The sequence below is a fragment of the Carcharhinus amblyrhynchos genome, chromosome 20 (genome assembly GCF_965287045.1).
Source record: "Carcharhinus amblyrhynchos chromosome 20, sCarAmb.v2.hapA, whole genome shotgun sequence".
NCBI lineage: Eukaryota > Metazoa > Chordata > Chondrichthyes > Carcharhiniformes > Carcharhinidae > Carcharhinus > Carcharhinus amblyrhynchos.
The window spans coordinates 14,349,280-14,925,995 of NC_137343.1; the positions used below are offsets into that span (position 1 = coordinate 14,349,280).

A 576,716-nucleotide genomic window follows, 5' to 3' on the forward strand; every position below is an offset into this window, starting at 1 on the left:
CTCAGGAGACCACCAAGGAGATTATTGGTGTTAGAATGTAACCAGTGATAACACTGAATCTGTTGTTGTGCGACCAATGGTAATGTTGTAAGGGCCAGCTGACCCAATAAGCTATGTAACCAATGACAAAATGATGTGGTGATCAGCTGACCAGCTTACTCAGTATAAATAAAAACCTGTTGTGCATTGTTAATTTGTTTGGAATGGCCCAAGGTGAGGCTTCAGGTGTTGGAGTAAGTTTTGTTATATTTTATTATCTACACCTGAAGAGTAGCTAAAGTGTGACCAAGAGTTTCAGGTATGTCAATCAAACATTATTCATAAGAAACAAGCAGGAGTGGACCATAAAGCCCATCGGGCCAACTCTGTCTGTCAATACAATCATGGCAGATCTTCTGTTTCAACTGCACTTTCCTGCCCATTCCCCATCTCCCTTAATTCCTTGGGACACCAAAACTCTGCCTTTTCCTGCCTCAATTAGTATTTTCTATTGTGGGCATCACTGGCAAGATCAGCATTAATTGGTCCATCCCTAATTGCCCTTGAACTGAGTAGTGTTTTAGGCCACTTTAGAGGGCTATTAAGAGTTAACTACATTGCTGTAGGCCAGACGAGGTAAGGATAGCAGATTTCCATCTGTAAAGGACATAGGTGAAGTGGATGGATTTTTGCGACGATCAATGATAGATTTATAGTCGGAATTACTGACACTAGCTTTATATTCCAGATTTATTATTCAAATTACATTCCACCGCTGCCCATGTGCAGTAACCTAGGTTGCTGAGTGGCCTTCAGAGGGCTGCAAGATTGAAATCAGGCTTGTTCACTAACTATGTCCCCATGAATAAGGTTAAATACATTTAATACACACCAAATATTTCAGAATGAGTTATAGAAAATGTTTATTTATTCACACATTATCAAATGCTAAAAACAAAAGAAATATTTACACTTTGGAATGCAGAGGAAGCACACGGCTCTCACAGTCAACGTTGTGAGCAATTGGCATGCACCACACTTCACTTGGCCTTGCTATACGTGTTTATCACCTCAGTTATACCAGTGGGAAAAACCTTGCGCATGGGCAGCAATCAACAAAATGCCTCATGGGCTGGAATAAGAACCCAGATGTATAATGAGGCTTCTCGTTTCAAGCAAGAACCTTGGCCGCCTATCTGAAGGATCTAATTAAAATGGCGGAAGATAGATTGACAATGGAGACAGAGCAGTTCTCAACTTTGGGTTTGCAATTTCCCTCCATTGCCTCACCCCTCCCTAGCTCTGTAATCCCCTCCAAGAATCCTATGGGGTCTCTACACTCCTCTAATTCTGATCTCTTGCAAAATCCTTGTTTTAGTTTCTCCTCTGTGGGTGGCCATGCCTTCAAACTGCCTGGGTGCCAACACCCTTTCTGCACTTGCCACCTCTCTCACTTTCCTCTTTTAAGATGCTCCTTAAAACCAACCACTCTGGCCAAGCTTTTGGTCATCTGAACTAATTCTCATCAGTGTCAAACTTTGTTTCATAATGTTTCTCTGAAGCACTTTGGGACACTCCAAAGCCCAATTAAAAGCCTGATGTAAATATAGATTGTTGCTGTTTTGAAAATGGACTTGACCATTAACCTCCTCCAATAAGGGAGAGAATCCACTCTGAATTAATTATTCAATGATTCCAGCCATCAATATGCAGAGTATTGCATATAATTTATGGAAGAGAATCAGGCCATTCGGCCCAACAGTATTTATGTTCCACATAAGCCTCTCTCACCTTACTTCAGTTCATTCCATCACCATATCCTACTATTTCTTTCTCCGTCATGTAATTATCTAACTTCCCTTAAAATGCTACTTTGATATTTGACCACTTAATTTAACAGCCATTTCCACATTCTCATCACTCTCTGAGAGGTCCAGTAAGAAGTTTCACAATATCAGGTTAAAGTCCAACAGGTTTGTTTGGAATCACCAGCTTTCAAAGCACTGCTCCTTCATGAGACACTCGCCCGATGAAGGGGCAACGCTCCGAAAGCTTGTGATTCCAAATAAACCTGTTGAACTTTAACCTTGTGTTGTGAGACTTCTTACAGTACCCACCCCAGTCCAATGCTGGCTTTTGCATATCATCTCTGAAAGGTATACTTGTTAGCTGAGGCTGAATTTGGACTGAACTATGTTTGGAGATCAATGAAGAAGCAGGGGTAAGATTTACCTTATTGTGGGAGGCTTTTCACTTCCAAGAATTAATAGAATTGATACAGAAAGTGCTGGAAAAGTTCAGCACATCTGGCAGCAACTGTGGAGAGAGAAGCAGAGTTTACATTTTGTGTTTCCTCTTCTGTTCCAAGGAAGAATTATACTGGACACCTTAGGCCCTATTTTACCATTTCCATTATAAGCGCAGGGCAGACTTGAACTTGAGAGTGTTTCAGATCCGACTTTTAGACCTGTTCTCAGCCCCCCGCCACCCCACATGCACTCTGCTCTGCAAAAGTCTCAGTGATTCCAAATTGCGCTGCAGAAGCTTGTGGAGGGGTGGGGGGGGGGCGGGGTGCTTAATGTACCCGAAACCCTGCAGTTTTGATTGCGTCTTCAACTTCCAACTAATAGAATGCTACTCTCCTGCCACATAGCTCCCCGGATGGTTAATGCCTCCCCCTGGCCCCCACAGACTTTGCCCCACCCCCACAACATTACTCACCCCCTTATTCCCCTATTGATCACAGGCAGAGTGGCAGTGGACCCCCCTCCATTGATCTCAAGCAGAGAGCCATCAGATGCTGGGCACTTTCCTCATCACTAACCCTCATTGATGGATGCCCAAATTGGACTTACATGCAGCATGTCTGTTTTGCGCTGATTCCAGATGGTTAAACGTGGTGGTAAAGGGGGAAGTGCTGGTAAAGTTGGGCATGCAGCCCATGAAGTCGATTTAAATGCATGCCTCATGCCCAACTTTACCAAGTTTTCATGCCCAAAAATGGGTGCAGCACAAAGGTAAAATCAGGCAGTTTAACTTGATTTCACTTTTCAAAGGTTCTGTCAGGCCTGCTGAGGTTATCCACAACTTTCTGCCTTTATTTCAAGATCTCCAGCATCTATAGGATGTTGCTTTTCTCATAGAATTGAATAGACGTAGAAATGGTTGAAAGCTTCAAGTCTTTAGGTGTTCAGATCACCAACAACCTGTCCTGGTCTCCCCACGCCAACACTATAGTTAAGAAAGCCCACAAACACCTTTTCTCTCTCAGAAGACTAAGGAAATTTGGCATGTCAGCTATGACTCTCACCAACCTTTACAGATGCACCATAGAAAACATCATTTCTGATTGTATCACAGCTTGGTACGGCACCTGATCAGAAGAAATTATAAAAGGTCATGAATGTAGCCCAATCCATCACACAAACCAGCCTGTCATCCATTGACTCTGTCTACACTTCCCGTTGCCTCAGCAAAGCAGCCAGCATAATTAAGGAACCCATGCACCCCGGATGTTCTCTCTTTCACCTTCTTCTGTTGGGAAAAAGATAGAAAAGTCTGAGGTCACGTACCAACCGACACAAGAACAGCTTCTTCCCTGCTGCCATCAGACTGCTGAATGGACCTACCTTGCATGAAGTTGATCTTTCTCTACACCCTAGCTATGACTGTAACACTACATTCTGCACTCTCTCGTTTCCTTCTCTATGAATGGTATGCTTTGTCTGAGTAGCGCACAAGAAACAATGCTTTTTACTGTATACTAATACATGTGGCAATAATAAATCAAATCAAAAATCAAATCAAAGAATTGAATATAATCAGGAGACTCAAGAGAGAGTACAGCAGATAACATTTCAACAGATTAACGTAAGTGATTAAAACAGGAGAAAAATAGACGTGTTCAAGACATTGTTTTTTTGTAACCTTGTCCTTTGAATGATTCTTGTTCCAAAGTATTCTCAGCATCTCAGGATCAAGTTACAATTGGAATTTCATTAATGTTTATCTCTGTCTACTTGCTGTGAACCAAATGGACTGAGGTTTGTTGCTGTGCAGAATAATGTCGCCATCTATTAAAGCTGTGGAGAAACTACAGGTTCATCTATGCCAGTTGAAAATAGTCGATTAATTTCCATCACTCCTCATTTTTTTCTCTTTTATTTCTTGCCTCTTCAGCATCAATCCCAGAGTTTGCACTGCAGATGTCTGGGTGGTTAAGTCTCTTTGACTTCCACAGAGAAGTGAATTGAAACCCTGCAGAGAATAGCACTTAGTCTTGATCGCTCAACAATTTTTAAAGTAACTGGGTAATGTTCCCAGTCAACAGGACAAAGTGATTATATTGGAGTGAATGTATTTCTGAAGACATTTTCAAATGGATGTAGGAGAGGTTGATAAGTGGGCCAATATAGTATTAGCATATGGATTTACACCACTGTTCACCTGCTTACCCCAACCTCACCAGGGCTGTGAAGGCACCTAAAGCTGAGACTGCATCAGATCATAATCACAGAAAACACTTTCTTCTTGAAAATCCATTTCAAACAAATGCTAAAAAAATGAACATTGTACAACTGATGGATTCAGAATTACGCTGCATCCAACTGCACTAGCCTCAAACCACCGGGAATAGAGCCTGACACTGTGATATCTATCTATCTTTTTGTACGGTTATCGCTACGGTTTTGTGTGTCTATGTGTGTTTGTCCATGTGTGCATGTTTGTTTATGTGTGGGCATTTGAGTGTGTGTTTGTGTGTATATCTGTGTATGTGTTTCTGTGTGTGTGCGTCTGTGTGTATATATGTTTCTCTGTGTGTCTCTATGTGTGTCTGTGTGTGTATTTGTTTCTGTGTATATGAACATAAGAACATAAAAACATAAGAAATAGGAGTAGGGCATCTAGTTTCTCTGTGTGTGGCTTTGTGCGTGTGTGTATTTGTGTGTGTGCTTGTGCATGTGTGTGTTTGTGTCAGTGTTTGTCTGTGTGTGCTTTTTGTGCATGTTTGTGTGCGTCTGTGTGTGCTTGTTTATGCATATGTGTGTGTTTTTTCTGTGTGTAGTTATTTGTATGTTCATCTGTATGTGTGTGCGTGTGTGTTTGTGTGTGCTTGTGTCTTTGTGTGTTTGTTTTTGTGTGTGTGTGTTTGTGTCTGTGACTGTTTGCATGTGTTGTGTGTGTGTGTGGGTGTGTGTGCACATGTGTCTGTATTTCTGTATGTATGTGTTTGTGTGTCTGTTTGTGCCTGTCTGTGTGTGCACGTGTGTCCGTGTTCGTGCGTGTGCATCTTTGTGTGCGTGTGCATCTTTGTGTGCGTGTGCATCTTTGTGTGCGTGTGCTTCTTTGTTTGTGTGTGTGTGCGTGTGTGTTTGTTCATGTGTGTGTCTTTGTTTGCATGTGTGTGTGTACGTGTGTGTGTGCATGTGTGTCTGCGTTCGTCTGTTTGTTTTTGTGTGTGTGTTTATTTGCATATGTTTGTCTGTGTGTGTGCGCGCGCGTGTGTGTGATGAAATGTAACAGACCTGAACTTTCAGGATGGCAAGTGCTTGGCATCCACATCCCACTGATTCTGACAGGCCTGCTCTATTTTAAACTCAATTGAGCATTGATTGGCAAAACTTCCATCCATCCATGGAGAGCTGGCAGCCGATCAGATTGGCTGATATCTCTCTAACTTCTCCAGACACAGCACTCAGATTAATCCATCCCTCCTTCACGCCTGAGATCAAGATGATTAACTTCTTCTATTTGGCACACTAATCCAACTGATACCCTCCAGACTAGGAACTGAGGCTGGGTGGGAAAAGGCCTTTAAACGGCCACATAAAGACCTTAATCGGGGCATGGACAGACTTCTCGTCTGAGGCCCTGCTCACCCCACCATAAAATTATGTCGAGGTCAGGGTGGGCAAGATCCCAGAGGGAGTCCTGTTAAAGCAATTGTACTCTCTCCCACCACCTCCGAACCTGCCTGCGGCCGTGTGGGATGGGAGGGGGGGCTTGTAATTCTGGCCATTGACTCTCTTTCTCTCACCACAAATGCTACCATTTGTGTTTCTGCAGCATTTAATTTTAATTTCAGAATTGCAGCATGTGGTATTTCATCATTGCACAAATATAAATTGTTAAAATCCATTCACGATTACTATGCAAGAATGAAGCACAGTGTGTGCAGCAGGGGTTTATATGAAGGGTGTGATGCTCCCTTCACCAGGAAACAATCGCTTCTATAAGATCCTGATTAAATGTGAATATGTTCAACTCATGGGCTGAATTTTCCGATCCTGCCAATAGCATACCCCTCCCCTCCCATTGCAGGTTTCCTGGGGGCGGGAGGGGTGCACTCAACAGGAAACCCTGGTAACGACCCGAAAATTCTACTGCTGGCCAATGATGGACCACCTCCCACCACCACGAAATGCAAGGTGGGTTGCGTGGCAAATTGTTTTTTGTTTTATGGCCATGCTACTGGTTTCTTCTTCTTTACAAAACATCTTTGTGTTCGCATGACTACCTCCCCTTTTCAACACTTGGACAGTGCCCTTCTTTCATCACTATTGCAGTGAGGATACATTTAAAATGTGGATGCACTGGATTTAGATTTCCAGAAGGCATTTGACAAGTTGCCACATCAAAGGTTATTCCACAAATTAAGAGCTCACAGTGTTGGTTGGAACATATTGGCATGGTTAGAAGATTGTCCAACTATCAGGAAACAGAGTTTGGATAAATGGGTCATTTCTGGGTTGGAAAAGATGTGACAAGCAGAATGCAGGTACAGAGAGATCTGAGTGTCCCAGTAAATGAATCACAAGAAGTTAGCCTCAGGTATAACAAATGATTAGCAAAGCAAATGGAATGTTAGTGGTTATTGCAAGGTGAATGGAATATACAAGTAGGGATCTTTTACTACAGTTGCACAAGGTGTTGGTGAGTCCACATCTAGAGAAATGACAGTTTTTGCCTCCTTATTTGAAAAAGGATGTAAATATGTCAGAAACAGTTCAGAGATGATTCACTCGCCTGATACCTGGGATTGGGGTTTATCCTCTGGGGAAAGGTTGGGCATGCCTAACTTCTATTCATTGGAGTTTAGAAGAAAGCAATGTGACCTCATTGAAATGTTTAAGGTTCTGAGGGGAGCTGACAGAGTGGATGTTTAGAAGCTGTTTCTCCTTGTGGGAGAGACTAGAATGAAGGGATACAGTTTAATAATGAGCTACCATTTTAGATGGAGATGATTCTTTTTTCTCTCAGCAAGTCATGAATCTTTGGAACCCTTCCCTGGGGAATGATGGAGGCAGGGTCAATTACTATTTATATGGTGAGGTAGATAGATTCAACTGAGATTTATTCTCAACCTAAGACCGCGCCTGAAGTGTGGTGATTGTCAGGTTAAATTACCACCAGTCGGCTCTCCCCATCAAAGGAGATAGCAGCCTACGGTCATCTGGGATTAATGCAACTTTAATGCACCTATTGCCACTTTAACTAAGATCAATTCACCCAACACAGACAAGAAAGTCAAAGGTTATTGATGTAGGCAGAATATGGAATTGAGGGGTAGACAGGAAGGTAGAGGCCACAATCAAATTAGCCATGAAGTTATTGAATGGCAGAGCAGGCTGGAGAGGCTGAATGGCCTACTGACTCCTGCACCTCATTCATATGTTCATATGTTAGTTTCCCCAGAAGTACCTCACCCAAGTGAGAATTAATCACATATACATTGAAACAGTGAGTTCCTTAAGCTATTTACTAAAGGAAGCATCACTGCTAACACCAACACACACACATGCACAGACAGACACACAAGCACACACACACTCTTACAGCAATGTTCCCAATTCATGGGCATTGAAGCCAACAGGAATATACCTGTTGGGGGTTGATTTAGTTCAGTTGGTTGGACAGCTGGTTAGTGATGCAGAATGATGCTAACAGCGTGGGTTCAATTCCCATACCAGCTGAGATTATTCATTCTCAACTTTACACCTCAGCTGAGGTGTGGTGGTTGTCAGGTTAAATTACTACCAGTCAGCTCTCTCCATCAAAGGGGAAAGTAGCCTATGGTCATCTGGGATTATGGCAACTTTAATACACCTATTGCCACTTTAACTAAGATCAGTTCACCCAACACAGACAGGAGATCGATCCTGCAACCTGTCCAGTCTGTATAATTACAGGAACTATTAATGCCAACTATTACACTTAGACCATTTGTTTGACTGATTCAGCTTTCCCCAAGGGAAGCTACTCCAGTATAACAATGGCCATCACCAACAAGGGTGAGTCTTCTTTGACATTCATCCATTCATTGACATACCCCAGAGAAATCTTTGGAGGAGAACCCTTTTGTAATACAGCTCAAACAAAGCTCTACCTTAGCTCTCTAACGCAGCAATAACAGGGATACCATTTAAATACAGCTCTCCACTCTAAATCACAGATACAGACTGCTTACAGTTATTCAATATACAGAACATTGTTTTAAAATTCCAATCTTGCCTATGGTGGTTTATTATTAAATTTTCACACAAAAGCTTGTCTGTGATCTAGCTGGAAAACTGTCTGTTCTTCTAACAGGTAAATAACCTTGCTGTTGTTCTGTTGCTGTCCAGACCTTGAGGGACTAGCAGGTGATTTTACTATAATGCAGGAAGGTAAATCTATCCCCTTTTCACCAAATCCCATTAATTCATTCTTACATTCTGCCTTTTGGTCCTTGGCCTAGTTCAAGGTAGCCAACTTTTTCCCGTTACACTACTCTTTTCATAACTACTTTTTAAAACAGAAATCAAATATTTGATTCTCAGCATTAACAAATGTTATTTGTTTGTTCTTTCCCATAAGCATCAGGTAAATTCCATTTTAAATGCTCAAAGTAGCAACTCATGCCCAGATATTTATCAATTCCAATTCTAAAAGCGGGCCTGGTGGTTTCCTGAAATATAAAGGGCAGGATTTTCCTACTATGCTTGCCCTGAAACTGGAAAATCCCTCCCAAATTCAATGGGTCTTTGCATAGTCTGCCCCCTCCAACCCCTTCCTCCACCCACCCTTTCCCACTATGATTCCCATGGCAGGTAGGATGGAAAAATTCCAGTTGAAATCTTTTATTCTCAAAGCTGCTGGCTTAATTTCTATGCAGCTCTGCCTTCTCAATTTAACATGGTAATGGTCTGGCCTACCTGCACTGCAGCACTAACTTTCCAGCACGCCTCTGCCTCCTACATTTGTTCTCCCTGTCCTGAGTTCTTCTGTCAGATTCTTTTATTAATCGACCATGCCATCCTTGTTGCACTAACAGGGTGGTAAATGAAATGGTGGTAAATGCAGAGCCTTTCTGACCCTAAAAAAAATCCTGCTCGCTACACCAAATTGCTGTGGTGGGCTTGTCTTAACTAACCACAGAAGATCCAAGGGTAGCTTACAATAGTTTATTCATGATTCAGGCATGGAGGGAATTACCCCGAAGAAACCAATGGAGGAGAACCCTTCTGTGGCACAGCTCAAACAAAGCTCTAGTACACCTCTGCAAACAGCAATTACAGACACAGCATTCAGATACAGCTCTCAGCTCAAAGTCACTGAAACATATTGTTTACACAGTTATTCAATAGACAGAATGTGGTTTTCAAATTCCAATCATGCCTACATGGATTTATAATTAAACCTTCATCCAAAAGCTTGTCTGTGATATAGCTGGGAAACTGTGTGTTCTTCTAAAAGGTAAACAGCCTTCCTGGCAAGTTCTGTTGACATCAGAACATTGAGTTACGAGCAGATGATTTTACTCAATGTAGAGATATTAAATCCATCCTTCTTTCAGCAAATCCATTAATTCACTCTTACATTCCTCCCTTTTGGCCCTTGGCCTAGCTCAAGGTAGCAACTTCCTTCCCCTTTATACTACTCTTCCACAACATATTTTTAAAACAGAAAACAAAATCATTGATTCATTTTTGCAAGTGGTAAGGGGTGACACTAACGCAATTTTCTCCTCCTTGATACGGAGACTACTTATTTCATAGAAACTTATAAAATTCTAACATGGTTAGACAGGATTGATTCAGAAAGAATGTTCCCAATAGTGGGGGAGTCCAGAACTAGGGATCATAGTTTGAGAATTTTCTTCACCCAGAGGGTGGTGAATGTGTGGAATTCACTACCACAGAAAGTAATTGAGGCCAAAACGTTGCCTGATTTCAAGAAGAAATTATATATAGCTCTTGGGGCTAAAAGGATCAAGATATATGGGAGGAAGGGGGAATTCAAGATATTGAATTTGATGATTAGCCATGATCAAGATGAATGACAACAAAGGCTCAGAGGGCCAAATGGCCTACTCCTGCTTCTAGTTTCTATGTTACTTCAGTTAACCTGAAAATTGATCCAGTTATTGTTGCCAAAAACGAATTTCATTCTAAACTCTATCCGATGCGTTGGGCATTGCACAGAACAAGGATTAACCAACTGGTGCGCAACTGAGTCACAGGCTAAAGAAGCTAGTTTTAGAAATGGTCCCATTGTAAATATGGATTTGGTCCCAACAATCACCCATGATTGAATGGCAGAGCAGACTCGATGGGCCGAGTAGTCAAAGTCTGCTCCTATGCCTTATGGTCTCAATACTGGTTTTGCACAATCTTGCTAATTAGTTCTACATGTCGTGTTGGATTCCAACCCTGTCCGTGTATTGGTTTTGAACCCTGAGTCATATTGTTGTAAATTACCCACTACCTGCATCTCACTACTGCCTCCTTCGGCGCAATTTAGAGATGGGCAATGCCGAGCCAGCGATACAGACGAATAAAACAGAATTGAGGAGCCCTGCTGAGGAGTCTCAGTGAACAACTCTGGCGCTGTCCACAGCCCTAGTGCTGAACGCAGTGCTCATTGTAACGCTCTGCCGCTCATCCCTGTCGCTGTCCAGCGCTGCGGTGCTGAATCTCAGTGCTGAGAATTGGCGCTGTGCTATTGCACACAGCCGCTACCCGGCGCTGTGGAGTGTATGTTGGAGCTGGAGCCGTCTCGGTTTTGCTTCTTTGACAATCTCCCGCTCTCAGTGAGAATGTGAACGGCGATTCCCTTCCCTGCCACTCACTGAGCGATGAGACCGGGACATCTGGCATTTGCACCGTACCACCATGGACGAAGACCTCTTCCAGCTTCGGCACCTACCGTAAGTCGAAGTCCCTCAAACCATGTACATAGACAAACAAGAATAAGTCTGTGTTTGGCGACATGGGTTCTAGGCCTGTGCATCCCCCAGCCAGCCTGAAATATCAAACCCTCATTCAGATTCTAGTCACCGGCCGCGATTGTGTAAAGAGAAGCACCGAGACCAATTAAGTACCATTGACTTTTAAATTAAACAGATGGCTAGGGTGCACGCTAAATTTAATGTTTAATGGTATTTAAAAGTCTGCAATGTTATTGAGTGGGAGAGTGTTGTCAGTGAATTGATTCAAAAGAAAGACAAAACATTAAAGTCTGAATGGTATAAAAATCAGGAAATTAAAAATATACCTGATAATATGGTTTTGATGATGGTCAGTGTGAAAAATTATCTGTTATTGTTAAACTCAGGGAATGCGACATGTCGATTGCGCCTATTCAAAAATGCATTGTTCAAAATTAGTTTTGTCAAACCAGCTATTATTTAACCTTATTTCCCACTTTGCATAAAAATTTTACTTGATCCATATGTACTGACTGAGTGAATCCATTCGGTAGTTTAAATATCTTCACAGGGGCAATCTAATCACAAATCTCCAACGGGATTAATTCCGATATTTATATTGTGATAAAGACTCAAAGCTTGTGGCTAGTTCTTGGATTAGTAATAGTTGCTATGGTTCAACTCTCAGGAAGTGCAGACATATACAGCCCTTATCTCCTTAAAGGTGTTATTGCTTTGAAAAAGTGGGTTATTTAAATATTGATACAAGGTGTATATTTTACTAACGGGCTTTCGTAAATTGACTGTCTTTAAAAGATTTAGCGCGTGATTCAAACTATTTTTTTAAATTCAAATTATATGTGAATCCTGCTGCAACAATTTCAAAATCAATGTCAGGGACACTTTTCTGTGTGTTTTTTTTCCCTCTGAGAAGAGATGTTAAAAACTGCGATTGTGTGAATTATCATTTTATGTATATAAGCCAGTGCGCACCATGGATGAGATATTAACTTGCTTTGTATTCATTGTCTTGACAGCAGGATATGACATTAGGATTTAGTCCTTGGCTCGATGTCAAGACATTTTAGTTAGCTTTAAAGCTTAGCATTGTTTTTAATAATTTGTAACGTATTTGAAAAATTTTTGAATTCCAAAGAAGTCACATTGGACTCAAGATATCAACTCTGTTTCTCTCTCCCCAGATGGCACCAGACCTGCTAAGCTTTTCCAGTACTTTATTTCGGATCTCCTGCATCTGCAGTCTTTTGCCTTTATTGCTAAAAATGATAATGTTATTTGAAGGGAGGGTATGATAAAAAAAACACTTCAGTCCTCGAATGATTAATACAGACTGTTCTTAAACATCACAAATAATAATGTAAATATAATTACAGAAGAATGTAACTATGACCAAATGGTCCTTGACATTATCCTTTGTCTCAGGGAATGAAAAATATATGAATCCAGCCCAATTTATTTGTATGCCAGTCCAATGCACTGACACTGTATAAGCAAAGCTTCAACAAAATCCCAAAACTTTTCATTTCTTCCTTCAGAGTTGTGCAATTAAATTAGTATATAAATAAAATATCATAGATGCTGGAAATCTAAAAAATACAGAGCTCATCCAGCATTTTCATCCCTGTTGTGTGCCTATCAAATCATTAGTGTGGCAGGGTGACACAGTGGGACTAGGGTGGTGCAGTGGCACAGTGATTAGCACTGCTGACTCTCAGTGTCAGGGATCAGGGTTCAATTCTGGCCTTTGGTCACTATCTGTGTGGAGTTTGCATGTTCTCCCTTTGACTGCATGGGCTCCCTCCAGGTGCTCTGATTTCTTTCCACAGATGTGGAGATGCCAGCTTTGGACTGGGGTACGTCCAAAAGTCCAAGTTCCTCCCACAGTCCAAAGATCATAGAAATCATAGAATCCCTACAGTGCCATTTGGCCCATCGAGTCTGCACCGACCACAATCCCACCCAGGTCCTACCCCCATATCCTATATATTTAGGCACTAAACCCTTTAATCTAAACATCTCAGGACACTAAGGGGCAATTTTAGCAAAGCCAATCAACCTAACCCACACATCTTCGGACTGTGGGAGGAAACCGGAGCACCCGGAGGAAACCCACACAGACACGAGGAGAATGTGCAAACTCCACACAGACAGCGACCCAAGCTGGGAATCGAACCCAGATTCCTAGAGCTGTGAAGCAGCAGTGCTAAACACTGTGCTACTGTGCCGCCCATGGGTGTGGGCAGGTTAGGTTGATTGGCTGTGCTAAATTGCCCCTTAGTGTCAGGGGGATTAGCAGGGTGAGGTTACAGGGATAGGGTCTGGGTGGGATTGTTGTCATGCAGGCTCAATAGGCTGAATTACCTCCTTCTGCCCTGTAGGGATTCTATAATCTCTGTATTTTCTATTTATACATGATGTATAGACTGCATCCAGGATAAGAAGACCATCCGACTGCTCTCTGTTTATTTCTGCCTTCTTTGATTGGATCTCTGCACAACACACCATCACCTCCTGAGTCAGAAAACTCCAGCCATTTTGGGAGCCCCCTCACATATAAAACTAACAGTCAACACCGCCCCCCCCCCCCCCCCCCCCCAAACCCCCTTAGGCTCCATGATCAACAATTATTATCCAATAATCATTTACACTTACTTTTTCTCTGCTATGATCACTTAATTTCACAGAAATCAATCCAACACTGGCTGACAGGGCTAGAAGGAATGACTTTGCAGTAGTTGTTTTGGGACTCTGTTCCATTGACCTGGGAAAAGAAAAAGAAATGTATATTCAATCTCAGATTCTGTTTTATTTAATGTACTCCAGTTTCACCTAAATCTATCACTCCAAATATCACCTTTAATGGTGTTTATGGCTTAAATAACATTAACTACCTGAATCAGATCATCTGTTAGTTAACGTTCATTCGTTGGATTCAGAAGCAAGGCCTAGTCTATTATTCTTCTGCAATGAAGATCATTTTTGTTGATTTTTTTCTGTATCTTCTCCGCAGTCATTGTGACCCTCTCAATGCCAGAGCCTGACACAGTGCTCCAAATTTCGGCACAAAATGTGCTCTACATTTTTGGCACTATCTGTGTGTAATTAATATATCCCCAGTATTAGGTGTTAGTTTTATAATGATTAGTCTGGACAATATACTAAAGAATGTGGTTTCTTTACTTTTGTTCACAATAACCTTGGGTCTAAATCTTGAACAAATGTTCAATGCAAGATTCCAAATGTTGCTCACCCATTAACCTTTAACCTACATTCACACATCTTATATTCTATGATCTTATACGAACCTGCATAAGTAACAGTACGCTTGCCTATTCTAAAATGCACTTGCCAGTCTTGGTGCAATCTATCCTAATCCAAATTGCAAACTCCCTCCTCTTGTGTTGCTGTCTCTTTCACGCTTTTTGATCACATCAGCAAACAGAATTATTGTGCAATGCAAAGGGACTTCATTTAAAACCACCCTTTGTTTGTTGTTTAATCTATTTATATCTACTTCCCCATTTTATAAATGTGAACGTTATCAAAAGCCTTTTATAAATCCAATTTAATAACATTTACTCGGTCTCCTTGTTGCACTGTTCTTGTCACCTCTTTGTAAATTGAATTGGAACCTCTCCTTTCTGAAGCTGTATCTATTGTAATCTTTACATATTCCTATTCAGACACTTTCTACTAATGTCCCCTGTGCAGAGATGGTTTATAGTTCCCAGGTTTGACTTTACTCCTCCTCTGAATGAAGAGATTACATGCGTTTCTATTCATATATCTGAATACAACAATCCCTATTTTAAGTGAGGTATTTTGCTAGGGTATCACATCACCCCCGTCCTGTTTTTGAATATCTTGAGATAAACCAGTTCTGGCCTTGCTGCGTTTTTACTTCCAGCCCTTTGAGTCATTTGAAAGAATACATTATAATAGGAAACTTAATTGTAATACAAAGAAAAGGCAGACAGGGTGAGGGCCAAAAAAAGACAATTATCACTTATCAAGTGGTGCATTTTCCTTGTGTGCTATCCAGGTGTTTGGAATAGACATAAAAAGAGTCCTCTCAGAAATGGAACTGATACTCAGATGTTCAATAAATTTGAGGTTTATTGAGTGGGGAGTTGTAATTTATGTGATCACACTAAAAGGCATGACTTAGTCCTGATGTCCCCAAACTGGGTTCTGCAGAACTCTGGAATTCCATGGGAGGCTTCCAAGGAAGCTCCATGGGAACAACTTCACAGTTTTGAGAAAAGCTATCCTTCCCGCTTGTTCCAATTGGAGGCAGTTATAATCCTGCATTGATGACTGATGGGCACATTAGTCAGCCTATCAGCAGCCAATACACTACATAGATGGCCTCTGAATGAGCTGGAAAAAGTGTCAATGAGCATTAAAAGCCTGAGATAGAGGTCAGCGCGGCTAAGAGTAAAGGTGAGTGAAGGCAGAGATGGAGTAAAGGCAGTGGCAGGGCAGAGGCCCAGTTGTGGAGTGAAAGAAGTAGCGGAGTGAAGACCCAGAGGCTAGCAATAGTGTAACAAAGGCAGAGCAAAGGCAGCGGTAGATTGAAGGCCCAGTAGGTGGCAGAGTAGACAGTGGGCAGCTGATGGCGAGTAAAGGACAGTGGCTGGCAGAGAGGGGGAATTAGTCACGGGGAGAGGGGTCACGGATGGAGAGGACCATGGGGAGAGAGGGGAAAGTGGGGTCAGATTTAAATTCTTTGTTGAAGCTAATAATGTTTTAATGATGATAAAAACATGTATATAGATATACGAGAAAATACTATCTATTCTGTGCATTTGTTTTCTGTGTTCATACGTATTTCTCAAAAAGTACTTATCTTAAACTTAAAAAGAATCTTTGGGGTTCCTGCAATGCTCTTGGGAGCTAAGGAGAGTTCCATACCCAGAAACGTTTGGGAACTCTGACTTGCTCTATTCAAAATACCTTGTAGTTTATTTGCAAATGAAGGAAATATAATCCTTTGTGACATAGCTTTATTACATAATCACAAGTGGAATTATTTGATCGCACAATGAGAAAAGTGGGATATATAAAGCTCAATACATGTGTAAGACATTGAGATCCATCAGTCATTTGCAGGTTGTGTGGTTTTTAAGTTGTGGAACTGAAAAAAAGATGAGTTGATCTGCCATTGTATTGCACTTGAACAGTAAAGACAAAGTATAGTTTTCAGGTGAGAGGGAAGAATAATGACACAAGGAGAGCAAATATCAATCCTCCTTTTACGCTCATCCATCAAACATTCCTGATAAATTGTACTTCAATTTTGCATTTTTATTTATAGTTAAGTAGCAAAACTTACAGCAGTTGGGATCAGGTGCGAATTTTTTAATGAATTATAGATGATGCAGCAATGCAACATCACTATGAAAAATAACATAAAGCAATTTCACCTGATTTCCTTTGGCTGTAAAACTATGAACATATTTCTTAGTTTGAAGGCCTTCCTTGACTGTTTTATGGAGTAGAATAAATGGATGCATTTCAGCTGGGGATGTAATGTAATAAAAAATCTTCTTTCATAAGGTAACCATCAGTAAGCCATGAATCAGCCTCCTTCCAATGGAGATATTTGTTGTATCAAATTGATTCGGTTGTGAACACTGTCATCACTGGGTCAGGCTTTTGTGAATTTGAACTGCATACAGAGTTTCACTTAATTTGAAAGGCACTGAAGGGATGGCAGAAGAGGGAGGACCAGCAATTGAAAGATATAATTCTTTGGAAGTGGAATGGTAAGCAAATAGATCAAAGCATTATAAAAAAGGAACAGCATCTGGGTTCTATAAATAAAGACACATAGTAAAGTGGTAAACATTAATTAGTACGAATCAATGGTTAGATCTACAGCTTCTGTGTAGTTTTGATGGTCTATTATAGGAAGGGCTTTAATATCACAGAATATATTTGCTAGGATGAAGGTAGGATGATGAGAAATTATGTTGCCAGCAGCCCACGCCTCTTTATTTTTGAAAAACATTCTCCAACCTGGCCTGCAGCTGGGATTCTCCAGCCCTGCTGCAATGAATGGAAATTTGGCTAAGTGCCAAATTGTCTGTTCACACTGGAGTGGTAGCAGGGCATGTGAGACTGGAAAATTCCAGCCATGGCATTTAAACTTTCAATTGATTGAAAGTTTTACAATTTGAACTGCAAAGGGCAGATGGCTGCATTTAAAAGTGAAGGTGAGAAACAAACAAATCATGCTCCGGGGAGTTTGAAGAGAGACATTTCCTATAATCCAGGCACGCATTATAACTTGTAAGGAAGAGACATTAAAATGCAATACACTGAATATCGAAACAACGGCTGCCATGGATAGACACACACCCAAAACATCTTAGAGAAACATAGTGGGTGAAATATTTCAAGGCAAGGCTATCCAGCCACTTGAGAAAAATTACTAGTGACACAGGCAGTATCAAGAAGGGCTTCAGCAGAGGAAACAAGCTGAAGGCTGTGCTCCCTCCCTCTCTCTCTTTTTGGAATAAGAATGTTGTCCGGTTGAAGAAGCCAATACTACCAAAACTTACTAGCGAATCAAGATCTCGTAACAATTGCAATATCTTCTCTGCCTGACCGCATTCAAGAAACCCAAATCAGCCACAGCATTTAAAATCTATGCCTCCAGGACACTCAAAGACACTTACCCTTATGTTCTTTGGTGTGTGTGTCTGCATGTATGCTGAGTGTTTGACTTTATATTATTATCATCTTAATAAATTTGCTCTTTCTTTGACTCAGGAAAACCTTGTTTGATTGGCTCCTTCTTGGTTAAGTGGTTTTAAATACATTTGATTTGGAGCAGGCATAGCCTTGTCAAGATAAGCTTAAGCCTTTATCATGACCATCTGAGAAGGTTGGAGAGAGGGAAGCCAGTTCGCCCCTTCTCACCTGGTTGCAACAATAGTTATGCTATTTAAATGATTGATACTGTTTCTAATGAAGTGTGTAGGATCAGCACGGTAATGTCTGAATGTGCAAAATATGCAATCCACAGTATTTCTCATACTTTGTGTTTTACCAACACTGGATATGGAAGGTAACTCTTCATCCTTGCCTTCAGCATTGCTACAAGCAGTGCACTTGACAAACCATTCAAAACATTACTAACATCCGTGAAGTTCAAGTGACAGAAAAAGACAACAAAAGTAAAACATTTTTATATAATTTGAGCCATTAAATAAGAGCTCTGAGCTGATATTCTTGTGTGAGCTGAGACTTGTACCAGGGCCAGGGGATGATGTTGATGTGATGTGTTGGTGCTGACATGTTTGAGGGGAGTCAGTCCAGGACTGGATGCTGATGAATGACCATCTGTACAGATGCTGGTCACTGGAGATGTTATACAAGAAAACATCTGCCTGGTGCTCTGAAGTATTTACAACGGCTTTGGCTAGAAGGGGGGTGGGGTCAAGGGGTTTGTGGGAATGGGGGGGGACAGCGGAAGAAAAATAATTGGTGTGATGTTTTAGGATCAAAAAGAGATGAAAAAGTATATTAAACAATTGTATCTTAAGCGAGGAAGTCCAACAGAAAACATCATATTAAAGGCAATGGAGAATGAAATGCTTCAGGGAATAAGGAAGGAAGTTGTTTCTGAAGCAGATTTAGTAGCAGTTGGATAAATGACACATGGCAAATATCCGTGAAGTCCTGAGAGGAGACTGGTAAACTAAATCAATTTTGTCTTGTTACTCTGTGATGCATTGAGGTACTGCAGCCAGATGCAAACCTCTGTCATGGTTAGTCTGCAATGGAACTGTGGTAATCACCAAAAAAACACATTCCAGCTCCCCAGCCACCTAATTCTAGCACATTATGATCTCTGTTGCTTAAAGGCGCTTTTACTATGGTGTTATTGATTCGGTCACCATCACCTTCTCAATGGGAATTATGGATGAGCAACAAATGAGGGCCTTATCAGTGACTTCCACATTACACTAAAAAATATTCTTAAATTAGCCAATGAGATTGGACACCAGAAATTGTCCTCTCCCCAGACTCCTTGTTAACAGGTGCTCTTTCAGGAAAACATAACTTAGATCAAAAACCCCACAAGGTGAAGGAAATGTCACCCTTTGTTGCCATATATCAGTAGTCCAAAACGCTGTCTTTTAAAAAGCCTATATTCTGTCATAAACCCCTAAACAACATTAGCTAGGCATGTGATAAAAGCCAAATTCTGTTACATCATTCCATTCATCTTTCTATTCCTTGCGCACACATTGCCATGTGGAAGCATTCACATCATCTCATGAGAAGACAGAAACACTCAGAAACAGTTCATTTTGAATACTTTAAGGCAATTATATTTGATGAACTAATTACCAGTAAAGGTAATTAGTGGGTTATGGAAAGTGTTTTTTTTAAGCTTGAGGTTTAGGATTGCTTGGTGTCAGAGTCACGGTCCCCAGTAGTACTAAGCCATACAGTTCAGAAAGAGCAGTGTTCAGTTTCTACTTGTGTTGAGTTAGCTGATTCCACTCTGAAGAGCAGTAGGAGTTCACTTCATGTGATTCATTCAATTAAAAGCAAAAGTGAGCATATAATATATTTCAATTCTGGAACAGAACATCTTAACAGATTTCCCCTGTTGAGTTCATTAAAATAATTATGTCTAATTTTAATATTATTTTAGAAACATAGAAACCAGAAGCAGGAATAGGCCATTTGACACTTCGAGCCTGCTCCACCATTCATTTTAATCATGGCTGATCGTTGAATTCAATATGCTGATCCCCACTTCCCCCCATATTACTTGATCCCTTTATCGCCAAGAGTTATATCTAATTTCTTCTTGAAATCAGACAACATTTTGGCCTCAACTACTTTCTATGGTAGTGAATTCCACACATTCACCACCCTCTCGGTGAAGAAATCTTATCTTTTATCTGTCCATTTTTTCCATCATACCTTTATGATGTAATTGTTGATGATATGAACTGGCTTATCACTCTAGAAATTGGATCAGGTTGGCCTGTTCAATACGCATCAATGGTTTAATATGGTGGATGGTCTGCACATGCTCAGTTTGAACTTTGTGTGCAGTTCCCATATTGGTAAAGGTCTCTCCATGAGTGTCTAGGGCAAATGCCTGAAACATCTGTTAAGCACTCTGCATGTGCAAATTATGGGCATAAAGCATGTTGAGACCCCTTTGCAAGATTTGATACCTTGACCAGAGCATGCAGCATGCACAATGTGGACAGTTTTGGTTATAAAAGAGTATAAAAGGTCTTTTATAATTTGCTTTATTGAAATGCTCCTGCTCTTTCTAGCTCCACATTAAATCTGTGGGTCACTGCAAGCCTTCTCTCATGATGGCCTTTCCCTGTTCCTGGATTCTCTGCACAACCTGGGCCCACCGATCTTTCAGGAATCTGTGACTGTTGACCTGCCTTTGAGGCTGAAACTGGCTGGAGGAGGCTGCGGTTAATAAGCCATTGAGACCAGCAGGCCATGTATCCGTGGTCCAAGATTGTGCCAAATTGGGTTATGGTCCAGTTTCAATTTGACTGCCTCAGAGGGATGAATTTTCACCAGATAAGTTACTTATTCAGACGGCTGCAACGATATATGTTAAATGAACTCCCCGATACATCGTGGTGAATTAATTGTCCCAGTCTATTCCCTGATCAACAGACATCATTTAAGCAAAAGTATTTAAACAAAAGTAATTGATTTTTTACTGACATTAGAGATGGCCAAACCCCTTGTTAATAGTATAAAAGCAAAATACTGCGGATGCTGGAATCTGAAACGTAAACAGAAAATGCTGGAAAATCTCAGCAGGTCTGACAGCGTCTGTGGAAAGAGAATAGAGCCAATGGATCCCTTCAGAGTCATCTAGACTTGAAATGTTGGTCCTATTCTCTCTCCACAGATGCTGTCAGTCCTGATGAGATTGTCCAGCATTTTCTTTTTACTCTTTGTTAATAGTAGTTCTGGTGACAAGATTCTATCTTTCCAAAGGGCCCTATGTTCATGGTTGTAAAGCATACTTTAATAGAATTCTCAAAACATTGTGCCGATGAATATTCCCTCTTTAGGACACAAACCAATTTTTAAGGCAGTGATGTGTTGATTCTTTCGTTTCTTGCTTCTTTTCAGTGTAGTGAAGTTCCGTCGCACTGGTGAAAGTACAAGGTCAGAAGATGATACGTGTTCTGGAGAACATGAGATTGAGATAGAAGGAGTGCAGTCTGAACTCGAGCCAGTTGAGCTGGATGATGGAGGCACTGTGCCCAAAGACTTTGCAAATCCTACAGATGGTAAAGTATATATTGTTATTAGAAAGAGGCTTGTATCATCATAAAAATATGTGTCATAAACAGAATGGAAACATGTACAAGATCATTTATTTGCCAGGAATAAATACCAACTTTTCACCTTATGCTGCTTGTACGTTATGTTGAAATTAGATGCTAATGATGGTGAAATTGTCTGGAACAAACAATATTGACAAACAAATACCTGCTTCAATTTCTAACCTGAAATAATTTCACTGATGTCAGTCTACATGTTTATCTCAGACACAAATTGCTTCCATTCTCTGACAAGGATGATTCAAGTCAACCAGAGTACTCACTCATAATCACCCTGTGGAAAATATCTAGGTGCTGTTCAAGACCAGTTTGGGTTCAGCTGTGATGCATTATTTGATAGAAAAGCTTCCTGACATTTAGGCTCAAACATGAAGGGTGGGATTTTCTAGCCGCGTTCGCCCAAAGACTGGAGAATCCCGCCCGAGATCAAAGGCCCTTTGCGTGGTCCATCCCCCCCACTTCCCGCTATGATTTCTGTGGCAGGCGGACGGGAGAATTCCCTCTGAAGAATGGAAGTTTGGATGAGACACATTAAGAAAAAAAAGCAAGGTACTTATATAGTGACTTCCATCTCATCTCAAAACACTTTGCAGTCACTGATTCACTTTTGAAATATAGGGACCGTTGTAATTGCCCAGAAACTTTTCCCTTTTTCCTGAGTTCTCTGCCCTAAGGCAGTTGGAAACCACAGAACTATGAGCTCTACCATGGGTAGAGGTAGAAGTAGATCCCAACTTCACCCCAGAAAGAATGGGGGTCAGACCCCATGTTGTTGGCATAAGTCTGATCCCCACTGGCCATTCAGCCAACTGAGCCAACCAGCTCCCCAAGGATTCTGAATTGCTATGGCACCTTTACACGCATGTTTCTATGGATAGTGATGATAGGGATTCCAATTTCTTTCCATCTTCCCAGAGCCAGCAATGTGATTAGATTTATTTTGTGATGTTAATTGAGGAGTAAATATTCATCAGGATCCTAGGGAGATCTTCTTTCCTGTTCTTTAAAATAGCACCATGGGATCTTTTACAAGCATCTCAACCAACAGGAAGCATCGCCAACAGTGCAGCATTTTACTGGTGAGTCAGCCTGGATTTTTGTGCGCAGGCCTCTGGGGATGGGTCTTGAGATCTCAACCTGCTGACTGTAGAGAAGGGGTGGTTCCCGTGGCTGATACTTTTGGAGCAGAGAAGGGAACTGTCCCTCAATACAGGCAGCACTTCAGGAGGACAGGAGACTGGAAAGGATAAAATTAACTGTCCCATGGAAGGAGAGATAAAGTGAGAATAAAAAGATGGGAAACAGGAGTCAAGAGATTTGAAAAAGGATTATGCAGTTGTCACCATTCCCTGTGTTTTCCAGATGTTTTCATGGTGGAGGATGCTGTGGAGGCCATTGGATTTGGGAAGTTTCAATGGAAACTCTCAGTCCTTACTGGACTGGCATGGGTAAGTAACATCCGCTCACCATTCCTTTCCCCAGAGCCTCCGTTATTTAGCCCATTAAGTTAGAGAATGTCTGCAGTTATAAAATGATGACAAAAATGTAGGAAAGAAAACTAAGAAGGATTGTGAAGGATGTACAAAATTAAGTCTTAAAATTAGAATCAGTTCCTTCATAGCAAATAAACTCTCAGTTGAACTAATTGATGGTGTATCAATTAGCACCTTTCTAAACAATGAATACCTGGTTAAGAATGGGATTGTACATTCGGACAGAGAGGTGAAGAAATTGTTCTGCAGCAGCTGGGAGTGAGAACAAGGATCAAGGAGGGCAACTAGTCAAGACGATACTATATAGGGATGGCATGGTGGCACAGTGGTTAGCACTGCGACCCTCAGAGTGTGAAGGATCTGGGTTCAATTCCAGCCTTGGGCCACTGTGTGGAGTTTGCACGTTCTCCCCATGTCTGCATGGGTTTCCTCCGGGTGCTTCGGTTTCCTCCTACAGTCCAAAGGTGTGCAGATTAGATTGATTGGCCATGCTAAATTGACTCTTAGTGTCAGGAGAATTAATAGGGTAAATATGTGGGGTGGCGGGAATAGGGCCTGGGTCGGATTGTTGTTGGTGCAGTCTCAATGGGCCGAACAGCCTCCTGCACTGTAGGGATTCTATGATACAATGTAAGATAAAAAGTTTCACTTGATTTTTCCTCAGGGATAATAGAAACTATAGCATGGCCTTTCGTCAGATGATTGTGGGTCAGACAGGCCATTCTAGAGCAGATCGTGTATAGATCATAGGCAGAATAGACCTTTCTCATTCCAAGCTTTCTTACTTCCTTTTCGTGTTGACTGCAGTTGCTAGTTCTATGTTACATGTCCCAAATGTGCTTTTTTTTTAAAGATGGCTGATGCCATGGAGATGATGATCCTCAGCATTCTTGCACCTCAGTTACACTGTGAATGGAGATTGCAGAGCTGGCAGGTTGCCCTCCTAACCTCGGTATGATAACATTACTGGATTTTAATGAATAGCATCACTCACTATTCACTGACCGCATAGCAATAAACTCTTTGGTCCCACTTTAATCCTAGTTATCTCACCCCTGTTCTTCTGCCTTTTCCTCTTCCACTTTAGGTAGTGTTTATTGGAATGATGTCCAGCTCATCGCTATGGGGCAATATTTCTGATCAGTACGGCAGAAAGACAGTGAGTAGCAGTCAGACTTCTTGTTTTCTGTTTCAGTTCTTCTGTGCTCTGAAATTTTGGGCTGGGTTTTATAGCCTTGTTCGTCCTGAAACTGTAAAATCCCACCCAAAGTCACCAGACCTTCCCATTTTCCACCCTGTGCCTGCTCCGCTTCCCAAGGCAGACACCCTTTGCCTCTCACTTGGGTACAGTTTATGCCCATTGGCATCACTCTGAAACCTCACGCAAATGGCTATTCCTTGCTCACATGCCCACACAGTGAGGGGGCGATTCTCCCAAAACAGCTGAATTGGCAGCAAAACTGTTCTAGATCGTGACAGTTCTGACAGTTCAGCTTCTCAACTGAATCTCCGCACGCTGTGCACTGCAGAGGTCCCAGTCGTGAATCTCATTAAAAACCCAGGGGTGGGCGGGGCCTATTCATGCCAGAGTTTGACAGTTCTGGAACTCTGCACATGCGCCGACCACTGGCCAGCCTGGGACTCCCGCATTGCTGCCTCTCCAGTCCCCCCCACCTCACCTCCACAGCCCGGTGCGGCCCTCACAATGGTTCCCAGGCCAGCACTGATGCCCCCGACCCCAATGTCCACACCCCACCCCCAGCAGTGGCGATCCCCTCACCCTGGCAGATCCTCTCCCTTCCTGAACCCCCCCCCAGGTCAGAACCCCCCCACTGGCAGACCAAGTACCCCCCACCACCCCCCCCCCCCCCCCAGCCCACCCTGATTGCTGCCCTCCCTACTTCCCAGACCGACCTCAATGCAGAGTGGCAGTGGGATCTTCCCACCTGCACCAAATATCCCAGGGTCCCCCCCACAATAGCCCCACCCCTTAGCACTGGTGGGCAGTGCCAAGGTGCCCCAGGTATGAGCACTTTGCCCCTTGAGCACTGCCAGGGTGCCCATGCTCAGGGAGCACCACCTCCTGCCGCCGCCTGACCCCATGGAGGTCCGATTGCTTCCCCCCCCAGCTTCCAGCGGGGTCTCCACTCATTCCCCAAACGTGAAAGAAGTACTCCTACCGAGGTCGGAGATTCGATCAGGACCGGAAAGGTCCTGATAATCAACTAATCTACGTATTTGAAATAGATTAAAAAAAGATTTAATTACTTCCCTGCCTTCCTACCGGTTTGCAGCTTGGTCTGGCGGGTGACTGCTTGCTGGCTCTGGGAGATGCGTGTGTGTTCCCCACACATGTACAAATCCCCATTCAAGACCACAGACTCGTGTCTCCCGGACAGACCTGCCAGAAAAGTGGCGAGGATGCGAGAATCGCGGCCTGAGCGTCTAGGGCTATTTGCCTATGAAGAATGCAAGATCCAAGCCCAAACCTGCCCTTACTGGGCGCAAGCTGGAGAAGCAGCATCTCACCTTCTGGCTGGGCACGTTACAGCTCTCGGGACTCAACGTTGAGTTCGGCAACTTTAGATTTTGAACTTTGCCCTCCACCTTAAACCCTCCCCCACTTTTCTTTGGTTTTAAATATTCCATACATGTACCCAATGTCACACCAGGCCATCTTCCTTTTGTTCTTAAAGTAGTTACATTTTGTTGCTGTTTCTACATTCTCTCTCCTTTCAGTTCTGACAAAGAGTCAATGGACTCAAAATGTTAACTCTGTTTCTCTCCTGATTGATGCTGGGTTGCTGAGTTTTTCCAGCATCCTCTGTTTTGGTTTCAGATTCAAGCATCCACAGTGTTTTGCTGGCAACAATGTTCCAAGTTGTCCTTGTAGTTCAGAAGGGTCTGTGTCACAGCCGCTGCTACAGCTGGTGACTGAATGCCACCAACTAAATTAAGTTTAAAATGAAGTACGTCCTTTGGCCAATTTGACCTTATCTTCCCAGAATATCATTCTTGAACTTCCATCAGTCCTACCTCATTACTGCACAGCGGTGTTAGCCTGGTTTATGTAGTCAATTTCTGATTTGGGGTTAGAACTCTTAAACTTTTATTCCCTGTAAAGTCCCAACTATGTTAGTTGTTTTAAACAAGAAGAAAAGAATGTGGTTTGCACACACGGGTTCAAATTCACAACAGATTCATTCTAGGGCCATTTGCCTGTACAGAGTACTAACTGAAAGTAAAACAGCCTGTGCAACACCCTAATGACATCACCATCAAATCATGTGATCAGTTCTTAAAGCAACCTGCAACCAATTAAATATATAATAATCCCATGTGAGCTGATGTTAAAGAAATTAATATTCTGCTCTGGTAATGGCACGAAACAGGCAAGATCAGTTTGGCCACCCATTCTATGCAGCAGCAAGTATTTAATTCTATGGACTGCAATGGAACTGAATACCAGGCATTGACTATAATGGGTGGCTGATCCGGTACTGCCTATTCTGCCTCCGCGTCAAATTCCTGTCTAAATCTCTGGCCACTGCTTTTGTCTAGTCATAACCATCGTTGTTCTTATGTGTTAACCCCAGGGTCTGAAAGTTAGTGTACTCTGGACATTGTACTATGGAATACTGAGTGCCTTTTCACCAATCTACAGCTGGATCCTTGTGCTCAGAGGCTTGGTGGGTTTTGGGATTGGAGGTGTTCCACAATCGTGAGTGCATCACATTATAGTTTATGATTGTTTAAAATTTCTTCATTCTAAATGAATGAATAAATAATAATTTCTAGACTGGGTTGCTGCACACAGGGTAACACTATACGCAGAATTTCTTCCAATGAAATCAAGAGCAAAGTGCATCTTACTAATAGAGGTGAGTGAGACAAATCATTCCCTTGCAACTTGTACTATCTTTTATTATTTGTGGGGGGGTGGGGGGGGAAGTAGGGGTAGGGTGAGGATGGAGGGGGGATGTTGAGTTTTTTTTGCTGTTAACTAAATTGATTTCACTGCTGGGAAAATCAAATTTTCAATCTTAATAATAAATGTTCCAAGGTCAGGTGTAGTAAAATGTTAGATGAAGGATTATGTTCTATTTACCACATTCCATCAATCTCTCCCAAGTCAAATAATACATTGGTTAGGAGCAGAGCACAGCCTATTTATACTGCTCTTTCAAGTTGTCCAAAGCTCTGCCTGTATTAGAAAGAAAGCAAAGATTCCTTTATTTTAGCCCCCCCCCCCGGGTTAATGACCAAAAGACGTGTTGGTTAAATGTATTGGCCATGCTAAATTTTCCGTCAGTGTACCAGACAGGTGCTGGAGTGTGGCGACTAGGGGGATTTTCACAGTAACTTCATTGCAGTTAATTTAAGCCTACTTGTGACACTAATAAATAAACTTTAAACATAGGTAAGATGCAAAATGACAAACCACCACCCCCCACACACTCTCACCCCCTTCCCCCTCCACTGAGCTGAAGCTAAACAATTATCCCATGAGGTCCATGGAGCAAGTGTGAATTTTGTATAATTTCCCAGATCATTCCAGTGTACCTCCTGAAGCCCAGTTACTGACTAAGATCAAGTGCATGACAGGGAGAGATATGTAAGGGCAGAAAAGGAACAAAGCAATCCAGTCTATCAATAATTAATATTGAGCTTTCGGTTTTTCTCAGTATCTGTGGATTGTGCTTTATTGGAACTCTCTTTGTTTCCAGGTGTTCTGGGCCTTTGGAACGGTATTTGAGGTCCTGCTGGCAGTGGTAGTGATGCCCACACTCGGCTGGCGCTGGTTGCTCATCCTTTCTGCAGTGCCTCTTATGATTTTCGCTGTCTTGTGTTTTGTAGGTATTTCCACCGGAAGTAAAAAAGCTTGAATAACAAATGATGGATTCATATGAATTTGAGGGAATAGGGGACAAACTTAAAAGTTTATTCTGTGCACACAATGGCAGATCCAGCATGTTACATACCCTCACGAAGTGAGGCTGGATTTTGAACTGTCAGGGGGATGGTTGAGAAGAGGCTAGATTCAGTGGTAAGAAGGCAAATGGTATGTTGGCTTTCGTAGTGAGAGAATTTGAGTATAGAAATAGGGATATTTTGCTGCAATTGTACAGGGTGTTGGTGAGGTCACACCTGGAGTATTGTGTGTAGTTTTGGTGTCCTTATCTGAGGAAGGATGTCCTTGCTATAGAAGGAGAACAGCGAAGGTTTACCAGCTGTTTCCTGAGATGGCAGATCTGTAATATGAGGAGAAACTAAGTCGGTTAGGATTAAGAACATAAGAAATAGGAGCAGGAGTAGGCCATCTAGCCCTTCGAGCCTGCCCCGCCATTCAATAAGTGGCTGATCTGAAGTGGATCAGTTCCACTTTCCCGTCTGCTCCCCATGACCCTTTATTCCCTTGTCTATCAGAAATCTATCTACCCGTGACATTATATTCACTGGAATTTAGAAGTGAGAGGGGATCGCAAAGAAACTTATAAAATTCTATTGGGGTTAGACAGGGTAGATTCAGAAAGAATTTCCCAATGATGGGGAGTCCAGAACTAGGGGTCATAGTTTAAGGATAAGGGATAAACCTTTTAAAACTGTGGTGAGGAGAAATTTCTTTACCCAGAGAGTGGTGAATGTGTGGTATTCACTATCACAGAGTGTAGCTGAGGCCAAAACATTGTCTGATTTCAAGAAGAAATTAGATATGGCTCTTGGGGCTAAAAGGATCAAGGGATATGGGGGAAGAGGGGAATCAGGATATTGAATTTGATGATCAGCCATGATCAAGATGAATGACAGAGCAGGCTCAAAGGGCCAAATGGCCTACTGCTGCTCCTAGTTTCTATGTTTCTGTGATACTTTCCCATGATAAAGAAGAGGGAATCTAAAGGCGTTGATCTGAGGTATACCTAACACACCTTGTAGTAGTTGCTTACAAGAGCATTTGTCGAGGTCCAGTGACAAGTCTGCTGCCCATACATTGGGTAAGTGACGCTAGGTCCTGAGGATGGAGAACGAGGGTCTTAGAGGAAAGAGAAAAAGCTAATGCAATAATGTGAGAGGGGGAGAATAAATGGCTTAATCGCCAGAATTTTACCATTCTGTCCACTACAGGAATCGGAGTGGGCGGAAGGTGGACAATGGAAAAGTACATTGACCTCGGGTGGGACTTTACAGCTCCAGGATGAGTGATATTGTAAAATCCCGCCCAATGATGGTAACAGCACAGACTAACTAAAGGAGACCCAAATTTACATCCTCCTGTCAGCCCTCAGTTACCTCTCTGAACAATTGTCACCAATTTTCAACCTGGTAGCCTGATATGAATTATTGATAAAGGAAATGCTCACATTGTAGGGCTCAAACTACCAGACACTATAGAATACCATTCTTTACTAAACCTATAGTTTTCTAATGAAACCAAATAGAAATTGATTTGATCTGTTGGAATCTGTTGTCAAAAGATATGCAGGTTAAGTGGATTGGTCATGCTATATTGCCCCATAGTGTCCTATGATAGGTTGATTGGATTAATTATGGGAAATATGTGATGTTACAGCAATAGGACGGGACAAAGGGCCTGGGTAAGATACTCTGTAGGAGAGTTGGGGCAGACCCGATGGGCCAAATGGTCTCGGCTGCACTGTAGGCATTCAATGATTCAATGAATTCTGGATAGTGAAGTGATCAGGAAAGAATGAACTAGATTTCTGTGCCCTGGGGAGTCGGATCACCAAGATTATGGTTTCATAATAGACTAAGTTAAGCCACCTGAATGTAGTACAGGGAAGGCTTGTCCAACCCTTACTGCAGCTTCAGTATTTGTCAAACGTAACTTTATCAGATGGTTTTATTTCTATTTTACAGTGGCTTCCAGAAAGTGCACGTTACGATGTATTGTCTGGGAACCAAGAAAAAGCCATCGCCACGTTAAAGCGCATTGCCACAGAAAATGGAGCACCGATGCCACTTGGAAAATTGATAGTTGCCAGACAGGTAAGGGATAACAGTTAATTTTGATTAAAATTTTACTTCTGTTTAGTTTAGAACAATAATTTCTAAAAACAGGAAAAAGATATTAGTTTCAACAAAACATCCTTTTTATAAATCTCAGTCCTGTCTATCCTTTCATTATTTTCTTTGATCCATTCTTTTTTTCAGATATGCATCTGGATGCCTCAAACATATTCATGCTGTTTATTTAGAGTCATAGAGGTTTACAGCATGGAAACAGGCTGTTTGGCCCAACTTGTCCATGCTGCCCAGTTTTTGCCACTAAGCTAGTCCCAATTGCCTGCATTTGGCTCAAATCCCTCTATACCCATCTTATTAATGTGACATCACGTTGGCAACATATGAATTCAGTGAAAATTAAAAGCCTGATTATAACCAGGAAACCATTGACAGTTGGAAAAACCCTCTGGTTCACTAATGTCCTTCGGAAAAGGGAATCTGCCATCCTTATATGGGCCTCTCCAGACCTACAGCAATGTAGTTGACTCTAAAATGACCCAGCAAGTCCAAGGGCAATTAGGGATTGGCAGTAAATGCTGGGCCATTTCTCCTTTCAAGTGAGGTTACCACAGGCCATGGAGTACAACTCGAACACTTTCATTTGCAATAACTAAAATGAAAATAAATAGCAACTAAAATCTTCTCAAGCCAACAGCAGCATGGGCCATGCCTGTTGCCTGTCCTTAAAACGGACAAGTCAATCTGTCCTTGTGGAGAGTATAAACTAACTGTCAATCTCATTTGATAGATATTCCAGGCTCCAAATCGAAGATTTGTACCCCAAGTTAGCAGCTGGCCAGATGTTCTCCAAGTTGGATATAAGTTGCACCTATCTCCAACTTGAATTAGACAAGCCTTCCTGAAAGTTTGTTACAATCAACACGCAAAAGAACCTATATGAATATACTTGTGTGCCCTTCGGGGTCTCGTGAGCATGGCAGTGTGACAGACATGGGATTCCAAAACTTTTGTTTATATTTTCTTCCATCTTAGTTAAGAAAGAAAATGATACACACTGCTTCCATTAATGTTACACCCCTGTGCTACGTTCATGCCCTGTTAAATGTTATAGTTTCTTGCCAAGTGTGTTTCACAGTTTGGCCATTGTAGGGTAATGGCTCCATTGGGGGTCAAGGTGAATAGAAAGAAAAATCTAAGAGATACATAGAAACATAGAAACTAAAAGCAGGAGTAGGCCATTCAGCCCTTCGAGCCTGCTCTGCCATTCAGCCAGTTTGGAATTGGAAAATACTATCAATTTATGAATATTTTGCCAATTTTGCCATCTCAGCCAGGAAATGTACTTTGATTTGTGGGGATGAATAAGGAAAAAGAGCTAACAAATAGAAAAAAAAAGGAAAATAGTGAAGATGACTTCAGGACATAATGGGTAAAACTGAGCCAGCATGATGCCAACCATTCCAAATCAGGGAGATCCTGAATTGAATCCTGGAGGATTTGTTGAACCTCTGTGGGGTAATATGTTTGACCTTCTTGTCTGTAGACAAAAACAAGGTGATGTCAATCATAATGTTCCCCTTCCTGATCAATAATCCAAAGACTTCTATTGAAAAATGTGCACCCATGGATGACAGGAAGGGTCAAAATTGGACTGTGCTATGATGTTCTTTGTCAAAACTCACTATCAAAATCACAAATGAAGAAAAGCAATTTGATTAAGAATCCCATTTGGTCGTCTGTGCTTGTCGCATTGCTGGGAAATGAGTGTTCTATAATTCTGTCCTGTAAGTTATGACAAAAGGGATTCAATATGTACGTCGTTAAAAATATGCAGTCTCATTATCAATCCCATGATCATCAACCTGAAACATTGGTCAAGACTTGCTGGCTCTTCCTGCCAATGGGATCTTCCAGTGCCACTGGGTGAGAGTCCCAGTGGTGGATTTCCTGGCAACATAAGAACATAAGAAATAGGAGCAGGAGTAGGCCATCTAGCCCTTCGAGCCTGCCCCGCCATTCAATAAGATCATGGCTGATCTGTCGCTGCTCAGTTCCACTTTCCCGCTTTCTCCCCATAACCCTTAATCCCCTCTCTTATCAAAAACCCATCAACCCGCGTCTTAAAAATATTTAGTGAGGCAGCCTCCACCACTTCAACGGGCAGAGAATTCCAGAGATTCACCACCCTTTGAGTGAAGAAGTTCCTCCTCAACTCCATTCTAAACCACCCCCCTTTTATCTTGAGGCTGTGCCCCCTAGTCCTACTGTCTTTTTTGAGCGGGAAGAGTCTCTCCACCTCTATCCTATCCATCCCATTCATCATCTTATACGTCTCAATGAGATCTCCCCTCATTCTTCTAAACTCTAACGAGTACAAGCCCAGTTTATTCAGCCTCTCCTCATAGCTCAACCCCCTCAACTCCGGTATCAGCCTAGTAAACCTCCTCTGCACTCCCTCCAAGGCCAAAATATCTTTGCGCAGGTGCGGCGCCCAAAACTGCACACAGTACTCCAGCTGCGGCCTCACCAATGCCCTATACAGCTGCAGCAAGACCTCCCTACTTTTATATTCAATCCCCTTCGCTATGAAGGCCAGCATCCCATTCGCCTTCCTGACCACCTGCTGCACCTGCAGGCTGGGTTTTTGCGACTCATGCACAAGGACCCCGAGGTCCCTCTGCACTGTCGCCTGCTGCAGTTTTTTGCCCCGTAAGTAATAGTCCTTCCTACCATTATTCCTACCAAAGTGGACCACCTCACACTTGCCAACATTAAATTCCATTTGCCATTTCCTGGCCCATTCGCCCAGCCTATCTAGATCCTTCTGCAGACTCTCCACACCCTCCGCACAATTTGCCGTTCCCCCAATCTTGGTGTCATCAGCAAATTTCGACACCCTACACTCGGTTCCCTCCTCCAGATCATCTATATAAATGGTAAAAAGCTGAGGCCCCAGCACTGACCCCTGGGGCACTCCACAACGGGACAGGTGAACCATGCAAAATGCAATAGACATCAGCAGGACTGGAAGATCTTGCTGGCGGCCAATGTGGAACTATCTCGGCCCCCCTCAGATAAACAGATTTATATATACATTTTTTTAAGGAATTTAAGGTCCAAAGATGTGCAGGTTAGGTTGATTGGCTATTCTAAATTGACCTTAGTGTCAGGGGATTAGCAGGGTAAATATGTGAGGTTATGGGAATAGGGCCTGGGTGGGATTGTGATCGTTGCAGACTCGATGAGCCAGACGGTCTGCTGCAATGTAGGGATTCTGTGATTCAATGAGTTAACAGATTCCATTGCGCCCAAATATTGGTGGTAGTTGTTGGTTGATTATGAAATAAATTCAACTTTTTCCTTAACCTGCACTGAACTAAACTTGACAAATGTTTGTTTGAGACAGGAGGACCGTGGTCATATTGGGGACCTCTTCACGCCACAATTTCGAATGACCACCATCCTTCTATGGTTCATTTGGTAAGCCTGTTTTTAACATCAAATGAATGCAATTCAGCGCTTTTTCTTAAATAAGTCGAATGGTCCTCATTTATTCTACTCTGCTGCTAATTCTAATCAGAATTGTACCCATTTAATTTGGTTACACGTAATCAGAAGAGATCAGTTCAGTCTAGTCGCATGTGCCAAACCTTGGTCCTTTGGAAACCTCAGCCTAATTAAGAAACAATAGAGTTTCACCATATAGATCATCCACTCATTAAACTAAGAGCTTTCTGAACGTCCAATCCTCCAAGGAAAACTAAACTTTCTTGATATTGTCGTTCTAACACCAACTCCTCTAACTACATTTATCATCTCTTTGCACTAATGAAGACAAAGCATGAATAATAAACCAAGGTGCTAAGGTGAAGCAAGCTTAGTACCATTTAGAAGGTGGGAGGATAGGACATACCATGACTAATCATTCCCTAACAGCTACTAACTCAGTTCCCTCTGCCCTGGAGTAAATACATCACTTTTCCACCCGTTGTTTTTCTATCCACAGTAATTTGTTCGTTGCGAGTTATTTAAATCGTGAATCAACTAACCTGTAAACTGCACTGCTATTGGAGGAAAGCATTCACTCCCTTATTCTGTTCTGCTGCTAAATCTAATCAGAACTGTGCCCGTTTAAATTGGTTACACATAACCAGAAGAGATCACTCCAGTCTAGTTGCGTGTGCCAAACCTTGGGATATGACATGCAGTATATTGGCTGGAATTTTACCTCCCCGCCCGCTATGGAATCGGAATGGGCGAGGGACAGACAATGAAAATGTCCTCGGGCCGGATTTGATGGTTTCGGGATGAGCAAAGCTGTAACATCCTGTCCAAAGATTATCTCTCATAATTTGTAATCTTGAGTAGAATTTCTCATGTTGCTGCTTTCTGCTGTGCTCGTGATTTATTGTGTGCTCATTGTGACATTTCTTGGCTTTTCATATCAATTGGCAATTTGAATGTGAAAATATTTTTCTTCCCTTATTGTAATCACTGTTGTTGTTCTTTAGCTAAAGAAAGAACTTGTTGAGTTTTCAAGAGATGATGGAGCATTCCACAACTTGATTAAAAATGCACAAATTTGGGAACATTTTCCTTGCATGACAAGTTCAAAGTCCAAAAGAATATATCAGTTTGACAAATATAATTCAATCCTGTTTCTTGGATAATCTTGGCTAATGTTAAATAAGGCAACATCTCTGGAGAGGGTTGATAATGTGGAGAAGGGAAAGTTACACCACTAAGTATTTGGCCTCTGCTTCTGTTTTGCAGGTTTTCCAATGCTTTCTCCTATTATGGACTGGTTCTATTAACCACTGAGCTTTTCCAGGCAGGTGACGTGTGTCGCAGTAAGTACATCTCCCTATTTTAACCAGTAGAGTGATGGAGCAGGAGAGGGCAAATCCACATTGATTATACTTCTGAGAGCTGTTCTAATGGACCAAAGTCAATATTAAGGAAACAACTCTGACTAAATAACAAATAGGTCTTAAGCTTAACTCCAATAACATGCAAAAAAGTATCCATTCTCCCAAACAGAATACTTTTAGGAGTGAATTGTCATCTGTTGCTCACTCATTCTCAATGGGCTGTTCCATTGATATTTTATGTGGGAATCTAAGTCAAGGTACAAAAATTGGCCAAAATTCTCCAGTCTTGCTCATCTAGCCACCGCTGCCAGTGAGAATGGAGAATTTGGCGCCTCAGGAGAGGTCAGAGAATTCCAGCCATTACCTATTAAAATCATGACTCCACGTAGTATAACAAACCGTGTGAATAGGCAATGTGTCAGACTTGTGACAAATTTTAAAGGGGGCTGTTACCAGGTACAGACTGAAATGTACTCTTAAATGTGACTGCATTTCACTTTACATGTTGGCTTTTTATAAGTTTTATATAAACAAATTGTAGCTTGTAATCTGATAGAGAATTAGCTCCAAATTTTTTCTCTGTTCCAATTTTTTGCCTTTTTTAAAAAATTGCCATCATTCCTTTGAAATTTCCACCCATTTCTTAATGAAGCATTACATATATCCTTCCTTCCCTCTGCATCACTTTGGTGTTGATTATAGAATTCTTAGAGTGCAGAAGAGGGCCATTTGGCCCATTGAATCTGGACCAACTCTCTGACAGATTATCTTACCCATGTCCTCTCTTCTGCCTTATCCCCATACACTCCTGGAACACTAAAGGGCAACTTAGCATGGCCAATCCACCTAACCTGCACACCTTTGAATTGTGGGAGGAAACCCATGTAGTCACGGGGAAAATATGAAAACTCCACAGACAGTCACCCAAGGCTGGAATTGAACCCAGGTCCCTGGAGCTGTGAAGCAGCAAAAACTCATTGCCCTATTTCCTATTCATGTTGGTCTTCTCAGGACCTCAGATGTGTGGGAATCCTTACCTCCCTCGGTCTCAATTTCCTCCATTGACAAATTTCTGAAGCCTGATCATGGTATTAGCTATCCATTGACTGAACATTTCCTGCAGTTTGGGCCTGAACAGCACATTTGATTTCATATTAAGATAAAACCAAGTCGTCAGTCATACAATTACACGTTTCTCCTTTCTTCAATTACATATCTTGGAGGAAGAAGTCATGACCATGATAAAGTCATCAACACATTCCTTTTTAATATAGCATGTCAGTCTTTTCAGGAGAAAAACTGCCAAAGAATATACATTACTGCGTGAATAATATTCAATTGGCATATATGTATCTAGACTGAAGATAATTTTACTTATCTTTTTAGTGTCAACAGGTGGTAAGAAACCTGAGGGAAGGTGTACACTGGAATGTAAATACCTGAATGTTACAGATTACACAGATCTTCTCTGGACCACTTTGTCAGAGTTTCCAGGTAAGAACTTGGGACATGCTACAGGCTGTGCTACATTTGTGCTATGAGGCTCTTAAAGGGTTAATTATTGGATGGCAGGAGGAGGTAGAAAATTGAGTGAGAACTCCAGCTTATTAGTTTAATAATTGATATGTTCAAACTAAACAATTGCAGATATTGGCCATTCTCATAGCACATAGGTATTATTTTGTTTCCACGGAATATTTATCCGTTAAGTCTTTTCCAAATTCCTTTCAACTTGCATCCAACAAGCGTTCTAATACTAGGGATATTCAAAGAAATGAAGAAAACAGCTCTTGATGATCTAGTGAGTAAAGGTACTTGCTTTTGAAGTGTAGTCACTGTTTTACAAGCAAATGCAGCAACCAATTTGCAAACTGTAATCGTCTCACAAAACAGCAATTAGAAGAACAGTAAAATTAGTAAATTTGTTGGTTTTCTGATTGTTGTTTGTTCCCCCAAGCACCCATCGCTACAAAAGCACATTAACAGACCATCCATCACAATGTTGTTTGTGGACCTTGTGTACAGATTGGTTGCCATATTCCTCATAACGAGTGCCCTTCAATTCATTGGTTGCAAACATAGAAGCTAGAAGCAGGAGTAGGCCATTTGGCCCTTTGAGCCTTCTCCATCATTCATTATGATCATGGCTGATCACCGAATTCAATATCCTGATCCCCCAACCCTCCCTCCCTCCCCCCCACCCCTTTACCCCCATATTCCTTGATCCATTTAGCCCCAAGAGTTATATATAATTTCTTCTTGAAATCGGGTAATGTTTTGGCCTTGACTACTTTCTGTGGTAATGAAATCCACACATTCACCACCCTCTGGGTGATGAAATTTCTCCTCATCTCAGTTTTAAAGGTTTACCACTTATCCTCAAACTATAACTCCTAGTTCTGGACTCCCCCACCAATGGGAGCATTCTTTCTGTATCTGTCTAACCCTGTCAAAATTTTCTAAGTTTCTATGAGATTCCCTCTCGCTCTTCAAAACTCCAGCGAAGCTAATCCTAATCGACTTAGTGTGTCCTTATATGACAGACCTGCCCTTCCAGGAATCAGACTGGTAAAACTTTGCTGTACTCCCTCTATAGCAAGGACATCCTTCCTCAGATAAGGACACCAAAACTGCACACTATACTCCAGGTGTGGCCTCACCAAAATCCTACACAATCACTGCAAAACATCCCTATCCTATAAAGCACTTCGCCATGCCTTCAGGTCATGAAAAGCACTACATAAATGCAAGATCTTTCTTCCTTTTGGGGGTGGTTGAAGAACGAGTATTGGTTTGAATATCAGCTCTCCTTTGAAAACGTATTTTGAAAAACAATCCTGCACTTCCCCAATACTGCTCTGAAATTTTGACCAAAATTTATGTACTCACATAGTAGGATTGAAATTTCAAGAGAGAAATTACTAGCATTTTAAACTTAAATAAGGGCACTTATGAGGCCATGAAAGCAGAGCAAGTGAAAGTGAACTGGCAATTTAGGTTAAGGGATATGTGAATAGAAATCCAGTGGTAGACATTGAAGGGGATATTTTAGAATAGATACTTTCCAGTGAGAATGAGAAAGAAAAAGTCAAAGGGGAGAATCCACTATCTGAGGTTAATTACAAAAATTAAAGATAGTTTCAAACTTAAAGAAAAAAACGTATGAATGTGCAAAGATGGGTGTTAGGTTAGAAGATTGGGCAGAATATAAAATATAGCAAAGAAAGATCAAAAGATTAAAAAGGAGGGAAAATTAGAACGAGAGAAAGATGGCAAGAGATAAGAAGACAGCCTTTGCTGGAATGCCCCACGATTGTACCGCTGGCTGAAATCAGTCACAAGTTAAACTAAAGAAAGAGCAATTTCTTTTACAAAATCATGCAGAGAGGCTCATGCTACCTGGGCTACAACATCTGGATTCATCATTCACGCGGGCATGTTGATTTTTCTGCAGGTGTTTTAGTGACATTGTGGATTATTGATCGGATTGGGCGTAAGAAGACGATGGCCGTGTCTTTCCTTATCTTTTCATTTTTCGCTCTGCTGTTATTCATATGTGTTGGGAGGTATGATTCTATCTCTTTCTCCGTCCTTGGTTTGTTTTATCAACACGAGCAGATTTCCCACATTATTGCTAAAATAAACCTTATGATACGTGGTTTTACCAAGGTAGAGCTTTTACCCACATAACTCGCAATGTGTTATTCAAACCACAAGGGCTGCTCTGAGAACACCCATCCTCAGGTCAGTTAGAGGCTAATCTGAGTCCACTGTAAGGTCAGAAAAATGATTGGCCCTTGAAGAGTAGCAAACAGTTGCCGCGGTACCTGGCGTTCAGTCTTTGAGATTTACCTGAGTCACACCTATTCACTCACTGCTGAAAAGCATGCATAATTGGCAAAAAAAGTGAAATATTTCTTTTTCCCCATTAAGTAAAGAATCAGAGTGTTGTTTTGAATGACATTTTGTGTGTTGCTGAGAGGGTTTAATGTTGGAATCAGAATCATGGCCAATTTCAGATTGTGGCAAGTGGCCTCAGGTTGAGGGATTGGTCACTGGTGACTTGATAATGGGGAAACCAACTGAATAGTTAGATATGTGTTCAAAAAAACACTGAAATGTACCTGAGGGGGAAATCACATAAATATCTGAGGAAAGGAAGGATATTTATATTATGAATAGTAGGGAATAAAAGGTTTTGAAAAGGGAGCAAGTTACTTAAATAAGTAAGGAGGGGGATAAATAGAATTACAAATATTATAGCTTTTGATATCAGCAAAGGGTATAATATTTTTACCATGTGACACTTATGTTAGTAGATTTCTTCTTTTACACTGACTGGCAACTTACTGTTCTGTTTACACTACAAGGTAAACTTCACAAATTGCACTCAAAGGGCAGAATTTACTGTGCAACTTGCTACATGTTTTGCGCTGTTGGGAAGCAGCCCGCCATTGGTCAGTGATGCAATCTTCTGGTCCTGCTGTTATCAACGGTGAATGCACCCCTCACCCCCCCCACTGTGACCAGGATGATCTCACTGGCGTGAACAGCCGGAAAGCTCCGGCCCAAATGTTAGCCTACAATCTTGAGCAACACCCTGAAAGGTCCACAAGTGCGCTTTAATGTGCAAAATTATTGCCTCAAATGTCTCCAGCCATCTTTGACAGAGCTCAGTGCTGTTACCTAACTCTAAATATCCTTGGCAGACACAAGCTGAGTTTGAAGGGAAGCATTAGTGTACAGCTTTTTCAGTTGTTGCTAAGTCTAAAGAACAAAGAGAAGTACAGCAGAGGAACAGGCCCTTCAGCCCTCCAAGCCCGTGCCAATCATGATGCCCTAACTGAACTAAAAAAAAACCTTCTGCCCTTACTCAGCCCGTTTCTCTCTTTTTCCTCCCTATTCATGTATCCATCCAGATACCTCTCAAATCTTGCAAATGTGCCTACTTTCACCACTTCCTCTGACAGCGCCTTCGAGGCACCCACTACTCTCTGCATGAAAAACTTCCACCACAAATCTCCCTTAAACTTTCCCCCTTTCATCTTGAACTTTGCCCCCTTGTAATTGACACTTCCACCCTTACGAAAAGCCTCTGAACGTCCATTCTGTCTATGCCTCTCATAATTTTGTAGACCTCTATCAGGTCCATTTTTCCAGTGAAAACAATCCTAGTTTATTCAACCTCTCCTCATAGGCAACACCCTTGAGACCAGGCAACAACCTGGTGAAGCTTTGCTGCACTCTCTTCAAAACATCCAAGTCCTTCTGATATTGTGGTGACCAGAACTGCATGCGATACTCCAAATATGGCCTAACCAAGATTTTATATAGCTGCAACGTGATTTCCCAACTCTTGTACTCATTGCCCCAGCTGATGAAGGCAAGCATGCCATATACTTTCTTAGTCATCTTGGCTGCCTGTGTTGCCACTTTTAGGGAACTATGGATCTGCATGCCCAGATCCCTCTGTATGTTACTTTGACAGTATAATTCACACCTAAATTTGATCCTCCAAAATGCATCACCTCACGTTTATCCAGATTAAACTCCATCTGTCATTTCTCCAATGTCTCCAATCTATCTATATCCTGTTGTATCCTCTGACAATCTCTGGCACGATCAGCAACTCCACCAATCTTTGTGCCTTCCACAAACTTACTAATCAAACCTCTCTCACTTTCCTCCAGAGAGTAAACATTTCTTACAAAGATCATTACACTTTACTTTTGTAACAAAAGGTATGTTTACATAAAATTTCACTGACCAGAAATTCACTGTACAGAGCTAGTCCTTGTGACAATATTGAATTCAATGCACTCTAGGCTACCCAACATTTGGAGTTCTAATATTCCTAACACTAGTGTCCACCCCTCCTCTGAATTGTTACGAGGTTCCAGTGATGCTTTTAGGTATCACGCTGGCTGCAGGGCTACATGTGGAAGAAATATTTTAGTCAGAATGAATAGAAGGATAATTGTATGTTGTTTGTAATTTATATCAGTTATCTCTTAATCTGGTGGGGATGACTTTTTACTTGGTGCTTTTCTACAGGTTGGCCCTCACAGCATTCCTCTTTATTGCCAGAGCTTTCATATCCGGTGGTTTTCAGGCCGCGTATGTTTATACTCCTGAGGTAAGATCAATGTATTGTTACAAGAGTTCTAGAGTCAAGCTATCCATTTCCTGTGTGTGCAATAGCGAGATGGTTATGTTACTTGGTTGGTAACCCTGGCAATGACAATGGCAGCTCCCAGCATTTGAATTCAGTTTTTAAAATGTTCAGTAAAAGCGTTGGGTTGTTATAGAAAAGTAACTGTCTAACTGGTGTCATTTTGTAGAAGCAAATCTCTCAGGACTATGTTAAACTTTAGTTCCGCACAAACTTGATTGGTGTGGCGGCATGGTAGCACAGTGGTTAGCACTGCTGCCTCGCGGCCCCAGGGACCCGGGTTCAATTCCTGGATTGGGTGACTGTCAGTGTGGAGTCTGCACATTCTCCCTGTCTCTGTGTGGGTTTCTTCTGGGTGTCCTGGCTTCCTCCCACACTCCAAAGATGTGCGGGTTAGGTGAATTGTCCATGCTAAATTGCCCATTAGTGTCAGGGGGACTAGCTAGGGTAAATGTATGGGGTTATGGGGATTGGGCCTGGATGGGATTGTGGTCAGTGCTGACTCGATGGGCCAAATGGCCTCCTTCTGCACTGTAGCATTCTATGAGTCTACAATGTGATAGTCTATAGTTTGATGTGGACTAGCAAGCTGCACAGTTATCTGAAACCACAATGCCACCCCCTCAGGGCAACTAGGGATAGACATCCTGAGGATGCATAGACATGGTACATGATATAAATATAGAAGCAGGGAGAGCTGGGCACAGTGCACTAATCGGAATTTTAGATTGATGGGTTTTTGAAAACCCATTTTCTGCTGAGAGAATTCCAAAGCTTGAATTAAGATTCTGAAACCAAGAGTTTAATTCAGATTCCCTAAAACAAGTTGCATTGTCAAGAGGGAGGGATAAGATGGAAGAGAGTAGGGCTGAGCCACAAGATAATAAGAATGTTAGGTGATCTGACAGGGCTGAGTTTTGACACACTGCGGCCTTAAGCTATGTCAAGCTTAAGAGACTCCATAGCAAAAACCAAAAATAGGGGGCGGAATGTTTCTGTCCCGCTCGCCACGGGAATTGTAGCAGGCAGGGGGTGGACCATACAATTGTTCATTGACGTCAGGCAGGATTTTCCGGCCTTGGGACAAGCGCAGCTGGAAACTCCCTCCCAGTGTCCTAGTCTAACAGGACAATGAAAGCAAAAATATTAAAGTTTTATATTTACATGTATACATAGATGAGGTGCAATGAGCCTATACATATATGTAAGTATAAAGCTTTAAGCCTATTTAAGAGCATAAGAAGTAGGAGCAGGAGTAGGCCATCTAGCCCCTCGAGCCTGCCCCGCCATTCAATAAGATCATGGCTGATCTGTCGTGGCTCAGTTCCAAATTCCCGCCCTCTCCCCATAACCCTTAATCCCCTTGCCTATCAAAAACCCATCAACCCGCGTCTTAAAAATATTTAGCGAGGCAGCCTCCACCACTTCAATGGGCAGAGAATTCCAGAGATTCACCACCCTTTGAGTGAAGAAGTTCCTCCTCAACTCCGTTCTAAACCACTCCCCCTTTATCTTGAGGCTGTGCCCTCTAGACCTACTGTCCTTTCTGAGCGGGAAGAGCCTCTCCACCTCTATCCTATCCATCCCATTCATCATCATATATGTCTCAATGAGATATCCCCTCATTCTTCTAAACTCTAACAAGTACAAGCCTAGTTTATTCAGTCTCTCCTCATAGTTCAACCCCCTCAACTCCGGTATCAGCCTAGTAAACCTCCTCTGCACTCCCTCCAAGGCCAAAATATCCTTGTGTAAGTGCGGCGACCAAAACTGCACACAGTACTCCAGCTGCGGCCTCACCAATGCCCTATACAGCTGAAGCAAGACCTCCCTACTTTTATATTCAATCCCCCTTGCTATGAAGGCCAGCATCCCATTAGCCTTCCTGACCACCTGCTGCACCTGCAAGCTGGGTTTTTGCGACTCATGCACAAGGACCCCGAGGTCCCTCTGCACCGTTGCATGCTGCAATTTTTCGCCATGTAAGTAAATAGTCCTTCCTACCATTATTCCTACCAAAGTGGACCACCTCGCATTTGCCAACATTAAATTCCATTTGCCAGTTCCTGGCCCATTTGCCCAGCCTATCTAGATCCTTCTGCAGACTCTCCACACCCTCTGCACAATTTGCTGTTCTACCAATCTTGGTGTCATCAGCAAATTTCGACACCATACACTCGGTTCCCTCCTCCAGATCATCTATATAAATGGTAAATAGCTGAGGCCCCAGCACCGACCCCTGGGGCATTCCACTAGTCACCAACCGCCAATCTGAATAGCACCCATGGACCCCCACTCTCTGCCTCCTATTTGACAGCCAATCCTCTATCCACGCTAACACCCTACCCCCAACTCCATGCCCCCTGACCTTCTGTAATAATCTCTTGTGAGGCACCTTGTCAAACGCCTTCTGAAAATCAAGAAACACCACATTCACCGGCTCTCCTCTATCCACCGCCCTAGACACATTCTCATAGAACTCCAATAAATTCGTCAGACATGACTTCCCCTTAACGAAACCGTGCTGCGTCTGCTCTATCAAACAATTCTCCTCAAGATGCCTCGCTATTTACTCCTTGATCACGGATTCTAACATTTTACCTACAACAGACGTTAAACTAACTGGCCTATAATTCCCTGCCTTTTGCCTGCCACCCTTCTTAAACAACGGCGTAACATTAGCCGTTTTCCAATCTTCCGGCACTTCCCCGGAATCCAGCAACGTTTGGAAAATAATCACCAAGGCATCCACTATCACCTCCGCCATTTCTTTCAGAACCCTTGGATGCATTCCATCCGGTCCTGGGGACTTGTCCACAATCAGTCCCTCCAGTCTGTCGAGCACTACCTCTCTAGTAACAATAATGTCATTCAGGCCCTCCACTCCTACCATCTTTCCATCGCTAACACTCGGCAAATTATTCACGTCCTCCTCCGTGAAGACCGAAACAAAAAAGTTATTCTATAAAGTTATTTGTGTTATGAAATACTTAGCGATTTCTTAAATTGCTCGTGTTACTGTAAACTAAAAGTATTCATACAATAAATGGAAGCAGAAGTACAACCTGTACAAAATTTAAAACATTTCTTCCCTAAATTTTTGGGCAGCAAAGTCATCGATGATATCCTGAAATAATAAACTATGAAGTTTGTTATTTTCTAGCGCAAGATGCTCAGGGCAGACAGCTTTTCTTGCAACATTGCGATATCTGCAGTTCATTCTTGATGTTTTTTAACTGCAAAAATGACTTTTCTTCAGAGCAGTTTTTTACCATTTGACTCAACTGCAATGTTGCTTCTCCATGGGGGAAAGCCAGTTGATTTTCCTTTGGTTGATGTTATAGTTCAGGTCAGAATCTCCAAAGTGTTTTATGAAGCTCGCCTGGATCATAAGTTTTCCACTTTGAATTTGGCTAGGGTAAGCATGATAGATTTCACCTCAGGAAAGATTCAAATGACCCACTAGGGAGCTTTTCTCAAATAAAGTTGATTTAAGAATATAGTTAACATGTATGGAAAGAAAATTAGCAATAAATTTTATCAATTACAAACAAAAGCAAAACAACCACAATAATGTATAACCCTTAACAAACATCTCTAAGATGTTCCAATCAACCCAAAACTTTCCATAGATGAAAGCCTTCCACAGGTTTAACACAGCAAAGACTAATGCTCACGTGATACTGGAATTGAGTCCTTTGGTTGAATGCTGCAGTCCCCTTGAAATATTCAGAAAAGTTTGAAGTCAGAACAGCTTCCTAGAACAGCAGAGAGAGACTCTACTCCAGCCACCAACAGCAGATTTTCTACTCGAAGAAGGCATTCAGCAAACCAGCAGATTTTCCCAAAACCAGAGAGAGAGAGAGAGACATTGCTTTTAGCCTGATGTCCACTCCCTTCTAAACTAAAACCTGCAGCTCAGAATTGAAAATGAATGACTTCCTGTCATCTGACCTGTGAACGTTCTTTCTCCTGACAATGCAGAGTCATAAAACTAATTCCCAAAATAAAATTAAACAACCCCATTTAAGGAGAAATAAAAGGGTTCCTAGTAGACAACTGGTGCCACAATGAGAGGTACAGAAAACATGATTTAAAAGAAAGCTCTTAAAGGTGCATTAAATTCTCACAGGTCCTGGTGGCATTAAGTTCCTTTGCCTGAATAGTTTTCCTTGATATAAGCTTGGAAGTACTTTATTCCTCCAACGAGATTAACACCAACATTTTCAGGATAACTTTGCATCAGAAACTTTGCTCCTTCACACAGCTGCTCTTCCAAGGAATCGATGTAAACCAAAAATGAGAAATTGTTTGCGATTTTGTTTTCAATGATTGTTCTTTTATTCCAAGTTGGTTTCAAGCGCGTCCATCACAGGAATAAAGATTTCATCGAAACTTGGAGAAAGCGTTTCATCAGCATTTGGTGCATCACCATCAGGAACTTTTTTTTTCTCATTCTTTACCTTTTAGTCACACACTTATGGTCTACACCAAGCATGCTTTGTTTAGTTTTGAATTCAATTTCATTAAAACTTTCTTTCCAGAAATGATAGAATCATAGAAACCCTACAGTGCAGAAAGAGGCCATTGGGCCCAAAGAGTCTGCACCAACCACAATCCCACCCAGGCCCTACCTCCATATTCCTGCATATTTATCTGCTAATCTCTCTAACCTATGCATCTCAGGACACTAAGGGGCAATTTTAGCATAGCCAATCGACCTAACCTGCACATCCTTGGACTGTGGGAGAAAACCCATGCAGACATGAGGAGAATGTGCAAATTCCACGCAGGTACTGACCCAAGTTGGGAATCGAACCCAGATCCCTGGAGCTGTGAAGCAGCAGTGCTAACCACCGTGCTACCGTGCCACCCAAACAGATTATTTGGCATTTCTAAGGTTGTGGTTTCTGGGACACTGTCATGTGCAAATGGGTTACTGAGCATTCTTATTCTTAAAATTTATTTATTTATTATTCACACATAGTCTTGCATTCATACTGAAATGAAGTTATTGTGAAAATCCCCTAGCTGACACACTCCAGCTGGTGCCTGTTTGGGCGCATTGAGGAAGAATTTAGCGCAGCCAATGCACCTAACCAGCACATCTTTGGACTGTGGGAGGAAACCAGAGCATCCGGAGGAAACCCAGGCAGACGTGGGGGAATGTGCAAACTCCACACAGACAATGACCCAAGCTGGAATCGAACCCAGGTCCCTGGTGCTGTGAAGCAGCAGTGCTAACCATTGTCCCACAGTGCCGCCCTTCTTTGACAGTGTGATAGAGTGACATGTAAAGCTTTGCATATGTAGTAAGGGCTTTCTCTGGATCGTGTAGGGTCTGGCTGGATTTGTGGAACTGATCTCTCAAGAGATTCCAAAGTCCTAATGTGAACACAGATCCCTCCATTGTCTGCTGCAGAATGCCAGCTTCTGTCCTTGTATCACCTTTTTCATTGTCATCAGAATGAAGATGAGTCAGAACATTAATAATTGAACCATCACTCTCAGCTTAAGTAGCTTTGCATTTGCTTCCCACTCAGTGTCAGAGAGATGTGTTGGTCTGATACAATCAGGACCCATAAGTGCTTTGAGTGCTGTCCAGCATTTAGTCCAGGATGAGAAGGGTGTGCATATTTGTTGCATAACGGTAAAAATACGACTGCATTTAGGCAGCAATCAACTGCAGCACACCCAACAAGTTTCAGTGAATGTCCAGCACACGGAATATATATAGAATACTTATTTTTCTCCAGAAAATTTTGATGCATGCCAATATATCTTCCTGCTATGTTAGCTACATGGTCACATGACTGTCCTCTGCACTTACTGAGGTGAACTTTGCAGACATCAAAGTCTAAGTAATCCAGCTCCACATAGCCTATGTTTTCACCTCTATAGTTTTTTAATGCAGGGAAAGTTAGAACGTGTTCAATGAGAAAGCCATCATCGAGTGACACGTATTTTACAATAACAGTTAGTTTATCAACATGTGAAAGAGCTGGGGGGATGGGTTGGGTGGGGGTGGGGGTGTGGGGGGTGTGGGGGGAGGGGGATGTGGGGGGGGAGGGGGATGTGGGGGGGGGAGGGGGATGTGGGGGGGGGAGGGGGATGTGGGGGGGGGAGGGGGGTGTGGGGGGGGGAGGGGGGTGTGGGGGGGGGAGGGGGGTGTGGGGGGGGGAGGGGGGTGTGGGGGGGGGAGGGGGGTGTGGGGGGGGGAGGGGGGTGTGGGGGGTGAGGGGGGGGGTGTGGGGGGGAGGGGGGTGTGGGGGGGGAGGGGGGGGGTGTGGGGGGGAGGGGGGTGTGGGGGGGGAGGGGGGGGGTGTGGGGGGGAGGGGGGAGGGGGGGGGTGTGGGGGGGAGGGGGGTGTGGGGGGGGTGGGGGGGAGGGGGGTGTGGGGGGGGTGGGGGGGAGGGGGGTGGGGGGGGTGGGGGGGAGGGGGGTGTGGGGGAGAGGGGGGTGTGGGGGGGGAGGGGGGTGTGGGGGGGGAGGGGGGTGTGGGGGGGTGTGGGGGGGGAGGGGGGTGTGGGGTGTGGGGGGGGAGGGGGGTGTGGGGGGGTGTGGGGGGGGTGTGGGGGGGGAGGGGGGTGTGGGTGGGGGGGGTGTGGGGGGGGAGGGGGGTGTGGGGGGGTGTGGGGGGGGAGGGGGGTGTGGGGGGGTGTGGGGGGGAGGGGGGTGGGGGATTCTCCCAGCCTCCTGCAGCCAGCTGGGAGAAATAAGCTGAGGCTTTTCTCCGGTTTCCTCCCACACCCCAAAGATGTGCTATTAGGCTGATTGGAAGTAATAAATTGTCCCTAAATTAGTTTCCCTCAATGTGGAATGCCATAAAACAATAGATAAGGGTCATGGGTGGAGGGGGGGACTGGTAATGTTAAAATGGCGGCGCGGACTTGTTGGGCCGAAGGGCCTGTTTCCCGGGCTGGTTTTGTTCTTTGTTCAGTGGGCTGTCCGCTGGGTGCTATGGCCTCTCTGCATCTCCAGCTGCCGGATTTCTGGCATTGTCAGCCATATTGGAAATTAGCACAGAGCTGATTTGGTTTTGAAATTGCTATTTTAATATTATTAGCAGGATTGGGACTGAGGTCTCTGGGCCCGCTGGCCTCTCCCCACCCGCTCTGCCAGGAGTGGTTCACTCCAGCATGGTTTATAACAGCTCCCCATTGACGGGGAGCTGGCGGCCCGATCCCAATGGAGTGAACAGAGTCCATAGAGTCCCACCAGGTTGGGGGTGAGGGGGGATTAGGAGATCATGACTGCCAGTGGGGGTAATCGAGGCGGGCTGGGGAGGAGTGTCAAGGCTGGCCCGGGGACGTCCAGAAGGCCAGCGATTTGGCGGGGGGTAAGGGGGTTGGTAAGGTCAGCAATGAGCGTGGTTGTGGGGCTGGCCAGCGATCAGGAGGCCGACAGTGCAGGACTACTACACGTGCCGATCACAGTGCTGATAGTGGCCCACTCAGCACTATGCTGTTGGCCTCTCCAGCAGGACTGGGCCCCATGAATCGCAAATCCCATTCGGGCACTCTGTGATGCACATTGTGGGTGATTCATTTTGAAATACCCGCTAAAAGTTCCAGCAGGATTTACTCCAGTTTTTAGACAAATTCAGCACATAGAATTTTTTTGGGAGAATTCTGGTGCAGGTGTTGAGTCAACAGATGAACTGAAGTATCCCAATTTGTCCAAAACAATCCACTTCCTATATAAGCTGAGTGAGTTCATATATATTCTTTCAGCAAGTATGAAAACTTCCCAGATCCAGTGCGTCCATAATGTTTTGTATGGAAAGAAATGGATCAAACTTAGCAGTGAGTTCTATCAAACTAGGCAAGTTGTCCTTGTTTGGCAAGCTAAATCTTTCATTGCCTGCCCTAAAATCTAGTCCACATTCTGCTAATGTGTACACAGTTGCACTCACACTTTCAAGTACATGCCCCAGCCTCCTGCTCCTTTATTTAGCTGCTCCTTCAGATTAAATCTAAGATTAACCTACACTGTCTCATCAGATATGTAAGGAAAACTTATCTATGATCCTAAGAGTTCTCATGAATTTGGATTCCAACATGGTTTTTCCAATCATTGAACCAATCACTAGCCAGTGCTGGCAATGATGTTGAAAAGAATCTGAATACAGAACAATGAATACAACCGGCTGTTGCAGAGTATACCACACACTGTTGTATTTTTCACTATTTGCTTTTGTTGACCATAAGAAGCCCTTTGGACAATATCTAATTTGTTTTTTGAATGACCTCTTCGATTTCTTAAATGGACCGTTCCAATGTTGACACTTTGAGAGAACTTTCCGTGCCCAGAATGAAATATCATCCTCAGTCAAAATGCCCCAGAGACGAAAATCAATGGACTATGTGTATCTGTTTCCTTCAACTGAGATATCAGGCTCTGTAATTTTCTCAGAAGTAGTGGTCACATTCACACCTGTACCATTTATCTTAGTAGGAGAGGAGGTGCTTGTGGTTGCAGTGAGCCTGGCTAACTCTTGACTATAAGGTCCCACCTGTTTAGAAACTTAGAATCCCTACAGTGCACAAGGAGGCCATTCAACCCATCGAGTCTGCACCGGCCACAATTCCACCCAGGCCCTAGCCCCGTAACCCCATATATTTATCCTGCTAATCCCTCTAACCTACGCATTCCGGGACACTAAGGGGTGATGTGGCATGGCCAATCCATCTATCCCCCATACTCCTTTAGACCGTGGGAGGAAACCGAAGCATCTGGAGGAAACCCACACAGACACAAGGAGAATGTGCAAAATCCAGACAGACAGTGACCCAAGCTGGGAGTTGTTATTTTAAAGTGAAATATCTGCCATCCTGTGGTAATCGTTTTACCCGCCCTTCGAGCTGCTGCTTCCTTTTCCTTTTTTGATATCCAATTTCAAAAGTTCTTTTATAGAATCCCTATAGTGTAGAAGGAGGCCATTTGGCCCTCCGAGTGTGCACCAACCACAATCCCATCCAGGTCCTGTTCCTGTAACCCCACATATTTACCCTGCCAGTCCCTCTGACACAAGGGTCAATTTAGAATGGCCAACCAAACTAACATGCTCATCTTTGGAATGTGGGAGGAAGCCAGCGTACCCAGGGGAATCCCACGCAGACACGGGGAGCATGTGCAAACTCCACACAGATAGTGACACAAAGCTGGAATTGAACCTGGGTGCCTGGCACTGTGAGAGTGCAACACTAACCACTGTGCCACCGTGCCCCAACAGACTTTTCATCAGACTTCACTATAATATGAGACAATTAAACATTGTAAAAATTCTTTCAGCTCAATCCTTTATGTTTACAAGTAGAATGAAAAAAAGATACCTATATTTCACTTGGTGTCAAGGAGAGAAGGGAGATTCTTGAGTAACTTGGACCACTGAGGTCACTGCGCTAAGTTTTCTGAAGAATCATGGATTATGACTGCAGCATGTGTGGTTTTCACACTTCATTAGTTTTTAGAATCATTTTAAAGGAAGACATTTTAGAAGGAAATACACTTTTGTATTTATTATTATCTTGAAAAAAGCCATATAAGTTACTGCCATTTAGCGACTGAAGGACCTAAATGGATCATGTGACTGTCAGGAGAAAGGATGACATTGTGGCCAGATTTATAAACTCCACTTGACAAATAATTGTGTTGCTATAAAAGTATATTTTTGTCATGAAAAGTGTCTGTTTTAGAGAGTCTTTTTCCCTGTCTCCTTTGTTTTTCAATCAATTATGCCTAAAATTTCAGGCATGATCTTATTGGCTTGCCTCACCGGCTGATCGGTATGGTGAGACATTAAGATTGAATAATGGGCTAAAAGTCCAGTCCATGGCTGCAATTTCACCTCACCTTGTTGTGTGGGTGGGGGGGAGGTGGTTGGCCGGAGATCCTCCAGCGCACTGCAGCCGATTTCACTGGCTAACTTAGGCTACACCTACCCCCTACTGGCGGGAATCATATCTGGGCTCTTTGTTTGCACCGAGTGCCATAAGATTGTGACTCACAATTCACCGAAAAAAACAGCGCCATTCTCTTCTGTTTTCTTGTTTGCTCAGCACCGAATTTGTTTCATGAGATTGCGCCCTTAGTCTTTTTTTCATATTTAGAGGCTTACATAATGTGAGGCCTGACACTGTAGCTTACTTGGTTTATCTGTAAATTCAGCACTGCTATGTGCACATCACAATTGTAGTATCAGTGTTAAATGACTTCATAGCCACTAAGTTTAGTTTTCTCCTCCAAACTCACTCTATTACGACTGCTCTGTTTTACTTCTGCATCATTCACTACCTCCACGTCAAGTCTCTCACTCTTGGCCATAGCATTAGCACTTTGGGGTTCTACTTGTTCATTGATCTCTTAAATGCCCCCAGCCAAGACCAACCCATCCAACCCTTCAACTCATCCAGGACACTATAACTTGCATCCATACCTGCATTGAGTCCTGCATTCCCACCACCCATCTTCATTATGCAGCACTGGTTCCCTATTCCACCTTGAGTTGATGACGAAATTCCTGTTCTGACTTTCAATCCCTCTGTTGCCTTACTCTACTGTCCCTTAAACATCGCCTCTTGGCCTAAATCCGCACATGCAAAGTCTGCTTCTCTGACATTGAGCTCCTCTTTGTACTTTGGAACTTGCACTCCAGCACCTACTCCCCCTTTCTGGAGCTCTGATTCAGTTCTCTTCACCTTGCCATTTCTTTTTCCTTAAAAAAATTTCTCAAAATCCTTCTCTTCAACTATGTTTTTGGCTTCACATTCTAATCCTCTTCCTTTCCTGTCTTGGTTATGATCCACTTGTAGAATTATAGAAGCCCTACGATGCACAAGGAGGTGATTTGGCCCATCAAGTCTGCACCGACAATAATCCCACCCAGGTCTTCTCCCCGTAATGCCTACCCATGTATTTACCCCACCAATCCCTCTGACATTAAGGGGAAATTTAGCATTCACCAATACACCTAACCAACACATCTTTCGGACTGTGGGAGAAAACCGGAGCTCCAGGAGGAACCCCACTCAAACATGGGGAGAACGTGCAAACTCCACACAGACTGTCACCCAAAGCCAGAATTAAACCTGTGTACCTGCACTGTGAGTCAGCAGTGCTAATCACTGGGCCATCGTGCCACTGTTTTGTTTCTCTTTTGTAGAGGCTTTAGCAGCAAAGCAGCAATACAAAATTGTTTTAGAACAACACCCAGGGCGGGATTTTATGATCCCGCTCCACCCGAGACCGGAAAATCCCGCCTGAAATCAGTGGACATTTCCATTGTCTGCCTCTTGCCTGCTCCGATTCTGTGGCAGGCAGAGCGGTAGAATTCTGGTGCAAGTATCATCCTTCACTTTATTTCTCTCTGGCTTTATTTCTTCCAGGTTTACCCAACTGCCACCCGGGCATTGGGATTAGGGACGTGCAGTGGGATGGCCCGAGTGGGAGCTCTCATCACTCCTTTCATTGCACAGGTAGGATGAAAACAAGCCCTACCTTTCTCAATAGTTCATAATTCAATCTATCCACCGAGCACTCAGTGGGCTGGGTTTTACTTGTCCTTTCAGAACGAACTGGGAGGTGGTGAGATCCATAAAATGGAATGGGAAGGCAGGGTTAGTTGCCCATTGCGTTCCCTCCATGAAATTACAAATTAGGAGTAAGAGTAGGCCAATCGGCCCTTCAAGCCTGCTCCGCCCTTCAATAAGATCATGGCTGATCTGATTATAATCTCATCTCCACATGAATTTGCTCCTATAGCCTTCCACCCCTCTTGTTTATCAAGAATCTTTCACTACATGTGGATACTGCCAAGGCTTGTGGTTGTTGCAAGTCAATCATCTCAGTCGTAGGGCATCACTACAAGAGTTCCTCAGAGTCATGCCCATGGATCAACTATCTTCAGCTGTTTCATCAATGTCTTCCCTTCCACTGTGAGATCAGAAGTGAGGATGTTTGCTGAAGCTTGCACGATATTCAGCACCATTCCTGACTCCTCAGATACTGAAACAATCCATGATCATGTGCAACAAGACCTGGGCAACATTCAGGCTTGGCTGATAGGATTTTTATGTCCAGAAGTCTCTACAAAGGTGAACGTGGAGAGGATGTTTCCTCTTGTGGGAGAATCTAGAAGAAAGGGTCGCTGATTCAAAGTTAGGGGTTGTCCATTTAAAATGGAGATAAGGCAAACTATCTCTCTCTCATATGGCAGGGACTCTTTGGAACTGTCTTCCTGAGAATGTAGTGGAAGCAGAATTTTTGAATACTTTTAAAGCACATGTGGATAGATTCATGATAAGCCAGGGATAATAGGTTATCTGCAATGGATGGGATACAGATTTGCCATAACTATTAGCCATGATCTTATTAAATGGCAGAGCAGGCTCCAGAGGCTGAATGGCCTATTCCTGCTCCTTGCTCGTATCTCATATATATGTATATGTTACATTTGTACCACACAAGTGCCAAGCAATCACCACCCCCAACAAGAGAGGATCTAACCATCTCCCCAGCACATTCACTGGCATTACCATCACTGATTCCCCCACTGTCAACTTCCTGGGAGTTACTATTGATCAGAAACTGGCCATGCTAAATTCTCCCTCACTGTACACAAACAGGCACTTGAGTGTGGCAACTAGGGGATTTTCACAGTAACTTCATTGCAGTGTTAATGTAAACCTACTTATGACATTAATAAATAAATAGAAAAATCAGCTTAATATGCGATAGGACCATTCAAGGGTCTGATGGCAACAGGGAAGAAGCTATTCTTGAGTTGGTTGGTACATGTTTTCAGGGTTTTTTCCAGGGTTTTTGTTTACATCTACAACATAAGGATTGCAGTCATTCAGGAAGGCAGCTCACTGCCACCTTCTGAAGGGCAGTTAGGGATGGGTAATAAATGCTGGTCTGGCCAGCAATGCCCACATCCCATGAAAGAATGAAAAAAGAGAGATTGAAGGAAATATGGTAATACACCTGTGACTGCACATGTACACAACCTGGAGCCTGACTTCACAGTGAGTTGGCAGAGGCTGCAAGCAGTTTGTGCTTTCGGCTGCAGGTGCTGTGTGCACAAGGAAATAAGGACCAAGGATAAATTATTAAAGCACCTTTCAGAACATTTTGTAAAATTGTAGTAACCTTGTTTAAAGGGCAGTGAAGAAATTATTTTACAGAATCTGTTTTGCCCAATCAGGTTATGCTGGAATCCTCAATCTACTTGACGCTTTCAGTGTACAGTGGATGCTGCTTATTGGCAGCCCTTGCTTCCTGCTTCTTACCGATTGAGACGATGGGACGAGGGCTACAAGAGTCCAGCCAGCAAGAGTGGGGTCAAGAAATGGTGGGGAGGACGCATTGCTCAAGCAGCTCAACCAGGAGCACCTAGAGTGAATTTGTTGGAAGAGCAACCAGACCAAAAATGGCCTCGCAGAAAGCAGACAGCATTGTGATCATTACTAATATACACTCATTCTGCTGGCTAAAAACGGCGTGAGTATAAGGTGGAAAACAAATGTAGTGTGCTGCTCATACATATATATATATATATAAATATAAATATAATATAATATATATAAAAGGGAAACAACCCCTGCCTCACCCCAGCAGACTTGTGATCTTGTGATTCCAAACCAAAAGGTGCCCATAAAGGAATGGAAACTAGAAATAGAATCTAATGTAGAATGTATGGGGAGGGCCTACCTTTCATACCTTGCCATTCACCCAGCCATCACACAGACAAGCTTTATTAATGCAAACTGCTCCTGTACATTCCGTCCCCCGTGAATTAACCCCCATTCACTGATAATGGAAATATTTTCAACAGGCGATACATTTGTTAACAAATGAATTGAAAACTATCATGCATACCCCCTTAAACTTCAATGAGCTAGTCTAAACAATCTTTTCCAGTTGCCACACAGTTTCATTTTCAATTAATCAAAATTCTTGCATAGATGATAGAAAATTTATCATCTGTTGCTGTGATGCCAAGTGTGGACAAGCTAGTGCACAAGGACTTGATTTTCTCATTGCACGGAAAATCAAACTAAACAAGAAATAATCTCAACGTGACTATGAAGCAGGAAGTCCTTGTCATCCTCACAAAAAAAACTCATTAGAAAGACCAGTTTGCATTAGCAAGGTTTGTTTGTAGCACCGTACCACGCAATGGGACCGCTTAATATACCTGTAACTTTCAAACAATAAAAAAAGTTTCAGGCTGCACCGCTTTATAGAAAACTCAGTTATATACTGAGAAAGTCACAAAAAATTTATGTATGTTAACGTGTATGAATGCAATACCATGGTTATCCACTAAACTTCAAAGAGCCAGTCTTGTATCAGGTTTACTGCTAAGGAGGTGATGTCATAATATGAAACTCTAATTGGTATACCAATGATTTTCTAAAGTGCCATTTCCTGGTGTGTATGACATCAATATCACAATGGGCAACATCCTGACACTTAGTTGTCATAGTGGGTCACTCCTTGTTGTTAATATTATGACTTGGTTATTCCTGGTTGGTGAGTCAGTAAATGTATAAGACATTTGTTGTTGTGAAACCAATATTGAGATTGGGTCTGAAAACCAATTCCTGATGCTAAGGTGATGGTTTCGTAAGGGTGTTCTTGATTTAAACTTACTGAGGGCCATACTTCAAGAAAATTCCAACAAATTTTCCAGAAGTTAGAAACGTTTGAATTTTTAAACTTCCAATATTTCTGGTAGCAAGTTTCACAAGTATGCTACAAGTACAGCCATCCTCTGTTTTTATATATATACAATTGTACAAATTAAATGTGATGTATACTTGCCCAATAAGGTTGCCTAACCATCTCCACCCTGATCCACAAATTCTTTGAATTCACTCATCAGTTGCCACCTTCATTCACTCTCTTGCCAGAATTCGACCACCCACCCACCACGGGAATCGAAGCGGGCAAGACAGGATTTTTTGGTCTTGGTTCAAACAAGGCTGTAAAATCCAACCCTCTATCTCTGCTTGAACCAATAACGCTTTCAGTCTCTCACTAAGGATCATAAAACTCTAACTAATCCTACTGCATGAGTGAAAGCAATATATAACCAATGATAATCGTCAAGATATTTACTCTAAGAAATGAGGTTAGGGTAGACCCTTTTAAGGACATAATCTAACTCTTCCAGAGTTAGCTTATGTCTGTAAAAGGGGTCACAGTCTAAGAATAAGAGGTAAACCATTCAGGACTGAGATGAGGAAGAACTTCTTCATTCAGAGAGTTGTGAACCTGTGGAATTCTCTACCGCAGAAAGCTGTTGGGGCCAGTTTGTTAGATATGTTCAAGAAGGAGCTGGACATGGCCCTTGCACCTAAAGGGATCAAAGGGTATGGAGAGAAAGGTGGAGTGCGATACAGAGAGTGCGTGATTAGCCATGAACTGAAAGGATGTAAATAAGGTTGAAAGAGTGCAGAGAAGGTTCACAAGGATGTTGCCAGGACTTGAGAAGCTGAGTTACAGAGAGAGATTGAATAGGTTAGGACTTTATTCCCTGGAGCATAGAAGAATGAGGGGAGATTGGATAGAGGTGTGTAAGATTTTGATGGGTATAGATAGTGAATACAAGCAGGCTTTTTCCACTGAAGCTAGGGGAGAAAAAAAACCAGAGGGCATGGGTTAAGGGTGAAAGGAGAAAAGTTTAAAGGGACTATTAAGGGGGGCTTCTTCACGCAGAAAGTGGTGGCAGTGTGAAATGAGCTGCCGGATAAAGTGGTAAATGCGAGGTCACTTTTAACATTTAAGAAAAACTTGGACGGGTTCATGGATGAGAGGGGTGTGGAGGGATATGGTTCAAGTGCAGGTCAGTGGGACTAGGCAAAAAAATGGTTCGGCACAGACAAGAAGGGCCAAAAGGCTGTTTCTGAGCTGTAATTTTTTCTATGGTTCTACGATCATATTGAATGGTGGTGCAGGCTCGATAGGCCGAATGGCCTATTCCTGTACCTATTTTCTATGTTTCTTCCACTGGGACGATGAGAAGTAAGAACAGTGAAACTGATTCAGGACTGAGAAATGGGCAGTTTCAAGAACATTGGGAACTTTATAAAATAATAAAGGCTCAATGACAGCAGAAGCTGATTAGATTTCAGCATTGAGCTTTGAACATGTCCTGCATGTACACCTTAATATATGTACTTCGAATGGTATTATGGTAGCTGCATTAAAATAACATTTAATTAATTTGGAAATATTGCGAACAATAGTTCGTGGTTAATTTGGGCTGGTAAAGGCAGGCTTTTGCACGAGAAGTTGCCTGTATGAGTAGAAATCAAGAGATGCCTTAGAAATATCTTAAAGCACTTGAACAACAATCAAAGTGTAATTATTGTTGTAATATATACAGTAAGATAAGCAATGAATGGTAGAGGTTGAAATGATGGCCAGAATACCAGAAGAATTTCCTGCCCTTGCTCAAAATAAAATGGAGGCCCTGAATTTCCACTGTCTTCCTAATCTGCTGTTGTAACTTCAGTGAGCAAGCACAACTGGCAATTTTAGCTGTTTCTCTAGACGTTCTGGAGATATCTACCTGGAAGACCTTAGGGAAAATTCTCATGGGGGATGTTTAACAGATGGATTAAAACTTGGAGTTTAATGTTTCATTTGAAAGTTGGCAATAGCCTTGATGTGACACTCACTCCACTGCATGGCACATGGTAGACTGGTCAGAAAAGTGAGATCCCATAGGATACAGGGAAAGGTGGCAGGCTGGATGCAAAATTGGCTCAGAGACAGGAATCAAAGGGGAATTGTTGATGGATAGTTTGTGAACAGTTTCCAGTGGTATTCCAGAGGGCTCAGTGTTGGCGCCCTTGTTGTTTGTTGTATATATTAATGGTATAGATTTAAGTATGGGAGGCATGATTGGGGAGTTTGCAGTGTACTTGATAGTGAAGAGGATAGCTGTCCTCTCTAGAATGACATCAATGATCTGGTTGAGTAGACAGGGAAGTGACAAATGAAATTCAGTTTGGAAAAGTGTGTGGTAATGCATTTGGGAAGGGCAAACCAATCAACTGAATACTCAATAAACGGGAAGGAGTTGAGGAAGTGGGAGGCCTTGGAGTGCATGTTCACAGGTCCTTGAAAGTGACAGGACAGGTGGATAAGCTGGTCAGGAAAGCATATGGAATACTTTATTGGGTGAGGTATTGAATACAAAAGCAGGAATTTAATATTATAAATGCATAAATCGTTAGTTAGGCCACAGCTGGAATTTTGTGTGCAGTTCTGGTTGTCAGATTACAGGAAGGGCATAATTGTTCTGGAGGATATTGATAAGAATGTTGTCACGGTTTGAAAATTGCAGCTCTGAAGAGAGATTGGATAGACTTTGTTTTCCTTAAAACAAAGGAGGCTAAGAGGTGACCTAATTGAGGTGTACTAAATTCTGAGGGGCTTAGATAGAGTAGACAGGAAAGACTTGTTTCTCCTAGCTGAGGTGGAAATTACCAGGGGGCATAGATTTAAGGTGACTGGTAGAAGGATTAGAGAGGACATGAGGAAAAACATTTTCATCTAGGAGGTGGTGGGATCTGCTTAAGTTGAAACACTCGACCCATTTGAGGTATCTGGACCTACATGAGTGCTGCAACCTAAAAGGCTACAGACCAGCGGAAAGTGGGATAAAAATGAGAGGCTAGTTTTTTTTTCATCTGGCATGGATACAATGGGCTGAATGGCCTTTTCCTACACCATAAATTTTCTATAGTTCTACAGTTCAGTGCAGTAATGATTCAGCATAGGTTGGGCGCTCAAGTCCTGGAGCAGGGCTTGAGCCCACAATCTTCTTATTTAGAGGGAGAATCGCTACCAATTCAGCCAGACTGTCACTTAACTACAGGTAGATGGAGCCATTTTAGTAGCAATGAGTCCTCACTCAGAAATAGGCTATTTTCTGACAAACAAACACAACATCTGAATGTTGAAATGTGTGCAGCTTTAGATCAGTCAAAGGTCATACACAGTACTACACCTCTCCCCAAAAATTAATCATCTCCATTCCCAGCCCAGAAAATGACACGGTAGTTGCTCTAAGACTGCTACTGATGCATGCTCATGTCATACTGTTCTCCTCATGGGGAAATACCATGTCTGATTGAATGTTTAGGAATTTGCTGTGTGCAACAGGGCTCATCAAAACATGGATAACCTTTATCTTGTGGGTCATATCCCCTGCTACTAATTTCCACAAACTTTGTGTTTCTTTTTAACATGATTGAAAAACAAAAGAAGCAAATATGCTGCTCTCGGGAGTGCAGATTTACTTGAACAATTTTGGTTATTTATCATTTATACTGTGCTGTGCCTGAAAACCTGACCTCAGAAAATTCACCTGTCATAAATGTCATTCCTCAGATATGAGCATCACAAATTTACATGGTAAAAGAAAACTGAGTCAAATAACTAGATTAAGCAAAAATTAATAAAGTGACCATAGTCCCAGATGACCATAGACTGGGTCATCTGACTAGTGGTGATTTAACCTAAGGATCACCACACCTCTGGCGAGGGTAAGGTTGAGAAGGTGATCCTTCATGAATAACCTCAGCCAATAAGGGAATAAGTACTTAACCTGTTAAACCACTAAATATCATATTTATTATACATGAATTTATTGAATATAGTAAGTAGTATCAAGGAAAAACGAGCAACAAATTAAAAATCAAATCCTCAAATATTTGTAAAGCTTGCATTTATGAATCGGGTTATCAAACATATTTGTAATTTTTCACTTTTTGGTTGCTATTTTCTTTTGTAACTCAGGTGGATGCATACATTGAGAAATAACAAACTCACTAAAAAATTACATCGATTTTATGGGAACTCAACAGCCTCACCCATAAAATGAATTATTTAATGGTAAGCCTCTAAGAAGGTTCTACCATAAAAGCCTGCCCTTCTGTCTGCCATTTTGAGCTGTAAATTTCACCTGGGGCTTGGGAGCTAGAATGCTAGTTCTCAGAATATGTAACAGTGAGAGATGGCAGTCAGGGATTCACATTGGATATTATAGTTCCACAGAAACAGAGTGCTCCATAACAATTTCCATTTCTGTGGCATCTTTAACATAGAAAAAAAAGACCCAAGGCAATTCTGAGGTGTAATGAGACACAAAATCAATGCTGAAACAAGGAAGAAGCAATTTAAAGGGAGGACTGAAAGCTTGGTTAAAAACACAGGATTTAACAAGGATCTTGAATGTGGAGAGGCAGAGGATTGTAAAATTCCAGTGTGGAATCTAGAGGCTTGAAGGCACAGCAACTACAGTGTAGTGAACAGAAGTGTGCATGTGCAGGAGGCCAGAGCCAGAGGAATGGAGAGAGCTGATGAGGTTGAAGGGCTAGAGGAAGTTAAAAGTTATGGAGGTTTGGGAGGGGACGGGTTGTAAAAGGACTTAATCACAAGGTAGGGAAGCTTAAATTGGAGATGTTGCGGGACTGACCCAACACGAATCCACAAGGACAGGAGTGATGGGCGAGTAAGACTTGCTACGAGGTAGAATATGGGCATCGGAATTTTGGATGAGCTGAAATTGACAGAAGAGGAGTTCAGAAACCATTAAGGAGAGAATTCACATCGTCAGTTTCAGAGGTGACAAGGGCTTGAATATGAATTTCAGCAGCAAATGATGAGGCACAGGTAGAGACAGGCACAGAGGTGGAAATAGTCTTTGTGATGGAAAGGATATGCACAGCTTGGGACTAAATAAGATGTAAAGGTGTAAACAATGGTTCAAACAGAAGTAGTGTTGACAGAGGGGACAGAATTGGTGGCAAGGGTACAGAATTTGAGCTGTATTTGGTAGCTTCTGACTGTTTCAATGAACTGTTTGAACAGGGCAATAGAGTTTGAACCTAGAGTCAAATTTTATTTGAGACAGGACAGCATCACAGTTTTCATTCTATCCCAGTGGCACTAAAGTACCTGGAATGTGCCATGAGGAACCAGGCAGAAAATATTCAAACAACTGAAACATACTGGTGGTAAGAACTGTCAAAAATAAAATTTACTGGTATAATGTGGTTGAAACCACTAAATAAAAATGCTGGCAAAACCATTATTTTAGTTACCCCACAGGTTGAGGTGGATATTTGGTGATTACTCTGATGCCAACTTCAGATGTTGGCTGGCTAGAGATCGACAGCTATCTGGGCCTGATAGGCAATGATTATCTTTATATTTGTTCAGGCACAACTCACTGGAGATCTCACCAAATTTTAAAAACCTTCCTAATTCAGTATCTTGCCAATAATAGTTTTAGCAAGAATTAGAAATTCAACAAAGAAGCAAAGATTAAGTCTCTGCTAATCATATAAAAAAAACCCAAGAGAAAAGATTTTAGTGAAGAAGGGGGATATAAACAAATCTATAAGATTGTAAGAAAAAATGGCAAGAATGATGGTGGAAGATAGGGATAAAACAATCAGATTAAACAAATTCTGTTAATTATACTACATAGTTGTGAAGCCTGTATCATTCATTGTCAGTAAGGTGTGTCTTACTTTGAGTTGGTGATGTGATATATTGCGGCAGCAAATTGACTGTATTATGGTATAGGTGAATGTTGATTCCCGAAGCAGGACTGTGGTAAATATTTAGGTCATGGATCACTTATGAGCAACACTACAAACAATCTATTAATTTAAAATTTGTAACTAAGGGTTTCGATGGCAGTTCTAAACTGCTCAATATCGTGTGGGTCAGATCATTACTCAAACTCCAAATAGATGCCGGTCTATAACTCACTCTCTGTTATCTGTTATATTGTAAACCACCCCAAATCCTTGGTTGTTCTCCAGCCTTTAGTTCCCTTTTTGCTATATATTAACCTTCCAAATGCCTCAATTGGATGACACCTGTAACTTACTTCCAGATATCTATTATATATAAACAATTGGAACATAATCCTTGATTAGACTTCAGCATGCTATTCAATCCAAGGAATTACTTTTTCAATTTATTTTGTCACTTCAGGAAGTTCACTGAAACTAATATTAGTAGAAATAGATTGAAACTAATATTAGTAGAAATTGACAGAGTCAACACACAAATGTGTTAATTGTTACTAATATCATACACAATTATGACCCAGATGTTTATACAAATCTACAATGACAAAGTGCAAATAAGCACACTTGTCACTATTATCTGGGCAATTTTGATTGATTGCAAATGTAATTCTGTTCCATTGATACAACCTTTGTCAACCATAACCTGGGAAAGTAGGGGAGCTTTGAGGCTCAGTCAAATTCATGGCTACATCCTTGGTGATTTTTTTTGTGTTTGATTATGAGCAGGACACGGCTGAATTGATCTCCAAATCCCAAGGAGATGCCATGGAATGGTCAGGGAGGTTTGAGTCTCTCTGTTGTTCTGTCTGGCTGTGGTGCAGTTGGCTTGTTTCAAATTGTGTTTGTGAATATCATTCTCTGGGTTTCCTGTGAGCTCTTTTTATTCCGAACTGTAAGAATGTGTTCAACGTGAGTTCAAATGTGGACCTGCACAGCGTATTAATAAATTAATACTGTGCTTTGATATTCAACGTGCACCTACAGATTGCTTGTGTATATCAGGTGACTACTGTCTTGTGTTCGAATGTACTTTACTTGTTCTCCAAGCAGTGAACTGGAGCAATTTACTGTTTACAAAATATATGCAGTGCTTGCATGACAGCCTGTCACTGGTAAACTTTTTCCTGATTGATGTAAATAAGCTACTTCATAGTAATGGGACAAAAATGTACTTAATGATATTAATGTTTGCATTAAAATATAAAGATAATTTTATTAAATAAAGATTCTTTTGTAATTCATTTTATGTTTTATTGAACTTATTTATAGTGAATTTACAAATTCGATAGGCAATTTTGTCGAATTGTTAAATTATTTACGTCAATAAGCCAACCATGTTAAAACACAACATTCTTTGTTGCTAATACACCATTATTCACCACTCTAAGGCTGAATCAGTTATGTTGTAACAGATTAATTAGTATTACCAAATAATTGTTGTGTAAACTCACTCCTTGTTAATATGATGATACAAGTTAACGGCTTCAATGGGCCACTTATTCTTCATTCTTTTACATTCTAATATCATGAAGGTGGTCCACTCTTTAAATTTAATACAACAATTACAATTATGATAAGTCAAAGAACGGTATGAATGTTATTTTTGAGTAGTCTTTACATTAATAGAGTTTTTGATGTCAGTAATTTATAAGCTTGAACTTGGCTTGTTATTTGTACTTAGTTCACAAAGTCATCCAAGGTAGTTTCAATATTAAAGTGGATGACTTTGGATGGATTATTTGAAGCCATTACAAATCTCACTATAAACAGTGTTTAATGCTACCTCATTATATCCCCAGTCATTTAATTGGATATTATGAATACCACTCAATCACCAAAATTAAAATCCACAATAGTTTAAGTTTAATGCAAAAGTTCCATAGCTGGTGATAAAATTCAGGTCCTGATTAATGCTTCCATGCGCAAATTGCAGAATCTTTAAAATAAATTGATTAACATGATTTAAAAATTAGGACAGTAATCTTTTCCGACACCATCTGTCAGGACAATTTAACAGGACAGGCAAGGACAAATTAGGATACCCAGGCAGCTTAGGCTAGATAGAAGGAACAGTCTTGCCCATCCATTTCCTGTTGTATTTTAAAAGACATGAACTGATTTCTGAAATGCAGTCTATAAAGCAACAAAAACCACACAAGTATAAATTTGTACCATTGTACTATGCCACAGCGTGAATGACACACTAATTCCCCAATTACAAATTTCCAGAGTTAGAAAGGGATTATCCGGAGATGTATAGGACAAAATGCACAAAATTAAGAGTTATGAAGTGTTTGAAGTTTCTGCTATTGATACTGTTAATGATCTGTCTGATTGACATTTTATAAGGTTGTAGAAACACATTGGAGGCATTTCTCTCATGCTGCTGGGATGCTCGAGCCAGGAGACTCAAGTGGAGGCCACATATGGGGCTTCCCGCTGGGTGCCACAGCCTCTGCACATCCTTGACTGCCAGATCTCACCAGAAATCAGCATGGAACTGAATAAATTATTCAAATATTCATTACCATTTCATTAGTGGACCCAGGACTGAAGTCTCCAAGCCCACTAGCATTTCCACCCCACCTCCCCACTCCCGGCAGTAATGTTTCACTCCAGCAGCGTATACAATAGTTCCCTCTAGCGGGGGAGCTGGCAGCAGGAAGGCCCTCTAGGAGATCAGGGGTAAGGGAGGTGCCCCCTGAGCATTGCTAGCTTGGCAGTGCCAGCCTAGCCCTCTGGCACTGCTCAAGGGGCAAAGTGGCAATGCCCGGGGGACCTTGGCACGGCCCACCAGGCACTGGACAATGCCAAGGGGGTGGGGCCAGAAGGGGAAGCCTATAAGGGAGAGGGCCTCTGGGAATGATCAGTGGTGGTGAGAGGTCCTGCTACCACTCTGCACTGGGATCAGTGACAGCAGGAGGGAGGCCAGCAACTGGGGGCAATCGGGCTGCTGAGGGGGTTGGTGGAGGGGGGTGGGGGGGGGGGGTGGACCAGGACTGCTGGGGGGAGGTGATGGGGGGTGGTGGGGGTTGGGGCTGGCCCGGGAAGTCAGCGATCAAATGATCGGATTTGTGGGAGGAGGGGTGTCACACAGCCAGTATTATGGAATCATGAGGCTGGCCTGCAATCAGGCTCACCAACAATAGGGAGACCAGCAGTGCTGGGCTACTGTGCATGTGCCAATGTCCGCAATGACAGATTGGCGTATGTGCAGTGGCCCGCTCAGCACTATGCTGCCGGCCTCACCAACGGGAATAGCACCCATTGATTTGGTTCATGGCCCCTTCTCTGAGGGGTCACGAACCAATAGTCATCTGGAAGTTGGGCAGACTCCATGAAAATTGCAGGAGTCTAGGTGATGCAAATCACTGCATTGGAGCCAACCAGGTCAGGGTGTAGGGTATGGGCCAACTGCTCACGCTAGTGGAAATCGGGGTGCTGAGAGTAGAGGCAGGAATCCTAGAATCTTGTTGCACCTGCTATTTGTAAATGGCTGCCAAGTCATTCCAACTCTGCAAAAATTTAGGTCAATGGGCACAAGGTTTTTACCTGTTTATAAGCCATTTATCATCATTTATTTGAAGAAGCAGAAGTGACAGTAAGGCAGCAAGGCAAGTGTGACTGAATAATTACAACTGGGATTTCCAGCTGGGTTTCTTCTCTTGAAGGATCCTGCCAAAGATGTTTGCGACTTCCATGGCACAGCCCCAGTGAATAGTTAGACCATAACCCCCATGACCGTAGTTGTGAATCACCTACAATATAAAAAGATAAATAGCAACATGACAAGGTTTATGGCCCTTCTTTACATCAAATCATAACATGACACAGCAGAACATCATGAAATTGGATACCAAAAGAGAAATAAACTGCATCCTGAAAAATTGAAATCAAAGCAAAAGATGTATAGCATCTCTATCAACATATGTTACAAGGATTAATATTCTGACAAAGGGTTTCCTTTTTCATACTGAAGATTAATTTGTGTTTCCTCTTTTTCAGATGGTGATGGCCCCATTTCATTTTTCCACTACCTTCTATTTTCATGAAGTCCATACTGCTAATTTCCCAAAGTTTCTCTGTTGGGCAAAACCTGGTCACCAACGGTATTAGTCACAGGCCAGTTCTGGGCTCTATTTCAGCAACGTGCCACCAAAGTGCATTTGTTTTCAGGCAAAATCAAAATAACTCAAGGGAGCTGCAGGCAACATTGCTACAGTTTGTTAATCTGTGCCTTAAGAATTCTGGGCTACACCAGTAGTCAGTAGTAGGAAGGCAGGTATGTAATTAGAAAGGGTTTAAGGCTGAGGGACTGCAGTTATTTTCTGGAGCCAGGAGGTGCACCACTGTATAAAAAACATTTTGGACCATTTACACATTGAAAGCTCTGATTAAGACAAACAGATTTAGGAGAACATATCGAAATGAGTGCAGGGATCTTCATTTCGATATCAAAGCAAGACCTGCATTGATAAAGGTCCTGATCTATTTGGTTTTGGCCCAAGCAAATCAGGCATGCGTTTCTGCTTTGCTGAATTATTTGCAATGCCTGTTTTAGGCCCATTATACAGGAGCACAATTGGAAACTTTAAATCCCATTTTGTGAAAATTCTAGAAGGGATTTGTTCTTGCAGTATTATAGTTCACCAGCAGATGGTGACTTTGTACTTTATACAGTGGCCACTGCTGAAATGGTTTGTCATGTGATTTCAGCCTTTCAGAAATGTGACATTAAAGGCAGCTTTTTGAACAATAGCACTTAGGGTGACCAACTCTTATGAAAATAAATAACTCTTTGACTGGGGAGGTGCTGGACACCATAACTCTCAGATAACCTCAGTGTGCATGCTTACAGAAAATAGGAGACAAAAGGTAAGAGGGGCGGGGGGGGGGGGGGTGGTGGAGGTGGAGAGGAGTCTTCTGTGGGTGAGGGGGAATCCCATGGTTGGGAGGGTGGGATCTGGGGTGAGAAACGCTATGTGGGGTGGGGTGTGTCCCCTGGAGGGTTGGTCTGGATCTTCATAATTGTTACCTAGCTTTCTCTGAGTAACTAATGGTGTAACCCTGTTAGAAGCTTGTGATTTAAATCACTTATATGGATGGTTCACAGCACAGTGCAATTACCTTGGGGAAGTTTGAACTTCTGGGCAATAACCAAGAAGGGTTCCCCAGTGCATCTTTAGGGCATGCCCCAATCCAATGCTGGGGAACCCAATCTTATCAAATGGTAGAATAGGTTTGATGGACCCAATGGCCTACTCTTGCACTTATTTTTTATGATTGCCCTGTTATAATGTGATGGAAATATTTGCTGGAATTCTACCACCCTGCCCGCCACACGAATCGGACCGGGCGAGGGGCAGACAATGGGAGGATCTGTTGACCTCAGGGGCAGATCTTCCAGTCTAAAATCCTAGCCTAAATTTCAGTGTAACATGACCCTATAGCTTGTTCATAAAATATTATTTATCTTTCTTTATCTTACTTGTTTGCACATTATCCGCCTTTTACTGGGGAGAAGGTACCGTGGTGGTAATATCACTGGACTAGCTGTAGAAGCCCAGGCTAATGTTCTGGGAACATGGGTCCAAAAGCCTTCATAGCTACTGGTGGAATTTTAATTCAATTAATTCATCTGGAATATGAAGCTCGTCTCAGTAATGGTGATCATGAAACTATCATTGATGTAAAAACCCATCTGGTTTACTAATGAAGGAAATCTGCCATTCCCACTGGTCATGTAATTCCATACCCACAGTAATGTGACTGAATCTTAACTGCCCTCTAGCAAACTGGACAATTAGAGGTGGGCAACAAACACTGGCCTAGCCAGTGATACCCACATCCTGTGAAAGAATAAGTCAAAAATAACACTTGTTCAAACAAAATTACAAATGTTCTTTTTTGTCAGACAAAAGCTAACAGCCCAACTGATATATGCATCAAGTCTGTAAGCATGCATCTTTCATCGTCGGAAAACTGATTGATGTCCTTTATTCCAATCAAAAGAATTGCCAAATGATTTTCAAATTCTGAATATACTGGAACTTTCAAAAGCAAATTCACTGGAATCTATGCAGGCCCCAGGATGCTGTGACTCTGGCCTTCCCTCTATGAGCTGTAAACAGGGTTTGGGATGATTTCTGGGTCTTGAAGTTGCCCCTAAGGTGGCTGATTAATGACCAAATGTCAGACTCACTGACTAATGAAGGACAGCGGACAGACTCTCAAAGTTGGAGGACAAATCAGAGGCCTTCCAGCTTGAAGGAAGCAGCAGGCTGTAATGATAGCTGAGTAAGAGAGAGGGTACTTCACCTGTCTCCAACTTTTTTATATCTGTTTTTAGCTCCCACCTACTTTCTAATTGGACCTCAGCAGGATCGAAAATCCAGCCCTCTTAAAACCTCTTACTCAAAGTTTAATCTTTGAGATATTGATCAGGATCAATTTACAGTGGCAGGACCTGCAGCAGCATTACTAAATTCCATCTGCCATCAGAATTAAAGAAGTATTGCACCTAACCTGCAATTATTAGGTAAAGTTCGAAGTTAATTTGATGGATTGATGCTGCATTACATATCTCATTATAACGGTCAGCTTGTTTCTGTTGCACTGCTGTTGCCTCTGAGACACTTGCAACTCATGCTCCACTGTGAGATTTCAGCTAACACTTCAGTGCAGTACTAAAGCAGTGCTACCTTTTTAGAGAAACTGTCTCGTAGATAGAAATTCCTCTTGTTGGTGGGGCAAATTGGAAGGTGTTAGATCTAGCACCTGATATTCTGTTCACTGGAATGGATCAGTCAGGTGGGCAATGGAAAAAATGTATTTGACCTCATCCGTACCAATCTGCTGGCTACAGATACATCTGTCCATGACAATATCAGTAAGAATGATACCATACAGTTCTTGTGGAGACGAAGTCGCGCTTTACATTGAGAATAACCTCCATTGTGTTGTGTGGCACTATCACTGAGCTGAATGGGACAGACTTCAAATTGATCTAGTTGGAAGATCTCAAGACTGGGCATCCATGAGGTGCTGTGGAATCAACAGCACAATCTGCAACCTCACGGCCCGGCATGTGCCTCACTCAACCATCAAGCCAAGGGATCAATCTGGTTCAATGGAGAATGCAGGAGAGCATGCCAGGAACAGCACCAGGCATACCTAAAAATGAGGTGTCAAACTGAAGCTACCAAACAGGACTACTTGCATGCCAAATGGCAAAAACAGCAAGTGATAGAGCTAAGTGATGCCACCATCAATGGATCAGATCTAAGCTCTGCACATCCTGCCACATCCAATCATGAACGGTAGTGGCCAATTAAACAACTAACTGGAGGAGAAGGTTCCAAAAATATCCCCATCCTCAATAATGGAGGAGCCAAGCACGTCAGTGCAAAAGGTTGAAGCATTCGCAACAATCTTCAGCCAGAAGTGCCAAGTGGATGATCCATCTTGGTCTCCTTCAGTGGTCTCCAGCATCTCAGATGCCAGTCTCCAGCCAATTCAATTCACTTCACATGATATCAACAAAAGGTCGGAGGCACTGCATACTGCGAAGATAATGGGTCCTAATAACATTCTGGCAATAGTACTGAAGACTTGTGTCCAGAACTTGCCATTCCCCTAGTCAATCTCTTTCAGTACAGTTACAATACTAACCAATAATGTGGAAAATTGTCCAGGTATGTCCTGTGCACAAGAAGCAGGGCAAATCCAACCCAGCCAATTACTGCCCAATTAGTCCACTCTCGATCATCGGTAAAAGTGATGGAAGGAGTCATCAACAGTGCTATCAAGCAGCATCTGCTCAGCAATAACCTGCTCAGTGACGTCCAGTTTGGGTTTCGCCGTGGTCACTCATTGCAACCTTGGTTCAAACATGGACGAAAGAGCTGAATTTCAGAGGTGAGGAGAGAGTAACAGAACTTGACATCAAGGCCGCATTCGACCGAGTATGGCAGCAAAGAGCCTTAGCAAAACTAGATTCAATGAGAATCGGGGGCAAACAGTCCGCTGGTTGGAGTCATGCCTGGTACATAAAAAGATAGTTATGGAGGGTCAGTCATCTCAGGTCCAGGACATCTCTGCAGGAGTCCCTCAGGGTAGTGTCCTAGCTCCAACAATCTTTGGCTGCTTCATCAATGACCTTCCCTCTGTCATAAGGTCAGAAGTGGGGATGTTCGCTGATGATTGCACAATGTTCAGCACCATATGTGATTCCTCAGATACTGAAGCAGTCCATGCTCAAATGCAACAAGATTTGGACAGTATCCAGGCTTGGACTGACAAGCGACAAGTAACATTTGCAACACACAAATGCCAGACAATGGCACCACCAATAAGAGGCAACCTAACCACCACCCCTTGACACTCAATGGTGTTACCATCACTGAATCCCCCACTGTCAACATCCTTGGGGTTACCACTGACCATAAGATCAACTGGACTCACCACATAAACACAGTGGCTACAAAAGAAGATCAGAGGCTAGGAATATTGCGGTGAGTAACTCACCTCCTGACTCCCCAAATCCTATCCACCATCTACAAGGCACAAGTCGGGAGTGTGATGGAATAGTCCTCACTTGCCTGGATGGGTGCAGCTCCAACAACACTCAAGAAGCTTGACATCATCCAGGACAGAGCAGCTTGTTTGACTTCCACCACACCTACAAACATCCACTCCCTCCATCACTCAGTAGCAGCAGTGTGTACTATCTACAAGATGCACTGTAGCAATTCACCAAAGATCCTTAGACAGCACCTTCCAATCCCACTTCCAGTTAGAAGGACAAGGGCAGCAGGTATATGGGAACACCACCACCTGCAAGTCCCCCTCCAAGCCACTCACAATCCTGACCTGTAAATATATCGCCATTCCTTCACAGTTGCTGGGTCAAAATCCTGGAATTCCCTGCCTATTGGCATTGTGGGCTAACCCACAGTACATAGACTGCAACGATTCAGGACGGCAGCTCACCATCACCTTCTCAAGGGCAACTAGGGAGGGACAATAAATGCTGGCCAGCCAGTGACACCCAGGTCCCAGGAATGAATTTAAAAAAGCAGCATAAGCTGTAAGTTAGCAAATTAAATAAAAATATTCTTCAATGATTGTAGCAGAGTGAAACTTCATGTTCGATGCTTTATTTTAAGTTTACCTCATGCTTCTTCATCTTTTTTCTTTTGTTCACCATTTTAAAATTTTTATTATTTCTGCTTTGGTGTCATACCTCTAATTTCCCTGGCCCTACATTAAAGGTCTGTCGTTCTATACGGATCCTGTTACGGACAGGTCGAAGTCCAGTCCAGTCTTCAACTATCCTGGCATTCTGCAAGAAGTTAATTTGTTAAGAAATTAACAAAAACTAATCATTCAAATATTTTTCCATGTGATTTTTTTTTTCCTCCACAGCAATTCTGATTTACAATATATTAGAATAAAGCTCTTAGTACCAACCTTCAGACTAGGTACAAGTTTGCAGGCACCTTCCCACACTATATTGTGGTCTTTGGGATCATTCTCTTCATTCCAATTCCCAAGCTGAAAGATTCCTCCCACAGTTACTAATTTGCTCCTGAAATAAGAAAACAATAAAACTAACTGCAATGCAGTTTTTAAATTGAAGGTGACACACAACCTTTGTCTCAGTACAAAGCTTACTTCTCAGCAAGTAACAGTGCTATAATATGTATAGCTGAAAGATCTGCATATGTTGGCAACCTGTGTTCTTTATTTTCAGGCTGGGAACATTTTTAGTTGTCAAGCAACAAGTGGTGCACTTTTCCATATGCATGGTCTTCTTGGGAAAGTGGGATTATGTTAGTTCTGATTGGCAACCCTACTCTAACCCCTGTCACCAAAGTTTAGCCAATAGAAAGCTCATTATGTGAGGAACCACAAAAGCAATCTTGAGTCTTGGTGCATTGAATACCTCAGTCATTCTGCATGGGAAGGTACAATTCAGAGGACTGACACTTCCTCACAGGGAGGGAAAGAAAGATAGAGGGACATTAATCTATGCTGCTTTTTCACAGCTCCTAGATACCAGCCACATATTGCACACCCACCAACATCAGTGCAGGGGCGGATAGATCAAAAGAAGGAAGGACTCTCATCCTCGTGAAAGGCAGAAAAGGAAGATTAATTTGTTATGCAGTATCTTGTGAAAATATTGTTCCTGGATTAGCATATTTATAAACAGAAGAATAACGGGTAAAATTCTCCCAAAAAATTCGAAGTGCCAGATTTGCATAAAAACTGGGGTAAATCCCGCTGTTTTTTTCAATGGGACTTTCAAAATGAATCTCTCACATTCTGTGCATCACAGAATGCAGTAGCATGAATCACAATGTAAAGCTTTGGGTGGGGCCCATTCCTACTGGAGAGACAGTCAACATAGCGCTGAGCAGGCCACTATGAATGCGCTGATCTATCAGTGCCGAAATCAACACATGCACAGTAGCCCTGCACTATCGGCTTCCTGATCACTGGCCAGCCCAATTGCTGGCCAGCACCCCTCCCCCCACCTCCCCCAACCCCACTGATCGCTGGTCTCCAGCCCTGGCACTGACACATCCCCCCCAGCAGTCCTGATCACTCTGAATGCCACCCCACTGCAGGCCATCCCCTATCCTAACGGCTAGCCCCAATCACTGTCCACGCTCCCTTTGTCACTGATCCCAAGTGAACAGTGGCAGTGGGAGCCCCCAGCCCACCAATCACTCCCAGAGATCCTGCCTCCCAAAAGGCCCCATCCCCTGACCTCACTCCTTGGCACTGCCCAATGTCTGGTAAGCACTGCCAAGGTACCCCTGGCATTGCCACCTTGTCCCTTGGGCAATGGCAGACTTCAGTCCAGGGCCCACTAATAAAACGTAAATGTCGATTAAAATAATTTATTCAGTTTTGCGCCGATTATTGGCACAGAGCTGACGACACTGGAATTTCGGCAGCTGAAGACATGTGGAGGCCATGGCGCCCAGTGGGAAGCCCGCTACACAGCCTCCACTTACGTCTCCCAGCCCACTGCTCTGCTGTAAGGTGCGCTGGTTGAATTGCCCCCAACAAGTTTATAAAGCTTACTGTCGCAGCCCATTTTTATCTATTTATTCAACTGAACCATGGAAGAATAGAAAATAAACAGCACAAAAAAACAATAAAGCTGAGAGGAAAAGGAGAGAGACAATCAAAATCAAAGATAATGAGGGCTGACTGAAAAGGGAATAAACAAAATTCCAGAGAACTTGACAGACACTAGGATAATTGCAGCTTTATTTATTTTCTGCATTCAGACAAGCTGTTCTCCTATCAATCTTTCCTATTGTAGCTTTCAGTCCTTTGATTATACCTACCCTGGTATAATATATGGCTTAGAATAAATCCCAGCCTTCTGATCGTGTGACAGAATGAAGTGCTTTATCCATGGCGCATGAACCTGAAAATCATTTTAAATAGATGAGAGATTGAATAACTGCAATATTGGGTAGATTGAAACAATATTCACAATTTGAAAATTATTATATGTGTGAGAATTTCAGGTTCATTGGGAGGGAGCAAAAATTAGGACTGGTAAATTATTTGCCACCTGGTTATGGTAAATTATTTGCTAAATTACTACTATATGAAAATAGCAATCCAATAATGAGACATTTTCAGCATTGTTAATGCTGGGTTCATAATTTCCTAAGTTTAAAGTGGGGGTGGGTTTACCAAATTCAACCTGCATAGAAGCAGCAGTCCAGCCCAACTCCAGGGGGGAGTGGCAGGGTCACCCTCTTGCCACCAGCCTGAGCCTGCCAAAACCTCAGGACCCCTGGGGACTCTTCATCTACAGTCTGGTAATGACAGAAGGCATATGGGCACTGGAACTACCTGTCTGACACCCCTCAGGGCCCAAGGCACCAGGCCAGGGTATCACTGCCGGGATGTCAGGATGCAGTGAACTGTTGGCACTGCTGAGGCACATGGTCTGAGGTGGGCATGAGTGAGGCTCTGACAGAGCCTAGGGGGCTGTGAATGTAGTGAGGAGTTGTCACCCATGATTTGAGTGGTGGGGGGAGGAGGATACCCCTCTTTGCTGAGGGGTTGGTGGCACTCCCTTAGACAATGACAGGGGTGGGGGGTGTGGGGTCACCATTTCAGTTTTTTGGGAGGGTGAGCCTGTTTCTGACCTCGGAGATTGGGGTGCCCTTTAAAAAGGGGCCCCTGTCTCTGAACAGCTGGTTTGGCTGGCAGATTTCTTGGAATGCATCAATTTGCATCTATCAGGTGGGTGAATTCCACCTGACAGATGCTGTCAGTGCCATGGGGAAACACTCTGGTCTTCGGGAGAATGACGCCCATGGTATTTAAGTGGGCAAATTCCAATTAACTCAACTGTAGTGGGTGGATTCAAATAACTTAAGATAATGAAGTGAATATTGAGTTAATTTGGTAGCATGGTTTCCCATGCACTATGTGACTTCAGGTTGGCATTCACACCAGTCCAAATATGACACTTCCACTGCTTTCAGTAGCGGAACTCTGAGTTATGTTCTGCTCCTGTTATTACGAATACTATTACAACAAACTCATATACTTTATGATATGGGAGAGGGATAGACACATCAGTGCAGTTCATTGGAACTTCAGTATTGCACTTAGAGTCATATCAAGAGACGCCTGAGTTAAGGTTCTTGCCGCCCTCTTGCTACTTGCTGTGAAGGATCCATGAAATTGGGAGAAAATAATAATTTTCCTGATCCTTGTGGTGATTATTAGTTATAAAGTAAACTCATTTACCTTTATGATCTGCCCTCTAGCAGGTTTCAGTTCTGGGTCTGGCTGCAGCTCTTGGGCTCGGATGCCTGTACAATTCACTACCACATCAAAGTCTGGAGATAACTAACATAGATACAGGCATAAAACAAACGCATGTATAAAAACATACTGATGCACAAAAACACAGGCACACTAATAATGTTACATAGGAACAATACATCAGGGATTATATGCCATAATATTGATTGAGAATACCTCTTGGAAGGAAGTGATTTTCTTCTGAACAAACTGGACTCCATGTTCTTTTAACCTTAAATATGATGAAAGATGTCTAAAGTTCTAAAGAATGCATAGTATTATTTAAAATTATATTTCTATTGTGTCTTGCTAATACTTAGCACATGAATAAACTTCAGGCTCTCCCTACTAAATGTAACCATCTCACCTTTTCTTCACCATTCAACGCTTCCAAGCTATGATAGGATTTAAACAGGAATTCACTGCGGAGGTACGACAGTCACCGGTAGCAAATCTTGGGCCTACATAGTGCTATTTCCCGATTTGGGAATATGCCCAGTAGAATTCTAATCTCCCTAAAACCTACATTTTATTTTAATGCGTGCATTGTAGCCCTTATAAGAATTGAGATCCTCAGCCACCAAAGGCCAATTCTGAGCAGAAATGAACTGGATAAAAGTTATTGTTTCTTACCTCTCCATCAACCACGGTAAATAACTCTTTCCCTCCAACATTACTGCAGTGTTAAACCAACCATAGCTGCAAAACAGAGAACATCCATAATTGAGCAGCTGATCTGTTTGTTATTGGGTCACACCAAAAACCAGTGGTAGGGAAGATTTATTCTAAATGTGAAGTCCAACAAAATTATAAACCTCAACAGCATTGCAATTTCCTTTTACACAGTGTACAAAGGAAGTCTTTCCCCGTAACTGTTATTAACTTTTCATTCATATGTTTGGACTAAGACATTAAACTTGCACATTTTAAAGGTGACATGCAAGTCTAGAAAGAATGATTTGTTTTTGAATGCTTCCATGACTTCAGCCCGCTTTATCGCTGTAAGCTCTTCCTGCCCTAAAACCCTTGGAGTTTTCTCTTATGGATACTGTTTCGTGCAACACCAGTTTTCATCACCCCCGATGCCAGCCATGCCTTCCACTGCTCAAGCCCTTACCTCAGAAATCACATTCCTAAAACTTCTGCATAGTCACTATCTTCTCTTCAAGATTTTGCTCGAAACATAGCTATTCGACCAAATCTTGGCGACCTGTTCTAACCTCTATAGAATCATACAGTGCGAAGGAGGTCATTTGGCTCATCGAGTCTGCACCAACCACAAACCCCACCCAGGCTCTATCCCCCTAACCCCATGTGTTTACCTTAGCTATTCTACCTGACACTAAGGGGCAATTCAGCACTGCCAATCCACCTAACCTGCACATCCGTGGTCTGAGGGAGGAAACTGGAGCAACTGGAGGAAAAACACCCAGGCACAGGGAAAAGGCGCAAACTCCATACAGGCGGTGACCCAAGCCGGGATTCAAACCCAGGTCCTCGACGTTGTGAGGCAGCAATGCTAACGACTCTATCACATGCTGCCTGACTGTGCCACCATGCCGCCCTGCATAACTCAGTGTCAGATTTTCTCTGATAGTATTCCTGTGAAGCTCCTTGGAACAATTTACTACCTTAAAGAGGCTTATAATTTTAAACTGTTGTGACAACTGGGTGACCCTAAAACAAATTCCATTTTTAACACTTCTTCACTTAGTACTTATCAGGACTTAGTGTGAGGAGAATTAGGCAAGAAATTCTGTATTTTGTCTTATAATACAGAAAAATACCCTGACCCTGGAACTCCTAGGTATGAAGAGGGCAGGAGGTTTGATTTGCACTCAGAGGGAGCCCAAGTTTGCAAAGAACTGATTACTCCGCTCTTTTAGACATGTGAGGACCTGAAATGCAGGTTCATTTTAATTTTGGAGTGGATGCCTTAAAAAATATACCTTTTGTCTCCAACCTGATTGAATTTAATAGGATGAGATTTAGTGTTATCAGCATAGTCAGTTGATAAGTATTCTGACACAGGGTCATTGATTATCCTAGCCATTGAAAAATCGACCAGGAGCATTTTTGTAAATTCAGAATAACAGTTTGAACTTTCCTTGATGAATAGTTGTACTCAGAAAGATTGTTCATTAACATAAACACCAATAACTGTTGTTTAATATGTGACGCTTTCACTCTGTCAATTTCAGCATTCCAGTTTTCAGTGATATCATTGTGAAGGTATTTTGGGATTGCTCAGAACTTTTTGGGAAAATAATGACCTAAATCCAGGAAACAGCTTGAGTTCTTCTTCTGTCAAATGTCTAAATCCCAAAACAGCATTTTTCCAGGATGGGTCCTGTGAGGAAGAATAAGCAAAGAATCAAGTTGGATGCATTTTCCTTAGGTCCTGATAGGTCAGAACATTATAATATGTTTCCTTGCTATAATCTCAATTTCACATTAACAAATAGTAAATGAGCCACTTCCTCCTGTAGTGTAGTGGTTGTCACGTTTGCCTCACAAGCAAAAAGTGCCCACACAATAGAATATGAGTGTTGATCAACAAAACAATATCCTATTTGTCTATCCTTCTGTTTACCTAGCTCTCTGTGATTAGTGTTGCACTGTTTGTTGTTGGAACAAGTCCATTGGCATTGGGTTATTTGACAATGGCGTGATACTAAGAGGAAACCAACCGGTTTCCTGTATGAACTCAGACAGATGCTCATAGTCAGAAAAGATCAGTTTGCTGTGGAATGTAGTAATTAAGTGTCATGTCTATCAGAAAGAATCCATTTACAGGAAAATAAAATGATATTTTTAGAAGTTAGTATCACAACTGAAAGTTGTCACCAGCTTCTGAAGAATTTTTAATGTGATGTGAGAATATATAGATTGAATCCTTTACAGTGTGCAATATTAGGGTTGTAATGATATTGTGCTATTTTGATATATTTTCTGTAAGGTGGGGTTGCTTTAAGAGGCAGTGTTGTGTTTCAGGGGTCAGTTTTTCTGGTAAACATGCAGCAGATGCTCAGAATGCAAGCTAATAATTGATTTTAGCTGGGAATGTGTTACTTCATAGAGTTAATTGAGCTTTTATTAATGTAGATTTCTTCTAGGATTTTACACTAGATGTGTAGAGTCATGTGAATGCTTGATAACGTTGATTGACAGAGATTAGTCATGTGATTAATGGGAGGAGCTAAGCTTCCAAGAAAAAAGGGTTTCAGTTTCATTTTAAAATACAAGCAGTTGCCACCTGGGCTGCTAACAGAAACCAGGTATCTCTCTGTCTCTCTCCAGAGAGGTTCTGTCAGTTCCATGACTGTTAAGCTAATTCACAAGCAAGTATACTTATGTTTTGCTAGCTAATTGTGAAGTGGGTTTAAGTCTATACGAGGAATATTGCTTAAATTGGAACTCATTGTGAATGGTTAGCAGTTAAGACTTGCACCTGATCATGTTTAAGTATTAGTCAATTGTTAAAGGTTAAGCTAATTCATTTGTTATAGTTAAACTTTGTTGTTAAATTAAATATGTTTTGATAAAAGCTTCCTACTTTGTCAGTAGAATCGTACTGGAATGAAACATCTTATTCTCACACTAATGGCAAAATAGAAATTTTTAGGGTCTAGAATGGCTTCATAATATACCTCAGTGCTTCTGATTCTCGTATCCATCATGATATAGCTTAGACAGAAAGGCCAGTGATATCAACTTATAGACATGAAAGCCTAGAAATGACTGCTGGTAATATTAATGCATGTTTAATATGTATATATTAAATTCTTTTGTTTGATTCTCTGGCAAGTTATTATTGAACAAAGCTGCTTATGCCAGAATTAACTGACAGGAAGAATGTCATAAATTCATGAAGTGCTAATTCACTAATTATACCAAATGTAAATTCTAAGCATGTATCCTTGACAGATTTTCTTTAGTTTCCCCTTTTGCAATAATTGCAGTCAGTTACAATGGCCAAAACTTCACGTTGTGCTGGTAAATGTATGTTATTTTGTATTTAAACACAAAAATGTCAACAGAAAATGAGCAGAGTTCTTGCAAAATTCTTCCCTTCCTCAAATCAGAGAATACTAACTATGGATCAATGAGGCTATAAAAGAAAAGATGAAAAAGGTAATTATAATAAAATGTTTCTATTGCACTCACTGCATAAATTACATGCTTTAACCATCATAACAATATTGATGTTCACATTGATAATACAAACACAGTGATCAATATTGACTCATCTAGAAACTGTCAAAAGTAAGACTTTTCATCTGTAGCTTATTAGGATTGAAGAGTAATTGGTATTTGGCTTGTGCCCACTTTTGCTTTTATGAATTGAGACACTTTGGATATACAGAGCCATTGTAATACGCAAATATCTACTTCAACTCTTTGTTTAACAATGTATTAAGTCACATAATAACCCATCACTGTTTCCTGTTTGACACTTGATTAGTTTCCTCTCAGTGGAATCTTTAGTGTTCTCAGGGACGTGCAATGGGACCTTCGGTGTCTTAGCATATATAAAGCTTATAAGGAAATAGACAGTTGCCCTTTAAAGTTTGCAGATCATACTAAGTGAAAAGGTACAGGTAATTTGTTAGATACCAGAGCAGAAACACCAAAGTGTATTAAGAAGTCTAACAAGATCCCAACAGTTTTTCTATTTTGGCATTAGTGTAAGGATAAGGTGTTTCACTCAGGTGTGATTCTATTGACACACTAGGAAGTTTTTATCAAAACAAACTTTATTTAACAATACAGTTTAACACTAACGAATGAATTAGCTTAATGTTTACCAATTGAAATGTTGAAACATGACAAGATGCAGTTCTTAACTGTGAACCTATCTCTATTAGTTCCAATTAAAGTAATATAAGAACATAAGAACATAAGAAATAGGAGCAGGAGTAGGCCATCCAGCCCTTCGAGCCTGCCCCGCCATTCAATAAGATCATGGCTGATCTGTTGTAGCTCAGTTCCACTTTCCCGCCCTCTCCCCATAACCCTTAATCCCCTCTCTTATCAAGAACCCATCAACCCGCTTCTTAAAAATATTTAGCGAGGCAGCCTCCACCACTTCAACGGGCAGAGAATTCCAGAGATTCACCACCCTTTGAGTGAAGAAGTTCCTCCTCAACTCCGTTCTAAACCGCCTCCCCTTTATCTTGAGGCTGTGCCCCCTAGTCCTACTGTCTTTTTTGAGCGGGAAGAGTCTCTCCACCTCTATCCTATCCATCCCATTCATCATCTTATACGTCTCAATGAGATCTCCCCTCATTCTTCTAAACTCTAACGAGTACAAGCCTAGTTTATTCAGCCTCTCCTCATAGCTCAATCCCCTCAACTCCGGCATCAGCCTAGTAAACCTCCTCTGCACTCCCTCCAGTGCCAAAATATCCTTGCGCAGGTGCGGCGCCCAAAACTGCACACAGTACTCCAGCTGCGGCCTCACCAATGCCCTATACAGCTGCAGCAAGACCTCCCTACTTTTATATTCAATCCCCCTCGCTATGAAGGCCAGCATCCCATTTGCCTTCCTGACCACCTGCTGCACCTGCAAGCTGGGTTTTTGCGACTCATGCACAAGGACCCCGAGGTCCCTCTGCACCGTCGCCTGCTGCAGTTTTTCGCCACGTAAGTAATAGTCCTTCCTACCATTCTTCCTACCAAAGTGGACCACCTCGCACTTGCCAACATTAAATTCCATTTGCCATTTCCTGGCCCATTCGCCCAGCCTATCTAGATCCTTCTGCAGACTCTCCACACCCTCCGCACAATTTGCCTTTCCCCCAATCTTGGTGTCATCAGCAAATTTCGACACCCTGCACTCGGTTCCCTCCTCCAGATCATCTATATAAATGGTAAATAGCTGAGGCCCCAGCACCGACCCCTGGGGCACCCCACTAGTCACCAACCGCCAATCCGAATAGCACCCATTGACCCCCACTCTCTGCCTCCTATTTGACAACCAATCCTCTATCCACGCTAACACCCTACCCCCAACTCCATGTCCCCTGACCTTCTGCAATAACCTCTTGTGAGGTACCTTGTCAAACGCCTTCTGAAAATCCAGAAAGACCACATCCACCGGCTCTCCTCTATCCACTGCCCTAGACACATCCTCATAGAACTCCAGTAAATTTGTCAGACACGACTTCCCTTTAATGAAACCGTGTTGCGTCCGCCCTATCAAGCAATTCCCTTCAAGATGCCTCGCAATTTCCTCCTTAATGACGGATTCTAACATTTTACCTACCACAGACGTTAAACTAACCGGCCTATAATTCCCCGCCTTTTGCCTGGCACCCTTCTTAAACAACGGCGTAACATTAGCCGTTTTCCAATCTTCCGGCACTTCCCCGGAATCCAGCGACGTCTGGAAAATAACCACCAAGGCATCCACTATCACCTCCGCCATTTCTTTCAGAACCCTCGGATGCATTCCATCCGGTCCTGGGGACTTGTCCACAATCAGCCCCTCCAGTCTGTCGAGCACCACCTCTCTAGTAACAGTAATGTCATTAAGACCCTCCATTCCTACCACCTTTCCATCGCTAACACCCGGCAAATTATTCACGTCCTCCTCCGTGAAGACAGAAACAAAAAAGTTATTCAAGACCTTAGCCATATCCCCATCCCCTACCACTAGCTCCCCTTTCTCATCCTCTAAAGGACCAACGTTCACCCTAGCCAGCCTCTTCCTTTTTATATATTTATAAAAACTCTTGCTATCCTTTTTTATATTAAGTGCTAGCCCAGCCTCATAGCTTCTCCTACCCTCCTTTATCAACTTCTTTGTCAATCTTTGTTGACATTTAAACCTTTCCCAATCCTCTTCTCGCCCACTACTCTTAGCTACTCTAAATTCCTCCGCTTTTAATTTAACACTTTCCTTCACCTCCTTCGTTATCCACGGCTTATTACCTCCCTTCCTACTGTCCTTTTTAACCATCGGAATAAATTTCTGCTGAGCACCAAGAAAGATCTCCTTAAAGATCCTCCACTGCTCCTCAGCAGACCTACCTTCCAACGCACTCCCCCAGTCCACATTCGCCAATTCTTCTCTCATCCTACCATACTCCCCTCTATTCAAACAAAGGACGCGTGTCCGGGAACCCACTTTCTCCTCCTCCATCTGCACCAGAAACTCCACCATACAATGATCACTCTTATCAACTAAAACCCCTCTTCAAAATCAGTCAGCAAATGCCCGAGCTTACATGTTTGTACTTGTGAACAGTTCTAGAGCCTTTGAACATCTCTAGAAAGAGGCAGAGAGAGAGAGAGAGAGAGAGACAGAAAAGATACCTGCCACTGACAACTCCAAGCAGCAGCCTTCAGAGAGAAAGAGACAGAAAGACACCTCTTTCTCCTTTTAGGAGCAGGTAGAAACTAAATAAAACAGAAGAGTGTTTTCCCTGCAAGATTAGCTCTGTCCATTCATGTGACTCTGCTTCTGTCAATCAACCTGATCAAGTCCCTACTCTGTAACCTCAGGGGAAAAACCAAAAAAAAAAGTAAAATGCATTAACTCAGATCAAAACAAATCATCTCTAGCTAAAATCAATCATTAGACTGCATTCTCAGCATGTGAGTTGCCTAGTGCAGGCAATTCAGCATCATGTAAGGCACAGCATCATGTAATGCACAGCTGAATTTTAAACATACTGCTTCCAAGAAACGTGATAAAAAAATTTCATAATGGCACAGTATCATCACACACTTGAATAGCTAGAAACAGGAAGCTACAAAGAGACATAAATATAATCAGTGGACAGGCAAAAAAAAGGAAGTAAGGCTTGAGTTGTACATAGTCCTGGTCGACCTTATCTGCGGTACAGCATTCAGTTTTGGGATTGCATTCAGTTTTGGGAAAGATATATTGAAGTAAGGTACTACCCATCAGAATAATATCATGACCTAATGGGTTAAATAATAAGGACAAACTGCACTAACTTGGCTTGTATTTGCTGGAATCTAGATTGTTAAGGGACAATCTAAATTGAATATTTAAAATGATGATATTTGAGAAGATTGTTTTGAAACCATGCTTTATGAATAAATTACTTAATGAATCTACTGTCTGAAACCACTAATTGAATTTTTAGAATGATTAAAGCCACATTAAAATAACTTGAAATCATAAAGATGGCTGTACGAATGTATCACTTTACCTTTGACATTCTAATACCGTTAAGTGGAGCCTAACTGATTGCAAAAGTCCATCAAAGACTCCAAGGGAATGTGAATGAACCACATCCCTTGCTCCATTTGCAGAACATCCAGACTCAACTGGGTGGGGAACCAGCATTAGACATAATAGGTGGGATCTTGAGCCTGCATTCACCATTCGCGATAATGCAAGATGTGGTGAAACCCAGCTGTTCTCCCTGGAAAGACAGAGGATGAGGGGTGACCTAATAGAGGTGTATAAAATTGTGAAGGGCATAGTTAGGGTGAACAATGGGAAGCTTTTTCCCAGGTCGGAGGTGACAAACACAAGTGGTCACAAGTTCAAGGTTAAGGGGGCAAGGTTCAACACAGATGTCAGGGGGATGTATTTTACAGAGGGTGGTGGGGGCCTGGAATGCGCTGCCAAGCAAGGTGGTTGAGGCGGACACGCTGGGATCGTTTAAGATTTATCTAGATACCCACATGAACAGACTGGGAATAGAGGGATACAAATGAATGGTTTAGTTGGGCGCATGAGCGGCGCAGGCTTGGAGGGCCGAAGGGCCTGTTCCTGTGCCATACTGTTCTTTGTTCTACAAACAGCTTCTGTTAATGTTGATCCAATGGAGGCGTCTCAGTCCACAGAATTACACCTCTCTACAAGAGACAGAAAAAACCCACAAAGACTTGAATTGTCCAACTTGTGTATAATGTTTAGTTAGAATTTGGTCTTGAGTAACTTAGTTTTGAAGATTGTAAAAAAGAATTAAAGAGGGAGACATATGGTGATTGTCCCTTTGAGGGCAACTTCGCAGAAGATGGTCATCTGGCTTGAGGGACAAATAAGGATTGAAAGTGGGTAATTACCCCAGGAAGTGGAGTTTTATCTTAGGCAGAAGACATCTAAAAACTATAACTACTGTTCACTAGGCCTTAGCCATACATGAGGAAAATACAATGACAGAGCTGTTAAGGTGCAAGGTGGGAAGGCTATTATTTTAACCAAATATCTTCATATTATTGGGACATTGAGACAGTTTAAAGAATTGATAATTGTATTTGTGGGCATTAGGAAAAAGGTACAAGTTTAAGCTTAATTTGTGTTTCTGTTTCGTGTGACAAGAAAAGATAGCTATGTTTTCAGTTAGCTATGTGCTAAACAAAGGTGCCTGCATGTCTACAGTTTCGCTTCATTTTAAACTTTGCCTGCATTGTAAATAAGGTTTACGATGTAGAAGCAATTACAAGTTCTTAAAAAAAACTAAGTTGTTCCTTAGCAACCAGAGGCCCACACTGAAAACTAGAAGCATTTGAGTTCAACTGGAACCAAGTAACTGAGAAAAAAGCAGCTCTCACAGAAACTGCCAATACAGACAGCATAATAAAGAAGGGCTGAAAGATACTCCCAAAAGCTAATGAACAGACAGCTTCAAAAAGTGGGGAATGAAAAGAGGAGTCCCAGCAAGAGTGAAGTCAGGGGGACAAAGAACCATAATTTGAACAAGGTGCTGTTCACTGAAGTTAAAGAAAAGGACAGAGAGATTACAGATAGAGCTGATAGGTGCAGATCTGGAAATAGCTAGCAGCGAGAAGCTAGACGTCAAAGTAATCCTCATGTTGGTGACACCTTAATACAGTTTGTGAAGCTGTTATGTTCTGTTGGCATGGCTGAGGTACTTGACGCATTGTGTAGAAATGTGCACGCATGTGGTGATTCAGAGTAAAGGAATACCGGGAGGAGAAATCAAAACACTAGATGTATATGCTTTGTGAAGGTATCTAAGCAAAAGGGAGAAGATTCCAAAATGTGTCCTTTGAGACTGGTGATTGGTTTAGAAGTGAGACCAGTTGGTTTACTGTGTGACAAGAATTTGGGGGATTTGATAAGAAATCCACAGAAGTTGTTTTGGGTGGAATCTATCACTTAGTTTCAGAGGGTGGCATGTCTGATGTGGTGATAGTGTGCTATTGATATACTTTATGTTTAAGGGGAATGTTTTAAAATTCAGCTTTTTTCTATAGGCAGTTCTCCAGAGCAGTGTATCTGGTGGCTTTGGTGAGTATTGAATTTACTTGGAATCACTTTCTGACTGCACTTCCAGTTCGCGGGGTTTGTGTGTGTGTATTTTACTTCCGTACCGGAAGTTAGGCGAGGGGATTGTCGGGAAGGGGGAGTGGGGGGTATAAAAAGAAGGCAGTGATAGACAGCTGGCAGCGGAGTGAGTGGGGAGCTGAGTGAGAGTTATAAGGGCTTTGGCTCGCTGGGCTTAGGCGAGAGCAGGCTTAGAGAAGGTGAGTTGCAGTTTCTATCTTTCCCGGGTTGCATTTCGACACATACAAACCCAAGGGAGGTTGGGACATGGCAGGGGCTATGGAGAGGAACATAAGCTGTGTTAGGTGCCACATGTGGGAGTTCTTGGAGGCATCACGTCTCCTGAGGGTCCACATCTGTGTTAAGTGTTTAGAGTTGCAGCGGTTAAGGGCCCGGGTCAGGCAACTAGAGGGGCGTTTAGAGGATGCGTTTTTGGTCAGGGAAAATGAAGAGTTAATGGCTAGGAACCATGAGCAAGAGAAGGTCCCAGGGGCTGAGGAGCAGGATGGGTGGACAACTGTCAAGAGGAAGAAGAGGAAGAAGAAGAATAGTCCTGGTCCTCAGATCTCCCCAGTGGCTCCCCAAGGTTCATCGACAGGGGCACAAAAGGATAGTCAGGTGGGCCGGAATGACTCAGAGGGACAGAAGGGGGCTGCCAATGTGATAGTGGTAGGGGATGGGAAGGTCAAAGAAATCGACAGGAGGTTCTGTGGGCAGAGGCGTGACTCCAGGATGGTGGTCTGCCTCCCTGGAGCAGGGGTACAGGACATAACGGAAAGGATAGAGGGAATTTTGAAAGGGGAGGGGACCCAGGCAGAGGTAATAATACACGCAGGGGAGAGGGACATAGGAAGGTGGAATAGGGCAGATGTACGTAGGCAATTTAGGGAGTTGGGGTCCAAACTGAAGAGCAGAACCTCCATGGTGGCATTCTCTGGGCTGCTGCCTAGTACCGGTAGGGCTAGGAATAACGAGATCATGCAGCTGAATGCATGGCTGAGGGATTGGTGCAAGGTAGAGGGCTTCACTTTTGTACTTCACTGGGAGGTATTTGCGAGAGAAGGGCAACTGTATAGGAGGGATGGGGAAAATTTGAATGGGAGAGGGACAAATGTCTTAGCAGGGAGGTTAGCTGGAGTGTTTAGCCAGGGTTTAAACTAATAGGGAGGGGGGGGGGGGATGTGACTGATAGCTCAGTAGACACTGGGGTCGGGAGGGAGTTGGGTGATAGGGTAGGTTTGGGTGAAAGGAAAATTAGCAGGGAGAAGGAGGTTCTGAGAGGCACTGGTGGGTTGGACTGCGTCTGTTTCAATGCGAGGAGTGTGACAGGTAAGACGAATGAGCTTAGGGTCTTGATGTTTGTAAGGAAGTTAGATGTGGTGACAGTAACGCAGACGTGGTTACGTGAAGGGTAGGATTGGCAGCTGAATGTTCCTGGGTATAAGTGTTTTAGGTGTGACAGAGGAGGGTTGAAGAGAGGTGGTGGGGTGGTGTTGTTAGTAAAGGAGCACATCACAGTAGTGCAGAGGGAGGACAATATGGAGGATTGAGTCTCTGTGGGTGGAGTTGAGGAATAAAAAGGGAGAGATTACGATGCTAGGGGTATACTATAGGCCACCCAACAGCCCGAGGTCAGTGGAGGAAGGTATTTGCAGGGACATTTTAGATAGGTGCAGAAAGAATAAGGTGGTTGTAGTGGGTGACTTTAACCTTCCTGGAGCAGATTGGAAGGTGCCTAGAGCTGGGGGTACGGAGGGAGAGGAGTTTGTAAAGTGTGTGTTGGAAGGGTCCCTAGAGCAGTACGTAACTAGCCCGACTAGGGAAGGGGCTATACTGGATTTAGTGCTGGGAAATGAGCCGGGGCAGGTGGTTGAGGTTGAGGTAGGCGAACATGTGGCAAACAGTGTCCACAAGTCCGTCTACTTTAGGATAAAAATGGAAAGGGATGAGTGCTGGCCGAAGGGGAGGGTTCTGAACTGGGGGAAGGCGAGCTATAGTCGGATTAGGAGGGAGCTGAAGGACACTGATTGGGAGAGGTTGTTAGCTGGTAAGTCCACGGTAGGTAAGTGGGAGGTTTTTAAGGGCAAACTGAAAATGTTGCAGGAAAGGCACGTGCCGGTAAAGAGGAAGGATGGGAAAGGCAGGATTAGGGAGCCGTGGCTTACAGGGGGTATAGAAGACTTGGTCAGGAAGAAGAGGGAGGCATATGTTAGGCTGAAACAACTGGGAACGGAGAGTGCGCTGGAGGAATATAGAGAGAGTAGGAGGGAGCTAAAACGGGGAGTTAGAAGGGCGAAAAGGGGGCATGAAATGGCCTTTGCCAATAGGATTAAGGAAAATCCAAAAGCATTTTACTCTTATATTAGGAGCAAGAGAATGGTTAGAGGGAAAATTGGTCCTCTTAGGGACAAGGGAGGGGAGCTATGTATCGAGACTGAGGGAATGGGGGAGATCCTGAATGAATACTCTGCGTTGGTATTCACGAAGGAGAGGGGATCAGTGTCGTGTAGTGTATTGGAGGGAGCTGTAGATCAGTGGAAGGAAATATCCATTATGAGTGAGGAAGTGCTAAGGTTTTTAGGTAGCATAAAAACAGATAAAGCTCCGGGGCCTGATGGTATTTATCCCAGGCTGCTTAGGGAGGTGAAAGATGAAATTGCTGGGCCTCTGACGCAAATCTTTGTCTCTTCTTTGGACACAAGTGAGGTCCCAGAAGACTGGAGGGTAGCTAATGTGGTACCGCTGTTTAAAAAGGGTAGTAGGGATAACCCTGGTAATTATAGACCAGTGAGTTTGACATCGGTGGTAGGAAAATTATTGGAAAAAATTCTTAGGGATAGGATGTATGAGCATTTGGAGCGTTGTGATCTGATTAGGGATACTCAACATGGCTTTGTTTGGGGGAGATCTTGCCTTACGAATCTGGTGGAATTCTTCGAGGAGGTGACAAAAACGGTTGACGATGGGCGAGCCATTGATGTCATCTATATGGATTTCAGTAAGGCGTTTGACAAAGTCCCTCATGGTAGGCTGGTAGAAAAGGTTAAGGCACATGGGATACAAGGACAGGTAGCTAGGTGGGTCGAAAACTGGCTGGGAAATAGGAGACAGAGAGTAGTTGTCAAGGGGACCTTTTCTGGCTGGAGGCCAGTCACCAGTGGTGTGCCACAGGGCTCAGTACTGGGACCTCTCCTCTTTGAATTATATATAAACGACTTGGAAGAGGGTGTACGTGGTGTGATCAGCAAATTTGCGGATGACACCAAGATGGTAGGATTGGCAGATACTGAGGAGGACTGTCAGGTGACACAGCAGGATATAGATAGGTTGGTATATTGGGCAGATAGATGTTAATCCTGACAAATGCGAGGTGATGCATTTTGGAAGGAATAATGCAGGGAGGAGTTATGTGATAAAACGTAGACCGATTAAGAGTATACAGATACAGAGGGACCTGGGAGTGCAGGTGCACAACTCTCTGAAGGTGTCGACACAGGTAGAGAAAGTTGTGAAGAAAGCTTATGGAATGCTAGCCTTTATAGGAAGGGGTATACAGTATAAGAGCTGCCGTCTAATGCTTCAGTTGTACAGAACGTTGGTTAGACCGCATTTGGAGTACTGCGTCCAGTTCTGGTCACCTTACTACCGGAAGGATGTGGAGACCCTGGAGAGGGTGCAGAGGAGGTTTACCAGGATGTTGCCTGGCATGGAAGGACTGAGTTACGAGGAAAGGTTGGAGAATCTGGGGCTCTTCTTAGAAAGATGGAGATTAAGGGGTGATATGATAGAAGTATATAAAATACTGAAGGGAATAGATAGTGTAAACAGTGGTAGGCTTTTCTCTAGATTGGGGACAATTACGAGAGGTCACGATCTAAGGGTGAGGGGGGAGAAGTATAATTTGGATATGAGACGAAGGTTTTTCACGCAGCGGGTCGTGGGGGTATGGAATGCACTACCGAGTAGGGTGGTGGAGGCAGGCACGTTGGACTTGTTTAAGGTTTACTTAGACAGACACATGAGCAAAGCAAGGATGGAGGGTTATAGTAGAGGGTATTAAATAGGGTCAGAGCCCCGGGACGACACCGGAAATGTAGTTTTATATGTTAACGTATTGTCTTTTTATTCCACAGGGTCGGTCCACCTTGTTGTCAAACGAGGGGCATGCACACAGTGGGTCATGCGTGGGCTGCTCTTGGAGGTTCTGGGAGTGGCCTAGTACTTCGTGTCGTTTTGTGTGCTTAATCCTGGACCAGCAGATGGGCACCGCAACAGCTCAGTGACTATCACTGCTAGCTGTGCAGATACATGGATTTGGGCCTGTGTCTGTGGGAGTTTGCGCATTCTCCCTGTGGTTGCGTGGGTTTCCTCCGGGCGCTCCGGTTTCCTCCCACACCCCAAAGATGCGCTCTTAGGTTGATTGGTGTACCAAATTGACACTATTCTCCCCTGAATCTGGCTACATTAGGGGTTCCACTCACATACACACAGGGCGGGGTAGGTATGGGAAGATGCGGCGGCGCGGGCTGGTTGTTTCCCGTGCTGGGATGTTCTTTGCTTTGTTTGGTATATCTGGGGAGAATGCAGCTCTGATGTTGAGAGAGCAGTGTAATTACTCATTTTAGCCATATCATGCTTACTTAGGAGACAGCTAATGAATTTTATTTATAAATAAAGATTAGGTTGATTGACAGGGTCATGTGATAATGTGGTTAATGGAAAGAATTAGTTATGTGAGAGAGAAATACAGCTTTTAGTTCTGGCTTTTTTTTTTAAAGACAGAGATCTGCAAGCTGCTTTGAACTCAAAATTTCTCTAACAACTTCAAGATTGTCCACACTATTTATAGCAAGTGTATTTACATTTGCTAATTGTATTTAAAGTTGAATTTTAAGTCTGTAAGAAAATGTTGTTCATTTCGAACTGAATCAGTGATAAGTTAGAAAAAAGTTGTGTCTTTTCATTTTTTAACTACTGTTCAATGGTGATAGTTAAGTGTCTTCATTTTCTTACAGTTATACTTAAACTGTGTTATTAAATATAGTTTATTTTACGATAAAAGATCCCTACTTTGTCAGCGGAATTACTTCTGGGAGTAAAGCATCCTATGCTCACAAAATGCCAAATATGAAAAACAGAAAAAATTGTTGGGGTCTAGGTTGGCTTCCTAATGTAGTTTAGATTCTGCTCCAGGACTCTAACATTGACATTTCACCTATTGGTTTACATGGAATGTGTGCTTACTGAGAAGATTACAGTATAAAGTAAATGTTGTAAAAGTCTTGTGTTATCATTGCAAATCTTGTATACCTATAAAGATATAACTGGGATGAAGAGGTAGTATATTGTAGTTAATCTTTTCTTGTTTAATAAAATTTTATTATTTTGTTAAAAGTTAATTGGCAGTCCTGTGACTGTTTATCTACATCTAAAGTTAAGATCTGTCAAGCTGGGTTCCACTCTGAACCTGACTCTTCAGCAATAACATGAGCTTGGATTGTAACAATATTTGGGACAAAAACTTACTGGCACACACTCCTTGAAGATGTTGTACCCAGACTGCAAAAACAAACCCATTTCATCGGCATCAGGTGAATTCACATAACTCAGAAGGTAATCAAATGTTTCCTTGTTCCATTTGCTGCAGTTAAAACAGAGGGAAATATGACACAATCCATGGCTGCACTCAAGGAATGTCACAGGTATTTGTTTACCATCCACAGAAATCCATTAACATAAAAGTAAATATTAAACTATTATTGCACGTATTGTTATTGAAGTTACCATGAATCAAATCAAACTTTATCACACAGGTACAAAGACCAGATGGTGAATTTTACAGAGGGCTGGATTACCTGCAGCGAGGGGGATGGGAGTGGGTTGCTCTGGCAGCACTGGCAGTGGGGTGAAGGGGTGGGTAGACAGTGATAGTGATTGTGGGGAAGTGGGGGGGGGGGGCTTGTGGTTGTTCTACCAAGACCATGGGAGCTGTGAGTGTGGAGGGCAGCACCTACAGGACACTCCCGATCTGCAAACACATGGGCTGAATACATAGAAATAAAATCTGCAAGGATGGCAAAAATGGAGGACAAAACATGTCCAGGGAAGCCTGAAAAGACGTAGGACAAAAAATTGAAATACAGGACAGTCCAAGAAAATCTTGGTAGTTGCTCACCCTTACATCACTGACTAGAAATCTCGCTGCTGCACAGTGACAATTAGCCTTAATCAGGCGAGTTAGGGATTTCTGCTCCTCTGGAACAGAATAACTTGCCCTAGCAAGCAAGGAGGCAATGTGGCAGCTCTGTTATCCCAGCAGCACCAGGTGTAGCTACTGCTAGGTCTACAGGCAGTCCCCAATGAGAAGATGGATACCAGATTTAAATAAGACCAGAGATTTGGGCCAGCGCTGTTCGGAGCTCCAGTTAGAGCAGTGTGGTTAGAGACAACAGATGGAAGGGACAAAGGGAGGGTACCATCTTAGAGGGGTATCCTCCAATGGACATGAGGGCACCCAAAGGTGGTGAAATGAGGCCCTTAGGTGGCTGTTAATTGTCCACAAATGGGGTTCAATGGCCTAAAGAAGATCAGGCTGTCTGAAGCTAATCCCACCCTCATAATATGGCAAACAGGTCAAGGGTGAGTGGGAAGGCAGCAAGTTGGTTACCCAATTTATTTTATGTGCCCCACACCTTTAAAAACACCAATGGGACTGTTGTAAAATTCCTGTTCTATCCTGCCACACTTGTTAATGTATAGTGTTAAGCCATTATTGAATTTATTATAAGGCTTCAGACCTCAGACTGCTCTAGTGTCCCAGCACATTAATGCAGCAATTGACAACTACAGCATGTAGTGAAAGGACATGAATTTACACTTTTGATTTTCCTTATTTAAATTTGGCTATGCACATATAGGAAAGACCACAGAGGGGGAATTGTAAGCAGAATAACGTAATAAAAGATCATATATACCATGATTTACCCATTTACCTCTCTTGTGGCATTGTTAGGGTCAATCTAGATTTCTCTGGGAACAGATTACTTGCTGATTCTCTCAAAAATAAAATAGTGACACCCAGCACAAAATAATAGGACTTCCCTCCTGGATGACTGATGTGGTACTGAACAATAAACTCAAACAAACCCATAGGCTTTGTGTTCTAGATCTGTGCTTAATTAGTCAGTCTGAATCAGGGAGGTACTTAGAGACTCCACAGTTGAGCTCAGTGAACTTGAGCTAGTAGCAAAAATCGCTGGGATTCCTACTAATATCAAAAATTGCTAGGAATCCAGAAATGTCTGTTAGAGTGTAGAGTTAAACCTGGTTGTAATATCAAACGTTCTCAAATAATCAGCTACTGATTATATTTACTTATCACAGTAGTTAGCATTGCTGCCTCACAGCGCTAGGGACCCGGGTTCAATTCCCGGATTGGATCACTGTCTGTACGGAGTCTGCACGTTCTCCCTGAGACTGCGTGGGTTTCCCCCGGATGCTCCAGTTTCCTTCCACAGTCGAAAGACATGCTGGTTAGGTGTATTAGCTATGCTAACTTCTCCCTCAGTGTATCTGAACAGGCACCTGAGTGTGGCGACTACGGGATTTTCACAGTAACTTAATTGCAATCTTAATGTAAGTCTACTTGTGACTAATAAGTAAATTTTTATGTCCAGCCAGAGGGTTTCTGGCATGAAACTAAATCCTAGCAGCAGCCAACACTACCAGAAAGAGAAATAAAGGAATGGAAAATTACTTCTAAAAATAAGATGAAATTGCTGCATGAGCCCACCACTTCTTATGCAATGTGACACATTTCTATTTTTCGTTTTAAAAAAAAAGGTTTTCTTCTTACACTTCCCTCAAGTCCTCTCGCTCACGTACATAGGGTTGCCACAATCCAGCAGCTCCATCACTTGTAGTGAGTGGTGTAAACTTCTCTGCATAAACCACAATAGTCAATGGTTTGACCACGGAGTGAAAATGATTAATGATGCATTGAGCTGTAGACAAACCAATCACGCCAGCCCCAATCACTGCAACATGCATTTTTATTTGAGTGTTGGTCGTCTAATAACTGAAACAAATGAATATGATTAATTTACTTCATAGAAAATGTTACAGCTAAGCTCTGATTTCAACTTCCTGTGATCAGAACATAGTCTTTGACCTTTCCTCCTGCAATACACTAAAAGTTGTATGAATTATTAACTAAACTGTTTGCAATATTTAGAGCATGGCAGTTCCTGGCCAGTGTTAGTCATGGTTCAGTTGATAGTACACTTGTGTCTAAGATTGTGGGTTCAAATTCAATTCCAAATCCTTGAACTTTCAATCTATACTGACACTTCAATGCAGTACTGAGGAACTGGTATATTATCAGAATATATATTATCTTTCAAATGAGGCAATAAACGTAGGTGTCAATCACCCTCTCAGGTGAATGTTAAATTGTCCCCTGGCATTTCGAAGGACAGCAGGAAATGGTCAGTATTTATCTATCAATATTATAAACACATTGCCATTTGTGGAATCTTTGTGTGTGCAAATTAACTACTGTAGTTTTTACATTATAATATGATTACAATAATACTTAATTGGCTGTAAAGTATTTTAGGGCATTCTTGAAGTCATGAAAGATGCCACACAAATACACATTCCTTTTTCATTGTTTTTGTTTCAGTTAGATGTTGAAAGCGATTATTCTAGATTTCTCTTAGTTTGGACAGAATACAGACACTGACAAAGTTAACAGGTAAAGAAATGATGACTTATCCACATACAAGCGCAGTAAAATAATTAAAGCAAGCAACTATGATTTTAACACATATATAAGTTGATATCTTAAACGCATTTCAAAGTATTTTACTGTGATTGAACATTTCAGTCAATGGAAGGTACCGAAAAGCACAATGGGAAAGTCGAACAGTTGAAGACCATAGACCTGGGAACCTTAGCTAGTATAGCAATATCTGAGGGATCATCAGAAGGATACACACTTTGTAACTTTTATGAATAGTTGGTTCACAGTCCAGACACAGATTAGGCATAACCTCAGACGTGAGTACAGATGTATAATCAAAACTTGGTAGTGAGCCCTCAGAATGTTCATGTTGGCCATTACAAAAATGGCTGCCCTATCCAGGCAACAGGCAAGTTGTCTGAGTTAAAGTAGGAATAGTGTCCAGTTAGTAACAGACAAATAAGAAACCATTATGCTGGGAAGTATTAAGCAACTGGCTGAATTGTTTGACGAAGATTTGTATTGATATATTACTTAATGTATTAAATGAAATTACTTTTATACTAATTTAAGGTGGAGAATTAGATTAAGAAAATATATAACTGTTTGATTTTTACAGATAACTTCAGAACTTATCCTATGAGTCCGGGTATTCTGTATCTCAAGCCATTGTTAATAATTTTCCCACTGATCACTAGCTTTTAATAAAGTTTTACCTTTATACCGTGACATTGGTTTCCTGAGTATATCTGCCACCTCATTGGAAGACCACTCTAACAGATGTCAATTTTACATTAAAATCAGATTTATAAGGATAATACAAGTTACAAAATCTATTTTAGACTCTAATGTTCTCAGTGATACAGTCAATTGAACTGTGGTCAGACACCACACATTCTAAAACCAAATGGCAGATACCAGCCAAAACAACTTCTACAGAGTTCTCAACAATTCCCACTGGACATTGTCACACTGTGAATCAACTGGTCTTACTGGAACTCTGCCTTTCACACATGGGTTTCCAATCTCTGCTCTTGAAAAACATGCCTTGAATTCCTTTTCCAAATGATGCTTTCTCTTAGATGTTTTCACCAAGGATCCACCTCTAGGGTTTCAACCTCTCTTCCAATGTTCCACTGTCCTAAAGGACCACATGCATTCAAGCTTCGCCTTCCAAGCACTCTCTCATATACCCAGCCATGTCAACAGAACAACACTGCTTCACATGCCCATAGTAAGGAGTCACCTTGGATCTTTAGCTTCTCTCAAGCAGACTTTGATTTCTGCAGCTTTGACTTTCCAGATTCTCTGTCTCTGCTCCTCATACTTAACTTCACTGAACACAACCTTTCCCCCAAGATTCCTATTCTTTAACTAGAAGCTCTTCTTGGAACTTGCTTCCGTTCCTCTTCCTGGTTTCTGAACCTCTCTGTTCTTTACTTGGAACTTGTTTTCTGTCTCCTTGCATTGTCCTGTTGTTCTGACAGTTTCTATAAAATCCCTCTTTCAACTGAACTAAGTGTTTTTGCTGGCTCTGTGGGCCCCTTGCAACAATCCAGTTTTTGTTTTGTACTGTTTTAATGCTGTAAAATGCAGATACCATCAAAGTGAAATTAAAACTGAAGTTCTTAACAAGCAATTACAGAAATATAAACTTAAAACATAAAGCCAAAATAAAAGCAAAAACTCAGAGCTCTGATGAAGAGTCAAACAGACTTGAAACGCTAAGTCAATTTCTCCCTCCACAGATGATGCAGACCTAAGTTTGTCCAACATTTTCTATTTGTACTTTAAACATAAAGCTACAGGCTATGTCCAACACGCTTAACAGATGACTTAAAACTATCTTTATTTGCTAACCACAGTGCAAATGCACGAGAACCAAAGCAAAGCTAAAAGGCTGCTGTCTCTCTAGATGTTGTGTATGCCTCAAAATAGGTAGGACAGAATTTGGCAAAGTATCAGTTCTGGTGAGAAAACAAGTACGAATCACACTGGTGCTACTGGTGGGAAATCTCATGGAATATTGAGCCTCAATAACAATTTTTTCCCCAATGTATTACGTCAAGCTTGTGGTGACCTCCTGCTGATTTGCTCGCCCCAGGACAACTTAATCTGTGCAATCAGTGGGGTGCTCCATATAAACACCTCCTCAGTACTTGTTCTTGATCGTCTCTTGGGGATGGCTATCAGGAAGCCAGTACCAGGATTCTATGGAAGCACTGGCCAAACTCCTAAATGACGTGCAGCAGAGGCAGGATGTCCTCTAGCTCCAGTCATGCGGACAGGACATCCTTCCAGCAAGTTGACCACTCCCAACTTGAAGGCACTGGCAGTTTTAGACAGTGCCAGCTTGCTACAGAAGAGGACAAGACAGCAGAGCCACAAGAAGATTACCTTCTTTGTTTGGCCAGTGTAAGTCTGTGTTACCCAGTCTTCCATTGCACTCCCTGACAAACCCTCACCTTCACCAAGATGATCACTCAGCAGCCACCTCACTCGTTGCCAAAACTTATCATGCGGCTGTCTTCCTACACACCCCTTCCCCCCCCCCCACCCCATCCTTATCATCCACCCCAACAGCTACTCTGCTCTTCAGATTCCCATTCCAACTCAAGTTCCAAGCATGGCACACCTCATCACCATCTGAACTTGCATGACTCCAGCCTATACTTTCTCCATCTATCTCATTGTAGGATAAACTTGAGCATAACAGACATCAGTGGGCACAGCCAGCTGGAATCTTGCCCAAGCTCAGATGCCTCATGCCTTTTGAGGAAGGAGCCCTTGAGTTGATTGGTGAGGAGCAACATTGTGTCTGCATAGAGGGTAAAGTGGGGACAGCAACGTGAGAACTCTTAAAACAGGCAGTCATTCTTTAAGCCTCACATGAGTAAACTTTGATCTATTATTTATCTCCTGTGATGGACTAATACCATCTCCCTTCCCTTCCAGAACAATCAGTTGACCAGTCAGAAACTTCCTTGCATCCTTTGAAGACCACATATACGAGCAGCTCCAAGATTTCTCGGACACCATCATACAAGAGGTGTCACATCTGTCACCTGCACTCTCCACCAGCGCAGATATTCACCCTTTGGCGGGATTAACTATTAGGCATCTGGGTCACTCACTGGTGAGCACATTATGACATTTGTGTACCTTTAAGAAATTTTTTAAAATCGTTTTCTCTACAGTTGTAAGCAGATTTTTTCAGTTTCTTTTCATTGTTCGGAATGCTAAAAGTCCTTTTATTGCTACTTGAATGGCTTAAATGGGGATTTGTTTATTTTCACTCTGGGATCTTTTATGACCTTGCATTGTGTCAAGTTAGGTAGTTCCTCCCCAGGGGAAAAAAAACTAAGGATTCATTTTTAGTTTTAGCTTAGAAGATGGACATCAGATCGAAAGCAGTGTTTCTCTCTCCCTGGCATTATAGATCTGCTGTTAGCTAGAAAGTTCCTAGCCTTCCTGCAGTACAAAATCTGCAGTTGGTGGTTGGCTTGCCTACCTCTCTCACTGATGTTTTGGGAAGCTGTTCTGACTTCAAGCTGTTCTGGATGTATATCCAGAAGACGACTAGAAGTTACAAGGTTGAGAAGTTAGGGTTTCAATTCTTCAACCAAAGGACTCAGTTCCAGTATTACATGAACATTAGTCTTTACTGTGTTAAATCTGTATCAAAGGTTTTCATTTATGGGATTTGTTTCATTGGAACGGTGTTTAGCTGTTGAGGTTTATGCAATATCATGATTTTTTTTTCCTCTTGTTTGTAATTGGTAAAAGTTAATGCTAATTTTCTTTCTATATATGTTAACTGTATTTTTAAATATATTTTGTTTGATAAAAGCTCCCTAGTGGGTCATTTGAATCATACCTGAAGGGAAACATACCTTGGGGTCCTTGTGCATGAGTCGCAAAAACCCAGCTTGCAGGTGCAGCAGGTGGTCAGGAAGGCAAATGGGATGCTGGCCTTCATCGCGAGGGGGATTGAATATAAAAGTAGGGAGGTCTTGCTGCGGCTGTATAGGGCATTGGTGAGGCCGCAGCTGGAGTACTGTGTGCAGTTTTGGGCGCCGTACTTACGCAAGGATATTTTGGCCTTGGAGGGAGTGCAGAGGAGGTTTACTAGGCTGATGCCAGAGTTGAGGGGGTTGAGCTATGAGGAGAGGCTGAATAAACTAGGCTTGTACTCGTTAGAGTTTAGAAGAATGAGGGGAGATCTCATTGAGACGTACAAGATGATGAATGGGATGGATAGGATAGAGGTGGAGAGACTCTTCCCGCTCAGAAAGGATAATAGGACTAGGGGGCACAGCCTCAAGATAAAGGGGGGGGTGCGGTTTAGAACGGAGTTGAGGAGGAACTTCTTCACTCAAAGGGTGGTGAATCTCTGGAATTCTCTGCCCGTTGAAGTGGTGGAGGCTGCCTCGCTAAATATTTTTAAGACGCGGGTTGATGGGTTTTTGATAAGAGAGGGGATTAAGGGTTATGGGGAGAGGGCGGGAATGTGGAACTGAGCCACGACAGATCAGCCATGATCTTATTGAATGGCGGGGCAGGCTCGAAGGGCTAGATGGCCTACTCCTGCTCCTATTTCTTATGTTTCTTATGCTTACCCTGATATACCCCAATTTACCATACCAGATTTAATATGGAAACCGTATGATCCAGACAGATTTCCTAAAACACTTTGGAGTTTCTGACCTGAATTATAACTACCTCACAATCAAAGATCCACCGTAGGTGGAGGCTGGCACATCCAGGGGAACAGGCATTCGGAGGGCTGCCAATGACCAGGGTTCTGTGGAGCCCCTGGCCGATGACATGCCTGTGGGTCTGGTCATCCCAGAGCTGATAATTCTGCAAAGGCAGATTCATGAGCATCATAAAAAAGATGACAGCATCCCTCCTTGGAGTGCAAGGCTAACTGGAGGAGTCCCATTTCCTTCTATCCGATGAGGTGCCCTCACTCCAACGCAGCAAGGCCAACACTGTGGGGATGGCATCCACAATGGAAACCTCAGTGCAAGTGATGTACTCCATGTCAGGGATAACTGCTCCATGACTCAGCTCATGACGTCAATTGCTGAGGCCATGAACTCCATAGTACTGGGCTTCAACTGCATGGTGCAGGGACCGGTGGGAATCAACAAGTGTCAGCACTAGAGAGCATCAGGGCTTCTGGATCTCACTCCAGCTGCCCCTCTATCCCATAAAGGAGCACAAGAGCCTGTGGACACCCAATAGGAAGAGGATCAGCAAGAGCACAGCTCGAAGTCCTCCACCCAGGGGAGCCTGGTGGCGTGCAATCCATCTGACACCTCGCTCCTTGTGAGTGACATACTTCCAGTCGAGCACTCTGAAGAGGGTATCACTGTAACAGCCTTGCTGTCCAAAGGAACACAAGAACTAGGAGCAGGAGTAGGCCATCTGGCCCCTCGAGCCTGCTCCATCATTCAATAAGATCATGGCTGATTTTTTTGTGGACACAGCTCCACTTACCTGCCTGCTCATCGTAATTCCTTTACAGTTCAAAAATTTATCTATTCTTGCCTTCAAAACATTCAATGAGGTAGCCTCAACTGCTTCACTGGGCAGAGAATTCCACAGATTCATAAGAACATAAGAAATAGGAGCAGGAGTAAGCCATCTAGCCCGTCGAGCCTGCCCCACCATTCAATAGTGGATCAGTTCCACTTTCCCGCTTTCTCCCCATAACCCTTAATTCCCTTGTCTATCAAAAACCTATCTACCCGTGACTTAAATATATTTAGCGAGGTAGCCTCCACCATTTCAACGGGCAAAGAATTCCAGAGATTCACCACCCTTTGAGTGAAGAAGTTCCTCCTCAACTCTGATCTAAACTGCACCCCCCTTATCTTGAGGCTGTGCCCTCTAGTCCTGCTTTCCTTTCTAAGCAGGAAGAATCTCTCTACCTCTACCCTATCCATCCCCTTCATTATCTTATACATCTCTATAAGATCCCCCCTCATCCTTCTAAACTCCAATGAGTACAGACCCAGTCTATTTAGTCTCTCTTTATAGTCCAACCCCCTCATCTCCAGTATCAGCCTAGTGAACCTCCTCTGCACTCCCTCCAAGGCCAATATATCCCTCCACAAGTGCGGTGACCAAAACTGCACACAGTACTCCAGCTGCGGCCTCACCAGTACCATGTACAGTTGCAGCAAGACCTCCCTACTTTTATATTCTATCCCCCTCACTATAAAGGCCAACATTCCATTTGCCTTCTTGATCACCTGCTGCAGCTGCAGACTGGGTTTTTGCAACTTGTGCACAAGGACCCCCAGGTCCCTCTACACCGTAGCATGCTGCAGCTTTTCGCCTTTTAAATAATAATCTCTCCTATTATTATTTCTGCCAAAGTGGATAACCTCACAGTTGCTAACATTATACTCCAGCCACACAACCCTTTGCGTGAAGAAGTTCCTCCTCAACTCAGTCCTAAATCTGCTTCCCCTTATTTTGAGGCTATGCCCCTAGTTCTAGTTTCAGCCGCCAGTGGAAACAACCTCCCTGCTTCTATCTTATCTACTCCCTTCATAATATTATATGTTTCTATAAGATCTCCCCTCATTCTTCTGAATTCCAATGAGTACAGCCCCAATCTACTCAGTCTCTCCTCATAAGCCAACGCTCTCAACTCCGGAATCAATCTGCTCCGCACCTCCTCCACTGCCTGTATATCCTTTCTCAAGTAAGGAGACCAAAGGAGGCTTTTTACCTGGGCTGAAATGGTGCCACAAGAGAACACAGGTTTAGGGTGCTGGCAAGTAGGTACAGAGGTGATGTCAGGGGTAAGTTTTTCACTCAGAGGGTGGTGGGTGCGTGGAATTGGCTGCTGGCGGTGGTAATGGAGGCAAATTCGATAGGGTGTTTTAACAGACTTCTGGATGAGTACATTGGACTTAGTAAGATTGAGGGTTATAGGTAAGCCTAGTAGGTAGAGATATGTTCGGCACAACTTGTGGGCCGAAGGGCCTGTTTGTGCTGTAGTTTTTCTATGTTCTAAAACTGTACACAGACTCCACGTGTGGCCTCACCAGCACCTTATACAATGGCAACATAACCTCACTGTTTTTAAACTCCACCCCTGCAGCAATGGACAAAATTCCAATCTGTGCAGTGCTCAATGGGCACAGAGATCCTCAAGGGTGGCAATGGATACGGAATGCTCCCTCTTCAGGGACACCCAGCCGCTGATGAACCATGGTAGAGGGTCAGATCGGACAACCCTCTTGATCACTTACTACATGGAGTTGTTTAATGCAAATATGGCCAAGCCCAGGAGCAGGTTCATGAGGAGATCCTCCTCCCTCTTTACCCCTCTCTACACCAGGTGTCCATTGATTAAGAGCATAGGAATGAAGTGCAGACAAAACTGTAACAAGGCCAACATTTCCAAGTGGTAATAACTTGCCTCCAATCAGTGGAACTCATCTCCAGCTCTACTGATTTAATTGGCACACTTGACTAGTTAGGTAAATGAGAGTGAGCTGATCAGGCAACTGGCTACCTCTTGTGGCAGACAAATCACATCTGAATCATGTGAAGATTGTGTAATAAGTCTTTGGAGACAGAATTCCCTTCACCAAAATCCCTTTATTTACAATTCCAACAGCGTACAGAGTGCTATCAGTCACCTGTCCACTTCAAGAGTGCCAGAGGAACTGACACTTGCAGTTAATACAGGAAAATGACTCCCTGTTTGGCCCATCAATCCTTAATCAGGGAGTTCATATTCCAAAAGGCTGCTCTCAATGGCCTGATTGAAGTCATTACAGATTGCAATATCCCTGTCAAGCTCATCCCTAGAGGGATTCTCCCAGAACATAAGGGCAGCAGAGTTCAGTAGCCATCCACCATCACACTTACTCCTGACACTCAAATCTCACTGACGAGGGATTCAAACTTCCAGGCAGTTTTTCCCCTTTGTCCTCACATTACTGTCCGAGTGTGGGGTCCTCCTCCCAGCCCCCCACCCTCCCTGTGAGAGGCTGTTCAGCCTCGTGAGTTAGAGAAGCCAGTGGGCCAATGAATGGCTGAGGGAGTATCATGTAGATAAATGTGAGGTGGTGCATTTTGATAGATTGAATTGGAGCAGAACTTACTCAGTTAATAGGGCATTGGGGAAAATTATAGAATAAAGAGATCTAGAGTACAGGTTCATAGCTCCTTGAAAGTGGAGTCACAGGTGGACAGGGTGGTGAAGAAGGCATTTGGCATGCTTGGTTTCATTGGTCAGAACATTGAATACAGGAGTTGGGACGCCTTGTTGAAGTTGTACAAGACTATAGTCTTGTACAACTTCAACAAGGCCACACTTGGAATACTGTGTACAGTTCTGGTCACCCTAATATAGAAAGAATATTATTAAACTAGAAAGAGGACAGAAAAGATTTACTAGGCTGCTACTGGGACTTGATGGTTTGAGTTATAAGGAGAGGGTGCTTAGCCTGGGACTTTTCCCTGGAGTATAGGAGGCTGAGGAGTGATCTTATAGAGGTCTATAAAATAATGAGGGCCATTGATCAGCTAGATAGCCAATATCTTTTCCCAAAGGTAGGGGAGTCTAAAATTAGAAGGCATAGGTTTAAGGTGAGAGATACAAAAGGATCCAGAGGGGGATTTCTTTCACTCAGAGGGTGGCGAATGTCTGGAATAAGGTGCCAGAGTTAGTAGTAGAAGTGGGTACAATTTTGTCTTTTAAAAAGCATTTAGACAGTTACATGGGTAAGATGAATATAGAGGGATATGGACGAAACTCATGCAATTGGGACCAGCTTAGTAGTAAAAACTGGGCGGCATAGAAAAGTTGGGCTGAAGGGCCTGTTCCTATGCTGTAAACACTATGACTCTATTAGCACTCCAGTCCTGAGTACCCCCTCCCCCCAGCTCTGCCCTTACAATCTGGCCTTTTATGGAACTTCACCCACATACGTTATAGTCACCACCAGTCCTGAGCCTGTTTTCACCTCCTCCCAGCCACTTTCCAGTTCCCACAGTGGAAGAGCACACCCTCAGCAGTGATTTGGAAACAAACCCAGCAAGGAAGACATGGGAAGTGCTGCTTGTATGCCAATATCCAGATCCCCTTAAAGCAAGGGTGCCCAGCATGGTGGGAAGGTAAGACCTGTGAGTGATCCCACCCTGCTCCAAGATTGCAAGACTGAACCCCACACCCAGCCTGAGTTGAATCTGGGTGCTCCATATCCTCTTCGCTGCCTCTGAGCAGTTAACACCATAGTAAGTAATGGCTGCCTGTGCATTCATTTCCAACAACCACTTTGGGGATCAGCCCAGTTTCATGATTATATAAACCTGTTATAAATGGTGTGATGCTACTGTCTACTGAATATTCAGTGAAGGGGAGGGAGAGGGGAGGGGAGGGAGGGGAGGAGGGGAGGAGAGGGGAGGGGAGGGAGGGGAGGAGGGGAGGGAGGGGGGGAGGGAGCCGGGGAGCCCCAGAGTCAGCGGTCTCTAATGACATGTAAATAAAAATAAGGTACCTGGTCTCCCATAGCGTGTTTTGCATTACACTGCCAGCGAGGGAAATTAGAAATTAGAAATCACAATTTCGCCACCCAGATTTGCATTTCCCAATTCTCTCTGGATTTTGAGCTTGTGTCACCAATCCCAAATATATTTAATGAGGGCTTAAAATTGTCCTTCCCATCTCACTAGATTATTAAATACCCATCATCTTACCTGATGTTGAAAGAAATAATGACATAAAGAATGCAGAGTAGAAAACAAGAGGGCACTGGTGACCATACTGTTCCCCCTCATCATTATTACAGTTTTGCTACTCTTCCTGTCATTTTTCCCAGCCCTGACTTATGCTGTGTAACTACAAAGCTGGAAAAAAAAAATTTCATTCAGAACTTCCATCTCACCAAAGAGACATTAAGCCAATTTACATCCAACTGCTCTAAAAACTCTGCTCACATTTTGACAGCGGTGACAAATTTCACCGCAGCATCCTGAATAAAGCAACCCATCACATAAATAAAATCAATTTACCCAGCCCAGTTTTATGCTCTGTAACTACAAAGCTGGAAAGAAACAGAAAATTTCATTCAGAACTCCCATCTCAATATCCAACAGCCTGCGCTGAACACTCTGCTCATATTTTGACAGCTGTGACAAATTCCACCACCACTGAGCAGGGGCCTGGGGAATAATCCACACAATTATGAATAAAGCAACCCACAACAATCGAAGAAAAATCGATTTTCCCAATCTCCCAAAGTTGACAGACCCTCTTAAAAGAATCTAACTCTTCGGCTAAACAAAACTAAATCTGCTCTTCTTTAGGCCATACCCTAAAGTGGATGGAGTTTGGTTAAAACTTAGGCCATACCGGTCCTTTAGTTTCTGAGATATATTGTTCAAAGGAACAAGCACGGTAACAGAAGTGAAAATATAACCTCCGCCGTAATGAATACGTCCCCCATTCCCGCTACCCCTCCGGTACCAAAAGAACCCACTCGCTGGCTCCTCTCCCTCCTCCTCCTTCTCGCCCCAGTCACTCTCGCGCGCTCCTCCTCGCCGCAGTCACGCTGGCGCGCGCGCGCGCCCGCCCCACGCTCGCGCGTTCCCTCCCTCCCTCGCGAGCCCAACGTTTCTAACGGTCTCCAGAATCCGGGCATTTGCCAGTCCCGCCTCCGGCCTTGGCGTATCGGGCATTCACCTGTCCCAGTACTACCTAAACTTGTTTTGGTTTGCTCCCTTCTCTCTCTCTCTCTCCCCTCCTTCCTCATGGCCCTGGTCACCGTGCAGCGTTCTCCGACCCCCAGCGCCTCTTCCAGCCCCAGTGTCTCGGTGAGTCTGCTCCGGGTGAGTCAGCAGCCCCGGCTGACAAGCCTCCCGAGGTCGGCGGGGCGACCGGCTGGGAATGTTCCAGGCCTCACACGGGGTTTGATTATGATACCTGGAAGCAGGAGTATCTGCAACCCCAGTGTTATGTTGGGCTAGATATAGAGCTGTTAAATTAGCTTCAGCTCATTTGTTCTTAGCGTTGATCACATTTCACCACATCATTTATATGTTTGTCAAAATAAGTGCTCAGGTCATTCCATTTTTATTTGCAATGGTGCCAGTAACATTAGTACTGAGAGGTGGCACAGGGATTTGATTTATTATTGTCACATATTTACAAAAGTATTGTTTCTTGCGTACTATGCAGACAAAGCATACTGTAGAGAAGGAAACAAGGGAGTGCAGAATGTAGTGTTACAGTCATACAGTTGTTAGCACTGCTGCCTCACAGTGCTATTCAATTGCTGGGTTATTGTTTCATTGGTTTCCTCCAGGTGCTCCGGTTTCCTTCCAGTCTGAAAGACGTGCTGGTTAGGTGCATTGACCCAAACAAGTGCTAGAATGTGACATCTATAGGATTTTCACAGTAACTTCATTGCAGTGATAATGTAAGCTTACTTGTCACCTTAATAATTAAACTTTGAAAGGAAAACATGAGTAAGATTGACTGGAATGTTGAGAAATTTATCTTAGAATATTTATTCTCCTATAGACCACTGTTGCATGTGATTGCTATGTTTTGCTTTGAACTACTTTGTTTTTAGTTTTCAAATGTTTGATTATTGTCAGAATTTTTAAGGTTTTTGGTGAGCTTTTATAGCACTACTGAGAATTGGGGGGGGTGCCACAGTGGTTAGCACTGTTGCCTCATAGTGCCAGGGACCCGGGTTCAATTCCAGAATCAGGTCATTGCCTGTGTGGAGTTTGCATATTCTCTCTATGTCTGTGTGGGTTTCTTCCGGGTGTTCCAGTTTCCTCCCACAGTCCAAAGATGTGCGGATTAGCGGATGGGCCATGCTAAATTGACCCTAGTGTCAGGGGGATGAACAAGGTAAATAGGTGGGGTTATGGGAATATAGCCTGGGTAGGATTGAGGTCAGTGCAGACTCTGTTGTTCTCTGTTCTTCTTTGAATGGCCCCCTGCACTGTGGGGATTCTACAAATTAAAAAGTTTAAGGAGCAGCCTGACAAAATTGGAAGACGGTATTTTCACTGATCATCTACTATTTACTTTTTACTGCAGTTTAAAGACACAGAAAAGGAGACTTTCTTTATCCCAAGGGTTATTAGAGTGGAGGCAGAGCCTTTTTTATTTTTTTAAGAGTGGAGGCGGAGTCTTCTTACAAATTGTTGATAGATAAAGATCTCCAGAGTTCTGAAGGTCACGCATGAAACTGGAGCTCAGACCACAACCAGATCAACCATAATATTATAGAGTGGTGCAGCAGGTTCAAGGTTGGGTCGACTGGCCTGCTCCTGCTCTTAACTCCGATGCTCCTCTGTTGCTTCACAAACTTTCTCTTTTCTAGAGACATGTTCCCCAGGCTGTTCAGTCTTTCCTGAGGTTTAAATGCTCTCAGCTGTAGTGAATTACTGTGCCTTCTCCAGGATGGTTAGTACTGCTGCCTTACAGTGCCAGGGACCCAGGTTTGATTCCCTACTTGGGTCACTGTCTGTGTAAATTCTGCATGTTCTCCCTGTATCTCCATGGGTTTCCTCCAGGTTCTCCGGTTTCCTCCCTCAGTCCAAAAGACATGCTGGTTAGGTGTATTGGCCGTGCTAAAATTCTCCCTCAGTGTACCCAAACAGGCGCCGGAATGTGTCGACTAGGGGATTTTCACAGTAACTTCATTGCAGTGTTAATGTAAGCCTACTTGTGACACTAATAAATAAACTTTTAAAAATAGGGAATCTTCATTTATAATGACCTGCAAGCCACTGTAGTTATGTAATAGACAGGCATTTCTTCCAATGTTTTCTTTGGAATTAACGTTTTCATTGCCAAATTTAAACCATAGAATCTGTGCAATGCAGATGGAGGCCATTCAGCCCATCGACTCTGCACCAACTCTCCGACAGAGTATCTCACCTGGGCCCTACCCCTGTAATCCCACATATTTATCCTGCAAAGTCCCTTGATCTCTTGGGACACTAAGGGGCAATTTAGCATGGCAATCCACTTAACCTGCATATCTCTGGACTGTGGGAGGAAACCAGAGCATGTAGAGGAAACCCACACAAATGAGAATACGTAAACTGCGCACAGTCACCCAAGGCCAGAATTGATCCCTGGTGCTGTGAGGCAGCAGTACTAACCACTCTGCCAATGTACTGCTCACTGCGGTTGTAGCGGAATTGGTGTAAATTGATCTTATGTCCTGTCAAACAAATTTCCTGTCCGTTAGTTCTCAGGTTTGGAATGATTGCAGCACAACTGTTCTCCTTTGGTATTGTCAATAAAAGAGTGCACTGATTTTTGGTATACATCTTGGACACAACAATGTTGGTTTTAATTGCTTGCCTGACATAAATGCCCCAAAAAATTCACTGACTATTCATTCCCTTTACACCAATGCTCCAGTTACTACCATCTTGGTTAGGGCATGTGAAGGGTGACCTGAATGCCCACCTGTTTCAAGGGAGAAGCCATGTACAATGTTCACATATAACAGTTTCTATTTCCACAATGTCCTGGAGAAAAACATAAGTTTTTATCATAAAATGAATGCTAAGTAAATCTCAAACTTGTGCATAAATAATTACCCATCCTCCCTTTCCACAAAAAAGTTTGTCTTTGAAATCTCTTTTTTTAAAAAAAGTTTGTAACTGGCTGATATACTTTTTAACAACCCAACTTTTCTGACACTACATTTGTTTTGAAACATGGCCTCACATGGGTTTCCATACAGAACTTCAAAAAGTCCTAAGTTTCAAAAAAAAAGTCTCCAGTGTAACATTGTACAGTTGGTAAGCTACTGTAAGGGTAAAAATAAGTGCAGGAATTTATAGCAAAGATTATCTTATGGTCTTCTGATTAATAGCTGTCAATTTATTTTGTGAACCCTCTCAATCAAATGGAAGTGAAATATTATCTGAAGGGGTTTTTTTCAATCCAGTTAAGAAAATTGCATATATAAACCACTTCAAAGCCTTCCACTTTAGTTAAAAGATATGAATTGGGCATCAGACTAGTTAAAATAATTGTTAAAGTATTAGTGTACCTATTTAAATTTATTTTTTATTAAGAAAATTAAATTTGTTCTTTGTAATTGTGTTTATGATGCCTGTGGAGCATTTGAGGCCCCACTTGCATTTTAATAACATGAATCAGAAATAGTGACGTCCCTTTAATACATACAGTACTATTTTAGCAATTACTGTAAACAAATCTTATTGACTCACACTTTGTAACATAGTGGAAAGCCGGAGAAGAGGTTTAGATATGAACTGTCTTTTATCAGGCGGGAAGAGATTCTTTTATACAATTCCTGACCTCGATGTGATTGTGTTTGGGTTCTTACTGTTTTTTTTAAGGGAAGTAAAGAAGATAATTTTGATGCAAAAGTGTTTGCTAGATATTTGAAACTTTAAAAATGCAAAATGCTGAAAATACTTGGGTCAAGTAGCATTGGCCTGAAACATTCTGTTTCTCTTTCCATCGATAATTTTCAATCTCTGGTAATTATTTTTATGGCCAACAAGAAAATGGCTGGTAAGGTTTTGTCAGACAGTGCAATATCATAAAAAATGTTTGTAAGTTATATCTCTCTTCAGTAGAGGAATCCTTTATGTTCATATGATTCTCACTCCACCCTTTCTGTTTGAGACGTGGGCTGGAATTTTCTTGCTGTTCTCACTGATGTGATCTTCCAGTCCTGCCAACAGCGAACCCCCACTGTGGGATTCCAGATAGCAGGGGTTGCATTGAACAGGAAATCCCATTGACAGTGTCAGGATCGTAAGATTCTGTTGCTGGCCAAAGGCAAGCTATTTGCACCATGGTGAAGTACCTCCCCTGGGATTTGCAGGTGCTGATGCTGCCTAGGTTGAAGTGCTTGCCTGAATTCAGAATTTTGTGCCTAGATCCAATTCTGACTGAGAATGAGCAACTGACTGCATCTCAAGAGTTCAGTGTGAGAGATCAATAGTTGCACACAAGCTAACCCGTTGTCATTTGTTCTTCAGTGGAGTGTTTTAATATTAGTACAATACTCCTTTAATGTTCTGTCTTTAAATTTCCCCTTAATTTCTTATTAATAAATGAAGATGGGGGGAATCGCTGGGCCAGCTAGACCTGATTGCGATGATGAAGGCCCAGAGTATCGGGAGTTGCTGGAAAGGTAAGTTTTGCATTGGTCGCCAAAGCTGCTAAGACCCTCCCAGACCACAGTGTAGGTGCCAATTAGGTTCCTGGCCTATTAATATTCAAATACAACAATTTACATGTAATTAGTGGGCTTGCAGCCAAGTAAAATCCCCCCCCCCCCCCCCGTTCCACTGACATAATTAACATCTTTCTGTCAGAGGATATAGTGGTATGATCTCACCTGCAGCTTCTGAAAGGGAAGGACTAATGTCATTTAGGGAAGGAAATCTGCCATTCTTACCTGGTGTGGCCTACATGTGACTCCGGAGCCCCAGCAATGTGGTTGACTCTCAACTGCCCTCTGAAATGGCCTTGTAAGCCACTCATTTGTAGCAATCATTACAAGGTCTCAACAAAGAAATGAAACCAAATTGACCACGTGGCATCGATCTAGGCACTGGAACAAAACAAACAGCCCTGTCTCTGCAAAGTTCTCCTTACTAACATCTGGGGGCTAGTGCCAAAATTGGGAGAGCTGTCTCACAGACTAGTCAAGCAACAGCCTGACATATTAATTGTCACGAAATCATACCTTACAGATAACGTCCCAGCTACCAACATTACCATCCCTAGATATGTCCTGTCTGACCAGAAGGGCAGACCATGCAGAGGTGGCAGCGCAGTGGTATACAGTCAGGAAGAAGTTGCCTTGGAGTCTTTGTTATTGACTCTGGACCCCATGAAGTTTCAAGGCTTCAGGTTAAATGCGGGCAAGAAAACCTCTTACTGGTTACCACAAACCATGCTCCTTCGGATGATGAATCAATACTCCTCCATGTTGAACAATACTTGGAGGAAGCATCAAGGGTAGCAAGAGTGCAAAATGTACTCTGGGTGGGGGATTTCACTGTCCACCACCAAGAGAGGCTTGGCAGCTGCACTACTGGTCAAGTCCTAAAGGATATAACTGTGAGGCGGAATCTGCAGTGGATGGTGAGGGAACCAGTGGGAGGATAAATATACTTGACTCATCCTTATCAACCTGCTGGCTGCAAATGCAAATGTCCATGACGGTATTGTTGAGAGCGACCACCACAGAGTCCTTGTGGAGATGAAGTCCTGCCATCACGTTGAGAATAATCTGTATCGTGTGGCACTGTAAGGGGAATTTTCTCAGGGCGTCCCACTGGGGAGTCTTATATTCAGCCCAACCCAGCTAACACAAAGGCTTTGTGAAAGACAGTATGCAATTAAGGACATTCTTTATTTGACTACCGCAGATTGGGAGAGAAATGGTCAGAGGATTCTAACCTCTCTCTGATGTTACATCACATGGGCACAACAGATATATATTTCTGAAGATTTGATCTTCCTGCCTCACCTGTCACCCAAGCTGGACGGTCCAATACATTAATGCACTTTATTTACTTCAGCCAATGGCATTCTACCTTCTAGCAGAAATAGGAATTCATTGGCCAACTAAACCCATGGATTCTTCACCGCCCCCATTGTCTAGTAACTTACCTACGCAAATCTGGTAGATTCTAGGGTTGCTCTTAATACTTGAAGTCCTGGGAACAATAAAAGAGTCATCTTCCTTATCTGTTTTCTGTCCCTTATGTCAGTAGGGACTGGATACATCTGTTCATTGCAGTTAGAAGCTGAATCTTTCTATTCATAAGAACATAATATAAGAACATAAGAAATAGGAGCAGGAGTAGGCCATTCAGCCCTTCGAGCCTGCCCCGCCATTCAATAAGATCATGGCTGATCTGTCGTGTCTCAGTTCCACATTCCCGCCCTCTCCCCATAACCCTTAATCCCCTCGCTTATCAAAAACCCATCAACCCGCGTCTTAAAAATATTTAGCGAGGCAGCCTCCACCACCTCAATGGGCAGAGAATTCCAGAGATTCACCACCCTTTGAGTGAAGAAGTTCTTCCTCAAGTCCGTTCTAAACCGCCCCCCCTTTATCTTGAGGCTGTGCCCCCTAGTCCTACTGTCCTTTCTGAGTGGGAAGAGCCTCTCCACCTCTGTCCTATCCATCCCTTTCATCATCTTATATGTCTCAATGAGATCACCCCTCATTCTTCTAAACTCTAACGAGTACAAGCCTAGTTTATTCAGCCTCTCCTCATAGCTCAACCCCCTCAACTCCGGTGTCAGCCTAGTAAACCTCCTCTGCACTCCCTCCAAGGCCAAAATATCCTTGCGTAAGTACGGCGACCAAAACTGCACACAGTACTCCAGCTGCGGCCTCACCAATGCCCTATACAGCTGCAGCAAGACCTCCCTACTTTTATATTCGATCCCCTTCGCCTTCCTGACCACCTGCTGCACCTGCAGGCTGGGTTTTTGTGACTCATGCACAAGGACCCCGAGGTCCCTCTGCACCATCGCCTGCTGCAGTTTTTCGCCCCGTAAGTAATAGTTCTTCCTACCATTATTCCTGCCAAAGTGGACCACCTCGCACTTGCCAACATTGAATTCCATTTGCCATTTCCTATTCATTTCAAAAACCTTGGTAGCTTGTAGCTGCCTGACCTGCCTCTCATAACAGGGTATGTGCTGTATACTTGTTTCAAAAGAATACAGTCACATTAACCTATTTTCCATTATGCCAAGGGGTAAACTGCTTTTTGGCCAAAGCTCACAAGAAAATACAGTTTAAATCTATAATTCTTGTTCAAAAATGACTATATATATGCTTATACAGACAATACCTTCATATGGCTAATAAGTGAAGCATATTGTGATACCTTTGATATATATATAAGGCACACTGTGGTCCCTATTTTAAATTGGCCTTTGTTTTAATAATCTCAGAAAGCAGGGGTTTCTGTATCCCCTGCTACAGGCACTATCACTGTTAAATGACACAGACTTAAAACAGATGTAGCAACTCAAGACTAAGCATCCATAAAGCACTGTGGGTCATCAACAGCAGCAGAACTGTACTCCAGCACAATCTTCAACCTCGTGGCCTGGCATATCCGTCACTCAACCATTATCATCAAGCCAGGGGATCAGCCCTGGTTCAGTGCAGAGTATAGGAGGACGTGCCAGGAGCAGCAGTCGACATGTCTAAAATGAGGTGTCAACATATTCCCTTCCAATTCAATTTTCAGGTTTGCTGATGACACCGCCTTAGTAGTGTAGATCTGAAGCAATGATGAAACACCGTACAGGAATGAGATAGAGAATGTGATGAACTGGTGTGGCAACAATAATCTCTCCCTCAGTGTCAACAAAACAAAGGAGATAGTCATCGACTTCAGGAAGCGAAGTGGAGAACATGCCCTGTCTTTGTGAATGGGAACAAAGTAGAAAGGGTCGAGAGCTTCAGGTTTTTAGGTGTCCATATCACCAACAACCTGTCGTGCCCCCACCCCCCATGCCTCTACATTCTCAGAAGACGAAGGAAATTTGGTATATCAGCTACGCTCAGCAACTTTTACAGATGCACCATAGAAAGCATTCTTTCTGGTTGTATCACAGCTTGTTGTAGTTCATGGTCTACCCAAAATAGCAAGAAACTACAAAGAGTCGTGAATGAAGCCCAGTCCATCACGCAAACCAGCCCCCCATCCATTGACTCTGTCCACACTTCCCGCTGCCTTGGAAAAGCAGCCAGCATAATTAAGGACACCACGCGCCCCGGACATATTCTCTTCCACCTACTTCCATTGGAGAAAAGTTAAGAAGTCTGAGGTCACGTACCAACCGACTCAAGAACAGCTTCTTCCCTGCTGCCATCTGACTTTTGAATAGGCCAACCTCGCACTAAGTTGATCTTTTGGGCGGCATGGTAGCACAGTGGTTAGCACTGCTGCTTCACAGCTCCAGGGACCTGGGTTCAGTTCCTGGCTTGGGTCACTGTCTGTGTGGAGTTTGCACGTTGTCCCCATGTCTGCGTAGGTTTCATCCGGGTGCTTTGGTTTCCTCCCATAATCCAAAAGATGTGCGAGTTAGGTTGATTGGCCATGCTAAAAATTGCCCCTTAGAGTCATTAGGTGCGTAGGTTAGAGGGATTAGCGGGTAAGTATGAAGGGATATGGGGGTAGGGCCTGGGTGGGTTTATGGTCAGTGCAGACTCGATGGGCTGAATGGCCTTCTTCTGCACAGTATGGCTTCTATGATTCTCTACACCCAAGCTATGATTGTAACTCTGCATTCTGCACTCTCTACTTTCGTTCTGTATGAACGGTATGCTTTGTCTGTATAGCATGCAAGAAATAATACTTTTCACTGTTTATCAATACATGTGACAATAATAAATCAAAAATCAAACAGGATTAGTTGCATGCCAAACAGCATAAACAGCAAGTGATAGACAAAATTAGCAATTCCACAACTAACAGATCCAATCCAAGCTCTGCAATCCTGCCACACCCAATCATGAATGGTGAACAGTTGAACAACTGACTGGAGGAGGAAGCTCCATAAACATTCCCATCCTCTGATGATGGAGCTTAGCACATCAGTGCAAAATATGAGGCTGAAACATTTGCAGCAAGCTAAAAGTACCACGTGGATGATCCATCTCTGCCTCTTCCAGTGGCCCCTAGCACCACAGATGTACTCCATATGATGTCAAGAAATGGTTGGAGGCACTGGATACTGCAAAGGCAGTGGACCCTGATAACATTCCAGCAGTACTGAAGACTTGTGCTCCAGAACTTGCTGCTCCCCTAGCCAAGTTCTTCCAGTATAATTACAACACTGTAAACTACCCAGCAATGTAGAAAATTGCCCAGGTGTGTTTTGTACACAAAAAGCAGGACAAATCCAACCTGGCCAATTACCGCCCCATAAGTCTATTCTTGGTCATTGGTAAAGTAATGTAAGGGGTCATCAACAGTGACATTTAGTTTGGGTTTTGCTAGGGTCACTCCACTCCTGACCTCAGCACAGTCTTGGTTCAAACACGGACAAAAGAACTGAATTCCAGTGAGGTGAGGTGAGAGTTGCTGCCCTTGACATCAAGGCCACATTTGACCAAGTGTGTCGTCAAGAAGCCCAAGCAAAACTGGAATCAATGGGTGTTGGAGCAAGCTCTGCACTGGTTGGAGTCACGTCTTGCACATAGATGATTATGGGGGGTAGTCAGTTATCTTGGTTCCAGGACATCTCTGCAGGAGTCCCTGAGGGCAGTGTTCTAGGCCCAACCACGTTCTGTTGCTTCATCAATGACCTTCCCTCCATCATGACGTCTGAAGTAGGGATGGTCGCTGATGACAATGTTCACTATTTGAGACACCTCAGCTACTGAAGCAATCCAAGTTCAAATGCAACAAGACCTAGCCAATAGCCAGGTTTGAGCTGACAAGTAGCAAGGAAAATTTGCGACACATACATGCCAGACAATGACCATCGCCAATAAGAGACAACCGAATCACTACCCCATAACATTCAATAGTGTTACCATCACTGAATTCCCCCCACTGTCAACATCCTTGGGGTTACCATTGACCTGAAACTCAACTGGACTCACCACATAAACACAGTGGCTATAAAAGCAGGTCAGAGGATAGGAGTACTGCAGTGAGTAACTCCCTTCCTGACTCCCCAAAGCCTGTCCACCATCTAGCAGGCACAAGTTAGGAGTGTGATGGAATACAACCTACTTGCCTTGATGGATGCAGCTTCAATAACACTCAGAAATTCACTGAAGATCCTTAGCACTTACCATGACAACTTTCATCTGAAAGGACAAGGGCAGCATATATGGGAATACCACCACCTGCAAGTTCTCCTCCAAGCCACTCATCATACTAACTATGAAATATATCACCATTTCTTTGCAGTCGCTGAGTCAAAATTCTGAAATTCCCTCCCTAACAGTATTGTGGATCATCCCCCAGCAGCATTTTAAGAAGGGATCTGACCACCACCTTTTCAAGGGCAACTAGGGATGGGCAATAAATGCTGACCAGCCAGCGCCAGCCATGTCCCACGAGTGATTTTTTTAATAAAGAAACAAAAATTTCTGCTGTAGAATAGAGTGCTGCAATGATCTAAACTCTTGCCGGGTGACTGGGGGCACGGAGGTTAAACTGACCTGGCCAATTCAGAATTTGCACAGGTAACAGGCAGGAATGCAGAAATTGATCTCACACAGCTGCCTGAAATCATCATGCCAGGGGTAGAACGTGTAGTCATGAAAACCTGGTGTTGTCAGACTTTTTACTGTTAGAACGTGTAGCCCAGCTAAGGCACCCCCATCCTGGTAGAGAGTGGCGAGATCAACCCCATGCCCTACTCTCCCCACCCCAACCCCCAGTATCCTTTAGGGATTCTTCCTCTGCAGCCTGATAGCAGCAGTTTAATAATATCCTTTCTATAATAGGGTGACCCGAACTATACACAGTATTCCAAATGTAGCCTGTACAACTTCAATAAGACATCCCAACTCCTGTATTCAGTGTTCTGACCAAGCATGCTGAATGCCTTCTTCATCACTCTGTCCACCTGTGACTCCACTTTCAAGGAGCTATGAACCTGTACTCCTAGATCTCTTTGTTCTCTCCCCAACGCCCTGCCATTAACTGAATGAGTCCTGTCCTGGTTCGACCTAACGAAATGCATCACCTTGCATTTATCTAAATTAAACTCCGTCTGTCATTCATCTGCCTACTGGCCCAATTGATCAAGTTCCCGTTGCAATCCTAAATAACCTTCTTCATTGTTCACTGCCACCAATCTTGGTGTCATCTGCAACCATGCCTACTAAATTCTCATCCAAATCATTAATATAAATGACAAATAACAGTGGGTCCATCACCAATCCTGAGGCACACCACTGGTCAGAGGCCTCCAGTTTAAAAGGCAACCCTCTACAACCACCATCTGTTTTCTGTCATCAAGCCAATTTTGTATCCACTTGGCTACTTCACCCTGGATCCCATTTAACCTTTTCAACAACCTACCATGTGGTAATTTGTCAAAGGCCTTGCTAAAGTCCATGCAGACAACATCAACTGCACTGCCCTCATCTACCTTTTTGGTTACCTCTTCAAAAATTCGTTCAAGTTTCTGAGACATGATTTTCCATTCACATAGCCATGCTGACTGTCCTTAATCAGTTCTTGCACCTCTAAATGCCTGTAGATCCTGTCTCTTAAAATACCTTTTAACAACTTGCCTACAACAGATGTGAGGCTCACCAGCCTGTAGTTCCCAGGCTTTTCCCTGCAGCTCTTCTTAAACAAAGGCATAACCTTTGTCATTTTCCAATCTTCAGGCACCTCACCTGTGACTATCAACGATTCAGATATCTCTGCTAGGAGACCTGCAATTTCCTCCCTAGCCTCCCACAGTGTCCTCGGATACACTTCTTCAGGTCCCAGGGATTTATCTACCTTGATACGCTTTAAGACTTCCAGCACCACCACCTCTGTTATATACACTTTTCAATGCATCGCTATTTATTTCCCCAAGTTCCCTAATATCCATGTTTTTCTCAACCGTGACTACTGATGAGAAATATTCATTTAGGATCTCGCCTACCCCTTGTGGATCCACGCATAGACGACCTTGTTGATCCTTAAGAGATCCTACTCTCTCCCTAGTTACTCTTTTGCCCTTTATGTATTTGTAGAAGCTCTTTGGATTCTCTTTTGCCTTACCTGCTAAAACAATCTCGTGTCTCCTTTTTGCCCTCCTGATTTCTCTCTTAACTCTTCTCCTTCATCCTCTATACTCTTTGAGGGATCCACTTGATCCCAGATGCCTATGCATGTCATGTGCCTCCTCCTTCTTGACCTGAGCCTCAATATCACGAGTGTCCAGGGTTCCCTACTTCAACGGCCTTGTCCTTCACTCTAAGAGGAATGTGCTTACCCTGGTTAACATTTGAAAGCCTCCCACATGCCAGACATCCCTTTGCCTTCCCACAGACTCCACCATTTAACTGTTCAAAGTTCCTGCCTGATACCATCAAAATTGGCCTTGCCCCAATTTAGAATTTTAACTTTTGGGCCAGACCTATCATTCTCCATAGCTATTTTAAAACTAATGAAATAATGGTCACTGATTCCAAGGTGATCCCTCACTGACCCTTCTGTCACCTGCCCTTCCTTATTTCCCAAGAGGAGGTCAAGTTTTACCCTCCCTCTAGTCAGGCCATCTACATACTGTATGAAAAATTCCTCCTGAATATACTCAACAAACTTCTCACCATCCAAGCCTCTAATACTATGCTGTCCTAGTCAATGTTGGGAAAGTTAAAATCCCCTACGATTACCACCCTATTTTTCTTGGAGCTACCTGTAATCTCCTTATGTATTTGCTCCTCAATTTCCCTATTTGGGAGCCTATAGTACAACCCTATCAAAATAGTGGGCGAATCCTCGGATATATTCCCTTTCAATACTGCCATGATGTTTTCCTTAATCAAGAGTGCAACCCCCCCTCCTCTCTCACCTCCTGTTCTATCTTTCATATAGCATTTGTACCCTGGAACATTGAGCTGCCAGTCCTGTCCTTCCCTTAGCCATGTTTCAGTAATTGCTATAATATCCCAGTCCCCTGGACCCATCCATGTCCTGAGTTCATCTACCTTGCCTGTCAGGTCTCTTGCATTGAAATAAATGTGGTTCTGGGAATTTTGTTGTTGAGAAGGCAAGTAACTAAAATGTTGGGCTTTAGAGATTTACAGAATACCCAAAAGAAAGTAGCAGTTCTGAAAGTTAACAGAAGCACCAGTTCTGGCAGATTGGTCTGATATAGAGTCTCGAGCTTTTCCACAAAGGCAGCTGGGGGGGCTTATAGATCTGTAAATCCACAGGAAAGCTGGAGAATAGAAAAATGCCTATCGGGGGGAAAGGCAAATGTTGCTTCAGTCAATAAGAATGATAGTAATGTTTAAAAAAAAGTGTGTTTTATATTGCTATAAGACAGGACATATAAAAGCAAATTCCTATAAGTGGAATGGTAAATAATAAAGATGCTCAGGTTATCTTCAGAAAATGTTGTATTAGTAAAGCAAATGAATATTATTCAGTGAAACATGTTCAAGTGACAGGAATTTCCACAGAGAAAGCTGCACCTGAGATTGGATGCAAAGGATTATATGGGGCTTATATTTAAATAGCAAATCACTATTTTTGTCGAAGAAAGAGTCTAGAATGATTGTTATCCTGAGAGAAATACTGGTCCAGCTCAAAGCTTATTATTAGCAATGGATTTAGACCTTTCTTCAGAAGGTTTGCTGAATCAGAATATATTAATACAGGATATTGACAGGACTTATGTGCCTTTTCTCATTACATAAGATAAATTTAAATTGTGTTCAAGTTAAAGGGATTTTGTGTGGTGAATTATTCCTAAATTACCTTTTAAAATATAGATTTTATACTGGATGCTGGTATAATGGGCAATGTTATTTTTCCATAACCTGGGACAATGTGCCACAGTTCAGAAATTAATTCTGAGTAAAAACTCCTCACTTATCTAATCCAGTTAAGAAACAAACTAATGCAAGAAAAGATAATGATGTAATAATTCTAATAATGGATGGCACAGAAACAGTAACAGTATCTGCAGACTTTCAAATCAAATTTTGTCACAGAAAGGACAAAGATACTAAGATGACCGTAAGGGGTTAATGACAGCACTGGACAAAATGGGCCAGCCAGTGCTGAGAGAACATAAAGATTGACCAGGCCTGCCAGTATTGAGATATAGGATACAGCTGAAAAAAATCCAGGCAATTGGACTGAGTTCACAAGACATTTACAATTCCAAAATGATTTGGAATGAAGTAATTTCTGAATTGTTTGGAAGACTCTGTCTAGAAAATTCAAGATCCGAAATGGGGAGACTGTCAAAGACTTAAATAAAACTATATCTGAATATGATCAGGAGAAACTGAAGGATTACAAATCGTTTAAGCATCAGATCAAACAAGAATATCAAACTTTTCTGCTTGAGTATAAAGTGCATTTGAACAATATTCTTAAAGTGGTTTGGGAAGATTTTGATCAGGAACGAATGAGTTGTTTGCACAAAAAGAAGCCATTTTGAACTTAAAGAGAATTTAAAATATTTGATTCTGGAAAATAAACATAAAACTAAAAATATGAAAACATCTAATGAAGAGGATGATAATTTAAGAATGGACTTAACTGACATTATTTATGGAGTTTAAAGATGCGATAACTGCAGCCATGGAACACGATAAAGTTGAAATCAGCACAGATTGTTTTAAAGACTGAACTTGAAAATTCACCCCTGCATAATGAGAAGGATTCTTCCATTTGCAGATGAACCTTTGGAATGTAACTATCATAAAGCTTTCAGAAAACATGGTAAACTGGACATAGAATTCAGCCAAGTGCTACTGAACTTGTGAAGTTCTTGGACAATGAGAGATGATTATTATGTGTATTGCATGCTTAGGATAGTTTTAGGATGTGCAGCATGTAACAAGTTGTAATATATTCTAAATAAATGAAAATGCATCACATTCAAGGCACTTTTTTGACAGGAAATTGTGACTAATATCTAGTTTGTGGTTCATATTGATACCATTTAGATCTGGGAAGCTTGTTATCATGAAGGTAAGGTAACTAAAATGAAGGACTTTAGAGATTGCCAGGTTACCTAAAAGTAGCAGTTGAGAAAGTTTACCCATATCTGCTTAATAAAGTCAGAACAGAAAAAAATTGAGCCATGAAACAACAAGTGGGCTTACATAGCTGGGAAAATGGTCAAGGAAGGACAATTGGCTTGCATGCTAGTTTGAGAATAGGCCAAAATAATTAAGTCATCATAGGAATGGGTGGAGCTTAGGTTCTCTGGTTTCAATTTAATTGTGTGTTTGCTAGGAGAGTATGTGTTCTGTAGGAAGAGAAACTGGATAGCAAAATGGTGCATGTTAGCTGGTTCCAAGCAGTTGAAACAAACAAAGAACAACACAGCACGGGAAACAGGCCCTTCGGCCCAACGAGCCCGCGCCGCCGTCCAACTGTCTCAGTGACCTATTCATGATTTTAGTCTACGCCTGATCAGGGAGGGACAATTTAGTACCCAATCAATCAGCCTAAAAGCACATCTTTGGGATGTGGGAGGAAACCGGAGCACCCGGAGGAAACCCACGCAACCACGGGGAGAACATGCAAACTCCCACAGACACAGGCCCAAATCCATGTGTCCGCACAGTAACAGAGATAGTCTCTGAGCTGTCATGTTGCCCTTGAGATGGTCCAGTTTAAGCACACTAACGACATGAAGCAATAGGCAACTCCCGAAGCAACGTCCAAGAGCAGCCCACTACAACCTGCCGCATGCATGCCCCTTGCTCAGCTCAGTTGGGGGCTCAGCAAAGTCTTGGGGACCTGAGAAGTGGGTGGGAGATCACTTGTTCCATGCTGGAAAGGCTGGGGCTCAGAAGAAGCCCTGTGAATCATTTACAGCTCAGTGTAGCTGGGAGACTGGAGTTCAGAGAGACTTGGGGGCAGTGCCAGCTTGGTCAAGCTGTCAGTTTGCAAAAGGGTTGGAATTGTGCCAGTAATTAAAAGTAAGAGTACAGCTTTGTGAATCCTTTGGAATACAATCTCGGGAGACAAGATTAAACCATTGGAAGGTGAGCAGTCATTGAGACAGAGCAGCTTCCAAAGGAATTCTGAAGCTAGAACTTGGAAACTGAAATTGAAATTACTCGTAAGAGAGAGAGTTAATGAAATTTTGTAACTCTCGGTGGTCACTGATGTGTGGGTGGGTTTCTGAGAAATGTGTGGGATCTGTCTTGGTTGTACCTGTTATTTAATATGCAGTGTGGTGTATTTGACCAGTTTGCCTGCTAATTCATATTTACCTCATTAATTCTGAATGTTAAAGTAATAGATTTTGTAGGTTATTATACTTTGCTGACTTCATGTAGGAAAGTTTATTATTTTTGTTCTAAATGTATGGAATCTTGTGGTTTTGTTCTCTTAGTGGGTAAATGGGATTTTAAACTTTGTTTGCTGAAAATAAAAAGTTAGTGGTCCCTAAGCAGATCATAACAGTCTGTGCTAGGTTAATTAACCTGGATTATAGATGGGAAGTAACAATCAACCTCATCATTGTTCTAGGAGGAAATTAAAGTCAGCTTGTGTTCTTGATCTTGATTACTGTTTAACAGAAAGTTGATGTCAAGTAATGACATTGCTTTGACACCATCCTCCTCCAATACTTCACTCAGTGGAATTATACTGTCTTGGTTATCATAGCCATAGCAACTCTTGTAATGACCTCTTCCAGTTCCCATACTGTAACTGCTAGTGTCCCCAAGAATCTGTCTTAATCTCCCTCTTTTCCTCATCCTCGAACCAGCATTCTATTTGACCCCGAGCTGAGATTTCGACCAAGTACCTCGCTATCGCAAGGATTATGTATCTACAGTAATTCAGTAACATTGTCCACACCAACTGATATTTCACTTTGTCAGTTGCAGTCTTGACTATTCCGATACTTACTTGCCCAGCTCCAGTTTTCCATTTCTGTGAACCTCAGTTAGTCAAAAACCTTTTGCCCGTATCCTCTTCTGCAGCATGTTATGCTTAACAATCACCCCTGGCAATACTGACCTATAATGGCTCCTCTTTCTCCAATTTCTCAAATGTAGAATATTCGTACATATTTTAGGCCTTGCCCTTCCCTATGCAGTCCCCTTGCAAACCCTTCCTGCACCCCTCTTCCCTTTGATCCACGATGGTGTGTTGTTTAGGGTCCGTACTCTTGACTTCTCCATTAATCCATTCACCTTTTAAAAATGCTGCTTAAATCACATTGCTTAGTAAACTTTAGGGCACTGCTGCTAACATCTCCCATCTTCACCCTAATTTCAATTTGTGAAGCCCACCTTGAAATGCTTTCTAATTAACTGGTGCTATATAAATGCAGGTTTTGTTGCAGTGATCTAGATTTTGATCTAATATTGCATGAATCACATTATCACTGAAAAAATAGGATCCAGATGGGCAAAAATAGATGTATTAAGGGAAAATGTAGTGAGTTTTGAATGGTGTTCAGTCTATCAGGAAATTATATGTTCACAAAAAATATTTTCAGTAAATAAATGATCATGAATTCACTATATATAAGTTAGAAGAACCTCTTGATAGTTTTATTGCTCTGTGCTTCCAAGCTATTCTTAGCAGAGAGATTAAACTTATTTGAAAGATCTCCACTGAGCCTTTTAGTCAGTGGCAGTCACAGAGGCCCATTTTAATTACCAGAGGCAGCAGCTTTTTTCTTCCCATTGGTAATAATTGGGCAGAGAGTACGGAAAATGGTGCCTTAGGGGAGGTTCAAAATTGAATGTCTTTTAATTAATCTGTCTAATGCTCCTTTTTTACAGTAGGTAACAAGTTGCTGTCTTTTCTGTATAGATTGTGACAAATGACTTGGAGATTTATAAAAATCAAATGACAGATCCATACCTGTACAGGATAGCAGGGGAGGTATCTTTATCACAACATTTTATATTTGCATAGCGCAGCAACTGTACAGAGTTATGTCTCAGAACCCTTATAGGGCCTGTAAGAAAACAACACCACACAGGAGGAAGAGGAGCAAAAGAGCGTTCAAAGAGGGCAGAATATGTTATGGGGAGAAGCCCTTGAGACTTTGAAGTAGGGAGAAAGGCAGATAAATTGAGTGAGAGTGTTCCAAGAGGATGGGAATTAATAGAACAGATTGGTACAGCACAGAAGGGGCCTACTTAGAGCATTGAGTCTGCATTAGTCATTTTGAATACCAGTTCAATTATTCCAACTAACCTGTCCTTTCTCTATACCTCTGCCAGACCTGAAATAGTGGTCGGCAATGTTTGAATGCAGCCAATGAGAAATAAGGTGGCATTAGAGAGTTTTTATGAAAGGATGTATGTTTAAAGGATAATGGCAAAATACTATTGCTGGAATATGAAACAAAAATGGAAGATGCTGGAAAAACACAGCAGGTCAGATAGCATCTGTGATGAGAATACAGCCAACATTTCAAATCTAGATGACCCTTTGTTAGAGCCACGAAGTGTCATCCAGAATTGGCTCTATTCTCTCTCCACAGATGCTATCTGATCTGCTGAGATTTTCAAGCATTTTCTGTTTACGTTTAAGGTAAATTTCCAAGATAGTGAGGAGCAAGGCCATGGAAGGTTTTGAAAGTGAGCCTCACAAACCTCAGGTTCCCCTTGAACTAGAGGACCCTATCGAAGACTCAGCTGATTGGTTATAGACTTAGCATAATTAAACATTTTTGTTTTGTAATCAACGCAGTTATTCAGTTTGATTCTATTGTATTTGTTGTTTTGACATATGGGAAAATTGCATCTTCTGTTTCATTATTCGACCGGCAGGTTTTCTGGGTTAGGGGATCAACGTGGGATTTCGTAAATGTATTTTGTACCCACAAACCTTGCATCACACCTGCCCCATCAGTTGCAGACATCAAATCACTATCCCTTTTTTTTAAGCCTCTTCATAATTTTAAAATAACCTACTGATTTGATTTTAACGTTTAATTTTTCCTGACTCCACTTGATGTGTTTTTTCTTCATTGTTTAGCAGCTGACAATTATTCCCAGCTGTGATGTAACACAAATACAAATTGTAGATTAAATTTTACTAAGATATTGTAAATATATTCTATATTCCTAAATGCCTTCACCTCAATGTCCCAGTTTCATGTTTAGAGATATTCAAGCAAACATACCAAAGCTCTAAAACATTTGCACTTTTTCCTACCAACCACATATCAAATAAGTCATTGCTGTGAAGTTCTTAACTCCTACTTGAAGTGCCTTTATCAACTCTGTCCCAACCTCAGTGATAATTTGTTCATCAGTTCTACATCAGCCTTAGCTTTAGATTTTAATTTATCTTTCTATCCATTCCACTTTCTCCAACAAGTCTTGTATCTCAAGCTATTTTTGCAAATTTATGCAGCTCTCCAGTTGGTTTTGTCGTTTTTTTTGCCACAACCTGAACTATTGAACTGTGCTGTTTATGATTTCCTGAAACCATTGCTGCTAGACATGCAAAGTTTGCATTTATTTTCAGTGACTCCAAACTTTCTACTGATCTCATTCACGCATAGTTGTTTGCTGACAATCTTTACATTGTCATAAGAACATAAGAAATAGGAGCAGGAGTAGGCCATCTAGCCCTTTGAGCCTGCCCCGCCATTCAATAAGATCATGGCTGATCTGTCGTGGCTCAGTTCCACATTCCCGCCCTCTCCCCATAACCCTTAATCCCCTCGCTTATCAAAAACCCATCAACACGCGTCTTAAAAATATTTAGCGAGGTAGCCTCCACCACTTCAACGGGCAGAGAATTCCAGAGATTCACCACCCTTTGAGTGAAGAAGTTCTTCCTCAACTCCGTTCTAAACCGCACCCCCTTTTACCTTGAGGCTGTGCCCCCTAGTCCTACTGTCCCTTCTGAGCGGGAAGAATCTCTCCACCTCTATCCTATCCATCCCATTCATCATCTTATATGTCTCAATGAGATCTCCCCTCATTTCTTCTAAACTCTAACGAGTACAAGCCTAGTTTATTCAGCCTCTCCTCATAGCTCAACCCCCTCAACTCCGGCATCAGCCTAGTAAACCTCCTCTGCACTCCCTCCAAGGCCAAAATATCCTTGCGTAAGTACGGCACCCAAAACTGCACACAGTACTCCAGCTGCGGCCTCACCAATGCCCTATATAGCCGCAGCAAGACCTCCCTACTTTTATATTCAATCCCCTCGCTATGAAGGCCAGCATCCCATTTGCCTTCCTGACCACCTGCTGCACCTGCAAGCTGGGTTTTTGCGACTCATGCACAAGGACCCCGAGGTCCCTCTGCACCGTCGCCTGCTGCAGTTTTTCGCCAAGTAAGTAATAATCCTTCCTACCATTATTCCTACCAAAGTGGACCACCTCGCACTTGCCAACATTAAATTCCATTTGCCTGTTCCTGGCCCATTCGCCCAGCCTATCTAGATCCTTCTGCAGACTCTCCACACCCTCCGCGCAATTTGCCGTTCCACCAATCTTGGTGTCACTTTGCAAGATGACTTGCAAGCTGTGCCCAGCATATTCTATCTTTTATTCTTGTTCTATGCTTCTAAAACTTTATTCCTACTCTCTTAAACTCTCGAACAGTGCACTACATTCTGCACTCTCTTCTCCCATTCTCTATGTATGGTATGCTTTGTCCATAACCAATCAGCCGAGTCTTCGATAGGATCCTCTAGTTCAAGGGGAATCTGAGGTTTGTAAGGCTCACTTTCAAAACCTTCCACGGCCTTGCTGCTCACTATCTTGGAAATTTACCTTAAACGTAAACAGAAAATGCTTGAAAATCTCAGCAGATCAGATAGCGTCTGTGGAGAGAGAATAGAGCCAATTCTGGATGACACTTTGTGGCTCTAACGAAGGGACATCTAGATTTGAAATGTTGGCTGTATTCTCATCACAGATGCTATCTGACCTGCTGTGTTTTTCCAGCATCTTCCATTTTTGTTTCATATTCCAGCAATAGTATTTTGCCATTATCCTTTAAACATATATCCTTTCATAAAAACTCTCTAATGCCACCTTATTTCTCATTGGCTGCATTCAAACATTGCCGACCACTATTTCAGGTCTGGCAGAAGGATAGAGAAAGGACTGGTTAGTTGGAATAATTGAACTGGTATTCAAAATGACTAATGCAGACTCAATGCGCGCAAAAAACAATACTTTTCACTGTACCATAATACGTTGACAATAAATCAAATCAAGATCTAAAACTACCTGTTACATTTCATTTTACCTTTGTCTTGGTGCATACCTTTAGGAAAATAATCAGTTTTTTGTTTCAGTTTCCCATACTTCCAATTATCTGCATTTTTGTTTCCTGCACACACTATTAACACAAGGGTTAAGGATTCAGCCATGTTTGATTTTCTTTTAAACCAAGCATCATCCTTGCTATTGTGTCCTTCTTTCTCTCACACTGTCAGATCCTTACAAAGCAAGTGGAAAAAAATTACTTGTGTATTATCGCCCTGAACCCTTCAGTATGTTAACAATTAGAGATGCTAATGCTGCTTGGCAGTACTGCAGCAATGCAGAGTTAGCCTTTGCTCTTTGTTAGTGTACATACTGCATTTCATTTTTAATGTTACATAAGGGAATGTTTTACTGTGTTCCAATCTATCACAAATACCAGCCCTTTGCCATGAACTTTATTGTCTGCTTCCTGTTTTGAAGTGACAGATTACTGTTATCCTTAAAGCCTTATAGTTCATGGTCTTTAATGCTAACAGAAACTCATATTTGAAATAGTTATGCATACTTCCACATAATAGAATATAACAGATGTGGGGTGACATGGTGGCACAATGGTTAGCATGCTGCATCTCAACACCAAGGATCCGGGTTCAATTTCGGCTTCGGGTCACTGTGTGTGTGGAGTTTGCACATTCTCCCAGTGTCTGCATGGGTTTTCTCTGGGTGCTCCGGTTTCCCCTCATAGTTCAAAGACGTGTAGATCAGGTTGATTGGTCATACCAAATTTACCTTTGGTAAAAAAGTGAGGTTATGGGGATAGGGCCTGGTGGGATTGTGGTCAGTGCAGACTTGATGGTCCTAGCAAATGCTTAGCACAGCTTCCAGTCCAGACAGTTTTATATCCATTTTGTGATCAGGGCTGAATAGCCTTCATCTGCACTGTAGGGATTCTATGATATGAACCCTTTGTGAGTACTGATAACTGTCTCGTTGAAACTTGATTTTTGTACCTCATGGCAGTATTCAAATTATGTTGCTGCTTTAATTGTATAAATTTATGCATTCAAGATATGAGAGAATTATCACTGAAATTTTGATCTGCATAAATAGTTCTAGTTGAGTAACTAAAATGGTGAATACAAATTGCCAAAGATTTAACGTTTCTTAATGAATATTTTGTTATGACATCAAATTATCCATAGGCTGACAAAATGGATTGAATGTGTTCTAGTCCTAGAAATACTCACCATTCTTGCCAGTCAGTAGCACCGAAAATCTGCTACATAAATACTTAATCAATAGATTTTTTTGTTCAAGACAAGTTCTCATTCCTGTAGTATGAGCAAAATGGAAGTGCTTTTTATCCGAGATGCTGGTTGGATCATCTACCCAAAGGAGCTTTGGGAAAGTGATTGTAGTGACAGGAATTTTGAAACTTGTGTCTCACCCACTAAGAAATTTACAACAATCCTGGTTCCTCTTAGAGTTAAGAGTTGGTCTATCTTAAAATTTTAGCTCTTGATGCTCATGATTATTGGTTAAAATGATGGCCAACTGGAATAGGCTAATTTTCTTTGATTAAATAGACAAACATCTTTGTGATTGCCATCTTCTTGCAATATTTTTCTGTCTCTTGCCTGTTGAATGTGGAGCGTGTTATGCATTGGTGTTCTGTATTTGATTTGATTTATTATTGTCACATGTATCAAAATATAGTGAAAAGTATTGTTTCTTGCATGCCGTTACAGACCAAAAATACCATTCATAGACTACATAAGGGAGAAAGAAAGGAGAGGCTGCAGAATATTGTGCTGCATTCACAGAAGGTGTAGAGAAAGATCAGCTTAAAATATGATAGACCCGTCCAAAAATCTGATGGCAGCAGGCAGCATTGGCCATTAGGTCCCTCCTACAAAACACATTGGTTCTGCTTTGTTTAGTAATGTACTAAAATATATTCATGTATGCTGCTGGAATTTTTTAATATATCTTTTAGGTCATTGTAGTAATAATCTGAATACATGAGCAAAGATACAATTTAATACATACCTACACATATCAGAGGCTGATATGCATTCCAAACTCCCAACTACACAGACAAGTTGCATGAAAGTTTTGACAGTTGCAGTCTGATTTAAAACCCTTTCTTAGTTGCATTGCCAAGGTAAAAATTGATCTCAAATCCCATTCTTAGTTAGTGTCCATTTACACCTACTTCCACCATTTTCAGCATTGTTCATCCCCTTAAATTCAGTTGTGCCTCTTGGTCATCACTGCTTCCAATGGCTTATCTTTAGACTTATAACTGACTGATGCCATATTTAAATTGGATTTTCTGTGAAATCACATTTACACCACAAGAAATCCATACTAGTCCTAGCAAGTGCTTAGCACAGCTTCCAGTCCTGGCAGTTTTATATCCATTGTGTGATCAGTAATATGAAAAAACTTCAGATACTTAATTGGCTGAAGACATTTTATATTTGATTTTTGCTATCCATGTGAAGCTAGTCTATGCTAGCAGTGCAAACAGACGCATCGTAAATCAGCAACCAATTTTTTCTTCACCAGACCAGTTGGAAAATCATAGAGTCATAGAATAGAATCATGGAATCCCAGCAGTGCAGATGATGATGATTCGGCTCATGGAGTCTGCACCAACAATACTCCCACCCAGCCCCTGTCCCCATAACCCCACATACTTACCCTGCTAATCTCTCTAACACTAAAGGGCAATTGAGCGTGGCCAGTCAACCTAACCTGCGTATCTTTGGACTGAGAAGAAAGTGGAATACTCGGAGGAAACCCATGCAGACACAGGGAGAAATTGCAAATTCCAGACAGACCAAGGCCGGATTTGAACCCAGGTGCCTGGTGCTATGAGACTGCCACCATGCCGCCCATTTGTTGCCATGATTGGATGCGTGGGTTTCCTCTGGGTGCTCCGGATTCCTCCCATAGATCAAAGATATGCGGGTTATGTTGATCGGCTATGCTAAATTGCCCCTTAGTGTCCCGGGATATGTAGGTTATAGGGATTAGTGGGGTAAATATGTGGGGTAAGCCAAAGGTGGGATTGTTGTCGGTGCAGACTTGATGGGCTGAATGGCCGCCTCCTGCACTGTAGGGTTTCTCTGATTCTATGATTTTTAATTTCAAACCAAAAATAAGCCACAGTGGGATGAACAAAGGAATGTCTAAAAGAAATTTGAGTTATCATTCTAAAAACATAAGTAGCCATAGTGTAAAATCAGTTTCCATTTCATCTCGTATCTAATTTGCACTGCTGGCATAAACCACTTTCACCCCAAATATAGAATTTTTCCTACTTTGTCTGGTAGTAAACCTTAATGTTGAGCTCTGAACAATATTTCCTCTGGCATCATTGATTAATGACTATTTAAAAGCTGGGCTTTTGTAAGCTTTAATCAAAGAACATCCATCAAATTTATATAATTCATATGAGATAATGTAAAATACTAGGTTTAGAACAGCATGAGGCAAAGAATTATGTCTTTATCTTATATTCTAAACTCTTGCATTTGTGGCGATTTTAATTTTGATGGTTTTAAAAATGTAATGAAATCAATATTGATTTGACAAAAACATTTGAGATGAAATTCCTGTGTATGATACACAGGTGTTTCGCCTCTGGAACATGCAGTAAAAATCCAGATTGATGAATTGGAAGTTGTCTGCAAACGACTAATGTATAATGGTTCTGTGCTATTTCAGACCAAGTTTCCAGTTTAAAGCACAAAACCATCCATAATGTCATGGTGTTTTTACCTTATGCAGAGACAAGAGGAAATAGAAAAAATATGTTGTAGAGTGCAGATTTTTCATGGCAGGGTTCTGTGCATTTGGAAAACATGAAGTTTTTTGATACACTTGAATTCTGTGATGTGTTTATTGAAGGGACAAGAGCTTACCACTGAGTAGGGACAGCAGAAGATTTTTTTTAAAAACAGATTCTTGTTTTGATCTTTCCAAGCAACCATGAACTTGAATAAGCTCCAAGTGATAACCATTTCGCTGTATCAAGGAATTTAAAGCAAACTTAGTACTCATGAATTAATGAGGTTTTCTTGTTCTTTTTCTCTTCCAGGAAGTTGGAAGTGATGATGATCGTAGATTACAGCAACAAAGGTTAGTATGCACAATTTTAGAAATATATTGCATATTTTGAGTAGTATTTCAAATGTTGATAATTGTGACTATTAATTTTCACTAAATCACTGAAAAGATAATATCTCAGGTTTTTCATGAAATTTTATTTCAAGTCACATATCTACTTCATTCTATCGTCTCATCAAATGAATTGTTTTCATACCTCTCATATAACTGACAACTAACAATTGTAAAAGTCTCAACCTCCAATTTTCCTTCCCTTTTGAGATGAGAAAAGATCGGCCTTCTCCTGATCAATTAAATTCATAAACCTGTCATGGCAAATTGTAAATTTAAATCCAGAAGTTATAATTAAAACTATTGTTTTTTGTTATTCCTAGAGACAAATTGTTGTGAAGTGAAATCGCCAAAAACTGCATGATTTAACTAATAAGGGGATTCTCCAGGCCCACTATCTCCCAGCAAGAATCGCGAAGGCCCGGAGATTTGGGTGTTGGCTGAAAACTGAGTTTTGTGCTGGTCACCTACAAAAGTAGGTGGGAAGACAAGTGATGAGGATGACACAAAGGGTTTACAAAAAGATATAGATAGGTTAAGTGAGTGGGCAAAAACTTGGCAGACAAAATAAAATGTAGGCAAATGTAAAGTAAAGGAGCTGAAAATTTAGAACATAGGAACATAAGAAATAGGAGCAGGAGTAGGCCATCTAGCCCTTCAAGCCTGCCCCGCCATTCAATAAGATCATGGCTGATCTGTCGTGGCTCAGTTCCACATTCCCGCCCTCTCCCCATAACCCTTAATTCCCTTGCTTATCAAAAACCCATCAACCCGCGTCTTAAAAATATTTAGTGAGGCAGCCTCCACCACTTCAACGGGCAGAGAATTCCAGAGATTCACCACCCTTTGAGTGAAGAAGTTCCTCCTCAACTCTGTTCTAAACCGCACCCCCTTTATCTTGAGGCTGTGCCCCCTAGTCCTACTGTCATTTCTGAGCGGGAAGAGTCTCTCCACGTCTATCCTATCCATCCCATTCATCATCTTATACGTCTCAATGAGATCTCCCCTCATTCTTCTAAACTCTAACGAGTTCAAACCTAGTTTATTCAGCCTCTCCTCATAGTTCAACCCCCTCAACTCCGGTATCAGCCTAGTAAACCTCCTCTGCACTCCCTCCAAGGCCAAAATATCCTTGCGTAAGTGCGGTGATCAAAACTGCACACAGTACTCCAGCTGCGGCCTCACCAATGCCCTATACAGCTGCAGCAAGACCTCCCTACTTTTATATTAAATCCCCCTCGCTATGAAGGCCAGCATCCCATTAGCCTTCCTGACCACCTGCTGCACCTGCAGGGTGGGTTTTTGCGACTCATGCACAAGGACCCCAAGGTCCCTCTGCACTGTCGCCTGCTGCAGTTTTTCGCCACGTAAGTAATAGTCCTTCCTACCATTATTCCTACCAAAGTGGACCACCTCGCACTTGCCAACATTAATTTCCGTTTGCCAGTTCCTGGCCCATTTGCCCAGCCTATCTAGATCTATCTAAATGGAGGGAGACTGCTTAAAACTGTAGCACAGAGGAATTTGGGAGTTCTTGTGCATAAATCACAAAAGGCTAGCATGTAAGTTCATGAGGTAATTGGCAAGGCAAATGGAATGTTGGCTTTTATTTCAAAGGGAATAGAGTATAAAAATAGGGAAGTCATGCTAAAACTAAACAAGGAAATAGTTAAACCACTCCTGGAATACTGTGAACAGTTTTGGTCCTATTTAAAGAATGATATACTGGCATCATGAGAGTAGGTTGGGTCTGTACTCTTTGGAATTTAGAAGAATGAGAGGTGAACTTACTGAGACACATAGGATTCTCGGGGGGCTTGACAAGGCACATGCGAAAAGGTGGTTTTCCCCTTGTGGGAGGAACTATGACCAGAGGGTGTAATCTCAGAGCAAGGGGTTGTTCATTTAAGACAGAGATTAGGAGGAATTTATTTTCTGAGGGTAGTGAATCTGTGGAATTCTTTACCACAGAGAGCTGTAGAGGTTTGGTTATTAAGTATGTTCAAGGCTGAGATCAATAGATTTTTAATCAGTAAGGAAATCATGGGTTATGGGTATAAGGCAGGAAAATGGAGTTGGATGGCATGGTGCCTCACAGCGCCAGGGACCCAGGTTGGATTCCAACCTTGAGTGATTGTGTGGAGTTTGCATGTTCTCCCTGTGTCTTTGTGAGTTTCTTCCCGGACTCCAAAATATGTGCAGGTTGGGTGGATTGGCCATTATAAATTGCCCCTTAGTGCGTTCAAAAGATGTACAAGTTAGTTGGATTAGTCATGGTGATTGCACAGGGTTGCAACTTTATTGGTCTGTACTCAATTGCAGTAATCTGGGAATGGAGTGGAAGAGCAGTTTCATTAGTCCTGCAGGCTGGTATAAAGTAGTTAAGTGGTCATACATAGTATAAATGCTGCAGTACAATGCCATTACAATTACATTTCTTAATGTTCTGCCATTTGTTTCTGTAATTTCTCAATAATTTATACTTGGGTATTCTGTTTGCAGAAATGCAATATTCCACCTGCATGCAGCTTTACCTGTTCACCTGGAAGAAAATCTGAATAACTGATATTCATTTGTCCTAACAAACTATAGTATTATTCCCGTCATGGGTACACTTTCTTTTAGTTGATTCTTCTTGATTGTAATCGAGTGCTATGCAAAAAGTGAATATTTACTAGTCAAAGACTCGAATCCTCTCATCCAACACGTGATGTCGAACACATGTTTCACCATTTTTAGGTCCTTTGGTATCCTTCACAATTTCTTGGGTTAGCTGGGGAAAGCTGATCCGTTTCGATTCCATAAATCGCATTTGCATACGGTGTTAAAAGAAAGTTCAATATCTTATCTTCATTTCTGACACACTTTCCCAATATTGCATGGAATCCTTTATGTACTTCTTCTACTGGTCACTTGGTGGGGATAGATGCACTGCAAATTGATAGCCTAATAGAAACAGCTCGCAGTTTTTAGGCATTTTAGTCATCTGCATTAATTTTGATAGTAAATGCTATGTGTGCATGCACAGAATTTACTATTTATGTATGTTTACTTAAAAATAACTTCTGGTAACTCAATAATCAAAAACAAAAACATTTACATATCCTGCTTTTGTGATATTTTGCCAACAAATACATTATGCCGTGTGAATGAATTTTGAGATCACGTGGCCAATGATAGTGTTTTATTTTGTTTACCAATTAGAAATATAGTTTATTAGATTTGGATTGCTCGACAGCCTATAAAGCATTGTTATTGGCTTCATTGGAAAGGTCGAGGTGTTCCTGAAATAACCAAGCAGAGATTGAACCACTGGGTTCATTATTGCAGTTGCATTGTGCTGCAGGAGACCTATTGTATTGCAAACGTTTTTTCAATGCAGAAATCATTAATAGTAGTAGCAGAGCAAATAAGAATACAGTGAAGTATCTGATCATATATTGTGCATAAAGACAAGTTAACGTATCTTGCAAGATTTTCTTGATGTTTTAACACTCTTGTAATAAAATTATACTTGCTTTGTAATAAAATTATGCTTGTGTAGGGTTTTATCACAAAATATCTCAAAAGTAGTTTGTACTTTGGAAAGGTGTTAAGAAACAATATACTAAACTGGGATGACTTTTAATACATCTGCTAGATATGAACATGAAAACCATAAGGTTTAAAATTATTTTTAGACACCATTCTAGACCCTGAAAACATCGATCAATATGATTGTATATGTATTCTCTTGGCTGGCAACCCCAAAAGTGAAGTTCACAGAGCAGCTATGCATATATAAAAACTTATGGGGCAAGATCTTTCTCTCCCTCCATGGTGTGTTTCACAGTGGCTGGAAGTAGTGCACCACTTCCTGGCAATGGGATCTTATGATTCTGCCGTTGTCAACTGAGTTTCCCATTGAACACACCCTTCACCTTTGGGGAAACCCGTGGTGGGGGTATTGGCAGGAGTGTAAGATCTTACTGGTGTAAATACCAACAAGATTTTATCAATGGAAAGGGGAACTACTTCTAGACTGGCTTTTTCCAGTAAAATATATTGCAAGAGAGCTGTAGTATACTGAATTAAGTAAACAACATATCTGGAGTTCCAATGGACGTTTCTTCCCATACATGACTTCTGTCTAGCAGAATTGTTCGTAAGAAGCAAGAAATAACCTCATTCTAGTTATAGCATTTAAGATGTAAACTGAGGATTAAAAAACAAACTTTAGAGACAGCATCAATAGGAAACCCATCTGATTCTATTTTGGAAAATATATATGTTGATGGGACAGAATTCTAACTAACAAATACATGATAGCTAAGTTAAACCAGGTTGTTGATGACTGTATTTACTGGCTGTTGTTCTTGCAGGAAACAGGCTGCGGAGTCACATCCTTCCAAGGCCTCCCTATCCTGACTTAGCTTTCTGTCTAATGTAGGGATGCTTGAAGGTTGCTACTCTGTTTAACAGGTTGAATACTGGAAATGTTATCCCTCTGGAATTAAAGAGGAAATATTTTTCATACAGTTGTTTTCTAAAAATATTATTCTGTAAAAACAAGCTATGTTTTAAGGAAACAGTTCTGAACAAATTGTAGACAAATGAAATCTATCTCCATTTACAATACATATATTAAATATATGTATTGGAGAAAATGAACAATATTTTGTACTTTTATTAATATGAAAGCAATTTTATTGTACTAAATTTTGTTGTGCTGTTTCTTTTTAAAGCTTATCTACATCATGTTGATGTGTTCCAGATACCTGACGTCTGTTGGTGTTATCTCTGCATTACCTGTGGGTCAAACTGCTAAATAAGATATTAGAAAGAGACAGAATGATAGTAGCCTTTAGAAAAGTGAAAAGAAAGTTTTCATAGGTGCAGTTTCTGTTCTTACAAGCAAAGGATTGAAGTTGTGAAATTCCTAATAGTTTACCAAGTTCACAATGGGATTGGTTAGGGATCAAAGGGTAAAATTAGTCTTGTGTTTTCAACATACCTTATATGAAATTGATCTTTCTCTATACCTTAGCTATGACTGTAATATTCTGCAGCCTTTCCTTCTCTGTGGTATGCTTTGTTTATATAGCACAGAAGAAACAATACTTTTCACTGTATACTAATACATGTGACAATAAATCAAATCAAAGGTATACTACGGGGAAGATTCTGCTGACCTAATTTTTAACTCCCAGTTTAAATTTGCATTTTGGGCTAACTGGGAAGGCAAAAAGAGGCATTGCACTGATGTCTCAGATAGCTCTGCCCTAGCTTCAATTCTTTCAACTTTACGTAAGAACATAAGAAATAGGAGCAGGAGTAGGCCATCTAGCCCCTCGAGCCCACCCCGCCACTCAATAAGATCATGGCTGATCTGTCATGGCTCAGTTCCACATTCCCGCCCTCTCCACATAACCCCCAATCCCCTCTCTTATCAAAAACCCATCAACCCGCGTCTTAAAAATATTTAGCGAGGTAGCCTCCACCACTTCAACGGGCAGAGAATTCCAGAGATTCACCACCCTTTGAGTGAAGAAGTTCCTCCTCAACTCTGTTCTAAACCGCCCCCCCTTTATCTTGAGGCTGTGCCCCCTAGTCCTACTGTCCTTTGAGCGGGAAGAGTCTCTCCACCTCTATCCTATCCATCCCATTCATCATCTTATATGTCTCAATGAGATCTCCCCTCATTCTTCTAAACTCTAACGAGTACAAGCCTAGTTTATTCAGCCTCTCCTCATAGCTCAACCCCCTCAACTCCGGCATCAGCCTAGTAAACCTCCTCTGCACTCCCTCCATTTCCCTTTCCCTTCTAGCATCTGCTGTTGTCAGTTCTCAGTGAGAAATAAAAATTCTACACAAAGGGTGAATCATCCATGGCTTACTAAGGAAGTTAAGGATGATATCACATTAAGAGAAAAGCCATACAATCTTGTGAAGACTAGTGGTAGGTCAGAAGACTGGAAAATCTTAGAAACCGACAAATGATGATTTTTTTTTAAAAAGTGAGAAAATAGATTGAGACTAAACTAGCGAGAACTATAAAAACAGACTTTTAAAACTTCTAAGAGTACAAAAAAGGAACAGAGTAACCAAAGTAAATGTTGGTCCCTTAGACGGTGAGGCTGAATTAGTGGAAAAAAAACAAAAATATTTTGTACCCAAAAAAAATGCTCAAATCTCATCAGATCTGGCAGCATCAGTAAGGAGACAAAAGAGCTGACGTTTCAAGTCCAGATAACTCTTTGTCGATATTTTGTATTTGTCTTCATGATAGAAGACACTTAAAGCATCCCAAGAGTAGTAGAAAATCAAGAGGAAAAAGATGGGAAGAAAATTAAAATAATCACCATCATTAGAGAAAAAATATTCAGCCAATGGACCTTAAAGTTGATGAGTCACAAGAACACAAAAAAGAAAGTAGACCTATTTCAGAGGGCACCTTTGCCTTCAAAGGGGTATCATGGATATCCAAATGATTCCACAAAATTCAGACATGTTCTTACCTAGTCCAATCTGCAAATTCCAGGTTCTGTACACCTGGCTTACAAAATCCCACTTCCAGTGGAGACAGCTGATGATTTAAATGGCCAGCTGTCTCTTTAAAATGTGCATGTGTGAAATGCGACCCTTCCATATTCATTCCGACCTCCTGCAAAAATGGGAAATATTGTATTCGGAGGTGAGACATTTTTGACTACTTCTGTGTAAATCAGGGGTTTTGTGTCTTCCTCACAACTTGTGTTCCTAACTATCTTTATATTACCAGCAACTTTGACTGCAGTGTACTTGGTTGCATCATCCAATTCACTGGTATAGATTGTAAGTAATTAATGTCTTAGCACTGATCCCTGTGGCATCCTACAAATTACCAACCTGAAAATGAACCATTTTTTCTGACTCTATTTCTTTTAGTTAGCCAAATCTCTATCTACGCTAATATATTACTGCCGACGCAAGCTCTTACCTTGTGTAGTAATATTTTATATGGCAGCTTATACAATGCCTTTTGGAAATCCAAATGCAGTATTTCTATTGGTTATCCTTCAACCCACCCTCAACCCTACTTCCACTAAACTACCCACCACCCAACTTTCCTTCTCAACCATTCAGAGGTGATATTGGAAGCAGTTGCTTCTCTTTAGGTGTATCCTACTCTTCATCCAATCTGCTGCCATGCTAAAAACAAAACAGTCTTGATCCTCTTTCCATGCAAACAACCATCTTTTCCTTGAAAGTGCTCCTATCTCCAAAATACATGCACCTTTTACTTGGCTGTTCTTTGACTCTCCCTGATTGAGTTTCTGTCCCTGCCACAACACTGAATACTGAGATTCCAACCCACAGCATGGAAATGGCTCTAAACATAGTCAAATTTAACAGGCTTATGTCTGTGTCCATGATGCATTACCTTTCCTTAAATAGGCTTCAGCTTTTGATTTGGTTGACAACATTCTCCTCTAATTTCCTGCGTCCATTATTCAATGGAACTGCTCTTATTTCCAGGCTTACTTATTCAATCATAAGCAAAGCATCTCCAGCAATGGCATTTTAATTGACCGTCAGGAAAGTGATACATAATACTTAAGTGTACTGTGTTTTATGACAAGACATTTGGATAATGTATTTGTATGTCGAGGATAAACAGTTTTCACAGTTTTCAAAGAATGAATAACACCACATCAATGGTAAGTGATGTAACCGTTTTTTTAGATACGTAAATTATTGGATTTTGCAGTTTGTGGTTAAGAGTTGGTGTTATGACTGACTTAAAAAGCTACCCATAAAGAAAGAGTGGATCCTGGAGCATAAATTTCTTCTATTCTGACATGACTTAGAATTTGGCATCACCACCCAGCAGCATTGCAGATAGCATGAATGCTAATCAACCAGATTGAAGAATTCTCAATCACAAAAACGGGGTTTATAATACACATTTTAATCATTGAAAGTAAAATAAATTAAAATTAATATTTAGCATTTAAAAAAACATGCAATGTTTAATTAGTTTGAAAGAAATGAACTTCAAACTTGTAAAATTAGTTGCCAGGCGAAAAAGGTTAACCAACAGTAATTAAAAACTCATTCCTAATCGAACAGGGATAACATCTTCATTTTTTTAACAGCAAGAATAATGCATATAAAGTTGAATTTCACATTAAGTTATTTACTGTGTTGATTGTGTGAAGGTTGCAACAATGGAGAAATCTATGGAGAAGTAGGAATTCACTGAGGGCACCTTCTGGGTTATTGCATTTAATTTTATGTGCTCAAAGTTGCTGTCAGTTTAGCAGTATAATGATGGCAATCAGTGACTGGTTCAATGTCATTACAACCACAAATTTGAGACCAATAGCTTGACTAGAAGAGGTTTGATTCAGGATGAGCTACATTTTAGAGATGTGCAGTAATGTGTCTTTCATTGCTGTAACTATTGGATTCTGCTCAATGAGCAGTTGTATTGTCATTTACAAATTTTCATCGCTTTCAAAGTCCTTCACTTACCCAAGAATGGGAAAGGTTATTGGATAATTTCAGCCTTGTGTTGTGCCTTTTACTTTTGCGTAACTCTGTTCGGAATAGTTTATAAATTTCATTAACTGTGGTTCATGTTTAACTACCCTAACGATCTGTCCATTACTTTGAAATAATGTAACAAGGGAGCCTTCAGTGTGTGTATTAATGTTTGTATTAAATGCATATTGCATTGATTTTATAAAGTTTGAAAATGCTTAGGCATAGATGCTTCAATAACTGTATAGGAGGAATTGTTCATGCTTGCTACATGTTTTAAAACTATTCTTCAATAGATGCTATAAAATCCAATCCAAAGCATGCTTTGCCATTAATTCATCTGTAAGACTAGGTTTATGAGGAAAATTTTGAAAATGTATGAAGTTAATTTGTGCGTAGATATTGGATGAGGAAAGCATCAGGCTTTGGCTGTAATTAGCACCTGGAAATGGTATGCCGTTGTTGAATTATAATGGCTCACTCCGACAGTCCATCTCTCTGGTACAGTCTGAGTTTGATCCCAGAGTCAACCATACCACAACACATTTATTTATTTAGCCTCAACAAATCTAGTGATCAAAGCTTATTTACTTGATTTGCATGAATGTTATTAATATATTTAATGAACGTTTACTGTCAGCAAGGACAATATCTTGTATCAGAGTTCTTCTGCTAGTATTTAAGAGAACTCTGGCCTGGCAAAATGCAAGTTTCCTTCAATGATCCAGTTGTACTGAAGGACTCCTATTTGCAAGTACTGCCACGTTCAGAAAAGTCAGCTTTTTTTCTCAAGTGAATCATCTTCTGATTTCAGCTAGAGTAGAACACATCTGTAGGTTAAGACTGTCTTTTATTAAATAATAAACAGGACAAGCTTTTGTCCTCACACTTTCATTTGTTCTCATAGTTTGTAAGTAACTTTAAGTAATATGGCTAAGAAAATCAAAACAGACAACTTTAGGCGATATAAAATGCAGTCATCCATGATATCACTCATTACAATACAGCATCATCTCCAGCTGAAGAGGAATTTCGCCCTCACTCTAGGATCATGAAAAATACTTATTTGAGCAAGCAATTGGCACTGTGGCCCTGTGAACCAGCCTTTATGAAAGAAACACGAGAAAGAGCAATAAATTTAATGTAGATTACTTGAATGAAACTGTATTTTTCACTAATTTCTCTGACCTTCATATTTGTTCTGTCTCTTATGCAGTCTCAGTGACAGTTTCTTCACAGTTAAGGGTGCAGCACTTTTTCTGCAACAGGGAAGCAGCCCACAGGTTCCACGATGTTACCATCACCATACATATGCCGGTGAGTGGTTTCTGGTCAAAATTCTCTTAAATAGAACTTGAGGGAAACAGTCACCTGGCTCATTAAATGATTAATACTGAGATTTGCTACCATAGTTTATAGGTATGCTTTACTTTTTTGTACACAAGTAATAAAAATCTGATTAAGCTGTTCAATTTCATTTAAATGAGTGGAGAAGTCTAAAGGTGTTCAAAGAACTATATGGACCAAGGGAATCATTGGAATGGCTGCAAAATCCAGACCAATCAGTTTCAAGGTGAGCTACTTTTTACAGAGCCACAAAATAATGTGTCCTTAATCCATTCCTGTAGCTTTCAAAGGAGTCGGTCATTCAACTTTCAAATATGATTCTTCATTTAATTAGCTCATGTCTGATCAGTACCTCAGCTCAATTTACTCATCCTTGATCCATATCCTTTGATAGCCATACCTAATAATCTATCACACTCAGTCATGGTACTTTACATTGATTCAGCCCAATGAGAAAGCAAATTCCAGACTTTTCTATAAAAGTGGTTTCTAATTTCATTCCTAAATGGCTGTGCCCTAATTTTACAGTTACATTATTTTTCAGGATTCCTCCACCAGAGGAAATACTTTCTTTGTTCTTACCTTATTGAACCTTTTTATCACTTTAAACACTCTCCAACCCCATTTGCAAAATGTATTGTAACTGTGCTGGCAATATAATTGGGAGGCATTATGTTTAGGTGTCGATCGTTATAATTAAAAAGACAAAGCAAAAATAGTGTGATTATTTGTTGCGTAGGTTTGGAGATGTTTGAGTCATTTTCATAATCACTGGCTGTAGATGAGAGATAAATATGTTCACTAGAATTTCAGTACAATGAAAATTGCAAAACAGAATTGGCAATTATGATGGAATTTGAGATTTCAAAGCTTGTATTTTTTTGAGATAGACTCAGACCCCAATTGAAAGGGAAACTGGCTCTTCGAGTTGCAAAGGAAACTAAGACAAACTAAGTTTGGACCAATATTTCTGGAGAGACTGAAAATTGGTTGAAATCATGTAAAAAAGACATAGCCAACGGAGTTCAGTTGATGAAGATTCCAATGGTGCAACACAGGAAGGCTGAAAATGACAGAGGCTCGATCCAGACACACTGCGTATATACAGTTGTTACAACTGTTTTTGTTGCTTGGAGATAACGATGGTGAATCTACACCATCCAGACTGTTGTGAGCAGAATTGAGGTTTGACAGATGAGCCATTTTTAGTGAAGAATGTGCCTGTGGCACTTGAGTTGATTGTGCACTGCCGTTGACTGGGGATTAGACTAAATCTTAGAAGAAATTCTTGAGGAAGATGGAGTTTTGAAGAACATTGTGACTGAGATTGAAAATATCTAGGCTGAGCGGACTGTAAAGGCAATTGGTAACATCTCTCTTACTTTTATCTGGCATTTATTGTGAAATTGTTTATAATCACCCACAATTTGCCTGTTAATTCATGTTTAACTTGTGTTGATTTGGTGTTTTGAGAATATAGGTGGTTACCCAAAAAATATTTAGTGTTTGCTTTGTTTTGCTATTACCAGTGGAATTCTTTCAGTAAATAACTGGGCTTTCTGATTTATTTTTGTAGCATGAAGTCAATTGTCTCAATGCAGGGATAGGATGGATGAAGGGGAGGGCCTAGTGAGATGCTCTTTCAGTGAATCAGTGCAGACTCGATAGGAAGATGGCCTCTTTCTGCACTGTAGAGACTCTATGATTGTCAAGATCACAACACAATGAAAACATGTTTCAATAACTGCAGACATATTAATTAGTAAAAGTGTAATGTGAGTTTGTACTATTACGTTTTTCAGTTAATCTTTTTATATATTTAGTGTGACTTTACAAAAACAGTTTACAGTATACTTGTTCCATTTCAAAGACATTTCTTTGCAGCATTTATACATAAACCACACGTGTCCTTCCCTGTTAATATAAAGAAGACATCCAAAGGCACTTTATAAACAGTAAAAGGAAACAGATGTCATGGTGAGACAGGAAAGATTAGGAGGCGTATACAAGAGCTTTGCTAAGAGATGGATTTTTAGGGATAGAAAGAGTTCAGCCATGGTGGAGAGGTGTAGGGAGGGAATTCTGTAATGAGACAAGAGTAGAATGAAATGAGGGGATAATGCACAGGAGGCTATAGACGGAAGGATGAAGTGTTTGGGAAGGAGGATGTAGGGCTGCAATAGATCACCAATGAGACCATGGACAAATTAGACTAATTTGAGAATTTTAAATTTAGTGTGTGCAGTGACAGGGAGCCAAGATGGGGTCTATAGGGCAAGCAGTACTACTTATAGGATGGGATATGAGAGGCAAGAGTTTTAGAATGTAGGAATTAATGAAGGACAGAAGTTATGAGACCAGCAAGGAAAACATTTGAAAAGTTGTGTGGTGGTAAAGATGTATATAGCAGCTTTAGATCATAAAGCTGGACAATATGGAGGAAGAAATAATTGGATCTTAGTGCTGGATAGGATCAAATGGGTATGTAAGCTTACAATTGGTTTGGGTCAGACTTGAGTGGATAGAAGGGGAATGGAATCAGTAGCAAGGAAGTGGAGTTTAACATAGAAACATAGAAAATAGATGCAGGAGTAGGCCATTTGGCCCTTCAAGCCTGCACCACCATTCAATATGATCATGGTTGATCATGCAGTTCCCACTCCAGCTTTCACTCCATCCCCTTTGATCCCTTTAGCCACAAAGACCATGTCCAGCTCCTCCTTGAACATATCTAACAAATTGGCCCCAACAACTTTTTGCAGTAGAGAATTCCACAGGTTCACAACTCTGAGTGAAGAAGTTCTTCCTTATGTCAGTCTTAAATGGCTTACCCCTTATTCTTAGACTGTGATTCTTAGTTCTGCACTTTCCCAACATCAGGAATATTCTTCCTTCATGGAATCTGTCCAGTCCCATCAAGATTTTATGTTTCTGTGAGATCCCCTGTCACTCTTCTAAACTCCAGTGAGTACAAGCCCAGTCAATCTAGTCTGTCTTCACATGTCAGTCCTGCCATTTGAGGAATCAACCTGGTGAACCTTGAGGCTGGACTTCCTCCATAGCAAGAATGTCCTTCCTCAGACTAAGAGACCAGTACTGCACACAGTACTCATGATGTGGCCTCACCAAGGTTATTACTCCTCTGCTCAAATCCTCTTGCTATGAAGGCCAGCATGCCATTAGCTTTCCTCACTGCCTGCTGTTCCTGCATACCAACCTTCAATGACTGTTCCACCAGATCACATTGCATTCCCCTTTTTCTAAACTGCCACCATTCAGATAATTTCCTTCCCATTTTTGCCACTAAAGTGGATAACTTCACATTTATCCACATTATATTACATTTACCAAGTATTTGCTCACTCAGCCAGTCTGTCCAAGTCACCCTGCAGCCTTCTGACAGCACATACTGCCACCCAGTGTCATCTGCAAATTTGTAGGTATTGCATTTCAATTTCTTCTTCCAAATCATTGTCTACTATGAATAGCTGGAGTCCCAGCACTGAACCCTGTGATACCCCACTAGTCACTGCCTGAAAATGACCTGTTTATTCCCACTACCCGCTTCCTGTCTGCCAACCAATTCTCTGTCCACGTCAATACATTGCCCCCAATACCATGAACTTTAATTTTGCTCATTAATCTCTTGTGTAAGACCTTGTCAAAAGCCTTTTGAAAGTCCAGATACACAATATCAACTGGTTCACCCTTGCCCACTCTACTTGTCACATCCTCAAAAAATTCCAGAAGATTTGTCAGGCATGATTTCCCTTTTGTGAATCCATGCTGACTTGGACCGATCCCATCACTCAGTTATTACATCCCAAATGCTCAGTTATTACATCCCTAATAATTGACCCCAGCATTTTCCCCACCACTAGCTGGTCTATAATTCCCTGCTTTCTCCCTCCTTTTTTAAAAGGTAGGATTACTTTACCTTCCAATTCACTGGAAGTCTTCCAGAGTCTATAGAATGCTGGAAAATGATCACCAATGCATCCACTATTTCTAGGGCCACATCCTGGAGTATTCTGGGATGCACAGATAACCTCACGATGCTCCACTTCTCCAGCTTCCACCTTAAACACATTGAAGAAGCCATCCCTTACAGACAAACCCTCCGTATACACAGGATCTGCTCAGATGAGGAGGACCGCAACAGACACCTCCAGATGCTGAAAGATGCCCTCATAAGGACAGGATGTGGTGCTTGACTCATTGACGGTTCCGACGCGCCACAGCAAAAAACCGCACCGACCTCCTCAGAAGACAAACGGGACACGGCTGACAGAGTACCCTTTGTCGTCCAGTACTTCCCTGGAGCAGAGAAGCTACGACATCTTCAGAGCCTTCAACATGTCATTGATGAGGACGAACATCTCGCCAAGGCCATCACCACACCCCCACTTCTTGCCTTCAAACAACTGCACAACTTCAGACCATTGTCCGCAGCAAACTACCCAGCCTTCAGGAGAACAGTGACCATGACACCACACAATCCTGTCACAGCAATCTCTGCAAGACATGCCAGATCATCGACACAAATGCCATCATCTCATGTGAGAGCACCATCCACCAGGCACACGGTACATACACTTTCAACTCAGCCAACGTTGTCTACCTGATACATTGCAGGAAACGATGTCCTGAGGCATGGTACATTGAGGAGACTATGCAGACACTACAACAATGGATGAATGAACACCGCTCGACAATTACCAGGCAAGAGCGTTCTCTTCCTGTTGGGGAACACTTCAGCGGTCACAGACATTCGGTCTGTGATATTCGGGTAAGCCTTCTCCAAGGCGGCTTTCACGACACATGACAATGCAGAGTCGCTGAGCAGAGTTTGATAGCCAAGTTCCACACACTTGAGGACCGGGATCTTGGGTCCATGTCACACTATCTGTAACCCCCACGACTTGCCTGGGCTTGCAAAATCTCACTAACTGCCCTGGCTGGAGACAATACACATCTCTTTAACCTATGTTTAACCCTCTCTCTACTCGCATTTCTGTACCTTTAAGACTTGATTGCCTGTAAAGACTCGTATTCCAACCATTATTTTGTAAATTGAGTTTGTGTCTTTATATGCCCTGTTTGTGAATAGAACTCCCACTTACCTGATGAAGGGGCAGCACTTCAAAAGCTTGTGGCTTGTGCTACCAAATAAACCTGTTGGACTTTAACCTGGTGTTGTGAGACTTCTTACTTTGGATATGTAGGTATGGAACATAGAGCTAGATGAACGAGGAGAAGCATTAAAGAAGGAAGGCATAGATAACTGTATCATAAAGCAGTTGACTAGAAAGAGGAGTAAAAAATGTATCATGATCGCAAATGCACAGAATATTTTTCACAACAATAACACTGATTAAATATTCTCAAAATATTATGGAACAATTTCTTTAAAAAAATTGTAGCATTCAAAACAGAAGTGGAAAATTGTAATTTCCTTTTGAAGTGCCAGAAACCTTGGCCAGTGCAGAAGGAAGTCCTGAGAAGATTCAGTACTTCTGCATTATCATTATTTAAACTTGTGATTCTGACTTAAATGAATTGATCAGAAATTTATACTTCTGGCAGATTTACTTGCTGCACAATACCCAGCCTCAGATCTGCTTAGGTATTTTTGGCTGCTTTAGTTAAGTTTCAGGTAGCTGATCAATAACCTAAACTTTCAAACTTGTTAAAGAGCAGCTAAAGACAAATGGAATAGTCATCCCATTTGTTGCATTATTCTGTTTTCTGGCAGATTTTATTGCGATCCTGATGCCTCTATTTAAAATGTTGACATAAATCTGTTAGACTTGTTGAATTACTAAGATGTTTATCCTGCTGAAAATGATGGGTGAGAGCTACTTGGTTCTGTTTTCATTATTTAGCACTGCAGGGTTTCTAACCAATATTTTATGACTCTCATTCCATATTTCTATCTTGGAAACAGAAAATGAATAATCTAGTATATGATATACAAAATTATTTCCTATTATCCAAACATTTAATTTAAAAGACTAATTGTCAAATGTTGTTTCTTATTACACATTTTTACAAATATTGTGAATATTTTCTTCTCTCTACCTGCAAAAGTGGTTAAAAAGGGAGCAATGCTCATCACAACTCATGAAAATTCTGTGGTTCGTGAAATTAAAACACCATTTAAAAAACCTTTGTTTGAATAATGTCTGTTGAAAAATGGAGATAAAATTGAGCTTGTGGAGCAGAAAGACAAACATGATATCACTAATGATGATTGTAATTCACAGGGGCTTTGACATTTGAGTTCAGGATAAATTGTAATGCCTGGCAATGTTTATTCATGCAGTGTATCTGAAGACATTGGTTATGAAATTATCTCTGCCTTCCCCAGCATAAATGTACTGGAGACAATTATATAACTATACTAGCCTGGCTGCAATCAGCTATCATAAGGGCAAAGCCAGGATTCTCTGACCCCATGTGCCAGTGTGATATCAGGTTGGTGGGGCTTAATAACAGCTTTTGACGAACAGGAACCTAGCAAACAATCCCTATCTGGTCACACAGGTAAGTACATTCCCCAGGGATAGAAAATCATCTCCAGGCATTGTCTGGGGGATAGCAATGTCCTGAAAGCCAAGGTTGCTGGCAGGGCAGAGTTTGATGTCATGAGACCCACTCCCCCCTCCAGAATCTTTTGACTAAGTGTCAAAAAATATGGGGGCGAGAGACAATGGGCTACAAACTACTCTTCCTGCTTGAGTTGGCACAATCAAAAAATGATAAAGTTCTGCTCCAAAAGTAGGTTTCTTCATCCATTATCAGCTGGTAGTGTACTTCTACAGTAAGCTGCAAAATATATATTTTGAAATGGGAGTGAACATTTTAATATGTAACATTTTCCTTTTAATTTGAAGGAATTCTAATAGCAATTTCCCTCCGCTCACCTCATTACTTGCCCCTCCATTTGCCATGTTGTCCAGCCGTCCACTCTATCATTTGGCCTCTTCGCTCGCCACTATGCTCATTGTCTGTAGACAGTGAGGGTATAGGAGCCGCAAAGGAGAGGGGGGGAGCAGGATGGCCAGTGAGGCATTGAGAAGGGCAGTGATCAAGTTACAAACCTGATCCCAGGATTTTGAACTGATTTTTTTTGGGGGGGGGTCCAATATTCTGTGAAGTCTGCAATCCTTAATCATGGTGAAAAGAAAAAAAAAATTATTAATGCTGCACCTATTTAAATATCTTTACATTACTTGATATTATGAATGGTCCTACTCTTTGATCCAGACAGCTACCTGTGGCTAGCAGTAACATCACTAGCAGTGCGACTGCATGTCAGCTAAATGTGTTTCCTGCTGTTGCGGTGGCAACAAACATGGCATTTCATAACACACAGAGGGTTAGCTCACTGTCATACAATTTTCCTTTGCAAACCAGCCAGTTACCAAACATGGTCAGACAAGCTCATGCCAGGTCCAATGTTTAATGTGATCAGATTAAAGTGGTTGGTGGGGCTTTCTTCTCAGCTGGGGTCCGTTGTCCAAAGTGATTCAGTTAAAAAGATTGGTCCTCCATACCCACCTAAATAATTAGATTATGTATGAATGTCTTTGAGGAGTTCAGGAGATGACAATTCACACACATTTAAACTTATTGTCTTTGAGCTAAAGAACAAAGAAAATTACAGCATAGGAATGGGCCCTTCTAGCCTGTATCAACCATGCTGCCCAACTGAGCTAAAACCCCCTACCCTTCCGGGGATCATATCCCTCCATTCCCATCCTATTCATGTATTTGTCAAGACGCCCCTTAAAAGTGACTGTTGTATTTGCTTCCACTACCTTCCCCAGCAGCAAGCTCCAGGCACCCACCAAGCTCTGTACAAAAACCTTGCCTCAAACATCTCCTTTTTAAACCTTGCCCCTTAAACCAATGCCCCCTAGTAATTGACTCTTCCACTCTGCGGGAAAAAGCTTCTGATTCTTCACTCTGTCCATGCCTCTCATAATCTTGTAGACTTCTATCAGGTCACCCCTCAACCTCCGCATTACAGTGAGAACAAACAAGTTTCTCCAGCCTCTCCTCTTAGCAGGCAATGGACAAACATATGAAGGAAATGTTTGTCCATTTCCTTCATACTTTGATGTCTAATTTGAAACAAATCACAAGATGAGCTGAAGCTCCCAAAGGAGAATGCATCAGATTTCTCCAATACCAGGGATAAAATTATGTTCGCTTAAGATACAAACAAAAATCACCAATACATCTTGATAAAGTGTTGAAAGAGAAGCTGAAAGCTTTTAGTCTTCTTGCAGCTCTTCACAGAGAGATCAATGATCAAGAATTGTTGCCAAGCTGGGGTTGATCTTTGTGGTGACACAAGCCAACTCACGGATGTTGCTGCCATCTTCCTCTGCCTTCAGCTTGTGTCTCCCAAATGCAATATTTGATGTCTAGAGTTTTCATTTCACGTTTGCAAGCATGTTTGAAGTGGAACTTAGGATGTCCACCTGATCTTTTGACTCTGGCTACCTTGGCATACAGAAAATCCTTAGTACGCATCATTGTCCAGCCAGCCTCTCTGTGATAACAGCCAACATCTTTGGGAGACGTGGCTTTGAGAGGACTAGCACAATCATGATTTTTGCCCTTCCATGAGATGCGCAGAATGCACCACGAGGAGCAAAGATGAAAATTGTTGAACTTTTTCTTTCTTGATAGCAGATAATATCTGAAATAAACTGAGAATACTGATTTTTACTCCTCTACATGCATCTGATTGATTTCTATCATTATTTGAATGTTTTGGGTTGTGCTTCCCTTTCCATGATTTTTATTCTGCTTATTTCCACATTGAGATAATTCTGCATGACACAACACAACTTAGAGTGTCATGTGCATGTTCCGCATCAGTATTTCATAGTGTAGTCCACTAATAAACAAATGTCCTGTAGCATACTTTTGTAACTGTTCTTTCTAAACACTCACTAAAAGCCAATTTGAAATGAAAGATTAAAACATTTAAAGCCAGTATCCTTCTTCAACAAAATTATTTTTTGTTAACTTCAGGAGATCTACAGCTACATCTTCAAGTGATGATCAACCACCTCCGCCCTGAAGACAGGATAAAGTTGGTAAGAGAAACAAGACACTGTCCTAACTTTTCTTTGGTGAATGGGGTGACTGCTGTGTGAAAACATCACAATGCTCAGTAACAAGTTACTGCAATCCATGTTGGTGATGATTGGGAACATCCTGTGCACAGGGCTCAAGCTTCATGTATTTAATTCAGTACTGCTTATTGCCACAAAGCACTGAAGTTCCTGTTACCTTCCAAGTAGGACCATCAGTATTAGCATACAAATTTGTTTGAAGCTGACTGTAATAAGTTCCTGTCCTCGTGATTGATCAATGTGCCTGTGTCCCATTTTAATGAGACAAGCCAGGTGGTTAATCTAAACATCTCCTAAGATCTTTTACGCTGGTATCTGAATACAATTTACCAATAAATGTTGATCCTGTTCCAACCTTATATTACCAGGCATGTAAACATGGAATGGTTGCAACATAGAAGGAAGCCATTCAGCCGGTTTTATCTGTGTCTGCTCTCTGCAAGAGCAAATCAGCTTATCGCATTCCCAAGCCTTTTCCCCATAGTCCTGTAATCTGTTTTTCTTCAGGCACTTATCCGGTTCTCTTTTAAAAGCCAAGTTTGAATTTGAACATAGAGAACATAGAAAAACTACAGCACAAACAGGCCCTTTGGCCCCCAAGTTGTGCCCATCGTATCCCTACCTACTAGGCTTACCTGTAACCCTCAATCCTATGAAGTCCCACGTATTCATCCAGAAGTCTCTTAAAAGACCATATCGAATTTGCCTCCTCCACCACCACCAACGGCAGCCGATTCCATTCACCCACCGCCCACTGAGTGAAAAACTTACCCCTGACATCTCCTCTGTACCTACTCCCCATCACCTTAAACCTGTGTCCTCTCGTAGCTTCCACTCACACTCTCAGGCAGTGCATTCCAGGTTCAAAGCACTTGCTGCTTAAAAAAGCTTTTCCTCATGTTACCTTTTTCCCATGTCACCTTTCACCTTCTATCACTGTCCCCTCATTCTTGATCCTTCTGCCAATGGGAACAGTTTCTCTCTACCTACTCTGTCTGGACTCATTATTTTGAACACTTTTATCAACTTGCCTCTCAATTTTCTCTTCTGTATGGACAACAGCCCCATCTTCTCCAATTTATCCACATAGCTGAGGTCCCTCATCCCTATTATAAGCCTTGTAAATCTCTGCATCCTCTCTCAATTCTTCCTAAAGTGGGGTACCCCAAATTGGACACACTACTCCATTTGAGGCCAGACCTGTATTTTATTAAGATTCATCATGACTTCCTTACTTATGCCCTTTATACTTGTATTTATAAAATTTAAGATCGCATCTGCCTTTTTATCTGCTTTCTCCATGTGGCCTGCCACCTTCGATGATTTGTACATGTTAACTTGCTCTGCATCTCATTTAATTGTATGCTTTATTTTACACTGCCCCTCTTCATTCTTCCTACCAAAATCTATCACTTTTCTGCATTTTCTTTCTTAGTGAGTAGCAGTTTACAAAAATTTCCTGAACAGATGAACAACAATAGGATTAATATGTTTTAATCAGGAAGCCAAATTATTTTTGGAACCTCTTTGGAACTGGTTTACCTCCACAGGCTGTACGTCTGGAAAGCATGTCTGCTGATCGAATCCGATACATGGTAGTTGTCTATACTAATGGACACCAAGATACAGAGGAGAATGTTCTTTTGGGAATTGACTTCGCAAGCAAAGAGAGGTATATGGTTTGCTTACTGTTTGTGCGGAGGGGATAAAGGAAGAGAAGAAATTTTAGATAATGGGAACCAAAAATGAATTTTCAGCTCCTTGTATCAAAGTATTTTAATATTTTGATTAGATCATATCAGGAATAAGAAATGCTGGTTATGAGGAAAGTAAGATTCTGACACTGTATTCACTGAAACAGCATGAATGGGAAAACGATTTCCTTTGGCTGGAGATTCAGTGACGATGGCTTGTAATTTAAAATTGACCCAGAGAGAGAGATTAAGTAAAATCTGTTTACGAAGGATTGTTGGAGCATGGAATGTTTCACCAGAGTTGGAGACCATTGTGTTTTTAAGGAATCGTTTTATACATTTCAAAGCAGACAAAATACAGAACTGTGGGACCATGCATAGTGTGGTTAGTTTCGGATTCATCTAGCTAAGCTAAGCATCAGAACAGACACCATGGACTTCCTGTCAAATAAATAGAATTGGTGGATAAGGGAATTGTAGATCTTCATTATGGTCTATTTCTTTGAATACATTTGATACAAAAGTCTCATGGGAAAACAGGAAAAGAAGCCACCAAGTTTTTTGTTTAGTAAACTCAATCTATCATTCACTTATTAACATAGAACCAATTTAATCTGGCTTGCACCTTGCACTTTGTCATCAGAGGTGTTTTTAATTCTGTAGTTTATTTGAGTCTTAGAAGCCCTCAAGTCTGTACTGACAACAATCCTACCTAGGCCCTATCCCTGTAACCCCACATATTTACCTGCTACTCCCTCTAAACTATGCATCTCGGGATACTAAGAGGCAATTCAGCATGGCCAGTCAACCAAACCTGGAGCAACTGGAGGAAACCCATACAGACATGGGGAGAATGTGCAAACTCCACACAATCACTTAGTCTCTGCAATTTGCATTAAGATTGTTTGTTGCTCTAAGTTGTCAGATGTTCCTTCATAAAACAGACATGTTAGTAAACTGATCATATTTTAATGATGACCTTTTATTCTCCCTAGTAATACATGTACTATAGGAATGACTCTTCCACTGTGGAGTGACACAAAGATTCACTTGGATGGAGATGGGTAAGGAGCTGGATTGCTTCTTCATAATTAAGCAAGCAAAAATAGAAATAGCTAAAATCATAACTATTAATATAGTATAATCCTTAATACAATATAACGCTTATCTCAGTGTCTTTGGCTTATAATTTTATGTTTAAATGTTTAGCCAACCAGTTTTTACGCACAATACAGTGCATATCACAATTTTAAGGAGTTTAAGGGAACGTACAAAGCTCGTAATTTCCAACATTGAAATTTTCCCAGTGGTTTTAATTTAACTTAGCAATGCTTAGTTTCAGTGAAATTCTGCGTCGTATCAATTAAATTCTGGAATCAGCTAACACTGGATAAACCCCTACCACGATATTCATTCAAAAACTTGGTCTACTGAACATTTTCAAACTTTATAAGACTACTTTTTAATAAGTTTTAACAAAGTGAAAAAAGTTAGTCAATGTTGTTTTATAGTGTACTTCTCACGTAATGAATAAAATGCAAGGTTTCCAAAGAATTGACAGAGGAATTCATGAATATCAATTACATTTTAAGTTGCTTTTGCTAATAAATGTCTCAATAAACAATTCTGCAAGTTTTAAAAAAAAAGTTCCTGAAATGCCCAAAATATTATTTTAACAACCTTGGTAAGACTTCAAGGTTCTAATGCAATTTATAAAATAGTATGTATTTTTTAAAATAACAATTGAGGTAAAGGAGAGAAATGCTAGCCTGGAGCATTTGTATTTTACCCTGTGATTGTATTGAGGATGTTTAAATCAGAAATAGTATGGGATACGTGCAATATAGACTTCCCTTCAGTATTTGGCCTGGGTTCAGTACATAACTTTAAGCATTGTAACTGGCAATTAATATTCACATTTTAGTAGAGTCCAAAACTACCTCCACGTTCACAAATTATATCGACAAGGGGAAGCACGTAGATGAAATAAAGAATGGGGCTAGAGATTGATTTTTGGGAACTTCAGAAACAACGATTTGGAGGTCAGAAGAGGCACAAGACAAAAAGAACTGAATGGATAACATGGAATAATACGTATAAGATGATGAATGGGATGGATAGGATAGAGGTGGAGAGACTCTTCCCGCTCAGAAAGGATAGTAGGACTAGGGGGCACAGCCTCAAGATAAAGGGGGGGTGGTTTAGAACAGAGTTGAGGAGGAACTTCTTCACTCAAAGGGTGGTGAATCTCTGGAATTCTCTGCCCGTTGAAGTGGTGGAGGCTACCTCGCTAAATATTTTTAAGACGCGGGTTGATGGGTTTTTGATAAGAGAGGGGATTAAGGGTTATGGGGAGAGGGCGGGAATGTGGAACTGAGCCATGACAGATCAGCCATGATCTTATTGAATGGCGGGGCAGGCTCAAAGGGCTAGATGGCCTACTCCTGCTCCTATTTCTTATGTTCTTATGGAAGGACTCCACAGTGTCACAAAGTACACATATCATTGCTTATTCCGTGATTAAAACACTTATTCTGCTTTTAATCTTTTACACGTGCCATCCAACTAAGCAGAAACTCACTTTTGATTAAATTGATTTGCTTGAAACATTATCAAGTCTTTTCCTTTCACAGCTATTGTGTAATTCCCATATTATCTTACCTGCAATCAAGCCAAGCCTCTGCCAGTTCAGTTCTCAAATGGAAGCTAGAGCTTAAGCTTTTCTGCTCCATTCCTCCAGTATTGTAGCTTATCTCCTGTCCCTTTCCAGAGGGTCTATCTGGCAGCATAAAATTTACCTACCCACATATAGGGGGAGGAATGTATCCTTTTGTGCCTCTTTTTCCTATGTGTATATTATCCACAAGCCCTTTTAGAATTTGTTCTTACTGAAAGACATTTTGCTTCACACACAGCAAACAAAACAAAAATGGTGGCTAGCAGGTATACTCAACAAGGCTAAAGAATTAAATCCTTTGGGGTGCCTTCAAATCTCCAGAGTACAACTGAAGAAAGGACATTTTTCTCTAAATCCACTAGTGAAATAGACTGGTAATATTGAACATGTTTAGGAATAAGTTTGTTCACAGTACTGAATTCTGAAATTGCACTTTTAAGAATATTGACTGGTATTTTAAATAAGAAGTTGATATCAGGATAGTTTTATGTGGCAATTTTCTTTTGCTTCAGTGGATTCAGTGTGAGTACAGTGGATCGTGTTCACATATTCAAGCCTGTTTCGGTACAAGCCATGTGGTAAGTATTCCCAATTGCTGGTTTAATGACTGACTCATTTGGTAGAATGATTGGTCTGTCTTCGAATATGGACATCTGGAGTATGAGAAAAAGACCCCCATTGATATCATAATTATTATGATTGTAAATTGGATGAAACTTTCTTTAGTGACCATTTCACCAAACTGATGTTACTTACAGGAACAGAATAATTACTAAGAAATATATCCTAGGAGGCAAACCAAGGAAATACCTTAATACTGTAACTGAATGTTGATCCATGACTGGATCAACCTGACTATTAAAAGCTAGCATGGACTTTGGTTTGAGGATGGGAAGATAAGACGAATGCTGACAAGTAGAAAATTGTTTTTATATAGTGAACCTAAAATCAGAACTATGTCAAAGCACTTTATAAGGGAGTAGATGACATCAAGCTGCAAAAGGGATAGATTAAGGGGAGCTAAAAACCAGATTCAGTGAGGTTTTGAAGGATCCTTTGAACAAGTGGAAGAAGTAGCTAGAGAAAATGATTTTAAATATAAATTGAAAATTGTAGCAATATAATGATAGAAAGATGAGTTTCTGGAGTGGAGATTGTATAGTACAGTTAGACAAGTGGAAGATGATACATATATTTGAAGATCAGTCAAATAAAGTGAAGCATAGACTATTTTTTTCTAAATGGGGAAATGCTTAGGAAATCAGAAGCACAAAGGGACTTGGGAGTCCTTGTTCAAGATTCTCTTACGGTTAACGTACAAGTTAATTCGCCAGTGAGGAAGGCAAATGCAATGTTAGCATTCATGTTGAGAGGGCTAGAATACAAGAGCAGGGATGTACTTCTGAGGCTGTATAAGGCTCTGGTCAGACTCCATTTGGAGAATTGAGAGCGGTTTTGAGCCTAGTATCTAAGGAAGGATGTGCTGGCGTTGGAAAGGGTCCTAAGGAGGTTCACAAGAATGGTCCCTGGAATGAAGAGCTTGTTGTATGAGGAATGAGAGTCTGTACTCATTGGAGTTTAGAAAGATGAGGGGGGAACTTATTGAAATTTATAGGATACTGTGAGGCCTGGATAGTGTGGACGTGGAAAGGATGTTTCCATTAGTAGGAAAAACTAGAACCAGAGGGCACAACCTCAGACTAAAGGGATGATCCTTTAAAATAGGTGAGGAGGAATTTTTTCAGCCAGGAAGTGGTGAATCTGTGGAACTCCCTGCTGCAGAAGGCTGTGGAGACCAGGTCATTGAGTGTCTTTAAGACAGAGATAGATAGATAGATTCTTGATTAGTATAAGGACCAGGGGTTTTGGGGAAAAGACAGGAGAATGGGGATGAGAAAAATATCAGCCATGATTGATTGGCAGAGTAGACTCGAAGGGCCGAGTGCCTAATTCTGCTCCTATGTCTTATTGTCTAAGACCAGGAAAGAGGTTGAGTTGTAGGATGTGGAGTTTAGCAGTGATAATGGGTGCTTATAATATCATAGAATCCCTACAATGCAGAAGGAGGCCATTCCACCCATCGAATCTGCACCTAGCGCAATCCCACCCAGGCCTTATTCCCATAAACCCCCATATTTACCCTGCTAATCCCCCTGACACTAGGGTTAATCTAACATGGTCAGTCCACCTAACCTGTACATCTTTGGTGTGTGGGAGGAAACCCATGCTGACATGGGAAGAATGTGCAAACTCCACATAGTGACCTGAGGCTGGAATTGAACCAGGGTCCCTGTGAGAAGCGGTGCAAACCACTGTGCCACCGTACCACCCATATACCACTATGCACCTGCGCCCCCCCGCCCCCGCCCCCACACCCACCCACCCACCCACCATATGCGAACGGGATCTCAGCTTTGCAGTACAGCATATGCTGATTTCATACATTTGTCTCTCTTCACAGCTGATTTGCTGCAGCTCAATATTTAACTCTGATTACATTACAGTATAATTCTGGTTTGTACTAGATAAGATGGTAATGTACACCTATTGGTGGTATCTATATCTACAAATATTTGTCTATATCTACAAGTATCTACAAATACTTGAATGGACAGAGAATAATTAGGGAGAATCAACATGGCTTTGTGCATGGTAGGTCATGTTTGACCAATCTATTTGAGTTTTTTGAGGAGATTACCAGGAAAGTGGATGAAGGGAAGGCAGTGGATGTTGTCTATATGGACATCAGTAAGGCCTTTGACAAGGTCCTGCATGGGGGGTTAGTTAGGAAGGTTCAGTTGCTAGGTATACATGGAGAAGTAATAAATTGGGTTAGACATTGACTCAGTGGAAGAAGCCAGAGAGTGGTAGTGGAGGATCGCTTCTCTGCATGGAGGCCTGTGACTAGTGGTGTGTCACAGGGATCAGTGCTGGGTCCATTGTTGCTTATCAATGATCTGGATGATAATGTGGTAAATTGGATCAGCAAATTTGCTGATGATACAAAGGTTGGAGGTGTAGTGGACAGTGAGGAAGGTTTTCAAAGCTTGCGAAGGGATTTGGACCAGCTAGAAAAATGGGCTGAAAAATGGCAGTATGGAGTTTAATGCAGACAAGTGTGAGGTATTGCACTTTGGAAGGACAAACCAAGGTAGAATATACAAGGTAAATGGTAGGACACTGAATAGCGTAGTAGAACAGAGGGATCTGGGAGTACATAATTCCCTAAAAGTGACGTCACAGGTAGTTAGGGTTGTAAAGAGTGCTTTGGTACATTGGCCTTTATAAATCAAAGTATTGAGTACAAGAGTTGGAATGTTATGGTGAGATTGTATAAGACGTTGGTGAGACCAAATTTAGAGTATTGTGTGCAGTTTTGGTCACCTAATTGCAGGAAGGATACTAATAAGGCTGAAAGAGTGCAGAGAAGGTTTACAAGGATGTTGCCGGGACTTGAGAAACTGAGTTAAAGTAAGGTTGAATAGGTTGGGACTTTATTCCCTGGAGTGTAGAAGAATGAGGCGAGATTTGATAGAGGTGTATAATATTATTATGGATATAAATAGTGAATGCAAGCAGGCTTTTTCCACTGAGGCTAGGGGAGAAAAAAAACTAGAGGACATGGGTTAAGGGTGAAGGGGGAATGGTTTAAAGGGAATATTAGGGGAGGGTTCTTCACACAGAGTGGTGGGAGTGTGGAATTAACTGCCAGATGAAGTGGTAAATGTGGGCTCACTTTTATCATTTAAGAAAAGCTTGGACAGATACATGGATGAGAGGGGTGTGGAGGGATATGGTCCAGGTGCAGGTCAGTGGGACTAGGCAGAAAAATGGTTCGGCACAGCCAAGAAGGGTCAAAAGGTCTGTTTCTGTGCTGTAATATTCTATGGTTCTATATCAGTGAATCTGAACATAATGCCCACTAAAACTTAGTTGTAACTACCTCTATTTGAATTTCTTCAGATACAGTATGTCCTCCATCTAAAAGAAAAGGTAAATTTGGAGAAATGCATCATGAAAAGCTTATTAAGTTGAGTGATAAATGTTTGGAATGATGTCACAAGACAATATAAGAAAAGATCTTAATTCATTCAAGATGTAATGGATGCCTTGATAGGAGAGTTAGTATATTCAACAGATGAACTTCAACGGTCAAAATATCCCTTGCACCTCAAAAGAAAAATTAGCACTGTATACATTCATATATATAAATTAGAACAAACTATGGGCAGGATTCTCCGGTCATTCACATCAGTGGGAATCTCTAGTCCTGCTGCACTAAGTAGAGATTTGGCTGGGTGACAGATTCTCCATCCTTGCTGGCAACAGCAGCAGGGTGTGAACAGCTGAAGAATTCTGGTCTGTAATTAACTTTAAAATCCTTGTTTCTATTTGTTTTTTGTTCAGGCATTACATACTGGCAACCTTATCAAGGGAACTAGCAAATCACTATTTAATTAGAACATTGAAAGAGGCAAATTAATTTTGATGCAATCACACAATTGCCAAAGCACCCAAAAGCCAATGAATGGCTTTGTTGATATTAATCCCCTCCCCTCATCCTCTTACGTTTAGTAACTTAACTCAGCTTGTCAAAGGCTTTTGCAGTTTAGGTAAACACAAAGAAAACATCAATAGCACAAATTCCAAAGGAATCAAAAGTCTTTAACTGTTACATTTTCAAAGGAGACATGAATAGTAAGATTTATTTTCTAAGTCAGATATCAATAAAGATGACCTGAATAACACATGTCTGTACAGTTATGGAGATGAAAGACTTAAAACATTCATTATTTGTGTTTTGTAGGTCAGCACTACAAATTCTGCACAAGTCCTGCGAGATAGCGCGTAGGTACAATTACTATCCATCAGGAATTGCTTTGACTTGGACCAGTTACTATGAGAGTTGCATTAACTCAGAGCAAAGTTGTATTAATGAATGGAATACAATGCAAGACTTGCAGTCCATGCGGGCTGACTCACCCCCAATGTTTGCCGATAAGTGAGTAAAGATTATACCCTTTCTAAGCTTTTTTCCCCCAGAATTTCTTTTTATGATCATGTTAAGATCACCCCACTTTCCCAGATCCAATTTTTAGAAATAATTATTTTTGATAAATATGCAAAGCAACTGCATATGAAGAGCAACTGATATTGAAACGAGAAATGAAATATTGAAAACTACTGAGAATTGTATAAAGATGTACAAATTTGCAATTTCTTATTCAGTTTGTTGCTCTCTGTTCTTTCTCTTGGCCCTTGTTTATTCTGTTTTTAAATATCATCCTTTACCTTGCAATGCTTTTGCAGCCATTTTCAATTATGTCATTTGTATAGTGTAGACATTTCCTCAGTATGATTGAGCCTTTTTGATTTTAATGTGCTACCTAAATTAAACTCTCATTGATGTCTTGAGCAAGAGAAATAGTATATTAAGCAAAGAGATATGGTGTTTTCATTTTTTCCCAATCAGTCTATATTTTGGAATATATAAAGGCTTTTAGTGATTTCCTGAGCATCTAATGTAATTTTTTTTTTCTTTTTGTCTCTAGCACTTGAGTTGAAACTCTCCTCTCACTAAACCCATAATATTCAATACTAAGTATTGTTCTGAGTCACTGAAGCCTCAAAAGTAACTAATGTTGAAATGAAAATGCCATTATAACTCAGCAGAAGTTACTTATCCCTATATTTATAAGCAGACCTGGAGAGCTGTACTCTGAATCTAACCCATGATACACCTGATCAGAATGCAAGATCTGACATCAGGAAAAGAAACAAGAGGAAAAATGTTCTGTTTGCTGCTGATATTTTAATGACAACAAAATTCCTCTGACCCCCTCTCCCTGCTACCCCTCACCCAAAAAAATTTAAAAGTGGCCTCAAAAGATTTTTAGTTTCTCTTGCCAATTTCCTGCTTCTGAAAACCATTCCAATGTAGAAATCAGAAACTCAATGTGGTACATCTGGCATTTTAACCGTGAACAGAATCAATCCAGATCCATAAGAACCTGTTCACTTTTGCTGACATTCAGTGCGTAACTCTTGGATAACATTAATGAATGGAAATGCCAACTGATTTCCCAATAATTGTTGAATTCCATTTCTAATCCTAGCTTAAAAAAAGCTAATTTGCTATAAATTAAGATCAAAACTAGTACGTGGCAGATGCATGCAGCATCAGCCTCACACTTGTCCTTTTTGTGTTTAGGAATTTGCATTTTGGTCTGCAGGTAAAACAAATGTACTTGTGCTTTTTTTTACAGACCAACAGAGAATGAACTAACTGAACGATTAATAAAAAACAAACTAAGACACATAATGATGAGCAAAGATTTGGAAAATGTCACTTCTAAAGAAGTAAGTTTGCAATTGTGCTGGACAAATGTAATGCGTCTGAATAATATGGATGTTTATACTTAATAGCTCCCCCTAAACGGTTCCTTTGTGCTGGCATCTTAACTAATGCTGATCTTGATTAATCCATCTTAATAAAATAAGATGTGTGATTTATTCTAACAATTAAAATATAAGTAGAATTTGAACAGAGGAAAATATAAATTTGTGCTTTGCCATAAAGGTATGCACTTAAAACATGAATCTGTCCTTTTTGAATGATCATTGCCATGCTATTTCCAGCTTTCTTTAAGACTTCCAACATTTGTTTTTTTTTTCCTTTCGACTTGTACATAGAAAATTGGTTACCTCAACAAAGAAAAACACAGTATATCTGGAGTATATGCCTATAACCAGAAAAAAGAAGTTGGGGAATGATCATGCCTGAATTAGTCTAATTCAGTTGTTTGCAACACAGTCACAAAGTGCTGTTCTTGATGTTTGAATTAGGATACCTGCATGTTCCTCTTGGCTGGGGATAGGCAGATAAGTGGCTTGCTTGAAATGGCAGATAGATAAAGCAGAAAAAAATTGAAAGCAGAAATAGCAAAAAGGTATGTATTCCATTTCTATGAGGCAGTACTTAGGTCAAGTTCACAGTATTGTGTACAGGCAGCTTTGGCAGTCCCATTATAGGATTAATATTAAAACCAGAAAAAGTGTACAGTGCAAAAGTTAAAGTTTAATAGTGTCACAAGTAGGCTTACATTAACACTGCAATGAAGTTACTGTGAAAATCCTCTAGTCGCCACACTCCAGCACCTGTTCAGGTACACTGAGGGAGAATTTAGCATGGCCAATGCACTTAACCAGCACATCTTTTGGACTCTGAGAAGAAACGAGTACATCTTTCAGACTTTAATTACCTGAATGAAGAGAACTATCATTATGAGGAGAAACATGAGATGCTGCCACAATTTCCACTGAAGTAGACAAAATCAAAAGGTGCTTTAACAGCAATTTTTAAAATTGTGAAGTTTTCTTGTGAAATGGAGAAAAAGATTAATTTCGCTGGGCTGTAAGTTAGTGCCGATTAAATTTAAAATTGTTACCACGTATGAAGATCAAAGGTAGGAGATGTTTTAACATGGATTTGTAGAAGCATGGAATACTTCCCAAATGATGATGATAAGGAAAACATTTTTGTATCATTTAAGAAACAGTAGATAGAATCATAGAATCCCTACAGTACAGAAGGAGGCCATTTGGCCCATTAAGTCTGTACCAACCACAATCCTATTTACCCTGCTAATCTCCTGACAATAAATAAACGTGAAATGGAGGAAGAGGCAAAATTATGAGGTGAGAGTGGCGGGTAATATGACTGGTTTGGGATTGCTCCAGCAAAGAATATGTGAGAAGCAATGGGCTGCATTTGTCACCTTTGATGCTGCAAACTTCGAAGTTCTAAGCAAAGAGGAGTCTTAGACTTGGAACAAAGCATGTATATTTTACTGACTTAAAAATCATCGTATAATTCTCCTAAGAGCCTGGTAGTACATAGACATAAAGATCTAAGTCCAAGTCTGTGCTGTGGTAGTTGATCTCCGCTAGAGCAGCAGTTGAGCATTGTCGTTTATCTCAGTACTCTAAGTGAAGGCAAGATGCAAAATCAGTCAGACTCTGCAATGTAATAATAGTCCAGTGACCCTTGTTGGGAAGTACACACTTGAAGATCTGGCAAAGACCATATTGAGTTCAGTTGAGATGTCGTTTCCATTGAACAAGTTGATTGACATTTGAACACAAAGAATTGATCTTGAACTAGGGAACTGTCACTCTGCAAAGTCATATCCCAAAAAGAGTCAGTGCCATTGAGGTAGGAGAGAAAATAGGGCCAAAAAATGTATTAAAAAGATGTGTGCTACTGAAGATTTTTTTTGTTCACAGATTCGAAATGAGTTGGAACAACAGATGAACTGCAACCTAAAAGAGTACAAAGGATTTATTGATAATGAAATGCTGATCATTTTAGGACAAATGGATAAAGCTTCCCTAATATTTGATCATCTTTATCTGGTATTTTTTTTTCTATTCTGTAGATTTGTTTAGTTGCAGGGAATGTTAGGATATTTTTCACACCATGGAATTTATCAAAATGGAAACTGTTGTTTTGGAGTGATATATGTTTACTGCTTCTGGAAAGGAACAGCTGATTCTGTCAAATCTTCATCCCATCTCTCCCCCCACCATCTCCAATTTAAGTATTTGTCAGTGTGCCAATCCATGACATGCATGCTGCTACCCAGCCCCTTCCAAAATATGCATTCATGTCATATAAATTGTTGGAAATCCTTGCTTTCCACATTTTTGAGGTACCGATCTCAAATACATCTATCTAGTGTCAGATAGTCCACTGAGTTGTTGGAGTATAATCTTCCTCTGGGCTTGGGAAAACCTAAGTGACAAACATATGTGGCTTGCAAACTGTACATCTAATGCATATATGGCTTCATGTGACATTTTACTCTTTTCACACTGGGCTCATGTTTACAGTATATTTTGTAAGCTGTATTGGAATGTGTGAGGAGTGTTGCCTGTCTTGGTTCTCCAAAGCTATCTCAGCCCCAACAATGTTTAAAGGCCTCACCCTTCACCTCCCATGGATCCCCTATCCATTCACCAAGCTAGCCCTTGTCCCCTTGAATAGCCTTGCCACTTTTGGCTCCCCATGTATCCTCTGTGTCCTGTCAAATCATGCGTTCTATCACATGCCTTCCATGTATCCTCCATAGCCACTCAAACAGTATGTACTCAGATTCCATGCAATATCAAAGGAGAATATTTTACATTTCTTAGGGGAGGAATTAAATATCCCACCCTCTAATTAATGCCTCCATATAATTGATTCTAAAGGGAAAAAATACATTCTGCCATGTGGAAAAAAAAAGTGATCCTTTTTGCTTGTGTCAACAAACCTGAAAGCACATAAAAGGGACAATCTATGAGTATAGCCTCTTGAAACTGTCATTCATTCTCAGATGCGACGAAACACATTGGCATTTAAACCTCAGCCAAGCATTGTTAATGGCGATAGCTGTCCAAACAATAGATTTTCCTGGGGAGGAAGGAACAGAATTTTGCAGCAGCAGAGCCCAACTTTGAAATGTTCACAGCCTAATGGCACAGGGAAGCTTGATAGAGGCATAACCAAAGAAGTATACAGTAAGCCAGAGATAGTGGGAAGGGAAAAAATGGCTTTCAAGGATGTGGGGCTTACAGAAGACAGGAGTTCAGGAAGAGCGTGCAGAGCACTGGGCTGAATGCACATGCTGACAATGGTGGGCGAGAGGAGAGGAGAGAATACACAAAGTAAATTGGAGGAATTGAGAATTTAGTAGAGATTACAAAACTAGGGAGAGGCGACAAGGTGTAGTGAGATGATGATTTAAGTCATATAGGATAAAAAGTCATTCATTATGAAGCTAAGAAAGAAATACACATCTCGGGAAGAAACACGTGTGGAGAGATAAGGGTGAACAAAATGAGATGCTTGAAGCTGCAGAATGAACTAATGGAGCAGAGTAATAGAGGTTTACAACTTGCAAGCAGGACCTTTGGCGCCACTTATCCATGCCACCCAGTTCTTACCACTAAGTTAGACCCAATTGCCTGCATTTGGCCCATATCCCTCTATACCCATCTTGCCATGAAACTGTCTAAATGCTTTTTAAAAGACAAAATTGTACTCGCCTCTACTAATACCTCATTCCAGGCACCACCCTCTTGAGCGAAAAAATTGCCCCTCTGGACCCTTTCGTATCTCTCCCCTCTCACCTTAAACCTATGCCTTTTAGTTTTAGACTCCCCTTCCTTTGGGAAAAGATGTTGACTGACTAGCTGATCTGTGCACTTCATTATTTTATAAATCTCTATAAGATCACCCCTAAGTCTCCTACGCTCCAGGGAAAAAGTCTCAGTCTATCCAGCCTCTCTCTATAACTCAAACCATCAAGCTCTGGTAGCATTCTAGTTAATCTTTTCTGCACTCTTTATAGTTTAATAATATCCTTTCTATAATAGGGTGACCAGAACTGTACACAGTATTCCAAATGTGGTCTTACCAAAGTTTTGTACCATTTCAGCAAGACATCCCAGTGTATTCAATGTTCTTACCAATGAAACCAAGCATGCCGAATGCCGCCTTCACCATCCTGTCCACTTGTGACTCCGCTTTAAAGGAGCTATGAAGTTGTACCCCTAGATCTCTTTGTTCTATAACTCTCCCCAATGCCCTACCATTAACTGAGTAGGACCTGCCCCGATTTGATCTACCAAAATGCATCACCTCACATTTATCTAAATTAAGTTCATCTTCAGGCCTCCTTTTAATGTTTCCTGAGTATTGGGATACATCTTACAGAGCAGTGAGCCTTCTGGTATTTTTACTGCAACTGTAAAGTGTTATGAGGAGGAGTGAACTGGCTCCCCTATGTTTGGCTTTCTTGATTGGTCACAACAAGGTGTTTTTCATGAGGATGTGCCTTTTCTGAATCCAAATTTTTTGACTATTTAATCGTGAATACAAAGCAGTCAGCAAATAAAGAGAACGTTTATTAAACACTAAACCCTAGGGGAGAAAATACTAAAACACAATATTACATATGACAGGTATCAGAAATAGAGAAGGCAGCGTCTAACAAAAGAACTTAAAATAATAAATGGTTAAGTGTCCTTTGACCCTAGTGTGTAAATTTTTAATCATTATGGCCAATTTGAATTAGGTTTTTGAATTAGGATGTGATCAGGTGTTACAATAATGACAAGATCTTGGTTCACTTGTAGATTCCTATTAACGTTAGCTTCTGAACTGTGTTCCAAAAGAGAGAGCAAGACAACTCAGCTTTCAGGGTGTTTTAATCTGCTGAAGTCCTTCTTGCAATCTCCTACAATGGCTGCAACTTGGCCTATTAAACTTCACCTATAATGCACTCCCAAGGGGGTTTTGGGTGGGTCACTGTATGGCAGCCATTTTTTCTCAATATCCAGCATTTTGCATTTTAATGTCTCTTTCTTCATACTCTCCTGAGGGAGTACCCTGAAGGTGGCCATGCATTTTTAAATAGTTTGTTCTGTCTCATTTCAAATTACAAAATTTCCAGATAGTTGAAAGTTTAAATCATATTTTCAAAAATCAAGGAGCGTAGCCTCATGACAGAAGTGTAACTGGCATGGTGAAACTTACAATATTTAAAGGTCACTTTTCTAATCTGAAAAATAATTATTGTACACCAGAGAATGATTATAATTATTGCCATTTTAGGGTTCAGAGTGGAATGCTTCAAACTTGGAAGAGCTTCAAAGCACAGGGTAAGGACAAAATAATTGCTACAGCATGTTTTTAATATTTCATTTCTATAATTGCTACTGTTAGCTCATTGAAGTTATTGAACAAAAGGGAATCAGTGGCACAATAACTACATATCTGTACATTTTGTGGATGGCACTGGCAAAGCTAGCGTATATTGCCCATTCTAATTGCCTGTGAACTGAATGGTTTGCTCGTCCATTTCAGAAGGCAGTTATGAATCGATCACGTGTAGGCCAGACCAGGCAAGGACAGCCGATTTCCTTCCCTAAAGGATGTTAGTGAACCAGATGGGGCTCTACAGTAATCAGCAATAATTTCAGTAATGATGACCATGAAACTATTTTTCAATTCCAAAATTTTTTATTAAATTTAAATTCTACCAGCTGCCATAGTGAGATTTGAACCCCTGTCCCCAGAGTATTAGCCTCAGTCTCTGGATTACCAGTCCACTATTTTATCATTATGCCACAGGAATGGGAGGTCATAACTTGTTGCTCATGTGATCTTCTTATGCAAGATCTGAAACAGAATGTTTACCTGTGATGGGGCTGTCCACATTTATTTGTAATATGTTATACTTTCTCTCACCCTCATGGGGATTTTAGATTTTTTTTTCTTCCCTCTCTTTTATAGGGTGTTTGAGATCAAATGCAAAACTCCAAGCAGCTGCCTAATTTTGAGATAAGCCAGCTTAGTTTATGTGGTGCAGGAGGTCACAGTTTTTTGGGTACTTCACTGATTGATACATCTACTTATTTCAACATCAGAGACACTGAACATTGTAAGGACAAAGAGCCAATATTTGTAAACATGTTGCAGACTTGTTTATTATTATGCTGTGCTTCCTAACTACATGCATTCTAGTAGGTAATCCATCATTACTGCTTAAAAAGATGATTATCAAAAAATTTCTCTAAACAATTTTTCTGGTCTCTTACAGTGTTGGTTACATCTTAAATGTAACCAGAGAAATAGATAACTTCTTTCCAGGATTGTTCTGCTATCACAATGTACGGGTATTTGATGAGGATGCCACAGATCTACTGGCATATTGGAATGACACATATAACTTCATTACAAAAGCCAAGTAGGTAGAGGAATATTCTGCTTTGTAAACTAGTTTTCCATGTTGGCAAAGAAACCATTTGATTGCATTAGCTGAATCTCTAGATCAAATATATACTGAATCTGAGTTGATGGTATGTGCATTAAAGCAAATTCAGAACCTATCAGTAATGTAGTGTAATGAATACTGCAGTGCAATGAATGTACATGCCCTTAAGTGGTTAAAAGCTGAGAAAAATAGTCTAACCATGAAGTTGGATTTAAAAAAAGGCTGATAATATTGTCCAAAGTTTAGTGAGCCTGAGGATTGGAAGGATTTTAGAATTCAGCAAAGGATGACCTAAAAATTAATGGAGATAAAATACAAGAGTAATCTAGCAAGAGAAATGAAAACAGACTGCAAGCACTTCTACAAATATGTACAAAGAAAGAGATTAGCAAAAGTAAATGTAGGCCCTTTACCGACAAAGACAGGAGAATTTATAATGGAATGAGGGAATGATAGATATTCAACAAACACTTTGTATCTGCTTTTATGGTAGAAGAGACAAAACATTCTGTAAATGGTGAGGAACCAAGGGTCTAATGAGAATGGTGAGCTTAAAAAAGTTAGCACCTATATTAGTAAAGAAATAATACTGGAGAAATTAATGGGATGAAAATCCTTTGGACCTGATGGCCTACATCCCAGAGTCTTAATAAAGGTGGCTACAAATATAGTGGATGCATTGTCTCCATTTTCAAGTGTTCTCTAGATTTTAAATTGATTCCCACAGATTGGAAGGGAGCAAATGTTACCGTTATTCATGAAAGCAGGAAGGCAGAATACAGGGACTATAGACCAGTTAACCTGAAAATGCTGGAATTATGAGGGATTTAGTAACAAGGCATTAAGAAAATCGTAATATGATTAATCAACACAGATTTATGAAAGGGAAATAAAATTGTTTGACAAATCTGTTAAGTTTTGAGGTTGGTAGTATGGTAAATAAGGGCGAACCTGGAAATGTACTGTACTAGGAATTTCAAAAAGCAATTCAGTAAGATTCCACTAGAGGTTATTATTGCAAAATTAGGCATTTGGGATAATAGGGACAATATATTAGTATGAGTAGACAGTCATTTTTCAGTTGGCAGAATGTGATAGATGAAATATAATGTGGATAATTATATTAATTAATAATTATATTAATTAATTCCACTTTGGAAGGGAAAATAGAAAAGAAATTTTTTAAATCGTTAGCGACTAGATATTGTTGGTATTCAGAAGGACCCAGGGGTGTTCTTTATACAAAATCACTGAAAGTCAACATGTCGGAACAGGTAGGAATTAGAAAAAAAAATTGGCTGGAATCATCTGCAAAAGTGGGAGTTATCATTGGGTTGCTGCTATACTTGAACTTTTCCACACCACAACATAGCACTACATTCCTTACCGGGTCTTCAGAGCCCAGCTTTTCCTGAAATAAAAGTCACAACGCTGTAGCATCAGAGAGAAGACAGGACATGCACCTTTTATATGGCGCAAGCTGCTGTCTGGTAAGTTTAAAGGTCCAACATGAATGTTAATGAAAGGGGAATGGGTGAGTGGATAAATGAGTAAGAGGGTAGGAGAATTAAGTGAGTGAAGTAGCAGGTGGATTTGGGAGGGATGTCATTGGGTGTAGTCCCTTGAGGGAGGGTTGCTGTTAAGAGTGGTGGTTGTATGGTTGGGAGTAGTGGTCAGTGTGGGATCTGTATGGGTGCTTAGAGGGATCAGCTCTGTTGTTTACAGAGGAGTTAGACTAGGATTTTTCTGTCTAACATTTCCTGGATATCTATTTGGGTAACTGCATGGTACTGCCCAAAGTTTCTGGCTCTAGCTTTGAGTTGGAGACTTTCACAGAGGTCCCAGGAAACAGTGCGTATTCCCGTAAGAAGTGGAAACATCCTGGGCAACTCCCAGGGAGGTCAGTACATCAGGACTTCCACAGGTTTTCTTGTGTCTTGCATTCTGTCTCAAACGATCCGGAGACCAGAAGATCTAGCATTATCACTAAAGGATTGGAGCATAAGAGTAAAGAAGTCTTACTGCAATAATATAGAACGGTGATGAGATCACACTTCGAGTACTTTGTACAGTTCTGGTCTCATTTAAAGAAGGATGTACTTAAGAGAATGTGACAAAATGTTCACTTGACCATTACCTGGGATGTGGGATTGTCCTATGAAGAATGAATGAATGAGTGAGTAAACTAGAGACATATCCCCTAGAATTTAGATGAATAAGAAATTGACATGTAAAATTCTGATGGGGCTTGACAAGTTAGATGCCAGGTCTGTTTGCCCTGGCTGGGGAGTCCAGAACAAGGTCTCATAGCCCCAAAATAAGGATTGGCCATTTGGAGAGACGAAAATTGTTTTCACACGATGGATTGTCAATCTTTGGAATCATCTGTTCCAGAGAGCTGTGGGTGGTCAATAATTGATCTATTGTCTTAAATATACTCAATAGATATTTGAATACTAAGGGAATCAGTAGAGGCATGGAGGCAAATTTTATTCGGCTGGCACAAGAATCATAGTGGGCAAAGGGCGGACCATGGAAGGATCCACTGATCTCAGGCAGCATTTTCCAATTTCGGAGCGAGCGAAGCTGGAAAATCCCACCCACAGAGTACAGATGCAAGCAAGTCATTGTGAACATTCACCAAATTGTGGTTTAGCCTCAACTGAAGTATTGTGTCCAGTTCTGGCAGCACAGTTTCAGAAGGATGTGAAGGCATTAGAGGGGGTACAGAAAAGAGTTTGAGAATGGACCCAGGACGAAGGATATCAGTTGCATTGATAAGTTGAATAAGATGAGGTTATTCTTGAAAGAAGAGAATGATGAGATTTGGTAAAGGAACTCAAAATAATGATGGATCTAGACAGAATAAATGGGGAGAAACTATTCCCTTTGATGGAAGGTTTGCAAGCTGGAGTGTCAATTGTATATTAATTCTGTCTTAATTGTATGCAGGTGGTGAACATTAATTGGGAATTTGCTCGAGAATGTTTACAAGTGGTATGGTGGCAAAGTGGTTAGCACTGCTGCCTCACAGTGCCAGGGATCTGGCTTCAGTTCCAGTCGTGGGTCACTGTCTGTGTAGAGTTTGCACATTCTCCCTGTGTCTGCATGGGTTTCCTCTGGGTGCTCTGGTTTCCTCCCACAATCCAAAGATGTTCAGGTTAGATCGCTTGGCCACGCTAAATTGGCTCTTAGTGTCAGGGGGATTAGGAGGGTAAATGTGTGAGGTTAGAGGGATAGGACCTGGGTGGGATTGTTGTCGGTGCAGGCTTGATGGTCCAAATGGCCACCTCCTGCACTGTAATTTTGATGAATCTATGATATGTAGAGAGACGTTAATTGCAAGGGTGATGTAGATGAGTTTGAAGGTGCCAATTAATTATCGCTAGATGTTGTGAGCATTCACACCTGAGTCAGCAAAATCAGTAAGGGCAAATTTTGGGCAATTTTATTAATTTATTTGATTGAGCCTCAGATTTAAGGTGATTGGCAAAAAAAACCAAAGACAATATGAGGAAAAATATTTTTGTGTAGCAAGTGGCTACAATCTGGAATGGATTGTGATGGCAGATTCAGTTGTGGCTTTCAAATGGAATTGGATAAGTATTTGAGGAACAATAATTTTAAGGGCTCTGGGGGAAGCTGGGCAGTGGGACTAAGTAAATTGCTGTTGCGGAGAGTTGCACAGGCTCAACAGGCCAAATGTCACCCTCCTGGTGCTGTCGTCATTATGTGACTGTAGGGTTAGTGAAGGAAGATGGAGTTGATATAGAAGATCAGCTGTAATAATTGTGGAGCAGGATGGAAGGGCTGAATGGCTTACTGCTATTTCAATTTAGGAGGCATGGTTAGCAAGTTTGCAGATGACATGCAAGATAGATAGCAAAATGGACAGTGAAGTGGGCCAGTGGGCTGATGACTGGCAGATGGATGTTAATTTAGATAAATGTGAGGTGATGCATTTTAGTCAATTGAACCAGAGCAGGACTTATTCAGCTAATGGCAGGACATTGGGGAGAGTTTTAGAACAAAGAGATTTAGGGGTATAGGTTCATAGCTCCTTGAAAGTGGAGTCACAGGTGGACAGAGTGGTGAAGAAGACTTTCGACATGGTTTCGTTGGTCAGAACATTGAATACAGGAATTAGAACATCTTGTTGAAGTTATACAAGACATTAGTAAGGCCACACTTGGAATACTGTGTACAGTTCTGGTCACCCTATTATAGAAAGGATATTATTAAATCATAAAGAGTGCAGAAAAGATTTACTAGGATGCTACCGAGACGTGATGGTTTGAGTTATTAGAAGAGGTTGGATAGACTGGGACTTTTTCCCTGGAGTGTAGGAGGCTTGGAGGTGACCTTTTAGAGGCCTATAAAATAATGAAGGGCTTAAATCAGCTAGATAGTCAACATCTTTTCCCAAAGGTAGGGGAACCTAAAACTAAAAGGCATAAGTTTAAGGTGAGTGGGGAGAGATACAAAAGGGTCCAGATGGGCAAATTTTTCAGAGGGCAATGTGTCTGGAACAAGCTGCCAATGGTAATAGTTGAGGCAGGTACAATTTTGTCTTTTAAAAAAACACTGGGACGGTTGCATGGATAAGATGGATGTGGAGGGATGTGAGCCAAATGCAGGCAATTGGGAATAGCTTAATGGTTTTAAAAAAATGGCATGGACAAGTTGCACCGAAGGACCTGTTTCCATGCTGCAAACCTTTGACTATGTTCTTGTGTATTATAATCACAGAATATGAAACATAACATCAGCTGTTTGAGGAGCCACGATAACAGATCCACATGCAAAATTGGGTGAAAATATCTTTTCTTTGTGGATGGAGGAGCAATAACCTCATTCTTAAATCCAACACTATTTAGCACAGTGAATACTTATAGCTTCAGTGTTCAAAAAGACTATCGATGGATTTTCATTGAATAGAATATATAAGAATATACTTCATACTAATACTCAGGAAAGTAATTTTGAACTTTGGAATGGATTCATTGGTCTTTTATTGTTCTTAGCAAACTTTTTGAGGTGTTCATATTTAATGTTTTAAATTACTAATATATCGATAGAGGCAAGCGAGTGCAGTGGTAAACCAAGCAACATCCCACTGGGCTTGATTTATTCTATATATTTGAATGCTATTATAATTGGAAATATTAGATCTAATAGACTGTAGAGAGTTATGGTCTGGAGAGAAGTTGGGGAGGGGGAATAATTTATGATTGTTTAGACAAAATTATTATGACCAGTTAAACCAAACAATTGTTTACACTTGCAAATAGATTTAAGTGGTTATCAGATTTCCTGGGCAAATTGTATCTCATATAATACAGGCAATCTAATAGAATACTGTGGCTCCGTTTTCTTGGGAATAGGTGAAATGCAGCCATTAATAACTGAATACATGTGTTTTTCAATGTTCTGTTAATAAGTGTAAATATCGAGTCCTTGCTTGCCTTTAAGTTCAGGAAAAAAATTAAATGGTTTCTTCTCTTGGGAGGTTTTGACTCTGGTTGCGTACATCCTAAAATAATTGGAGATCATTAGAAAGCATGTCTAAAGTAGTCTTAGAAGACCTTTTCTAGCTTTATGTAATTTGAAATTTTAACTTCAACTAATTTGGTGTTAGTATGTTGGGTTAATATCCTAAAGATTTAAGCAAGATGATAAAGACTTGGAACTATTGTTGGAACCAGACCTAAGTGCCCATTAGTGATCAGAAAAGGGCACAATTCTTATATAATGCTATTTAATGCTTCGTTTATTGCTTTTCTGTTTGGCGTTTTCAGTACATTGACTTCCATTCTAAGCTTTCTCTCGCTTTTCAGACAAGGTATTTATGCAACTGTTTTAGCTTTCTAATCTTTCTTTACGCACAGGAAAAATCACTCCAAGTGTCTGGTACATTGCAAAATGGGTGTTAGCCGGTCTGCGTCAACAGTCATCGCATATGCAATGAAAGAATATAGGTGGCCACTCGAGAAAGCCTACAAATATGTGAAGGAGAAACGGAGTGTTGCACAGCCAAATGCAGGGTTCATGAGGCAGTTGGCAGAATATGAAGGCATTTTAGATGCTAGGTAAATAACTACTTCTGAAGCAAATCAAATCTAGCTATTAATACACTGTCACATATGACATTGCTGTAAAGTATTAAGTCCTAAGGTGCTTCACCTCATACAGGAGTGAGGGGAAATCTGAACTTAAGTCTTTATGCCCCGCTCTTATCGTACACAAAGACTGAGGTGAAAGATAAATGAGGAAGGCAACTGAGCATACTTCACAAAAAATTGGCATGTTCGTGTAAATGAATTTAAGGTTACAGAAAATAATTTATTAATTGGGGACGAGTATTATGGTTGCTAAGATTATTTTTGCATAACTAAATTCCAGGCATTGAAGGTCATTGCACTGCTTGTTTCAGATTACTTGAGGGCTGGTTAATTTGTGTAATGATCGATGATTTTTAACTGAGCATAGCTTTACATACCTGCAATAAACCAGGAATGGTGTTAAAGATCACTGGCCCAAAAGAAAAAGGACATGGAATTTAAATTATTTTTCTCAATTTTCCCTTTTATTTTGTTGCTCAGGTCTCCACGCAGCACCTCAGGGCATTTCTATACGTTAAATACATTATTTAACCACTTTTTGTTGCTGATGCAATTATATTTATTGAAATAGTAATAATAGCAATGGTGAAAGCAAAATTTAACCTTTTCCTAGATATACACATACTGTCAGCATGTTTTTACACGCGGCAGTATTAATTAGCTGCTGCAAATCAATCAAATGATGTGTGTTGACTTACCCTTAGATTTTTATTTCATTTTGTGTAAGAATCCTATGATGATCCAGTTTTGATAGAGGCTCCAGTATGTTGGGAATTTTGGCTTGATTCACTGTGTTTTCCCATTTCAGTGTAGTAAAGTTTTATCTCATCCTTATTGCTAATTTGCTCTGAAGCCTTTGAAACTTTATAAAAGGAGGCAGCCCTGATCTCCCATCAACAACTTGAAAAAAAATATTTATAATAGAGGGGTGGGATCTCCAATAATATTCTGAAGACTAGGCCATTGTTGAGCCTTATCCCAGAATATTTGGTTAACCCATTTACCCAATTGTAAAATAATTCCAACTGTGTGTGCAAATCCCTGTTAGCTTCAGTGTTTTCTGGCCAGATTCCTTGCATTTATTAATAGCCATTGTTTTTATTTAAAGACAAAATTAAAAGGATGTCAAGTTATTTAGAATTTAATTATCTTGGTCAATAAAATCAAAGGTATATTAGTGGATTTCTTGTGGTGGTACGCAAGGGGAACCAAGACCAAGCAAGGGAGGTAGGTAATTGGACCAGGGTGCATGGGTGTAATTCACTCACCTTTAAATTAATGCCTATACCTACTTTTATATTTATATTGTAGCTTTAAAATAGAAAAAGCCAATTTGCAACAATAATTGCACCCTCATGCCTGTAGTGGCACTGCAGTTGCGCCTCAGTGGATTCAAGCTGCCAACAATGAAAAGTCAGCAACTACTTAAGTTAGATAAGAATAGCAAATATTAGAAATAATCAGCTTATCAAGCAGGCAGTTCTAATGAAACATTAACTCACTTTCTGTCTCCACAGATGTTGCCAGTATTTTATTTCCAAATTCCAGCATCTGCAGTATTTTACTTCTGTATTTAAACTAAATTAGTAAACAATGCAGCACAATTAAATACCACTAACTTTAGGTAGCACACTACCTAAAGTTAGTGATATTTTACCTGAAGACTTTTAAATGATTTGACAGTTCCGTATGCAAGAATAATGCATGTAATTCTTTTTTGAGAGGAAATTTCTAATGCTGAAGCTAAACTCTCATAGAGTGTTAAGTTTTATTTTGTTTCCTTGCTTGACGAGAATTTTTGTTGCGTTAGCATGGGTCCGTGTTAAAGAATAACGTCTGCTAATTGTTTGTGGCAGCAGCTGAGTAATTCTGAGCTGGTCAGAAGCATGCATTGGTACGTTAAACAGTCTAGCGTTAAATTAGAAAAATGTTGGCTATGTCTTAGCGACAGCACGCTTGCCTCCGAGACAGAAGGTTCAAGTCTTTCTCCAGGGATTTGAGCATATTATCTCAGCTGATGCTGCTGTGCAATACTAAGAGAATTTTGCACTGTTGGATTTACCATCTTTTGATTGAGATGGGTGTAAAAGATCCCATGGCATCATTTAAAGAGGAGAAGGCCTGTTTTCTGGCCAATATTTATCCTTCAAACAACATCACTAATATAGATTTTCTGGTCACTATCTGATATGTGTGGGACCTGCTTGCATGAAAATTTGCTACCATGTTTCCTATTTTACAAAAGCTGTTTGGGACAACTTGAGGTTGTGAAATAAATGCAAAATTGTTCTCTCCTCCTTGTTAGATCACTAAGCAATATTTTACCAGAATTGACCCTGTGGTAATACCTTCTTTTTGTTTTAAATCAGTAAACATCGACACAATGTGTTATGGCGACGCAACTCTGAGAGCGACCTCCAAGAGACTGTGAGGGATTCAGTGTTTCAGAGCAATAGAGCATCCATCCAACAAGACTTGAACAAATGTAAAGCAGGAATTCAACACACATCTGGGGAGCAGAAATATAGCAGTATTGAGACACCACAAAATGCAGTAGTGGCCAACAAGGTTAAAAGTGAACCAGTAAATTCCAATTATTACTTCAGGTGTCTGTCGGACCCTATTACAGACAGTACCTTCATCAAAAAGCAGAGAGAGCTGGAACAATTTTCAGTCCGAGTTGACGATGTGGAAAGGAATGAAATTCAGATGGATAATGCAGAATTCAGATTCACGGAAGATCGTGAATTTGACAGTGAGGTACTTGACTCATCTCAGCTTCAGAATACTTGTGACAGTGAAAGCAGAGTGCTAAGCCAACAGGGAATTACTTTCCTGACGTTTACAGCAGTGGAGGAGTCAGAAGAGGAAAATGAGAACACGCTGAACTGTGGTATGTATGATCAAGGTGACCACGTCATGGTTAATGGACCTAATAAGGAAAGTGATGCAGAGGCAGTTGCAAACTTCACAAGCAAGGAGCAAGATTTGATGTCAAATTTTGAGAGTCAACTCGATAAAGACAATGTGAACAATAACAACAACACAACAAGACATTGTTTGAAAGAGGATAAAGTAAGTACAAATAATAAAAGAACTATGACCATTTTAGTATATTCCAACGACTCATTCACTTGAAAATGACCTTTCTATTTGCTGGTTAATACACGTATTACTATTGAATACCTGATTTAAACATATATTTCTTTAAACAAGACACCTGTGATACCTTCAAGATTCAATTTGTTTTTGCAACAATTGGATACCAGATTTACCCACATAAAAATGGCAATATTGTTACATATATAGTTACATATATAGTTACATATAGTCACAGCTCCAGGGTTTGGGTTCAGTTCCTGGCTTGGGTCACTGTGTGGAGTTTGCACATTCTCCTCGTGTCTGCGTGGGTTTCTTCCGGCTGCTCCAGTTTCCTTCCACAATCCAAAGATGTGTGGGTTAGGTTGATTGGCCATGCTAAATTGCCCCTTAATGTCCTTAGATGCGTAGATTAGAGGGCAGAGTGGGTAAAATATGTAGGGATATGGGGGTAGGGCCTGGGTGGGATTGTGGTTGGTGCAGACTCGATGGGCCAAATGGCCTCTTTCTGCACTGTAGGGTTTCTATGAATCTATTGACATTTGTATCATAGCAGTTATTTTCCTTAGTTTATAAGACTAATTTTGATTTCTGTTGAAGCAGTGAAATGCTCATATTGCTATGCTAGCAGTAATAGTTATGTAATTTACCAGATTTTGTTTTTAATTCATTGCATGATCAGAAACTACAGCATTGATAATTTATTCAATCCAGTAAAATTTAACTGATAATAGGAAATATTATTCAGAAAGAACATTCTGTGCTTGAACGATCCCTATAAATCACATAGGTTGAACATTTTACTGTTGGGTACCTTGGAGGGCTTGGAACTTTAACTGTTCTTAAGCCTAAATACATGTTGGACAATCTGGTGGATGCACAAAAGTAAAATATAACACCAACTTCAGTGGAAGCTTGGATTAAGAGTAAAAGTAAAAATGAAGCTATAACCCCTTGATTACATAAATCCTGAGTTGCATCACATTGGGGGAGAGAGGGAATGATATTAGCACACTTTTGATGCTATAAATTTTTCACAAGAAGGAAAGAAATAGGAACAGGAACAGACAATATAGCTGCTTGAGCCTGCTCCGCATTTGGCACATAGTAAGAAACCAGATGGTGGTTTTGGGGATAATAATCCTGAATCTTCCTTACCAACAGGAACTCTTCCATTGCTACTTCCAAACTTGTGATAGTTTTCTGTTCCATTAAATCGTTTATTCCACATCTCTATTAATTCTTTACCAGAAAATGCTGCATCAATTTCTGATATTTTTGACAGGTGCCCTAGTCCTTGATTCCTATATTCAGCAGCAGAGGTTTCCTAGATTTAATTTTTCCATAATCCTCAATTTTTCACAGTCTCTTTGAAGTCCCTTGTCACCTTCTTTATCTTGAGAGTAAATTCTCAGCATAGACCGTTGTTCCGTGTAACCCTCCTTGATTATTCCACAAATCATCAATGTAGCCATCTCCTGGATTCCTCCTCATAACCCAACATAAATATTTAATTTAGTTTACCAATAACATAAACTACACATAGTGATTGAAACATAGAAACTAGAAGCAGGAGTAGGCCATTCAGCCATTCGCACCTGCTCCTCCATTCATTTTGATTATAGCTGATCATCAAATCAATATCCTAATCCCTCCTGCCTCCATATCCTTTTAGCCCCAAGAGCTATAGCTAACTTCTTCTTGAAATCAGACAACGTTTTGACCTCAACTACTTTCTGTGGTAGTGAATTCCACACTTAATTCACCATGTTCTGGGTGAAGAATCTCCTCACCTCAGTTCTAAAAGATATAACCCTTATTCTCAAACTATGACCCCGAGTTCTAGACTCCCCCACCATTGGAAACATTCTTTCCGAATCTACCCTGTTAGAATTTTATAAGTTTCTCTCCTTCTTCTGAACTCCAGTGAATATAATCCTAACCGACTTAGTCTCTCCCCATATGACAGACCTGCTATCTCAGGAATCGGCCTGGTAAACTTTTGCTGTTCTCCTATAGCAAGGACATCCTTCCTCAGATAAGGACACCAAAACTGTACACGTTATCCAGGTGTGGCCTCACCAACACGCTATACAATTGTAGCAAAACATCCCTCTCCCTATACTCAAATCCTCTTGCCATGAAGTCCAGCATACCAATTGCCTTCTTTACTGGCAGCTGTATCTGCGCGCTTACTTTCAGCAACTTATATATGAGGACTCCAAGGTCTCATTGAATATCCACCTCTCCAGATAGCCAGACATTGAAAGAAAATAGGAGCATAATTTTCACACACTTTATAAGCACATGTTTACAGAGTCACACATTAAAACATACACTCTGAAAACTAACAAAATAGTTTCATTCTGTCCCTGTTCATAGGAGCACAAGTGAATCTCCACACCATCTGAATACAATTAATATACAATCAACAGATTCCACTTGATGCAAGCTGGGACCTGTGCCCTGGCAAATCAAAAGTCTAGGGCTCAAAATAGGGCTTTAAAGTAAAAAAGGTGGGGAGAATGTTTGGGCAAGAGGAACTTTTTAAAATGAAAGAGAAAAGGCCACGACAAATGAAACGATTATTGGATAAAATAAGAGTACGACAGGAAGGGACAAAAATGTTCACAGTAATGTTGCATTACTGAATATGATCAAATGGTGGTTAACAAATTAAGTTTAATGTGTTTTATCTGAATTCACAAAGTATTTGTAATGATTTTAAATAATAACATAAATAGTACTAAATAGATTTGATATATTAGCTCTTACAGAGATGTGATTGATGGTGCTAGTGGGGTTCAAAGACATATCTTATTTGACCAGCAGTTGCAGGGAGAAGTCACTAAAGAGTTCTAGGCCTCTCCAGACATAAAGTGGTTTCTTTAACCAGTGACACTGCTTTCGCAGCCCCTAACACTTGTTCAGGTAGGTCAACTTGCGGGTTCCAATGACTTGACACGTTACTCCTTCTAACACGGGTAGTAAAGATGAAGGTACTCACCCTTTCTTAGGAGGCATGTCTTGCCAATGAATTCTGACTTATACAGTTTGAAATTGATCAATTATACATTTCTCTTATCAAATTCTGCCTTTCGTCAGCTTTGAATCAATCATCTTCAATATACATAAAACATTGATAATACCTGTCATAAACCTGAGCCAATTGCACCTTGCCCTCTGGCATAATGGTATTTTGTTAGTCCGTAGAATCCGGATGTAGCCTCCCCTTCTAATTAACTTAACCTCCTGTATCACTTAGCAACCACCAAGCTTGGTGACACTTGGCCACCAAGTTCAAAGTTAGCATTCCCACAGATTCCTTTCCAGGTAACTACCAAACCTGACGAACACGTAATCCTGTGTCAGGGCAACCACCTATCTTATCTGGACAGTGAATATTTCTATTGATAAGCAGTCTTGAGAACCTTACTGCTAGCAGTTCTCATTGATAAGAATCTGTACATTCTGAGGTTTCATTGTTTCCTAAGAGTGTGGTTCTGTCTGAAAGTCCCAGTACCATCAGGCCTTACGGCAACTTATTCTTGGCCAAAGTGCACAATCACTTTATAATAATACAGGTAATATATTTAAAATATCAAAATATGCATTTGAATCATAATCACTTGTTTTAAATCTCTTACTACATTCACGTGTGTAAATTATTCTCTTGTTAGCTTATAAGTCTGATTTAGAGTCATTTAACTCAATGCTGGTAGTTCTGTCAATGTCTTAAATGTCTAATTGTTTAAAATCTTCTCTAACCTACTAAGATTTTTCCTTCCCCAACACACAGTAACCAAGGTCATGATCTAAATATTCTAGGATATTTGACATTCCAAAAAGAGAGACAAAATGGAAACTGAGGGAAGCTGGTCCTGATAATAAAAGATGACTTAAGGAAAATAGTCAGGCTGCATCTTGGCTCTGAAGAATTGGTGCAGTTGGTGATATGAGATGACAAGTGGCCGGGAATGCTGGTGCGAGTAGCCCCTGTAACAGTAACTACACTTTTGGACAGAGTATTAATCAAAAAGTAAGAGGAGCTTGTAACAAAGGCAATGAAATATTTGTGAAGACTTTAATCTTTATGTAAACTGGGCAAATCAAATCAGTAAAAATAGTTTGGAGGACAAATTCCTGAATGCAGTTGAGACCGTCTTCTGGAAGAATACATCATGGAACAATCATGGATAAAATTAATGATTAGTAGTTAGTGATTAAGATGAGTAAAAGAAAAGTACTGAGAAGCTGATGGACTGAAAACCAACAAATCACTGAGATCTGACAGCTTACAAGCCCTACATCCTATCATTCTAAAATACTTGGCTACAGATTGCACTGGTTGTGATCTTTAAAAATTCTCCAGATTTTCAAATGCTCCCTAGGAATGGAAGTATATGTAACAAATGTATTCAAGAAAGGACGGAGAGCAAAAAATGGGGAACTACAATCCAGTTAATCTGGCATCAGTTATCAGGAAATTCTGGAATCTTACTGAAGAATTGGTAATGGAGCACTAGAAAATTTTAATATATTGAGGCAAAGTCATGTTTTTATGCAAGGGAAATAATACTTGACAAATCTTCTTTTGAGGATGTGATTCCTGAGTGGATAAAGGGGAACTAGTTGATGTTATATATTTGGATTTTTATAAGGCATTTGATTAGGTGCTATATAAAAGATTGTTTCAGAAGATGTGTTGGGATAATATATTAGCAGGGATAAAGAACTCATTAAAGGACAAAAAAAACCAGGAATAAGTGGATAATTTTCTGGTTGGCAAACTGTTACTGGTGAGGTACCACATGGATCATTGTGGAGGTTTCATTTCATCTACAGTCTATATTCATGAGTTATATGGAGTGTCTAAGTGTAATGTGTCCAGATTTATTGATGCTATAAATAAGCATAGATTACGTGAGTAGCCAAGAAGCTGACAGATGGAATATAATGTAGGGGGAAAAGGTTATTCAATTATTAATTCAATTATTGCCCCCCAAACATGCCTAGACCAGTCCACCCCGAGCCCAAATAGCCACCCTGTTCGCTGGCCTCTCTCCCTCTGTCAGTCAGCCCTAATGCAGATTGGCAGCAGGACCTCCCATCCCCTTGGCGCTGCCCCATGCCCCTTCTGGGCATTGGCACTTTAGCCCTTTGGTAATGCCAGAGGGCCCAGGCTAGCACTGCTAAGGTGGCCATATCTGGGATGAGAACAAATGTCTTCACTCAGAGTAAAGAGTCTTGAGAGATCTCGATGCCAGAGGGATCTGGATGTTCAGTTATATTTTCGAGGCTGAGAGCAATAGATCTTTCCATAGCAGTGGGGTTATAGGCATGAGGGGAAAGTGGAATTGAAGTTGCAGGTAGGACATGGTATTATGGTTTGAAGGCCCATATGGCCTCCAACTGCTATTTCCTATGTTCTTGAACCCTTTTCCTAATATATAAGTAAAAAAGATGTGGTGCCACAAAACTACAAATTGTTTCATTAACTGTACTAATACTGATAGCAACCCTGACTTCCAGGCAGTCTAAACTAAACTTCCAAATGCAGTTGGGAAACTGATTCTAAATCCAAGGCTAGAAAGGACTAGTGGCAGTTGTAAGCCCTGCAAATATCTTCCTCCAATTTGGGATACACAGTGTCAGAGATTGTCTCCAGCAGATTGCATTTTTTTTAAACTCATTGCAGAAGCACCTTAGATTGAAACTACTTAGTCATGATTTTGGTCATTACTGTTTATTATTTGTCTGTATATTTAGAGTTTAGTCAAACATCATTATTATTATCTGCAGCTTCCATTTTAAACTACGTTTCAAATTTATTCCAGGATGTTACTACTGCTGAAACTCCGAACAGTGTCAAACCTATTAATAATTTTAGTTTGGACTGCGCAGACTCTGTAAGTAATCTTGCGTGTGAGCAATTTACAGATTGTGCAAAAAACTTGCATCAGGAACAGATATGTGATAACACCACTGAAGACCCAAAAGCAACCACGTCCAATAATTTGGGATATCTATCAAACATAGCTTCAGATGTACCAATAACAGAAAACTTCAATAGTATTCTCAGTGAGCCAGATCTACATCAAGTGACAGAAAAGCCTGTCAATCGGTATGATGCTTTTGACACAACTGATAGAATATTTTTGCATGAAACAGCAGAAACAGGTGCAGATTTAGGAACAAACTGCGAAGGTCAAAAACAGCAGCAAAAAACAGTGAAGGCGCATCACAACTGCAAAAATGTGGCGAGTAACCTTCATGCTGAAACTTTGGTCCTTGATGCAATTGCTTCACTGTCTGGTAGACGCCAGGACTTGAAACAATTACCAGTAATAAGTCCATGTATGGGCAGCCATGACTATCTAAAAACTTCAATAGATTCAAAGACTGGGCTTATTCATCAAGAATCTAAAGCTGACAAGCAGGTGCTGCAGCTGCCGGAATCCATAAAACATCAGCCAGAATACAAATTAAGTCCAATAAATACTAATCTTCCAACTTTAGGAAATGAACAGGATAATATGGCGCAAATAATGAAAAACTCTAAGTTTGTGCTTTCTATGCCATCTATTCAAAAATCAGTAGACAATAATCGAACAGTATTTCCTAGTTGCAGTAATGAAAATATGGGTATTAAGCCAATGAAAGAAATAAAACAGCTGATAGATAACCAGGAGTCAGAAAGATCAAAAGTTCAAAGCTATTTAATGCAGCATCAAGAATCTATCCTTCAGCTTCAGAAGGCTGGGTTAGTGAGAAAACATACCAAAGAGTTGGAAAGGCTAACTTTTGTGAAGTCTCCAAACAAACCAGTGCAGAGACAGAATTTTGAAAATAGAAAAGCTGTACTTGCAGAGAATGACTCCCTGGATTTGACCATGCATGAGCCAGTGGTAGACACTCCGGATCTAACACAAGTTTACAAAGATGTGGAGAGCAATGCATTGCCAGAGGCTAGCTGTGATGAGTTTAATTTTATGGATGGTATATTCCAAAAAACATCTACACCTTATATGAATAATAGGAGTGGGTTCCTCACTAAAGATCGCTTGCAGCAAATCTGTGCAACATTGATACCATCTCCTTTAACTTCAAGCTTGACTCGTAGCTCCAGCAGCGATAGCCTTCACAGCATTCAAGGACAGCCTGGTTTAGTTGAGCTCCGGATACAGGAAATTGAAGCCAGGATGCGTCAGGCAGGACTGACTATCTGTTCAGAAATGAAGCGGTCTCATTCCTTAGCCAAACTGGGAAGCTTGAACATATCTAGTGAGGATCTGTCATCCAGGGAGAAAGAAGTTGAAACTTTCATAAGATCAGGTCACGTCAAACTAATTGAAAGTTTGTTATTGCCTAACGCAGTTGAAAGAATGCAGTGGAAAGGCAGTCTCTGTGGGGAAATGAAAAAGCAAACAGAACAGGCTTCCTTCATAAAGCCACTAAATAAATCAATTGAGACTTCTGTATTGGAACATACAGCTCTGAAATTGCCTGATATTCAGTGCACAGATCAAGTTGAACACCCTTGTAAGATGCTTTCTCCTATGAAATGCAGTTTAACTGATCCAGGAGTGACACGGCAGTGTATAGACTTTATCTCTATTCCTTCATTTGGACTAAGTCGGTTCCATACCCAGAGTGCCAATGAACTCTACCCTTTGACTTCTCGGGAGCAGAATGTACGAATGCACCCTTTCTGGAAGTTCGGAAAGCATTGTGAGAAAAAGAGAACTAGCAACCCGTTCTATAATACCATGTGATTTATTGGAAAGGAGAATGCATTTCAATCTTCCTGTTAAACATAAGAACCTTAAACCAAAAATATTTGAAGTTCTAGCCTATGTTGTCTAGTCTCTTGTAATAGCTCAAAATTATTCAAAAACTACCTTTTTTGGGAAGTACAGCTCCATGCTGATCAGTTTGCTTATTTGAGAATTGAGAATTTCTGAAGTTGCATTTTTACTTTTAAAATGAAAGTTCACACATTGTAACAAGAACAGTCCACCTTTTTTTTCAGAAAAGACCAATTCAAAGTACTGATTCAGTTGGAACTACTTAATTTTGGGAGGATTGCCATGAAACTTAATGTTCTTTGAAGCAAAGCCCTAAAAACTATTACTTGTTACATTCTCTAAACCTATCATAAAAACTGGAAAAAAGAAAATGACATGGATTAAGAAATAATTGCAACTGATATATGTGGCTTGTCTCCAAATCCTGCATGATTTGCACCTTTTTTTTAACATAATGGCCTTTTTGGTTGGGGGAGAATAAAATCTTTGCCAAGCTTATAGCATGAGTTCCATTTTACCCCTAAATCAATAGAACTTGCAGAAAATAGCACAATCATTCATTCTGTCCAAACAAAGAAAAATTGAGGTATGGTCCCTTTTTGGATCTACTTCTGTAAATAATTTCTTCTCCATTCTTGCCTTAAATTTAAATAATGTAGAATGTACTCTGTATAATAGTTTTGCTGTGAGTGAATATGCTGTTGAGAATGACCAGCATAGAGTAAGTACACACCAGATTTTGTCCTTTTCTACTTTTCCATTGATTCCCTGAGTGATATTGTGCCCTCTCCATTTAACAGTGATATTGAAATAATTTTACAGTGGTAGCTGTCTCTCTTTAAATTCAAAATTTCACACTAGGTTTTATATTTTTGTTGTAATTTCTTGCTACTTTGCATTATGTATGTAATTATTATGACTATTTCCCACTTGTTTGTTATTCCTCTGATTGCATTTCTTTATTCTTTCTCTTTATTCTGCGAGTTGCCATAACATTTGTCTTTTTTCTACAAATAGTGAGTATATTATGTATTTGAGAATTTATTTCTTAAAAAAACCTATCTCTGTGATATCTGTTCTTACTCAAAAGTGAGCCCACTCAAATCATCAAACGTATAAACATTATCCTTGTTTTAGAACGGTTAATTTGTCAAATTTTGCTGTTCCTACATGTGACAATTTTCCAGGATTATTGCTAATGCTTTGAAGAATTGGTTTCTGAGATTCAGTTTTTTTTTGCAGGAAAACTGGAAATCAGTAATCTTGCTGAAAGTAGACTTTCAGCCCATAAACTACAAGGAGAACAAACGCGTGTTTTAAACAATGTATAAAATAGACAACATTATAAACCTGTTGAAGTTTGCAATTCCTGGGGTTCCTGATGCCCCAATTGTTAGAAGCAAAGTTCCAGAGCAGGAGGAGGTCCCAAATTTGCTTTCTGGTCTATGCTGAGTTAACAGATTTCAACCAGGCTATCTGAAAGGATGCTGCAGAAAGCGTCCATTGACTAAAGAACAGAACATCGTCAAGTTTCCTGCTTCTGACTGATACTCAGGTGACTAACCAATCTAGCTTGCTTATGATGGGCCTTGCACATATAGATTGTTGAGATTTAATGCCTTGGTTGGCAGATGAAAATGACCACTTGAGAATTGTACTAGCAGAAACCTGATGTCTGTGGAGTGCACCCCAGCATGGTTCAATGTGTTCAATAGAGAGATCGGCAGAGAAGGGGAAAGGATTGCAAAAAGAAAGCATCCCAGGCAGAGTGGGTTGTATGCTCAGGTCCACCTATTAAAAGGGAGACAAACCATTTGAACTAAAATTGATGCCTCAAAACCCATCTCCCCCTTCTCTAAATATTCTACCTTTATTTTGTGCAGGAAGAAACCATCTAAAGGAATGCATTTGTGTAGTTGCTCCTTATAAACAGTACTTAATCTCATAACTACATGGGAGCACTTCTGTTCCATGACCCTGCATTGTTTCAGCAGTATTATATGGCCACTGTGTGGCAGGCAAGATGTAATTCATTGTGGTAATGTCAAATAAGATTGCATCATGTACTTTTGTTAAAAAAAACTTAATCGTTGTTAAATTATTCATTAAACTTCCTTGGAACTTCATAAATATGAACACAAGTTGGCATCCTTGTGCTTTCTTGATTTTTTTTGCAGCATTTTTCCACTGTTAATTGCCATCAGACAGATGCAGATGATTGCTGAGCAACTTTGATTTCAATTACAATTCAGACATAACTTATTTACTTATTTTCAAATTCCTGAGAAAGATGCTGGAGCTCTGCTATGATAATGTATTAATGTGCTTGAATCATCTTATAGTAAATATTGGAGGAAATAGTAATTATAACAGAGAATATTGTACAGCTTAAGTGCTGCAACACGAGGCATCAAAAAAAAGTTTAAATTAGAATTGAAGTATGAGAATAAACTGACTTGTTCGTCCATCGTCATCGATGAGGACCTCGACGCCATTAGTCATTTTGAGGCTGGTTGCGGTGTGTCCGAAGATGACTGATCAGGCCAATTCGGGCACGGAATGTCCTGGCACATATTGGACAGACTTGTGTAGATACTGTAGTGGTTGCACTGGTGGCTCTGGACTTGCACAGTTCGCGCTTAAGTTGTGCTTCTGCAATGCATCTTGCTTCGTAAGCTTGATGGCCTTTGTGGATGAGGCAGTGCCAGGTAGGGTGGTTTTGTTTCCCAGGTGTACGTGTCTATGTCAAGCGACTTCAGGGAGGCCTTGAGTGTGTCTTTCTTCTGTCCTCCATACGAGCATCTTCCAGCAGAGAGCTCCCCAAACAGCAGCTGCTTGGGTATGCGCTCGTCTGACATACGGATGATATGACCTGCCCACTGGGTCTGCGCTCTCATCAGCAGTGTGTGGACTGATGGTAGACTTGCTCTAGAGAGAACTTTAAAGTCTGGTACTTTGTCTTGCCATCTGATGTGTAATATTCTGCGAAGACAAGTCATGTGGAAATGATTGAGCTATCTTGCATGCCTTCGATACATAGTCCACATTTCACTGGCATACAGAAGGGTAATGAGCACTGTAGACCTTCAGTTTTGTTGCTGGGCTGATTCCTCGACGTTCCCATACAGTGGAGCGCAGTCCACCAAAAGCAGAACTTGCCTTTGCTAATCTGCAGTTAACTTCTGTATCAATAGTCACTGCCTGGGAGAGGATGCTGCCAAGGTAAGTGAACTGGTCCACTGCCTGTAGTTTCTGCCCTTTGATTATGATTATGGGTTCTGTGTACAGTGCATGAGGAGCAGGCTGGTGCATGACTTCGGTCTTTTTAATGTTAACGGTGAGTCCAAAGTTGTCACAAATCATGGAAAATTTATCCATGCTAACTTGCATCTCTGGCTCTGAGCAAGTATACAGGGGCAGTCATTGGCAAAGAGGAAATCTCTCAGAACAGTCTCTTTTGCTTTGGTAATAGCTTGAAGTCTCCTCAGGTTGAAGAGCTTCCATCCACTCTGTACTTGAGGTTGATCCCAGCAACACTGTCCTGGAAGGCATCATTCAGCATGGCAGTAAATATCATACTCAACAGTGTGGGTGCAAGCACGCAGCCCTGTTTGACGCTATTGGTGACTGGGAATGCCTCAGGATTTTCTGCTATCCAGTACTCTGGCCATCATGCCATCATGGAATCTGAATGAATTTGGGGGGGGCAGCCGAACTTTGACATGATCCTTCACAGGTCTTGTCGACTTACACTGTCGAAGGCTTTCGCGAGATCAACAAAGATTGTGTAGAGCTTGCGATTCTGCTCCTGGCACTTCTCCTGAAGTTGGCACGCAGCAAAAATCATGTCAATGGTCCCGCGACCTTTGCAGAAGCCACACTGTGACTCTGGAAGCAGGCCCAGCTCCAGATGAGTGACCAAACAATTTAGCAGGACTCTTGCGAGGGTTTTCCTGTAATGGAGAGCAGCAATATTCCTCGGTGTTGGCGGATACTTGCCGATTGCCCTTCCTCTTCTAGAGGTGTACGATGGAAGCACCTTTAAGTTCCTGAGGAATGGATCCTTGCTTCCAAAACAACTGGAACAATTCGGTGAGCTTCTCGATAAGTAGAGGACCAGCAGCTTTGTAGTTCTGAGTATGGCATCTGCCCCTGGGACTTTGCCACTGGATAGCTAGCTGACAGCTTTCACGACTTCGGCTACTACCGGTGGGTCATCCATGGCACTGTTGTTATCAACTGGGGAATCCTGCCTATTGCCTCGTTGTTAATAGATGACAGTCGGTTGTGACTTCAAAGTGTTTCTGCAGGCTCTGAGCTCCCTCTGTAATGACAGTTGTACCATCTGTACTCAGGAAGGGGAGCTCCCATGAGATTGAGTTCCGTAGAGAGTGTTGAGGGCTTCATAGAGCCGTTTCAAGTCGTTTCTGTCAGTGTATCCCTGTATTTTATCTGCCTTGGCGCTCAGCCAGGCATCCTGTATTTTACGCAGTTTATTCTGGACTGTCCTGTGAGCACTGGTAAATGCATTTTTTTTGGCAGCTGGTGATGGTCGTTCTGACAGGCCCAATGAAGACGGTGCTTTTCAACAAGTAGAGCCTGTATCTCCTCCTCATTCTCATCGAACCAGTGATGCGGTAGAGGGCGTGAGCATCTTCAGCGCAGATGTATGGACAGCATCCCTGAAGCGATCCCAGTCATCCTCAGCGTTGCCCGCAAAGTGTAGGTCAGCAAGCTTGATTTCTAAGTCTTCAGCCAGTGCTGAAGCTATGCTGGGGTTCTTTAGCTTGACCACATTGATTCTTTTCACAACTTTGCTTCCTTGTGGTCACCTCTTGGGTCTGATGCGGAGCCTCATTTTGGAGACAATGAGCCTGTGATCTGTCCAGCAGTCAGCACCACACATGGCCTTGGTCACTCTGACATCCTGCCTGTCTTTTCTCCTGACAATGACATAGTCGATAAGATGCCAATGCTTAGAGCGGGGGTGCATCCAGGAGGTCTTGTTATGGGTAGGCAGACGGAATGTTGTGTTGGTGATGAGGTCGTGTGCTGTACAGGTCTTCATTAAGAGTAGGCCATTACTGTTACACTTGCCCATTCCATGCATCTCAATGACTCCCTGCCAGATTGCAAAGTCACACCCTACTCTTGCATTGAAATCGCCAAGCTAAATCAGCTTGTCGGTACTGCTCACTGCTGATAGTAGGACATCTAGTTCTTCGTAGAACTTGTCTTTCATCTCGTCTGGGTTGTTCATTTGTGAGGGCGTAGGTGCTGATCATGGTAGCTTGACTTCTGTTCTGTAGCGGAAGCTGTAATGTCATAAGTCAGTCGTTCACGCCCTCGGGTAGACTATCAAGTTTCCGAACAAGGTGACTCCTGGTGGCAAATCCTTGAATTGGTTGAACTAAAACCTGGTGTAGTCAGACTTTTTACTGTGTTTACCCCAGTCCAACGCCAGCACATCCACATCATGGCAAATCCAACTCCAGCATCACGACGCTCATCAGTGCTGCAACTGCTCCAGACAAAGGTGTATCCACCTCCAATTTCAGTCAACTGACCTACGCTGGCAAGACCAGTTTCACTCAGGGCTGCAATTGACTTAAATCTAAAATTGGGGTCAACCAGACAAGATTGAGACCAAAAAATTTAACAGAAATCTGTAATTGCCTAAATAACTATAGGTATGTCAGTTTCTTGAATTAACATGTGTACTAGAATTTTACCGCCTCACCCACTGTGGAATCAGAGCAGTCGAGGGGCAGACAATGGAAATGTCTGTTGACTTCAGGTGGGAATTTGCAGTCTCGCTCAAGTGAGACCGTAAAATCCCTCAGAAGTCTCAATTTTGGAACGTCAGTTGAAAGTTATATTACTGTAGGTTTGTCTCTCTAATCTTCTGGTGTAGATTGGTTTGTGCTCTGCAGGATGATTGGTTAGACATCGGCTCCAAACGGCAGGATCCACAACTCAGCCAGAGTTCACTTTTTTTTAAGAAGTGCTCAAACCAGTGAATGGTCTTGGAGACAAAGTATTCCAAAAGTCATGTCTGAGGACTATGCAGCTTAAAACTCAGCGTATTTAGACAAAAAAGCCTGAGACTATTGATATCAAAGGCCACACTATCTATTTAGACGTGAAAATTATCCTTTAGGTTTGAGCAGCTGGCTGTAATCATAAAGTACTGAAATACCCCCACGTGCTGTATTTAAATATAATGGCCTGTAAGCTTCCAGCTTCAGTACCCAGTCCATAAAGTTTATTTTGTGATGCTACTGTTGGCCTCACTGCCAAGAAGGGTGAAAAAAAAATCCTGAACTCTCACGCTCATTGCAATCCATAAAATACTGCAGTTACTAAGTTTCTTGTTCAATTTGTGTACTTTTGAAATCTTGAAGGGTGATCAATGATCTCAATTGTTTTGTATGTACGTGCTCACATATAACACTGACTACAGTAAGTCAAGGGATGTGCTACTTTATATGGACAGGAAAATTATACAACATCCTACTGAAGTGTTAGGTGTGTGTCCTCTTAAGGCTACCAAGATTAATTAATAAGTAAAAGCTGGATAAATTCATTCAAAATTAATTACTATTCAGACTTCAGATCAGAACCCATGCTTTGTTTATGAAAGATGAATTGGAAACTTGTTTAAATTTGTGATCATATCACAATAAACAAGTGTCAACATTTTTTAAATATTGCAGACTTTGAAAGCATTTTAAAATACTGTACATACCCATGTAAAAGTTGACACATGGGGCAGGATTTTCCAGCTGTTCCCGCTGGCGGGATCTTCTGGTTCCCTTGATGGTGGCATGCTGCTGCAGGTTCCTCATCGGTAGAGGGTGCAAAAAAACAGGGAACCCCATTGACAGCAGTGGGACCAAAAGTTCCTATGGCGGGCCACCTCTGCCACTGCAAACATACTGTGGGGGAGTACAGAAAATCCAATCCATGATTTTTGCTTTAAAAGTTTGAAATTGATCATATATATGTAAAAGAAAACCTTAGTTTTTTTTAATCCAGCAACAAAATAATTTCTACAATCACATCAAAAACCTCCAAATCATTTTTTTCATTTAAATAAAACAAAATACAACAACCAACTTCCAGACAGAACATTAAATGAACAAATGCCTGGAACTTCTGTCTTCACCCATTGTCCTCAGTCTTCCTAGCTGGGGGAGGAGAGACTCCAGCTTTGTAAGTACTGATTCAGGACAAACTACCTGCACCAAAGCCTAGGTTAATGGTTGGGTGCAATCAGCATGACATTTTCTAATTTCCCTTCCCTTCCAGCAGACCCATTTGATACTTCTGCTTCCCTTCCTGGAGGCCTGGAAGATCCCACCCTCTCTTCTCCCCCAGCTCCCTTCATAATGGGCCATTATCCCAAAAAAGAATTGTCCCTAGGCTGTGGCTGTAATTAGGCCCAGACACCACAGGGCTCCCCTGAGCTCACAGCAATGGCTGAACTATGGCGGGGAAGGCAACAACCCCATATCTAATCCATGTGGCCCATTTGGGGGGTTGTGGGGGAAAAATGCAGAGAGAGTGATGGACAATAAACAACTGGTGTGAATGCTGCTTCCCCCATTACTGAGTGGATCCTTTTGAAGAGCCAAGTTCAGTGTGCTTTTGTGCCAGTTGAAAGTGCATCTACAACCTTGTACTTTTTAGTTGATGGAGTCACAGTCTTTTTTGGATTTCACTCTAGAATTTATTCTTTATTCCATGCTGTGTTGGCTCAAAACAAGCAAGCACATAACTCCTTAAAAATATAACTTGTGTAAAAGTCAGTCCTTAAATTTGTGCCTTAAAAATCGGTATTATAAATTTAACTTTTACATGAGTGTAGACAGATTACAAATAGATAGATCTATTTAATTATATTGGATGAGATTCGTATTTATTTCGCTCAAAAAAGACAGTAGGACTAGGGGGCACAGCCTCAAGATAAAAGGGGGGCGGTTTAGAACAGAGTTGTGGAGGAACTTCTTCACTCAAAGGGTGGTGAATCTCTGGAATTCTCTGCCCGTTGAAGTGGTGGAGGCTGCCTCGCTAAATATTTTTAAGATGCGGGTTGATGGGTTTTTGATAAGAGAGGGGATTAAGGGTTATGGGGAGAGGGCGGGAAAGTGGAACTGAGCAGCGACAGATCAGCCATGATCTTATTGAATGGTGGGGCAGGCTCGAAGGGGTAGATGGCCTACTCCTGCTCCTATTTCTTATGTTCTTATGTATTTAGGTAGATTCAAGGAAGTTAAGAAAATAGTTTTGTTTTTGCTCTTTGTGATCCCTAAACCAATCATTAAAGGGAGGAGAATTCGCCTTTATTTTGTTGAAGTACTTTGATCCTAGAAATATGAAAGGTTCTTGATGATCACAAAGCGCATTATTGAGCTGAGACAAAGTAAAATTGTGTTCCAATAAGCTAACGACCATTCTTCAGATTCTACTGTCAACATTTACCAACCTTAATCCAACATTTTGAAAAGCAGAAAAAAGCCACACTAATCAGACCAGTATATATTCTATTGATGTACAATTGTAGCAACATATGAATGTGGCCAACTGTGATAATGGTGTGGACAGTGTCCCACTGTTATTGTTCGAAAATCAGTCCTTCCCAGCAGTTCAAGACAAGAAGTCATTCAAAGTTTTTCCTCTCCTTTGCTAAGACCAGAATCTGTGATGAGTACTTGATATAACAATTGGTTTTCTGTTAAGAGGCATTGACTGTTATTTTATTTGCACTAAGTTAATAAGAAATTTTGACTGGAATTCTCCAGCCATTCACGCCCTGCTCGGCCAAATCTCTCTCCACTGCAGTGGGTCAGAAGAATCCTGCTGGCATGTATGGACAGAAAATCCCATCCAAACTTTCTTGTTGACTTAATGCAACTAAAAATTTAACTGCTTATAGATATTTCCAGTTGGAGAATCCGAAGGTTTGTGCACTCAACCTTAGAATTCAGAATTTTTAATTTATTTTGTCTTGTAGGGATAACAAATTGTCCTTGCGTCTAACTGAAACAGTGGAGCCCCAACGTTCTCCTCCTCATCTCTCTAGGCATATCCTGTCCTAAACAGTCTAATGTCTGTTTTTCTGTGACCTAATTTCCTGATTTTAAAATTTCTTTCTTTCTGGAGCTTTTCTTATCAAAGAAGACATTTATTTAGGGAACAGAAGGCTGAAGATGACTGTTAATTCCCGTTCTGGTTAAAAGTGAGACATTTAGAATGTTTGAAATTGTCTGAATAAAATTCTGACTTTCATCATTTTTATTGCCACATGACTACATCAATTGTGACATTCTAGGCAACATATGTAATGCAATTAGCAATTTTGAGCCTGGAAAACTTGTTTTGAGAGTTTTATTGTAAGTTAATATAATGTGTCAAGTTGTTAAGAGTGGGCTATTGTGAAAGAAGTGCTTTAAGACGGAGTCCTACACTTGAAGCTGTGCTATGATTTTGTTTAAAAATGAAAATGCTACTTTAAATACTTTTTTGTTTGTACAGATATACTTCAGTGCCTTTAATTTTGTGAATACTGTACGTGTGATGGTTGTTGGGAGAAAGCATGATTTTACAGATGCAGTGTCGAGAATCCAATGTGTAATGTAAAATAATGTCTGTTCACATTTTATGTACAAAAGTAGTTGCTGCATGTTCTAACTTTTTTCAAAATAGTTCCAATTTTGTTATTTAAAGAGGAAGTAACTTTTTACTGTTGTCTGCATGTTAGCTATATGCATGTTGCACTTTTTTTACATTTGTTAACACGTTAACATGTACTGTACAAATGCACCTTGGAAATAAATGGGCTTTTTCATTAAATCTCACATCTGCAGTAGATTTTCTGCAGATTGATTAATGTTAACTTTTTATTTTTCTCAGACTCCAGCTGAAAGAGAACGTACCAAATCTCTCAAACATCTGGAGCACATCACGTTTAATTATTTTGAAATGTAGTGATTGTTATGCAGACAGCAAAAGTCCCACAAATAATAACAGGATAAATTACCAGCTAATCTGTTTTTGTTGTTGATTTGGGGGGAAATGTTGATATGGACATGAGGAAAATTCACTATTTTTTGAGATTGATCATAAAAGTCTTATTGCACTTTCAAGCACAGCTGGGTACTCAGTTTAGCTATCCCAATGAAAGACAGCACATCACCAATGTAGCCCTCCCCTATTATTGCACAGGTGTGCCAGCATTGTACTCAAAACTGAAATCCATTGTAGTAACAATTGTGTCATGTTGGCATTAATGTTGAGCAGATTCCATACATTTTAAGAAAAATCTGTCTTAAAGCCATGCATCAGTACTCACTGAAGCTCAGTTTGGGTTCTGCCAGCCACTGAGCGCCTGACCCCATTACAGCATTGGTCCAAACTGTGTGCGCATGCGTGCAGTAAATGCTGACCTAACCAGTGACACACGTATCCCATAAACAAATATTTTAAAAAGAACAAAATCATAGCCACCTGTTTCACCATCTGCGTTCTGCATATCACCACCACCAGACAAAGATGACAAGCAATGATCTTCAAAACATTTGATCCAGCCTGATTACCATAAAGTAATCTCAATCCTCAAACTTCAGATGACCTAATAGGATGGGCATAGTGGGAGTCCAAAGCTGTAAACCCATGCTACAGTGTTTTGGCCACATATGTTGAGCTTTCTGTTGCATGTTGTTTTTGATCAGTCTCCGTAAGCTGATCAGGAAAAGAGAGATGTACAATCATTAAGTTTTTAAGAATATTTTACTGTATAAAATAATTATTTTCACCTTTTAGGTTCCTCGAGTTATATTTGCTATGACAACTTTACCATGATCAGTTTTCTCTTTTGGAACTAACATGGTATTAGGGTACTATGGCTTCTATGTATAGCTGCCATGTTATATCATGGTGGCCAAGTTTAACGAACTATAAGCATCTCCTTGGAATCAGTATAGGATTCAATTCAAAACAAGCTGGTAATTTGATGAATTGTGAAAATAAAAGAAAACCTAGAAGCAGTGTTGAAGAGAATACCTGGTAAATGTGGTGGTAGGAATCATTTGGAGATCAGGAAGCAAGAGGAAGAACTTCTTCTGGATACAGGAACATCATTTTCACAGTTGTCTCCATTAGGAAGTTGAGAAATCTTTGCACAGGTTGGCACTTAATACTGCAACAAACACTTGCGTTAATTCGAGTTCTCTTTCCTCCTCCAACTTAATAGTGAGGGGGCATTCTTTTAGTCAATTGTGAAATCCATACCAGCAGAAACATTTATTAAAGAAATCAAGCATGAAGAATGTTGGACAGCTTGCCAGGCCAAAGGGAATGCAAGAAAGCATAGCATTTTATCACTTATTTCAACTGCAATATTTTTTATCAAACTGCTGCAAAATCTGTTCCACTTGTAATAAGATAATAGCGAAATATGCTGTTGTTCATGTTCACTGCATCTCGGATGATTTGAATATCTGGGCACCGATGATTTTTTTAAAAAGTTCAACTCCTGCCTATCACAGATCTCATCAATAAATTCTACACAAATCTAATGTGTACGCTAATCATCTGATATCTTCCTTTAAAACACATCCAAGAGATTATGGTTCTATGTAGCTAAACCTATCCATAAATACTTAAGATGAAACTGGAATAATGCGTTCTGACAGAATAGGAGATGTAAAAGAGGATACAGAACTGAACTCTTAACGGTTGAGAATAAAGCTTATACAAACCAGATTCACTCTATGAATGACAATGGGCAAGGGTGTTCACAGAAAATGCTGGATTTTAGGATGTGGCTCTTCATTACCAACTATAAGTAGATCTGTAGGACATTGTGAAGAATGGGACACAAATGACATAAAAAAGCATGAAAATGTGATGGTTAAGATAGTCAAAATGTAATTAACATTTTAAATTAAATAGTTGCTGCTCTCTCCACTCTACAAATAATGGCCTTTTTTATTTCAAACCTCATGTGAAAATACAAATACAGAAGGGAATTTCTAGGCATGAGTCACAAAAGCTGGTGACACGTGCTCCATAAACTTTTGTAACTATGTCTGCTTGAGATGAAGAAGCTGTCGCAACTGAGATTAACATGAACTATAAACAGAATTCCATCAGCACTGACTGGAAAAAGTGCTAAGAGGTTTGGCACAACAGTCTAGTCTCAGTAGAATCAACTGCTTGTTTACTTGGTTTGTATAATTGGCTCTGCCACTATTATGAAGAATATTCACAGCTTTTTGGCTGTAATTTAACTGTTTTGAATAAAGTAGTGGATTTTTAAGGTGCTTTTATTTTTCATATTTCTGAAGAGCAATTTGTGTCCTAGTATTAGAGAGCTTGACGTGTGAACTAGTGACCATGAGGACTACTTAACTACAAATGACTTCCTTTGGGTAATGTTTACAGTACACTGTTACTAAATAATAAAACTACTTAATATTTTTCTATCAGGTAAAGGTTTTAACATAAAGCTTGCACTCTCAGAAGACTGCTTCATTACATAACTAACTCAAGCCTTTCCAGTGGGTTATTAATACTGACCTGCATTCAAAATGTCATCCCTGAGAAAAATGCAGCATTTCAAAGAGGGTGAAAATTAAATGAAGCTTACCCTAGCCTCAAGCAATGAAGCAAAATCTCAAGGATCCAAATTTCAAGGACTTTTGAATTGATGCCTTTGTGTTTCACAGCTGTTCCTTTGTATAACCGTCATGGGACTAGGATCACAAGGAACTTTATCATCTACATCAATAGCCATATTTCCATCTGGATGCTGCTTTCAAAGAATTAACAATTGATTACTTTTGGATAGGAATCTATATTATCCTATGATACACTTTTCATTTAAGGCTTAAAAAGTTTGGAATCCAGTCTCTTTACAAATGCTGTATATTGCTATTTTTTAAATGGTTCCAACATTGTCACTTTTTTTGGACTTTTCAATGTCATAGAGTCGCCATGGGAAAATGTAACATCAACATTTGCCTGCAGTGTCAGTTACGTCTGTCTCAGTGCGAATGTGTTCCAGTATTATATGTCATGTCAGCTGATATATCAATAGCTCATATGTTGTGTAGTGAGAAGTTATGATAACAAAGTATAAAATGGCCCCTGACAATATGCCCCCCTCCTTATAACACAAATCATCAAAGTAACCTGTGCTGCTGCTCCCTATTGTATACATGATGTGGAGATGCTGGCGTTGGACTGGGATAAATACAGTAAGAACCTCACCTGACAAAGGAGCAGTGCTCCGAAAGCTAGTGGTGTTTACTACCAAATAAACCTGTTGGACTTTAACCTGGTGTTGTGAGACTTCTTACTGTTCCTATTGTATATCCAGAGTCCTTCTGACCACTCCCTAACAAAGGGACCACCAGCCCAAAAGGACCCACTTCATTTACTTTCTTGCCCCCCCCGACCCCCGCCGCCACTTGCACACAACCTGACACTGAACACAAAGACAATATTTACCACTCACACCCAGCAAGACCCCACAAAAAGGTAACAAATAGGGAAAAAACGGGAAAGGAGCAAATCCAAACACTCAGCCTGTCCAAATCACACTGAAGTATCTCTGCATCCTCCTCACTGCTCACCGTCCCACTCAACTTTGTATCAACTGCCAATTTTGAGATTATACATTCAGTTCCCTCCTCCAAATCATTAATATATAATGTGAACAGTTGGGGTCCTAGCACAGATTCCTGTGGAATCCCACTCGTCACTGACAGTGTTACAGTGGCAGAAAGGACATTTGATGAGAACTCATCTACTGAGGTGGTGTGGGCTGAGGTTAGAAACAGGAAAGGAGAGATCACCCTGTTGGGAGCTTTCTATAGGCCCCTGAAAAGTTCCAGAGATGTAAAGGAAAGGATTGCAAAGATGATTCTGGATAGGAGTGAAAGTAACAGGGTAGTTGTTATGGGGGACTTTAACTTTACAAATATTGACTGGAAACACTATAGTTCAAGTACTTTAGATGGGTCAGTTTTTGTCCAAAGTGTGCAGGAAAGTTTCCTGATACAGTATGTAGATAGGCAATGAGCGATGAGGCCACATTGGATTTGGTACTGGGTAATGAACCAGGCCAGTGTTAGATTTGCAGGTAGGTGAGCACTTTGGTGATAGTGACCTTAATTCGGTTACGTATACTTTAGCATTGGAAAGGATAGGTATATACCCCAGGGCAAGAGTTATAGCTGGGGAAAGGAAATTATGATGCCATTAGGCGAGGTATAGGATGTGGAAGGAAACTGCAGGGGATGGGCACAATTGAAATGTGGAGCTTGTTCAAGGAACAGCTACTGCGTGTCCTTGATAAGTACGTACCTGTCAGGCAGGGAGGAAGTGGTCGAGGGAACCGTGGTTTACTAAAGAAGCCAAATCTCTTGTGAAGAGGAAGAAGGAGACTTAGGTCAAGATAAGACATGAAGGCTCGGTTAGGGCACTTGAGAGTTACAAGTTAGCCAGGAAGGACCGAAAGAGAGAGCTAAGAAGAGCCAAGAGGGGACATGAGAAGTCTTTGGCAGGTAGGATCAAGGAAAACCCTAAAGCTTTCTATAGGTATGTCAGGAATAAAAGAATGACTAGGGTAAGATTAGGACCAGTCAAGGATAATAGTGGGAAGTTGTGCGTGGAGTCAGAAGAGATAGGAGAGGCACTAAATGAATATTTTTCGTCGGTATTCACACAGGGAAAAGACAGCGTTGTTGAGGAAAATACTGAGATACATGCTATTAGACTAGATGGGATTGAGGTTCATAAAGAGGTGTTAGCAATTCTGGAAAGTGTGAAAATAGGTAAGTCCCCTGGGCCGGATGGGATTTATCCTATGGTTCTCTGGGAAGCTAGGGAGGAGATTGCAGAGCCTTTGGCTTTGATCTTCATGTCGTCATTGTCTACAGGAATAGTGCCAGAAGACTGGAGGATAGCAAATGTTGTCCCCTTGTTCAAGAAGAGGAGTAGAGACAACCCTGGTAATTAGAGACCAGTGAGCCTTCTGTTGTGGGCAAAGTTTTGGAAAGGATTATAAGAGATAGGATTTATAATCATCTAGAAAGGAATAATTTGATTAGGGATAGTCAACACGGTTTTGTGAAGGGCAGGTCGTGCCTCACAAACCTTATTGAGTTCTTTGAGATGGTGACCAAAGAGGTGGATGAGGATAAAGCAGTTGATGTGGTGCTTATGGATTTCAGTAAAGCATTTGATAAGGTTCCCCACATTAGGCTATTGCAGAAAATACGGAGGCATGGGATTGAGGGTGATTTAGCGGTTTGGATCAGAAATTGGCTAGCTGCAAGAAGACAGGGTGGTGGTTGATAGGAAATGTTCATCATGGAGTTCAGTTACAAGTGGTGTACCACAAGCATCTGTTTTGGGGCCACTGCTGTTTGTCATTTTTATAAATGACCTGGATGAGGGCGTAGAAGGATGGGTTAGTAAATTTGCGGATGGCACTAAAGTCGGTGGAGTTGTGGACAGTGCGGGAGGATGTTGCAGGTTACAGAGGGACATGGATAAGCTGCAGAGCTGGGCTGAGAGGTGGCAAATGGAGTTTGATGCAGAGAAGTGTGAGATGGTTCACTTTGGAAGGAATAACAGGAATAGAGAGTACTGGGCTAATGGTAAGATACTTGGTAGTGTGGATGAGCAGAGAGATCTCGGTGTCCATGTGCATGGATCCCTGAAAGTTGGCACCCAGGTTGATAGAGTTGTTGAGGGGGCGTATGGAGTGTTGGCTTTTATTGGTAGAGGGATTGAGTTTCAGAGCCGTGAGGTCATGTTGCAGTTGTACAAAACTCTAGTATACCCTGATTTCTCTTGATCCTAAAAATATTTTATAAAACTCTGGTGTGGCCGCACTTGGAGTATTGCATACAGTTCTGGTTGCTGTGTTATAGGAAGGATGTGGAAGCATTGGAGGAGGTGCAGAAGAGATTTGCCAGGATGTTGCCTGGTATGGTGGGAAGGTCTTATGAGGAAAGGCTGAGGGACTTGAGGCTGTTTTTGTTAGAGAGAAGAAGGTTAAGAGGTGACTTAATAGAGGCAACAAGATGATCAGAGGATTAGATAGGGTGGACAGTGAGAGCCTTTTTCCTCGGATGGAGATGGCTAGCACAAGGGGACATAGCTTTAAATTGAGGGGTGATAGATACAGGACAGATGTCAGAGTAGGTTCTTTACACAGAGAGTATTAAGGGCATGGAATGCCCTGCCTGCAACAGTAGTGGACTCACCAACATTAAGGACATTTAAATGGTCATTGAATAAACATATGGATGATATTGGAATAGTGTAGGTTAAAGGGGCTTTAGATTGGTTTCACAGGTCAGCACAATATCAAGGGCCGAAGGGCCTGTACTGCGCTGTAATGTTCTATGTTAAAACATTAGACAAAATATGCCACTACCTGGGAAACAAACAGCCTCATGGACAGGGAAGAACCTTTCCATAATCCCTACAAACAAGAAGGACCCGAAAGAACCCCCCCTCCCCTATAAACAAGAAGGATCCAGTACATCCCCCAGAACCCAACACAATCAACTCTGAGGGTGCCAAAATAATGCCCCTCAAGGACCCCCCTTCCCCCCCTCAATAACACCATTGCAGACTACTAAAAAGACCCCCCACCCAGAAATAATACACTTCTACCCAAGACCGACAACATCACCAAGGCCTTCCCTCATTCCAGCCCTTGGTCTGACCCACCCTTGTCTCTCCCACTGAAACTCCCCAAATCTATAAGAAAAACGAGGAAGCTGCATTCGTCTCTCTCATGCCTCTTTCCACAACATACACAAGAACATTGGGCTCTCAGACTTGGAGATTTATCCACTACCAACACTCCCCAAAAGAAACCAAGAGCCCACCATAGCACAAAATACCACAAGGGTGAAAGAGGTATCCCTCCCACAAAAACACCAGGGATAGAACACAAGAAATTGATCCAACACACCACATTGCCTCCCAGTCAGGGATGGGAGGGGGTGAACCCCAAACCCACAGGGAGCCAATGATCTGCAACAGCCTAGTGCCACTCAAGGATAGGAGGGGGCCGGGATCTAAGCACATATACAGGACAGGTACAGGGAGGGAACTTCCTTTGCCCAAGAAGTAGCAAGGAACAGACAACACTCACCCACCCTGAACCTACTGGAGGAGACAGGATCCAAAAAAAGGGTTGAGAAAACTATACAAAAAGCACAGAACGGCAAAATCAACTCTCCCTTCTTTTGATAAAGCACAAGGAAGCAGCAAAACTGGTCGGGATGCAAGTCAAGAGGGCAAGACTAAACCTCAGTTATGGTTCTACCAGAGAGAGATGGCCCTGGATGTGGAACTAACAGGAGTTAAATGAATCCCAGCCAGACCTGGATTTAACCTTCAGGAGCTTCAGAGTGAGTGAAATTTTTTAAATAAAACACACACAAAAGATCCTCAGACATTGTCTTAGATGTGGTCCAGGGATTGCTATAGTTTCACCTTAGTTAAAAGGGATAATCGGACACGTATGGGAACCTATTAGAACAGGTGAACTAATCCATGTGGAGAAGTATAAACCCCAAGAAAACAAAAATATAAATGTGTAACTCTGCATGTAATTTTTGCACTGATAACCCATAAACCATCGAACAAATGGAAACGTCCCTACACCAACTAGTGCCCCACACCAATTCAATACATACTATCCGAATCCACACTACAACATCCTTCTCACAACAACATAAAACACCGACAAAGAATAAAAAGTCACTCCATCCCACCAGCTCACCCTAACAGGCACATATGGGAGACAAAAGCGCCAAGATAGGAGAGGACAACAAACCACCCTTCAACCAACAACCTACCCACCAACATCCTGATTGGGAAACCCCGAAGACCTTTTTCCCACCGCCTGACCTTTTGCCCCACCCCTCCAATCCCAGTAGCCCACCCACTAACAAAACCTTTCCCCCTCCCAAACAACACCCTCCCCAAAAAAAATCTGACTCAGCAACAGATACAAAACCTCTCCAGCCAGGAAACACCCAAAAAACAACTCTCCAACACATACAGCACTTGGACATCCATCCCAGCCCCCAGAAACATGTAAACGCCTATCCAGCAGCCCCCTCTTTCCAACACACACCAACTAAACAACCACCTCCCCCAACCACATAAAAGGTGACAGAAGCAGACCACCACTGTGTTTTCCTTTGTTCTTTTTCCCTCCCCCACCCCCACCTACTCCTCTTCTGCCACACACCTGTACCCCCCACTCACCACTGCACACAAGAAAAAAGTAACACAATATATAATATATAAGAAAAAGGCCCAGGAGGCAAAAAGACAAGCTACAAGATAAAGGCAAGGCATCACAGGAACAACAAGGGTTGGACATGAGCTGAAAGAAAAATGGCACAGAACAAAAAAAAGGGGACATGTCCTCTCTCTGTCCAACCCCAAAAAAGAAATCTTATTTCATCCTCTTGCTTCAGGTGTGATGCTTGACCTGAATACTTCCCTCGGTCTTTATTCATCATGTCTAATAGCGCATGTGATCAACTAACATGAGCTATTGATATAGCACGTGATCAACTAGGGACTCTATGAAACATATAAAATGAAGATCTTTCACTTCCAAAACCAGTACAGTATCAGTAAAAAAGCCCCATAACATTTGCGAAAAGTTTGACTTGTGCTGTTAATATAAACCCACAAGCACGTCTAATATTATGAAACTGTGCTAAACTTCAGCCACTGCTTGAGCAGTAATCTGGTGGAATGGACTATCCAATGTTGTGGCAATCAATGGAATGGAACTCATTCGTACAATGTGCTGGTAATCCACTGTTCAAGCAGTGTAGGTGAAAACCTACCCCTGCATATCCTCTGACCTACAAAAATCTCCCATTGTTACAATTTTTTAAAACATAGCTTCAGTTCAAAAGGATTATGCAAACTCAGGTTAATGTCAGAATCAGTGTTGTCAGCTAATGAGCATAAAAGCCAATTTCCTCTTTATAAGCACTCAAACTGGTCAAATTGGTATTGTTGTAACAATATTTTCAAATTTGTTAACAGACTGAAAATAATTTCTGCTGCTGAAAAGTTTAGTTTTGATTATAATTGATTGCCCAGGACTGGCATGTGGGGAGAGAAGGTTCTCCTGGTGCCAGTACAGCATTATACTTTGACATGTGGTGACAGGGGGGCACCCAAATTAAACTGTGAGAACATGATCAGAGGACAGGACAAGAGCTAAAAATACAATAATGCATAACATGCAACCATTCCTTCTATTCAACCTAGCCAGTGGGTATTATCTAACTATTGAAACATTCATTGAAAAGCAGAATACTGTGTGGATGCTGGAAATCAGAAATAACATCAGAAAATGCTGGGAAAAAAGCAGCAGGTTAGACAGCGTCTGAGTAGAGAGAGAAATAGGTAACATTTCTGCCTGTGATCTTTCATCAGAACTGAGAAAAGTTAGAGACGTAATAGGTTTTCAGCAAGGGATGGGTGGGATAAGGACAAGAGGTCTGTGATACGGTGAAAGGCAGGAAACAACTGAATAACAACAAGTTGATCCTCCAGCGCCAAAGGGAATGGAGAGGGAACAAGAAAAGAAATAGAAGATATGCCAAGGGCAGGTGTGCGAAGTGGTTGAATGTTAAAGTTTATTTATTGCTCACAAGTAAGGCTTACATTAATACCACAATGAAGTTACTGTGAAATTCCCCTAGTCGCCACAGTCCGGCACTTGTTCGGGTCAATGCACCTAACTGGCACGTCTTTCAGAATGTGGGAGGAAACTGGAGCACCCGGAGGAAACCCACGCAGACACGGGGAGAACATGCAAACAGTGACCCAAGCCAGGAATCGAACCTGGATCTCTGGCGCTGTGAGGCAGCAGTGCTGACTATTGTGCTACTGTGTCACCAACTCCTCCCCCCCCCCCCACCACCAAACCCCGGTGGCACGGTGGTTAGCACTGCTGCCTCAGAGTGCCAGGGACTTGGGTTCAATTCCCATCTTGAGTCACTGTCTATGTGGAGTTTGCATATTCTTCCCATGTCTGTGTGGGTTTCCTCTGAGTGCTCCGGTTTCCTCCAACAGTCCAAAGATGTGTGGGTTAGGTGGATCGACCATGCTAAATTGCCCCTTAGTGTCAGGGGACTAGCTAGGATATGTGCATGGCGTTACGGCGATAGGGTCAGGGTGGGATTGTACAGATTCAATGGGTCGAATGGCCTCCTCTTGCAGTGTAGTGATTCTGTGGAAAGGTTTCGTTTGATGTTTATTGCAATTGAAGGAAAAGCAGCACAAGTTGGTGGGAGAAATATTCAGAGTTTTATACCCAAAAAGTACAGCCAACCAGATATTAATCATCAGAAATAAATCACAGGCAGTTGTATGCAGACCCCTTTGTAAAGCTCTGACGTGAAAGAATTTGCTTCTCAAAAGAAGCAACTAGGGAATCCCAGTGATCTGTTGCATGAAAGTCTGCAATGATGTTCAGCTGAAGCGGGTTGATGGGTTTTTGATAAGAGAGGGGATTAAGGGTTATGGGGAGAGGGCGGGAAAGTGGAACTGAGCCACGACAGATCAGCCATGATCTTATTGAATGGCGGGGCAGGCTCGAAGGGCCAGATGGCCTACTCCTGCTCCTATTTCTTAACACTACTCAATGATATTTACAGCTCAGACCCTTCCCCAGCCAGCCACTGGACTCTCAGCAACATCAACCAGTGAGCTGTAAAAGCATTCTTCAGAGATAAAGATCATATCTGCAACTGACTACAAGGTGTTTAGGTGTATGTCTATGACATGGCTGATGATTACATTCAAATTCCTTCAAACAGAAATTGTGGATTGTTATAACTGCAGAAGGAGCTACAGGGTTTGGTTTGAAAGAATCATTGGATGTTTCAAGCTTGCTTGTGCTTGCCTAGGTAAGTTGTATCGGGTTCTCTGGTAAGCATCAGATAGGGTCCGTAATTCTCCAGCCTCACCCGCAGCTGGGATTCTCCAGTCCTGCTGCGGTAAATGGAGATTTGGCTGACTGTCAAATTCTCCGTGCTGGCTGGCAGCAGTGTCAGGGTGGACAATATTGTAGAATTTGTCTCAGGGTGACCAGAATTATAACTATTGCTTGGCCCATCCTGAAAGATGCTGCCCAAGAGAAAATGGTCTCAGGTGGTAAGTTGAAAGTCGCTGGGGCAAATGGAGACAGGTTGATGATGAAGCAGGGTAAAATTGTGAATGGGCTAAGTTTCACCATTGCCCTTCAAGGGCTAAAATAAAACACCCCAGGTTGTCCTTATCATCCTCCTTATCCGGTTCTTTCAGCTCATCCTCATTGTCATCATTATCAGCTTCTTCCAATTCTATGGTGGATCTGTTGGAAAGGATGAATGTGAATTTTACCCCTCAATGGAGACATGAGAAGAGGATGAAAGGCTGTATATGTGTAATACCCCAGAGAGCGAACGTGTGATAGTGTCGCTGTTTAGTTACTAACCTGTCACTCTCCTTGCCAGCTGCTACAGCTGCTGAGCTACTTGGCTCTGTCCTCAAAGAGGCTGATGGTTTCAGGGTAGATCTGTCCTCTGGTGGCTGACCTTTGACAGGCATTTATGACCAATTTCTCCTCAGGGGTAATCATTGAGATAAGACTGGCAGGTGAGTGCATGCCAAGTGGTAGGGGAATGATAAAGTTAGAGATGTATTGATACGAGATTGCTAATATTGAGGAAGACATTTTAGGGATATAGAATTGTGTATTCAGAGACCATGTAGCCATATTGCCAGATAGGGAGTCAGAGATGCCCCAACTAGAGAGCAGGTAAAGGGTTAGTTGTATAAGTGTTTCTTTAAGAAACTTGGTCATGCCTAGGCTGGTTAAAGAAGAAAGATAACACGGTCATGTATGTTACCTTGCTCGAAAAGAACACTCATCCCAAATAATTGACTAATAAATATGCTGTTAATTATTAGGATGACCTCTCTGTTACAGTTTGGGCTTGTTCGGTGCATCCTTTTCATGTAAATGGAGCGGCACAGTGGTTAGCACTGCTGGCTCACAGCATCAGGGACCTGGGTTCGTTTCCACCCACAGGTCATTATCTGTGTGGAGTTTGCACATTCTCCCCGTGTCTGCATGGGTTTCCTCCAGGCACTCCGGTTTCCTCCACAATCCGAAAGACATGCTAGTTAGGTGCATTGGTCATGCTAAATTTTCCCTCAGTGTACCTGAACGAGTGCCGGAGTGTGCAACTCGGGGAATTTCATAGTAACTTCTTTGACAAGAGGTCATCCGGACTTGAAATGTCAGCTCTTTTCTCTCCTTACAAATGCTACAAGACTTGCTGAGATTTTCCAGCATTTTCTCTTTTGGGTTCATAGAAACTTAATTGCAGTATTAATGTAAGCTTACTTGTGACACTAATAAACTAAACTTTAAACTGATGATGGTTGGAGTCTCTTATAGATTGAAAACCATGATTTTTATTCCTTTTCTGTTGACTTTGGGTAATTTGGATTTAACAATTTACCCTAATTACAGTAAATTTCTTAGCGCATGGCCGACAATGTGAGACCATTTTTGCATAAGCTGAAACTACTGTTCAAATTCACTTACAATTAGAGGCCAGAAGCGAAGTCATAAACAACATACCATAAATAATTAATAACTGATCATTTCCACTTGTGTATCTGATTCCAGTCTAAAATAAGCTAGTGGATCCCACTCCTGAACATTTTCCAGTGACTCCTGTTGAAAGTATGTCGGTGTGAATATTCAGTAAGGATAGGGTCAGGCTTGAGCGCAGGCTCTGAGATTGCCTTGTGCTCAATGTCCAGGCCATAAGGAATGTTGTGGTAACAGAGGACCACTGCTGTTCAAGGAAACCTATCCCAATAAGGAGTCAGTGGGATCACTAAAAGGAGATAAGGGTTAGGATGAAATGTGAAAAATAAGAGAGAGAAAAGTTCCTTTCTGAAAAGAATTTTGGAGTTAATTATACTTTCAATCAACAAAGAAATAGTTTAAAACATTAGCGTCACCCCAGTTCCTGAGGTTGTGTTGGTGGAATTATTTGATATTGTTCAAGGTAAATGCTTATCATTTTTTGCATTGTTTTTCAGCCACTGGAGTGTGGCCCTCTTCTTTCAGCATGTACACCACATCTGAAAGGAAGTTGTCTTATTAGGGTTACTTAAAGATTCAAGGCACATGACAACGTAGAATCACCGAACAGAAACTGATAGCCAAGTTCCGCACGCATGAGGACAACCACAGCTGGGATCTTGGATTCATGTCACACTATCTATTACCCCCAAGACTTGCCTGGGCTTGCAAAATCTCACTAACTGTCCTGGCTGGACACAATTCACACCTCTTTAACCTGTGCTTAACCCTCTCTCCACTCGCATTGTCTGCACCTGTAAAGACTTGATTATCTATTAAGACTCGCATTCCAACCATTATCTTGTAATTGAGTTTGTGTCTATATGTGCCCTGTTTGTGAACCAAATCCTGAACTCACCTGATGAAGGGGCAGCGCCCTGAAAGCTCGTGCTACCAAATAAACCTGTTGGACTTTAACCTGGTGCTGTGAGACTTCTTACTAAGATTCTCTGTGAGTTGACCTGGTAATTTGATTTTTTCAATTTGATTTGATTTATTATTGTTACATGTATTAGTATTCAGTGAAACATATTGTTTCTTGCGCACCATACAGACTATATAGTGTTGAAGGAGAATTCTCCAATTTGGGGGATTATTCTGTATCTGCTTTGGATGCCCTTCCCCACACCCCAGCCCAACCCTCCTATAACGAACAGGGCTACAATTTTCACAACATTTCTAAAGCATGTTGCTTTTATTTCAGATTTTCCCTCAACACATTCTCCCTGGATCAAAAACAAAATGACTTTCAGCAATCTCAAGATCGTTCTTAGTGGGGTGTAGGGCAACAGCATAAAATTGGAACCAACTTGACATATCATTGGTGCTGAACTGACAATCACACTTCACAAGGTTAGCTGTTGTGGTTACATGGAGATATTCCACTGGAGCAATGGTGGCATGTTCTGAACTTGGGGGCCAGACCTCTCACAGGTGGGTAGAATAGAGGGAGTTCCAGCTGGCTGTGCTTGCCTCGGAGGTGTTTGATGTTGACAGTGGGTGCCTTCCCATTCCATAACAGCAACATCTCGCAAAGAAAACTACTGCAAGTGCCGGGAACCTGAAATAAAACCAGATAATTCTGGGAGTGCACAGCAGTTCAATAAAAGAGCTCACCATGATAAGAAAATATTTATTAGAAGAACATCAAAATTTAAAGAACAAATAAGAACAGCATTATGGCACAGTGGTTAGCACTGCTGCCTCACAGCATCAGGGACTTGGGTTCGATTCCTGGTTTGGGTGACTGTCTGTGCGGAGTCTGCACGTTCTCCCTGTGTCTGTGTGCGTTTTCTTTGGGTATTCCGGTTTCCTCCCACAGTCCATACATGTGCGGGTTAGGCTGATTGGCCATGCTAAATTGCCCCTTACTGTCAGGGGGACTACTTAGGGTAAATACATGGGGTTACAGGGATAGGGTCTGGGTGGGGTTGTTGATAGTGCAGAGTGGATGGACTGAAATGTCTCTTTCTCCACTGTAGGGATTCTATGATTCTATATGCATCAGAAATAGAACATTCAGCCCCTCAATAAAAGCAAATTACTGTGGATCCTGGAATCTGAAACCAAAAAAGAAAACACTGGGAAATCTCAGTAGGTCTGGCAGCATCTGTAAGGAGAGAAAAAAGAGCTGATGTTTCGGGTCCAGACGACCCTTTGAGAAAGCCCTCTTCTCTTTGTCAGCTTTGACAAAGGGTCATCTGGACTCGAAACATCAGCTCTTTTCTCTCCTTACAGATGCTGCCAGACCTACCGAGATTTCCCAGTGTTTTCTCTTTTACATTCAGCCCCTCAAGTCTGCTCTGCCACTCACGGCTGACTTTTAATGTCACTTTCCTGTACAATCCTCATATCCTTCAATTTCCTTAGTATCCAAAAACCTGTTGGCCTCTGCCTTATACTCAATGACTGCTCATCCTCAGCCCTCAGAAGGTAGAGATTTCCAGACAGCAACCAGACAGAGTTACAGCAGGAGACAAGGAGAACCCCTATAGAATTTCAGGGCCACCATGTTCAATTCCACGTCAAAGTACCTGCATTTGCACTGCTGCTCGAGGAACAAACCCTGAACTCCCCTGTTTTTTAAGAAACTGAGATCACATGTTTAATCTAAACTATTACCCAGACTTTGCAAACCCGAGCACAAGATGAGAAAAATAATCACATGGTTTTTACCAGTTGAGCTAATGTTAACATTAAATCAACAAATACTTCCCCAGTGCAGTGTTTTTTAACATCCTTTTCCTAGTTGGGTTGTATTTGTTTAAACTTGCTGTAGCCATGGAAACTTCAGAGAGCACAATAACCTTCCAAAAGATTGCTTTGTTGCTACAGAGTGTTAACCCAAAGGATGCTCTGTCTCAGAGAAGAGAGAATTTCTACTGGAATGAATATATAAAATCTATTTTGTGAAAGTATTAAATTCAATACGATCAGATATTTACCTGTTCCTTTGCCAGGGGAACCAACAACACATTTACTCAGGAGTTGCCATTCTCTGATGATGGAACCTGTCAGAGTGAAACCCGCACACATTACAAACATGGGAAACTCAGATTGGTTTGGAGCTGGAGACTCGGGTTTGATCTTACCAAAATTTGGCAAAGTGTCAGTTCTGGTGAGAAAACTGGCGTCAAACTCTCCAGCTTCACTGCTCTGCTTTCTCTCCAGATCTTGACACTGAGTGGGCTGGTGTTGTGCCATCACTCTGGCAGGGTGGGGAATCATAGAGCTAGGAATTGGCTCCACAGAGATTGGAGTGCCCTTTTTAAAGATCTGCCCTCCTAACCCCTGCCAGCCACCACCACAGAGGTATCTGGGGTCTTCTCTACCCTCAGCCACTCTGGCAACTTCTCCCATCCCATCATCATCTCTGTCATCCCCCCATCATCTTCAGTGCCTGCTCCCCACCCCCAACACAAACAGATGAAGCTCCCTCTATGTCACTCCCCAGCACTGCTCCTGGCACAGGTTGTAGCTGCCAGGTATAGTGCCAATCTATGCCAGGGAGCATTTCCAGGGCACTGGTCATGTCCCTTCCCAACCTCCCCCAGCCACATATTGATCTTTACACCCCTGGGGAGAACCCCTTAACATGTTTATGTTTAGGTAAACCTGTCTAGAGCCTCGCCAATGTGACATCACCTCGGTGAATTTTACAGGAACTTCATTGCAGTGTGAATCTAAGTCTTACTTGTGACTATTAAACAAACTTTACTTTAACATTAAAATTTAGTGAGGGAGGGTTGTTTGGCATCATGGGAGGGGGGTGGATTAATAGATGCAACTTTATTAAAATCCAGTTATTTCCCAGTATGGATGTCACCAGCGAGGAGCGGGGAAAATCGGTAATGGCAATCTCACTGGCAGGATTCACAATGACTGGTTTTCCTGGGATTTTGAGCCCACTCTGGCAATCTCAAGCGCAGAGAGTGTGAATTCAATATCCCATCCTGTCTAAAAGCAGGAGGTTCGTGAATTGTTTCCATATTTGATTCTAGGGTTGGGAAGAGGAGGAAGATCCAGCAACCCTGAGATTTCAACTCAGGTACACTGTCTGGGCATGTGGTAACTGTGTACGGGATTTAAACTGTAGTAATATTGCTTACGTGTGGACAGCATAAACAATAATAACTTCACTTTGCCAATGTGGAACCCATAGAATCTCTACTGTGCAGAAGGAAGCCACTCAGCCCATTAAGTCTGCACCAACTCTCCAGTAGAGAACCTTACCCAGATCTATTCCTGTAAAACCCACATATTTACCCCACTTATCCCTCTAACCAAGGGGCAATTTAGCATGGCCAATCCACCTAACCTGCACATCTTTGGACTGTGATAGGAAACCGGAGCACCTGGAGGAAACCCACACAGATATGGGGAGCAAGTGCAAACTGCACATGGACAGTCACCCAAGGCTGGAATTGAACTCGGATCCCTGGCGCTGTGAGGTAGTAGTGCCACCCACTGTGCCACCGTGCCATCCATAGCTCCTCCTGTGCTTCTTGGTGATTGGTTACAGTTCAGTCAGGGTGTCCTAGTTGTGTGCTATGCCTGTTGGAATCTGGAGCTATGGGTAATGATGGTGGAGGCGGCAACTTTCTTTTCATCACATGGCTGACCAGGAATCTCTCCCACTCTCATTGGCTGCCATTGACTTCGAGGATTGCAAGTTGATTCTCAACCTGTTTGTCTGTGTAATGGGTGTACTTCCCTTGATTACTGGGTACTGGAGTGGATTTTAAACCTGGCTCAGAGACAGAGAGAATACTCACTGCCCACCTCTTATTCCCACACAGTAGAATCATTCCAGATTCAATCACTAATGCTAATCGGGACAAAACATTCACCCTCATCATTTCTTGGGGGAGTAAATCACAGGATTTGAATTTTCTCTGCTTTCCTCCCTTGACCCCCTGTGGCAGCCCGACTGAACAAATTGCTAAAGTCAGTCCCAGTCTTCCTCTCACAGCTTTTCTTTCTCCCAGTGTCATTCCCTTTGACCCTGCACCACCAAATCCTTTGTCATTTAAACATTCCTGTCTTCCTGTGACAGACTTTCCCTTTGTTCTCCTTCCACCCACCAAACCACCACGACTCCTCACACCTCCACAGCCTCCGAACCCTACGCAGCCCACCTGCTGCACCCAACCCCCCGCAAACTCACCCCCTGCACCCCACCCCCCCAACCCCGCACCCTACCCCCTCACCCCACCTTCGCACCCCAATGGAGGTGTGTAACCTCCATAATGTCCACTTCAGTGCCCCAATACTGATCTTTGGCACCGCACCCTGGCATGGGGCACTGCCAAGGTGCCAGAGAACAACATCCAGCCTTGGCTCTCCACAAACCCCACCCCCCCCAGACACATCGGCATTCCTGGTGTGGTCAACTCAACTGGTTCTCATTATCAAAGGCCAGTGGTGATGTCACACCGCTGAGTGTGGATGGGGGGGGGGAGCTGGTGCAGGGAGAGTGGACAGAGCATCCCATGGGGTAGGACAAGGTGTAAAGTCGTATCATTACATTTAAATTAATTTAAATTAACGCAAATTAGATCCACAGCCTCTCTGGGCATGAGCCCTGACTGTTTTGCGGGCGGGAAGCTATCAGTCTGAGATCTTGCTGATGCGAATCACGTTCTGGTCCTCTTGTGAGATTTAGCAGCCATGATGGTATTTGTGGGGGTGGCGATTCGGCCCGCTAAATCTCACTTACCCGGTAACTCTGCTTCTCTCTCCACAGATACTGCCTGATCTGCTGAATATTTCCAGCATTTTCCATTTATGTTCACTGTCCTGTACACTGACCAAAGGGCTTCAGGACAAGTTGCCCCGATACACTCAGCCCACTTAGAGACAGCTGGTACATGCGCGACTGTTCCAGTCAGTGGCAGAATGGAATTTCTGCCTAACTCCTGAACAATTACCTTGACTTTCAGACTGTTTAATCAGGAATTGAAAGTAAATTGACACTTCATGTCTCATGTCCATTCTGCTCTGAGTCTAAATAGAAATGCTCAGCTTGTGTGTAGCTTAGGTGGATTGACCATGGTAAATGCACACAGTTATGGTGTTAAGGCAGGGGGGTGGGCTGGGTAAGATGCCCTTTCAGAGAACAGTGCGTATTTGATGGGCCAAATGGCCTCCTTCTGCACTGCAGGAATTCTATGATACACAGGGGCTTTGAAAAAGAAATGCCTACATCTACAGAGAGGCTAAACCTCCCACACAGGACAGCAAATAACTTGACACAATCCATAACAAATCAGACCATGAAAATTGGTAGTTTTATTTATATTTCTGAATGCTATTTTTGCCCTCCAATGTTAAGGCTTCTGCAGGAGTTCTCACAAAGCTTGGCTAACTCAGTTGGTATATAATGGAACTTTTACTCCCAGGGTCATTGTTTTGAAGCTGACAGGAGATTATGAATTTTCCTTGTATTCAAAATACATTTTTTATTGATATTTACTGAAAGAATTCTCCAGGTTGGAATTTGGGAATCTCATTTACTGAAATTTTCTGATTATGTATCTTAATGGCTTACTGAATCATCAGAAGCATGCTTTGCAGGGGAAATAGTTGTTAAAGATAGGTAAAGTAGATATAAGCACATGCGGTTAGTTAAAGACTGCATAAAGATTATTTACTAGTGTCACAAGTAGGCTTACGTTCACACTGCAATGACGTTACTGTGAAAATCCTCTAGTTGCTACATGCTGGCATCTGTTTGGGTGCACTGAGGGAGAATTTAGCATGCCCAATTCACCTAACCAACACATCTTTCAGACTGTGGGAGGAAACCGGAGTGCCCAGAGGAAACCCACACAGATACAGGGAAACCATACATACTCTGCACAGTGACTCAAACCAGGAATCAATCCCAGGTCCCTGACGCTGTGTAGCAACATAACCACTGTGCCACCCATAGGCCTGAACTTTACTATTAGTCTGTGTCAAGTCAACTTGTTTGTTTTAATACAGCTAGCTGACAATCTGATATTCCCCCACTGTCCGATATACCCCCTGGTGTTGTGACATAAATAAACACAGCAATTTTAATTTTGGATTTCCAGCATTTAAAGTATGTTGGTTTTGTCTAAGTGTATGTTGGTTTTCTTTAGCTTTCTTCCCAGGCACATGTAAAAACCTAGTCATTCTGATGGTTAATCTAGTAACTGTCTTTTGGAGCATTCTACGTATATGTCTGTGTTTCCTCCAGTAAGCAGTAATGAGGAGCTGATCTTAGGATAAAGGGAAACTGTTCCTCATCCCCAAGACTCCCCGAGTTCCACTTTCATAACAGCGCTTGATCATGAATCTGCTTCAGCTTATCCGCTGCTAAAATCCTCATCCATGTCTTTGATATCCCTGGACTTGATTACTCTAATGCTCTCCTAGTTGGCCTCAATATTTAACCTGTCAAAATTCTGCTGTTGGTACCTTAACTTGCTCCAAATTGCATTCATTTGTCACCCTGTGCTTGTTAACTTCGACATTCTCATCTGACAATTTGAAAATCCTCAACCTGTCTCAATAACCTCCTCCAGCCCTAAGAATGTTCATGATCTCTGACTTCCTCTAGTTCTGGCAGTATAAACATCCCAGATTTTAATCTCTCCAGGCCATACTGTCAGCTGCCTTGGTCCCAAGCTCTGGAATTCCCTCTGTAGCTATCCTGTTGTAATCATAGAATCCTACAGTGAAGAAGGAGGCCATTCAGCCCATTGAGTCTGTACTGACCACAATCCCACCCAGGCCCTATCCCCATAACCCCATGCATTTACCATATCCAGCCCCCCTGACACTTAGGGACAATTTAGCATGACCAATCCATCTAACCCGCACATCTTTGGACTGTTGGAGGAAACCAGAGCATCCGGAAGAAACCCATGCCGACACGGGGAGAATGTCCACACAGACAGTGAACCAAGCTGGGAATCGAACCCGGGTCCCTGATGCTGTGAGGGAGCAGCGCTAACCACAGTGCCACCGTGCCGCATCAAATAATAATAAGGTGATTCATGTCGGTAATATCTGTCTTAACGCCAAACTCTTTATCAAACTTTTGACCATCTGTTCTGATGGCTCAGTGTCAAAAATGTTTTTATTGATATCACTTCTGGTAAGAGTTGTCTGCTTGGATTAAATGTATTCCTGGAGGTTTCATCGCATGACACTCCCCCTCCCCCACACCCTGCCTCCCCCATCCTCCAGCTGTTAGATGGCCACCGTGTTGCCCCAGAAGAGTACAAATATTTTCTGCCATCTTCCCCCTCAAGATACCAAGAGTGAAGTTTGACATGTGTTGACATCCCTCCCCACAGTATCCCCCCAGGCACAAGGGGAAAAATGAGCTAAGGCCCTATAATTGCAAAGCAGGCTTGGCCCTGACTCACTTGTTGCAATGTAGGCAGCAACACAAACCTTGCGCTGCCTACTCATTATGATGATAGCTGCCCAGCGCTAAATATGCTGCTCCGTGGCTGCAATCTAGGATGCCCCCCAGGTTCATGCAAGGCCAGCATCACTTTAAATAGAGGCATATTCTGCCTTCAGTAGGGAAGAGTATCCGAACAGGTAGAACTATGCAAATAGGTCACCAGAGTAGATAGATATGTTTGATATGTAATGATTAATGTAAATATTGACTACAATTGCAAATATAGTGTGGTGCAGTATTGGAAAAGAATGGAATTGTTTCCTCCTTTTGTAATATCAACTTTGAACAGTCATGTCATTCTATTTTTATGCGTTTTATGAATAAGGTATGTTTTGGAAGGACAAAATAGAAACAGGGCAGAGAGGGTGCTGCAAGATTCCCTGATGCCACACTGGGGTACAGAAGGAAAGAGGTTCTGTATCCACAGGGGGCCAAGACCTTCCAGACAGACACTGCAAAGATAGTGGGATCAGAGATCCATACTTGTCAATGCAAGAAGTCTCACCCTGAGGACCTGAGTGCAGTGCTGGAAGATATCTAATGACCTGACATGAGCAGTCAAGGTCAGTGAATGCCAGAAGTCTCCCGTATTATCCCCATTCATCATCACCCTTTACTCACTGACCAGCATCTCGATCAAACGTGCTTCATACCATACACTCGCTCATCACCTCATTCCATCCTCGCACATCCAGTATCACCACAAGCCTCACACCCACATCTGTCAATTTGCACAACTGCCAGCTATTCAACTATGGCAGGTACATCAGCAAAACACATTGCATCACAATCACTGACACACTTTTCTCTCTTGTAGGACTATGTGACAGATGAAAGCAGTCAGCAACATCTAACTGGCAAGGGGTAGGCGCAGCTACCTGCCTTCACCCCCACAGAGGAAAGGTCAGTCATCATTGGAATGGGTAAGTTTGAGACTATGGTCAACGGCAAAGCTGAAACCCAAAAAGATGTGAGCTTGCTCCCATCACCTGATCCATCTTCTCATCCCATTTCCCCCTCATCCCACAATGTCATAGAATCCATCATAGGATCACAGAATCCCTACAGTGTAGAAGGAGGCCATTCAGCCCATCGAGTCTGCACTGACCACAATCCCATCCAGCCCCTATCCCCGTAACCTGCATGCATTTACCCTAGCTAGTCCCCTGACACTAAGGGTCAATTTAGTGTGGCCACTCTTCGTAACCTGCACTTCATTGGACTGTGGGAGGAAACCCACGCAGGGAGAAAGTACGAACTCCACATAGGCAGTGACACTAGGCTGGGTATTGAACCCGGGTCCCTGGCATTGTGAGGCAGCAGTGCTAACAACTGTGCCACTGTGTCTTCTGATATACACTTGAAAAATGGTGTAAACAAACAGCTTTATCATCCCCTCCCTCCATCCCTACCCACTTTCCCCCATCACAACACTTATACTTCTATCCTTTCAGTTACCTAAGAACCACCATGTGGTCAAACACTGCTGAGGGATTGTGAAGTCCAAGAGCAGCTGAACACTGATGATGAAGAAACATTGTCACTATCTCGCCCTCTCAACCAGCAGCTCAGATATTGGCATTGCGTGAACTTTGAAGAATGTAGCCTGCAGTCAGGAGGGGGGAAAAGAGTAAAGCACATGTTCCACTGGGGTGTGACATCGCACAAGAGTCCTACAGAAGGGAATTCAGGTGAGAACTTCGATGGAGCAGCTGACAGGAAAATCTTCTTCGCTCAGAGGGTAGTGATTCTCTGGAATTCTCTGTCCATTGAAGCAGTGGAGGCTACCTCGTTAAATATGTTTCAGTCACAGGTAGATAGATATCTGATCAATAAGGGAATTAAGGGTTTTGGGGAGCAGGCGGGTAAGTGGAACTGAACGACTTTCAGATCAGCCATGATCTTATCAAATGGCGGGGAAGGCTCGAGGGGCTAGATGGCCTACTCTTGCTCTTAGTTTTTATGTTCTTATGTTAATGGGAATGCCACTCAGGAGTGTGATGGAATACTCCCCATTTGCCTGGATGGGTGCAGGTCCAACAATACTCAAGAAACTTGACACCATCCAGGATGAAGCAGCCTGTTTGATTGGCACCACATCTACAAACATCCACTCTCTCCACCAACGCTGAATAGCGGCAGTGTGTACAATCTACAAGATGTACTGCAGTAATTCACCAAAGATCCTTAGACAGCACCTTCCACACCCACGACACTTCCACCTAGAAAGACCAGGGCAGCAGATACAAGGGAACATCACCACCTCCGAGCCACTCACCATCTTGACTTAGAAATATATCGCCATTCCTTCACAGTCACTGGGTCAAAATCCTGGAATTCCCTCCTCAACGGCATTGTGGGTCAAACCACCACACTGGACTGCAGAAATTCAAGAAGGCAGCTCACCACCACTTTCTCAAGGACAACTAGGATGGGCAATAAATGCTGGTCCCACAAGTGAATAAAAGAAAATGCACAATTAAATGCTTTGTTGAATTGTCAGGATCTTGGAGAAGTATTGCAGCAAACAGCCGTGCTACTGACCTCCCCAAAATAGCTCCCAGTACAGGCTACACTGGACACTTGTGTGGCATGGACATCTTTGGAACTAACTTGGCATCGCACCAAAACACAGGCACGACACAGTTACAGTCTGAGGCCAGTGTTTCCAGCCCACTGCCAACCCTAATCCTGCCCAAATATGTTTTTGAGCAGAATTATTGCATAAATATTAGGGAGAAACCTAGTTGTGTCCTTCATTGCATTTCAGCCTGGCTGGTAGTCAAGACAAAGTTTTAATTGTCTGACTGTGATCAGCTGATTTTCCATGATTTGGGATTGAAATCTGGGGAGGTTGTGTCTCATGGCTCAGTTGCAGATATTATATTTACTCACAGAGGCATCAGATTCTACTTGCACAAGTCTTTTAATGCCTCCCTGTTAAATTACGGTCTCACTGTAAATAATGTTTGAAGGGACAGTGGATGGTGGGAAATCAGATACAAGTCAACGATGTCTCACAGCACTGAAAATAAGTGTGTCTGTCAGACAGAATCGATTCAGTGCATTAGACAGTCAGCAACTAATGTAAATAAATTAAAATGCTGTCTCTTCAAAGACCACAGATACTGTCTTTAACCAATGAGCAGTAGTAAGGGCTACAATGCAAGCCTTTATGTGTGAGTTGATATGTAAACCAGCAGAGGTCAGAGATCAAGATAAGAGATTGTGCCATTGCATCGCAGTTTGTAAGAGCCTTTACCTCAGTTGCTGTCTGTGTGCATTCTCTGGGAAGACTGCTCCTGGTTTACCTGCACTAAAAAAAACTGGTAAGAATTCATGGACAAGGAACATTAAACAAGGCTGGGCTGGAGGAAAGTGAACTTGCAGGGTGTGTATATCTCGAGAGGGTTTTATTGCTCGTTTGTCTTTGCTGCTATGGATTTTCTTGGCATAAGTCATTCTGTGTTACTCAACTCAGTTAAACTCAGCCAATCAGCTGTCTCTTGCTTAAATTTCTGCTTAATCTAGTCCATTACCTCACCCTAGTAGGAAAGGGATGAACACTAAATGGCAAAGCATCCAACTACATGGCTTTAAAAGGACAGTAACTGGTGCACATTCACTTGAGGTTGGTGCTCTTGTAAACACGCTCTGCTTTCTCTGACAACTTGTGATTTTTTTTCTGTCTCTCTCTCCCTTGTATCAAGAGTTAAAATGGAACAAATAAAAAACTTAGAAGACATTGAAGAAGCACGGGAAAGGCTAGATGATAACCCAGCCAGAAGCACTAATGTTGAAGTGAGCCCGAACAAGGTGGAGTCTGTTGCTTCCTTTCACTGCAGCATGAATCAGGATGAGGCTACAGCTTCACTGCCTGAACACAGGGTAAAGCGCCAGGAACAGGAGGTCAAGGGACAGCTTCACCTCCAGGGAGGGAGTGACGAGGATTCTGCTCAGAAACTGGATTCTACTGTTTTCAAAATTGAGAAGGATCAAGAAAATGCTAACACTGTAGAGGAAGCTGATTTTGTTCATGACAGAATGGAAGCAGAGACTAAGGTTAAGTGGGACGAGGAAAATGTGAACATTATTCCAACATGTGGAAGAGTTGCGGAAAGCGAGTTTGCTTGGCAAAAACAGGAAAGTGAACAGCCAGGAATCCTGTCACTAGCTGTTCAGCAGAGTGCAGGTGGCTCAGAAGGAGTGAGCAACATTGAGATGGAGGAAGTCCAAAATCCAAACAATGCAGCTCCACAACCCAGCAAACAAATGTTTGAGGAGAAACTACTGAATGTACAAAGGCTGCAGAAAGAAGGTGACTGCAGGTCCACCGAGACCCTCAGCCCTGCACCAGCTGGAGAGCAGGATGTTCAGGAAGGTGAGATTTCTTCTAACCCTCTTGTAATTGAGCAAGAACAAACTGTAGAAGTGCTTAGCGAACCGGCTGGAGGTCTTTCTGAGTTGCCTGCGAATCAGATTGCTTCAGTAGAGAAACAGAGTGAGACGGAAGCAGGAAAACAGACTATCGAAGGAGAAGGAACTGAAAACACAATGGGAGATGCACACCCGGATAATCTGGGAGAAAGTTCCCGTGACCGTTGTGTCACTGGAATAGAAACGACAGGTGGAGGTGAGCGGAGCCTGAAGCGTTTTCTTTCTCAGACTGAGCTGTACATCACAAAAGCAGATCAACCACCTAGCGAAGCAAGTTCGTCAGGTCCGCATGCATCTTCTGGTGGGGATGTGAGTGTGAGCAACCCGACCCCACAACACAGTCCAACCGACTACAGCAAGCTAGATCCTGAAGATGGTGAATGTAAACAAGCTGAACAAGTAGATGATGGATTTCTGCTGAAGGAAGTTACGTCAATCGAAGAGATTGGAGATGCTGCACTCAAGGGAGACTCTGAGAGCAAGCCCACTGCCTCCGTCATTGGGAAGGAGGAGCTAATGGATATTGAGACATCCAGTCATGCCACGGTCAATGAACAGGTCAGCCATTCTAATCAAACTTTGAAGACTGATGCTAGTTGTAACTTCAGCCAGATAGAGGAGACCAAACTGGACAGCAATTGGTTAAACCAAAGTGCACCATGTCTAGAGACAGACAAATTCAATTCTAAAGTACAATCCAACATAGTTTCCCAAGTTGACTGGGTACAGAGCAAAGATCAGGAACAAGCTACAGGGCTTGAAAATACCAACAAGTCAGATCAACAGGGAACAGGTACCTCATCTCACCCACCCCTGGAAAGGGCGGATGAACCTGGATTGGACAAAGTTGCACTGGTTAGGCTGGAAGTAAATTTGACCCAAACTCTTGGCAGTGGAGAAGCTAGCCGTGACACATGTATCGAAGAGCTCTGTCTATCTGGTAGTAGGGAGAGCAGCAGACAGGACAATCTGTCCCAGCTAGCAGAGCAAGTCTATAAATCGAATGAAATGGTACAAAGTGTCCAGGGAAGGAAAGCCAGTGTGAAGGACTTTAGTGAGACTGAAGACAGTCAGTTTGGTCTCCCAGCACAGACCCAGAAATCCAGTCCTGTACGTGATCACCAGAGCAGCAAAGCTGATCCAACACCTCAAAAGGAGCAAGTTAGGGAAGTTGTTGAAACTTCAGAAGAGAGTGGACTGTGCAAAGCTCCACTGAGCAGACCTGTTAATGGGCATGCCAAAACTGACATTGGTGGCTCATCTACCTGCAGCATTGACAGGGAGGTAGAGTTTGGTCAAAACCTGAAGGATGGAACCACTACTGCACCTGAAGCAGCCGGAAAAGTGACTGAGTCCTGTCTAGTAACAGTCAGGCAAAAGCATGTCCACCCCGCTGGAGGTACAGGCTCACACCCAGAGACTAAAAGCGCTTTGGATGCAGCTGCAGTGCAAGGGCTGCTGGAACATCATGTAGTGTCCGCAGGCTCTGAAACATCAGAGAAACAGATGGCCAAGATGGTGGAAAATGTGAATGAAAAAAAGCCAGAGGAGGTCATTAAAGTTTCCAATATCAAAAAAGCATTTGAGAAGAAGGATCAGAGAAAGGAGAAAGCACCAGATGTCCAGAAGAAACGGGGTAATTTTCTTTAAAATGATTTCTTGTAGCATTTATGTCTGGTACCCGGGAAGGGTACATGGAGAGGTTCTTTATCACCATACTGCTATGTTAACGGTCTCCTTTGCTTTCAGTTGTGGGAGAGATAACCAGTCACTGAGGAGTCCAATGTACAGCCTGGAAATGTGTTCAGTGCAGTGTTTCAATCACTGCATAAACCTGAATCCCAGGGCTGGGTGTGTCCTAAAAAGAATAGTGGAGGATGTGGCAGAGCAAACAGAAGGGGGAGCACAGGGGGTGGCAGCAGTGGTCTGGGAGGGTGGGGGTGTGAGGAGGAGGTGAGAGGTATGGTGGTCCAGCAGTGGATCACATTCTTCAAATGTTCATCGGGCGGAACGGTGGCACAGTGGTTAGCACTGCTGCCTCACAGTGCCAGGGACCAGGGTTCGATTCCCGACTTGGGTTACTGTCTGTGTGGAGTCTGCATGTTCTCCTTGTGTCTGCGTGGGTTTCCTCCGGGTGCTCCAGTTTCCTCCCGCAGTCCAAAGATGTGCAGGTTATGTTGATCGGCCATGCTAAATTGCCCCTTAGTATCAGGGGGCTAGTAGAGTAAATATGAGGGGCTGGGTGGGATTGTAGTCAGTGCAGACTTGATGGACCAAATGGCCTTCTTCTGTTCTGTACTGTAGGGGTTCCATTCTATGAAATTTATTGGACTGAGGGAGAGAGATACATCACAGCCAAGACCAGTGGTGTCCTTGTCCGACACTGTGGGAAAGGTTATGTTTGTAGTAGTGGGTGGGGGCACATTGGGAGATTGAGGGTGGAAAGTGGTGCATGCTTAGGGATCAGGGCAGGAAGAATGGGGATAATTTATATCACCAACCCCTCAGCCATCCAACTTACCCTCACCATAGTAGGAGGCTAATTGAGTGGCCTAAAATGCAATGCTTTTAGATAGTGAATTTAACAATAACGGAGAGAGAGTATTCATACAACCCTACAGTGCCCTTCGGCACATCGAGTCTGCACTGACCACATTCCCACCCCCAATATCCCTACATATTTTACCTGCTAATCCCTCTAACCTAAACATCTCAGGACACTGAGGGGCCATTTTAACATAGCCAATCAACCTAACCTGCACATCTTTGGACTGTGGGAGGAAACCCACACAGACACAAGGAGAATGTGCAAACTCCACACAGACAGTGACCCGAGCCGGGAATCAAACACTGGTGCCTGGAGCTGTAAAGAAGCAGTGCTAACCACTGTGCTACCGTGCCGCACTGTCATCACAGGGTGTGATCATACAGAAAGATACACAAAAATAGAAGAGGGTAAATGACTGTCATTTTTTGATCCATGGGTAGGTTTATTGTAGAGTCTGAGCCAAGGTGTCAGCAATATTGCAATTAAAAGTGTAACGACTGACTAAATTCTGGTAGCACAATACAAGTAAAACACCAAAGTACGAGGCATATTAAAATCCCCTACACGAAGGGGGCAGTCTGGGTGGAATTTACTGCCCTTGCTGGTGAGTTTTGAGGCCTAAGGGTATTTAATTAGGCAAGGTATTGGCAAACTGGAACCCTGCCACCTTTCCATCTATATGTTTTGGCTGAGAAGGCTCAAGGTCGACCTTCCAGTCCTGCTGCCCACTCAGCCCCTTATTGACCAATTAATGACCTCATCCTGTTGCCGCTGCGATCAATCCTACGGTGTGCATGGTAGCACATGGCCAGTTTGTCACCTCCTGGCTGATCTGAGGTGGGGGAGGGAGGAGGCGAGTGGGGAATAGGTGGATGGGGGTGGATTAATCAAAGTCATGGAGCCTGATTGAGGAATGGGACGTCAAGAAGGAGGAGTCACTGACAGCCACTCCTCTGTCCCTGCTGCTGTTCTCCTTGCATCCCTCTCCCTGTGACCCCCACCCCAGGAACACTGCCTCCACCCCCCGTCAGCTCATTCCCCCTGCCCCTCCCCTCTCAACTCATTCCCCCTGCCCCTCCCCCCTCAACTCATTCCCCCTGCCCCTCCCCCCTCAACTCATTCCTCCCTGCTCCTCCCCTCTCAACTCATTCCTCCCTGCTCCTCCCCTCTCAACTCATTCCCCCTGGCCCCTCCCCTCTCAACTCATTCCCCCTGGCCCCTCCCCTCTCAACTCATTCCTCCCCCCCCCGCAAAAAAACCCAACACGACTTAATTATGACCCGGACCACAGCACAGCCCTGGGACCCTGGTGCCTGTTTTCCCAGCAGGTCTTGTGCTGCTGAGCACAACAGCTGCTGATGTCTAATTGGCCAGCAGCTCTTGGTGGGCAAAATCTCCACCCCCAGGGGGGTCTTGATTCCAGGAGACGGTTGGTCCCACCACTGCCCGAGTGGTCTTCCTGAAAGCAGACAGTGTGGGTCTTTCACCAGCTCTCCAGACAGCAGCAAGACCCCTGACACTTTAACAAGATTCTGCCCCATGAACACCACTCCCCTTACTGCTGGTGCCACTTTAACAGGAAGTGTTAGAAACACAGGCCCTTCAGCAAGATAGGCAAATAAGAAGAAATATGTAAAAATCCAACTAGGATCTAAAAGGTAAATTTGGAGAGTTGCTTTGATTAAATCATGATTGCAGAGCAAGGTGACGTTGATTAAAATGAAAGTCTAGGATTGATGTCAAGGGCACCTATTCAAACAGGACTGATTGATTAATGTCTGGAATGGGGAGTAATGTAATGGAGGTAATGTAATAGGGGTAATGTAATGAAGTAATGTAATGGGGGTATTTTAATAAAGTAAAGTAATGGGGAGTACTGCTGGGCAGGATCTTGAGCCCACTCTCGCTGTCCATGAGATTGCCGGCATGGGCTCAAGATGTGGCGAAATCATATTCACACCAGGCTCACTCAAACATGAACCTGTGGTGGGCATCCCCTGGAGGGCGTAAAGATGGCTATAGAGGAGAGGGACATGGATGGCCAATGCCCTGGTATTGTCCCCCTGACAGTGCCAAACTGTGCCAAGGGAAGTGCCAGGGTGGACCCCAGGGGGATCTCATAGTCGGGGGGGGGAGGAATTATACATATCTGGTGGTAGTGAGGAGCAGTGGTGGGAGTTGGAAATCCCAGCAATGGCCATTTGTGGAGGGATGGGTGTCAGCAGTGACTGTATGGGTGCAGGAAAGGTGTGCCAATTCCAGTCAGTGGAGGTGTTGGGGGGTGGGGCTATGTGGAGAAGTGTTGACTCTGATCAGACTCTCAGGGGGAGAGCTCCTCAAATCTCCATGGTGGGCTAGAAACTTTCTAGAAACTTGTCCACCACTGATGCTTTGAATGGGGGAGAGCGTATCTTACAAACTTGATTGAATTTTTTGAGGAAGTGACAGATGATTGATGACGGCAAGGTGATGGATGTTGTCTACATGGACTTTAGCAAGGCCTTTGACAAGATCCTCATGGCAGACTGATACAGAAGGCAAAGTCACACGGGTCCATGGTGAGCAGGTAAGCTGGATACAGAACTGGCTTGGTCATAGAAACATTTTCTAACTGGAGATCTGTGATCAATGGTGTTCCGCAGGGATCAGTGCTGGGACCGGTGTTGATTGTGATATATATGAATGATACGGAAGAGAATGTAACTGGTCTGATTAATAAGTTTGCGGACGACACAAAGGTTGGGGGAACTATGGATAGTGAGGACGATTGCCAAAGAATACAGCAGAATTAGATAGACTGGAGACTTAGGCAGAGAAATGGCAAATAAAATTTAATCTGGGTAAATGCGAGGTGATGCATTTTGGAAGGTCAAATGCAGGAGGGAAGTATACACTAAATGGCACAATGCTTAGAAGCATTAATATACAGAGGGATCTAGGTGTACAAGTCCACAGTTCCCTGAATGTGACAACACAAGTGGATAAAGTGGTCAAGAAGACATATGGCACGCTTGCCATCGCTAGTCGGACATTGAGTATAAAAATTGGCAAGTCATTTTGCAGCTGTATAGAGCTTTAGTTAGGCCACATTTGGAATATCGCACACAATTCTGGTCGTCACACTACCAAAAGGATGTGGAGGCTTTGGAGAGGGTACAGAAAAGGTTTACTGGGATGTTGCCTGGTTTGGAGGGTATTAATTACAAGGAGAGATTGGACAAACTTGGTTTGTTCACTTGAACGTCAAAAGCTGAGGGGCGACCTGATAGAAGTTTGAGAGGCATGAATAGAATGAATAGTCAGAGATTTTTTCCCAGGGTAGGAATGTCAATTACTGGGGGACATAGGTTTAAGGTAAAAGGGGGAAAGTTTAAAGAAGATGTGAGAGGCAAGTTTTTAACACAGATGGTGGTGAGTGCCTGGAATGCGCTGCCAGAAGAGGTGGTAGAAGCAGATACAATAGCAACGTTTAAGAGGCATCTTGACAGATACATGAATAGGTAGGGAATAGAGAGATACAGACCACCTAGAGGCTTTAGTTTAGAAAGGCATCATGTTTTGGCGCAGACTTGGTGGGCCGAAGGGCCCATTCCTGTTCTTTGTTCTAACACTCTTGACTGCATCTCATCTGGTCCCAGTACCTTGTTAGCTTCCATACTGACAGTCTATTCAACACTTCCTCCTTATCAATTTTGAGCCTTTCTGGGGACAGAATTTTCTCAACTGTCACTATGTCCTGCTAAAGACGGATCCAAAATTAATTTAATACCTCAGCTATGCCCCCTGCTCCATGTGTAAATTTCCTTTTTGGCCCTTAATCAGCCCAACTCCACAATTTACCAACCTTTTACCATTCATACACCTGTAGAAGACTTGGACTTTTCTTTTTGTTAGCTGCCGGTCTTTTCTCATAGTCTCTCTTTGCTTCTGTAATGAGCAGTCTTCTCCTGTCTGAACCTTTGTTCTCAAGTATTTTCTTCCTCAAACCTGTCATTAGCACATTTTTCCTCCTTATCTTAATTTCCATCTCCTTTTCATCCATGGAACTCTGGATTTGTTTGCCCTAGCTTTTCCTTTCTATACCATTACTGCATCCAGACCAGTTGGGCGGCACGGTAGCACAATGGTTAGCACTGCTGCTTCACAGCTCTAGGGTCCTGGGTTTGATTTCTGGCTCGGGTCACTGTCTGTGTGGAGTTTGCACGTTCTCCTCATGTCTGCGTGGGTTTCCTCTGGGTGCTCTGGTTTCCTCCCACAGTCTAAAGATGTGCGGGTTAGGTTGGTTGGCCATGCTAAGAAATTGCCTCTTAGTATCCAGGGATGCATAGGTTAGAGGGATTAGCGGGTAAAATATGTAGGGATATGGGGGTAAGGCCTGGGTGGGATTGTGCTTGGTGCAGACTTGATGGGCCGAAGGGCCTCTTTCTGCACTGTAGGGTTCTATGTTCATTTCAGTTTTGAAGGTAGCCCATTGTTCAGATTCAGTTTTTTTTCCACCAACCTTTCATTCCTGTCCATTCTTGCTCCATTGATTAATTTTTCCCAATTCTCCCCAGTTAATTATATTTACTCCGGATTGCCTATTATCCATTTCTACCATTCCTAAACTTTTTTAGTACAATGGTCACTGTTTCCTAAATATTTCCCTCTGATGCTTGATCTATTTGGCCCACCTCATTTCTAAGAACCAGGTCCAACAGAGCATCTTTTCTTGTTGGACCAGACACATATTACTGTAGAAAATTTTCCTAAACACAATCTAGGAACTTTTTTCCCTCTCTACCCTTTATAGTATCACTACACCAGTCAACATTTGGGTAATTAAAGTCCCCCATTAAAACTACTCTCCAATGTTTGCATCTCTCTAGTAATTTCCGTGCAGATATGTTCTTCTACAACCTTCTCACTAGTTGGTGTTCTGTTGGCTACAGCAATCAATGCAATTGCATCCTTTTCTGTTCTTTAGTTTCTTATCAAAATGGATTCTGACCTTGAATCCTCTGGGACATACTGCTTCTCCAGCATTGCAATGCTCTCCCTAAGCAGTACCACCACTATCCCTCCCACGTTCCCATTTTTCCTAAATACCTTGTACCCAGGAATATTTAATACCTAATCTTGCCCCTTCCTTGAGCCAGGTCTCTGTTATCACCACAAGATCGTAATTCCACAATGCAATCTGTGCCTGTAACTCCCCAATCTTATTTACTGTACTTCATGCATTTACAAACATGCACAGTTACCCTGATTTAGACATCATTACTTTCTCCCTTACTCCAACTTCACTTATTAACTTAATGTTTTCTGGACCGGTGTTTTCTGTCCCACCCAATATTTTTATGCATCCTGTCTAACATTTCCTCTTGGTTTCCACACCCCTGTCCGGTTGTTTAAAGCCCTCCCAACAGCATTAGCAAAACACCTCATAAGGAACTCAGTCCCAGCCTAGTTCAGAAGCAACCCGTCTGGCTTGTCTCCCCCAGAGCCTGTCCCAATGTCCCAGTAAGCTAAAGCCCTCTTCCTGAACCAGCTTGCCAACATTATGCTTATAATTTTGACTCACTTTCACATGGCATTGGGAGTAATCCTGCTTGCTAATATTCCACCCAGCTCCCTAAATTCTGAGTGCAGGATCCCTTCCCATCTTTTTCCTACCTCTGGCTGTTCACCCTCCCGAGAAGAATGTCCTGCAGCTATTCTGTGACACCCTTGACCATGGCAACAGGGAGGCACATCTAAGACCACATAAGCGCCTGTCTGTTGTCCTGACGAACGAATCCCCTCTTGCTATTGCTCTTTCCTTCTTCTTTCTCCTCTCCTATACAATTAAGCTGCCCATGGTGCCACAAACCTGGCTCTGACTGCATTCCTTGAAAAATCAGCTTCCAAAGCAGAGAAACGATTTCTAAGTGGGACCCCAGGGGATTTCTGCACTACCTGCCCAGTTCTCTTGGACTGCCTGGTGATCAACCATTTCCTTCTCTGTCCCCAGGTCCTGAAGCTGCAGTGTGGCCACCCCTCTGAATGTGCTATCCACGTAGTTCTCAGCCACGCAGATATGCCACAGTAACTCCAGCCACTGTTCAAATTCTGAAACCTGGAACTCCAGTTTCTGCAGCTGGCAGCACGTACCATCATCTAAGGTGCTGGTAGCATCCATAACTTTGTACATATTACAGGACACAAATTCCATTTGGCTGAGCTGCCCTACCATGTCTGAACTTCTCTTATTTGGTTTGATTTATTATTGTCACATGTATTGGGATACAGTGAAAAGTATTGTTTCTTGTGCACTATACAGACAAAGCATACCGGTTATAGAGAAGGAAATGAGAGAGTGCAGAATGCAGTGTTACAGTCATAGCTAGGGTGTAGAGAAAGATCAACTTAATGCAAAAATCAGACAGCAGCAGGGAAGAAGCTGTTCTTGAGTCGGTTGGTACGTGACCTCAGACCTTTGTATCTTGGATGTTATCTCTATGGTATTTTGGATTACTTGTATTATTTTGCTATATGAGTGCTATCTTTCTCTTATTCGAGACATTAACTTTTCACGCACTGTCCCTTACACTGAGTACTTACCGGCCAATGATGTTAACCAGTAAGTGATATTTCCTCTGACCACACGGCTGTTTCATTTACCCCCACTGATGCCTCCCAGCAGCTCAATACTCACCAAATAACTCACCATTTCTCCCGCAACAGGGCAAGCACACTTTCTGAAGGGTGAAAAAGTTAGAAAGCAAAAGAGCTCCTTTTTCCTCCAAGCACCTAATCCCCGCTTTCGATCCAAATTCCCAAATGTTCTCATTCAGTCTGTGTCTCACAGGAGGATGAAATGGCTCTCACTGCTTGTGTGTCACTCCCTTATCCATGGTCACGCATATCAGATCTTTCACTGGAACATATCACTCGTGTTTATTGCAATTTTTCTGGGTTTTTTGATGCTGTCAAGTTCTGCTGTGTTTTGACTGTTACCAGTTTAAGGATCAACTGCTGTAACTTTCACTTATCAGGTCACTTCTCTAATAGAGCAAGACCGAATGTCAGGAGAAGGAATAACTGAGGAACAGAATTACAGAAGGAATAATACGGGAGGTGATGGCCTTGTGGTATCATTGCTAGACTATTAATCCAGAAACTCAGCTAATGTTTTGGGAACCCGGGTTTGAATCCCACCACACCAGGCGGTGGAATTTGAATTCAATAAACGAATATCTGGAATTAAGAACCTACATGAAACCATTGTTGGAAAAACCCAGCTGGTTCACTAATGTCCTTTAGGGAAGGAAATCCGTTGTCCTTACCTGGTCTGGCCTATATGTGACTCTAGAGCCACAGCAATGTGGTTGACTGTCAACTGCCCTCGGGAAACTAAGGATGGACAATAAATGCTGGCTAGCCAGCGACGCCCATGTCCCACAAATGAACAAAAAAAACCAGTCAGGATTACTAGGAGTACTGTGAGGTTTGTGATGTTCCAAAGGAATTTTCAACCTTCTGTGAAGTTGAAAGGTCTTTAACATGTCGAGCAGTTAAGGGAAGGTGAGGCAAGAGGGTCTGGCAGACTTCTTTGGCCTAGTTGCTTAGAGAACGTGACATCAATACTCCCTAAAAATCTATGGTGACATTTCCATTGCCTCTTCTGCAAGGAATCGGCCAATAGTGCTCCATAAGATGAAGCAGATTCTAACAGACCATTTTGAGTGCGAAAAATAGCCCAGACATTTGTGAGAACAGGACAGAAGCCTCAGTTTAGTGTTCAAATCAGAATCCGATAGCACACGGTGGCCAAGGTCAGTCTCAGCCATTCCAATCACTTCTTAAAGGACTCACCATCAAATATTCAGAACTGTTGGGATCTATTGGTTAAACAAAACCTTGCTTGATTCTCACAGATATTGTTGACTTGTCCATCACTGCAATTTCTTTCTAGAATCTGTTCCAAAGTTTCCAGAATGTTCAGGGAATTACTGATACTGCAGCTCCTAGTGGGTGGCTTGGCCAATTCTTTTTATCTGGAGTTAAGGGATGACAGCAGGTTAAGGAACTGGGTAGAGTTGGAGTTGGGACAGATGCAATTAGAGCAATCCTAATGAGGAAAGGCCAATAAATGGACATCCTTACTCCACCAAAAAAGCTCAGTTTACCCGAGGAGCAGTGAATCAGAAGGCTACACTCGACTAGAAATTGTGTCAAGGGTCTGTACGGATCCTTACAGCAAAACCTGCAATATATTATCGTAGTTGACAAATCAGTGCACTGCGAAACTGAGGAACATGCTTGCCCCTCTTTTACATCCATAAATGGCCAAACTGGGTCTAATGTCATTAGGTAGGATGTGTTTTTTTTTGAAGCAGGGTAATATTACAATGGTCACGACAATGGCACACTCAATTGCTGGATTTGTTTGCTAAGACTGAATTGCACCAACTGGAATGTTTGTACTGTAGTGACATTATGTATTTGTTTTAACACTTACTTGTTTCTTACCAGTTTTTAATATTGTTTTCAACTTCTAACAATGGTAAATCCCAATGGTGTTGTGAAGCTAGGATCCACTCTGTTTCTATATTCATATATTCGATATGAGATGTTAATCCCCATGGTGGGAGAGCTAGTCCACTATGTCACCCATCTTGGTGTCATCTGCAAACTTACTAACCATGTCTCCTAAATTCTCAAGCCTCCAGTTTGAAAAACAACCATCCTCTGTCTTCTGTCATCAAGTTAATTTTGTATCCAATTGGCTATCTCACGCTGGATCCCATGAGATTTAACCTTACGTAACAACCTACCATGCAGTGCCTTGTTAAAGGCCTTGCTAAAGCCCATGTTGACTGCACTGCCCTCATCTACCTTCTTGGTTACCCTTTCAAAAAAAAATCAATCAAATTTGTGAGACATGATTTTCCACTCGCAAAACCATCATGGCTGTCCCTAATCAGTCCTTGTGTCTCCAAATGCCTGTAAATCCTGTCTCTTGGAATACCTTCTAATAACTTATCCAATACAGATGTGAGGCTCACCGGCCTGTAGTTCCCAGGCTTTTCCCTGCAGCCTTTCTTAAACAAAGGCACAACATTTGCTACTCTCCAATCTTCAGTTAATGATTCAAATATCTCTGGTTGGGGACCTGCAAAATCCTCTCTAGCTTCCCACGAGGATAGACGTGTAACCCCTTACAAAAAGGGCATCTGAGACCTCCCAGAGGCATTCAGCTTACCTGTGCTGCCCTGGGATGAGCCAGTCACATAAAAGTTCAGAGTTGCTGAGAGTTTAAGGACCACAGTGAGCAGTGAAACTATGGAATTCTCTCGTGCAGAGGGCTGCAGAGGTCGGCTGTTAATTATGTTTAAGGGAATCAAGAATTATGGGGATAAGGTGGGAAAGTGGAGTTGAGAATTACCATAACAGATCATGGTTTCATTGAATGACAGAGCAGACTCAATGGGCCAAATGGCCTACTTCTGTTTCTTCATCTTATGATCTGACTGTACAATATAAGTTAAGATAAACATATTCGCATGTCAATCGATGGTTTCTGCTCTTTTATTAAAGACACGAGGCTGAGTAATTTTTAGATAATAACAGATTGAGGAATTTCACATGACTTGGTGACTTTATGATGAACATTTCAAATCCCTTGCCATTCTCAAAAAGTCTAACCATTTTATCCAAATAGTTTAAGATAAGTTTAAGTTTATTTATTAGTGTCACAAGTAGGCTTACGTTAACACCACAATGAAGTTGCTGTGAAAATCCCCTAGTCACCACACCCCGGCACCTATTCGGGTACACTGAGGGAGAATTTAGCATGGCCAGTGCACCCTAACCAGCATGTCTTTCAGACTGTGGGAGGAAACCAGAGCATTTGGAGGAAACCCATGCAGACATGGGGAGTACGTACAGACTCCACACAGACAGTGACCCAAGCTGGGAATCAAATCAGGGTCCCTGGCGCTGTGAGGCAATAGTGCTAACCGTGCCGCACCGCATGGGCACGGGCGGGAATACTAACTTCTAGTCCAAGCTTTTTCTAAACACGATTATAATCTAGACATGGTGCTGCTGCCGGTTGGGTTGGCACGTGGGTGGCTTGTTGATTAAAGAGAGCAATGGGGGTATGTGAAAGGTACCACACATTAAAATGTTACCAGTTATGTGGAGAGAGGAACAACTTCCAAAAAAATTATTGAAGAATAGAGAAGGCACAAGGTGAGAAAATGAGCGTGTAGTTCTCCAGCTGCACAGCCAAGCTTTCTCTCCAGATTCTCTGGCACTCTCGGGGCATTGTTTTTGCTGTAATGGTGGTGGGACGGAGCCTGGAAGAGCCAATAACACCAGCTCCACAGAGATTGGGGGGGGGGTGGGGGGCAGCCTTTTTAAAAAGGACACTTCCAACTGCGCCAAACAACCCTGAACCCCCCATGAATATGGCAATTTATTTCCCCCCTTGCCTCCCCCCCCCCCCCCCCCCCCCACCCAATAAGGTCCAGGATACCCAGCCCATGGATAATGAACACCAGGACAATGCCAGGAGCTGGGCCAGGGCAGCGGGTATAACTCTCTCCCCCTGGGGGCTTAACTTAGCTTCATGCCCCAGCTGGGTTCCCCTCGACTGCCTCACATTTTGAAATATCTGTTGGAAACCTTGCTTATGTGTTGTCCTTTCAGCGAGGAGGAAATGCCTTAGGTGGGGGAGACATATGATGAGGAAGCCACTTGGTCATATGTAAATTTATTACAAATGTATTTAAGTCATTACATCACCAGCAAAGGTGGGGAGAATCGAAAAATAAGATCTTGCTGGTGAGGATCTGATTTTGTGATTTTCGTGAGATTTTGCACCCATGTCTCTGCACTCATGGTGGACACAGGAGCGAGATCACTCTGTGTGACGATCTTTGACACAGAAGCAGTATAGGAGAGAAAATTTATAATCTTTAAAACATGGGGGAATCTGTGTCTGTTTTTAAGAATGTTATAGAAGAACTTTAATGGTTTGCATCAATTGTAAAGTGCCCATTTTAAGTTTTCTTGGATGATAAAAGATATGGGTCCATGTGACCTGCAAACAGTACGGGCAAGAAGAAAATTAAGACATCAGAACATAGAAACTAGAAGCAGCAGTAGGCCATTTGGCCCTTCGAGCCTGCTCCGCCATTCATTTTGATCATGGCTGATCATCAAATTCAATGTCTTGATTCCCCATATCCTTTGGTCCCTTTAGCCCCAAGAGCTATATCTAATTCTTTCTTGGCCTCAACTACATTCTGTGGTAGTGAATTCCACCTTTTCACCACCCTCTGGGTGAAGAAATTTCTCCTCACCTCAGTTCTAAAAGACTTACCCCTTATCTTCAAACTATGACCCGAGTTCTGGATTCCACCACCATTGGGAACATTCTCTCTGAATCTACCCAGTCCAAACCTGTTAGACGTATAAGTTTCCATGAGTTCCCCTCTCACTCTTCTAAACTTCAGTGAATATAATCCTAACCGACTCTTCATCTCTCTTCACATGACAGACCTGCCATTCCAGGAATCAGCCTGGTAAACCTTCGTTGCATTCCCTCTATAGCAAGGACATCCTTCCTCAGGCAAGGACACCAAATTACACACAAAAGTCCAGGTGTAGTCTCACCAAAGCCCTGTACATTTGGAGCAAAATATCTCTGTCCCTATCATTATGAGGAACAACATATCATTTGCCTTCTTTACTGCTGGCTGTACCTGTGTGCTTACTTTTAGTGGCTGATGCACGAGAACATCAAGTTCTCGCTGAGTATCCACCTCTCTCAATTTACACCCATTCAAGTAATAATCTGTCATCCTATTATTGCTATCAAAGTGGATAACCTCACACTTGTCCACATTACACTGCATCTGCCATGCAGATGCCCACACACTTAGCCTGTTTAAATCACGCTGAAGCATCTCTGCATACTCCTCACAGCTCACCCTCCCACTCAACAAGAGACAACAGTGTTTGGCTGGACGCAAATGAGAGCTGCAGCAGAGGGGAGAACAGAAAAGGTACATTTACAAGGAATAACAGTGGAATTTTATGGTCCCGTCACAGTGGGAGCGGGATCAGAAAAAGCGACAAGCCCAGTCAAAAATCAGAGGATTCCGTTGTCAAATGCCACTTATCTGAGTGTAATACAATTAAGCAGGACAGAAAACCTATGACAGGGTTAGAACAACAATTGTTTACTGGACAATTTTACAGCTGCTTCTGTTTTGCCAGTGCTAGCTAGATCATTTAGCAGAGTTTATTAAAGGGATCGGAAAAAGGAGTCTCCGAGGAATCTGTGTTTTCAAGACTACCATGAACCCTAGCCAGGCAGATTGTGCAAGAGTGTGTTGTTTGGGTGGCAGCTGGTCCCCCTTGGGTCCTTGAATGGAATACAGCTGCGGATGAACATGATTTGTGGGCCCTACTAATTGAGTGGGAAAGTGAGAGTGCCAACATACCAGAGGCTGAGTTTGAGAACTTGGAAACTGCACATGGTGCAGTATATCTGCAGGGGGTGATGCAGGTGCTTATGGTTGTGTAAGACATATTTTTGTATCAATTATTTAAAGTGAAATTTACTTTTTAATTTGAAGTATCATTTATCTTGTTAATTCATATTTAACTTGATGTATGTTGCCTTGGTTTAGGTTTTCCAAAGGTACAGACTCAGTTTTGATGTACTGCCATGAGATCAGGTATAGTTATGCTCTGTTTTTGCAAAGGTAGAACCTTTTGACAGCAGTTTCAGAATGAGTTGCTTCATTATGGTAGCATGGTGATTAGCACTGCTGCCTCACAGCTCCAGGAACCTGAGTTTGATTCCCACCTTGGACTACTGTCTGTGTGGAGTTTGTGAAACTATCAATTGGCTTTCATTCCAACTGATCTGGGTAATTCCTGGTTTAAAACATTCATCTGAGGTGGCATGGTGGCATAGTGGATTAGCACTACTACCTCACAGCACCAAGGACCCAGGTTCTATTCCCAGCTTGGGTCACTGTCTGTGTAGAATCTGCATGTTTTCCCTGTGTCTGTGTGGGTTTCCTCCCACAGTCCAGAGATGTGTGGGTTAGGTGGATTGGCCATGCTTAATTGCCCCTTAATGTCAGGGGGACTAGCAAGATAAATGCATGGGGATATGGCCTGAGTGGGATTGTGGTTGGTGCAGACTTGATGGACTGAATGGCCTCTTTCTGCACTGTGAGTTTCTATGATCTAACTTGCATTGGCTCTTTTCATTTTGAAGTATAAGATACTAATAGTGAAGAAGTCTTTTGGTAATCTCTTCATCTGGAGGTAATTTAGTAAATATAGTTTTGGTTTGCAGTTCATCCACAAAGATTAAAACAAAATGTGAGAGAGAAACCATGGCAGATTATTGATTACAGACCAGGAGCCGCTCTCTGAGTTACTATTCTATAATAAATTAGATTTGCAATGTGTGTTGCTTGTTCCTTGAATGGTATTTAATGCAGGTGACAAGAGTCTTGTCTGCTGACTGAAAATCTGCGAAATAACTGAAAGGCCAGTGACAATGACACTTTCCAATGCAGAAGTGTCAAATTCAAATTCTCCAGGTTAGAGAGCCTGTAATTCTTTACAGCAAAGCGCACCAAATGAACACTCTCTTGAAATATTGAAAATCAATTAGTTTTTAGATACGTTTTTGGCCAACGGATAACCTCTTCGCTAACCATCCTCCCCCCTCCCAGCTCTTCCTCCCTGCTCTTCCTTCCTTTTCCCTTTCCCCCTCCCCTCCCCCTCTCTCCCTCCCTGTTCCTCCTCCCCTGTCCCCCATCCTCTTCCCCCCTCCCCGTCTCCCCTCCCCTTTCCCACTCTCCCCACCCCCCTCCCTCCCCTGTCGCTCATGCTTAAGAGCAAAGCAATTGGGAAATCCACACTTATCTATTTACCTAAACTGGAGTGCACACATTTCCATATTGACACATTCCTAAGTCCACTGAAGTACTCACCCCGCAAATACACACACAGCATTTTTAATTTGCAAATGCTTACCCAGCTACAGCCTCTTAACCTGGCAGGGCATTGGCTTGCAGGGTTGTCTGTAGCTGAATAGCAGCTGTAATAACTTCTCACAGTTCGATTGGTAAGCCAAGCTAGGCGTTTGATTAGATAACCAAGAACCTGCCTGATTTAGCTGTTGGATTGGTAAGTCTTGTCAGAAAGAATGAACACTATTTGTGTGTAGTCTGCATGTTCTCCCTGTGTCTACCTGGGTTTCCTCCAGGGGATCCAGTTTCCTCCCACACTCCAAAGATGTATGAGTTATGTTGATCGGCCTTGAAAAATTAACCCTAGTGTCAGGGGGACTGGCAGGGTAAATATGAGGGATTATGTGGATAGGGCCTGAGTGGGATTGTGGTCAGTGCAGACTCGATGGGCCAAATGGCCGCCTTCTACTTTGTAGGATTCTATGATTCTAAGTCATATTAGACCGCACTCACAAGATTATTATGTATACACAACAGGTTGGCTTTATTCTTGGGCTAGTGAGAGGGAAAATTAGACACTCTTGATTGTTATCTGATGACCCATTGGAAAGTTTGTGTACATGCACATTGAATGGGGCAGGACTGGGTTCGACTGAGATTGCAGCAATTTAATAGAACCTTAGCAATGGTACCTGCTGCTACTTTTGTGAGCAACTGTTTTGCTCATTACTTTTAAGGTATAGAAAATGTCAAGCAGTCTTTGATGCAGTCTTTATAACATGTCCCCAATTGTTGGCATTTCAAAACTGAAGCATTTTTCAATTTCTTTTGCATTTTAGTTTAGGATAAACTTAAATATTAGAAGTTGCCTGTGGAGTGCACTAAATCATGTATTCACTTTAGATGGATCAGCAGCATACACCTGAGCCTAAAATACATTATAAACTGGTAACATTTAACTGCCGATTACATGGTGTTTACCTGCAGGTGGTGCTGTGCTTTCAGAAAGGGGTTGTTGCAGGACTTCAGGGATTTTTTTGCATGTCATCTTACGTGTGTGTGTTTCTTTGATTTTACAGAGTTTAGGATCTGGATTCTAGACTTTTAGATTTTTCATAACAATTTACAGGCTGGTTAACACTGGTTGCTCACAAGTATAATGCTGTAGTTAATTATATAACAATTCTATTTGCACTGGTTGTTCACTTAAAAATGGACAAGAACCAATTTAAACATGGAAATTGTGGCCCTATGCCTGTTGTAGCACAGTACCTCAACTGCAATTTTTATTGCGAAATGGGTGGCAAGTGCAAGGCATATGCCAGATTCACTTTCTCTGCGCACCTACGCCTCAAAGGTATTTGTCTCAGATTTTTATGCAGCCAGGATGAGAAAGGGTGCAGGATGTTCTGCCACAGGGAGACAGCTAAGCTGTTGATGGCAACCTGGCTGATATCAGCAACTCACTGGAAAATGTTAATAGGCTCGTGCCTGAAAATGATTCAAGCATCTTCACTGTCATAGTGAGAGAACACGGCTTTTTAAGGTTAATCGCAAAAGAGCAAGAAAAATCTTCTTAAGTTAAAATTAATTTAATTGTTGTCACAAGTAGACTTATATTAAAACTGCAATGAAGTTACTGTGAAAATCCCCTAGTCGCCACACATTCCAGTGCCTGTTCGGGGACACTGAGGGAGAATTTAGCATGCCAGTGCGCCTAACCAGCATGTCTTTTGGGCTGTGGGAAGAAACCGGAGTACCCGGAGGAAACCCACGTAGGGGCATGGGGAAAACATGCAGACTCCAGACAGACAGCGACCCAAGCCAGGAATTGAACCCACTCTGAGACAGCAATGCTAACCCACTGTGCCACCATGCCATTATGCAGCAAGTTGTATGATTGTAGTGGCACAGTGGTTAGCACTGCTGCTTCACAGCTCCAGGAGCCTGAGTTTAATTCTGATCTTGGGTGACTGTGTGGAATTTTCACATTCTCCCCATGTCTGTGTGGGTTTCCTCCGGGTGCTCTTTTTTTTTCCCCCCATAGTCCAAGGTTATGCAGATTAGGTTGTTTGGTCATGTTAAATTTCTCCTTAGTGCCCCAAGATGCGTAGGTTAGCCATGGGAAATGGCTACGGGGTTACGGGGATATGGCGAGGGAGGGGGCCTGGGTGAGATGTTCTGTCAGAGAGTTGGTACAGACCCAATGGGCCAAATGGTCTCTTCTGCACTGTAGGGATTCTATGATCTGTAATACACAACCTGAAAGGGTGGTGGAAGCAGATTCAGATGCTTGGAAGGGGAAAAACTACAGGAGTATGGGAGAAGAATGGGACAGTGGGACAATTAGCCTTTTAAAGAAACAGTGCAGCCACAATGATTGAGGAGGCTTTTATTTCTGTACGTACAATTCTATATTTGCGGGGGAGAGGGAGGCATATATTTGCCTTTCCAGTATAAAATTTCATTAATTGTATTCACTGGCTTCAGTTTAACTAACTTGCACGACTATTTTGTAACTCTGAAAATCTCCAGGACTGGCTGACCCTGTCAGAGAGATGAGGGTATCTCTGGTCATGTATAACTGGTTTAAAAATTAATTTAAAATGGGGCTGAGCCCTTTGATGGCACAATGGGTAAATGACTCAGGCAGAGCTGAATTTCTTGATGTGTGATGAGTTAGCTGATCTTGGTGATTGTGATAGTGGCATTGTAGTTTACTCAGGAAAGTGGGGTGTGGAAATTGGGGTTTCTATTTCTGCTGCCCTCTCCAGCAACTGCCACTGGGCAACAACAACAATTTGCATTTTTATAGCAGCTTTATTGTAGTCAAATATCCAAGGTATTTGATCATAGCATTCTCAAACAAAACCAGACACCAAGCCATATAAGGAGTGGTTAGGACAGATGATGGCACAGTGGTTAGCACTGCTGTCTCACAGTGCCTGAGATCGGGTTCGATTCCCGGCTTGGGTCACTGCCTGTGTGGAATTTACAGATTCTCCCAGCATCTGTGCGTGTTTCCTCCGGGTGCTCTGGCTTCTTCCTATGTGCTGGTTAGGTGCATCAGCCATGCTAAATTCTCCCTCAGTGTATCCAAACAGGTGCTGGACTGTGGTGACGAGGGGATTTTCACAGTAATTTCATTGCAGTGTTAATGTAAGCCTACTTGTGACACTTACAAGCTTGGTCAAAGAACTAGGTTTTAAGGAAGGGAGCGAGACAGAGATGTAAAATGAGGGAATTCCTAAACTTAAGTTTATGTATTAGTGTCACAAGTAGGCTTCCAGTAACACTGCAATGAAGTTACTGTGAAAATCCTCTAGTCGCCACACTCCGGCGCTAGGTCCTAGACAACTATTAAAATCAGGGCTGTGTCAGAAGCTAGAATTGGAGGAGTGCAGACATCTTGGTGAGTTATAGGGTTGGAAGAGATTACAGAGAGTCAAGGCCAAGGAGGGGTTTAAAAGTAAGAACGTGGTAACTCAATAAAAGGCAACTATTGCCTAAAAACAGTACCCCAGCAACAAATCAAAATTCACAAGGTAAATAAAAATGAACGCAGCTGAGACATTTGCTATGATGCATATTTTCTGTGGAGCTGAGATTTCAGACCAGGCTATAACATGTACTGGGTGTTTCCTGGAACATTTGCCAGCCAGAGGCCAAAATGTCTCCCTTCAGATATTTCAGTAACATCTACTTGCACCAATTTGTTTAAAGACTGATTTGAGGAGCTGGATACCTACTTTCCATTCTACTTCTGGTGGCTTTTAGATCAAACTATCAGTCTTCATAAAATTCTGTTTGACTTCAACTTAATGTATAACTGACAGGAAGTGTTTATCAATTTGCTTTAGATGTTCAATTATTTATGCAGCTGGAATGGGTCTGGGCATGTTCATCTTGAGAAATTATGCTTTGGCTGATAAAAAGGAAAAATTTGAGCACATGTAGCAGGACGTAGAGAATATATTGCATATTTACATATTTTTTGGTTTGATTTGATTTATTATTGTCACATGTATTGATGCACAGTGAAAAGTATTGTTTCTTGCACGCTATACAATGCATACCGTACATAGGGAAGGAAAGGAAAGAGTACAGAATGTAGTGTTACAGTCATAGCTAGGGTGCAGAGAAAAATCAACTTAATCCAAGTAGGTCCATTCAAAAGTCTGATGGAAGCAGGAAAGAAGCTGTTTTTGAGTCGGTTGATACATGATCTCAGACTTTTGTATCTTTTTCCCAATGGAAGAAGGTGAAACAGAGTATGTCTGAGGTGGCTGACTGCTTTTCCGAGGCAGAGGGAAGTGTAGTGGAGTCAATGGATGGGAGGCTGGTTTGCGTGATGGACTGGGCTTTATTCACAACCCTTTGTGATCTTAATGCATTTACATTTTCCCTTAATTTTGTTCACTATTTTTCAGCAATGTTATTCCTGTTCTGCTGAAGCTGATAACTTCTCAACATTTAAGTAGTACATTCTAACATCCACCCAATGCATTGCTGGGTGGAATCACTACTTGTGTCAAATTTGACAGCAAACATCAGCAGGTTACTTGACTGTGGAAGGCTTCAAGTCCAATCTGTTTTTCTGTTTGCCTTGGATCCACGCATACATACTTTACAGCCAGGAGCAGTCAATTGTAACCATGGGCAGAATTTCATGAGAATGATTCCAAGTGTCCAACAAGTGTGAAAATGGGAAAGTCCCTGATCTGTTTTTTGTGTGAGTTTTCACACAATCTTACAGACTTGGACATTGAAAATATGGTCTAGACCATTTTTAGCTACTAGGGGCAGTGGGTTGGGCTTAATTTATCAGCCAGTTTGCAGAGGGAGCTATTGTGCATGCACAAATTTCTGAGTCTGCACATGCACAATTTCAACAACAGGGTCTGACAGAAAGAGCTGTCAGGCCCCTTCTGTTCCAGGCAGCCTCACAATCTCTCCCGTGCTGCAATTGCAGGAGCCCATGGCCCATTACGAGTCCCAGACCAATCGTGATCCCCTCCACACTGATCTGATCACTCACAAAGCGGCAGTAGGCTCCCCTTTCTCCCAATCCAATCACCTGCAGAGTGTGCTGCACCTGACCCGTCGATCTGATTCCAGGAAGAGTGACAGCAGCCTCCCCTCCTTTTGCGATTGGTGAGCAGTGCCTAGGTGCCCATTGGGCATTTCCAAGATACCAGGCTGGCAGTGCCAAGATGTCAGGGTGGCACTGCCTAATGGGATACCACTCCCTTGCCCACAGCCTCCCCAGGGATCTCAATGTCCTCTGGTTTCACTGGTGAGCACAGTAAGAAGTCTCACAACACCAGGTTAAGGTCCAACAGGTTTATGAGGTAGCACGAGCCACAAGCTTTCGGAGTGCTGCCCCTTCATCAGGTGAGTGGGAGTTCTGTTCACAAACAGGGTATATAAAGACACAAACTCAATTTACAAACTCATATATGGAACGCAAGTATTTACAGGTAATCAAGTCTTAAAGGTACAGACAATGTGAGTGGAGAGAGGGTTAAGCACAGGTTAAAGAGACGTATTGTCTCCAGCCGGGACAGTTAGTGAGATTTTGCAAACCCAGGCAAGTTGTGGGGGTTACAGGTAATGTGACATGAACTCAAGATCTTGGTTGAGGCTGTCCTCGTACGTGCAGAACTTGGCTATCGGTCTCTGCTCAGTGGCTCTGTGCTGTCATGTGTCATGAAGGCCACCTTCACTGGTTCACTGGTGAGGCCAGCATGACTGTTCCCCGTTCATATGGAACAGGTGTTTTTCTTGCCGGAGAGGACCTCTCCCAGCGAGGCTATAAAAGCAAGTGAGCCCAGACTCACTAGGCTCGCTAATAACATGGTCATAAAGTGATTTTACTATAGCCCTATAGAAGTGTCAATCATCTGTATCTTTAAAATATCAATCGTAGAAACAACAAGCACTTGACACCACTTTGTGCAATTCACATAATAAAATACAGAGAAATGGGTGTCAATAAAGTAACGTTTTCCTTTGGATGCAGCTGTTTCAACAGACTAAAGGGTGTATGTGATATCAACCAACACTCTCAATGCATTTTTAGCCAACAGTCTAGACATCTATGTGTCTGCTGAAGCCGCTGTGCCCAAAGGGAAACATTGTTGACCGCCAACTCTTTCTCGGTGATCTTTTGGTACAATTAACAGAATGTTTACTTGCACAGGATAAAGAGATGTCAAGCTCTGTCCTTTCTCCTGTTGATACTTTAAAGGTCTGAACGATTGGCACTTTTATTGGGCTGTGGTAAAAGCACTTTTTTAAAAAAGGTTATGAAGGACTATTTTTTAAAGCTTTTCCTCACGTGTTTGCTACTGTGGGTTAACTGGTTCTGTGCTTGCATATACCAAATGACTAGATGTGGATGTGCCATAGGTTGACATGGTGGGTATGAGGGGCCATGGGGAATATGTGAGAGGGGACATAGGTTGGCAAGAGGATGGTTAAGCCCCTTTGAACTTACTTTTCAAAGTTTTCCTCATCCAAGCTATGACATCTCGAGTGTCTGTGAAAATTGCTAGGGACTGGATGATGCCAATCCCTGCTTTTGGGCTGGCCAAGTCGGAAATATGGGGTGCTGGCTCACATCAACTCACGCACCCTTAACCCATGCTGGTAAAGCTGTGGGTGCTGGGAATGGGGCCAGGAATTGGATCCTGGCTGCCAATATTAAAGATCCATGGAGTCGCTGAGACTCCGCAAAAATCCAGCCCAATGCTGAAGTCCCATCTTCCGTCTCAGGTGAACACGATAAAGATCCCATGACCTTACTCCAGGGAGAGCACAGGAGTCTTCTGGTACCCTGGCCAGTATCACTAAAATAGATTATCTGGTAATTTACCTCACTGCTATTTGTGCAGTCTGGCTGTTCACAAATGGCCCCCTGCTGCATTTCCCCCTCATTACAACAATGACTTCTCGGCCTTTTGGCTAAGATCAAGTGTAGTATGGTCATGCTGTGCTTGGGTTGAAGTCATCAGGTTACATTTCAGCTTCATTTGAAGCAATTTTTTAAAGCGGCATCTTGGCCTTTTGGCTAAGATGCAAATAAGATCAAGCCTTGGAGGAGGAGCTACACTTATTCCAATCAGCTTGGATCACGTAGGTCAAGCCCAAGACAGGTGGTGAGAGCCCTGTCGTGTCAGCTTGGATCTGGAATGTCCCAACTTGCTGGGACTCTGAATTGGATTTAATTTGACTTGATTGGATTGGAATAAAGTTTAAAAAAAATAAAAAAAAAATGACTACAATTTAAAAGTATCTACAGGTTGTTTAGTATTTTGTAATTTTAAAAACACTTCATAAATGCATGTTCTTTAATTCTTATCCTAAGCCTAACCATTACTTCCCTATTTGCCTGTCAGCTCTCCTATTTTTTCAATCATGATGGAAACTTGGTTTATTATTTTTGTTCCTCAATTTAAAAAGAACACTATAAGGTTATGTTTAAACAGTGAGATTTAGAGTTTCAGCTCATGGTGCTACCCCCTCCCATACTATATAATTTCATATACAAAATTCTCTACTTCAGGATATTATTAAGATGAAGAACAGTGATTTGCATGTGTCACTGCAGACCTCTGCCCACTAGTGGGAAGTTGATATAATTAGCACCGGCTGTGCAAAGCTGAACATGGAAATATATTTTTCCCTTCTGCTCGACTCCAAGACATTGTTTGATCAAAGACTTATTGAATTGACATGAGTGAAGTACTTAGTAAATCCTGCTCTGCAGCCTGTGGTTTTAGCAGGAATCAGAAGTTTGTGTGTGGGTGGGAGAGAAGAGAAATTCAAGTAAATACCTGTGTTGTGGTGTAGCAAGTTTAGTACATAATTAGATGCCTTCGTGATGTAACGAATTACATAAGTGCAAATTATTGTGACATTTTGTTTTCACATTGTGTATAAAAGCACCTCTGCTTACAGGGAACTGTCAAGAGGCAAGGCTTTCTCCCAAGTCCATAAATGGAAAAAAATGACATTAGGATAGGAAGTTGAGTAGGAACTTTCAAATCTATTAATAATTAAATAAGCTTTCAAACACTTTGCCACTACAAACATTTTTTTAATTCATAGAATCATAGAATTCTACAGTGCAAAAGGAGGCCATTCAGCCCATCGAGTCTGCACCAACCACAATTCCACCCAGGCCCTATTCCCATAACCTCTCATATTTACCCTCCTAATTCCCCTGACATGAGGATCAATTTAGAATGGCCAATCCACTGAACCTGCACGTTTTTGGACTGTGGGAGGAAACCGGAGCACTTGGACGAAACCCAGACAAACATGGACAGAATGTGCAAACTCCACACAGACAGTGACCCGAAGCCAGAATTGAACCCTTGCACTGTGATGCAGCAGCTCTAACTACTGTGCCACCATGCTGCCCAAATTGTCCTCTTTTCCGGAAGGCATAAATTCAGAGTAGGTGTGATTCCAAAGCACTGACAGTCCTTACACACAAATGGACATTCTTTTGCTGGCAATAAAAGTAAACATTATCGATTTAGCAGTGAGGATACTGCAGCCCAGCCCTGTCCACTCCTTAATTGTGCATGAATGCTATAGGCGCGATTGAATATGGGATTTTGTTACATGCTGCATTTGCTGAGTGATCCACTGGGGAAATCGAAATCTACTTTATTCAAAACAAGATTAAAATTTTGCTGCAGATGATGTGGGCATTTGATGCCCAAAATGGTTCTGAAATGGCATAGTTGTTCTTGGAGACAAAGCCACCTGAAACTTTCCAACTGAGATGCTTAGTCATCAGTGCTCATTTTGATTTTGTTTCTTTTGTTGCCAGAATTTGACTTTGTTTCTGAAATTTTAACATCATTGATCAACTAATCATTCCGTGCTGCGATTACATCACCAGCTGAAGCCCAAATATCCACACAGCTGCAATAATACTATATCTGATCCTACAGAATTCAGTAGAAAATACTCTTGTCATATTGCCAACCAAGTGATGGTCTGTGTGGAAGTTAATTTTCCTTGCATGTGCAATCTAATATTCAGTTTTAACACTTGGTTTAATTCATAGTAGAGATGTTATGTATTTTACTTGTACCTATAGTAAAGCATTTTGGATAGAGCTCACAAGGTTTTTCAGTGAAGTTTGCTTACTTATGTTGGAAGGGTTTAGAGAAAAACGGTGCTGGATAGGTAGGTTCACCCTCTTTCTGTGTGTTTGGTTAAAAGGTATGGAGGAAGTGTTTTAAGTTTTTATTTGTTACTTGGCATCCAGCCTTAAACTCCCATGACTGCTCTTGTCAAGGGTTGAATTTCTGTTGTCTGTTAACTAAAAGCTTTTTTTGTGTGTTCATGTAATATGGACGTCACTGGTTAGGTCAGCATTTATTGCCTATTCTTAATTGCTCTTGTTCAGAGGGCATTTAAGAGTCAACCACATTGCTGTGAGTCTGGAGTCATATGTAGGCCAGACCACGTAATGACAGCAGATTTCCTCCCCTAAAGGACATCAGAGAACCAGATGGGTTTTTTTTACAATCAGCAATGCCTCATGATCATCATTAGACTTTCTAATTTTGGATTTTTATTGAATTCAAATTTTACCATTTGCCATGATGGGATTTGAACCTGGGTCGCCAGACCATTATCCCAGTTCTCTGGAATACTGGTCCAATAACAATACCACCATGCCACCACCTTCCCGCTGGATGAATTTATATTCCATCAATTCTCACTGATAAGTTTGATCCATATCGCCATCTCCTCAATGCACAATTTCAGCAACATTCTCCTGAAAGCTTTCTAAGCTCCACTCAATACAATCTCCAAATCAATTCACCCTAAGCTACATTAGATCCAATTCACATATTACCCCTGTCCTTGATGGCTTTCTAATCCCCAACACAGAATTGAACAAAGTCGTCTTCAATTACAAAACCCTCCAAGGGCTTGCCTGACCCTACCTTTCTACCAACCCTCTGTGCTAGACCACCCCCTCTGCTCTCCTTCCATTGTATCAAATTTTTTTCACTCTTCAGCTTGAAAGGCCTTCTCAAAAGATGCCTCTTCGACTAATTGGCCAGTCATTTTATACTCAATGTGCAACAGCTCACCATTAGTTTCTCAAGTCCAATTAGGGATTTGCAATAAACATTGGCCTTACTAGTGACACCACATCCTATCCATCGCTTTTTTAAAAGTCCATTTTTGCCTCCAGGAAGTATTTTGAAACAATTGATCCATTAATTTCACTAAGTTTTAAGTGTTGCTTGTAGCTGGATGATTTTGAGCCACAGAACATTGGTAGAAAGTGTGTCCAGTGACACTTGCTATTTAAACCATAAGGCAAAGGAGCAGAATCAGGCCACTCAGCCCATCGAGCCTGCTCTGCCATTCAATCATGGCTGATATTTTTCTCATCCCCATTCCCCTGCCTTTTCCCCATAACCCCTGATCCCCTTATCAAAAACCTATCTATCTCAGTCTTAAAGACATTCAATGACTTGGCCTCCACAGCCTTCTGTGGCAAAGAGTTCCACAGATTCACCACTCTCTGGCTGAAGAAATTCCTCCTCATCTCTGTTTCAAAGGAATGTCCCTTTAGCCTGAGGTTGTCCCCTCTGATTCCAGTTTTCCTACTAGTGGAAATATCTTCTCCACATCCACTCTATCCAGGCCTCACAGTATCCCGTGAGTTTCAATAAGATCCCCCCTCATCCTTCTCAACTTTAATGAGTACAGACCCAGGGTCCTCAACCATTCCTCATATGACAAGTTTTTCATTCCAGGGATCATTCTTGTGAACCTCCTCCAAGGCCAGTACATCCTTCCTTAGATACGGGGCCCAAAACTCTCAATACTCCAAATGGGTCTGACCAGAGCCTTATACAGCCTCACCCTGCTCTTGTATTCTAGCCCTCTCGACATGAACGTTAACATTGCACTTGCCTTCCAAACCACTGGCTGAACCTGCACATTAACCTTAAGAGAAGGACTCCCAAGTTTTGTGTTTCTGATTTCCTAAGCATTTTCCCATTTAGAAAATAGTCTGCCTCCATTTCTCCTCCTAATGCATAACCTCACACTTTTCCACATTGTATTCCATCTGCTCATTCTCCCAACCTGTCCAAGTCCTTTAGCAGCCCCCCTGCTTCCTCAATACTACCTGTCCCTCTACATATCTTTGTATCATTTGCAAACTTGGCAACAGTGCCTTTAGTTCCTTCTTCCCAATTATGAGAAGTTGTGATCTCAGCACCGACCTGAGGCACACCACTAGTCATTGACTACCATCCTGAAAAAGACCCCTTTATCACCACTCTGCCTTCTGCCAGTCAACCAATCCTCTATCCATGCCAGGATCTTACCCTTAGCACCATGGGCTCTTAACTTATTTAACAGTGTCCTATGTGGCACCTCGTCAAAGGCCTTTTGGAAATCTAAATAAATCACGTACACCGGTTCTCCGTTATCTAACTTTTGTTACTTTCTCAAAGAACAATTTGTCAGACATGGCTTCCCCTTGACAAAGCCGTGCTGACTCAGTCCTATTTTATCATGCACTTCCAAGTACTCCTCGATCTCATCTTTAATAATGGACTCTAAAACCTTCCCAATGACTGAAGTCAGGCTAACTGACCTATAATTTCCCATCTGCTGCCTCCCTCCCTTCATAAACAGTGGTGTTACATTAGCTACTTTCCAGTCCTCTGATACCCTCCCTGCCTCTAGTGATTCCTGAAAGATCACCATCAATCACCTTGGGATGTATTCCATCCAGTCCAGGTGACTTATCCACCTTCCACTTTTCCCAGAACCTTCTGCTTAGTGATGGCCACTACATTCACTTGTGCCCCCTGATTCTCCTGAAGCTCTGGCATCCCACTGGTGTCTTCCACCATGAAGACTGATGCAAAATAACTATTCAGTTCCTCTGCCATTTGTTTCCTATTATTTCTGCTCCAACCTCATTTTCCAGTGGTCCAATGTCTATTTTTGCCTCTCTTACCTTTTATATATTGAAAAAACTCCTCCCATCTTCTTTTATATTGCTAGCTAGTTTACATTCATATTTCATCTTCTCCCCCATTATTGCTTTCTTGGTTGTCCTTTGCTTGCATTTAGAGGCTTCCCAATCTTCTGGCTTCCCATTAATCATTGCCACTTTGTCTGCTTTTTCTTTTGCTTTTATGCTGTCCTGAATTTCCCCCATCAGCTATGGATGCCTCGTCCTCCCCTTAGCATGTTTCCTCCTCCTTGGGATGAATTTCTATTGTGCCTCCCAAATAATCCCCAAAAACTGCCATTGCTGTTCCAGTCTTCTCTGCTAGGCTCCCTTTCCTATCAACTCTGGCCAGCTCCTCCCTCATGATTGATGTGTAGGTTGTGAACTGGTATTAGCAAGAAATTGCAAGATGAAATTAACCTGAGCATTTGTCAATGAGTTAAAAAAGTGTTCCAACCTCCATGTAACAAGGTATAGCACACTACACAGATGCATCAACTTGTTTTGTTGATCTGCCAATTTTATCATTTGAGAGTTTCTTTCCCTCAAGAACTTCCTTCTCTTGAAATATTCGACTGTTGTTGGAATATGGTTCCAAGACATCAGCAGCCCACCTTCACATCACCCAAGTGGTCATTCCTCATGTACGAGCAATATCAGCAAGTAGGAGTTTTACAGCTGATCTGATCTGAAGTTCACATATAGGTATTTCCCAGCAGAGGTTACTGGAGAGTGCTTAGGTGTTGAATCTTGGTTAGTTCTTCCTTTGTCTTCCGGATGGATGCAAATTGTAATCCCCAAATTGGCATCAACTCAACGTAGATATTGAATTAAACTGATAAGTTTTCTGGTCCATGTGGCTTAGGATATCCAGTGAGAGTCTGAGATGCTGTTTCTGCCCTGTAAGTGCTCTATCTTACGAGTGTGTGTTTGCCACAAGTGTCAACAGCTCTCCAGTGCATAATCATTGAGTGGTGATCCCATTCAGGAGGTAGAGGGCACTCATCCAATGTCCACATGAATGCATTCTTTATCATAGTGTAGATGGATAGTATTCAAGAGCAGGGGCCATGCTTCATTTACCCCAGTCATTTCCCTTACCCAGCCAGCTAGCATTGAGCTTTATTGGCAACTAAATGTATATCTTGCTGTTCTGTGATTTAATTGTATACATTGCCAACTGGACCAATTTGTGAGCCCCCACTTATGCTCTCCTTTCTTATATACAGTGATACAATGATTCACGTTATCAGGTGCTAACATTGTTATTTAAGTTGTTCTGTTGTGTCACTCTTAGTAAACACTCAAATAACTTAAACTGTTCTCAATGCTCGAGCTATCAACAGCAATGCTAGTGCCTATAATTGAGAAGCTACTGTCATTATAAATATTGTTTTCTAGAAAAAAAAACAATGTTTGCTTAACCTTTCCATCCACAAACCTTGTATTGTTGACATCTTTGGTTACTATCTATCATCACAATCTTGATCATATTTATATTTTTAATAATTTGGCATAAACCTCCATCATGGATATCCAGTCCAATGAAGTTACTTAGGAAATGGATCCCAAGGCATTTCTGGAGCCTAAATGGATTTCTCTTACAATTCTTAAACTGGAAGAAATGACACTCCATTGGGCTGGATCACAGTTTAGGTTCTATTGCTGTCAAAATAACAATGACTTTAATGGGGCTCACCATTAACCTGTAAATGGTCCAGCAATTGTACTAAGGTGGAGGGAGATACCCCCTGAATTTCAAATTTTCACAAGTTACTGGATGATATGTAACACTCTACTGCTAGCTCATGTAAGAAGGGCAGCTCTCCCATGAGTTCCATGAAAATGTTGATTTATACATTAGCTGTCAACTAAACCTGCTGCAGAAAGATAGTGCCGCGACTTTACAGTGTAATCCTTTTCTTAACAAGGAGATTTATATTTCTGCAATGCCAGTTAACCTGTCCCTACCAGTTAGGGAACAAATTAAATTGTGGGTTCTCATTCTTAGAGGTAGCAAGTTATTGAGATTTTCAAAGGTTAAAACATAATTTTTTTTCTTACTTTCCTATTTGTCTCTTTTCCCCCTCCTTTAATCCAATTTTTCTTTCTATCAATTCCTCTTTCTGGACCTGATTTGACACTAATATAACTACAAACAAAACTCCAAGAAGTTGTGAATGTAGCCCAATGCATCACACAAACCAGCCTTCCATCTATTGACTCTGTCTACACTTCCCAATGCCTCAGCAAAACAGCCAGCATAATTAAGGATCCCATGCACCCCGGACATTCTCTCTTCCACCTTCTTCCTTCAGGAAAAAGATACAAGAGTCTGAGGTCACGTGCCAACCAACTCAAGAACAGCTTCTTCCCTGCTGCTGTCAGACTTTTGAATGGACTTACCCCTTGCATTAGTTGATCTTTCTCTACACCCTAGCTATGACTGTAACACTACATTCTGAATTTTCTTGTTTCCTTCTCTATGAACAGTATGTTTTGTCTGTATAGCGCGCAAGAAACAACAGTTTTCACTGTGTGTTAATACGTGACAATAATAAATCAAACAATCTATTCTTTTACTTTCTCAATCCTTAAATCACATTGGTGAAGGATATAGATTACCCCCTCTGCGGTATTAACAACTCACTTTCAGGGACTTACATGATTAAACTGCTGCACTTGAAGGGTGAGGGCAAAGACTAACTACAGAACAAGTTCATTGTCTTTCTAATCTATTGTACTTTTCAAGCCATCCATGCCAATTCAGGTTCATTTGAACTCTGAAATTCAATACACCCCGCACCATAATGTTCCAAAGTCTCAACTGTTTAGTTATTAATAAATCCACCCTCTGCTTCCTGACCTGCCATCTCATTTTGGGCTGTACCTCAAAATTAGGAAATCAATTGACTTAAATTGCTCCCCACTTTGTTGAGATGATATTGTGCACTTTACAAGGATCCAGATGTGATTACCTAATGCATAGGCACAATTTGTCTTATCCTGGGTCACAATGGGTAGTTTGATGCCCCTGGATTTGGGGAGAGGGTTATCAGCCAGGTTTAGCATTCCTGTTTTCTGCTTGATAGCTCAAGGAAAATTTGTGCTGGTTGTTAGGTGAGGTCAGAATATTTGTGATGGCCTTCAGTCAAATAGCTAACATTTCCAACTCTGCCATCATCCTCCCATAATCAAAGATTCATGTCAGAAAATGCTGGAAATACTCAGCAGGTCTGGCAGCATCTACAGAGAGAGAAACAAAGTTAATGCCCCAGGTGAATGACCCTTCAAAGACTGATCTCCCAGGCACTACTCAGGAGAAGTAGGAGTTTGTACAATCACACAGCACGCTGACCCTTTAAACATCCTTTAACTTGTACTTTTAGCCTGTTGTCCAGCAATTGGCTGTAAAGGCTTTTTAAAACTAGCAACAAGATGGAAAAACCACAGTCTCTCCGCCCCTTCATTGAAGACAATGAAGTTTTTGTGAGTGGATTATGATTTGTTAGAAAGGTTTGCCAACAGCAGCAAGTTTATATTTTAATTGGCTTCCTATAAGAGGTCATTTTCCAGTTAGACATGAGCACAAGTAGGTTCCAGACTGTCTGCTGGTATTTATTGCCATTTTATATAGTTGAACATCAGAAAGTTGGATCTGAGAAGTGAGAGTTTGATGTATGTTATTGTATTTAATATTTAAAGAGAAATATGGACATGTGTATGGACAGAATAGTATTTGCTATAGAGTTTCAGGTGAATGTGCTGGCATTAAAATGTGCAAGATTTCTTGCTCCGCTAGTTTGATTTCTTTTCTCCCCATTACAGTTCAACTAAGGTAATGTCAAGCTGAAGCTTCCTTTGCATTATAGAGGAATAGGAGGGGGCCATTCAGTTAGATCAGGGCTGATCTGTATCTGAACTCCATCCACCTGTCTTGGTTTTGAAAGCTTTGTTAACTTCATCTAACAAAAATCTATCTATTTTAGTTTTGAAAGTTTCAATTGGATTCAGCTTAAAACAGCTTTTTGGAGGGCAATTTCCACAACAATGCATAGCAGTGTTTCTGATATCTCCAAACAAACATGTTCCAATTTTATGGTTATGTCCCTGGTTCCAGATTCCCCCACTAGAGGGTACAGTTTCTCTCTACCTAATTTAATCATAAAGACATTAATTAGATCATCCCTTCACCATTTATACACAAGGCAATACATGCCTAGTCTACACACCCTGCCTATTATAATTTTATAGCCCTAGTATAATGCTGCACCCACAAAAGGTCAATATACTCTTCCTGAAGCGTACTACCTGGAACTGAATGCTAGATAGGGTCAAATAGGAGCTGACTTTTGAAAGGCTTGGTGACATTATTCACAATCAAAGAATCTTGGAGCAGGAATCATGTCGACAAGAGCACGTCCATGCCCCGCTCACTGCAACAAGCAGATTTGCAATAATATTTGCAAATTGTAAAAAAATTTACATGGTCAAAGGCTGACCTGACACCTAGCCTGTTACAATTAATTACATAGACTGCTAATGAAGAATAAGCAAAGTACTAAAGGACACCTATGAAATAATACTTTAGCAAGATGGAGCATCTTCAAGAGGGATATTGCAGAAGGCACAAGGGACAAGGGGTGGCAAAGTGATTAGCACTGCTGTCTCACAGCTCCAGGGACTCAGGTTCAATTCCCAGCTTGGGTCTCTGTGTGGAGTCTGCACGTTCTCCCCATGTCTGTGTAGGTTTCCTCCCACAGTCCAAAGATGTGTAGGTTAGGTGGATTGGTCATGCTTAATTGTCCCTTAGTGTCAGGGAGATTAGGAGCACAAATACTTAGGGTTACAAGGATGGGGTGTGGGTGGGATTATGGTCAGTGCAGATTCAATGGGCCAAATGGCCTCCTTCTGCAGTGTAGGGACTCTAAGTCAGTGGAATCATGTGAGCCCAGCCACATGTTTGATCATTGTAAGTGTGATCATCTGTCAGTCACAAACCCATTCCTTACTAGGGCTTGCTTTCAATTTGGTGACCCTGGAGAATATGGTTACTTATTCCCAAGACTCTAGGAACAGTAATATTATTTAAATGTTAGTTTCCTTTGTTTTCTGGTTTAGTTGCTTGTTAGTTTAGAATTCAATACCACTGCATGCAAGTTCCCCTCCAAGCTACACACCATCCTGTGTTACCACCACTCCTCCACTGTCAGTGGGTCAAAATCCTGCAGCTCCTTTCCTAACATTGTGATGGGTGTTTTCCACACCACGAACTGCAGTGATTCAAAGCAGCAGCTCACCACCACCACCACCTATCCAAAGGCAATATGGGCAATGAAGGTGGATTTAGCCAGCAAAACTCAATAGTAACAATAGCTGTACCCCTCCCTTTAAAAAAAAGGCATATTTTGTTAGATGATATTGGGGCAAGCAACCGCTCTTCATGGATTTCATTAGGGGAGGCATCCATATCACCAACCTGTCCCAGTCCCTCCACACCAATGCTATAATTAAGAAAGCCCAACAATACCTCTCCTTCCTCAGGAGGCTAAGGAAATTTGGCATGTCCACTACAATTCTCACCAACTTTCACAGAAAGCATTCATTCTGGTTGTATCACAGCTTGGCATAGCTCCTGCTCTGTCCAAGATCACAGGAAACTATAAAGAGTCACAAATGAAGCCAGTCCATAACTCAAACCAGCCTTCCATCCATTGGCTCTATCCACACTTCCCACTGCCTCAGGGAAAAGAAGCCAGCATAATTAAGGACCCCACACACACCCTGGACGTTCTCTCTTCCATCGGGAAAAAGATGGAGGACTGAGGTCACATACCCAATCTGACACAAGAACAGCTTCTTCCCTACTGCCATCAGAATTTTGAATGGACCTACCTTATGTTAAGTTGATTGTTCTCTATACCCTAGCTGTAACACTACATTCTGCACTCCTTTCCTTCTTTATGAGCAGTATGCTTTGTCTGCATAGTACAATATTTTTCACTGGATCCCAGTAAACAAATGTGACAACAGTAAATCAAATCCAACTGGTTTCCACTAACTCCTGGTTGAAATAGAACATCCATTCGTGTAGGGCCCGCCTGAAGGTACATTTAAATGGAGGCCAGTTAATGGTCTAGAAATCCATCCCACTGTTAGAAACAGTCCAGTATGGAGGGTTATTGAAATAGGCAGCGACGATGGCTTTTATGGGTGACAGCCCCACCCTCTCTCCCTGCGCCCAGTTCCTCCATTCACTAACCGCCATTCCGTGCTCCCATATTAGGAATGCCGGAAGCCACCGAAGGGAAGTGGGCGGAGGGGGGGGAGGTGGCCCGTGAGCGGTCGGCCAACCGACCGACCGACCTGTCAATCATGCCGAGGAGGCGGGGCCGGTCTGGCAGGTGGGCGGGGTCCGATGGGCGCGTGCGCAGTGGGCACAGGGCGTGGCTTCCGGTGTGAGTGAGGCTCGAGCCGGCGGCAGCGCGACACTTGGAGAGCAGCGCGAGCGAGGGGGAAAGGAACTAACTGGAGGTACAGGAGGAGCAGGGGGGACACGTACCGAGCACTGGGGATAGGATCAGAGCTCAATAATAACAATACAATGTCCCGAGGCTGGAGAGCCTCGATGGAAAGAGGGTGGGGGGGAAGAAAGTATTTGTGATTGTGGGAATCTGGCGTTGGCGCCTGCCAGTTGGCATAGTTACTGTGTGGGGACCACAGGAGAGCGATGCAGAGGGACAATGATAGAAATGAAAGAGTGGTATCCAGGGGCTGCCCAGCTTCTGGGGGGGGGGTCCCTGCAATTAACCCTCTGTGTTTGCTGAAGCCTTTTTGTTGTCAGAGTATTTCTGTTTTGGTAAGGATCGGAGATTGTATGGTCAAAATAACATGTTTCTGTTTTCAGTTGGTGAGGATCTGGGGAGGGAATTATTGGTGGGGATACATTGGATTTTTGTGGTGGAGAATTATTGGTGGGGGCACTTTGGGACTAATTTCCCCCACCCCCCAAAAAAAACACCTTTTTAAGATAAAATTTTATTGAAGGTTGAAGTGGAAGTGCATTTTAATCTGTTGCATTCACTGCTGTCTATCTAAAATTGGATTTAATGTGCAGTTTGGATATTTGGTGTTAATGAATTGCAGCTTAATGCTGAGAAGGAAAGGGCATTTCCTTAATAACCAGCATACTTCATATGATTCATCATTTATAGAACAATTTATAATTTGTGTCAAACCCCAGCACATTATTTGGGTTTCTTTTACGTCTATAATCTGTTGCTTTGGGAAATGCAGTAAGAAGTCTCACAACACCAGGTTAAAGTCCAACAGGTTTATTTGGTAGCAAATGCCATGGTGTTTACTCCAGTCCAACGCTGGCATCGCCACATCTTTGGGAAATGATCAGAAATGTCAGTGCACCCATTTAGTATTTACTTGTACTAAAATGTTACACTGTTAAAAAAATTAACATCTAATGTACAGATTTGAATAAAAAGGAATAAACCTAGAGAATGGGGAAGAATGGAAAACCTTTACAGAAGGGTTGAAGAATTTGAGTACTTAAAGTGGTGTGTTTTTTGAACTGTAAGAGTTTAGGTATGTAGTTGTCCTCATCCTTGTTGTGGTTTGCTAATTTACTGCATTCAAAAGCATACACACACATAAAAAGATCCATGAGCTATATTGCCACTTGGTAGTTTTCTAGAGTAAGTGCTGGGATGCCAACACACCAGATCAACTTGTCCCCAGAGTTCTGTTTGATTAACATGGGGTGTTGGGCTAGGCAGCTGGTCTAATCATTTTTTCTGATCGAGATTTATTCTCCTGATGTTTGCATGACATTCAATAAGAACATAAAAAATAGGAGCAGGAGTAGGCCATCCAGCCCTTCGAGCCTGCCCCGCCATTCAATAAGATCATGGCTGATCTGTCGCTGCTCAGTTCCACTTTCCCGCCCTCTCCCCATAACCCTTAATCCCCTCTCCTATCAAAAACCCATCAACCCGCGTCTTAAAAATATTTAGCGAGGCAGCCTCCACCACTTCAACGGGCAGAGAATTCCAGAGATTCACCACCCTTTGAGTGAAGAAGTTCCTCCTCAACTCCGTTCTAAACCGCCCCCCTTTTATCTTGAAGCTGTGCCCCCTAGTCCTACTGTCTTTTTTGAGCGGGAAGAGTCTTTCCACCTCTATCCTATCCATCCCATTCATCATCTTATACGTCTCAATGAGATCTCCCCTCATTCTTCTAAACTCTAATGAGTACAAGCCCAGTTTATTCAGCCTCTCCTCATAGCTCAACCCCCTCAACTCCGGTATCAGCCTAGTAAACCTCCTCTGCACTCCCTCCAAGGCCAAAATATCTTTGCGCAGGTGCGGCGCCCAAAACTGCACACAGTGGCCAAAAGGTGGCCAAAATCTTAACATTTTAAGAAAGTTCTAAAAGAACTTAAATTTAAATGCTTTGTTGTATTCTTATTACAAGCTTGATTTATGTAGGGTAATGGTTGGAAGCAATCATATTCTGGAGTCCAGATGAGACAGCAAACTTCTTGAGCTTTGCTCTTGTCGTTCTAGAGCAGATATCTGAAGTGAGATTGAAGTCTTTGTGTATATACATTGTAAATTGGCTTTTTGTTCAAAATATTTAACTAGCAGCTGTGTTGTAATTGGCCAGAGGCATTATGCTGTATGCTGTGTACACATTGAAGAGATGTGATAAAAAGCTACAAATTTAATCAACAGTTAATTACTGTGGAGTCCATTTGATGTGTTTTTTTTCTCATTAGTGATGCCATTTTCATTGCTTGCTGTAAGAGTAGAGAGAGTTGAGGAAGAAGAGAGATTGGCTTGGGATTACTGAATTTGAATGAAAGCTGAATTCATGTTATTTAGTCATTAACATGGGATGCCTCGGCAATCTTGTTTCAAACCTCTTAATTCAGACCTCTTACATTCTGTCTGCTCTGTTGGATCCTGTCTGTCCCAGTTTATTTCTTGCCAACTTTCTACTGCAGTTCAAACATAGCTCCCTGCTACGCGGATTTGAAAATTCTTGCCCTCTTTTTCACTCCTTTCTATGGTCTTGCTTTATTCTACTGACGCAACTTCATCTTAACCTTGCATCCCTGCACGCTTATGCTCTTCCAGTTGTTCTCGACTTTGTGTCACTTGTTTCATTAATGGTAGTGTCCTCTATAGTTGTACCCCTGTTCTGAATTCTCTCCTGAAATGCACTGCCTCATTGCCAATCTACATCACAAACTCCTGAAAATCTGTGTCCGCACATTGTTACCCTCACTTATTGCTCAGGTCATCCTTCTGTCTTGTCCCTGCAAAACAACTTGGGATGTTTTATTTGAATTAAAGCCTAAAAGTGCAAATTTTAATTTGATTCCTTGCTGGAAGACAGCCATGTATGTTGACTGGTTATTTGACAGCCAAGCTGTCTTAATCTGTCACACAGTACGGTTTCTGGTTAATGATTTGGAGGGAGAATCCCTGTATTTTTTTCCCCCCCAGTGGATGACTGTTGTGCCATGACTTGGGGCCATAATCCTATAACATACTGATGTGTAGTTGAACACCCAGTTGTCTGTTTCCAGGCTACCTGTTACCATAATGCAATTTTGAAATTTCTCTATTTACATCAATGTAAACGGATATGTACTTTCACACGCTCGGCTTGTGTGTGTCTCCCTGCTCAATCAGCAAATACAACGCAGACCTGGGATGATCTTGTCCTGCGGCACTGTGTTCCATGTGAAGCAGTGTTCTCGTTAATTGAAATGTTAGAAGTGTGAATTCATTGTTTTTTTTTACACACTGTTATTCTAACTGTGATCATTATGAGCTAAACCTGTTCTGAATAGAAACTCAAATTGACCAAATCCTGTAGTATGAGTGATTCAGTCCTGAGTTACAAAATGGACATAATATTTTCATTGTTTTCAGTTTCAAAATGCTGTTTGACGATGGCTGCATTATATGTGCACTGTTTTGAGCTGCCAAGAATGTCCAGTGTTTCCACTGGGTCTCCCTTTTCTTTACTAAGAGGAAGCTCTGGATCCTCAACTGAAAAGCCTAAAGCACAGTGCAGTCATGATGACAGGGACATAAACTGTTCTACATTTGCATAAGAATTGACCTTTTCTGTTGTCCATTTAAAAGTGATTTTAATTTACCAGTTAAGTATGACTGAGTCATTGGATGATAGAATGAGCTTCATTGTTAGACTGCAGAAATGACTAAATATTTTAATTAAATAAGACACTATATAAGTATCCTTGTTCACTGTGACGAGGGATAGATTATAACTGATTCCTGAATTTGCCTCTTTAGTGTTTCTTACCACCCTCTGAAATGTTTTAAATTAATTACAGATTTGAGTTAGAGTTGGTTGAAGAGCAATTACATGGTTGCTTTCTTTAAAGTCCAATTCTTAAAATCTTTCTGAAAATATGTAACCCAAGCCTTTTAATATTTGCATTCCTTTTATTTTTCTCAATGGTTTAAAAATGCTGGTTTGGTACGCTGCTACCGCAGGCGCCAATCCTGACTGTCCAATGTGATGGAATTCAAAGAGAGCTGATACCTTGGAGTCTCACCAAAAGAGAGACTTTGTTGTTTTTGGTCAGTGATGATATAAATAGTGCTGCTGCAGGTATCATTCTTGATTTAGTCAATTGAAATAAAATGAATGAGTCAGAAAATCAGACAGGGGTGGCACAGTGGTTAGCACTGCTGCCTCATAGCAGCAGAGGCCCGGGTTCAATTCCCGGCTGAGGTCCACTGTCTGTGTGGAGTTTGCATGTTCTCTCTGTCTGCGTGTGTTTCCTCTGGGTGCTTAGGTTCCCTCTCACAGTCTGAAAGACATGCTGGTTAGGTGCATTGACCTGAACAGGTGCTGGAGTGTGGTGACTAGGGGAATTTCACAGTAACTTAGTTGCAGTGTTAATGTACACCTTAGTTGTGACTAATAATAAATTAAACTTGAAAATCATCCCATCCTTCGTTTGCAACTTGCATTTATGCAGTGCTTTTTGTGGTCTGAGGATGTCCCCAAGTGCTTTACAATTGGTCACTGTTGTAAGAACTGCGGTGACCAATTTGTGCATCATTAAGTTTCACAACAGCAATTAAATAAATGACCAGATCATCTCTGTTAGCGCTTGGTTGAGGCAAAATGATTGAAGACACCAGGAGAACTCTTCCTCTCTCCCTTTTTTACTGAATTGCGCCATGGAATCTTTTACATCCATCCAAGACAAAAAAAACTTTTCAGTCTCCTACTTCTCCCACTCCAGTTGCATTGTTTGGTTTCTTATTTGGCTTTCTTATTCACATCCACAATTGATCCTGAGCCAAAAGCAAATTTGGCAGTGGACAATTGAATGAAAGAAATGATACAGCATAAAAGGGGGCTGTTCAACCCATTTAGCCTATGCTGACCCAATGACACTCAGTTGTCCTTTTTAATCCCATCTTCCTGCACCTGGCCCATAGCCCTGTAACTTGCAGCACTTAAAGTGCAGATCCAGGTTTTTTTTAAATGAATTTAGGGTCTCTGCCAACTCGGGCAGCGATTCCAGAAACCTACCACTCTCTAAGAGCTTTTCTTCATGTTCCCTCTAATCCTAAACCACTTAGCTTGACTCTATAACCCTTGGATTTTGTACTCTGCCAAGGGAAACAAGTTTCTCCTGACCACTCTCCCCCTACCCCTCTCAAGTTTGTATATCTCAGTTGTGTTACCCCTCAGCCCTCTCTGTTCCAAGGAAAACAGACCTGGCAACATTCTAGTAAATCTTCTCTGCACTCTTTCCAGAACAATTACCTCCTTTCTGTAATATGGTGGCCAGAGCTGCACAATACTCCAGTTGTGGCTTCACCAGTTTCTTTTATGGTTCCATCATTAATTATGATCCCTACTTTTATATTCTATACCTTTGCCAATGAGGGAGAGCTTTCCATATGCCTTCTTTACAACCTTATCTATCTGTACCATTACCTTCTACCCTTCTTAGTACATTCCCATTTATTGTGCACCCCCTTTTACTGTTTGATCTCCCTAAACGCATTACCTCACGTTTATCAGAATGTGGAGATGCAGGTGTTGGACTGGGATGGACAAGATGAGAGGTCACACGACACCAGGTTACAGTCCAACAGGTTTATTTGAAATCAGAAGTTTTCAGAGCTCTGCTCCTTCATCAGGTTAAACTCTGACACTTTCCTGCCTAGTCCACCAACCTATCAAGATCATTTTGAAGCTTGCAGCTTTCCTCTACACTCTCCACTACACAGCCAATTTTTATGCCATCTGCAGCTTTTCCAATTGTGCCCCACATGCTCAAGTCCAAATCATTAACATATAAAACAAACAGGAGTTCCAATACCTTGCCTTGCAAAACACAATTTGAAACAACTTTCCATTCGCAAGGGCAACCATTACCCTTTGTTTCCTGTTACTAAGCCAACTGTGGATCCAATTCACCACATTACCTTGTATCCCTGTGGGCTTTTATTTTTGTGATCAGGCTGCCATGTGGGACCATATCAAATACCTTACTAAAATTCATGCAGACAGTATCCACTGCACTACCCTCATCAATCCTCCTCGTCACTTCCTTAAAGAATTCAATCAAATTTGTAAGGCATGACCTTCCCTTAACAAAGCCATGCTAACTATCCCTGACTAGTCCATGCCTTTCTAAGTGATAATTTATCCAATCTCTCAGGATTGATTCTAACAATTTGCCCACCACTGGGCTAACCCATGGAACAATTTGCATTTATATAGTGCTTTTAAAGTAGTAAAATATCCCAGAATACTTTGTGTTATTAAACTGCAATTGACATGAGTAACAAAGTTATATTAGGATAGGCGATCCAAAAAGCAGTTGGAGTTAGGTTGAAGGAACCTCCTTACAGGAGGAGAGAATGAGGGGGAGAGATTAGGGAGGTAAATCCAGAGTTTAGCCAATTGAAGGTACAGCTGCCACTGGTGGTACAGTTTGAAAAGTTTGTTGAATTTGGTCTAAAGGAATTCAATTCTAAAAATGTATAAAATTGACAACTGTCTGGCAAACTAATATGGCAAGCTAATGGTTAACAAGAGTAAGCTAAAGGGAGAAATTTTAATATCAACGGAAATGCTAGAAATAGTCTGACTCAGTGGTATCTGTGGAGCGAGAAATGAGAGTTAACATTTCGGGTTGATGCCCTTTCGTCAGACCTGGAAGAAGTTAAAGATTTAACAGTTTATAAGTGGAACAGTGTAGGAGGCTGAGGTCAGAGTGGGATAGAGACAGGGAATTAAAATGGCAAGCAACCGGAAGCTCAAGGTTACGCTTGCTGACTGAAAGGAGGTCTTCAGGAACGTAATCACCTGAACACCCCTTGTTGGACTGGAATATTAATATTACCAGTATTTGCCCCAGGCTGGCTGGAGAGGGCAATATGCATTCTTTTAACTGAAGCATTTTGTTTGCTCTGAACATTCCGAGCAATGCTGGGACGAGAGATTAAAACTATTTGGCACTGATCCCATCCACGGTTTTTCACGGAAGGTTTAAAACACTGGATGTTTGGAATAATTTGTGTTCTGCTTTCAGCCTGTATCAATGATTAGTCTTGCCTGCAGCGAGTCCAGATCTGCTTTGGAACTCGGTATTCTTCCAGAGGTATTCAAGACAGTGAAAGTAGTAGAATAACGTTAGGAGCTCAGTAAGTTTGATTTAATGATTTCAGGCCCTATTTAATTCTGTTTACATCGCTGTGCTTGTGTCAGTTGCAGCACTCCTAGCACTGGTAGTAGTAGCAGCTCAGACACCATGCGGCCAGTGTTTTTTTCTAACTTGGTTTGCAGTGCGCCTCGGCACTTCAGGGAAAATCCATACCCCAAAATCCAGTTGAAACATGACTTGAAAGCTCCCAGCAGAAGTGATTCAATTATGTTAACACAACACAGTGCCATTATTTATTTAGATGCTTATAGAACACGGGGTAGTGAATGCATTAGCTAACACAAAATTAACATTCTGCCTCTCCCATTACCAGTGATTACTTTGCTACTTTGGGGTGTGGGTTGGGGTGGATATAGATGGACAGGACCTGTCAAGCTTGTCTCAGGAGTAGCATTCTTGTCTAAATCAGAAGGTTTTAGGTTCAAGTCCCAATCCAGAGATTTGAACACAAATTGCAAACTTATACTTGAGCACGTTACTGAGATTTGATGTTTCTGATTAAACCAAAGCCCCACCTGCCCTCTCTGGTATCTGTATATTTGTGGATGAGTAGGAAAGCTCTTCTAGTACCCTGCAAGAAGAATATCAGGATGTATCCTAATATATATGCCTCAACTGGTTGTCTGGTCATGTATCTTATTAATGTTTTAGAAACTTGCACACAAATTAGATGTCACACTTCCCTCCATTGCAACAGTGACAACACTTCAAAAGTACTTAATTGGCTTTAAAGTTCTTTAAACTGTCTATGTTCCTGGAAGGATCTATGTAATTGCAAGTCTTTTTCTTCCTTTGCCTTGTATGGGTGAGGACTTGGTGCCGCAGATTTCAGGATTGTTTGATGTTTCTTACACATCAACAGCAAGCTGTTGTACACTACCTGTAACAGAATGAAACATACCGTGGCATGTGATCTACTTTTTAAAAAAAAGTAGCACCAAAGAAGGAGGCATGAGCAGGTGATGTAAGTGAATATATTTGAACTTTGTACGTGTATACATTTAAATTTGAACACCCACCCAATTTTTACAAATGCTTCCTTAGTCCACTCCTATCGGACTTTGATCAGCTGCACACCCTGTAACAAGGTGAGCTGACGGTACATGTAGGTGTCAGAGGTTTGATGAGAAATGATGTAGCAGCAGGTTAAAATCTATCAGGACAAGGAAAGATTACATATCAGATTTAAAATACTGTATTTATGCAGCTGTGAGAACAGCTAAAACCTGTAGAGCTGCTTCTATGCACCAGCTGAGGGTTTTGCCCTTCATGAGGAAATAAACAAACATCCCTGTCCCGTAGACGTTACAATACACAAAGGAACAGAGAGTTAGTTCTCATGGTGTCCTCACTCAGTGTAAACTGGGCTGCCTATCCCATTGATTTTTGTGGCACGTTTCTGGAATACGTTAAGTGTCCAGAGTGTTGAGGATAAGATCCTGGCATGGATAGAGGATTGGCTGACTGGCAGAAGGCAGAGTGGGAAGAAAGGGGTCTTTTTCACGATGGCAGCTGGTGACTAATGATGTGCCTCAGGGCTCAGTGCTGGGACCACATCTTTTCATAATAAACGTTAATGATTTGGAGGAAGGAACTGAAGGCACTATTGCTAAGTTTGCAGCTGATACAAAGATATATAGAGGGACGGGTGGCATGCTAGCACCGTGGTTAGCACTGCTGCTTCACAGCTCCAGGGGCCTGGGTTCAATTCCTGGCGCGAGTCACTGTCTGTGTGGAATTTGCACATTCTCCTTGTGTCTGTGTGGGTTTCCTCTGGGTGCTCCGGTTTCCTCCCACAGTCCAAAAATGTGTGGGTTAGGTTGATTGGCCATGATAAAATTGCCCTTAGTGTCCTGAGATATGTAGTTTAGAGGGATTAGTGGGTAAAATATGTAGGGACATGGGGGTAGGGCCTGGGTGGGATTGTGGTTGGTGCAGACTCGATGAGCCAAAGGGCCTCTATCTGCGCTGGAGGGTTCTTTGATGACAGGTAGTACTGAGGAAGCGGAAGCGGGGGGTGGGGGCTGCAGAAGGACTTGGACAGGTTAGGAGAGTGGGTAAAGAAGTGGCAGTTGGAATACAATGTGGAAAAGTTTGAGGTAATGCATTTTGGAAGGAGAAATGGAGACATAGACTATTTTCTAAATGGGGCAATGCTTAGGAAATCAGAAACACAAAGGGACTTGGGAGCCATTGTTCAAGACACTCAAGGTCAACTTGCAGGTTCAGTCACAGATAGGAAGGCACATGCCATGTTAGCATTCATGTCAAGAGGGCTAGAATACAAGAGCAGGGATGTACTTCTGAGGCTGTATAAGGCTCTGGTCAGACCCATTTGGAATATTGTGAGCAGTTTTGGACCACATATCTAACGAAGGGTGTGTTGGCCTTGGAAAGGGTCCAGAGGAGGTTCACAAGAATGATCTCTGGAATAAAGAGCTTGTCGTATGAGGAATGATTGAGGACTCTGGGTCCGTACTAACTGGAGTTTATAAGGACAAGGGGGGAGCTTTTTGAAACTTACAGGATACTGCGAGGCCTGGATAGAGTGGATGGGGAGAGGATGTTTCCACTAGTAGGGAAAACTAGAACCAGAGGGCACAACCTCAGGCTAAAGAGACGATCCTTTAAAACAGAGAGGAGGAGGAATTTCTTAAGCCGGAGAGTGGTGAATCTGTGGAACTCTTTGCCGCAGAATGTTTAGAGGCCAGGTCATCGAGTGTCTTTAAGACAGAGATAGGTTCTTGACTGATAAGGGGATCAGGGTTTATGGGGAAGAAGCAGGAGAGTGGGGATGAGAAAAGTATCAGTCATGATTGAGTCTGCTCCGCCATTCAATCTCAATGGGCTGAGTAGACTAATTCTGCTCCTATGTCTTATGGTGCACAGTGGCAACCCCAATTGTATACACAAGCTCTAACGCTTCCAACAAAAATTACACTTCACTTGCTGTTTTGCTTATGATTTTCCTGCAACAATGGCGCACATTTCCTTTCCTGGTTCACTATTGATTGTTGCTAGAGACAAATTAATCAAGATGATTGTTTTAAACTTTTATCTGAATGGGTGATTGGAGATTTTCTTGCTCTGCTACGGGGTGGGAATGCAGCACAGAACACAAGGAGAATTTGTTTTTTTCAAAGTCCTAATTGTACTTTAGTGCTCTGGCTGTTAGCAGGTTTTTCATAACGTCCCCACCCTAGTGAAGTCATAAACCACTAAGCCTGTGAATCAGTTGTGAGGTAGGTAATTGCTTGCCAAGGGAGTGTTTTGGGTCAGCTGAAATAGTTGATGGCAGGCCCGTCCTCCATGTGTAACTTCGAGGAAATAAAGGTTTCCTGTCCTTAAAAGAGGCTAAATGTGCTGGCCTGTCATTCCTTCCTCCCTCCGTATCTTTCTTCGTGTGATAGTGAATGATGATGGGCTATTTCCCATTAGTTGCATCTTGATTCTTTTCCCTGCTGATATTCAAAGTGAAAGTGAAGACAGAGTGGTTTATGAGAGAGAACTCTAGTTGGTGGGAGGTCCCTGGACAGCAATCTGGAGCAAAAAATTTAGCTAATTTTTCGCTGCTCCTCCACTGATGATAGTGAGGTCAAGTGTAGCACTTAGCCTGAACTGAGATCAGCTAACTTAGTGCAGACCAAATCTGAGACCTGCCCTCTCTGATTTCAGTGTCATGTTCTGTTACTGAGCTTTTCACTGGGAACAAGATTGGAGTGCATCTCCGTGTCAGCGTGGGATTTGTTAGAATTGACTTACTGGTGCAGGCAGGGAGATGTAGAAAGTGTGATAACGGAAATTATTCCTCTGGTTTCCTGCCTCATCCATGCTCTAAACTGTGTGTGACAAGCAAGGTGTTGTTTTCTGCTGCTGAGAAGGAGCTTTTCTGATTTGGAAAACTAGTATGCTAGCTTTTCCTGACGTGGATTGAAATGATCACCACTGCTTAAGCCATTTACAATAGCTTTGTGCTGAAGTAGTTTTTTCTTAGTGCTGTTGTGAGCTGACACACTAATTACAAGATAAAATGTTCCTGCAACTGGCTGTGGGAGGTTTACAGCAGGAAAAGCTGTGCTTGTACTTCCTTGCACTTTCTCCTTCAACCCCCCTCCACATAAATCTTCCACAATATCGAAATACAACTTCTTCAAACCACAAGACACTCCACACCTTTACCTCCTCCTTCCATCCTTCCTTCCTTCCTTCCATGAATGCTTGTTTGGCACCCAGTCCATCATATTGTTATGCTATGCCATGCTCTGTTGACCATTCACTCTAAATCCCATAACCTAACCTTTCAGTTGCTAAGACAGTCCACATCTGTCTCCATCTGCTGATGTAACCCTCTTGACTTTGAAAAAAGGAACACTTGCATCTGTATTCCATTAATATGTTGTGGCAAACTGTGACACATTCACAGCAACTTGGCCTCAGTTGAGCAAGGTCATGATGAGGTAGATTTTGCATGCACATGGAAGCTAACCCCACACTGAGGGGCAGCATGGTTACAAGCAATCAGAGGATGCCAAGGATGGAACATTGTGCACTCCTGCAATAACTGTTGGTGTGAAGGAAATGTCATTACTGGAGATGTGCTGACCAAATGAAATTGATGTAAAGTGTTGTCCGTGGGAAGGAGAAGTGGGCAACATATGGGCTCTGAAGAGTGTTGAGGCAGCAATGGATGAAATTAGAAAACCCCAATGTGTCAATCGCATTCAACACGTCCAACTAATGCAGAGTATCAATTGATAAACCCAATTTATTGTTAAACTGCATAAGCAGGACTGTGGAATGAAAGTCAAGAAAGTGGTATTCAAGTCTTATGCAACTTCAACATGGAGTTCAACTGTACTCAGTAAGAGACAACTTCTGAAGGTGGTGCAGAGAAAGACATGAAACTGATCCTGAGTGTAGGGTCTCTTGGAGACACTTATGTTATCTTCAGCTGGGAAAAGGGGTATCAGGGAAATGTTTAAAAATATATAGAAGATAGTTGAGGGCTCTTGACCATCCATCCATGACAGTTGTGGCATCAGCTGCCAGGACCGTATGCTTTGGAATCCCTTCCCTAAACCTCTTTAGTTCCCTCCTCATTCTTTTGGGAGGCACCTTAAAACTTTCATCAAACCTATCCTATTATCACCTTGTATGACTCGATGTCAACCTTTCTTTGTGCTCCTGTGGAATATGTTAAAAGTGTTATATCATTGCAAGTTGTTGAACAGAGGGAAACTAACTTGAAATGCTATTTTTAATTTGAAAGTAGAGCAAGGTGACAAGTATTCAAGTTACTAAGAGCTAAGTTTAGAAGTGAAAGAATTGTTTACAGTCATCAGCCCATTGAATTGTGGTGGTGAAAACCCTTGGAATTGAAACAGTTGGATGCTGCAATGGTGAGAGGTTGGGATTTTGATTGGTTCAGTTGAGATTACTCAAGTGGCCTTCCTTACCTGTAAGTGGAATGTGATTTCTGGGTGTGAGTTCTATAATTATAGTTTGAAACAAATCTGCATGGGACATTTAAAAGCTCACACTGTAATGTTCCATAACTCCAGTAGCTTCTTAAAATTTATCTTTTTAGTTTGTCTTTTTTTTGCATGTACCACTTACTTTTTCCTGCCTGGCTCAAATACAGTACTGCTGGCTCCAAGTGTGAGGCTCGCCATAGACCCTCCAGCCTAAGGTTCTGGCTAAGGATGCATTTACTGAGATTTGGATTATGCAATGGATACCAAGGAAGAACCATACCACCCATAAAAAACTAGGAAAGAAACAAAACAAGAAAAATGCTTGTATTTAAATTGCAGAACCTCATCTCCTAGAAGCAACACTAATAGATGGGGCGGGATTCTCTAGTACAGAAAATTTGGTGTTCCAGCCAAAACTGCATTCACTGTTAGCGGCACTGGAACATCCCAGCCGCAAATGAGGATAGAAAATTTCCAGCCAAGACTTCTGACACTGAATTTTATTTTCTTTTTAGTCCCTTCCTGCAGTTGCAAAGCAATAATATAGATTGTGTTTTATTCTTTAAAAAGCATCCAACAAATGGAACAGTTGTCTTTTACTTAAGTGTGTGTTGTATGGAAAGAAAATGATGCATGTTTGGGAGCAGAAACACTAAAGCTGTGTTAGTTGTCAGTGTCAGACAAGCTTTACTACATGTCTGCTTTTTAATTGAGTGCTTCAGATGTCATATATAGCAGAGGCCACAGGCGTCAGATCCTTCTCCTGGGTAGCTTCTCTCGAGGGACAGGCGTGATGGGTTTACTGTCATCTTCCATGCTATTCTTTTCGATTGGGGTTAACCTCAATTGCTGCTGTTTTGAGATGGTTGGTCTGGCTGAGATCCATGAATGACTGAGCAGTTCAATTTTTTCTGTTTTGGGTGGGGTTCAGGAAGCAACAAGAAACTAAATGCCAGCAATAAGCTTAAAATGTTTTTTGAGCTTCCATCTTTATTCCCTGAAGCTTAATTCATTTGAATGTAGAACTATTGGGTATTGCAGCTTTTCTTTATTCTGCCTTGTGGCTTTGTGCAATGCTTTGTTTAGGTAATGTTGCATCAATGTCAAATTAGTTGATTGGATGCAAAGGCTATTGATTTTTATAATGGCTTTTGGCATTTGAACAAAATGTCCTCAATGAAGCTGCACAGGATTGCGGCAGTCAGCTGCTCCTCAAGGGAAATTGGATCAGATTATCCTGGAATATTACGAGGGAATTTAGATTAATTATTCTGAGATAATTCGAGCTAACTCCACCCAGCAAAAATCTGGAGGGAAGGAAGGAAAGCAAATGGAAAGGACCTGAAGCTGTCGACATTGTTTGGTCTTGTCAATTCTTGTTCCTTTGTGGCAATGCGGTATCTTCTGCACGTTCCCATGGCTATAAAAATTCATACTGAACGTGATATCATAGTCTGTGGAGTTAGGCCGAATGTTTTCTTTGTCTCTAAGCATCTTAATTCCATACAACAGGAATCCTTAATTGAGCCCTGTGCAGAGCAGTTTTAAAATGAGATTCCATATTTTCAGTGCAATTCTTAACCCACTCCATACTAGATTTTCTTTTGCTTTGTCAGAGCTTTTCACCGTGTAAAAAGAAATTGCCACATTTGAGTATTTTGACTGGACCTTGCGACTCATTAGGAGTTACTGGCTGGAAGGACTGCTGCAAGGAACTAAACTGACACCTGGATTGTTCTGATTTAAATCTATGCAAATTTTTGCTCTGCTCGCATTTGGGCTTTGCCACAAACTTGTTCTAACTTCAGCTGCTGCAGTTGAGTTTTGTGCAAACTTGTCTGTTTTCTTTGCTCAGGTGTTAATGAAAAGGATTCACTGGAGCAAGTAAACTCTTTCATATTCGATTTCCACAGTCACTTAAATCCAAAGCACAGCATTACCCTGAGCAGACCATTTATTATGGATTTTCTCTTGTGACAAAATGTGGGTTTGTTTATACAACTCAATATCATGGAAAAGTTTTTCTTTAATTATTTATAAAGTCTTTATAAACTCTTTGGATGAGCACTTGAAACATCATAACATTCGAGGATAAGTGGGGGCAAGTAATGGAAAATGGGATTAGCATGACTTTAGTGGTAACTGAAGCAGTACAGACTCAGTGGGCCAAAGGACCTTTTCTGCATTGTATGACTCTGTATGCTCAGCATTGTTTACACAATGGTCTTGTACAGTAGTTTCATCCTGCCTAAAAAAATCCATTTGTCTCACTCCAAACAAACTGGAAGAATCCTACGCTTTCATGCCCAGGCGTTACTCAATATACCATGGTTTGAATGTGTTTGTGGATGGGTTGGGGGTGAAAGGAACAGTAACAGTGAAATACGAATCAAGAGACAATTAGTACAGATCAAAAAATAACTGTCCTAGTCTTAACAGCATCCCTGAGTTGATACGTGCTCTGTTTCACATGTGTTGTACATTACTGAGGGGAGCAAAGTTGAGTATTTGCATAATCCTCTAATGTTAAACTGAGATGTGCATATTTACCTGACTGAGAGCGGGAGACTAATGTATATTTGCAGCAGCACTAACAAGTTAGAAAGTGCAGTGCACTTGATGGCAGTGTTAACTGAGGCAGCAAATTCTAATATTGAAGCTGTGTTGTTCTCCCTGCTCTGCAATTGCATTTCAACTTCATCTAGCACTGTCACTGATCACTTTTCATTTCTCAAAAGTTAAGAAATCTAAATATACTCTCACAGGTCGCAATTTCTCACTCTTGTTTGCTGTTGGAGCTTCTGAGTACTCAATCTCATATTTCATAAAAACCCTACTTTGCAGGAGGAGGCCATTCAGCCCATCAAGCCTGTATTGACAACAATCCCATCCAGACCCTATCCCTGTGACCCCACATATTTGCCCTGTTAAACTGCCCCTTGGTGTCAGGGGAATCATCATGGCCAATCCCACCTAACCCAATATCTTTGGACTGTGGAAGGAAACTGGAGCACCTGGAAGAAACCCATGCAGACACAGGGAGAACGTGCAAACTCCAGACAGATGGTGACTCGAGGCCAGAATTGAACCCGGGTCCTGTGCTGAGAGGCAGCAGTGCTTAGCACTGCGCTACATAGCGGCATGTTGGCACAGTGGTTGGCACTCTTTGTTTTTATATAGCAATGTCCTGTGGTTTTAACAAACATTTCATGATCAAGATGAGCGTTTATGACAGCTACACAAGAAAAGTTGTGGCTTTGTCCAGCAGGGAATACTACTGGTGAAAATGGTTTCTGTCTCCATCCACTGTTCATTCTTAATTTTTCCCCATAACTAAAACAACTCTGCTGAGATGGTTGTGCTCTGACATCTTGTTGCTGACCTTTGGCAGGGTATTCAACTATGATTGGGAGTGGTTTTAGTTGGTGGGGGGCGGTGGGTGATGGTGGGGGATCTATCACATCTGAGGTCAGCATTTCTCTTGCCTGATGTCTACAGTTGTGCACTTCAAGCAGTAGAACCTGTGCAACAGACTGACATCTTGGCTGTTGCTACTGTGACTCTGCCTTGCCAGGTATGGGAAAGTGCCAAACTTCTCTCTCTTTTGGAGCAGCTTCTCCTGTCAGGACACGATTAAGACAGCATACCAGAATCACAGGTGTGAAACTGTTCTCTACCCTGCTTTCTAGCGCTAGTGGGAAAACATTCTGGGATGCATTGCTTCTGTTTTCCCTCCTTTCCATTTGGTCTATCGTGCACAGATGTTCCTGCTAATAAATGCCATGAAGTGGCTATTTGTACCACATCCTGACTCCATCACCCAAGTATGAAAGAAAGTTCCTTTTGGATTCCACTTGTTGAAATGCTACTTACAGAAAAGATGTGATTTAAAACTGACTGCAGCATTCTGTGCCTGCACCACAAATCTACCACCAGAAGTGGTTGTGGATCAAAACATTCTTAGTTGTAATTGAAATATTTCCAATTACTTTATCATGAACATAGACCTTATGCAAAAATTAGGATTGGAATTATATTGTAATACTGGAACACAATTTTATAACCTTTATGCAAATATTATGATTACTCTGCAACCTTAGTGAATGGAGTGTTTTATGTTGAACAATATGCTGTTTAAAAACTGATCAAAACCACCTTCTATACCTAGTTTTGTTTCTGTGGTGAGAGCCAGTGACCTCATTTACCACAAAACCAGCATCGGAGTTAAACAGATGTAAAAATGTGCTCATTTTCTTCCTGTATGACTCTTTAATTTCAGTTCCTTTAATGTCTGGCCCACTGGTCACTTAAAATATACAAGCATCAAGATGCTGATTTGTACTTGCACCATCTCCTCCAACCTCTCTTCGTCGAACTCCATCATATTCCAATCCACCTCATGTGCTTATCTAGCTTTCTCTGAAGTACGTCTATTTCATTCACCTCAAATAAATTTCATATTCTTACAACTCTCTTGGTAAATAAGCTTCTACTGAATTCTCTGTTTAATTTATTAGTAACTACTGGTATGGTTATGGCTCCTGTTTTGGAGGTCTCCATCGGGGGATCATCTTCTTGTTTACCACAACCCCCCGCTCCGAGTTTTCTTTTTTCTAGCTTTTTCTGTTCAACTTTTTCTAAGTATATTCAGCCAGTCCTGCTATCATCTTTGTGAAAAAACTTTGCACTTTCTCCAGTGTTTCAGTGCCCTTTTTTTATAATATTGAGATCAGAATTGTGCGCTGCACTTAAGCGTGATCTAACCAAGGTCCAATACAAATTTTAACGTTGACCATAACAGCTCCTCTTGCCATTTAACAGCATTACAATCACTGAATCTTCACCATTGATATGCTGGGACTCACCATTAAATAGAAATTTAATTGCACCAGCCACACAAATACTGTTGACTGCAAGAGCAGGTCAGAGGCAGGGACTTGTAAATAACAGCCCACCTGACCCCCAGAATCTGTCCATTATTCACAAGGCACCGTGTAAGATAAATGCTGCCTGCTTGCCCAGATGAGTACAGCTCCAACAACAATCAAGAATTTCAGCACCAGCTACCTCATAAAAGGTTGCTACAGAAGGTTAAGGTGCACGGAGTTCGGGGTAAGGTGTTAGCATGGATAGAGGATTCGTTGTCTAATAGGAAGCAGAGTGTAGGTATCAATGGGTGCTATTCTGATTGGTGGTTGGTGACTAGTGGAGTGCCGCAGGGATCGGTGCTGGGGCCTCAGCTAGTTACCATTTATATAGATGATCTGGAGGAGGGGACTGAGTGTAGGGTGACAAAATTTGCTGATGACACAAAGATGAGTGGTAAAACAAATTGCGTGGAGGGTGTGGAAAGTCTACAGAGGGATTTGGATAGGCTGAGCGAGTGGGCGAGGACCTGGCAGATGGAGTATAATGTTAGCGAGTGTGAGGTTATCCACTTTGGCAGAAATAATAGGAGGAGGGATTACTATTTAAAGGGCGAAAAGCTGCAGGATGCTTGGTGCAGAGGGACCTGGGGGTCCTTGTGCATGAGTTGCAAAAACCCAGTGTGCAGGTGAAGCAGGTGATCAAGAAGGCGAATGGAATGCTAGTCTTTATAGTGAGGGGGATAGAATACAAAAGTAGGGAGGTCTTGCTGCGACTGTACAGGGTACTGGTGAGGCCACAGCTGGAGTATTGTGTGCAGTTTTGGTCGCCGCACTTGCGGAAGGATATTTTGGTCTTGGAGGGAGTGCAGAGGAGGTTCACTAGGCTGATACCGGAGATGAGGGGGTTGGTCTATGAAGAGAGACTAAATAGACTGGGTCTGTACTCGTTGGAGTTTAGAAGGATGAGGGGGGATCTTATAGAGACGTATAAGATAACGAAAGGGATGGATAGGGTAGAGGCAGAGAGATTTTTCCCGCTTAGAAAGTATAACAGGACTAGAGGGCACAGCCTCAAGATAAGTGGGGTGCAGTTTAGATCAGAGTTGAGGAGGAACTTCTTCACTCAAAGGTTGGTGAATCTCTGGAATTCTCTGCCCGTTGAAGTGGTGGAGGCTACCTCGCCAAATATATTTAAGTCACGGGTAGACAGGTTTTTGACAGACAAGGGAATTAAGGGTTATGGGGAGAAAGCGAGAAAGTGGAACTGATCCACTTCAGATCAGCCATGATCTTATTGAATGGCGGGGCAGGCTCGAAGGGCTAGATGGCCTACTCCTCTTATTTCTTATGTTCTTATGTATACCAAGGGGCCCACTTAATTAGCACCCCATTTAGAAAATCAAACATTCATTCCCCCTACCAATGGTGCAACATGTTTGAAGTGTGTACCAGCTACAAATCATGGTGTTGTTAGGAAGGCTGCAACAATTCACCGAGGCTCATTTTGCAATCTTCAAAATTCCCAAGCACTGACAGTTAAACCTGGTGTTGTCAGACTTTTTACTGAGTTAAGAACAGATACATGGGAGCACCACTGCCTGCAAGTTCCCCTCTTAAGTCACATACCATCCTGACCTTAATGTGCCATTTCATCACCATTGCTGGATCAAAACCCTGGAATTCCCTTCCTAACAACACTTATTGTGCTTATGCCATACAGACTGCAGTGGTTCAAGAAGGAAGCTTGCCACCCCTTAGGACAATTAAGAATAGGCATTTAATGCTGGCCCATATAATTTGAATGAATCAAAAAGGTTACCTTAGCCTCAAGATAAAGGGGAGGCGGTTTAGAACGGAGTTGAGGAGGAACTTCTTCACTCAAAGGGTGGTGAATCTCTGGAATTCTCTGCCCGTTGAAGTGGTGGAGGCTGCCTCGCTAAATATTTTTAAGAAGCGGGTTGATGGGTTCTTGATAAGAGAGGGGATTAAGGGTTATGGGGAGAGGGCGGGAAAGTGGAACTGAGCCACAACAGATCAGCCATGATCTTATTGAATGGCGGGGCAGGCTCGAAGGGCTAGATGGCCTACTCCTGCTCCTATTTCTTATGTTCTTATGTTCTTATTTCCTCGTCACACACACAGTCTTGAGGCCTTAAGGAAAATGCTAAGTGGAAGTATCAAGACAAAAAAAAGGCGTGATCAAAACTTTTTAAGCTGTTGAGAAAAGTGCAGGCAGAAAAGTATATGATTTTGGAAAAGTTTCAGAGAGCAGTGATGGAGCGACTGAAAGGCAGGCCATATACAGAGTAGAAATAGTGTGTAGTAATCCAGAGTTAGGGGAGTGGAGTAGGGAATAGGGCTGAAGAGGATTGCTTAAGGTCTCAAGATTTAAAAACCAGGATAATGACCTTTGAAGTGATGGCTCATAATGGCTCATCATGTTTATTGAGCAGTCAGTCTGTAGTCAATGATGCAGTTTCCACTGAGTCATTTGGGTGCCTGTACAGTGGAATGTCTTTCATGACCAAAGATGTGATGCAATGCCATATGTCAAAGCAATATTGCATGGTTTGGCTTCACAGTGAGAAAGCTGTGCAGTAGCTGTCCTAAATTCAAAACTCTTTAGCCTTTGTGACTTATTTTGGGTAAAGCGACAAATATTCATGTTTTAGAGATGCTAGCACTTCAAGAGGATTTTAGAATTGTGAATTAATCTTATAAATGAACAGAACAGTGACAAATGATGTTCAGTATAGATAAATACATGATTATAAATGCTAAATGTTAGCATAAGTGGTGTAAGTTTCTTGTGGGTGATGTTGAAATAATTTAGCCAAAGTATTAGGAAGGGTAATATGTATGGTAATTCAGTGCTTATATATGGACAAACATAGATCATGGTCAATGCAAATAGCCTGTCTTGTCCATATTGACATTTTAATTTGCCTCACTAAACATTGCAGTGGAGTCATAATTGTATTTTGTAAATTCTTAATATTATTTTGAGACATGGACTTGCAATAAACCTGTGCTTCAGAGCAAGTGGAAAGATGTGATAAGTAATTCATTGTGGCTGATTGTTGATGCAGAGATTGAAGATGGTCAGTTCTGTTCCACTTGCCTCAAGTGCATTCTCTCGATCCATGCCTGGCATTGAGTCTTCATGCACTCTTTTATCTTTAAATAACCTCTTGTGGTTCCTGCAGCAACAAGGTATCGAACACTTAACATTTGATTTGTCATAGCCAGACTTTTGAACAGCTCTTCATGAAATAATCTGTGCCAGTATATTCGTTTAATTTGTCATATCTCCAAGTAGATGGGCAGTTTTCAATTCTGCAAACCCTGCTTTAGTTGATCCAAGACATGGGAACATAGAACTTAAGAGTAGAAGCCATGCAGCCCCAAGACCTTGTAGATGGGGCAGAGCGTCCATCAGCTTGCTTTGAGAAACCTGTTTTTGGCTCCTGATACAAACTGCTCCCTTGTCACTGCTTCCATTCCTCCCCAGGGCTGTTCTTTTGAGGTTGAACTAGACCACGTGAAATCTGTCTTTATCAATCCTGGACAAAGCTCTGAACCTTCTTCATTACGATTGTCCATGCATATTTCCACCACTGAAGATTGGCCACATAAAGAGCCATGATGCGGAGGTGATGGTGTTGGACTGGATAAACACAGAAGTCTCACAACACCAGGTTAAAGTCCAACAGGTTTATTTGGTAGCACATGCTTTCGGAGTGTTGCTTCTTCCTCAGGCGAGTGAAAAGGTGTGTTCACAAACAGGGCATACATGGACACAGACTCAATGTACAAGATAATGGTTGGAATGCAAGTCTTTATAGGTAATCAAGTCTTAAGTATAGTGTGGAGTACTACATGTCCAGTACTTCGCCAGAGCAGAGAAGCTATGACAACTTCTTCAGAGCCTTCAACATGTCGTCGATGAAGACGAACATCTCGCCGAGGCCATCTCCACACCACCCCCCTTCTTACCTTCAAACAACGACACAACCTCAAACAGACCATTCTCTGCAGCAAACTACCCAGCCTTCAGGAGAACAGTGACCATGACACCACACAACCCTGCCACCGCAACCTCTGCAAGACGCACTGGATCATCGACATGGATGCTATTGTCTCATGTGAGAACACCATCCACTAGGTAAATGGTACATACTCTTGCAACTTGGCCAATGTTACTTCCCTGATACGTTGCAGGAAAGGATGTCCCGAGGCATGGTACGTTGGGGAGACCATGTAGACGCTACGACAACGGATGAATGAATACCCTCGACAATCACCAGACAGGAGTGTTCTCTTCCTGTCGGGAAACACTTCAGCAGTCATGGGCATTCAGCCTCTGCTCTTTGGGTACACGTTGTGTAAGGTGGCCACACGACAATGCAGAATCGCTGAGTAAAAACTGAAAGCCAAGTTCTGAACACGTGAGGACAGCCTCAACCAGAGTCTTGGGTTCATGTCACACAATTTGTAATCCCCACGACTTGCCTGGGTTTGCAAAATCTTACTAACTATCCTGGCAGGAGACAATTTACACTTCTTTAACCTGTCCTTAACCCTCTCTCCACTCACGTTGTCTATACTGTAAAGACTTGATTACCTATAAAGACTCGCATTCCAATCATTATCTTGTAAATTGAGTCTGCGTCTGTGTATGCCCTGTTTGTGAACATGACTCTTAACTCACCTGAGAAAGGAGCTACATTCCGAAAGCTTGTGCTACCAAATAAACCTGTTGGACTTTAACCTAGTGTTGTGGGACTTACTGCACATAAAGGGCAGCAGTAGCAGAAGTCGGGTACTAAGCCAGAGTTCAGAGAAAGGGAGTGGACCAGGCAATATGGCTCCAGATGTGTTCAAGTAAAGTGCAGAGATTTGTTTGAATTCTCATGCTGACCTTCACTTCCACCCCACAGCCACCAATAAAATTCTAACTTATCCAGTGCTCTGCTGTCCATATTGTCATCAGTACATAGGACTTAGGAGCAGGAGTCAGCCATTCAGCCCTTCAGCCCTTCAGACCTGTTCTGCCATTCAGTAAGATCATAGCTGATCTGGTGTCCTCTGAACTCTGCTTTTCTGATGCCCCCCGCCCCACCCATAACCCCTGTCTCCCTTCTCAAATCGAAAACCTGCTTAAATTGGCCTTGAATAAATTCAATGACCCAGACTTCTCTGCAGGAAAGAATTTCCCATTCTAACATCTCCATCTTAACAGAACAATCTCTTATTTTTTCAACTGTCCCCTAGCCCCTCCCAGGAGAGGAAACATCTGGGATCTACCCTATCAAGGCCTTGTCCTTCAGCCTTGCTCTTCTGTCACATTGACTCCCTGTACTCATCACTTTTCCAAATCCTTGTCTCCAAGGTCTCCCAGGACCTCTGCTTGCCCTGACCAAGCAGCAATGTGGGAATTCTTTCACCATATGGACTGCAGGGGTTAACCACCTTCTCAAGGGATACCAGGAATGGGCAATAAATGCAGGCCATGATGCAACGCCCCGATTGAATAAAATGAGCAGACTGGATTGTGACTGTTTACTGTACATTATTTGTCCTGGCCTCCTCATGGGTAATGATGTAATAAAATGTTTTAGTAACCCACAAAGTTGGGTTGTATTTTTAAATTCAAGCATGTTAATATGACAGATATTGATGGATGTGTTTATTAAATATTTACTTTTACAATGCATTGATGTACCTGAAAATCTAAAGAGGAACTGTGAATTTACAAGGGAATTTTTTTTCAAAAATGAAAAATTGCTGGCAGTTATCCAGCCTTTCTTCATCCTCACTGTTTTGGAAAGCTCGATAAAAGCTCACACTTGGAGTCCTTCCTGCTTCCTTCCCTGACCGGAAGCATCACCAAACAGAAAGACATGGGTGGCCTTTAACAGCAATTGGTGTCAAAATCTGCTTTTCAGAGCAAAATAATTTTAGTAAATTATTCCATTGGGTGTCAAGGAAGTGAGCGTTACAGATTTTGTAGTTTGTTTTATCTTTGATAATTCTAATCTCTTGGAAGAGAAAATCATAGAACCCTACAATGCAGAAGGAGACCATTCAACCTCTCAAGTCTGCACCAACCACAATCCCACCCAGGCCCTATCCCCATAACTCTATGCACTTACCCTACCTTGTCCCCTTGACACTAAGGAGCAATTGAGCATGGCCAATCAACCTAACCCACACATCTTTGGACAGGAGCACCTGGAGGAAACCCACACAGACACAGGGAGAAAGTGCAAACTCCACACAGACAGTGTCCCAAGCCAGGAATCAAACCCAGATCCTTGATGCTGTGAGGCAGCAATGCTAACCACTGTGCCACCAAACTGATTCAATGGAAGAAAGGAATAAAAGAATGGGGGCTGCCATCTTTAATGCTTCACTAATCACCAGTTACTGTGGTGAATTAACCAACTGGTAGTTGATTCATGACTGCACCTGGCAATTTTCCCTTCTGGTCTGTCTACTTTTTGTACAAAGAGACATTAACTTGTGTTGGGATGTAATTCAGCAGGCACTAGTCACGCGTGAGACGCAAGAAAATGTGTCTTTCCAGAAGTTAAATGATTGTCTCACATCCCCAAATGTCAGATGTATTGAAGCTTGTAACATTAATTTAAAATCTGAGATTATGATGCTGTTAAGAGCACTCAGCTCCATTCAAATAGGATAAGGAGGCAAAATTGATGATGGCTTTTGCTCCCAGTTATCCACAGATGGAAGACATGTTTGTGTAGATGTTCAGCAAGGATTGGGTGATGTTCCTTAGTAAAATAGATTCATGAAAGTGAGCGCTATGGAATTAATTGATTTGGTGGTACAGTGGTTAGCACTGCTGTGTCTCAGTGCCTGGGACCTGCGTTTGATTCCTGGCTTGGGTCACTTGTCTGTGTAGAGTTTGCACATTCTCCCTGTGTCTGCGTGGGCTTCCTCTGGGTGCTCTGATTTCTTCCTACAGTCCAAAGACGTGCAGGTTAGGTGAATTGGCCATGCTAAATTGTCCTTCAGTGTATCCAAACAGACACCAAAACATGGCGACAAGGGGATTTTCACTGTAACTTCATTGCAGTGTGAACGTAAATCTAATTGTGGCTAATAAATAAACTTTTTTACTTTTTATTGTCACTTGAATTGTGATAGTGAAAGGTATTATTTCTTGCGTGCTGTACAAGATAAAACATTCTATTCATAGAGTACGTAGGGGAGAAAGAAGGAAAGGATTTAGTGCAGAATATAGTGTTGCAGTTATCAATAGGGTGAAGAGAAAGATCAGCTTAATATGTGATAGAACAATTCAAAAGTTTGGCAGCAGGGAAGAAGCTGTCCTTGAGTTGGTTGGTTGATGGAATAGGACGGAAAGTTGAATAGATTAAGGTGTTTTAAATGTTTAGTTCTAGGCTTTAGAAAACAAAAAGGGAAAGGTTTCAGAAGTTGCATTAGAAGTTTAGAATTAATTTGGCATGCTTCTAGCTGTTCAGTTTTTGGTTTGAAACAGTATGAAGTTGTTTGTATTGGCAGCAACATTCAGGGAAATGTTCAGCATTCTTTTCATGTTATCTGCCTGGTTGCATGTGCTTGTCCTGTCAACAAGCGAGTCAGTTTTTTCTTGCCTGCCTTGGCAAGTCCTGCTTGAATTATTGAATGCTGCAAATATTTAAGCGTGTCTGTAGTTTTGTTGGGGGAGGTGCAAGGGGAGCAGGGCAATTAGGGAGTGGAGAGAGAGTTGACTGTTATCATGTCTGCTTGCTTGAACTAGTTCTGTTATGAAATAGCTTGACATATAAGAACGTTTTAAAAAGATTCACCTTGCGTGAGGAAGAAGCTGTATCCTGTGAAAATGGCAGTGTTGAGTCACATTTTTAAAGTTTATTTATTTGTGACTCAGGCTTATTAACGCTGCAATGAAGTTATTGTGAAAATTTCCTGGTTGCCACATTTCGGCACCTGTTCAGGTACACAGAAGGAGAATTTAGTATGGCCAATACACCTAAACAGTATGACTTTCAGACTGAGGGAGGAAACTGGAGCATTCGGAGGAAAGCCACACAGACGTGGGGAGAACATGCAGACTGTGCGCAGACACCGACCCACACCCAGAATCGAACCCGGATCTCTGCTACCACTGTGCCACCATGCTGTGAATTCATAAATTGATTGCCACAGGAGATACCAAAACTGATCAAGGCTGAACAGACTAAGACTTCTCTAGAAAAAAGAAAACTGAAATATTCAAGATAATAAAGGAGCTTGATGGAATAGACGTAGGTAAGATGTTTCCATTTGTAGAAAAATCCAGAACTAAGGGCCATAAATGGAAGGTCCAATATCAGAAGATCCAATATGGAGTTCAGGAGGCAACTTTTGTATCCAGAGAGTGGTTAAAACGTGGAACTTGCTACCACAGTGGGTAGTTGAGGTGGATAGCATACATGTATTGAAACGATAGCTAGATAAATACACAAGAGAAGGAGGAATAAAATAGTTATGATGATGGCAGTTGCTTGTAGAATGGTCACGGGGCTTATGTGGGGTATAAATCCCATCATGGACCTGTTGGGCCTAATGACTGCTTTCCATACTGGAAATACTTTGTTGTAGTTTCCTATTTGAATGTGCTTAAGTATGCAGCAGGTTTGTTAAGTCAGCTGGTTGTCATAACATGTAAAAACTAACCTGTACTTGATAGTCCAAATCAAAGAAAGCATGAGTGCATAGCAGCCACCTTTCCTCTGTGCTCATGATGTATCTATATTCAAATCTGACTTGAGTTCCTCCTTTCTGTAATGGCTGTTGTCCTGTTGTTAATTGACAAAATGGGCAACTTATATGTGACATCAACTGGAGTATAAAATGCCTATTTGGTCACACCCAACATTATTCCAGTATAGAAGCCCAAAGCAATGGCGCAAGTTTTTTTAGTAAAGTTACAGAGTTGGATATTGTGTGACATTTGAAGTAGTTCATAGTATCTTTGTGCTGCTTGAACACATGGGTACAATACAGGGTAGCAGTTTTTTACTGACTGAATGTTGGAGCCACGAGCTTGCAAGAAAGACCGAGGTCTATCAAGCCTGCACTGTTCACCATCTAATCCCTGTCCTCCTCAAAACATTTGAAATCTCTGTGATGTAAAACTCTTGAGAACTACTGCCAGCTCTAGATTCAGTCACTGACCTGTGTTGTGATCATTGTTATGGGGGAACTCTGATGGAAATCTTACTATGGGCCATGGAGTTGAACAGTCCTGGTGTGAATTGGGGGTGTAAGCGTAAGTACTATTAGCATCTAAGCTGTTCTTTTGTTTTTGCACAGTTGATATGCCTCCTCAGCTTTATGGGTTTTGCCCTTTTTAAAAAAAATCTTCTGCTTTCCCAGCCCATCCAAAAATAATCAAATTGCGCAGCAACGCACTTTTTCTGTGTAGTAATGAAAAAAAGATTGTTGTTCATCCGGTCAGAGCTGTAATAACCAAGCGGCTTTGACATGGCACTAGGGATCTTAAGTTAATGAGACCACTTAGCTCTTTAAAACAGTTTGCATGTACTTTCAGTCCCTTGTGCCAGCAGGCAGCTTTGATCACCTTTTTAAGATTTCTTGTTGCCAATTTTTCTGTCATCCTCTTCCTTTTCTGGCAGGTATTTATTGACTATCCTTGCAGAGATGTTGTCCAGTGCTTTGTCAACTCCCATTAGTGAGCATTGACATGAGCTTTAGCAGTTTATTCCACTATGTAAGACATTAAAACATGAGCCCAGTCTGTTCATCCTGAGTAGTAAAACATATATAAAACATTAGTTAGACCACGACTTGGACATTGTGATCACCTCATTACAAGAAGAGGAGATTTATAGGGATGTTGCCAGGATCAGAAAATTGGAAAACAGCCTGTGATGTTTAAAGAAAGAGGTTCAGAGATTTAAGACTTGGGCAGCTGTAGGCACAGCAGCCAGTGTGGTGTGATGAGAACTAGAGATGCCCAAGAGGTCAGAACTGAAGTGTTGAAGTCTGAATTATAGGGCTAGGGGGACATTGGGAAGAGTGGGGCCAACTTGTACAGCCCAGTTTGTTTTTACTGGTCTGCATGGTACTTGAGGCAAATCAAGGATTTGTTGTTAGTGGTGCCAGCAAACTGGAGAATTCCAAGCACAATTGTGCTTAACACAATGGGAGAAATGCCTGCATTGGAAGGAGTAAAAATGTGACATCAACTTCCATCGTTTTTGCTCTTTCACCTAATTCTTACAATTGCTACTGGCCTCAGCATGCCTTCCACAGAAGAATAAATTTGATAACGTATTACAAAGAACAACAACGCTGCAATGAGTGGATGCCTGGAAGTTCTGTTGAGATTAATGACTATAGTTCGATCTGACCTCAACCCACTCCATTTTCTTGCTGTTTTCTCACTGTGTTCCATTTTAAACCTTTACACTGAGATATTTTTCATTTTGGCTGTTACTGGTGAACAGTTTTGTTTCAGGATCACAGGTTTATAGCCCATGGCAAGGGTGTTCAATGTGAAACATCAGGCACTGTGGCTGACTATTCCTTGCTGCATATAGATGTTCACTACAAATTGTACATAATTCTTTAATGAGCTTTTGTTTTAGCAAAGCAACTCAGTTGAAATCTGGCAATAGAAATAGTGGATTACCCGATGTGATGTTTATTTGGAAGACAGTGCTAATCGTGTGGGAGCCACATCACCAACCTCCGCACTCAATAAATTCAGGATGGATTTTCTTGTCTGCTTGAGCTAGTGTATTCCATTAAAATAAATAGGTGGCCATTGTTTAAAAGTATGCATTGGGGGGGGGATGTGGGTTGGTTACATGATGCAAGCACAGAAATTGTTGTGTTTCTGCAAGCCCTGGCGCTGCTTGTTTTGTTTTAAATCCTTTCTTTATCCTGATGTTTCTGGTTGCTTTATCCTGGAGTGCCTTCTCCATGCTATGTCCTTGGATCATTTTTGCGGGAGTATTGATGACAGAATGCTGAGGAATGTCAGGAAAATCTTTAATTAAAAAAGGAGCAGGTAGAGGCACTGGAGGTGGAACTGGGCCCTCCACAAGGCCCAGTTTGGGGAGCAGGCTCCATGACCGGTGCTTTGCTGAACTGGCCTCCGATTATTTCTTTATTGGTGGTGATATTTATTGCCATCCTGATCTGCTAATTGACAAACACGCTATTACAAGGACCCCTTCTACACAGTAAGCTCAGGCATTGATTTTTTGGCTTGTGAAGGGTTGGGTTATTTGAGCATGTGGAGAGTTTTGCACCCCAAGGATAGAGAGTTCATGTTTTCCTGCACCTCATTTGTGTCACACCAGAATTGATTATTTTTGTGCCACAGATGATTCTGCATCATTATGCATTTTGTACTATAGATAATATTGCGATCTCTGACTACGCACACACCTATCCATGGTCTAGGTCTTGGAGACTTTGATGCATCATTACTTAAAGATCATAAATTTATCTCATACTTCAAGCCCAAATTTGATGCTTTTTATTTGGCTAATTCTATTTCTGATGTGAGCCCCTTTATTCCATGGAGAGCTGCAAGGCCTTTGCAAGAGGTTTAATCATCTCATTTTCGGCCAGAAAGAGGAGTAGGTTGACAGAGCAACAGCATCAGTTGGAAGTCTGGCTAGCTGAACTGGGGAAGGAGTATGGTAGGAATTCTAGACATGTGAGGTGAAGGAAATTGGTGCATTTGGGTGGCATTGGACTCTGAGTGTGCAGACAGGAGTTTGAGGTTTGCTAAGCAGAAGTTGTATGAATTTTGGAATAAACTAAATAGATATTTGGCTTTTCTTATGAAGAAATCAGACTCTCGGATGGTTGCTTTGGTGGCAGTCCCTAAAAGGGAAATAGGATTAGGGCAGAAGATATTAAGGAGGCTTTTATGCCAACTGATACAAATCAGATCAAGCTGAGGATGCTTTGGCAATTGTGGAGCATTTCTTCTCTTCTCTTTTACTTCCCTGTATCTGAGGATCTGAGAACAGCTTTGAATGTTCCAATATCTGGGGAGGAGGTGGTCTCAGCCGTAAAGGAGCTTCAATCTGGTAAAGCGTCTGGGCCTGATGGTTATAGGTGGAGATTCCACAAGGAGCTCAAAGACTTATTATTAGATGCATTAATTGGTATGTGCAATCATTCATTTGGCATAGAGCTGCTACCGCAGTTACTAAGGTTGGGGGTGGGGAGAATGCCCATAATCCTAAAAGCAGGCAACAATCCTGAGCTGCGTATTTCTTACAGACCCATTTTTTAAAATTGAATGTTGATTTGAAATTGTTGTGGAAGGTTCTGGCGATTATGTCTGGAGAAAATCCTTCTTGTGATTATCCAGGGTGATCAGGTGTGGTTTATTAAGGGTTGCAACCGGTACAGTAATGTTAGGAGATTGCTAAATATTATCCAAGTATTCTAAAAGTGTGCTTTAGATGGGCTTGTGATCTTCTTGGATGTTGAAAAGCCTCCAATAGGGTAGAATGGAATTATTTGTTCTGTACGTTGCGTAAGTTTGGATTGGGAGGGGAATTTGTGAAGTGGATTCGTGATGCGGATTCAAGTACTCTAAGAACCCAGTGGCGGCGGTGCTTACAAATGGTTATAAATCTGAGAATTTTTCCCTTTGGAGACGAGCTAGGCAGGGATATCCCTCCTCTCCCATTTTGTTTGCTCTAGCTATTGAATCTTTGGCAGAGGCCATAACTCCAAGCTTATAGGTTGTCTATTGGAGGTAGACAGTATAAAACTTTGCTTTACGCGAATGATGTATTGCTGTTTGTTTCCAAGCTGAATGTCTCCATTCCTGCTATTATTCATGTGGTAGCTAGGTTCAGTCTTTTTTCTGATTATAAGATTGACTTTGAAATTGGTCAGTGCTGCTGGGCAAATTTAAGGAAAGACTTCTTCCTCCTCCTTATCATTTTCCTGTTAGATGGTTGGGGTTTACTTATCTGGGCTTTTTTTTGGTTTGGGCATTCGTATCTATATAATCTGAACTTTCCTCCATTATTGGTCTCTAAGTGGGACTTGCATCGTTGGTCATCTTTACTGATTTCCTGGATGGGTAGAATTGCTTTGATTCAGAAGAATGTGTTGCCTAGGTTACTTTATCCTCTGCAAATACTACTTATCCCCATGTCTGCTAAGGTCCTTAAAGAAATTTATGGGTTGTTTAGTTTTGTTTAGAACAAGAGCTTCGTTTGAAATTAGTTAAGCTGTAGTTATCTTGTTCTAAAGGAGGGCTGGGGATGCCAAATATCAAGATTTATCTGTTAGCTTACCACCTTAAATTTATACACAAATGGGTTAGGGGAGAGCCTTCCTCCATATGGCTTGATGTTGAACCTGATGAGTACTTGTACTCTTTGAAATTACCTTTTATCCTTTAAGGATCCTAAGGTGGTGTTAGATAAGTGCTAATCCTATTATTAATATCGAAAAGCTTGTAAGGTGGACTGTGAGTTGGAGGCAAGATCTAATTTAACTTCTCTTTCCCGAATGGGATAATCCAGACTTCCCACCATGTCTTATGGAGGTATGAGGGTTTCTGTAGACTGATGGCGCTATCCTGTTATCTTTTGAGCAGCTGTTTCATCAGTTTGATATTCTGAAACACACCTTTTTCAGATACTTGCAATTTTGGGACTTTATCCTTAAAAAAGCAACTCTTCTTTTTGATGCTAAGATTTCCCAAGTGGAAAAATCATGTTATCTGTGGAACCCACGTATTTAGTGTGTTTGTGCTCTATATCGTGTGCTAATGCATTGGACATACTGTAGCCTTGGGAAAGAGAGCTCACAATAATTATTGACCGGGGACTTGGGAATGTGCTAATAAAATTTCAATTTGTCATAGAACAGAAAAAACAAGATATATTCCACCATCTACATGGTGCTCCAAACTTGTGGTACAGGTTTGACCCTGCCATATCCTCATGCAAGGTGAGCGAGGAGGATTACCTGCACTGTTTTTGGTCCTGCATCAAGATTAAAACCTATTGGCCCAAGATTCTTAAAAAGCTTGTGAGGATCTTTGATACGGCCTTAAGAGTTCGATCCCTTGCATCTGATACTGAATGTTCCAGACAAAAAGATCAGGAATGTGAATGGGAAAAGGCTATACAATATCCTAACATTTCCTTCGCTCATGGATTAATGATTGGTATAAAATTATTCTGGAATGTATACCAATGGAATTCTTGTTTACTTGGAGCCATTTTGGATACATTCTGTAAAGTTAAGGACACTTATCTTAAAGTCCTGAGCTCTGCATTGTCTAGTTTACTCCTGCAAGGTTTTCCATAATTTCTGTGCTTTTGTTGTGCATTGCTGAGCTAATTGTGGCTGTATCCTGTTGTCCCCCATCCTTCGATTATATCATTTTATTACTTGTGTGGTGGGAGGTGCTGGATACATTGACTAATCCAAACCAACTGGGTTGGCGATTTTTTTTTTTCTTCCTACCTGTTTGAAAGTGACCTTGGAAGTGTACCAAGAATTTGTTGCGTTATTTGTATAAAATGAGAAAATCTTCAATAAAAGATATTTTTAAAAAACATGTATTTTGAAGATCAGACATCCTCATTCACAAACAAATCTTGGAAGGTGGTAAGATAAGTTGATGAGGCTATTCAGGAAAAAAAAAGCATTTGGTGATCCTTTGCTTTATTACAAGAAGCATAATGTGCAAAGGCAAGGAAGTGATGCAAAACCTTTTATAAGTCACTACGTGAGAGCTGAAATTGTTTCCCTTGGGGCAAAGCAGGTGAGAGATTTATTGGAGTAAATGAGGAAAAAATGTTTCCTCTGGCTGATGGGCATAAATTTAAGATAATTGGCAAAAGAACCAGTGAGGAGGTGAGGATTTGTTTTATGGAGCGCATTGTGATCTGGAATACAAAGTTGAAAGGATAGTGAAAGCAAATTCAAACTTCAAAAGAGAATTGAGTATAGACATGAAAAGAAAATCTTCACAGGGCAAAGAAGAAAGAACAAGGAGGTGATGCTGTAAACTACTGTAACCATTCCACAATGCTGCATATTTAATGAGTTTTTTTATCACAACAACATTAACTTGAATTTATATAGTGTCTTTAATGTAACAAAGGTCCAAGGTGCTTAGCAGGAGTGTGATCAAACAAAAAATTGATGGTCATTCTTAGTCACAGAAATAAGTTTTAAAAAATGCCTTGGGGGAGGAGAGGACCCTATGAAGTATTAAAATGAATGAATGCAATATAACAGACATTGATTAGTTTAATAACACCAAGCTTGAGATTGAAAAATGTTGAGCGGATTAGTTTGCAGCTGCTTGTAAAGACCAAATATTTCAGTTTGCTATTTTTGTTCTGAATTCTCTTAATTCCACGTGTCCCCTTTTTATGTTGTTTTTATCCTGGGCTGTGATGTACTTGAGGGCTGGGGACTGAAAGAAATGGCGGAGGTGATAGTGGATGCCTTGGTGGTTATTTTCCAGACGTCGCTGGATTCCGGGGAAGTGCCGGAGGATTGGAAAACGGCTAATGTTACGCCGTTGTTTAAGAAGGGTGCCAGGCAAAAGGCGGGGAATTACAGGCCGGTTAGTTTAACGTCTGTGGTAGGTAAAATGTTAGAATCCGTCATTAAGGAGGAAATTGCGAGGCATCTTGAAGGGAATTGCTTGATAGGGCAGACGCAACACGGTTTCATTAAAGGGAAGTCGTGTCTGACAAATTTACTGGAGTTCTATGAGGATGTGTCTAGGGCGGTGGATAGAGGAGAGCCGGTGGATGTGGTCTTTCTGGATTTTCAGAAGGCGTTTGATAAGGTACCTCACAAGAGGTTACTGCAGAAGGTCAGAGGACATGGAGTTGGGGGTAGGGTGTTAGCGTGGATAGAGGATTGGTTGTCAAATAGGAGGCAGAGAGTGGGGGTCAATGGGTGCTATTCGGATTGGCGGTTGGTGACTAGTGGGGTGCCCCAGGGGTCGGTGCTGGGGCCTCAGCTATTTACCATTTATATAGATGATCTGGAGGAGGGAACCGAGTGTAGGGTGTCGAAATTTGCTGATGACACCAAGATTGGGGGAAAGGCAAATTGTGCGGAGGGTGTGGAGAGTCTGCAGAAGGATCTAGATAGGCTGGGCGAATGGGCCAGGAAATGGCAAATGGAATTTAATGTTGGCAAGTGTGAGGTGGTCCACTTTGGTAGGAAGAATGGTAGGAAGGACTATTACTTACGTGGCGAAAAACTGCAGCAGGCGACGGTGCAGAGGGACCTCGGGGTCCTTGTGCATGAGTCGCAAAAACCCAGCCTGCAAGTGCAGCAGGTGGTCAGGAAGGCAAATGGGATGCTGGCCTTCATAGCAAGGGGGATTGAATATAAAAGTAGGGAGGTCTTGCTGCAGCTGTATAGGGCATTGGTGAGGCCGCAGCTGGAGTACTGTGTGCAGTTTTGGGCGCCGCACCTGCGCAAGGATATTTTGGCCCTGGAGGGAGTGCAGAGGAGGTTTACTAGGCTGATACCGGAGTTGAGGGGGTTGAGCTATGAGGAGAGGCTGAATAAACTAGGCTTGTACTCGTTAGAGTTTAGAAGAATGAGGGGAGATCTCATTGAGACGTATAAGATGATGAATGGGATGGATAGGATAGAGGTGGAAAGACTCTTCCCGCTCAAAAAAGACAGTAGGACTAGGGGGCACAGCCTCAAGATAAAGGGGGGGCGGTTCAGAACGGAGTTGAGGAGGAACTTCTTCACTCAAAGGGTGGTGAATCTCTGGAATTCTCTGCCCGTTGAAGTGGTGGAGGCTGCCTCGCTAAATATTTTTAAGAAGCGGGTTGATGGGTTTTTGATAAGAGAGGGGATTAAGGGTTATGGGGAGAGGGCGGGAAAGTGGAACTGAGCCACGACAGATCAGCCATGATCTTATTGAATGGCGGGGCAGGCTCGAAGGGCCAGATGGCCTACTCCTGCTCCTATTTCTTATGTTCTTATGTTCTTATAATACAGTAAAACCTGTTCTGAAGTTGAGTCCAGCAAAAAATACGCTGTTAAAGGAAACTTAAAACAATTGACAGATTTAGATCTGGTGACAGAGAGGAAACTGCTGAACTTGGACCCCTTACAATCAGTGACATCAGCCATTTGGTATTCTAAAGTTTTTTCCCTCCCACTTTTGTCAGTCCATCAGAAAGTTGAGTTAGGGCAGTGTACTGAGGCACCTTTATCATCTCCTAGCCCCAAATGGGCCGCTAAGATGGAACAATCCTATTCTTGAAGGAGAAATAGGAATTCCGCTTGTCGCTGTAATACTACGCAGCTATAAATGCAGCAATTTTGTTTTTGAGTCTTTGAAACACATTTTTGAATGTAATTTAAAGAGAATTTTAGACAGTTTGTCTGCACTTATTGTGGTGCATGAATAAAAGTTATGGAAATGAAATTAAATTGCTTTTTAAAGATCTTTAAGGCTGGAAATTCCTGTTGGATTTCGATACATAATTTGCACAACCAGTGGTTTCTCCAGTTTACAGAGTTAGGATTTTGTCAGTAAAGGCCCCTGAAAGTGCAGTACTCATAATATTGAAAATAAAATCATTTAAGACTCAGCCACGTTGCTGTGGGCCTGGGGTGGCATGTAGAGCAGGTTGGGTAAATATGGCAATTTCCTTCCCTCAGGGACCTTAATAAATCAGATGGGTTTTTATAACCATCAGTAGTTGTCACCGTCTTTACAGTAAAGGATTAACATTGAAAGCATGTGTGATGCTGATGTGAAAATGTCAGGTCACAAGCAATCTAGAAGGAGGAGATCCTCCTACCTCATGCAGTGATCCAAATGTGTAAATATTTGCTGTAAACAATTTTCAGAAACTCCAGACTGGACCATAATACTTCGGAAGAATACAAAGACCCTAAGCACACAATGAAACATGGTGGCAGCAAATAAAACACCCAGAAGACCAGGACACCGGAACACCATGGGAGCAGATAGAAGCTGAGACACAGCTAGAGACCAGACAGCAGTGAGCACATGCCAGAAGTAGAAACAGTTCCAGGTCTTAGTACAAGCATGGAATTCACACTCAATGCCAGAACCATTTGAGTACAGAAGGCTCACAACGGGCTCCAAACTGGGACAGCTGGGAAGAAAGTCCCCAAAGTAGGGAGTTGAATTAGGATTACACAAAGGAAAAGGCCAGGTTAGTATATCACTTTATGCAGTCGGATCTAGCGCTGATGACTGAATAGCAAGGCAGGGGATTGATAAGATTTTAATTTATGAAGAAGTCCTGCAAACGTTCGACTCTTTCAGAGTACATTGGGGTTTTGTAATAGCGCTAAATTTAATAAAATAAAGCAAAGAGCAGGCGAAAATTGGATTTGTTCAACAATGATGCCTAGGCTGATAGGGAACTGTGATTATGGAACCTGAAAGAATGTGCTGACTCACAACACAGTATTGTATTCAGGGCCTTAGACTAAGGTTATCAGACCTCTTACTCAGGCAAAAGGAATTAACACAAGTAAAATCAGTGCAGATTGCAAGATTGCAAAACTGAACTCGGGAAGCAGAATTAAGTCCAACAGAGAAAATCAAGTGAGACCATTCAGATCAAGGGCCAAAAAAGAATGCGCCAAAACTTGCTAGAATGGGGAAAATTTTGCTGACTGCCACATTGAAATGTCTTCAGTGTTGTGCGAACAAACTACACATTGGTGAAGAATGCCCAACAGGGGCCCATAGTACCTCAACTATAGAAAAATAGTCTATTTCAAACCGTGACACTCACTGACAATCTATAAAACATTTACTACAGATCTGCATACAAGAAGCACAGGAACTGTGAGCAATAGAAATAATATGCCAGGAGGAGATAAATAATCTTGAAAACATGCATTGGAGTATTAATTCTGAAGTGGATGGACAGCCCACAGAGTTTAAACTAGATCATTGTAAAGGGAGAATACTGAATATCCTCAACCTCTAAAGGGGATCAGAATAAGATCAGGATAGATTGGTCAAGGCATGCCCGAAACTAAAGCTGCAAAGTCTTGATCAGGATAAAAGATTAATGTCAGAAGCATACATTTTGCTGATGGTATAATGTCAAATCTCTTGATTGAGAAGTAAGTGAGGTTTGGAAGCAGGAGAAGCTTCAACTTCTTGACATGGTCCAAATGTGTAAGTACTCTTTGCAAATAGAGAGCAATGGTTGTGAGAAACTGCAGACTCAGGCAGGCTATTTTGGGAGACTCCCCAAACCCTGGCCTCAACCCTGCCCGCATAACGAAACAGTCACAGCTAGCTTTATATTCCAGATTTATTAATTTATTAAAATTCCATCAGCTGCTGTGGTGAGACTTAAACCAATGTTTCCAGAGCATTAGCCTGAGCCCCTGGATTATATGCCCAATAATATAACCACTATGCCAAAATGATCTAATCTCTCAATCTGATCTTCTGCCTCCAGTCTTATACACTGCAATTAAGTTACTGTGAAATTCTCCTAATCACCACATTCCGGCACCTGTTCAGGTCAACACACCTAACCAGCACATTTTTCAGACTGCAAGAGGGATCTAGGTTGAAACATCACCAACGATTAGAGCAGAAAGTAGCATAGTTGCTCACTGTATCATGATGTAAATAGGGAAGAATCTCAATCTCTGAGTTTGGGGTGACACGGTGGCATAGTGGTTAGCACAGCTGCCTCACAGTGACAGGGACCTGGATTCCATTCCTGTCTTGGGGGTCACTGTCTGCAGAGTTTCCATGTTCTCCGGTGTATGCGTAAGTTTCCTCCAGGTGCTCTGGTTTCCTCCCACAGTCTGAAAAATGTGCTGGTTAGGTGTGTTGACCTGAACAGGTGCCGGAATGTTAGGAGAATTAGGAGAATTTCACAGTAACTTAATTGCAGTGTTAATGTAAGCTTACCTGTGACTAATGAACAAACTTTTAACTTTGAACCGACACGCATTCAAACTGAGTAATTTCTCACCAATCTTCTCTGCCAAAGGTGTTGCTGGAGAAAATGGGAGTGTCACCATAAGGCCAGCATTTATTGCCTATCCTTAATTGCTAATGCGAAAATGGCGGTGAGCTGCCTTGAATAGGCAGGGTTACAAGAATTATAATTGTCACCCTTGAGTGTGTGAGCGACGATTTGATATTTGACTAGGGGATCGGGCATTGGAGCCAACTTTGATTCAGCTTCCCTGAATGTTTGCCTGTAAATTGATGTCTTGTTTTCCTGTCCATGTTACCAGGGTATGCATTGGTCTGTATTTTCTGGGTGCATGTTTGTGGCCCCTAATTTTTCTGTTGTGTTCCAGCTGAGGTAATCTATATCTCTAATATAGACCAGGATCAAACATGGGATTTGTGTAATTATTAACCTTGCAAAGCTTGTTGGTTTCAAGTTGAATTTAGAGAAGACTGGGCAGAGAAGTGGCAGATGGCCTTCAATGCAGATAAATGTGTAGTGGTCCATTCTGGCAGGTCCAATGGGATGAAGGAGTACAATATCAAGGGTAGGAGTCTTAACTGGGTTGAGGAGCAGAAGGACCTTGGGATCCAGGTCCATAGGACTCTTAAATCAGCCTCACAGGTGGAGGATGTGGTCAAGAAGGCATATGGTGAGCCAGCCTTCATTAATCGAGGGATTGAGTTTATGAGTTGGGAGGTAATGCTGCAACTTTATAAGACTCTTGTCAGACCCCACTTGGAGTACTGCGCACAGTTCTGGTCGCCTCACTACAGGAAGGATGTGGAAGCTATTGAGAGGGTGCAGAGGAGATTTACAAGGATGTTGCCTGGATTGGGAGGGGCAGGCTCGAAGGGCTAGATGGCCTACTCCTGCTCCTATTTCTTATGTTCTTAAGATAGGTTGAGGGAGCTAGGCCTCTTCTCCCTGGAGAGACGAAGGTTGAGAGGCAACCTGATAGAGGTTTATAAAATGTTGAGAGGTATAGACAGGGTGGATTCTCGGAGGCTATTTCCCAGGGCTGAAATGGTCGCTATGAGAGGACACAGGTTTAAGGTGCTGGGGAGCAGGTACAGAGGAGATGTCGGGGTAAGTTTTTCACTCAGTGGTGAGTGAATGGAATCAGCTGCCATTGGTGGTGGTAGAGGCGAACTCACTGGGTTCTTTTAAAAGACCTCTGAATGAGTACATGGGATTTAATGGCATTGAGAGTTATAGATAGTTCTATAGCCTGGTAGGTATGGATATGATCGGTGCAACTTCTGGGCCGAAGGGCCTGTTTGTGCTGTAGTGTTCTAAGTACAGCAGTGATCAGAAGCTTGTTTTAAACGTTTGAAAGAAATTATATGTCTTTATTCAATCTCAAATCAAACAGGCTTGCTTATACTTCCCCATAGCTTAATGTTTTAAAGTTGTTTGATTTAAAATCCAAAATAAATTTTAAGAAAGATTATCTTTCCTGTGACTTTAAAGAGGCAGCTGAAGTGAAAAGGTTTGATTTTGTTCTATTATAGAGCCCAAAACCTTGGCAGTTTTTAAAAAAATTAATGTTAATGAGCTGTGCATGTGCAGGGGATGCTTGTACTGTGGGAGGTGATTATTGATACAAGTGATATCTTGATGACGTTATTACCAAGGGGTGTCCAATATTTTAATTTGGTTACCATGTACCTTTGAATGGTTAGAAATTAGTTATTTGAAAGTAACAGTGACATTATACAGCTGCATTGGATGACATTATAATTTGCCCTGGGGCATTCACTTGTTTATCCCTAATCCAGTTCTGTGGCCACGACCGACTTTATTCTGCATTCTGCCGTGCTGCTCTTCTTATTCTCCCAAAGGTCCCCATTCTAGCTCTGCATCTGGAATCAAACCATAAAATCTTACAGCAAATAAGGACACCATTTGATGCATCTTGTACTGGCTCTTTGAAAGAACTATCAAATTTGGTCTTATTCCCAGTTTTTGCCCATTACCTTGCAAATTAGTTTTCACGTACAGTGTTTTATAGGCTCATTTCCTGAATTAGGGACGTTTGTGATTTATTCCTCGAGGAGGTGGAGAAATAGTGTTTCATCTCTAAAGCAAAGCATATTTGCATATTTTTATAAAGGACAGAGATGGTAAAATGCTAATTTTTCAAGTCTCTAATAACTTGAGCACCTCTCATGCTTGGTAGTGGGATGCTTTTGATCCCTGTGTTCAAACAGTAGTTGCTTGGCAGGCTTTTCCTTCTGGTTATGAACACTTGAATAATTCAAAGCAGGTTTTCAAGCAGAAACCTGAGGCTCTTCTATGACCAGATTAAGACTGAATGTAAGAGGGAGGGAGTAATCAAATAAAATAACCAATTGAGGTTGGGAAGAATAACATTTCATTTTTTTTTGTACCAGAATTGTGCTGTTTTTGATTAGAAAGTCAGTCATGATGGTTCCCCTATGTTCAGTTGAGAAATGGTGATTGTCAAAACAGAAATGCACAGAATTAGTTGGGATGTAGACAGTAGGGCTAAAAGGTTTGGACACTGGGTGTGGTCATTAGTGTTCTAGGACTTCAACCTTTCATACACAATAATGATACAGATGAAGAAATAGCAAGTTGCATATCTAAGTTTGCAGATGATACTAAGGCACGTGCAGTTGTACTGCTACGAGAACGTTACAAAGTGACAGTTAAATGGGTAAAACTGTAGATTTACATGGGATTTGTGTAATGTTAATTTTGGGAAGTGAGGTCACCCTAAGAGCTGAGACACATCAGAATTTCCTTTGTAACAGAGGGACTGTAAATGATGATTCTAACTTTAAACTGAAGATGTGATCCATGTGAACTTTATTTTTCCAACCAGTGACAGCCTGATATTCTGTCACTACGACTATAGCTTATGCAGCATCTCTCTAATGTTCAGAGCCTCCAGTGCTTTCAGGCATGGAGATCATTGATACAAGTTTGTGACATTTACTGTGGATTTGCTTTTTAATGTATAAATCTCAAAACTAGTGCACAATTATAAAAAGACAAGTACCATGTTTGGCTTTATCCCCAGGGGGCTGGAATGCTTCAGAGAGGAAATTATCCTTCAGTTATACAAAACATTAATGTGGCTTGTATTCCCTTGATGTTCAGAATGTTGATTTTTAACCAATATCTTTAAAAAGATAAAGGGATTCAATCAAATAGATAAAAAGCTTTCTCTGGCGAGAGAATCCAGAGCAATGGGACAATTTTGTTTCAAGCTTCGGCCGCTTGGGAACAAAATAAGGAAGCACTTGCTTTGATTTATTGTCACGTGAAAAAATATTATATACTATACAGTGAAAAAATATTGTTTCTTGTGCCCTGTATAGACAAAGCATACCGTACATAGAGAAGGAAAGGAGAGAGTGCAGAATGTAGTGTTACAGTCATAGTTGGGTGTAGAGAAAGATCAACTTAGTGTGAGGTAGGTCCATTCAAAAGTTGATGGCAGCAGGGAAGAAGCTGTTCTTGAGTTGGTTGGTATGTGACCTCAGACTTGTATCTTTATCCCGGCAGAAGAAGTTGGAAGAGAATATGTCCAGGGTGTGTGGGGTCCTTAGTTATGCTGGCTGCTTTTCCAAGGCAGCACTAAGTGTAGACAGAGTAAATGGATGGGAAGCTGGTTTGTTTGATGGACTGGGCTACATTCATGACTCTGTAGTTAGCTTCTTGTGGTCTTGGGCAGAGCAGGAACTATACCAAGCTGTGATACAACCAGAAATAATGTTTTCTATGATGCATCTGTAAAAGTTGGTGAGAATTATGGCTGACATGCTAGGTTTTCTTAGTCTTCTGAGAAAGTAGAAGTATTAATCACACACAAGGTAATGAAAATAGGAAACACTCCCACAAAAGGCTGTTGATGCTGGATCAATTAAAATGTGCAAAGCTGAGCAATTTTTTCTTTGGGTAAGTGTACCTAAGGATATAGAGCAAATTGAATTAACTGGAGTTAATGTACAGAGCAACCATGATCTGATTGGAGGAATGAATGGCCGCCTCCTGCTCCAATATAAAGAAAATAGCTTTAAGGATTTGTCACACCTTGCCCTGCTTTCTCACCTTGTCTTTGAAATAATTGAAATGTGTGGGATTTCAACTGTTCAGATTTTTTTATAATTGAAGAGCTTTATGATCCATTAAAAACAAATTCTAACTTTAAACTGTGAAGATGTGCTCCATTTGAACTTTATTTTTCCATCCAGTGACTGGCCTGATCTACTGGCACTACAACCAAAGCTTATGAACATCTCTCCATTGTTCAGAGCTTCAAATACTCTCAAGCATGCAGTCATTGACACAGATGTGTGACATTTACTGATTGTAGTGCAGACCAAATGTGAATAGGACACTCTAATTGCTGGCTAACTCCATTTTGTCTGTCGGTTCTGATTGAAAGATCCACATGTGAAACCTTAAATGACAACTAGGATTTTATTTTCTTTCCAGCACCTGTACTTTTGTTGTTTTGTCAATTCTGAAGCTGTACATCTGAAATATCCCATACATCTGAACTATTATCTTACAAATTACAGTCTCTTACTGCTCTGTATAGGTACGTAGAGTTGGAATATGTTTGGCACAGAAATAACACTTTGCAGAGTCAGATGGAAAGCTGCAGTTAGTCTTCCAGCTTGCCAAATTGCCAGGTGTCTTTCATCCTTGAGCTCCGAACGATATTGTGTTAAAGAGAGAGAATCTACAGTTGTTAATTTAGCAGGTGTAAACCTTACCCACTGACAGAATATTCAATCTGGAAATGGGTTGATTTGAGAAAATATTAATCCTTTTGAAGAAATATTAAGTCACTCAGTCTAGACAGTTCAGAGGCTAATTTCCCAATTGTGTCTGATACCAAGTTAAAGAGACAACTGCAGAAAACATGAGAACCTGGATAATCCTGGGAGAAACAATTAAAAGCCAGTGCTGGAGTATACTGCAAATTGTTGATCCAAGACACTTGGCAGAGTGTAATTTTAAAGAAACAAAAATATTTTATCAGATTACTTACTGCAGCTTGGGATGTTTTTGGTTTTAATTGTTCAATCGTCACATCCATGGCCGTAGGTTTAAATCATCCATTAGTCTTTGAACTGTCTGCAATGTACCTCAGTGGCATGATATTTCCACAGACTTGCAGGCTGGTACCTTCATGACCTCCTGGTGTCTTAGAGTGCTTTCCAGTTTGTCTTGCAGTGTGATCTGTGTTGTAAGAAACACAATGACCAATTTGTAAATAGCAAGCTCCCACAAGTAGCAATGTGATAGTGACCAGATAATCTTTCTCTCAGTGGTATTGAGAAATAAATATTGGCTAGAGCACTAGGAATAACTCCCTTGCTCTTTGAAATAGAACCATAGGATCTTCCATCCGAGAAGGCAGACTTGTCTTAATCTCTCATCTGAAAGACAGCATCACCAGCAGCATAACACACAGCTGGAATGTCAACTTAGATTTTTGTGTTCAACTCCGGCATGAGGTTTGAGCCCACAACCTTCTGTCTCACGTGAGAATGCTTCTATGACCCATGGCTGACATTGATGGTGATGTTTAGAGGCGGCCAGCCACACATGATCGCTCTTGGGCTCCATTTAGGGGAATGAGAAGCTTTGCGTACATTCAATTTTATCCAGTAGATCAAAGCCCAGTTTCTGGGCCCTGTATGAACTGCCCTTTTAAATCCCTATCGAGAGGGACCAAGCATCCCCAGTCTCATTGACAAGCTGCATGTGGAGCAAAACACCAAATGAGTTCCATCATTTCTAATCCTTTCATTTGGCATCAAGTTCAACTGAAAAAAAGGAAGCCTTTTGGGGGTGGGGGAGGTGGGGTGGAGGTATAGTTTATTCAGCACTCTTCTTCCACCCACACAAACCTGTGTTACTTCAGTTTTATATTAGTGCAAAAGAACAGCCTCCCCAAAAGCTTTACTCCCTGCAAACATAGGTCAGTGATGATTGTATTGAACGGCAGGGCAGACTTGAGGGGCCTGGTAGCCAACTCCTGCATCTATTTTGTTTTTGTGCGTCCAGTGGTAAAGATTTCCCTATGTTTTGGTAGCACTCGGTGGCAATATTCATCATTAACTTGCATTGTATGTGTCTGAACCATACTTTCATCTTAGAACCTCTGTCAGCATGGTCAAAGTGACAGCATGACCTCGGCTACAGCATTAATAATCTAAAAGATTCAGACACTGAAACATGGTCACCTGCAGCTGCTGTTCTGCGTTTGAGCACGGTCAGACAAGTGCTCAGATCACCTGTGACGGTCAGTGTGATTTTCCAGTTGCTGCCCTACATATCTTCTTTATAATAAAGTGGAATTAATCACTTTGGACTACCAGGATTTTCAAGTTGAAGATGAATCATTGGACTGCACTTCTCAGAGGAAATTAATTATCCCCCCAAAACAAATTCTTCAAACATCACTTTTAGCATATAAACATACTGGAAATACTTGGCAGGTTTGGCAGCATCTGTGAAGAAAGTAAAGATTTCATATCAATGACCTTTTTGCCAGGGCTCTGATGAAATATTAACTCTCTCTCCCCAGATGATGTCTGACCTGCTGAGTATTTCCAGCATTTTCTGATTTTATTTCAAATATCCAGCATCCACAGTATTTGACTTGTGTGTTGCTTTTTTATTATGTTGGTTCATAATTTGCTAAACAATGCTTAAATATTCATGATGCCAATTTTCCCCTTCCCTGTAATTTGCAGAATATCACCTCCCTGTTTATCTCAGGAGCTTGATAAGAATAAGTCATTTTGCTATCACTGTTTTTCTTGGAGAAATGTATTGTAGTGTAGCATGCAACAAAAATTGCTTCAATCAGACATTCTTCCCAGAGGAAGTCATTTATTGAACAAGAAACTTCAATCCTGTTCCACAAGTGTGCACACTGCTGGGTTCAACAATTCAGTCATTGGGTCCTTCCTGCATTTTAGACCCTGGCAGGATGTATTTCCTTTCGAATGAGGAGTGGTGTGATTTAATTCAACACTGCAACTGTTGGTCTAAAAATAACTCTTGGGTGATGTGGGGGTGGGGTGAAGGGAAATCGAGAAAGTATTTACTCTTTTTAACTGGAAGAGGTTTGGTTTTGATGCAGGTGAATCATGGGAAAGCCAGGACTTGCCTGCACTGTTAATCGCACGGCAGTTTACTTTTTGAACATTCGTGTTCTGCCATTTGTAATTGGGGCAGTTGTAAGTGATGTTTAACAATTGAATAAGTGACATTGTTCTTATTACAACAATTCCGTGTGCTAGTAACCATTGTCTGCTGTCCTGTCTACTATTTATCACTTAGTTGAGTTTAATTAGTTGCTTACCTCGCTGCTATTTTTGGGAACTTAACATTGTGTAAATAGACTGCTATTTCTACCTTTAATTACCGCAGTGATGACATAAAGATAATTAATTGGCTACTGTCACTGAGGATGTAAAAGGCACTATGTAAATGAAAATCTTTTGCATAAGAAGCTCATGGACTTCCCTACCATAGCAACATGAACAGGTTATTCAGCCACTTGAATCAGTTCCACCATTCAAATAGATGGTGGTTGGTCTGTATATCTGGCTTTTTAAAATTCCTCTTCACAGAATCCCTATGGTGAAGAAGGAGCCATTAAGAACATCGAGCCTGCGCTGACAACAATCCCTCCCAGGCCTTGTGGCCATAACCCCACATAGTTACCTTGCTAATCCCCCTGACACTAAGGAGCAATTTAGCATGGCCAATCAGCTTAATTCGTACATCTTTGGATTGTGGGTGAAAACGGAGCACCTGGAGGAAACCCAGACAGAAATGGGGAGAACATGCAAACTCCACACAGACAGTGACCCACGCTGGGAATCGAACCTGGGTCCCTGACAACTGCGCTACCTTTCTGCCCCTTGCCTAAAAGATCTATTGATCTTAAGCTTTCAGTCTTGAAAGTTTCAATAGACTCATCAGACAAAGACTTTTGGGAAGAAGTTCCAGATTGCTATTATCCATGACATAAAATGTTGTTTCCTGATTTCATTCCCGAGTAACCTGCCTCTGATTTTATTTTTGTGTTACTTTGTCTGAATTCCCCACCCCTCAAAAATAGCTTCAGTATCTATTCCATCAAGTCCCTTAACCAACGTAAACCCTTTGCTTAAATCACTCCTTAATCTTCTAAACTCAAGAATACAAGCAATCTGTTCTCATAACTCTAACCTCCAATAAAATAAACATTATCTTCACTGGCTCCCCTTGGCCTTGCCTTTTCCACCTTTCTTAATTTGCCTTGCCTTTCCCTGTTCTGAGTAAACTGCTGATCACCTGACCTCTCTGCCTGGTTCCCTTGTTAGCTGATTTTATAAATATTGTCAGAAAATGGTTCCTCATTTTGGGGAGGAGAACAAAAAATCATTAATCTCTCTGCTGTTGTAAGCTAGTGCTCTATATTCAATTTCCCACAGTCTGAGACTCATCCTCCCTCAGCTCCATCGTTGAATATCACTTAGATTTCCATCCTTTCCACAGGACTGATATGGTCTTAATAAAAATCATACCCTGGCCACGATCCACTAACACTCCCTTCATCCATCTCAGTCTCTGAAGCCTCTGATTATAGTCAGCCGTGCCTCCAGCACCTCTCTTCTATTGTCCAGTTTAGTGGCACATCCTTTGCATGGTTGCGCTCTTCTGACATAACCAGAGCAGACCTGGCTTCTCTTTGCACCACCACATTTTCCTTCAGAACTGCACAAGCATAGCTGACTTGTTCATTCTAATTTGCACACTATCAATTAACAAAATCATCAGTAGGCATGGTAATTTCCTACAACCTGACCAGCTGAAGCGAACCATTCGATGGCTGACGTGGCTGCATGCACGCATGCGCCGCCTGCTGTGTACTGTTCTTCCTAAGCGCCTCCACTCCACACTGTCACCCATTACAAAGCATCTTGATGCCGTAAGCCAAATGCCGTAACTTTTGGTCGCTTCTTTTAATATCTTTTTTTTGCCACAGCATCCATGTTTGCACTGCTTTGCTCTGTTCCACATAACTGCTACTCTATCTGGTCCTTCCTTTTTTTGTGCTGGTTCTGTTTCTTTATGACACGTCTGTAAATGTTCCTTTAAATCGGTGAAACTGGATCAAGTACTGTAAAACCTTCTTGCGTATACCATGGATAGAAGAAAATTACTGTGGTTGCTAGAATCTGAAACAAACAGAAAATGCTGGGAAATCTCAACAGGTCTGACAGCATCTATAGAGAGAACAGAGCTAACATTTTGAGCCTGGGTGGCTTTTTGTCAGAGCTAAAGAGTACTGGAAATGGGATTATACCATGACATTGCTTTGCTGGAGCTATCACAATCTAGTCATTAAGGATTGTCCTTTGTTGATTACTGGGTGTGGCCACTGATTTACGTCAAGCTATGGTTGAACTTTGTGTTGCATTCATGTAATTTGTTTTGTGCAATATAGCATGGTTTGCAGGCTATATTGGGTGTGAGTAATTGTGAAATGTCATCCAGAATACAACAGAGCCTTGGACTTATGAATCCTCTTGTTCACTGACTAAACCTAGTCACCGTTTAACTATTTAACATTTCATTGGTAGAGGTTTCTTTTAGGTTATTTTAATGTGATGATGTAATTGCGAATTAGAGAGTTATCAAATGCCAAAGGGAACAAAATGGTTAAAAGTAAATCACTTGTGTACTCAGAGAAATCCACACATGCGTTTAAGGCAAGGAATGCATGAGGGCAGTTTTCAACAAGGCTGTAACGCTGTACGTTAACTGGTTATCTTCATTCTGAAAACTTTTTTGGGTGGAGCTGCTAATGGACTTGCTGTGTTTCCAGCACCTTGTTTTTCCACTTTTTGAAACTATGCACACAGTGTAGCAGAATCTATTGAATTTATCCAACAAATCCCAAACAACATCAGATTCTGGAGTTAATTTAACATTATGAAGATATGTCTGCAATGGTACGTGATGTGCAGATGCCGGTGTTGAGCTGGGGTGGATAAGATGAGGGGTCACATGACACCAGGTTATAGTCCAGCAGGTTTATTTGAAATCACAAGCTTTCGGAGCACTGCTCCTTTGGATGAGGCAGTGTGTTTACCTACTTTGGGCTGAGATTAATTGTGTATTGGCCGACTGGCCTCTTTCTGCAGTGCAGAGATTCTGTGGAAAGGGAGGCACTTTATTTTGGATGCACAGTCAATTACACAAGGCCATCCACTTCAAATCTAGAATACTTCTAGACCAGAGCAGTGCTCTTTGGAGAAGACTAGGTTGAGAGCAGTCTTGATGGAAGTATTCAAAGTGATGAGCAACTGCCCCCACTTGTATAAGGATCAGGAACAGTGGACGGTGAAGAAGGTTATCTAGGATTTTCTTTTTTATTCATTCATGGGACATGGACGTCCACTGGCTGGCCAGCTAGTTGCCCTTGAGAAGGTGGTGGTAAGCTTCTTGAATTGCTGCAGTCTATGTTCTGTGGGTTGACCCACAACGCCATTAGGAAGGGAATTCCAGGATTTTGACCCAGCTATTGCGAAGGAGCAGCCAAATATTTCCAAGTCAGGATGGTGGTGTTCCCATTTATCTGCTGCCCTTCTCCTTCTAGATGGAAGTAATCAATGGTTTGGAAGGTGTTGTCTAAGAATGTTTGGTGAATTGCTGCAATGCACCTTGTACATACTACACACTGCTGCTACTGAGTGTTGGTGGTGGAGGGATTGAATGTTTGTAGATGTGGTGCCAATCAAGTGGGCTGCTTTGACCTGAATGGTATCAAACTTCTTGAGTGTCATGTGCCTGTCCAGGCAAGTGAAGAGTATTCCATTACACTTGTAAATGGTGGATAGGCTTTGGGGAATCAGGAGGTGAGTTACTCGCCACAGTATTCCTGGCCTCTAACCTGCTCTTGTTGCCACTGTGTTTATGTGGTGAGTCCAGTTGAATTTCTGGTCAACGGTAACTCCAAGGATGTTGACAGTGGGGGTTTCAGTGATGGTTACACCATTGAATGTCAAGGTGCGGTGGTTAGAGTATCTCTTATTGGTGTTGTCACTACCTGGCATTTGTGTGGCACGAATGTTACTTTCCACTGTCAGCCCAAAAGGTTATCTAGGATTGCAACAGGATCTTATAAGTTGGGCCAGTGGGCTGATGAATGGCAGATGGAGTTTAATTTAGAAAAATGTGAGGTCATGCATTTTGGTAGATCGAACCAGGGCAGGACTTGCTCAGTTAATGGTAGGGCATTGGGGAGAGATCTAGGGGTACGTGTTCATGACTCCTTGAAAGCGGAGTCACAGGTGGGCAGGGTGGCAAAGAAAGCATTGGGCATGCTTGATTTCATTGGTCAGAACATTGAATATAGGAGTTGGGACGACTTGTTGAAGTTGTACAAGACATTGGTAAGGCCAGTGGAATACTGTGTACAGTTCTGGTCACCCTATTATAGAAATGTTATTATTAGAGTGCAGGAAAGATTTACTAGGACACCACCGGGACTTGATGGTTTGAGTTACGAGAGGCTGGATAGACTGGAGTTTTTTCCCTGACGCAGAGGAGGTTTAGGGTGATCTTAGTGGTCTATAAAATAATGAGGGGCATAGATCAGCTAGATAGTCAGTGTCTTTTCCCAAAAGTAGGGGAGTCTGAAACTAGAGGGCATAGGTTTAAGGTGAGATGGGAGAGATACAAAAGGGTCCAGAAGGACAATTGTATCTCAGAAGGTGGAACGAGATGCCAGAGATGATGATAGAGGTGGATACAGTTTTTGTCTTTCTAAAAAGTATTTAGACAGCTAGATGGGTAAGATGCATATAGAGGGATATGGGATAAACACGGGCAATTGGGACTAGCTTAGTGGTTTGAAAAAAAAGGATGGCATGGGCAAGTTGGGTTGAAGGGCCTGTTTGCATGCCGTAAACCTCTATGACTCTGAAGGGCAAGAGTGTAAAAAGAGCAGAATTGATGTGAGGGAAAACTTTTTCACTCAACAGATGGTTAAGATTGTGTGTGGTGGAAGCAGGCTCAATTGAGGCATTTAAAAGGAAATTGGAGAGTTATCTGAAAAAAGTGAATGTGCAGGGAGAACACAGGAAAATGAGCAATTCAGTTGGTGCCAGTTGGAGAGCCAGTGCAGACATGATGGGCCAAATGGCGGCTTTCTGCACCATAACAAATCTGATTTGGCTGGGAAGTGAGCATGAGTTTCTTTGCTTTCGGGCAAATTGAATCGTATGCCATTGCACCGTCAGATGTGCTATAGTTTTATATGGAGGAAAATGTAAAACCAGGAATGAGGAATTATTGATGGAAGAGCAGAAACCAGCAATGTCAGTGGTACAAAACCTGTAGGAAGTGTAGCACAGATGCCTTACTGCCTTGCTCACTACTGGACTCAACTCTACAAAAATGGCTTCAACTGGGAATTAACTAGGAACCTAGCAGTTCAGCACCACCTTGTTTTTAAAATTCTCATTGTTTTCAAATCTCTCCATGGCTTTGTCCCTCAAGATCTCTGCTCCCCTAATGCTGAGCTGCTGTGTACTTAGCGTTTTTAACTGTTCCTCCAATGACAGTTATGCTTTCAGCTGCTTCAGCCCTAAGATCTGGAATTCCTCTCTGCTCCTTAACTTGTCTGTCTGTAAGACCCTCCTTAAAATCTATATCTTTGTCCAAGCTTTTGACTGCCTATTTTAATATTTCCTTATTTGGCTTTGTGTCTTTGTTGCAATAATTGGATTTACATTGAGCTATTAACGTGATGAAGAAATACCAAGACAATTTGCAAGAGACTTGAAGCAAAACTTGCCACTGAGCTGCACGAAGTGATGTTAGAGAAAATGGTCAGAAGCTTTATCAAAGAGGTGGAGAGGTTTAAAGAGAAATACCAGAGCTTAGGGTTTCAGCAGCTGCAAGCACCACCAGCATTGGTGGAGCAGTTAACTTTGGGGGTCCTCAAGTTTGGAATTGGGGGAGAGCAGATATCTGAGATCTTGGGCAGAAGGAGATTTCATAGGGAGGAGTGGCCATGGAGGGATTTTGAAGCAGGGTTGAGAATTTTAAAATCTAAGCATCGGAAGCAATCCATATACATTTGCTAGCACAGTGGCGAAGACTAAGCAGGACTTGGCATGAGTAAGGACGCAGACAACAGAGATCAGAGATTTGGATGATGAGGCCTTCCCTCTGGCCTCAACTTGTTTATATCTTCTCATTGGTAACTGCGGGCATGACATCTACCAACTTCTCCCCACATATTCACCCAAACTTTTATTCCTCTGATCATGCTACACTAGGATTTCTTGGATTCAGCAGTCATATGGAGATTGTCCCTCCACAGCCCCAGCTTCATAGTCTCTCAATCTTGAACAGCATGCTTTTGCCTCCTTCCTGAGATCCTGAGGACTGCCTTAGTAGGTCCATTGCTTCAACCACTGGGCTAATTTCCTCCTACAGTGACTCTGTTTTTCCCTCTTCCCTGTTGTGCATTGTGTTCCCACTTTCATTCATGATTCTTCAGATGCTCTGTGTCACCTTTTTATTAAATTTCCAGTTCCTGGCCCTAACTCTCCTTTACACCACAGATATCCAATCTGTCCCCACCTCAGTTCTTCACCAAGAAGGTCTGAGAACTTCTTGAATGGATATTCAACCAGTCTCCATGCACCGCCCTCCACTGCCTGGCTGAACTTCTTCTCAGATTGAATAATTTTTTTTGCTCCAGCCCTTTTCTGGTTCCCTCCTTCACGTCTTTTCCCTCATATATCACTGACTGTAATTGGTGCTCTTGCCCTGAATTGGAAAGTCTCATTAACTTTGTTTCCAATTTTCACCTTCTCATGTTCACATAGTCCATCTCCAACTCATCCCTTCCTTGACCTCCTTTTGATTTGATTTACTCTTGTCACGTATATTCACATACAGTGAAAAGTATTGTTTCTTGTGCACTATATAGACAAAGCGTACTGTTCACAGGGAAGGAAACGGTAGAATGAAGAATGTAGTGTTACAGTCATAGCTAGAGTGTAGAGAAAGATCAGCTTAATATAAGTCCATTCAAAAGTCTGATGGCAGCAGAAAGAAACTGTTCTTGAGTCGGTTGGTACGAGACCTCAGACTTTAGTATCTTTTTCCCGACGGAAGAAGGTGGAGGAGAGAATGTCCAGTGTGCATGGGTTCCTTAATTATGCTGGCTGCTTTGCTGAGGCAGCAGGAAGCGTATACAGTTTCAGTGGATGGGAGGCTGGTTTGCGTGATGGATTGTGCTACATTCAGCACCTTTTGTAGTTCCTTGTGGTTTTGGGCAGAGCAGGAGCCATACCAAGCTGTGATACAACCAGAAAGGATGCTTTCGATGGTGCATCTATAAAAGTTGGTGAGAGCTGACGTGCAAAATTTCCTTAGTTTTCTGAGAAAATAGAGGCATTGGTGGGCTTTCTTAACTATAGTGTCGGCATGGGGGGCTGGGACAGGTTGTTGATGATCTGGACACCTTAAAAATTTGAAGCTCTCGACCCTTTCTACTTCATCCCCATTTCATCAACCAATATTCCATAAGTCAGCAACTGAATACCAGAATACTGCAGATAATTGAAGTTTGAAATGTAATGAAAAATACTGGAAATACTCCAGTCTGGCAGCATTTTGTAGAGAGGGGAACCCTGTGTTTCACCCAACAGATGTTGCCAGACCAACTGAGTATTTCAAGCATTTTCTGTTTCTTCCAGATTTCTTGCATCTGTAGTATTTTGCTTTGGACCTCTTAAATATTGATGCAGACTGTGTGTGAACCAGTAAGTCTGTTATCTGAGTGCAGGCAGGCAATGTTGTATTCTAGAAATTTCAATAAAATGGGTTATTATGTGCAACAGTGTATACAACTGACCCTTAATCAGGAACCTCAAAATGAACTACAATAGTTGAACTCCAAATGGGCAAAAACCATTAGGTTTGACTCATGAAGCAGCAGCATGGCAGTGGTTAGCACTGCTGCCTGACAGTGCCAGGGACCTGAGTTCAATTCTGGCCTCAGGTCACTGTCCATGTGGAGTTTGAATGTTCTCCCTGTGTCTGTGTGGGTTTCCTCTGGGTGGTCTGGTTTCCTCCCATGGTCCAAAGATGAGTGGGTTAGGTTGATTAGCCATACTAAATTGATCCTACTATTAGGGGGAACTAGCAGGGTAAACATGCGAAGTTACTGGGATTGGGCCTCGGTGGGATTGTGCTCGGTGCATTCTCGATGGGCCAAATGGCCGCCTCCTGCACTGTAGGGATTCTATTGAAACTTCTGTTCTATGATGATTTCAAAGACCTGTTAATCCACAAATGACTTGTATTCTCTTGTGTTTGTGTTGGAAACCCTAAAAAATGATCTAATTTACACAGGCCTTCCATTTTTTTGTTACTCTGGCACTTGCTGCCATCCTGCTCTGAAACAGCGTCCTATGTTAGCGTGGGGTTTTGCAGCTACCTGGCAGCCTTCTTATTGTTGGATGACAACACTGTGGGACAAAATACAAATGTTTGATCTTGCCTTTGTGAATGTGTTGCAGTTAGATCACAGAGTAGCAATCAGGAAGTGTGACTGAGGACCTAAGGCAACAGGAGGAAAAGTCTTTTCTATACTCTTAATAACCATGGCAGAACCCTGGTTAGTGGGGGTTTTTAACTCAATGCAGAACCATGATAATCTGAGGCTCGAAGGGCTAGATGGCCTACTCCTGCTCCTATTTCTTATGTTCTTATGAGACTTTCTCTCACTGTGACTCAGAATCTCCCCAGTTGGTAGCTTCCAACTCTAGACTGCTTTCATGTCACTGCATTCAACCTCCTGCAATGTGCCTTTAACCAGCAAATCTAAAGTGTAGAATCCAGCAATGGGAATGCCCTTGGTAACATTTGGGATTCCACCTCAAGTTAGTCGTGCAGATGATGCACCATTTTGAAGATGAGAATTTGGGTGTCTTTGCTCTCAGATTTGTTCACAAACTCATTGGGTGAAGTTAGGAAAGTGGAACAAAAGTGTGCAAAACCTAGAGTCTGATGTGTTAGCTTTGAACATTGTTTCCAAAGATATGGTTGGATATTTTTCCCTTCCCCTCAAAACTAACAACCCAGAAAGACGGTCAGGGTTGGGAAGGCAGAAGGGAATATCCGAGGAAGAGTGGCTCAGAGTTATCACTGGGTTTAATGGATTTAGCTCATTGCCAATACAATCTAGGAAAAATCAAAACCAGCTGAGGTGTTTAATCTACAACCTTAAATAAAAGCTTCCCGATAAGAAAGACTTGCATTTATTCAGCATCTTATTACACCTGTATTAACATGCTCCACAACTACTGGAGGAAGAAAGCTGGGCAACTACAAGATTATAAGAAATAAAATCAGGAGCAGTATGGCCAGTCGAGCTTGCTTTTCTATTCGATAACACCATGACAACATCAAAATCAGCTCCTTACCCACTTTATCCCCATACTTCTTGGTTGTCTCAGTACTCAAAAATCAGTCCATCTCTATCCACTTTGAATATGCTCATGCACTGAGCACCTACACTCCTTGAGAGTCAAGAATTCCAAACATTCACATTCATCGTGAGTGAAGAAATTCCACATTGTTTTAGTCCTAAATGACTGACCTATCCTGAAACGGACTCCTAGTTCTAGATTTTGCACACTAGGGAAATGAAAGCCATGGGGCTAAACTAAGAGACAGCAAAAACAGAAGATAATGTACAGAAAATTTAGCAAGAGGGAAATGGAGAAATAAAACCAAAAGAACCAATTATAAACCAGGGAAAAGATTGAAGTTAACTCCAAATAGTAGCTTAGACAAAAATAGTTATTGTAAAGGAGTTTGTATTTTTAAAACAATAAAGAGAGGCTAAAATGCTAGTATTGCGATAAGTAGTGTGGGAATTGAAGAGTAATTACAGGAATAAGAACATAAGAACATAAGAAATAGGAGCAGGAGTAGGCCATCTAGCCCTTCGAGCCTGCCCCGCCATTCAATAAGATCATGGCTGATCTGTCGCTGCTCAGTTCCACTTTCCCGCCCTCTCCCCATAACCCTTAATCCCCTCTCTTATCAAAAACCCATCAACCCGCGTCTTAAAAATATTTAGCGAGGCAGCCTCCACCACTTCAACGGGCAGAGAATTCCAGAGATTCACCACCCTTTGAGTGAAGAAGTTCCTCCTCAACTCCATTCTAAACCGCCCCCCTTTTATCTTGAGGCTGTGCCCCCTAGTCCTACTGTCTTTTTTGAGTGGGAAGAGTCTCTCCACCTCTATCCTATCCATCCCATTCATCATCTTATATGTCTCAATGAGATCTCCCCTCATTTTTCTAAACTCTAACGAGTACAAGCCCAGTTTATTCAGCCTCTCCTCATAGCTCAACCCCCTCAACTCCGGTATCAGCCTAGTAAACCTCCTCTGCACTCCCTCCAAGGCCAAAATATATAGGTTTAATTGCATTAACATAAATCTGGTTGCAAAAGGACAAGAAAGGAAAGTAAGCATTGATATACTCGGAGTGATAGAAAAAATGAGATGTGGAGTGGAAACATTGGTAAAAAGGATGAAATTTGTCGTGTAGAAGGTTGATGTAGACAAGGAAGCGATACAGATTCAATACGAGTTGCAAAGAAAAGAAGCTTGTATTATTGAGGATATCTACAAATCGTCAAATTGTGGGAAGGAAATGAAAGAGAAAGTCCGCAACCAGAGTAGAGACATCATTATGAATGCCTCTTCTGGAAGATTTCGACTATTAGATGGAACAGAATTCTTAAAATGTTTGCAGGATTCCTTCCTACAGTAGTACGTTGAGCTTAGAAGAATGGAGGTGTTGCTAGTACTGGTTATAAATAATAGATCAGATATTGAGTTACTTGTGGGTGAGCTTTTTGGGTGTTGTGTTGGTATTATGGGTGAGGCTCAAGATCCAACTCAAAATGAGAAATGTCAGTGCAAAAACTTGAAAAAACAAATTGAACCAAAGGTTGCAAAAGTACAGAGGAATATTTCATTAAAGAAGGAAATGACTCCTCGTTTTAGGGTGTACTGGGTAAATAGAGGAAACCAATGAGAATTAAAGATGACCAATTTAGACTAAAAGAACAGCAGTGAAGAAAATAGAATGGGAGGGAATAAAGGGTTAGGATCATGATAGGTTAAGCATAAAGAAAATGATTCAAAAATATCAAAAGAAACAGTTAAGTATTTTGCAAGTACATTAGCAAAAAGGTTTGTTCAACACAAGATGGGACCCCAGATTGGGGAGAATTGTCAATTTTACAGAGAATGACATAGCAGTTATATCATAGGCCCAATTGGCCTCTGCTACTATTTATGCTCCACATGAGTGTCTTCCTGTCATCTCTCAGGTAACCTTCACAGTATATTGTTCTTCTGTTCCTTCTACTCGTAATCATAGAATCAAACAGAGCAGGAAAGGTCCTTCGGCCCATCTAGTCCACACTGACACCTTAGAAACATCTGAACCCGCACCCAATCTCATCTGCCAGCCCATAGCCCTGAATGTTGTGATGTGCCAAGTGGTCATCCAGATACTTTTTTTAAAGGATGTGAGGCAAGCCAACTCAATCACCCTCCCAGGTAGTGTAATCCAGACTGTCACCAACCTCTGGGTTTAAAAAAAGGCTTTTCCTTGCATCCCTCCCCAAGCATCCTGTGCCTCACCTTATACTTACTTATAGTTGCTCCTTATCCACTCTGTCCATGTCTCTCATAATCTTGTACACTTCAATCAGGTTGCCCCTCAGTCTTCTCTGCTCCAATGAAAACAACCCAAGCCTATTCAACCTCTCTTCATAACTTAAAGGGCCCATCCCAGGCAGCATTCTGATAAATCTCCTCTGCACCCTCTCTAGCGCAATCGCATCCTTCCGGTAATATGGCCACCAGAACTCTAACTGTCGCCTCACCAAACTCCAACATGACTTCCCTGCTTCTGTAATCTATGCCTCAATTGATAAAGCCTCCCATATGCCCTTCTGCTTTCAGAGATCAAATCCGCCAAGCTTCCCTTGGATCCTTTTATGGTATTTGTCTCAAGTAATACTCGTGGCAGGAAGTTCTGCATTCTAACCACTCTGGGCAAACAAATTTCTCCTGACTTCTTATTTGGATTTATTACTGACTGTCTTTGATACATGGTCCTAGTTTTGGTCTGCACAATAAATAAAAGCACCTTGCGTCTACCCTATCAGCCCCTTTCATAGCTGTAAGGAATTCCAGTGGAGTGTGTTTCCAAGCAAAAGAAGACAGGCTCATCAAAATCTTTTTGATGAGGATACTGACCTTTAAAAGTAAATTTTAGGTTTAAATGAAAGAGAATCTTTCACTCCCCTCCAGAGATGTAACAACATTCAGAATTTACTGATCAAAAATTGGCCAAGATATTCAACAAATACTTAGCATTAGTGCTTGCTAAATGGAAGGATGTTGGTTAGGAGATGATTGACCATGAGATGAGGAATAATATGATGAGTAAGTTCAAGGAAGCCAAAACACTGGGACCTGACTGGATGCATTACAAGAAATGAGGGAGGAAATTGCAGAGCTCCTGGAAATTAAATGTTGGTTCTCCGAGTGTGGCAGAGGTTTGGAGATTGGTCAGTTTAATATCTGCTTTATAAAAGGAGATGCCTGATTCAGGTGAACGCAGACCAGTAAGCTTACTTTTATTATAGAGCCTTTTAATGAAATCGCCCCATTGAGACAAAGGACATAGTTTAGTCCAAAAAGTGCAGTTTTCAGAAGGGATGGTTGTGCTTTGATAAACCTCATAGAAACCTTCGAGAAGGTAGAAGTTAAAGGGGAATAACATGGATATTGTGAAAACCTTTGAAAAAATGCCAGTCGGGAAATTACTGGAGAAAAGTAATTGAAATTAGATTTTTTTGTTATTGGAAGTGAATTCAATTTTAGGGCTGCTTCTGTTCACTGTATGTCAATATGTCAATGATTTGAATTTAAGGCCTGGAAGGAGTGTTGTCAAAATTTGTAGATGATCCCAAATCTGAAAACGTGCATAACTCCTCCGGGACTACGCTGTTCCGATAGTGGGGGAATCCAGAGCTAACAGTCATTGTTTGAGGATAAGGGATAAAGCTTTTAGGGCTGAGGTGAGAAGAAATTTCTTCACTGAGTGAGTGGTGAGTCTCAGGAATTCATGACCACAAAAAATAGTAGGGACCAAAATATTGTGTAATTTCAAGAAGAAATTAAATATAGCTCTTGGGGCTAAAGGGATCAAGGGAAATTTGGGGGTGGGGTGGTTTGATCAGGCTGTCAAATTTGATCAGCCATGATAATGAATGGCGGAACAAGCTCAAATGGCCAAATGACCTACTGCTTCTAGTTTCTACGTTCTATGCTTTTATGCAAGATATAACCAACTTGGCTTTGAAAGGGCCAAAAATTAGCTCTTTTGCATGTTATTTTGCAGTGAGTAGCGTGCAAACATTTTGTTTGTCCATTACCATTATTGCAATCCTGATCCAGGGCAGGAAGCGGAAGAAGTCATTGTGTGTCTGCATGAAAATTTTCCGTGTCCACTATGACACACTAAGGTCCACTGGAAATGTTTCTACCTGCTTTAGACTGGGCTTTTGTATTGACTGCATGGTTTTAACACGTCTTTTTTTAATCCATTCATGCAGAGATGCAACAGCGGAGGGTTGTACGACAGAGCAAGTTTCGGCACGTCTTTGGACAAGCTGTGAAAAACGACCAGTGCTATGATGACATCAGAGTCTCCAGGGTTACCTGGGATAGTTCATTCTGTGCTGTAAATCCCAAATTTGTGGCAGTAATTATAGAAGCAAGTGGCGGTGGAGCCTTCATGGTACTTCCGTTGCAGAAGGTAGGTGTAATCGTTATAATGTTGAAAAGCTTGGTGTGAACCTTTGAGTTGATAATTCTCTCCGTTTAGTTGATATAAGCTGAGCAGTAATGCTGGACCTAATTTTGGGAAAATTCAAGCAAAAACTTAAACATGTAATAGGCCACTAGTATTTGTAATATTAAATTTAGGAATTTTATATGACTTGACTTCTCCAGGAGGAGATAATTGTTAAATGTCCAACTTGACACTTGCAACTGTGGACAAAAACTTGAATTTATATAAGCACCTTTCATATTAAACTGAATGTCCCATTCACGTTGCAAAAGTATAACTGGTTTTCTTTCTTAAAGAGATGGCCAAGGAAGTTCTTAAAGATGTGAAAGAGAGGTTGTGAAGGAAATTCAAGAACCTGAAACCTAGTTGGATGAAGACTTATTTTTCTTGTTTGGAATTTTTTAGAAAGATGACTAATAGCCGATTTGGAAGAGGGAGTATGGCAGTATCAGAGGAAGTGGAATGTTTACAATATTGGCTGGCACTGGGGGAGGAAGGGCAGTTGGACGGTCAGCAGTTTAATTGGATCGGTTTAGAGAACCAGGTAGCAGGTTTCAATGGAGATGAGTTTGAGGAAGATGTGAAAATATGAGCAAGAAACTGCAGAAAGCCACACATCGAGAGGAAAAGAGTTTGTTACTGAAGACCTTAATAGATGGTGTCAATCCTCCAACAAAACTTATAAATTCCTCATGGTTTATCAAGGTGCAGAGGAAATGGGATCTAAAGATGTTTTTGCCACCCTTTGCTCAGAACTGGGTCATTTTTGCTCCGTTTGGATCCATGCCCCTCATTAATCAGTTCACCAAAAGTTCTTGCTCCACTGCACTATTGGACCTTTGGACCTTGTGAGCCCTGTTGAATTTTAATGTGGATACCCATTAATGCTGGGAAGGTTAAGTTTCCCACCCAGTTGAGTGCATAAAATTTAGCTGCTCCCACATTGTTAACCCCAGTTGACTCCAGATGCAAGGGATTAAAGGTGAGAGAGTGCTTTAGCAAATAGATAGTTGCAGAATTGGTAAAAGATTCAAGGAATTTAATCTGGTCAATCATTGAGAACAAGGAGAATGGGGTGCAATCAAAGTCAAGTATTCAAAGATTTCCAAGGAGTATGGAGCGAGACAATGATGGGATTTGAGTTCCATACAACCATTGTGGTCGCGTGGGCAGAGCTGGTGGGAGAAAATATAGCAAGTTGTCAGCACCCGTGATGCAAGTTTTAATGAAAGTGCCAGTATTGAAATAGTGGATGGTAAGGGCCTCAAGTGAACGAACATTGATGGTGATGGATGGCACAAGAGTCTTTCTCCTTTTTGACAAATATTTACATTCCCGATGTTTGTGCCAGAATGGGCCAAAATGGGTTTGAGTCAAAATCCTGGAACTCCCTCCCTAACAACACTGTGTTCTCCCAGGCTCCACCTCTTTGCTAAGTATTGTGGAGCACAATGGACTGCCATATCATAGTCCAGTTGAGTGAAATTTTAAAACTGGGCGTTGTACTTTGCTTGAGGAGGAGACCTATTAATGTTGCATTATTGTCAGCAGTTATGTAAACTGAAGACATCCTGATGTAACAATTCCGAGAGTTTGTCAATTCATTTTGAACTCTGCAAATTAGCATTTCTGCTCACGTGTAAGATCCATATGAGGATCACGAATTTTCAAATGCCTAGCATGATGGTCCTGGTAAACTCGTTAATCAGCTAGGAATCCCTTTCAAAGCAAATTTAATATTTAAAAAAAAAACTTGGACAATAAAAGGCATTTCTGGAAAATGGATAAGTGAATGGTATTCCAGAGGAGCATGGTCACAAATGTCTGGATTTTAACAATGCACTAAATGGCTTTTAAAAAAGAAATTTCCACTTTCCGTCTTGTGTGATGTGATTCAAAAGATGGTAACAGACGCTTGTACACACATGTACATTGACCCCCCGGGGCTAAGTACTGACCACATTTCAATCAGTTGATTGCCTGTGCTGTATATTAATGGAATGTGCACTTCTGTTGTACTTTCTAAAGACATTCTCCCGCAACCCCCGCCCACCTCCTTCTCTTTGCTTCTCCTCACTCTGCTCCTTTGCAAAACTGGGTCATTTTTCCTCCGTTTGGATCCATGCCCCTCATTAATCAGTTCACCAAAAGTTCTTGCTCCACTGCGCTATTGGACCTTTGGACCTTGTGAGCCCTGTTGAATTTTAATGTGGATACCCATTAATGCTGGGAAGGTGAAGTTTCCCACCCAGTTGAGTGCATAAAATTTAGCTGCTCCCACGTTGTTAACCCCAGTTGACTCCAGATTTAAACATTTTATTGAATTTACGATGGCTTGGACAAATTGCAACAGTGTGAATTTCTCTGTTCCAGCATGTGAATGAATAACATACCCTTCAAGGCAAGAACCAAGTCCTTTGTGTGTTGAGTAGATGCATGGCTGCTTGCTGTCCTGGAACAAATCAGCTGTTTTTTCCACTTTTTAATTGGTTTCTCTCTCTGATATTGATAGTAATTTGAGTTTAGGATTTCGGTGTTCTTTGGAGAACATTTTAATTTGGTTTATGTATAAATACAGCAAAATGGTATTGCTGGAGGGCAGTGAAGAATTAGCTATTGTCACTGATGTTAAACAGCAGAAATGTTCTGCCTAGGAAAATAATCTTTTGATTGCAGAGATGTGATTTAATTGGATCAGACTGTTGGTACCGTACTGATGGATTAGTGGAGTACAGTATTGTGATCAAGTGTCTCAGTTGAGAGATCCCTTCTTTGTTGGAAAGTTTTTTTGCGGAAGCTTTTGGAGCCTCTTAATATAAGAATAAACTAACGCTGCTGTGTATTGAGCATTAAATCATTTAGCAAATCCAGATGTTTGTGAAAAGAGAATGTTCCACAAATTGGAAAAGAAAGCAGATGTTGAAATCCCATCCCCCATTCTACCATATGCTCAAACATTCAAAGACTGCCTTTCAAGATAATGTACCCCAAAAATGTGTTTTGCCCTGGATCTGAATCACAGAATATGTTGGTGCAGAAGGAGGTCATTCTGCTAGGGTGGATGTGCCTTGATGTAAATATATTGTACAGTGCGCAAGTGCTGCAGTGGTTTCTGAATGAACGATTCCAAGATTGGAGTTATATTATTATTTGAGACAGTGTGTAGGATGGGAGAAGTGCGCACTAAAATTTTAAAAATTTAATTTTAAATTGAGATTGGAAAAAAGTGCAGCAAGAACTACATCTTTTACGGTGATTAACATTTTTTCAAACATCGTCTCTTACTAATTTTGCTCATTTCATTTTCTAATGCAATGTATCTTTATTCTGTAAGGGGAAATTAAAGCTCATTTTTCTATTTTGCATTTCAGTAGTCTTTCTCCCTTCTGTTTCTTCCCACGCCATTTATTTCTGTGCTCAGTTCTCGAGTGTGCTTTGTAATGTATTCTTTACTTTCCCAAGTAGCATCTAATTCTACTGTACTGATTGATATTACCACAGCAGATTCAATTGGGAGTATGGGGAGAGTTCTATCCTTGTTTCTTCTGCCTTGATGTAGTTTCAAATTGAAAATGGTACATTTAACAAAAGGTGCACTTTGCAAATTGACGCCAGGAGACTTGGATCTTCACACATTGAATCTCTCCCCCACCCCCAACCATGCTGAATATTTTTATTTGTCCCCAGAAAAGAAGAGCATATGTGGTGCATTCGAACTTACCCACCCCCCCACCCAGAAACTATGAAGGTGGCTGTTGTGCTCCGCTGCCCCTGAGGAAGCAGTGTCACTCTGCTCCACTTCGCTTCAGAGTCCGCCTGAGTATGTTTAGCATCTGCGTGAAACTAAAAATAGTTTTGCAGCAGTGTTAAACCTGCCTGTGGAAACGGTACAAGGAGCTGATTTCCTGTAACCTTGGCAATAGATGCTGTAATTTATGGCAAAAGAGTAAATGGTTGAACGTTGCCATTCAACAAGGGTTCTGTTGAAGTTGGTGTAAATCGAAGAAGTTAACACGCCAGTTTGAGAAATAAATTAGACAAACAATGGAAGTATGAGCTGACCTGTCCTTGATTTATGGATGAACAGTGACTTAATTCTGGTTAGTTGATTGAGATTTTCTAGAATGGTGATAAGTTTATTGAGTAACCTGCATTTAATCTAAGTTTTCTATTGCATGCATCAGTCATTTCTTGTACCAATAGATAAATTACGCTTTTGAAACTGGAGCTTAATGAGAGAATTTATTGTGGAATCTGTAGCTGTGGAAGTAGTTGGGAATGCTGAGGGATTAAAAGATCAACAGATGTGATCAGGAACAAATGGTCTCATGCTTGCAATGCAACATATTCTGTCCCTGAGATGTACAGTGCATCTGTCTCTGGCTGTTGGTCTGAAATCCAGCTTTTGAGGTTATGGAGTGTGGTAATTCACAGCTATATGTTTAAAAAATCATTGCAAACAAATAAACACACAGTCATAGAGATATACAGTAGGGAAACAGTTCTTTCGGCCCAATTCATCCATGCCGACCAGGTTTCCTAAGATGAACTAGTCCTATTTGCCTGCATTTCGCTCATATCTCTCTAAACCTTTCGTATCCACGTACCTGTCCAAATGTCTTTTAAATGCTGTAATTGAACTTGCCTCTACCTCTTCCCCTGGCAGCTCACTGCATTTACGCACCACCCTCTGTGGAAAAAGTTGTCCCTCAGGTGCCTTTTAAATTTTCCCTTCATTCCCCCTCCACTTAAATCTCGACCTCTCAAACCATAATACATAGTGTGGAAGGAGGCCATTCAGCCCATCAAGTCTGCACTGACCACAATCCCTAGCTAGTTCCCCTAACACTAAGCGGCAATTTAGCATGGCAAATCCACCTAACCTGCACATCTTTGGACTGTGGGAGGAAACCCACACAGATGCAGGGAGATTGTGCAAACTCCACACACAGTCATCGAGGTTTATAACATGGAAACAAGCCTTTTGGTCCAACTTGTCCATGCCGCCCCTTTTTTTAAAACTCCTAACCTAATCCCAATTACCTGCATTTGGCCCATATCCCTCAATACACATCTTACCCGTGTAACTATCTAAATGCTTTTTACAAGACAAAATTGTACCTGCCTCTACTGCTACCTCTGGCAGCTTGTTCCAGACAATCACTACCCTCTGTGAAGAAATTGCCTCTCTGGACACTTCTTTGTGTATCTCCCTTCTCACCTTAAACCTATGCCCTCTAGTTTTATACTCCCCTACCTTTGGGAAAATATATTGACTATCTAGCTGATCCGTGCCCCTCATTATTTTATTCACCTCTAAGATCACTCCTCAGCCTTCTGTGCTCCAGAGAAAAAAGTCTGTCTATCCAGCCTCTCCTTATAACTCAAACCATCAAGTCCCGGTAGCATCCTAGTCAATCTTTTCTGCATTCTTTCTAGTTTAATAATATCCTTTCCATAATAGCATGACCAGAACTGCACACAGTATTCCAAGTATGGTATGGTCTTGTACAACTTCAAGATGTCCCACCTCCTGTATTCAGTGTTCTGACTGATGAAACCAAGCATGCCAAATGCCGCCTTCAGCATTCTGTCTACCTGTGACTCCACTTTCAAGGAGCTATGAATATGTACCCCTAGATCTTTGTTCTGTAACTCTCCCCAATACCCTACTCTTAACTTAATCATTCCTGGTTCAATTTACCAAAATGCATCACCTTGCATCACATTTGTCTAAGTTAAACTCCATTTACCATTCGTCAGCCCACTGGCCCAATCGATCAGTTGGAGATAACTTTCTTCACTGTCCACTGTGCCACCAACCTTGGTGTCATCTGCAAACTTACTAACCATGCCTCTTATATTCTCATCCAAATTATTAATATAAATGACAAATAACAGTGGACCCAGCACTGATCCCTGAGGCACACTGCTGGTCACAGCCTTCCAGTTTGAAAAACAGCCCTCTACAACTGCCCACTGGCTTCTGTCAAGAAGCCAATTTTGTATCCATTTAGATACCTCACCCTGGATCCTGTGAGATTTAACCTTGTGCAACAATCTACTATGCAGTGCCTTGTCAAAGATCTTACTAAAGTCCAGGTAGACAATATCAACTGCACTGCCCTCATCTACCTTGGTTACCTCTTCAAAAAAACTCAATCAGATTTGAGATTTTCCACTCACAAAGCCATGCTGACTGTCCCTAATCAGTCCTTGTGTTTCTAAATATCTGTAGATCCTGTCTCTCAAAATACCTGCCAACAATTTATCCGCCTGTGAGTTTCATTGGCCTGTACTTCCCAAGCTTTTCCCTGCAGCCCTTCTTAAACAAAGCACAACATTTGCCACGTTCCAATCTTCAGACACCCGTGACAACAGATGATTCAAATATCTCGGCTAGGGGACCCACAATTTCCCGCCTAACCTCCCACAATGTCTTGGGATACACTTCATCAGGTCCTGGAGATTTATCTGCCTTGATGCGCTTTAAGACTTCTAGCACCACCACCTCTGTACACTCCTCAAGGCATCACTGTTTATTTCCCCCAAGTTCCCTAACATCCATCCATCCAGCCCCCAAGCCAGGAATTAAGTCCAACTCCCTGGCACTGTGAGGCAGCAGTGTTAGACACCCGTGCCACCATCTAGTCTTGAACTCCCCTACCCTGGGGAAAAGACCTTGGCTATTCACCTCATCTATGCCCCTCATGATTTTATAAACTTGTAAGGTCACTCTTCATCCGCATATGCTCCAGGGATTATGTATCTTTTTCTCTCTGAGATGCATTACCACCTTAGTTGAGTGGTAACCCATCAGCCTGGGTCAGAAGGTTTTGTATTCGAGCCCTATTTCAGGTTGAAACTGGAATGGGTCACTGTTTTAATGGAGATGCCATCTTTCTGATGGACATTAGATCTTTGGTCTTTCAACTGAATGTAAAAGATCCAGCGGCATTTCTTTCCACGGAGAGCAGGATGAAATGTAGTCATTGGTTCCAGTGTGTTAATCTGTGATCAATCATGTGAGTTATTGGAGTGGAAAGAGAAGGTAGAAGATCCATAACAGTCATACTCGCTAGTTTTCCCCACGCTTGTTTTTCAGGCTTTGATGCAGGGAGTGCTGGGAACTTGGAGTTGATCACAGTGTTGTCATACCAGAAGCATCGTTACACAGTCTGCCGCATCAGGAGGAGCAACTTGCAGTGCTAGTTCAGAACCCCTGGTTAAGGCAGTTAGTTCATCATAATACAGTAGATGTAGTAAGAAGAGTGCAGAAAAGATGTGGTCCATATACTGAATACCAAGGGTCTGTTACAGCACAGTTGGCTACAAATTGTGAGATTTTTATTCTTGTGTTTTGATTTGATATGCCTTCAAGTGATCCAAAATTTAGGGTTTTCTTCAATATGATGGAATGGGAACTAAATTAATCTTCAGAGTCCTTATCATGTATGCATCATGCCGTTAACAACACAGATTTTGGCCTGTTTTGAACTTTTGACTTGTATTTTTTATTAGGGGTGGTGGAAGATATTGTGAAAGGTCAGGCAAAACATTTGACAATTAACAGGATTGCTTGCAGATATGGTTGAAACCCTCAGTTTAAGAACATAAGAAATAGGAGCAGGAGTAGGCCATCTAGCCCTTTGAGCCTGCCCCGCCATTCAATAAGATCATGGCTGATCTGTCGTAGCTCAGTTCCACATTCCCGCCCTCTCCCCATAACCCTTAATCCCCTTGCCTATCAAAAACATATCAACCCGCATCTTAAATATATTTAGCGAGGCAGCCTCCACCACTTCAACATGCAGAGAATTCCAGAGATTCACCACCCTTTGAGTGAAGAAGTTCCTCCTCAACTTCATTCTAAACCGCCCCCCCCTTTATCTTGAGGCTGTGCCCTCTAGTCCTACTGTCCTTTCTGAGCGGGAAGAGCCTCTCCACCTCTATCCTATCCATCCCATTCATCATCTTATATGTCTCAATGAGATCTCCCCTCATTCTTCTAAACTCTAATGAGTACAAGCCTAGTTTATTCAGCCTCTCCTCATAGCTCAACCCCCTCAACTCCAGTATCAGCCTAGTAAGCCTCCTCTGCACTCCCTCCAAGGCCAAAATATCCTTGCGTAAGTGCGGCAACCAAAACTGCACACAGTACTCCAGCTGCGGCCTCACCAGTGCCCTGTACAGTTGCAGCAAGACCTCCCTACTTTTATATTCAATCCCCCTTCCTGACCACCTGCTGCACCTGCAGGCTGGGTTTTTGCGACTCATGCACAAGGACCCCGAGGTCCCTCTGCACCGTCGCATGCTGCAGTTTTTCGCCATGTAATAGTCCTTCCTACCATTATTCCTACCAAAGTGGACAACTTCACACTTGCTGACATTAAATTCCATGGGCCAGGAACTGGCAAATTCGCCTAGCTTATCTAGATCCTTCTGCAGACTTTCCACACGCTCCGCACAATTTGCCGTTCCCCCAATCTTGGTGTCATCAGCAAATTTCGACACCATACACTCGGTTCCCTCCTCCAGATCATCTATATAAATGGTAAATAGCTGAGGCCCCAGCACCGACCCTTGGGGCACTCCACTAGTCACCAACCGCCAATCCGAATAGCACCCATTGACCCCCACTCTCTGCCTCCTATTTGACAGCCAATCCCCTATCCACGCTAACACCCTACCCCCAACTCCATGCCCCCTAATCTTCTGTAATAACCTCTTGTGCGGCACCTTATCAAACGCCTTCTGAAAATCAAGAAAGACCACATCCACCGGCTCTCCTCTATCCACCGCCCTAGACACATCCTCATAGAACTCCAATAAATTCATCAGACACGACTTCCCCTTAACGAAACCGTGCTGCGTCTGCTCTATCAAACAATTCTCCTCAAGATGCCTCGCTATTTTCTCCTTTGATGTTGTGACCATTGAAGCTAGAATATGTGCAGATTGTAGGAAAAAAGCTACCATTTAATTGTTGATCAAATAAGAGTTTAACGAAAAGTAGGAGAGAAGGAAAGCTTGGAGTTCCTTGAATGCTGCCAGTGCATTTGTTTGAATTTGTTATTGGTTGAGCTCTTAGGATTTTGTAAATGTCATTCCACAATTATACATATGTTGCCTTACAGCATATAATAAGCTAATAAAATGTTTATGGTAACTTATATTTTGCCTGACAATGTGCTGATTTATGAATGTCATCAGAATATTGAGTCTTCCAGATTTCAATCACTCCTCCATTGGTGGCTGTGCCTTCAGCAGGCAAGGCTCTAAACTCTAGATTTATTTCCATAACCCCCTCTGCCTCCTTTCTGTCTTTCCTCCTCTGAGATGCCCATTGAAGTCTACCCCTTCATCCGAGCTTTTGACATCTGCCCTTGTATTTCCTTATATGGTTTGTAAGCCCGTAAGATGTGGGCCAATCTGCCTATCAAATCTGCTCTGCCATTGAGTGAGATCATGACTGGTAACTCCATTTTCCTGCCTTTTCCCCATAACCGTTTAATCCCTCACTGATTTAATATCTGTTTCAGCTTTGAACATTCTTGATGATACAGCCTCTCCAGCCCTCTGTGGGAAAGAATTCCAAAGAGTCACTGCCCTCTGAGAGAAGATTTTGCATTATAATGCTTCTGGGAAATGGTGTGAGATTATTAAGTTTTAAGGCTAAAGGCAAAATATTGCAAATGCTGGAATCAAACAAAACCAAAACAAAATGGAAAAACTCAAATCCACAAATGCTGTCCAACCTGCTGAGTTTTCCGGCGTTTTCTATTCAAGTTTTAAGGCTACATTGTCAATACAGTTTGGTACAAATGGTGATGTGTTTGAAGTGCTAATTGGATGATCAAATGGGAACATGCTTTCAATTTCATACATTCTTGTCATTATCAAATGTTGGCTGTTCAATTTTTATCAGCGATATAACTGTCAAGTGTCTGTTTCTGGATAATTTGAGGAAGTTGGATTATGTTTCTTGGGTTGTCTGTTTTGCTTGATGGGCAGTTTGAATCCTATTAAGTTAAATCCACTGACTTAGAGAGAGACCCTACTGAGGCTGCGGTTGGCAAACTGAATATTCTTTATTATTTCAAACGTATGGATAAGGTCAGAGAAATCTTTACTTCACGCATACAGTTTATTGTTCATTTGTTTTGTATAAATAAAACCACACAGTTCAAAGTCTGGTTCATTCTTCAGAAATAGTTTTGTTTATGTCTGCTTGAAGGGAATTGCATATAGCGACATTGATGCATTGTAGTAAAAGCTGTACAGTGTAAAGGCTCGCCAGCACCATCTCTGGATCTTGTTACTGTTCACCAAATATTAGGCAGGAAAGACATAAGACGATAAGAAATAAGAACAGGAGTAAGCCGTTTGGCCCCTAGAGCCTGCTCTGCCATTCAGTAAGATCATGGCTGATCCAGCATTCCTCATGTCCACTTTTCTGCCCTTTCCCCATAACCCTTGATTTCCTTACTGATCAAGAATCTATCTATCTATCTCAGCCTTAAGTATACACAAGGACTCTGCCTCCATAGCTGTCTGTGACATGGTGCTCCAAAGGCATTCAATCCTCAGAGAAGAAATTCCTCCTTATCTCAGTCTTCAGTTGGCACCCCTTTATTCTAAGACTGTACCCTCTGGTCCTGGACTGTCCCATGAGGGGAAACATCCTGTCAGAATTTAACCAATCAAGCCCCTTAAGCATCCTATATGTTTCAATGCGGTGCACTTTGGAAAGTAGTGGATGAAAGGCCATCTAAGCCAGTGGTTCCCAACCAGTGTGCTGTAGGGGGAAAAAAAATTCAAAATGATTCAAAATTCATGTAATTAAACTGAAACTAACTTTTGTCGCCAGCTCTGTAGCCGGCATCTGCAAGACCTGCCGAATCTCGGACCTTCTGCGCATGCGCTGCTGGGAAAGAACTACACGTGCATGGTTTAGATTTTTTATGTTGGTGAGGCCCGTGTGTATGACCAATGGGACTTGGAGCTGAAGACAAAGGTCCCAAGCACCTGCACAAAAAGTGAAAATTCAAAGGGACAAAAACCCTGGGAAAAATGAGAGACAGGAAGAAGTTTTAAAACGAACACAGGTGAAAGGGCAGGGAGAAGTTAAAAACAAAGTTCCATTAAAGGAAGAGGACAGAGAAAATAGGATTTGTGCCTCAAAAAATGTCTGTAGTATAGAGGTGTGGCATGACGTATGAAAGGTTGGAAACCACTGATCAAGGCAAATCTGGGAAAATATCTAACGTGTGATCTTAAAAGATTTTCAGTATATACCCATCACCCACCTACTGGGCATAATAACTCCAGGCTAATACTTCATCCCCAATGTCGGTTGCATTTACTATTGAGACTTGTGTTAGACATGGAATGTAGTTACAAATCCTTTAAGATTCTGATTTTATTTTTGTACAAGGAATGCTTGTGATAAGACATTAGGTAGCATGACTCTGACAGCATGAATGCATTTGGTCTGATCTTCTTGAGATTTGAATAGTGTTTTAATTCCCTTTCATGACCTTAATGTATTGGTTGGTGGGTGGTGGTGGGTGGTGGTGGGGGGGGGGGGGGGGGGGGGAAGGAGGTGGTGGTGGTGGTGGAGACATTAATCCTTCTTTCTATGAACAGTGTAAATTTCTATGTAACTGAGCACAACTCTCGAGTCTTTTTTTCCCTCTAGAATTTTCTGTGAAACTATGCAGTTAACACCTCAGTGGTTAGACCTTCAGCACGGACAGAATCAAGTTAGCTGAACTGTTAACAAATTGGAACGGTTTTTTTTCAGGAGCCTTCAGTCTGCACACAGTCTCTTTTTATTAAGATCAGCCTTGAATATGGACATAGCCCCAGGCTTCTTGACTATATGCCATGTCTACTTCCAAACATCATTCACATGTTTGTTCGCTATCAGGGGTGACATTTCCCAAACCAGTAATCCGCTTTCCCTGCCTTCCAGAGAATATCTCTTTCAGAGAGTCATGCCATCCAAGTCTGTTCTTCATATGTTAGCCTCAGCACCATGGAGGATATGAACCCTTAAGCTCTGAATCTTAATAGTATTTGTGGCCTACAAGCAAAATCCTATTGTTGGATCTGTCTCGATTGTACTTTTGTGGGGTTATATGACAGAGACTCTTGCTTGCAAGCTCCTGTTTTGAGGAGATAATTTTATCTCTGGGGAAAATTATCTTGTAAACAAAATTGTACTATTGTCATACATCTAATAGCATCATTGGCACAGTTTCCTTCCCCTCTTATCTCCACATCAGTGTGATTTTTTTTGTTAAAGCCATGCAATTTATATAATCTCACTTGGCCCTGCGCAGACTTACTCTGTGCCATTCTTGCCTTAGGAGAATGTCTGAGACACTAAAGAACCTATCTTTTTCATATTTTTCCAAAACCTGTTTAAAAAATAAGTTCTGATTTGATGAGTTGGTTTGTAAGATTTACTGAATTGTTGTGCTTGGGTTTATGAAACATAAAGGATGATTATTGTAAAGGAGGTGATGATTACCAACATAGAGGATAGCGAATAAATCGGTTCATGCTTTGTGACGGTGGCTCTATTAGTGAGCATCTTATGGAATTAAATGAAAAGAAGCTGGAAAAATGGTGTCTCAATTATCATTTCTTGTCAATGATTTCAGATGAAATACTAACATTTCATCTGAACCAAATTCACCTGTTTTGCAGCTACAGTGGTAGCAGAAATAATTAGAAAAAGTTCCATGCAAAATAAACCACTAAGAAATGAACCAATCAATCCTATTCAGATTCCAGCCTTCTCCATGAAGGTTTCATGATCACAGAATAAGTTTTTCAAATTTGCCACTTGTTCAAGAGCTTGAGAAAGCCCAGAACTCTCACCTGATTAGAAATCATAACGAGATGGAAACAAAATGTGTACCAATCAGAAACCTCTGCTTAAATCCATTGTGATTTCAGTGAAATCCGTTGGGTGTCTGAAATTTTCATAGTGTATCCAGCTGAATATTAAGAAACACGCAGTTGTGCAATTGTAGACTTATTTCCAAGTTCGGGTTGTGTCTGGAATGAGCATTTGAGCTACATAACACCTCAGGGAGAAGTGGTGGTGGGTAGTAATCTCTTGCTGATAGTGGTATGAATTTGAGGTGATGAAGGATCAGATATTGGAACAGAATGTCTCGGGTACAGTGGATCTGTACAGCTGTGAACATGCCAGTTTTTTGCTGTTTGTCGATATGACAAGTTTTGTCTTCCTGTCGATTAGAATTTAGTTCCATGTGAACATGCTAATTTTTAGTTCTATCACTTGCAACAGATGGTTCCTTCAGCCAGTTTGCAATCTCTGTGCGCATTTTAAAGTCTGTTAATAACCTCCCTGCCTAGTTTTAAATCTTGTAACCATCAGGTCCTGTCATTGTTCTTGCTGGTGTTTTAAAATTCACTTTCTGGAAGGGTGGGGAAGCTTCTGAAGCCATAACAATACAAATACGATCTTCCTCTGCTGACAGGAGATTATTCTTGGAAGATTTCTCATTTATCCATCACTTAAACAAACAAAAATGACACATTATCTTGTTTTGTGGACAGATATTCTAGGAATTCTCATTCCTCTTCCTTTTCTGCATTTGAAGATTTACCCATTGTAGAAACGGCTGTTAACGTCAGTTTTTCCTATAGACTGCAATGCATATCATTCAAAATATCCTCGATTATAGGGTGGTCTTTATAAAGAATATTTTTTTGAAAGTTTTCATTTTACATTTGCAATGGAATGCAACAAATCTCCAAAATCTAGTACAGCTGTCATCATACATAAACATACAGTGAATATTCATCCAAATGATTCTAATTATCCATCATTACAACTGTTAACGCGTTGGCTCTTCTATGGCTATAGAAAGGATATCAGATAGAGTGGCGGAACTCTGAACAACAGGACAAAATTGTGAGCATGTGGCCTTGTGGTGCACACCATCCTCCATAGGATAACTTAGGCTCCCAGGGCTACAAAATGTAAGGAGGCACAGTAGTTAGCAGTGCTGTCTCTTAGTGCCAAGGACCTGGGTTCAATTCCAGCCTTGGGTCACTGTCTGTGTGGAGTTTACACATTCTCCCTGTGTCTGTGTAGGTTTCCTCCTGGTACTCTGGTTTCCTCCCAAGGTCCAAAGTTGTGCTCGTTAGGTTGATTGGCCATGATGAATTGCTCCTTATTGTCAGGGGGATTAGGAGGGTAAATACATGGGATTACAGGGACCTGGGTGGAATTGTTGGTGCAGGCCCGTTGGGCCAAATGACTGCCTCCTGCACTGTAGATTTTATGATATAGATTCCTTATGTGGTAATATACAACAGCCTAATTCAGCATCCCAACATCTCAGGATCTCCAGGAAATGAAGGGATAACCCTCAAAGAGGGAACATCTGGGTACCACCATTGACACAGGCATAACAGCGTATGCTCTCATGTACAGGACCCAGTAATGATGTGGAGATGCTGGTGTTGGACTGAAGTAAACACAGTAAGAAGTCTCAATGCCAGGTTAAAGTTTGACAGATTTATTTGGTAGCAGAAGCCACTAGCTTTTGGAGCACTGCTACTTCATCAAGTGAGTGGGATTTCAGTTCACAAACAGGGCATATAAAGACACAAACTCAATTTACACAATAATGGTTGGAATGCGAGTCTTAAAGGTACAGACATTGCAGTGGAGAGAGAGTTAAGCATAGGTTAAAGAGATGTGTATTGTCTACAGCCAGGGCAGTTAGTGAGATTTTGCAAGCCCAGACAAGTGGGAGTTGCAAACAGTGTGACATGAACCTAAGATCCTGGTTGAGGCCATCCTCGTGTGGAATTTGGCTATCAGTCTCTGCTCAGTGACTCTGCGTTGTTGTGTGTCATGAAGGCAGCCTTGCAGAACACTTACCTGAAAATCAGAGGCCAAATGCCCATGACTGCTGAAGTGCTCTCCAACAGGAAGAGAACGCTTTTGTCTGGTGATTGTCTTTGGGTAAGCGTTCTCCAAGACAGCCTTCATGACATGACAACGCACAGTTGCTGAGCAAAGACTGGTAGCCAAGTTCTACACATATGAGATGGCCTCAACCGGGATCTTGGGTTCATGTCACACTATCTGTAACCCCTACGACTTACCTGGGCTTGCAAAATCTCACTAACTTTCCTGTCAGGAAACAATACACATCCTTTTAACAAGTATCTCTCCACTCACATTGTCTGTACCTTTTAAGACTTGATTACTTGTAAAAACACATTCCAAAATTATTATTTATTTTGAAAATTGAGTTTGTGTCTTTATATGTCCTGTTTGTGAACTGAAATTCCACTCATCTTGATGAAAGAGCAGTGCTCCAAAAGCTAGGGGCTTTTGCTACCAAATAAACCTGAGGAACCAGTAAACCAAGGATGTGCATATTTGCATTCAAGCCCCACAAACAACAGAACACCACATCCCCAGGGGAACCAAGCCTCAGGAAGAAGAGTGGTCCAAAAGCCCCCAGAAGAAGGTGCCTTGGGGTGGGAAATCTATTCCCCTGTCTAAGAAACCCTCCACCCGATCCAAATATTAGCCATTACTCCCTGACCTGCACTACAGCAACAAAAGGCCACCAAACCAAGAATACTCGCATTGCCCTCACATACCAACTATCTTTCTCTCTAGATACTCCCAAAGTGCCACCCAGGCCATGATTTAACCCATTACCCCTTGTCAGAGAAACCCTAACAAATGGATTATAAGCCCGCCGTGCATTCCATGGACCAAATAACCACTGCCCACACAGCTGAATCAAAATCGAAGACGAACCTAACAAGGCAAGCTATTCAAGGATTAGTCAGCTACCCCCAGGCATACACCAAAACATAATTCCCCCACTCCAACATCATCAGAGGCTCTCTCAATGCCAGAGGAAATAAGACCCAGTCTTTTCCAGGATACATGATCTATCTGTACTTTCTCAGGAAGCAAGCAATGATTCCATAATCCCATATCCAAAAATACAAAAGGAAAATGTGACCCCAATAGTTCTAAAGGGGTTTTTGAAGATTGCATGCAGATATGTGATGACCAGAAATTTACCCAAGTGCTTTATGGCAAGAGTTCTGTTGTCCTCTGTTATCAGTTTTATGGAATTGTGAATGAAGAAATGGGAGTTAAGTCTAGATAACCAATTCTGATACTGGACAGTAATTAACAATCAAACTAATTCATAAATACTTCAGAGCAAGGGTTAAGAAATATGAAAATATTGTTCCTGTGTTGGAAAGACTGCGTAAAGGAGGATACCCTGAACAGCCCTGTGTCATGACAAGTACCTGTGTGATAGTATTCGAAATCTTAAAAAAAATTATGGAATTTTGGCCCAAACCTCAGTCATAGAATCATAGAAGAATCATAGAATCCTGCAGAAGGAGGCTATCCCACCCATTGAGTCTGCACCGACTGCAATCCCACCCAGGCCCTATCCCCCGTGCAAGTCAATATCAGAAAAAAGCATCTTTGTCCTCCTAAGAAACAAGATAGGTTAACCCACAAAACTGCCCGATAGCCATCTTAAATTCTAACACAGTTTCACATTCATCTTAAAGTGCCTTGCAAAATAATGTTTTGCAAAAAAAGTGTTTTGCAAGACATTTTAAGATGAATGTGAAACTGGATTAGAATTTAAGATGGCTATCGGGCAGTTTTGTGGGTTAGCCTATCTTGTTTCTTAGGGGGACAAAGATGCTTTTTTCTGATATTGACTTGCATGGGGAATAGGGCCTGGGTGGGATTGTGGTCAGTGCGGACTCAATGGGTGAAATAGCCTCCTTCTGCAGGATTCTATGGCTGAGGTTTGGACCAAAATTCCATCGACCACTTATTGTAAAAGTGAGGATTTGGCTTATCAATTCTAAAGACTTTGGGAGAAAACTTCAGGCTATTAATTAGAGGATCATAATCCCCTATTTGGGATCATGACTTGACACTGAGGTCACATGATACAGTGGCCATCTTGGCTCCTCAGTAAAGATGTAACAGAAAATCCACACTCTTCTTGAGTGACATGCTTGGACATCGGCCAAAATTTAATCAGAGGGTCTGGCAGGCAAAGCCAACAACTGCTGCAACAAGTTAAGCAGCCAAGTAACTACCTACAATACCTTGGAAAATTAAACTCAGCCTCTCTCTCTAACCAGCTGCATCTTCAAGCCTACCTTTGAAAACAACTCCAAGCAGATCAACTCTTCACAACTACTGAGATCTTCACTCCTGCTAAATTAATAGCTCAACTGGGAAACATTAGGCCTGCACCAATGTCAGAACAGAGTTAACATTGTTCTACCTTTATCTTTACCTAGTTTTTGTATGCAGTGATAGTGAGTTATTTGTCACAACTAAACAAAAGGTATTTCCTTGAAGTGGTCTCTGAGCTTTAGAACTTGTCTGTCTGTAGCCCCCTTTTAATTTGAGTAGTTCATTTTTAGCAAAACATCAGAAAAGCGTTAAACAAGGTAAAGGTTAGTTACGATACGATGGCCTAGGTTCAATTCTGTCCTCAGGTCACTGTCTGTGTGGAGTTTGCATATTCTCCCTGTGTCTGCGTGGGTTTCCTCCGGGTGTTCCAGTTTCCTCCCACAATCCAAAGATGTGCGGGTTAGCGGATGGGCCATGCTAAATTGACACTAGTGTCGGGTGATTAGCGGGGTAACAGTGTGGGTTACGGGGGATAGGGCCTGGGTGTGATGTGGTTGGTACAGACTTGATGGGCCAAATGGCCTGTGCTGTAGTGATTCTTTGGCAAAACTACTGCTGAAAGTCAATGAAGTAAAAGTGATAAAGTATAAAATTCAGATAAAAAGATACCAAAAGATGATATTTCACGTTGGTCTGAGATATCGTGGGCCCATTGCTTAAGTTTTTAATTTCCTAAGTGATGGGATTGAAATTTGAGGTTTGGCTCAGCAGCTGCGATGGCTTCTGCAGTTGATTATTCAGTTTGCCTTTTCAGGTGGATTCAGCATGTCAGCAGGATTTTGGGGGAAAGAGAAGTGGTTTACTGTTGCTCATTAATCCACAATCCCACACTTGCTGATTGCATGGCCTCTTTCGGCAGGACAGCAGTTGATTTCTTTGCCCTCCGTTGGCTAAGAACTCCCCCAGTTCCCCCTAAAGTTCTGTACAGTGTCTTTTCTCAATCTGACTTTATGCAGTTCCAAGACACACAATGGTTGCTATGTTAATTTTGATGAAACCTTGTTCCAACAGGCACAGAAGTGAATTACACTGATGCCCTTTTGAAGCCCCTTCCTCTCTTCTGCTCCCTCAGGAATAAAACGATTTTTCACACATTTTAGAATTCACAGGACATCCCGTGGGGTGGGTTAATGACTCTTTGAGATTTGAACAAACATAGAAAAGTACCACCTTGTCTGTCCATACTTGCACTTTCAAAAAGGCTTTTAAATGCCACGTAAAGGTTTAAAAACCAAAATATGCCTTTAAAACAGCTGTCTTTAAAATTTGTAATGTTGCAATTTCACTTTTGTAACATGTCACATTTTAACTTCCAGGACAACTGTGAGAGAAATAAACTAGCCTCCTTCACCTTTATATTACGAAAGCTTACCGCTAAGTTACTTTAAATTGACTTGATCACTCAGAGTAAGAAAAAACACACACAAGCAAGTGTATTTGATCACGGGCATTGAAAGGTAATACCTTAAAATTGTCTGTGAAATCTCCACAACCTATTTGCTATGTTGTTACAATGTGCAGTAAATGCATTTCTCAAAGGCAGGGCCTCTTTAAACTCGAGTGAAGGAAACAAATACTGGTAATTTATGTTGACCTGCAGCTGCAGTGATGCGTTCAAAGGTTAAAATATTAGCAGCTACGGTTATGGTCATTGCGTTAGCAATTGGCAAACTGGAACCAAACTTCATAACTGACTTGAACAGAACAAGCTTTCTTTTGCCTTTTTAAATTTGGAGACCCAGAGATGTTGGAGTAATGGCAGAAATCTATAGAATTTTGGTAATTTTTAAAAAGATAGTCCCATTGACATGGGTTAATGTTGCTATTTATTTTTAAATGGTGTGAGCTGCGAATTGCTCTTTGACCCAGAGTACAATCCAATTGCTTGCCAAGCTTTGTCTACAAATACATGTAGGTCCGATAGATAAAACTATTGTTGTCTGCAAGAGAATCACGTGACTCCAAGCTGTTTACTTTGACTTTCCCTGTTTTTACCCAGGCACAATTCCCCCCTGTGTTTTCTTCATTTTGTTCCTTCTATTCCTGAAGGTGATTTGATAAATCCTTTGTAGCTATCCAGACTCTCTCTACACCAGTATGGGTGCACTTTTTAAGCACAGGGAAGATGTATAATGGTGACTGAGCGCTTTTAGTTTGTCTCTCTTACACATGGATGCATTAGCATCCATGATAGGAAAAATACAAGCCTTGTTGCAGACTGCTAGTTACTGTGCATGCAATCCTGGATTTTGTTGGAAGGCAAATGGGTAGATGTAAAATCATCAGTGTTTAATTCTGAACTTTTCCCTTCATTTTTCTTATTTAAATTATAGCAGGTAGATTTTTTTCTTGCATTACAATTCCAAACCTTTTTAATCTAGCCGTGTAGACATTTTTGGCCTTCTCATAGAATTATAGAACTCCTAAAGTGCAGAAGGAGGCATTTATTACTCAGGCTTACCCCATAAGCCTTAAGGGGCAATTTAACAGGGTGAATCAACCTAACCTGCACAACTTTGGATATAAACCAGAGCACCTGGAGGAAACCCACACAGACACTGGGAGAACATGCAAACAACCGGAATTGAACCCGGTCCCTGGCTGAGGCTGCAGTACCACCGTGTTGTCCAAAAATTATGACTGTTGAATTGAGTTTAATGATTTTGCTTATACCTCTTCTTTGGATATTGTATCTGAGACTTCTCGATCTTTATTGCTGCAGAGGAAAGGAAACACTTGTACACTGTGCCAACATTGGAAAACGATTTTATTCCACAATGTGTTTTGTGCATTTAACAGAGAAACTAAACTTAACCTCAGGTTCAGCAGAACTGCTTTAATTTTTTTAATCTTCCAGAATGTAGGGGGTGGTGGTGTGTATCATGCAGCAGAATAGGATTGTTTTCTGACCTGTTGTACAGTCTGTATGTCAGTTTCAAAGAATCCCTACAGTGCAGAAGGAGGCCATTCAGCCCATCGAGGCTACACTGATCACAATCCCACCCAAGCCCCATTCCCGTAACCCCACCTTTACCCTCCTAATCCCTCTGACACCAAGGTCAATTTAGCATGGCCAATCAACCTAACCTGCACATCTTTGGACTATGGGAGGAAACCAGAGCTCCCAAAGGAAACTCCCACAAACACAGGGAGACAGTGCAAACTCCACACAGACAGTGACCCGAGACCAGAATTGAACCCGGGACCCTGATGCCGTGAGGCAGCAGTGCTAACCACTGTGCCACCGTGCCACCCCTACTATATAGTGTAGTCACTTTCAGTTCTGCTCTTGTATGATCCTGCTGAGAGCCCCTCTATAGGTGTGAGGTGTCCAAGTTTCCTCACACACATTTTTGTTTCCCTATTTAGAATTATAGAAAAACTACAGCACAAACGGGCCCTCGGCCCACAAGTTGCGCCAAACTTATCTCTACCGACTAGGTTTACCTATAACCTTCAATCCTATTAAGTTCCATGTATTCATCCAGAAGTCTCTTTAAAAGACCCTAATGAATTTGCCTCCACCACCACTGACGGCAGCCGATTCCACTCGCCCACCACCCTCTGAGTGAAAAACTTACCCCTGACATCTCCTCTCCCCAGCACCCTAAACCTGTGTCTTCTTGTAGTGACCATTTCAGCCCTGGGGAAAAGCCTGAGAGTCCACCTGATCAATACCTCTTATCATCTTATACACTTCTATCAGGTTCCCTCTCATCCTTCGTCTCTCTAAGGAGAAAAGATCGAGCCTGATGAGGAAGAGTAATTTGGATAATTTCTTGGAAAAAAATGTGATTTTAAACTTTAATTGGCTCGATGTGTTATGAATTTTGTGTGATTTTGTTTTGACACTCTTGCTCATTTGAATATTTTGTAGAAATCAATGAAAAACTGAAGGTCTTTATTCAGTTCAATAGTTGTTTGTTTCTCCAATATCGCCTTCAACACTTCTAAAGTACACCATCTGCAACAGAGGGAGAGGAATTCACGCCTGTTAGGTATATTCTATTTTAGTCTGAACTGAGGCTATATGCGGGTTAGTTGATCACGTGGAACATCACCGTTTGCACAAAACCTATCTGCAGGATGGCACAATAGTTTGCATTGCTGCTTCATAGCACCAGGGAGCTGGGTTCGATTCCTGGCTTTGGTCACTGTCTGTGTGGAGTTTGCACATTCTCCCTGTGTCTGCACGGGTTTGCTCCAAGTGCTGTGGAAGGTGAGCTGGTTAGATGCATTGGCTGTTCTAAATTCCTCAGCCGTGCACCCAAACAGGCGCTGGGAGTGTGACAACCAGGGGATTTTCACAGTAACTTCATTGCAGTATTAATGTAAGCTTACTTGTGGCACCAGTAAACTTAAACTTAACTTAAAACTTAAACTTGCATATGGTCACTTTTTAGCATCCATATGGTCAGATTTGAGAGACTGTCTTGTTGCATATTTCTTTACATCTCTTGTGGTAATTGCACACAACGGTGGAGGAAAAGTTGTGTATTTGCCATTGTTGCGTTGCCCTTGCATAGAAACATCTAACAAACAGCTGGAGACTAGAGTTTAGAAGCATGAGAAATAATCTTAATGAAATATAAGATTCAGGGACTTGACTGGGTAGATGCTAACGGAATGTTCTCCCTCCCCAGGGAAATCTAGGAATTAGGGGCCATAGTTTCAGAATGGGGTGTTCATCCACAAGCTGAGGAGAAATTTCTGAGGCTTGGAAATATTTGGAATTCTTGACCTCAAAACCGTTGAGGTGAAATCATTGAATTTAATCAAGGGTATGATGGATTCTGGAACTTTGAGAGTTGAAGGTTATGGGGGACAGACAGGAAAATGGAATTGAGGCCAAGGTTAAATCAGCCATGATCTTATTGAATGGCTTACTCCTGCTCCAATTTCTTACATTATGCTTGTGTGTCATAAACAATTATGATATCTGGCCAGACAGTGCATTGATGCCTGTGGCTCCATAGGATAAATTATCTTTGGGCCAATGCCTTTCAGTACTGTGTAATGTATCACTCCTGTGGTCTTAAATTTATCACACCAATTTGCTGTAATCCATCCCTAGTGCCATTAGCATGTCACCCCCCAGCATTATACAATTTCAATTGTTTCTCCAGGCACTTAACCCTAAGTTTGAAATGGCAAAGCTCTATGATTATGATTTATAGATCATATTATTTCATGTTCAAATAGATGCAAAGATTTGCACAATTGACTGAAATGCTAATGGTTACATCACCACAAGTGGCCTGCACTCAAATATATTTTGTGCAACAACTTCAATAATTGACAACTGGATAGCAGTTCAGCTGAAAAATTGTTAATTTGATTTAATGTCTGCCGTATTTTTAATGTTGTTTCATAGAATCCCTATTGTGCAGCATTGAAAGGCATCCAGCCCATCGTGTCTGCATTAACTGTTCGAAACAGCATTACTCCCAAGTTCTCCCCTCCACCCCATCCCTGTAACCTAGTGTGTTTACCATGATTAATCCATTTAACACGCACATCTTTGGACTGAGTTGGGGAAACCGGGGCACCCGGAGAAAACCCATGCAGATGCAGGGAGAACATGCAACCTCCATGCAAACAGTGACCCTTTGGCGGAATTGATCCCTGGCACTGAGCAGCAGCGCTAATAACCAGTGTGCTGCCCACTAGGGCTGTTATGAGAAGCATCATTAAACTCGCCTTTCACTCTGCCAACTGATCAATGACAGCAGCTATTGGGTGTATGAGAAGTGTAATCTGGCTGCCATTTATCATAAATGTGTAGAGTTTGATTGAAGCAGCATTTTGCTTTACTGTTTAAATAAAAAGCTTTGTTCCCTTGCTAACATTTTTGACTTAGAATTTGATATTTTTGTTAAAATGCTGACTGGGTTACAACACCTTCTGTTGAACTGTAATGATCACACTGTATTCAGTCAGACAGCTTTCATCCTGATGAAGCAGGACTCTTGATCCCACACTGCTTGTCTCGCACCAAAATGTGTTAATTCTGTACATTTGCTCAATAGTTGCTCTGTAGGCTGCCAGCTAGTGAGAAGGATGTAGAGGAACAAATCTGCAGCAAGATTACAGATGCAAATATTGTAGAATAATTATAATGGGAGACTTTAATGTTGACTGGGACAGCGATAGTGCGGAGAGGGACATACGTTCTTAGATTGTGTTCAGAAAAATTTTCTGCAGCTATGTATCCAGTCCAGAAGAAAGGATGCACTGTTGGACCTAGCTCATGGAAATGAGGTGGGCCAATTAGATTAGTGGGGGAACACTTAGGAGACAATGATCATTGTATTATAAGGTATTAGATGATGATGAAAAAAGACAGTCGGCAGTCCTGAGTATGAATAACTAACTGGGAGACAGTCACCTTCAGTGGGGCAAGGATTGTGCTGGGCTGGAAGGAAAGGTTGGCGGAAAGATCTGAAGTTGAATGATGGGCTACCTTCAAAACAGAAGTGGTGTAGACACAATCAAGGTACGGCACCTTAAAAGAGAAAGGTAGGGCAAACAAATCCAGAGCCTCCTGGACGAAAAGGAGATAGAAATTAAGGTAAGGGAGAAAAAGTGATGAGATATGTCAGCATGGAAATACAATTGAAAATCAAGTGGTATACAGGAGATCCATACAAAGAGGTGAACAAGCGTATTGAAGAAATGAAGAGGGATTATGCAGTAAGGCCAGTAGCCAATACAAATGGGGAATCTCAAAGAATCCTGCAGCGCATAAACTTTTTAAGGGTGATAAAAGGAGGAGGAGGGATTATGGACCTAAAAAGGAATTTACACATGGAAGCCAGGGACATGGCTGAGGCATTAAATAGGTACTTTGCGTCTGTCTTTACCAAGAAGGTAGATGCTAACCTACGTGGCCATGGTGACGGAGGTGAAAACCATCAGAATTGGTGAGGAATTGTTGGATAGACTGTCAGTACTGAAAGTTGACATGGGACTGGGACCAGACAAGATGCATCCAAGAATACTGAAGAAAGTGAGAGTGAAAATTGCAGGGATCGGCCATAATCTTTCGGTCTTCCTAAAGTCAGGGGAGGTGCCAGAGTACTGGAGAATTGCGGACATTACAATGTTCCTTGAACAAGGGTATAACGATAAGCCCAGCAATTACAGGCCATTAATTTAACTTCAGTGATGGGAAGCTTCTAGAAAAAAATTATTTGGGTTAGAATTAGTCACAGTGAAAAATGTGGGTTGATTAGGAAGAGCCAACAAAGGAGGTATGACGGGGAAATCATGTTTAACTTGCTGGAGTTTTTTGAGGAGGTAACAGAAAGGGTCAGTGAGTACAATGCTGTTGATGTGGTGTACATGGACTCTCAAAACACATTCAATGTAGTGCCACACACCAGTCTTGAGAAAAGTTATCGTTCATGGAATAAAAGGGACAATAGGAATGTGGATACAAAATTGGTCGAATAATAGGAAACAGAATAATGGGGAAGGAGGCAGGTTAGTAGTGGAGTTGCCCAGGGGATGGTATTGAAACCCTTGCTTTTCCTGATATAAATTAATGATCTGCATCTTGGCGTGCAGGGAACAATTACAAAGTTTGTGGATGATATGTGGCTTGGAAACATTGTAAACTGTGAGGAGGAACATGTAAAACTTTAAAAGGACTTGGACAAGTTGGTGGAATGGGCAGATAAGTGGCAGAAGACATTCAGTGTCAAGAAGTGACTTTGGTAGGAAGAACATGGACAGACAATATAAAGTAAAAGGTTCAGTTCTTAAGTGGGTGTAGGAGTGGGAGCAGACAGACCTGGGTGTATATGTGCATAGTTCATTGAAGATGGCAGGACAGGTGGCAAGAGCAGTTAATGAAGCATATAGTATTCTGGGCTTTATTAATAGGGGCAAAAAACAAGGTAGTGATGCTGAACTTATACAAGTTAGACCTCAGCAGAAGCACTGTGTACAGTTCTGGTTACACGTTATAGGAAAGATGTGAACACATTGGAGAGAGTGCAAAAGTGATTTATAAGAATGGTTCCAAGGATGGGAAACTTCATTTGTGCAGATAGATTGGATGAGAGGTTGGCTCTCTTTCTCTGATGAGAAAGTGGCTAAGAGGAGACTTGATAGAGATGTTCACAATCAGAGTGGAGTCAGACAGAGTGGATAAAGAGAAATTGGAACAAGAACAGATTTAAATTGATTTGCAAAAGAAGCAAATTTGATGTAGGAAAAATCTTTTTCACACTGAGTGTGAGAGGCTGGAATGCCTGGAAATGTGGTGGAGGTAGGTTCAATCAAGGCATTCAAGAGGGCATTAGATGATTGTTTCTATTCAAATAATGTGTAAGGGTACAGGGGAATGGCACTAAGTCGTAACGCTTATTTGGAGAGTTAATGCGGACATGGTGGGCCAAATGATGGTGTCCTGCACTGTAACACTTTGATAATTGTTGTAAATTATCTTATTTTTGAAGAGAAGGTGAACCTAAAGTGAAATTTGGGAGCCAAATTGTAACAGTTTTCAGCTAAGGAAAGTGGTGATGCAGGAGGCATTTGGATAGTTTTTAAGATTTCACCTTTCTTGCATCTTCATCCCTCTCTCAAATTGTCAGTGATTTACTCGAAAGGTTTAGAATCCTTAATGGCAATTAAAGCAGATAAAAGCAGCAGCTGCATATGGGTTGTGATTCATTAAAAACAACAGAAGTATTCATACGCAGCCCTTCATGACGTTGGGACGTTGTAAAGCCCGTCACAGCTAGTGAAGGACTTTTTGAAGTATAGTCACTTGACGGGAAGGGAGATTAGGCAACTGATTTGCATATAGCAAAGTCCGACAAATGGCTTTCGGATAAATGACCAATTATAGTGTTTGGAGTTACCTGTTTACATTTCCAGAGTTTCACAAAGTGTTTTATAATTGTTTATAGATCTGGTTCTGAATTGGACTACTTATAGGCACAGCAAGGGAAAGAATATTTGAACGTTGTTTTAGCAGAAATGTTCCTCTCGGATGTTTTTTCAAGTAGTATTTTGTTGCTAAGGTCTTATTCTTTTGCTTGTCTCTAGGTTGTGCTGTATAATATGGAGCTCCTAGAAGCTTTTTTTTGAGGGACAGGTGGTGTGAATGTGGCTAAATCCAATTTTTCTGGGTCTACGTTGCTGATTCCATATGGCGAGTTCCTTCCATTAAGGAGAGAGAGCTGCGTGTCTGGTCTTGACTAGATTTTTAAAAAGGAACATGTAGTCATTAGTTGAACATGCTGTTATTGGGCTGGTCAGGCTGAAGGACCCATGGATGTGGCGGGATGGCAGAAAATGTTTCACAAAACAGCATCAAATCAAATTCCAACTTGTTCCTAAATTCTGGTTTTCTAGTGTAGACAATTTCAATGTTTAAAGAACAGCATGCATTCTTTTGGCATGTTTTGGCTCAAAGCCAGCTTTAATATGTATGCTCACCACTCCTAAATCTTAACTCATCACCACTTCACAATCATGCCCTTGCAGCTTTTCTGAAATCAAGCTACAGGTGAAGCTTGTCCAACGTTGTCACAGATGAGCTAGAACTTCCTTCTGCTCCACATTACCAAGGGTTCTGTTACATTCTCATTTAGAAATTCTACACCCTAGATTCTAATCCCTACAACTTCTCACTTCATACAAATATATGAATTAGAAGCAGGAGAAGGCCATTTGACCCCTTGAGCCTGCTTCATCATTCAATAAGATCATGGCTGATCTTGTTCTGACCTCAGATCCACATTCCCTACTCCTGTGACCTTTAAACCACAAGTGACTTGACTTTTATTTTTCATCTCTCCAAAGCTTAATCAACATCCTGATCTCTCTCGCTCATATACCAGTATCATCCTTAATTAATAGGACTACCCCTCCATCTTTTCCTAGCATCCTGTCTTTCCTAAATGTCATGTTACTTTGAATATTTAGGTCCCAGAAAACCATGATAGCTGTGTATTTGTAATGGCTTTCGGATCATACATATATACGTCTATTTTCATTGTCAGTTCATCTATTTTGGTATGAATGCTGCATGCATTCAGATACAGAGCCTTTTAATTCTGTTCTTATGCTGTTTTTAAAACCTCTAGCCTTATCTGCTGGAAGTTTATTTGCTCTGTCCCTTCCTGCTGCACTCTGAATTCCCCTTATTGGTACCTCTTGTCTTGTTTTCACTACTTAATTTAGCACACCTTCCCAAACCTGATCCCTCACCCCCATTATTTTTACTTTAAAGTTTTCTCTGCTACTTCAGTTCAGCCAATGGTGTGTAATCTCAGCAATCTATTTGATCCCCACATCTGTTACTCTAAGACTGCAACTCCTAGTTTTTGTAGTTTCACCTGCCTGTACCTCTCACTGAAGGAACTTTTTCAACATAGCTTCCAAAGTATCCATAACTCTGCTGCAAACATATTATCCCACTTGGCTGTCACTCCTGTCTTTGTTCATCACAGTTGATTGCCTGTTGCCCGCCCAGTGTATCTCCCGCATTCAAAGCCACCTCAAAGTCTTGCCTTTAACAATTCCTTTGGTCGCCTCCCAACTCTTCAAATGTATGGTACTTGTGCTCATTACCTTCATGCAATGTTATTTTAATGAAAAGTCTCAAATGTAAATTGGTCACATGGCAGTTGACTGTGGAATCAGATATGTGTGTGTGTTTTGTATATTGGGAGAAATCAGAACAGAATCAATTGTGACATCTCCTTTGAGGTCAAATAACCCAGTTGTCCAGATTTTTAAATGAAGGAAGGTTGCTTGAATGAGGCATATGAGGAACATCATTATCAACTACAGAACCATTGGTGCAATTTTCCTTCAAGTGAGGGTCTTAAAGGGAGACAAAGAATTCAGAGAAAAGGAAACAAAGAATTTGGGATGGAAATGACATGAAGAATTGGCTTTGTATGACTGGAGGGCATAGGTTTTAATTCTACAGGATAGTTAATCAGGAAAGACATTAACAAATCGGTCACAGTAGAAGGTGACTCTTGCACTACTCCGAGTAAATTCTGAAATGTTATGTATGGTGCGTACTGTATCTATCTTTTTAAATTGTCTGCATCTGTACCTTAATCTACTGCACTGGGCAACCCTCCGAGATCTCTGCACACTCACGTACCTTCTTGTGCTTCTCCAGTGTTGGCCACATCTTTAGCCTTGGCCCTAACCAGCTCTGGAAATTCCATCCCCAAATTGTTTTTGCCACTCTTCCTTTGAAGATGCTTCTTAAAATCTAACTCTTGGATTAAGCTTTGGTCACGTCTGCTAGCAATCTTTCCTGTAATGCGGCAGCAAATCCGATCACTCCTGTGAAGTGATTTGGGAGTTCTGCTACTCGAAAGGCACCACATAAATGCAAGTTGTTCTCAAATCTACTAACTGAAAGCAAGACCCAATGGGCCGAATGGCCTCTTTGTGCACTGTAGGGTTTCTATAGTTCTAAGATCTGGAGGATATTGAGCTGGTAATGAATTGCTCTAATTGTATGGTTTCACATAACTTTTAAACCAAGGTTTTAGGACTCTCAAGAACGCAGCTTGAAAATTTGCAACATAACATATAATCTATACTCCAGTTGTCAGTTTCTTGTTGAACATTTGGCACAATATGTAGCAGTATTGTTGAGGCTTATTGCCATAGTTCTGCGTTGTAAAATTCTTCCTTGGGGTGGGGACGCATAAGAAGTCAAGACTGCCGGCCCTAGGGCCATAACTGCTGACTCAGACTGATGCAGTCTGCGCACAGATGCATGTTTTCTCCCCTGAGACGTGTCGTTCGCTCCATTGTCCTTTCACATTTTTTTTCCCTTTTCTTCCTGTTCCTTGGGTCTTGCCTCCTTTCGTGACTGACTGATATGATAGGCTGCAGCCTCCACTCGAGCAACTTTTACCAAATATGGTCATCCAGCTCCCAGTCTGTGAGGCATCCAGAATATTATCCTCCCTTTCTTTCTGATTGGGTGGTTAGGACAAGGACTTGAGCAGTTTCAAGGCACGAGTGCATTGTAAGGGAGAAGTCTGTAATGAATTGAATATTAACCCTGTCATTGCAGTGTTGGTTTGCTATTTTACAGGAGCTCCATATTTGTTTCATTAGCTAAACTACCACATGAAAATGCAGATTTTCCAACTCGTTCTTGTTTGTGGGAGGGTTCATCCCATTCAAAAGAATTGTTAATGGGCAATGGGAGTTAAAAGCATAATGACTCGGGCTTTTTATATCAAGCAGAATAAGTACAGGGTTTATGGTGAGACAAAGCTTTATAAGGCAGCATTTTGTCTGTGATCAGAAGCTTGCTGTGTGGGGGCTGTTGCGGGAGTAGCCCCCCCCCCCCCCCCTTTGCTACGTTGCTTCAGGGACTTGTAGCAAATTCACTGCTGAAAAAACAAACCTTAATCAGACTAGCTAATGTGGGTATTGTACAAATCTAGCAACCCATATTCCTGTCTGCCAGATTGCTGACACTTGTTGTGATCACAAAGCAAAGTATTTTTAGTCTTGTAGCTGGCCAATTTGTGCATGTATGGACTCGGGTGAGAGATGTTGATGAGTTACAGCTCTGCTGTGATGAACCTTTGCATTACTCAGTTAGCCAGGACACTGGGGCCTTTCTCTGAAATTAACTTTATTTCTTTCACAAAATTAAATTATAGTTGCTGTCAGATTACAGTAGGATTGATGCTCATTTTATCTTTTCAGAAGTTGGAAACTGGAAAATTTTAATGAGTTTAATGATACATAAATTTTGCAAATTTATCACTTGCACACAAGTGTTTAGAATTATTAAACTCTTGAGGCTTGAGCAAGGCAGCACTTTGTGTCTCTGCAAGCCTACCTTGATCAAACACTCTTGCCGAGTCCAAATCCATTTGACATAGATCTAAATAAATCATAAAATGACAATAAAAACAGAAAATGCTGGATAAACTCAGCAGATCTAGGGGAGACAAACAAAAGTTAACATTTCCAGTTCATAGACCTTTCCTTCTGAAGACCTTATTTATCCAATTTGAATTCCACCAGCCATGGTGGGATGCGAACTCTTATCTATCCTCAGAACATCAACCCGGGTCTCTTGGTTACTATTCCAGTGACATTACCACAACAACACCATGTCCCTTGATATTGCTTCATTGCCTTGCATAGGCCAGGTCCTAAAATCCAAGGACAAGCCATTCTAGGTGACTGCTTCAACCTAGGAATAAATTGTCAGGTTATGTCTTTATGATGGGGTTAGCATGTTTTATTGGAGATTGGTTAGATGAATGAATTGGAGGTGAAAGGGAGATTGAGGGACAAAGTAACTTCAGGTTTCTGGGATGGGTGTGGTTTTTGAAATAAACGTCCAACTTTAATCTTTTAATTTTTCCACTTTTATTAGACTTTTGACCTGTTGCTCACCAATAACACTCTTGCAACATTTCCTCTGAGGTGCGTGGCCATACAGCAGCCCAGAACTTAATGCGCAGGGGCAGACGAGCCACACACAATAGGTGACGTACTTTTGCAATCACAGCTAAGTCTTAAAGGGACTGTGCAGTGTAACAAATGAATACAAAGGTAGATGCAACATGTGTTTCTCTCTTGCCTCTCGGCCTGAACAATGTTCAAGTCTAAATGTAGGGAGATCATCTAATTGCAAAGTTTGAGGCCAAATAGACCTCAGTTTATCAACTCATCCAAAGGTGGTACCTCGAGTGCAGCACTCCCTCAGTATTGCATTGGACTATTAGCCTATATTTTTGCTCAGTTTCAAGTGGAAGTTAGCACTCTTGCCCCCGATTCAGAAGGTTAAATCAACTGAGCTGCAACTGATGCAGATCATCTTGTGTGACCTCGGTTAAAAGTCTGCAATGTTTTAAAAACATGATGAAGTACGGCTTCTTCCTTCATTTAGATATGCTACCATCCCACCACACCCTGCTTATTGGCCCATATGTAGTTGGATGATTACTGTAGGTAGTTCCGAAAAAATAAGTTTCTAATGTTTTGCGCTGAACATGCAAACCAATGCAGTTTTGGATAAACTTGTAACTACGTCTGTTTTTATGTTCTTTGACTGCTGGTTCTTGTAACTAGGCTACCATGCAGCTGGATGAAGATAAAATTGGTGGATTGGCAGCTAGAAAGAGTCATTTCCATTGGTTTGGTGTCTGCCAACTGTCCAGCTCCAGCAACTAAATAGACTTCACTGGGAGCAACTTGATTTTTTCAAGGACTTTCAGCACACCTCTGCTGACAGCATAAAGTAATTACTTTGGTTTGCAGCCTATTTGTTGACCAGAATGCCTTTTGCTCTCAGTTCAAAGGGAGACCACCAGCATGATGAGATTTTGAATTCATTATTATGTACCCATGGGCCAAGACCTGGCAAATGACACCTTGCTGTCTCTGAATCAGGGCCTCCATCAGTGCAATGCAAGGAAAGGAAGTATTGCAAAATGTGATATTTATTAGAATCATAGAATCCTAACGGTGCAGAAGGAGGCCATTTGGCCCATCAAATCTGCACTGATCACAATCCCACCCAGGCCCTATTTCCACAACTCCACATATTTACTCTGCTATTCCCCTCCCACTAGGGTCAATTTAGTATGGCCAATCAATTTATTCCACACGTCTTTCAACCGTGGGAGGAAACCCACACAGACAGGGAGAACATGCAAACTCCACACAGTGCCCCAAGCTGGGAATCGAACCTGGATCCCTGACACTGTGAGGCACCAGTGCTAGGCACTGTGCTGCCCTGTGACACGTCGTTCATTTGAAATGAAATTGATTTGGTGTGATAATGTGAAAAGATGTGAGCAAAACTACTTTAATGCAAAGTTCGTGTGGTTGAACTGTTGGACTGCTAACGCACTGTGTAGTCTGATGTGTAGCTGGGGGGGGCCGGGATGTTGTGACCCAACTTGAGAGTGACGTTTTGATCATATTTTGACATTTGCAGCCTGCTAAACCAATTGGTGTTGGGGTTAAATTTTCAATTTCATTTTTAAATCGGGATAAGTGATTGAGATTAATTCTGAGAACACTGATCTCCGTGAGAGGCTCAAAGAATTGCCTGGATCTTGAAATAAGATTACTTTTCAGAGAATTAAACAAATACTTTGCACTCATCTTTGGTTGGGGGTGGGGGAGGGGGGCAGAATTAAACTTATCCCACAATTTTAATTCTGTGTGACAGTAATAATTAATTCACAGTCCGTGCACTCAGTGCAGTCTCATTGAACATCAGATAAGAAATAGGAGCAGGAGTGCCATCTAGCCCTTCGAGCCTACCCCGCCATACAATAAGATCATGGCTGATCTGAAGTGGATCAGTTCCACTTTCCTGCTTTCTCCCCATAACCCTTAATTCCCCTATCAGAAACCTATCTACCCGTGATTTAAATATATTCAGTGAGGTAGCCTCCACCACTTCAACGGGCAGAGAATTCCAGAGATTCACCACCCTTTGAATGAAGAAGTTCCTCCTCAACTCTGATCTAAACTGCCCCCCCCCCCCCCCCCCCCCCCCCCCCACCCCCTTATCTTCAGGCTGTGTCCTCTAGTCCTGCTGTCCTTTGAGCGGGAAGAATCTCTCTACCTCTACCCTATCCATCACCTTCATTATCTTATACGTCTCTATAAGATCCCCCCCTCATCCTTCTAAACTCCGAGTACAGACCCAGTCTATTCAGTCTCTCTTCATAGTCCAACCCCCTCATCTCCGGTATCAGCCTAGTGAACCTCCTCTGCACTCCCTCCAAAGCCAAAATATCCTTGCACAAGTGCAGCGACCAAAACTGCACACAGTACTCCAGCTGCGGCCTCACCAGTACCCTGTACAGTTGCAGCAAGACCTCCCGACTTTTACATTTTATCCCCCTCGCTATAAAGGCCAACATTCCATTCGCCTTCTTGATCACCTGCTGCACCTGCAGACTGGGTTTTTGTGATTCATGCACAAGGACCCCCAGGTCCCTCTGCACCGTAGCATGCTGCAGCTTTTTGCCTTTTAAATAATAATCTCTCCTACTATTATTTCTGCCAAAGTGGATAACCTCACACTTGCTAACATTATACTCCATCTGCCAGGTCCTCGCCCACTCGCTCAGCCTATCCAGATCATTGGTTAAATGATGTTTAAATGGTGCTGTAATGTATGATCAGTCCATCTTGTAATCCTAGATTTGGTCATGGAGCTGTAATGGTAAACTTTATTTGCAAGCCTCAACCGTGAATGTTGTCAGACTATGGAGGGCCATTAAAGCTGATCACATGCGCACAGTTTTATGGTGGAGGTGATAGTGGATGCCTTGGTGGTTATTTTCCAGACGTCGCTGGATTCCGGGGAAGTGCCGGAAGATTGGAAAGCGGCTAACGTTATGCTGTTGTTTAAGAAGGGTGCCAGGCAAAAGGCAGGGAATTATAGGCCGGTTAGTTTTAACATCTGTTGTAGGTAAAATGTTAGAATCCGTCATCAAGGAGGAAATAGCGAAGCATCTTGAGGGGAATTGCTTGATAGAGCAGATGCGGCACGGTTTCGTTAAGGGGAAGTCATGTCTGACAAATTTATTGGAGTTCTATGAGGATGTGTCTAGGGCGGTGGATAGAGGAGAGCCGGTGGATGTGGTCTTTATTGATTTTCAGAAGGCGTTTGACAAGGTACCTCACGAGGTTATTGCAGAAGGTCAGGGGGCATGGAGTTGGGGGTAGGGTGTTAGCGTGGATAGAGGATTGGTTGTCAAATAGGAAGCAGAGAGTGGGGGTTAATGGGTGCTATTTGGATTGGCGGTTGGTGACTAGTGGAGTGCCCCAGGGGTCGGTGCTGGGGCCTCAGCTATTTACCATTTATATAGATGATCTGGAGGAGGGAACCGAGTGTATGGTGTCGAAATTTGCTGATGACACCAAGATTGGAACGGCAAATTGCGTGGAGGGTGTGGAGAGTCTGCAGAAGGATCTAGATAGGCTGGGCGAATGGGCCAGGAAATGGCAAATGGAATTTAATGTTGGCAAGTGCGAGGTGGTCCACTTTGGTAGGAATAATGGTAGGAAGGACTATTTCTTACGGGGCGAAAAACTGCAGCAGGCGACAGTGCAGAGGGACCTCGGGGTCCTTGTGCATGAGTCGCAAAAACCCAGCCTGCAGGTGCAGCAGGTGGTCAGGAAGGCTAATGGGATGCTGGCCTTCATAGCGAGGGGGATTGAATATAAAAGTAGGGAGGTCTTGCTGCAGCTGTATAGGGCATTGGTGAGGCCGCAGCTGGAGTACTGTGTGCGGTTTTGGTCGCCGCACTTAGGCAAGGATATTTTGGCCTTGGAGGGAGTGCAGAGGAGGTTTACTTGGCTGATACCGGAGTTGAGGGGGTTGAGCTATGAGGAGAGGCTGAATAAACTAGGCTTGTACTCGTTAGAGTTTAGAAGAATGAGGGTGGATCTCATTGAGACGTATAAGATGATGAATGGGATGGATAGGATAGAGGTGGAGAGACTCTTCCCGCTCAGAAAGGACAGTAGGACTAGGGGGCACAGCCTCAAGATAAAGGGGGGGTGGTTTAGAACAGAGTTGAGGAGGAACTTCTTCACTCAAAGGGTGGTGAATCTCTGGAATTCTCTGCCCGTTGAGGTGGTGGAGGCTGCCTCGCTAAATATTTTTAAGACACGGGTTGATGGGTTATTGATAAGCGAGGGGATTAAGGGTTATGGGGAGAGGGCAGGAATGTGGAACTGAGCCACGACAGATCAGCCATGATCTTATTGAATGGCGGGGCAGGCTCGAAGGGCTGGATGGCCTACTCCTGCTCCTATTTCTTATGTTCTTATGTTTCCCACAGGAGGAGTTGGATGACTTTTTGGTTGCAGTATAGAAGAAAATTGTAATATCTCAATTGCCACTGTCATAGCCCAGATGGATAAAATGTATTTCAATTTTATACACCTTGTGACTTATGCCCTTGTGATTTTTATTCGGTTCTTGTCATTTGTCAAAAAATAAGATATTTAATGGTTTCATTTTATTGGCCTTTTCGGACTATATTTCTTTCAAGGTAAATTTAAGGAATTGTGGCCTAGAAGAGAGATCTGTAAGGAGAGAAAAGAGCTGACAAAGTTTTGACAGAGGGTCATCGGGTCTCGAAACATCAGCTCTTTTCTCTTCTTGCCGATACTGCCAGATCTGCTGAGATATTCCAGCATTTTCTCTCTCCTCTGGTTTCAGATTCCAGCATCCACAGTAATTTGCTTTTATTAAGTAATTGGGAGCAGGAGGAAAGATGATGTGGAAATATGGAAGAATTCTGCACAACCGGATGATCAAAATATCTAAGTGCAAGTGCCATGCAGCTTTAAAGGGAACCCTGGCAACACTTGCCATTGGCATTAGGGAAGGAAGATAAAGGGCCCTCGTATTGTATAGTTATCACCCTTGGAGGAAGCTGACCAGTGTTTGTGTAGTTCAATCGGTATTTCTAATATCGCAGTAGATTGGCTTAACCCTCCATGGCTGGATGTGAATTAAACCATATCAAGGAAGCAGCTGGGAATGGAGAGCAATTGATATTCAGCACAACAATGAACAAAGTGAGCCCCCTTTCACTTCACGTCATTAGTTCCTGGTGTCCTTGGGCAATGAAGGCCCCTAGGCTGCAATAAATGACTCTTCACACACAAGCTTCTGTCTGTCTAATCCACATCAAATGCTTTTGTAATGTCAGAAGCAGGATGTGTTTGCTCTCTTGCTGCCTGTTATCAGTATGCCTTTGTGTGAAACATGTATTCCAATTAAACAATTTAGCACACGCTTTCTTGTGTTTAAAATTAAGTAATTTATTCTCACACTTATTCCATATTAATGTAACATCACACACTTGGTCTCACGCGCATGCATGTACACAAATTGGATACCATTGAAGGAGATTACAGTTAATTCTGTCTCTGATTTATGATTTCTGGTCTCCCATGTGGCAGGCCTGTGGCACCTTGAATGGATCTGAGGATTTTTAAAATTGGAGGGAGGATCTGTAAAGCAAAGGTTGATGTTTCTTGGAGATGAATATCAGGTGAACTTCAGAACTGGAACAGGTTAAGTACTTTGGCTGCTTGATGATTTGCAGCTCTATCTGCTGGATCTGGAGGTAATGTTGTGTCCCAGTCAGCAACTTAAATCTCATGACAACTGGGTTAACACTTCTGAGCCCATCCAGTCTAGTTCTGATGGGGAGGTAATTGTGATATGATGGGAAGTTGATAGTGAACATTTAAGTTTCGATCTTGCCTTTGTCCACCATGAAACATAGCACCAGGCAGTCTGGTATCTCCACAGTCTTTAGTTGTTGACCCATCCTTAAACAGTGGGCTGTGTGAATTCAACAAATAAGTACGGTATGAAAGTAATATGACATATCTCTGTTGGACAGGACAGTGGGAAGGGGTGCAGCTTAGGTCCTGGAGGATTGATTTAGGATTGACTCTCAATTAGAAAGGATTCAGAGTAGCCCAAGCAATATTCAGCTTTGTTCTGCATATCTATCTTCCAACCATTTTTGATGGCTGTTTGGTATTCTATATCTTGTAGGAGCTATTGGTGGGACAGAGGGAGTAGGTGAAGAGGTGACAGTTGAAGGAAGTGGGTTTCTTGCAGGCTGGCAGGACTGGAGTTAGAGGCCATAAAGGATTTTTAATGCATGGACATGCATTTTAAATTGACTGTACAACTCAATGTTTCCAGTGTACACCAGATAACACAGGCAGTGGGTGAGTAAGGCATAATATGGGATAAGATACGTGTAATCAAAATTTGAAGGATCAAAGTTTAGGGAGGATCTGAGGCCAATCAGGAGTGCATTACAACAGCCCAGTCTGGAGTGATAAAGGTGTGAATGAGGGTTCAGCAGATGGGCTGACACAGGCAAAGGTGGGAGATAAAAGATGGATAAGTTGAAGGGGCTTTATGATGTCGAGAGTGTGGGGTGAAGCTCAGCTCTGGGTCAAATTGCATGCAGTAAATCACAGGTTTCGATAAATGCTAACTTCCTCAGCGATTGCATTACATTAGCAAATCTCAAAGAAGCTGATGCTGTAGCAATACAACTTGGGTTTAAGAAGGCAAAAGTCCTGTCCAGGGCACCCATTTCTGATCTTTGACCCAGTTATTCTAGTTGGTAGTACGTATATTTACCTCTGAGGACAGAATCAGACTTGAAGACTCCAGCCTCCCTGCTACTGATAACCAGCTTGCCAGTACTCAGCAGCTCGTCTCATACATGAAGATTGGCATCATGTGTGAAGTATGCAGATGTGTACTTGTGGAAACCTAGATTAGGCTGCCATCTTCAGGAGTCGGGAAACTTGTGATTAAACTAAGCAGGGGAAAACCTTGTGTTTTATTTTGAACTAGTTACATTGCTTTTTTCTTTGGTTTTCCTCCTATGATGTGTTTCTCTTGTAAGAAAGCTGTGCATTCTGAAAATTTTATTTTACATTTTTAGTGATGGACATTAAATGCTAGTCAGCCAGCCAGCAATATCTGTGTCCCATGAATGAACAAAGAAAAATTTCCCAGGATCAAATTTAAACAAAGTGATTGGATGACTTCAAAAATCCACACGCTTTGTTTCCTCAATCACATCTGTGAGCAATCTGCTCCCAGTTTTTAAATTTCCCGTAGCTGTTACATGTTTCATCCAGTTTGTAACACTTCACGATGTAGGGAAGGGGGCAAGGAGAAATCATGCTAATTTGACCGTTGGTGATTAAAATGTAGATGCCAGTACTTTACCAATGCAAAGCCTGAAGGAAGAAGGAAGGCCACTGGCTGCAGTTTGCCATTGTCCCCAGGGATCCGGTTCTTATTCACTGTTTCTCCAGGATTGGCTGAGTATCTTGCAGCCAGCAAAGCTGTTTGACTGATGTTGCTTGCCATGGTTATGAGCATTAAATGCTCCAATTAACAGCTGTTATATTTCAAAATTATGGCTTTTGTCTGGCTTTCCAACCATCTGCTGCATAGTGCAAGAGTAGCGCAGAATGGGGAGTGGGTTTGTGATGCACAATCAGTATTTCCAGCCTTGGCTTGTATCATTATTGATGTTATTCAAATCCTAAAATGCTCATAATTGCTTAGTGTTCAGTTTAACTAGTGGCTTTCAGATGTCTTGAGCTTAAAATTGTCCAGAATCACTCATTCTCCTGAGCAGTCTGGGTAGTAGTTCCATGTCCTAGGGTACAGTAAACTCTCCCCCTGTAAATACCATTATCATCCATTTGACTTCTTATCTTTGCAGACATCCTTCCTTCTCAAGTCCTTGAATGTGTTTCCTTCCAAATCCTTGCCCAAATTCCACATAGCTGCAAGTTGAATCTATGCCAGGTTTCCAACCTGCCACTGCACTGAGGCACCTCTCATCAAAGTCACAATCTGTGACTGCTGGTACATAAGAACATAAGAAATAGGAGCAGGAGTAGGCCATCTAGCCCTTCGAGGCTGCCCCGCCATTCAATAAGATCATGGCTGATCTGTCGTGGCTCAGTTCCACATTCCTGCCCTCTCCCCATAACCCTTAATCCCCTCGCTTATCAAAAACCCATCAACCCGCGTCTTAAAAATATTTAGCGAGGCAGCCTCCACCACCTCAATGGGCAGAGAATTCCAGAGATTCACCACCCTTTGAGTGAAGAAGTTCCTCCTCAACTCCGTTCTAAACCACCCCCCCCTTTATCTTGAGGCTGTGCCCCCTAGTCCTACTGTCCTTTCTGAGCGGGAAGAGTCTCTCCACCTCTATCCTATCCATCCCATTCATCATCTTATATGTCTCAATGAGATCTCCCCTCATTCTTCTAAATGAGTACAAGCCTAGTTTATTCAGCCTCTCCTCATAGCTCAACTCCGGTATCAGCCTAGTAAACCTCCTCTGCACTCCCTCCAAGGCCAAAATATCCTTGCGTAAGTACGGCGACCAAAACTGCACACAGTACTCCAGCTGCGGCCTCACCAATGCCCTATACAGCCGCAGCAAGACCTCCCTACTTCTACACTCAATCCCCCTCGCTATGAAGGCCAGCATCCCATTAGCCTTCCTGACCACCTGGTAGTGCACTTTCTGTGCACTTCATCCTCAACCTCACTGTAGTCTTTGGGCTTAACACTGTTCCATTGCTGCTATTGCCCAGTTCAATTAAACTACCCTTGCTTTTCCTTTTACCCACCCAGTTATAGCCAGCAATGGTTTACATTCAGACCTTTTTCCTGGACACAACCAAGGATCCATTTCTGGCCACAGCCTCTTCCTGAGCTATACAACACCCAACAAAATAGTAACGCAATAGTCAGTTTACTTGAAACACAACCCACAAACAGACATAAAATAATGACCAGGATGCTTTGTTTGTGGTCTTGCATTGAAGGATAATACCAGAACTGGAGCCTAGGCTTGATCTGAAAGAGAGCACCTTCAGCTGTTCAGCATGCTCTCAGTATTGTCAGCTAGAATATTGCTCAAATCCAAGATTGGTACTTGAACTCATGTCTTCTGATTCTTGTGGTGAGAGTACCCCTTCTGAGCCAAGCCTGGTTCCTGTGTTCTAGTCTGGGATTCCCAATCTTCTACTTTAAGATGCCCCTTTAAATCCACTTGCACTCTTAATTTCTTCCTCTTGACTTGATGCTCAGTTTTGTCTGATTATACCACAGATGTGCCTTGGGACATTTTTCTACTTTTGGCGGTGTGCTGTGAACCCAAATTGTCGTAGACAACTTGCATCCGTTTTTGGAAAACAAAAGCTGAAGAATGTTGCATTCAGCCTCGTTGAAATGTTTGTAATTGATCCAGCGGGAAGTACACCATTTACAAACTCTGTGGAACAAAAGGAGCCATGGTTCTGTTCTTTTGTTGTACACAAGCACCCAGAGAGTTTGATGCTTACAGCCACAATCAAAACATTTATTTAGAATTTATTTTTAAAACTTGTTCAAATAATTTTTTACTGCTAAGGTCTCGATCATAATGGACTCCCTTCACCCATCCTTGTGTTCCTAATCTGCTTTTGTGTGCTGTCTTTTCTGTGTCTTCTAATTATATTTTGTACAGTTTGTGTTTTTTATTAACCTTTCTTTTGGGTGTGGGGGGGGGGTGGGTTTCAATCCCTGCTGGGTTTGCATCCCATTTTTTTGCAAAAGTTGAGAATACATTGTCTTACTTGAGACTCTGCAGTGCTGCGTTGGACGAAGTTTAGTTGGAGTGACCTTCGGCACTGCTTTTTAATGTTTTAAACTTGATTTGCACACCAGTTTTAATGGGGCATTCCAAATAATAGCTTGAGGTGGACAAGGATGTAATCCAATCTCAAAATCAGGAGGAATATCTAATCTGAGGATGGCTGTTGAGTTATGACAGCAGTGTCCGCTTCAATTGGATTAGTACCTCATTATTCACTTTCCAGTTAATATGATCCTTTTAGTGGTATCATGTGAATCCAGAGATTGGATTATCGCCTCAATCACTTCCTCCTATCAGGCATTTTAAAATTTTTTTTTTACTCGTGTTCTTCATTTCTGTAGTAAACAGAATAATGTATGTATCACAGTGAAATATTAAGTGGTCTGAAACAAAAACAGAGAATGCTGGAAAAATTCCACAGGTCTGGTAGCTTCCGTAAGGAGAGAAAGCAGAGCCAATGTCTCCATCCTTACAAATGCTGCCAAATCTGAGTTTTTCCAGCATCATCTGCTCTTGTTTCAGATTCCAGCATCCGCAGTATTTTGCTGATCATAAATGTCTGTTTGCTGCAGGAAATACTTGTGTCTTGAAAAACTGCCAGATTCCACAGTGTTGGCAGTTAGCAAGGGTGAGGCCATGTTAGAGCAAAGGTATGGTTGAAGAAAAGGGATATGTGTTGAGCCAGGAGCTTGGAGAGAAGAATGGAGAGCGCTGCCAGTAACGAAGCGGGTACAACTCTCAGTTCCTGGCCAGATGGCGAGAGGTTTGAATCCGACTCAAGAATCCAGCTGCTAAATTTTGTCAACTTTAATATAGGCTGTTTACACAATTGTTTATCTCAATCGATAAAGAAGCTCCTGAGAGGTACCATGTATTCTCGGAAGTATAGTTTTGCACATAGTTTGGAACGCTACCAATATTCCTTCAGCTTGGATGATCTGTCAGGGTTGTTCCCTGTTGCGTGATGAAAAACTATGGACTTGTTTTTTTGTTGATAAATTTCCATGTAAATCGTGCGAGCGTAGCTAAGTGACATCTTTAGAGTTTTCACACAGTAATACTGGCCCCATTCAAACAGTGATGGATCTCCCTTTATAAAAGTCCAGACCACAAGAATAGCTGGGTGCCTGTAAAACACAATGTATTGACAAGGAGCCATGAACTTCCCTCCAGCTCACTGTTATTGGCAGAAGTCTGTGAATCAGAGCTTCTCTTGAAGATAAAATGTTTTGGACGTGACACTTGATGTTCTCTGAATAACATGCCATCACCTCGTGAGGTGACTGACTACGCAAAACAAAAATCACTTTACCGCAAAAATGTTGCCCCTGGATTGACACTTGCCTGGTTTTTGGATTGTTAAACTGTTGCAGAATTCCTTGGTGCGCTCTATTGGAATGATCTAAATAACAATACCTTTCTGTACATTATTGTGCAACATGTTATCAACATCTGGGATGTCACAGTCTACTTCTGACACTACCAAACTTTAATCTGCCTTTAAACTCTCCCAGCTCTGCATCGTAGTTCATTGAATTAGGAATTCCAATCCAAAATCATTTTGCTCTTCAATTCCTGACCCGATTGTGTTCAGGTGTGGGGTCTGTTGTGTAACTACCACTTAACTGGTTAACCGTCTTTTGGGACTCATTGAAATGTAACTTTGAACTGCAATCCAACTCGCATGATTCCTTCAAAGGAAGGAGAGGAGTGGGAGTAGCAAGGGTTACTCAGAGTAGGATTTAATGCCCTCCCTGTGGCAGGTTTGGTAGTAGAACAGAGTTAATCCCCAGGGTGGGGAGATGATGGCCTAGTGATATTTATTGTTAGACTATTAATTCAGAAACTCAGCTAATATTCTGAGGGCTCGGGTTCAAATTCTGCCACAGCAGATGGTGGAATTTGAATTCAATAAAAATTAATAAAATTAAAATAAAAATTAGGAATCTACTGATGACAATGAAATCATTGTCGATTGTCAGAAAAACCCAAATGGTTCAATTAATGTCCTTTTAGGGAAGGAAATCTGCTGTCCTTACCTGGTCTGGCCTACATATAACCACAGCAATGTGGTTGACTTTCAACTGTCTTTGGCCAGCTAGGGATGGGCAATAGATGCTGGCCAACTAGTGATGCTGTTGTTCCAGAAGTGAATTTTAAAAATCTTGCCACCTTCCTGCTTCCACCCCAATTAAATCCATGCCAGAAAGACCTGTGGACAGCCTTCCCACCCCATTGCCAATTAAGGCCTTTAATGTGACAGTTAATTAAGGCATTCAGGAAGCATGACAGGCAAACCCACGCAGAGTTGCTTGCAGGATCCTGTTCAAGGCACTTTGGGGAACGGAGAGGGCCCACTGAAAGCGCCCCCCCCCCCCTCCAAAAAAAAACCTGTGAACCCTTCGCTGTGGCCTGGAATCCAATAATAACCTTAGTACTGACAGCTCTCCCTGATGGCAGGGCAATTCAATAGAGCTTCTGGCCTCTGGCTGGCAGCTCAAGCAGGCAGGGGCTGCTTCCCTCAGGATGCTTGGTCCTGGGGAAGAAACTGGGCAACAACTGTTAAGTGCCAGAGTGGCATTTAATTCAGCAGCTGGTCTCTCGCCAAGTCTCTAGCCGGGAGGCGAGAACCCTGTCGCCTCAATTAAATCCAATCCAAAAGTATCCCTGGAAACTATTTGTAGCCTTCCTGAGAGGTTCAGAGTGATTGGCAGGCAGCTAACTGGAGCTGGAGCCAAATAGTGAGCAGAGGAGTAGGCATTGAAGTGCAAGAAGGAAAAAAAGAGCAAGTTAACTCATGAGGGAATTTGTTTTCAGATATTTCCAGAGCATGTGAGTGCATCACAGTAATTGCTTGTTTCCTGTTTCCAATGAGCATTTTCAGGTGCAGCATTTGTCTCTTTTCTCAGTTGGAAAGATAGCAGTTCTGACACTCCTTTGTGCTGCTTGCCTTTGTAGACACTAACACAGACATTACTGTCTGCTTTGGGTATTGAATTCTGTGTGTAAACTCTGTATAATCATACAGAGATTAAGGTTTGCCTGTGAAATCGTATTCATTTCTAAGACGACTGGGAACTCAGATTTGCCAAAGTTAGGATGTTGGGAATGGTTTGCTTTGCATCATATCTCCTTGTGCAATGCACAAGATGTTAGCATTAGTGCCCCGAGTGCACAAATCAGTTATATCTTTTCAAAAAGTAAATAATAACTGCTAATCATTGTGTGGAGCTTTACTCACTGTTGAGTGAGGGGCAACATAGCTCCAGTGCTCCTTGTCCTCTATTCCACAGATGTACTGAAACTGCAGCAGCATAAAATCATTCCTTGCTGACCCTTCTCATACTAGTCTGACATAACCAGTTTAGTGCTAAATTTTGAGTAGTTCTTCATGGGTGCTTTTCAGCTGAGTGACTGCATTGAAATTTGTCTCAACACTATGTGGCAGTATAATGACTGGGATTCGAAACGTTTTATCTGTACTAAGTTGATAGCCAGACCCCAGAAGTCATGAGAACTTTTAGCACCGGCAGTTTAAGCACTATATTGATGTGTGTTAATCTCTGTTCACAGTGTGGCCGAATCGACAAGTCATATCCGACAGTTTGTGGACACACAGGACCAGTGCTGGACATTGAGTGGTGTCCGCACAATGACCACATCATTGCCAGTGGCTCAGAGGATTGCACAGTCATGGTAAGTTCTACTGTACATGCACTTTATTTTTTAATGACTGCTTAAGAATATGGAATGAGTGGGCTATTTAGTCTATTGAACCCATTCCTTTACACAGAGAATTGTGTTTAATGGCCTTTGGGGAGTGATCGACTACAAGTTTTAAAAGCTTTCTAAGTAAAATTCTGAACTTGCATTGTGATCCTACAGATAATTGAACAAATTGAATATACAGATTAAGTTTTACATTTTATTGATTCATTAGTCCTTGGAGATGAATGTGATCATATTCATAATCTAGGGTTCTGATGGGTATATAGGTAACTGCTCAAGCTAATCTATGCCCCGAAGGTTCTGCTGCAAACAGGGCAGGATATTGTAAAGGACCGAGTTTTGAATGAGTTGCTGGCTCGGGATTTCTTTTCCTTGTGTCTTTTTTTTCTCTGCAGCTGATATGTACTTGCTTTCAAAAGAGGCCACATCATTTTTTAATTGGTTGCACCATGCGTCAGTAGTATGGATTTCTTTGTCCATGGTAGTAGCCAAGCTTCTTGAGTGTGGTTGGAGCTGCTCTCATCTAGGCAAATGGAGAATTTTCTATCATGCTTTTGACTTGTCCCTTGTAGAGTTTGGGCAGATTTTATGGAGTCAGGAGGTGAATTACTTTCCACAGAACTCCCACTCTCTGGCCTGTTCCTTTATTCTGCTCTTGTACCTACCATGGCTGGTCTTGTATAGTTTCAGGTCAGTGGTAACCCCCAGGATGTTAAAGGAGGATTCAGCAATAGTAATGCCATTGAATGTTATGGGGAGATGGCCAGATTATCTCTTGTTGGAGAAGGTCATCGCCTGGCACTTGTGTGGTTTGAATGTAACTTGCTCCTTAACAGTACAAGCCTGAATGTTGTTCAGGTCTTTCTTCTTGTGGACATGGTCTGCTTTACTATCTGATGAGTCACATATAGAACATAGAACATTACAGTGCAGAACAGGCCCTTCGGCCCACGATATTGCGCCGACCAGTTAAAAAACAATGACCCTCTAACCTAAACCAATCCCTTTTCATCCATAAACCTATCCACGGATCTCTTAAACGCCCCCAAACTAGGCGCATTTACAACTGCAGCAGGCAGGGCATTCCAATCCATCACCATGCTAAACTTTGTCTAATTATTAGCGAGCACTCCCACTTCTGACCTTGTGATGCAGGGAAGGTCATTAAAGAAGCAGCTGAAGATGGATCGGCATAAACCCTGTAGAGATAATGTTTCTGTTGCAGAATCCAGAAACTTTAATATTGATATTGACCTCTCAGTATTGAAATAGACAGGACTAGTTCCAGGATCTGGCTGGCCAAGGAATTTGGTCTCAGGAATGGCCAATGGCATCTATTCAGGGCAAGTATACATTGAGATAGGAAACCACTTACGTGGAGATCTGAGCAATAAAAATGGTGAAGGACTTTGGTGTGACTTAGTGGAAACATTTGGTGGATTAACAATGTGTAGCTCTTGTTCAAAACCAACCAAAGCAATAGAATATTGCTTTGACTTGTGCATGAGATAGCAGGACTAGGGGGCACAACCTCAAGATAAAGGGGGGGGTGGTTTAGAACAGAGTTGAGGAGGAACTTCTTCACTCAAAGGGTGGTGAATCTCTGGAATTCTCTGCCCGTTGAAGTGGTGGAGGCTACCTCGCTAAATATTTTTAAGACGTGGGTTGATGGGTTTTTGATAAGAGAGGGGATTAAGGGTTATGGGGAGAGGGCGGGAATGTGGAACTGAGCCACAACAGATCAGCCATGATCTTATTGAATGGCGGGGCAGGCTCGAAGGGCTAGTTGGCCTACTCCTGCTCCTATTTCTTATGTTCTTATTATATTTATTGAGGGCACTTTGCTACACCAGATCCCTGGATAGTTTAAATTTGATGTGGATATGCCAGCGTTGGACTGGGGTAAACACAGTAAAAAGTCTGACAACACCAGGTTTCATTCCAACCGATTTATTTGATAGTAAACTCACAAGCTTTCGGGGTTTGTCCCTTCGTCAGATGAATGAGAGTTCTGGCCTCAGACAGAGCACATAAAGCACAGACAGTTTACAGATTACTGATTAGAATGCAAATCTTTACACCTAACCTGCTGTTCAAGTCCTAAAGTGGCTGACAATGTGCGTGGAAGGAGCACTGATCACAGGTTAAAGAGATGTGTGTTGTCTCCAGATGGTACAGTAAGTGAGGTTTTGCAAACCCAGGCAAGTCACGGGGGTTACAGAAAGTGCGACATGAACCTAAGATCCCTGTTGAGACCATCCTCATGTGTGTGGAACTTGGCTATCAGTCTCTCCTCAGCGACTCTGCGCTGTTGTGTGTCGTGAAGGCCGCCTTGGAGAATGCTTACCCAAAGGTCAGAGGCTGAATGCCCGTGACCACTGAAGTGTTCGCCAACAGGAAGGGAACAGTCTTGCCTAGTGATTGTCGAGCGATGTTCATTCATCCATTGTCGTAGCGTCTGCATGGTCTCCCCAATGTACCATGCTTCGGGACATCCTTTCTTGCAACGTATCTTGGATCTTGGCAATGGCCTAGTGGTATTAGCACTTGGGCTGTTAATCCAGAAACTCAGCTAATGTTTTGGGGACCCAAATTTGAATCCCACCGTGGCAGATGGTGGAATTTGAATTAAAATCTGGAATTAAGAATCTACTGATGACCAGGGAACCATTGTCGATTGTCAGAAAAACCCATCTGATTCACTAATGTCCCTTTAGGGAAGAAAATCTGCCATCCTTACCTGGTCTGGCCTACATGTGACTCCACAGCCATGACAATGTGGTTGATTCTCAACTGCCTCTGGGCAACTAGGGATGGGCAATAAATGCTGGCCAGCCAGCGACATCCATGTCCCATGAATGAATTTTAAAAATGCAAAGTGCTTGGGCAATGTAGCAGCAATATAGTATTCAGGTCAGGTGTGGTGAAGAACTCCCAGTAAACTGTCCTGATAGTTGAACACCAAAATTATTTTTTAGTTCAGAAATTATATTCCATTATTCTCATTTCCTTCCTGATTAGAATCATAGAACCCTACAGTGCAGAAAGAGGCCCTTCAGCCCATTGAGTCTGCAGCGACCACAACCCCATCCAGGCCCTACACCCATATCCAAACATATTTTATGTGCTAATCCCTCTAACCTAAGCATCTCAGGGTACTAAGGGACAATTTTGAATGGCCAATCAACCTAACCCGCACATCTTTGGACTGTGGGAGGAAACTGGAGCAGCTGGAGGAAACCCAGGCAGACACGAGAAGAGTGTGCAAACTCCACATAGACAGTGACCCAAGCCAGGAATCGAACCTAGGTCCCTGGAGCTGTGAAGCAGCAGTGCTAACCACTGTGCTACCGTGCTGCCAAAGTATTGAGTTACATTTTTAAATGAGGTGTTTCTCTGTTTTAGGTCACTTTGCTGAGTAAAAATGGCCTTTAATAAAATGCTGTTTTGAATCCTGCAAGCATATAGACTGTTGGCTAGCCAGAGAAGGATCTGCCCCCTTCTCTGCTCTCAGTACTTAGCTGCTGGAAATTTAGCTTTGAAACTCTAGCTGGCTGACAGAGTTGGGCAGTTTTAATTCTGAATGTACTAAACAACATATTATATCTTTTTAACATAGGAAAATGTCCCAAGGTATTTCAGAGAGCTTTAATCAAAAAAGATGTCACCAAACGAAAGGAAGAGATAGTGAGAAAAATGAATAAAAATGTTGCTGTAATGTTCCCATAACCATAATTGATGAAGAATTGAGCACTTTGATACTTGAAGTGTCAGTGCAGTAATCCTCGTGAATGTATGCATTTAATAAGGGTGAAGTATCTTTATCCAAGCCTCCAAGTACCAACCTTCTAAACAAATGACACTTTTGCAAACCAGATCTGCTGCCACCCTTTTCCTGCACATCTATTGCTTTTTCCTCTCTTTTTGATCTTTTCCTTCAACTCCTGAAAACACTACAGTATGGCAGTGTGCAGTTCATCAAGTTGAAGTACTGCAGTTTACAGTCCCTGCATGCTCTGTGCACTTGTGCGTGCCTATGTGCAGTTCACCAAGTTGAAGTACAGGCCTATCAGGAAATTTGTTTGTTCTCATTCTAGTATTAGGGATCTTGAAATCATGTTCAGTGTCATTATCAATTTGACAAAAGAGCCATTCCGACTGAGGATAAATGCCCACATAGAAATTAGTTTAGCAGTTGTAGTACAGTTCTACGTGGGACTAAGGTACTTCCAAGTCTTATAGCTTTGAGGTTGTGTGGATGAGTACCATTGGCCTTCCAGAACATAGAACACTACAGCACAAACAGGCCCTTTGGCCCACAAGTTGCGCCGATCACATCTATACCTACCAAGCCATAGAACTATCTGTAACTTCCAATGCCATTAGATCCCATATACTCATCCAGAAGTCTTTTAAAAGACCCCAGTGAGTTCGCCTCTACCACCACCAACGGCAGCCGATTCCACTCACTCACCACCCTTTGAGTGAAAAACTTTCCCCTAACATCTCCTCTGTACTTGCTTCCCAGCACCTTAAACCTGTGTCCTCTCATAGCGATCATTTCAGCCCTGGGAAATAGCCTCCGAGAATCCGCCCTATCTATTCCTCTCAACATTTTATAAACCTCAATCAGGTCGCCTCTCAACCTTCGTCTCTCCAGGGAGAAGAGACCTAGCTCCCTCAACCTATCTTCATAATGCATGCCTCCCAATCCAGGCAACATCCTTGTAAATCTCCTCTGCACCCTCTCAATAGCTTCCACATCCTTCCTGTAGTGAGGCGACCAGAACTGCACACAGTACTCCAAGTGGGGTCTGACAAGGGTTCTATAAAGTTGCAGCATTACCTCCCGACTCCTAACTCAATCCCTCGATTAATGAAGGCTAGCACACCATATGCCATCTTGACCATATGCCATCTTGACCACATCCTCCACCTGTGAGGCCGATTTAAGAGTCCTATGGACCTGGACCCCAAGATCCTTCTGCTCTTCAATCCAGCTCAGACTCATACCCTTGATATTTGTACTCCTGCATCCTGTTGGTCCTGCCAAAATGGACCACTACACATTTATCCGCGTTGAAGTTCATCTGCCACTTCTCCGCTCAGTCTTGCATCCTATCTATGTCACGCTGCAACTTCTGACATCCCTCCAGACTATCCACAACACCACCAACCTTCGTATCGTCAGCGAACTTACTAACCCATCCCTCCACTTCCTCATCTAGGTCATTTATGAAAATGACAAACAAATAAGGGTCCTAGAACAGATCCCTGGGGCACTCCACTGGTGATCAACCTCCATGCAGGAAAAAGACCCATCCACAACCACTCTCTGCCTTCTGCAGGCAAGCCAGTTCTGGATCCACAAGGCCAAAGCCCCTTGGATCCCATGCCCCCTCACCACCTCAAGAAGTCTTGCATGGGGGACCTTATCAAACGCCTTGCTGAAGTCCATGTAAACCACGTCCACCGCTCTTCCTTCATCAATGTGTTCAGTCACATTCTCAAAGAACTCAACTAGGCTCGTAAAGCACGACCTGCCCTTGACAAAGCCATGCTGACGACTCCTGATCATTCTAAACTTCTCTAAATGCTCATAAATCTTGTCCCTCAGAACCCCCTCCATCAACTTACCAACCACTGAGGTCAGACTCACCAGTCAGTAATTTCCCGGGCTATCCCTGTTCCCTTTCTTGAAAATAGGAACCACATCCACAATCCTCCGGAACCATTCCCGTCTCCATTGACGATGCAAAGATCATCGCCAGGGGCTCTGCAATCACTTCCCTCACGTCCCACAGTAACCTGGGGTACATCGCATCTGGTCCTGGTGACTTATCTATCTTGATAGAATTTAAAAGTTCCAACACATCCTCTTTCTTAATGTCCACGTACTCAATCTTTTCAGTCTGCCGCAAACCTGTAGTACAACCTCCCAGATCACTTTCCACCATGAATACCAAGGCAAAGTACTCATTAAGCACCTCTGCCATTTCTTCCGGTTCCACACAGACTTTTCCCCCTTCACCTTTTATAGGTCCTACCCCTTCTTTTCTCATCCTTTTACTTCTCACATATTTGTAGAACGCCTTGGGATTCGCCTTAATTTTACCCGCCAAGGCCTTCTCATGTCCCCTTCTGGCTCTCCTAATTTCCTTTTTAAGCTCCTTTCTACAAGCCTTATACTCCTCTAGATCCTTATCATCTCTTAGCTCCCTGAACCTTTTATACGCCTTTCTTTTCTTCCTGACCAGGTTCACCACAACCTTTGTGCACCACGGCTCCTGCGACCTTGCAAAACCTCCTTGTCTCATCGGAACGTTGTCGTGCAGAGCTCCAGTCAAACATTCCTTGAAAATCCGCCACCTTCCTTCAGTACTTTTCCCCAAGAACACCACCTTCCAGTTTACTCGTCCAATTGTCTGCCTGATGTCACCATATTTTCCCCTTACTCCAGACAAACACCTTCCTAGCCTGCCTGATCCTATCTCTTTCCAATGCTATCGTGAAGGAGATAGAATTATGATCTCCATCCCCGAGATGCTCTCCCACCGAGAGATCCGTCACCTGGCCTGGTTAATTAGCCAGCACCAGGTCAAGTACAGCCTCTCCTCTCGTAGGCTTATCCATGTGCTGTGTCAGGAAACCCTCCTGAACACGCCTAACAAACTCCTCCCCATCCAAACCCCTTACTCTAGGGATATTCCAGTCAGTGTTTGGGAAATTAAAGTCTCCCATCACAACAACTCTGTTATTACTACATTTCTCTAGGATCTGTTTCCCTATCTGCACTTCAACTTCTCTGTCACTATTGGGCGGCCTATAGAAAACACCCAGCAAAGCTATTGACCCTTTGCTGTTCCTAACTTCCACCCACAGAGACTACGTAGACAGTCCCTCCACAGCATCCACCTTCTCTGCAGCCATGACACTGTCCCTGATCAACAGTGCCACTCCGCCACCTCTTTTGCCCCCCTCCCTGTCCTTCCTGAAGCATCTGAATCCCGGCACCTGAAGTATCCAGTCCTGTCCCTGAGACATCCAAGTCTCTATAATGGCCACCACATCACATTCCCAAGCAGCAATCCACGCCCTAAGCTCATCTACTTAGTTCACTACACTCCTGGCGTTAAAATAGACACACCTCAGACCCTCGGTGTGGGCACTTCCCTTCTCCATTACCCGTCTAACCTCCCTCTCATACTGTCTACAGTCCTTCTCTACCTGGGAGCTAACCTCCTCGCTGTGTCTCCTCATCTCTATTCCCTCCCCCCAACCTTTCTAGTTTAAAGACCCCCCCCCCCCACCACCACCACCACCACAGTAGCCCTAGCCAATCTTCCCGCCTAGATATTGGTCCCCTGGGATTCAAGTGCCACCTGTCTTTACTGAACAGGTCACACCTGCCCTTAAAGCGGTCCCAATGATCCAGGAACCGGAATCCCTGCCCCCTGCTCCATTCCCTCAGCCACGCGTTCACCCTCCACCTCATTCCATTTTTGCTCTCACTCTCCCGCGGCACAGGCAGCAATCCTGAGATTACTACCTTCTCATTCTTCTTTCTCAGCTGTCTATCTAATTCCCTATAATCCCTTTTCATGACCCTTTCCCTCTTCCTGCCTATATCAGCAGTACCTATGTGAACCACAGCCTCTGGCTCCTCACCCTCCCCTTTCAGGATGTCTGGGACGCGGCCAGAGACATCCCAGATCCCAGCTCCAGGGAGGCAAACCACCATCCGCGACTCCCGTCTGTGTCCACAGAAACGCCTGTCTGGTCCCCTCACTATGGAGTCCCCTATTAACACTGCCTTGCTGCTGTTTTCCTTACTTTTTTGAAGTACTAGGTCAGGCTCAGCTCCAGAGACCTGGCCACCGCTTCCTCCCCCAGGTGAGCTGTCCCCACCCCCCACTCCCAGCAGTACTCAGACAGGAGTACTTATTTTGAAGGGGGACATCCACCAGTGTGCTCTCCATCACGTGAGCTTTCCCCTTCCTAACCGTTACCCACTTGCCTTCTTCCCGTTGCCCCAGTGTGACCACTTGCCGGTAGCTCCTGTCAATTATCTCATTTTCTCTAATGAGACGAAGGTCCTCGAGCTGCAGTTCCAGTTCCTTAACCTGGTCCCTTAGGGACTGCAGCTCCACACACCGAACACAGATATGGATGTCTGGGAGATCCAGGTTTGCATCCTTCTTCCCATGATTTTGCTCTTGGTATTATGGTTTAGGTTTTATTACCAACGAGACGCATGACTAATTCATCCATTGCTGAGCTAATAACATCAAGAGCAGTCCCTTCCAGTCTTCCAGACCCACAAAATTCAAACAGGAAATGCCAGCAAATAAGAAATACAACCACATATAAGATCGGGTTGGTTGTGTTTCATAGGCTACAGGTTGGATTCTGACACTCGGCAGATTTTATAACCAACATAGAAAGGGAATTCTGACATCGCATCAGTCCTCAATTGATTTTCAACCTGCATTGCAAATTGAAATGACTGATTTCCTTAGTTTATGCTCACTCTACTGACTAAAAAATGATAGTATTTACAGGAAAGCACATGTTGTTAAATTCATCGCATCACCCCATTGTTCAACCTCGGTGATTTAGTTTGTCCAACAATCGTGAGGTCTTATTTGCCCACCGTAGACTTTAGCACTCATCTGTGTTTGTGGAGTCTTGCATAAACTGCTGGCAACATTCCAGTTTGCAATCATTTTCTGTGGGGAGATGTTTCATAAATCCAAGAGGTTTTCACTTTAAAGTGTTTTGCTGGAAATAGATTTAGTACAGGAAAAGCACTTGGAACTTTACCCATAATTGCTTTGCCATGAAATGGAAAACCCATTATGCTTTTAGACAAATTTGCACTCCTGAGGGAATTCGTTGTACATTATCTGTTGTGGACACAAGCACATAACTGACCTTTAACAATCGAGCGGTGTCACTGGGATTTCAGATAGAAGATCAAATACAAAATACAAATACAGTGACCATGTGTAATTTTGTTTTATTTTGCACGCTTAAATTTGAAAAAAGTTTTAAAACTGCAATAACTATTCTGTTCTTCCAAATTTGGGAGAGTTATGAGGTTCTGGAATTTACTTGGGTTGGCAATTCAGTCAGCAGCTGTCAACGTTCTCGATCAAATTGGAGAGGTGGATAGAACACTACAGCACAAAAAGGCCCTCCGGCCCACCAAGTTGCGCTGATCATATCTATACCTACCAGGCCTATCTATAACTCTCAATCCCGTTAAATCCCACGTACTCATAAAAGACCCCAGCGAGTTTGCCTCTACCACCACTGATGGCAGCCGATTCCACTCACTATATTCTCACTGTGTTCTTAAATAAATTTTGTTTGATAAAAGCTTCCTAGAGCATCACTTGAGTCATACCTGGAGTGCACCACTTTACACTTACCCTAATGCCAAAATCAAAGCTAAAACTTGGGGTATAGGCTAACTTCACAAAACATCTTGGTGGTTCTAATCTGGACCTTAATACTAGGAAGCTCTGAAGAAAGCTATGATCAAAACTCTTTGCTTGTCTGCAGAGTAAATGTCAGCAGCATTACCATGTGTATAATTATCTGCATATGATAGACTTTATTGTGCTAGTAGCTGCCTTGTGCAACGCGCTCAAATGATTTCAGTTAATCCCACAAAATCACTGCCTGCACATCACCTTAATATTATCCAGTACAAGATGTTTTTTAAGTTACAACTCCGCTTGGAAAGGGAACGTAAAATCTCTAGCTGGTTTTTAATTTGTTTGTATATTAAATCAAACAGCCATCAATTGTTACACTTTACCGCCACCCTCGTGACAAAGGTTGAATGGTGTGCAAAGTCACTGAACAGTAGTGTAGCATCTGCCGTGTTGCAAGTGCATCTGGCGTCTGTCTGTAATTAAACTAATTTGCACTTGTAAATAGTAATCAACTGTTAATTAGGCCTATATTTTCCCAGTTGATACAACAAATATTCCTGGCAAGTTTCGTAATGATTTTGTTTTTTTAACTTAAAACTAATGTTGCAATCTTGTTTCCATCAAGTTCTTGTCTTCTGTACCTACAAAGATGAGCTAGAACTGACAATTGATTCAAATTACGTGCATGGTAAAGGGGCTGATGACCAATTGATCTGTCACGGTTGTTTGGGGTGTTACAGTGGTTAGCACTACTGTCCCAAAACACCAAGAGTCCAGGTTCAATTCCCAGCTTGGGTCACTGTGTGGAATTTGTACATTCTCCCCATATCTCCATAGGCTTTTTCCAAGCATTCCAGTTTCCTCCCACTGTCCAAAGATGTGTGGGTTAGGTTGATTGGCCATGCTAAATTGCCCCTTTGTGTCAGGGGGATTAACTTGGGTAAATGCATGGGGTTATCTGGATAGGGCCTGGGTGGGATTGTGGTCAGTGCTGACTCGACTCCCTCTGCACTGTAGGATTCTATGATGCAATGGGTTGGTTCACAACTTACGCTATCAGCATCACAAAATGCATTCTTTCATGAGATGTGAGTATTGCTGGTAAGACCAGCATTTGTTGCCCATTCGTAATCACTGTTGAACTGAGTGGTTTGCTCTGCCATTTCAGGTCACTGTTCAGAGTCACATATTGGCAAACCAGATAAGAATGAGGGAACCAAAAGGGTTTTTGCAACAATCTGCAGTTTCACAGTCATCATTATGAGAATAGCTTTCAATTTCAAATTTGTTAGTTGAATTTAAATTACATCAGCTGCCATGGTGGGATTCCAACCCACGTCCCCAGAGCATTGGCCTGGCCACTGGATTATTAGCCCAGTGACATTACCATTATGACATCTTCTCCTGTTCTCCCCACCCCCATCTTTGTGTACTTGTTCCCCTCTTTTCCCCAACTTACCACCCTTTGCCCCCAAGCCACCATTGTCCAATTCTGTCGTATGTTCTAATTGTGTTTAAACTGCATTCATTTTCTTTTCCTCCTACACTAAGCTGTTCTAACATCATACGTGGCGCGGTGCCAAGTTTTGTTTGCTAATAAGAACATAAGAACATAAGAAATAGGAGCAGGAGTAGGCCATCTGGCCCTTCGAGCCTGCCCCGCCATTCAATAAGATCATGGCTGATCTGTCGTGGCTCAGTTCCACTTTCCCGCCCTCTCCCCATAACCCTTAATCCCCTCTCTTATCAAAAACCCATCAACCCGCTTCTTAAAAATATTTAGCGAGGCAGCCTCCACCACTTCAACGGGCAGAGAATTCCAGAGATTCACCACCCTTTGAGTGAAGAAGTTCCTCCTCAACTCCGTTCTGAACCGCCCCCCCTTTATCTTGAGGCTGTGCCCCCTAGTCCTACTGTCTTTTTTGAGCGGGAAGAGTCTTTCCACCTCTATCCTATCCATCCCATTCATCATCTTATATGCTGCTATGAAGCACCATGGGATGTTTTGCGATGTTAAAGACACTATATATAAATGCTAGTCATATTTTGTAGTCCCGTTCTCAAGAGAAATTGACTTGAGTTTTACAGTGTGTAGTGAGCTTAGCAAAGCATTTGGTTGGTGATGATGCTGTGGACAGAAGTCTGAGTTCCATAATCATATCACAGTGTCACCACCAAGCATTTGTGTCTGCTGACATTGCCATCCAAATGTGCTGCTAATCTACCTTACAAAGTTTTTGTCCTAGGCCAGGAGGACTGAAGGCAGGGAGGAAACCCAGTGAGGAAGGGGTCACCTTTGCTGCTGGTCTGTGAAATCAGTCCATTTTATAAACCAGCCTGCCCACTTGATGTGCAGCACAGGAGATTTAAGTGAAAGGAATAAAGTAGTCAAAACAGAAATCTGGCAGGTTACCTGCTGTAAAAACCCAAGCTCCTTGAGTGGAAAGGACACAATGACATGTTGTGTTCAGTGATGCTATGTAGATTTGTTTCAGTATTTATTCTCTTACGTAGGATATATAGGACAAAAATCAAGAATTCAGCCCAACCAATCCATTGCCAGTGTCCATGCTCCACTTCAGCCGCCACCTATCTTTCTTCTTCTAAATCAGTCAACGTGATTCTCTACCATTTGCTTCAGCAACTCCATGATAGCAAATTCCACATTCTCATCACTCTGGATAAACACACGTCATCTAAATTCCCCATTGTATTTATTAGTGACTATCTTACATTGACAACCTCTAGTTATGTTCATCCCCTCTATCAAATCTTCCATCATTTTTAATACCTCTGCCACCTTTCAGCCGTTCTTTTAAAAAGAGAAAAGAGACCTGGCCTACATCCTTTCCTAATATAGGCTCACATTTCTAATACCAGCTTTGTTACATCCTTTTCATGCCCTCTCTAGTGCTTCTATGTCCTTTCTCTAACTTAGAGATTTGTTAATCTGGGCAGTGCTGCTGAGTGGCAGCCGGGATCTTTCCCATCACAAACTAACTAAAACTTGCTGATGGATAAACTGGAAATGTTGCCAGTTGATGTAGATCAAAATGGCTGATGACTGTGTAACTTTTTATCTTCCATTTCCAGACTGAATTCAGAACTAGCTGAGGAGCAGAGAGCAAATAAATTCCAGACTCTCAGACTTGGACGGGATCATTGAGTGCCGTTGATACTGTGGTTGTGTGTGAGGCAGTTATGTTGTGGTGCAAGTCTTAGAGAGCAAATTAACTAAGCTTCACAATATGCAGCAGGCCTTTGTGAAAACTACCTGCCTTGTATGTAGAGCCCAAGGTGTTCTCTGCATACCGTGCTGTTTCTGACCACTGTGGTATAGTGTAGTGATATCATACACAAACCTTTGCATTATTTCCAAAGGGACATTGTGATAAACACTACAGAAACATTTGCCTTTGAAACTCCTTTTCCTTTTTCTTACGCCTTGAGTTGTGCTCAGAAGGTTCAGCAGAGAAGTGCATCTGTAGTAAGACCACAATTGTTCGAAAGGGTGTTTGGATCGATAGTTGCACAATGGAACTTTCTAGTTAGAAACTTCCAAACGTTGCCAGTGACATTTTTTTGGGTGGTGATATTTGTTAGAAGTGGTGATTTATTCATCATCGTGTCCAATTCAGTTTGATGCCAATACATTCACTGTGCAGGCATTAAAATCTCACGTGCTGCATTCAGTGAATGGGTCACACAAGAGAATGAGAGGACTTTTTTCTTCTGTTCCACTGAGGTGAGAAGTCAACTTGAAACATTTCAGCTGATCTTTCATCCAGTCTTGTGTTCCATTTATCTCTTAACCTAGCCTGAGTTGGATGTCCAATATTTGTACTAAGGTGTAGTTAAATTCTTTTCTTTTGATGAATCTGTGTTTCATACACGTTCACTCTGGTGACAGAATGAATAGGCAATTTTTCAGGCCTCTAATAGTCTATTTTGCAATCAGGATCATGAATCCATTGGATCCTTCTGTGAGTGTAACTAGACCTAGTGCTTGCATGTCAGAAGCTCTTACTCTAAGGTCTAGCTTCCCTGCTCTCACTCTATCACTTTTTCTCTCTTTCTTTCTCTCTGTTTCTTTCTTTCTTTCTCTCTCTCTCTTTGTTTCTCTTTCTCTCTCTCTCTCTCTCTCCCTTTCTTTCTCGCTCTGTCTCCCTTCCTTTCTTTCTCTCTCTCTCTCTCTCCCTTTCATTCTCTCTCTCCGTTTCTTTCTCGCTTTCTCTCTCTCCGTTTCTTTCTCGCTTTCTCTCTCTCCGTTTCTTTCTCGCTTTCTCTCTCTCCGTTTCTTTCTCGCTTTCTCTCTCTCCGTTTCTTTCTCGCTTTCTCTCTCTCCGTTTCTTTCTCGCTTTCTCTCTCTCCGTTTCTTTCTCGCTTTCTCTCTCTCCGTTTCTTTCTCGCTTTCTCTCTCTCCGTTTCTTTCTCGCTTTCTCTCTCTCCGTTTCTTTCTCGCTTTCTCTCTCTCCGTTTCTTTCTCGCTTTCTCTCTCTCCGTTTCTTTCTCGCTTTCTCTCTCTCCGTTTCTTTCTCGCTTTCTCTCTCTCCGTTGCTTTCTCGCTTTCTCTCTCTCCGTTGCTTTCTCGCTTTCTCTCTCCGTTGCTTTCTCGCTCTCCGTTTCTTTCTCGCTTTCTCTCTCTCCGCTTCTTTCTCGCTTTCTCTCTCTCCGTTTCTTTCTCGCTTTCTCTCTCTCTCCGTTTCTTTCTCGCTTTCTCTCTCTCTCCGTTTCTTTCTCGCTTTCTCTCTCTCCGTTTCTTTCTCGCTTTCTCTCTCTCCGTTTCTTTCTCGCTTTCTCTCTCTCCGTTTCTCTCTCTCTCTCCGTTTCTCTCTCTCTCTCCGTTTCTCTCTCTCTCTCTCTCCGTTTCTCTCTCTCTCTCCGTTTCTCTCTCTCTCTCCGTTTCTCTCTCTCTCTCCGTTTCTCTCTCTCTCTCCGTTTCTCTCTCTCTCTCCGTTTCTCTCTCTCTCTCCGTTTCTCTCTCTCTCTCTCTCCGTTTCTCTCTCTCTCTCTCTCCGTTTCTCTCTCTCTCTCCGTTTCTCTCTCTCTCTCCGTTTCTCTCTCTCTCTCCGTTTCTCTCTCTCTCTCCGTTTCTCTCTCTCTCTCCGTTTCTCTCTCTCTCTCCGTTTCTCTCTCTCTCTCCGTTTCTCTCTCTCTCTCCGTTTCTCTCTCTCTCTCCGTTTTTCTCTCTCTCTCTCCGTTTCTCTCTCTCTCTCCGTTTCTCTCTCTCTCTCCGTTTCTCTCTCTCTCTCCGTTTCTCTCTCTCTCTCCGTTTCTCTCTCTCTCTCCGTTTCTCTCTCTCTCTCCGTTTCTCTCTCTCTCTCCGTTTTTCTCTCTCTCTCTCTCCGTTTTTCTCTCTCTCTCTCTCCGTTTCTCTCTCTCTCTCCGTTTCTCTCTCTCTCTCCACTTCTTTCCTCCAGCTAGCACTGGTGGCAAGTACTCATTGAAGTGTATATGCCAGGGACAGTTGTCATCGTGACTTACTGAAGTGGACATTAGAGTATAGGAGCTTCAGTTCACTGGTCATTGTGAAGGATATGTCACCCAAGTATTATACTGGGTCTAAACAAATCATTATATTCCCACAGAATGTTTCATGATTACAAGATATCCTGTTTTGTGGCCTGGCTAAGACTTATCTTGACATTCCAGCCATGGTGGGCAAACTTAAATGACAAGGGTCTCTGGGAGTCCATCCTGTTTACTTGTGTTCCCTTAAAAGGTGAATTCTTCATGCTCCTGAGAGTTGCATGTGACTACATTGATCCCACTTAACAATTTGGGTTTTTCCAGTGTGTATTTATTTCACTTAACTTGAATGCAGTCTGACACACTCACTGCCCATCATTAGTTATTTTAAATTCTGCCTAACACTAGCTTTCCATGCACACAGATACTGAGCAGAGTAGTTTTCTGCCAGACTTCTCAACTGTGGTGAGCTAGAATCTGTTTCCCATTGTGCTTGGAGCCCATTTCATCACTGGTTCGGAATTCCAATGCATTAAACATTAGCATATGTTCATAGTTTGATGTGTTTGTTACACAGTCTTTCAGACTTGGGTATCTGGGTCTTCAACTCTTTAACTTCACCCGTTGAATTTCAATAGGATATGTTCCCAGGCTGAAAGCTACATGTGAGTTCAGGAAATGGGCTGCATTTTTATTTGCATCTCTTATAGATGAGTTGCTGTAGGTTTTTTAAAAAAAAGTTGATTGAAGTTAAATTTTCAATACCCGTGAGGTTACAAAGGTACACTGCTCGGTTGAGAATTATCCATTGCTTTAATTTAGAGCCAGATGAACTAGTTATTTGTGTTTAACATCTGCAGCATTGGTTCAAAGGATGACTCAGGATATGAGTCACTGCATTGTCTTTCTCCCCCTGGGAAGTGGATAGATTGGAAAACCTGAATAGGACTTTTTGAAAGAGTGCAGCAAAGAAACAGGTTTATTCCCAAAATTTTGCCAATTTTTGTCCACTCTCATATGACAAGGTACCTCACAAGAGGTTATTGCAGAAGGTCAGGGGACATGGAGTTGGGGGTAGGGTGTTAGCGTGGATAGAGGATTGGTTGTCAAATAGGAGGCAGAGAGTGGGGGTCAATGGGTGCTATTCGGATTGGCAGTTGGTGACTAGTGGGGTGCCCCAGGGGTCGGTGCTGGGGCCTCAGCTATTTACCATTTATATAGATGATCTGGAGGAGGGAACCGAGTGCAGGGTGTCAAAATTTGCTGATGACACCAAGATTGGGGGAAAGGCAAATTGTGCGGAGGGTGTGGAGAGTCTGCAGAAGGATCTAGATAGGCTGGGCGAATGGGCCAGGAAATGGCAAATGGAATTTAATGTTGGCAAGTGTGAGGTGGTCCACTTTGGTAGGAAGAATGGTAGGAAGGACTATTACTTACGTGGCGAAAAGCTGCAGCAGGCGACAGTGCAGAGGGACCTCGGGGTCCTTGTGCATGAGTCACAAAAACCCAGCTTGCAGGTGCAGCAGGTGGTCAGGAAGGCGAATGGGATGCTGGCCTTCATAGCGAGGGGGATTGAATATAAAAGTAGGGAGGTCTTGCTGCAGCTGTATAGGGCATTGGTGAGGCCGCAGCTGGAGTACTGTGTGCAGTTTTGGGCGCCGCACCTGCGCAAGGATATTTTGGCCCTGGAGGGAGTGCAGAGGAGGTTTACTAGGCTGATACCGGAGTTGAGGGGATTGAGCTATGAGGAGAGGCTGAATAAACTAGGCTTGTACTCGTTAGAGTTTAGAAGAATGAGGGGAGATCTCATTGAGACGTATAAGATGATGAATGGGATGGATAGGATAGAGGTGGAGAGACTCTTCCCGCTCAAAAAAGACAGTAGGACTAGGGGGCACAGCCTCAAGATAAAGGGAGGCGGTTTAGAACGGAGTTGAGGAGGAACTTCTTCACTCAAAGGGTGGTGAATCTCTGGAATTCTCTGCCCGTTGAAGTGGTGGAGGCTGCCTCGCTAAATATTTTTAAGAAGCGGGTTGATGGGTTCTTGATAAGAGAGGGGATTAAGGGTTATGGGGAGAGGGCAGGAAAGTGGAACTGAGCCACAACAGATCAGCCATGATCTTATTGAATGGCGGGGCAGGCTCGAAGGGCTAGATGGCCTACTCCTGCTCCTATTTCTTATGTTCTTATGTTCTTATATATAATAGCTACTGACATTCAGATGAGTTGGCTGGACTGCTTTATCTTTCAAGATTGTATCTCACCTTTCTGCTGTCTGTGTCACTTGCCATCATGTAATTCAAATAAACCCTTCCTGGCCAATATGACTCTCCCATTAAAAGGAAGTATTCAACCTAGATCCACACAGCCCATTCACTAGTTTGTTCTAACCTTATGGTAGAAAAATGGTCTTGAGGTGAACTCAACTCAAACAGAGGATCAGAGTGGGCAAGACAAGACACTTAAGGAGGCTCACTCACCAACTTGCTGTCCCAGAAGCAAATGTCAATACACAAGAGAGGAAGAAGTCAACTCAACCATGCCATGCTTCAGAACATGGTCACGTAAACTCCGGATCTGGCAAGAAAGAGTTAATTTGTTTGTTAAGAAACTATGGGGTCCAAACCAAGTTGGTAGGTAATTGTATCCAAACTGGGGGATTGCGAGACAGTTCAGCAAGCTAAGCTTGGCCATCATTCAACTGTAGTCCAAAGGTTGGCGGTAAATGTCAGATGAGTCCTTAGTGAAAATTTTTAATTCCCCTCTGGCTATGGGGAAATTCCAGAGGATTCAAGGACAGCTAATGGAGTTCTACTTTTCAAAAAGGGTGGTAGAGATGAACCAGGGAATTACAGACCAGTGAATCTCATGTCAACAAGAGGGAAACTATTGGAGATAGTTCTGGAGGAGAGAATTAATCTCCATTTGGAAAGGCGTGAATTGATATGGGATAGTCAGCATGGCTTTATCAGAGGGAGGTCATACACTCAATAATTTTTTTGTAAATTCTATCAAATTTGTTAGGTATGGATGAGGGAAGTGTAGCTAAATGGATTTTAGCAAAGCTTCTGACAAGGTCCCATATAGGAGACTGATTGAAAAGGTTAAAACACATGGAATTCGGGAAAGCTTGGTGAAATGGATCGCAAACTGACTTAATAGGACACAGAGTGGCAAAGGGTGGTGATAGAAGACTGCTTGAGTCACTGGAGGCCGGTGTCCAGTGGCTTACTACAGGATTCAGTGTTGGGTCCCTTATTGTTTGTTTTATACATAAATGATGAAGATAAGAATGTGGGGGAAATAATAAATAAGTTTGCAGATGACACCAAGATTGGTAAGAGGGTTAATAGTGAAGAAGATCGTCGTGTGTTACAGGAAGCTATATATGGAATGGTCAGATGGGCAGAGCATTGGCAGATGGTATTTAACCAATAAGTGTGAGGTGATGCACTTTGGAAGAAGAAACAAGACAGGGGAGTATTTAATGAATGGCAGGACACCGATGGGTTTTGGGGTTCTTATTCACAGATCCCTGAAGGTGGCAAAGTGGGTGAATAGGGTCATTAAGGCACATGGAACGATTGCTTTCATCAGTCGTGGCGTAGAGCATAAGAACAGGGAGGTTATGTTGCAGCTGTACAAAATTTTGGTTAGGCCACAACTGGAGTACTGTGTGCAGTTCTGGTCACCTCACAACAGGAAGGATGGGATTGCACTAGTTGGGGTACAGAGGAAAATTATCAGGATGTTGCCTAGGATGGAGCATTTGAGCTATAAGGAGAAACTAGATAGGCCTGGATTTTTTTTTAGAGCAGAGAAGGCTGAGGAGGGGTGGGTAGGGTCATGATTGAGGTGTATAAAATTGAGGGGTTCGGACAGAGTGAATAGAAAGCAGCTGTTCTCCTTGGTTAAGGGCTCAATCACATACTTTTAGGGTGAGGGCCAGAGTTTCAGAGGAGATTTGAGAAAGAAAATCATTGAGCGTGGTGAGAATCTGGAATGCACTGTTTTATGAGGATGGAAGGCTGTTTGAGTAACTGGAGGCTGGTGTCCAGTGGCTGGAAACTTCACCTGCTTCCTATTCACTGTCCAAACCCCTCAATCTAGTACACCACAATCGTGACTCCCCACGCCCCACTCATTTTAAACCTTTAAAAAGAATTTGGATAAGCACTTGAAATATCAACATTCAAGGAAATGGGACAAGTGCTGGAAAACCAGCACGACTTTAGTAATAGTAGTTGTTGGTGCAGACTCGATGGACTGAAGGGCCTTTCCTGCACTGTATGACTCTATGGTTATGACTCTGTCAAATGAATTGCGGGTAGAAGATTAATGATTCATCTGGTTCCTTGCTGTGGGTTGAGGTACCGACCCCAGTCACTATTCTTGCTTTATCATCAATGCTGTTTCCTATTCTGATCACTATTGTTTATTCAAATGTTCAGGGATACCTGGATAAGCAAATGTTTTCGCTTGGAACTGAAAGTGTTGTTGCTGAAAGAGCGCAGATGCTGCATGTGGAGCTGGTGTTCTGTCTCCAGCTCTCAGCTGCGTATAGCTGATGAACACTGCTAATTCAGCATGTGTGAAGCTGAAGCAACTCTGATCTGTTTGTTGGGAAAGGGCCATTCTTCGTGCTGTCAAGTCTTAAATTAGAAAACCAAGGTCTGTTAGCACCGTGCAGTGGATGCAAATTAACAACATCGATCCAAATTTTGTGGCCCCTGAGGCTTCATTAGATCTTGTACCCTCCTGCTGTAAATTACGAAGTTACTGGTTTGACTACTTGACTACATCACTGCCATCCGCTGTTGGAGGTCTTTCTTCCTTACAAATTAAAACAAACAGATTGTTGGTCCTGACTGGACAGTGTTCAATGTTAACATTGCAACACTCCTAATCCCAAGTATCCACTCTTTTCCAATATTTATTTTGCTTCATCCAATTGCCTGACTAACTTATTCCTAAGATATGGTTGACATGATTTCTCCTTCGGTAATACTCTAAAATAATGTATTGCAGACTCCCAACCTTCTGTGTATAAAGAAAGGATGTCCCCCCTCTTTCTGAAAACTCTTGTATTTGATTTTTGCCTTTAAAAGACAGGAAATAATTTTTACCAATTCCTCCCCTCCTGCAGTGATGGGATCCTGCTGCACAAATTTTGAGTTTTTATTTATTTATGGATTTGATGTCGCTGACTGGGCTGGCATTTTTTTGCCCATCACTAGTTACCCTTCAGAAGGTGGTGGTGAGCTGTCTCCTCAAACCGCTGCAGCCTCTGAGATGTACATACACCCACAATACTGTTAGGAGAGAGGGCCAGGATTTTGACCCAGCAACTGCAAAGGAACAGTGATATATTTCCAATTCAGGATGGTGAGTGGCTTGGAGAGGAACCTCCAGATGGTGGCATTCCATTAGCCCTTTGCTAATTTGTGAAGTGGCCTTCTGGTATATGATAGTATGAGCAGGGTGACCTTGCAGAAGGGTGTAAGACAGTTGAAGAAGTGGGAAAGGTAAATCCAAAACATTGTTTAAAACTATATAATCTTTCCTCATAGTCCACCCTCAAGTCCAAGGAACATCCTGGTGAGCTGCCTCTGCACCTTCTCCAAAGCTTTCTGCATCATTCTGGCAGCGTGGTGATCAGAACTGCACACAATATTCCAAATGTGGCCTAACCAAAGTTTTATATAACTGCAACATGATTTCCCAATTTTTGTCCTCAATGTCCTGTCTGATAGAGGCAAGCATGCCATATGCTTTCTTAATCACATTGGCCATCTGTGTTGCCACTTTTGGGGAACTGTGGACCTGCCTGCCCAGATCCCTCTAAGTCAATGTTCCTAAGGGTTCTGCCATTGACAGTGTAATTCACACCTAAATTTGATCCTTAAATTCATCACCTCACATTTTGTCCAGATTAAACTCCATCTGCCATTTCTGTACCCAAGTGTCCAATCTATCTATATCCTGTTGTATCCTGTAACAATCCCCAGCACTTTCAGCAATTCCACCAATCTTTGTGTCATCTGCAAACTTACTAATCAAATCATTCACATTTTCCTCCAGATCTTTTATATATGCAACAAATAACAAAAGTCCCAGCATTAATCCCTGCAGAACATCATTAGCTACAGACTTCCGGTGTGAAAAACACCCTTCCACCACTACTCTGTCTTCTATAACCAAGCCAGTTCTGTATCCATCCAGCCAATTCACCTTGAATTCCATGTGATTTTAATTTTTGTGCCAGTCTAGTGTGCTTTATGTACATTAACTCTAGTTTAGTGTGTTCACGTCCATTAACAATTCCTCAGATGGTGGAGCAGTCTATAGCCGCATGTCTCAAGATGTAGAAAACAGTCAGGCTTGGGCTGATGTGTGGCATAAGTGTTAATCGCTACTTGAGTGCCAGGGTATCGACTCTGTCCAACAAGAGACCTTAACCCCCTTTGACATTCACTGGCCTTGCCACATCCTAGGGATCGTCATTGACCAGAAACTCACCTGGAACCAGCCACAGCAGTTAGAACAGTAAAGAACTGGTGTTCTGCCGTGAACAACTCCATTCCCAATTTTTCAAAATTTGTTTGCCATTGTGGATTGAATATTCTTGACTCGAAGGTGGAGCTGCAACAACAGACAAGAAACCTGAACCATCCAGACAGAACAATCTGTTTGAATCAGTACGTAACTCACCAACCTTAAAAAAAAAATCCATCCTGATCACTGTTGACACACCATGGCTGCAGTGTGCACCATCAGGCTCTGCAGCACCTGCCAAATCTATGATCTGTGTCATCGAAAACAACAAAGGCAACAGGTGAATGAAAACAACATCACCTCCAAGTTCCCCTCCAAATCGCACACTGTCTTGATTTGCACATTAGCAGCCATTCCTTCCTCAACACTGGGGCAGATTTCTTGAAGACTTTTGCCTAACAACATTGAGGGAGCACCTTTACTGCATTGACTGCCGCAGTTCAGGAAGGCCCATCACCTACTTGGGTTACTGCAGATGGGCAATAAATGCCAGTCTTGCCATGAAGCCTGCATCTCAAGTGTGAATAATATGCAATAATAAAATCAAACACTTTGAGGACACATTGAAAATTATTTTCAAAGATCGTGTAACATAGATTTCCAGATATAAACACAGAAGATAAGAGCTGGAGTAACCCATTCGGTTCCTCAAGCTTGCACCATTCAATATGATCATGGCTAAAACTCTATCGCAACACCGTACCTCTGTTCTCTCCTTGTACTCTTTAACACCTTTCGTGTCTAGAAATTTGTCTTACTTCTTCCTCAAATATTTTCAGTGACTTCGCTTCCACTGCTTCTGAGGTAGCAAATTCCATCGGTTCACCATCCTCTGAAGAAATTTCTCATCATCTCAATGTTAGATGGCCTGCCCTGTATCCTGAGACTGGGACCTCTTGTTCTAGAACCCCCAGTCAGGGGAAACATCACCCCTGCATCCAGTTTGTCCAGCCCTGTCAGATTTTTATACATTTCAATGACATCCCCTCTCATTCTTCAAAACTCCAGTGAACACAGGCCTAATTCCTTTGTTTGAATAGAGGGGAGTACGGTAGGATGAGAGAAGAATTGGCGAATGTTGACTGGGGGAGCACGTTGGAGGGAGGGTCTGCTGAGGAGCAGTGGAGGATCTTTAAGGAGATCTTTCTTGGTGCTCAGCAGAAATTTATTCCGATGGTCAAAAAGGACCGTAGGAGGAGAGGTAATAAGCCATGGATAGTGAAGGAAAGTGTTAAATTAAAAGCGGAGGAATTTAGAGTAGCTAAGAGTAGTGGGCGAGAAGAGGATTGGGAGAGGTTTAAATGTCAACAAAGATTGACAAAGAAGTTGATAAAGAAGGGCAGGAGAAACTATGAAGCTGGGCTAGTGCTTAATATAAAAAAGGATAGCAAGAGTTTTTATAAATATATAAAAAGGAAGAGGCTGGCTAGGGTGAACGTTGGTCCTTTAGAGGATGAGAAAGGGGACCTAGTGGTAGGGGATGGGGATATGGCTAAGGTATTGAATAACTTTTTTGTTTCTGTCTTCACGGAGGAGGACGTGAATAATTTGCCGGGTGTTAGCGATGGAAAGGTGGTAGGACTGGAGGGTCTTAATGACATTACTGTTACTAGAGAGGCAGTGCTTGACAGACTGGAGGGGCTGATTGTGGACAAGTCCCCAGGACCGGATGGAATGCATCCGAGGGTTCTGAAAGAAATGGCGGAGGTGATAGTGGATGCCTTGGTGGTTATTTTCCAGACGTCGCTGGATTCCGGGGAAGTGCCGGAAGATTGGAAAACGGCTAATGTTACGCCATTGTTTAAGAAGGGTGCCAGGCAAAAGGCGGGGAATTATAGGCCGGTTAGTTTAACGTCTGTGGTAGGTAAAATGTTAGAATCCGTCATTAAGGAGGAAATTGCGAGGCACCTTGAAGGGAATTGCTTGATAGAGCAGACGCAGCACGGTTTCATGAAAGGGAAGTCGTGTCTGACAAATTTATTGGAGTTCGATGAGGATGTGTCTAGGGCGGTGGATAGAGGAGAGCCGGTGGATGTGGTCTTTATTGATTTTCAGAAGGCATTTGACAAAGTACCTCACAAGAGGATATTGCAGAAGGTCAGGGGACATGGAGTTGGGGGTAGGGTGTTAGCGTGGATAGAGGATTGGTTGTCAAGTAGGAGGCAGAGAGTGGGGGTCAATGGGTGCTATTCGGATTGGCGGATGGTGACTAGTGGAGTGCCCCAGGGGTCGGTGCTAGGGCCTCAGCTTTTTACCATTTATATAGATGATCTGGAGGAGGGAACCGAGTGTAGGGTGTCAAAATTTGCTGATGACACCAAGATTGGGGGAACGGCAAATTGTGCGGAGGGTGTGGAGAGTCTGCAGAAGGATCTAGATAGGCTGGGCGAATGGGCCAGGAAATGGCAAATGGAATTTAATGTTGGCAAGTGTGAGGTGATCCACTTTGGTAGGAAGAATGGTAGGAAGGACTATTACTTACGTGGCGAAAAGCTGCAGCAGGCGACGGTGCAGAGGGACCTCGGGGTCTTTGTGCATGAGTCGCAAAAACCCAGCTTGCAGGTGCAGCAGGTGGTCAGGAAGGCGAATGGGATGCTGGCCTTCATAGCGAGGGGGATTGAATATAAAAGTAGGGAGGTCTTGCTGCAGCTGTATAGGGCATTGGTGAGGCCGCAGCTGGAATACTGTGTGCGGTTTTGGGCGCCGCACCTGCGCAAAGATATTTTGGCCTTGGAGGGAGTGCAGAGGAGGTTTACTAGGCTGATGCCGGAGTTGAGGGGGTTGAGCTATGAGGAGAGGCTGAATAAACTAGGCTTGTACTCGTTAGAGTTTAGAAGAATGAGGGGAGATCTCATTGAGACGTATAAGATGATGAATGGGATGGATAGGATAGAGGTGGAGAGACTCTTCCCGCTCAAAAAAGACAGTAGGACTAGGGGGCACAGCCTCAAGATAAAGGGGGGGGTGGTTTAGAACGGAGTTGAGGAGGAACTTCTTCACTCAAAGGGTGGTGAATCTCTGGAATTCTCTGCCCATTGAAATGGTGGAGGCTGCCTCGCTAAATATTTTTAAGACGCGGGTTGATGGGTTTTTGATAAGTGAGGGGATTAAGGGTTATGGGGAGAGGGCGGGAAAGTGGAACTGAGCCACGACAGATCAGCCATGATCTTATTGAATGGCGGGGCAGGCTCGAAGGGCTAGATGGCCTACTCCTGCTCCTATTTCTTATGTTTTTAATTGACCCAATCTCCCCATACAGCAATCCTGCCATCCCAGGAATCAGAATGGTGAATGGTTGCCACACTCCCCCGATGGCAAGTATATCCTTTCTTGGGTAAAGAAAACAAAACTGCACACGCTGCTCCAGGCGTGGTCTTGCCAAGGTCCTGTACAGTTGCAGTAAGACATCCTCTTGCAGTGAAGGCCAACAATGGTATGGAAATCTTGGAATGACTGAAAAACAGTTTGGTATTGCATTTGGGTGAACGTCATTATCTTTCTGAAGGGGTGAATTAAGATATGAAGGAACCTTCTCATCCAACATGGGTTGAGATAGTAAGTGTTGGCAGCTGCCAACGTATCACACACCCACACACTTTCCAACAGGGTTCACTCAGTTATCATAGAGCATGGGAACGATGGCTAATTCCGCCTCCCCATCCACCCTCCCTTCACGTGGGGCACTAAGGGAAAACATAACAGCAGTTTTTTTGGCAAACTAGACAGTTAGCTCACCACATACTGGGGCACAAATCCTGAGATCTTCTGAATTGTAAAGTTGCCAACCAGTAGCTATCAGAAGAGTACAGTGGGGAGCAGACCTAACCAACTCTGTTTAATATACTGCAAGTTCTGGCTAAAGAATAATCTCCTTAAAAAGTTTGAGATTTTGTGAGAAGGTTTGGAATTATGAACTCTGTGTAGCTGCTGCAATTAAGTATATTCTTGATGATGTGAAATTGACCCACCGAACTGACCAGACTTTAATCCTTTCAGGAAGACTTTTTGACCTGTTGGAATGGACTAACTTAACAGCATATCTGTTTGTTTTAAAGTTGCTGCACACTCCCAAGATATGACAGTTTGATATATTTTGCAATTTATTGGCAATATCCTGAGTCACCTGAGCACTGAAACATTCTGATTTCACGACTCCAACAGAACAAGAAAATAATACATGCAGGAGATATGCCTGCAAGATGAGGGTCTGGTATATGATAAATCAGGTGACATGTAAGGTATGATGTGTGTGCCTTAAGGGGAATGTTTAGCTCATTAGTTAGCTCTGAATGCTATAAATGAATCGTATAGGTCGGTTGTATCTTAAAGTTGACTACAAAATGATTATTACACATTACAGAATGATTGCCTTTATTTTCTGCATTTCTTTTTAAAATCCTTGCTGTGATAATGTTAGCAGGAGTCTTCATATTTGTCTCACCAAAGAGTACCTCTGAGTATGCTTGGCTTACCTCTAACCAGAAAGATTATAGTGTAAAGAATAGTGAATTGAGAGATTTGATCAGCCTTGGAAACATTCAGGACTAATATCAGGGAATCCTCCTCTCAAGTGATTTAATATGTGAAATAACCTTATTGGGGTTGTGGAAGTAAAGTTCCTAGGTAGATTTAATAAACCGGTAGAACTATGATGGAATGGACTGTAAATTTTTCTTTTGCAGATGGACATGCATGGCTGGCCTGAATGTTTGCCCTCGCCCATATCCATCCATAGAATATTTCGTAGTACACAGTTTAAGATGAACCAGGCATCATATTTTTTGGGAGAGTCCTGATTTCCCCTATTGGCATGAACCAATTATATCAATAAATTGCTTTGAGATTATAGAATTGCCATTGATGCACATTTCAAAATTTAAAACCTCTTTCAGTTTTTGTGTTGTATGGTGCACTTGTGTGACTAAATCGGCCCTGTAGTACGACAGAGTGCTGAAAATACTTGGGCCAGGCAGCATTTGTGGAGACAAACAGTTTAATGTTTCAGGTCACAAATTTTCATGAGATATTCTGATGCAAGATCATCAACCTTAAAAGTTAACTCTTCCCCTCTCTACAGATGCTGCCTGACCTGTTGAGCATTTCCAGCATTTTCTGTTTTGATTTGAGATTTGCAGCTTCCGCAGTCGTTTGCTTTTTGGTTCTATAGTGTGCTGAGCCCTGAGTAGTGGAATTCTGCATTGTGTGGGAGTTCCACAGTACTGCAGCAATAGACAATTTAAAAAATTAACTCAGCATTATTTCTCTGAGCAGATTATCTCTTACAGAACTGGGGAACAGCCACATAATCTAATGATAGTAAAAACTGCATTGTTAGCTTATATGGATTGTTGTCATTGAACAGAGAACTTTTAACACTCATTGGAGAGACCAGATTTTGTCCCTTTTACATAAAATTACACGGAACTTTCAGCACAAACAGGCTTTCTGCCCCAAAATTCTTCGTAATTTTGAAGATCACCCCTTCCTTTGCTATTTAGTCTCAATTCTACCATCATACAAATCTTTATTACACTTTCAGTAACTTTTAAACTTATACAACTTATTCACTCCACTCTTTACTGGCGTTCTCTCTTGGGTGCTTGTGTATATCTGCAAGCACATGCCTGACCCGTCAATAATTAGTTAAATTACTGCTTATCTAACTAACATTACTTGTGTAATTCAGTTACACAATGTAATAGATAGCTTGTTATGGTGGAAACAAATATTTCTGATGGCACCTGATGGTTATGCCCTTGGGGGTGTTGAGCAGAAATCCAGGCACAGCTCAGTGAAATCTCTTAAATATCCCACGTGTTGGTTGCATCTCCTGACTTTACAGTTTTTAAATCTGATCAGAATTAGAATGTGTGTGCAGTTTGTATTGAGGATGACGTCCTGAGCTTTCATTCCACTTCAGTCTGGCTTAATTTACCTTTTACTTTTCTGCAAATAGATCTGGCAGATCCCGGAGAATGGACTGACTGTCCCCATCACAGACCCCCTCATCGTTTTGGAGGGACATGCCAAGAGAGTTGGGATTATATCTTGGCATCCGACTGCACGCAATGTTCTCCTCAGTGCAGGTGAGACGATCTCTCTCTCTCTCTCTCTCCTGCTCTTGCTGTCACACTTGCACCCACTCCTGCTCTTGCTGCCCCCCTTCCATTCACTCCCACCACTCACTCTCCCTTCTCCTCCCCCTGTTCATGCTGCCCCTGTCCTCGCGCTCACTCACTCGCCCCCACTCACTTCACTCTCACATGTTAATGCAAATATGTAATAGGAATTTTTTTAACAATACGGCTTTGTTTTATATTGTTATACCTGACTATTCCTGTGCAAATTCATCACATTTGTATGTTTTGTTAAATCTAAACTCATCTCTCTCAGGCTTGAATCCATGCATTATCTCATAAGCCCAAAGTGAAAAAACGCAATGCCTCACTTATCCTTTATTTGGGTTTTAAGGTGCTTTATAGCTGTTGTTTGCAGGAACCCTTGCAGCAGCCACTTTCCATTTCACTCTCTTTGACACTTAAGAGATTATGCAAATTCTATAGGTTACATGTGCTCTTAAAATAATTTTGTTGAACTGACAAAATTTCAATGATTCAGACTTTATGGATAGTAATGCTTGAGTTCCTTTCATCAAAAAAAAATACCATTCACTAAATGTGAGCGAAACCCCTTGCACTCATTAGAACCTTTTTTCCAATAAAGTAGGCATGGAATTGCGCATTACTCTCGCTGACTCATCTGTAAGTACTGATGTGAGACCTATTACTTATACATTTCATTAAAAGTCTTGCGTCCTCAAGTGATTTCCTCTGCATGTCTGGCTTTCATTCCAAAATGGAGATCCAGAGGCCTCTGCACACCAAAGTGTGCCTTAGCTAGCTCTCACTAATGAAGTATTTAATGAGGCCACAATAACATCAAAGCATCCCTGATTTCTTTAAAGGTCTGTGAAGCTCATTAAAGGGGAGCTTTTTTTGATCAAGATTATAGTTCCCATAAATAGGCAGTGGTTTGATTTAAATTGCATTGAGCTGGCCCGAGGAAAGGTGTGTATTTTCTGCCAGTGCAAAGTTTTCCAGAGATTTCTATATGAAAACTTTGACTTTAAAAGACAGTAAGTCTAACCAAATATGATTTATACCCCAACTGTGCCCCAGTGATTGTTGGTATGTGCATTGCAGGGGTGTGGCGTTGATTAATACAAACCAGGCAGATTCCAGATTTGATTTGTGCTGATCTGACTCAGAGCTGTTGTAGAGGTAGCACACTTGAGGTCAGCACCCCTAAGGGTAAGGAGTGAATATCGACACTGGTTCTCACATCTGACTGTGCTGGGATATGCATGGGTGTGGACGTGGTTGAGGGCTAAATTGTGTGCTGCGGTGCCTCCTACCTGATGCTTATCAATTAGGTAAACACATGAAGGATGGAAAATTCTGAGGTAGGGTATGATAGCAGATATGGTGTTTCACTCTGTGAAGTATGCTTTCCAGAATCTCAGAATTGTTACAGCACAGAAGGAAACCATTTGAGCCATCTAAACAATGTTAAAATTGGTGTTAAGAACAGCACTTATATATACAAAACCAGTTTAGTGTTTCTAGCAGTGTACAAAACTAACGTAGAAGAAATCTGTGCCAGAACATCCTGCCTCAAATCAGAAGACATTCTGACTTAATTTGACTTGTTTGTGATGCATATGTTAGGGTTACGCACAAATAAGTGGGTGTGGGAAGCCTGGCATTTTAAATCACACACAAATTAGACTATAAAAGTAAAAACTGTTTTTAGAATTTGCTGTTTGATTCCTGTTTTGTTAAGTCAAATTTGATTATCCTCACCCCAATCGGCAAAGGTTAAAGCTCAGTATCTTGGCAAATTGAGGGTGTGCTCTGCAAACCGTCATACGCAGCCAAATCCATGTATGGAGGCACTCTTTTCCAAAGTTTCCCTTGATAAACCCTCCAATAAATGAGTAACATTAGTTCCACACTCTGCTATGTGTCATCTATATAGCTGTGGGGTTGGTTAGGAATATAAGGAAGTCATCTAGAGGTTAAAGAAAGCTATCATTTGGCGAGGTGTTAGAAAGAGAAGAAATGCATTTACTTGGCCTATCTTTGACCTACTATTGGACTGTGGTCCATCAGGTGTGGGACAATATGATTTGTCACTGATGTGCCATTTCCTCCTACAGTTTAAAGGGGTGACAGACTGTAAAAGTGGTGTGTCATAGTCTGAGGCAGTTCATAGGTCCTTCAGATCCGATCACTCTTGATGTAGAATTCCTAGCTGTGTTCTGGTAATTTGTACCCCAGGATTTATTTCCTGCCCCTCCCCCCCAAACTGCGTTTTATTTTTACTGGGCCCTTTAATTGATTGCACACTTGGCAGCACTACTGTAACGTACAAGTCGCTGAGAAAATTGTGTTTCCTTATTTTACCAAGTGTACAAAGTAGAGAATGTGGTAAGGTGATAAGTCTCTCCAGATCTACCTCTCTTTAGTTGTATTTTCTCGATTGAGTAAACCATTGTAACAGCTGAAGTATTTACCAGAGGGGTTTCATTAGTGATCTAGGTTGATGGAGCTACAGAAATGGAACACAAATACTATGGGTGATAGCATCAGTAACTTGCACAACGTGCCCCATATTGCAGAAATGAAAGTCCCATGTAACACAAAAAAGTTACATGTGATCAAGGCAGAACCTTTAATCATACATCAGCCTCCTGAAAATTCCAGTTTATACCCTGGATTTGAATGAGTTGAGATGGTGATCATTTTTCTAATGAGACCTCAGGATTTAATTTTGACTCCTGGTGTGTAACAGTGCATTACCTCAATGACACTACAACAGAAGGCAATGTTTGAACCCTTGGGGAATCTACAGTTCAGCAAATAAATGGAGAATGATATGAATTTATTTTCTTTCCTGTCTTCAGTAGCTCTCAGACCTTCCAACACTTACTATTTCCTTCCCAACCTCACCAGTCCTTACCTCCCTTCGTCCCCTTATCCAAGCCTGGAACCCGGAGTGTATCTGAACAGTAGGTTCTTGTTGCAATTCGATAGAGAATGGAGGGGAAACTGAAGAATTAAACTCGCTTTCTCATTGCTGGCCTTTTCATCTTCTGTTCAGTACCTTTGTTCACATAAGAGCGCTGCTTTTATTAAGAGACTGTCATGCACGTGCTACTGTGAAGCAATTCTTTGCAGTCTTTCTCATGCTGTAGTGATGGACCTATCTCGATCCATTTAAAACAGTGAAGCTTTGATTCCCTGCAGCTGTCTGACTGTGAAAGAGAGCAGTATTGTCTATTGAACATGCCTCAATACCAGTATTGCACTGTATCATTTTCTTCCCCACATCACCCCTCAAAAAGGGAGCAGGCTAGTTTTGGCATCCTCACCACTACCTTGTCTGAGTCCTAAGTCAACTTGTATCAAAGATTAAAATTGAAACCTTGCTGATTCCTGTGGATCTTTATGACACAACACAGTGCATTTACTCAATAATATATAGTGGTGTGTCTCTGAATTAATGTTGCCATCCCACATTTGGGCTACAATTTGAGGAAACAACTTTTTTTAAACATTGAATTTACAGAACAGGAACAGCTCATTCTGCCAAATGTATGGGCGGCATGATGACACAGTGGTTAGCATTGCTGCCTCACAGCGCCTGGGATCCAGGTTCAATTCTGGCCTCCAGTCACTGTGTGGAGTTTGCAAGTTCTCCCTGTGTCTGCATGGGTTTCCTCCCACAGTCCAAAGATGTGCGACTCAGGTACATTGGCCATGCTAAATTGCTCCTTAATGTCGGGGGATTCAGCAGGGTAAATGCATGCAGTTATGGGAATAAGGCCTGGGTGGGACTGTTGTTAGTACAGGCTCGAAGGCCTCTTTCGGCACTATTGGGGTTCTATGATTTTACTCAATGCCAGGTGTTGTTCTACATAAGACGCCTGTGCCCGTCTTTCTCTCATCCTATCAGCATATTTTTCCAATCCTTTCTCCTTTATGTACTTGATTTTTTTCCCGTTTAAACACAGCAGACTTCTTTTGTTGTTGGGAGTAAAGTTGATCGCTATTTTGGAAAAGCTTAAAACGAGACTGTTTTATACCTATGACTTTTGAACCACCTTTACTGCTTCCTTATTTTGTGCATTCACTTTCCATCGTGCACATGCCCTTTGAACATGTAGACAAGGCTGTAACACTCAATTCTCATTAATGGCGTCATTCAATGCTCCTAGCACAAAGCTTTTATCAATGCCACCTGTTACCTCCAAGTGGAGTCCCTACCCACGATGCTTACCCAAGCAGTTTGGATGCCATACATTTGTTGTTCTTGTTATTTGTATTTGTATTTTTATTTCCATTTACATCAACCTGTTTCGACCACAAAGAGTCTGAACTTTTGCTGCCCCCTCCCCCCTCCGTTATTCCTGAAAAACCACCAGTCCGTCTACGATTACTCTGCCTGCGACCAGTGCAAATGGTCTTTCCTGTAAGCAAGCCCTTAACTTCCTCTGAACCATACCATGACCTCATGCACAAAGTATCTGATAATGTACTGTTCCCAGGTTGAACAATAAATCCCTTATGCTGCTGATTAACTGCCCCATAATTCTGGTCTCTCCAACTGACAAATAGCACTGACACTCCATATAACCTTGAGCCACAAAGTACATGTTGGGTTTATTAGGTGATCAAATTAAACAAAAATGAGAACAAAAACACTAGATTTCAGTAGATTATAATAATTACTCCTTGATTTTTTTTTTGTCAGTACATAGAAGCTGTAGTCAGCCATTCAATCCTTTGAGCATGTTCTGCTGCCATTCAATTCATTCTTTGCTGGTCTGTCACTTAACACCATCCACCTGCCTTAATTCACTAACCCTTAACACCCCTGCCTAGCAAAATCTTATCAATGTTGGTTTCTAAATTTTTAGCTGATCCCACCCTCCTCCCCAAATCAGAGCAGCTGTTTTTGGGTAGGAGGGGGTGGGGGAGACGTTTGAGTGGTCCAGATTTCCCACTACCTTTTGCCTGAGATCCTCCCCCGGGTGCTTTGGCTGTAATTTGAAGGTAGAGACAGGGTGATCCTCGTTCTGGACTCTCCATGCAAAAATAGCTGCATTCTCTGTGCCCCACCAAATCCTTTCATCAAAAACATCACCTATACTCGAGAGAATACAAGACTGACTTGCTGTCATCAATGAACCTTTTCAGATGAGGTGGCATTCTGATGAATAATGTGCTTCCCCCATTTTCAAGACCAGTTTGTCAGGTGCGGTACCCAGAACTGAATGCAGTATTCCAGATTGAGCCTAACCAAAGCTCTGTACAGGTGTAACTTGTAATCTGGCTTCAGATATATTTTTAAAATTCTATTCACCTTTTTAATTTGATTTGTACCTATCCACTAGCTCCTAATGATCTCAGTATTTGGATATTTAAATCTTTATGATTATAAGCATCTCCTAGCTTGTACCATTTGGAAAATATTCTCATCCAACTTTCATGGGACAAAGTGACCACACATTTTCCCACATTGACTTCCCGTCTGTCTCTCAATTTTGCCATTCAATTAATCTATCAATGGTTCTTTGCAATTTCCTGCTCCTCTCTTTAATGTTGCCTCTAACTCAGTGCCGTCAGAAAACATGAGGTGAACAGACCTCTTCCTTCATCCAAGTATTTATAACTAGTCAAAAACTGAAGCCCCAGAACAGGTCATTGTGGACATTGCCAATCACATTCTGCCAATTTGAGAATATAGCTATTGTGCCTAACCTGTGCCTCCCAACCAATTCCCTGTCTAAGCCAACACCCTACGGGTGGCTCAGTAGTTAGCGCTGCTGTCTCTCAGAACCAGGGACTTGGGTTCAATTCCGGCCTCCTATCAATGCATGTTCTCCCTATGTCTGTGTGGGTTTCCTCTGGATGCTCCAGTTTCCACCCACACTCCCAAGATGTGCAGACATATTGGATTGGCCGTGCTAAATTGCCCCTTAGTGTTAGGGGGATTAGGGTAAATACATGGGTTACAGGGATAAGGCCTGAGAGAAGTTGTTGTCGGTGGAGGCTCGATGAACTGAATGGCTTCCTTCTGCACTACAGGGATTCTATGATGTTGCCTCCAATTTGATGCATTTTTGTTTTTAACAATGCCTTATCTAGAACTTCATTGAATGCCACCTGAAGTCGATCTAAATAACCTCCATAGAAACTTCCTTAACTGCTAAATTTGTTAACTCTTCAAAAGGTTCATTAAAGAAGGACCTGCCTATTACAAATCCAGACAAGTCCCCCCATATCAGCTTACGTTTGTCCAAATGCTTAATCACACTGTCTCTAAGAACAAGATTCTAATAACTTCCTCCAACAAACTTTAGAATTGATAGATTTTTAATTTCCTAATTTATCTTTAATTCAAACGCATTTCAATAATGAGAAATTTCTCTGAATACCATGTGGCTCTTAACTGGAATGCTCTTCCACAAAGTTTACATGTAAACTGGTTATCCGCAAAATCCTTTACTCTGCCCTATCCTGCCATAGCCTGAACTATCAAAGTGAACAATACAGAAAGCTTAATCCTTTTTCGTCCTCAGCCATTTCCTTTAGGTAAGTCGTGGTAATCATTTAATAAGTTTTATTGCAAACCAGTCAAACAAAATGACAGCTAACCAGCTGCCAGATTTCCCAGACAAGGTGAATAAATAGAAGCAGGAGTCTTTACAGAATGAGAATGTTGAATCAAATAGCAGAACACTTGAATACTTTGGTTCCTCGCAAACATACATGTGGCTTTGACCAAATCAAGCCCAGTGACTTTTTTAAAAAAGTAAATAATTATATTTACGTGTTTTTCTTAAAAAGAAACTTTAAAAACCAAAACAAAAAGCAGTAAATTATAGACAAATTACTTTATTTTTATTGTGTTCCAGTTTACAATTTTTCAAAGTATATCTTCAGCCAGCTTCTCCTCTAAAACTGACTTTAACCAGTAACGATATGATTTTGGTGAGAGTTTAACACATTCATTAAAAGCTGTGCATGTGAATATAACTCTGGTTGGCTGAATCCAACTCACGATCTACTTCCTCCATTGTTATGTTTGAAACTGTCTCACTCAATTGGCTAACATGAAGTAGAACCAAATCACATTTGGGCAGATAGACAATACACACGTAACATTGTTTTAAGTGGAAAACAGCTTTTTAATAAAAGCAGACAAATGACCCTGCAAAGTGCCAATTAAGTAAAAAGTCTGACAACACCAGGTTTTAGTCCAACCAATTTATTTGATAGTAAACTCACAAGCTTTCGAGGGGACTGCCTCTTCGTCAGGTGAATGGAAAGTTCTGGCCTCGGACAGAGCATATAAAGCACAGACAGTTTAGAGATTACTGATTAGAATGCGAATCTTTACACCTAACCGCCACAGTGAAAAACCGCACCGATCTCCTCAGAAGACAAACACGGGACATGGTGTCCAGTACTTCACCGGAGCGGAGAAGCTACGACATCTTCTCCGGAGTCTTCAACATATCATTGATGAAGATGAACATCTCGCCAGGGCCATCCCCACACCCCCACTTCTTGCCTTCAGACAACCACACAACCTCAAACAGACCCATTGTTCGCAGCAAACTACCCAGTCTTCAGGAGAACAGTGACCACAACACCACACAACCTTGCCACAGCAACCTCTGCAAGACATGCCGGATCATCGACACGGATACCATCATCACACGTGAGAATACCATCCACCAGGTACACGGTAAATACTCTTGCAACTCGGCCAACATTGTCTACCTGATACGTTGCAAGAAAGGATGTCCCGAAGCATGGTACATTGGGGAGACCATGCAGACGCTATGACAACGGATGAATGAACATCGCTTGACAATCACCAGGCAAGACTGTTCCCTTCCTGTTGGCGAACACTTCAGTGGTCACGGGCACTCAGCCTCTGACCTTCGGGTAAGCGTTCTCCAAGGCGGCCTTCAGCGACTCTGCGCTGTCGTGTGTCGTGAGCAGAGACTGATAGCCAAGTTCCACACACATGAGGATGGTCTCAACAGGGACCTTGGGTTCATGTCGCACTATCTGTAACCCCTGTGACTTGCCTGGGTTTGCAAAGCCTCACTCACTGTGCTGTCTGGAGACAATACACATCTCTTTAACCTGTGATCAGTGCTCCTTCCACACACATTGTCGGCCACTTTAGGACTTGAACAGCAGGTTAGGTGTAAAGATTCGCATTCTAATCAGTAATCTCTAAACTGTGCTTTATATGCTCTGTCCGAGGCCAGAACTCTTCATTCACCTGACGAAGAGGCAGTCCCCTCGAAAGCTTGTGAGTTTACTATCAAATAAATCGGTTGGACTAAAACCTGGTGTTGTCAGACTTTTTACTGTGTTTACCCCAGTCCAACGCTGGCACATCCACATCAGTGCCAATTAATCCAGGGATACTTATTTATTTATATAGTTTTCTGTGGCTATGATTCATCTTTCATTCTCTCACCGTGCAGTGTAAATATCTCCCACTTTCTATGCCTTCTAGCTTTGACTCAACATCAGCTCTTTTCTCTCCTTACAGATGCTGCCAGACCTGCTGAGATTTTCCAGCATTTACTCTTTTGGATACCTATTTATGTTACTACTTAGGGGAGTAGGTAGAATCTGATGTTTGTTCTACTGCAATTAGAATTTGTTACATTTACAGAATGAACGTCAATCCTCCACCCTTTCAGTGTTTGGAAAGAATCATCAAAACTTTCAACACTTGTTACTTGTACAACATAATATTTAATGCTCCTATCATTATAAATCACTTGCCATGGGCAATTTGCTTTTGATTGGAGATTTGCATCACTCTTTTAAAAATCATATCAGTGAGCCCTTCCTGTCTCCTTCGTGTTTTGTCACATTTAATTTTTACAACCATCAGAGCTACCTACATAACATGGTCACCCTGTTGTTATATTCTTCAGCCAAAGTGGAATTGTAGAACCTCAGTTTGGAACTGCCCAACACCTCAAGCTGCATTTCAAACAGAGTTCTGCACTCCAATTGTCTCCACTGCCCTACTTATTTCATGGTTCCTGCTTCTTTCTAAATGTCAAATTAAAAATCAGTACAGAATGTATGACTTTAAAATGGGATCTAGATGATAGCTGTTCATCCTGGTCCAGTTATCCTGCTTTACCTCAAATCTGTACTCCGTCAGGATTGACTAATTTGTGTATCAAACCTTTGATTCAAGTGATTTTGTTGCAAATGGTGTGAAAATGCAACATGAATGCATTTCAGCTCTAGTTCTGCACATATTCAGTTAATGGAAATAAGCCTGACACTAAAATTCTTGCTCAGCTTTGAAAAGTGCTCAATTTGTGTTTAAGTTATTTATGTTCTGAAACTGGATTTGGGGGTGATCTGACTCGCACTGGTACTTACCTGTACATACTCAGCATTTTAAGTGCTTTGGGACATCTCGAGATCATGAAAGGTACCATGTCATTCAAGTTTTTTTTAATTCATTGGATCTGTGTCTTTTACCGTTCAGGGTGTGACAATGCAATCATCATCTGGAATGTGGGAACAAGTCAGGCCATAATAACACTCTATGACATGCACCCAGATATGATCTATAGCACATCTTGGAACTATAACGGCAGTCTGATCTGCACGACGTGCAAGGACAAGAAGTTGAGAGTGATTGATCCACGGAAAGAGGAGATTATTGCTGTGAGTGCTTTCTTTAGTCCATTAGTAAAAGTCCCATGAGGAGCATTACTTGAGACAACTGAAATTGAATCTGATGTAAGCAATAGCTAAACATCTATAGCAAGAAGTACATTAAATTCAACTGCAACTCTTAGTGAATAGAGAATAATAAGGATTTTATGGCCAATTAATGCAGGGTATTAACAAGAGTAAGAAATATGAAATTCCAACCATGTATACCATTGCCCAGACCACTTACTTCCAGCCCTGTGGCATCATCTAACTGTGCTCTACCTCAACTTACCGGTTGCTGAAACTCTCATGCATCCCTTTTTATTTCTTGATTTGACTATCCCAACAAAATCCTGGCCTGAATCTCAACTTCTACCCTGCAAAAACTGAAGCCCATCCAAAACCCTGCTGTCAGTGTCCGAATTCGCACCAAATTCCATTCATCCCTTGCCTTTGCTTACCAACCTACATTGGCTCCAATTGGGCAGTGTGTCAAATTTTAAAATTCTCATCCTTGTTTTTAAATTATTTCCTAACCTGGCCATTCCCTGCCTCTGTAACCTCTTCCAGTCCAATATTAAAGTGTGTCAGATGGGTGTTTTAAATATCTGAAGATTAGAAGATCAATGGTAAACTGACAGAAATAAGGAGAATTCATAACTTTGTAGTCATGATTTTGAGAATCTGTAATTTTGAGTGTGCTTAATATATGGCATGAGCTTTGATTTCAATGTAATACTGTAAGAAGGAGAGAGGACATTACAGGTTGGAATATTTTAAATGAAATCTCTGGGACCATTGTGTGTGGCATGGCTTCAGTAAAAACCAAGGTAACAATCAGGGAAAAGCACTTGGAGGTTTTTGCATAAAGAAATGGTTACCAATCAGAGAATCTTCTTGTAAGCAGCCTAGGAGTGTGAAGTGCTTGAAGAATGTGACATTAGTGGTCAAGATGGATAGCTGTGGGCTTTGAGTTACAAATCTTTAGCGTGAGGAAAAAGTCAGATTGTGAAGCCTGCTTTGGTGGGGCGACACGGTAGCACATTGATTAGCACTGCTGCCTCCCAGCTCTAGAGACCCAATCGATTCCCAGTTTGGGTCCCTGTCTGTGCAGAGTTTGCACATAGTTCTCCCCGTGTCCTCTGGGTGTCCCAGTTTCCTCCCACAGTCCGAAAGGCGTGCTGGTTAGGTGCACTGACCATGCTAAATTCTCCTTCAGTCTACCCGACTAGGCGCCAGAGTAGGGCAACTTGGGGATTTTCACAGTAAGTGTAAATCAACTTGTGACTAATACATAAACTTTTACTTTTAATGGAGAGGATGTGGGAGTGCCATTTGAGGTTAGAGAAGATGAGCCAAGAACATTGAAATCAATTGAAAGACTCTTCAAAAATAAGAGCCATGAATAAATGTGCAATTGTGTGAAGATAATTGGAGAAGGGAATGGGGAAGGAGATAATTGTCTCCATCTGCAACCACTCTATACAGACTGGCACAAAGATGCCCCTGGTTAGGTGAGCGAGCAGATGTAGCCACAAGAGAAATCATGCCTATTGATTACACTTTTGGAAACCAGAAGCCACTAACAGATTTATGTTCCATTTATAAGAACACAGAATATGAATTTAAAATATGTAGGATGCAGAAAGGAATTCTTTGCTGTTTTTCACTTGAATGAAAAGTTCTGTTTTTAACACTCTTCCTTTCCTTAATACTGACTGAATGCAGGAGAAGGATAAAGCTCACGAGGGAGTAAGGCCCATGAGAGCAGTATTCTTGACGAATGGCAATATTTTCACCACCGGCTTCAGTCGCATGAGCGAACGACAGCTTGCACTGTGGAATCCGGTGAGTTTGGGCATCAAACACCATTTAGGTTGAGGAAGGGGATGAAGAGAGGCATCCATTTCTTCTTTGTAAAGATTTTCTGATTTGCTTTTTGGTTAAGTTCTGCTGCATGCTACTTGAGTGGATGTTGTAGCAGAATAAAATGATACTGGGCTGCATGTGACATTGGGTGGCACAGCAGTTAGCACTGCTGCCTCACAGCGCCAATGACCTGGGTTCAATTCAGGTCTGTGTGGAGTTTGCAAGTTCTCCCCTTGTCTGCATGCATTTCCTCCAGATGCTCCGGTTTCCTCCCACAATCCAAAGATGCGCATATTAGGTTGATTGGCCAAGTGAAATTGACCTTTAGTGTCAGGGGGATTTTCAGGATAAATGGGTGAGGATAGGGCCTGGATAGGATGGTTGTTGGTTCAGACTTGATGAATCGAATTCCCCCTTCTGCACTGTAGGGATTCTGATTGTTTGGCAAACAGAGAACGATTGCTGAACATCTTCTCCCTCAAATTCACAACCCCATTAACAATGTGCAATCTAAACCCATGAACCAGAAAATCGGGGCTTCGTGTATTTGATTGGCATCCGTGTTAATGTGACAAGCTGCAGTGCAGTGTGCCTTAGTAGCTAGTTGCCTCCAACTGGACATGGTTGTCTCGGAACCTCGGGTAATAGGAGTTATACTGCTGCAACTTGGATGGTTTGATACTTCTAGACAAATTAAGAGAAATGCTTGTTCGTCAGATTACCCTCATTACATTGAAATTGAGTTGACTTATTTCATAATGTCTGGTTTTAAAACATTTTTAGTTAAAATAACCTAAACCGAAGCATTGAGGTTGAACCACTTGGTCAAATTAGATCACTTTAGTGATGTCATTGATATATCGCAGTAACTGTTGTCTTTAATAGTAGCTAAAAAAATCTTAATCAGTCTATTGTTGCCTAAACTGGGAAAAGAAGAACCCCCACTCCCTCCGCCCACAGGTGATAGTTCTGTTTAAAAGCTGAATTTTAATTTTGATTTGTAATTAATTTCTAAATCCTTATCACGTTATCTGATCTAGTCTACTTCATGCATGTGACAGCCAATAGTGGACAACATGCAGAGAGAATGTTTCATTCAAGACTGTACAGTAAACAAGTGTCGTTGATTCAGTGTTTGAGCAATTGTTTGACCAAGAAATGTATTTCTGTTTGCAACGTACTTTCCAACCAAGACTGGACAGTTGTGGGGGCACCAGGTCACAGTGCAATATTTGGTCTGAGCATTATAAAGTTGACAAGCTGGGGCTATTTCCCTTAGAACAGAGAAGGTTAAGTGTGCAATAGTGTTAGAACATAGAACACTACAGCACAAACAGGCCCTTCGGCCCACAGGTTGATGGAGTAAGTAAGGAGAGGCATTATGAAACTGTTTTAACACAGCACATCATGATCTACAAGGTGGATGGATGGAAGTAGGTTCAGTAAGTGACATTCAGAAGAGAATTGGATCAGTATTTGAAGGGAGGGAGTTTACGTGACTATTGGGGAATGAGCAAGAGAGTGCGCTCCACCAAAGAGCCACCTAGGGACCATGGGTCAAATTACAGTATCATTGTATGACTGTCATTCACACGGACTTTGCTCATTGAGCATTGTTCTGGAGCTTTCAGTTGAAGCTGAATTCCTGCATGAGCTGTCTGAATTTGCACTCTGATAGCCTCCGGTGCACCAAATCATTCGATAGCATTGCAAATTTAGATATAAACCGTAGATTTGTTTTACCCCTATCTTGCGGAGCCTCCATCTGGCTGATTAGGGAATTGGAGCTTCTTTTGTTACTCCGATTTGAAAGTGAGGGGTCGGAACTCCCAGCATCTTGCTTCACCAAATGGTGGGACTTGAATTTCCATCTAAGTTGCCCCCATGTGCCCTGGACCTTGGTAAAACGGTGTCAGGCAGCAAATAGATCCATCGTTGTTAATGATGGCAGTGACTCTGGAAAGGGATATCGACCACTTTCTGGGAAAAGTTTCAGAGGAGGTATTGGGAAGAGATCTCTTTTCCAGAGTTAAACAGCCCCAAAGATTCCTTTAGCCAAGTATTCACATCTCATTTGTGTAGTCAGGAAGGTGCTGCTTTTAAGGGATTTGATGAGTTATTTAATTTAATTGACTTCATGTTCATGGAGTTTTGCAGGAATTATGGCTTAAAGCTGTATCCTACTTTTGAAAATTGGCATCATGCAGGGTAAATGATGCCACTCATGGGCAAATGCAGTGCCAACAGTCATTCATGGTGGAGTACTGTGATAGGAATGTTCCAGGTATTGTTACATGCTCTGAACTATTTAAAGTCAGTCTGCCTGACTCAATCAGTGGGTGTTACCATTTACCGTCCATGCTTGCGATCATCCAAGTCGCATTTACCCTCATTGTTCCCATGTCCCCTTTCTTCCATCCATCTGTCCAATCTAATCTCTAACAGTAACATTTCCCTCTGGTTGGACAATCTTTGAAAGGTGGTATCTGGAATGCAATGACCATTTTGTGTTCTAAACCTTTCACCTTAGGTGATGCACATCATAATTTTGCTTTAAGGTAAAGGCCTAAATTTAAAACGCAGTGCCACGGTTCAGTGGTAGCATTATCAATTACTGAGTTAAAGGTTCCACTTGAACTTAAAATCTAGATGGACAGTACAGTGCAGTGATGAGAGTGATGGAAGTGATGTTGAACACTTTCTGTGTGTCTTTTTTGTAGACATGAAAGATCCCAAAGCAGAATTCAAAGAGTGTTCTCACAATGCAGGAAAAAAGCTTGTATGTGGCACTGATGCACCTTTTAACAGTTTTTCCACAAATCCTGTTTGCATGGGTTGGTAGAGTTTTTGAATCACGGTAGCCTTATCCGACACTCTTAAATATCTTGCATATTGCACGTACAGTTTGTAACTTTTAAACTGGCCATTACCCATCCTGTTTCATATAATTGTTGCCAAAAGTACAGTGGGTGGCATTCGCTCTTTGTTCAGAGGTTTAAATTAATTCCTTGTGAATTAATACTGATTGTGTGTTTATTCCTATTACCAAAATTTAATCCAAGTTCTTTCTGATGCATTTTGCCACACACCAAAATATTGCCCACAACAACCACTCATTGTTGGATTTACTTCATAGTCAACATCTGCCTCACTCCCAGCAGTACAGCCAGCCTGCTCAATTGCAGATTACATCTTAAAGTGGCTATAGGCTCAGTTCTTTATCTTCCCTGGTTGCCTTGTACCTTACGATTGATTTGTGCGCCATTTGACACTCCAGTCTCCACTATCGTTTGTTCATGGTCATCCCTATGGCAGTTCTCCTTTATGTCCCTGTTTCTATCTGTCTCTGTCATATTTGATGCATTTCAAATGGTATCTCTTTGAATGCCTAAATGCTATCTTTGAATGTCTGTATGCTATCCCTATTTAATGCCCCCATCTTATTCATCATCTACAAATCTTTCTTTGGACATCATAAGCACAGGGTCATCTTCTATATTGTCACTTATTGCTCTCTCATGTAACTCTGATTTTGGCAATGTTGTGACTTAAAGGGTTCAATCGAGGCCAGGTTATACAGTCTAGACTTGTATGCCCATGGTATAGAGGATTAAGGGGTGATCTGATTGAAGAAGTTGAAAAGATAGGTGGAAGTTACTTGCTCTGATGGGGGGAGTCCAGCACAAAGGGACATAACTTTAAAATGAGAGCTAGGCTGTTAATAGGTAAAGTTAGGAAGCACTTCTTCATGCAAAGGGCAGTTTGGAACTTTTCCCCCAAAAACTGTTAATGCTGGAGTCTTTTAAAATGGCGATTTTTGTCAGGTTAAGGGACTTGGAACCATGGTCGGTAAAATGGAATTAAGATACAGATCGGTCATGAATGTAATTGAATGGCAGAGCATGCTCAAGGGGCTGAATGGCCAACATTCTTGTTGTACTATTTGTGGATGATTGTAACAATGTTCAGCATCATTCACAACTCAGGTGCTGAAGTAGTCTGTATCCATATGCACAAGACCTGGGCAGTATTCAGGCTTGGGCTGATAGCTGCACCAAACCAGTGCCAGGCAATGATCATCTCCAATAAGAAATAATCCAACCATCTCACTTTGACACTCAATGATATTACCATCGCTGAATTCCCCATCATCAACATCCTGGGGGTTGCCACTGAACAGCAATTGTACCAGCCAGATAAATCCTGTGGCTACAAAAGCAGATTAGATGTTGGGAATTCTGCATCTCACATCCCATCTTCTGACTGCCCAAAGTCTGTCCACCATAAGTCTCAAGTCAGAGTGTGATTCAAGAAGGCAGCCCAAAACCACTTTCTCATGAGCAATTGGAGATGGGGAATAAATGCTAGACTTGCCAATGAAACCTCCGTCCATGAACAATTACATTAAAAAAACTGTGTATGTCTGATATCTTGTCATGGACCAATCCAAACTACTTACATCTACAAATTGTCAAAGCTAAAGCTATTCTGCCTGTATTTAGTGCCAGATGCTGTCTGATTATGATGCTCTGGGAATATCTAGTAGCAAAGAAGTTAACAATTTGCAATTTTTTTTGTGTGTTTGCAGAGTTTTTACTGTTTCTGGATTCTTTTTCTAGGAAAACATGGATGAACCCATGGCTCTGCATGAAATGGATACCAGCAATGGAGTGCTTTTACCATTCTATGATGCAGACACAAATATAGTTTACTTGTGCGGAAAGGTAAGAGCTTCAATCTTGGATATACCATGGGGTTAGGGTCATATTGACCCAAGTGGTTAACAGCTAGAAAACAGCAAGTGGAGCCTACGTAGTTGGAGGATTGGAGACGAGGTGTCTATACTGCTTGCAAAAGATGCAGCCCAGAGCATTGTTTTGTTTTGGGAGTTAAAAGTACAATTAATTTAAAAGTGTTCAGTGAGCTCTGGGAGGCTCCATTGCCATGGAGATGGTTGGAGCTTAATAAGGTTTCAGGATTTCAGCTTCTGTTAGCTTTGGGGAAGTGTTTTGCAGCAGGCAGAAACGTTGCTGCTCTTAGCCTCCAGGCAGCAAAGATGTGGCTTTTAGCTGACTTTGCAGTTGTGGCTCAGAACTCTCAGGTGCTGTTTGAGAGCTCTGCAGGTAAGGCTCAGGAGAAGCCCTGGGGAGCTGAGAAAGTGGCAGTAGATCATTGGCTCTGTGCTGGAAAGCGTTACTGCTCAGAAGCAGCCCTGGCGTGACTGGGAAGAATAAGGTTTGGTTAAATCCAGGGGTCTTGCCAAGCCTGTGATGCTAGATGGCTATTAAAGAGCTAAAATTATGCCAGTAAGTAGAAGCTGGTATAAAACTAACTGGATCTTGCCTAAACTTGGAGATCTGGTCTAGAATAACAGTTACTCCATATGGTTCACTCTTCGGTATTTTGATGCTGTGAATACAATATTTAAAGATATCTCCAGCATTAATTTATTATGAAATTTCTTCCTTTTGAGCGATAAATGTGTTAATCCATCATTTCAACAGATGTCTAAATCATAGCACTGTCTTTCTACAACTGCTTTCCCGATGCAGTAGAATTTCTTTGTATGTACCTGCCTTCCCAGTTAAAGCAGTGGCTTCCTGTTTCCAGAACCGAGTCTGTGATCAGCGCTAAATGTAGACAACTGCTGAGAACCCCGATTAACTGCACTAGACATGGCTTTAAAAGAAAACTCAACTTTTGTAAATGTGATACCAGAAACTGAACTGACTCACCATATAAATACAGTGCTACAAGAGCATGTCAGAGGCTAGGTACACTGTGGCGAGTAATCCACTTCCTGATTCCCCAAAGCCAGTCCACCATCCACATGGTACAAATTTTAGTTTATTTATTATTGTCACTAGTATTACATAAAAACTGCAAATAACTTACTGTGAAAGTCCCCGAGTCTGGCGCCTGTTCGGGTGTACTGAGGAAGAACTGATGCACCTAACCAGCATGTCTTTTGGACTGTGGGAGGAAACCAGAGCACCCAGAGGAAACCCCATGCTGACATAGGGAGAATGTACAAACTCCGCACAGTGGTCCAAGGTGGGAATCTAACACAGGTCTCTGGTGCTGTGAGGCAGCAGTACTAACAATTGCACCATCGTGCCACCCCTGGAGTGTGGTGGAGTGGAGTCAGGAGTGTAATGGGTGCAACTCCAACAGCACTCAAGAAGCTTGACATCGTCCAGGACAAAGCAGCTTACTTGATTGGCACCATACCCACAAACCAATGCTTAATAGCAGCAGTGTGTGCTATCTACAAGATGCACTGCAGCAATTCACCAAAGTTCCTCAGCCAAACACAAACCACTTCCATCCAGAAAGACAAGGGCAGTGGATAAAAGGGCACACCACTACCTGCAAGTTCCCCTCCAAGCCATTCATCATCCTGACTTAGAAAAATGTTACCACTCCTTTACAGTTGCTGGGTAAAAATCTTGAAATTCCTTTCCATGAGTCAACCCGCAGCACATGGACTGCAGTGCTTCAAGAAGGCAGCTCACCACCACCATCTTGAGGGCAACCAGGGATGGGCAATAAATGCTGACCAGCCAGTGACACGCGTGTCCCATAAAAAATCCGAAAGGTTGAATTCTATCTGGTCTCGCCTGATAGCAGAGATACTCCACAAAACTGGAAGTGGTGAGGTTGGAAATGAAAGGAGAGAGGAGGAGAGGTTGCCAGGTCAGTGTTAACAGTGTCAGCTCTTGTTAACACAGCCCTTCTAAAATGGGACATTGGGCCATTTCAGAGTCTCATTGTCAGTCCATTTGTAAACTATATGAAACGTGGATTTTTCAGCAAGGCAAATGGTAAGTTTTTCACTCTCAATCACAAGAATTATTTAAGGAAATGGTGCATGGGCCTCTGCCAGTGCTGTTGATAACCAATGAGAAATATGAGTGACCCATCAAAGGCACTGCCTCTAATTAATTGCCATGTATCTGACCATTAACTCTTGCTTTGTTCCTCACATATCGCATCCTTATTTGTCCTGAATATTTAGTAATAGAATCAAGTCTTCCCAACCCTTCCACAGGAGCAGGGAGGAGGAAACTGAGTTTCAGACGAATTTTGTGAAATGGATTTTAACTGTGAGATTGAGATATGTAGGACTGGACCTCTTGGCCAGCATCCCACAATCAGGAAGGACCCAAAAACCAGCTGCATTTGAAGCTGGTGTCCTTTTTATTTATTTATTATAATTTATGTATCATGACCACACGCTAGGCCAAGGACCCGAAATCTGTAAAATCCTCAAATCTGCCACACATCTGGCCTCAAGCTTGCCAGCTACAGGGCCCAATATTTGTTCACTGTGCCTCCACTAATTGGTTTCTTTGTCCTAATGTAATTTGAGTTTGTTTACTTGGTTTGACCCGAAAGACCCCTCCCCCCTCCCCCCAGCAATGAAGCTTGTTAAATACCACATTGTGTGCAGCATATTGAGCCTCCAGCAGGTGTCACTGCTGAGCTGTTTGGCTTTGCTGCACTTTTAACCGCCTGGAGTTCAGCGTTGCTGCCCTTGTGTAGAAATAGTCAAATGTGAAAGAATCTGTTTTATGACTCTCCAGTCCACACTTAACTGTAGTTTATCGGGACGTGCACAGTATGACTGGTTCTCCAGAAACTGAATCGCCTGGGTTAGAAATTCTGTGAACTTCAGGATTTATAAATAGACAGTGAGCTGATTCCCGAACTGTAGCCAGCTTTATTCAAGCGAGTGACAGGGATGGCATTTGGTATTAATAATACTCGCTAATGAAAGTGCATCCATCATTAAAATGATCTCCTACCTGCCCTGACCCTACAATTCAAACAGCTGTCTGTATGTCATCCAATTGGATTAGCCTATGTTGAATCTTTATCCAAAGACTTTAGGTTGGGATCAGCCTTGCTGCTCTCTGTGCAATCCAAATGTATAAAAGACAGAATCCTTAAAGGCACAATCTGTGCCATTTATTGATTCACCCATGTACTGTGTACAGTTTTGGTCGTCTTACTTGAGAAAGGATATACTGGCACTGGAGGGGTGCAGAGATGATTCGCTAGGTTGATTCCGGAGTTGAGGGTTGGCTTTGAGGAGAGACTGAGCAGACTGGGGCTTTACTCACTGAAATTCAGAAGAATGAGGGGAGATCTTATAGAAACACACAAAATTATGAAGGGAATAGATAAGACAGAAGCAGGGAAGTTGTTTCCACTGGCAGATGAAACTAAAACTAGGGGGCATGCCTCAAAATGGGGGGGGAGCAGATTTAGGGCTGAGGTGAGGAGGAAATCTTCTCCCAAGGGGTTGTGAACCTTTGGAATTCCCTGCCCAGTGAAGCAGTTGAGGCTACCTCATTGAATGTTTTTAAGACAAGCTTAGATAAATTTTTGAACAGTAAAGGAATTAAGAATTATGGTTAGCGGGCGGGTAAGTGGAGCTGAGTCCGCGAAAAGATCAGTCATGCTCTTATTGAATGGTGGAGCAGGCTCGAGGGCCAAATGACCTACTCCTGCTCCTAATTCTTATATTCCTACGTGAAGCTGCCTTGAAAAGTGGCATGAAGTAGTGTGGGGGTTGGGGAGGAAGCTGAATGGTTTAGTTTGATGATTTACCTTTTTCATTTTTCTGGCCTCTAATTTTTCTTGACTTTTCCAGCAATCTTGCATTGAAAACAAAAAGATTCCTAAAAAAAAAGAATTATCCCTTTAAAATTGAGAAATGCTGAAATGCTTCCATGAATGATTTAAGTTCTTCAAGACAAAACTTTGCTGCAATTTGAATGATGACGTTTGCACTTGTTTTCTGCCACTTAATTCCTCATTTTGCCCCATAGTCTGGGTGGACCCTACAGCTTCTGATCCTAAAGGTATCTGAATTTGAGATGGTTCACTGTCTCAATGGTAGCTGCAATAATCTCAACCAGCAGTAATGAAACCATCATTTTAAAACACTGAGTACAGTGAGTTTTCCCAATGACTAGATAACGTGAGAGAGTCAGGATGAACATTGCCAATTAGTCAATTTCATCCTGCGCAGTGGGAAAAAATGGGGATATAAGAGCAATGGTCCGAACAGTATTCCCCTTCAGGATGAGTGGTAATGGATACCCTGAAATTAACCACTATCTCAGGAGACGGGGAATGGAGCAAAACTCCTTGTGACAGTTCCATAATTCCTACTTCTAGGGGTGTATCTGTCTGGGACCACTTGTCTGTCTGATGGGGGTAAGGGAGGCTATGTTTGTGTGTCTGGAGGGAGGGATGGTGGCGGTGCTTGTTTGGGAGGGTATCAGGGAGGGGAATGGGCAGGCATGTGTCTGTAGAAATGAAGAAAATTAAGATTTACTTGGAGTCAGAATCTTCTAAAAAGTTGGAGACTTGATAATCATTTCACCCCAAGCACCATGTTTTAATTGTGGGGAAATCCTCTTTTAAATAAAAAATTTCAATTTGTCTGATTTTTAATATGGTGACAGAAAGAGGACTTGACTGCACCTGTGCTATGCAATCCAGGGTAAACCAGGAACATCTGCATAGTTAAAATAACATTCATTCAAGCGCCAGAGATCTGGCTCGTGACCACAGTTTCTCTGGAGAGTTTCCACAGCTCCCCCAGCCATTTCCCAGTGCCATTATCAAGACTTAATTTAGACAGCACTTTGTAAACATTTGAATTTATATGTGCAGCAGTTTTTTTTAATGGTGTATACCTATCGCATCAGGCTAGCATCCATCATTCACTCCATATTATTGTGACCTTTACATTCATTGACAGTCTAATCACTGTCATTGCCTACTGCCTGACCACCAGGAGGCTTGAGTTGGCAACTCAATAATATTGCTTACTTCCTTTCTTGCCATAACACAGTTTACAACTGAATGGGAATGTTCAGAGTAAGTGTAGTGTTCAAAATCCCTTTGTCCTTGCTTTGCTATTGAATTCCAAACTCAAAAGCCCTCATCTTAAAGGAGAATAGAGCTGTTAATATTTTGAGTGGCCATGGCATTCAAATCATGTGGCCTCTAAAGAAAAGACTGCATCTAAACTGTGTCCTTCCTATGTCCAGAACCTTTGTTTTAATATGTGTTGCAGTGCAGGTTGGCTCCACTGGGTGGTGCTGTCTTGCAATTCACTGCTATGTGTGCATGTGTGGAAATCACAGCAAAACAACAGAGGGAAACTCCATCATGTCGCTGTGCTACAACTAGCTACTTGAACAGAGCCATCTACTCTTTTCCTGTTTTACTGTACTGCATCCTTCTATATTCACAGAATCATGTATCACAGGAAACAGCCATTTGGCCCACTGACACTTGCCAGTCCGTATGAAGGAGCCATTCTCCCACTTCCCTCCCTGCTCTTTCTTCAGATCCCTGTCGATTTTTCACTTTCAGTTCAACATCCAGTTCTCTTTTGGAAGTTGCTGTTGAATCTGCTTCTATTACCAGAAATACTCATTTAATTCCAAATGGCCTCTGCCTCAATGCCATTTGTGACCAGGCTAAAACCACTCTTTCCCTGTTTTCTAGTAAGTCATTCTGTGTCGAATCCTCATGCAGTAAATTTGGAGATTGTTCCTCTTGTGCCTATATCCAAATTTTATTTCTAATGATTCGTCAGCAAACTTTGTCATACTATAAACGCAATTCCATTAAAATGCAAGCCCTGCAAGATATTTTCAGTTGAGAAATAAACCCTTTACTCCAAAAATTAAAGCTGAATTCTCATTGTAGGTACGGTTTTCATTGATTTCTTTATGATTCTGTGCTGGAAGATGCACCAATTACCATTGAACATGATTTGGTATCTGTCACCAAGTAGAAATGTAACCTGTATATTTAAATAGAACGACTGGTGGCTAAAGTTAAGATAGTAAAAATAATTGAAGACTTATTTTAGGCATACTGCTTCATTAAAAGTTTGAGGTTTATTTGTTAGTGTCACAAGTAGGCGTACATTAACACTGCGATGAAGTTACTGTGTTCTGAGTGATCCAGAGGAGCAGTGGTGCTTGTACTGAGCCCTGGGAGTATTACTGTATACTTTCTTGGCCAATTTCATATACTGCTTTCCATATCCCTCTGATCACAAGTGCTTCAGTTTTGCTCAGAAGTCCATTATTAAATTATTAAACCCTTCTTAAAAGCCCATTCACGCTGCAAATAATCCAGTCAAGTTCATCAAATGCAACTTTCCTCTAACAAATGTATCCGGGCTTTCTTTTGTTGACCTATATTATTCTAAGTGACGGTTAATTCTGTCTTTGATTATTGTCTCAAAGTTTCCATACCACAAACCTTAGGCTGACTGACTTGTAATTACTGGGTTTATTTTCACCACTCACCCACCCACCTTTAAACCAGGGTTGTAACATTTGAAATCCTTCTGTCCTCTGGCTTCGTTGCAATGTCAAAGTCAGATTGAAAGATTATGACTGGAGCCTCTGCACTTTCCACCCTCCCTTCCCCTCAACAATTTAGGATAAATCCACCTGGAAAGGTGACGTCTTCATTTTGAAACTTATCTCTGTCTCCTTACCACATTTGCTTCATTAGTACCATCCTATTTAGTGAAGACTAGCGCAAAAGAACTAATTTAGTACTTCAGCCGTGCTTTCTGCCTCAACAAGATGATCTCCTTTTGGTCCCTCATTGGCTTCACCTTTCCCCTCACTCTTACTCTTTATATGCTTCTGAAAAATGTTTGACTTCCCTTTTTATGTTATTGATTAATCTTTTCTCCCCTCTTATTTCCTTATTTTTGTGTGCAGCTTGGTTTTCTACTCTACGAAATCGAAACTAATCATAATCCCCTTTCCCTGTTTCCTTTTAATCTTTGTAATTCTAGTCATTGAAGGAGCGCTCGCGCTGGATATTTTTTCTTTCCCCCAAGTGATCATGTCTAGCCTGCGCACAAACCATCTGAAGGCTCCCCCATTACTCTTTACCCTGACAATCTTTGGTTTCCACTCACCTTGGTCAGGTGATACAACAAGAGCAGGAATATAGACCATTCAGCCCCTCGAGCCTGCTTTGCCACTCAACAAGTTCACAGCTGATCTGATGGTCTCCTCAGCTTTGCTTTGCTGCCTGTCCTCTTCATTCTCCCTTTCAGCTTACTGCAACGAGCCACCCTGCCCCCACCCCCAGTTGATTTTGGAGGATTTGCACAGGAGGTTCCATTTGAGCAGGTTTCATGTGAGAGTCATTCTCTACCTGCTGTGGAGCAAAAGCTAAATTTTCAACCTGGTCAAGCTGCTGTGGTGGTTTAAGAACAGTTTCAGTACAGCTTTCCTGGTTTGCAAACTTGGATTGTCCAACCAAGGTGGACAGCCAAAGTGATGCAGTTTATTCACACGAAATTTGCTGATGACACAAAGATTGCCGTGTTTCATTTAACCAGGGACGTGCAAAACAAAAAGACATTTCTTCTTGAGTTATTTGAGGGCAAGATCTAAACTGAGCAAGAAAACATGGACCTTGAAAAAGAGTAGATTGGTTGGACGACATTGGTAACAACCCTCAGGAATCTCCCTTTGCTAGGCTATTTTACTATGCTGCGTGACAGTGCACCTAACAGATACTAAATGGCTGTATATGTAGAAAGATAGTGAACTTGTGAAATCAACATTTGCAGCAGGGCATGTTTGTTTGATAGAGCAGACACAGCACGGTTTCGTTAAGGGGAAGTCATGTCTGATGAATTTATTGGAATTCTGAGGATGTGTCTAGTGCGGTGGATAGAGGAGAACCGGTGGATGTGGTGTTTCTTGATTTTCAGAAGGCGTTTGATAAGGTGCCGCACAAGAGGTTGTTACAGAAGGTTAGGGGGCATGGAGTTGGGGGTAGGGTGTTAGTGTGGATAGGGGATTGGCTGTCAAATAGGAAGCAGAGAGTGGGTGTCAGTGGGTGCTATTCAGATTGGCGGTTGGTGACTAGTGGAGTGCCCCAGGGATCAGTACTGGGGCCTTAGCTATTTACCATTTATATAGATGATCTGGAGGAGGGAACCGAGTGTAAGGTGTCGAAGTTTGCTGATGACACAAAGATTGGTGGAACGGCAAATTGTGCGGAGGGTGTGGAAAGTCTGCAGAAGGATCTAGATAGGCCGGGCGAATGGGTGAGGAACTGGCAAATGGAATTTAATGTTGGCAAGTGTGAGGTTGTCCACTTTGGTAGGAAGGACTACTTACATGGCGAAAAGCTGCAGCATGCTACGGTGCAGAGGGACCTCGGGGTCCTTGTGCATGAGTCGCAAAAACCCAGTCTGCAGGTGCAGCAGGTGGTAAGGAAGGCGAATGGGATGCTGGCCTTCATAGCGAGGGGGATTGAATATAAAAGTAGGGAGGTCTTGCTGCAGCTGTACAGGGCACTGGTGAGACCGCAGCTGGAGTACTGTGTGCAGTTTTGGTTGCCGCACTTACACAAGGATATTTTGGCCTTGGAGGGAGTGCAGAGGAGGTTCACTAGGCTGATACCGGAGTTGAGGGGGTTGAGCTATGAGGAGAGGCTGAATAAACTAGGCTTGTACTCGTTAGAGTTTAGAAGGATGAAGGGAGATCTCATTGAGACATACAAGATGAAGAATGGGATGGATAGGATAGAGGTGGAGAGGCTCTTCCCGCTCAGAAAGGACAGTAGGACTAGGGGGCACAGCCTCAAGATAAGGGGGGGGAAGCAGTTTAGAACAGAGTTGAGGAGGAACTTCTTCACTCAAAGGGTGGTGAATCTCTGGAATTCTCTGCCCGTTGAAGTGGTGGAGGCTGCCCCGCTAAATACATTTAAGACGCGGGTAGATAGGGTTTTGATAGGCAAGGGGATTAAGGGTTATGGGGAGAGGGCGGGAAAATGGAACTGAGCCACTTCAGATCAGCCGTGATCTTATTGAATGGCGGGGCAGGCTCGAGGGGCTAGATGGCCTACTCCTGCTCCTATTTCTTATGTTCTTAAAATTGCCAGCACCCCATAGACTGTCTGGAGGTACGCTTTACTGGAATTAGAACATTCTAACTGCTTCAACCCAGTTGTGATATTTAAGAATATTTAGTGAATACTCAATGATGACGTCTCCCTTCAGCACATTGGTGGAGAGGGCTTTTTGCATTGATGTTACATGCAGCCTGTAGCTGATGATGAGTGATACACTTGGGTTGAGAGAGCAATGTGTACACCCAGCTTGTACTGGGGCTGATTCCCATCTCTATTCCTCATTCTTTTTGAACTTCTGTTTTCAGTGTGATTAATCATGTAATTTCTACATTTTTTTCTTTGTTATAAAAAATCCCCCAACATGGTTTATTTTTAACAACACTTGCTCCATAATCAAATAGTTCAGCCTTGGCTGAGGAATTCACTTAAGGAAAAAAGACATTCCTGATGATAGGGAGCCAACTTTGCAGGACGGAGATTGGTCACAGTGGTCTTTGCAGATCCTGGACGGTGGCACAGTGGTTAGCACTGCTGCCTCTCAGCCCCAGGGACCTGGGGTCGATTCCCGGCTTGGGTCACTGTCTGTGTGGAGTTTGCATGTTCTCCCTGGTGCTCCAGTTTCCTCCCACATTCCAAAAATGTGCAGGTTAGATGATTTGGCTGTCCTAAATTGCCCCTTAGTGTCAGGGGGACAAGCTAGAGTAAATGCATTGGATTATGGTGATAGGACCTGGCTGGGATTGTGATCGGTGTAGACTGGATGGACCAAATGGCCACCTCTTACACTGTAGGATTCTATATTTTTTTAATATCTGGGGAGAAATGGAGGGAGGGAGGGGAGGGACACCTTAATGGAGCAGGGACAGGTGTTGCTGCATAGTCCCCTGTTCATTCATGCAATAAATGAGAGATAGAGAAAGCAAGATTTAGAGGACAAAGACCACAGAGTAAAGAATTATTTCACGCGAATCCAGAGTCCAGAATCAAAATCCAACGACACATTCCATCACAGAGGTTGGCAGTTTCAACTGATGCTGGCTAATTCACTTTTCTAAAAGAGTTGACTTCCATGAAGAGATGGAATCACTGGGAGTGGTGAGTGAGTGGAATCGGCTGCCGTCGGTGGTGGTGGAGGCGAACTCGCTGGGGTCTTTTAAGAGACTTCTGGATGAGTACATGGGATTGAGGGTTATAGATAGGCCTGATAGGTAGGGATATGATCGGTGCAACTTGTGGGCCGAAGAGCCTGTTTGTGATGTAGTGTTCTATGAGATAGGCTCTCAAATGAAATTGTCTTGTCGGTGATGGTACACAAGGTCAGTAAGTATAGACGGGGGCCAGACAATAAAACCTGCAAAGCCCCCTTGTTCTATGCTGCAGTTGGTAGGTGGAAGATGACAGACTGAGTTTTACAGTACAGTAAAACAGTGTAACTGGTTCTCCTGGGTAGTATGACATGTAACACCCACCTCTCCAGTTGGCTTTGCAAAGTGTGTACGTTCCTTTGTCCGAGTTCCACCGTTCAGAATTTCAAAGGAAAATTGCAGTGCTGTTTGTCCGAAGAGACTCTGGTGTCCAGACCTGGCTTATGAAATGTGGGTGGCCTTTTTATTATTCCCTTTCAATTTTGTCTCTGTGGTGCCTCATCTGAGATAATAAGGCAGAAGGTGCAGTGATACTGCCAAATAGCTCATTGAAGGCCACAGCCAGGCATAGCTTCAATTATTTTAAAAGATCATTGTCCAGTTTTGAAATTTTAGAAAGTGGCTATGAGGACATCACATTTTTTATGTGACTCTTAGCCCTGTTGACTTGGACTGAGAGAGCAGTGTGCAGACCTGTCTTTAGAGAGGCTAATTTCCATCTCTCTTCCTCATTCTTGTTGAACTTCTGTTTTTAGTGTAATTATTCATATTGTTTCTACTACTTTGCTGTAAAAAAAAATCCCCCAACATAGCTTATTCTTATGACGCTCCTTTCCAAATCAAGTGGTTCAGACTCAGATGAGAAATTTGAAAAAAGAAAGATGCTCCTGATATAGCAAAGAGCCAACATGACAGGATGGAGATTGGTTAAAGTGGCCAGTCTGGATTCTGGACATTAAATCTCATTCGCTCCTCGGCCTTTTGGCTAAGATCAGGCATCAGATTGAGCCCAAGATGGGGTGCAGTGCCTTAAATCTTGTCAGCTTGGATCTTGTTTGTCTCTCCTATGGAGACCATGAATTAGATTCAAATGGATTTTGAATTTGGTTTTTGGAACAAACAAGGAATGGATTCAGGTCTGCCTGGTCCTCTCTCGCATTAGCTTTTGTAACTTCAAGGATGGTGTGAACATTTTTTTTAAAAAGTAATTGTTAAAATGTACAATGTATATTCTCTCTCTGTCTCTTTCTCTCTCTCTCTCTGTCTCTCTCTCTCTCTTTCTAAACATAGTTTTGGTTTCTTGTGGACAATTAAAAAAACTGAACCAAATAGTTAAATGGCTGAACATTTAGTACCACATTATATTTATGACCATCAGAACAGCCGGAGCCTTCACTGCTGATGGAATACTTTGAAGTCTAGTATCTGTTATTTTGTAGGCCATTGCTTTTCCCATTATCATTGAACATAACATGGTTGCTGGAGCATAGCAGATTATTGTTTAACACCACACTCTTAAATTTTAGTTTCTCATCAGTTATGATGCCACAGTTTAGGTTACAGTTCTTTCACAGGAGTCTTTATGATGAATGCTTTAACTCTATCTTTTGTTTAAAACAGGGTGACAGCAGTATTCGGTATTTCGAGATCACAGATGAATCACCATATGTCCATTACTTAAACACGTTCGCCAGCAAGGAGCCACAGCGAGGGATGGGATACATGCCAAAAAGGGGCCTTGATGTTACCAGATGTGAGATTGCCAGGTAAGAAGTGCTGTGCTACAGGTACACTGAGGGAGAATATGCATTGGCTAATGCACCTAACCAGCATGTCTTTTGGACTGTGGAAGGAAACTGGAACACCCAGAGGAAACCGACACAGACATGGGGAGAATGTACAAACTCTGCACAGACAGTGACCTAAGCAGGGAATTGAACCCGGGTCCCTAGTGCTGTGAGGAAGCAGTGCTAACCACTGTGCCACCATGCTGTATTGCTGATAAATATTTCTTGTAAGGGAGCAGTTTGGGAATTAGTAAAATTTCTGTGTTACATGCCATTCCTTCCTCAAACAGGAAAGTGAAAAATCTCCCTGATCTTGACCTGCTGTCTTTTAATACTGAGATGTTAATGTTAATTAAAACCAATCTGATGAATCTTTAATCTGGGGTTAGGCCAGGGACTCTCTATTCCCAACTACATCTTGCAAATGTCTGAAACTTAACTCTCCTCAAACATGTTACATGATCCAGTTCATACGCTACCAGAGTTGTAGAAACAAGTCACAGCAAGAATGCTGTACAGCGCCTGACTGGTGATTACTACAGGCATCAAAGATGAAATAAAAACAGAAAATGTTGGAAATATTCAGCAAGTCGAGTGGTATCTGTGGAGAGACAAACAAGAGTTATAGTTTCAGAACAAACCTGCGGAAAAAGCTTGTATGGCGTTTTCCATTGAGTGAAGTTAGATAACACTGTATCAGCACTGTTGGTAACATTCCAGCCTCCAGCTCAGAAGATTGTAAATTCAAATCAATCCACAAACTTGAGCACGAAATCTGGGCTGGCATTACAGTAACTTATTGAGGGGTGAGTACTGAGCTTCCAATCACTTGCCACCTTCTCCTCCATCCCAATTCCTATCTGACCTCTGTTGGTCTTCTACGTTAATCACATGAAGCTCGATATTGGCCATTTACAAGTAAAATGACACAATGATTGCTTAGAAAACTGTTGGTCTGGGATGAGTCAGGAATTCAGGTTTCTGTAAATTGAGAGATTTAGTTTGTGTTATATGCATTCTGTATCCTGTTGGTTTAGTATTATCTGGCTGGGCTCTACCTGTGTAATAGCTTACTATTTGTAATCTAAAGAATAAAGGTTACCTGATCATAAATCCAAGATGCTAAAGGCATATAAACATCTGAAATCAGAGATGAGATTGCAGCTTTGAAATTTCTCCAGGATGACTTGGTGGCACAGTGGTTAACACTGCTGCCTCACAGCGCCAGGGACCTGTGTTCAGTTCCAGCCTTGGGCTACTGCCTATCTGGAGTTTCAACATTTTCCCCATGTGTACATGAGTTTCATCTGGGTGCTCCAGTTTCCTCCTAAAGTCCAAAGTTGTGTAGATTGGGTGGATTAGCCATGTAAATGTGTGGGGTTGTGGGGATAGGGCGGAGGGCAGGGCCTTGGTGGGTTGCTCTTTCGGAAAGTCATTGCAAACTCAGTGGGCCAAATGGCCACTTTCTGCACTGTAGGTACTCTATGGTTCTGCGTAAAGTATTTTTTTGAGTTATTGAGAGAGATCAGCTTTGGGTGGGATTTACAGGCATATCTGTTACATTGATACGACAGTGTTTTACAGTTATGGCTTAGTGGTGTCTTTATACAAATGAATGATTTCCTACATGATCTTTATTCCATGAATATTGAATTAAAACATTTAAAATATTTTCAATTTACAGGTTTTTTAAACTTCATGAAAGGAAATGTGAGCCAATCATCATGACTGTGCCAAGAAAGGTGGGTGAAGTTCTAGCTTGAAAAGCAGAATTTGACTATCTGTGCTTTCATAGACGCAAGAGATTTGGTGTTGGTTTCACTAGTGACTTGAGAGTGAGTGAGTTCTGAGCCCTGCCTATGGCTAGAAAGCAGATAGCGCTCAGAGGCCTGAACGTTGGAACAGGTTAACTATTGTAAAGAGTATGTATGGTAGTGAGAATATTGCAAGTGCCGAGCAGTGATAAAATGGTGGCAAACAGCACCAGCCGAGGTATAATTATCTGCCTTCACAATGTGGGTAGTGTTATTAAGAACGTAAGAAATAGGAGCAGGAATAGGCCATCTAGCCCCTCGAGCCTGCCCCACCATTCAGTAAGATCATGGCTGATCTGAAGTGGCTCAGTTCCACTTTCCCGCTTTCTCCCCATAACCCTTAATCCCCTTGCCTACCAAAAACCTATCTACCCGTGTCTTAAATATATTTAGCGAGGTAGCCTCCACCACTTCAACGGGCAGAGAATTCCAAAGATTCACCACCCTTTGAATGAAGAAGTTCCTCCTCAACTCCGTTCTAAACTGCTCCCCCCCCCCCCCCACTTATCTTGAGGCCGTGCCCTCTAGTCCTGCTGTCCTTTCTGAGCAGGAAGAACCTCTCCATCTCTACCCTATCCATCCCCTTCATCATCTTATACGTCTCAATAAGATCCCCCCTCATCCTTCTAAACTCCGAGTACAAGCCCAGTCTATTCAGCCTCTCTTCATAGTTCAACCCCCTCAACTCCGGTATCAGCCTTGTGAACCTCCTCTGCACTCCCTCCAAGGCCAAAATATCCTTGCGCAAGTGCGGCGACCAAAACTGCACACAGTACTCCAGCTGCGGTCTCACCAGTGCCCTGTACAGTTGCAGCAAGACCTCCCTACTTTTATATTCAATCCCCCTCGCTATGAAGGCCAGCATCCCATTTGCCTTCCTGATCACCTGCTGCACCTGTAGGCTGGGTTTTTGCGACTCATGCACAAGGACCCCCAGGTCCCTCTGCACCGTAGCATGCTGCAGCTTTTCGCCCTTTAAATAGTAATCCCTCCTACTATTATTCCTGCCAAAGTGGATAACCTCACACTTGCCAACATTGTATTCCATCTGCCAGGTCCTCGCCCACTCGCTTAGCCTATCTAGATCCCTCCCTCCGCACAATTTGCTTTTCCACTTATCTTTGTGTCATCAGCAAATTTCAACGCCCTACACTCAGCCCCCTCCTCCAGATCATCTATATAAATGGTAAATAGCTGAGGCCCCAGCACTGATGCCTGGGGCACTCCACTAGTCACCAACCGCCAATCCGAATAGCACCCATTGACAGCTACTCTCTGCCTCCTATTAGACAGCCAATCCTCTATCCACGCTAACACCTTACCCCCAACTCCATTCCCCCAACCTTCTGTAACAACCTTCTGTGCGGCACCTTATCAAATGCCTTCTGAAAATCGAGAAACACCACATTCACCAGTTCCCCTCCGTCCACCGCACTAGTCACATCCTCATAGAATTCCAATAAATTCGTCAGACACAACTTCCCCTTAACGAATCCGTGCTGCGTCTGCTCTATCAAACAATTCTTCTCAAGGTGCCTCACTATTTCTTCTTTGATGACAGATTCAAGCATTTTTCCTACAATAGACGTTAAACTAACCGGCCTATAATTCCCTGCCTTTTGCCTGCTACCCTTTTTAAACAGCAGCGTAACATTAGCCGTTTTCCAATCTTCCAGCACTTACCCGGAATCCAGCGAGGTTTGGAAAATAATCACTAAGGCATCCACTATCACCTCTGCCGTTTCCTTCAGAACCCTGCGATGCATTCCATCCGGTCCTAGGGACTTGTCCACCATCAGTCCTGCTAGTCTATCGAGCACTACCTCTCTAGTGACAGTGATCGCATTGACGCCCTCAACTCCTACCATCCTTCTGTCTTTAATACCCGGCAAACTATTCGTGTCCTCCTCCGTGAAGACTGAGGCAAAAAACTTATTTAAGGCCTCAGCCATTTCCTCATCCCCCACCACTAAATCCCCCCCTCTCATCCTCTAAGGGTCCAACATTCACCCTAGCCAGCCTCCTCTTCTTTATATATTTATAAAAACTCTTACTATCCTTTGTTATGTTTAGTGCTAGTTTAGCTTCATAGTCAATCCTTCCTTTCTTTATCAACTTCTTCGTCGCTCTTTGTTGATTTTTAAACCTCTCCCGATCCTCTACTCGCCCACTACTTTTAGCCACTCTAAACGCATCAGCTTCTAATTTAATACTCTCCTTTATTTCCTTTGTTAACCACGGCTGATTATCCCTCACCTACGATCCTCCTTTACCATCGGAATAAGTTTCTGCTGAGCACCAAGAAAGATCTCCTTAAAGATCCTCCACTGTTCCTCAGCAGTCCTACTGACCAATCTGCGCCCCCAATCTACATTTGCCAATTCCTCTCTCATCCTATTGTACTCCCCTCTGTTCAAACAAAGGACACAGGTCCGGGACCCTACTTTCTCATCCTCCATCTGCATCAAAAACTCAACCATACAATGATCGCTTGTCCCAAGAGGATCCCTCTCAACAAGGTCCCTAATTCTACCTGCCTCATTACATAACACCAGATCTAAGATAGCTCGCTCCCTCATCGGCTCCAGCACATACTGTTCAAGGAAACTATCCCGGCAGCATTCCAAGAACTCTTCCTTAAGCCCACCGCGTCCAACATGGGTCAACCAATCAATATGTAGATTGAAATCACCCATAATTATTGCCGTTCCATTTCAGCACGCATCATTTATTTGCGTGTTTATAGCCCGCCCCACCTCAAGGTCATTATTTGGGGGCCTATAGACCACACCCACCAGCGTCTTCCTCCCCTTGCTGTTCCTTATCTCCACCCACAACGATTCCACGTTCTGCTCTTTGGCGCCTATATCTTCCCTTACTACCGCCCTGATATTATCCTGAATCAGCAGAGCTACCCCCTCCCCCTTTTTCCTCCCGTCTATCCTTCCTAAACACTTGATACCCCTGGACATTCAGCTCCCAGTCCCTGTCACCCTGCAACCACGTCTCTGTAATGGCCACCAGATCATATCCATTTGTGCTGATCTGCGCCACCAGCTCATTCACTTTGTTCCGAATGCTTTGTGCATTCAGACAAAGTGTCTTTATCCCAGTCTTTATCTGGACCCTATTTGAAGGAACGCTACCAACCTTTCTCATGTCCCCTATTCCCTTTATTATTGGGACATCCTTGACCTCTTCCCGTACCTGTACCCTCTCTTTTACTTTAGACACTGTAATTTCACCTACCCTTGCACCCTCCCCCCCTCCCCCAAATTAGTTTAAAGCCCTATCTACAGTCCTAGTTATACAATTCGCCAGGACTCCAGTCCCAGCACGGTTCAGACCAACACCATCCCATCCAAACAGGTCCCACCTGCCCCAATACTGGTGCCAATGCCCCATAAATTCAAAGCCATTCCTCCCAACACCAATCCCTGAGCCACCAATTCATCTCTTTAATCCTATCTACCCTACGCCCATTTGCACGCGGTTCAGGTAGTAATCCAGAGGTAACCGCCTTGTCGGTTCTACTTTTTAATTCCATTCCCAGCTTTTCATACTCCCTCTCCAGATCCTTAGTCCCCAATTTGCCTATGTCGTTGGCACCCACATGTACCACAACGACTGGATTCTCACCCTCCCACTCCAGGTTCCTCTGCAGCCCAGATGAGACATCTTGGACCCGAGCGCCAGGCAGACAACACACCCTTCTGTGTTCTTTATCATTGTGACAAAAGACAGTGTCTATACCCCTAACTACATTATCTCCAATTACCACTACATTCCTCTTTACTTCTTCCTCTTTGTCTTTGTCCTGTGTCTGCATCACTGTACCATGGGCAGTTTGCTTGTCAACCTTACAGCCCTCATTCTTGTCCTCACTGGGAGCAAGAACCTCAAACCTGTTGTGCAGATTGAGAGGCTGAGGCATTTGGGTCCCCTCCCTCCCTCCCTCCCTCCCTCTTGTTCCTGACCCTTAGAGTGAGCCAGTTTAGGGGGTGTGGATGTCTCTTGTACCCCATTATCTATGGTACACTCCCTCCCCCTGATGAGCCTCAGTGTCTGAACCTCAGAGGCCAGCTCATCTACTTTGAGCTGGAGCTCCTCCAGCAACCAACACTTACTGCAGACATGGTCACTAGGAAGGACCTTGGGGTCCACCAGCTCCCACATCATACAGAAACAGCACATCACATGCCCCTCCATCACACTCTCTTAGTAATTACTGAACACAGTTAACAAGTCAAACTCACCTGGCCCTTTGACCCTAAGCCCTTACAGTCCACTCTGCTTCCCTCTCACTCCGCTGCCCGCTGTCTACAGCAGGCCTCCTTTTAAACCTAGCGCGGTTTTTGAAAAAAATCCCTTCCCACAAATCCCCACGGCCCACTTCCTTTGTAGTTTTAAAATCCGAAAACATTACTGAGCCCGCAAAAATGTTTTTTAAAGGTATTGAGGTAAGGGACCCAGGTAAAGGCTAGGAACTTCCTGGGAGGAGGACAACTCAAGGGCAAAGCATCAGCAACTGCATTTATTGGGGGGGGTGGGGGGAGACGTGGTGACTTCAGAGGGGATAAATTTTTTTTAATTGAAATCTAATCTTCCCCACTCCCTGACATGGAAAACAAGAACAGTGCCTCGCCAATGCATCAGGCATGTTCGGTTCCTTTTTCTTAAAAAAAAACAATTTCTTGTTTGCACGTGTCCCTCAAATTAATTTCTTTGCTTTTGTAAAGTTGCATGTAACAGGGCAACTGTCATTTGTGGTGAAGATTTCCTCTGAGTGTAACTCCACATTTCATGGATGAGTTGCTGAATAAATGAACAGACCACACAACTATCTGCAGGGGGTTAGCAGAGAGAAGGAGGTTCTGCAGAAGTACCACTTTAACCAAATAGTTTGTCGTTAAAAGTTGCAGTTTAAAAAATAAGCATGTTGTATCAGATTAGATGTGGAGTTGCTGATGTTGGACTGGGGTAAGCACAGTAAGTAGTCTCAACACCAGGTTAAAGCCCAACAGGTTTATTTGGTAGCACGAGCTTTTGGATCTTTGACCCTAGCCTGTAATTGTCTTTCAATTGTGTCTTTACCTATATATGCCATGTTTTTGAACTAATCTCTACTCACCTGATGAAGGGGTAGCACTCTGAAAGCTCGTGCTACCAAATCATGGCTTTAAATTAAGGGGGGGTAGCTACAGGACGGATGTCAGGGGTAGGTTCTTTACCCAGCGGGTGGTGAGGGATTGGAATGCCCTGCCTGCTGCAGTTGTAAATGCGTCTAGTTTGGGGGCGTTTAAGAGATCTCTGGATAGGTTTATGGACGAAAAGGGATTGGTATAGGCTAGTGGGTCATTGTTTTTGTAACTGGTCGGCGCAACATCGTGGGCCGAAGGGCCTGTTCTGCGCTGTTATGTTCTATGTTCTATGTAAATAAACCTGTTGGACTTTAACCTGCTGTTGTGAGACTACTTAGTGTATCGGATTAGAGTAGAGACAGGTGATCACTATGTCCCATATCACTACACCATCCTGGGAACAGCTGTGATGGGCAGTAACAGTTGACCTTGCAACACTCATCTCCCTAGAATTCATTGGGGGAGGTGGCATGGAGGAGCAGGAAATTCCTGGCATTAGCTATAACCTATATAGTGTTCTCTCTTTCTAATATCATCCAGTCAATCAGAAAGTTGTACGTCATATCCCATGATCCTTGAATATCCTGGCTATAAACTGAAGTATGTTTGTTACTGTTAGTTTCTTATAGACTTGTCATTTGTGGGACATGGGTGTCACTGGCTGGCCAGCATTTATTGCCCATCACTAGTTGCCCAAGGGTATTTGAGAATCAACTACATTGCTATGCCGCTGGAGTCACATGTAGGCCAGACCAGATAAGGATGGCACAGTGGTTAGCACTGCAGCTTCACAGCTGCAGGGACCTGGGTTTGATTTCTGGCTAGGGTCACTGCTTGTGTTGAGTTGGCACATTCTCCTCATGTCTGCGTGGGTTTCCTCCCACAGTCCAAAGATGTGCGGGTTAGGGTGATTGGCCATGCTAAAGATTGCCCCTTAGATTCCAGAGTTGTGTAGGTTAGAGGGATCAGCGGGTAAATATGTACGAATATGCAGGTAGAGCCTGGGTGAGATTGTGGTTAGTGCAGACTTGATTGGCCAGATGGCCGCCTCCTGCACTGTAGGGTTTCTATGATTACTTTGCCTAAAGGGCTTTTTTCCTTTTCTAGTCTGACCTTTATCAAGATGATTTATATCCCGATACACCTGGACCTGAAGCTGCAATAGAAGCAGAACAATGGTTTGAAGGACAAAACCATGACCCTCTCCTCATCTCCCTGAAAGATGGCTACGTACCTGGGAAGCACCGAGAGTTTAAAGTCCAGCGATGCTATTTAGACAAACCAGCGCTGAACAAGAAAAGTGACAGTGGCAGCACTCCCTTGAAGGGACCCAGCCTCAATGCAGTAAGTACATCATGTGGGCTGCTGTTGTATCTACTCCTGTTCTTTTTAAGCTCCAAACATAAAACAAACTGGACCTTCCTGAGTGTTGAAATGCAGCCCTACTGTGATATCTTATTAACTCTGACTTACTTTTAAGATGTCAAGAGCATGGATTTGGTTAATTCGATGAGTATTCCTTCTTGTCTTATCTAACTGCCCTGCCTTCAGGGTTCTGTGGTCGTACATTCCAAAGTCCTTCTGTTTCTCTGCATTTCTCAATATCCTACCATTTAATGTGCATGGCCTTTGCTCATCCTCCCCCAAACTCATTACATCACACTTCTCTGGACCGAATGCCATTTGTTGCTTTTCCGTCCATCTGACTGATCCATTGTTCCCTTTCTCCTTGCCATCGTCTAGATGGCCAACTTTAGTATTTAGTCTTAGTCATGTCTACTACCTTTTAAATCTAAACCATTGCTATGCACCGTGCAAAGCAAGAGGCTGAATATTGGGCACAGCTGGAACAGCCTTGCAGTCACCAAAACATTCACCAGCCCTCATCCTTGTTTCCTGTTGTTGAACTTGGATCTCAAAAGCTTTTAATTTTCTGACCAGTCAACTATGTGCAAAAAACCATTTAGACTATGTCAAATGCTCTCTACTCACTGAATTTTGAGGTGGCAACTATGAGGATCAATTAAGATAGCCAGACACGCCTTTTTAAGAAATCCATGCCAGCTGTCTTTCTAAATAACAATTTACACTATTCCTCAGAATTCTTTCCAATAATTTGCACAACACAGTTTAGGTTGATGGGCTTATAATAGCTTGTCCTATCCCTTCCTCCTCTTTTGAACAGCAGTATCATATTAGCAATCCTTCAGAACCATACCTATAGCGAGAAAGGATTGAAAAAGGATGGTCAGAACCTTCAGTGTTTTCTCCTTCTCTCAGCAGTCTGGAATTTGTTTAACCTGAGCTTGACAATTTATCTAGTGCCAAAAATGCTAAACTTGTTAATATTTCCTTTTTTACTGTTTATCCTGTCCAATATTCCACATCTCCTTACCTACCGTGTCCGCATTGTCGACCCCTCATTTTGTGACGACAGATGCAAGGTGTTCATTACAAACTGTGCCTCCATTTTCGCCTCCACATACAATTTAGGGTCAAATTGGCTCTATCCTTTGCTTAGCTATCATCTTGTTCGTTGTATATTTATAAAACACCTTTGATTTTGCTTGCCAATACTTTTTTTCTTGGAACTATATAAATCCAACTGAATTATGATCACTTGTACCGAAATGCTCTCCCAGTGATACTCCTTCCACCTTCCCAGCCTTAGTTCCTGAAAATAAGTCTCAAACTGCCCTGCCTTCCATTGGACTTGCACACTAACTAAACAAATTCCCCTGAATACATAAAGATTTTACATTGATTCTACCATATTTAATATTAGTTGAAATCCTCTGCAACCTCTATCAGATCTCCCTACGTACCCTCAGAATTACTCATTGACGTCCTTGACCCTGGTATTAGGGAAATAAGATTCCATCCTGGAGTAGCATTTGTGACTGCAAAAATGCTGTCCCCTTATTAATGAATACCCTCTGACTGTTGCCTTTCTGACCTACCTTGTTCGCCAACCTCTGTCTGGTGGGGAGGACTATAATACTTGCAAACAGTCTTACCTTAGCCTGTACCCAGCCCTGGGCCTTCTCTCACTCCTGCTGCCTCAGCTATGTGTCTATGTCTCGCCCCCCCAAATGTAGCAGGAAGATATGATCATTCCTCCCCAGCATTTGATGCAGCACTCTGCTCTTAACTTACTTGGATGCTTTTAAGAAAGTGAAACTGAACATTTGGAGGTTGACTGGATAATGTGAGGAAGGTATTTTTAAAGAAAGGGTGTGATCCTTGGCTTTATTATTAGAGGCATAGCAGATAAAAGAGGTGTGCTAAGTCTTTATCACTGGTTTGGCAGAAGTATTATTCAATTCTGAAAGCTGCACTTGTCCTCAAACAAGCCAAAAACTGGAACTTCAAACTAGCTTCTCTCCAAACCAGATAACTGAAACAGGTGTTCCTAGTTCAAGCAGTGTTTCATTTCACTTTCATGTCCAGCTAGTCCTCGCAAAGCTGCAGGTTTCTGTTCTGATAATATCTTGCCCTCTACACCATAAACCAACAATTGGGAAACTCCCAAAGTTTGGGCCCAAACCACAGAGGCTGGTTACTTCTACCGAACACCTTCCCTGCAATCTACTGCTGCATTATTTAAGTTCAAAAATACTGCTTGCTGTAAGTTGTGAATAAACACTGAGAAAATTGATGTTTCTCCGAATGTACTTCACATAATGAGCTACCTTGTGGCGGTTAGAAAACTGGCAACCATTTTTGCACACAGCAAGATTCCACCAAGAGCATTGAGATAAATTAATGTTTGGCTTTAACCTGTTGACTGGGTGGCTCGTTTCCCGGAGTGGAGTCTTAAACACACTAATGCAGTGGTGACCCCATTCAATCACTTTGGAAAAATGTGAAGCTTGTCCCCATTAAAGTAGAATTACGAATGTGAAGTGGAACAGTTGATGCAAGGCTATCACAGGGTTGCGACTGACCCAAGTCCTTGGGTGAAGGAAAGTGGAAGGTAATTAAAATGACTGAATTTTTAGATGAAGATTACAGCACTGGTCAGAAATAAAAATACATTTCTATAGTGCCTTTCTCATCCTCCAGAATGCTGAACTCAGCTTCACAATTGGTGATTTACTTTGAAGGTAATCAGTAGTTGTTGTTTAGACCAATGCGGCTGTCAATCTGCACCCACATAAAGCGGTCAGATTAAATACTCTGATGGTCTGATTTGCTGGTGTTGACTGAGGGACCATCATTTGCCAAGACACAGGGACGACCCCCCCCCCACTCCCCGCTTCTGATGGTGCATTGGGACGATCTCATAACCATCTGAACAGACAAGTCTTCACTTCAACATATTTTCTCAATTATCTTTGTATATAAAACACACACACTGTTCACCGATCATTAGTGTGTATAGTAAAAAGCTGAGATCCCAATTACAGATCCCAGGAGGATAGCGCTTGTTACATCCTGACAACTACCCAAGTTTCCCCTCTGTTACTTCTCAATGCATTTCTAGCCTACGTATAAAGGATACCCTTTTAATTTTGCTAATCTCTTGCTTTGAACCTTATCAGCGCCTTCTGAAAAGTCCTTATAAACCCGATCTAGAAGTGTACACTTATCCATCATTTTGCCTAAAAATGCAACTAGATTAGTCCTATATGACCTACTCTTCTGACTGTCTTCAAACAGCTAATGTTTTTCCAAGCACTCAATCTCTTTCTTTATCAGATTCCATCAACAATCCTATGGACAAGTCTATAATACCTGGTTTCTCCCTCCCCTTTTGAACAATGAAATGATATTTGAAATTTTGGGATCCAAAGGTACAATTCCTAAATCAACAAAGCTTGGAAAATAGAATAACGTATTTACATTTTCTGAGTTATTTATCATAATCTCCTATGAAGAAAACTAAAAGGTGCTGGCGATTTGCCCATCTTAAATGCTACTATTTGCTTCATTACATTTTGTAACTTAAATTCAGCAAGTTCAAGTTCTGCCCTTTTGATGTTTTCTTAGGTTCTCTTGCTGCTTGCCTACATCTGCCACTGAATACCAATGCAAAGTACTCCTGTGATACGTTAATTCTTTTCTGTTGGTGCCTGGCCAGTCTCCACCTTAAATGGTGGAGACATTTCCATTCAGATTTCTCCACATTTATTAAAGCTTTTGCCGTCGGCTTTGATATCCATTGTAACTTATTTTCATGTTCCATTATTTGCCCTCATTTTTTTTTACCTTCACCAAATATACGCTCTGGTCCACTGCCACCTGTCTCCAGAACTGTAGTAACCCAGGCACGTGGAGAGAAATTGTCTGTGTCTACATTCAGCAAATTCCAACCCTACTGAAAAATTGAGGATAAATACTTGTTTGTCTTTTTTTTTAGAATTCTGAATCCAAGTTGGATGAGTTGTTGCAAGAGATTAAAACTCTGAAGGCCACCATCGCCAGTCAAGATGAGCGCATTGCCAACCTCGAGAATCAGATGGCCAAGATTGCTATCTGAAGCCTGTAATATGCTTAATTGTGGGGGTACAGTTATCTGGTGTGGATTATCTGGAATCCTCCAGTCACCAAAACGCTGACCCTCGCTACCCTGCCATTGGTGGAAGCACCCTTCAGCATTCCAGTATCAAATTGCCCTCTTCTATCTCCTTTCTCACCGGACTAACTTTGTTACAATTTGGAAATACAGTACACTTTTTTTTGAAAAAAAATAGAATTTATTTTCAGGATTTTTAACAAAGAGGTGACAATTGTCTCTCTCATCCTCCACACTTTCCCACCTTGAAAAATATAAGTATTAAATTTTTTATTCTTAACTCCAAGTCCTATGCATATATAAAGGTGTGCTCTACTCTAATGCTAGAGTGATTTCCAGGTTATACGGGCTTGTCTGTCTCTTGTCTGTCAGGTACCTGTTTTTAAAGTGACTACACATTCCATGTACAAGTGCACCAGCACCATTGAAGAACACTTAATGGGTTCAGCTCTTATAGAGCAAATAATGGTGATCTGTCATTAAATATACTTCCAGTTAAAAGATAAAACATTGATTATAAAATTACTCTGGTGTTTTGTGATTTTTATTTTAACTTTTCAAAAAAGAAGAGGAACTCTTTAGTAAACACTTGCATTTGGTTTTGTTTATTCCACCTATTTCTCTCACCCCCAGGTACAGACTCCCTTAAACCAACATTTTGCCCACGCGGAGGCTCTTTGTGCTTGCCTAGTGAATTAGTGTCAGGAAACTATTTGACAAACACTGGAAGGCATCAAAACTGAGCCTAAAACTGTCCTTGTGTCAGAAAGAGGAAAATCAGCCATGATTCCTGCTTGCAGTTCTGGGAAATGCTTGTGAGAACTTGAAACATGGATGCTATAATCAGTCATTGTGCTCAGCAACTTATGTGGCTGTGGACACTAACTCAACACTTGTCCCCTTTAGTCAGTGGCTCAATAACACACTGACTATCAGAGATCCATCCAGTTTATTACTTTTAAAAGCTTCTGTGAACCATACAGCCTTGTGGAGGCAAAGTCCCAGTTTCACAGTGAGGATACCATCTGTTTTGTTGTATGGCACAACCACCATGCTAAATGGGATAGATTTCTAACAGATCTAGCAACTCAAAATGAGGCATCCATAAGGTGCTGTGGGCCATCAACAGCAGCAAAATTGTATGCAACCACAATCTGTAACCTCCTGGCTTAGCACAGTCCCCGCTCTACTGTTACCCTAAGCCAGGGAATCAGCTCTGGTAAAATGGAGAGCACAGGAAGGCATGCCAGAAGCAGCACCAGGCATACTAGAAAATGACATGCGTCAGCCTGGTGAAGCTACACTGGACTACTTGCATGCCAGACAGCATAAACTGCATGTAACAAACCAAGAAAGTGATCCAGCAACCAACGATTCAGTTCTCAGCTCTGCAGCCCTGCCACAGCCAGTTGTGAATGGTGGTGGGCAATTAAACTACTAACTGAAGGAGGAGGCTCCACAAATATCCCCATCCTCAATGATTAGGGAGCTGAGCACAACAGTGCAAAAGATGTATTTGCAGCCGTCTGCAGGATAAGAACATAAGAAATAGGAGCAGGAGTAGGCCATCTAGCCCCTCGAGCCTGCCCCGCCATTCAATAAGATCATGGCTGATCTGTCGTGGCTCAGTTCCACATTCCCGCCCTCTCCCCATAACCCTTCATCCCCTCTCTTATCAAAAACCCATCAACCCGCGTCTTAAAAATATTGAGCGAGGTAGCCTCCACCACTTCAACGGGCAGAGAATTCCAGAGATTCACCACCCTTTGAGTGAAGAAGTTCTTCCTCAACTCTGTTCTAAACCGCCCCCCCTTTATCCTGAGGCATCCTTTCTGGCTGTATCACAGCTTGGTATGATCCTATAATCTATCTTTGTGTGCTTGGCAACTATGTAGCTGTGGACAATACCCAACATTGAGTCACTCCTGTTGTCCCCTTTAGTCAGTGGCTCAATAACACACATCATCAGAGATCAATCTAGTTTATTATTTTTAAAAGCTTCTGTAAACTATAATCCATCTCAGCCTTCTCCTGAGGGCCCAGCATCACAGATGCCAATTCAGTTCACTCTGCGTGATATCAAGAAATGGGTGAAGACGCTGGATACTACAAGACCAAGGCTCTGACAACATTCAGCAGTCCTTGCTCAGTAGTAATTTGCTCACTGGTATTAAAGCAAAATACTGTGGATGCTGGAATCTGAAACAAAAACAGAAAATGCTGGCAAATCTCAGCAGGTCTGACAGCATCTGTGGAGGGAGAATAGAGCCTGACTCTCAATGTTGGCTCTGTCTCTGTCCACAGATACTGTCTGACCTGCTGAGATTCACCAGCATTTTCTATATCTGCTTACTGACGCTCACTTTGGGTTTCACCAGGTCTATTCAGTGTCTGAACTTGGTGTAGCTTCTTTTGTCCAAACCTGAGGACAAAATGAGGTGCGAGTGACTGTTCTTGACTTCAAGGTCGCATTTGACCAAGTGTGGCATTAAAAAGCCCTAGCAAAACTGGAGACAGTGAGAGTGAGGAAAACTCACCACTGGTTGGAATTATACGACAGATCAGTGACTATCACTGATTGCTGTGCAGACACATGGATTTGGGCCGGTGTCTGTGGGAGTTTGCGCATTCTCCCCGTGCTTGCGTGGGTTTTCTCCGGGTGCTGCGGTTTCCTCCCACACCCCAAAGATGTGCTATTAGGCTGATTGGCAGTAATAAATTGTCCCTAAATTAGTTTCCCTCAATGTGGATGGCCATAAAACATTAGATAAGGGTCATGGGTGGAGGGGGGACTGGTGGTGTTAACATGGCAGCGTGGGCTCGTTGGTCCGAAGGGCCTGTTTTTGTTCTTTGTTCTTTGTATACCTAGCACAAAAGAAGATGATTGCTGTTGTTGATCAATCATCCCAGTCCTGGGAGGTCCTCAGTAATGTTCGAGGCCCAACCATCTTCAAACATTTCATTAATGATCTTCTCACCATTGTAAAGTCAGAAATGGAAATGTTCACTGATTGCACCATGTTCAGTAACTTGACTCCTTAGATACTGAAGCAGTGTCCATATGTAGCAGGACTTTGACAACATTCAGGCTTGGGCTGATAAGTGGCAAGTTACATTTGTGCCAGAGAACTGTCAGACAATGACCATCTCCAACAAGAGTGAATCCAACCATTTCCTCATGACATTTAATGCCTGGATGAATAGGAACATAAGAACATAAGAAATAGGAGCAGGAGTAAGCCATCTAGCCCCTCAAGCCTGCCCCGCCATTCAATAAGATCATGGCTGATCTGTCGTGGCTCAGTTCCACATTCCCGCCCTCTCCCCATAACCCTTAATCCCCTCTCATCAAAAACCCATCAACCCGCGTCTTAAAAATATTTAGCAAGGCAGCCTCCACCACTTCAACGGGCAGAGATTCACCACCCTTTGAGTGAAGAAGTTCCTCCTCAACTCCGTTCTAAACCGCCCCCCCCTTTATCTTGAGGCTGTGCCCTCTAGTCCTACTGTCCTTTCTGAGCGGGAAGAGCCTCTCCACCTCTATCCTACCCATCCCATTCATCATCTTATATGTCTCAGTGAGATCTCCCCTCATTCTTCTAACTCTAACGAGTACAAGCCTAGTTTATTCAGCCTCTCCTCATAGTTCAACTCCGGTATCAGCCTAGTAAACCTCCTCTGCACTCCCTCCAAGGCCAAAATATCCTTGTGTAAGTGTGGCGACCAAAACTGCACACAGTACTCCAGCTGCGGCCTCACCAGTGCCCTGTACAGCTGCAGCAAGACCTCCCTGCTTTTATATTCCATCCCCCTCGCTATGAAGGCCAGCATCCCATTCGCCTTCCTGACCACCTGCTGCACCTGTAGGGTGGGTTTTTGTGACTCATGCACAAGGACCCCGAGGTCCCTCTGCACCGTCGCATGCTGCAGTTTTTCGCCATGTAGGTAATAGTCCTTCCTACCATTATTCCTACCAAAATGGACAACCTCACATTTGCCAACATTAAATTCCATTTGCCAGTTCCTGCCCATTTGCCCAGCCTATCTAGATCCTTCTGCAGACTCTCCACACCCTCCGCACAATTTGCCGTTCCACCAATCTTGGTGTCATCAGCAAATTTCGACACCATACATTCGGTTCCCTCTTCCAGATCATCTATATAAATGGTAAATAGCTGAGGCCCCAGCACCAACCCCTGGGACACTCCACTAGTCACCAACCGCCAATCCAAATAGCACCCATTGACCCCCACTCTCTGCCTCCTATTTGACAGCCAATCCTCTATCCACGCTAACACCCTACCCCCAACTCCATACCCCCTGACCTTCTGTAATAACCTCTTGTGAGGCACTTTGTCAAACGCCTTCTGAAAATCAAGAAACACCACATCCACCGGCTTTCCTCTATCCACCGCCCTAGACACGTCCTCATAGAACTCCAATAAATTCGTCAGACACGACTTCCCCTTAACGAAACCGTGCTGCGTCTGCTCTATCAAACAATTCTCCGCAAGATGCCTCGCTATTTTCTCCTTGATCACGGATTCTAACATTTTACCTACAACAGATGTTAAACTAACCGGCCTATAATTCCCTGCCTTTTGCCTGCCACCCTTCTTAAACAACGGCGTAACATTAGCCATTTTCCAATCTTCCGGCACTTCCCCGGAATCCAGCGACGTTTGGAAAATAATCACCAAGGCATCCACTATCACCGCCGCCATTTCTTTCAGAACCCTCGGATGCATTCCATCCGGTCCTGGGGACTTGTCCACAATCAGTCCCTCCAGTCTGTCGAGCACTGCCTCTCTAGTAACGATAATGTCATTCAGGCCCTCCACTCCTACCATCTTTCCATCGCTAACACCCGGCAAATTATTCACGTCTTCCTCCGTGAAGACCGAAACAAAAAAGTTATTCAAGGCCTCAGCCATTTTCCCATCCCCTACCACTAAGTCCCCCCTCTCATCCTCTAAGGGTCCAACGTTCACCCTAGCCAGCCTCTTCCTTTTTATATATTTATAAAAACTCTTACTATCCTTTTTTATATTAAGCGCTCGCCCAGCTTCATAGTTTCTCCTACCCTTCTTTATCAACTTCTTTGTCATTCTTTGTTGACATTTAAACCTCTCCCAATCCTCTTCTCGCCCATTACTCTTAGCTACTCTAAACGCATCCACTTTTAATTTACTTTACCTCTTTTGTTATCCATGGCTGATTATCTCTCCTCCTACGATCCTTTTTAACCATCGGAATAAATTTCTGCTGAACACCAAGAAAGATCTCCTTAAAGATCCTCCACTGTTCCTCAACAGATCCACCTTCCAACGCACTCCCCCAATCAACATTCGCCAATTCCTCTCTCATCCTACCGTACTCCCCTCTGTTCAAACAAAGGACACATGTCCGGGAACCCACTTTCTCCTCCTCCATCTGCATCAGAAACTCCACCATACAATGGAATGCAGTTCCAATAACATTCGAAGCTCGACACCATCCAGGACAAAGCAGCTGACTTGATTGGTACCCAATCCACCACCTGTAATTTGTGCCACCATTGTTGAACAGTGGCAGCAATGTGTACAATCTATGAGATACACTGCAGCAATTCACCAAGGCTCATTCAACAGCACCTTCCAGGTAGCAACCTCTATCAACAAAAAGGACAAGGGCATCCAGTACATGGGAATGCTGTCACCTGCAAGATCCCCTGTAAGCCACCCAATCTCCTGACTTGGAGCTAAATCCTTCACCGCTGCAGGGTCAAAGTCCTGCTACTCCCTAATAGCACTGTGGGTGTACCTACACTACGTGGACTGCTGTGGCTCAAGAAGGTAGTTCACAACCACTACTTCAGGGTGAATTATGGATGGCAGTGAATGCTGGCCTAGCCAGTGATGCCTACATCCCATGAAAAATTCTTCAAGACTGCTAGTAGAAATAATCTCTCCGTTCCTCATGTTAACAAATCGCATTTTAACCTTGTGCATCAACGTTAAATGGGACGGTTGTGAATTTGACATTCATCTCGTGGAATATGTTTATTTAGAAAGCTCTTTGCCTGCAAATAAATATTTAGTTTATAACATATCAATTGCAGGGTATTTAACTCCAAGGTGCTTATTTAAATAGTGCATCTTGTCAGCCACAGTTCCAATATTTTGTGCCTTTCTGTCCTAAGATGTTTCATGGGAATGGACAATAAGATATGAGGGGATTGGCCAGTGATGTATTCCACAGCTAGATTTTGGGAACATTTGAGTGAGCTAACTGGTCAGGCAGAAGGGATGAAGGAGAAATTACAAATCTAATCCAAAGGTAGGGTGAGGAAACTAGATCAATTTCTGAATCATGAAGATGGGGACTGAGGATGTTGCAGAATTTGGGTGGAGCAAGGCCATGAAGGGATTTGGAAAATGAGAATTATGGAGTAAACTTATCTGGGACAAAAGCCACCACGATTCTTGAGGATAGGGAATGGTAGGTGAGCGTGATAGAAGGATTGAATGTGGGTGGTGAAGATCTTTGTTGATTGTAGTTTGGGAGATAGTAAGAATTTCAGTGTAATTAGCATCCAAGCTCAAAAAGCTTTGAGGTGACACCGAGGCAAGAAAAAGTGGCAAGAATGTTATGCAGGCGGAAATGAGCGCTCTTGATGATGGATATAATGTAATGTTTGAAGGTCAACTCAGGCCGGCAGTCATATCCAACTTGGAATATGGGTACAATTTAGTCAGTTTCTACACAAGCGCAAAAGTTAAAAGTTTTGCCAATGTCATGTTAGGAAAACTGATCATTCATTTGTATCGCAGAGTGGAGTTAAGTAGGTCGGGAGAGGTACAGCTGGGGACACTCACGTAAGTGATTTCATGCTTATGTGGGTAATAAGTGTTAGCATACAGATGAAAATTAGGAGGGGATCAAAGAAGGAACGCTACCAATCTGGAGGTGATTGCAGAAGGGAAAGACATTCCAGTGTATATGCTGGCTACTATGGAGTAAAGGGTTAACATCAAGAACATACATGATGTTGACGAAGTCAGATCACATTATTGAGCAGAATGACTGATCTGGAGAGAGAAGCTCTAACCTCGTGTCATGGTCCAGGTGTATAAATACCTCTGAGTAAAGAGTAATGGTTTTTTTAGAAGCTCCAAACTTGAGCAGCATATTTTGGGAGAATAGACATTTCCCAAAAGAAGAACTCATCCGGATCTCATATGTATAATAAAACATGGTGGCGGTGTTTGAGAGAACCAACAAGCCTTGAAAAGGAAGTACAGAGCTGGCAAGAAAGAGATCCATGAAGTAAGGACAAAGAAAACATTAAGATTCACCAACCTGTCAAGAGCAGCAGATATAAGCCGAGACACAGAGCCAGGGACTGGACGACGGTGAGCACAGAAGCACAAACAATGCCAGAGCTTAACAGAAGCAAAGAACCCACACTATCACCCCCAGAATCACTTCAAAGTGCAGAAAATAGGCCCACAGCTAGGATAACTGAAGAAAGAAGTTCATAAAGTACGGAACTGCTTTGTGGTCAGCAGACTATACTATGCAGTAGGCTCTGTGACTGATGATGTGATAGTAAGGTGGATAAGATTTCAACTTCTTATGAAGAAATCCTGCAAGCTTTCAGCACTACTCACAATTTGATAACAGAAAAATCTAAGTCAGCAAAGCCAGGTGAAAGCATAAAGGCCGTTGATGACCAAATCGATAGGTTGGCAGGGAACTGCGGTTATGGAATCTTAAAGGATGAGCTGATATGTGACAGAATTATAGCTGGGGTTCTAGCTGAAGCATTATCAGAACTCTTCCGAGACAAAAGGGTTTAACACTAATGAAAACAGTGCAGATTGTGAGGCAAACAGAATCTGGTAGTTTGAGTAGAAGAAGGTCGCATGGAGGCAGTGAAAGGCAAACAAAAGTGTGCCAGCTGCCAATTTAAAATGTCTGGAACCAGCACAAATTCAAGGAATGTCCAATGTGGTGTGGGTCAAATTACCACAGCTGTGGGAAATAGTCGCAAAAACTGACAACCTGTGAAAACAGGGAGAAAATTTAAAACTGGGCTGCATACAGGAAGTAAAAGAATCGAGCAGAGGAACTAACCCTCCTGGAGGATGTAAATAATACCGAAAGCAAGTCTTGGAGTATTAAACCCAAAATTAATGGGCACCGGATGGAGATCGGGACAGGGAGTTTCTGATTTTTCATGTGAAGTCAAATGGCGCAAACAGATTATGTTGCAACCCCTAATCAAATGACAAGGTCCCCAAGGTTCAACTTTACAAGTGAAAGGCAAAGCTGGAATATAAAACCAGGGAGTCCTCTAACCACTGTCATTCAAAATCAAGTGTACTCTTTACTGAGCAGGAAGGCATATTCCTTATGGTATGTATAAAGCACACTGTGATCCCTGTTTTAGTCTTTGTTTTAATAATCTTCAAAATCTTACAGGTTTCTGTACTTCCTTCTACACACACCTAAACTTGAAAAGGTATAAAGTGGCTGATATGAACTATAGCAGTACGTGTCAAAATTAATTTCGAAAGTTGTTCACAGGATTAGGGAAGTTAAAGACCAATAACCATATTACCCACAACTGGGTGTCTAAACCAATTTGCCTCTTTACACTGAGAAGCATCCCTCCCTCACACATTTATAAAGCCAAGCGTGACATTTAAAAGATCCAGCTGTAAGGAGTAATGCACCGCTCATGACATTGCAATGGTTACAATCCTAAAGTCAATTATCTCTACAAGAAACTGCGTGGATTTCATTCATCTAACAAATCATGGAGAGGGTGACCCACCCAATCACTTCAGTGGATCAGTGCCTTGCCAAACTAGCCAACAGTACTTTATTTACAACTTAATGCAAGGTAAGTCCATTCAAAAGTCTGTTGGCAACATGGAAGAAGCTGTTCTGAAGTCAGTTGGTACGTAACCTCAGATTTTTGTATCTTTTTCCTGAAGGAAGAAGGTGGAAGAGAGAATGTCCAGGATGTGTGGACTGTATAAACTCACCAAGGCTCCTTAGACAGCATCTTCTAAACCCACGGCTGCTACCTTCTAGAAGAACAAGGGTAGCAGATGCATGGGAACACCACCACCTGGAGGTTCCCCTCCAAGCCACACACCATCCTGAATTGGAAGTACATTGCTGTTCCATCAGTGTTGCTGGGTCAAATTCCTGGAACTCCCTAACAGTAGTGTGGGTGTACCTACACCACACGTAGTTTAGTTCAATGAGCCACTTTGGTAGGAGGGACAGATGTGCAGATTACTTAAACGGTAAAATGTTAAAGTGTAAATGTTCAAAAGAACTTTGTAAATAGTCACTGAAGGCTAACATGCAGGTGCACAGACAATTAGGAGGGCTAATGGTTCTTTGGCCTTTATTGTGAGAGGGTTTGAGTAGTGAAATCTTGCTTCAATTGTAAATAAATTTGGTTAGGCCACACCTGACATGGGTGTGTGCAGTTTTAGTCCTTTTACCTGAGGAAGGATATCATTGCCATGGATGGAATGTAATGCAAGATCTCTAGACTTGTTTCTGAGATGGCAGACCTGTCCTATGAGATTGAGGAAACTGGGCCCATATTTTAGACTTTCAAAGAATGAAAGGTAATCTGAATAAAGCTTACAAGATATTTAAAGGAATAGACAGGATAGATACAGGGAAGATGTTTCCCTGATGGAGGAAGCCTAGAACTGGGGACACACCTTTAAAGGGGGAAGCATTTTAACACTAAGATGCGAATTTGCTTTGCAAAGAGGGCTGTAAATCTTGGGAATTCTGTACCCCACAGGGTTTGGAAGTTGAGTCATTGAGTGTGTTTAAAGTAGAGGTTGACATTTCTAAATACCAATGGTGTAAAGGGAGATGGGGGTCGTGGGGGGCAGCAGAGGCATTGAAATCGATGATCAGCCATGATCATATTGAGCGGTGAAGCAGGCTTGAAGGGTTGAATGGCCGACTTCTCCTATGTTCCTAAGGCAGCTCACCATTACCTTCTGGAGGGTGATGGGCAATAAAAGCTGGTTCAAACAGAAAAACTCATCCATAAATTAACCCAAAAAAAATTGAATGCGGACAGTGATTTTATGTGGTAAGCAACCGGGAACAAAAACTCAAATCCTTTAACATCACGAGTTACAAGAAGATGAAACATGAGAAAAAAAACAGAGAAGCAACCAGGCTTGGAACTTGAATCATGGACATAGAGCACATGAGTTACCAGTGTTGAAGCTCAGGGAGAGATTATGGGTCTGAGAACAACATAAGGAAGGCACAAGCATTGAAAAACTCTAGAACCAATCTCGCGGAGGATTCAGCCAGACCAGGGTATCATAAGACAATGACAGCAGAGCTTCAATCTCCATGGAGAAGAAGCCAATGGAAACTTGGGTTTACAGCTAAAATCCTGATGCTGAAGAAGACGATCTCAAACAATGATGAGACAGAATCCAGGAATGAAGCAGAGAATCTGGTGAACTGGTGCAGCACCAATAACCTTTCCCTCAATGTCAACAAAAAGGAGATTGTCATCGACTTCAGGAAGCATAAAGGAGAATGTGCCCCTGTCTACATCAATGGGAACGAAGTAGAAAAGGTCAGGAGCTTTAAGTTTTTAGGTGTCCAGATCACTCACAATCTGTCCTGGTCCCCCCATGCCGCCACTATAGTCAAGAAAACCCACCGATGCCTCTAGAAGACTAAGGAAATTCGGCATGTCAGCTACGACTCTCACCAACTTTTACAGATGCACCACAGAAATCATTCTTTCTGGTTATTTCACAGCTTGGTATAGCTCCTGCTCTGCTCAAGACCGTAAAGAACTATAAAAGGTTGTGAATGTAGCCCAATCCATCACGCAAACCAGCCTCCCATCCATTGACTCTGTTTACACTTTCCGCTGCCTCGGCAAAGCAGCCAGCATAATTAAGGACACCACACACCCCTACATTTCCTCTTCCACCTTCTTCCTTCAGGAAAAAGATACAAAAGTCTGAGGTTATGTACCAACTGACACAAGAACAACTTCTTCCCCGCTGTAAATAAAGAGTCATTGGCTTTGAGAAACTACATGGTCGGGCAGTATACTTTGGAAGAATAGATAGTTTCTAAAAACTCTTGCCTGGAGTCTGACCACACAATACAACCACTTTGTAGTCCATATGAGTGAAATCATAAGGCAGACCATGATAAAGAGATGGCAGGTGACTTAGTCAATTGGGTCCAAAGCTATGGAGAGATATGGATGGACAAGAAATGTCAGGGTTGCAATTTTACTATCTAGGATGGACTGATGCCACCTCGATTCTTGTGGGTATGGTGTGAATCAGCCTATCATGGATAGACTGGGTGACGTGAGAATTGAGCTGTGTGATAACTAGTTTAATTTTGAAACGGAATGGGAGGATAGCCAGTAGGTTTAGTTGAAGATGAAGGAAGTGTCGAGGATATGTTTGAGAAGCAGTGTGATGGCCATTTTTGAAGCAAGTGTCTGTCCAAAGAAGCAGGGAACAGTTGGCCCAAGAAATAATAGTTGGGTGCTCAGGAGCTGGATTGAGGGCATAGGCTTCAGGGGGATGGGTCTGGTGGGATAGTGTAGTGGGGGTGGAAAACAGAGAAGATGTAACAAGAGTGGATTCCAGGACAGAGAGGTCTGGAAGCAGTGGGGTTGGATGTGGCTTAGATGAAGTTTCAAGTTTATTTATTAGTGTCACAAGTAGGCTTACATCAACACTGCAATAAAGTTACTGTGAAAATCCCCTAGTCGCTACACTCTGATGCCTGTTCAGGTACACTGAGGGAAAATTTAGCATGGCCAATGCACCAAATCAGCACATCTTTCAGACAGGTGCCTTCAGTTTCGATGGCAGATTCCAAGAACTCCTCACACTTAATGTTGCAAGTGATCATTGAAGGAGGAAGGTAATCAAAGAGAACTCTCGTATCAGCCTTATTTTGTGAGGTGATTGCAGTCCAGTGAGAGGATGTAATTGCCGAGGGAAACAACGTTTGCTTGAGGAGGTCAAATGTGACCTGGCGGTGAATGGTCAAGTTAACTGTGCATTTATTCAGGTTGGCAGACCAACTAAGTAAGAATGTGAATCTAATGACCATCAGTAGGAAAGAAAGATTTCTGGTAGGAATAGGTGGCAATGGTCAAAATAAAAGGGCTGTAGTGCAGGTTAGTGAGAGGAAACAATGTTGTGATAGGAAGCCGGACAGAGGAGAGGAGAGTGGGGTAGATTTTGTTTTGTGGTTGAGATGACTTGGGGCAGCACAGTGGCACAGTGTGGGGGGAGGAGGGGGTGGCACAGCAGCACAGTGGTTAGCACTGCTGGCTCACAGTGCCAGGGACCCGGGTTCAATTCCAACCAAGTCACTGTCTGTGCATGGATTTTCTCTGGGTGCTCCGATTTCCTCCCACATTCCAAAGATGTGCTGGTTAGGTTGATTAAATTAACCGTAGTGTCAAGGGGATTAGCAAGGTAGGTACGAGGAGTTGTGGGAATAGGGCCTGGGTGGGATTGTGGTCAGTGCAGGATCGATGGGCTGAATGGCCTCCTTCTGCAATGTAGGGATTCTATGATGCTGGGCATCACGTAACTCATTAGAGAAAGCTGCCCGTGACTGAAGCACTGGATGTGTGAGGGCCAGGGACTTTTGGTGTAAATTGTCCTGCAGTACTGGATCAAATGAGGCTTTGAGAACTGTGAGCTGACATGATACTGAGAAATTGGATGTAGTTGAAATAAGTGAGAAGCCTGGCGCAAACTGAAAAAAAAAATGGGAAGAGGAACTTGCTGAGTGATTTAGGAGGTTGGCAGAGAAATTTAATGTCAGAGTCAGATTTTCAGTTTAGGAGCAGATTAAAACTCATGACTCTGCCTAAACAGCATGCTGCATGCTGAACTCACTCTGCTACACCTATAATGACATTCCCAACTCTTCACTTTGGGTCTCTTAAACAATTTCTAATCTGCTCCATTGAAAACTTCTATGAAGTGTGTTGGATTCTTCAGTAAAGATTGAGAATATATAAATTTAGGTGGAGTATAAATGACTGAAATGAAGTGGCTGTGTCTTGCAGAGCCGTTTTGCAGGTTCAGTTCAACAGCAGGAAAAAGCTGGACTTGAGGAAGTTTGATGCGCCACAGGAAACCTGCACTCGGACAAGCTGTCGATTGAGTGAGTCATCATGCTGCTGATCTTCAGCCACGTGGAAGTGGTGAAGAGCCCGGTTCCAGCACCATGAGCTGTGAATTTCAGCAGCACACAGCTCTGGCTGCTATCATTCAACTTTACATTGGCCGTCGCTTTAAATAGTTGCTTCGTAATGTTCTGTCATTGGGCTGGCATTATCTTTACTTGCATTAAAAGCAATTATGCGGTGTGCCTTGTGTTGTGATATCCACCCTAGACAAGTCTCAAAGGACGGTCTGCACAGAGGACAGAAGTGGAATACCTCACAAGTCTCACCAAAAGTGACAGTGAGCAATTAGAATATAGCTTCCTTTAATATCTGTGCAGTGGCGCTGCAAGTGGATTCGAAAAGGATGCACTAACAGTTTTAGCCCAGAGACTGGAGCATTTCTTTAGCCTCTGGAGCATTACTTTAGGCTTTCCAAACCCACATACTGCTCTCACGAGAAGAAAACATTTTTAGCAATTGCTTTGTTTTCCTCATAATCCCGTTTCTCTTTCCCTTCTCCTCTCCAAGTCAAATCTTTGCTTATTACGTTTAGAATGGTTGAGAAATACATATTATTTAGGACCTTCTGACTTGGAGACAGGTGAACACACACTGAGCCATCCATAGCTGATAAACAGGCACCGAGAACATCAGTGTTCCAGATCAGTGAGCTGCCAGCCATTACTGGAAACTCCTGTACAACTTCCCTATAACATTTAAAGAGAACTGATCATCAAAATGGCACTGGATGGGTGGACCTGGTCTTTGAACCGACACACCCACCAAAAAAACACAGAATCCCTACAATGCAGAAGGAGGCCATTCAGCCCACTGAGTCTGCACTGATCACAATCCTACCCAGACCCTATTCTCGTAACACGTCATATTTACCCTGCCAGTCCCCCTGACACTAGAGTTAATTTTTCAAGGCCAATCAACCTAATCTGCACATCTTTGGACCATGGCAGGAAACTAGATCACCCAGAAGAAACCCAAGCAGACACGGGGAGAATGTGCAAACTGCACACGAGGATAGAATTGAACCTAGGTCCTTGGCATTGTAAGGCAGCAGTGCTAACAACTGTGACACTGTGCCATCTACAGACTCTGCTGCCGCATTGTCGTGGAACCTGGCAGCTCCCTGTCGGGGAATTGAACCCCGCTCTCCCATGTGACAAGCGGGGATACTAACCTCTACACTAACGAAGCAGTTGCTAAATTACCTTCTTTCTCATTTCGCTGAGGTTGGTTTGTTGTTAGGTTGTGTAACAGACCAAGGGCCACGTTGTTGCCACACTGAGATCAGCTAAAAGCTCTGAGGTAGAATATGGGTGCTTTCCAGCAACATGAATGTGCCAGCAGCTCCAAAGCCACCAGCAATACAAAAGGTATTTTCACAAGATGTGAATCCCAATAAAGAGATGAGCAGTCGTCAACAGAACAAAAGAATATATCATCCTGCTAATAGAAACACTTTGGGGTAAATGTTTGCAGGGAACTCATACATATGTTAATCTGAGAACTAACAGAAAACAAGGGGACAGCCTTGTTACTGAGAGAATCTTCAGAGGGAAAGAATAATATTATTGATATTCTGTGAAAACAGGAGGCAGCCTCCATCCAGCAGCCTGTAAGCCCAGTCTAGCTGGCAGACCAAAGGCAACAGTTTTGGATACTGTTAGAAGGAATGATCTCTCAGGAGAAGGTAGCAACAGCCAAATTTATTGCACCATGGTTGGCTCTGTAAAAGCTTCTATTGGAATGTGAAGAGAAAAGATTGGTGAAAACAAATGTGGGTCCCTTACCATCATAAATAGGGGAATTTCTAATGGGGAACAAAGAAATGGCTGAGCACTAAATATATATTTTGGTTCTGTCGTCACAAAGGAGGACACAAATAAGTTATCAGAAATGTTGTGGGGCACAGGGTTTAGTGAAAGGGTGGAACTAAAGGAAATCAGTATTGGTAGGGAAATGGTGCAAGGGAAACCAATGGGATTGAAGGTAAATAAATCCCCAGAGCCTGAGAATCTACATCCCAGAGTACTTAAGGAAGTGACCTTAGAAATCATGGCTGCGTTGGTGGTCATTTTCCAAGATTCTATACACTCTAGAACCATTCCTACAGATTGGAAGGAAGCTAATGTAACCCAACTGGTTAAAAAGAGAGGTAGAGAGAAAACAATGAATTATCTGCCAGTCAGCCTGTTGTTGGTAGTGGAGAAAATCCTAGAATCCATATAAAAGATTTAATAGCAGAGCACTTGGGAAACAGTGGCAGGATTAGCCAGAGTCAGCACGGATTTATGAAAGGAAACCATGCTTAACAAATCTACTGGAATTCTTCAAGGATGTAACTGGTAGAGTTGATGAGAGGGAGCCAGTGGATGTGGTTTATTTGCTTTTTCAAAAAACTTTCAACAAGATCCTACGTAAAAAACAAAATGATGCAGTTATAGAGGGCCTTGGTGAGACCACAACCCGAATATTGTGTTCCGTTCTGGTCTCTTATCTGAGGAAGAATGTTGTTGACATAGAAGGAGTACAGCAAAGGTTTACTAGACTGATTCCTGAGATGGCAGAACTGGGGAGAGATTGAGTTGGTTAGGATTGTACTCACTGGAGTTTAGAAGAATGGGGGGGCGTTGGGGGGAGCAGCTTGTGGGGAGGCAGATCTCATAGAAACCTATAAAATTCTAACAGAACATGACAGGACAGATTCAGGAAGGAAGGTCCCAATGATGGGGGAGTCCAGAACGTGGCTCCCAGTCTGAGGATACAGGGTAAACAATTTAGGACAGAGATGAGAAGAAATTTCTTCCCCCAAAGGAATTCTTTACCATAGGAAGCAGTTGAGGCCAAAAGATTGTATGTTTTCAGGAAGGAGCTAGATATAGCTCTTGGCGCTAAAGGAATGAAAGGATATGGGGGAAAAGTAGGAAGAGCTTATTGAATTGGATGATCAGCCATGATCATAATAAATGGTGGAGGATGCACGAAGGGCTGAATGGCCTACTTCTGCCCCTATTATCTATGTTTCTAAATCATTAAAATTACCAATGCAAGTTGATCAGACTATAGAAAATACAACCAAAACACCAGTATTTATTTCGAGTAGAACATAATTGAAAAACAGAGAAATTATGTTAAACTTATGTTAAAGTTATGTTAAGGGTGGCACAGCAGTTAGCACTGCTGCTTTACAGCGCCAGGGACCCGGGTTCGATTCCCAGTTTGGGTCGCTGTCCGTGTGGAGTTTGCACGTCCTCTCCGTGTCTGCGTAGATTTCCTCTGGGTGCTCCAGTTTCCTCCCACAGTCCAAAGACGTGCTGATTTGGTGCACTGGCCATGTTAAATCCTCCTTCAGTGTACCCAAACAGGCGTCGGAGTGTGGCGACTAGGGGATTTTCACAGTAACTTCAGCGCAGTGCGTAAAATGCAAGACATTTGTGACAAATAAATAAATAATAAAATGATGTCAAACCTTGGTTAGAGTACTCATAATGTGAACAAGTCTCCATATTACAAAAAGGATCTAGAAACACAGAAGGTTCAAGTAAGATTTAGTACAGGGGAGTTTTAACTATCAGTAAAGAGTGAACCAATTCAGACTGTTTTCATGCAAACTATATAAACTGAGAAGTGATCCATTTGAAATCTTCAAATTATAAAGGACCAATATTTCAATTTGTGGTGAAATCCAAAACAAGGTGTTATAATTAAAAGAACGTTACCAATAAATCCAATATGGAAATGAGTAATTTCTTTATCCAGGAAGCATGATGTATGTGAGGGGAAACTAATTAAACAAGATGGAGAGGAAAATAGAATGGGTGTGTACATTTGTGATGCAAAAGGTGTGGGACTATGTGGTTAAGCCTGTGGGTCTTTATCTGTCTGTCGTTGGTTACACATGTTGATCGAGTTAGGGCATCAAATCAGAAACCCCAAGATATGTTTGCCTAAGATGTGCATGTTATTGATGTTTTTCTCTTTTAATCCACAGGTGCTTCGGTCCCCCTTGTTGTCCAACAAGGGGCATACACGCGGTGGGTCGTGCGAGGGCTGCTCTTGGATGTTCCAAGAGTATCCTTGTGCTTCATGTCATTAGCGTGTGCTTAAACTGGACCAGCTGATGGGCAACACAACAGCTCAGTGACTATCACTGTTTGCTGTGCAGCTACATGGATTTGGGCCAGTATCTGTGGAGTTTGCGCGTTCTCCCCGTGCTTGCGTGGGTCTTCTCCGGGTGCTCCAGTTTCCTCCCACAGCCCAAAGATGTGCTCTTAGGCGGATTGGTGTAACAAATTGTCCCTAAATTAGTCTCCCCTCAATCTGGTTTCCAATGTGGAGTGCTATAAGCATAAACAAGGGTCATGGGTAGAAGAGGGAACTCAATGTTAAAATGGCAGTGCAGGCTCGTTGGGCCGAAGGGCCTGTTTCCCATGCTGTGTTGTTCTTTGTTCTTTGATATATTTATGAAGCCAGATTAGACCCCCAACATACGTCTACTTAGTGTGAGAATAAGGTGTTTTACCTCAATCATGATTCTACTGGCACACTGAGAAGCTTTTATCACAACAAACTTCATTTAGCATTATTAAATTAAACATAATTAAATTTAGTTAAGTTATAACAAATGAATTAGCTTAACCTTTAACAATACTTAAACATGATAAGATACAAGTCTTAACTGCTAACCTACTATTCTGAGTTCCAATCAAGCAACATTTTCCTTAGAGACTTAAACCTCTCTTTAGTTAGCAAAGCACAGGCATTGCGCTTTGACTTAGGTTACCAAGCTAGGAGCTTTCGGAACACCTTTACAGAAAGATAGTCAGAGAGATCCTGTTCTTTTCTGGTACCCAGGCAGCAACAGCTTGTATTTTAAAATAAAACTAAAACTCTTTCCTGCAAGCTTAGCTCCTCTGGTTAATCACCTGGTTCTGCCCTTAACCTAATCAAAAATTCACTGCATATCTAGTTTAAAGTTCCAGGAGAACCTAAATAAACAAAAGGTTCATTAACTGTACAAAGTAACACATTCCTAGTTAAAACCAATCATTAGCCTGCATTCTGAGCATCTCCTGTATGTTTACCAGACAAATTGACTCTTATAACAAAACACTGTCTCTTAAAGAAACCTCACCTTAAACATAAAATATAGCAAAATAGCACAGTATCATCACAATAGGGTTAGATGAATAAGGATGTTAGGGGGTTTGGGTGAAACAGACAGCAATTGGACCAAGTGGCACTTGTATGCTGTAAATTCTATGTTTTTCTGTACAAGAATAGCCAAAGATTTATGTGACATTGCATGTCAGTGACTCATGAAACCTCAACTTCTCTTCCAGCCCGGTTCTGTCACACTTCCTGCTGTTGGGTCGAGCATGTCGTGATGAAAGTTAATGGCGCATGAAATCTTGTGGTAGCTTTTTCGTGGTCTTGTTCAGCTTCAAATGCTTTCAACTTAATCAATTTATTTTTGATAACCTCTGAGAGAAATTCACAGCTGGAGGTATCACGAACCCAAGGCTGGATTACCCAAGTTGTTCACTGCTGGATCATTACTGGAAAGAGATCCTTATCACCATCTCCCCCACCAAGCTACAGTAAGTTCTCCTATTTTTAACTGTGCTTTTTAAAATTTTTATTGTTCAGGCAAGTCAGAAATTCCTATAACGTGCCAGGGATGCTGCAACTTTGCAATGTGAGTCTTCAAACAGTACTCGGTGCTTTGAGCTATTAACTTCTATTTTCACCAATGAACACTCATTCAATTCCAAATTAAAATGGCAATTTATAGGACATAGCTGAAAACTCCTCTGTTTATTCAAGTAAAGAATAAAAGGCTCTTGCCTTTATAAGTTGGAGGTTTTGGGAACAAATCTTCAATTTCCATTACCGTGTTTCCATGTAATGAACTTTATAGCTTCTCTCTCTCTTTGCCTCCCCTCTGTCGTTGCAACTGGTGATAGATCTTGTGGCAGCCATAGAGAGATAAAATAAACCAAGAAAACAGTTGGAGGAAATCGTTTTGCAATCAGTCAGCGCAATTTAAAAAAATACCTATTTCATAAGAATTTAATAATCTCTAGATTGACAGCCACTTGATTTTAGCCCTGAATCCCAGAGACTGATCCCCTTTCCATTTACATCACGCGACTAGGTCCAATTCTGCTCTCCCAGTGTGGTTAATATTGCAGTGGACAAATCTCTGTCCCACAGCAATGAGGGAGGGCACAGTGGCTTCACAGACAGGTGTATGACATGATGCCTTTTTTATTCTTAGCAATAAAGAAGATTACACGTAAATGGAGATAGAGTTTTCTTAATAATTTTTTTGTATAAAAAAATTGGGAACTAGGTGATTTTGGGCTCTTACACCCCAAGGCCTGGGTCCAAAGTTTCTATTGGTTGTCAGCAGTAAGAATTGTGTGAGAAATGTCATTAGTCAACCCCAGTGTAGTATTAGAGACATCGAAACTGGAAGCAGGAGTAGAGGGAAGGAGTAGGCCATTCTGCCCTTCGAATCTGCTCTGCCATTCATTTTGATCATGGCTGATCGTCAAATTTAATATCCTGAATCTCCTTCCTTTGTGGACCCAGTGTATAAACCCATCCTTAATTTAATACCAATTGTCATTCCCTGAGTGTCAAACTGCCCTGTACCAGGGTATGCTTGATATGCTTTAACAGATTTATTCCCAGTGTTGGCGTGGTGTACCTTAAACATCCATTTAAACATGGACTGTGTCAGGTTAAGTCTGACAAAGCATTAAACACTTGCAGCAATTGTAAGCTCAAATAATAATAAGAAAATGACGAAAATCCACGAGAATCTCTAATTGATAATAACCAACATCTAGATAACATTCATTAATGAACATCAGCTAAAATCTCGCAGCATCTGAAGAAAGGGTGCTGGTAAGTTAACTTTCCCAGGTAGCTGATACACATCAGGATGTAAGGCTTTTAAAGTAATCACTTTGCTACAATCAGTGTAATACTTTGCAAAAAGTAAATGATTTTTTATCATTTAGACACAAAAAGATATTTATTAAAACAGGTTCATAAAGCACAGCACATTCAGCCCATTGGATCTGTGCCCCATCTTTCAAAGAACTATCAACTAAAAGAACGTTCCAGAACCGCTCAGCATTCCCTGTCGATCCGTGCTGAGCAGCCTCGGCACACCAACTCCTCATTGTGGAACTTCCTTCCCAGAGACCGCCATTAACTGGGAATTCTGCCCCCGGCTTGCAGGGTTAACGAAGCACCACAAAACCATGGATTATTAGAACACACTTTAGGCACTATTGCAGTGTCCACCAGATGTCCAGAGTTACACATGACCGCTGGACATCTGACGTCATCATGGTTGCCTCTAGACGTAAGCCTGTTACTCAAACCAACTCTTGCACAAGCAATGAAATTCGGCTCAATACTGTAATTATTGGCACACCAGCAGCGACCACAACACTAGCTTTGTTTCAGGACAACTGAGTTAAATAAAAAGTATGAAAATTGCAATTCAACGAAAAATTTTAAGTCTGTTAATGGACAGTTCAGTGTGTGTAATTAAAATAGGGTGTAATGAGATTGACAAATCATAGAATCCCCACAATGCTTAAGGAGGCCATTCAGCCCATCAAGCCTACATTGACAACAATCCACCCAGGCCTTATCCCCATGACCCCATGCTAGTTCCCTCTGACACTAAGGGGCTATTTAACATGGCCAATCCACCAAACCCGGAACATTTTTAGAATGTGGGAGGAAACCAGAGCACCCAGAGGAAGCCCATGCAGACACGGGGAGAAGGTGCAGACTCCACACGGTCACCCGCGGCCAGATTGAATCCGGGTCCCTGGAGCTGTGAGGCAGCAGTGCTAACCATTGTACCACTGTGCTGCCCTTATTGGGAAACCAGCATGGCTGCCAGGTTTGAACCATCAATGTTCACCCTTTGAGCACTGAGATTGGATTCCAGCCTTGAAATGACTTCCCGTCCACAAAAGCAAAGGGGTGACCTAATAAACCGACAGGACCCTCTCTGGGGATGTAACAGGAAAGGAGCAAAATGATATGACAGAAGGATAACTTTCTGAAAATGTCTGATATGCATCTCAAACTGTGGCTGGGAGCTCTGAGGTAACGGATGAAAACATGGGTTGCTAAACAAACTAAAATACTGGGTGTGACCAGAAAAAACACCAATGGCACTAACTCTCATTGGCTAATGGAAGCCATAAGTCAATCTGGGGCTTTCTGCTTTTCAAAGTATCTGTAACGTTCACAACTAACAAAAGTATTAAAAATAGAAGATAGGCTTGTATGTAAGAACAGAACTGTCTGAGTAAATGGGTAAAAATAAACAAATGAATATATATAGGTTTTGTATCGGAGCAACGGAATGGTGGAAATTGGTTTAAAGAGAAACAGTCCTGTGAAGAAGCAGCCTCAGGATAAACAATGCCTTGTAACTTTTAATCGATATATTTTTCCTAACAATCACAATATGTACCAGAATTGCTCTGAGTACAAATGATTTGAAACTGATCCAATCCTCATGAATGTTCTCTATTAATTAATCGCACAGAATCGCAGGAAAGGCGATAGCCTCGTGGTATTATTGCTAAACTACTAACCCCGAATCTCAGCTAATGTTCTGAGGACCTGGGTTCAAATCCTACCACAGTAGCTGGTGGAATTTAAATTCAATTAAAAAAATCTAGAGTTAAGAATCTATTGGTGACCATGAAACCATTGTCGGTTGTTGGAAAAACCCATCTGGTTCACTAATGACCCTTTAGGGAAGGAAATCTGCCGTCCTTAGCTGGTCTGGCCTACGTTTGACTCCAGAGAAACAGCAATGTGGTTGACTCTCAACTGCCCTCCAAGGGCAATTAGGGATGGGCAATAATCGTTGGCCAGCCAGCGACACCCATGTTCCACAAACGAATAGAACAAATCTTGCTAGATTATTGAGTATTTGATTTCCTCGGGAGATTACGTGAGGTTAGAATCTGTGCTGGGTTGAATTATCCTGATGTTTAAATATCTTCACAGCCTCATCCTATCCTTGCCCCAGCTTTACAAATCCTGTCTATTCCACCACCCCGAGCTCATAAGAACATAAGAAATAGGAGCAGGGGTAGGCCATCTAGCCCTTCAAGCCTGCCCCGCCATTCAATAAGATCATGGCTGATCTGTCATGTCTCAGTTCCACATTCCCGCCCTCTCCCCATAACCCTTAATCCCCTTGCCATCAAAAACCCATCAATCCGCGTCTTAAAAATATTTAGCGAGGCAGCCTCCACCACTTCAACGGGCAGAGAATTCCAGAGATTCACCACCCTTTGAGTGAAGAAGTTCCTCCTCAACTCCGTTCTAAACTGCTCCCCCTTTATCTTGAGGCTGTGCTCCCTAGTCCTACTGTCCTTTCTGAGCGGGAAGAGTCTCTCCACCTCTATCCTATCCATCTCATTCATCATCTTATACGTCTCAATGAGATCTCCCCTCATTCTTCTAAACTCTAACGAGTACAAGCCTAGTTTATTCAGCCTCTCCTCATAGCTCAACCCCCTCAACTCCGATATCAGCCTAGTAAACCTCCTCTGCACTCCCTCCAAGGCCAAAATATCCTTACATAAGTGCGGCGCCCAAAACTGCACACAGTACTCCAGCTGCAGCCTCACCAATGCCCTATACAGCTGCAGCAAGACCTCCCTACTTTTATATTCAATCCCCCTCGCTATGAAGGCCAGCATCCCATTCGCCTTCCTGACCACCTGCTGCACCTGCAGGCTGGGTTTTTGCGACTCATGCACAAGGACTCCGAGGTCCCTCTGCACCGTCGCCTGCTGCAGTTTTTCGCCACGTAAGTAATAGTCCTTCCTACCATTATTCCTACCAAAGTGGACTACCTCGCACTTGCCAACATTAAATTCCATTTGCCAGTTCCTGGCCCATTCGCCCAGCCTATCTAGATCCTTCTGCAGACTCTCCACACCCTCCGCACAATTTGCCGTTCCACCAATCTTGGTGTCATCAGCAAATTTCGACACCGTACACTCGGTTCCCTCCTCCAGATCATCTATATAAATGGTAAATAGCTGAGGCCCCAGCACCGACCCCTGGGGCACTCCACTAGTCACCAACCGCCAATCCGAATAGCACCCATTGACCCCCACTCTCTGCCTCCTATTTGACAACCAATCCTCTATCCACGCTAACACTCTACCCCCAACTCCATGCCCCCTTACCTTCTGCAATAAGCTCGCCTTTCTTCTAATTCTGACATCTTGCACATACCGATTTTGACAGGCGTTTGGCAGTGATGCCTTCAGCCACTGACGATAGAACTCATATTGACATCTCAAAGCACTTTACAGCTGGTGAGGTACTTCCTGAAGTGTGATTACTGTTGTAATGTAGGAAACGCAGCGGCTGATCTGCACACAGCAAGATCCCCCAAACAGCAATGTGATAACGACCAATCTGTTGATTTGTTTGATGGATATGTATGTGGAAAACTCCCATGCTGCTCTTCAAGACTGTCCCACCCACCAAAGCAGGCAGGTGGTGCCTTATTAAACAGCTTGTTTGAGATACAATGGGCAGGATTCTCCGGCCACGCTTGTCTGAAAACCAAAGATTCCTGCCTGACTTCAATGGACCTTTACGTGGTCCGCGGCCCTCCGCCCGCTAGAATTCCAGTGGCGGGCAGGATGGGAGAATTCCGGCCTTTACGTGCCAGGTGTACAAAATTATGAAGGACATAGAAAGGGTAGATGGGAAGAAAACTTTCCCTTGGATGAAGGAATCAATAACCCGGGGGAACAGATTAAGGTAAGCGGCAGGAAATTCAGAGGGAATTTGAAGGAAAACCTTCTAGAGCTCACTGCCTAAAAGGGTGGGATAGGCAGAAATCCTCACAACATTTGAAGAGCATTTAGATGAGCACTTGAAAGACCACAGCGTACAAGGCTACAGACCCAGTGCTGGAAAATGAGAATAGATAAGTGCTTGATGGCTGGCACAGACACAATGGGCCGAAGGGCCTCTTTCTGTGCTGTAAAACACTATGGGTGGGATTTTATGGCTTTGCTTGTCCTGAAACTATAATATCCTGTCTGACTTCAACGGACCTTCCCATTGCCATCCTTCACCCTCTCCGATTCGTGGCAGATGGGGTGGTAAAACCCCAGCCTATGCCTCTGAGTGCCAGTTTTGATTTTTATGCTCAAGTTTGGGAGCAAGTATGGAACGCAGGATCTCATGTTTTGAGGTAAGTTGTTAACGCACTGAGCTACTGCTGACACTGAGGGCAGTTTGGAATTTCAACCCTAAATCTCTCAATGCTCCATCACTGTCTCCTCCTTCAACACCATCTCATTGACAAACTTCTTATCACGCCCTCACAGCTCCTACTTCTTTGACTCAGTATCCATTTTCCTCACCACTGCCAAATGGCCTCTTCTCATCTCTGACTGTTGCAGGATTCTGAGGCAGAGTCTCTTCACTTCTTATCTAAACCCTACAAAATAAAATTAACTTTTAAAACAGACTGAATGATCAGATGGACACACAAAGAAAAGTAATCATGGCTCCATGTAGAAGTGGGACCATTAGCCAAGAAAGGGCAGGGGTGCATAAACACAGGAGCCAGATACCCCAGCCAAATATGGAGCCACCAGTAAAAAATGCAGCATAATCTAGAAAAACTGCTCAGAATCAAATCTCATTTGAGTATAGTTTATTATGCTATAATTGGCTTTATTATTCACGTAAACAAGCTTTTCTTTATGCATCTCACTTCACATGTGTGGGATTTAAAGGATCGAAAGGAGAGTTTTTTTAATGGTCACCAAGAATCGACAATCCAACACTGAACAAGGGATTCAAAGAAAGATTCTTCCTCCGTCTGTTACAGTCAGAAACAGGAATTTACAATGGGGAACAAAGAAATGCTGACCAACAAGATATATACTTTAGTTCTGTCTTCATGAAGGAGGGCACAAATAAGTTACCAGAAATGTTGGGGGACACAGGGTTTAATGAAAAGGAGGAACCGAAGAAGATCAATATTTGTAGAGAAATGTGTAGGGGAGAATGATGGGATTGAAGGTTGATAAATCCCCAGGGCTGAATAACCTACATCCCATAGTACCTCAGGAATGGCCTGAGAAATAGTGGATGCATTGGTATCATCTTTCAAGATTCTATAGACTTTGGACCAGTTTGTACAGATTGGAGAGTAGCTCATGTAACCTCACTATTCAAAAAGGAAGGTAGAGAGAAAGCAGGGAATCATAGACCAGTCAGCCTGACATCAATAATGGGGAAAATTCTAGAATCCATTGGAAAACAGTGGCAGGATCAGACGGAATCAGCATGGATTTATGAAAGGGAAATAATGCTTAACAAATCATTCTTCAAGGATGTAAGCCAGTAGAGTGGATGAGGGGGAGCCCGTGGATGTCATTTATTTAGACTTTCCGGAAGCTTTTGATGTAACCTTACATATGAGATTAGTGTATAAAAGTAAAGCACATGGGATTGGGGGTAGTCTATTGAGATGAAAGAAAACTATCTGGCAAACAGGAAGCAAAGACTGGCCTACACCTGAATCTAGATTCTGTGTTTCCAAAGGGTAGAAAATAAATGTTTTTTTTTCCAAAAGGCAGGCAGTGACTAGTGAGGTACCTCTGGGATCAGTGCTGGGACCCCAGCTATTCACTATATATATCAATGATTTAGGCGAGGGAACTGAATGTAATGGGGACAATTCTCCCCAAAAAATTCTAAGCGCTGAATTCATGTGAAAACTGGAGTAATTCCCACTTTTTTTAGCATGATTTTCAGAATAAATCTCCCACACTCTGAACACTGCAGAGTGCCCTGAGAATAGAGTCCTACAGTGGCAGAAGGTGGCCATTTAGCCCATCGAGTCTGCACCGACCACAATCCTACTCATAACCCCATGCATTTACCTTGACACTAAGGGGCAATTTAGCATGGCCAATTCATCTAACCCACACATCTGACACCTAATACAGCAGTAGTTCTCATTGTACCTATTAATAACAGAGAGGCCATTCAGCCATTTGGTATCTCCAAGATAGAGATAGACAACCAATCGCATAGTTAGTAAAAGGTTACCAAGTTTCCTCCTTGCTCTTTCACCCTACAGCCCCGCCTTAGTCCCCAGTCCCCCATTGTCACATAATATACAACTTCACAGGAATTGCAGCCAATTTAGTAACAGGAAGAGAAAGGTAATGATGTACAATATACTTCATGGACAATTCAAATCCAGGGAGCACATCTTTGGGAAGAAACTGAAGCACCTGGAAGAAACCCACACAGACACGTAGAGAATGTGCAAACTCCACACAGTGACTCAAACTGGGAATTGAACCCAAGTCCCTGGCACTGTGAGGCAGCAGTGCTAATCACTGTGTCACTGTGCCGCCCCATGCAGGATTCATACTGAAAATTAGGTGGGGCCTACTCCCACTGGAGAGGCCGGCAGCATAGCACTGAGTGAGCCACTGCGCACGCGTGATCTGTCAACACCGAGATTAGCGCATGCACAGTTGCCCCGCACTGCCGGCCTCCCAATCGCTGGCCAGCTCCAGGACCTCTCTGGGCAAGTCCCGATGTTCCTCATCCAACAGCCAGTCCCGATCTCAGCACAGTGCACCAGGGTGCACTGGGAGAATCGCCCCCAGTATCTCCAAATTTGCAGATGACACAAGGCTGGGTGGGAGGGTGAGCTGTGACGAGGATGCAGAGATCCTTTAGTGTGAGTTGGACAAATTGAGTGAGCGGGTAAATGAATGGAAGATGCAAGAGAGTTTGGATAAATGTGGTTATTCACTCTGGTAACAAAAAGAGAAAGGCTGATTACTATCTGAATGGCCATAAATTAGGAGAGAGGAATGTGCAACGAGACCTGGGTGTCTTTGTACACCATTCACTAAAGATAAGTATGAAGGTGCAACAGCTGGTAAAGAAGGTGGATGGTTTGCTGGCTTTCATAGCAAGAGGATTTGAGTACAGGAGCAAGGAAGTCTAGCTGCAATTAAAAAGGGCCTTGGTGACACCACAGTTGGAATATTGTCGGCAGTTTTAGTTTTCTTATCAAGGAAGGATGTTCTTGCTCTAGAGAGAGTGCAGAGAAGGTTCAGCAGACTGATTCCTGGGATGGCGGCACTGACATCGGATGAGAGATTGAGTCAGTTAGGATTGTATTTGCTGGAGTCCAGTAGAATGAAGGGGAATCTCATAGAAATATATAAAATGCTAACAGGACCAGAAAGGGTAGATATAAGAAGGATGTTTCCAATGGTGGGGTTGTTCAGAACAAAGGGGTCACTGCCTGAAGATACAAGGTTGATTGTTTAGGACAGAGATGAGGAGAAAATTTTTCACCCAGAGAATGGTCAACCTTTGGAATTCACTATCACAGAAAATGGTTGAGATCAAAACATTGTGTATTTTCAAGAAGTAGTTAGATATAGCACTTGGGGGAAGGTGGGATTAGACAATTGAGTTGGATGATCAGCCATGATCATAATGAATGGCAGAGCAGGCTCAAAGGGCCAAATGTCCTCTTCCTGCTCCTATTTTCTCTGTTTCTGTTTCTTTCGCTCTGTTTTATCAACTGGTGGTGTGGAATGGAGACACTGAAGGGAGATTAACTAAACAACAAGTTTGAGGTGATTTTCAAATCATTGGATGGGATTTTTCCACCTCACTTGCCCCAAAACTGGAAAATCCGGCTCAAGGTCAATGGGACCTTTCCACGGTCCACTTACTCCGATTCCCATGGTGGACGAGGTGGTAAAATTGGCCCAATTATGTTTCATTCTCTTCCATTTGTGCTGTTTCTGTCTGACACCTAATACTGTAGTAGTCTCTCTTTGTACCTATTAATAACAGAGAGGCCATTCAGCCCATTAGGTATCTCCAAGAAATTGATGGAGATAGACAACCAATCGCATAGCCAGTGAAAGGTTGCCAAGTTTCCTCCTCGCTTCCTTACCCTACAGCTCCCCCCTTAGCCCCCAGTCCCCCATTGTCACATAATATACAACTTCACAGAATTGCAGCCAATTTAGTAACAGGAAGAGAAAGGTAATGATATACAATATACTTTATGGACAATTCAAATCCAGGGAGCAAACAAAAAAGAGATACTCAATAAAGACTTTTTCTCTTTCCTACATCCTCAAAAATTAATTTATAAGCAGATAGCACCAGAAAATACCTGGAAAAGTGTAGCGTGTTTCTACAGGTATTAATAAACTATTTTTATCTTCACTCTCACTGTTCCGGCTGCCTTGTGACACCCTCCTGATTGTTTTGCATTGTCTGTTTAATGTATGCTGTGAAAATACTGACAATGTCCCTCGGAATACTTTTCCATCGCCATCAACACCACTGCTTTCATCTTGTTACATTGCTCTTGAGAAGTTACAGCAAGAAGTCTCAACACCAGGTTGTGTTGTGAGACACCTGATAAAGGAGCGGCGCTCTGAAAGCTCGTGATTCCAAATAAGCCTGTTGGACTTTAACCTGGTGTTGTGAGACTACATACTGTGCCTATCCCAGTCCAACACTGGCATCCCCACATCTTGAGAAGTTTGAGAAAGGAGCTATCCGACATCCCTCCTTACCCAGAATTTAACAAGTTACGGATGTTGAACTCATTTGTTTGGGAAAGGGTAGAGTTTTCCAAATCACCCTGTATGTGGGTCGGTGCAATCAAGCAGATGTTACACACAACCAGCTTTATTATGGATATGACAAAATCTAAGTACGAGACATATGGTTATGAAGCAGATTAAGGCAGGAGTTGAGAACAAATTGACACAATTGTAAAGGATTCAAGTACCAAGAAACACAAGTTCAACATTAGTAGAAGTTAGAAAGGGGTGCTGAAGAACGCTTTATGAAGGAGAATGTATCCAAGGAACAAATTGCCATAAAAAAACCCCTGAGGGTTGTGCATAAGAGATCATGACACACAGATTTTAGTTTATTCATTATCCTATCATCACAGATATGGCTAACATTAACACTGCAATGATGTAACTGTGAAATTCCCCTAGACGCCACACTACAATGCTTGTACAGGTCAATGCACCTAACCAACACGTCTTTCGGGCTGTGGGGGGAAACCAGAACACCTGGAGGAAACCCATGCAGACACGGGGAGAACATGCAGACCCCACACAGACAGTCACCGAAGACAGGAATCGAACCCGGGTCCCTAGCACTGTGAGGCAGCAGTGTGAACCACTGTGCCATTATGCCTCCCATTTGGAGAGAGAAAGGATTTAGCAATGTAATAAAGCAAAGGGTGAGGTTAAACTCAATTAGGCAGTGAGCTTGTTGAGCTTAATAACCCGTGGCATAATTTTTCTGGTGTCAGGTATTTAAACACAGTCATAATCAAAGCAGATCTAAACATGAGAAAAAGAATCAAAGATAAAGAATCGGTGTTATCCCGAACACAAGATGACAGAGTATGTGTTTAAAGGGCTGGACACCCTCTTAGGTTCAGATTTAATCACTGATTTGATCTTTCTCTTTCACTGGCATTTCTATCCCACAATTACCATTTTGTTCCAGGCATGGGCTTAATGGGCCAAATGGCCTCTTTCTGGGCCATGATGACTCTGTGACTCATATTCTTTTTAATTCACAAACCCGCAAGACGATTGCTTTAAAAACGTTTTTTTAAATTCATTTACAGGATGTGGGTGTCTCTGGCTGGGCCAGCATTTATTGCCCATCCCTAACTGCCCTCCATTTCAGAGGGCATTTGAGAGTCAACCACGTGGCTGTGGGTTTGGAGTCACATATAGGCCAGACCAGGTAAGGACAGCAGATTTCCTTCCCTAGAGGGCATTAGTGAACCAGATGGGGTCTTCCGACAATGGTTTCACAGTCATCAGTAGGTTCTTAATTCCTGATTTTTATTGAGTTCAAATAACATCATCTGATGTGGTGGGATTTGAACCTGGGGTCCTCAGATCTTGCCCAGGGTCTCTAGATTACTAATCCAGTGACAATACTATTGCCTCCCTGTGTGGACATTCCTGCTGTAACAAACTTTTATTATGTTCTTAGCGCTACCTTGACATTAATGGATCCTAATATGACTATTATCCATGCAACATGTACCAGATTCCTGTTGTGTATACATTCTATTCTAAACAGAAAATAAATATTCTGTGCTAATGCTGTCAATTTGATTTTGCTGCAATGAAAGGATTCTAAACATACATATTTTTAGTTTCTTGTAGATATGTCACGGCTGAGGTGCAGCCTTCCTGTGTTTCTTGCTGTTATCGCTGGTATGGTTGTGGCGGGGCAGACCACAAGGGAAATACTGGGGACAACTGATACAACTGAACCAGCTATTGAGGAAGTGACCCAGAATCCTAGCAAGTTCTCTGAAAACACCACTGACAATTTGGCAACTCCCTCACCTTTGGACCCCAGTTACACAACTGTCCCACCTCTGGACCCGAGTTCAGCAACTCCCCAACCTCTGGACTCCAGTTCAGCAAGTTTCTCACCTCCCGACCCAAGTCCAGCAACTCCCCAACCTCTGCACTCCAGTTCAGCAAGTTTCTCACCTCCCGGCCCAAGTTCAACAACTCCCCAACCTCTCGACCCAAGTTCAGCAACTCCCCCACCTCTAGACCCCAGTTCAGCAACTCCCTCACCCCTCGACCCAGCAAGCACACCCCTTGCTAATGGAACTGGAAGCCCCATCCAGCTTGCTTCCACAGCTGGTACTCCCATAACAAGTACCTCAGTTCATTCCACAACAGGGTTACTGTCTCACACAACTCAAGATTTCAATGCATCTCAACAAGCCTCTACCATGTTAACGGAATTATCCACTTTTCAGAGCCTTGAAACAGAGACGAGTGTCAGTCAGAGCTCTTACCCCACTAATGAGTCACAGCATTGGACAACTGAGCGTCCTGAAACTGAGACAGGCACATCCCGAGTCACATCAGCCTCAACTGCAGTCACCAATACTTCAGAGCTTGGTGGATATGTCCATCCAGATGTACAGGTGCAAACCCAACCTCCTCCAACCAGCTTGACAAAGGAGCAACGTACTGGCTCCAACCTGGGGACAACTGTGACAATAACAGAAGCTAATGAATCAATACCCTTGAAGCTAACCACTTCCCTCACCAGCAACACCCTCAAAACAACCACCAGGAGTTACAGCAGGCTTTCAACTACTCAGGTCGCCACCAAGAAAATGAGCCTGGTTGCTCAGTGCCTCATAGCAATTGCGATTTTAGCAGGGGTTTGCACCATCTTTGTCATTTGCACAGTGGTCCTGTGTACCAAACTGTCTAGTCAAAGAAGGAACTATAGAGTGAATTCGGCAAATGGCACTGAGCTGATCTGCATTTCTGCCCTGCTGCCCGAGGAAGAGAGAAGGTTGAGGAGAAAGATGAGACCAAAACGTTTAAGAGAACATCTCAAAGAGACTGCAGCTGGGTATAACAGTGACAGCGATGATGATGACCTTACCCTCCACAGCTTTGTGACTGAACATTAGACCTTCTCCTTCGCCTCCAGATGTAGGGCTCTCCTGCCTTCCACAGAATTCAATCTGAACATCTGGATAACTTGATAGCTGGCAAATTGAGTCTTGGTTAATGTATCTCTGAGGACTTTCCATGACTGAGCTCAGGAAAGTTTCGGTGAACTCATGGTTTGCTCTTCATTGCATTTTTTTGTGAGATCTCCCAATTTGTTGAGCTGCCCCTGTTCTCTATGGTGTAAAGATTATACAGTTTTAAAATATTGTATATATAGTTCTCATTAAAATAGTGATGTGGACTTGCTTTGTCGCTGCACACTGAAGGACAAGTTAGTGGATGCTAAACGTTCACAAAGTCACAACACAATGAGGTGATTTGGAAAAAGAAAAGTTCCCAAATCTTTCTGGAAGAAATTTTCAAGCATGTGAGCTAATGTCAGAAGCATTGATTTGTTTTTGGTGGCACATTGCCCATTGATCCAATTTAACATCATCTCTCAAGACAGCATCCTAATAATTCTCTTTCACAGTGCTAAATGACACTCTGCTATTAATTTTATAGAGGCTTTTAAAATTAAGGAGTTTAGTAAGGTGACAGGGGAAGGACTATTTACTCTAGCCATAGAGCCATCGGTGAGAGGGACATTAAAATAGTCAGCAAGAGTTATCAGAGTACTGAGCAGACATTTAATGCTCTATTGGAGGAAGTGGTTATGACAGAGACGGTTACACAGTGTAACAGAGCATATGTGACGCAGAGGAAGATACAGAGCTATGGAGAGAGAGCCTGGGCAGTGAGATTAGCTTTGGATTGCACTAACAAAGAGCTAGCACAGATAACAATGGACTGAAAGGCCTCCCTCTAAGATTTAATGAATGGACAACTATAGACTGGGAGGGCATTACTGAGAACCACCAAGGACGGTATGTGTGCTGCAGAACGCAACAGTCACTTCCTCCTGCAGTAGAATGGCCAGCTTCAAAAAATATTGCCCCAGTCTTTGTAATTCTGCCTATTTGCAACCTTCAACACTGACCTCGGCACAGACTGTAGGGTCAGTGAGAGAGCATCGCGTTCAAATTGGTTGAGCAAGTACAAGTATTGAACAACTGCATGTTTGCATGGGGTTCCTCTGGGTGCTCTGGTTTCTTCCCACAGCCCAAAGATGTGCGGGTTAGATCGATTGGCCATGCTAAATTGACCCTAGTGTCAAGGGATTAGGAGAGTAAATATATGGGATTATGGAAATAGGGCCTGGGTGGGATTGTGGTCGGTGCAGACTCAATGGGCTGAATGGCCTCCTTCTGCAATGTAGGGATTCTATGATTATATATGATTATATATGAAGTCATTCAAAGAGTCAGCAGGACAAGTGAATGGCCTTCCCTCTGCAGAAAGATCTTCCAATTCCATGAAATTAGCTGAAAAGATTCATCCAGAATTAAGAAGTTGAAAAGAACCATCTGTGTAATCTCAGATTTATATATGGAGAAGGGTGCAGAGACAGGCATGTAGCTGGATATGCACAATTTCAAACTGGGGCTTTTAGCACTTTTTCGCAAGGGCGGGGAGGTCACATTTACCCGAGGTGACGAGGGGGCAGATGATCAAATATTTTGTACCAACAAAATGGCCTGTGTGGTTCCTATTGAGCACGCAGACTTTTTGAAACTTTATATAAAGAGGTTATATTCTGTTTTAGCTCATTATCAATGAATGAACTGTACCGCACTGCAACTCTCAACTTCTAAATAAAATAAGGCAGTATCAATCTCTGTCCCAGTTTTGTTTTGGTAAAGATGTTTCTGATAGTCATTGTCAAAAGCAACTGAGCGAATTCTAAGCTGCCTCCCCATCCTCTTCCCAAGTATGTCCTCACAGGGGGTGGAGTTTTCCCATCCAGCTCGTGGCGGGATTGGTGGCAGGTGGGAGGGGAGAATCTAGCGGGAGCAAAATTGCTGGAAACTGCCGGCGTAAAAGTCAGGCCGCAATTTCCCGCTGGCTGGTGACGTGAATGCTACTTCCCTCGTTTGCATCCCTGAATGCTCATTAAAACAGCTGGCCATCGATTTCCCACCAGCCTCTCTAAACTTACTTCACATCAGCATGTGATCTAAAACCCGATCAGGGTGCGCACGAGATGGTCCTCAGCTTACCAGAGACATCACAGTCAGTACAACAAAACCTTCCTGCCACGGCGCTATGCTGCTCCTGATGCACTGTTCACTACCATGCCAGCGCAGACTGGTTCGTGCCCTCCATTTTTGTGCCAAGCCTTTGGACATATGGTCCTTCCTGTGTCACTGTCTCAGATCAACACGGTGCCTGGGATTGGGGACTACAGGGGTACAGGGGTCCCCCCCCCCACCCACCCCCTCTCCCCACCTACCCCCTGGTATCACACGCCAGTGTCTATCTGGACTGCACTGGGGGGGTTGGGAGAGGGGAGGGGAGGGGAGGGGGTGAGGGGGTGGGTGGGTGCATGCAGTGGTTTGACAAAGACAATGGGGGCAATGTGAAAAAATAACTGTGCAAGGAGCGGGTGAGGGCTCACAAGGGCAGGCAGAGGGACAAGGAGGTGAACGAAAATGAGGAATAATGGAAAGCAGAAGGAAAACTGAGGGCAGGGAAGCTGGACCCTGACATGGTGTATGAAAAGCTACAGACAAGGGGGTCAAAGGAATACCACATTGTTTACTGGAAGGTCATGCACAAAGACTCCAGATATGGCAGTTAGGGGTCTAACAGGTGATGGGCCTCTGGGTGGAGGGTGGTTGGATGGAGGCACAGGTTTCTTCTCAGGGCTGTGAGTGAGCCTTTTTCCTCTAGGTTGCTGACATCCTGCATGATCTGGTGATAACAGGTGGGCTGGAGAGAGTGACGTGAGAGCGCTGGACTGGTGTTTAAATACGGCAGCTGCTCTTTGAGCCTGTCAGCTAAGGGCGGGTGGACATTTCAGCTGCTGGACCACCAGGATATTGTCACAAACCCTGGCTGATGTTATCTGCCAGGATGTCCCACCTTGGAAACAGCAGTTCATAGTGGGTTATGGTTTTGTCTATAGGAACAGTGTAAAGGGGCCGCATGCAAGACCCTGTGGGAACAGTAACCAGTCCAGTCATAGTATAACACTTATTAAAGACCATTTACTACAATAAAGAAAAGGCGCACATACACGAACATGACTATAATAATCTAAAGACAGTTCCCTACAAGACTACTAAATACATCCACACAAAAGGAGGAATTACCCTTCTGATCCAAAGAACATTTTACAAGATCTGAACTCTTTCAGGACTTCCCAAACAACATCCAATCCAATCACTCTGTAATTAAAAGTCAGCTTATAGTCATCACACTGTATGTGATTAAAGAGTTATTCTCGGGAACGTCTCTTCCTGGTTCAGTGAGAATATGAGTTTAACTGTGTCAGTGTTTTGCATTCTATGGGATACCCAAAATAATTGTATCAGAGAATGGAATGGTCTTTACAAGTGCTGAATTTTAAAATTTCATCTCCTGAATGGTATGAACCACATCAGAACAGTGCCGTACCATCCTTCATACAATAGACTGGCTTAGCGAGCAGCCCAAACTCTCAAGGCTTGTTTCGAAAAGCAGTCAGGTGGGACTCTGGAAACCAGACTGTCTCGTTGTCTGCTTGGATACAGGGCCAGCCTGCAGTCCACAATAAGGATGGCACCAGCAGAATTATTGATGGGTCAGAGTCTGAGGATCAGGTTAAGCCCAGTATTTTCAAATTTGTCAGGGAGGGCAGAGGCAGAGGGATCTGGGTGTGCCCGTTCATGAGACACAGAAAACAAGCATGCAGGTACAGCAGATAATAAAAAAAGCAAATGGAATTATGGGATTTATAGCTAAAGGAATAGAATCTAAAGGTAAGGAAGTATTATTGCAACTAAACAAGGCATTAGTGAGGCTGCACCTGGAGTATTGTGCACAGTTTTGGTCCCTTTTTTTGAGGTAGGATGTAGTGGCATGGACGCAGTTCAAAGGAGGTTCACTAGATTGATTCCAGAGATGAGGGGTTTGTCGTATGAAGAGAGATTAAACAGCTTAGACTGATATTCTCTGGAATGTAGAAGAATGAGGGGAGATCAAATTGAGGTATACAAGATGATAAGAGGTATGGATAAAGTAGACATGGAGCAGATGCTTCCTCTCGTGGGGTATTCTAGGACGAGAGGTCATAGTCTTAGGATGAGGGGTAGCAAATTTGAAACAGAGTTGAGGAGAAACTACTTTTCCCAAAGGGTTGTGAATCTGTGGAATTCACTACCCCAAAGTCCGCTGGCTGCCAGGATAGAGAATAAATTTAAGATGGAGTTAGACAGATTTTTAATTGGCAGTGGGTTGAAGGGTTATGGGGAGGAAAATAGGGATGAGGAGCACATCAGCCATGGTGAAATGGTGAAGCAGACTCAACCCAAAGAGAAAATGCTGGAAAATCTCAGCAAGTCTGGCAGCATCTGTCAGGAGAGAAAAGAGTTGACGTTTCAAGTCCAGATGATCCTTTGTCAAAGCTAAAAGGCATAGAAAGTAGAGATATTTATACTGCAGAGGGCAGGAAGGAAAGATGAGTCACAGCCACAGAAACCGGGGAAAAGCCACTAATAGCTGTCCACAGAGAGAATAAAGGGTGTGAACGTTTGGTCTGTGCACAATCAGGATCCTGACCTTCGGCTACTTGCTATTTTAACACCCGATCCTGCTCCCATGCCCACACGTCTATCCTGGACTTGCTGCAATGTTCCAGTGAAGCTCAATGCAAACTGGAGGAACAGCATCTCATCTTCCGGCTGGGCACTTTACAGCCTTCTGGTCTCAACATCAAATTCAACAACTTCAGATGATTTGCTCTATCACACATTGACCTCTTTGTTTTCATTCTATTGTGTTTAATTTTTTACTGTTTTCTACTTTTTATTTCTTTATTGTCTTTCTTCATTGTCTTTCTTCATTTTACTTCCCACTCTTTTCCCCTACTTTACGCTCCGTCCCTTACCTTTTTTCCCCTTTGCTTCTCCTTTTCTAAATCTTACCTCTGTCCCATACATTTTCCTCCTCCAACATCTTCATTCTAGCTTCTCTGCCTTTTGACCATTCACACCCTTTATTCTCCCTGTGGACTGCTATTAAATGGTATGCCCTGGTTTCTGTGGCTACGACTCATCTTTCATTCCCTTACCCTGCAGTATAAATATCTCCCACTTTCTATTAGCTTTGACAAAGAGTCATCTGCATTTGGGTTAGGGTTAGGATGAGGGTTAACATCAGCTCTTTCCTGTCCTTACAGTTGCTGCCAGGCCTGCTGAGATTTTTCAATGTTTTCTCTTTTGGTTTCAGATTCCAGCATCCACAGTAATTTGCTTTTATTTATTTGAGCAGAATCAATGGATCAAATGGCCTAATTCTGCTGCTATATCTTACGAACTTATAAAAATCTTTGGGTACAAGTAAAGCAGCAAGGTTGGTTGAAGTAGATGAACGAGTCAATGAAAGAAATTTTGCAAGTGAACCAAACTGCATCCCAGGCGTTGCTGTGGTTAAGGCAGAACCTCAGTCTCACAAAGTGAGTGCACAAGACAGAATTGTCAGGAAACATGCGTGAGGGTGAGAGTCATCCTGAGAGCTCGCATCACAGCCTGAATCATTGCTGCCAACAGGAAGTGTTGTTGACTACTCAAGTAATGTAATAGCTAGTCAGCCAACAACAGGCGAGAGCGTTGTGGCCACTGAAACATTGGATGTTGGGGTACTGGTCCCCCAGGAGAGATCTGGTTTAGCAAGTTCTACAGAGAAAACCCCAACAAAACCACCCCGGCCGGTGCTGCTCTGCCAGGAAGCAGAAACCACAGAGAGATTTGACGGTCTGATTAAATGTGTTCATTGGAAAGTTTATTGGGGACTGTATAAGTTAACTGTTATTCAATGTACGAAGGAACTTAGAAGGGGAGGGATGCTTGGCCCCTTTAAGGGGGTGAGTTTCCAAAAGGGTCACATGACCAAAGAATCCAATCAGGAACCAGGGTGGTGAATCACCCTAGAATAGTGTAGGCTTTTGCCTCAGTGTGATTTAGGAGGCAGGCTAACAGCATTGAAGCTGCAATCCTAAAGAACCATAGAATTCCAACAGTACAGAAGGAGACCATTCAGCCCACTGAGTCTGTACCAACTCTCCCAAAGAGCATCTTACCCAGGACAAGCCTCCCACCCTATCCCAGTAATTTTCCAGTGATAGCCCAGTAATCTCAGTGACTTCACACAGTTACTGTGGTTTATGCACCTAACCTACACAATGTGTAAATAGCATGTTGTGTAAATAGATGTTTGTTGTTTGTATCTAGCTGCTGGAGCCAAGTTATTACACAAATGTGTGCATTGGTGATTCAATGGTAGAATTGTCACCTGCCCATGTGCAAGCCCTGGGTTTGATTCCCAGCCAATGCAAAGCCCCTTCCTTTGGGACGGCACAGTGGCACAATGGTTAACACTGCTGTCTCACAATGGCAGGGACCCGGGTTTGATTCCCAGCTTGGGTCACAGTTTGTGTGGAATCTGCATGTTCTCCCCGTGTCTACATGGGTTTCCTCCGGCTGCTCTGGTTTCCTCCCACAGTCTGAAAGTTGTGCTGGTTAGGTGTATTGGCCATGCTAAATTCTCCCTCAGTGTATCCGAACAAGTGCTGGAGTGTGGCGACTAGGGGATTTTCACAGTAACTTCATTGCAGTGTTAATGTAAGCATACTTGTGACACTAACAAATAAACTTTACACATCAATAAATCCTGTGAAGTGCATATTTCCAGGGAGTGTATGTGTTCCTGGTGGATGGAAATAAAATAATCCATATCTGATTGAATTATAAGGAATGTGTTTGTATCCTTTTCTATCCTTCATCAAGGGTACATTTTTAAGACAAAGAGACATGTTTATCTTCAGAACTGGTGAAGGGGAAATGAACAAAGTGCAAAGTTGTCTGCACCTTGTAGCTGCACAAAACACCATTTCCTGTGAGAGTCGTTAGCTTATTTCTAGTTTAACATACAAGGTGTCATCGGGGAAAAGATGATGAGTGAGTGAGAACAATAAAAATAGGAATGATACCATTTTTACTCCATGAGTCACCACCAGCACCATTCCAAAACACCATCATTTTGATAAATCCTCACACTGGGTTATTTGAGAAGATGACACGTCTCCTGTTGTGAATGTGTGCGCTGGTCATCAAATCAAACAGAAAAGGAGGGGGCCAATCAGCCATCAGCTTTGTGCCAACCCTTTGAAAGAACTATCCAAACAGTCAAGCTCCCCTGCTCTTCCCCCATAATCCTTCAATGTTTTATCCCCCCCACTTCAAGAATTTGTCTCATTCCCTTCAGAAAGTGAACGAGGGTCGTGAACATAGCCCAGTCTATCAGGCAAACTAGCCTTCCAACAATTGACTCGGTCCACTCTTCTGGATGCCTCGGAAAATCAGCCAACATAATCAAGAACTCCACATACCCCTGACATTCGCTCTTCCACCTTCTTCAATCAGGAAAAAGATACAAAAGTCTGAAAACAGGTACCAACCAACTCAAAAACAGCTTTCTCCCTGCTGTCTTCATGACTTTTGAATGGTCCTACCATATATTAAGCTGTTCTTTCTCTGTAACTGCAATACTATATTCTGCACCTTCTCCTTTCCTTCTCCCCTACATATTCTATGAACTGTATGCTATTACTGTATTGAGGGCAAGAAACAATACTTTTCACTGTATCCCAATACATGATTTGATTTTGTCACATGTATTAGTATATCGTGAAAAGTATTGTTTTTTGCATGCTTTACAGACAAAGCATACCGTTCATAGAGAAGGAAAGGAGAGAGTGCAGAATGTAGTGTTACAGTCATAGCTAGGGTGTAGAGAAAGATCAACTTAGTGCAAGGTAGGTCCATTTGAAAGTGTGATGGCAGCAGGGAAGAAGCTGTTCTTGAGTCGGTTGGTACGTGATCTCAGACTTTTGTATTTTTTTCCTGACGGAAGAAGGTGGAAGAGAGAATGTCCGGGGTGTGTGGGGTCTTTGGTAATGCTGGCTGCTTTTCTGAGGCAATGGAAAATATAGACGGAGTCAATGGATGGGAGGCTGGTTTAAGTGATGGACTGGACTTCATTCACGACCCGTTGTAGTTTCTTGTGGTCTCGGGCAGAGCAGGACATGTGACAACAATAAATCAAATCAAATGTATTTTCTACCTGACATCTTCCATTTCATTGTCACCTTTACCACTCTTGTAATCCAGGCTGCTCTAGATTTATTTGTCCCCCGTTTCCCTTCAGGGAATATACCCGGACATTACGATCCCTTTGCAAATGGTCCAATATTCAGCCACCGTCTTTTCTGCCAACATCTGATTCCAATTTACTCAACTCCAATTCATTCTCATCCCATTGAAGTTGGCTTTCCCTCAATAATTATCCCTGCTCTGGATTGTTCTTTCCCCATTTCCAGTGCCAACCTAAACCCTATGATACAATGGTCACTGTCTCCTCAAAGTTCTCCCACTGATATTTGATCCACTTGGGCTAACTCATTGCCCAAAACAAGGTCCGCCAGTGCCTTCCCTCCCGTTGGACCAGAAACATTCTGCTGCAGAAAATTATCCTGAACATTCTCCAGGAACTCTTGTCCTTCTTGTCCCTTTGCACTATTCCTATCCCAGTCTGCATCTGAATAATTGAAGCCCCTCAGTATAATGACTCTGTAATTCTTGCGCCTCTCTGTCATTTCTCTACATCCCTTCACTAGTGGTCTATACTCTATACCAACCAATGTTATTCCTTACCTCTGTCTCTCTCTGAACTCCTGCTGCTTTATGGGTCCACTGTCTCTCTCTGAACTCCTGCTGCTTTATGGGCCCACTGTCTCTCTCTCTGAACTCCTGCTGCTTTATGGGCCCACTGTCTCTCTCTCAATTCCTGCTGCTTTATGGGCCCACTGTCTCTCTCTGAACTCCTGCTGCTTTATGGGCCCACTGTCTCTCTCTGAACTCCTGCTGCTTTATGGGCCCACTGTCTCTCCCTGAACTCCTGCTGCTTTATGGACCCACTGTCTCTCTCTGAACTCCTGCTGCTTTATGGGTCCACTGTCTCTCCCTGAACTCCTGCTGCTTTATGGGCCCACTGTCTCTCTCTGAACTCCTGCTGCTTTATGGGTCCACTGTCTCTCCCTGAACTCCTGCTGCTTTATGGGCCCACTGTCTCTCTCTGAACTCCTGCTGCTTTATGGGTCCACTGTCTCTCTCTGAACTCCTGCTGCTTTATGGGTCCACTGTCTCTCTCAATTCCTGCTGCTTTATGGGCCCACTGTCTCTCTCTCTGAACTCCTGCTGCTTTATGGGTCCACTGTCTCTCTCTCAATTCCTGCTGCTTTATGGGCCCACTGTCTCTCTCTCAATTCCTGCTGCTTTATGGACCCACTGTCTCTCTCTCAATTCCTGCTGCTTTATGGGCCCACTGTCTCTCCCTGAACTCCTGCTGCTTTATGGGCCCACTGTCTCTCTCTGAACTCCTGCTGCTTTATGGGCCCACTGTCTCTCTCTGAACTCCTGCTGCTTTATGGACCCACTGTCTCTCTCTCAATTCCTGCTGCTTTATGGGCCCACTGTCTCTCTCTGAACTCCTGCTGCTTTATGGGCCCACTGTCTCTCTCTGAACTCCTGCTGCTTTATGGGCCCACTGTCTCTCTCTGAACTCCTGCTGCTTTATGGACCCACTGTCTCTCTCTCAATTCCTGCTGCTTTATGGGCCCACTGTCTCTCCCTGAACTCCTGCTGCTTTATGGGCCCACTGTCTCTCTCTCAATTCCTGCTGCTTTATGGGCCCACTGTCTCTCTCTCTGAACTCCTGCTGCTTTATGGGTCCACTGTCTCTCTCTGAACTCCTGCTGCTTTATGGACCCACTGTCTCTCTCTGAACTCCTGCTGCTTTATGGGCCCACTGTCTCTCCCTGAACTCCTGCTGCTTTATGGGTCCACTGTCTCTCTCTGAACTCCTGCTGCTTTATGGGTCCACTGTCTCTCTCTGAACTCCTGCTGCTTTATGGACCCACTGTCTCTCTCTGAACTCCTGCTGCTTTATGGGCCCACTGTCTCTCTCTGAACTCCTGCTGCTTTATGGACCCACTGTCTCTCTCTGAACTCCTGCTGCTTTATGGGCCCACTGTCTCTCCCTGAACTCCTGCTGCTTTATGGGTCCACTGTCTCTCTCTGAACTCCTGCTGCTTTATGGGTCCACTGTCTCTCTCTGAACTCCTGCTGCTTTATGGGCCCACTGTCTCTCTCTGAACTCCTGCTGCTTTATGGGTCCACTGTCTCTCTCTGAACTCCTGCTGCTTTATGGATTTCTCCTCAGCACAGAGAGCCAGCTGCTGGAAGCTGAAGTTAGAAGAAAATGAAAGGATGATCTCTTTCCCTTCTTCATCAAACTCACTCGCTCACACATTAGCTCACACTCACTCACTCACTCTCTCGCTCCCTCACGCACTCGCTCCCTCACGCACTCGCTTCCTCACCCACTCGCTCCCTCACCCACTCGCTCACTTATTCAATCACTCACTCCCTCACTCACTCGCTCCCTCACTCACTCACCCACTCTCTCAATCGTTCACTCACTCACTCAATCACTCACTCGCTCAATCACTTAATTCCTCGCTCACTCACTCAATTACTCACTCACTCACTCAACTACTCACTCACTCATTCATTCACTTGTTAATTCACTCACTCACTCATTCGTTCATTCATTCACTTGCCAAACTCCAGCCTAAGCACTCTAATGCAGTCCAAGGCACCACATCAGTGCAGATAGGGCAGCACAGAAGAAGCCCTGCTTTTCTGCTCCCTGGTTCCAACATCTGAGTATCAGTTTGGATCGGTTAACCAATTAACTAGCTGCCGTTCTAAGCAGAGCCTGTATACTCCTGTTTTCAAACTGCGATGAAAGCTCCACCTCTCCCAACCTAAGGAGAAACTTAGTTAACTACTAATCATAGAATCATAGCATCCTACAGTGCAGGAAGCCATTTGGCCCATCGAGTCTGCACTGACCACAATCCCACCCAGACCCTATTCCCATTTACCTCAGATAGTCCCCCTCCACTAAGGAATAATTTAGCATGGCCGATCCACCTAACCTGCACATCTTTGGACTGTGCGAGGAAACCGGAGCATCCTGAGGAAACCCACAGAGACATGGGAAGAATGTACAAACTCCACATAGTGGAGTTTTAAATTAAATTAAAGGCTGGACTAACAGGTGGCATGGTGGCACAGTGGTTAGCACTGCTGCTTCACGGTGCCGGGGACCCAGGTACATTTCCTGGCTTGGGTCACTGTGTGGAGTCTGCATGTTCTCCCTGTGTCTGCGTGGGTTTCCTCCAGGTGCTCCGGTTTCCTCCCACAGTCTGAAAGGCATGCTGGTTAGATACATTGACCTGAACAGGCGCTGGAGTGTGGCGACTAGTGGAATTTCACAGTAACTTCATTGCAGTGTTAATGTAAGCCTTACTTGTGACTAATAAACTTTACTTCACATAGAAATTAACCCTTAAACTAAATAAATATTTAAAACTTCCTCACTCACCAAGCTCCAAGTAAAGCACGCTAATGCACCCAGATCAACACTCCAATGCACACAATAACAATCTTAGCTTTCAACAAAAGGACTGGAAGCATTAACTCCTGGTTTGTCAACACATTAAGTAACCTATCACCTTCGGAACATTTAGAATCACTGACCCATGTGGAACTGCTCTTGCTTTACTCCCAGAGACTGCTCCACCTCCTCTCAAACCAGTGTCACAGATTTACTGTACCCCACTTACATCGAGAGTAATTCACTTCTGATTCAGGTAGTGGGATGCCAGGATGCAAGGCTGTTCTTTCCTATCCTAATCTGCCTTGGATCATCTTGTGTGTAATGTCGCCCTCTCATGGACACATCTGAGCAGCAATAAATTCCCAGGTAACATCGAAACTGAGCACAAAACTGAAGGAACAGTCACCGTCAGCCACAAGTTTCTAAGTTTGCACTTAGAAACAAACATATCATCTTATAATGCAGCAGGAAGTCAGCTGAGGCTCAGTTGGTGGCATTCTGGCACGGTGGCACACTGGTCAGCACTGTTGCCTCATAGCGTCAGGGACCTGGGTTCAATTCTGGCCTTGGGTCACTGTTGGAATGGAGTTTGCACATTCTTCTCGTGTCTGCGTGGGTTTCTTCCGGGCACTCTGGTTTCCTCCCACACTCCAAAGGTGTCCATGTTATGTTGATTGGCCGTGCTAAATTGACCCTAATGTCAGGGAGATTAGCAGGGTAAATATGTGGGGTTACGGGGATACACATGGGAGGGATTGTGGTTAGTGCAGACTCAATGGGCTGAATGACCTCTTTCTGCACAGTAGGGACTCTATAATTATAAGGCTGTGGGTCCAAGTGCACTTGAGCACTCCAGTGCCATACTGAGGGAATGCTGCACTATTGAAGGATCTGTCTTTCAGATGAATTATTAAAATAAGGCCCTGCCATCCCTCTCAGCTGGATGTGAAAGATCCCCATGGCACTATTTTGAAAAGGAGCAGTGGAGTAATCTCAGGTGAGCTGGCCAATATTTTCCTTCATCACCTTCACAAAAAACAGAGGACAGTGTCTGATTATTATCACATTTCTGTTTGTGGGAGCTCCTGTGAGTAAATTGGCTGCTGTATTTCCAACATTACAGCAGTGACTCGAACCGGAGGTCCTGAAGGGTGTTGAATAAATGCAAATCTTTTGTTTTGAGCTACTCACCTGATGAAGGAGCAATGCTCCAAAAGCTCGTGCTTCCAAATAAACCTGTTGGACTTTAACCTGGTGTTGTGAGACTTTTTACTGTGCCCACCCTAGTTCAACATTGGCATCTCCACATCATTTGTTCCCTCTGTAATTGCTGAAGAGTTTGGTTATAATTTGCATTACGGGGACACAGCAGAAGCTCAGAGCTTGTTCTGGTTTCTCTAATCGCACAGTACAGATGACACAATCTCCTCATGTCGCTAAGGGAATTATGGAAAATCGGACCACATCCACAGTCATGACCATTCAGGGCTGACTTCCTGCTGCTACCACGACTGAGTAGCAGCAATCACATCTCCTCTCTTTAGCTTACTTATTAGAGTCACAAATAGGCTCACATTAAGACTGCAATGAAGTTATTGTGAAAATCCCCTCGTCGCTACAATCCGGCGCCTGTTCAGGTACACTGAGGGTGAATTTAGCATGGCCAATGCACCTAACCAGCATGTCCTTCGGACTGTGGGAGGAAACTGGAGCACCCGGAGGAAAGCCGCAGACATGGGGAGACTCCACACAGTGTCCCAAGCTGGGAATCAAACCCAGATCCCTGGCACTGTGAGTGCTAACCACTGTGACACTGTCAAGTCCCACCAGAGACTGCACTTCAAGTGCAGTACTCAGTATGGTACTGAGGAAGTATGGTACACAGTACAGTACAGAGAGAGTGCAGTACACAGTACAGTAGAGGGAGTGTGGTGCACAGTACAGGATATAGACAGTGTGGTACACAGAGAGTGTGCAGTGCTCTCAGAGCTGTTGTCATTTAATTGGAATGTGAAACCCAGCCTCCACCCCCTCCTTATCTGATCCGTTAGATCCTCACAAATGATTCCCAGCCGTTATTTTGGTGAACAGGAACATTGTCCACTCGATATTTATCACTCCAGCGGTTAGGAGATTTTCACAGTAACATTATTGCAGTGCAGTGTAAGCCTTCTTGTGACACTAATAAATTAACTTTAAACTTAAACGATACAGGAAAGATGGGGGAATGGATTTATGTCACATTTTATCACCACCAGACATCTCAAAACACTTTACAGCCAATGATGTACTTTCTGAGGTGATTTTTGTCATGTAGAAAACACAGCAGCCAATTTGCACATAGCAAACTCCCATGGATAGCAGCGGGATACCGATAGCAGGATCTGCTTTCGGGATTTTGATTGAGGGATAAATTTGGGACCAGAAGGCTGGGAATAATGTCCATGTTCTTCTACGGAATAGTGCCACAGGGTTTTCACCCGGACATTCTCTGTTCCATCTTCTTTCGTAGGGAAAAAGAAACAGAAGTCTGAGGTCATTTACCAACTGACTCGAGAACAGCTTCTTCCCTGTCAGACTTTTGAATAGGCTTACCCTTAGATTAAGTTGATCTTTCTGTACACCCTAGCTATGACTGTAACACTACATTCTGCACTCTCTCATTTCCTTCTCTGTGAACGGTATGCTTTGCCTCTGTAGCACACCCAAGAAACAATACTTTTCACTATACACCGGTACTCGTGACAATAATAAACCAAATCAAATCACACCCAGCCCAGCAGGGTACACTGTCCCTTTAACTGACAACTGCATTAAAGTCTGGAAAGGAAACACTGGCTGTCCTGCTGCCCACACAGACGGCCTGTTACTAACATGTCATTTTTCCCACTGAGACTCTTTCACCAAACTGATGGCTACAGTAATGCTGCAAGCCCCAAACATTTCCCTACATCCCCCCCCCCGCCCCGCAACCCGTCCCGCCCCCTTCTTCCCTCTAAATTTTAGCCCCGCACTTGAACAAGTGATAGTCTGGGAACAGTTCCTGGGACCCCCTTTGTGCAAGAGCGGCCGATGGTCGGAATTCCAGTTCTATTTTGACAGCCACTGTGTGTTTATTGAACGGAGCGTTCTCTCCCCTCAAACATATAAATGTTTAAAAATGCTCAGTTTGCCTCAGAGAGAATGAGGGCGAGGGTGGTGTTGAGGGGGTGGGGGCTTGTACACAGGAAATGAGACTGTGATCCAGAGAGCAAGTTGGTTAGAATAATAAAATAGATGCAATCCTTTTATGAGAGAGCCTGGGGTTTTAAAGTGAGGGAATCTTGCTGCTCAACCCCTCCTTAAAGAGAACCTCTCTGCAGCACTGAGTATTTAATCTATTGTATCAGGATGACAGGATTGTTAGGGAATACACTCAGACGTTGCTACATTGACTGATGGGCTGCTCATGTGGTGAATGCATGAGTAAACGCTAGCCAGGTATTTATTCCTTGAAGGCCGCCCCTTTAAAACTGAGCCTCCCAATCCGCAGACTGATTGCTCCGGTAAAGGTTCAGTCCCTGTCTGTGAAGACTCTCTTTGACAAAGGGTCATCTGGACTCGAAACATCAGCTCATTTCTCTCCTTACAGAAGCTGCCAGACCTGCTGAGATTTTCCAGCATTTTCTCTTTTGGTCTGTGAAGACTCTCTCTCCCTCCTTTTTCCCACATTAGCTGGGGTGGGTTCAATGCAGCCTGATCACCCGCTCCATTCATTCCAAACCTTTGGACTGGGTGGATGGTTTTTGCCAGATTTCTCTCCCCTTTATGCAGGCCGGGGACTGGCACCATCAAGCCCTGCCTTGACTGTGCTATTCCATGACCAACAAATCCTAGAGTAGGCAGAGGCAGGGCCTGAGTCATAAGATGTGGAGACCCTGGACAGAGTGCAGAGGAGGTATGGAAGGACTGGGTTATGAGGAAAGATTGGGTAAATTGGGGATGTTTTCCTTAGAAAGACGGAGATTAAGGGGGGATCTAATAGAGGTGTATAAAATAATGAAGGGTATAAATAAACAGTGGCAGGCTTTTTCCTAGATTGGAGACATATATCACAAGGGGTCACAAGCTTAAGGTGAGGGGGGAGAGGTATCATTTGGATGCTAGAGAGAGGTTTTTCACACAGAGGGTCGTGGGGGTATGGAATGCACTGCCAAGTAAGGTGGTGGAGGCAGGCACGCTGGACTTGTTTAAGGTTTACTTAGATAGGCACATGAGCGAAATAGGGATGGAGGGTTATAGGAGACTGTTTTAAATAAGGATCAGAGCCTCGGGACGTTCCTGGAACTCAACTGTTACATGTGTTGATGTTTTTCTCTTTTACTCTGCAGGTGTGTCGGTCCACCTTGTTGTCTAACGAGGGGCATACACACGATGGGTTGTGCGTGGGCTGCTCTTGAAAGTTCGAGAGTAGCCTAGTACTTTGCGTCGTTTGTGTATGCTTAAAACTGGACCAGCAGATGGGCACCACAACAGCTCAGTGACTATCACTGTTTGCTGTGCAGATACATGGATTTGGGCCAGTATCTGTGGGAGTTTGCGCATTCTCCCTGTGGTTGCGTGGGTTTCCTCCGGGTGCTCCAGTTTCCTCCCACACCCCAAAGATGTGCTCTTAGGCTGCTTGGTGTAACAAATTGTCCCTGAATTATTCTCCCCTTAATCTGGTTTCCAATGGGGGTACCATAAGCATAGACATGGGTCAAGGGTGGAGGAGGAAAAGCACATTGTTAAGATGGCGGCGCGGGCTCGTTGGGCCGAAGGGCCTGTTTCCCATGCTGTGTTGCTCTTTGTTCTTTGTACTTGCTCCCCTCTCTGTGGAGACTGCAATGTGATTGTCACATCACTCAGATTTGGGGCGGCACGGTGGCATAGTGGTTAGCACTGCTGGCAGGGACCTGGGTTCAATTCTGGCCTCGGGTCACAGTCTGTGTGGAGTTTGCACATTCTCCCCATGTCTACGTGGGTTTCCTCTGGGTGCTCTGGTTTCCTCCCATATTCCAAAGGTGTGCAGGTTAGGTGGACTGGCCATGCTAAATTGCTGTGCTAGTGTCAGGAGGATTAGCGTGGTAAATACATAGGGTTATGGGGATAGAGCCTGGGTGGGATTGTTGTTGGTGCAGACTCGATGGGCTGAATGACCTTCTTCTGCACTAGGGATTCTATGATATATGTGTGGGTCGGGGGATTCACAGGGTAACTACATCGAGATAGGGCCTGGATAAAATTTGTAAAAGGTGAGTCAGTGAAGACTCGATGGGCCGAATGACCTCCTGCACTCTACAGAGTCTCTGATTGTATGAAATGAACCACCTTCAGCGACTGAAGAACTCAGTTCTGCACACTGGAGCACTCAGGTGAGGCACCAGGGGGCAGCAAACAGCAATGGGACTGGGATCCAATACTGAAAGCTGACCTTTTAGACAGGTTGGGGTTAACAGAGAACAACATTGTTCTTTGTTCTTTGTTAACATCTGGAACAAAATCCTGTGAGCAGCACGGCAAACCCTGACTCTGTAAAATCTGCTGTGCCACAGGGATATAAAATGGAACAGACATCTGTACCGGAGAGAAGAACAGCTCCTGACCTGCTTGTGGGAGAGGGCTGGTCACAGGCATGTATGCTGTTACATAGAGGAGTTTATATGGAGCAGATATACAGAAAATAAATAATAGTTAATAAAATGCAGAGGAATGCCTAAAGTTTATTTAGTAGTGTCACAAATAGGTTTACATTAACATTGCAATGAAGTTACTGTGAAAATCTCCAAGTCGCCACAATCTGGTGCCTGTTCAGGTACACTGAGCGAGAATTTAACATGGCCAATGCACCTAACCAGCACGTCTTTTGGATGGTGAAAGAAAACCGGAGCACCCGGAGGAAACCCACGCAGACACGGGGAGAACGCGCAGACTCCGCACAGACAGTGACCCAAGCTGGGAATCAAACCCAGTTCCCTGGCACTGCAAGGCAGCAGTGCTAACCACTGTGCCACTGTGTCGCTGCTTTGGATGTCTCAGAAAATCTGGGGATAGATTGCTCAGAATGGGATAGGGATTTGTAAAGGAAGTGAATGGACTAAATGTCAAGGAATCAAAAGAAGAATAACTGAATGAACGAACTCACATTTTTAAGGAACTATTCACAGCCCCAGGATATCCCAAAGAACTTTGCAGCCAATGAAGTCCCTTTGAAATGTAGCCATTGGTGTAGTGTATCTAGCAGCCAGTTTGTTTCTCTGTGGGAGCTTGCTGTGTACAATATGACCAGCTTATTTTATTTAATCATGTAGGTGGAACACTGGACAGAACAGCAGGAAGAACTCCAACTGCTCATCCTCAAAACAGGGCCATGGGACCTTTGACATTCACTTGAGAGGACAACAATCCCACCCAGGCTCTATTCCCATAATCCCACATATTTACCCTGTTAATCCCTCTAACCCATGCATCACAGGACACTAAGGGTCAATTTAGCATGGCCAATCAATCTAACCCACACATCTTTGGACTGTGGAAGGAAACCAGAGCACCAAGAGGAAACCCACTCAGACACAGGGAGAAGGACAGAGAGATACACTGACAATGACCCAAGCCCAGGAATCGAACCCAGGCCCCTGGAGCTGTGAGGCAGCAGTGCTAACCACTATGCTACCATGCTACGCCAATGAAACTCAATTCCCACGGGCCCAGGTTGTAACGGTCTAATCCCAGGAATAATTCCCAGTTGGTTTTTTGGTCTCTGACTCACTTTCCCCAGAGACAAGTATTGTGAAATATCAGTGATTGCGTTGGTCATTCACATTGCAACATTTCAAAGTCACAATCAGGGACCTTTTCACTGATATCCCATTGTCAGGGTAAGATAATTGTAACTGTTTGGAGCTCAGGCTGTTCTTTCTCCTGACAGTTTGCCTTTCTGTTTCGAGAATTTCTACTGAGTAACGTTTACCTTGAACTCTCCCACAAGCTCCAGTCCTTGACAAAACAAAGCTTCTGACCTCTATCCAGTTCCCTTACTTCACAAACACATGTTCATTGCAGTCTTTTTCCTGATGTAACAAGTGACAGGTTACTGATAGGTTCTTGGACTTAGTAAAACAAAATCATCCTCACCAATATAAACAGCACAAATGCAGCTGTCTATGGCTGTATTGATAGGAGTGAACACTGCACGGTCCTTGTGGAGACATAGTTCCGCCTTCACATTAAGAACTTGCTCCATCCATGTTGTGTGACACTAACCCCAGCTGCACTGGATAGATTCAGAACAGATCCAAGCAGTTTCAAACTGGGTGCAGCTCCAACTACACTCAAGAAGCTTAAAGCCATGCAGGGCAAAGCAGCCCACTTGATTGGCACTACATCTATAAACATCCACTTTCTCCACCACCGATGCTCATTAGCAGCAGTGTGTACTATCCACAAGAGACACTGCATAATTCACCAAACATCCTTAGACAGCACCTTCCAAACACACAAGTTCCATCTAGATGGACAAGGGCAGCAGATAAATGGGAACATCAGCACCTGCAAATTCCCCTCCAGTCCATTCACCATCCTGACTTGGAATTATATCGCAGTCACTGGGTCAAAATCCTGGACTCCAATGTTAAATGCATTGTGGGTCAACCCACAGCACATGGACTCCAGAGATTCAAGAAAACAGCTCACCACCACTTTCTCAAGAGCAACTAGGGATGGGCAATAAATGCTGGCCAGCCAGCGACGCCCATGTCCCACATGGTTTTTTTTAAAAATCCACAAAGATTCAGCAGCAGCAGAGTCATAACCACAATCTATAACCTCATGGCCTGGCATATCCCCCTCTCTACCACTGCCACCAAGCCAAGGGATCAGCCTTAATTCAACGAGAAGTGCAGAAAAGCACGCAATGAACAGCATGAAGAAAACCTAAAAATGCAATGCCAACCTAGTGAAGTTACAACACAGGGCTATATGCGCACTAAACAGCAGAAGCTGCATGCTTTAGACACACATTAAGAAGTTTCACAACACTAGGTTAAAGTCCAACAGGTTTATTTGGTAGCACAAGCCACTAGCTTTCGGAGCGTTGCCTCTTCATCAAGTGAGTGATCATCATGTTCAAAAGCTGGTGGCTTGTGCTATCAAATAAACCTGTTAGACTTTAATCTGGTGTTGTGAGACTTCTTACTGTGTTTACCCCAGTCCAACATCAGCATCTCCACATCATGCTTTGGACACAGCCAACAGATCAGAACTAAGCTCTGCAATCCTGCCACATCAGTTACAAATGGTGTTGGATAATTGACTAATTAGCTGGAGGATAAGGCTCCACATACGTCTCCATCCACTCTGATGGGGGAATCCCAGTACATCAGTGCACAGGGCAAGACTGAAGAGTTTGCAGCCATCTTCAGCTAGAGGTTCTCAGCAGATGATCCATCTCAGCCTCCTCGGGGGGTCTCCAGCATCACGGGTCCTATCCTGCCCACCCATTTAAACCAGGAGTCCACACCTTACTGAAAAAAGTGGAAACATGAAAAGCTCTGAATTCATGTCGTATGTTGAGGAAATGGGGGTAATTTTCATCCAAACTTCCGGATCAGAAGCTGATGTGAATTGGGGCAGTGCATGTTTTACCCCTTCTGGATTTTAACCTCATTGAATTGACTGGAAGCTCATCCTGATGTAAAAAATATTTCCATCCAATCCCATGGCTTTCCTGCTGTATCAGTAAGGTTAACATTCCCCTTATTGGCTCCATTTCCACATCAGGCTTCCCATGAGGAGAAACCATCAAGAAGGAATTAATCCAATAAGACAGGCTGTTTAAAACGCCTTCACTTTGCCTTTCAAGGAATAACGCTGACAAATGTGGTTCCTTCAACTTTATAAAAATTAGGTTCCAAGCAGGGAACGAGAGCAGGAATGGAGAGATTATTTTGGGATAGTTGTATTTATGCTGGGTGCCTCGCCCTGTTCTCCCCATTGATACCAAATACGTCAGGGAGACTCATTTGATTTCAGCCCATGAAATCTTTTCAATTCATTGCCACAGCAGAGCAACATAAGCACCCTGATCTTTGTGCCAATCCACAAACGATGCCAGATAGAAAAGAGTGCTTTGTGTTTTTCGCACTGGACTGAGGAACACTTTCCCACTGTACAATTTTCCCAACATTCCCGAGTCAGCGGGGTCACCTGCATGCAAAAAAAACTTCCCATTGACTAGGTGAAATGGTAAAATCTCCCACTCCCTTTCCATCTCCCCAACACCAGCCTTAGAACATAGAACAGTACGGCACAGGAACAGGCCCTTTGGCCCACCATATTGTACTGAACATGACACCAAATTAAACTAATCCCTTCTGCCTGTCCTTGGTCCATATCCCTATATTCCTTGCATATTCATGTGCTTATCTAAAAGTCCTTCAAATGCCCCTATTGTAACCACCTCCACCGCCACCCCTGGCAGCATGTTCCTGACACTTACCACTCTCAGTGTGATTTTCCAACCGCGCTCACCCCAAAGCCAGAGAATCCCACCCGAGTCAATAGACCTTTGCGTAGTCCGTGTCCCCCCCACTACAATTCCTGTGGGTGGGCGGGATGGGTAAATTCCCCACCTGTGTAAAATATATGCCCCTCATATCTCCTTTGAACTTTCCCTCTCTCACCTTAACTGTTTTCCCCCTATAGAACATAGAACATTACAGCGCCGTACAGGCCCTTTGGCCCTCAGTGTTGCGCAGGGCTGTGAAACCAATCTAAAGCCCATCTAACCTACACTATTCCAATATCATCCATATGTTTATCCAATGACCATTTAAATGCCCTTAATGTTGGCGAGTCCACTACTGTTGCAGGCAGGGCATTCCACACCCTTACTACTCTGAGTAAAGAGCCTACCTCTGACATCTGTCCTATATGTATCACCCCTCAATTTAAAGCTATGTCCCCTCATACTAACCTTCTAAGTTTTAGACATTTCAACTCTGGGAAAAAGATTCTGACTGTCAACCCTATCAATGCTTCTCATAATTTTATAGGCTTCTATCAGGTCTCCCCTCAGCCTCTGCTGCTCCAGAGAAAACAACCCTAGTTTGCCCAGCCTCTCCTCATACCCTCTAATCCAGGCAGCATTCTGGTAAATCTCTTCTGCAACCTCTCTAAAGCCTCCACATTCTCCCTGTAATGTGTGAGTTAATGCTGAGAGTTAGAATTTAGTGCTGAGTCGGAACAATTTATGCTGCTGGCTAACAGCCATTCAGAACACCACAAACACCAGCCTAAAGTCATCTGACATAAAACCCTTCCAACTTTGGCAATGACTCCACTAGTTAACCTGATGAGTAGTTGAGTCGCAAAGTCTAAAAGGCTCCCAGCCAGAGCCTGACCTCAGGCTGTGTGCTGCATTAGGTGTTCTCAGGCTAAGCCAAGCATTAAAAGCTCTGACGTTGTGCTTAACCATGAACTTGGTCTCTGACATCCATTCCAACACAAAACAATCTTTCTCTTTTCACCACATTAACTGCCTCAGCCTCCACTTCTGTCTCAACTCTGGTGACATAAGTGGCTTTGTCAATTCTGGACATAACTACTCCAACTTGAATTTTGTTAGTCTTGAACTTTCATGTTAGTTGTTGCTCAGTTGGTGGCATTCTTGCTCCTGAACCGGAAGGATGTGGGTTTAACTCCCACTCTAGGAATGAAGCACCGTAATGAAAGCTTACACTCCAATGTAATACCCACAGAGTTGTGCGCTGTTGGAGGCACTGTCTTGTAGATGAGATGTTAAACTGTCTGCTTTCTCAGGTGGATAGAAAAATTTCTATGGCGCTACTTTGAAGAAGAGGGCGGCACAGTGGTTAGCACTGTTGCCTCACAGCCCCAGGGACCCAAGTTCAATTCCAGGTGACTGTGTGGAGTTTGCACCCTCTCCCCATGTTTGCATGGGTTTTCTCTGGGTATTCCCGTTTCCTCCCACAGTCCAAAGATATGCAGGTTAGATTGACTGGCCGTGCTAAATTGCCCCTTAGTGTGAATTGGCCATGCTAAATTGCCTCTTAGGGTCCCAAGATAAAGTTAAAGTTTATTTATTAGTGTCACAAGTAAGGCTTACATTAACATTGCAATGAAGTTACTGTGAAATTCTGTGAAAGATATGTAGGTTGGGGGATTAGCGGGGTAAATACATGTGGTTACACAGATAGACCTTGTTAAAATGTTTTATGGAGAGTCGGTGCTGGCTCGATGGGCCAAAAGGCCTCATTCTGCACTGCAGGGATTCCGTGAAGAGTGCTGAAGAAAGCTCTCCACAAAGACCTAGTGATCTCTGTGCTGTCGATTTCATTATTCCAGAGGGGAAATTTTCCTGTCCTGCCCACCATGAGAATTGTAGCCGGTGGTGAGGGGGGAAGTGGGGGTTGGATGAGGCAAACATCTGTTGACCTCAGGTGGGATTTTCCCAGTTTTCAGGTGAGCGCGGTGTTAATTTCATTCTGGTGCCAGCAGTTACCAGAAGTAACTGTCAATTTTCTCAAGTAATGATGGGTACCGTGAACACTTTCACCATCGTTACAATTGCAAGATCCAGGCCACAAGACCCAAAGATGTAAAAGCAGAATTAGGCCATTCAGCCCTTTGAATCTGTTCCACCATTCATTGACATCATGATCGATCTGGTACGATAATCCTCAATTCAATTTTCCAGCCTTATCCCCCCTTATCCTTGATTCCCTAACTGATTAAAAATCATTAAACTAAATCCTTAACTTGATATTCAGTGGGAGATGTGGGTTTAAGCTTAGGGGCCCAGACGACCCATTAGGTTTCATGGAATAACTTTTCCCACTTCATGAGCAGTGAGTAAGTAAAACTCTCTGACTGGGAGTAGTTCTGGGTTGTGTGGTGAGGTTGGCAGCTGTTTTTAAATTGTCCCCAGATGTGCAGAGTGTTCTCTGGTACTGGCAGAAGCACACTGAAAACATCCAAAACCTCAATGGAGCAGAATCCTTACTTATAGTTCAGATAGATTTCCAAGCGATGGAAAACCACATATGGGAAAAGAAAATCACATGCTCATTCAAATGTTGCCCTTTCATTTGCACCAAAAGTTATTGGCATTAAGAGAATTCACAACTTTGGGAACAGCAAAGGCCCATCAAGCAGATTCCTTTGTTTAATATTCTGGACTGAATCATAGAATCCTTACAGGGCAGACGAGGCCATTTGGCCCACTTACTCTCTGACAGAGCAACTTAACCAAGCCCTCTTCCCATAATTCCACACGTTCACCATGGCTAATCCATCTAATCTACACGTCTTTGGACCCTAAGGGACAATTTAGCATGGTCAATCCATGAAATCTACACATTTTTGACATTAAGGGATGATTTGGCATGGACAATCTACCCAGCCTGCACATCTTTGGACTGGGGTTTGGAAACCGGAGCACCCAGAAGAAACCCACGCAGATACAGGGAGAACATGCAGATTCCACAGAGACAGTGATCCAAGCCAGGAATCAAACCCGGGTCCCTGGCACTGTGATGCTGCAGTGCTAACTGCTGTGTCATGTGCCAGCTGGGGTACCCTGGATGACTATGAGGCACAAATCCAGTAATGAATGATCATTTCATTGTGGGCAAGACTGGGAAAGTGAGGAAATTGGGGATGTAGATTGTAAATCCGGACTGATTCCATTTCTGACTTGTAAATGTGCAATGTAAACTCTCATTACTGAGGAGAAAGTCTTGTATCCACGCACAATACTTTGACATTACTGTGAGCTGTTTAACAATGGGCACTGATGCCAAGGCACATTCTGATCTTGATTTGATTTATTATTGTCACATGTATTAGTATACAGTGAAAGTATTGTTTCTTGCACACAATACAGACAAAGCATACCACACATAGAGATGGAAAGTAGAGAGTGTGGAATGTAGTGTTACAGTCATAGCTAGGGTGTAGAGAAAGATCAACTTAATGTAAGGTAAGTCCGTTCAAAAGTCTGACTGCAGTAGGGAAGAAGCTGTTCTTGAGTCGGCTGGTATATGACCTCAGACTTTTGAATCTTTTTCTCAATGGAAGAAGGTGGAAGAGCAAATGTACAAGATGCATTGGATCCTTGATTACGTTGGCTGCTTTTCTGAAGCAGCAGGAAGTATAGACAGAGTCAATGGATGGGAGGCTAGTTTGCGTGATGAATTGGGCTACATTCACGACCTTTTGTAGCGTCTTGCGGTCTTGGATAGAGCAGTAGTCATACCAAGCTGTGATACAACCAGAAAGGATGCTTCCTATGGTGCATCTGTAAAAGTTGGTGAGAGACATAGCTGACCTGCCAAATTTCCTTAGCCTTCTGAGAAAGAAAAGGCATTGGTGGGCTTTCTTAACCATAGCGTCGGCATGGAGAGACCAGGGCAGGTTGTTGATGATCTGGACACCTACAGACTTGAAGCTCTCAACCATTTCCATTTCTTCCATATTGATGTCGACAGGGGCATGTCCTGCATTAAGCTTCATGAAGTCGATGACAATCTCCTTTGTTTTACTGACATTGAGGAGAGAGATTATTGTTGTCGCGTTAGTTCACCAGATCCTCTATCTACTGTACTCCATCTCACAGAATCATAGAAACGCTACAACACAGAAAGGGACTATTCTGCACCAATAACAATCCTACCCAGACCCTACCCCTCTTACCCCACATATTTACCCTGCTAATCCCTCTAACCTACACATCCTGGGACAATAAGGGGCAATTTAGAGTGGCCAATGCACCTAACCTGCACACCATTGGGCTGTGGGAGGAAACACGGAGAACCAGGAAAGGTTGACGCTGACAGTGACCCAAGCTGGAACTCAAACCCGAGTCCCTGGCGCTGTGAGGCAGCAGTGCTAATCACTGTGCCACTGTGCCGTCTCATCATTGAGAGTTAACTTCTTGGAGGGTGTTGCATTCTCTTTACTGTCGCTGCAGGATTTAGTTTGTTCTGGCTGTTTTAGAGCAGTTATGCTGTCTTTTCATGGCTGGTTTCTTTTTTGCTTGGGTGAGCTATTTTTAATGGGTTTTTTTTGCTTCTTGTTCTTTTTGCTGCCTATTGCTGTCTATTACAGTCTATTGCTGCCAGCTGTGAATCTTTTTTCCGCTTCTGCTTCTCTGAAAAAAGGGATGATTTCATTGCCATTCAAAGCTTTAGAGAAAGAGAATTATCAGAGGCGGACAAGAGAAAGATGCAATTCCACTGAGGTGGGCGATCTTTCTTTCATCTATCCAGAATAAAGTACAGATCTGGTCCATAGTTTTGAGATACCTGCCCCCCATCTCCTTATGTGTCTCAGTGTTAAATGCTTCTCTAAAGCAAAAAAAACTGCAAATTTTTACCATGTTAAAGCACTTTTTAACTCAGAGGGTGGTGACGGTCTGGAATACACTGCCTGGGAGGGTAGTGGAGGCGGGATGCTTCACATCCTTTAAAAAATACCTGGATGAATACTTGGCACACCATAAAATCCAAGGCTATGGGCCAAGTGCTGGCAAGTGGGATTAGGTGGGCAGGTCAGGGCATTTCATGCATTGGTACAGACTCGATGGGCCAAAGAGCCTCTTCAACACAGTAGTTTTTTGTGATTCTGTAATTCTGCTGTGTAAGAGCAAATTGTTGCATAGATGAGAAAGTCAGAAGTAATTCACCCCTATACAAAGTTAAAAGGTAGGTCTCCTTTGTAACAGGGGAAACTAGGTATAGCAAGGTGTTCAGCCATTGTGCACAGCGTACTTGGGTGTTACCTAATGAACAGGTGAGTGCGGCAGGAAAGGCTGTTACCGGCTATGAGCATCATTAAAGCCTCCAAGATCTTCCTTTTCACTCTTTCCATGGTCACTTGATCTTTTCTCCTCCATTCTTTTTTTTATTCATTCGTTGGACATGGGCGGTGCTGGCTGGCCAGCATTTATTGCCCATCCCTCGTTGCCCTTGGAGAGGTGTTGAGAGTCAACCACATTGCTGTGGCTCTGGAGTCACATGTAGGCCAGACCGAATAAGGACAGCAGATTTCCTTCCCTAAAGAACATTAGTGAACCAGATGGGTTTTTCCGACAATCGACAATGGTTTCATGGTCATCAGTAAATTCTTAATTTCAGATGCATTTTATTGAATTCAAATTCCACCATCTGCAGTGGCGAGATTTGAACCCGTGTCACCAGGGTTAGCTGAGTTTTTGGATTAATAGTCCAATGATAATTAGGCCATCACCTCCCCGATCACCAAAATTCATTCTGAGCCCATTGACTCTAACAGCTACCTTATCTACAGCTCCTTACACCCTGCTTCCTGTAAGGACTCCATTCCATTCTCCCAGTTTCTCCATCTCTGTTCTAAAGATGCCAGCTTCAAAAATGACACTTCTGATATCTCTGCATTTTTCTTTCACTGAGAATCCACCCCCGCCCCCTCCACACACTCCATGGTTAACAAGGCACTCAACTGGGTTCCACCCATTTCCCGCACCTCTACCCGCACTCCCTCCCTCCCAGAACATTACTGGGTCCCCCTCGGCCTCACTTTTCACCACATCAGTTCCTACATTCAAAGGATCATCCACCACTAGTTCTGCCAACTTCAGCATGATACCACCACTGGAAGCATCTTCCCCGCACCACTCCTGACAGCATTCCACAGGGACCACTCCCTCTGTGACACTCTGGTCCAATTGTCCATTGCGCCCAACTCGTCATTCCCTTCCCACAGCATCTTCCCCTGCAATCGCAGAAAGTGTAATGCCTGTCCCTTTACTTCCTCCCTCCTCATCGTTCAATGAAGCCTAGTGCAAACACTGGAGAAGCAGCATCTCATCTTCTGATTTGGCTTGTTATGTTGAGTTCACCAATTTTAGACTGTGACTCTTCTCCGCCATCTTAACCTGTCCCCCCCCCAACTTTTCTTTTTCATATCCCATCCATATTGTGTCTCAATTCAAAAGCCCTTCATTCAAATCACATCCCCACTACCCTGGGACTTCTGTCTCTTGTTCTTAAGTTTGCTATATTTTTGTTGCAATCTGTCCCAGCAACAGCTTAGTATCCAACACATCCTGCCACTCTATAATTCTTACAAAGCGTCAAATGGACTTGGAACTTTCAATCCTTTTTCTCTCCCTACAGATGCTGCCGGAACTGCTGGGTTTTTCCAGCATGTGCTGTTTGTTTCACATTCCAGCATCCGCGATATTTTGCTTATTATCACATTGTTGTTTGTGGGAGCTTGCTGTGCACAATTTGGCTGCCACGTTTCCTACATTACACAGTGTCTTAGCTTCACAAGTACCTCATTGGCTGTAGAGCACTTTGACATGTCCTGAAGGTGCAAATAAATGCAAACCTCTATCTTTTCCAAATGACCTTCCACGGTAACTTATTCCACTTTTTGTGATAAAATGTTACTCTTGACTTTTCCTTCTACTCTAAATCTCTTCCTTCTTGACTTGTTGCCCCTGGAAATGACCTTTTACCTTGAGCTGTTTTCTCTTTAGAAGCGTCTTGAGTTTGATTGTGTCTGGTTTCTCATTCAAGGTGCCATCCTTTCTGAGTGAATCTATGGGCCATTTAGTCATGGAATACAGCATGCTGGCACAGTGGTTAGCACTGCTGCCTCACAGCTCCACTATCTGTGTGGAGTCTGCACATTCTCCCCGTGTCTGCGTGAGTTTCCTCCGGGTGCTCCGGTTTCCTCCCACAGTCTGAAAGACGTGCTGGTTAGGTGCACTGGTCATGCTAAATTCTCCCTCAGTGTACCCGAAAAGGCGCTGGAGTGTGTCCATCTTGAGGGGAATTGCTGGCATCTTGAGGGGAACTGCTTGATAGAGCAGACGCAGCAGGTTTCGCTAAGAGGAAGTCGTGTCTGACAAATTTACTGGAGTTCTATGAGGATGTGTCTAGGGCGGTGGATAGAGGAGAGCCGGTGGATGTGGTCTTTCTTGATTTTCAGAAGGCGTTTGACAGGGTACCTCACAAGAGGTTATTGCAGAAGGTCAGGGGACATGGAGTTGGGGGTAGGGTGTTAGCGTGGATAGAGGACTGGTTGTCAAATAGGAGGCAGAGAGTGGGGGTCAATGGGTGCTATTCTGATTGGCGGTTGGTGACTAGTGGAGTGCCTCAGGGGTCGGTGCTGGGGCCTCAGCTTTTTACCATTTATATAGATGATCTGGAGGAGGGAACCGAGTGTATGGTGTTGAAATTTGCTGATGACACCAAGATTGGTGAAACGGCAAATTGCGCGGAGGGTGTGGAGAGTCTGCAGAAGGATCTAGATAGGCTGGGCGAATGGGCCAGAAACTGGCAAATGGAATTTAATGTTGGCAAGTGCGAGGTGGTCCACTTTGGTAGGAATAATGGTAGGAAGGATTATTACTTACGTGGAGAAAAACTGCAGCAGGCGACGGTGCAGAGGGACCTCGGGGTCCTTGTGCATGAGTCGCAAAAACCCAGCTTGCAGGTGCAGTAGGTGGTCAGGAAGGCAAATGGGATGCTGGCCTTCATAGCGAGGGGGATTGAATATAAAAGTAGGGAGGTCTTGCTGCGGCTGTATAGGGCATTGGTGAGGCCGCAGCTGGAGTACTGTGTGCAGTTTTGGGCGCCGTACTTACACAAGGATATTTTGGCCTTGGAGGGAGTGCAGAGGAGGTTTACTAGGCTGATGCCGGAGTTGAGGGGGTTGAGCTATGAGCAGAGGCTGAATAAACTAGGCTTGTACTCGTTAGAGTTTAGAAGAATGAGGGGAGATCTCATTGAGACGTATAAGATGATGAATGGGATGGATAGGATAGAGGTGGAGAGACTCTTCCCGCTCAGAAAGGACAGCAGGACTAGGGGGCACAGCCTCAAGATAAAGGGGGGGCGGTTTAGAACGGAGTTGAGGAAGAACTTCTTCACTCAAAGGGTGGTGAATCTCTGGAATTCTCTGCCCGTTGAAGTGGTGGAGGCTACCTCGCTAAATATTTTTAAGACGCGGGTTGATGGGTTTTTGATAAGAGAGGGGATTAAGGGTTATGGGGAGAGGGCAGGAATGTGGAACTGAGCCACGACAGATCAGCCATGATCTTATTGAATGGCGGGGCAGGCTCGAAGGGCCAGATGGCCTACTCCTACTCCTATTTCTTATGTTCTTATGTTCTTATGTGTGGCGACTAGGGGATTTCCACAGTAACTTCATTGCAATGTTACTGTAAGCCTACTTGTGACTAATAAATAAACTTTACCTAAGCTCAATGATGTCCTCAGCCCCTACCCATACATTTCACAATTCAATTTCATCAGAATTAAGGCTCAGGAGTGTTGCTCAGTACAAACATTCCCATTCTACAGTTGTGGGGCCATGTGTGGAAAAACATGTTTTGAACGACTATTGGTGTTTATCTTATAGTGAGCCTGGAATAAAGTCTGATAAGAAGGACAGAATCCTTGGGAAGTGAATACACATCACAGTAAATAAAGATACATTCATGATTTAATTAAAATTAGATCTTAATTTAGGGGAAAGAGCCAAGGACTGATAAGCATTCGTTAATCTGAGGTAAGATGTAACTTTTTTTGAGCAAGTTGGTGCAAAATAATCTTTAGCTTGCAGGACTGGTAACGATTGAGCCGTGATTGGATAGATTCCATGTGCTCAGGGATCTATTGTTAGCATAAATATTTAGAAATAACTGACACAAATTATTTGGGCAGCACTGTGGCACAGTGGTTAGCACTGCTACCTCACAGCTCCAGGGACCTGGGTTCGATTCCCGGCTTGGGCCACTGTCTGTGTGGAGTTTGCACATTCTCCCCTTGTCCACGTGGGTTTCCTCCAGATGCTCCAGTTTCCTCTCACAGTCCAAAGGTGTGCCGGTTAGGTGGATTGGCCATGCTAAATTGCCCATAGTGTCCTGGAATGTGTAGGTTAGAGGGATTAATGCATGGGGCTGCGGGGATAGGGCCTGGGGTGGGATTATTGTCGGTGCAGACTCAATGGGCCAAATGGCCTCTTTCTGCACTGTAGGGATTCTATGATTACCATTACCAGCCTTTCAGTGGATCGAGTACTGACCTTCATCCTAACAGCCTTGCGTCTGTCGCCTAACCTTACATTATCCCAGATTCCGGCTCATTTAGAATGAGAAGTCTCGGGAAAAGGAGTTGTCCAATGAAAACTGAGATGAGGAGAAATTCCTTCACTGAGAGGGTTGTGAAGCTTTGGAATTCTCTATTCCTGGAGAAGGAAGCAGGAACGCTGGAGCTGTGCATGTTCAGTCTATGAGTATATTCAACACTAAGATCACTAGTGAGAACAGACGGGAAAGTGGGGTTGCCACAGTAGCACAGTGGTTAGCACTGCTGCCTCACAGCGCCAGGGATTTGGGTTCGGGTCCCAGCTTGGGTCACTGTCTGTGTGGGGTTTGCACATTCTCTCCATGTCTGCGTGGGTTTCCTCTGGGTGCTCCAGTTTCCTCCACAGTTCAAAGATGTGCAGGTTAGGTGCATTGGCCATGCTAAATTGTCCCTTAGTGCACCAGGATGTTTAGGTTAGAGGGATTAGAAGGGTAAATATATGGTGTTGCGGGCCTGGGTGGGATTGTTGTCTGTACAGACTCAATGGGCCGAATGGCCTCCTACTGCACTGTAGGGATTCTATGATTCAGTGAAAAAGATCAACTATGATCTGACTAAATAGTGAAAGAGTCTAGAGGAACATATGGCCCACTTCTGCTCATATTTCTCATGTTCCTATGAGGCAGAGGACCCTTTACTACATTCATTAGAGTTATTATTAGGCATTTATACTGGGTTAATTGCACCCCTCTTTCTCCCTCTGATTCCGTGTGTGCTGACAGCCACTCTCTCTCACCACACCAATCCTTCAGACATGAGCCTGGCTGGTTAATGCTGCTGTTAACAGCTCAATCTAATACAGTATTTGCCCATTTCCCACATTCTAGCAGGAGTCACTTCTTACAAACAGGAGAGAGAGATAAACCCTCAAAGTACAGTGCAGAAGGAGACCATTCAGCCCATCATGTCTGCACCAACTCTCCAACACAGCATTCCACCCAGGCCCTATCCCCATAATGTCTATATGTTTGTCCCATTAATCCCCCTAACCTACCTACACATCTTGGGACATTAAGGGTCAATTTAGTATGGCCAATCAGCCTAACCTGCACATCTTTGGACTGTGGGAGGAAATTGGAGCACCCGGAAGAAGTCCGCACAGACACGGGGAGAACATGCAGACCCCACACAGAGTTTCTCTGCCCTTCTGTCAGTCGTCAGTATAATTTAGTTTTGGAAAGGTTACTGTGTGTGTTTCCAAACCCCTGATAGTGTGCAGTCAATTTAAGAGTCACCAATAGCAGACAGTCATGGATTTAAACAAGGATTGTTCATTCACATGTTTACCCCAGAATGTCTAACGTTATACAAAGAACAAAGAACAACCCAGCACGGGAAACAGGCCCTTCGGCCCAACAAGCCCGCGCCACCGCATCACCCTACACCTATTCTACCCTGCGTGTCTACGAATAGAACCCCTGACTTAGCCAGATTCAGGGGAGAATAGTGTCAATTTGGTAAAACCAAATTGTTATGTGGGGAGGAGACAGATAACTCAGTAGGCACTGGGATTGGGAGCGAGTTGAGTGACAGGGTAAGTCTAGATGATAGGAAAATCTCCCAGGAAAAGGAGGATCCGAGTGGGCCTGTAGGTCTTCAATGCATCTGTTTTAATGCGAGGACTGTGATGGGTAAGACGGATGAACTTAAGGCCTTAATGTTTGCGAGGAATTTAGATGTGGTGGCAGTGACGGAGACATGGTTAAAGGAAGGGCAGGACTGGCAGCTAAATATTCCTGGGTATAAGTGTTTTAGGCATGACAGGGGAGGGTCGAAAAGAGGGGGAGTGGCGCTGTTAATTAGGGAGCACGTCACAGCGGTGCAGAGGGAGGATAATATAAAGGGGTTAGGAGTTGAGTCTCTGTGGGTGGAGTTGAGGAATAGGAAGGGAGCGATTACTATGCTTGGGGTGTACTACAGACCGCCTGACAGCCCGCAGGCAGTGGAAGAGGGTATATGTAGAGACATTTTGGATAAGTGTAGGAAGAACAGGGTTGTTGTAGTGGGAGATTTTAATCTCCCTGGGGTGGATTGGAAGGTGCCTAGAGCAGGGGTTTTGGACGGGGAGGAATTCGTAAGATGTGTATTGGAAGGGTCCTTGGAGCAGTATGTAAATAGTCCAACTAGAGAGGGGGCTATACTGGATTTAGTTCTGGGCAATGAGCCGGGTCAGGTGGTTGAGGTTGCAGTAGGTGAACATGTGGCTAATAGTGACCACAACTCTGTCTACTTTAGGATACTAATGGAAAAAGATGAGTGTCCTAAGGGGAGGGTGCTAAATTGGGGAAAAGCTAGATACAGCCAGATTAGGCAGGAGTTTAGGGATACAGACTGGGATAGGCTGTTGGAGGGCAAGTCCACGTTAGGTATGTGGGAGTCTTTCAAGGGAAAGGCATGTGCCGGTTAGGAGGAAGGATGGGAAAGGTAGGATTAGAGAGCCGTGGATTACTAGAGATATTGAGGACCTGGTCAGGAAGAAATGAGAGGCGTATGTTAGGTCTAAGCAACTGGGAATGGAGAGAGCGTTGGAGGAATACGGAGAGAGTAGGAGGTATCTCAAAAGGGGAGTTAGGAGGGCAAAAAGGGGGCATGAAATGGCTTTGGCAGGTAGGATTAAGGAAAATCCAAAGGCGTTTTACTCCTATGTCAGGAACAAAAGGGTGGCTAGGGGAAAAATTGGTCCCCTCAGGGACAGAGGAGGGGAATTGTGCTTGGAGTCTGAGGGAATGGGGGAGCTCCTGAATGAATACTTTGCGTCGGTATTCACGAAGGAGAGGGGCTTGATGTCTGGTATAGTCTTCGAGGGAGCTTTAGGCCAATTCAAGGAACTATCGATTACGAGGGAAGAGGTGTTAGGGCTTTTAGGTAGCATTAAAACTGATAAATCTCCGGGACCCGATGGCATTTATCCTAGGCTGCTTAGGGAGGCGAGAGATGAAATTGCTGGGCCTCTGACGCAAATCTTTGTCTCTTCTTTGAACACAGGTGAGGTCCCAGAGGACTGGAGGATAACGAACATGGTACCGCTGTTTAAGAAGGGTAGGAGGGATAACCCGGGTAACTATAGACCGGTGAGTTTGACGTCAGTGGTAGGCAAGTTGATGGAGAGGATTCTTACAGATAGGATGTATGAGCACTTACAGCGTTGCGATCTGATTAAGGATACGCAGCATGGCTTTGTAAAGGGGAAGTCTTGCCTTACGAATCTGGTAAATTTTTTGAGGAGGTGACAAAAACGGTCGACGAAGGACGAGCCATTGATGTCGTCCATATGGATTTCAGTAAGGCGTTTGACAAAGTCCCTCATAGTAGGTTGGTAGAAAAGATTAAGGCTCATGGGATACAAGGCCAGGTATCTAGATGGGTTGAGAACTGGCTTGCTAAGAGAAGACAGAGAGTAGTAGTGGAGGGGTCCTTTTCTAGCTGGAGGTCTGTCACTAGTGGTGCGCCACAGGGCTCAGTACTGGGACCTCTTCTCTTTGTGGTATATATAAATGACTTGGAAGAGGGAGTAAGTGGTGTGATCAGCAAATTTGCAGTTGACACTAAGATGGTTGGATTGGCAGGCAGTGAGGAGCAGTGTCTGGCAATACAACGGGATATTGATAGGCTGGTATATTGGGCAGATATATGGCAAATGGAGTTTAATCCGGATAAATGTGAGGTGATGCATTTTGGCCGGAATAATGTAGGGGGGAGTTATATGATAAAGGGTAAGCCTATAAAGAGTATAGAAACGCAGCAGGACCTGGGGGTGCAAGTGCACAAGTCTTTGAAGGTGGCAGTACAAGTGGAGAAGGTTGTGAAGAAAGCCTATGGTACGTTAGCCTTTATAGGAAGGGGTATAGAGTATAAGAGCTGGAGTCTAATGTTGCAGTTGTATAGAACGTTGGTTAGGCTGCATTTGGAGTACTGCGTCCAGTTCTGGTCACCTTACTGCCGGAAGGACGTGGAGACCCTGGAGAGAGTGCAGAGGAGGTTTACCAGGATGTTGCCTGGTATGGAAGGACTGGGTTATGAGGAAGGATTGAGCAAATTGGGGCTGTTTTCCCTTGAAAGACGGCAACTGAGGGGGGATCTAATAGAGGTATATAAGATTATGAAGGGTATAGATAGAGTAAACAGAGGTAAGCTATTTCCTATATTAGAGACACACAGTACGAGGGGCCACGGGCTTAGGGTGAGGGGGGAGAGGTATAACACAGATATTAGAGGGAGGTGTTTCACACAGATGGTAGTGGGGGTATGGAATGCTCTGCCAAGTAAGGTGGTGGAGGCAGGCACGCTGGAGTTGTTTAAGAGTAACTTAGGCAGGCACATGAGTGGGTTGGAGATGGGAGGATATAGGAGATTGTTTTAATTAAGGTTCATTAGCATTGGGACGTCCCTGGTAACATAAAAGGATGTGGTATGATACTAATGTTTTTCTCTTTTAATTCACAGGTTTTAAGTTGGTCCGCCTTGTTGTCCAACAAGGGGCATACACACGATGGGTCGTACTGGGGCTGCCCTTGGATGTTCGAGAGTAGCCTAGTGCTTCAAGTCGTTAGTGTGTGCTTAAACTGGACCAGATGCTGGGCAACACGACAGCTCAGTGACTATCTGCTTGCTGTGCAGACACATGGATTACTGACTTACTGTTTGCTGTGCAGACACATGGATTTGGGCCAGTGTCTGTGGGAGTTTGCACATTCTCCCCGTGCTTGCGTGGGTTTTCTCCGGGTGCTCCGGTTTCCTCCCACGCTCCAAAGATGTGCTATTAGGCTGACTGGAGGTAATAAATTGTCCCTAAATTAGTTTCCCTCAATGTGGATGGCCATAAACAATAGATAAGGGTCATGGGTGGAGGGGGGACTGGTAATGATAAAATGGCAGCACGGGCTCGTTGGGCCGAAGGGCCTGTTTCCCGGGCTGGTTTTGTTCTTTTTTTGTTCTTTATGTGAATCACACACATATGAAATATACAATTAAAGACAGTAGTGCACTTCTACAAGTATCAAACCCAAACAGAATAATTAGCAATTACCAGGTTTCTTATCTCATTGCTGTTAATGGCAGCTTGTTTTGTGAAATTTCCTTGCTCACATTTCCCTTCATTACAACAGTGACAATGTCACTGTCCCCATAGAGACATTAAAAAGAGATATGAAATTTTCTGTGACACTTGCAAAAGATCACAGAAGATTTCACGTTTTAATACTTTTATTATAACAAGCAAGTTAAAATCAACGTTGAATAAACACATTGAGGCAACTAATGCACTAAACTATAGAAAAGTTTATTTCCCCATCAATCAGTTAACATAGGTGAAAGCTGTATAACACCACACACCTAGCAGATATGTAGTCTTTTAAATTCAAGCCCAATTCAACCTCTTAGTCTTTCAATAGATTCCTTCATCCTGTAACATCAGAGAGTCTTCCTATCTCTTTATATCTCAATAATCTAGGCATATTCAAATGGAATTCCAACTGCAAGGACAGATTTGATGACTCCTTCGTTCTTAAATCACCAAAACGTCTCTCTGTTTCATCTTATTTACAAACAGAAAGCTGACTCTTATAAACATCCTGTTCTCATAGCTCTGATTCATAGTTCAGTAGCATCTCTCTCTCTCTCTCTCTCTCCCACCAGTGTCTCTGGGCCCAAATCTACCATCGTGTTACGCCTGTTTTTGGGAGTGAAAGCTTGGTAAAGTTAGGCATGAGCCGAGTAGCAGGATCCACGTCCACCTCCGCGCCGGTTCCCCTTTTATCAAGGCCCGAAAATGGTCATTATCGGGACTGTGTTGGAAACGGGCCCAATTACCATTTAAATATGTTTGCATTTAAATATAAATTGACTTAATGGGCTGCACGTCCAACTTTACCGGCTCTCCCCCCTTTACCACCATGTTCACCCGTCCAGAACTGGTGCAAAACAGACATGCTCCATATAAGTCCAATTTGGGCACTCCAGTTAGTGAGGAGTTAAGTGCCGACGGTCCACTGCCACTCGGCCCATGATCAATGAGGGGGAAGCGGGGGGTCCGCTACCACTCTGCCTGTGATCAGTGAGGGGGAAGGGGGGTCCGCTGCCACTCGGCCCATGATCAATGAGGGGGAAGGGGGGGAGTCCGCTGCCACTCTGCCTGTGATCAGTGAGGGGGAAGGGGGGGGCCGCTGCCACTCTGCCTGTGATCAATGGAGGGAAGGGGGGTCCATTGCCACTCTGCCTGTGATCAGTGAGGGGGAAGCGGGGGGTCCGCTGCCACTCTGCCTGTGATCAGTGAGGGGGAAGGGGGGGGCCGCTGCCACTCTGCCTGTGATCAATGGAGGGAAGGGGGGTCCATTGCCACTCTGCCTGTGATCAGTGAGGGGGAAGGGGGGGGCCGCTGCCACTCTGCCTGTGATCAATGGAGGGAAGGGGGGTCCATTGCCACTCTGCCTGTGATCAGTGAGGGGGAAGCGGGGGGTCCGCTGCCACTCTGCCTGTGATCAGTGAGGGGGAAGCGGGGGGTCCGCTGCCACTCTGCCTGTGATCAGTGAGGGGGAAGGGGGGGGTCCACTGCCACTCTGCCTGTGATCAGTGAGGGGGAAGGGGGGAGTCCGCTGCCACTCTGCCTGAGATCAGTGAGGGGGAAGGGGGGGGTCCGCTGCCACTCTGCTTGTGATTCGTGAGGGGGAGGGGGGGGGTCCGCTGCCACTCTGCCTGAGATCAGTGAGAGGGAACTGGGGGTCCACTGCCACTCTGTCTGAGATCAGTGAGAGGGAACCGGGGGTCCACTGCCACTCTGTCTGAGATCAGTGAGAGGGAACCGGGGGTCCACTGCCACTCTGTCTGAGATCAGTGAGAGGGAACCGGGGGTCCACTGCCACTCTGTCTGAGATCAGTGAGAGGGAACCGGGGGTCCACTGCCACTCTGTCTGAGATCAGTGAGAGGGAACCGGGGGTCCACTGCCACTCTGTCTGAGATCAGTGAGAGGGAACCGGGGGTCCACTGCCACTCTGTCTGAGATCAGTGAGAGGGAACCGGGGGTCCACTGCCACTCTGTCTGAGATCAGTGAGAGGGAACCGGGGGTCCACTGCCACTCTGCCTGAGATCAGTGAGGACGAAGGGGGGAGGGGCCTGCGATCGGTCTGGGTGGTGGGGTGGGGGGGATGAGGAGGTAAGTAATGTTGTGGGGGGAGGTTGGGGCAATGTCTGTGGGGGGACAGGGGGAGGCATTATCCAGCCCGGAAGGGAGGTGGCAGGGGAGCAGCATTCTATCTTTTTTTTTGCACATAGCAGTTGGAGGTTGCGATTGGAGCTGCAGGGTTTTGGGTGTGTTAAGCCCTGCCCACAGGGTTGTGCAGCGCGATTCGAACTCGCTGATACTTTTGCAGGCAGAGTGTGCATGGGTACACCTGAGAATGGGTCTAAAAGTCAGATCTGAAACACTCCCAGTTTCAAGTCTGCCCAGCGCTTAGAATCAAAATGATAAAATAGGGCCCTGTGTGTCTGAGACTGAGCATCAGTAAGTTTATGCGTAGCAAGAACTGCTTCCTTCTCCTTTGTGTTCAGGTGCTCAAGCTCACATCTTATTTTCAATGGGGTTTGACCTGGGCCCCCTAATCTAATGGAAACCAGATCACATAGGCCTGTCACTGGACAGGGTTCAGTGTAACATCACACCATTCTTAATTCGAGGGCATTCTGTTTGAATTTAACTTAAAAAAGATAGTTTCAAATATAACTCTCTTATGAAGTTTCGTATGGCCGACAAGTACTTTGGAATGGCCTGAGGATGTGAAAGGCTTAATATGAATGCAATTTTTTTCTTTTCCTTCTTAATAGTGCTTTACTCACCTTTCTGTCGGAGTAAAGGTTACACTTCCATTGCTCAGTGGGTATTGTTCACAACTTCCAGGAATACGGAAGTGGCATATTAGAAATTGAAATGGTTTTGGCCTGAGCTTTTCTAAGTTATGTCAGCAGATGTTGTTGGAACACACTTCAATGGGATACCTCCAACTGAGAGATGATGTGTTTAAGTTAAAGTTTATTTATTAGTATCACAAGTAGGCTTATATTAACACAGCAATGAAGTTATTGTGAAAATCCCCTAGTTGCCACACTCAGATGCCTCTTTGGGTACATTGAGGGAGAACTTATCACGACCAATTCACCTAACCAGAACGATTTTTGTACTGTGGGAGGAAACCAGGATACCTGGAGGAAACCCATACAGACATGAGAAAAATGTGCAGACTCCACATTGACAGGGACCCAAGTCGGGAATCGAACCCGGATCCCTGACATTGTGAGGGAGCAGTGAGGCAGTGCTAATCACTATACCACCTTTTCTAAGTTATGAGGACAGATATTGGTGGGACACACTTTATGTTTCAATGGTTGCTTGCAATATAATGATGTGTTTTGTAGTGGGGAAGTTATCTTATCAGTAAAAGCAATGAAATAAAAAGTTATGAAAACAAAAGCAATCAAATGTCCCGCTATGTTCAGTCTAACTCAATAATAATAACAAGGAGGTTTTATGGTTATTTTTATCGTTGTTTCAGTTGTTTCTTTTTGTGGAATGTGGACAATTTTCTAACAGATCTGAGAATGATGTTTCACTTAAAAACACTGACAGAATTCCTACTTTCACCCAATCAAAGAAGCAATGATTTTGATTGAGGAGATTATGAGAAATAAATATGAGATTTAATATTCTAATAAAAATTATTCACAGCATGCAAATCACTCTTCTGCTGAGAAAGTTCGAGAAAGTTTAGTGAAAATATTGCATTAAAATGTAGTGAAAAGGATACTGAATTACAGGAGATTTGCAGCCTCAGAACTGTAATTTCCTGTTTCTTACTTTAGAAAATTGAGTGTAATATACCAAGGGTGAACGTAACTCATCTATGAATCCACAACTGTCAGATAAAAGGAAAGACTTGCATTTATATAGCACCCCTTAGGACTTCAGGATGTCTCAAAGTATTTCACAACTAATGAAGAGTTTCTGAAATGTAGGGGTGAATTTTCCCATCCCGCCCGTCATGGAATTCATAGCGGGCAAGGGGCGGACCATTGACCAAGGGCGGGATTTTACAGTTTCAGTGCAAGCAAGGCTGGAAAATCCCACCTGTAGTCACTGTTATCATGTGGAAAATGTGGGAGCCAGTTTGCACAGATTTGATATCTTCTCAGTCTCAGCTGTGCTCTTTGTTGTTGAATATGGTTAATGGATTCTTAACATTAATTAGTAAACAATGAAAATTAAAATTACTCATTTCCCAAACTCCATTCAGTTATAATCTACAGCAAGTCATTCATTTGGCAACAAAGCTCAGGGTCTATCTATCGGCTCCTGTGGATCAGGTGGACCCAAGGCCCCATATTGCACTTGATGTGTTGCCCTGAGTCTGTTCTTGCCGCCACCCACAACATGCAAGTGGCTACAAGAGAGACCCAAATCAAGGTGGGCTTTCAATATCAATGTGCCCCTTAACACCAAGGGCCGTACTGTAAATGAAACACACGGAGCCTGAACACTATTATGTAGTGTTGCCTCTTGGAAACATCCCATCACCAAGAGGGGACCACAAGTTAAAAGTCCCAATGGGAGGAAGGGGCAATAATGAGATTGTCATATCACTCAGATATGGATGGCACAGTGGTACAGTGGTGAGTACTGCTGCCTCACAGCGCCAGGGACCCGGGTTCGATTCTGGCCTCGGGTCACTGTCTGTGTGGAGTTTGCATGTTCTCCCCGTGTCTGCTTGGGTTTCCTATGGGTGCTCCGGAAGATACTGTTAGCAGTGCCAACCTCTTACAGATAAAGTTAAAGTTTATTTATTAGTGTCACAAGTAGGCTTACATTAACAATGCAATGAAGTTACTGTGAAAACCCCCTAGTCGCCACACTCTGGCAACTGTTCGGGTACACTGAGGAAGAATTTAGCATGACCAAAGCACCTAACCAGCACATCTTTTGGATTGCGGGAGGAAACCAAAGCACCCGGAGGAAACACACGCAGACCCGGGGAGAATGTGCAAACTTCACACACACACTGATCCAAGTCAGGAATTGAACTTGGTGTCTGGCGCTATGAGGCAGCAGTGCTAACCACTGTGCCACCATACCGCCCTAAATAATAAGCCCCTAAACTGGGGAATGTGACATTTCGTTTGTGCCTCTGCTCATCTCTCTAATTTTCATTTGGTTCTGGCAGATGTTAACAAGGTGCCCTGTATTTAATATGTGCTTCCTGGAGGGTGCCAGTTACTGCACTATTTCTGCTACACCACACCCTTGCTTATTAATAGGGTAGAAATACTCCAAAGTCTTTGAATAGCTTCTTAAAACTACCAGAAGCTAGTTCTTCTCATTAGCTGCGCTGATTTGGCTGATTTCAGGCAGAGTGATAGTTATTTAACTAATATTGATCTCAGGGTTCCTTGAGTGGTGAGGTGAAAATATCAGCTATCTGTAAGCCACTCCCACTAGAAGGTGCACACGGATAGACAGCAGGTGAGGACAGGATCAGGTTTATTTACAGTATTCCCATCGTTGAACAGTGTTCATTGCCCAGTGTATTGATGCAAAACAGATCTCACTTTACTCTACCATTGGCAGCCGTACCTATAGCCACCTGAGTCCCAGTCTCCAGAATTTCCTTGCCAAACCTCTCTCCACCTCCCACTCCTCTCTTAACCCTCTGCTTAAAACCCACTTCCTGGAACTGGATTTAGGTCGGTCCTCCTAATCTCTCATACTTTGACTCAGCCCCTTTCTCTTTCCCTCGTGAATCAAGGAGGAGTGGGTGTTGAAGGTGCAGTATAAATGTATGTTGCTGTTGTTGTAATTGCTGTGAAGCTGTCCATTTATGAAGCTCTCAGGTATAACAACCCCGCCACCATTAGACACTTATAACGCCCACTCCATTATGATCAGAAGATACTTGGTTTTTAAGTTCCCTCTGTTGCATGCTCCATAGTAAAGGGCTCTGCAATCACAGTTCTGTTCTACTTGGCCTGTGCACAGTATAAGCTGAATTCTCCTCTCCTTGACAGACTGGTATTGGAGTGAAATTTCATGTCCGCTCTGAGTCCACCATTATTTCCACTCAACTTACTATGTTAGGGATCCTCTGTTATATAGTGTTGCCTCCTGGAAACATCCCTTCACCAATAGGGGACCACAAGCTAAAAAGTCCCAATGGGAGGAAGGGGCAGCAATGAGATTGTCAGATATGGGTGGCACGGTGGCACATTGGTTAGTACTGCTGCTTCACAGCGCCAGGAATCTGGGTTCGATTCTGGCCTCGGGTCACTGTCTGTGTGGAGTTTGCATGTTCTCCTCGTGTCTGCTTGGGTTTCCTCTGGGTGTTCCGGTTTCGTCCCACACTCCAAAGATGTGCAGGTTAGGTGGATTGGCCATACTCAGTTGCCCCTGGAGTCCCAAGATGTGTAGGTTAGAATACTTAGCCATGGTAAATGTGTGGGGTTACGGGGATAGGGCAGGGAAGAGGGCCTGGGTAAGATGCTCTGTCAGTGAGTCAGTGCAAACTCAATGGGCCGAATGGCCTCCTTCTGCACTGTCGGGATTCTATGATACTATGAAGTGGTGCTCACTATGGAATCTTCTCCTTCTGAAAGGGAATCAGAGCGTTTATTGCCACCAATGCAAGAACTACCACCACAACATTCCTGGCAGCCTGGAGCTTACATCAGTAGCAATGGAAATGGGCATCTTGAGAGGAGATCATCTCCCATCAATAACTCGTACCATCAGCGGGGCAAGGGAAGGATGGAGGCAAAGAATATTTCTCATTCAATTTGCAATCTCAATGCAACTGCAAAATCTCGCCACTAGATGTCTCTGTGAAATTAGCTTCAGAAATATCACTATTGTGTAGATAAGAGTTCAGTTGATCAAAGGCAATGTCGTCAGCAATTTAGAATCATAGAATCCTACAGTGCAGAAGGAGGCCATTCAGTCCATCGAGTCTGCACTGATCACAATCCCACCCAAGCCCTATCCCCGTAATCCCCATGCATTTACCGTTGCTAGTCCCCCATGACACTAAGGGGCAATTTATCATGGACAATCAATCTAACCCGCACATCTTTTGGACTGTGGAAGGAAACCGGAGCTCCCGGAGGAAACCCGCACAGACATGGTGAGAATGTGCAAATTTCACACAGACATTGACCCAAGCTTGGAATCAAACCCAGGTCCCTGGTGCTGTGAGGCAGCAGTGCTAACCACTGTGCCAACCTGCTGCCCCTTCAATGTGTATCATAAAAGATATTGTTTTAATTTTACCCCATTACAGGCATAGCTTGTGTATACAGGGGGCGATTTTGAGCCCACATTCTCTGTCTGAGGGAATGGTGGGACATGCTTAAAATCTGGGAAATGCCATTCACGCCAGCGAGTTTCCGAGTTTCCCGGCCCCTTGCTGATGGAGCGGGGTGAAACATGACACGGGACTGTAGAAAGCTCACTTTAATATATTAGGGCTTCATCAGCGGGCACTCTTTTTGGGACTCCACCCCTGCACCCCGCGCCCCCCCCCCCCCCCCCCCCCCCCCACCCCCCACCTCCCAATGGATGGTGACAGGACATGACACCAGCACCATTTACAGCAGGTCTGAATCAGGGTGAGCCTGGCGCCTTCACCCCTGAGGGGGATTTCAGAGAGGGAGCGAGGTATCCAGCACCCTCCGCAGTGCACACACCTCCTCCCAGAGAGGACTCGGGCGACTCGAGGTTTAACTCAGGGTTGGGGGGGGGTCCCAGAAGCACTATTTCAGGCAGCGGGGTTAAGAGGGGTCACTTGCCGACATTACCTTTCCTACAGATTGCGGTGCCCCTGTGCTTCTAATTGGGATTAAGGGGGCGCTGGAGTGTGATAAAGAAAGCTCAGCGTTCTCTGACACTGACACTTGTGGATTTCCACCATGTGTCTGTACCATGCAGTCAACATCCTTCAGAGAGTGTAAAGGAGAACATGCCCCTGTCTTCATCAATGGGGAGGATGTAAAAGGGGTTGAGAGCTTCAGGTTTCTAGATGTGGACATCTAGATCTAGATCACCAACAATCTGTGTTGGTTCCCCCATGCCAACATGATAGTTAAGAAAGTCCACCAATGCATCGACTTTCTCAGAAGACTTAGGAAATTCAGCATGTCAGCTACGACTCTCACCAACTTTTACAGATGGACCATAGAAAGCATTCTTTCTGGTTGTAAAACACCTTGGTATGGCTTCTGCTCTGCCCAAGACTGCAATGAACTACAAAAGGTCATGAACGTAGCCCAATCCATCACGCAAACCAGTCTCTCATCCATTGACCCTGTCTACACTTCCCACTGCCTCGGCAAAGCAGCCAGCATAATTAAGGACCCCACACACCCTGGATATTCTCTCTTCCATTTTCTTCCTTCAGGAGAAAGATACAGAAGTCTGAGGTCACGTACCAACTGACCCAAGAACAGCTTCTTCCCTACTGCTGCCAGACGTTTGAATGGACCTACCTCACACTAAGTTGATCTTTCTCTACACTGTAGCTATGACTGTAACACAACATTCTGCCCTTTCTCCTTTCCTTCTCTATGAACGGTATGCTTTGTCTGTATAGTGCGCAAGAAACAATACTTTTCACTGCATACTAATATATATGACAATAATAAATCAAATCAAAATCAAATCAAATCCTGCTCCATGGTCCAGCCACCTTCTGCCATGAGTGCACATCCTGTACAAAGGTATCCAAGGCAGACACCAATCTTGCAGTGTTGGCCTCGATGTGCTGCAGTGAAGGCACCATCTCCTCAGATGGAAGGCAATGGGATTCCTCCAGTCAGCCTTGCACTCAGGAGAGGTTGCTGTCATCCTTCCCAGATAATGTGATTCTGCCTTTGCAGCTGTGACACAACTGGACCCAGCGACATATCTGCAAGGGACTCTGCAGAGTCCTGGCCTCTACTATCCCTATGAGTGCTGGTTCCTAGAACATCCCTGCTGCCGCCTGCTGTGGATCTTCAGCTGTGAGGTGCTCACCAGTGAGTCTACCAGAATTCTGCTGACTTATTGGGTGGCACAGTGCCATGATCCCAGGTTTGATTCCTGGCTTGGGTCACAGTCTATGTGGAGTCTGCATGTTCTCCCTGTGTCTGTGTGGGTTTCCTCCAGTTGCTCCGGTTTCCTCCCATAGTCCAAAGATGTGCGGGTTAGGTGGATTGGCCATACTAAATTTCCCCTCAGTGCTGGGGGGACTAGCCAGGGTAAATACATGGGGGTTACGGGGATAAGGCCTTGGTGGAATTGTTGTTGGTGTAGAATTGATGGGCCGAATGGCCTCCTTCTGCACTGTAGGGTTATAATAATCAGTTCTGCATTGATTATTATAACCAAGGTGTGAGTATCTGCGCTGGTGATGGGCGCGGGTGACAGCTGTGACACCTCTTTGGCCGTTGGGTTGAAGAAATCCTCCTCTGAATGGCTGGAGCCCGTTGGGTCCAGGGAGCACGAGGATGGTGCGCCCAGATCCACTGGCTGGCCTGCAAGAGAAGGGACATGGCATCAGTACATTACAGGGCATATGGAGGGAACACTGATTACATACTTGAGACTTGAGGAATGACAGCGTGTGTGTTGTAGATTTTCATGTTCCTCTGCTACCCCCACTTCACCAGCAGAGCAGGTACAGTCTTCCTCCTCCCCAGCCAGCTTAAGGGATTGCTTCTCAAAACGTGAGAGGGTTTTCAGGTTCAGGCATGACTCCAGCTTGCTGTGCCCACTCACGCCTGTTGTGCTTGGCTTGTCCTGCAGAGACACAGATCGGGAGAATGTCAACATGGTGATGAGGTTTGAGGGGGGTGAAGGTGGGGGGGTACTTAGGTGCGAGCTGGACTGTGAGGAGCATAACAACTACTGGGAGGAACACAGTGATGGTGGGGAGAGCCTGGTGCCTGGTATTGGCAAAGACCGAGGTGGCTAAGTGAGAGAAAGGGTTGGAGGTACAAGGGGGTCCGCTGGGAACCTGGGGGTGGTTCCCTTACCCTAGCTGAGCGAAGTAGATCATTCATCTTCTGACACTGCTGTCCTGTTCTGGAGTGCACTTCCATCGACCAGGGCTGCCACTGCATCCCAGGCGGGGGTGGTGACCCATTTCCTGGAGCGGGTGTAGCTTGTGTCTCGCCTCTGCTTCACTCCATCCACATCCTTGTGAGGGCCTGCTCCGAAAAGCACAGTGCTGCCTTCTTGCCTGTCATGTCCTGCAGTCATTGTGGAACAAGTGTTAGGGAAACATTTATATACAGCTCCCCAAAGCTTGCAGCAGCTGAGTCATTGCGGAGTGGGCGAATCGGAGCGAACAAAACTCCTGGGCATAAAAGTTATTACTAATGAGGCATAAGATTCGGCCTGAAAACACACTGGGCCATTGGTGGAAAATACACCATTTTTTCTGCCTGAACCAACGCTCTTCCATTTTTCAGTAAGGTTTTAGCCAGTGTGGTAACTTTCACTCCTTCAGGACATCCCACAACCACTTATTTACTTTTGAAGCATAGTCACGTCCTCGTGTAGCAAGAACGAGGTAAATAATCTTGTAATCCTTTATTGGCAGCATTGGGGTTGAGCGACAAATAAACTAGGATTATTTATCCTTGAGCTTTGACAATAGCCTGGAGTTTCACCCATGGGTTGGACACACAGAGTTCAGAGAATTCCTGACTCCATGACCCCGACTTTTAAAAATGGCCCAGTGCCAAAGAATAGTCACACAGGCTCGAAACGTTAACTGTGTTTCTCTCTCCACAGATGCTGCCAGATCTGCTGCCTTTCCAGCATTTTTGGTTTTTATTTTAAAATGAATGCACAGATATTGAATTTTCTCCTCGGGAGAACGGTTACATTAGCATTTATGCGGGTGATAGCAGAAATAGTGAGGCAGTTGCTGGATGTGGAAGTGGGCTGGAGGAAACCTGTCTCAGGGCTCTGGGTGGGAGGCCTGTCTCAGGGCTCTGGGTGGAAGGCCTGTCTCAGCGCTCTGGGTGGAAGGCCTGCCTCAGCGCTCTGGGTGGGAGCCTGCCTCAGGGCTCTGGGTGGGACGCCTGACTCAGCGCTCTGGGTGGAAGGCCTGTCTCAGCGCTCTGGGTGGGAGGCCTGTCTCAGCGCTCTGGGTGGAAGGCCTGCCTCAGCGCTCTGGGTGGGAGGCCTGTCTCAGCGCTCTGGGTGGAAGGCCTGCCTCAGCGCTCTGGGTGGGAGGCCTGACTCAGGGCTCTGGGTGGGAGGCCTGCCTCAGCGCTCTGGGTGGGACGCCTGACTCAGCGCTCTGGGTGGAAGGCCTGTCTCAGCGCTCTGGGTGGGAGGCCTGTCTCAGCGCTCTGGGTGGAAGGCCTGCCTCAGCGCTCTGGGTGGGAGGCCTGACTCAGGGCTCTGGGTGGGAGGCCTGACTCAGGGCTCTGGGTGGAAGGCCTGCCTCAGCGCTCTGGGTGGGACGCCTGTCTCAGCGCTCTGGGTGGGAGGCCTGTCTCAGCGCTCTGGGTGGGAGGCCTGTCTCAGCGCTCTGGGTAGGAGGCCTGTCTCAGCACTCTGGCACTGTGTCCAAGTACTTTTTAAAAGAGTTTAGGATTTCTGCTTTCACCACCAACCGGGGCAGCAAATTCCAGAGACCCAGCACCCTTTTGTGGGTGGCATGGTGGCACAGTGGTTAGCACCACCGCCTCACAGCACTAGAGATCTGGGTTCGATTCCTGGCTTGGGCCATCGACTGCAAATTCTCCCTGTCTGTGTGGGTTTCCTCTGGGTGCTCCGGTTTCCTCCCACAATCTGAAAGACATGCTGGTTAGGTGCATTGGCCACGCTAAATTCTCCCTCAGTGGACCCGAACAGGCGCTGGAGTATAGCAACTATAGGAATTTCACAGTGACTTCACTGCAGTGTTAACGTGAGCCTTACTTGTGATTAATAAATAAGCTTTAACTTTAAAACCCTTTGTGTAGAAAAGTTCTTTCTCATGTTCCCTCTATACTTACAGCCATTTATCTTGAATCTATGTCACTGGTTCTGGAATTCTCCACAAAGCGAAACATATTTTGCCCAATTCATTAAGTCTGTGTCCCTTAGTTCTTATAAGGTTAACTAATAACGGGAACCGCTTTTCTTTGTCTGTCATGTGAGATGAATCTTGAATCCACAGCCTACAGCCAACAAGAGCTGTCCTGAAGGTAAGATGACACTTAAAACAGACCTGTCGATTGTATTTCAAATATCCCAGACCTTGAAAAACCCTTCCCAATAGATTCGAAAGTAAATATTCCAGAGTAAAGGCTGGATAATTCCCAGGCAATCTGTTTACCGGCCATCATTATTTTCCCATAGTGAGGATGTGGAGTTGCATTCCAGCCTGCATTTCAGCTTATGCTGCTCTTAAATAAACACTAAGCAGAGAAGATGCCGTCCCTCTGAGTGTCTGAACAGACCAGGCCTGGCATGATTCTTACATTTTTTGGGTTTAGTGCCTCCTGCCCATTTTGTTCTCTGTTAACCCTTGGAACGCCAAATGCCTGACAGGCTTCTCGAAATAAATTCCCATCACTTAGCTTCTTGGAAAGGAACTTTCAACAATTCCTGTTCCCACATCCCCCCGCTTCTGTCCCTCCCCTCCCTGGACCTCTCGTGACCCCCTGACTGGCGCCAGTCACTGAGAGTTTGGGAAATGAATTGCAAACAGCAGCAATATTTCAGCAGTAAAGGGCTGATACATCAGCAACTGTTTCAATACTTTAATAAGCATTCCATTACCAAAGAAAAATTATACATAAAATATTAAATACTTTCCCACTCACTTTGTCCATTTTACACCCATTGGGCGGAATTCTACTAGTGATGAGATTGGTGGTGTGGGATTGGTGGAGCGATTGGCAGGAGGAGATTGGTGGAGAGCAGGATTGGTGGAGAGTGGGATTGGCAGGCGGGGGATTGGTGGAGAGCAGGACTGGTGGTGGGGGATTGGTGGAGAGCGGGATAGCTGGCGGCGGATTGGTGGAGAGTAGGATTGGTGGAGAGCGGGATTGGTGGAGAGCGGGATTGGTGGAGAGCGGGATAGGTGGAGAGCGGGATTGGTGGAGAGCAGGATTGGTGGAGAGCAGGATTGGTGGAGAGCAGGATTGGTGGAATGTAGGGTTGGTGGCGGCGGATTGGTGGAGAGCGGGATTGGTGGCGGGGGATTGGTGGTGGGGGATTGGTGGAGAGTGGGATTGGTGGGGAGCGGGATTGGTGGAGAGTAGGATTGGTGGAAAGTAGGATTGGTGGTGTGGAATTGGTAGAGAGCGGGATTGTTGGAGAGAGGGATTGGCAGGTGGGGAATTGGTGGAGAGTAGGATTGGTGGCATGGGATTGGTGGAGAACAGGATTGGTGGAGGGATTGGTGATATGGGATTGGTGACGCAGGATTGGTCGCAAGCGGGATTGGTTGTGAGCGGGATTGGTGGAGCAGGATTAGTGACGTAGGATGAGTGACACGGGATTGGCTGGCTGGATTGGTCGCGAGTGGGATTGGAGAGCGGGTTTGGAGATCGAGATTGGAGAATCCAGCAGGAAACAAACAGTCAGAAGCTACAGGTGTAAGAATCAGATTGGAATTCTCCCAATGGCGGGTTACTGGTGGATCAGTCTCTCCACTGGCTGGCACCATGAATTCCATTTGAATTCATTTGTATCTCATGAATACTGATTAAAATTGCTGCCCGCCAGTGTCCCATCAGGCCTTTCAATCTTGTGTCCCGCCAACCGGAAATGACGTTGGTCTAAAATCCGATTGGGGTGCACACAAGGTGGTCCTCAGTTCACCAGAGACTTTGAGATCAGTACAACAAAGCTTTTCTGCCACAGTGCCGCACTGTTCCTGACGCACTGTTCATCACCCTGCCAGACAGAGCAGCTCCTGCCTTCCATCTCCATACCAGGCTGGTCTTCATGGCCAGCACCGTGCTGCTGGACCCATCGACCCCCTGTGTCGTTCAGTCAGGTCAGTACAGTGCCTGAGACTGGAAGGTACAGGTATCCCCCTGGTGTCACACATCACTGTCTACCTGGATACTGGTATACTGAGGGAGAATTTAGCATGGCCATTGCACCTAATCAGCACATCTTTAGGATTGTGGGAGGAAACCAGAGCACCCGGAAGAAACCCACACAGACATGGGGAGAACATGCAGGCTCCACACAGACAGTGACACAAGCCTGGGAATCAAACCCAGGTCCCTAGTACTGCGAGGCAGCAGTGCTAACTATTGTGCCACCGTGCTGCCCTAAAAATTAAAAATACTACAGGATATAAATCATTAATGATGTGGAATCAGTTGAGTAATTTTGACTTTGTGCAATAATATGAAACAAGAAGTATCAAATCAGCAGCAATGTTACAGCTCTTCCATTTTCTACTTCCACTGACAAAGCTGAGATCTAACTTAGTGAGTGTGCTACAATAAAAATACTCTTTTATTCCCCTTCATTAACATCTATTGTCAATTTTATTAAGTGGGCCACAAATTTGCTTTTCTCCAATTATCTTCAGGATCTGTCACATTTTATCATCAGCCTGAACAATGGACTAACCGATGGAGGTGGGTGCTTCTAGATGTGGTACACCTTTGCACAGCCTCAGATGGAACTATGCAGATATTGATGGGAAGATACAGTGGACACCTGTTTCTTTTGGTGCTTTATATTATACCATTTGTTCAAAATGATCAACACACCAACTGGTCTTCAGTCCTAGGGATAACACCGTGCTGGGGCCAAAGACATTTTGGTCTTTGTCACAATTTATTAATTTCAGCAAGGTGCCAGTGAAGATGGACATGTGGGCCTAGTCCTTTCAGTCTCCCACTGTGAACCCGGGGGAAACCATGGAGAAGTGACATCAACGCCCACCTTTCGCCATTCACATCACTTTTCTCAGCATTTCCCCCACAGACACTACATTTCAGGTGAGACTAATCCTTTCATTCTCAACCTTTGGAACTCCTGACCTGGAAAGGGAAAGGCTTTTTCTCTAAGCTGTAACATAGAGTTATAGAATATAAAATCCCTACAATGGAGAAGGAAGCCATTTGGCCCATCAAGCCTGTACCGACAACTATCCCATGCAGGTGCTAAACACTTAACTCCAAGTATTTACGTTGCTATCCCCCAACTAAGAGGCAATTTAGCATGGCCAATCCACCAAACCCACACTGTGGGAGGAAACCAAAGGAAATCCACACAGACACAGGGAGAATGTGCAAACTCCACATAGACACCTGAGGCTGGCGCTGTGAGGCAGCAGTGCTAACCACTGTGCCACCACCCCAGATCTATGGCAAAAATGGAAGCAACAGCAGGGAATAGTAGTTAGAACACATCATTGTGGTATTAGTGTGACCAGGGTTGAAAGGGGTTACCATGTGTGACTGGACGAACCATACCACCCACATGATGATGTGGGGGACACATGAATCAGGGCTGAGAGGGAGAACGCTAATGGCTTAGACTGAGTAACACCTCGTCATGTCCAGCTATATATGGTAATATTTTTCCAATAAACCAGTTAGTGTTCAGACATAGCTGGGGCCACAGTGGCTCAATGGGATTGTCACTTTACTAGCAATCAGGAGACCTAGAGCAAGCTGCAGGGACCTGGGTTCAAGTCCCACCACAGCTGATGGTGAAATTTGAATTTGATCAAATCTGGAATTAAAAGTCAGATAAAGCTGTGTCTCAGCCAATTGCTCCTTAGCCAGTCACAACAAACAGACAGCAATCTTTAGCAAAGTCCATTGTTAATTAATTGTCAATTCATTAATACACATTTCTTTAACCTGTGCTTAACCTTTTCTCCATTCACACTGTCTGTACCTTTAAGACTTGATTACCTGTAATGACTTGCATTCCAACTAGCGTTTTGTAAATTGAATTTGTGTCTTTATATGCTCTGTTTGTGAACATGACTCCCACTTACCTGATGAAGGAGCAGCGCTCCGAGAGCTAGTGGCTTTTGCTACAAAATAAACCTGTTGGACTTTAACCTGGTGTTGTGAGACTTCTTACTGTGCTTACCCCAGTCTAACGCTGGCATTTCTACAACATTAAAAATAGATCAGCAGCAGCACCCCAAACTGGCAGAAACAGCATTTCAAAGGAAAATAACACGTGCCCATGGTTTGATCAGAAAGATAGAGCTGTAACGTCCTCGGGGTGGCAATCAGTGTCTTACCTGAGCTACCAACTCAGGCTGTCGGGGGGATCCACGCAGTGCAGCTCATTCCTTAGTGCCAGTGTCTAAAGGCAGGGGAGTCAGAGTACAGAGGTCACACCCTATATTTAACAGCACAAGCTGCCCTAAACGGGGCCAGTTTTTAAAAATTTATTTGTGGGACTTGGGCATCACTGGATGGCCACCATTTATTGCCCATCTCTAGTTGCCCGAAGGTAGTTGAGAGTCACCCACATTCTTGTCGTCCTGAAGTCACATGTGGGTCAGACCAGTTAAGGATGGTAGATTTCCTTCCCTAAAGAACATTAGTGAACCAGATGGGTTTTTCCAACAATTGACAGTGGTTTCATGGTCATCAGGAGATTCTTAATTCCAGATACTTTTATTGAATTCAAATTCCACCATCTGCCATGGCAGGATTTGAACCCAGGTTCCCAGAACATTAAAGTTAAAGCTCCCATTCAACTTTAAAGAACCTTGACAGGCTGGAGAGTAAATGTCCAAAATAAACAGATAGGATTTGGGTGTGCAAGTGCTTTGAGGTCAGGGGATGTGCGGGGGCAGAAGGCAAGTTAGACCTCCAGGAAGGGATATGAGGGAGGTCTGTTCAGGGACAGATGGGATCAGGATTAGAGGGGGGGATGGGGGGAATGTTGGGTCAGATCGCACCTGCAAAGTGTGTCATTGGTATGGGCCTGTGATGGTGGGGGAGGTGGGGGGGGCGGGGGAGGTGGTGGCAGAGGAGTTGCAGAGGGCCCTGTCAAAGCTGTGAATGGGATGGGGGGGTAGTCAGGTTGGGTGAGGCCTGTGGAGGGGTAGGTTTTGGTCAAGTGGACCTATGAAGGGTCGGATCAAGTCGGGTCTGGACCAGGTGGTTAACAGTGAGGTTGAATGTCTTGGGTTACAGGAAGACATAGACAAGATGGACAAATGGGAGGATAAGTGGCAGATGGAATTTAACCCCGAAAAGCGTGAGGTGGAACACTTTGGAAGGAGTAATTTGACAAGGAAGTATACTATGAAAGGTCTGACACTGGGAAGTTCTGAAGAACAAAAGGACGTTTGTGTGTTTACCCATGAATCTCTGAAGGTGGAAAGGCAGGTTAATAGGGTGGTGAAAAAGGCATATGGCACACTCACCTTTATCAATTGGGGTATTGATGGATGTCGGGTCTGGACCAGGTGGTTAACAGTGAGGTTGAATGTCTTGGGTTACAGGAAGACATAGACAAGATGGACAAATGGGAGGATAAGTGGCAGATGGAATTTAACCCCAAAAAGCGTGAGGTGGAACACTTTGGAAGGAGTAATTTGACAAGGAAGTATACTATGAAAGGTCTGACACTGGGAAGTTCTGAAGAACAAAAGGACGTTTGTGTGTTTACCCATGAATCTCTGAAGGTGGAAAGGCAGGTTAATAGGGTGGTGAAAAAGGCATATGGCACACTCACCTTTATCAATTGGGGCATAGATTACAAAAGCACAGAGGTCATGAAGCCATAGCTGGAGTACTGTGTGCAGTTCTGGTCACTACATTATAGGAAGGACATGAACGCACTGGTGGGGGTACAGAGGGGATTCATCAGGATGCTGCTTGGGATGGATCATTTAAGTTATAAAGAGAGGTTGGATAGGCTAGGGTTGTTTTCTCTGGAGCAGAGAAGACTGAGGGACAACCTGATTGAAGTGTTCAAGATTATGGGGTGCATGGACAGGGTGGATAGGGAGCAGCTGTTCCTCTTAGTTGAAGGGTCAGTTACGAGGGGACACAAGTTAAAAATGAGGAGTGGGAGGTTTGGGGGAAATTTGAGGAAAACCCCTTTTATCCAGAGGGTGGTGACGGTCTGGAATGCCCTGCCTGGGAGGGTGGTGGAGGCAAGATGCCTCACATCTTTTAAAAAGTACCTGGATGAATGCTTGGCATTCCAATACATTTAAGTATATGGGCCAAGTGCTGGTAAGTGGGATGACGTGAGCAGGTCAGGGCCATTCATGCGCTGGCGCAGATTTGATGGGCCAAAAGGCCTCTTCTGCACTGTAGGATTCTACGATTCTGTGTGATTCTGGAATTCAGGGTTTGAGCCTCAGGCAGGTGTGGGGGTGACAATCGAGCCTGCATGGGTGGGAACTGAGCAGTCCTGTGCGGATGTGCAGGATCCCATTGGAGGTCAAGGGATGGGGAATACAGTGACAGGGTTATTAGTCAGGATACGTGGGGGATGTCCCTGGAGTTCACCGGGTGTGGGGGTTATCCATGGAAGGGATCAGTTTGGGTCTTTTCAATATTATCCAGAAAAGTGGTTTTAATTCTCCTAATTTTTCTCATAGAATAACAGAATCCCTACAGTGCAGAAGGAGCCACTTGGCCCATCGAGTCTGCACCAACTCTCTGACAGAACATCATAACCAGCCCCTCTCCCCCTCTCTATCATTGTAACCCCATACATCTCCCATGGTTAATCCACCTAACCTAGGCATCTTGGGAAACTAAGGGGCAATTTTAATGGCCAGTCCACCTAACCTGCTCATCTTTGGACTGTGGGAGGAAACCGCAGCATCTGGAGGAAACCCACACGGACACGGGGAGAATATGTAAGCTCCACAAGGCAGTCAGTCAAGACCAGAATTGAACTTGGGTCCGTGGAGCAGTGAGACAGCAGTGCTAACCACTGTGCAACCGTGCCACCCTAACCACTGTGCCATGTTTTCTGAGTTAGCAATTTGAATCATATTTTCGAATGGTTCCCAGCACTGGGAAATTGTTCAGAGGAAGTTTGCGCTCCTGAGCATTTGCTGTGCAAACCCTTACCTGTGAAGTTCCAAAGGAATTCCTACATACATCTGTTGGGTACCTCCCTCCACCTCTCCAAAGTAGCTCTGTGAGTTAATATCGTCATGTGTCCCTACTTGTACATGCTTAACTGAATTAAACTCCAGCAGAATGGCTGTGCGGAGATGGGGTTTCCTGAGTCTTGGCCCAGACTCTGGATTTAGATGTTTTAAGCTTATTTATTGGTGTCACAATTAGACTTACATTAACACTGCAATGAATTTACTGTGAAAATACCCTAGATGTCACACTCCGGCGCCTATTCAGATACACTGAGGGGGAATTTAGCGGAATCTAGCACCTAACCAGCAAGTCTTTCAGACTGTGGGTGGAAACCAGAGCACTCAGAGGAAGCCTACACAGACACGGGGAGAACTTGCAAACTTCACACAAACTGTGATCCAAGCCAGGAATCGAACCCAGGTCCCTGGCGCTGTGAGGCGGCAGTGCTGACCACCGTGCCACCGTGCTTGTGGGGGAAACAAGTGTACAATCTGTTGCCTAGCACCAATATTTCTGATTAGCCAGGATTATGTACAACAGCCATTTAGTAGACCTATGTAACACACAAACACTAATCAACCACACTATAGATTTATATATAGAGCTCCATCTCCAGTACAGAAAAACGATTACCCCTGTTGCTGAAACATGTTCATTATTATAACACTCCTGTACTCTTTACAGTTTCCTCAGTAATTGACACAGTGGTTTTTTTTGGTAACACACTGTTTGCATGGCTGTGAAAGACTATAATTTTAGTTGAGCACTTGGACAGAATCGGTTATTAGTCGAATTTGTAATGTTGCGACTGCACAATTTCTTTTACTTTTGAATAATGAAATGACAAACAATAGAACTCTTGGAATTCAGGAAGGAGCCTGAGACGAGCCTAATGGAGCTTTTGTAATGTAATGCGATGCATTGGTAAATTTAATGAGATTTGGTTACTTCTAATCTGTGGTAATTCTGCTGGTATGTGAAGAGGTTCAGCAGAACACCTCGAGCCATTCTGAGCGGAAGGAGTTTGCACTGCAGAGGATCATAGTCTGAGTAGGGAAGAGGTAATGTCTCAGGTTTTTAAACAAGTGAACACAATAATAGCACAATAAATTTATCTAACACCTTTACCATCCCAATTGCCTGGAGCATTTATCAAACTTGTGCTGCTAATGATTAGCAGTGCTAATGAATGGAACACTTCATTTTCAACCATTGTCTGTGATACAATGGGAAAATTCAGATCAATTCCACATTAAGAATGCCCCTAATTGCTTTAACCATCCGAACAATAAATTGCCAAAGCATACAGGCATGGGGATTTGTTCCCTAGTCTGTGCTGTGCCCATTGGACAGGGTACAATTTCAATTACTGGGTACAATTACAGGTACAATTTCAATTACTGGTTGTAGATGGGTCCTTTTCTGCATGAAGGTCGGTCACCAGTGGAGTGTCCCAGAGATCTGTTCTGGAACCCTTGCTGTTTGTGATTTTTATAAATGACTTGGATGAGGAAGTGGAGGGATGGGTTGGTAAGTTTGCCGATGACATGAAGGTTGGTGGTGTTGTGGATAATTTGGAGGGATATCAGAAGTTGCAGTGTGACATAGATAGGATGCAAGACTGGGTAGAGAAGTGGCAGACGGACTTCAACCCGGATAAGTGTGTGGTGGTTCATTTTGGCAGGTCAAATGGGATGAAGGAATATAATATTAAGGGTAAGACTCTTAGAAGTGTGGAAGATCAGAAGGATCTTGGGGTCCAGGTTCATAGAACTCCCAAATCGGCTTCACAGGTAGAGGATGTGGTTAAGGAGGCGTATGGTGTACTGGCCGTCATCAATCGAGGAACTGAGTTTAGGAGTCGGGAGATAATGCTGCAGCTTTATAAGACCCTGGTCAGACCCCACTTGGAGTACTGTGCTCAGTTCAGGTTGCCTCATTACAGGAAAAATGTGGAAGCAGAGGAGATTTACAAGGATGTTGCCTGGATTGGGTGGCGTGCCTTATGAGGAAAGGTTGAGAGAGCTCGGTCTTTTCTCCTTCAAGAGACGAAGGATGAGAGGTGACCTGATGGAAGTGTATAAGATGTTGAGAGGTATTGATCGGGTGGATTCTCAGAGGCTTTTTCCCAGGGCTGAAATGGCTGCCACAAGAGGACACAGGTTTAGGGTGCTGGGGAGTAGGTACAGAGGAAATGTCAAGAGTAAGTTTTTCACTTGGAGGGATGTGGGTGCGTGGAATCGGCTGCCGGCGGTGGTGGTGGAAGCGGATTTGATAGGGTCTTTTAAGAGACTTCTGGATGAGTACATGGGACTTAATAGGATTGAGGGTAATAGGTAAACTTAGTAGGTAGAGATATGTTTGGTGCAACTTGTGGGCCAAAGGGCCTGTTTGTGCTGTAGTTTTTCTATGTTCTATGTTCTACTGAAATTAGCTTTGGTGCCCAGATTGAGGTAGCGAAGAGGAATTGGTCAATATTCTTCCTCTTGTTCAATATATCACTCATTTATTACTCACAAGTAAGCTTATATTAACACTGCAGTGAAGTTACTGTGAAAATCCCCTAGGTGCCACACTCCGGTGCCTGTTCGGGTACACTGAGGGAGAATTTAGCACCTAACCAGTATGTCTTTTGGACTGTGGGAGGAAACCGGAACACACGGGGAAACCCATGCAAACATGGGGAGAAAGTGCAAACTCCACACAAACACTGACCCAAGCTCAGATTCGAACTCAGGTCCCTGACGCTGTGAGGCAGCAGTACTAACCACTGTGCCACCGTGCCGCCACATAGTGACCCATTGCTAGGGCTGCATCACTGGAGATCTAAAGTGAGGACAGGGGTCAGGCTCTGTAGCAAGGGTCCGCACCATCCATTGCTATCCCATGGCTGATTCATACACAAAGGAAATACTTGGTATAAAGGTGTTCTGCAGACCATTTGTTGCCTTTGCGCATTTGGCTAATTCCACCTCTTCATGCTTCACTCGGAGTGGGATTGGGTGAGGATGAACAGTGCGATGGATCATGGGTCCTTGTACAGGTGGATTTCCCTTCAACAAATATACCAATGGGTTCAACCTTACCAAATCTCACTCCAACAGACTTTGACTCTTGGCAGCTAAAAGGTTGGCCTACTCAAAACTCAAAAACATGTTTTTTTTTATTTTCACAGAGCCGGGGAAGACTGTCCCCCTCACTTGGCTGTTTTCCAACTGGTTTCTGAATGCGACCAGCAGGCAATTAAAGCTGCCTCTAATTAGTCCATTTATAGAGATCCAAGATTGAACTTGAGTGGATGGATTCTCACCTTGATTAACTCCTCTGACAAAAAAAAGCACCATATAAATGTCTGATTGAGAACAGGACTGAAGGTTACGAGAGGTAAATCAGCACATGCTCTATGAAATTCCAATGCCCTGTTGGGCAATTTAACCTCTGTGGAATGTGACTGGTCAGAGCTGAACAAGGCAGATTGGAATGTGAGGCTATTATCCTGAGGTTTCACAAGAATAATCAGGAGAGGCAGTCAGATCTTATCATGGTTTTTCATTAAATCTGTGGCGATTCACTTTACAGGAAATTAATGAATTGGGTCAAGATTTAAAATCCTAAAGTTCCTGGGAATGAAGAGAACAGCATTCCAATTTCTGCCTGGATATGGTCCAGATATGGATATGGAATGTGGAGTATTATTCCACAAATTCTGCTTCATTCAAAGCAGCTCTTTAAATATTGGTTATAGGGATCCTCAAACTCCCACTCTTCCTATTTCAAAAGACAAAATCAAAGGGGAATTCCTGAGATTCACCAGGAAATTTCTCCCTTTGCGCCTCTGAAAGTGGAGCTTGTACCAAAAAAATAAATTTGACCCTTGCCATTTTGCCAATAAAGGCTCCAAGCCAGCACTGGAATAAGGTGACATGGAGATGCTGGCATTGGACTGGGGTGGACACAGTAAGAAGTCTCTCAGCACCAGGTTAAAGTCCAACAGGTATATTTGGAATAATGAGCTTTCGGAGCAATTCTCCTTCATCAGATGAATGGTGAAGAAGCAGCGCTGCAAAAGCTCATGATTCCAAATAAACCTGTTGTACTTTAGCCTGGTGTGTGAGACTTCTTACTGGAATAAGATGGTCATTCCTGGAGGGGTGGATCCTTCACCTGTGGCAATTAGATTTCAATAGGAACCAAAAATATTTTCTAAACTTTATTTATTCATGTCACAAGTAGGCTTACATTAACTCTGCAATGAAGTTAAGGTGAAAATCTCCTAGTCGCCACACTCTGGTGCCTGTTCGGGAACACAGAGGGAGAATTTAACATGGCCAATGCCCTTAATCTGCATATCTTTTGGATTGTGGGAGGAAACCAGAGCACCTGGAGGAAACCCACACAGATATGGGGAAAACGTGCAAACTTTTTCAGAAACAGTGACCCAAGTCCAGGATCAAACCCAGGACCCTGGCACTGTGAGGCAGCAATGCTAACCACTGTGCCACCATGCCACAGGACCCCAACTATTCATATTATATATTAATGATTTGGATAAGGGAACTGAATGTATTATCTCCGAATTTGCAGATGATACAAGGTTGGGCATTAGGGTGAGCTGTGAGGAGGATGCAGAGATGCTTTGGCATGACTTGGACAAGCTGAGTATGTGGGCATGTGCATGGCAGATATAGTATAATATGGTTAAATGTGAGGTTATCCAGTTCGGTAGCAAATATAGGAAGGCAGGTTATTATTTGAATGGGTTAAAATCAAGAGAGGTGGCTACTTGAAATCCTCGTACATCAGTCACTGAAAGAAATAATAGAAATCATAGAAACCCTACAGTGCAGAAAGAGGCCATTCAGCCCATTGAGTCTGTACTGACAACAATCCCATCCAGGCCTTGTCCCAGGCAGTAAAGAGGGCAAATGGTATGTTGGCCTTCTTAGCAGGAGGATTTGATAATAGAAATAAGGATGTTTTTCTGCAATTGTATTGAGCATTGGTGAGGCCACACCTGGAGTATTGTGTGCCGTTTTGGTGTCCTTATCTGAGGAAGGATGTCCTTGCTATAGAGGGAATGCAGCGAAGGTTTACCAGGCTGATTCCTGGTATGGCAGGTCTGTCATGTGAGGAGAGACTACATCGGTTAGGATTATATTCATTTAGAGTTTAGAAGAATGAGAAGGGATCTCATAGAAACCTATCAAGTTCTAACAGGATTAGACAGAGTAGATTTAGAAATAATGTTTCCGGTTGCGGGGCAGTCCAGAACTAGGGGTCATAGTCTGAGGATAAGGGGTAAACCTTTTAGAACTGAGGTGAGGAGAAATTTTTTCACCCAGAGAGTGGTGAATCTGTGCAATTCACTACCACAGAATGTAGTTGAGGCCAAAATGTTGTGTGGCTTCAAGAATGAATTAGATATAGCTCTTGGTGGCAGATGAGAAGGATCTGAGACTGGCCAATAGACAAATCATGGAGGTTGAATTGATAGACTTGGATGCAGTTGCACAAATGAATAAATACAGGAGGAAGTCAGGATACACAGCCATAGTGGAGATTAGAAGAGACAGGACCTGGAATAAGAACATAAGAACATAAGAAATAGGAGCAGGAGTAGGCCATCCAGCCCTTCGAGCCTGCCCCGCCATTCAATAAGATCATGGCTGATCAGTCGTGTCTCAGTTCCACATTCCCGCCCTCTCCCCATAACCCTTAATCCCCTCGCTTATCAAAAACCCATCAACCCGCGTCTTAAAAATATTTAGCGAGGCAGCCTCCACCACCTCAACGGGCAGAGAATTCCAGAGATTCACCACCCTTTGAGTGAAGAAGTTCCTCCTCAACTCCATTTTAAACCGCACCCCCTTTATCTTGAGGCTGTGCCCCTAGTCCTACTGTCCTTTCTGAGCGGGAAGAGCCTCTCCACCTCTATCCTATCCATCCCATTCATCATCATATACGTCTCAATGAGATCTCCCCTCATTCTTCTAAACTCTAACGAGTACAAGCCTAGTTTATTCAGCCTCTCCTCATAGCTCAACCCCCTCAACTCCGGTATCAGCCTAGTAAACCTCCTCTGCACTCCCTCCAAGGCCAAAATATCCTTGTGTAAGTGCGGTGACAAAAATTGCACACAGTACTCCAGCTGCGGCCTCACCAATGCCCTATACAGCTGCAGCAAGACCTCCCTACTTTTATATTCAATCCCCCTCGCTATGAAGGCCAGCATCCCATTGAAGTGGTGGAGGCTGCCTCGCTAAATATTTTTAAGAAGCGGGTTGATGGGTTCTTGATAAGAGAGGGGATTAAGGGTTATGGGGAGAGGGCCGGAAAGTGGAACTGAGCCACGACAGATCAGCCATGATCTTATTGAATGGCGGGGCAGGCTCGAAGGGCTAGATGGCCTACTCCTGCTCCTATTTCTTATGTTCTTATTAGCCTTCCTGACCACCTGCTGCACCTGCAGGCTGGGTTTTTGCGACTCATGCACAGAAGAGTAGAGTTTGTATTTTATGACAATCTGACCACTTCATGGTTTCTTTTACCATTTATTTTATTTCAAGATTTAAAAAGAAATGGAAAAGCCATAACAGGATTCAAACTCATGTATCTGCCTTATTAGTCATTACTTGTCCTGTAACATAACACAGATCAATGTGAAGAATAGCTATAGAGAATTGAGAACACGTTGAATTGGGACCATCTAATCCGCTGACAGAGGAGTTCTTGAGGATGAGTGGGGTAAATGGCCACTGAAAAATAGATGGAGATAAATTAGTAACAAGGGGAGAGGACAGGATCCAGGTTTCTGTCATGGTGGGATTCGAACCTGGCTCCTCAGAGCATTACCCTGGGTCTCTGGGTCCAGCAACAGTGCCACCACACCTTTGCTTCCATGTGAGCCCACTGAAATATTGTTTCCGTATACTCATTTTGAATTTTCTCCTTGAGTGGAATATATTCAGCAGAAGGAAGCAGCAAAGGTGAGGTCACAGTAAGTCCTGGAAAGCAGCAATATGAATGGATTCCAGCTCAGGAGAGAGTTGATTCTGTCCAGGCCCAACATACCAGCAAAGTAAAGTAGAGAGGCCTCATTAAGGTTTTTGATTGATGACCATGTGCTGCCAGCTATGAGTGATCATTTCCTATTGAATGTGTGATCAGAATGTCTCTTCCTTCCAAGCTATCATAATGATAAGCTCCAAAGAACTCAGGATTACCACATCTGAGTGGATCCAGATGTGGAACATGGGAGCACAACTGTTGGCATGAAAAGCTGTGAGATACAAATCTGGACAAGTCACCAGTGAGTTAGCGGGTCAGCATTGTGAATTAGATATAAACCAAAAACTATTCAAATATTGAAACAATTAAGATTTAGATGTAAATGTTCAGCTTTTTTTTTAATGTTTAATAACTTCAACAAAGGACCAACACCCATAGTTCATGACACAACTGGAGTGGAAAAGGACAAGGACAGCTGTCATAGTGATGAGGGCTGTAGTGAGAAAGAAGACTCAGAGGGGGATGGAATTTTGGGAAGGATTAAGTTCAGGAAGGCTGTATGATAATTGTTATTTTAACAAGGAATGGATGTAAGGAGGAGGAAGAGTTTGTAAGAGTTTAGAATTCAGGTGAGGAGAAATTGCTTCACCTGGAGGGTGGTGAATGTGTGAAATCCACTATCACAGAATGTAGTTGAGGCCAAAACATTGTGTGATTTGAAGAAGGAATTAAATATAGCTCTTGGGGCTAAAGGGATCGAGGGTTAAGGGGGGAAGGGAGGATCAGGATATTGAATTTGATGATCAGCCATGATCATAACGAACTGCAGAGCAGGCTTGAAGGGCCGAATGGCCCACTCCTGCTACTAGTTTCTGTGTTTCTATGTAAAAGTACTTGAGGATGAACACATTAAACTTGATAGTAGCATGGAATAGAGCTCTCCAAAACAGCTCTCTGTAGTGCAGAGGCATGGTTATTGCACATTTCCCAGTTGGCCACCATGTGAAGTGGCTTGACACACACATTATGGATTGGATGCAGTGACGTCAACATGAATGGTTTTGTTCCTTGCAGCACCTTCTGTTCTCAAGGATAAAATCTCTTCATAAAAGACAAAAACATCGCATGAAAAATCACATTGATAAAATTCATGGTGAGAGAAGGTAATACACACTTTATCCCCAAACTTTCTATAACCAACTTGCAGAACTTATGTTAACATGGCTGTGGTGATTGTCTCTTTCAGGGCAACACAGCAGAGTAAGGGTCACCTGGCGTCAGTGACCAATCAGGGTGAGTAGGGAATCACCCCGGAGGGAAAAGTTCTATTACGTAGGGACCACCCATTGACTTTGTCTACACTTCCCTCTGCCTCGGCAAAGCAGCCAGCATAATTAAGGACCCCATGTACCCTGGACATACTCTCTTCCATCTTCTTCTGTTGGGAAAAAAATACAAAAGTCACGTACCCATCGATTCAAGAACAGTTTCTTCTCTGCTGCCATCAGGCTTTTAAATAGACCTACTTCATATTAATCTTTCTCTACACCCTAGCTGTGACTGTAACACAACATTCTGCACCCTCTCCCCTCCTTCTCCCCTGTGTACTCTATGAACAGTATGTTATGTCTGTATAGCGCACAAGAAACAATATTTTTTCACTGTATCCCAATACATGTGGCAATAATAAAACAAATCATACCAGAATTAGCTGTGGATATGCTGCTGCCCCTGTAGATCCTTGTAAATAAATTCTTTGTTGTTCACTCACAAAGTCTCAGAAGGTGCATCATTACAGTGGCCTTATGTGACTTTCTTTCCAGCTTTTCTCTCACTTCCTCTGGGGATGAGGGGAAGGTGCCTTCCACTGCCTGTGTGGCTGTCAGGATAGGCATGCAGTGGCTAAGAGTATAAACTCACGCAGCCAACACTGCGCTCTCCAACCCTATAGCTTTCCTACAGGAAGGGGTTTTTCCACTATCCGTGCAGGGTGAGTTCGTGTTTGGATTGTAATTGGCACTCAAGCAGATATTGCTCTCGAGTTTAAGTGAGTTTTCCCGAATTGAATTTTTTGCTCAGCTTTCTGCACCTCATCACACACAACATTTTTTATGTCTCAGTGTTTTAGAACACGAATGCTTTTTGCTCTAAAGGATAAATCATGGCAAAAAAAATGCTATTTAATTTAGGTTTGTTGGATGGAATGGAAGAGGACCTTTGTGTAAAGCACAGATGACAGCACAGAGTTATCAGTCTGAGGACGGGATTAGGGCCGCACTTACCCTAAGACCAGAAAATCTCGCCTGAGAGCAACAAATCTTTGTGTGGTGCGTGTCCTGCCCTACAATTCCCAGGATATAACCTCAACTCATCGATCTATAATTCTGATGTGCCACAGCGAAAAACCAAACTGACCTCCTCAGCAGACAAACATGAGACATGACCAAGAGTACCCTTCATCGTCCAGTACTTCCCTGGAATGAAGAATCTACAGCATCTTCTTCAGAGCCTTCAACATAGCATCGATGAAGACAAACATCTTGCCAAGGCTATCCCCACACCTCCATTTCTTGCCTTCAAACAATCGCAAACAGACCATTGTTTGCAGCAAACTACCCAGCCTTCAGGAGAACAGCAACCACAACACCACACAACCTTGCCACGGCAATCTCTACGAGACATGCTGGATCATCAACATGAATACCACCATCACACGTGAGAACACCACCCATAAGGTACACAGTACATACTCATGTGACTCGGCCACCATTGTCTACCTGATACACTGCAGAAAAGGATGTTCCAAGACATGGTACATTGGCGAGACCATGCAGATGCGACAACAATGGACACCGTGTGACAATCACCAGGCAGGAGTGTTCCCTTCCTGACGGTGAAAACTTCAGCAGTCACAGGCATTCAGTGTCTGATCTTCTCCAAGGCAGCCTTCAAGACACACGACAATGCAAAATTGCCAAGCAGAAACTGATCGCCAAGTTCCGCACACATGAGGATGGCCTCAACCAGGATCTTGGGTTCATGTCACACTGCATGTAACCCCCACCATATGGCCTGGGCTTGCAAAATCCTACTTATCTTCCTGGCTTGAGACAATTCACACTTCTTTAACCAATGTTTTACCCTCTCTCCGCTCGCACTGTCTGTGCCTGTAAAGACTTGATTACCTGAAAAGACTTGCATTCTAACCATTATCTTACAATTGTGTCTTTGTCTATATATGCTGTGTTTGTGAAACCTAACTCTCCACTCACCTGATGTAGGAGCAGCGCTCTGAAAGCTCATGATTCCAAATAAACCTGTTAGACTTTAACCTGGTGTTGTGAGACTTCATACTGTGCCCAACCCAGTCCAATGTCGGCATCTCCACATCATGCTTATTATCAAAATGGTGTTAAAGTGCACCAGTTTGTTGAGAGGCAATGTTCTAGTGGTATTATTGGTAGACTATTAATCCAGAAACTCAACTAATATTCTAGGGACCCAGGTTCAAATCTCGCCATAGCAGAGGGTGGAACTTCAATTCAATAAAAAAAATCTGGAATTAAGAATCTATTGATGACCATGAAACTATTGTCGATTGTTGGAAAAACCCATCTGGTTCACTAATATCCTTTAGGGAAGGAAATCTGCCATTCTTACCTGGTCTGGCTACATGTGACTCCAGAATTACAGCAATGTGGTTCACTCTCAACTGCTCCCAGGCAAACTAAGGATGGGCAATAAATGTGGGCCAGCCAGCAATGCCCATGATCCACAAATAAATATTTTAAAAAACACATTGTTGTTACCAATCTGTGGATGAGATTTTACAGCCTCACTCGAACAGGACTGGGAGATCCTGCCCAAGGTGACTGGACATTTCCATTGTCTGCCCCTTGCCTGCTCCGATTCTGTGGCAGGCGGGCCGGTAGAATTCCAGCGTGCGTGTCTGGCTAATTTCAGTCCCGGTATTCTGAATTATCAGTAAGTGGCTGGTAACTTTATTTCAAAGAAAGTTTTGAAATTGAAGATTGGTTTGTTTGAGAAAGACTGAAGTTACCATCTCCCCTCGCACACAATCCATTCCTCCAGATAATAGTTGCCCTACTACCCCCGTTATCACATTGACCTGACGTGGGGGTGACATGTGCTTTACTGGCCGATTGCTGGGGCTGCAATTATTCACAAACTGCTCTTCTAACAAAAATTGAATGTATTTGGTCAAACTGTTTAAATTTTTGCTTGTGATAATAAGATAGAAACGAGGTTCCTCACACTCACAGTGAACAACGTCAGGAAGCCCTTACATCTTCCTTTACTAGGTCCATGTTTTTTTAAGTAAGTCACTGCGATCTGCCATGTGAGGTAATTAAGTAGTGCAAAAATAGCTGAATTTGTGCAGTACTCTCCATTAGATGTTTTAAACCCAGAGGGTTTTATTTAGTGGAAACTTCAGACAGAGTCAAAATTTCCTGAATGATCGCATGTTTTGCTAGTTCTCAGCCCTGGAGCACTTTTCTGTAAGGCTCCAGATTTCGGAATAGTTCCAGAATAATTGATTCCGGAGTTGAGGGGGTTGGTTTATGAAGAGAGGCTGAGTAGACTAGGGCTATACTCATTGGAATGCAGAAGAATGAGGCAGGGGATCTTATAGAAACATATAAGATTATGAAGGGAACAGATAAGATAAAAGCAGGGAGGTTGTTTCCACTGGCGAGCAAAACTAGAATTAGAGGGGAGCAGATTTAGGACTGAGTTGAGGAGGAACTTCTTCACCCAAAGGCTTGTGAATCTGAAGAATTTCCTGCCCAATAAAACAATTGAGGCTACCTCATTGAATGTTTTTAAGGTAAGGGTTGTATATTTTTGAACAGTAAATGAATTAAGGGTTATGGTGAGCGGGCGGGCAAGTGGAGCTGAGTCCACTATAAGATCAGCTGTGATCTTATTGAATGGTGGAGCAGGCTTGAGAGGCCAGATGGCCTACTCCTGCTCCTAGTTCTTATGCAAGGCTTATGAAGTGATCTATAATCTGTAATATACCAAACCTGATCTTGCAATTGATTTTAATAGGGGAAGGGGGCGCTAAACTTTGTTAATTAGCTATCCACCTTTACAGTGGGGGTCCTCGTGCCACAGTAGTGATTTATGGCATGGCGGGGCTGAATTTGCTGTAATTTGCGGTAATTTCTGCACCATATTAAAGATGGTGCAGGTAAAAGCAAATTCGGGCCCAGTTTTGATGAACTGGCTCAAGAATTCCTCCATTTTAAGCCTATTCACCTGTTCCGTCCCTGAAGGTGTAGACTGTGTTGGGATGCCTTGGCCTGTTTTCATATGCGAGTCTACGCAGTGAGTGTTGGGGACTTCTGAACAACAGTGAACATCACAGCTTGAGCCTAAGCTGGTTGACAATCAATAAATGCCAAGGTGGTTCTACCCAGGAATCGATGACCATTGGATAACAATCAGGAGTGAGCTTATTTGTTTTTGGCTCCACAGTTCAAGGACACTGAACTGGATTATAATGCAATGTATATGCACAGGGGCAAGAGGCACTTTTCAGCTGCTATCCTTGCACAGGGCCCATGGTACAGTACAGTGCACCTCTGTTCATTGCTGGCTAAATGCCTGGTTTATTCCCATAGATTCTGACCTGTTCTCAAAGCTCCTTCTGTAAAAATCTGATTGATCAGTGGCTTGGAACAATGTGCATAATCTGAGTGCAGTTTGCCAGCTGTGGTTTCTCTGATTCAGTTTGTTAATTCCGTCTGTACTGTAACTCGCCAAAAGGAAAACAGGGATAATTTTTTCCCCCCTCTCTATTTCAGCATTAACTGCTGCAGTGTTCACAAAAGATGATAAATAAAGCCTGGTCCATCATGCAAACCAACCTCTCATCCACTGACTCTGTCTACACTTCCCGCTGCCTCTACAAAGTAGCCAGCATAATCAAGGACTCCTCGCACCCCGCTCATACTCTCTTCCACCTCCTTCTGTTGGGAAAAAAATACAGAAGTTTGAGGACATGTACCAACAGACTCAAAATAGCTTCTTACCAGCTTCCATCACACTTTTCATGGAATCATAGAAACCCTACAGTGCAGAAGGAGGCCATTCAGTCTATCAAGTCTGCACTGACAACAACCCTACCCAGACCCTATTCCCACAACCCCACACATTTATCCTGCTAATCCCTCTAACCTACACATCCCAGAACACTAGAGGTAATTTAGCATGACCAATCAACCAAACCCGCACATCTTTGGACTGTGGGAGAAAACCAGAGCACCTGGAGTAAACCCAGACACGGGCAGAATGTGCAAACTCCGCACAGACAGTGACCCAAACCGGGAATTAAACCCAGATCCTGCGAGCTGTGAGACAGCAGTGCTACCCACTGTGCCACTGTGCCACCCACTGAATAGACCTACCACATACTAAGTTGATCTTTCTCTACACCCTAGCTATGACTGTAACACTACACTCTGCACCCTCTCTTTTCCTTCTCCCTTATGAATGGTATGCTTTGTCTGTTTAGCGCGTAAGAGACAATAATTTTCACTATATCCCAATACATGTTACAATAATAAATCAACTCAAATATATCCCTTGTAAAACTCTGAATGGGCAGACACCCGGTTCCCCAAACATCGATACAGGTCTTTAATAATAAAAAAAGGCCAGCAGCTTAAATTGAAGTTTTTATTGAGTCCTGCTGTGAAATGATGTTTCCTGCCTTCAACTGGTGTTGATCTTTTGAGATCCAATTGCCAAAAGGAAAATAATCTTAATTTCCTGAGGGAAGGATCTGCATAAAAATGACAGGATTTTTTCCATTTATCTCTTTGACTTTATTCACCTTCATTGCTTCCTGATACTGTTACATTCCAGATAGTCACTCAGTGAAGGAAGATTTCAGACTTTATTGGAATACATTTATCTGCAGACTGAAACTTTATAGGTATGTATCCCCTGATTCCATTCCACCCAAAGAGAGAACAAAGAAAATTTCAGCACAGTAAATGGTCCTTTGGCCCTCCAAGCCTGCACCAACCACGCTGCCCAACTGAACTAAAACCTCCTACCCTTCCAGGTCCGTATCCCTCTATTCCCATGCTATTCATGTATTTGTCAAGGCGCCCCTTAAATGTCACTGTCGTATCTGCTTCCAGTACCTCCCCTGGCAGCAAGTTCCAGGCACCCACCACATTCTGTGTAAAAGACTTGCCTTGTACATCTCCTTTAAACCTTGTCCCTCGCACCTTAAACCTATGCTCCCTAGTAATTGACTCTTCCACCCTGGGAAAAAGCTTCTGACCATCCATTCTGTCCATGCCTCTCATAATCTTGTAGACTTCTATCAGGTCACCCCTCAACTTCCATCGTTTCAGTGAGAACAAACCAAGTTTCTCCAACCTCTCCTCATAGCTAATGCCCTCCATACCAGGTAACATCCTGCTAAGTCTTTTTTGTACCCTCTCCAAAGGCTCCACAGCCTTCTCGTAGTGTGGTGACCAGAATTGAACACTATATTCCAAGTGCGGCCTAACTAAAGCTGCAACGTGACTTGCCAGTTTTTAACCTTAATGCCACGGCTGATAAAGTCAAGCATGCTGTATGCCTTCTTAACTACCTTCTCCACCTGCATTGCCACTTTCAGTGACCATGTACCTGTACACCCAAATCTCTCTGCCTATCAATACTCTTGAGGGTTCTGCCATTTACTATATATTTCCTCTCTGTATTAGACTTTACAAAATGCATTACCTCACCCTTTTAAATATATATTTACATGTGTGCAGGTAACCAGCCAAAACATTCCCTCCATGTCTGTGTGTAACTTTGATACAATTAACCTTGTCTTCCTCAAGCCTGACTTCGGTAATATTTTCCAGTTCTGGCCAAATGTCACCAACATGAAATGTTCCCTCACCATGAAAGCTGCCAGAATTGCTGAGTGTTTCCAGCATTTTCTGCTTTTATTGTAGAGTAAATACTTTCTGATTCCTTTAGGGATCGACTAGTGCCTACTCCAGTTCATTCATCCCTGCCTGCTATAGACAGATAACATCACCCCTCCAGGCACAGGCCAGTCCGTCACGCAGTGTTTGTTATCTCAATGTTCCTCCTAAACTTTTTTTAAGTTAAATGTTTATTTATTAGTGTCACAGGTAGGCTTACATCAACAATGCAATGACACTGCAAAGTTGGGCGATACGGTGGCACAGTAGTTAGCAATGCCACCTCACAGGGAGCCAAGTTTGATTCCCGGCTTCGGTCACTGTCTGTGTGTAGTTTGCACGTTCTCCCTATGTCTGCGTGGGTTTCCTCTGGGTGCTCTGGCTTCCTCCCACAGTCTGAAAGAGGTGCTGGTTAGGAGCATTGGCCATGCTAAATTTTCCCTCAGTATACCCAAATAGGTGCCAGAGTGTGGCAACTAGGGGATTTTCACAGTAACTTCATTGTAAAAGTAAAGTTTATTTATTAGTTGCAAGTAGGCTTACATTAACATTGCAATGAAGTTACTGTGAAAATCCCCTAGTCGCCACACTTCAGCATCTAATCAAGTGCACTGAGGGAGAATTTAGCACGGCCAATGCAGCTAAACAGCACGTCTTTCGGACTGTGGGAGGAAACCGCAGCACCCGGAGGAAACCCATGCAGACATGGGGAAAACGTGCAGATTCCACACAGACAGTGACCCAAGCCAGAAACTGAACCTGGGTCCCCCATTCTCTGCCAACTAATAATCCAGTTCCAGTTTGAGGGACTTAATTAACACAAATGAACTAGTTGGCAGAGAATGGGGGACTCAGGTTCGATTTCCAGCTTGGGTCGTTGTCTGTGCGGAATCTGCATATTCTCCCCATATCTGTGTGGGTGTCTTCCAGGTGCTTCGGTTTCCTCCCGCAGTCTGAAAGATGTGTTGATTAGGTGCATTGGCCATGCTAAATTCTCCCTCACTGTATCCAAACAGGCGCCAAAATGTGGTGACTGGGGGATTTCTACAATAACTTAATTGCAGTGATAATGTAAGCCTACTCGTAACACTAATAAATAAACTTTAAAATTAAAAAAAGCTTATCTATTGAATTCCCCCTCCTTCTTTCCCCTCCCTCATCGCTTTCTATTCCTCCCACTTTCTCTCCTTCGCTAAAAGTAAAATTTTGCATCATGCTCAGTCTCAGTGAAGGGACATGAAATGGTTGCTCCATCTCCACAGCCAGGCCAGGGACATTTCCCTCTCTTCCTCCCTCACTGTCACCTCAGAAATGCTGAGTGGGTAATCCAGTTGTTTGAACACAGCTGGCTGGGGAAACTCTGCCGCTTCACAAACCTCGCACTGCTTTTGTTTCTTGGGCAAAAATGTGAAGTCCTGGAATATTCCGGAGGCTGGGGGCTGGTCTTTGATTTCAATCCTTTGTATCTGTTAATATGCATTTTCACCCAAATGTTAAAAATATGTGTCTGCGGTTGTCCAAACATTCCTTGCGGCCATGTGACCAATTCACTGGGAGTCTGGTATGAGAAGCTCATCAAAACTCATTGCTTGTTTAAAATTATTGCAGTGAATCATCCACCGAGTAGGATGTTAAACCTCAACTGAAGCAAGTCTGGTACATTCTTTAAAAATTCCTTCGTGGGATGTGGGCATCGCTGGCAGGGGCCAGCATTTATTACCTGTCGAAGGGGCATTTAAGAGTCAATCACATCTGGAGTCACATGCAGGCCAGACCAGGTAAAAACAAGAGTGGCGCAGCGGCACAGTGGTTAGCACTGCTGCCTCACAGCGTCAGGGACCTGGATTCAATTCCAACCTTGGGTCACTGTCTGTGTAGAGTTTGCACACTCTCCTGTGTCTATGTGGGTTTCCTCCTGGTACTCCGTTTTCCTCCCACTATCCAAAGGTATGCATGTTAGGCTAATTGCCCAAGTTAAATTGACCTTCATGTCAGGGCAATTAGCAGGATAAATATGTGGAGTTACGGGAATAGGACCTGGGTGGGATTGCGGTTAGTACAGGTTTGATGGGCTGAATGACAAGGGGAGAATGTACAGACTCCTTAAACTGGAAGTTTTCTTACAGAAAGGGATTTAATTCACTTTTGGGAGATGTGCATTGCTGGCCGTTACTGTCCTTCCCTCATTGCCCTTGACAGAGTGATGAGCCGCCACCTTCAGCCGCTGCTGTCCAGGCGATATAGGTGTTGCAGGATGGGAAATTTCAGTGAAAGATTGACAAAAACCCCAGGGACACATGTCAATCCTCCACTGGGGTTGCGGCAGCTAATAGAGTGAATCCTTGGACATGGGTGGGAGTCAGGGAAGTTCATAAGAATGAGTCTCACTCCAAACATCTAATTATTTTGCAAAACCACAATAAGGAATTATGCAAAATTGGGCAGGCAGGAAAAGAGCAACTGATCCATCATGTGTGCCCCACACACCATCGTGACAAAGCATTGTGACAAATTATCTTTCAAAATTCTAACGAGTAATGGAATTTAACATTCTTCAACCAAGTGAGGATTAAACAATTAAGATACATTAACTAGAAGCTCCTTTCTCAATTTCAATACAATGTAGGCTATTCAATGCCTTTCACTCACAGAAGTCTCCACCCAGACATATTTTCACTTTAACTGCTGGCTCTCTACATGAGAGCAACTTTGGGGCCAAAGAACAACAGGAAAGACAGGGAGTTCCATGGAATGTTCCCACAAACCAAAGACTCATTATCTACCTCCATAAACAAATTGTCCCTCAATTAGACCTCCCTTAATCTGGCGCACATATAATTCTCTAAATTTGCACCCCTTTATTGTGGAGTCCAAGAGGCATGGACAAAAGTCATAGGTAGAAGAAGGATGGGAATGAGGCACTCACTAGATGCTAAAATGGGCGGCGCAGGCTTGTCGGGCCAAAGGGCCTGTTTCCCGTGCTGTGTTGTTCTTTGTACTCTGACTGAACAAGCCACATATTCCAGCACCAACACTGATCATATCCTGGGTGTACATGTATGGAGTCAACATCCCAACAGTAGCCAACCCCTGACCTTCTCCCATTCCTCCTCGCCTTGATGGGATCCCAAGGGGAATGTTGGTGCAATGGTTATACTACTAACCCAGTAATCCAGAGGGAGGACTAATGGTCTGGAGGCATGAGTTTAAATCCCGATATAACCACTGAGGAACTTAATCAACCTGAAGCACAAAGCCAATATCAGTGATGGTAGCCATGTGGTGTGGCTCCAAAAACCCACCTTGAAGTGAAGGTGTTCTGGTCTCGGTAGAAGACCAGTAAAGTGTTTAGTTTCTAAAAGCCCAAGTATTTATCACAAGATTGAAGTGGCCAGTTTGCCAGTTTAAAACAAGGGAATTTTAATGAAACGATGGGTGGGATTTTCCCCAAAACCAGGAAATCCTGTCCGAAGTCAACAGATCTTTGTATGGTCCGTGTCCCATCCGTTACAATTCCCTGGCAGGAGCAACAGGAAGATTCCACACCACAATCAAATAACTAGAGTCCTAATACTACACTTTAGAACATAGAACATAGAACATTACAGCGCAGAACAGGCCCTTCGGCCCACGATGTTGCGCCAACCAATTAAAAAGCAATGACCCTCTAACCTAAACCAATCCCTTTCCATCCATAAACCTATCCACGGATCTCTTAAATGCCCCCAAACTAGGCGCATTTACAACTGCAGCAGGCAGGGCATTCCAATCCCTCACCACCCTCTGGGTAAAGAACATACCTCTGACATCCGTCCTATAACTACCACCCCTTAATTTAAAGCAATGCCCCCTCGTGCTAGCTTTCTCCACCTGAGGAAAAAGGCTATCACTGTCCACCCTATCTAAACCTCTAATCATCTTATATGTTTCAATAAGGTCCCCTCTTAGCCGCCTTCTTTCTAACGAAAACAACCTCAAATCCCTCAGTCTCTCCTCATAGGACCTCCCCTCCATACCAGGCAACATCCTGGTAAACCTCCACTGCACCCTCTCCAATGCCTCCACATCCTTCCTATAATGTGAGGACCAGAACTGCACACAATACTCCAAGTGCGGCCGCACCAGAGTTTTGTACAGTTGCAACATGGCGCTGTGGCTCCTAAACTCAATCCCCCTACCAATAAACGCCAAGACACCGTATGCCTTCCTAACAACCTTATCTACTTGATTCCCAACTTTCAGGAATCTATGTACACATACACCTAGATCCCTCTGCTCATCAACACTATTCAGAGTCCTACCATTAGCCCTATGCTCTACACATCTGTTATTCCTGCCAAAGTGAATTACCTCACACTTTTCCGCATTGAACTCCATCCGCCACCTCTCGGCCCAGCTCTGCAACTTGTCCAAGTCTCTCTGTAAACTATGACACCCCTCCTCACTATCTACCACACCTCCGACTTTGGTGTCATCAGCAAATTTACTAATCTACCCAACTATACCCTCATCCAGATCATTTATAAAAATTACAAACAGCAGTGGCCCCAAAACAGATCCCTGAGGCACACCACTTGTAACCGAACTCCATGACGAATACTTACCAACAACCACCACCCTCTGTCTCCTATCTGCTAGCCAATTCCTGATCCAATTAACTAAATCACCCTCAATCCCATACATCTGCAATTTCTGCAGAAGCCTTCCATGGTGAACCTTATCAAACGCCTTACTAAAGTCCATATATACCACGTCAACTGCCTTACCCCCATCCACCTCTTTGGTCACTTTCTCAAAAAACTCAATAAGGTTAGTAAGGCACAACCTACCCTCCACAAAACCATGCTGACTATCTCCAATCAATTCATTACTCTCTTAATAACTATAAATCCTATACCTAATAATTTTTTCTAAAACCTTGCCCACAACAGAAGTCAGACTCACCAGTCTATAATTTCCGGGGAAGTCTCTGTTCCCCTTCTTAAACAATGGGACAACATTCGCTATCCTCCAATCTTCTGGCACTATACCTGTGACCAACGACGACCTGAAGATCAGAGCCAGAGGCTCCGCAATCGCCTCTCTTGCCTCCCAGAGAATCCTAGGGTAAATCCCGCCCGGCCCAAGGGACTTATCTATTTTCAAATCCTCAAGAATATCTAGCACATCCTTCTTATCAACTGCAATAGTATCCAGTTTACAACCCTGTAACCCAGTGTTCTCCACAGCTACATTTATGTCTCCCTGCATGAATACCGAAGAGAAATATTGGTTCAATGCCTCTCCAATCTCTTCCGGTTCCACACATAACTTCCCACTGCTGTCTCTAACTGGCCCTAATCTTGCCCTAACCAATCTTCTGTTCTTAACATATCTATAGAATGCCTTAGGATTCTCCTTAATCCTATCAGCCAAAGTCTTCTCATGTCCTCTTTTAGCCCTTCTTAACTCACTCTTTAACTCCCTCCTAGCCAATCTAAAGCTTTCCAGTGCACTACCTGAGCCCTCAAGTCTCATCCTGACATAAGCCTCCTTTTTCCTTTTAACCAGCGAATCAACTTTTTTAGTGCACCACGGTTCCCTAGCTCGACCATTTCCTCCTTGCCTGACAGGGACATACATATCAAGGACTCGCAGTAGCCGCTCCTTGAAAAAACTCCACATTTTGGACGTTCCCAGACCCTGTAGTCTCCTAGTCCAATCTATGCTTCCTAATTCTCTCCTAATAGCCTCATAATTACCCTTCCCCCAGCTAAAACTACTGACCCGAGGTTCATGCCTATCCCTTTCCATCACTAAGGTGAACGTAACCGAATTGTGGTCACTATCACCAAAATGCACACCAACTTCCAAGTCTAACAACTGGTCTGGCTTATTTCCCAGCACCAAATCCAATATAGCCTCACCTCTAGTTGGCCTATCTACATACTTCGGGCGGAATTGTATCAAAAAATGGCAAAGTGTTAGAGTCATTCTGAAAACTGGCACATTTCTTTCCAGAGAAACAGGCCTGGTTTTTCTCCACATCTTATGTCAAAGGAAGCAGAGGTAGGGCATGGGAGGATGAAGCGTGTTTCACGCAGTCATTTTGATTCTCTCCAGATTTTCAGCCCGAGCCACTACTCTTTCTGACGGCAAACGCCCTCTTTATCTGAAATCGGTAGTTATGTTAAAGATATTGGGGGTGATTCTCCCAGCGCCAGGAGGCATAAACAGAAGCTGTTTAGGGGGCTCCCCGCTGGGTGGCATGGCCTCCACGTCTCCAGCCAGCAGAATTCCGGCGTTGTTAGTTCTGCACCAAAAATCAGTGTGGAGCAGCTTTAAATATTTAAATTTTATTTTTAATGTCATTAGCAGGCCCGGGACTGAAGTCTCTGGGCCTGCTAGCCTCCTACCCCCGCCAGGAGTGGTTCACTCTAGCAAGGTTTACAACAGCTCCCCACTAACTGGGAGCTGCCAGCCCAACCTCGCTGGAGCAAAGGGAAGCCATGGAGGCTCCCCGGCAGGGGGGGGGGGGGGGGGGGGGTCAGATACTTATCAAAAATTGGAAGACTTGGTCACTTGGTTTGACTATAGTTTTGAAGATTTGTATAGGGTTTGAGATTTCTCAGGCTTTCCGCCAACTAGCCTCCAGCAAGGTTGGCCCTTCAAATCTCGTCTAAATATCCGACTATTGCAAACTCACCATGCAACAGAGAAGGAACGGTGATATTGTTTCAAGTCAAGACGGTGTGTAACTTGGAGAGGAGCCTGCAGATGGTAGTGCTCCCTTCCACCCGTTGTCCTTGTTCTCCCAGATGGTAGAGTTTGAGGATTCAGGAAATGCTGTCAAAGGAGCCTTGGTGAATTGCTGCCAATGGCACAGTTCTAGTTTATACACAGGTCGAAATACATTTATCTCGGTATCACTTTTGAAGGTAATTTTTAGCTGTGTGTTGGAAGGCCAATTGTCACATGACACATATGGAAATTTCCACACAGCTTCTCCTGCTGTGACTTTAGCATAAATGCAGAGCTTACACATATAAACCGAGTTTCCACTGCATCTCTGACAGAGTGATGTGGAGATGCCGACATAGGACTGGGGTAAACACAGTAAGAAGTCTCACAACACCAGGTTAAAGACCAACAGGTTTATTTGGTAGCACAGGCTTTCAGAGTGTCGCTCCTTCTGCAGGTGAGTGAGGAGTTGTGTTCACAAACAGGGCATTGTCTCCTGGCTGGAGACAATACACATCTCTTTAACATGTGCTTAACCCTCTCCCCACTCACATTGTCTGTACCTTTTAAGACTTGATTACCCATAAAGACTCGCATTCCAACCATTACCTTGTAAATTGAGTTTGTGTTATATATGCCCTGTTTGTGAACACAACTCTTCACTTACCTGAAGGAGGAGCAACACTCCGAAGACTTGTACCACCAAATAAACCTGCTGGACTTTAACCTGGTGTTGTGAGACTCTTACTCTCAGACAGAGTCCAAACAACTGAATGACAGCAGCTCCAAGGCTGTCAGGAGTTAATCAACTACTGGGGATTGTCAGGAGAAACTTGGCAACCCTCTATCCTCGGCACTACATTCCTTTGGGTGAGGTTGGCTTCATCTTTCTGCTTTTAAACTCATTTTAGTACAAACATAGTCCATTAAATGGGATTAAAGAGAGATCATTTATTCACAGTATTTGTGGAATAAATAAAGGGAATAGTTAACAGGCTCTGCACAAGAAAATGCATGAGTTGAGGTTAATGCATGAGGAATAACAATTAAATTGAATACTGGAGATAACACACAGATTGGAGGGTTTTACATACTAGATAACACACGCGTCAGAAGGTTTTGCATACGGATAACACACGGGTTGGAGGGTTTTGCATACTGGATAACACACGGGTCGGAGTGTTTTACATACCAGATAACACATGGGTGGGAGGGTTTTACATACTGGATAACACACAGGTCAGAGGGTTTTACATACTGGATAACACACAGGATGGAGGGTGTTACGTACCGGATAACACACAGTTGGAAAATGAGGAATTCAGCGATGAGAAATAAGACTTTTCCATTTCTGACACCAAGAACCAGCAGCAAGAGAGGCTAAGTTAGTTTGATTTAGAGGAGAATTCCTTATTCTGATGAAAGGTTTTAGACCTGAAACATTAGTTCTGTTTTTGTCTTCACAGGTGCCGCTAGACCTGCTGAGTTTGTGCTGCATTTTCAGGTATTTTTAAGGCTCCCTTCCATTTGAATGGACATTGCACCTTCATCCCAGCCTCAGAAGAGGAGCCCCAAAATGATATTAATTTCCTACAATCACAACTATGCAGCCTGCTGGAATATAATTGGAAGCTAGGTTTGTACAGTGAGCTCACACACTACTTTTACACTCCTGAAACCGGAATCCTGCTCAAATTAATGGGATGGACATCTATTAGCTATAGGTGTTTCTGCGTGAAATATTATCATAACAAATCAGTCACGATATTTAGCAATGGTATAACCATGCTCCTGGAGATTGCTCTGCTTGACAGCAGCCTCAGCCAACGCTCAATCTCACTTCTGAGTGAGAAGGTTGTGGGTTCAAGACTGACTCCAGATAATTGAGCAGATAAGAAACAATATTTTTCACTATATGCTAATACATGTGACAATAATAAATCAAAACAAAAGGTGAAATGCTTTGTAGTATTAAGGGAGTGCTGTGCCAAATGACTTTCACAGTCTGCTCAGGGAGCCATCCAACACAATCTATCAACTCCTCACTTTGAGAACTTTCAAACAAGCATCAAGATGTAGCTTGGCTGGTGGTGAGAAGGGCCCTTCCCCTCAGATCCTTCATGCACATTCGGACTCTCGGTACCAACTCAAGGTGCCCACCCCTCTGTCTGAAATGTGCTTTTGCAATGAAGATCTGAAATGATATACATATATTCATCATGAGCAACTCCGTGACATCGAACTCCATGCCCTGTGGAATGTTCCCAGGGACGCATACTGAAACAAAGAGCAACTACTGCTGGAGGACCATCAAGTCTGTGAAGACACTCTTTCATCTGCCTGAAATTTGTTGCCCTTCCAATGTAAAGAGCTGTCCATGACCAAGTGTTAAAGACTGGTGCATTCCAAGGTCTACACACTGAGAGATGCATTAAAGCCACAATGAGAAAATGCCATTGTCAAGTCTTTTGCACCATTACACAACGACTGTCTGGAAACGGTGCAGAATGCCTCCGACCATATGTGTGACATGTAATGATCATTGTAAATATTGACTATAATTGTAAACACAGTGGCTGGGATTCTCCCAAAAGAATTCTAAGTTCCCAATTTGCAGAAAAACAGGAGTAAATCCTGCCTTTCTTTCATGTGATTTCCAGAATATATTTCCGATACTGTGTAGCACAGAGTGCCCTAACGTGACTCACTGTGAAAATAAGGTGGCATGCCCTATTCCCACTGAAGAGGCTGGTAACATAGCACTGAGTGGGCCATTGTGCATGCGCTGATCTGTCAGGATGTGGGTATGCCGGCGTTGGACTGGCGTAACTTTTTACTGATCTGTCAGCACAGAGATCGGTGCATGTGTGCTCACCACCCCCCCACAACTTCCAGCCTCCAGATCAACAGCCGTCCTAACCACTGGACTGCCTGTAACCCCCCATCACTAGGCTTGGAAACCCTTCCACCCCAATCCCTATGACCAGACGCTATGCTCCTCCCCCACCACCAGCCCAGATCTGCCCCCTCGACAGTCCCAACCACCCCTGAAGTCCATCTCCAACTATCCCCACCCCTCAGCAGTCCCGAGCTCCCATCCCCTGATGGCCAGCCTGTGATCACCTGACGAAGGGGGTAACCCCGAAAGCTAGTGAGTATATTATCAAATGGATAGGTTGGACTAAAACCTGGTGTTGTCAGACTTTTTGCTGTGTTGACCCCACCCCGCCAGACCCCACTCTGATTCCACCCCTTAGCATTGCCCAAAGCATGATACCAGCATGTCACTTGGGCATTGCCAGTTTGACCCTGGCAGTGCCAGGGTGCCAGGCTGGCACCCCACCTTAACCCTGACCTCCTTGGGGGGCCTCAATGGGCTCTTTTTCCTTCAGCAAGGTCAGGCCGCTTGTTCCCCAATACCACTCTGGCTGGCTCATTGGTCAACGGCTCACTGGGGAAAGACCAGTGTCAAAGGTTCTCCCACCATTGGATACTGAAGAGCTGGAAACCATGTAAAACCCTCAGGCTGTATGTCTGATATGAAACAAATATTGTAAATCTAACCCGGGTTGATAAGTGTGGAGAGATATCTCTAAGCACCACACGCAGTATTGAGAGACAGAATTGTTTTTGTAATGTTAAATTTGAACTCCTATATAACATATCATTATAAATTTTACGAATAAAGTTTATTTTGGGGACCAAAAATGTAATTCTAGACTCTCAGCAATGTGGCCGATTCTCACGTGCTCTCTGAAATACCCACGCAAGCCTATAATTGTTTTCAAAAAGCCACCTCACTGTCAGCTTTTCAAGGGCAATTAGAGATGGGCAATAAATCTGGCCTTGTCAGCACTGGTTACATCCACTTAATTAAAACAATGACAACAGTGACTACAGCTATGAAATGTTTTGGGACGATGTGAAAAACTCTGTTTAAAAGCAGATTTATGTTATTATAGATATTCATTACAGAAATCTCTCAGGGTTTGTTTTTAATCAATGAGGTAATTCCATTACAGAAACTAACAGCCACCTGTACTTTCTTCTCCTGTTATTAACTCATGCCAAGCATGCAGGGAGATGTCTTCAAGGTATTTTTGTTGGGAATAGACTGTTATTGACTGAATGGATACTTACAAAGAGAAAGAAACTACCCAAGCTACCCCATGTCCCATGTATTGTAGCCAGGTGTAAACCCTTCCTTTGTAATAGGAATAAAAGCGGGCTATTTCTGCCTGTGGACCAACAGTGAGCAGGGCGGGTGAGAGGTAGTGGAGGGGCTAGCTGAGATGAGGTCCTTCTCAGTTTCCTCATATTGTTTTTCTACCTTCCCCATCAATGCATTAATGCTATTCACCTCAAATACTCTTTGTGGTAGTAAGCTGCACATTCTAACCACTCTCTGGGTAAAGACATTTCTCTTGCATTCCCTATATTTTATACTTAAATAATATATTTATGACTCCTATTTCTGAACTGCCCTATCCTACTGAATCCTTTTGTAACCTTGAAGATCTCTATCAGGCCACCCCTCAGACTTCTATTTTCAGGAGAATAAAGCCCACGCCCGTGCAATCTTTCCTGAAAGATACTGAGTGGGATTTTCCAGCAGTTCCTGCCGGCAGTCTTGCTGATAGTGACGCAACCATCACAGATTTGCCAGCGGTGAAGGGTGCAAACAACAGAAAATCCCATTGACAGCGAGAGGACTGGAGGATCCCGCTGCCGGCCAATGGCGCGCCCCCTCTGTTGATGCAAAACATGCTATGCAGGGGGCTGGGTGGGGGGTGGAAAATCCCAACCATTGGGCAGGATTTTATTGCCTCGTTCAGGCAAGACTGGAAATTCTCGCCTGAGGTCAATGGAGATTTCCTTTGTCGGACCCCTCGCCCGTGTCGATTCTATGGTAAGCGAGATGGTAGAATTTTGGCCATAATCTCTCCGTTCTACTCCAATGTCAACAAATTTGTTTTGCATTGGTGCCAATGACTCAGAAAGTGAATAGGCAGCACAGTGGTTAGCACTGCTGCCTCACAGCGCTAAGGAGCTGGATTTGATTCCCGGCTTGGGTCATTGTCTGTATGGAGTTTGCACGTTCTCCCCTTGTCTGTGTGGGTTTCCTCCAAGTGCTCCGGTTTTCTCTCACAGTCTGAAGTGCGGGTTAGGTGGATTGGCCATGCTAAATTGCCCCTTAGTGCCAGGGGGACTAGCTAGGGTAAATGTATGGGGTAATGGGGATAGGATCTGGGTGAGATTGTGATTGGTGCAGACTCTATGGGCTGAATGGCCTCCTTTTGCACTGTAGGGATTCAATGATTCTATGACTCTATTTTCTTTGTATAATTTTCAGAATGGATGATGGGATCCAAGAGGAAGAGAAGAGAATTTAAACTTCTTTAAAAATGAACAAATAATATCGATCAGCTTGTGTTAGCTTTCTGAAATAAAATGATGAAAAGGGGAAACAGGGCATTTACAACAGTGCTGACTGTTTCTTACTCAAAGACAAACCAATTTCTCCATCAACCTGGCACAGTCTAAGATTAACACGTGCTCTTGTATATTTTGTAATGTTACATTTAATTCCTGCTACATCTGTCCAGTTGTTGTGGCTCTGTTGATCTTTTTGACTTGTATCCCAAACATCCTGCTCTCCCACACAACTTGCTGCCGCCTGCACATTTCAGCATTCGGCTTCATATACTCTTATCAAGATTGGTGACGCCATAAACAACAGAGATTCTCCAACTGGCTTCACTGGCACAGTCTGCTTTCCACATTGAGACATCTTGGAGATCCCACTGCTGCAGCAAGTGAGGAGAGAAGGTGAGTGAAGAAGCACTGGGAAGATGATGCCAAAACTCGGGCTTTAGAAGCCTGAAGATTGCAGGAGGATGAGAAAACTGAGAGAGGTAAGGAATTCCCAGCTTTGAAATGAGTCAGTTGGGGCAGGAGGCGGCATGATGAATCTTGATTCAAACACAGTGAGGATGCAGAGAGATAGAAGGATGCTTAGTAGAAGACATTTAGAATCTACAGGGGACAAGAGAAGATGAACAATGAGAGATATCAATAAAATGGAGAAAAGCAAGAAAGAATATTGCACAGGGATAGACTACTAGTTGGAAGATGGATATAACCACCCACAAGATAACAAGCTGCTGCTTGTATCCTCCTTAGTAATGCAGAAGAGAAGTTTATGTCTCAAGTAGGCTTACATTAACACTACAAGGAAATTACTGTGAAAATCTCCCATTGTCACACTCCAGCTTCTGTTTGGGTACACTGAGGAAGAATTTAGCATGGCCAATGCAACTAACCAGTACATCTTCCAGACTGTAGGAGCAAACCGGAGCACTCGGAGGAAACCCACACAGACACAGGGAGAACATACACAATCTGCACAGGCAGTGACCCAAGCCAGGAATCGAACCCAAGTCCCTGGCAAAATGAAGCAGCTGTGCTAACCATGGTGCCACTGTGTTCTCCATAATTCCAGGCAAGCATCCAAGAGGTTATATCTGTGCTGTCTACAATTATCCAACAAACAACATTATCATTGATCACAACCTGATGATTACGCTGATATAATTTGCAATTAAGCTACCTGTCTCTGGTGAGCGATTGAATCAATTGTAATTCTGAAAGGCAACATCCACCTCATTGCTACCATTCAATCAATCACTTAGATCCTCAAAGCATCCCAATAAATCTGTTCCGCAGCACCAACTTTTCATAATCCCATCTGTATCTGGCAATTTCTGTTTCTATTTAGGATTCTGAATCATTTCCTCCATTACATGCTGCAGTGTTTTTTTACAAATTCATTTGTCAAATTTCTAGCAAATAACCTTCAGAATCATAGTTCTGTTCCAATTAAACTTAAAACAGTGTTGACTATTTTTCAGCTTTCAGTTGCTGCTTCTGTATTTAATGCAACTTGAAATATTTTGGCCACAGCGCCCATTCCTTCTAACCCTCACTTCCTGAAGTCTTCTTGGATAAATTCCTTCTGGGCCTGTTTTCCAGTGATTATTAAGAGCCAGTCCATTACTTTACTTTATGAACTGGGAATTATCTCCCACCCCATTCTTTGTAGATGGGGTTATTAGGTCTACTAAGATTACAAAGTACAGTTAACATTTTAATTGTACTGGATTGTTCTTTGTTCCGCTAACTCAAAACTTTTAAAACAACCTTTTAGATCTCCAATACTTTGCCTGTTTTTGAGATTCCGAATATCTTCCTTTCAAATTTATTCTACACTTCAGGGGTATGGACCCAAACATGGAATCCGTCCTAGAATCTATTTTAAACTATGTGACAACTGGGTATGAAGAAACTAATGGTAGGATTGGGAAGAGTCAACAGTTTTATGGAAGGGAAATCATGTTTGACAAACTTGTTACAAAGTTTTTTGTGGAAGTAAGTAGCAGAATGGATAAGGGAGAATCAGTGGATGTGATGTAATTCAGGCTTTTGATGAGGTTCCAGGTGAGAGGTTAGTAAGCAAAATCAGAGCACATGTGATTGGGGGAAATATATTGACATGGATTGAGGATTGGTAAATGGGTAGAAATCAGAGAGGAAGAATAAATGGGTCGTCCTCTGGTTGGCAGACTGCGACTAATGGAGTTTTACAAGGATCAGTGCTTGGGTGCTAGCTATTCACAACCTACATGTCAAAGATTTGTATGTGGGGACCAAACACAATGGTCATGATTCTCCCAAAAGTGCTGAATTGGTGAGAAAACTGTTCTAAGTCACAACTAAGTCAGTGCAGCTTCAGACCTGAATCTCTCCACTTTGTGCAATGCAGAGGTCACAATCAGGAATCTCATTAAAAACCCGGAGGGGGCGGGGTCTATTCATGCCGGAGTTTGACAGTTCTGGGACTCTGTGCGTGCGCAGTGGTCCCGATCTATCAGTCTCCCCATTTGCTGGCCAGCTAAATCGCTGGCCAGACTGGGACCCCCGCAATGCTGCCCCTCCAACCCCCCTCCCCCCAACTGCCCCATTGTGGCCCCACAGCAATTCCCAGGCCAACCCTGAACCCCTCCTGCCCTGGAGCATCCCAATATCAATCCACCACCCCCCCGCAGTGGCAATTCCCCCCTGGCCCCGGCAGACCCTATCCCCCACTGTTGACCTCCCCCACCCCCATCTGAGAGGCAGGCCCCCTTCCAGCAGACCATCACCCCTGCCCCCCCCCCCCCTCAACCAGCCCTGATTGCTGGCCTCCCTCCAGCCCAGACTGATCCCCATGCAGAGTGGTAGTGGGACTCCTCACCCCCACATTAGGCCCTGGCCCTAGGCATTGCCCAATGCCCAGTGGGTAGTGGCAAGTTGCTCATTGGGCAGTACTGGGGGTATAGGATGGCACTGCCAGGATGCCCATGCCCAAGGGACACCACCCTCCACTGCCCGACGCCCTGGGGGGGCCCAATTGCCACCCCTTCAGTCCAACGGGGTTTCCTGCTCGTTCCCCAAACATGGGGAGCTACTCTAAAGCCCGCCAAAATGAAGTACTCCTGGCAGGGTGGGAGATTCAATCAGGCCTAGCAAGTTCCCAATAACCACATGAAAAAATATTAAAGGAAGATTCAAATCACTTACCTTTCTTCATACCAGTATCCAACATGGTCTGGACTCTGACTGTTCTCCGGTTCTGGGAGATCAGATGCATTCCCGGCACATTCGCAAATATCAGAAAAAGGTCGACAACACAATTCCACCGACGGGACTCACTAGAGAAGTTGCCGGTCACAATGGGAGAATCAGGCCCAATATTTCCAAGTTCGCTGATGACACATAATTTGGTGGGAACGTGAGTTGTGAGGGAGATACAAAGAGGCTTCAAGGAGAGTTACAGAGGCTGAGTGAGTGAACAAGAACACGGCAGATGGAATGTAATATGGAAATATGTGAACTTATCCACTTTGCATTTCTGCTTTTCCTACTGAGTATTTCTTAATTAGAGACCGGGAAGTGTTGGTGTCCAAAGGAACCTGGGTACCCTTGTTGACAAATTGCTAAAGTAACATGTGATTTAAGCACATGGACAACATGAAGGTTATTTGTTTATTCTATTGGCATCAAAGTGGTATTAACACTGAAAGGAAAGAGTAAATTCAAGGAACAAACTATTTACAGAGAACATTCATGACCGAAGTGTCAGATCTATATCCTATTCATGATCTCAGCTTCTCAACCTCAGTTTCGAACTGTTTCGGTTCCTGACTGCAGTCCTTCAACAAGTCACAAATCCTAGACTTGTCCTTGCTGCTTTCACCCTCATCTCATGGCATCTGGCTTTGCCCCTCAGCTTGGGTGCAGACATTAATCTCTGCATGGAGCGACCCACAAGGACTGAAAATTTCCCCTGCTCAATGCGCTCTTCCACCATCTACTCTACACACTTCTCTGCTAGGGAGTTGCCACCCTGGCAACTAGACATATCGCACACTGTGTGATTGTTTACTGATCAGCATGTTCGACTGAGCTACAGCAGGGAGTGTATACAAGTCGACAGTAATGGTAGACATCTCTTCATGCCTCACTGATCTGGTGGCAATAAGCAATTAGGAAGGCAAATGGCATTTGTATTGTAGGAGGATTTCAGTGCAGGAGGAAAGAATTGCTTTGGTGAGACCGCACCTGGAGTATTGTGTACAGTTTTAGTCTCCTTACCTAAGGAAGAATGTACTTTCTATTGAGAGAGTGCAATGAAGGTTCACCAGACTGATCCCTGGAATGGCAGTGTTGTCCTATGAAGAGAGAGTGGGTCTGTATCCTCCAGAGTCTTGAAGAATGAGAAGTGATCTTGATCTCACTGAAGTATGCAAAATTCTTAGCGGACTCAACAAGGTAGATATAGGAGGAATGTTTCTCATTGCTGGGGTTCTAGAACTAGGAGACACAGTCTTTGTTATATATTTAAAAAGGCTGCAGGTTGCTTCAAAAGCTGATCACGTAGTTTAGTAGTGATGTCAGGGTGTTTACAGAGGCTGGTGTTTTATTTGCAATGCAGAGAAAATCTCTTTCAATGAACCTCGTTGTTGTTAGTTTGAAGCTATGTGTGCAAACAACATCTTTTCTTTTCGTTAAAACTCATAGGCCTTAATATAGAAGATTACAGTCTCCAAATAATGGAATGGCCATTTAAGACTGAGAGGAGAAGAAATTTCTTCAGAGGATGGTGAATTCTTGGAATCCTCCACCTCTGAGAGCTCTGGAGGCTCAGGCATTGAGTATGTTCAAGATGGAGATTGACAGATTTCTTGATGAAGATATTGATGGATATGGGAAGGAACTTGGCATTGAGGTAGAAGATCAACCATGATCTAGTTGAATGGTAAAAAGGGTGCACAGTGACACAGCGATTAGCACTGCTGCCTCACAGCACCAGGGACCCAGGTTCGATTCCCGGCTTGGATTACTGTCTGTGTGGAGTTTGCGCGTTCTCCCTGTGTCAGCATGGGTTTCCTCCGTGTGCTCTGGTTTCCTTCCGTGGTCCAAAGGTGTGCAGGTTAGGTTGATTGGCCATGGTAAATTGTCCCTTAGTGTCAGGGCGATTAGCAGAGTAAATACGTGGAGGTATGGGGATGGGGGTTGGGTGGGATTGTGGTTGGTACAGATTTGAAGAGCTGAATGGTCTCCTTCTTCACTATAGAATAGTCTCAAGAGACTGAATGGCCTATTTCTGCTCGTATTCCCTACATTTCAATAGCATTTTGACTTCCACAGAAAGCACACTTGGGGCTTCTCTGAATGAGATTCTAACTGCCGATTTAAAGGCAGTGTTATATGTAACTTGTGTCCACTAGAAGATCAGAATTTTGGCTGCCCTGAGCTCATTTTCTTAACAGACCTTAGTGACAGAGACAACAAACTTTCATCCACCAACCCAACGGCAGATTAAACATTGGAGTCTGAAGATGAAAGGATAGCAATTTGACTGATGATTCTACTCCAACATTTTTAACTTACAACCAAATGTTTGCGGTGAGCATCTGTTTAGGTTTAGAGTATCCATAGCTATAGCAATAACATATTAACATAACAACATATGACATGTAATAGTTTTTTTTACTATGTCAAGGGATTGCAGACAGAATGGCAAATTGAAATACAGGACCACTTGAATCCACTGTCTGACTGTGTCCTTAATTGACCACAGCCAGTCCTGGAGCATGTGACACAGTGACTACTTACCTCACTGGGCTATTCCACAGAACATAATCAATAACCAATTGGAATGGTGGATTGTGTGCTGGTACAGTAAGCTTCTCATTTTTTAGAATCAGAGAACCCCTACAGTACAGAAGGAGGTCATCTGGCCCATTGAGCCTGCACCAACAACAATCCCACTCAGGCTCTATCCTTGTAACTGCATGTATTTACCCTCTTAGTCCGCCTGACACTAAGGGACAATTTAGCATGGCCAGTCAACCTAACCCACACATCTTTGGGCTGTTGGAGGAAACTGGAGCACCCGGAGGGAATCCACGCAGACAGGAGGAGAATGTGCAGACTCCGCACAGACAGTCACTCAAGGCTAGAATTGAACCCGGGTCCCTGTCGCTGTGAGGCAGCAGTGCTAACCACTGTGCCACCACAAGCTCCTGAAACAAGAATTTTCTGTTTCCCTATTCTTTGTAAAAGTAACTGCTAGACTGATAATATTGTGCATCATTTTTTAAAATAATCTGATTATTCAATCAGAAGCAATTAATTAAAAATGTCATAAAGTGGAGATTCAATGACAGTTGAGATGTGAATGTTGGTGACCCAGTATCATTATCAAGAGGAGATAATAGAAACATAGAAAAACTACAGCACAAACAGGCCCTTCCGCCCACAAGTTCTGCCGAACATGTCCCTACCTGCTAGGCATACCTATAACCCTCCATCTTACTAAGTTCCATGTACTTATCCAAAAGTCTCTTAAAAGATCCTATCGAATCCGCCTCCACCACCACCACCAGCAGCTGATTCCACGCAGCCACCACCCTCTGAGTGAAAAACCTACCTCTGACATCTCCTCTGTACCAACTCCCCAGCACCCTAAACGTGTGTTCTCTTGCGGCAACCATTTCAGCCCTGGGAAAAAGCCTCTGAGAATCCACTCGATCAATACCTCTCATCATCTTATACACCTCTATCAGGTCACCCCTCATCCTTCATCTCTCCAAGGAGAAGATATGATAAATGACTGGGCAATTCTTAGGAGCTGTTTCCACTCTGCCAATGGTAACGATTCCAAAGTCTGGCAGAAACTCCATGAGTTACATAAGAACATAATAAGAACATAAGAACATAAGAAATAGGAGCAGGAGTAGGCCATCTAGCCCTTCGAGCCTGCCCCGCCATTCAATAAGATCATGGCTGATCTGTTGTAGCTCAGTTCCACTTTCCCGCCCTCTCCCCATAACCCTTAATCCCCTCTCTTATCAAGAACCCATCAACCCGCTTCTTAAAAATATTTAGCGAGGCAGCCTCCACCACCTCAACGGGCAGAGAATTCCAGAGATTCACCACCCTTTGAGTGAAGAAGTTCCTCCTCAACTCCGTTCTAAACCGCCTCCCCTTTATCTTGAGGCTGTGCCCCCTAGTCCTACTGTCTTTTTTGAGCGGGAAGAGTCTCTCCACCTCTATCCTATCCATCCCATTCATCATCTTATACGTCTCAATGAGATCTCCCCTCATTCTTCTAAACTCTAACGAGTACAAGCCTAGTTTATTCAGCCTCTCCTCATAGCTCAATCCCCTCAACTCCGGTATCAGCCTAGTAAACCTCCTCTGCACTCCCTCCAGGGCCAAAATATCCTTGCGCAGGTGCGGCGCCCAAAACTGCACACAGTACTCCAGCTGCGGCCTCACCAATGCCCTATACAGCTGCAGCAAGACCTCCCTACTTTTATATTCAATCCCCCTCGCTATGAAGGCCAGCATCCCATTTGCCTTCCTGACCACCTGCTGCACCTGCAAGCTGGGTTTTTGCGACTCATGCACAAGGACCCCGAGGTCCCTCTGCACCGTCGCCTGCTGCAGTTTTTCGCCACGTAAGTAATAGTCCTTCCTACCATTCTTCCTACCAAAGTGGACCACCTCACACTTGCCAACATTAAATTCCATTTGCCATTTCCTGGCCCATTCGCCCAGCCTATCTAGATCCTTCTGCAGACTCTCCACACCCTCCGCACAATTTGCCTTTCCCCCAATCTTGGTGTCATCAGCAAATTTCGACACCCTGCACTCGGTTCCCTCCTCCAGATCATCTATATAAATGGTAAATAGCTGAGGCCCCAGCACCGACCCCTGGGGCACCCCACTAGTCACCAACCGCCAATCCGAATAGCACCCATTGACCCCCACTCTCTGCCTCCTATTTGACAACCAATCCTCTATCCACGCTAACACCCTACCCCCAACTCCATGTCTCCTGACCTTCTGCAATAACCTCTTGTGAGGTACCTTGTCAAACGCCTTCTGAAAATCCAGAAAGACCACATCCACCGGCTCTCCTCTATCCACTGCCCTAGACACATCCTCATAGAACTCCAGTAAATTTGTCAGACACGACTTCCCTTTAATGAAACCGTGTTGCTTGCTCCAAAGAATTCCTCAGCCAAGGTTTCCTTCACTCTGATGCTGTGCCTTAGCTTCAAATTTGGCAGAGGGACGGCAATACAGCTCTCCCACTGCCCACACCAACCAACTTTACACCTTCTTATTGTCAATTTATGAGGTGCCATCCCTCTTCCTTCTGTTTTTAGTGCACAGCCTAAAGTATTCAAATAAATTCATTATCCTATTTAAAATTCAAATAACATAGCAGGCAAGAAATTGATACAAATGCATTTAAAAGTAAAATAGAAATAGCAGGTGTAAGAACTTATCTTTCAAATACAAGTCAGTTTGTGATGAATTAGGACCAATTTTATGCCCTAAGTGTGCACTCATTAAGATCTAGCCTGCGAGACTAATGCTGCTTAAACTCTTGTTATACAGGATGCCAACAGCTGATGGAGAGAAGACATCTTCATTTGATTTGTATGAGCAGGAGATGAACCCAAGGTTAATGTTGTAAGCCAGTCCTTTAAGAACATGCCTATTTTAAAACATCACTTCTTGCATTTAATGGTTGTCAAACTAGTCTTTGGAAATAGAGCAGAGAGTAATCCTTGCTGTAGCCAGGGCAGCATTAAGCAGTTGTTCACAACTGACTTCCATACTCTTTGGTTAATGAGTGGAAAACTGAGAAATAATCCCTCGTAACATCTTCCCAGTGACCATTTAACAAAGGCACAGACGGCAGCTGCTCTATCCAGCGGGCCATAAAGAGCAGGACACACTCCAGGGCCACGTGGACAATACTGGGGAATGGATCACACAGTATTGCTCTAAAGAAAGCTGACATGGACTCGATGGGACAAATGGTCCCCTTCTGTAATGCACAATCCCAGCTTTGATTGCTGCTTTTTGCTGATTCAACTGAACTCAGCCAAACCAGCGTTAAGTAACTGTCCACAATTGGCTTCTGTATTCTGAGATTGGCAAGTGGAAAAATGAGTCACAGAACCTCTTAACCAATCCCCAGTGACCAATGGACATCTTGGGAGAACAGGATCTGGCTTGGATGTGATATGGCCTCTGTTGAATGCTCCATTAATCCTCTTTCTTTAGGTTCACCAGGAGAACACCAACTTGAGGAGATGCCAAAGAATAGCAGGCATCCATCCAACATTCCCCCCGCCCGCAGGAAAAGGAGAAAAAATAACTTACACACACGGCACCTTTCATGACTTCATTACATCCTAAAGCAGTCAATAAAGTACTTGTAAAATGTGGTCATTGCAATGTAGGGCATGTGGCAGTCATGGCAAGCTACCACAAACAGCATTGTGATGCTCCTAGCTGGATCAATGTTGTACAGGGCACTCAGGATAACATCTGTGCTCCTTTGAAAGAGTGCTAACGGATCTCTTATGCCCTCCTGAGATGGGGCCTCGGTTTTTTTTATTGTTTCATCTGAATGATGGCACCTCCAATAGTGCGGGGTTCCTTTGGTACTACACTGGCGTGCCAGCCTAGGGTTCACGTTCAAATTTCTGGAACAGCTTTTTCCAGTGAGGGAGGGTGTGGGGGTATTCCACCCTCACAAGTAACACTCCATCACTCAAAATACCAACACATACAACAAATACGTACAACACACTCCATTACTCAAAATACCAAGTTATTTTTCTCTCTCCCCTTTTGTTTATAGAACACTGAGACACAGTTTCTGTTTTCTGGAGGGCATGTTAAAAGAAAAACATTGACAGCAGACGTTGTTTCAGTTCATCCACTTCTTTCTTTTCTTAGTAACCAACGATTCACTGAATCTTCCGTTCGCTTGAAACACACACGCACGCATACAGCCCCTTCTCTCTCTCTCTCACACACACACATAGTAACTGCCTCCGAGAGCATTCAGTAAGGGATCTGCTCTCTGCACAGCTCACAAGCGTCTGGCAGGAAGTCTGCTGTTGATGAGTACTGCATCCCTGCAGCGCTCTCCCCACATTAAACTCCAAGCTAATGAAAACAAGCTGGTGAGGAGGAGAGAGGCAGAGAGAAAGTGAGGAGACCCCACAAGCCTAATTCCGAACCCATGGCTTGAGGGAATTCATCGCAAGAAGAAAAACTTTTGCACAGAACGGCAAAGAACTTTTTAAATATCGCCCCCCCCAACTTTGTTTCTTTATTTCCAAGAGCTTTTTTTTTTCCTGCACTCAAAAGCCACACACTTGAGAAGACGTTTATTTTATTTCAAAAGGTCAACGGGGTAAGTCGAAGTTTTTTTGTCTGAATTTCTTTGAGCTGCGGCACAAAGATTTTTCTTCCACACACCGATGTCCTGAAGTTGCAGCTGCAACAAGTATCTTTGTAAGCCATGTGATGTAGATTACTGTGAAGGTAGTCTGAGTTTCAGCTTCCAGTGCAAGGGGAAAAATTCCTATTATTTATGTAAAAGTTTGCCTCTCTCCTTTTCCTGACCCCTCTCTCCATCCCTCCCCACCCCCACTCCCCCTCTCCCCCTCTCCATTTCCAAGTCTACTTTCCTACTTATTTAAGAAGGTGTAGGATTCGTTGGCTATATGTTACAGGGGGAAGATCATTCTTCTTCGTTTAGCAACTCAGAAGTAGAGCCCCCTGACAGCCCAAACCAAAGAAATCTTCAACCATTGTTCTCCACTGAAATACCCCCCCCCCCCCACCCCACTGTTATTACTTTTCAACCTAAAATATGTACTGTGGAATCATAATTGTAAAGAGGGGTTCACTCTGAGTCAGTAAAACAAAATGATAAGAAATCTGAAATGAAATTGCTGGAAGTGCGTTCAGCACAAGGAAAAAAATGTAGTTTTTTTAGTTTTTTTGTCTCGTTTGCTTGGCTCTACAACGCTTCCTTTCCTCCACATATCCATCCAATTACTGCAGAATATTCTTCACTCTCACTTTCTTCATCAATGCCTTTTCTCTTTGTTCAAATATTCCTGTCTTTCGTTTCCCCCCACCCCCCTTCACTCTTTTTGCTTTGTTACACTCATCTCATATTTCGCTTCTGGCAACTCGGTCTGATATGCTCCTTATGGTCTCCTTCCCTCTACCTCTCATTTCTGCCCGTTGCGTCTTGAATTTCTCCTTCCTCTTCTCCGACACCAGGTCTCTCCTGCTTGTGTATTCTGGTCTTACTCTGACTCTATCTGTAGGGATAAACATCCCTAGCACAACTGAGGCAAGGCGGTAGATATTAGCAGACCATTCAATTTCTGGGAGCGCTGTAACCTGCCAACTGCATGAACAATATTGTGAAATTGGTGAGTGGGGCACCTCAGAAATATATTACCATCTTAGCTACTCCATGGCACTGTATCTCAGCTCATGGCCAACAACTCGACTCAAAGTCATAATAATAAGGGCCTTCACAGACTATCTTACAGAAACAATTGTTTGACGCAAGCTCAAGTAGAAGGAGATTCAGTGGACAGTGCTGGGTCTACCTTGAACCAAGGTCTCTCCTGTAGGGCAGTAACTTGATGTTTTGTTTAACCGTTTCAGGGCTGATTGGTGGGATTGAGTTTTTTTTAAGTTAATTTATTAGTGTCACAAATAGGCTTACATTAATACTGCAGTGAAGTTATTGTGAAAATCCCCTAGTCGCCACACTCTGCGCTTGTTCGGATACACTGAGGGAGAATTTAGCATGGCCAATGCACCCAACCAGCACATCTTTCGGACTGTGGGAGGAAACCAAAGCACTTGGAGAAAACCCACACGGACACGGGACGACTCCACACAGACAGGGACCCAAGCCAAGAATGGAACCCAGCTCCCTGGAGCTGTGAGGCAGTAGTGCTAACTGAGTTTTAGGATTAAATCACTTCTGAGTCAAACTTCAAAGGAAACAGTGGAGTAGTGGTAATAATGCTGAACTAGTAATCCAGTGGTTTAGACTAATGCTCTGAGGGAGGTGGGTTCAAACCCCACCGTGGCAGCTGGTGGAATTAAAATTCAACTATTAGCTATTAGCATTTGAAATGTGAAACTAGTCTAAGTGACGGTGACCATGAAGCAATAGAAAACAATCTGGTTAACCAGTCTTGTTTTGGGAAGGAAATATTCTACCCTTGCATTGCCCAGCCGACGTGTGACTCTGGATCCACAGCACAGTGGTTAGCACTGCTTGCCTCACTCAGGTTTGATTTTCAGCTTGGGTCACTGTCTGTGGAGTTGGCACATTCTCCCCATATCTGTGTGGGTTTCCTCCAGGTGCTCCAGTTCCCCCCCACAGTGCTGTTTAGGTGCAGTGACCATTCTAAATTCTCCCTCGGTGTACCCGAACAGGCACCGAAGTGTGGCAACACAGTAACTTGTATGCAGTATTAATGTAAACCTACTTGCAAGACTCAGAAATTGCCCTCTGGAGTGGTCTAGCAAGCCACTCAATTCAAGGGCAAAGAAAGATGGGCAATAAATGCTGGCCTTGCCAACGATACCCACTTGCCTGAAAAAATAAATTTTAAAAAATGCAAATACTTTCATATAGTTGTTCAGCTGGAAATGCAAAGGGATTTTTTTGTCCCCCCAATTTTCAAAGAGTTTTGTTTTCTTGGTTGTCTTTCCATCCCACACTGCCTCCTCATTGAGGGAGGTCTGGAGTTAATTACCAGGAGGAGCTGGTGACTCCCTCGCTAAATTTTATTCCTTCCTGCCAATTTGCATTGGGCGGTGCTGTGAAGTTGGTGAGTGGGATCCTGAAGAATAACGTTGCACTTCATTCAGTGGTGCCAGACATTCCACTGGCCCATTTAATTGTTGCAAGATCCTGCACTTTCCTGATATTGCCATTAGTAGATTGTTGATTCTCAGTCTGTTGGCCGGAGGGGCATGGAGGTTGGGGTGGAAGCAGCCCACTCTGAGGTTACAAATTGGTTGATGCGATTGTAACCTCAACTCCACATTCCTGCCTAGCTCTGATAAACTTTCACCACGCCCCTTGTTAATTAAGAATTTAGCTGGCTCGACCTTAAAAATTTTGAAGACTCCTTTTGCGGGAGAGTTCCAAAGTCTCATGACCCTCTGAGAGAAAAACATCCCCTTGTCTCTGTCTTAAATCAATCAATAGATTGTCCCATGAGAGGAGCCATACTCTCTACATTTCCCTGCTAAATGGTGTCTTCTCCATAAAGTACTGACAGCACTCTCAACAATGTACAATTCACTGCTGCTGCGACTATCCTCCAGCTGCTCTCCATTCCCTCTGATTTTCATGGCCGTCTCCTCTCTAAACCCCTAGACATATTTCCCTCACATTCAACATGATATAGTTTGCCTCAACTCAGGCAGTGAACAGCAGCTCCTGACTCCAATGCTCTGCCTTTCACACGTAAAATCCCTACAGTACAGTAAGAGGCTTTTCAGTGTATTGAGTCTGCATCTACACAATTTTGGACACCCAAGGGGCAATTTACTATGGCCAAACCATCTAATTTACACATCTTTAGACTGTGGGAGGTAACCGGAGCACCTGGAGGAAATCCACGCAGTCACAGGGGGAACGTGCATGGGATTACAAGGATAGGGTGGTGGAGAGGGCCTGGGTAAGATACTCTATCAGAGAGTCAGTGCAGGTGCGATGGGCCAAATCTGGGATCCCTGTAGGGATTCTGTGATCCCAGAACAATATTTGGAAGCTATGTGTTGAATCTTGGGTACACTTCCACATCCTATAAGCCTGTGACAAGATTCCTTGCCGCACTGCTCATCAAAGCTTAAAAAGAATGTCCTTGCTTAATGTTGGGACCCTTTCCTCCCACTTCTATTCAAGTCTTATTGGGATCAATTTTTTTGATCAGAACCCATAGTCAACTTGATCAATCTCCAGATGATATTGAGGAATAGCCTAAAAGACTATTGGTGAGTGAAAACTTGTTGGTTTGGAGGAAAGATCAAGGAAGTGGAACTAACTGAATAGATCTTACAAAGAGCCAGCACAAACACAGTGGGCCAAATAACCTCCTTTTGCAGTAAGGTTCAATGAATCCATTCATCAGTTACTGTTATAAAATCACTTGATTCTTTCCTTATGCTTTAATTAAGTCCTCCTGTTCCAAATTTAACCTCTCTGATGGGCTGATGGATAAATTTAAAGAGATGTACCTGTCTAAAGTAAGTGACATATCTGAGAATGATGTGGAGATGCCACATTGGGGTGGACACAGTAAGAAGTCTCACAGCATCAGGTTAAAGTCCAACAGGTTTATCTGGAATCACAAGCTTTCGGAGCACTGCTCCTTTAGGTGAGTAAAGGAGCAACGCTCTGAAAGCTCATGATACCAGATAAACCTGTTGAACTTTAACCTGGTGTTGAGACTTCTTACTATACCTGAGAACACCTTCTTCCTTTGGGAAAAAGATACAGAAGTCTGAGGTCATGTACCAACCGACTCAAGAACAGCTTCTTCCCTGCAACTGTCAGACTTTTGAATGGACTTACCTTGCACTAAGCTGATCTTTCTCTACACCCTAGCTATGACTATAACACCACATTCTCCGCTCTCTCATTTCCTTCTCTATGAATGGTATGCATTGTCTGTATAGCGCGCAAGAAACAATACTTTTCACTATGTTAATACATGTGACAATAATAAATCGAATCAAGTAAAATCATTGTTTTTTTACAAAGGCAATTACAAATGCTGTTAATATTTGAATGTATATTTCAGCCTTTGCACAATTATTGGGATAATAAAAATACACGTCAAAACTTCATGACTGCACCAAAAATGTAGAGCTAGATTACTAAGACTGTGGTTAACTGATGGAGCAACACTCTAATCTTTGGTAAAATGGTTCAGTACAAAGCAGTGGGGGGGAGGCCTGCCCTGCTGTTCACTCATGGACACTTTGCACTACTGGGTTGCCAATCTACTCAACAAATTGTACTATCAGTCGAGTCGATTGTTTAAAAAAAATGTCAAAATTGCAAGTTAATTTGCTTAAAATAAATCTCACATCTTGTTTCCCTTGAGCTAGTTTCAGATTCTCGTTAAGTGATGATATGTCTTTGTACTCTGCTGCTTTTATTCTTAGCATATCCTTTAGAAGTAGGAAACCAAGAAGAGCCATGTTGGACTCTTGTGAATTACTGAACAAAACCTTTACTTCAGCCTGTGAAATATTTGTGTCCCGCAGCAGTCAATTCCCTGCAGAACCACCTTGATACAATCTCTCTCCTATTCCTAGTCACTGTTCCCCTCCCATTTCTAGGTACTCCTGTTTTTTTTAAAGTTCCTTCTTCTATGCACGAGTCAAACAATTGTTCTTTACAATTTGGTTGTGTATTTTTAGCCTTCATCAATAGTTATTTTCAGCTTGTGCAGGTGCTATCCATCTCAAATGTCACTTCTCTCCCAAAAGTCACTAGAACGAGAGGGGAATTGAACACAAAAGCAGGGAGGTTATGCTTCAGTTGTACAAGGCATTGTTGAGGCCACATTCGGAGTACTGTGTACAGTACTGTAAGAAGTCTTACAACACCAGGTTAAAGTCCAACAGGTTTATTTGGAATCATGAGCTTTCAGAGCGCTGCTCCGAAAGCTCGTGATTCCAAATGAAATTGGTCATTCCTTAACCTGGTGTTGTCAGACTTCTTACTGTGCCCACCCCAGTCCAATGCTGGCATCTCCACATCGTGTGTACAGTATTGGTCACCTTATTTAGGGAAGGTGTAAATGAATTGGAAGCAGTTCAGAGAAGGATTACCAGACTAATACCTGGAATGGATGGGTTGTCATGTTCGACAGGTTAGGTTTGTATCTGCTGGAGTTCAGAAGAGTAAGAAGTGGCTTGATTGAAATGTGTAAGATCCTGAAGGGTCTTGACAAGGTGGATGTAGGGAGGATGTTTCCCTTTGTTATAGTTTAAAAACAAGGGCTCTTGCATTCAAAACGGAGACAAGGTGCTATATTTTTTCTAATCAGAGGGTCATGAGTCTTTGGAACTATCTTCCTGACAAGGTGGTGGAAGCAGAGTCTTTAAATATTTTTAAGGCAGAGATGAATAGATTCTTTGTAAGCAAGGGGTAGGTAGGGGGCTAGATTTGAGGATACTGTTTTTATTAAATGGCGGATCAGGCTGGAGAGGCTGAATGGTGTACCCATGCTCCTAGTTTGTATCTAAGTTCGTAATTTCCTTCTATTCTTTTCCTGGGTCTTTTGTCGCCATTTATTTTTCATTAATATTTCCTCTCATTTTATACTTCTATTCCCTCACAAATTTCCTCTCTCTTTCATTTCTTCTGCTATTCCCTCACATTTTTCATTTATATAGGCTTCCTCTATGATCATTACTTGCTCTCTCACTCCCCATCCATCTTTAATACATTCCTCTCCCTGCCTCTTACTAATATTCAACGACAACCCCCACTTCATCTTTTGCTCTCTCTTTTATTTGTAATTACCATTATCCTCACCCCCCCCTCCTTTCTTGCTGACTTTCTCTCTATTTTTCTCTCGCATTCACTGGCTTCTCATTTGCTTTCTCCTATTCTTTGTCTCACTTCCTCTCACTCTCTCACACACTCACTATTTCAGCTTTTTTTTCTTTCTGTTTTCCTTCTAGCTCTCGCTTTTTCCTCTCTGTGAAGTGCTGTCTCGTTCATTTCTCCTTTCTTTCCTACCGCTCTCATTTTTGTCCTTCCAACTCTCTTAACTCCCTGTTCTTAACTGTTGCCTTCTTACCCTTAAGTTCAGCTCTCTTCGCAGCTACCTTTGCTTCATTTTCCCCCTCTCCTTCCTGTTCTGCCAATAAGTGAGTAGAAACCAACACGGACTCAAAAGCTAAAATAAAGGCATTCCTGTGTGGCCATAGAACCACAGCTTCTCACTGGGTTGCTGAGCTGGCCTCCCTATAATGTTTGGAGCCTGCGTTAACTCTCCAGATTTATAGCAACATGATGACAGTTTCTGTTAGACTCATCAGGCCTCTGACCTGAAATTTCTTCCTTTCTAGAATGTGGATTTTTTTACCATTCCCAGTGCTTCAAGGACCATTGACAATCTAGTATTTGCATTTTACTATATTACATTTCTGGCCTTTGTCTGATCATTAGTTTTGTGTTTTTAATTTTCTCGTGTTTAGCCAAAATAAAAAACCACAACTAGCCTAAAAACCAAATTGAGCTCAAAAAAAAACCTTCACGTTTGAAGAAACATCACATATGCTGTGGTTTCCTCTGCAGCATTGTCCAAGAATGTGAGACATCTCACTTCATCCAAAATCTAACGTAATCTTGGGGGGGCTGACTTCCTGCAATTATTTTCAATATTTTTCTTCTGTTTCTGTCCTGAAGATGATGCTGACATGCTAGACCTGGTTCTGTGGTCAGCAGATACCCCTTGGTCTTGTACCCAAGTGGCCATTCAGCAGGTGAAGCATCACAGTGCATGTTGGCAGGCCAGTCAAACATGGAGACAACTCTGAGCCCCACCCTCATCCACTTATTCAAGATGCTCTTTCTTAGGGTAGAAGAGCCAAGTACTAGGGGACATAGGTTTAAGGTGCATGGGAAAAAGTTTAAAGGAGATGTGCAAGTGTTTTATACAGGGAGGGTGGTGAATGTCTGGAACACGCTGCCTGGGGAGGTGCTGGGAGCAGGTATGATAGTGGCATTTAATGGGTAACTAGATGAATACATGAATAGGATGGGAATGGAAGGATACGGACTCCGTAAGTGCATATAGTTTTAGTTTAGGCAGGTATCATGATCAGTGCAGGCTTGGAGGGCCGAAGGGCCTATTCCTGTGCTATAATGTCCTTTGGCGGAAGCCAGACAGCAGATTCTGGAACCCGATCTGGAAAATAATAACTCTGGGGCAATGCCACCAGGTGGGTTATGGTGGCCTAGTGGTTATGTTGCTGGACTAATAATCAGAGACCTGGACTAATGGTCCAGTGGTAAGAATTCAAATCCCACTGCTGTAGCTGTGAACTCAGCATCTGGAATAAAAGGCCAGCATCAGTGAAATTACCAAACTGTCAGAAAAACCCATCTGGTCCATTAATATGCTTTAGGGAAGGAAATCTGCCACTTTTACATGGTTTGGCCCACATATGACTTCAGACCGACAGTAATGGGGTTGACTCCCAACTCTCCTGTGGAATAGCCTACGAAGCCTATAAGGTAGCTCGCCATCATCTTAAGGAACAAACCCTGGCCTTGTCCACAATACCAACGACGAATGATTGAATAAAATAGTCACTGGGGTACCAAGATATAGAAACCAGGAAGGCCAGACCATTGCCAGGCTGAGTTTACTGATAAGTTGGTGTCTTCGTGCAGTGTTAGAAATTTTCATCTTTGGTGAAAATCCACACTGATTGCTGTCCAGTAACCTCTGCTGAGAATCATAGAATCCTACATTGAAGAAGGAGACCAGTTGGCCCATCAAGCCTGCACCAACAACAATTCCACCCAGGCCCTATCCCCGTAACCCCTTCTAATGCCCCGGTACTAAGGGGCAATTTAGCACGGCCAATCAACCTAACCTGCACATCTTTGGACTGTGGGAGAAACTGGAGGAAACCCACGCAGACACAGGGAGAATGTGCAAACTCCACACAGGCAGTCACCCAAGGCCAAAATCGAACCTGAGTCCCTGGGCTGTGAAGCAGCAGTGCTAACCACTGTGCTGCCCGAGAAGGACACTTGACCACATACGTACAATGGTCAAACAGTCTGCTGACACTCAGCAACTATGGTTGCTCTGTGGGACTCTCACTGAAACTTTGGAGGGACCCAAACATACTGTATTCTTATCTCTGGCTGGGGAGATCCAAATAGGCCTTGTTAGGGCTGAAACCTCTATCTGCCCATTATCAAGCCAGCCAGGTAAAAGGAGGTGGGCTGAAGACAGAGATTTCACACACTGGGAGTTAGTGCTTCCATGGGGCAACACTGGAGGCCACTGCTCCAAGCAAAATGATGACCATTTGCACTAGACAAGAGGATGTGGGATCCACCAAGAGAATCCTGAAAAGGGAAATACTTCTGAAACACCTTTGGTGTCCTTACACAGGTGATTGAAGGTAGAGAATGAGGAAGGGAAGGGATGGCAGAGATAGCATTGTCTGGGAACCTCACAGATACCTGCGTAGGTATGTGGAAAGCAGACATTGAGGTGATACATGGGCCCACTAGAAATGAAGTGGCCTCTCACAGTTACATAATTTAGTGGCATTAGCAGTGCAGAGCAACGCTGGCATTGTGGTGTGCAGATTCATTGCACCGCAAAGTCATGACTGAAGTACATCACATCCTTGAGGCTGAAAAACTGAGCTGGTAAGAGCAGAGAATCTAAACATAACATCTATGCCCAGATAAGTGGTTGTGAGTTGCAAGACTCTAAGACATTTAAAGGACTTAGATGCAGAATATGTGGCAATAAAACAGGTCCAGAGATCATGTTAACATTTAAACCTGGGGAATTCAGTTGTAGTCACTTGCAGGTTTTTGGTTTTTAAGATTTGTTCTGCAATGGCAACCAATGTAGTTTTCCTGTTCCCTTTCCTGACTGCAGTACCTCATACTGGGCTCCAGCAAATTTCAGAACGGCTTGGCCAATGGCTATGTTTCATGAATACAAGCAAGTGAATGCTGGCAGTTGTTGGGCCCCAATGAATATCCCCACCCAGCCTGATCCTATACTGACCCCACATCCACACACAGTTGGTGATCCAGAGTGTTAACCTTGGACAATGTTTTCCCTCGCTAACCAAGGTGTGAAGAGGGTGTAACTGGATGAGATTAGCTCATTGAGCACAGAGCCAGGATTGGATTGACACTTCCTGCTTAGTGTGACCTGCGATGCATTTGGGATCACAGTTATAAACCAATTATTTATAAAAGTGTCAGGACATCCGATTGGATGGAATTCTTCCAGATTTGAACATGAAAACCCTTAGCTTTCTCACACAGCTTGGCAGATGTGAACATTTTTAAATATTGGGATTTTCGGTCTACACTTTTTTTTATTCATTCATGGGCGTCGCTGGCTGGGCCAGCATTTATTGAGAGACAGACACATTGCTGTGGCTCTCAAGTCACATGTAGGCCAGACCAAGTAAAGGTGGCAGATTTCCTTCCCTAAAGGTTTTATGGTCAGCGGTAAACCTTCAATTCCAGATTTTTATTGAATTCAGATTTCACCACCTGCCATGGTGGGATTCGAACCTGGGTTGCAAGAGCATTACCCTGGGTCTCTGGATTACTCGTCCAGTGACAATACCACTACGCCACTGTAGGCAGTGTTTAATTTAGACAAGTGCAATGTTATGCACGTAGACAGGTTTGTGTAAAGTTCACAAACATTTTACAGGAAGTGAAGGAAGAAAAAAGGTGTGTAATTTTCTCAAAGTAGCAAAGTGTCAAGTTCTGACTGAAAACTGCCTCGTTTCTCCTCAGAAGCAGCCAGATTTTATCTCCAGATCTTCTGACGTTTGTTCAAAAAAAAGTGCAAAGAGAGAGCTGTTGCATGCTGTTAATATTGACGGGCCTAAACATACCAATAAGGCTGGCTCCACAGAAATCAGTGCACCATTTTTAAAAGGTGCCCCAATCTCAAAGTTAAGAGAAATCGAGACCCCTCCCCATCCACCCTCACCAACAATCTTCCCCTCCCCGCCCAAATCCATCTTTGTTGCCGATTTCCAACCTTCCCCCCCATCCATCCCTGCCAAAAATTCTCCTCCATTCTTGTCCAGCCCATGCTCCCTTCTCCTTGGCTTTGCCCCTGGCTCCACTCCTTGGCAGTGTCAACCAGGCACTGCCCAGCCATGTCCCTGACCATCCAGGGGCTACATTGGCCTCCATGCCCCTGGTGTGACCATCTCAGCTACTGCATAGCAGCTTGCTTCCTGCCAACATGACATCATGTCTGCAGGGACAGAAAGTCTGATGTTTCCAGAAAATATGTTCTTAAATATATTTAAATTAATGATCAGGTTTCTGCCTTTCTGGGGGTAGGGAAAATCTCATTCTGAGATCTCCCCAGTCCAAATCCAATTATGGCCCTCTCACAGGAGTTAATGACGAGAACGGGATTTGTGCCTCCACGTTCAGCAGGCCTGGAAAATCCCAGCCAAGATCTTGGTGTCGCTGTCTATGGCTCTCTGAAGGTTTATGGCCAGTGTTGTGAAGCTGTCACTAAAGTAAAGAGCAAACTGGGCTGCATTCAGAGGACTGTCCTTTTACCTTTGTATAAGACCTTAGTCAGGTCTCACTGAGAATCCTGTCATTGGTTTTATTCCCCTTGTTTAGTAGGTGATATTGGAACTTTGAAAAAGGCTCAGTGGAGAGCTATTGGGATTTATTCCTAGTTTCAAGCATCTTAACCACCAAGGAAGGCTTGAAGCATCGCTTATTTTATACAAGGAGCAATTTGATTGTGGTCCATAAAACAATCAACGGATTTAGAACAAACAAAGAACAAAGAACAACCCAGCACGGGAAACAGGCCCTTCGGCCCAACAAGCCCGCGCCGCCGCATCACCCTACACCTATTCTACCCTGCGTATCCACAAATAGAACCCCTGACTTAGCCAGATTCAGAATAGTGTCAATTTGGTAAAACCAATCAGCCTAAGAGCACATCTTTGGGGTGTGGGAGGAAACCGGAGCGCCTGGAGGAAACCCACGCAACCACAGGGAGAATGCACAAACTCCCACAGACACAGGCCCAAATCCATGTATCTGCACAGCTAGTGCATAGCAGTGCAACCGAGCTGTTGCGGCGCCCATCTACCAGTCCAGGATCAAGCGCACACACCGACACGAAGTACTAGGCCACTCCCGGAACCTCCAGGAGCAGCCCACGCACGACCCACCGTGTGCATGCCCCTCGTTTGACAACGAGGTGGACCTCCACCTGCGGAGTGAAAAGACAAAAACGTTAATCACAAGCCTGCCTTTCCGGTGTCTCCCGAGGTTCTAACCCTTATTCAATAACCCCTACCATAACCCTCCATCCTCGTTTCACTCATGTGCCTATCTAACTGAACCTTAAACGAGTCCAACGTTCCCGCCTCCACCACCCCACTCGGTAGCGCGTTCCATACCCCCACTACTCTCTGCGTAAAGAACCTTCCTCTCATATCCAAATTATACCTCTCCCCCCTCACCCTTAAATCATGTCCTCTTGTATTCGTAACCAATCTAGGGAGCAGTCTCTCACTATTGACCCTGTCTATTCCCTTCAGTATCTTATTTAATTCACACTGACAAATTATTACAAATGGCTGGTTAGGGAGGACCAAAGCTCATGTATAAAAGTTGCACATGGGTAATGGCAGATCAGGCAATTGGTGATTCTATTTCCAGAGAGTTGCAGATTTGAGGCACTGATTCTATTCAAAAGGGTTCTTGGCTGAAGCAAAGATCATGTCATGCAGAAGGTAGGTGCCAATAAGTGACAGAAGCCATGATTAATGTTCTCTCCCAGACAGGTTTTTATTACCTCTGGGAGATTTGAGAGCAATTTTTCCAGATTTTACCCATGATAGGTAGGGAGTTTCTGAATTGTGATGCCTTTGTCAAACAGGCTACGTATCTGAGTTGGTCCCCTCCCAATGCTTTTTTTGTGTGTGGCCTAATCGTTCGACTATGCAGTACTTCTTAAGTTGTGGCATGCTCATACTCACAGGATGGAATCGTGTCCTCCCCCATGGTGAGTTTGGTGACGGGGAGGACAGAGTACAGAGAACTGATTGGCCTGCAGTGCTTGGCATGCCAGGCACCCATCCTTGATTTCCTGCTGCTGATCTGTTAAGTGCCCGAGTGGCACAAGATACTATGGGCCTTCACTCAGAGAGGTGATGTGGGCATCTCTTCAGTCAGTGGGTGAGACAAAGGGCAATGCCAAAGGAACTTTGCATCTAGCCTGTGTTATGCCTCCATTAGAGGGAACTTTATATGAAACATGGTTAAAGTTATAATTTATTATTGTCACATGTATTGTATTGTTCTGTGCTAGAGTGCACAAGGGAGAAGGAAAGGAGAGGACGCAGAATGTAATGTTACAATCATAGCTAAGGTGAAGAGAAAGATCAACTTTATATAAGGTAGGACCATTCAAAAGTCTGATGGCAGTGGGGAAGGAGCTGTTCATGAGTCGGCTGGTATGTGACCTCAGGATTCTGTATCTTTTTCCCAACAGAATAAGGTGGAAGAATGTATGTCCGGGGTGTGTGGGGTCCTTGATTATGCTGGCTGCTTTTCCTGAGGCAGCAGGAAGTGTAGACAGAGCCAATGTTGGGGGGCTGGTTTGTGTGGCGATAGAGTAGGAACTGCAGGGGCAGCTGAGAGACAATGCGGGTCTACAATATTCAGAATGCTGGACAATGCCATTCACCAAGCGAATCATTGCAGGATTTGGAGATCTCAAAACTGGCTCCATCAGTTATACTGTGCCATGTGTGACTTGTATAGTAACAAGATTTCATTCTGCACTATCTCATATTGTAACTTGTAGCTCATTTTATACCTTACTACACATCACGTTTCTGTAACATTGTACCTCGTGGCTCAATCCATGTCAGTAATACTGTGCCGGTAACTGAATTGAGTGATATAATTATCTTACCTTTGGTTTAAATTTAAACACAGATTTGGTTCCCCTTTCCTGACCAGCAGAAGTTGCTCATGAACGCTCGTGCATCACTGTGGCCCCAGCTCTCCACTTCCAAACTTATGCATCTTGCATTCTCTGCTTGCTTTTGTTTCATCAAGGCTGTTGCTATTTCTTTCACTTCCTGCTCACACGCCAATGGTTTTAAATATTGGGAGAGATGTAAAACAGGCTGTGACTTGCGATCACCCCTTTGACATTTCACTCGCACAGTCTAAATCTACTGCAAACTTAGTGTCTATACATGCACAATTCAAATACAGGTCACTGGAGAGTAATCACAGCCAGGAACTTATTTCATTGATTTTTATTTTTCCTTCTCTAACCCAGAGCTGCAGAATTTCTAATTCCCAGGACAGAATCTTACCAATAACCTGGCGGTGCCAACCTGTGCCAGGGGCCAGTGCCAGCGTAGACCCTAATGGGAGTTTCATGCATGGGCAAAAGGGGGGGGGCCTCATTTATTTGTGGTGGTGAGTGGCAGAAGATGCTGGGTATGTCGGTGATGGTTTGGGTGGGGAGTGGGGATTTGATGCTGGCAATTTTAAGGGGGTGAGGTTGCCATCTTTGACTGTTTGGGGGGTGCAGGGGGAATGGTGGCTCTGAACACCAGAGAGGAGGGATACCGGCTCTGGTTACCAGGGGGTGGGGGGCTGGGGTGGGGGCGGTGCTGGCTCTGATCACTGGGGAGTGGGGGTGGGATGCCAGCTCTGATCAGCAGTGGGTGGGGAATGCCGGCTCTGATCACTGGGAAGTGGGGGTGGGATGCCGACTCTAATCACCTGGGGGCTGGGGGCATGGGGGGGATGCTGGCTCTGATCACCAGGGCAATTGAGGGGGAGTGGAGGGGTGGGGGCAACACCCACTCTGATCACTGGGAGCAGGGAGGTGCTGACTCTGATCACCAGGGGTTGGGGCTGGGGGTGATGCCAGCTCTGAGCACCAGAGGGGGATGGGTGGGGCAGTGTGCGGGGATGTCAGCTCTGATTACCAGGGAGATGGGGCAAAACACTGGCTCCAGTCAATGGGGGTTGGGGACGGGGTGCGCGGAAATCAGCTCTGATCACCAGAGCAATGGAGAGGGGGGTGCCGGCTCTGATCACCGGGATAGGTCGCGGGGGGACAATACTGGCTCTGATCACCGGCGGAGAGGGGCGTTCTGAGACCTCATTGATGGGGTCGGGCAGAAGTTACTTCTTGCATTGACAAGAGCGTCCTTTAAACAAGGCACCCTGATCTCAGTGCAGTTGGTTTTAACGGCATGTGTGGGTCCTGCTCTTCCATATGACTGTGTGAAACTCACCCATGACGTAAGATCCAGAGAGAGTTCCAGCTTGGTTCACTGGCAAGAAACTTGCCAGTTTTCAATCAGAGCCTGTCACTTTGCCACTTCCCGGTAAGATTCCACCCCTCATTATCCTGCCTCAAATCTGGAACCTCGCTGATCTCTGTAGTTTATGAGTGCTCCTTCCCATAGTATTTGAACAGTACTTTCTTTGTAAATTCTAATCTGTTGTTTTGTTCTTTCTTGATTTAAATAGATTTCTGAGCTAACTGTGGATGATAACAATGGCTGTGTTGCTGGCGATATGGTTGCTTGTACTGACAAGTGTATGCCCAAGTGCAACAAACCCCATCAGCAGCAGCACCACAACATTTGGATCTACAGCTTCAAATTCAGCAGAATCCTCTGGAGCTCTTGACACTGAAAGCAGTGCTACAACTGATGTGTCGTTTACAAGTACCGAGATTTCAACAGTTATCAGCAGCGCCAACTCTATTTTCTCAAGTGAGGCCCCGGTTACCACTTCAGCACCTATCCTCATTGGAGCTGCTATCATGAACTTCATTCAGCAGCACCTGAGCTTAATCATCATTGGTGGGGTTCTTCTGATCTTACTGATTGTCATAGTGTGTACGGTAGTACTGGTAAAGCAAAACTACAAGGCTTCAGCCTACTACCCATCTTCATACCCCAAGAAGAAGTATGTGGATGAGCAAGACAAAGGTGGATCTGCCAAGACGTTTAACGAAATTCCCGAGAAAGTCAACGATGAGACCAAGGAAGATGGGGGAAGCTCTTCTAAGCAACTGGAAGAAGACATACTCAATGCCAGCCACAACCTCAAAAAGAAGACACCATCCAAAGGAGAGGCTGATGTAGCTGAAAAGGGAGAATGCTCTCAGAGTGCAGACAAGGAGGGAGGGAGTGTCACAGTACCAGGAGCAAAAGAAAGCGAAGGCCAAACATTGAGCACAGTAGAAAACAAGACCGAGAAAGCACCTGAAACAGACTGCAAAGAGGATGGAAGTGATAAATTGCCCAAGGAGAATGAGCAAAAGGGAGGAGGAGAAGAAGAGGGAAAACAAAATAAGGAAAATGATGAAGAGGAGGGCAAGTCTAAGGGGACAAAGAAGAAATTGGAAAGTGGAGAAGACCCAAGCACCAACTCCAATCAACAGCCTGCGAGCGACATGGGCAGCAAGTCCCCCATTGCAGATGCAGCGGAAACAAAGGGCAGTTCAGAGGGCCAGAAGCCAAAGGAGCTTAATGAAGCATCCAATGTTGCTGAGGCCAGTGTAGACCTCAGCAACCTAGAGAAAATCCCATTGATCCCGAATCCCAATGGTGTGCCCGATGATGACAGAGATATTTAAGCAATCAAAGGATGAAGCAGCGTTAGATCAAAATGGGATGTAAAGAGAGGATTATTTAAATGTTGACTATCTGGAGTGTTTGCTCAGCTTGCAACAAAACTAAATTTTCAATCAGATGCTTTTGAAAAAAATTCTCAACATTTCTGCACAGAAGATATATAGAAGGAAGATCACCAAAAACTGCAAGAATTTTGAACAGTTAAGGAAAAGTTTTAAAAATGAAGTTTTATAATTTCTCAATGCAGCATTGAAACATTAACCTAGGCCAATGAGTATGATTTTGATTCCTATGACAATGGGGGAATAGTTCTTTAAATGGGATAACCACAAGGAGATTCCACTACCCAGGAATGCTTGAAGTTGCTCTTTGGGCAAGTTTCACCACTCTGAAGGATTGCAGATACAGTCCTCAGGCAATCATTCGAATTTAAACCATGTGTCCAACCAGATAACTCCAAATCAGAACCTCAGCCAACTGATTTGCTGATTTTTAGACTTGGAACTTTTCGGTTGTGTTGCTACTTTCAATCCCTTCTCATTGCAACTAAATTCTGGCCATCGAGCTGGATATTTGAAAGTCACATATTTCGAGGAAAAGATTTTGAGTCCACACTTTTGAGCCTAGCTGAGGACAGAATACTACGCAGCTCAAATACATGGGTCGATTAACTGATGGCAAGCATTCCTGCACACTGGGGTGTAGTAATTAAACTTTTTCTTCATTCTGTGTAAAGATACTAACAAGCCAACTTAAAGCAATGTGTACTCACAAAATGCAACCTAATTAAAAGACCACCCAAAGGATCCATATATATTGTGACCAAAGTAAAAACTTTTTGTTGATGAAGAATTGCTGGATGTTTTAAACACTTGCATTTTCTCATCAAATCGGCAGCAACCAAAAGTAATCATCTGAGAAAAGAATTTCCATTTCAAATGTAGCGATGTACCTCCCTTCCTAAATGCTTATTAAGGTTTCATGAACAGATAAACATAAACTTTTTTTAAGAATTGTCACAGGTTGTTCAGGCAGGATCTGAACACAATTAACCGCGTAGCAGTTTAACAGAGGCAAAGCTCCTTGAAGGAAATCTAAAGTTTATCAAACTAAACTGCAATATCCAATCAGGAAGCTTATGAGCACAGATTTGAGGTGAACTTTCCTTTGCTTTTAATTTTAGTGAAACTAGGCACACTTTTTTTGTGAGAAAAGCTTTAGAATCTAATAAACTCCAAAACGTTACTTTCCTTGCATGTTCCTGATGTACAGAGCTCCATAGAACATAGAACATTACAGCGCAGAACAGGCCCTTCGGCCCACGATGTTGCGCTGACCAGTTACAAAAACAATGACCCACTAGCCTATACCAATCCCTTTTCGTCCATAAACCTATCCATAGATCTCTTAAACGCCCCCAAACTAGGCGCATTTACAACTGCAGCAGGCAGGGCATTCCAATCCCTCACCACCCGCTGAGTAAAGAACCTACCCCTGACATCCGTCCTGTAGCTACCCCCCCTTAATTTAAAGCCTCCTCCAGGAGGAAGGCAGAGTGTAACCAGCTACAGAGTCAATTCATGCCAGTGTGTTTTGGGGGGGGGAGGGTAAGGAGGCTGGATTTAACCCCAAAACCACTTGCTGACTGCGTGGGGTACTGCATTTACTCAACATGGTGCAATCATGACAAATTGCCCATGACAACAATTCAGTTTATTAAATTGAGGAAATCCATTTTTAATTCAGTTTATCACAGGTTATTTTCCAAAGCGAGTGCATTACTCTCACTGTCTGGTCTTGACACACAAGCATCGAGATCAGAAAGGACAAAGAGCCCCTTTTCATAAACAGAGATACCGTTGTTTGGGGGGGGGGGGGGGGGGGGGGGGGGAGGTGGTCAGGCTCCCTCCTCTGCTTTCTCCTTCCCCAGCCCCTGCTCTGTGTGGATTGGGGAATGGAGTGAAAAGGTGGGAGGGGTTGTGAATTCAAACTTTTAAGATAACAGATGGGTGGCGCAGTGGCTAGCACTGCTGACTCACAGTTCCAGGGACCCGGTGACTGTTTGTGTGGAGTTTGCACATTCTCCAATGGGTTTCCTCCAGGTGCTCTGGTTTCTTCTCACAGTCCAAGGATGGCCGTGCTAAATTGCCCCTTAGTGGCCCAAGATGTGTAGGTTAGAGGAATTGGCCATGTTTAATGTGTGAGGTTACGAGATGGGGGGGGGGCCTGGGTAAGATGCTCTGTCAGAGGCAGTGCAGCCTTGATGGGCTGAATGGCCTCTTTTGCACTATAGGAATTCTAAGGAACCCTGAAATAAAAACAGACAGTGCACACTGGCCTATCAACATCAGGTTAATCTTCAGATGTAGATCATTCAATTACTGGGTTAATAGACCCTGGTTGTTAACTCTTTCAGACACAGCATCTGGTTGTGTGCAGTTTTCAGCATGACTGCAGTTTGTGCCTTGTATACTCTTGAGGAGACTCGTGTCAATTTTAATAAAAATACTTTATGCTTGTTTTATTAATCTACAACATAAAACTATGATATTAATCAGCACAGATTTTCTGCCTGTTTCGAAATGATTTATCATTTCTCTGTTTCCCCCTCCCCTGTCCCTAATATTAGGCCCCAATCCCCAATACAGCATTTCTCTAAAAGACACTCTGTCACTTGTGTCACCAGCTGCAGGGGGCAAGGATAGTTCACAAGGGCATCTTCAGGGACTGACCTTCCGAGCATTTCTTCCCAAGGGAAGTTCCATCGTTCGGTGTCTCTTCATACACTCCACCAACGAAGGGGAGAGCTCTCCGGGTGAAGCTCGTGGCAGTGAATTCCTACCCCACACTCTGTGACACTGTCCGTCATGCCAGGGCAACCATGTTTAGATCTAATGCTCCGTCATGAAACTCTCACAAAGCTGGACAATATTAAACGTTCTGTTTAATGCTTTTCTGTTGAGCTCAGATGTAGTGCAAATTTACTGCTGGCAAAAATATAATAATAAACAATTTTTAATAAAACAATGCCTGCCTGCCTTAATTTTTTAAGAGTATGTTCTCCTGATCCATTCTGCAGATAACACCAACTCTCCCATGCTGTTCTTACTGCCTAAGTCTGAGGCAGTGATGTTACTGCGGAATTCAGGTGGGGACCTCAGGTCCAACCTCTCAACGTGGCTACATTTCCCATCACTAATCATGAAGTTGAAAGTTCGGCTGATTGAGCTCCCCCTACATGATGATGGCACAATGGTCAGCGCTGCTGCCTCTCAGCAACAGGGACCTGGGTTCAATTCCAGTCTTGGGCCATTGGCTGGAGTTTGCACATTCCCTCCGTGAGTTTCCTCCGGGTGCCCCGGTTTCCTCCCACACTCCAAAGATGTGTGGGTTAGGTTGATTGGCCGTGCTAAGTGTCAGGAGATTAGCAGGGTAAATATGTGGGGTTACAAGGATAGGGCCTGAGTGAGACTGATGGGCCAAATGGCCTTCTGCACAGTAGGGATTCTATGATACTCTAGGGATTCCAAAAATCAACTGCACAGCCCAGATGTTCAGCCAGCTGTGGTTGGTTAGCAGCAACAAACCAGGGACTGAACTCAAAACCTTCCTGTTTCTCATAGCTTCACACTGACGGCTGAGTGGCGTGTGCTCACAGAACCATCAAGGAGCTGATCCCCTTTTTCCTCCCATTTAGGGAAACCTGTCCCAAGCCACAGGGGCAGAAAGATCTCCTCCCTGTGGTGAAGGGCCAGAACTTTCCTCAGCTCCCTGTCATAGCAATGGGACCATTCACTGTGGGAGAACCATTGCACATAGCAATTCATTCATGTCAATCTACAGCACAGTAGCCATCGCAGTCTGTTTCCTGGAGACTATTTTTATGCACAGGAACTTAAAGCTTCACAGTCCATGAGCTCAGTGTCGGTTACTGAGACGTTTATTAACAGTGAGAGGTGGGGGAGTTCCAGCCACGTTGCAGGACCATTCCTCAGTGAGTGGTAGTGCTACTTTCTCCAGCACTGTGCCTTTGCCATTTTGGCGATGAAACTAAAATGGCTTTGGCTCATGCTCAGCTTGTCAAAGGCATGGCAGGTTCATGCATTGTCCTTTTCCTCTGGCTCTTGACTTTGATTCCTGTGCAAATTGATGACTCTATTTTCCAATGAGTTTGGACTTCAATCAACACAGCATAAAACTGGCTCCAATTAAGCACAAACATACAACAATATACAGATTATAAGATTCCTGGTGTGGGGAAAGGATGTCACAATAACGGAACAGAGGGTGCTGTTCTGAGATTGTGGTTGAGACACACTGTTTTGGGTGAAGGAAAATAAACAACCTTCAAGCATTTGTTACATTCGACCAATTCTTAAAATAAGCTCAGCTTCCTCCAGCTGAACATTAGCAATGTCTAAGTTGCTCTATTCAGCTCTCACCAGATCTCTGTCTCCGATCCTGTTCCCTTCCCTGACTGCATGAACACAGTGTACAACCTGTGTTCGGTTCCACCGTTAGTTGAGCTCAAGGCCACTTCTGTGCACCATTTAATATTGACTTTCACTTCTACTTCACACCACCATTACTGAAATCCTCAACCACACCTTTAACCCGCATGCTCCATTCTGTTCCCCAGTCTTTGGCAACTCATAGAAACATAGAAGATAGGAGCAGGAGGAGACCATTTGGCCCTTCGAGTCTGCTGCTCCATTCATCACAATCATGGTTGATCATCCACCTCAATAGCCTAATCCTGCTTTCTCTCCATAACATTTGATCCCATTCACCCCAAATTGCCATGCCCTTCACATCATTTCATGCAAATGTCCTTTCATCTATTGCCCTTGCTTACACCCCTAACTGACACCCCAGGCTGAATTTTTCCACGGGGCTCGGGACCTTGAAGTCAAGTGAATTACTCCATGTCATACCAGCGCCAAATGCCCAATACAATTTTTGACCAGGAGGATAGTTAGTAGCCAAGGTGCCTGTTTGCCCTGGTGGACTGCTGAGGCTGGAGATCCAATAGAGGCCGTCCATCAGCAATCCCACTGTTTGGGTTTGGCCGCCAACATTGGAGTGACAGGATGGGAACGTCTGGTGCTATGTAATGAGGCGGGTAGAATTAGGGAACTTGCGGTGAAGGATCCTCTTGGGGAGAGTGATCATTGTATGGTGGAGTTTCTGGTGCAGATGGAGGAGGACAAAGTGGGTTCCCGGACACGCGTCCTTTGTTTGAACAGAGGGGAGTACGGTAGGATGAGAGAAGAATTGGCGAATGTGGACTGGGGGAGCGCGTTGGAAGGTAGGTCTGCTGAGGAGCAGTGGAGGATCTTTAAGGAGATCTTTCTTGGTGCTCAGCAGAAATTTATTCCAATGGTCAAAAAGGACCGTAGGAGGAGAGGTAATAAGCCGTGGATAACGAAGGAGGTGAAGGAAAGTGTTAAATTAAAAGCGGAGGCGTTTAGAGTAGCTAAGGGTAGTGGGCAAGAAGAGGATTGGGAGAGGTCTAAATGTCAACAAAGATTGACAAAGAAATTGATAAAGAAGGGTAGGAGAAACTATGAAGCTGGGCTAGCGCTTAATATAAAAAAGGATAGCAAGAGTTTTTATAAGTATATAAAAAGGAAGAGGCTGGCTAGGGTGAACGTTGGTCCCTTAGAGGATGAGAAGGGGGACTTAGTGGTAGGGGATGGGGAAATGGCTGAGGTCTTGAATAACTTTTTTGTTTCGGTCTTCATGGAGGAGGACGTGAATAATTTGCCGGATGTTAGAGATGGAAAGGTGGTAGGACTGGAGGGTCTCGATGACATTACTGTTACTAGAGAGGTGGTGCTCGACAGACTGGAGGGGCTGATTGTGGACAAGTCCCCAGGACCGATGGAATGCATCCGAGGGTCCTGAAAGAAATGGCGGAGGTGATAGTGGATGCCTTGGTGGTTATTTTCCAGACGTCGCTGGATTCCGGGGAAGTGCCGGAAGATTGGAAAACGGCTAATGTTATGCTGTTGTTTAAGAAGGGTGCCAGGCAAAAGGCGGGGAATTATAGGGCTGTTAGTTTAACGTCTGTTGTAGGTAAAATGTTAGAATCCGTCATCAAGGAGGAAATAGCGAGGCATCTTGAGGGGAACTGCTTGATAGAGCAGACGCAGCACGGTTTCGTTAAAGGGAAGTCGTGTCTGACAAATTTACTGGAGTTCTATGAGGATGTGTCTAGGGCGGTGGATAGAGGAGAGCCGGTGGATGTGGTCTTTCTGGATTTTCAGAAGGCGTTTGACAAGGTACCTCACAAGAGGTTATTGCAGAAGGTAAGGGAGCATGGAGTTGGGGGTAGGGTGTTAGCGTGGATGGAGGACTGGTTGTCAAATAGGAGGCAGAGAGTGGGGGTCAATGGGTGCTATTCGGATTGGCGGATGGTGACTAGTGGAGTGCCCCAGGGGTCGGTGCTGGGGCCTCAGCTATTTACCATTTATATAGATGATCTGGAGGAGGGAACCGAGTGTAGGGTGTCGAAATTTGCTGATGACACCAAAATTGGTGGAAAGGCAAATTGTGCGGAGGGTGGGGAGAGTCTACAGAAGGATCCAGATAGGCTGGGCGAATGGGCCAGGAAATGGCAAATGGAATTTAATGTTGGCAAGTGCGAGGTGGTCCACTTTGGTAGGAATAATGGTAGGAAGGATTATTACTTACGTGGAGAAAAACTGCAGCAGGCGACGGTGCAGAGGGACCTCGGGGTCCTTGTGCATGAGTCGCAAAAACCCAGCTTGCAGGTGCAGCAGGTGGTCAGGAAGGCAAATGGGATGCTGGCCTTCATCGCGAGGGGGATTGAATATAAAAGTAGGGAGGTCTTGCTGCGGCTGTATAGGGCATTGGTGAGGCCGCAGCTGGAGTACTGTGTGCAGTTTTGGGCGCCGTACTTACGCAAGGATATTTTGGCCTTGGAGGGAGTGCAGAGGAGGTTTACTAGGCTGATGCCGGAGTTGAGGGGGTTGAGCTATGAGCAGAGGCTGAATAAATTAGGCTTGTACTCGTTAGAGTTTAGAAGAATGAGGGGAGATCTCATTGAGACGTATAAGATGATGAATGGGGTGGATAGGATAGAGGTGGAGAGACTCTTCCCGCTCAGAAAGGATAGTAGGACTAGGGGGCACAGCCTCAAGATAAAGGGGGGGTGCGGTTTAGAACGGAGTTGAGGAGGAACTTCTTCACTCAAAGGGTGGTGAATCTCTGGAATTCTCTGCCCGTTGAAGTGGCGGAGGCTACCTCGCTAAATATTTTTAAGACGCGGGTTGATGGGTTTTTGATAAGAGAGGGGATTAAGGGTTATGGGGAGAGGGCGGGAATGTGGAGCTGAGCCACGACAGATCAGCCATGATCTTACTGAATGGCGGGGCAGGCTCGAAGGGCTAGTTGACCTACTCCTGCTCCTATTTCTTATGTTCTTATGTTCTTATGATGGAGGTGCTCTCCAAAGAGATTTTTAAATACTTTTTAACATCAGAAGGGCCACAGTGGCAAGGCCACCATCATGGAGGGGTACCTCCTCCATTGGACAGCTGACAGACTCCACATTGGTGAGTAATGGGAGAGGGGTGTCCCTCCCACCACCCCTCCTTCCACAAGAAGCCACTTCCATCCATTGACTGACTACAACCTCAGTGAGGGGCTTCACCCTGACTAAAAAATCCCACCCAATGTGTGAAGAGTGGCCGTAAATGGCAAGTAGCCGTCACCAAGCCCGGGCTCACCTCACAGCAAAAATGGCCCAGAGATGAGAAACCAACATGTCGGAAATTGTGGGCCCCTCCTCCGTCGTCTTTTTAAAGCTTGGCTTCCTGTCGTCTAACATACTGATTTTAAAATGCAGATTTCCATTCGCAAACCCCTCTTTCTCACCTCCTTTCTCCACCACTTTTATTGTGCAGTCCTACAATGCAGCTCTTCTTCCTAAGTCTAGACCACTCCATGTGCCTCCTCCCCTCTCCCCTTCCCTCACCCCATTCTGCTGCACGTGGCAGATGCTTCCTCAGAAGGAACTCTTCAAATGCAGGCAATGAAAATATAACAAAACTTACTCCAACTTAAATCAAAGAAAGGTTTTAATAAAGAAACTTCATTACTCCCAAGTTGGGGCCTCACCCTAGGCCACTCCAAGCTCCCCACAATTCCCAACAGATTCTTATTTATAGTGAATCAGCTGGTCAGCTGATCATCACATCATTCTGTAATTGGTTCCATGGTTTACTGGGTCAGCTAACCCTTATAGCTTGTTACCATTGGTCACATTGCATCCAATACAAAGTTGTCACTGGTTACATTCTAACAGCAGAATCTTCAATCAACACGGTCTTGCTCTCCAGAATTCTTTCCAAAAGACCCTCTGCTTTACTACACCACTCTTGACATTCAAACTCTACCTCCTCAACCTTGGTCTCTTTTCCTAACATTCCAATTCCTCAGTATCAGAACCTTCAGTCTCTTGTTAAGCATGGCAACAAAGGTGGAATACTTTTGCCCAATCTATTGGTTTGTACTCTAAACTGCCTCCTTCTTCTTAATAATAACTTGTTTCAAAAAAGAAATCATCCTGAAAGTGAGTATTGTCACTACCAAAGACGCTTGAACAAGATAATTTTATTACCACACCGGCTCAGTCCACAGAATTCTTGGGCCTGATTTTAATCCATTCAAAATCCACCCATTGCACAAAGTTAAAATTGGCCCAAGCTTCCCTGTAGGTCAACAGGTTCTGGAGCTAATCTCTATTATAATCTTGAGTCCATTATTTAGGATGGCACCTCAATTCAACACTGAGCAAGTACTGTGAGCCTTGTTGAAACTTTAAACGGAGGGATTGCCCTCCTGAGAGATCTCATGGCACGATCTGAAGAAGACAGGGATTCGTTCCTAGTCAGTTTCCTCCCTCAAACAACAGTGCTAAAAGCACGCCAGTCTGGTCAATTTGTGCTTGGTGTGAGAAAATTGACTGGTGTACGATCTATACACAACAGCACTGCCTCTAGTTCAGACAGATTCCATTGATTGTAAAACCTGCAAATGGAAGAGCTACCATCAACATCTTCAGATGCCCCTTGCTGCAATGTATACCCAATCGTTATATCATGTAATTGGTTGGCTCATTTTGTTTGCAGCAAGTTCAGAAATCATTCTCTATGGATTGCCAAACCCCAAAGAAACTATTACCAGTGAGAACAGGCGTCTGGTCCACGGAAGTAATTTTCTTCCTTTGATTCCCTTCACCACAGAATGTTACTTGCTAGAAAACTAGTCACCTGAAGGCCATTGCCAACTCACCAAAGTATTAAACTAAAGCTGTCATTCAGCCACCACTGGAAATTGGTTCGCTAGGCCATAGAAAATCAAACCAAATCCTAGGCTGTGTTATCAGAGGAATAGTATGGAAGTTATGACATGCTGAACCTTGGTTAGTCCAGAGTTAAAGTACTGTGTCACAATAATTATAATGAAAAGATATAGACGTTCTGGAGAGGATGCAGGAAGGTTTTATAAGAATAATGCCAGAAATGCAGAGACATACAAATTGACAAACATGTCTCTTTTCTCTTGATAAAAGTTTTTGATAGACTGGATACAGAGAGAATGTTTCCTCTTGTGGGAGCGAGTATAATTGGAGGCCATTAACATAAGATCATCACAAAGAAATCCATTAGAGAATTCAGAAGAAACTCTTTTGACCCAAAGAATGGTGAGTATGTGGAACTTGCTACCACAGTGAAATGCTGAAGTAAATAGAATAGATGGATTTAAGAGGAAGCTGGACACACATTTGAAGAGAAGGGAACAGATGGTTATAATGATAGCTTTAGACGAGAAAAGATGGGAGGTGGTTCAAGTACAGCATAAACACTGACATGGACTGGCTAATGGCCTAACCACACGTCTTTTGGACCATGGGCGGAAACCAGGGAACCCGGAGGAAATCCACACACACGGGAAGAACGTGCAGACTCCACAGAGACAGTGACCCAAGCTGGGGATCAAACCCGGCTCCCTGGCATTGTGAGGCAGCAGTGCTAACAACTATGCCACCCTGCCGCCCATGGCCTCTTCCTGTGCCATATATCCATGTAATCCTGAGACAGTGAGTCACCAGGTTAATCAGCAATCACAGAATCATAGAATTCATACAGTGCAGAAGGAGGCCATTTGGCCCATCAAATCTGCACCGACTCTGACAGAGTACCTTATCCAGGCCCTCTCCCTCACCCTATCCCCACAACCATACATTTACCATGGCTAATCCATCTAATCTACAAATCTTTGGACACTAAGGGGCAATTTATCATGGCCAATCCACTAATCTACATATTCTTGGACTGTAGGAGGAAACCAGAACATCAGAGGAAACCCACGCAGACACGAGGAGAACATGCAGACTTTGCACAGTCACGTACGGCTGGAATCAAATCCGGATCCTTAATGCTGTGAGGCAGCAATGCTAATCATTCTGCCACTGTGCCACCCTGGAGGGCATCTTAGGAGATCATTTTAGCCAAGTTTGATCCTGCCCTTGTCAGACATCTTCACAGGTCCACTTTCTGGCAGGAGATACTTCACTGTTGGGAATCTGACTGATGTTTTCACTCCTTAGCCTCAGGCACGGGGGCCGAATTGTCCTTCCTCAGTGGTGGGAGCTACCTCAGCAGAGTCCATGGATCAAGCCTGGGATCCTGTGGATCTGAATGGCTTATTGCCGCACTAGGCCATTGGCAAAGCTGAGAAAGATCCTTCAGACAACACATTCTGTTCAAGCTGGTAGCGAATAAGAATCTACAGGCTTTGTGCAACCAAGATCACCATGACCTGGCAAAGCTACTTTTCCAAGTGTGTTTGCTGCTTGCAGCCCAAGGTCTCGATTCATTGTTTTCCACAACAATAAGACTATTGTTTTCAAATCAAATAAGAACGATACTGACCATTACTTAATCTCTTTGCTCCTCCACAATTTCTAGATTCTCATTCTTAAGAAAATATTCTCATTTGTCTTTGTTGGATCCAAAATGGGTGAACTCACATTCACCCACATTGAACTCCATTTGGCACACTTTGGCCCACTCAATTAATCTATCCACATTCCTTTGTAACTTTCTGCTTCAATCTGCACAACTTACTGTGCCTCTAACTTCGTGTCACCTGCAAACTTGGATATCAACTCTTCACTCCTTCGATCATACTATTTATCTAAGTGCTGAAAGCTGAAACCCCTCAGGAACACCATATGCCACATCCCGCCATTCAGAGAATCTTCTTTTATACGTACTCGCTGGCCTAATTTCCAACCCTTGTCCATTTCAAGCTATTTTGGTTTTGTTAATAAATTTCTTGTCTGGAACTTTATCAAAGACTTTCTGGAAGCCCATGCAGATGCCATCCATTATCCACCATTTTACTTACCTCCTCTAAAAAAATCAACTAAATTAGTCCAATGTGACCTACCCTTCATAAATTTATGCCAACCCTCCTCGTTTGACTGATACCCAAGGGCTCAGTTATTACATCTCTCATGCCAAATCCAGTAACATTCTCACAATCGACAATAAATGGGCCGGGTTGCTGTTACCCAGTTTCTCTTCATTTCTTG

The 576,716-nt window shown here is 42.9% G+C and overlaps 6 protein-coding genes and 1 non-coding gene across 11 annotated transcripts; 6 read left to right on the forward strand and 1 right to left on the reverse strand.

The window, feature by feature from the left end:
- The first annotated feature begins 10,699 nt into the window (after window positions 1-10,699).
- Window positions 10,700-62,937, forward strand: svopa (SV2 related protein a). Its single transcript, XM_080208124.1, has 16 exons — window positions 10,700-11,167; window positions 21,335-21,495; window positions 22,912-22,997; window positions 23,896-23,994; window positions 24,130-24,201; window positions 26,639-26,763; window positions 26,860-26,923; window positions 27,770-27,895; window positions 29,919-30,047; window positions 33,433-33,506; window positions 34,800-34,876; window positions 36,284-36,391; window positions 38,352-38,463; window positions 40,952-41,033; window positions 52,457-52,546; window positions 54,277-62,937. Exons 1-16 carry the CDS (start codon window positions 11,133-11,135, stop codon window positions 54,466-54,468), a joined length of 1,632 nt encoding a protein of 543 aa, XP_080064250.1. The 5' UTR covers window positions 10,700-11,132; the 3' UTR covers window positions 54,469-62,937.
- A 1,793-nt stretch (window positions 62,938-64,730) lies between these two features.
- On the reverse strand, window positions 64,731-92,979 carry LOC145355771 (D-amino-acid oxidase-like). 2 transcript variants are annotated; one of them, XM_080208126.1, is made up of 10 exons: window positions 92,680-92,979; window positions 90,351-90,465; window positions 76,822-76,898; window positions 75,182-75,247; window positions 74,726-74,780; window positions 74,492-74,593; window positions 73,063-73,145; window positions 71,168-71,285; window positions 70,941-71,039; window positions 64,731-65,454 (listed from the first exon to the last, which is right to left on the reverse strand). In XM_080208126.1, the coding sequence occupies exons 1-10, from the start codon at window positions 92,871-92,873 to the stop codon at window positions 65,329-65,331; spliced, it is 1,035 nt and encodes a 344-aa protein (XP_080064252.1). In that variant the 5' UTR covers window positions 92,874-92,979; the 3' UTR covers window positions 64,731-65,328. The 2 variants fall into 2 exon arrangements, with proteins under 2 accessions (XP_080064252.1, XP_080064253.1); XM_080208127.1 differs by having other exon boundaries at window positions 92,709-92,824.
- Window positions 92,980-104,292: 11,313 nt separating this feature from the next.
- Window positions 104,293-190,790, forward strand: LOC145355770 (protein phosphatase Slingshot homolog 1-like). Its single transcript, XM_080208125.1, has 15 exons — window positions 104,293-104,415; window positions 129,576-129,616; window positions 139,377-139,477; window positions 148,559-148,623; window positions 150,213-150,334; window positions 151,352-151,420; window positions 153,546-153,611; window positions 157,841-158,035; window positions 159,300-159,393; window positions 161,320-161,448; window positions 164,693-164,739; window positions 165,681-165,827; window positions 171,743-171,943; window positions 174,346-175,051; window positions 180,913-190,790. Exons 1-15 carry the CDS (start codon window positions 104,353-104,355, stop codon window positions 182,848-182,850), a joined length of 3,984 nt encoding a protein of 1,327 aa, XP_080064251.1. The 5' UTR covers window positions 104,293-104,352; the 3' UTR covers window positions 182,851-190,790.
- Window positions 190,791-217,692: 26,902 nt separating this feature from the next.
- Window positions 217,693-425,296, forward strand: coro1cb (coronin, actin binding protein, 1Cb). 2 transcript variants are annotated; one of them, XM_080208128.1, is made up of 11 exons: window positions 217,693-220,122; window positions 311,867-312,069; window positions 356,161-356,283; window positions 383,740-383,869; window positions 393,393-393,574; window positions 395,294-395,413; window positions 400,054-400,158; window positions 412,132-412,277; window positions 413,983-414,040; window positions 420,361-420,597; window positions 424,616-425,296. In XM_080208128.1, exons 1-11 carry the CDS (start codon window positions 217,767-217,769, stop codon window positions 424,733-424,735), a joined length of 3,780 nt encoding a protein of 1,259 aa, XP_080064254.1. In that variant the 5' UTR covers window positions 217,693-217,766; the 3' UTR covers window positions 424,736-425,296. The 2 variants fall into 2 exon arrangements, with proteins under 2 accessions (XP_080064254.1, XP_080064255.1); XM_080208129.1 differs by lacking the exon at window positions 217,693-220,122 and adding an exon at window positions 253,456-253,560.
- On the forward strand, window positions 241,954-242,146 carry LOC145356209 (U2 spliceosomal RNA). Its single transcript, XR_013889079.1, has one exon. It is a non-coding gene; the product is annotated as a U2 spliceosomal RNA (small nuclear RNA).
- An 18,083-nt stretch (window positions 425,297-443,379) lies between the features above and the next one.
- Window positions 443,380-458,343, forward strand: selplg (selectin P ligand). Of its 2 annotated transcripts, XM_080208674.1 has the most exons (3): window positions 443,380-443,602; window positions 454,762-454,883; window positions 455,305-458,343. In XM_080208674.1, exon 3 carries the CDS (start codon window positions 455,317-455,319, stop codon window positions 456,598-456,600), a length of 1,284 nt encoding a protein of 427 aa, XP_080064800.1. In that variant the 5' UTR covers window positions 443,380-443,602; window positions 454,762-454,883; window positions 455,305-455,316; the 3' UTR covers window positions 456,601-458,343. The 2 variants fall into 2 exon arrangements, with proteins under 2 accessions (XP_080064800.1, XP_080064798.1); XM_080208672.1 differs by lacking the exon at window positions 454,762-454,883.
- A 90,347-nt stretch (window positions 458,344-548,690) lies between these two features.
- tmem119b (transmembrane protein 119b) lies at window positions 548,691-566,360 on the forward strand. 2 transcript variants are annotated; one of them, XM_080208675.1, is made up of 2 exons: window positions 548,691-549,029; window positions 563,973-566,360. In XM_080208675.1, the coding sequence occupies exon 2, from the start codon at window positions 563,992-563,994 to the stop codon at window positions 565,087-565,089; it is 1,098 nt and encodes a 365-aa protein (XP_080064801.1). In that variant the 5' UTR covers window positions 548,691-549,029; window positions 563,973-563,991; the 3' UTR covers window positions 565,090-566,360. The 2 variants fall into 2 exon arrangements, with proteins under 2 accessions (XP_080064801.1, XP_080064802.1); XM_080208676.1 differs by lacking the exon at window positions 548,691-549,029 and adding an exon at window positions 561,775-561,865.
- The last annotated feature ends 10,356 nt before the right edge of the window (window positions 566,361-576,716 follow it).

Bases quoted from the DNA above. Each gene is read 5' to 3' on its own strand.
- selplg (XM_080208674.1), top strand. From the start codon at position 455,317: ATGTCACGGCTGAGGTGCAGCCTTCCTGTGTTTCTTGCTGTTATCGCT.
- coro1cb (XM_080208128.1), top strand. From the start codon at position 217,767: ATGGAACAAATAAAAAACTTAGAAGACATTGAAGAAGCACGGGAAAGG. The intron at 356,284-383,739 runs GTAAGTTCTACT...TTCTGCAAATAG, and splicing joins CAGAGGATTGCACAGTCATG to ATCTGGCAGATCCCGGAGAA. The intron at 400,159-412,131 runs GTAAGAGCTTCA...TGTTTAAAACAG, and splicing joins TAGTTTACTTGTGCGGAAAG to GGTGACAGCAGTATTCGGTA.
- LOC145355771 (XM_080208126.1), bottom strand. From the start codon at position 92,873: ATGCATGTTGCAGTGATTGGGGCTGGCGTGATTGGTTTGTCTACAGCT. The intron at 90,466-92,679 runs GTAAGAAGAAAA...TTTTAACTGCAG, and splicing joins CGAGAGGACTTGAGGGAAGT to CAAATGGAACAAGGAAACAT. The intron at 71,040-71,167 runs GTTGGTACTAAG...AACTTCTTGCAG, and splicing joins AACTTGTACCTAGTCTGAAG to AATGCCAGGATAGTTGAAGA.
- LOC145355770 (XM_080208125.1), top strand. From the start codon at position 104,353: ATGGCCCTGGTCACCGTGCAGCGTTCTCCGACCCCCAGCGCCTCTTCC. The intron at 153,612-157,840 runs GTAAGTATTCCC...TGTGTTTTGTAG, and splicing joins GTTTCGGTACAAGCCATGTG to GTCAGCACTACAAATTCTGC. The intron at 158,036-159,299 runs GTGAGTAAAGAT...TTTTTTTTACAG, and splicing joins CCCCCAATGTTTGCCGATAA to ACCAACAGAGAATGAACTAA.
- svopa (XM_080208124.1), top strand. From the start codon at position 11,133: ATGGACGAAGACCTCTTCCAGCTTCGGCACCTACC. The intron at 26,924-27,769 runs GTGAGTGAGACA...CTTTGTTTCCAG, and splicing joins AGTGCATCTTACTAATAGAG to GTGTTCTGGGCCTTTGGAAC. The intron at 33,507-34,799 runs GTAAGCCTGTTT...TCTGTTTTGCAG, and splicing joins ATCCTTCTATGGTTCATTTG to GTTTTCCAATGCTTTCTCCT.
- tmem119b (XM_080208675.1), top strand. From the start codon at position 563,992: ATGATAACAATGGCTGTGTTGCTGGCGATATGGTTGCTTGTACTGACA.